Source organism: Lissotriton helveticus, chromosome 5_1 (assembly GCF_964261635.1).
Source record: "Lissotriton helveticus chromosome 5_1, aLisHel1.1, whole genome shotgun sequence".
Taxonomy (NCBI): domain Eukaryota; kingdom Metazoa; phylum Chordata; class Amphibia; order Caudata; family Salamandridae; genus Lissotriton; species Lissotriton helveticus.
This window is the reverse complement of record NC_136065.1, coordinates 366,101,949-366,678,664: the sequence shown is the minus strand read 5'-3', so window position 1 is coordinate 366,678,664 and position 576,716 is coordinate 366,101,949. Positions and strand designations below refer to the sequence as shown.

Here is a 576,716-nt window from a genome sequence, read left to right as displayed (position 1 = left end):
TATGTCTCATAGTCAGGGACCGCTAGTCCCCCTTCCGCTCGGGTCGCATGAGTGTTCCGAGCGCCACCCTACGCCTGCCCGAACCCCACAGAAAGGAACTGATCAACACCCGTAGTCTCCGAAAGTGTCCCGCCGGAATCCAGATGGGGAGGGTCCTAAAGAAGTAGAGTAAGCGCGGCAGGGTCACCATTTTGAGTAGTGCCAATCGGCCTGCCACAGATAAAGGGAGGGTGCTCCAGGACTCGAAGTTCGCTTTAGCACCCCTGATCGCCTTCCCCACATTTCCGTCCAGGATATCCCCCCTTTCGTGATAGATCACCGTGCCTAAATAGGGGAGACGTCTCTCTTCCCAAGACACCCCCTCTGTAGTCCGTGGGCACTCTCTACCGCCACGAGTCGGAAATAGGCACGACTTCGTCCAATTGACTTTCAACCCTGCTACCACACTTAGGGCTCGCAGCAGTGTTTTTGCTCCCCGCAGGGATTCCCCCGTATCTGCCCAAAACATTAATAGGTCATCCGCATAGAGTGCGATATGGTGGACCTGCCCATAGACGTCTAATCCCTGATATGCTTGCCCCAATCGAGCGTGCGCCGCAAGGGGTTCCACCGCCATAGCGAACAACAATGGGGAGAGGGGGCAGCCCTGGCGTGTACCCCTTCCCACTTAACATGCCTCGGAGATTACCCCTCCCGTTCGAACTCTGGCCGTGGCATCTTTGTACAGTAAAGCCTTCCAGCTCACAAAATCTGGCCCCAACCCCATCCGACGCATAACATGAAAGAGGTAGTCCCACTCCAAACTATCGAATGCTTTTTTGATGTCAACAGCAAACACCGCTGCGGTATCCACCTCATAAGTGTTGGCCTCCAGAATATGTAGGAGCCGTCGTATATTAAGCACTGTGTTGCGGGCAGGGATGAACCCAGACTGATCGGCATGTATCAACGTGGAAATGTGGGGAAGCAGCCTAGTCGCCAGAATTTTGCTCAGGATTTTGTAGTCCAGGTTTAGCATAGATAAAGGGCGATACGCCGTTCTATCCCAGGCTTGCTTGTCAGGTTTCAATAACGGGATTATGATTTTCTCCCTGGTGGACTCTGGTAATCTACCCAACTTTTTTGGCTTCGTTGTAAAGCCACGCCAGTCGAGGTGTAAGGAGGTCGATATAAGTGAGGTAGAATTCCACCGGAAAGCCATCCGATCCCGGCGTTTTATTCCGTGCATGGCTACTCGCACTTCCCTCACCTCGATGTTCCTACCCAATTGTTTCGCATCATAATCCCCCAATTCCAGCAAATCCAGACCCCCCGTGAAGTTCTGTAAGTCTTCCTCTGAGGGAAGCACCCTGCTACGATAAAGCTCCGTATAGTAGTCAAAAAACAGCTCATCAAACCCTTGTTGGTCATAGCGGGCCACTCCTACCTGATCTCTCAACTCTAGTAGGATTGAGCCGCGCCGCGCGGGATTAGCTAGCCAGGCCAAAAGGGCTCCCGATTTATCCCGCTCGGAGTGCACCCGTGTGAGATAGGATAGGCTTTGTAATCAAAACATCGTAGGCGTTCTACAGTTGCTGCAACTGCCTCCCTGGCTGTCAATAATTCATCTTGCTTATCTGGCCGTTCGGGGCGCTCTATCTCCAGGGCACGCAATCGCTCATCATCCCATTGGATGTCTTGCAATAGTGTCTTCCTGGACCCAGATACCGCCGAAATACATCTCCCGCGCACCACTGTTTTATAGGCATCCCATTCAGTAGTTACCGAGCCCGTAGTCCCAGCATTAAGTTGAAAATAGTCTTCAATGGCCGTGGCTATAGTGGTTCGGAAGACCTGATCCTCAAGCGCTTCTGGGTGCAATCTCCAGGTAGGGATTCTGGGGCGCGGCCGCGACCAGTGCAACTGGGCCATCAGCGGGTTATGATCAGAAATAGTGCGAGTGAGATATTCACTATTACTAATTTCCCCATGCACATCAGGGGAGCACAGAAACGCGTCTAGGCGGACATGTAATTCGTGGAGGGCGGAGAAAAAGGAGTAATCACTATCCAATGGGTGCTGAACCCTCCAAGTGTCAATTAACCTCCAAGTCTGCTGCCAGGTAGAGCGTGTCACTGCCAGTTTACCTGCTGGTGCATTCGGTAGGGGGGGGGTGAGCGATTAAGGTCAATGTACGTAACACAATTAAAATCACCCCCAAATAATAGAGGCCCTACTAAGACTGATGCCAATTTGTGGGACAGTAAAGAGAAGAAGGCCGGTTGGTCCACATTCAGCGTATATAAAAACCCCAGTGTTAAATCTCTACCATCCAGTTTCCCCTGGAGCACCACATACCTGCCCTCTGGGTCAATCAATTGTGATGTGCACTGAAAGGGAACCTCAGCTCTTACCCAAATTAAGACCCCCTCGCATATGCCGAGTATGTAGTGTAGTAAACTTGACCCCTCCAGTGGCGTTGGAGAGCCTTCCCTTCCTTTGCAAGGAGGTGGGTCTCCTGGAGGAAGGCAATTTGTATACCTCTACGTGTTAAGGAGTGTATCTTGTGTCACCTATGTATAGTATGCATATCCCTGACATTCCAAGTGAGACATGTGTAACCTAATGCGGGTCCCATTGCTGACATTAATCTAGATAAAGTTCCATCCCATCCTCCCATCCTCCCCGCCGACATGCCCAAGTCCCCTGAACCCGTCTCCACAAATAGAATAATTCAAACAACCCCAACTCCCCAGGACAGGCATCCAACGCGACATACCCATCCAAACAAAGAAAATGCACATAGAAAGTCCAATCAGTTCAGGCTGCCTGGAACACCGAATCAAGAATCTCAGAAATCCCCCAGCCCCCTCCCCACTCCCATGTGAACATTTCTCCATCCCAGTCCCCCCCAACAATTCCACAGCGCACTCCGTCGGCCCAGCCCCCACTAGGCTCTAAAACCCAAGGCCCAGCAAGCAACCACAATACCTCACAAAATCAGGTGGATCGTGCATAATGTTCAGTCAGACAAACACCCCATCCGCTGTTTGTGGAGTGACCCCTGGAAGTTCAGTCTCCGAGAGCCCGTGGGCGCTGCTGGAACCAGGGCTCTGTTCTCCACTCCCCGTGTGCTCCGAAGTGTTGCTGGTTGGGCTGAGGGCTCCCTGGCTAATGGCCGCCACCACCAAAACCGCTCTGTCTCGTTCTTGGCGCCAATCCGCGGGAGAGCTTGGTCGTTGCGTCGGCAATGTGGTAGTGGAACGATGCCGAGGCGAGGTCGCAGCTGGTGAACGCTCACCAGTCTCACCACGGGCCTCCAGCCAGTCCTAAGCGGCCTGTGGCGTGATGAAAAAGTGTGTATTCCCATCAGCAGTGACCCGCAATTGAGCCGGGAACAGCATTGCGTAAGGAAGATGCAGGGCCCTCAATTTCCGCTTCACCGCCAAAAAGGAAGCTCTCTGGCGCTGCACGTCCCTAGTGTAATCCGGGAAGATCATTATTTTACTGTTGCCAATTCTCAAATTCTGCAACTCCCTGGCTTTCTTCAGGATGTAGTCACGGTCTCTGTAGTGCAGAAGCCTCACCACCATCGGGCGCGGCTGGGCCCCTGGTTTTGGCGGACGCGTCGGAACCCTATGCCGCTCCAGCGCGAAGAAGGGAGAGAGACCCTCAGGCGCCAACTCCGCTTTTATCCATGTCTCCAAGAACTGAACGGCGTTTGATCCTTCCTCTCGCTCCGGGATTCCCACGATTCGGAGATTATTGCGCCTGGAGCGTCCTTCGCTGTTCTCTGCCCGCATCTCCAGCACGCGGATCTTCTGCACAACCTCATTCGTCTGTGACCGCAAGGTATCAACCGTGTCCGGAATGTCTTTCATGGCCATCTCATGAGTCGCCACTCGCTCCCTAAGTTTCCGGTGGTCATCTTTCAATAGGGAGAGGTCAGATCCGATAGAGTCCATTCATTTCTCCAAGGCCTCTCTCGAGGCCATGATATCCTGCATGATGTCGCCCAAGGAAGGGTCGCGTGGTTGCGTGGAAGCTCTATTCCCCGGCGCCGATTCCTCATCGTCCGTGGCGTGACCGAGGTCATCCGCCACAACGCTTCAAAACCCTTCTTCTTGGACACCCTGCCCATCGTGGGTGGAGTAGTGAATGTCCGGCTTCTCAGCTCCTCTCCACTCACCGCGGCACAGGACCTCTTTGTCTACCCAGTCAAATCAGTATAATCACTCTTTGCAGAGTCCCTTGTGTAACAGTCAGCGCTTGTGGTGCCGCAGTCCCCTTCCAATAGTAAGGCTCCTGTGCCTGGTGACCTGTAGAATCAGTGCTCTGTGCTTCCTTATAGTACCTGGGGCCCCGCGCTGATCGGTGGGGCCAGCCACTCGGGGACCCGACTCCCTCCAACAAGGAAAGGGGGCCTCCTCAGCCCAGCACCTCTAATCGCCTCCCTCCTCCTCCGCTCTAGGGGGGTCGTAGTGGACCCACAATAGTTCAGCGCCCGTAGGGCTCTACGAACCAGATCGTCTCCAAGTGGCAAAGCAGGGCCCCTGGGGAGGCTTGCAGCTAGAAGAGAAGCGCCAGCGTCTATGGCCGTCTCCCTCTCTCCGTGGCAATCTGAGCACCCCTGACTCCGTAAAACTGCAGAATTATCACTCCTCTGTGCAACCACGCTGTCCCCTAAACACTGCTGTGATGTGTCTCGAGGTACCTCGCGGGCGCCGCCATTTTGAAGTCAGGCAACCCCCTGCTCGGCCGCCCGTGGGGACTCACCTGTTACTGCCGTCTGCCTCCTACTTTGCAGTACTGTGTGGGCAAGGGTCCAGTGCCTACCGCTCGTTGAGTTGGTCCCCAGAAGTCGTCCCTGTACAATGGGGAAGCCTCGGTCAGGCGCCCCTCTCTCGAGCTCCGGCCGCCATCTTGGGAAGGAGAGGCTCAGGCTGCACCGAGCGCGGCGGATAGTGTGCCCACACCGCGTGGGGTCTCGAAGCCTCACTTTTCTCCTGCCAGGTAGGGCAGAAGGCTCTTAGGAGCGCATTGCGAGGTTGTGGAACCGGAATCAAAGACAGGATAATTGCGGGAGCAGGGCGGCCGCGGAGGAGCTCCGAAGTCCGCTGCTGCCTACATCGGCGTCCAAGCCACGCCCCCTAGAGCTAACAGTAGCTCATGATCTATTCATTGGAAAAGTCTGTGTTAGACTGAATGGTCTCAACCGTATAGGGAAGCCTCCACTAGGTCAGTAGTTGTTGCTGAACTCCCAGTTCTTAGGATGGAACAAAGTAGTCTTTTGAAAGGTATGATGCAGTGTCAGAATCCATTACTCTTCATGGAGACAATATGTAGCTGCGATATTTCAATGCACTTGGTGACCACTGTAGAAGATAATACTGTTAGTGTCCAACACTAACAGAAAATTCCAGGAAAGAAAGTTCCAGGTGAATTGATGCAAAGAACTCTTTTAACTGCTCCCCATACATACTGTTTTTTATACTGCAAATCTCATAGGTCTAGTTAAGAGGCCATCTTAAGCCTTGTGCTATAAAAAAAAACACCCTGAATTAAATTCTTAATATTATGGCGATTTCCTGTGCTTGTGGTTGGTGTTGTGTGATTTCCTGGAGATTCGAATGGTTTAAACCCTGACTACCATGGTGAGAAGTTTCAGCTCGACTACAGTTGTGATCGATCCTTCATAACTAAAAAGAAAAAGATAGTGCAAGATATCTATCTTCACAACTTCTTGGAAGGTTTTGATGTTTTGCAGGATACCTCGGACCTTTGTCGTGGAGCACTTCTGACTTTCGTCGAGAAAAAATAATACGGAGAAAAACAAGCATTCAAGGAAATGATGTGTATCCACATTGCAATATTTCATATTTATAAACAGTGCAGTTTGAAAACAAACATAAAAACAGAGCGCAGCTTTGGACCAAGAAACTGTACCAACACTGCCAAAAGTAGGTCATTCAGAAATAACATGACTTAAAGACGTAAGCACTTCGTACCTTTACGTTTAGATCATACCGTGAATATTAGAGATGGATGTGTGATTGAACAATCCAATAGACGACTTATTTTTGGTGCACAGAACCAATCAAAGACTCTGCTGTGGATACATTCCTTGTGCAACAAAACCTAGCTGCATGTAAGGTGACTTGATGTTTTAGCGAAAAATATTAATCCGTATTAATGTTGACTACAGTGAGTTACAAAATGTATTTTAATTTTTTCAGTTATTTGGTGATTTTCAATTACAATTAAAGTCAGAGAGCAGGAGTCGCTAATACGTGAGGTATTTACCTTTCTCATTTCATGAAGAGGTCCAGTAGCTCAGCAAGGAATAGGCCCAGTTGCGAGCAAGGAAAATGCCCACTTTGACTGCTGTTGGGTAGTAAAATACAGCAATTACTAGAGTTCAGTCAGCTCCTACGGGCCCCCTTTCTGCATAAAAACTATGCTGATTACAGTCCAGAAACTCTTAAAACTGGTGCAAGGATGCCTGCATTGGCACATGGTAGTCACAAGAATGCCAGCCCAGGGTGAGAGCAGAAGGGTACCATCTGTAAGTAGATATGGCGCAGTTCTGCTCTCCCCATTCATGCAACACTCTGCAGCAACTTTACTTGCTGTACAGCGTTACATTAACTCTTTCTAAATGTGCCCCCTAATCTACATGCTGAGTTCCATGAAATCATTTCCTACACACTTGATCAGAAAAAAAACTCCTGTCCCGGTTTGAAATACAAATATTTCTAAATCATAATTGTTACTAACAGATTCCACTATTTAGCCCACTTCCGTCTCGAAACTATTAGAGCAGCAGTCTTTCCTTTCTGTGTAATCAAAGGGTCTAATCTTGCCGATTTAACTGGATAATAAACCCTAACTGGACCTGCCCCTCCTAGAGTTTCCCGAATCAATGATATACATGAGATTACGTTCCCGCTGGCCTACATCATAAGGATATTATAAGTCATACAGACGAGTTCCTTTATAAGGTCATAAACCTATAGTTGACCTAAAATATCAATTTCACAAACGGCACATGGTATCATATTTTATTTCTTATAATAAATAATGTCCAACTCAAAAGCCACTTAAATCATTGATGAATTGCTCCTTCATGAGACAGAAATAATATGATTGCAAGCATGAGGAATAAAAGAGGAATCTGTAGTGCAAAATCAAAAGAACAAGAAAACTGTAATTTATTTGAAAAACGTATTTGAAACTGCTTAAAGTATATCAGACTTTAAAAGGCTGTAGCTCAGAATAAGTAGCAACATGCAGATATTCTTTCTGTACTTCAATGAATAACAGTGCTCAAAAAATAAGTGTTGCCATTAATCTCCCCTTTGTGGTGATCACTGTTCATTTTAGACAAACGGATCATAAGAACGAAAAGTGTTTAAACTGCAGCTGCAATGATGCTCTGTGACCTGTCTTTCAGCTTGGCTGCTAGCAGCAGGCATTATTACGTCACAGCTTGAATGTAATACATTATTACAATTATGCAGCTATATCATTGTCCTATTACAGGTGAGTAGAGAGGTCATAATTCAACCTTAATAGGGAAATTATGGTCAGCCTGTATACTGGGTCTACAGGCTTCAAAGTATTATAAACTGTTTATACTGGCATACAGACCAGGCTAATGGGCAGCTACACGAAGTATTCTGTAGCATAATGATAAAAAACAACACATAGATAATCGCCCGTCCATGAGCCCCTAATACATTGGACAATTTGGACGAGTTACAATGGTCATACTCATAATAATTAATTGTGCCAGATTTATCAGCTGTAGACTATTTGGGTAACACTCAAATTGCAGTTGCGTATGCAGTGTTGAATAACACCGCAATATAGAAGTATTGTGAACATCTGCAGTGTAGCGTTTAGGGTCATTTAGATCGAAATTCTCTATCAGGAGTGCACCTGCAACATCAGAGATCCAATTCTGAATTATTTATACTGCATCGGCTATCAAGCTAGCAGGAAATTGTTCTTCATTTTAAATTAGTCCACTATATGAGATCAAATTACTCTGAGATTTCCTTGTACAATGTTTCTTTTTTTTTCTTTTTTCTTGCAAATTATTTCATATCCAAAATTACGCCCAGAAAATCGGCAGTTAGAAGCAGATGTTATGACACAAAAGAGAAGAAAACATCACAATCTTCTTAATGGGGGGGAGTGGCCTGCAGCCGAGAAAGATGGCTAGACACTAGACAAGTTGCGCTAGCAGTTAGTGGTAAATCACCCGAAATTCTGACATCATCCGTTCATGTGAGGGCACCCACCGAAGGCGGAAAACATTGGGAACAGGTGAAGTGCGACGGTTGCAAGGCGGCTCCCCGAGAGGCATCACATCGCCGAGACTCGGCAGCACGGGCCGATCAAGTCGTGGGAACAAAATGGTGCCCGCCAGCACAGAGCGCGGTGCTTAAGCGACTCTCCACCCCGGAGGGGCTGTCAGCGTTGCCTGGGGCGCCTGCAACTGAAGCCGGTAGCGGAGGATGGATGTGACGTGAGTGCGACGGGGTGAGGGAAGTCGCAGCTAGCCCCAGCTGCCACCCTACGATACTGAAGTCTGCAGCACCCGTGTGGAGACACAGAGTTAGAGACGGCCTGAGGCCCATTGAAGGTGAGAGGTACGGCGAGGCTGTGCAGCCAGACTGTACCCACCTTGCCGCGTCTTTGAGCCCAGACAGCCGTGTATACACAGTACATCACAGCGCGAAGACTGAGGTGTGGACTGCCAAGGGTCTGGGAGACGGCCGGACTCACTAGGCGAGTGGCACAATTAGCCCCCGCAGTGCCCCTGCAGACCCCCGAGAACGCGGGGTTGAGTCAGGGCGGATCGAAGCGCAGGGCGGACTCAAGAGTTTCCTGTATGCAGGAGACAGCGGAGCCGCTGCTGTAACCGGGGCCCTGAAAGCATGCAAGGCAAAGCACAAATGGAGACGATATCTGTGGGGCCTACTCCCAGCCAAACAAGAACTACCTGGCCGCAATAACATTAAGAGACCTGGAGTGAGAAGGGCTAGGTCTAGCCTTGAGGGAGCCCTGGAAAGGGGATAAGTGAAAGCGCAGCGTTCAGCGGTCAATTGCCCGAGTGGGCCCGAGTGGCAGTGAGGGCTGCCTAGGCGGGTGTCTGGCCCGCGCACGGTTGGCGCCGGAGGCTCCCACAGCACCTTCACCAGAGACCCTTCCCACAAAGAGCGCAACAAGTTGACGTACTTTGCCATTGGCGGCAACAGACTGCAGGGACAAGGCCAGTCAAACCACATCGACAAGTATACGGTGACCATTGGTAGAGAGGATGGCAACCAAGGAGGGAGCCAACACAGTGAAACGGTGGAGGACGGTCCTGACCCCTCACTTAGGGACATCATGTCAGCCATCAGAGAGCTACGTGGAACCCTGGAACCAAAGTTGGACTCGGGGACGGAAAAAGTCAATTGGCTTCGCGCCGACTTCAGAAACATGTCTGACAAAGTGGCGGCGGCAGAGACGGGCAATGGTAGCCTACACTCCAAAACAAAGAGACTTGAGGAACAAGTAGCGGCCCTAACAAAAAAACAAACTAACAACTAAGCCAGGTTGTAAGACCAGGAGGGGTGGGCGAGGCACAACAACATCCACATAGTGGGGGTCCCGGAAGGCGTGGAGGGATCCTCCATGGACTGGTTTGTGGAGGATTTGATTCTTAATCATCTCAAGCCGAAGCGTCTGTCCAACTTCTTTTCGGTGGAGAGGGCTCATCGTGCGTTACAAGGGAGGCCTAAGCCTGGGGCCTCTCCACGCACCATCATTGCACGGATCTTGAACTATAGAGATCGTGATGCCAACCCGCAGGGGTCGCAGGTATCTGGTGACCTGCGGCATGAGAATGCCACGATTCGCTTTTTTCCGGATTTTACTCTTTAAGTTCAGCATCAGCGGAGGTCCTTTGAAGGGGTCAAATGGGCCCTTAGAGAACAAGGTGTCAGGGCTCACGGGGGGTTTCCTCCTCGCAGCCCTGTTGTGGCCCTTACATATGCCCCTTCTTTCCGACACCCTAATCACAGGGCTCATTGTGCGTGGAGTTGGCGAGTTTGCTGGCGGCATTGGTCATCTAAGATGGCCGACAGCGCACCCGCGATTTAGCAGTCTAATTGTCAGCCCCTTATTTCCGAAGTTCAGGTGAAGCGGCTCACCAACGTTCTGTGGCGCACTTCACCGAGACTTTCCCCAGGTTCAGACCTACCTACATTTCGTCGCGCTTCGATAGTCAAGTGGCGTCGTGAGAGGCTTCGGTTATTCGACGTGGGGAAACTCAGACACCCCCAAGACCTCAGGTTAGTGTTGTAGAATAGCGCACGCTCTTGTCAAAGGACGGGTTGTGCGCAAGTCTATTACGGAGATGTTTCAGGTTAGAGTCTGCGCAGTAAATTCAGTCAGCCTTCGTATCCGATGTGTTGAAAGCAGCGCGCAGGTCGAAAAGAGTAGTATTGCTATTTGTAGTCGTTTGTTACGAAGGAGTGCAGGAAAGCTTGTAAAAAGGTATTGAAAACCAGGAAAAGACTAAACTTAGTAAACACGCGAGTTAGCTATTGGTTATGTTGAAGATAGATTTGTTGTTTGCATTTAAAGAGGCAAGAAGAATTTAATAGCTAGTGTGAGCAGTATCACGCTGGGTGTTAACGATATTGTTTAAGCAGAATTGGTTGTAATTAGAGTTGATGAGAATTATCAGACAGCACAGCGACTTGTCCTATAACTTTGGGAAGTTCGTTGAAGTTAATTGAGTTCGCAGCAGGAAACCTACCTGTACTCTAGTTCAATCTCCACCAATACAAGAGGAAGCTGACATTAATGCAAGGTTATAAACATATAGAAAGTAAGTAAGGGAGAAGATAAACCAGCGTTAACAGAACAGAATAATAGCCAAAGATACTTACCTTGTTTGTCTCCTCTTGAGAAGCTGTACACAAGTACAGGTATCCCTGAGAACAAGAAAAGAGAAAACGCATTAATAAAAGATAACCTGCACATTCAAAAGAAGAGAGGCAGAGGAGGAGCTTGGCGGGCATCCGTGATGGCCGCGTGAGCACAGCGCTCTCCGGACCCCCGCCACTCCCGGCATGATATCCTGAACATATCCTGATTCTTCACGAGGATTTATGTAGAGGACGCTGGGCTGATCTTCCTGTGATTTTTGGAATTTGATTTGGACCCGGGGCGCCGAAGATATGGCGATTTGAACTTTCGGGGTCCGCCCTTGGGGTGTGCCCGGGACTGGGTGAGGTTCTCTGGCCGACTCGGAGTTGAACAACAACGGCAGGGGGATTGGACTTGTGGGTCCCCCTCTTAAGTTTCGGTTTCGATTCTGCCTCAGACTGAGACATCTGGCAGGGGAGTCTGGCCTGGGCTGGGTCCGGCACACGGTACGGCTGTCGGGCCTTTGGCTGGCTTATTCTCCTTTCAAGCTGGTCCTCTCCTAGTGGTACCCTCGCAGCGGCCTTCCGGCCCCGACGCCCTACTTTCCTGTGGCCATTTCCATCGGGTCGAGTGAGTCTCCTGGTGGCGCGGTTTCCGACATGGCGGGCAGAGGGGACCGAGAGACACGAAAGACCAAGACGCCCCTGCGTGGGGGCCCGGTCCAGTCTAACGTTATGGACCGCTACACCCATGCGAAGGGGTCCCCCGGAGCCGCCCTGCCTGGCCCAAGTGCGGTTGATCACATCGTGGACGCATCAACGGAACCGTCCCTGCAGGACATCATGGGCGCCATTTCTGGCATAAAGGAAACGATAGGTCAACAATATGAAGCTTTGGCCCACAAAATCGACACCGTGGCCATTGATGTGAACTTGATTCGGGCCGACCTATCTAAAACCAATGAGAAGGTGAAGTCATTGGATCTCAAGTCATCCAGCCTCACGGCAGACGTCTCGGAGATACAGACAAAGATTGGCAACCTCCGTAGGGTGAACGATTTCATGACCCGGCGCTTGGAGGACTTTGAGAACAGGGCACGTCGCTGTAATGTGCGTGTGGTCGGCGTTCCGGAGAATCCAGAACCGCACTCTGTTGATCTCCTGGTTGAGGACCTGATCCAGAACTACCTCTCTCCGTCTGGGCTGAGTAAGTTCTTCGCAGTGGAGCGTGCCCATCGTGTTCCGGGAGGCCAGGGTAAGCCTGGTGCCCCGCCGAGGCCTATTGTTGCGAAACTCTTCCACTATAGGGATCGGGACGCTATCCTGCAGGCATCACGTGTGAAGGGCCCGGTGGCCTTTGAGAATGCCACGGTGAACTTTTATCCGGACTTTTCTCAACTGGTGCAGAAACAGCGTATGGGATTCCGTGGAGTCAAGAAGCGTCTCCGGGACATGGGACTGCGCTACGCTATGCTTTTTCCGACCAGGCTGCGAGTTGAGTACAATGAACGAACCTTTTTCTTTGATCGGCCTGATTCTGTAAATGACTGGCTGGACTCCCTGCCGGACCGACCTCCTGCGGCTGAGTCCGCCGCCCACCCGGGTGGTGCTGAGGGTGGTGTAGAGAGCTGAACTGTTTGTTTCTGCCCGGGTCCTCGTGTCCAGTAACTTCTTCTGGGGTTCTATGCCCAGGTGCCTCTGCTGTCTGAGTGATCTCTTTGTTATTTTTCTTGTTGGGGTGGCGGGTGGGTCAGAGCCTTTCCTCCTCCGGGGTCTTTTTGTAGAATGGGGGTTCTTGGGCGACAGGCACACTGCATGTTGGGGTGGCTTTTTAGCTTCTTGCAGGGGTGCAGGGTGGGGGGTGTTTTCTTGATTGTTGGGGGGTGGGTGGATGGGAAGTTTGATGTTTGTGTGTTATGTTCTCAAGGCGATTCTATCTTGCTAATGATGTTTTTGATGTCATGCTCAGTGGAGGGGGGTTGCGGCGTTACTTTATGGGATGGGGGGTAGCGGGTTGAGGTTTATTTCGTGGAATGTTAATGGTCTGGGGGATCGTATTAAGCGGGGTGTGGTGTTGCGATGTATACGACGTTTGTCTCCAGATATTGTTTTTCTGCAGGAGACTCACTTGGTAGGCAATACATGTCGTGCAATGAATAGGTGGGGCTATCGCCTCGCCGCACATTCGGGGTTTACCACGGGTTCCAGGGGGGTGGGTATCCTTGTTCGGGCTTCCCTCCCCCTAGCTATTGATGATGTGATCCTTGATGATCGGGGGCGATACGCCGTCCTCGTGGGTCGCTATGAGGGTCGAACCCTTTCCTTGTTTGCCGTTTATGTGCCCCCCGGCCTACAGACCTCTACCTTTTCCGATTTGGGCCGTGTGTTGTTGAACCTCCCTGATAGTACTCTCTTCATAGCCGGTGACTTTAATTCTGTGCTCTCCGGTCTACATGATCGTCACCCCCCTAGGGACACCCCTTTGTCCCAACAGTGGCTGGGTGGATTTCTGGATACGTTCGGCTTGGTGGATTGCTGGAGACTTATGCATCCTACTCAGCTTCAATACACTTTCCACTCTGGGGCCCATGGGAGTCTGTCTAGACTGGATTATTTCCTGATGCCTGCGGCGCAGTCGCCAGCGGTTCGTGAGATTAGGCACCTTCCCCGGGGCATCTCTGATCATTCCCCGCTCTGGCTTTGTTTTGAGGTGGGGGTGGAGGCGGCGGGCCGGGTGGCTCCTATCAACCCATGGTACCTCACCTCCCCCGAGACCCGCAATCTCTTGATTAAGTCTTTGGACAATTATTTTTTGGACAACGAGGGTTCCGTCTCCTCTGCTGTATCCATGTGGGAGGCCTTTAAGACAGTGATTCGCGGGCAGGCCCTCGCCCTTATTGCCGAATCCAAGAAGGCGAGGAATCGGGAGGTGGTAGACCTTGAGAGGGAGATTGCTGCTATAGAGGCTGACCTAGAATCGAACGCTACATCTGATAAACTCCACGCCCTGGGTCTGAAGCAATTTGCTTATAAGTCTTTGGTCACAGATGCGGCTAAACTGATGTTTCGGGAGCAACAGGGTCGTTTGTATGATGTGGGGGACAAAGCGGGTAAATTACTGGCATGGTTGGATAAGACGGAGAGGGCGAATCGTGTGGTGCCTGTGATTCAGACTTCGAGTGGCGTGGGAGTGACAGACCCGGTTGAAATAGTTGAATGTTTTGCGGATTATTTTCGTGCGGTTTATGCCCCTGTGTCTGAACGGGATGTTGATGACTCTCGCCTTTTGTTGCGTGATATAGCTCTGCCCAGTGTCTCCGATTTAGACCGAGTCTCTTTGGAGTCCCCTTTTACTACGGACGAGATAGCGACGGCCATTCGCTCACTCCGTTCGGGCAAGGCTTTGGGCCCGAATGGACTGCCAATTGAATTGTACAAGCTACGTCCTGACAAGGTGGCACCCTATCTTCGTGCCATGTTTTTAGAATCCCGCGAACGGGGTATTCTCCCATATGATCAGCGTTTGGCTACGATAGTTGTTATTCCCAAAGAAGGTAAACCTCGGGACCTTTGTTCGTCTTACAGGCCCATTTCCCTGTTGAATGTTGAACCCAAGGTCCTGGCTAAGCTCCTGGCAACCCGCCTCTTGACGGTCATTAGTGGCTTGGTTCATCCGGATCAGTCCGGATTTATCCCACAACGCAACACGGCTCTCAATCTACGCCGTCTCCACGGAGCTGTTGCGAGGGCGGGGCTACTGACGGAGCCGGCCATTTTGGCTTCGCTGGACGCCTCGATGGCCTTTGACACGGTAGAGTGGCCCTATCATTGGGCAGCTCTTGAGAAATTCGGTTTTGGGCCTGAGTTTATTGGTTGGGTGAAGTTGTTATACGCCGAACCCTTGGCACAGGTAGTAGTAAACGGTCGAGTTTCTGTCCCCTTCTGTCTTGGTAGGGGGACCCGTCAGGGGTGCCCCCTGTCTCCGTTGCTTTTCGCGCTTGCTCTGGAACCGTTGGCTGCGTGGCTTCGATGGGAACCTTCACTCAAAGGGATTTGTTGGTCACCGGATTTTGAAGACCGCGTCTCGCTTTACGCGGATGACATTCTTCTGTATCTTACTTCCCCGCGTAAATCTTTAAATGTCCTATTCGACATTCTTATTTCGTTTGGTGCTAACTCGGGTCTGGTTATTAATTGGGCTATGTCCTGTGTATATGTTCTCTCGGGTGTTTTGCCCCCATTACCGGACAGGGTTCCCATCCAGGTTGTCCACTCTGGCTTCAAATATTTGGGGATTTTTATCACGTTGGACTCCTCACTCCGGTTCGAGCGTAACCTCCTTCCCCCGCTTCTTAGACTGCGACTGGATGTGGCCCGTTGGCGTAAGCTACCCCTGTCTCCTCTGGGCAGGGCTGCCCTTTTTAAAATGATGTCTTTGCCGCGATTCCTATACGCGCTTCAAAATTCTTATGACGACATTCCCGCTACCTATTTCCGGGAGATCGAGAGTCTTCAAAGGCAACTGATCTGGGACGGGCGTCCACGTATCGCCCTTGCGAAACTTACTATTCCTTGGTATGACGGGGGCATGGCGCTCCCCGATATCAAGAGATATTATTGGGCTGCCCAGCTGTCTGCCATTAACCACGTAATGTATTCCCCGGGTCGAGATCCGGCCTTTGAGATGGATAGACTCCAGCTGCCGGGAGGGGATTTTAATAGAGCGCTTTATTCCAGATCGGCCGGGCGCCATCTTGTGGGCCCGCCCAGGATCGCAGTCAATGTGTGGCGCGCCGCGAATGTGAGTTTGGGATGGGAGAACCGACTGACAATGGCGACCCCGCTTTATGCTTCTGAACGTTTGGGGTGTCTCTGGTCTACTAGGGGCTTTGACCGCTGGGATATGATTGGGATATGTAAGGTGGGTGACGTCTGTGTGCAGGGTAGAGTGAAGTCTTTCCAGACCCTTAAGGCAGAATATGACTTGAGTGATAGAGAGTTTTTTCGGTATTTGCAGGTTCGGCACGCCCTGGCCTCAGTTCTGACTCCTGATGTGACCCTGCCCGAGTCCTCTCCCCTTGAGGATCGTATACTGGATGGCCACCTGCCCGATAGCACTATCTCCCTTATCTACAAGAAACTTATTAATAATCGCGCTGACTTATTTGTCCGACTTCGGGAGGTTTGGGTCGATGACGGATTGGACTTGGATGACGAGGATTGGCAGTCGGCACTCTCTTCTCCGAAAGAGGTCGCCATCCCCGCCCGTCTCCGTTTGGTTCAACTTAAGATCCTCCACCGGGTGTATGTAACAGGTCCGCGTCTGGTTGTGATGGGTTTTTCCCCGGATGGTTTATGTAAGCGTGGTTGTGGGATGAGTGCCACATTTCTGCATATTCTTTGGGAGTGCCCGGTGGTAGCAGCCTACTGGATTGATGTGCTAGCGGTGATGACTGTTGTGACTGGTATTACCCTGCGGCCTGAGGCCCGACGATGCCTGTTGAACGTGTGGGAACCCACCGACTATTCTGTGGCCCAGACCAGATGGGCGACCTTGGGATACATGGTCGCGAAGCGGGACATTGCGCAACTTTGGGGCGCATCCAGACCTCCCGAAGTTTCGGTGTGGGAGGATAAGATGGACTGGTCCATGTTTCGAGAGAAGACCGTCTATGTGGCTAGGGGCAGACCCAGGGCGTGGACGAAGATTTGGGGTCAGTGGAATGCATATCGTGGAGATATTTGTGCCCCTCCCCTGGTTGACGCTCCAGATGTGAACCCTATCTCCCTAGGCTGACGTTCCCGAAAATTTTTCATATGGTTTTAGGATTTTCCTGCCCACCCCGCTGCCCCCCCCCCCCCCCCCCCGGCCATGCCGAGTCTCATTGCTTTGCTTTTGTCTTCCTGATTAGTTGCTTTCCCCTCCGCCTCCTGGGCTGACTTGATTACTGTGCATTCGCCTTGTTTTAGAGTTTGTTGTTTTTATGATTATTATAAAAATTGTCATGTCCTGTCCTATGCTTCGAGCAATAATTGGTACCTTCCTTGTGCCCGGCCACGGGAATGATCGTTCGCTACTTATGTTGTGCGTTGCTATTAGCGGCCAGCCCGTGTGGTTGTAGGCCCATCTCTGTAACTCTTATTTTATTGCTCAATAAAAGTTTTTAATGAAAAAAAAATAAAAAAAATAAAAGAAGAGAGGCAAGCCCCTTAAAAGTTCCTGGTAAGATAAGCAATGTTATTTAGAAAATGTATGCAATAAAATAAAAAGTATAGCAGAAGTATTTAAATGTAAAGTACTTACAGTCTCTCCAAGAAGAAAGAAGAGGCAGAGAATTAAAGAAGAATACAGGGCAGTCTCTTCTCTATCCCATTCCCCTTTCCCCCCTTGCTACTTACCCGCGAGGGTTATAAATACCTAGCGGGAGGTATTGAGAGGTGAGTTGGGAAAAGGCATAATTCTGCTCCTGTGTGGTTTGGCGATATTGAGTTCTGACACAAGGGGTGAAATATATGATGCTATACCCAGCACGACTCAAGATCCTGGATGGAAGCAAAGCATACTTCTTTGACAAGCCTGAAGAGGCCCGCGACTGGCTAGAGGCATGGAGGACAGTGGGCAAAAACAGAGGCTCGTGCAGATCTGAACAACGCCAACCCGGACGAGAGATGATATGTGCAGACGGACCGGCTCCGGATGACCGGGAACATGAACAGAGTACCCTCAAGTGACTGTGGAGATTGTAGCGATCTGAGGTGATCTCTGTCCTGAGAAATGGGGGAAGGGCATGTACATGGGGGCTTCGGGCTTGAGTGGGGGGGCCTTGAGGGTTCAGCCAGATCACCGAACTTCATGGCAGTAGACAGGTCCGGGTTTGCTTTTCAGAGGCAATCCTATAGTTGGGACTATAGTAATGGCCGGGTGTGTGGGGAGGGCGGCTCAGGGAGTTGGCAAAGGGTGGCCCTAGCACATCTATCTTTATGGGTGTATCCTCCGTTAACCATGTATACGTCTTATTGCTCTGATGGGACACTGTGTATCCAAGGAGGTGGAGACCCCAGGCAACTGATGGGTGAGCAGGCACAGGTTAAGATATGGACGTGGAACGTGAATGGGCTGGGGAACAAAGTTCAGTGCAAACTGGTGCTGCAGTACCTAAAGCGGCATTCCCCGGATGGGGTTCTCCTTCAGGAGACGCACCTGCGTGGCAATAGATGTAAGGCCCTTGACCGTTTTGGATACAGGATGGTGGCTCATTCAGGTTTTACATCCGGTTCTAGGGGAGTGTGAATTTTGATTCGTAACACCCTGCCTATAGTAATCTCGGGTACATGGACAGACAACTCTGGATGCATGGCTGCAGTGGCGGGTAGGTGGGAGGGACGGACACTTGTTCTGGGCTCCTATTACATCCCGCCCGGGTTACATTCCATGACTTTTGAGAGAATGGGCTCCTTCCTGGCAGACAACCCCCGGGGAGTTCTCCTTTTGGGGGGGTGACACAAATGCTGTTATGGATGCTGATTTGGACCGGTCGGGTGATGGACGGAAACACAGGGGGGAAGGAGGCCTACGAGGCTTTGTTGAGGCCTTGGGACTTGGGGACTTGTGGCGCACACATTACCCCTCTACAGACAATAAACGTTTTACTCGGCCAGGCATGGGTCCTTTTCCAGGTTGGACCACCTATTCACGCATATTGGCCAGCTGGGCGACTTTGCAGAACCCCGAATACTGGCTCGGGGAATCTCAGACCACTCTCCGGTGAGCGTTCTCAGGGGCTCGGTGATCGCCTTTCCAAGGATAGACCTATGGTGCCTTAGTGACAAACTCCAGGAGGGTTCCCAACTATATTTCGAGGACAATCGGGGCTCAGTTGAGTCCCATTTAACGTTATGGGAAGCTTACAAGACAATTCTTAGAGGACAGGCCCAAGCGTTGATTGGGGCTCAGAAGAAAGAGGAGACCATACAAATTAGACAGTTAGAAAACAAGATAGTAATTCTTGAGCGTAACGCATGTGGGGCGCCCTCAGCTGATCACCATCATGCGCTGGCCCTAAAACAAAAGGAACTCCGATCGCTGGGAGAGAACAAGGCGCAAGCTTATTCCCTCGCTACGCAACATTGGATATACGATGTGAGTGACAAAAGCCTGAAGCTACTAGCATGGCTTGAACGCCGGGACATGGAGTGCTCCTGGGTGGCCGAGGTACAGGATAGCGAGGGGTCCTCGGCCTCCAGTAGCACAGATATAGCGGTAGCATTCGCATCGTACTTTGAAAGAGTCTTCACCCCGGTATGCACCAGGTTAGAACAAGACTGCGCGGAGTTTCTGCAGGACTTCGCGCTGCCCACACTGTCCCAGGAGCAAAGAGAGCAAATAGAGACTGAATTCACGGGGATGGAGATTGGTGAAGCCCTCAAAGCTCTTCAGTCTGGGAAGGCGCAGGGCCCGAATGGCTCCCAGTAGAAATATACAAGCGGCAGGCGAATATTATCATCGACCCCCTCCTCCGGATGTGTTTAAAGGCGCGAGAAGTGGGGACGCTGCCTCCGGACCAAAGAGAGGCCACAATAGTTGTAATCCACAAAGCAGGGAATCCGGCTGATCAATGCTCCTCTTACCGGCCAATCTCGCTAGCTAATGTGGAAGCCAAGGTCTTGGCCAAGGCACTGGCGACGCGGCTGCTCTCAGTTCTGTCAGATTTAGTACACATGGACCAGTCAGGGTTTATCCCGCGCAGGAGTACTCACCATAACGTACGTCGTTTGTATGGGGTCCTATATATGACAGAAGACATAGGCAATACTCAGACAGCATTGATGGCGCTGGACGCCTCAATGGCCTTCGACATTATTGAATGGCCGTACTTATTTATGGTACTCCAACGACTTGGCCTTGGACCGATATTTTGCAGCGGGGTACGACTGCTGTACGAGCAGCCGATGGCGAGGGTGAGAGTTAATAGGGAGGTGTCTTGGGCCTTTCCCCTGCAAAGGAGAACCAGCCAGGGGTGTCCTCTGTCCCCCCTCCTGTTCACCCTGGCCCTTGAGCCGCTGGTGCACTGGAACCGGAGGGACAGGTCATTCTGGGGCCTGGCACTGTCTGAGGAGTGGGAAGAGCATATCTCCTTATACGCGGATGATATTGTATTGTATATGGCCAGACCTTATCATTCGATAGCGCAGGCACTCCATCTCTTTCAATTGTTCGGTAGTTGCTCAGAGTACATGATCAATTGGGCAAAATCACTGATTTACCCGCTCTCGCCCCCCCCCACCCCCCCCCCCCGCAGTTCCCGGCTAGGTGTCCAGCCTCAGTCGCAGAAAATGGGTTTAAAGATCTGGGGGTCTACATCGCCAGAGATAGAGCAGAGTTCTTAACTAGAAACCTGGAACCCCAACTGATGCGTTTGGGAACAGACATGAGCCATTTGGAGGTCACTACCGCTTTCCCTCATAGGGCGAGCCGCAATGTTTAAAATGCTGCCACTGCCGAGGCTCCTGTATAGTTTACAAAATATGCCGTAGCCGGTTCCTAATGGGGGTTTCAAGCAGATTTCTCAGGCACTACGGACATTGCTCTGGGAGGTTGGCAACCCAAGGATAGCACTGCACAAGCCGAGGGGGGTTTACGATGGGGGGCTGGCGCTCCCAGACGTACAATTATACTACTGGGCTTTACACCTGCAAGTGGTTAATGACTGGATATACGCTGCAGGTTCAGAGCCTGCCTATAGAGTTGACAGATGGATCATGCCAGGGGGAAACTACGAGCCACTCCTTTATGCAAGGAGGCCACGAAGGGACCTGCCATCTCACACAGGGGTGGTGATCGAATGCTGGAGGGAGGAAAATCAATTCCTGGGTTGGAAAGACTCCCTGACAGGCAGAACCCCATTATGGTTCGGGGACCAGTTCCCAGAAGTGACCCGATTGACTGGCTTTAGGGGAAGGAAACTAATAGGCATTGAGTATTTAGGGGATGTATGGAAAGGAGACGCCCCGACCTTTCGACTATCTTAAAAAAGAATACGACCTACATGACACACAACATTACCACTACATACGTCTTACTCATGCTCTACGTTCACATATGCGGTGTGTCACGTCACTCCCAGAATATTCCCCTATGGAAGACAGGCTTCTTGTTGATCCCATAGTGGACAAACCCACTTCCACAGTCTATCGTAAACCTATTAACAACATGCCTGATCCACTAGTGTCCTCGCGGGAAAGATGGGAGGGTGACATAAGGGCCCTGGAGGATGACGACTGGCAGGATGCAGTACAGAGCCCTCGCGAAAATGCAATCCCCGCCAGGTTCCAATTGATACAGCTAAAAAATGTACACCTGGTGCATTACCCCCGAACTCATCTATATGCCTGAGGAAGAAGCCAATCGGCCCTCTGTGTGAGGGGCTGTAGGGGGGAAGGTACATTCTACCATATATCATGGGAATGCCCAGAGATAGTACCATTCTGGAGTAAAGTTATGGACACAATGGCAGTGGTGTTGGGTTCTCCGGTCCCGCTAGAGTCTTGGTGGCTATTGCTGATGAACTGGTCAAGATACAATGAGATCTGGCTAGCAATGGCAGCAGGGGTGGCAAAAAGAAACATAGCCAGTGGTTGGGGGGGGCGCAGACGCCCCCACAGTGGGACCCGTGGTTGCGAGATCTAGATTGGTGCCAGAGAGCCGATGAAACTATCTACAAGTCTAGGGGTTGCATAAAGAAATGGAAAAAGGTCTGGGGGCCTTGGAAGAAATACAGGGCATTGAGGGGCGGATCAGGGCCAGATTTATAAGTATTGACAAAACTACCTGTGTCTATGTCAGCCTTACACTGTATTGTGCAACGTCATTCTACCACATGCTATATGAATATATACGAATATGTTAATAAAAAGATTTCTAAAAAAAAATCTTCCCAATGATGTGTGCATTTTATCATTTTTTACCCACCCAGGGACCCTCCCTCACAGCTGATGAGATCCAAACAATATATATGTAATTCCTTCTTAAGAAACCCCTTTCTCGCAAATAGTTATAAATCTTTAACCATCCACCCGCTATAAATACCAATTTCTCTAAATTTCTATAAAATGCAGTGTGCCAGAGCAGCAGTCTATCAACTTTGCCTGTTTAGTTATTCCCCTCTACCTACTCGGTTAATGGCGCCCAGATTCTCAAGCCTTTCTTTTGCGCTTTAGTCCCTCTTCTCGCATAAACAATTTGTTCAAGGTTATAGACTGCTGAGAACCAGGTAAGCCACAGCTGAAATCCCAGTGGATTAGAGTCCAACCAAGCCAATGCAATGCAAAGCTGTAAAACCGCCCTACCAACAAAAATCAGATCTTGCCCTACTCTCCCCAACCCCTCATTTGTCAAGCCTAACAAAATCAGGCTTGGAGAGAGGGAACATTCCAAACGCTTCATTAAACATTTTTGTGATATATTTTTTTCAATTCATAAGCGTGTCACATGAAGCAAAAATATGGACAAGATCTGCCCGATACACTGCACAGCGAGGACAGTATGTCCCCTTACCCTTCTCTAATTTAGCAATTTTATGTGGGGTATAATAAAGGGAAAATCAGGTCTTATAATATTGTGCTTGAAGTTGAGCAGGGACTAAAATGTTCTGCGCCATTCTGAATGATTGATGGAACACCGTATCTGAAATACCAATTTTATCATTCCATTTCATTGACGATTGCTCCAAATAATCTTTCATCAATGAGTTGAAAAGATTATATATTACCAGTATTGACAAATCCCTTTTCTCTACCAATTTATCAACTATAACATTTTTGGAGAAACCAATTGGCCCACCCCCTTTTATAAATAAAATGTCCCTGATCTCAAGGTGTTTAAAGAAGTCTCTCCGATCTAACCCAAAGATCATTCTAAGATCATCAAAGGAGACAAAGCTCCCTGAGGAAAAGAAGGACCCTAGTATAGCCAAACCGGACTTCACCCATCTCCTCCTACTCAGTTGATCGCAAAGATCTCAGGAAGATTTACATTATTTACGAACGGCGTATAAAAATGAAACCTGCCTATTCTGATAAACCTCCAGGCTGACTTCTATATTTTGGAGACCCCATATTGTGTCTTGAAACCATCTTTCTTATAGTAACTATCGTTTAGATATCGCCGCAAGCAACCCCAAGCATCTTTCCCCATAATGAGTTTGAATGTGGATGGAACCTCTCTGATACGCCTTTCCACCGGTTGCTCTTGAAACAGAACTAAACTATGCAATAGAGAGGTGGCCCAGTAATACAGCCTCAAATTAGGCAAAGCCCATCCCTCTCTAACCCAGGGTAGTGTAAGAAATATAAAGGCTCTTCTCGGTTTTGCAAAAGCCCAAACAAACGTAGAGAACAGGTCTTCCATTCTCTTCAACTAGTGTGCTGAGAATTCTAATGGAATCGCCTGAAAAATATAAATAACTTCGGGTAAAAACAGCATTTTAACCATATTGCATCTACCAATAATGGATAGATGAAAATTGTTCAGTCTAAGCAAGTCCTGTTTAGTCTTAATTAAAAAGGGTTCTACATTAGCCTTCACCACATTTGTCTATATCTGCAGAAATGTTAATTTCCAGATAGGTTGCCTGTCTGACTACTCTATCGTCGTATATAGGTACATTACCATTAACTACCACTTGGGTTTTATAACGATTAAGACCGTACCCAGCGACTTTTCCAAACATCTCTGCTTTCCCTTCTACTTCCTTAAGAGCGATCACAGGATCTTTGGTTGCAAGGGCAATATCGTCAGCGTAGGTCAATACCTTTGTTTCCCACCCATGTGTTTGGATAGGCAATATGGCCTTGTTGTTTTACAGCCTACGTATAAAAGGGTCAATATAGACGGCAAACAAAAGAGGGCACTTTAACATCCCTATTGGGTCCCTCTAGTTATTAAAAAAGGGTCCGAAAGTGCCCAGTTCACCAAAGTCCTGGCCATTGGTTGGTGGTACAGTATTTTGATTGCCTGCAAAAAGCCCTCTTTAATTCCCACCATTGACAGGGCCTCCCATAAAAATTGCCAAGAGATCCTGTCAAAGTCTTTTTCTGCGTCGAGCAGAATTAATGCCATTGGGTCCTTAAGTATTGCTGTGGCGTCTAGAAGTGAAATCACCCTCCTTATATGATCTATTTCCACCCTTCCTGGGATAAATACATGTCGATGGGATGAAACTACCTTATACATAATTGCCACTAAGCGGGAAGCCAGGATTTTAGAATAGATTTTACAGTCGCTGTTAATCAAAGTTATTGGGCGATATGAGTTAGGATCCGCTGCTGGTTTATTTTTTTTAAGAATCACGTCACAATTTTGGCAGAGAACCAGGAACTCTGAGGCCTGTCCCCTTAAATACATGTACAACCAACTGAGTCATACACTCATTAAATTGTTGAGAATGTTTTTATAAAACTCGGCAGGTATACTATCCATGCCAGTAGCTTTACCACTAGGAAGACTATTTATAGCTAATAAAATCTCTATCCATTGTGGGAGATCCTCTAGCTGTTACTGCTCTTCAAGAGCAAATTGTTCTCTAGGGATTAAACCCAAAGAACAAGTTACTTACCTTCGGTAACGCTTTTTCTGGTGGATACAGTATCTTCCTGTGGATTCCTCACCTTATGAATATCTCCTCTGCGCCAGCATTCCGGAAATGTTTTGTAGCTCACTGCGCCGACGAGGTCGTCACAGCATCATGGCTCCGCACGCGGCTCCGCATAATGTCACCGGAGCCATAAGAAAACCACGTCGGCGTGATGACGTCAGTTTCACCCATTTTGTCCGTGGCACAGAGGCAAAACGGGCGGACCGACATAGGAACAAAGTATACATAGTATACAGAATTTACACAAATACACTCAGTGTATAAAGAAAGAAGAAATCTTGCATTTCAACAAGACAATAGTAAATAAACAGAGGTAACAAAGTCTTGGGTACACATAATACATCAAAAACTGAAAACCTCAGCTTTTATGGTACAAAAGGGTGGACAAACGGGGAGGAGGGTGGGACTGTGGGGAATCCACAGGAAGGTACTGTATCCACCAGAAAACGTGTTACCGAAGGTAAGTAACTTGTTCTTCTGATGGATACATCTGCCTGTGGATCCCTCACCTTATGAATAGAATCCCACAGCAGTACCTCTCCCGGAGGAGAGTGTCCACCCTTCTATACCAAAAAGTCCTGCAAAACAACGCGGGCAAAATGGCCATCCCTCCTCACCTCGGAATCTAAGCAAAAATGCTTTGCGAAAGTGTGGAGGGAGGCCCAAGTTGCGGCCTTATAGATGTCCTAAACAGGAAAACCTCTAGACAATGCAGAAGTAGACGATTTAGACCTGGTGGAATGAGCATGAATGACTACAGGAGGCCCCTTACCAGCCAGGGAGTAGCATATCTTGATGCACATGATGATCCATCGTGATAAAGTGCGCTTGTGCTCCGCCTTGCCCTTCATACGACCAGCATATCCAACAAAGAGCTGGTCATTCTGATGAAAGTCCTTTGTTCTGTCCAAATAGAAGCTAATCGCTGTCTTTGGATTCACCACCTTAGGCAGAAAAGCAGCCCTGGTCCTAAGTACCATCCTTTCAGCATATATGGTCAGAAAAGGCGGCTTTGAACTCTAAGCCTGGCCGAGGTAATAGCCACCATGAAGACCGTTTTAAAAGTTAAAAGTCTTAAAGAACAACTATCCATCGGTTAGAATGACGAACCCATTAAAAAAGTTAACACCAAATTCAAGTCCCACTGAGGCATAATAAAAGGAGTGGGAGGAAACATGTTGTCAGCCCCTAAATAAATCTTAAGACTATAGGAGACTTAAATAAAGAAGGCTGATCGGGTAAACACAAAAATGCAGACAAAGCCGACAAATACCCTTTTACAGTGGCCACTGCAAAACCCTGCTGGGCCAAATGAAAAGAAAAACAAAGAACATCAGATAGATGAGCTTTTAAGGGATCCATAGATTTCTCTCAGCACCACTTAACAAACTTAGACCAACTGTACGAATAGATAGACTTGGTGGAGTGTCACCTGGCCGATAATATAACATCCACCATGTCTGGCGGGAGAGAAAAAGAATTCAAGTTACCCTGTTCAATCGCCAGGCATGAAGGGAGAGGAGGTCTGCCCTGAGAGGGAGACGAAGCGGAGGGTGCGACGAAAGGTGAAGAAGACCTGTGTACCAAACCCTTTTTGGCCAATCCAGGGCGATCAATATAACTTGGGCCCGGTCTTGGCGAATCTTCCTCGGAACCCGAGGAATCAAGGGTATGGGAGAAAACGCGTAAAGGAGTGGTGTGCTCCAACTCAACTGAAACGCATCCCCCAGCACTCCCTGCCTCGGAAACTGGAGACTGCAGAATGACAGGCAGTGCGCGTTCTCGAGAGTGGCCAACAGGTCCACCGAACAGTTCCCCACATCTGAAAGATGTGCCGAATTAACTCTGGATGAAGCCTCCACTCGTGGTCGGCAGAGAACTGCCGACTGAGACTGTCCGCACCCACGTTCAGCAACCCGGCCAGATGATTTGCAAAATCCGATGGTCCTGAGCCCAGAACCAGAGCCGCAACGCCTCTCTGCAGAGAGGGTATGACCCTACTCCTCCCTGCTTGTTGCAGTACCACATCGTGGCAGTGTTGTCCGTCAGGACTTGAATCGACTGACCATGAAGGGAAGGGAGACATGCCTTGAGCACCAAACGTATCGCCCGCAGTTCCAAAAGATTGATATGAAACAACCTTTCCTCTGGAGACCAAAGAACCTTGATGTCCAGATCACCCAGATGTGCTCCCCACCCTAGAGGCATCCGTTATCACTGTGGCCACTGACGGAGGAAGATGGAAGGGCTTTCCTTGAGACAGATTGCCCTCCACACTCCACCAAGACAGATCCGCTGCAGCTTCTATGGAGATCCTCACAGACTCCCCAAGATCTCCGTTGTGCTGATACCACTGCCTGCGGAGACACCACTGGAGCACCCTCATGTGCCAGCATGCATGGTTGACCAACAGAATGCAGGAAACAAACAGACCGAGCAGTTGAAGGACCTTCAGAACTGGAACAACCGCTCCATTGTAAAACAGGGGAATCATTTCCTGTATGTCGAGAAACCTTTGAAGTGGAGGGAATGCTCGACACACAGTGGTAACCAGTACTGCCCCTATGAACAGGTTGTGCTGTGAGGGCACCAGGTGAGACTTGGGTACATTTATTGAAAAACCCAATTTGTACAACAGCTGGGTTGTTACTTGCAGATGACGACACCCCACCTCAGGAGACTCTGCCTTCAGAAGCCAGTCGTCCAGGTAAGGGAAAACCGGAATCCCCAACCTTCTGAGATGGGCTGCCACCACTGCCATCCCCTTGGTGAAGACTCAAGGTGCAGTAGTAAGACCAAATGGATAATTCCTGTGCGACTTTAGGATTGGGATGTGGAAATACACATTCTGCAAGTCGATGGACACCATCCAGTCCTCTTGTTGCAGCGCCTGAAGAACCTGCGCTAGGGTGAGCACCTGGAATCTCTCCTGTTTGAGAAACAGATTCAAGATTCTGAGGTCCATGATGGAACGTAACCTGCCATACTACTTGGGGATCAGGAAATACCCGGAGTAGCATCCCTGACCCCTTTCCTGCTCTAGTACCTCCTCTATTGCACCTTTCTGTAATAGGATAAGAACCTCCTTCTGAAGGAGAAGCAAATGATCCTCTGTGCAAAACCCCTGACGAGGAGGGAATTTCCTGAAGGGTAGGGCATACCCATTCTCCACAAGATCTAGAACCCAAAGGTCCGAAGTTATTGATTTCCAAACTTGTAGAAAATGGGTAAGCCGGCCTCCCACAGGACCCACATCATCCAGGATAGCGGATCTAGGGCTGCTTTCCTGCATTACCGGGACGGGAGGTAGAAAAGGAGGAGGAGGGATGCCGTTCAGCCCCACAAAGGCGACCTCTGCCTTTACCTCAGTAGGATTTATACAGAGGGTTTTGCTGCTGTTGTTGTTGTTGCTGAGGCTGACGGGAACGAAAGAAAGATTTCCCAAAACCACGGAATCTTCTGTAACCATACCCTCTTGACTGAGACTGTAAACCCAGGGATTTTGCTGGGGATTTACTGTCCTTAAACCTCTGCAACGCCAAGTCAGCTTTCTCCCCAAAGAGCCTAGAACCATCGAAGGGGAGATCCAAAAGAGCAGCTTGCACATCAGGCAAAAATCCTGAAGATCTTAACCATGCATGCCTCCTAGTAGCAACAGACTTATCCATGCTCCCGAGATACCGCTGGGCATGTGTACGGCGTTGCCACATGGTGGGGATTGGTCCACCCTTGCGGAGTGGGAGGAGCTGGGCCTACAGATGGTGGGTGACCTGTATGCAGATGGCGAGCTGTTACCCTATAGCACGTTGCAGGAGACCTTTGATCTCCCGCACGGCGAGTACCTGATGCACGCGGCACTGATCGCCGCCATACAGAAGCATTGGGGAGTCGGCCTTTCAGAACCGCCAACAAGCAGAGCGTGTCAATACGTAGTGATGGCAGCGGGCACGTATAAGGCGGTTACTTGCCTATATAAACATATGCTAGGAGAGGGGCTTAACCCGTTATGAAAGCTACGGGAGCAATGGACGACGGACTTAGATAAAGAAATACCTGATACGGCCTGGTCGCAGATAATTAACAGAGCGTGGAAGAGTGCCAGGAATGCTAGGTTCCAGCTTATCCAATTTTTCATATTACATAGAGCATACCTTACGCCAGCTAAAATTAATCAGTATTTCTGGATCAACACCTCATTATGCCCCAGATGCACACTGCAGGGCGCGGTCTTGAGCCATATGTTGTGGGACTGTCCGCAGTTGGGCACATATTGGGAGGAGATAACCGATTTACTTTGCAGAGTAACCGGGCGACAGATCACTATGGATAAGGGAGCTTGCCTGCTACACTGGTTTCCACACACTAGCAAAAATAAGATAACTAGCAAGTTTGTAGATCTAGGATTCTTTCTGGCTAAGAGGGAAATCACATCTCACTCGAAGGCGGCGGTTGGCCCAAGCTAAGCTAGATGGAAGGCAGCACTGCTTATGTGGGCGGGCAGCGAGAGTTCGGTACGATTGCAACAGGCTCATAGGTCCCATAGCGATAGGGCGCTGGAGGCGGCATGGGCATGGGAGGCTTTAGTGACAGAGCTCCGGACTTCAGACTTGGATGCTGCCTCGGACTCCGGTGCTTCAACGGAGGATGAACATTAATAAGCGACCTCCTTTGGCCTTGAGGGGACTAGCGAGGGAGAGGACTCCCGATTTCCATGGCAGTCGCGATGGTTACTTCTGTCGTCGATGTGATAGCCTGCACACACCCTGAACACTAGGATAGCCTTTTGGCAACACTCACTCTTCTAGATAACAGCGCCAGCGGTGGGGGTGGGGGGTCAGGGGTAGTGGGACAATGAGGGAAGACCAGCCTGAGGTGCTGAATAAGGACCTAGAGTCCAGAATTTCATATGCGATGGAATGCTGAACAAGGGAGTTTGCCACTGCAGAGGCAGGCCTAGTCCAGGGGCTGGACGTCCTTGCCTGAGACTTTGATAGTTGCCTTTTTAGATTGCTGCGTCACTTTTGATGTTTACTCTATTATTGTATGACGGACTCTTTGTACTGATGATGGTCCTATCTCATGTCTGTTTGTATTTTTGAAACAATAAAAAGATTTTTTTTTTAAATATACCAGACGAATCCATCACCCTTGCCAACGAATCTGCAGTGTCCAGATCCGACTGGATTACTTGGCGAGCAGCCGCCTGAGAGTCCGACAAGACCTCACTTAAATTGGTCCGATCCTCCTCCGATAGGTTAGGGAGAATCTGCTTGGCAGAGTCCATAAGGGCGTGAATTCATCTGCCAAACAAACAAGTTGCGTTGGTGGACTTCAAAGCCATACTGGCTTTCAAAAAAACTTTCTTTGCAGACTGCTCAAGCTTTTTTGAATCTCTGTCAGCCGGTGCTTGAGGAAAGGAACCCACAGACTGCTTTGCGCATGAAGCTTGAACCACCAAACTTTGAGGTGACGGGTGAGACAAAAGAAAATCAGGGTCCCCTGGTGCCAGTCTATATCTTCTAGAAACAGATCTAGAAACTGCAGGAGCAGAAAGAGGATTACTCAAGACTTCTAATATCGGCTCTGTTAGGGCATCATTTCAAGGGTAAAAGAGGTTCCACTACAGCAGAAGGAGAATGAAGTACCTCTGTTAGAAGATCAGGCTTATATTCAGCCAAAGGAAGCTGTAGATCCAACAGTTCAGCTGCCTTCTGGATGACAACATGATAAGGAGCTACATCCTTAGAAGGATAATCCTTCTGCAATGCAAAATCCACTTCTGAAGAGACATCCAAACCACTTGCCTCACACAAGTCTTCCAATAAGTCCTCAGACTCATAAATGTCACCTTCATCCATGTCACCAGCACGATATTGCTCCCGCTTTGAGCTTCTCTCCTAGAGCACATCTTCGGCAGAAGTGTCAGCAGCGCCATCCGTCACATCAACGGCTCCGGCAATGGCGCCGTAGGAGGCTCCGTGACAGCGACCCGCGTCGAACGAACCCTGGAAGAAGGGACGCCAGACGGGGCCGGGGACTGCTCAAACAGCTTCGACACCCTCAGTGTCGGAAACTGCCATGACGGCGCCATCGGCAAATAAGGCATAAAGGGGCCGAAGGATAATGCTGAGGCACACCCAAATTGAATACCAAAGGGCCCATGGGACCCGAAGGTGTCCAGAGGGGCATGTGGCTCTGGTAATAATACCATACAACGCATTCATGAAGTGCGACGGATCCGAACCCGCCGGGAATGAAGGATACTGCGCCGGCTCAACTTCCTTACGAGGAGTCTCCGGAGACGGATCCACTGGAGCCACTGGTGGAGTCACAGGAGCAGCAGGAGACTCTTCTCCCACTAGATTCGAATCTCCATCTGAAGCCGGAGAACCACACGGCGCCGGAGACTGCGCTGGAGAACCTGCAATAGGAGACCGGACAGGCGAGGCCTGTGAAGACTCAGAAGGCGAAGGAGATACAAAGTCCCTGACACAACGTCGAGGAGCTGGGGAAGGCGACTTCGAAGCACGAGACTTGGTCGAACGATGTCGAGACCCATGTCTCTTCTTCTTCTTCTTCTTGTGCCTCCTCTTGGATCCATGACTTCGATCTTTTACGACCTCTTTTCTCCTTTCTCACCTTGGACATGAAGAGCTTAGCATCTCTTTCCTTCAGCGTCTTAGGGTTCATCTTCATGCAGGATGAACAACCTTCGACGTCGTGATCACTCGAAAGGCACCAAAGGCAATCCTCATGCAGGTCAGTGATTGACATGTGACCTCCGCATTCTTTGCAGGGCTTGAAACCCGACCCCCTACGAACAGACATAATCGAAAATAGTAACAAGAAAAGTCTTGAAACAAAGTAGAAGTAGAAAGACAGGAGAGTCCCAGAAAAAACGTTAGCTTGTAAAGCAGAAAAAAAGGAACTGACGTCATCACGCCGAAGTGGTCTTCTTATGGCTCCGGTGACATCAATCGGAGCCGCGTGCGGAGCCATGACGCTGTGACGACCTCGTCAGCACAGAGAGCTACAAACAATTTCCCAAATGCTGGCGCAGAGGGGATATTCATAAGGTGAGGAATCTTCAGGCAGATGTATCCATCAGAATATTCCTTAATCTGTATTATGTAATATTCCTTAATAATGCCTGTCTGATGTTATCGGAGTCAGTAATTAGCCCCCTAGCTGGCTCCTGTATCTCACAGATTAGATTTTGCACGCTTCTTTGCCTGGTTCGCATCGCCAAATGGTGCCCAATCTGCTTGCTGCTTTCATATGATTTCTTTCCAGATGGTAAGTTTATCTGCAGCACTTTTAGCTATGATTTCCAGAAACTGCGACCTTTGCCTGAGCTTCCTCTTAATCCCCACCCTGTTGAAGAACCTTGATCAAGTCTTCCTCTGCTTGAGCCAACCCTGCGTGTAAATTACATATTTACTGTCAGCCTTTTTATTAAGGTTCAAAGAATATCTTAAGAGTTTCCCCTCGTATTCCAGCTTTTAATGTATCCTAGACATTATTTATTCATGCACTCGCTAAATTCTCCTTAAAAAACCAGTATCCAATTCCGCATATAGCTGCAGTACTCTTCATTAATTAAAAAAGCTCGCTCAAAACCCAGGGGGCATATTACCAAGGAATAGCGATATTTATCGCTACATACGCTTAGCGCTTTTTTTTTATCGCTGGCTATCGCTGGATATGTTAGCGGAGAAAACATGCTATTAGCAACATTTTTCTCCATTGTGCTAAAATATCCAGCGATAGCGGCGAAATGCGTGAATATCGCCGAGAATACAGCGATATTCACGCATTAGCGACGAAATGCTCTTAGCCATGTTATCCACCTCCCATTGGATAATATGGCAAATAACTGGTCTGAGCAGGCGTTAGTTTTTGGAGATATTCGCGCTTATCGCGAATATTTCTAACGCTACGCCTGCCTTGTTAATAGGCGATAGCGACGTTATCGACTGCTTTCAGTCGCTAACGGGTTGGGTACGCCCACTTTGCATGTAATTAGCGATAAACATCGCTGACATGCAAAGCGGATCCCAAACCGCCCGCTATCGCCTAAAAGCTGTCGCTAACATCAGTTAGCGACAGCTTGCTAATACGGCGATAGAATTATTGCCGTGAAATGTGGCAGCTGCATGGTGAGCGGAGGCCACATTTGCACGTGAAATCGATACCGACCGTAGGGCGGTCCAAGGAACCCATTAACGGTTAAAGGGTCCGTCCATATGAAATTCTTCTACGGGAGCCAGGTGGGCTCTATCATACAAGGCTACCTGGTGCAATAAAGGGAGAAACAAGACGTGCAGGATTCACGCTGACAAAACCCTGATGAAATCGCCGGTAAAGTAACTTATGGCGATGAAACATGTTGGTTGTTTTTAATTAGAACGGGCATACAGCACAGAATAAAGTTGGAGTTGCTAGTATAGCTCAGCTCTTTTTATGGTGGCGGGACCAGACCTCGCACACAGGAGGTAGGGTGTACCGCTATTGGGTCACTTACACGTACAAACACATAGAGTTTTTTCTTTTGCACAGCCTTTATCCCCCTTTTCTTTCCAGGTTGGCAGTCGCTGATGATGAGAACGTGAGGATCCAGGCGAGTACCAGTCTGCCATATCCTCCCCCGGGTGTTGCTCCCGTGAGATGCTGCCAACCTTCCCTCCCCTTTTTTCACTAGAGAAGGGTAGAGGGAGGTGTAAGACTAACACATGGATTGTATGCACACACATACCTTGTTTTTAAATCATTAGCACTCTTTCTAAAGTGTGACTGTTATTAGCACTAACAGACAGAAGGCTGTAACATACCCTCTGTTTAATTAAACAAATTTATCAAATAATCAGGGGTTCTCAACCCCATATTGTATAGGGACAGGCACATGATAGTTTTTGCTGTAGCTGCTCAAATACGCCAGAGAGTGTGACACCCGAGACATCAGCACAGCAATCAAGGGTGGATGTTACCATTCCGTTTCCTAACCATCTGTGCATGCAGTGTTGGTCTGGGGCGTAGTATGGTAGTGTGAGTATGCTAGTAATATGGTTGTGAGTCATTTGAATGAGGTGTGAGTGCAGGGGATTGTTTTTCTCTTCTCCATTCTAATTTTATAGCAACAGATTTTATATTCTGAATACAGATGCAAAACTGAACCATGATTGTTGCAAGAAATGAAATGTTGTTAATGTCAATTTTCTTTTTTTCTTTCTTTTTAAAAAATCTTTTTATTTGCAAAAATAAACTTGGTGGTCGGTACATACAGGGATTGCAGTTGGTACAGTTTTGCCTTTACAGATTCTTATACAAATATATCACAGCTGGTGTCATAGCATACAAGATGTTTGCAATGCATGAATCAATTAAGGTGTTAATGGTTTGTCAAGGGAAGGGACAAGGGGAGGTTCACACAGATTGCCACGGTACACGTTCCATTTTGACCAAACTGCCACCCACTTCCGGGGGCAGCCCCGGGCCACATAGACTGTCTTTTCTTGTAGCATGCACCAGTCCATGTCCTTCTTCCATGCACTGAGCGTTGGAGGTGTTACCGCTCCCCATAGGCGTGCTATATTACGTTTTGCACTTGCGAGTCCCAGCGTCACCCACAGTCTGCCTTTCACGGAAAAGATCTGTGGGTTCCCAGATGTTCATAAGGCACCTCTTAACTTCGGCCAGCAACTCAACCTCCCAGACAGCACGCATACAGTTGTGCACCCATTTCCAGTAGGCTTGTATTAGAGGGAACTCCCACAGTATGTGAAGGAACGTCCCCACCTCCCCACACTGTCTCCTATAGAGCCTGTCCTCACTCCTGCCCATCAATACCAATCGGGTGCCAGAGATATAGACTTGGTGTAAAATTTTCAATTGGATCAGTCTCAATTTTGCTGACATTGCTACTTCTTTGGGAGAGGAGAGTGCTTCTCTTCCACTCTTCGTCGTGGATATCAAGACTCCCACTTTCTCCTAAGTGCAAGCAGGGGGTCTAGGGTGTGGTGTATAAGTTTTTTATATGTGAGGGAGATAGTCTTTTCTAGAAGGTGGCCATCCAAGAGTCTGTCCTCAAGGGGGGAGGACTCAAGAAGCAGCGCTCCGGGTGGGATGTTTGCCTGGAGGGAGTGCCTGACCTGCATATATCGAATGTACTCTGCTTGTGCTTAGTCGTATGTGTGCTGAAGCGAGGCGAATGTCCCCACCCCATTGGGTCCCCATAGGTCTTTTATATGAGAGATCCCTATCAGGTCCCAGTTGCGAAACCCTTTTGTGCGACCCAATGTACCCAGCTTTTCGGAGACCTAGAGCGGGGTAGCCAATGTAAGTTTGTCAGACCATCCCAGTTTGCGGTTAACAATGTGCCAGAGTTGGACAGAATGCCTTGTAGGCCCGAGAGGGTATACCTGCTGGGTTTAGAATAGAGTTCAGCCTCAAAGTTCCCACCCGGGAGGAGCCAACTGTCCATCCCATATCCGGGATCATCCCCACCACATTGCGTGCCCTGATTTATGGCAGAAAGGTGTGCTGCCCAGTAGTATTTCCGAATGTCCGGAAGTGCTATTCCCCCGTCGTACCATCCCAGTGTACGTTTCTGGAGTGATATCTGAGGCGCTCCGGCCCATAAAAGATCTTTTTGGGTGGCCTCATGGTCTGCAAAATACTTTTGCGGGACTAAGTCTGGGTTGTTTTGGAGGGTATATAAGAAATGCGGCAGCGCCATCATCTTGAAAAGTGCTGCCCGACCCCGTCGGGACAGCGGGAGCCTCTTCCAAATGGCAGTGTCCCTTTTGAACCGTTGCAAAGGTGGTAAGAGGTTCCTCTCATATCGAGTCGCCACATCCCTGGAAATAAAAATTCCAAGATGCATGAACCCCTCCGTGGCCACCTTGATCGGACAGTTGCAAAGAATTGCTGGGGGGGGGGGCATGTAGGACGTAGAGGAGTGACTTCCCCCAGTAAATGCTATAACCTGATTTCCTCCTGAAACTGGTAAAGATGTCTAGGGTAACTCTGAGGGACTTGAAAGGGGACGCGAGGTATAAGAGAATATCGTCCAGGTAGAGCGAAATCCGGACCTCCAACCCATCTGAACCCCCGTAGAGAGAGATCTTGTCGTACCAGGCCGCGAGAGGCTCCAGGGAGAGGGCAAAAAGCAGGGGTAAAATCTCTGAAATGTTATCGTTCACCACCACCTGGGCTAAAAGCTCAATGTAGAGGAGGCGCACCCACCCAATAAAATTAGGACCAAAGCCCAGTTTCTTGAGGACCGCTATCATATAAGGACATTCGAGCGTGTCGAATGCCATTGCGGCATCCAACGAGGCCACAACCGTGTCTTCCTGGATCGTGTGGCAGCGTCCTAGCACTCTATGGAGGCATCGCAAGTTAAGGGCGGTGTTGCGGTGCGGCATAAAGTCCGATTGGTCTGGATGGACCAGTGTGGTGATTTTCGGCTTGATCCTATTAGCGAGCACCTTTGCGAGGATTTTGGGCTCAGCGTTTAATAATGATATTGGCCTGTAAGAGGTGCACAGCTCTCTTGTTTTCCCTTCTTTAGGAATGGCCACCAATGTAGCGATGCGCTGATCTCTCTGTAGATTCCCCAGTACTTTACTGTCCTCGAACATACTTTTAAGGTGGTGACTCAAACAGTCGGGTTTGAGCTTGTATAGCTCAATAGAGAGACCATTGGGCCCTAGGGCTTTCCCAGGCCAAAGTTCGTTGATTGCCCTGGCTAGCTACTCCGCTGTGAACGCACACTCCAGAGTCTCTCGATCGTCTTCAGAGAGGGTTGGTAGCTTAATGTCAGCCAGTAGTGCGGAGGAATCTTCCTCTGGAAGGTCCGACCCCTTGCTGTATACTCTTAGGAAATGTGCTGCAAACTCGCTAATTATCTCTTGAGGTTCAGTAAGAAGGGCACCCGATTCGGTCCTACGCTCAGACATCACCCTGTGCGCCTGTTTCTTTTTGTCTAACCAGGCTATTCATTTGCCCGCTTTGTCCCCCTGGTCGTACAATCGGCCGTCCCTGTCCCTTGCTAGGGTATTAGCAGCGTTGGTGGCCAATGCCTTGTATTTAGTCTCTTTAAGCTACATCTGATGTAGAGTTCCCGGATTCCCGTCACTTTGCACTGCTCCCTCCAGAGCGAGAAGATCGCACTCAATGGCTAACATTTGTGCCTCCCTTTCTTTGCATTGTCCAGCAATTGTCGAGAGGGCTTCACCCCTCAGCACGGTTTTGAATGCTTCCGAGAGGACGACAGGGGATCCCACCGTCACAACGTTTTCTTGGAAGTATTGATCGATCGAGCGGGTGATCTTCTTCTTGGTCTCAGAATTGTGAAGGAACGAGGCGTTTATGGGCGCAACACAACCTACCCTCTGATCCCCAATAGTGAGATGTGCTCATATAGGAAGTGGTCAGATATACCTACCTGGTTGTGTCCTGCTGCAGAGGTGTAAGGATATAGTCTATCCTAGGAAAAGTGTGGTGAGGACCCGAGAAGAATGTATACTGTTGTAGATTTGGGTGGCGCATACGCCATAGATCAACTAAACCGAATGCCTCAAGGAGATTGGAGAGCCACATGTGCCCAGTCGCAATGTCCCGGGGTGGGGGCCTCTCCAGTCCTGCATTGAAGTCCCCACCTAGTAGGAGCTGCCCCTCAGGTAGGGAAAGGAGAAGCCCACCCAGATCGTGATATGACTGAGTTTGGAGACCCGGTGGAATGTAAACCGTCACCAAATTGAGTATGCGTCCCTCCGACCTCCCCGAGAGCGCTGCAAAGCGCCCCAGCGGGTCAGTCTCTGAGTGTTCAATGACATATGGAAAATTATGGCGCAACAGAATACCCACCCAACGGGACCCTGAAGTGAAGCTGGCATGAATCGCCAATGTATATCCCCATCTGTTTAGTGTGTGACAGGTGTTGCTGACAAGATGTGTTTCCTGCAAGAGGACAACATCCGGGAGGTGCCGTTTGACAAATTGAAGGCCTTTACCCTTCTGGAGCTTGTCCCCTAACCCGTTGACGTTCCAGCTAAGGATTTTAAAACTTTTATCCTACCTCGTAGCCATCGGTGGAATCTATCCTAGCAAGCAATCTGGAGCTCCTGCAACATCGTACCAGCACACCATTACATTCCCTGTGCGACCAACCCACCCCCCCCCCCCCCCCACCCCCCAACATTACCAACCATCATTAAATAACAATGATCACGCCCGCGTGCGATGTGATGCAACTAAAGCATGTAGTCAAAGTTCCTGCATGACCCGAAATCCACCCTCAGAACCTCCCCCTCCCACTCGGACATTAAGAATGCTTAAATTGACAAATATTAACATTCGTAACCCGAAGTCGTCCCCCTCCCTGCTACCCTGCCACGTAAGTTTAACACTACCCACATCCCCAACTAGCAGAGTGCCTATCGCCCCAAGAACAAATCAAACAATTGATGGGGGAAAGGGGTGCTAGCACCTGCTCCGGTCGCCTAGGGAGAGCCTCCACCCCTAGGCCAACTCTTTGAGGGGAACAGTAGAGCATATTTCAAAAAGGTCAACCCCACATCTCACCAGACATCCCCCACCCGCCCTGCTTCAGGGAGCGTATACATTACAGTTAGTTGAGGTGGTTCCGCTGGATAAGGAGTTCAGCCAGTTAAGTCGCTTTAAACCATTAGTCTCCCCGGACTGCTGGACCTTGATCTCCAGCAGTGCTGGCTCTGCTTGTCAACGTCTGATCTGCAGTCCGTCGATCCCGGCAATCGAATACTGGTATCTCTCCACTCACCACTCGCAGCCGCTGGTGATCTCTGAGCGGCCACCCAATCCAACCAGTCTTGCACATCCGATGGGGCCGTAAAGAAAAGGGATTTGCCCTCTGCTATGATTTTGAGCTTCGCCGGGAAAAACATCATGTATTTAATTCCTCGTTCTCGGAGCTCTCTCTTGACTCCGTCGAAGGAGCGCCGATCCTGCTGGACCTTAAGGGGGAAGTCAGGGAAGAACCGCACTTTCGCATTTTCATACTGCAGGTCTCCTTAAGCTTGGCTGCCTGCAGGATCGCGTCACGGTCCCTATAGTTGAGAATTTTAGCAATTATAGTCCTGGGTGCTGCTCCCGATTTGGGCTCAGGGATTGGTGCCCGGTGTGCCCTCTCGATTGTGAATAGGGAGGAGAGTCGCTTCGATTTGAGTTGGTTTAGGATAAGGTCCTCCAGGAAGAGGTCCAAGCTTGGCCCCTGCAAGCCCTCCGGAACCCCGACTACCCTGATGTTATTGCGTCGGGCTCTCCCTTCCTGATCCTCGAGTCTGAGTGCCATCTGACGGTGTTGGTGGACCAATAGTTGCACCCGTTCCTCAAGCTTTTTCGTAGAAACTTGGAGGTCCTGTACATTCGTTTCGGTTACTGTGACTCTGTCTGTGGTTTTGTTCATGTCCGCTCTCAGCAGGTTCATTTCAATAGAGACTTTATCGATTTTGGTCTCGAGTGTGGCACCCAGCACTTGGATGGCCGCCATGATGGATGTGAGGGACGGTTCGTTCTCTGCATTGGTCCCACCCTGGGCTCCCTGGTCTGTGGTGTTGTGTTTGGGGACCGCATAGTGATCTCGTTTATTCGTCTGCACTTCTGTGCACCCTTGGGCTTCATTGTGAGAGTGATCGTGTCCAATGGACTCAGTGAGCATGCTATATCGTCGCCGTCACAGAGTCTGAGTTTTTACTAAGTTGCGAGCTCGTGCCACAGTTGGCACAGTCTGCACTTTGGAATTGGATAGGTGCGGAATACACGATCCCCAGGGGGGCCTAACAATGTGTTCTGTTCGTCGTCGGTGTGGGTGGTGTAGGAAATATAGGGGATGCCCCTGAGTCACAGAAAGGAGTGACCCTTCGCTTCAGGCACCACTAGACCTGCCTCCTTGTATGGCTGCGTTATCAATGCACAGGGACCAGACCCGTGGCTCACCGCCCCTCTCGGCTCCTGTGATACGTCAGCGAGGCCTCCTTCAACAGAGTTCAGGGCCAATCAAGCTGGGTGTGCTGCGGAGGGGCCGTCAGAATGCAATTCTCTCAATGCGCAACAGTTTAGGCCGGCCGCAACAGTCTTCACCCCCACGTCCCACCATGTGCCTGCACTGGAGAGATGGCAAAATGAGAGTTCCGTCTGAGGATGCGGCCCTGCACCACAGTCGATCACCGGTCCGGCAGTCCCTCACCTCCAACGCACCGCAGGAGTCGCATGCATCAAGGGGATCCCCGGGCCCCGGCCCCTTCGCCCCAATGTTAGTGTCGCTACTGCTCAGCTCAGTCAATCTGCCTCAGCGTTCACACCTTGCACGCCAGTGTTCCCTGACCGCCGATCCACGGACACAGCTTGCTGCTTTTGGCCCCTGTACATCAGGTCCCACACATTCAGTTTCTTAACAGGCTCCTGCGGGGATAGGGCATGCCACTTCCGCCATCAGTCCAGCGGGTCTCTTATGGTGTCTCCTCAGGTAGTACTGCCACACCTTTGCACTAGCGGGAGCAAGGACCCTCCAGAGAGCCCCCCTATGCCTGAAGGGGCCTATCACTTTAAATCTGAGCGCCCATGAGACAGCGGGACACAAATTTGTCAGTTAACGTGCGAGTGAATTGTAAATTAGTATTACGTGTCAGGATTGCCACCCCTCGTGTCTGAGTGTTTTGAGTTGTACCCCCAATCAGTCTTTATCCCATTGAATTTAAGAGGTGCAAACGGGCACTCTATATATGGGTCTCCTGGATACATACAATATCAGCCTTTAATAAGTGTAATTCTGCCGCAGTATTTCGCCTTTTTTAGGGCCATTAAACCCACATATATTAATAGTGGCAATGTGTATTTTATCCATCCCTTAAAAATGAGGGTATCTCCGTGCTCCCTTGTGCCATAAGCGCTAAGAGAAGAGCAAAGAAAGAAAAAAGGGAAAGAGAGAAGAAAAAGCAGCAAAAAAGACAAAGCTTTTGAATATAACACCTCCCCCACCTCTCCAATGAGCCTGCAACCCCCAGCCCCCAGGCCCCTGGACTCCCCCAGTCCCCTGCCCCCCTTCCCTCACGCACCACCTGCAACAAAGGCAACCTGGGTCAGCCAGAGCCAGGATGATGTCATCCAAAATAATTCCATCCCCACCGCCCCATCAAGTTTTCCCCCCAGCCACCCTAGAAAAAGATTATAACACTCAGTTAATAAATAGCTGTTGATCAAAGTGTATGCAACATAGCAACTAACACCCAAATTATAAACCATATTGCTGCATAAATGTAGCCTTTTATATACTCTCCGACCCCATCCTTGGGTCTACCAGAAATATCCTTTAAATATAATTAAGCCTGAATTACTGAAATAAAGCTGCGTGTTTCCCCCTAAAAACAATCTTCAGTCGAGCTGGATCCTGAAGATGTACTTCTGAACCAAGCTGCTGAAATGGGCAAAAAGCTGCCTAAGCCGCCATCTTCATTCAACGGTGGCAAGGGCAAAATCCGGCCTAGTGAAAAAAGTCACTCAGTCATGTTCTCTTTTTGCTGTTGGGCGGGATAGATCATACAGAGCCTGTCACAGAAACATTTTCCCAAAACATAACAGCTTTGCCCGTGGCCTTTTCAGGGGTGTTAGGTGAGCACTTTGGCAACATTTAAGGAAACCTATGAGCCCTCTGGATTTCCTAATCCCAGTCCCAAGTATTTCGTTCAGGAAAGGCATCTCTCAGTAGAGAAACCAAATATTTTCTGGAATCGTTCCCCTCGACCCCTTCAGGAATTCCCAGAAAACATAGATTGTTATGGGGTTGCTTGTTTTCTTGATCTTCAATTTTCCCCATCATGTCTTTTACAATCCCCTCATGAGCAACACTCTGTGTTTTCAAAGCCATGACTTCTGTTTCAAGACTTTCAGTACGAACTTCAAGGAAGCCATTCTTTCAGCAATATCAGCACAGGTTCTGCCCACTTTCCTGACAGCACCCTGTAGATTTTTGGCAGCAATCCGGTCTCTGCAATTATCATTTTGCACCTCCTCCTGGAAACTCTTAATAGATTGCAGAACCATTGAGAGGGAAGGGTCCCTCTGGTTCCCAGTCTCTGAAATCTCCTCGGTATTTTCCATCGCAGAGCCGGTCGAATCTCCTTCATGTTTGTCCGTTCGACCCGCTAAGACGGTGAGCTGTGAGGCTGAATAGTCCCACTTCAGATCTCCTGCACTGCCACCATCAGAGATTTCCTGTAGGTCTTTGGCTTTCTTCATCCCATTTTTGGTGAAAGATTTCCTCTGCCACTGAAGGTTTCCTAGGTCTTTCGGCCCAGAGCTGCTGTTCCAATTTGCGCCCTCTTCTTCACCAGGCGCAGATATACTTGAATCCGAAATTTCGGACTCATCGGTCAGGGAGTAGAATTTTTCATTTGCATCGGGGGTCTAGCCCGATTTGGGGGAGGCGCTTACTGCTTTATCCCGGGTAGCCTTAGCAGAATGAGTAAAGAAACTATAGCAAGCTTCAATGAATTGCAACAAAATATTCTAGGTGTGCAAGAAGAAACAGCCACTAACTATACTCTACATATAAATCAATTGTACACAATTATTATGGAAGAAATATATGATTTTATTTATTTTCAAATCTCATTTTTTGTTTATCTTAAATTCATTTCAGTTTACTTAATAAACGTGAATATACAGTGACAATAATTATTAGCAAAAAATTATACATAGAAATATGATCTTCAACAATAGAAACAGAATAAAAAAATCATCATATTCACAGGACAATTCCACAGATTCAACAGATGAAGTTGAATGTATGGTCGATGTGCAGTTGTTAGGGGCAATGCGGTAGATGTAAACTATGCGCATTTCGGCAAAACTGCCTTCATCAGTGGCCGTCTATTGCAATAAAACTATGTGAAACATAAAATTACATAGTGGTTACAAATTTATATTCTATACATATACACCTAGAATATTGATGATCAATTTAAACCTAAACAGGGTATATGGTTTACAAAGCTAATTCCTATTTAATCAGGAACATTTAATTGCTACGAATAATGCAGTTCATTGTGAATTTTTAAATTTAAAAGAGACATTTCATATAACTAGTACAACTTTACTAGACCTTGGGATAGCATCTTCAATAGAATAGAATTATAACTGAAACAGGAAAAAAACGGATGTATATATACATATGGTTCTATTATATTAGACAAAAGTATTATTTACAAAGAGTAAAGAAAAAACTATACATTTCATAGACATAAGCCAGAATTATAATGAAGGGAAGTATAACAGATAAGAAACAGTTTCCACATCCGGGGTCATTACCTCACAGACAGCCACTTGCATCCCCTGTCCCCACTCCAGACCATCCATAGGCTGCAAACCTGTGCCAATAGTGCCAAAAAGTTTAGTAATCAAAGGCTGACAGCCTTTTACTTCATGGGGATTCTTCTGTGGTGCTTTCTTTACGGTTTCCGTTTTATCCACGTTTTCCCCCTTACCACCACAACCATCCCTTTTCTTGCCAGTAAATCAATTTTCTGAAAGCTGCTGCTGATACAGAGCTTACTGAGCATTCCTCGATTTTGCGGATTTCCCACAGCATCCTGCCATCTCTGGTTGCAGCAAGCATTGCAGTAAAACTGAAGATCCAAGCACAATCTGCCCGCGCCAAAGCCACAAGTTCCCCTTAGCAACAGGAACCGTTGAATGCAGCAGCTGCTGACTCAGCATGAGCCAGAGCAGCAAGCTCAGCGTAAGCGCAGGAACCCCCCCTGCAGCAGCTTATCCGAAGCGAGCTGACACCGGCAGGAGCTGCAGAGATCAGCAGTTGAGACAATGGGGGCCACCGCACACAGCCCGTTCCAGAGATCCCTTCATGAAGACCGTGGCGGTCTACCTTCCGAAGCGCAACGTTCAGGTAAAGAACCAGTTGCATTCTCCCATATCTGTTTTAACCCATCCCACACTCTTACTGCCACTAGAGGGTGCTAGAGCGCTGTTTTCCTGCAAACGCCAGAACGCCAGAACGCCATCTCGGTCGGTGAAGACGCAGCCACAGTGTGCTCCATGTGTTCCGTGTGTCGTGTGTGCCGCAAATATACAACGAAACCCAGGCTTTAGGCTTCAGGCTCCTAGCTCCGGAGGGTTCCCGGCACCGGCACCGGCTCTGATCCCAACTTTGACTGTCAGAGCAAGTTGTGAAAGTTGTGTAAGCTGCAGGCTAAGGCGTGGCGAGGGAGCCGCTTTTGGTACTCGCTACATCACAGTAGAACCCGGAGAACCCGGAGACGCCGCGCTCAATTGAAGCACCCCTGAGGCACCCGCCCGCCGCCCCCCCCCCTCCCCCCCTCTCGTCATTAGTGACTCTATGCGGAGGCCGGAGGCAGAGGAAGAGGTGCAGCGGCGGAGCCGTTTTGAGCAGAATTAACGGTGAGCACAAAAGGGGACAGTGCACCGAATTTCTTCCAGCGAAGTGGGGACTGCTTTGTGCTTGTGGTCTGCTTGTGGACTACTGTTGTGCTCTGTGGCAGACTTGGACCGTGTTTTCTGCTCTCTGCTTTTTTTTGTACCACTTTGTGCATACAGCCTCCCGCCCACGATTGAGGGAGGGCGAGGGAGAGGCGCGGCAGACCGCTGCAGGCCACGAATGATCACCACGGACCACTGATGACTTCAAGCGGTGAGCGGTGAGCAATGTGGGGTAATAGGCATTGAGCACTAGCAGGCCCCCCCCGGTGGATTATTAACTACAGCTCATATAGAGCTCATATAAGTACACAAAGCACTATAAAGCACTACACAGCAAACAGAGGCGCTTTATTGCTATAAACAGCGGATATCTATCTAAGGGGCGCCAGAGGTCGTGAGAGTGAACGTGACCCATAAGTTTAAAAGTTTAAAAGCACATAAGGAGGTGCGAGGACAACTGTCTCTGGGTAGGGCTCCTGCTCTACTGCTTGTTGTTGTTTTATTGCTAAACTGCTGCAGCGCCAGCCAACCTCCCTGCCCTTGATTCTGTTCCCTTCCTGACAGCAGCTGACCCTTACTGATTGGGCAGACGGGCTTGGGAGGGTGCGTTCATAGGGAGTGGGAGGAAAGGCAAGGAAGGCAAGGAAGTGCAACAACAACAAGGCAAGGGGAAAAGGCCACCCAGAGAGTGGACATCAACAAACGAACAAGGAATTGTGGGTTTGAGGGCTAGAATATTTGTTGTACTCTTGTACTCTTGTACTCTTGTACTTTTGGCGTGAGTGTGGAGACACGCAGGAATCTGTCTTTCCCCTGAGCTTGAGGACCCGTAGTTGGCACTAAGGATCAAATAGTACAAAACGCAAAACCAGAATGCGTTCAGGCAAAGTAAGAACAACAGGGACTACTGTCAGACGTTTAAAAAAACTCCAGCAGCCAAACGTGAAAGCCAATATTTCAAGATCAAATCAAACCTTAATTTCTCCGATAGCCAGAATGTTTGCAAAATCAGGAAAAATACCGGACAAGTTTGAGTTCTTGAAAGACCCAGCTGGTGCTCTCATACTCATGCATAAGGATATGGAAAAAGATAATCTACAAACGCCTATAAATCCGATGACAGCCGAAAAGCACATGAGGCAAATTATTGAAAGCACCCCCATAAAAAGAGATTGTGACCTACAAAGGAATGACTATGAGTTCCAAATTAATGATCATGATATCCTAAATGTAACCATCACTGAGGATTCAAATAATGTCGACCTAGCTGACTCAAACGCTCCAGGAACGCTGGAAAAAGAAAATCTACTAAGTGCCAACAGCATGATGGAGTTAAAACAGACAGTAATACCATTGGAAGTAAATGTAGAAATTAGGAAGAAACCTCAGTCTTATAAGGATGATAGTCACACCGAACACAACAAATTACTCAAACAAAGATTACGGAAATCAAGAAATGTTGAAAATAGGGCAAAATAACTCCACAAGAGAGGAGTTGCTCTCAAAGGCAAATATCATTCATAAAACAGATTCTTCTTCTTTATTAGATCCTATAAATGAAACTCCATTGGAAAACAACCCGATCGGAACAAAAATGCCAACGGTCGGATTAAAATGGGATCTATTCTATCAAACATCAACGCTAACTCTAGAGGCACTAAAACACCAATCAAATAAGATGGACATTCAGATTGATCTCCTCACCATGATGGCATCATCAGTTGCAGGGATAGACAATAAACTCGCGCAGCTTAATAATCTGATAATCAGAGTCCAAAATGATAAACAAAAAATAGACATGGAATGTATCTGCTTGCCCCTATTGGAGAAACTTGCAGTAATACCTGAGGTCCTGCACACTATAATAGAGGACACAAAAAATGTGCTAAAGAAAGAGATTGGGCACGAACTGGGTATAAGGAAAAAAAAGGATGGGGATATAGTTAATATGGAGGAGGTTAAAATTACTGCTAAAAAGAACAAAGAAGAAAAAGCAATAGTAAGGTTGTCAGAGGACAAAGAAGAAACACATGATGTAAGTGACCCTTTATCTGTAATCAACCAAAAGAATGTAATGCATGATGAAGATATAAATACAGCAGAAATAGGAGAATATGACTGTAAGAGGCAAGACTCAAAAGGTTATACTATGACAAAAAGGCAAAGGAAAAAATTACGTAAGTCAAGAAAAAACCAAAAGTCTAACTACCAAAAAAATGAGGATAAAATAGAGACCAATCACCAGGAACAAGAAGAAACAATAAAATCTGATGGTCTAACAAACAATAGAGTACTGAAACAAGAAGAAGAAAATAGTAAAGAAAGAAAAAGTCCTCCGTTGTCCATCAAAGAACCTAAGAAAGTATTCTCAATATTCATACAAGAGCCACCACAGAAACAACTATTACATAATGTGGATAAAAAAAGTCAAAATGAAATAAGATCATATGAGATGGCTAGAATGAACCCCCCTTGTATAAAACAAAACAGAATTGAGAAAATTGAAGCCCAGGTGAATGACTCTAAACAGGATCATACGAATGGAAACTCTCAGTCACTAAAAACAATGAGTAAATCCTCCGACCAACAAGACGGGCTTTATAATGGTAACATAGAGCCATGTTTGATGAGAATCAAGAATGATGTACCTAGAAGGAACTCTGAAACAATAGTAGAGCACAAAATTAAATCTCCTCTTTGGGATCAATTAGTAATCGAAAAACGAGAAGGAGAAAAAACAATCAAATATAAAACAACCCAAACAAAGGATTCATCACGTAAAGAAAATCAAGTGGTAGTGGAGAAAATTCAACTGATATTTAACCCTGAATATGAATCCAGAGGTAGATGCGATACTCTGAATAGAGGGAATATTCTCAGATTATTCAAATCAATCCCAGCATTAAACAATATCAAGAATGATGACATTAACTCCATTGAATTTATTGCTAATAAGAACAGTTCCAAAGAAAGTACACTGGTAACGGTTAATTCAATGACAATAGCAGATCAAATACTAAAAGAAATTTCAACATTTAAGGCTTGGGGAATAGTTATTACAAAGCAGGCCCCGAAAGTGTATCCAATCCCGTTCACCAAAGAGGCAAACTTGGTCCTAACAGAGCAAAATACCAAACAAAAAGGAACTATACTTAGGAATGCTCGGGGTAGATCCATTAGCACATCAGGAGCGGCATCCCCACCTACCTTGAAAGATATTCCATCAGGAATAAATGAAAAATGGATTGTGCAAGCCCTGCATAACAAGGACGAACAATGAAGGATTAAAAAACCAATTTTTGAATTAAAAACAGCTAAGTTGAGAATGTGTTCGTGGAACATAAATGGAGTAGGGTCCAAACTTTCTAACTCGCAAATAAGATGTATACCCACAACATGTCAAATCTTATTTTTACAAGAAACCTGGGAACTCCACCCATTTGCACTGAATGGATATGTAGGTTACTATGAAAATGCAATAAAAAATCATAGACATGGTCGAGCAAGTGGGGGGGCTAGCAACCTTTGTCTCCTGCAGCTTGCAAGTAGAACATGAAAAAATTGCAGCTAATAGTAAAAACATTCTTATAGTAAAAATGAAATACAAAAATACTGAGCAACATAATAGGTCAATAATTTTGATCAATGTATATATCCAACCAACAAAAGTGAGCAGAATGGATATATGTGCCACCATTAATACTATACTGTTGGAACAAATGTTAAATAATCCATTAGTAGACTATGTGCTGACTGGGGATTTTAATCTGAACCTATTAACACCATTTATAAGGGATGATGTAACACAATCCCAGGACCAACAATGGTTAATACCGCAGCAAGAGCAGCCTGGCATTTCGAGCATTAAGAGGAGAAATCATATAGGGACAACATTCGTTAAGGATATGGAAGCGCTGGGTTTGCGAGTCCTTAATGGACGATTTAAAGATGATAGTCCGCCTGCAAATACATATATAGCCCATAATATAAGCTCCAGAATTGATTATACAATGGTCTCATTGAATATATTTCAGAATATAATCTCTTATGGATTGGTTAAAGTTGAAGACAGTGACCATTGCCAGCAGATAATAACCACCAATATTACAAACAATATGAATCAACAATATCATACTATGCCAGGTCTTACTGGAACGATAAATTATAAAAAATTAATTTGGACCAATTTCAATAAGGACTGCATGAATGAAAAAGTTGAAAATATTATAAAGAGTTGCTTCACTGGCAATGGGAATGAGTCAGCCGTTGAACAATGGGTGGAATTTACCAGAAAATTAGTGAAACCCCAATCCCGGACTAACACAAGCAATATGAGGTTGAATAAGGATGCTGATGAAAATGACTCACACATGAATCTCCCCTATACAATTACAAAGTTAAAAAGAGCACGGAACAGGCTAAGAAGACAACAAAATTCCAAAATGACTAGTGAGGAGACCCTGAGTAATTTAAAAACTTTGAACCAGCACCTCAAGAAACTTATATGGAATGAGAAATATCAAGAAAAACAGGAATTATGGTCCAAACTATTACACGCAAGTAAACAGGCTAATGCGAGAGAATTCTGGAAAATCATAAACAGATTAGTACGGCCAAGCAAATTGGTAGTCTCGTCGTCAATAACCGAACAAGAATGGGTAACTTTCCTAGAAAAACATCTAAACAACAATGGTGCAGTAAAAATCGCTGTGAGTATGCAAAACAGCTTTATAGCCAGTGATGAGATGCAAGAACAATTTGTAATGTCTAAAATGCATTTGATAAGATTGATTAAGAAGCAGAAAGATGGAGCGCCAGGACCAAACGGGATTCCATTTGCCCTATATAAAGAAAATCCTGATTTTTGGTCGACGTACCTAGTAAAGGTATTCAATGAAGTGATAGAGACGGGAAAAATCCCTGATTCATGGCGAGGATCTTTAATCTCTCCTATATATAAGAAAGGTAATTGGTCTCTTGCAGAGAACTACAGACTCATTACCTTACAAGATACAGATGCTAAACTGTTTGCTGGTGTGCTTTTAAACAAACTAAATGAATGGGTAACAGAAAACAATATTTTACCAATGAATCAAACTGGATTCATTAAAGGGCTTGGAACGATGACAAACATCATGGCATTATCGCTAACAATTGAAAAATCACTGAGAATAAAATTGCCCTTATATCTATGCTTTGTAGACTTTAAGTCTGCTTTTGACTGTGTGCAAAGAAATCTACTGTGGAAAAAACTTTTTGAAAAAGGCATCCCGGCCGCGCTACTAAAACTTATACAGTTGCTGCACAACAAAACCTGGGTGAGAGTAAGGATGGGAGATGGTCAGACATTATCAAAGGAAATTCCTGCATTGGAAGGGCTGAAACAGGGATGTGTTCTGGCCCCCCTCCTTTTTAATCTATTTTTAGGAGACCAATCGGTCAACCTGAACGATCTTAATGCACATCCCCCTAAGTTGGGGGGAAAATTGATATCCAACTTGATGTATGCGGACGATGCGATCCTATTAAGCCACACTAAAATAGGTCTCCAGCGTTTAATCAACAGTACACTCTTGTATGCAAATGAAAATGGAATGGTTATTAACGAAACCAAAACAAAAATCATGGTGGTATCCAGGAACAAAAATATGAGACAAAAAAATAAATGGTACATGGGAAATAATCAACTTGAACAAATAGAGGTGTACAAATACCTGGGGGTACTGTTTGACCAGAAGGGAAACTATCTCCTACAGAAACAGGACATCCAAAGGAAAGCCAACTCACTAACAGCAGCATTTAAGATAGCACAAAAATCCCTTGGAAGTTTAACTTATGGCCCACTATTGAAAATCATAGGTGCTAAATTGCTCCCAACTATTACATATGGAAGTGAGGCATTGATGGGTAAGGATGCGGCACCAATTAATAAGGCACTCTCTAAAGTATATAGATCTCTCTTCCACCTTCCTAAGAATGCTTCACCAGCACAAATAAGACTAGAATTTGGTTTGACCAATCAAGAGTTAGCGAGAAAAGGTCAGTTTATTAAAATGTGGTATAGGTTTAAGAATGACCATGATAATCAAATTTCACAAATACTCTGGCAAGAAGTAAATAATAATAAAAAATCACTTGCTGGGAGATATCTTCATGATGCACTAGAGGAGTTTTCATTGATGCCTATATGGAACAATACAATAAACAATGGATCGTTTAAAAAAATAGTGAATCGAACAACCAGTTTCTTATCACTATTATATGATAAAAACATGCTGGCAAAAAGGAAGCACGCGTGGACAGTAATAAATGGATATGAAAAAAAGAAAGTGCAAGAATACTTGGAGATACCGTGGTCTGAGAAAAGTAAACAATTTTTCATGAATGCAAGATTTGGAATTTTGCCAGGCCTCAGTCACGCTCTGCCATGGAAAAAATTTAACTCCAGTTTATTGTGTAGACTTTGCAAAGGTGGAGAAGAAAATATTGTCCATCTCCTATGTATCTGTCCTGGCCTTAGCAGGGAAAGATGTGCATTACTTAAACCTCATTTTAATCTTCGGGCCACAAGAACATGCAGGCAGGCATTGAAAATTTGTCTTGATCCAAATGATATAGTTATGAACGTTGCCTTTGTAAAATTTTTAAAAATTATAACTACTGAATTAGAAAAGTAGATGAGGAAAAAAGCTTTTATGAAATCATAAACAGATAAATAGATATTTAAAAAAAAATTTTTACTATATTTTTATTTAAGTCCAATCATCTCAATTTTAAGGATAAAAGAAATGCTTTCTCTTTTTATTGTATTGTATTGTATTACATAAATTGAAAATGTTTTTGTAATGGAAGTATTGTAAGATTTTAATTAATCAAACAATAAAGAATTACTTCTCCCATATCATCGGCTATTTTATATGGCTGGAGGTCCGGTCGAAGGAGCGTCTCGAGCAAGGAACTACTCGGGTGCCATCTTGCCTAGCGGATCAAGTCCTTGTACAATTTTTATGATTCACAAAGGTGAGTCAAACTCAAAGTTTAACAGGTACATTCTTCATTTACTCCAACAAACAAAATGCTGTCAATATTATCAGTTTTATCACACTAAATTGTAGTATTAATGTGAATAAATTTAGCCCACCCTCTTGAATTGTGCAAAATTGGGCATACTCTATCGGCTTTAGATACTGACATATTGTATAATGCATTGGGAATAGTGGAAGCTCTGGATTGGAGCCTATTGTATATTTTGTTTTATTTCAGCAGTGGTCATAGACGATGGCTTATCTTTGATATATTTTTTTTTACCAGTGTACTCCCATTGATAACTGTAATTCTGTATCCCTGTTTCCACTTATCACATAACCCACTCCATTAGTTGATTCTAGAAGTTGATCCTTTCATAAATGCAGATGGATTAGTAAGTATTACAATCAAATTTGGTGTTACTACTCACTCAGGCTGCAACTTGTTGTTTGACCAAATATTTAGTATCTTGATCCTATGATTTTATTGTATATAGGTATGGTATCATTACAGCTATTTTATGAATTATGATTGTTGTTTATCTACATTGTTTAAAGCCCTGAAGAAGTTCATTGTGAACGAAACATGCTGGCTGTTTTTAAAGAAATGCAAGGACTAAGGAATACAGAAGTGTTGTGAAAGAACTTGAGACAACAGTGTATTGGTCAACATGTACGAGTCCCTCTGCCCCCGACCCTCTTGCGTGGAACTTTTGCAACTTCATTTGTTACCGCAGCATGAACCTCATGCTCTATCATAATGCCCTCGGTATTAGGCAATCCCAGGAAACTATTATTTTCTTTTTCACTTAAAGGATTCTATACATATAACTGTGCCAATTATGATTACAATTTCATAGTTCAAGCTACAATCTAATCTAATCTAATGTGTTCTTTTCTTTGATTGTGTGTTAATTATTAGCTTCAAGTATCTGTAACTTTCAGCAACTCCAATGTTACCCTGTCATGTTAAATTGTATCTCAAACCTCCAATCATGACCCATCATATTAAATAGTATCTCTATGCATTTTGAGCAATATAAGGAGAGATTTAATTAGTTTCCACGTTAGATTTGTTCCAAAGATTCACTACAGCCGTTGATTAAAGAAATGTCCTCGGATGTTAGCATCTAAGATTGACTAAGAACAGTCAGTACTTTCAGCCCATGTGCTAACACTGAACATATTTCCTGATTTGCAATCATTAACCCAACCCGTCCACCCACAACCACATACACCTCTCAAATGAAACAACAGATCAATAGTGGTGAGCCGTTTTTTGTGTTTTTTTATTTTTGTTGCACTGGGGCCTAGGGTCTGTTCTCTTGACAAGTCCTTATTGCCTTCAAACTCTGCCTGCAAAGCCCACACGTAGCTGGATTTTCTTCTCCAATGTGTACCTTGTGATCTTGTCACTGACGTCGGATATTTCACATGATTCCATCTATTGAAACAGCGTCAAAAACAGAGGTATGAATCTTCACATAGCAAGAAGCCATGGCTAGGGGTACAATTATGCAACAGTACAGAGAAGGCAGCAAACCCACTTCAATTTGGGAATTTCCAACAAACATAATAAATTGAAATCAGACTGCAGAATCTAACATCTACTTTAAGAATGTATCTTTTCTATTTAACTCCATTCATGTGTTATTTAACAGTGTTAAGTACAATTTTTGCCATTAAATTTTGGCTTAAAGGTGTAGATCCTATGACCACCGTTACCTTGACTGAGTGGAAATAGGCTTCATCTTAAAAAAGGAGTTGTAGCCTAAAATCTGCATGACCACTTCCACGTTTTGTCCAGAGCTACGTACCTTTCCCTAAGAGGAATCACAGGAGGGGTAAAGTAAATAAGAAATAATAATTTACCATAGTTAGATTAGTACTCTTAGCCCTTCAGTCCTGCCAACATTATGTCCGGCCATTGGACTGTATTGCAACAGGTTTAGAATACATTTTATGAAAACATTGATAAACTCAACAGGCCTGGCTTTTTCTGTAGGTGAAAGTGCTTCTTCATTACTTGGGGAATTTGTTAAGTGTCAGTGTTTCCAAGCTTTGCTATCTACAAAACAAGTGCCAACTAGAGGAGATACGGAGACAGTGCATGCATTGTAGATGGTGGATTTTGTTTTATAAAAATGGGTCCCAATTTAATAATTTCACGATGCCGCACTCAGCACGGTCTCTGTGATGTGAGTTGTCAGCATACAAGGGTGAGGGAATGTGTGGTAGAAGGCAAGATGTTAAAGCAGAATCATCAGCCGGTAAAGAGGCAATTACTCCATACATCATGAATGACAGTTAAAATAACCAAGGAAAGCAATGTGAGTTGATCCTCACAGGAACAGCGTCCAAGGAGGGCTAACCTCATGCAGCTATGTGTAATGATAGTATAAGCTTTGTAAAATAGCTAACACTGCCTCAGCTTGAGGCAGTAAGAGACAATCCTTTATAGGAAGATTTGCTTCAGTAGCTCATAAAACTATCCTTCACAGTAATGACTGTAAGAATTGTCTGACAAACAGGGAGGTTGGAAATACACAGAATAAGGGGGTAAACGAGTACAATGAGAAAGAGCTAAAAGTAAAATTAGAAGAAAAAGTAATGGTAATGAGAAAGGAAGTTAGGAAGCAAGAACATAGCAAGGAGTGTGTGTAAAGGTGATTAGGCTAAATGGGTGGCAAGGTAACCAGTGAAGAAGAGAACAAAATTCATACGTAGGGAGATTGGATGTAAATAGTAAGGAAGTCAGAGAAGAATGAAATAGAAATATTAGAATAAAAGGGGAGGTTAGAAGGTAACAGTATGGAGAAGTGAAGTGTTTAGGTGCAAATAAAAAAAGAGATTAGAGGGTGGAAGAGTACAGGGAAATATGCAACAGTGGCTGTGACTGTGCAATGAAGTGGAAGTGAGCAAGGTGATGGAGCCAGGACGAGTACAGAGAAAGGTAAGGTAGCAAGGAAGACCACTTTCACGTAGGTCGACTGAAAGACCTAGCTCAAGGTTCTGGATGTGGGAGGGCCATGAAGAAGCATTGATGGGCTATGAAAATGCGTGAGGCAATGGGCAAAAATGAATAAAAACGTATAGGAGATCTTCTGTTTAATTTTCAGGGATCTTCTGTTTTAGACACTGACAAAACCTGTCCAAATTCGAGAAACTACAGCCTGATTTGCAAAGACATTTATGCGTTAGCAAAGGGTTTGCGATCTCAAAATGTATTTTTGTTATCTACTAAAACCATCTTGAGATTTGGTAACTAAGTATGTTTTATCAGAACTGCAGACAATGCCCCTTACAATAAAACAAATACAACTCAAACTCATCACATGCACTATGGGACAAGGTGGACTTCTACATGCAAAAATCGAAACCACCACGATTGAGAGGCAGTAAGTCAAAACCAACATACAATCACCATCTCTCCCACACACAAACAATTGTAACAATAGAGCTCAGTATAAATCACCCTTTTACAATCCACTTTGTTTATTATCCTAATGTATCTTCTGACTTTCTTATAACCAAGAATGCGTATTGTTTCCCCGTGCTAATTTTTCATTCCTTTGTTTTATTATATCTACCACAGAGGTCTCCAACCCTTTACTCTAATAGGAGCTATTTATGTTCAATGGAAATCAACCCAAGCTACTAATATTAGTGTTGTAATAGTGATCATATGAGACAAGATTTCATTAGTGGCCACCTCAAGAGTATCAGCAGTGATCATCTCAGTTCATCAGGCAGGGATGCTGGCAGTAATGATAACAGGCATTACCAATTTGAAATTCCTGTACCTAGGTAATACATAACAGCTATAGCTGCAATGTACCAAGGTAAAAATAAGTCCCCAACGCCGCATGATTTATCACTCTCGTATCAGCCTTATATAGAATGTAACATAGCATATGTATTTTACAGCACACACTCACCTGAAGTGGTATCTTGGCACTGAAATAACATATGGGGATTGTCACCCAACTCAATGGTTGGAATGGTTAAATTGGAAATGGAACAATTTTCTCTCTCTCTCTCTCTCTCTATATATATATATATATATATATATATATATATATATATATATATATATATATATCAATCAGTTTATGAGTTCTGAAAATAAACACATTTTCTTTTGAATACGTTTTTTTATTTTGGTATTCATATAATTCAACAAAGCAACAGCTTCTAATTTAGTGGGCTGGGCTGCAGGCAGGAAAGCTACTTAAAGGTAGCTGGAGAGGCTCACGGGCTACTCGTTGGAGAAGCCTGACCTACCCTCAGGAGTGTAACTGTCGCAATGCTTCTAGCCTTGGAGTTTCAGATATTTCTTGTGTTTACCAATGATTAACTCTTGTCATGAAGCAAATTATGAAATGACACTCTCAAAGTATAGTTCAATATTGTATTGCTTCTGTAAAATGGCATTGTAGACTCACACCATGCATTGGTTTTCTTGGATTCCTTCTTGTATCTACATCTAAAACTTAAATAAAAAAGTAAAAGAACAACAAAAGAAATCTTTAACCCCTTCAGTGCTGCGCGAATTCCGCTGCGGTGCTGAAGGTTCTAAAGAACCTATGGACTCATGACGGAACGGGTCCGTCATGAGCACAGGCCAACCGACGCTCATGACGGAACCGTTCCATCATGAGCACCGAAGGGGTTAACAAATCACTATTTGGAAGGAGGGAGTTTAGGGTGTCCCTTCTAAATAGCAATTTGTTAAGAAATGTACCTTCAGAAGAGCTCAGAGTAGCTCTGGCAGATATGCAATGCGGCAAACCTCTGGGCCAAAGACTGATATCCTGTGGAGGATATCACCACAGGCTCTCAACGCTCCTATTGGCCCCCCTTGCTGGCCTTGTACCGAGCGACTTAAAGGGCACTTTCCTCAAGAACTGGACCTCGCCACTATTGTGGTTTTCCATAAACCAGGACTCCTTCTGGAGCAACGCTAGTCTTACAGATTATTATCCCTGATCAACATCCCCTTCTAAATCCATGCTACGCCCTAGCCAACAGACTCTGATCGCTGCTTCCACATCTGGTCTAACCAGACCAGTGTGGGCTTATGCCACAACTGAGTGCACAATACTGCATTCACAAAGTCCAGATAGTTTTAGCACTGCTTTTCCAAATTGAAAGACTCAACTGCGTTGATGTTGATAAGACTTCAGGAAAGCCATGGACCTTTCTGGGAGTCGTGCTGACAAGAATGGGTTTCAGACCCCGCTTTCTGTCGGTTATCCAAATTCTGTATGCACCGTCAAAAGTAACAGGACTTTGTTGCACCTCTTTCCGCATGGGCAGGGGCACAAGGCAGGGATGCCCACTATCTCGCTCCTATTTGCCTTGTCTATAGAGTCACTGGCCGTCTGGGCGGTCAAATGCGATGCAGAGGTATAAGGATTTGGTTGGGGACTGGCACTGGAAGATCGAATAGCATTATACATGTATGACGTTCTTCGGTTTCTTTCTACGACCCTCTCTAACATGCTTCTGACTGTTGCAAATGTGGACCATTTATGGTGAAGCCTCTGATCTCACGGTCACCTGGTCCAAATCTCTTCTGAGCGGCAATAGCAATGTGGATTGGCATACGGGTCCAACTGCCTATCTGGAGGCTTAGTTTCCCCTATCTTGGGGGTTACATAGACCTGGATCCACACTTGACTTGGACCCCTCATGCCCAACCTGACGACATTGATAGCCACCTGGGCTAAAATCCCCCTTAACTGCATCGGTGCGGCGCATTTTCCCGCTGTGCACTGAAGATTTGAAAATCCCGCGGTTCATGACGAGCTCATGAGCGTACGAGAGGTGTACCTCATGACGAGCTGAGCTCGTCATCAGCATCGAAGGGGTTAACATAATGGGCAGGATAGTTCTATTTAAATTGATATTGCTCCCCCTATACTTTATGTAACTCAGAATGTTCCTTGCGGATACCTCAGTGCTGGGTCCAGACACTATTTACTAAAATCAGGACCTTCCTATGGGCTAACTGCCCATCCAGGCCGGATTATGGCAAACACATCAGATCCCCATATGACGGTGGGCTGGGTATGATGCAAACATTTAGCTTTCTAACTGGGCCTCCCAACTTCTGGTGGTGAACAAATGGCTGAGCTGGGGCTGGCACGACCCAGCAGTTCGCCTTGAGGTGGCACGGATGGGTTATGATCCAACCCTGGTGTCTATTCTCTTTTCTTAATTCTTTCTTTTTTTACAGAAAAGGAGGTCCTGCATGTTATTTGCAGTCTTCCCAATGATAAGGCTCCCAGTCTGGATAGCGTCAAGACATCCTTTTACAAAGATTTTGCCACTATACTAATCCCACATCTCTTAGATATGTACCAATCATCTGTGGAGACCGGGACATCACCTCTGTCACTTCAAGAGGCGGTAATCATTACTATTCTTAAACCTGGCAAACCAGCGACTTCTTGTGATTCTTATAGACCACTCTCTATAATTAACGTGGATAATGAAATCTTTGTAAAACTCTTTGTCAACTGTTTGGCCTCACTTCTTCCAGCCATGATGCGGTCGGATCAGTCTGGATTTGTGCTGGATCGCTTAACTGTACAGAAAAGGAGGTCCTGCATGGTATTTGTTGTCTTCCCAATGATAAGGCTCCCAGTCTGGATAGCTTCACGACATCCTTTTACAAAGAATTTGCCACTATACTAATCCCACATCTCTTAGCTATGTACCGACCATCTGTGGAGACCGGGACATCACCTCTGTGACTTCAAGAGGTGGTAATCATTACTATTCTTAAACCTGGCAAACCAGCGACTTCTTGTGATTCTTATAGACCGCTCTCCATAATTAACTTGGATGATAAAATCTTTGTAAAACTCTTTGCCAACTGTTTGGCCCCACTTCTTCCAGCCATGATCCGGCCGGATCAGTCTGGATTTGTGCTGGATCGCTTAAATGTACATAATCTCCGCACCTTGTTTACGGTCATGCACAGTGTGGACCCGAGCGTGGCAGCGACTGCTGCTTTACTTGAGCCACTAAGTCGTTTGATTCTTTAGAGTGGCCTTTTCTGTTCCATCTTTTACAGTATCTGGGGTTGAGAACGTGATTTCTGAACCTTATCAAGCTACTATACACCGCCCCCTCAGCTAGACTGTGTATGAATGGCCCATTATCCAATCCATTCTCGATTACACGTGGCACACTGCAGGAATGTCCCCTTTCCCTTCTATTTGCTATAGCCATGGAACCCCTGGCAGCCAGACTGCGTCAGCATCACAGCTACAGAGGGATTAGATTCCGTGAGCAGGGAGTACTGGTCTCCATGTACACGGATGATGTTGCACTCTCAAACAGGAATATCCCGCTATTAGGGAGTTCATTCAATTCGGGGGACTATCAGGTATAGCCATAAACTGGGCCAAGCCAGTTATATTCCCCCTCACTGAGAGCACCGCGCAATCTGAATCTGAGTTTGCAGTGGGCGACAGAACCAGTCATCTGGACGTGTGGCTGAGCCGGGACATGGGTGAACTATGGCAGGCCAACTATGGCAGGGCGATGTCCCAGTTGTACGAGAGAATCCCGGCCTGGAATAGCCTTCCCCTTTCGCTAACTGGTCATCTGGCCATCGCCAAGATGGCTGTGCTACCTACATTTTCTCTCTTTTTAAATCTCCCCTTGCCGCTTACAGAGCAGTTATTTAAACGGCTGAGATCCAGCCTGATCTCCTTCGCTTGGATGGGAAAACAGCCCAGAAAACCATGGGAAACCATTACGTTGCCTTTCAGTTAAGGCGGCTTAAATGCACCCAATATGCAGCTATATGCATTGTGTGCTCAGGCCCAGTTCCTACATTTCTGGCTATACCTAGTCAAATTCCAGCAGCACGTTGCGGTGGAGGTAGATGTGACCTCCCCAGTTCCGCTGACTACAGAGTCATATCAAACTTACAGCCCTTATGTATGGCAGGGGACACAGTGGAATGTGTAAGGTGGGCGTGGGATGGGTTGCGACGACGAGCGTCTCTTGACTGCATATATGCCCTTTCCATACCTATAGTGCGCAACCCTGAGATACCAGCACCGATGGACGACAGAATGCGCACTCTGGATCACAATAAACATCTGGTCACATATGCTGACCTGTACCCAAACGGACAGTTCAAAGCAGCACCTGCACCAACTGACATCTCGAAACCTAACATGATGGACCTGCTTCTTTACTCCCAACTTCGTGCCACGTGCCGTGCACTCCATGCTACCTTTCCTGCTTCCCTCCAACGTTGCACGCGCTTGAACACATGCTCACACATACTTCACATCGCAAACTTGTCACCAGACTTTATGCAGTGATGCAGGACGAAGCGCCTGCATGAACTTCCAAAGGGCGAGAACAGTGGAGGCTAGATACAGACCCCCCATGACTGCTGAACAATGTTCATATTGCTGTGCGCAAACCGCAGCTTTATCGCCCAACTATAGACTGTGCCTTATCCATTTCAAGTTTTTAAATAGATTATATCACACCCCCTAAAACTGAAGCGCTTGGGGCTAAACGAGAAGGCTAGATATGTTAGATGTTCGACATCTCAGGCCTCGTTTTTGTATCTGGCCTGGGAATGCCCCAAGACTGCGGATTACTGGAGAGGGGGTACACTCTACTCTTCAGCAAATCGTTGGCCACCAGCTCCCCTTTACCCCGCTGGTCAGTCTCCTAGGCTATGTTAATGAAATGCCACCAAACTCACGCTAGCTGTCTCCCTACAATGCTCTTGATACTAGCCAAGCACCAACTTGCTAAACATTGGGGGAGTAAAGCGGCCTTGCAGGTTATGTATGGCTACAAGGTGCTTCGTATTGCCAGGAGCAGCTAGCCAGCTATTGGGAGTTGAAGCCCTTACAAGCCCACCCAAAAGATATTTGGGAACCGTTTTTAATATGCTTGCGATCGCAAGCCACAATCCCACCCTAGACACAGGCTGTGCTGTATTGAGTACCCCGAATCAGAACCACAGAAGCTGCCAGATAATGTGGAACCTATGAATAATGTTGCCCTTACCCGAACTTCTGTTGTTAGCTGAGATGCCAATGATGTATGTGTCCTTTTGCCTTGATTGTCACAAATAAGAGTTGTACTTGTCAAACAAAACTGTGTTGCTCATATGTATTATTTTGTACAAAGCCTGCTATAATTCTCTTCATCATGTAATTTGACTGTGCTGTATATGCTCGCTCCCCCTTCCCTCCCTTCCTCTTTGCCTACTCCCTTTTTTGTAGCTGTCATCGTATTGTATGACGTTTGGAATGTCAGTAAATAATGGGTTTTTTTAAAGTTTGCTAATTGCACTAAGGGCGCAAAGGGGGTCCCCGTGCCGTGAGGAGGAGACACAACTGGACGACAATGACTAATACAGAGTCTACTTGAGATCCATGCTGTGATATTGTTGGTCCCAGGGCAAAGCAGAGGGATGGACATGACTGTTTGGCAAAATGAGTGCATGGCACACCATCGTGGGTGTGGATAAACTGAAATACTTGACCCGATGGCCAATGACACAGGCGATATTCGCCGATGCAGCCACCCAGCCTAGGCTTGGCTGGGGTTTTCGTCTGGCTCTTCTTTGCCCTCTGGGATAACTCCCTTGCCAATAGTATTGTTTTTGGGTTATGGGAGATTTGTTGGGTGGGTCAGGGTCTCTCAACCAAATTAGGGGGTTGGAGTGGGTGGGGGTGGGTTTGTTTTGTATGGTTGTCACTTGTTTTCCTTGTTTGATTGTGTATACACTATGTGTCAGGTCCCTGCCTTGATCTCCCCCCAGTCCTATTGTGTGACTGAGGCGCAAATCTCACACTGCATACATCTTGCTCTCTAACAGCACACTAGGCCATCATCACCCTCTCCGCCACATTGTCCCCATAACCACACCCAAAACCGGTGTCAGACATAATGCTACCACTGAATTGAACTATGCCACCGAGAATTTGGCTTGGAATGTTAGAGGGCTAAACGATTCGAGGAAGCCCTTACATACCTACCTAACCAGGCATCAGATCGATATATGCCTCCTACAGGAGCTTCATCTTACTCCCTTCACTGCATCTTGTCTCGCGAGCGCTGGTGCGCAGAAAAACGTGAATCCTATAATTCAAAATATGCTCGTATGACAGCAATATTAATCTGTAAAGGCACACCATGGAAACTTACACAAGTGAAAATTGATGGTCCTTCTGGCTGGCATCCTCCATCAACACCCAATCATATTTGTCTGTATAAATGGACCAAGCATTGATTACCCGCAATTTTTTGTAGATGTATGGCGACACAGTGTCAATTTAGGGCCGGGCACTATAATATGGGGAGCAGGGCTAGATTTCAATGTTATTCTAGATCCGAATCTAGATAGATCAAGTACCTCCCGCAGACCCAATCCTAATGCTGCCACATAATTACACACCCCAATGCACGATCAGGGCCTAACTGATACTAGGCGGACCTTGAATAGAACCTGAAGAGAAGGTCATGCATCACATGAGCCCATTGAGCCTGGTCACGCATTGACTATTGGTTAACTACCCGAGAGGTCCTAACATGGACTGTCGGGACAATGCTGCTTCCCCTTACACTTCCAGATCACGCCCCTGTGCTGCTAGAATTATCAATGCCATTAGCGACTCTGCGTGCCTTCACTTGGTGACTATCAGCTGCAGCTTTAAGGGACCAGGTGTTCCGCACTGAAATTCGAACCGCCATCGTTGATTATTTCACAATAAACAAGGGCTCAGTCAAGTTCCCACTGGTGCTCTGAGAACCGTTTAAAGAAGCTATAAGAGGTGCATGCATTGCAAAACAAGCGGAAAGTATTCCACCATATTAACCATCCATCTTTTATCCATGTTTCAGGCCTCTGTGTCGACAAATAAACTGCATCTGTCACTCCGCAAGGCTGTTATCGTTACCATATTTAAGCCCGGAAAACCATACAGGCCGTTAACAAAATACTGGCCAAACTTATCGCTAACTGCCTTGCCACACTTCTCCCAGACATAGTTCGACCAGATCAGGCTTTGTACTTGACCGATCTGCTGCACACAATCTCCGCACCCTATTTACGATCATCCATGATGTTGACCCGAGTCTAGCAGCGATCGCCACTCTTCTGGACGCCACTGCGTATTATTCTTTAGAATGGCACTTCCTGATTACCCTTCTTCGACACCTGGGACTGAGCCAGCGGTTTGTGAACTTCATTCAGCTATTGTACACTTCCCCACTGTTAGACTACGAGTAAACGGGATGCTATTTGATCCTTTCCTGATCACACTTGGCACCCATCAGGGGTGTCCTCTAGCCCTGCATTTATTTGTCAAAGCTATGGAACCCCTGGCTGCCCGTTTACGTCAGCACCATGCTCATAGGGGGTTCAGATTCCGAGAGAGAGGAATATTAATCTCTATGTATGCGGATGACATCGCGCTATACATCAGAAACCCTCAGGATAATCTTGATCCCACTATCCGAGTGGTTATTTAGTTCGGGGGTTGTCTGCTGTAACTATAAACTGGACTAAATCTGTCATCTTCCCGTCACATCCTGGGCATAGGAGCTGGTGCGACATGGGCGAACTACGGCAGTATAACTACGACAGGGCAATGTCTTGGTTGGAAGAGTGGATCCCGGCCTGGAATCGTCTCTCCCCCTTCCGCTGACTGGACAATTAGCACTTGTCAAGATGGTGGCATTGCCTACATTTGTATATCTTTTTCTGAATCTCCCCCTGTCGCTTACCCAGCAATTTCTCAAACGCTTGAGGTTGAACATGATGTCATTGGCATGGGCTGGTAAACAGCCCAGGATCTCATGGGAAACTCTAACTCTCTGACAGGGTGGCCTCAATGCACCCGACATGGCACTATACGCATGGTGTGTTCAGGCTCAATATTTAAATTTTTGGCTATGTTGAGTTAAATTTGAGCCAATTGTGCGGTGGAGGCTGACCTGACTTCCTTGATCCCGCTTTCCACCACGCTCTACCAAACCTACAAATTCACATGTGCTGTAGCTAACTAACACCATAGATTGTGTCAGGTGGGCGTGGGACGGGTTACGTCGACGTGCTACTCTAAATTACATAAGCGCTCCTTCCATTTCCATAGCGGGTAATCCTATGGTGCCGGCACTGCAGGATTACAGAATGCACGTTGGGGTGCATAATACACACCTATTCACATTTGCTGATTTATATCCACATTGGCATTTCTTACCACCACCCACACCAACTGACTCTCAGTGTCCCACTGTGATGATATGCCTCTATATCATCAATGCCGTTCTACCTGTCGAGCACGTCGTATCACCTTTCCTAAGCCCACTCCAATACTACATGCTTTAGAACACATACTGACAAATACTTCACATCGCAAGCTTGTCACCAGACTCTACGCGGTGATGCAGGATAAAGTGCCTTTGGGGACCCCTAAAGTGCACGCCCAGTGGATGCTGGACACAGACCCGCCTATATCCTCTGAGCAATGGTCATACTGTTGTGCACAAACCGCAGCTCTTTCACCCAATTATAGACTGCATCTCATACACTTAACATTTTTGCACTGACTATACCGTACACCCCTTCATCTGCATGGGGTTAAGAAAAGAGGCGCAGTGTGAAAGATGTTCAGCACCCCAGGCCTCATTTCTACATTTAGTCTGCGAATGTCCTAGAATTGCAGACTACTGGCAGGTGGCGCACTCTACGCTTCAAAAGATCACTGGGCACCAGATTCCTCTAACACCGATAGTCAGCCTTGTTAAAGATCTGCCACAGACATAAAGCCACCTAACTGTAATGCTCCTAATATTGGCCATGGACCAACTGGCTAAACACCGGGGGAAGAGAGCTGCTCCCAAGGTCACATTATGGCTACAAGATGCTATGTTCTGCCAAGAACTATTGGCCACCTACTGGGAGCTGATGCCTACTCCAGCCCGACCAAAAGATAATTGGGAAACCTTTTTAATGTATTTGAGATCGCATGATAACACCCTCGCCTAGAAACATGCTGTTCTGAATTAGGGAAATCCTGCATACATTGAATAAGATGTCATGTAATGTGGGTAGTAAAAGAAAGTTAGTCCTAATCCAGTCTTGAGACATCACTGAGTGCACCAGATATGCACTCAGAGCTCTCACTCTGGCTGTTATACCTGAGACTTCTGAATGTTGATCATGGATGTGCTACCAATGTACAACTTCCTGTATACATCTTGGTGTGGTATTTTTGCTTATGCCATTACGTGCTCTGAATATGCTTTATCCCTCTCCCCCCCCCTTTTCTCCTAATCCACCCTCCCTGCCTTTCCAGAAATTGTTGGAGTAATGTGACTCAGAACTGTTTGTAGAGGAGCGAGCGTTTAGGGTCCCCTCTAGACGGCCCCCAATCTGGGGGTGCAAGCCTCAGACCCATCCAGACACTACCCCCATAACGGCGACAGCAGGGATGAAATGGCAATGTCTTTTTGCACCGTGCCCCTTAAAAACCAAGGGCTAGTGCGCCTGGGTGAGGGGCTGCTGGTGCTATTTGGGACAGAGTCTGATGCTGTGGGGTCCAGGGAAATACTAGTGAATCATGGGGCCCGGGTTCACAAGCTTTGAGATTATGTTGCTGCCATCTTAGATAATTGAGTTTTGTAGAAAGATCAGGTTAAAAACATTCTTTTAAGAGAATGAGGAGCCAGTAACTACAGAAACCACAGGGCTGAGAAACATCTGCTTTTTGTCCCCAGCAAATAAAGTTCCAAAAGATGTCTTAACATTCGAACGGACGATCCTTTCTGCGATTACAGGCATGGAGAAAAAAAGAAACTTTATAAAACATAACAACAAAAAAATCCAGAAGGATGCGATTTCAACTGTTAAGAATGACTCCTCCATAACAATAAAGCCCGCGGATAAGGGCGGCTCTATAGTAATTTGGAGTACATCAGATTACAAAATAGAGGTTCTAAAACAACTACAAGATGTACAATGTTATTGCAAATTAGACAAAGATCCAACACCACAAATACAGGGAGAACTAGCAGTCATTCTGAAAGAAGGATTTGAGCAAGGAATTATTGGACCAAAGGAATTGTATTTTCTCAATAGAAAACAACCCCAGGATTGCATCAACTTATATCTTGCCCAAGATTCATAAGAGTGAAACACACCCTCCAGTAAGACCAATCGTTTCTGGTTGTGAATCAGTACTAGAAGCGGTTTCAAAGTACGTAGATTTTTTTCACAAACCATTTTTACAGAAAGTTCCATCATATCTTCGGGACACAACAGACTTCATTAACAAGATAGAGAACCAAAAGTTTACTTTGAGTGAACAAATATTGGTAACATTGGAAGTGGTGTCCCTATACACCCAAATGCCCCAAGACGACGGATTATCTGCTTTTGAAGACGTCTTGGAAAAAATACCAAATCCAGTGAGGGTTCCAACAGATTTGATCATACAACTAGCTACATTTGCGCTGAAAAGAAACTATTTTAGATTTGGTACAGAGTTCAATATTTAAATCAAAGGGACAGCCATGGGCTGTCCCTTCGCGCCGGATCTAGCCGTGTTGTTCATGGCAAAATATATAGAAAGATTCATCTATAACAATAACCCATTTTTTCAGTACATCAGTAATTGGGTGCGTTATATAGATGACATTTTTTTTTATATGGAATGGGAGTGAAAGGGATCTACCCCAATTTCACGAATGGCTAAATACACGCACAGCAGACATTAAATTCAGTTTGAAGGATGATGAGGTATTTGTCTCAGAAGGAACATTTTAACGACGTTACATAAAAAAACAACAGAGAGAAACAAGGCATTACATTACACAAGCCACCATCCACAGAGTCTCAGGGACGACCTACCGTTTGGTCAGTTTTTAAGAATTAAATGGAATTGTTCACAAAAAACTGACTACATGTCTCATGCCAACAACCTATTGGTCAGATTAAAAGCATGTGGTTACTCAAACGAACTTTTGACTTTTACAGAAAAAAGAAAACCCACCCATGGAAAGACTAGTTTGTGTAACAACATTCTGCCCACACCCAAATCAGATGAAAAAAGTAATCAATCAGAATTGCCATTTGATCCAAAATCTTGACGGGTCCTTTTCAAAACCGCTTTTTGCCTTGTAAAATGAAAGTAGTATTGGTAATCAAGTGATCCGGGCAGCACTGCCAAAGCCCCCAAATAGATTTGATTTGATTTGATTTGATTTGATTACAAGATTTATAGAGCGCTCTAATGCCCGAGGGCGTCTTGGCACTAGAGGACTGTGCTGCAGCTTGGGATGTGGCGATCAGTAAGCTGTCAGACCGAACTAAGCTGAAAAAAGCCAGGTCTTCAAGTTCTTACGAAAAGACAACAGTGAGGGCTGTTTTTTAATTCTACAGGTAACACGTTCCAGGTTTTAGCTGTGTTCAAAAGGAAACTTCTCCCCCCCATCTTAGTTGTTTATATCTGGGGGTTACGAGCAGCTTAGCACTGCTAGACCTTAAAGTCCTAGGGGGTTCGTAGTGTTGTAGATTTCTTTTGAGGAAGTGAGAGCCTGAACCATGCTGTGTTTTAAAAGCCAGACAAGCTGACTTAAATTGAATCCTTTTTCCCACAGGGAGCCAGTGGAGCCCTCTCAATTTATGGGCCACTGGTTTTAACCTTGGGATATTCAGTACCAGCCTGGCTGCTGCGTTTTGAAGCCACTGTAGTTTTAATACTAACTGTTTTTGTAGCCCTACATAGAGTGCTTTGCCATAATCTAATTTTGAAAGAACCAGCAAGGTTACCAAGATTTTGCAGGAGTCGGGGGGCGTGGCTGACCGAGCAGCGAGATGGCCGCTGAATAAGCGAGCTCCGCCGACTGCGATACTAATCCTGCATTAATCCTCCCAGACCACCCGGCACACCGATAATTCTTGCATGGTGGGGCCGCGGGTGCCGAGAGGAATCAGCTAACACCTTTTGAGGCCCGTAGCGTGGAGGGTTCGCGAGCCGCGCGCACCAGCTGCTGCCTCCGGGACGAGGTGAAAGCGAAAGCCAAGGGTGGCGGTACCCCCACTGGGCGCCGGAACCCAACTGAGCCCGAGGTCGAGAAGGCCGTGACGGAGACACTGCGACTTGGCTCGTTCTGGCCTGCGGACACACGGAGGGAGGGTAGGTGCAAACCCACTGATCAGCGCAAATCAAAATTACCCTAAACTGGGCTACGATCTGGTACAATAATTTATAAAATCGGAGCTCGTAACTAATGGCGGCCGCGATTTTGGATCGGGTCGGACTGTGACACTGAGGTCGGAGCCTACTGCCTGTGGGGTACGTTGGCACGCTGCTCCCTTACAAGTTCGCCCCATAATCCGACGGCAGCCCTGAGGCATTGGGGAAATCTGCACAGGCAAGATAGGTGCAACCCTTTCCTCGCTGAGGTTTCGCCGTAGCGCCGCCGTTGCAAGGCGTGATTGACCCTGACTGTTCCATGACAAGATGGCGGGCGCCTATTGAAAGCGGGAAGAGGCTACCGCCAGCCAGGCATCGATGGGCATGCTCGGCGCAGGTCCCTGGGAATAGCGCTCAGCACGATCCTCTGCACGACTCCCCTCGGATCTTCAGGGCAGCTCTGGGGGCCTGCTGAGAGATCTGCAAGGTACCGGCGCCTACACGAGGGATCATCCGGGTCTTTGAGAAGTGTCTGGCCCCTGCCCATGCCACCAATCCTCTTTAGAGCATTGAGATATCGATAGATAAGCAGAGGAGTTTATTTCTATCGCGATTGTATCCATATTTACAAGCACAGATCACACAGCTTAACGCAATACTCCTGTGCCTCGACCTGTGACCCCTACATTCTTCTCATCCTTTGCCTGCACTGACTGTAACTGCAGGATAATACAAATTGGCTGCTCAAGGTGTGAAATTGTGTCTTGTCCAGGCTGGGAAGATGGGCAAGGGGGACACCCAGCAACCGCGCATAAACTTCGAACAGAAGCGCCAAAACAAGCCACAGCCTCCAGACCCCGGAGCAGTGGAGTCGGAGACACATGCCGACGAGCAGGACACTGATGCCAAAACATTGATGTTGGAGGTGCGCTCTAGCTTACGGAGCATAGATACTAAATTGGACTCAATGACCACTCAGCTGGAGTTGGTGAGGGCACAGGTCAGCACGCATGAGACTAGGCTGGACTGCCTTGAAAATCGCCACACCGAATGCTGTGAATTCCAACAGGATACGAAGGTGAGGTTCACCAACATGGAGAAGCAGATTGAAGATTTGCGCGCCAAAGCTGACGATTTGGAAGCGCGCTCCAGGAGGTGTAACGTTCGAGTCACAGGAATTCCAGAGACTACAGCGATCGGGAAGATGGAGGACTTCATAACTGAATTGCTGCATGAACTCTTCGATCCTAACCTATCGCCTGTGTTCACTGTTGAACGTGCGCACAGGGCGCTGGGGAAAAAGCCGCCGGTTGGGGAAACACCAAGGCCCATCCTCGTAAAGCTACTGAACTATCAGGACAGAGATCAAATACTCAGACTTGCGACGGAGAAAGGTAAAATAATACACAAAGGTAATAATTTGTCCTTCTACCCCGACTTCACGCCTTTGGTACAGGCGGCTCGAAAAGAATTTATCCCGGCGAAACGCCTACTATTGCAGGCGGGCCTTCCATATTCTCTCCTTTACCCCGCAAAGCTACGAGTGGTGCATGAAGGGTCTACCAATTACTTCACAGATGCCCGCTCTGCCCTTAAATTTGCGAAGCACATATGCGGCTCTAAATCGAAAAGGAAGTCTGGGCCTGATGGTGGAACTGAGGCGAGATTGAGTGATAATGACTGAATGCCTATTGCTCCTTACTGTTATTGCTACTAGGAACTGAGCTCTGATTAATGATTGTACTGAGTATTTCAATGTGCGTTTTACTCCGCTTTACTGTTTAACCATGATATCAAACCTGTTTTATCCGTTACGACTATCTACTAAATTGTACCTCTGATCTGTGATTCTCTCACTATGCCGCTGTAACTCCAGTTGTAATTAAGTGCCTTAGGTCTTAATAGATAGTACGCAGTCACCCTGTGCAAACAGGGTTGTATGCTCGAGATGCCTGTCCCCTGAGGGGTGTCTCCCACTGTTTATCTGTTTAATTGTTTTTACGCCATGTGCGTCTTAGAGTGGGGTTTATCACAACATGATTGGGGGGTTGGTGTGGGTGGGGGGTGGGATGGGATGTTGGGCTGTTTGGCTGTGGGTCAGTGCCTTGACAATGAATTCAGTGTCACAGTTCTACATGGTCATGATGTGGCTGGTGTGGATTGTATACACAGAGGACTAGATCTGGGCAAATGGAGGTGACTAAGGTGTTAACGTGGAATATCCGTGGTCTGCAGGACAGTAGAAAGGCGAGGCTGCTGCATAGTTATCTACAGAGGCACAGTATTGACATATGCTTTTTACAGGAAACGCACCTGAATACCACGCCATCACCCAGGCTTAAACACTCGAGATGGGGGCCCATATACTCTGCTATATTCTCTAATTATGCCCATGGTGTAACAATACTTATACGGAAAGGCCTTGATTGGAGGGAACACACAGTATCCTGTGACACGGATGGGCGGTATGTAGTAATACATGGGACTCTCATGGGTAAGCCGTTGGTATTGGCGGCTGTCTATGGCCCCAATGTAGATGATCCGGAGTTTTTCAGGAAAGTGTGGGCCCAAATAACACTGATGCATTGCCCGACAGTCATTTGGGGTGGCGACTTCAATGTGGTGCTCAATATCTCCCTGGATCGCAAAGGTGCCCCTTGACCCCTCCACCCGCACGCAAGCACTGCCCTAAATGACATACTAAAGGAAGGTTCACTGATTGATATTTGGAGGGTGCGACATCCCAAGGGTAGGGAAGGTACATGCATGTCCAGTTATCATGGAGCTTGGTCGAGGCTGGACTTCTGGTTGGTTTCTCCAGATGTTGCGGCGTGGACGATTGGTGTGGAGCGTCTGGCCCGTTCGTTGTCCGACCATGCCCCTTGCCTGCTTGAGCTGAAGATCCCCGGTGCCCCCACTCGTGCCTTTACCTGGCGCCTGCCGCCACACGCTTTGCTAGATGAAGCCTTCACCGAGGAAATAAGAACAGATATTGTTAGCTACTTTGAAAATAATGTCGGGTCTGTCTCTACGGAATCAATACTATGGGATGCATTCAAAGTAGTAATTAGAGGTCAATGCATAGCACGTCAGGCAGGCGTTCTTAAGGCTATTAGGGGAACCCTAAGCGCGTTAGAGAGAGACCTCAAAGACCTTGAGACAACCTTTTGTGACAACCCCACACCTGAAATTGCGTCCCAGATCAAGGCTAAACTGTTAGATTATTCTGAGGAGGCGCAGCGCGAGCTTAAGTTCCTGGGCAAGCGGGCGGAGGCGCGTAGATATGGAGAAGGGGATAGGCCTAGCCAAACTCTAGCTAGATTAATTAATACTACCACATCACCCTCCTATGTGCATGCCATAGTTGATCCGGATGGGGACGTGATTATTGGACAGGAAAACATTCTCACGGCTTTTGCCACATTCTATTCCAAACTATATAAATCCACACATGTGCAAACAAGAATTGCTTGAGACCTATTTAGACTCCATAGCCCTCGTGTGGTTTAATGATGCCCATCGTAAATATATGGACCTTCCGGTCACTGTCCAAGATGTTGCCAAGGTCATTAAGGGTCTGCCTTTAAACAAAGCCCCAGGCCCTGATGGGCTCACCACGGCCTTCTATAAAACGTATGTGGATGAACTTGCACCGAAGTTGCATGCTGTTTTTACCAAAACCTTGATTGAGGGGGTCCTGCCGGAGTCCATGAGAGAGGCCCTTATTGTAACGCTCTTAAAGCTGGACAAGGATAGCAAATCTCTGGATTCGTACAGGCCCTTGTCCCTTATAAATGTGGACGTGAAAATATATGCGAAGATCATTGCTGATCGTTTATTGCCGCTACTCCCGATGATAGCCCTCCCCGATCAATCGGGATTCATCCCAGGCCGTGCAACCTCACACAATCTCAGGACTGTTTTCTCGGTGCTGCACTACCTCCATCTGGATGTCCAGGCTGCAGCCGTATTTTTAGACGCCACTAAGGCCTTCGATTCTCTTGAATGGCCATATCTCTTCCGCATTTTGGAGCGTATGGGGTTTAGCACAATGTTCATAGCACTCATTCGTCCACTCTACACGGCACCTAAGGCGAGGGTGAGAGTAAATGGCCTAATATCTGCACCTTTTCCTGTGTCCCGAGGTACGCGACAGGGATGTCCTTTATCCCCGCTCCTGTTTGCCATCGCGATGGAACCACTAGCGGCCAGGATCCTACAACACCACACTGCACGTGGGATAGGCTTTAGCACGCGCAGCCTATTGATCTCCTTATATGCTGACGATGTGACCCTATACGTTTCGAAACCGACTGAGAACTTGGATCCACTGCTCCGCGAATTTGTGAAATTCGCTGGTTTATCTGGTATTTCAATTAACTGGGCCAAATCGGTAATCTTTCCCCTAACTGACAACACTCGAGAGGTACAATCTGAATTCCCTCTACGGTGGGAGGCTGACGAAGTCAAGTATCTAGGGGTGTGGACAAGTCGCAAACTCCAGGATGTTTGGAGTCTGAATTTCGGCAGAGCTGTAGCTTGGCTGGAGGGGAGGGTGGCCATTTGGACAAAAATGCCGTTATCCCTTGCCGCCAGAATTGCCCTTGTAAAAATGGTGGTTTTGCCAAAATTCCTATACCTTTTTGTCAACATCCCGATCCCATTAACGAAGCATTTTTTCACCTGTCTACGTTCTCATCTCCTAGCGTTAGTCTGGGCGGGTGGGCAGGCTAGGCTGTCTTGGTTGCTCCTGACACTACCACTGAGGCAGGGAGGTATGGGTGCGCCTGACATGCACCTGTACGCCTTGTGCGCACAAGCTCAATTTGCACACTTTTGGGCTTACCCCACTCCTATCAACCGCATGTTGCGGTGGAAATGGACGCTGTATCCCCGCTTTCCCTTAGTGTAGCCCTTTATCACAAAACCCCTAGGCCCTCAACAGACATAGACACTGCGCATATGTTGCGCTGGGTTTGACAGGAGTTGCGTAAGCGTGCAGGGCTTTCTATTTTATACGCACCAGCGATCCCTCTCAGACAAAATCCAATGATACCATGCCTGGAGGAGAGCAGGGGGGATATTTCCTTGGCAGGGTCTACATTACACACTTTTGCTGATCTTTATCCTGACGGCGTGTTCCGAGACATACAGTTGGCAGAGACAGAACAAGCCCCATCTTTCACAGACAGGTTCATGTACCATAAGCTAAAGTCCTCTTGCAAGGCCCTCAATGATTGCTTTCCGGAAGAACCTCCGCAGCTCCAAGCTCTCCAGAACATTCTTGCCAAAGCCTCCCCGAAAAACATGATATCCCGTTTATACAATGCAATGCAAGAGCAGTCTCCCCTTGTAACTCCAACCTCTGTGCAGCTGTGGAATACAGAGCGTGACCCGCAATTGACGGACGAATAATGGTCCTTCTGTTGTAGACAACTGTTGGAACTTTCCCCTAATTACAGACTCCGATTAATCCACTTTAAATTTTTACATAGATTCTATCGCACCCCTGTTTCTCTACACCGCATGGGAAGAGAAGACAATAACTGCTGGTAGTGTGGCGCTGAATCTGCCTCCTTTCTCCACGTGGCATGGAGCTGCCCGTCATTACACACTTACTGGACGGCAATTTTTAATGCAATAAACCAGAGGCTTCAAAGAGCGGACACGCCATCCCCATTGCTGGGATTACTGGGGTGGGTGGCGGATACAATCCCCAAACATCGCAAACTTCATGCTCTCTTGTTGCTGTATGCCAGACGCCAGGTAGCAATTCGCTGGGGACGCAGAACTTTCCCCAAATTCACTGACTGTTTGTCGGATGTGACTTATGGTCACACCCAACTTGGGATTTATTGGGAGTCCATGCCGACTGCCTCTCGCCCTCGGGAAATCTGGGAACCATTCCTCCAATGGGTGCAGGAAAGGGACGCGCTGGGATCTCCTGAGCCTGCTAACGCACTATAAACGTGCGTGGCTGCTGGGATCCGAAAGAGTGTTCTACAGCAATACTGTATCACTTTTTGCCAATGCTTTGCTGGTTTGTGAGCCTCTCATGTTGACAACACCGCTTATGGTCGCCTCGGTTTCTTGACCTTATGAATGTAAAAACTGCCATCATTCTCTACCAGGACCTCTGAAATCATGCCATTGTATGTTGTCACCAGCTTGTTCGCCAATTCATCGATGCACTAGCCTAACGTGCCATGTTTTTTTGATACTGTAAATGTGCTTTCATAATTCAATTTCTGGGGTACTGCCGATAGCCTAAGTTGTTATACAGTTTACTAAAAAACCTGCATCCTAATGTTTGACATTGCAATTGTAAAAGTATTGCTATTTGTACTGATTATGGAAAACGTGCATGATGCAATTTGCTCTGTATGATGCCATTATTCAAAGAATAAAAAGATTAAAAAAAAAAAGATTTTGCAGGAGTCAGGAGGAATATATGGCAGCAGTTTCTTAATTCGTTTTAGCGTGAACCATACCGAGGAGGCAAGTTTATTTATTTGCGCCTTGAAGGTAAGGTTGAAGTCAAATATGACCCCCAGGTTTCTTAAGTTGTCCACCGGCGATGGGCATCTGCTGAGACTGTCGGGCCACCAGTTGCTTGACCAGATGTTAGGTTCAGCCCCCAGCAACAGGACCTCTGACTTATCGCCATTCAGCTTTAAGGAATTTGACTGCATCCATTGACTGACCTGGTCCATACAATGCCTAAATCTTTCCGCTGTCTCAGTAATGTTATTTGAGATTGCTAGTACAATTTGGGTGTCGTCAGCGTAGTAGAGTGGGACGAACCCGCACTTTCTAATAATGTTAGCTAATGGGGCAACGTATATATTAAAAAGGGTGGGGCTCAGCAAGGAACCTTGGGGAACCCCCAGGGCAAACTGAAGGACCTTGATACAAATTCCCCCAGCTGTCCCGAGAAGGATCTTTCCTTAAGAAAGGAAGCCAGCAATGTAATTGCCGATGTATGTAGGCCTATTTCCTCAAGTTGAGATAGGAGAATATTATGGTTAACGGTGTCGAAGGCCGCTGACAGATCTAACATTATCAGGGCGGCCTTCCCCCCGTGTCCAATATGCTCCTAAATTCCTCAGCAGCCATCACCAATGCCGTTTCTGTCCCCTGTTCCTCCCGGAACCCGTATTGGGAATCATCTAGGATGTGGGAGTCCCTAACAAACCCGGCAAGTTGTGAGTTCAGCAGTTTTTCTAAGACCTTTGCCGGAAAAGGGATTCTCGAAATTGGCCTAAAATTGGCTGGGATGGAAGGGTCGAGGTTAGGCTTCTTTAAGGAGAGAAGGGACGGAAGCCACCTTCCAGGCTTTTGGGAAACAGTTGGACCTTATTATGTTGGCGAGGAGCAACTGAAGTTGCGTGCTGAGTATCTCCGGGACCATATGCAAGAACTTGGGGGGACACGGGTCCAGAGGGCCCCCTGATTTAGTTGACAAAACCAGATGAATAATTTGTTCGACTGATGGGACTGAAAACTCAAATTTTGGTGGGTTTGAAACTAAGGGCTTTCCTGAACTAGGTAGTACATTACCCCCTCCATGTAGGTCGTGGTGCGGAGGAGTGAAGGTATCGTAGATGAGTCTCACTTTATCCGTGAAAAATAGCCCTAGTTTATTACACAGATCAGTAATACCTTCGATCTGTTTTGCTGGGGGTTCAGCGAGTTTTTTTACAGTGGCAAACAATTCTTTGCTGGAATTCTTAGCCTTGTTGATTTTTTTTACGAAAAACGCAGATTTTTCCCCTGCTCTCAGCTTTTTATAAGTAGCTAAAGCTTTACAGTAAGATTCTTTCTCCCTAGCCTCATAATTAACCCTCCATCTCCTTTCTGCCCGTCTGCATGTCTGTTTTTGGAGTCTTAATTTCTCTGAGAACCACGGTCCCGAGCGGTTTTTCCTTCTCCGTTTTTTGATTTTTATGGGAGCAGCTAAGAGGACTGCTGATTTAATCCAATTATCTACTTGGTTTGTGGCTACATCACAGTTTTGATCTAGGCCAGATATAGAGGCACCTAGCTGCGCATGCAGTTCGACAATATCAATCTTGTCCCAATCCTGGTATTGAAGGTTCCCCCCCGCTGGGCCCTGACTGATTTTGAATGGTCAATGGGTAGAAAAAAATAAACAACTTCATGGTCGGACCAAGGAACCGGCATCACCTCCCCCATTTTGATGTTGGGATTGGAAGAGAAGATCCCATCCAAGGTATGACCAGCGGAGTGGGTTCCTTGTTGGACAAGTTGGGCCATGCCACAACTAGTCATGGTCTCTGTAATGAGTCTCGTATTACTGTACTGTACAAATAGAAACACATTAAGAGACAATCTAAGTTTTCCACCTGTAGTAGGCCAACACAAATGTGGTGCATGTGCATGCTGTCACTTAACCATGGGAGGATCATTATTTTTGTTTAAAGACATCAGGTGGAAACATGATGCATTTTCCAATTGTAAAACAAGGAATGTGGTGTATGGTGTACAATGTCCGTGCCCCAAATTGTAAATTGGAAAAACAAGCCAAGAAGTGAGACAGCGAATAATACAGCATAAATAAAGGATCCGGTAGAAAACGGCTAATGCCCCACCAGTTAATCATTGGATGGAGCATAATCATACTGAGGATGATCTGAAATGGGCTGTGTTATTTAAAGTTGAAAAAGACTCTCGTGGTGGCGATCTCGATAGGAAATTACTGCAGAGAAGCAATGCTCATTGCTAAATTTAATACTGCTGTCAGCGGCCTCAATGAGCTATCTGAGATTTACCATCTGTAAATGAGCCTGTGACATGGTGCACAAATTAAGATATGGGATTCTTCATTTATCAAGATACATCTATTGTTGCCATTTTTCTCTTCTGCTAACATAACTAAAAAGTGAAACCACAAATGGTTTAATTTTATCCTGTTTCCTACGCTTTTTTCAAATGAAATGACATGTGATTTTTCTTCCCTTTTAAAAAAAAAAAAGAATTCTTGTTGACAGTGCATACAAATAGTTACATTCCCTGCTGAACGAGAGTTTAATCTTTGTTGATGAATCACGGACAACGGGTGAACCGCTGTAACACTCTTTTAAAAAAAAAAAGTTTTACGAAATAGCTGAACAACGTTGCCATGGACAGCATAGTAAACAGGTCCATGACGTGATCACGTTCGGATGTTGCACGTGACCACGTTCAAAAACATAGTCGGAAGGAAACCTTGGAACCTTTCTGAAAGACGGGAAGACGGAAGATGCTCGAAAACAGTATTAAAAGGTATGATTCAGAGCTTTGATTCAAGCATTGCCAAAAAGAGTATAACTTACAAGAGTGTTCCTTTATCGAGACGCATCGATTGGTAAAGTAGGACTGCTTGAGCACTAAATGAGTTGTTATGTAACAGGTAGCAGCCGTGCCATGAGGAGATATAGTAGTTGAACCAAACGGGGCTTTAAGACCAAGAACAGACAAGATTACATACGCGGTGGTCATTAGATCACATTGCTTACCAGTTGAGCATTATTCAGAAAATTTGGCACAACGGATAATAAGGCTGCTTTTAGATATTGCAAGCAAAACAACGCTACTATAAATCTTCGGATTTTGCTTTTCTTTTCAAAGGGCGACACCAACATGGGAGATAATCCTTGCGCTCCGCAATTATCCTTCAAATAACAAAAAGGTAATTTCTAAGAAGATCGGATGGATATCTGACATATAATATGCAAAATTGCATTTTCCAACATTGTTCTTTGATTCCTCTTGTATGTATCTTGAATTAACAGTGTCTGCGAATTATTAGCGTTTCGCTCCAAAATCAAGTGAGTTTTCTGAGACCACCTCTAAGAGCATTTTTGTAAAAGAAAAACTTCTTCTTAAAATCTTATTTTACTTCTTTAGATTCACTACCCCCGTGAAAATCACTGCCCTGCCACACTTTACCATCCCTGGAGTTTTAAAAGTAAGTTTGCATGAAAAAACAAGCCTCATTACTTATACAGCTCACATACGCAGGGCAGACTTGGACAGATTTCTGCTTTCTATCATCTTTTCCACAGTTCTTATTAAAAACAAAGTGTTTAACGCCGCAAATAAGATTGCCTCTTCTTCTCTAAATAATATGATCTGAGATCGCCTGACCTCAGACTAAGGTAAATCTTTATCTTCTACAGGAGGTTACGTTTAGCTGTTTTTACTCATGAAAATGGAGTTGTAGAAATTAATACAACTCTCTCTTTTCTTTTTTCTACCTTTTCCATTCACTTCGCTAGCTCTAGTTCTAGGTCCTGATAAGAACCCACAAACGACTTTCTGGGTACGAAACGCGCATAACATACAATGACCTTTCAAGTGAAAAAACAGACTGTCAGGCCAACCTTCTTTTATAATGTTTGAATGAACTGCTCAAAACAAGTTTTCAATAAATCATTAGGTTGCCCTTGACTTACACTGTCTGGTCTTTGCCCAATGACTAGGGTTGTTGAAATATTAATTGTTTAAAAATTCATCTTTGGGCCTTGTTGTTTTCTTCTTTTATCCTTTTTTATAATTTTTTTAAGTTTTTGGAACTTGAGATGGTTACTTGTTAAAAAATGTATTAATCCTTGTCCATTTTTTGTCTTTCATTGTTGATTAAATATAAAAATAAATATGTGTACATCAGATGTGGTGGTGTGGTTGATATAAATATTTGAAGTATTATGTTTTGTGTTGACAATTGAAAAAATTGTCATAAATAATGGATTGACCGTTTTTCTATTGAAATGAAAAAATAAAAGTGATGATAAGAACACAATGAGTTTCAAGTGTGATCTTATAAAGTGAATTTTGATCGAACATCAGTATTGACACTTATTTTGCTTTGTCATTCATCTTGGGCGGTTAGCCACACCCCTTCTTATTTCTTTCTTGAAAATTGTTTTACATACTGGTAATTGTCTTTAGAATACTACTTGAGACGTTGTTTGTTACCTCAAATTTGACAGCAGTCATTTTCTATGTTTTTATTGTAAAATGTGATAACGTCTAAAGTACTTACACAATTACAAATTTCTTGGTGTCTAAAATTTGACAAAAATATATGTTATGTTTCTAAATAGGTCTCAAGTTTCTTCTTGAGTGTGTGTCTCCTTTATTGGCTCGGTGTGTAAAACAAACACCTAACACTACCTTCTGATAAGCCTGAATTACTTGCCCACACTTCTACAAAAGAGAGCATTTGGGATAATTAATTTAAGCACTGTAAACCAATAAGGGTTATCTGGACATTTTACATAGTACACCTCATTTTGGTACACTGCATAAGTAGCCAGCTTCCTAAATTGGTGGAACAGTGATGGGGTAAAAGACTTTGCATGTGCTGATACCACTTGGTCATTAGATGAATCCACGAAAAAACACACAAATGACTTTAAATAAAAAGATTTTTTGAAAATGTTTCCAATTGTACCCCATAATTTTTAATCTGGACTGTTGGGGCCTTATCATAAGTCCCCCAGTCCAAAATGTATTAGAAATGTAAACGTATACCAGTAGTTAGGCCTTAAAAGTCGGTTTTAGAATTTTTGTTGATCTGCTATAAAAAAAAAACTAAAAACTACACTAAACATGTCAGCCTCAGAGGAGAGGGTTGAGGAACTCAACTGGGCTCCTTACCTGCAAATTAGTCCGAAGCGTTAAAGAACCTCTGTAAGGCTTGCACAATTGCAACTTGGCCAAAACCAACCAAAGCAAAACTCCAGGAGTTGCTTGTTGAGTTTGATAGAGCCGAGGCAAGAGAATAATACACAGACAATATTGATGGTCAAAACCGGGGTGTCCAAAAAGACCCAAGGAGGGGGTGACCAGAAGAAAGGGGTTCCAAATACCCCCCACCCCAGGGAAAGATAGTGGGCACAAAGGGAAAAAGTCTGAAGAGTCTTTTAATAATAATAATAATAATAATAATAATAAAGAAATTTGTAAAGCGCATGGTTACACCATCTCGGCGTGTCCCCGCGCTAAGGTGTCCCCGCTTTAAAGGCCCCCAAACACCTGATTGTGAGGGTGGGCCCTAGAGACACTTACCAAACAAAGGGTGGGTACCAGGGTAAGAACTGGGATCCCAAAAAGGATTCGTGTTTCAATTGTAAGGCCAATGGACACCGAACTGTGGACCCTTCCTGACGCAAAAAGGGTTCCACTAGTGCACCTTCAGTTTCTACTGGGTGGTGAGTCTCAGATGGTATCCTTGGGGTGCCCTGACCAGGTCATCGAGCACACTGAAGCTATTTTAGTATCTGAAGGGGGTAGATATAGCTTTTCAAGCTGTCTGGCCCAATAACCTTGAGATGTACAGACAAAAGCCACATATAAATGGAGTAGAAGTAGAAGCACTGAGTGATACAGGAGCAAGTGTCAGCATGGTGACTGAAAAACTGATATCCCCCAGAGCAGTAGATAATTGGACCCACTTATCGAGTAAGCCATGTCGATAACATTGTTAAGGTTCATCTCATGGAAATGGTGACCTTAGAGTGGGGAGAGGTTACTGCCCAAAAGAAGGTGGTTTTGTCTGCTTTAATTCCAGTAGAATGTCTGCTAGTGAATGATCTGGAGTCCTCAGCAGGGGCTGAGATAGAGAGATGAAATTCCATGCAGCCATGCTGGGAATACCAGAATGGGTTTGTGAAATGGTGGCACTGGCACCTTAAGGAGAGATTCATGACCTCAGATATTTTGACATTTTCCCCATGTAGGATTGAGACCTACTACATGACCAGGAATCCTTTTTGCTGTTCCTCATCACACTGGAGACTATGCGCCCACATCACCATATATTCTTCACCGTGAAACACCTTGTCACGGTCCTTGGCCCCCATCACCCATGTCCTGAGGAAGACCCCCCTTGGAGGTTTCACCGCTACCTAGAATTTCATTGGGGTCCAAATGTCGACAACCTGCCAACTTGCCAGTACACGCCTCAGTTTGAATCTGTTCACGATGGCTATTAATACATGGCACTTTAGAAATTGTTAAACATTCGATGTTTTGACTGTGGCTCCATGTGGAAGCCAGCAATTTGTATTTGTATATAGACATGGGTCGCTTGACCAGCACTTTTCCCGTATTCCCTTCAATCCCTGCACGTAATTTGCACTGCCCTTGTTCCACCCCCCCCCCCCCCCCCCAACCCCCCAAACCCCCTTCCCTTCTCACCTTAGGGCACTTTTTGTCGCTTTTGAACAATAATGCAATGTTTATGCAAGATTTAACCTTCCAAGATTTAACCTTCTGATTCATTGCGATTAAATAACAGTGAATCTACATACTTGTTTCTTGTTTAGTTTGTCTATAAATGTCTGTTTGAGTATTGTTTTTTCTAAAGAATATGTACTGGGACCCCCTTCTCTATGTACGACCAGGAAAAGGGAGATGTCAGTGGCTCCCACAGGATCTCAAACCTGGTGCCACTAGGAGAATGGTAGAGCCTCAGCAATACACAGAGTTCTTACTCTTGTTGGCCCATGACATCCCCCTTGCTGGGCATCTTGGCCAGGAAGAAGACTTGGAGTAGGATCGTCACCCACTTCTTCTTGCCAAACATGTCCCAGAAGATGAAGGAGTTTTGCAACTCTTATGCTACCTGTCAAGCCAGTGGCAAGACAGGTAACCACCCAAAGGCCCCCTTAATTCCATTCCCAGTAGTTGGGGTTCACTTTACAAGGGTAGGGATTGACATTGTCCGTCTCCATGACCATCCAACAGCATCAGGAAACAGATTTCTACTTGTGCTAGTGGATCATGCGACAAGGTATCCTGAAGCAATTCCACTTAGGACTATCAAAGCTCTTGCAGTTACCGGGGTTCTCGTCAGTATCTTTACTAGAGTGGGCTTTCATAAGGAGGTGGTGTCAGACAGACGTAGTAACTTCACATCTGGCTACCTAAATACCATGCGGGCCAATTGTGGGGTGATGTATCAGTTTACCACACCCTTTCACCCACCAACAAATGGTCTGGTTGAGAGATTCAACAAGACAATGAAAGGTATGAGCATGGAACTCAGAACGAGATGAGATGTCCTTTTGCCATGCCAGCATTTTACTTGCAAAGAGGTGCTACAGAAAGGAGTGGGCTTTAGTCCCCTTGATATTCTGTTTGGTTTTTCTGTGAGAGGTGCGCCAAGTCTGGTAAGGGAAGGCTTGGAGAAGCCTCTCAAAGAACCCAAAATAGCCATAGAGACTATGTTCTTGGTCTTCATCCCATGACGGCGGATCACACTGAGAAAACCAATAAAAACCTTGAGTTAAGCCAAGAGCTCCAGAAGCAATGGTTTGACCAGAAGGCTGAACTGGTGGAGTTTCAACCAGGGCAGAAGGTATGGGTATTAGAGCCTTTGGCAGGTCAAGAAGAGTAGACCCTACCCTATCCTAGAAAGAAAAGGAGAGGTCACCTATCTGGTGGCTCTCAGCACTTCCAGGAGTCCCAAGAGTGTTACATATGTGAAATACCTTAAACTATACCATGACAGAACTGATGTGACCATGATGGTGGCCACTGATGAAGATAAGAAAGAAGAGAGAAAGCCTTTCCCTGACCTCCTCTCCTACAGTCCTAAAGATGGGTCTGTTGAGAAAGTGGGCTTCTCAGACACCATTACTGCCCAACAGGAGACTGACTGCAGGCAAGTCCTCCAGCAGTATGCTGAGCTCTTTTCTTTGACCCCCTGGTCAGACACTGTGGTGTACCCATGATGTGGGCACTGAGTACAGCCTACCTGTCATAAATAAAATCTACAGGCCATCTGACCTAGTCAAGGAAATCATCAGAGCTGAAGTCAGCAAGATACTGGAATTAGGAGTGATTGCACCCTCTGAGAGTCCATGGGCCAGCCCAGTGGTCTTAGTCCCCAAACACCATTCCAAGGGCTGGTAAACCAAAAGTGAGGGTTCATGTGGACTACAGAGTCCTCAATGCTAACACTAAAACTGATGCACACTGCATTCCAAGAGCAGATGAACTCATTGACAGGTTAAGGGCAGCCAAGTTTTATGGCATGACAAGGAAGCCAACATTATGCAAATCTCCTTTATTGCCACAACAGTAACAATGAAGGGAATATAGAACTTCAAACAATGTTCCATTCAGTATATAGTCCATGAGCATGCAGCTATCTTCCTTCTTTGTTGCTGCTGCTCACAAAGATAAGTACCTCATTTCAATTGCCCTTTATTATGCGTATGGTTGACTGTATGTGCCTGTGTATTGCATGACTGGGTCGCATTGGCCCTACCATGCAATATTATTTCTTATTTTTCAGTGAGAGTTTATCTTTCTCTTTAATATTATTTTTTTCTACCCCCCTTTGGCGTGTACACCTGTTGTTACTATGTAGGATAGCCTTAACGGACCTCTAATTACTGTGGCTTGCCTCCGGTGTTTTAGCCTTGTCCGCGGTGTCACTCCGACACACTCTGCTTGGAAATCTAACCCTTTTCCATCTCCGTCTTTCAAGCGGCCGCATTCCCTTTGCCTGACAGCGCACGTAGCGCCAGTCAGGCATACTGGCTTATGTGCCCGCCACCGCCTCATTGCTCAAGCTCTGCCCCACACTCCTCCCCGCACTTTTTGCCATCGGGTCCACTCCTGCCAACTTCTGGCAAGTCGAGGATTTCTGGACGGGCTCCCCTCACATTCCTGGGACGCCCGCTTTACCCAAAATTGTCCGTCTCTTCTCACCGCGGTGCGCTCTTCACACACGTACTGCGGAAGTTAAATCAAATTGAGGAAAGGCCGTAGGAGGCGACCGCCCACGCCAAGGATGTGCGTGGTTGCCAGAGTAGCAGCAAGCAACATGTTGTCATTTGCTGCTGTTTAGATGTTTGTTTTGCCTTCGGTCAGATGAGAATTGGACGCTCTGTGTTTTAATTAGAAAATTGACAAATTTGGAAATTCAATTTAAATTCCTAGAGGATTATCACTAGTTTAACTTGGCTTTATATCGGAAAAGAGGGGGACTACGCTGATAATACTCTAACAAATACACTCAACTGTTACAGTGTATTATTTTTAAAAACAGAAAAGGAAAAAAGTGGATTATTTGATATAATTAACATACGTTCTTCCCTATGTCTTTCAACCCTGATATTAACTTAGAAGGTAAGATTGAGTCAATGGTCTCTAAGGCCATGGATAAAGTTATAGACTCATTTAATGAGACTATTAATAAAAAAATGTGAAACCCTGTCAAGGGCATGGCCCTCTACTAGTACCGGGCATACTTTTGGCACAAAAGAAGGGGCAGTTAAGACCTCAAAGAAAAGAGCTGCACCAGAACACCCTGTTAAAACTGCTAAAAAGACAAAGAAAACAGGAAAAGCATCACATTCACGCTTCTCAGGCAGTGACCAGAAAGATGCCTTGGGCCTCACAGAAGGGCAACAGACAGGCCCTGAGCTCCCTATTCACATTGACAGCAACGAACCAGATGAAGCAGAGATAGATCTCTCCTGCTTATCAGATTTTGACAGGGACATTGAGGACCTGGGAGACAAAACTTTGGGAAGCACTGAAGAGACAAGCAAGGCATCAGGCTAAAAAATGGGCATTACTGATCTCTTCGGGCGATATGTTTGACCCCCTTTTAATAAAACATCCCGTTTCTCCCGAATGGCTACCTTCCCAACATGTAGCAGACTACTTAAGTTTCGGGCTGAGAAGGGAGATTCCAAGAGTAGTCATATCTAGACTGAGGTCTGAATGCCCTCACCCATCTCTTCCAGACAAGATAGTAATGACCCCCGAACTTGACGCTAAGGTCATTGCTTTCATAGCAAAGGGTGCAAAAGACCCTAGAAAAGGGATAAACAGGAGGCTAAGGTCATGTCAGGACCGTCTCCTGGACACCATTGGACCCCTTACCAAAATGTTCTTCTTGGCCGAAAGTGCCTACATTGTTGGAACACCTATTGACCCTAATGAACTACGTGAGTGGATCCAACAAACCATTTGCCTCCTTGGCAATGCAAACACTCCCATTTCTAATGAACACAGGAAGGGCGTCCTCCTCAAAATTGATCCTTAACTCACAGAATTGGCAAACAAGGAGGGAGGAGACACTTCACAGGGCTCTTCTTTGGAGAGGACTTCATTCGCGATATGGCCAAGTATGTCGGGGCCTTTAGCTCGATTCAAACGTCGCAGCGTGACATTAAGAGAGTCTTCCAAGACAACATTTTTGGAAGGGACGGGAGAATGCGGGGTCAGTTCCCCGGCCGTGGCCAGTCAACCTCATGACCCTTTCTGAGACGAGGATCAAAGTTCAAGCAATCATCCTTCTATGTAAACTAGTCGTTCTTCCCACAAAGGCAGAGAAACAGGGGAAGACGATACCGAGGCAAGAGAAGGAACAGTATTCTCTGCAGGTAAGAATATTAAAAGACCATTAAGGTACCCCTATAAAGGTGGGAGGGAGACTATCTCTTTTCTCTGGGAACTGGACCATGATAAATTAAGACCCGTGGGTTCTGGATACTGTCAAGGATTACAAAGTAGATTTCACGGATACCCCCTTTCAATCAAAGAGACCTAGCGAAATAACCTACTCTCAAGAACAGAGAAAACTAGTATCTCAAGAAGTAAGGGATTTGCTAACAAAAGGGGCTATAATAAAGAGCTCAGAACCCAGTTTCGTCAGCAATATGTTCTTAGTAGAAAAGAAAGACAAGGGACAGAGACCTGTCATGAAGTTAAAAAATCTAAACGATTGGGTAACATACCACCACTTCAAGATGGAGGAATACACTTCCTAAGGGACATCTTGAGAAAGGGAGACTGGTTAACACGTCTGGACTTAAAAGAATGCCTACTTGACCATCCCACTTTGGCCTCACACAGGAAATTCCTCCAATTCACTTGGGAGGGAAAACTTTGGGAATTTTGCACTCTCCTCATCGGTCTAACTTCAGCCCCTCGGTGCTTCACCATGGTATTGCATCCGATGGTAGCACGGATAAGGGAAAAGGGGTAAGGCTAATAATATATCTAGACGATATCCTTATCATGGGTCAGTCGAAGGCGACAGTATCTCGCCATACAAATCTTACTATCTGCCTTCTGGAACATTTAGGCTTTGTCATAAATGCCAAAAAAATCATGCACTACACCAAGGCAGGAAACTCGGTTTCTGGGCTTTATGGTGAACACAGTGTCTGCAGAACTGAAATTATCACGGGAAAATATAAAGAAACTCCGCAAGGAACTCAGGAAGATGCTATCATTGGAAGTCTTTCCCTTGAGGCTCTTAGCCAGGATCCTGGGTCCTCAACCATCCAAGCAATCTTTCTGGGCCCTCTACATTACAGGGCCCTCCAGAGACTCAAAGTGAAAGCTCTGAGGTCAACTCTATCTTACTTACAAATAACATGCTTGGACGAAGGGTCGAGGAAAGAACTATCATGGTAGCTAAAGAATGCAGAAGCTTGGAATGGCAGAGCCATCTTTGGGGAAGACCCAGAGTTGATAATAGAGTCAGATGCGAGTCTAGAAGGCTGGGGTGTCACATGTGGCGACTCATCAACAGGAGGTTGTTGGGCACGCGAGGAGAAGGAACTACATATCAACTGCTTGGAACTTCTAGCAGGTTCTTTTGCGGTTCGAAGCTTCACCCAGAATTCAGTGAAATGCTGTATAATGCTACACATGGAGAATGTCTCTGCAGTGAAATACGTCAACAAGATGAGGGGACCACATTCAAAGGGTCTTACAGAGATAGCAAAGGGTTTCTGGAGCTATTGCTTGAACAAGGGACAGTCAGTCTCACCGGAACACATCCCTGGTTTGAACTACAGGGTAGCGGACTGGTTCTCCAGGAATTTCAAGGACTCCAGCAACTGGAAGTTAGACAGGGGGATATTCACAACAATCCAAGACAAATGGGGTCCCTTCGGGAAAGATCTTTTCGCAGACAGACTGAGCACTCAGATGGCAGACAGACTGAACACTCAGTTGGAAGCCGGACCCTCAAGCAGCAGGGGTGGATACCTTCTTCAGGACTGGCAGGGCTTAAAGCCATATGCCTTCCCGCCGTTTGTCATGCTTCCACGTCTTCTCTTACATGCTCGCCGGTACCTACAGAGCATGGTGGTAATAACCCCTCTTTGAAGGTCTCAGGCATGGTTTGCATTCATCTTGGAGATGACCATGGACTTCCGTTTTCGAATACCACCTTTCAGGCAAGTACTCCTGTGTCCACAGGGCGAATCAGACCTTCTCATAGACCAAGGTCTAATGGTTCTGACGGCCTGGAAGATTTCAGGCGACAGTGGCAAATCCCTGGCCTTTCGCAGGATGCTTTCCAACTCATATCTGAGTCTTGGGCATCTGGAACAAGGAAGGCATATCGACTGGCATGGAACAAATGGGTTCGCTGGTGTCTTCAACAACACTACGATCCAGTTTCAACTGATTTAGTGCACGTAATAAACTTTGTGTCGGAACTCTTTGCTTATGGCCTAAGTTATAGAACTGTTAACCTCTCTCTCAAGTGCATTTCCTATAAGCTTACGTTACTTTTCTTGGTTTCTTTCAGGCGAACCTCAGATGTTAAGGCATTAGACGTTACTAGTAGGGCTTACCAGCCTGAGGGAGTTTGTTTTTACCATAAGAAAAGAACCAAAACTATGTCTTCCTCTATCTTCAATCCTTTCTTTCCACCAGATGAAAGTCTATGTGTTGTCAAATGTCTTAAAGAGTAAGAAAGGAGAACTGTAAGTCTGAGAGGAGTTGAACTCAGCTGTTGATCTCGCACATATCCCCTCATAAAGCAGTTTCATCTCCCACACTCGCAAGATGGGTGAAAGAAGTAACGAGGGAGAGTGGTGTCGATGTTTCTATTTTCGGTGCACTCTCTCTCAGAGGCACATCTGCTTCTAAATCTATTATGTTGGGTGGAGGGCGCCAAGATATTCTTAGAGCCACTGACTGGTCGAATGAGAGTATGATTAAAAAATGTTATTTTAGATCAATCAATAATGTGATTGACAACGTACTTAGTTCACTTTAAACTTGCATATTGTTGGCCTCCATGTCATGCAATGAAATTAAGATTTTTCACAGCCTGGTGGGCAGAAAATCTGGATTTTATTAAGGACACGGAGGCCAAGATTATCCCTCCACTTACTGACCCTCCCTAGGGATTTTACATTTTGACCTGTTGTGTCTTTTTCCTTCCAGAATTAGACGTCTAGGGTTTGTTAAGATAAGGAGTTAATCATTCCACATCAAATTTGAAGCCATGTATTTCTGAGTGTATTTCTTGTTTGCAGCACTTAACAAAGAAGGAAGATGGCTGCATGCTCATTGACTATATACTGTAATGGAACGTTGTTTGAAGTTCTATATTCTCTTCATTGTTACTGCTGTGGCAATAAAGGAGATTTGCATAATCTTGGCCTCCATGTCCTTAATAAAATCCAGATTTTCTGCCCACCAGGCTGTGAAAAATCTACATTTCTCAGCACTTTTCATTTGACATCAGGGTACTGGCAGATTGGGATGACGTCAGGGGCAAAAGAAAAATCAGCATTCGCCACCCAGATGAGCATTACCAGTTTACAATAAATTGATACTTGTGTAGCGCACTACTCACCCGCAAGGGTCTCAAGGCGCTTGTACGAATACCGCTGTGGAACCCATCCTGGCTTTCCCTGTGAGGTGTCCACTCCAAGGTGGAGGCCAGGCATCCTTAGCGTTGTGGGGGCCGTTGTGGAGATTAAGCAAGCTATTGCCCAGAGTTGCAGAGTGGGACTCCATGATTGGAATAGGCACAGAGGCGAGAATTATCAGGTCTGTGGAATTTTGAGCCCAAGAACCGCCGAGGCGGGGAATTGAACCGTGGTCCCGGGCTAGACCTCTGCATCAGGGTCTGCCGCTCTAACCATTGAGACACACTTCTCCACTGATGATGCTCTCTGGTTTAAAGAATGTTGCTGCCACCTTCAAAAAGCTGGTGAACAAAGTCCTGGCTGGGCTGGAGTCTTTTTGTGTAGTGTATCTTGATGATACCGCTGGCTATAGCTCCACTTGACTGGATTTCCTATTCCACCTAGGAAAGGTCTTTGAGGCCCAGCAGCATGTAGGAGCCACTATCAAGGCAAGCAAACGCCAGGTAGGTCAGGGTTCTGTTGTATATTTGGGCCACCATGTAGGCGGAGATCAGGTTCTACCCTTACAGTCCAATATCCAGACTATTCTGGACTAGGAATCTCCAACAACCCAGAATTAATTCAGGGCATTCCTTTGCTTTACTGGGCACTACTGAAGGCTTGTGAAGGGGTATGGCACCAATGTGGCACCTCTCACTGTATTGACCTCAAAGAAGCAACCAAAGAAAGTAAACTGGACAGTAAGTTGTCAAAAGGCTGTTGACACTCAGAAGGAAACAATTAGCTCAGCCCCCATTCCAAAAGCTCCAGACTACACAAAGTAGTTTGTTGTACAGACTGATGCCTCTGAACATGGGATAGAAGCATTCCTATCACAGACCAATGATGATTATCAAGACCAACCTGTTGCTTTTAGGTTACTACCCAGGGAACAGCATTAGAGTGACACTGAGAAGGAAGCTTTTGCTGTGGTTTGGTCCCTGAAGAGGTTTGGGACTCACTTCCTTGTCCAATCTGACCACAGGCCTCTCAGATGGCTGATACAAATGAAGGGGAAAAATTCAAAATTGTTGAGGTATTTTATCTCCCTACAGGGAATGGACTTCGTAGTGGAACACAGACCTGGGCCTGCTCATACCAATGCAGATGGCCTTTCCAGGTTACTCCACTTAGACAATGAAGGCTAGTCTCCTCCTTTTTCGTTTTTCAGGGGGGGTGTAGGAAACGGTCCCTTTTTGTCATGGGCACCCCCACATTTTGCCACTGGTACTGTGTTTTTCACTTATGTGCACTGGGTCCCTGCTAACCAAGCCCCCACTGCCAGTGCTTTTTCCCTAAAATAAAAAAAGAAATTGGCTAATTGTAACACAATTGGCACACACTTTTCCCCCCTGTAAGTCCTTAGTAAGTGGTACTCCTGGTACCTAGGGCATTAGTACCAAAGAGGGTCCCCTAAGGGCTGCAGCATGTATTGTGCCAATCTAAGGGACGCCCATACAAATTGCATGCAGTCTGCCACTTCATACTGCGTGTCATGGTGCAAATCAAGAATACAAAATTACATGGCACGCTCACTGTGTGCCATGCCAATGTCACTGCAGGCAACTTATGTAAGTCACCCCTTCAGCAGGCCTTAAAGCCCTAAAGCAGGGTGCATTATATTACATGTGAGACATGCCCATGTGATGTCTAGTTCAATTACTACATGGTACAAGTGAACATGGAAGCCATCTTAAGTTTATGTACTGGGAACTGGTCATTACGAGTTCCCCAGCGACATGATGGCTTTACTGAAACCTATGGTGTTTGGTATCAAACACTTTGTCTTAGTAAATCTGTACTATTGCCAATATAAGATGTACTATGACATACACCAAGATGCCACCTTAGAGGTGCACCCTGAAAGATCAACCACTAGCTAGTGTGCTGGCTGGCTGACTGGTATCGTTCAACCTGCCCCCACAGACATGTTTCTGAACCCCTGCAAGTGAGAGGCCAGGAACAATACCTTCTCCAGAGGAAGGTGTTCACACCTCCTCCAGCAGTATGGCTAGTGATTTAGAATATGACAGTCAGGGGTTTCAAAGCCTCTGCTCCCTTTGATATGTGACCCAGCTGTCCCCAGACCTGGGAGATGCCATCCCCTGCCCTGAGGACCATTTGGCACCAGCAAAAGGCAGGAAATTAGCTAATCAAGTAGACGTGTTGCACTACCAGATGTGCTCCACAAAAGAAGTATTTCACCATCCTGTTTTGGTGGAATTAGGAACACTGGGACAGGGTTATGCCCACAGTATGTGGTCATACAGCAGGTGTAGTGACTCCAAGGGTAAGTAGCCCATTGGCTAATACTCTTCACTCCCATTAACACCCCTAAATTTAGTACTTAGGTGGCCCCTGACATCTGGAACTCAGATTCACCTAACTAAAGAAGAAGGACAAAGATGAGCCAAAGAACGCAAGAACTGTAGACTAGCTGTGGACTTTGGCGCTAATTCCTTCCTGCCTGCTGCTGTCCTGATAATCGAAAAGACCCAACTCATCCTGTAGCTGTGCCTCCTTCAAAAGCCTCGGAGGGCTGCCAGCATTTCACCAAACAAGCCACCATTTCCCTTAAAGTGGAGGAGCCACTTCCCTGCAACCTGTAAATGTAATGCAGAGGTACTTGTTTGGCGCACGACTACCCTGAGGCATCTCGGCGCTTGTACGAATACCGCTGGGGAACCCTTCCTGGCCTTTCCCTGTGAAGTGTCTACTCATGGGCCCCCCAAGGTGAAGCCAGGCGTCCTAGCGTTGTTTGGGCCGTTGTGGAGATTAAGCAAACTAAGCAACCTACAGATACCAACCGCAATGTCCAGTTCACCGATCTGCTGACCACTGGGTCCACCGACGTAGCAGCAGCCCAGGAGGAGGTCAATATGCACCAGGAATTCAGATATTTCTCCCCTCCAGGCTTAGAGATGTCAGGATCTCCAGAAGCAGCACTGCACCAATACCTAAGGTACCGGACCCCCTTGAAGCAGCCATAGCTTGTTAAATGACCAGCCCAACACCGCCAAGACTGACCTACGGACGTGGGACATCAGCTTCAAAGAGCCCATCGTACAGAGTGGAGCTGCTGTCCTGGTTTATCCTCATTTCTAGATCAACCTAAAAAGTGAGAACCTCCAACACAAGCGACCCGCCAGACAAAACATCTCTGCCCCACAGCCCAAGTCCGTGCCTCCGACACAGCACCCTTGCTCCAGAGGCTCTCAGAAACCGAGCCCCCCTTTGGGTTCTGATGTACTTGTCCCCAAGTTCCCACTTGCAGCCTCTTTCTTATTACAGGTTTCTCCGAAAGACTTCAGTGGTAACGTTCGAGGCTACCCTTGCGACCAGCATCTCCGCACCTGGGGCCAGGCAGGTAAACTAAAACTGCTGGTAGTTCTAAGGACCTTGGCCCCTACTTACTTTAAGTCCCGAAGACCAAACCTGTACCTCGATTGTAAGTGACCCTATGCAGTGAATGTTTCTCCCATAAGATAACATTACAGTGTTCGAGGCTCATGCCTTAAATCTGACAGCGCGGATTTTCTTCTATTTTTACTATAAAGTTTGATAACGTCTAAAGTACTTACCCGATTACAACAAAGTTCTTGGCATCTAAAATTCAGTAAAAATGTATGTTACTTTTCTAAATTGGCCTTGAGTTTCTTCTTGAGTGTTTGTCTCAGTTTTTGAAACACAAATGCTTAACACTCTGATAAGCCTAAACTGCTCACCCACACTACCGCCAAGAGAGCATTTGGGATTAATAATTTAAGCTTGTAAACTAATAAGGGTTGTCTGAACTTTAAACATAGTGTACCTCATTTTGGTACACTGCATAAAAACCCATCTTCCTACAATAGCCTTTATTTATCAAAAGAATCTTAACATCAAAAGAAATCTAAATCTTTACAAAGAACAGTTCAAGCTGAAATTCTGGTTTGTGCTTATGATGGTGAATCTATTTTTATTTTACCAGCCCTCCACACCCAATATCCTCTCCTGTGGTCTCGACCACCTTCAAAGAACATCTATGGAACTTCAGACTAAATAAAGAAAGGTTAATAGTTTTGCATGATTTTAATAACCATTTAAAAAGAACTTATGAAGCAGCCATATGCTTTTTAGAAGAATTTGAAATTTACAACACAATAGTAAATAACAAACCTTTCCCATGAATAGGGCCATTCTTGGATGTGATTTTCACCTTTCCTCATCTTCAAATTTAAGCTGAGCAATTGTATAAGGCTATCCTGGCCCTGCTACTTAGATGTGCATTTTTACCTTCATAATGACAAAATGTTTGGAAACCCACACAAAAAAAATTGTAAACGGAAATTGAAATCTTTCTCAGTTCTTGGAGCAAGTGAACATTTTACACCTAATTTTAATTAAAATCCTAAAAACCTGAAAGATATCAACGGGGGTCTAAACTTTTTAATCAAAACCTAACCATTCTTCTGGACAAACTTCTACCTATTGGATCACATACTAGTTCTGTAAACACCACCCACAAAAGTAATACATGGTTCACATCGTAATTATACAGTTGAAAATTCAAAGTCAGAACAAAAAGAAAATGGTCTGATCTACAGTAACAAAGCCAAACAATTTTACACTAAAGCTGTGGCCTTTTATATTTGTTTGTGTCGTAATTCTTTATTGGGAGATTAAAGGTATATATATTCATAAAAGTATCATACATTATAGTAGACCCATAAAAGTCTAGGTAGTTAACATATTTAGTATAATATGAAGAAGAAAAAACTTACATATAATAAAGGAAAGGGGAGGAAATAGGAGAAATGAAATAAAAGACAAAGTGTAAAGAAGAGAAAAGGAGAATTGTATGATGGGAAATCTAACTATGGCTAGATAGAATCATGGGAAAAAGTTAGACAAAGTAAATAATGTGATGGGTAAATATAATTTAGAAATAGTAAAATATGTTGTGTATATAATATGTGGCCTTTTTTAGACAATCCTTTTAGCAAAACAGAACTATTACTCCACTGGTATTGATTTTGCAAATAATACAGAAAAATAACTCTTTAAGACAGATGGAAAATTAGCAGCAGATGTAACTCAAGAAAACAAATTTTTTATCAACAAAAACACTGCGCAGTAAAAGTTCATGCTTTTTTGTCAGTACTTACTTAGTTATGCCTACTGGGCTCTCCAGTCATCTCTGTCCTGGGGTTTTCTTTCAATCTGACTCCGGATGTAACCCATCTCCTTGCGGTCAGCTTTGAGGACCCGACTGCAGGTGTTTCTTAGCCTTCCTCTTTTCCTTCACCCATGAGAGATACAGGTCAGGGCTTGCCTGGTGGTGTTTAATGCGGACTTGCAGAGGGCATGACCTTTCCAGCTCCAGCGTCTTTTCATGATTTCTTCATCGGCGTGGTGTTAGGAACTCTCTCTGCCATAGGTCATTGTTGCTGATCTGATTTGGAGAATTTTCATCGGACAGGTGTTTATGAAGGTCTGGACTTTGTTGGTGGTGGTCACTTTTGTCCTCCAAGTTTCTACTATATAAAGAAAGGCCGATTATACATTGGTGTTAAAAAGCCTGATCTTTGTTATTTGCCCTTTGCGATAGAGCCCCTGGAGGCATGGGTTCGGAGTGATCTGGTCCTTCTGGGGTTCGACTGGTCCCAGTCGCGTTCGGACCGTATAGCTTAGCATGCGGACGATGTCCTCTTTTTCATGACCGATCCCTGAAATTCGGGTCCTCGTACACTCAAAATCCTTAGGGCTTTCGGGTGTACCTTGGGCCTCCATGCCAACCCCGCCAAATCGATTTTATTTCCAGTGTGCGGACATCAAAGACACAACACCTGGGCATCTCAGCTTTCCTGGGCAACAGAGGGCTTCAAGTCTCTTGGCATATATATTTCCCCTTGTTCGAAAGTCTCCTGGGCTCGCAAGATCTCCCCTTTAATGGCTAGTCTTCATAACGAAACCACTGTGTGGTCCTCTCTCCCTCTCTCCCAGTACGGGCACTCAGCCATGTTTAAAATGCTATCACTGCCCCGTACTTTATATCGTCTCCAGAATTACCCATACCCCATTCCGCGTACATGGTTTGCACAAGTAGTAGCCATACAAAATAAATTCATGTGGAACGGTGTGGCGGTCAGAGTGGCACTCCGCACATGTACACAATCCACATATTGCGGCGGGATCGCCGCAGCGGATGTTTATGCCTATTATCTAGCGTCCCATGTGATGGTAGTGAATGAATGGTGGTACTGCTCCCCCAGGGATCCAGCATTTTCATGTGTAACATGTTGCAATGGATCGGGTCTCGCTCCTACATTTATTATACAGCACGGTTCGCCTAGATCACCAACCACAGGCCGGCAGAGTAGTGATACAGCTCTGGCGGGCCAAGACCCAACAGATGGGCTGGAAGGGGATGCATACTCAAATGACCCCCTTATGGCAGGGCACATATCTCCGCTCCGTATCAGCATTAACGGGGTTCAAAGGGTGGGACCGTGTTGTGATTTTGACTTTTGGCGATGTAATGCGCGGCACCACCATGAAATCTTTTCAGCAATTACAGACTGATTTCGATCTACATAAAACACAATTCTATAGGTTCCTTCAGCTCCGACACGCACTTCGACCCCAGATCCACACATTAGAATCCCTCCCTGAGTTTCAACCATTGGAGGGGCGGCTGCTTGCGGGGATCTAGGGCCTCACAAGATCAAAAGGGTCTATCAGAGCTTAGCAGGTAGACATACCTGAACTCACTGATGATGATTGAGCTGAAGCCATCGCCAGCCCTACGGACGGGGCGGTGTCCATGCGCTATTGGCTTATCCAATTTAAATATCAACACTTTGAGGCTAAGTTGTACTGATGTAGCTGCCACCATTGCTGGTCTTCTCTTGTATCGGCTGATGGGTATTAAAGAGAGGCATTTTAAATTCCAGGTCACTGAGCTGCATCCAAGGTGTCCACTTGATCCCATTTATTCTCTGTGCTGTGGATGTCTTCATGATCCAGTCTATGGCCAGCAAGAAGAGAAGAGGCGAGAGCAAACAACCGTGGCGGACTCCGGTCCTCACTTGGACGGCTTCCATGAGTTGTACTCCATGGACTATTGGTCATTGCCTTGGAAGAGTTCCTGATGATTTTTATGAGTTTATCTGGCACACCGTAATGGTGGAGGAGTTTCCAAAGGGTCGCTCTGTCCATGCTGTCAAATGCCTTCTCATAGAAGATAAAGTTGACATAGGGAGGGGGGGGGGGAGAGTTCCATTCTACTTACTGCTCCTCGATGATGCGCAGAGTTGCAATCTGGTCTGTGTAGGATGTATCTTTGCGGATTTTGATGAGGTATCCCTCCTTCTAGTCTGAGGGCACCTTTTCCTCTTCCCAGATCTTTCCAAACATGGGGTAGAGCATGTCTACTGATGTTTCAATATCTGCCTTAAGTGCCTCTGCAGGGATGTTGTCAGGTCCTGCTGCCTTCCTATTTCTCAGATGTTTCCAAGGCTTGCCATATTTCTTCCTTGGTTGGTCTACTGCAGTCAAATAAAAAGTTATTGTAAGCTGGCTCTGTTTGGTGGAGACTGTGGCACGATCTGGTTCAGTCGTTCTTTAAAGTGCTCCATCCACCTTCGTTGCCGGCCTTCATTACCCTTGATTGTGTTCCCTGGTGTCTTTAAAAGGTCTTTCTGGCTTTTTTGGCAGTAAGATAGATAACATTCAAACTTAGAATAAACATGAAAATTCCTTAAATACTACAACTGAGCTCCCCACCGTATGAAAACAGAATCATCAAAATAAGCAAGACTGTTTCAAGGAGACTTCAACGCAGGAGGTTTTGGAGATTATATCTAATATCATCCCTCCAAACCCTCCAGCTACCCTGTGACTATATGCCCATCACATAATATGAAACTACAAGGCAATCGCCTTTAGTCCATTTGTTCAACCAGTCTTTAAAGCAAGGTATAGTTCTGTTAGTTAACAGCAATGCTCAAAGCCTTTGCAAAAAGGCCTGATTCACAACATACTACAACATCTACAAGCAAGTTTCAGCCCCCTTCCCCCGACCATTCTCAGAAAATCTTCCTTCCACTGTTTAAGTCTAACTTTAGCCAGGTCAAGTTTGGAGTCCAACAGTATTCACTAATTTCATCCCTACTCTTCCTCATGTATACGTTTCTCTTTGCTTACATAAATGCTGATGATACCCAACTTCTATTCAAATTACTAATGTAGCATTCATTTTCATCGCACCCCCCGGCTCCAAACAGGAGCAGCTAACCAATGCTTTTATCAGCGTACGTGGTTGGATAGCCATGAATGTTCAGTTTGTGAAAACAAAACTATTATTTAGAAACAACGCTAATGCAAAATAGAACCTACATTGATGGAACCTACCCCCATCCACTCTCCATCCTGGCAAAATGAGTTCAAAAGCTATGTATTTAAATCGACTTCTACATTTCGCCAGAATAACACACATCTGCAGCTACAGCCCTTATCCAATCAAGGCTGGACTACGGAAATGCCATTTATTTAGCACTTCCCAAGAAACTTTACACAAAGTTTCAGCTGGTGCAAAATGCTGCCTCCTGACTGTACACTGCAGCCAGGTGCAGTGGCCCTATTAGTGCCATCCTGAGGTAACTTTACTGGCTACAGATAAAAAAAAAGAATTAAATTTAAAGCTCAGATTATAGTCAAAAAGACAAAAGAGTAACATTTAAAGCTCAGATTATAAAAAGGATTATTCATAAATCCTTACCCACATTCCTGGATGTGAAGCTTAAGCTACATATACCCTGGTGTACTTAATGTTCTACTGGCAACTTTCTGCAGGAAATTCCCAAGAGGAAAACAGTTGCTTCTGAGAGCACAGCCTTTTTGGTGCCAGTGGCCAACGAATTGAACAAACTCTCTATTGAGTTAGGTTTGAATCCTTCACTTCTTTTATAAAGAAACAAAGGAAACTTTCCTATTTAAGGCTCGCTTAAGACAGTACATTTGTGGGCTTTTGCAAGAAGTCTTGTTACCTTACCGGTGGGCGTAGAGGCAGCCAATTGCTTACTACTGGCAAGCTTCATATCACTTTCATAAAACTGCTTATTTGTCATCTTCCTTCCTCTTTGTGTGTCTGTACGTCCAGTGGAGCATGGCGCATTACTTATATCCTATCATTGCTCATACTTTCAGGAACTACTTTTTTTGTTGATTTAGCATTCCACAAGGGTGTTTTTCAGTTTCTCCCTTGAGTACTTTTCCTGTTTACTGTCATGTGGTTGCCCCAACCCGTCCCACGACCCTCCATTCTCCGTCTGCTTAAACACCTGCCCAAATCTGTGTCTGTCTGCTTGACCCCATGCCCACCCTCAGTTGTCGGTCTTCTTACCCACTTCCATCTGTTTCCTTTCCAACCAACCACCCACCCTTTGTTGTCCAAGTACTCCCCCCATTCACTTCACCTGTCCTTCTCTCCCTCCCCCTGTGTTGCTTTGCAGGAGCAATCAGCTAAGAAATGTTAGGAATATGACACAGCTTATGATAGCCGTGTAATAGTGCTTTTTAGGTCTCGTCCAGGAAGCACTTGCACAATCTCTCTGAGACATGCTGTATTCAGAATGTGGCCTCTAGGTGCTGTACATCTTCTGCCCATGTTTTTAATTGGCTCTTTTGGGAATGCTTCTTTTTCTTTGGAGAATGTCTTTAGTAGTCCCTCCTTAAGCCTTCATTCTCTACTGCTTTAACCTCCCAAGAAGGCTGCCCCTGTTACATGTGACCTTACTCTGTACGTTTTACTTATAGTTTCAAACCTCCCTTTTGTTAATGGGTTTTTTGTCGCAGGCACCACAGCTAGCACTTCCCCGACCCAGACTATTCAGATGCTTCCAAGGGCAACTGTTCCGTGCACTGCCTCCTACTGCATTGGCTTTTGAGCTGACAAACACACTGGGCATTTGCATTTCATTTGAAGCATTACAAGGGTGCCTGTTCTGTGCACTTACCCCTCCTGCTGGTTAGTTTTTTTGCTCCTGCATGGTTTGTTCAACGATTGTATAGTTGTACATATTCAACCTTTGTTTAATTATATTTATTATGACTTGAAGTTTATTTTTTAACATCTGCATGTTTTTTGTACAGTTCATGCCGAGACTCGAACCCAGTTCCCCTGACCTAAAGTCGGCAGCTCTGTTTGTTACGCCACATCGCTATTCATCTCCTGTTTCAATCAGGTGCATTAGGCCACGCCCTGGTACAGCACCTGCTTCACGGACACTCTTGCATTTCTTTATCATAATCAGCGCAACTGCTGCCACGCTTTATCTTTAAGTTCCATCCCACATGTAGATCCTCTCCAGACTCACTGGTCTACCCATGTTCTATGTCTTTACGCTTTAATAAAACCAGTGTGTGCAGCATGACTGTGTGCTCTTTATGCTTTGATAAAACCGTTGTGTGCAGTATGACTATTTTTTGCCCCTCTTTCCTTCACTCATCCCCCGGAAGTACCTGGCTCCTCCGCCTCTGATTATGTACAGTCTAGCTCTCGACCGGCGCGTCACACCACTTATGTTCCGGATTTGGTCATGGGCCCGCATGGGTGAGTCATACCGCTTTTGGCAGTGTCTCCCTCCACGCCCAATGACTGGCCCAATGTGCTCTCTACTTGAGGATCAGTTCCCTTCAACCTATAAACCCTTCCCCACACAATAGCACTGCTCCTGCTCTTCCCCTTTTAACATCCTTACAAGACCGCACTACTATAGACCTTCCTGGGAGTACTCTCGCATTGTCCTAGAGCCCGGGGCATGAATTCTTCATGCCTCTTCAGACTCTAGTCGCTGCGCACATCATCAGCGTCCCATAGGACTTCTCCTGCATAGGAAAGATTATGGTGCTGCAGCCTTTAGGTACCTTGCTCGCTCTCCCAGGGTTCATGAGCCCCTGGTATTATTGAATCATGGAGCTAGAAATCAGAAGGATTAATAGCGCCCAACACAACTGCACATGCACCAGTTGGATTATGTTGCCACTGGCATCAGATACCTTGTTCACTCACCAGGGATTTTCTTCTCCCCTCACTGAGCCCTGAATTTTCTGAGAAATTTCTATGGCGCCTACTCCAGCACTTTGGCTCTCCAGGCCTGAGCTTCGCTTACCCCTCTTAGCCTTCCTACAGCCTCCCATGGGCCATGCCTCGCTCAATGTACTTCTCCCTTTTCTTTCTTTTTTCCAAAAAAGGATATGGTTGGATTTGGGCAGGTTTAGCCCCCGATGTCCTCCTTCCACACCTCAGATTGCATCGATTGCACAGGACTCCAAGGTTTGACAGAGATCACTTTAATTGTCCTAATTGACTTCCTTCCTAACCGGGTAAGCTTGTGTCTCCAAAGGTGACCCGGGGCATTTCCTCAGTGATTATGGCTTTTCATTTTTTCCTTGTTTGAATAGCCTGAATTTTTGCCATGACTTTGCCCCGTCAAATATTGGGCACCCCCTATGTGGGAACTCTTCGGAGATGAAAGGGTTACAGTTCCTGCAGATCTTTTGGTTTGTTTCAATGTCTCAGTGGAGTTAAAGGGCCCAATTGTATCCTTTTTTAATCCTTTTACCTGCTTACTGCTCCAAGGGATCCCAAAAGTCCCCAGCTTTTAGCCACACTTCTAAGAGGAGTAATGTCTGGCAAACACTCATTGATTTATTTATAATAAGTATAAAAGTGTTAAGGTAACCATGTTGTTCACCCCTTACATTTCACATGCTTTACCTAATCTTGCATTTCCCCTATGGGTGTTTGCTTTTTCCAGGATGTTGTTACTTTTTTTCCAGGCAGCTTATTACTCTAGTCTCCCCTCCCTCATAACCTATTTCCCATTTTCTGGTTCTCCAGCGCCGTGAGGTCATACAAATGGCAATAGCGCCATTCAAATATGATCACTCCACTACAAATAAAAAAAATAGTATAAAATATTGTCATTTTCAACGCCAAGAGCTCTAACTTTCACAAATGCGAAACCGATTGAATAGCAAATACTTGTTTAAATTATTTATAGTCATACTGCGCCTCTTATCTGCCTGCCCATCCGCACACCCTCCACTGTCCATATGCTTCCCCATACCCTGTCATTCTGTCCCGCCTATCCTCTGCGTTACCTTGGCAAAGGACAAGACTAAAAAGAAAAGAAAAAGCATTATGATGTGGCTAACACAGGCTGCCTCATAGTACTTTTTAAAATTACTTTTAGCCATACCGCTGTACAGCATGGCTAAAAACATTGACAACGCCATTAGCTCGTGTAGGTCAGACCTACTGGCTTTGCCAGGGCTTGTTAATAAATAAAGTTGTCTTCTTTTGTTATATAACACCTTGGGATTGTGTTATTGCCCTTTATGGCACTCACTACCCCGGATTGTATCTGCCTTGTGTTGATCAGCGCTCTACATACATGTCTTTTCTTGGATTTTTAAACTTATATCAACCACCATCAACTCATGTAATGTTAATAATTATTTGTTTTCTACTGTGCTTATAGTTTAAAACCTGTTTCTCCAATGTTTATGATTTCATTTCTTCAAACGTATCCATACGTATGATCAGAATTTGTTACGAATACAAGAGGAACAATACCTGAGACCGTTAATATGCATTAGAATATGAGCACTGGGGGCCAGATGAACTCTCTTATATATGCACTTCAAATATGGAGTACAATGAATGTATAATTGAGACGTTTGACTGCATCAAATGTGTGATACAAAATAAGAGCACCATCAATATGTAATTAGTCTTGAGAGTGCCATAGAACACTGGCAAACATGTGCTCTACAGATACTAATAAAATAACAATGTGGCATGAATACATGCGGGACTTTGTGGAATGGCCATTAACTTTATCTAATCAGTGGGGCAACGAAGGCTTTAGGCTGACTTGTTTAATAACGGCCGCTTCACATCATGTAATCGGTTGTTCTTTCTTAGCATCAATAAAGATAAATGATTTCTCCATGACACTTTCTGGGCTGCCTTCAGGGTCGGATTGAGAAGGCAATAAGGCGGGCATTGGGCAATGGGCCAGTGATTAAGGGGCACCTGTGGGCCTTTTTTTATGGACTCTGTAAACCGGGCCAAGAGACTTTGTCTTCCCCAGTCCACGCCAGGCCATTGTAATGTGGCAGCAGCATTATTAGCACTCCTGACATTATATAAATTGAGGCTAGGGGTGTGGTGTTGCTCTGGCATTTGGGGCATTCTCACCTTAGCCCCCCTGTCTGTGTGGCCTGCTGGGCCAGAAGCAGTGTCACCCCCACCAAACCATCACATTCAGGTGCCCCCCTGGAGCAGAAGCAGCTGTGTGCATTTGTTTACCCCTCTCCTGCCAGGTCATCGCCTTGAGGCTATTGTAGGTTGGGGAGGGGGTAAGAGAAGAGGCCTCCCTAGGGGCCAGGTGTTGTGAACTTAGCCCCAGTGCCTTTTGGGCATTGTTAGGAGCCTAAATAATTGGATGCCGCATTATGTTCAGAGCTGCCAGGTTCGAGTTGTAGCATCAGCTCAACAGCCTGTGATTCTGAGCAAATCACTGATTCTCCCTACCTTAAATAAAATTAATGTAATCTTGTGTAATGTGATGGTTGTTCATGTAAATTGCTCCAATACCTTTGGGCCGAGTTCACACTATATAAAACTACAAAAAAAATACCCCAAAATAACCAGCCAGATTTTTCAAAGGCTGGACAATAAAAATCAAAGAGGACTCTTTATAAAAAAAAAAAGACTCTATTCCTTTTCAAAATGTTTTTTCAGCATCTGCTTAGTTTTACTATCAGTCACAGACCATTAAGTCGGCTTCAGAACATATTTAAAGGAATATTTTTGCAATTTTGTATAGAGCGAAATCAACCCTGAAGTATCGGGGCACTTTACATGAGCACCAGTTGTATTACAGACAGATGCATTCATTTCTAGATCTTGTCTAGGCAACGCTTGCGATATTTCTTCGAGACATGCTGTATTCAGGTGTGGACTTGAAGCTCCACCCATATTTTTCATTGGCTTGTGTTATTGTCCTTTGTAAATGTTGGCTTCTGATTCGTAAATAGGCTTGTTAGTCCCTCCTTAGCACTGCTTTTTCTACATTTGTAACCTCCCATGAGGACTGGTCCTTTTCCTTGTGTTGTTACACAGTATGTTTTATTAATGTCTGTGAGCACTATTTTCTTTAATGATTTTCTACTACTGCGGGCACGGAATGATTTCCTGCATCGCTGCCGGCTTTGCTTACACCATATTTTAGCAGCGCGGCATGCTTTAACTATAGCTGTTGCGCGCCTTAATTTTCCTCGCAACTTGTTCCCCTTCATCTGCATACATTTGTTTTGCAAGTCCGTGGGTTGTGGTGTTTATTGGGATAGAGGGTGGAAAGTTATTTATGTTTAATTAATTAATAATTAGTTGATCATTAATATTAAATCAATTCATAAATATTCCTGGTAATTGTTTATTTTTATTCTGTGTGTGGGTTTCGGTTTTAGAGGGGTACCGTTTGGGAGTAAATTAATTTTTATCTGTTTAATTTATATTTCTTTAATTGATAATTATGTTAATTATGGAGGTACATTTTTTTAAATTTAGATGTGTGTTGTGAATTGTGTGGTGGTATTGGGTAGGAAATAAAAAAGATTACATTTATGTAATTAATGTTTTTGATTATAAATAATTTCTATTAAAAATAGTTATGTGTTTGTAAATTAGTTTTAAATTTGTTAAAAATAATCCTAGGTATTTGTTAGATCTTTTCAACATTATAATATATTTTGATCTTATGTGCATTTTTTATATATGTTTTCTTTTTTTCATTTTTTTGAGTTGTAGTTGATATATTGTTTGTTTTTAATTTTGAACTGACACCAATGTGGATATTAATTTTTACTCCTCTGTTATCCAACACTTTCCCTACTGTTGCACTCACTGGAGTGGGAATAGTCATTTTTACCCCTCTGCTATCCAACACTTTCCGTACTGTTGTGATAGAGCAAGAATTTGCATGTTACGCAACTTGCTTGAGTCATGAACCTCGAATCTGTCATAACCCGGTAACAAAATTTGTATGTTGTACTAATTTCCCTTTATTTTTGAATGTTGAATGTGCATGTATCTTAGGGATGCTTGCCTATGTGTTTTACTAATATGATTAATTTATGTTTCTAAAATGGCCGCCGTTTAGAATATTGCTTCTGCGCATGCGTTAGTCACACTCACGTGACGTGACGTAGTTGTGATTTGGAGGGAAAGGGTGCGCATGCGTAATAGCCACAAGATGGATGCTTGTGTAATAACATGGTGAAGCTTGTGCAGATGCTCTCGTGTTATTGTGTATTGCACTAAACCATAACTGCATAGTATATTTTTATAGTGATAAATCATAAGTACACAATCATGTTATGTAGTTTATTCATTTATTTCTATGTTTTAATTTGTTTTCGCTTACTTTTCATGTACCGTGATAAACGGGGGGTCCGAATGGGTCAAGAGCCATGTTGAAGGTCCCTTCTGCGCATGACCGCGCAGCCCAGGGAGCAATAGCCTTGAGCGGTGGAACTCAGCCAGCTGGCAGCCACAGACAAGATGCTCCTGAGAAAGCCACCTCTGACCCAGGAGGATGGAGAAATTGTGTTCCTAACTTGCTACATTGTAAATTCTCTATTCTATTCTGTGTTACTTGCCTGTGGGAAACCTAAACTGGCTAGGCGGTACCCTAGAATGTAAATCAGGCCTTAGAAAAGTCTGTTCTGATTGGTGTGTTAACCTAGCCTACTTTGGGACCAATCGAAATTGGGGATTCTGACATTTTGCAACATTGGGGGGTGGTACACTGACCCGAAAACAGTATATCTAGCCTAGGTTTAGCTATAGAATTTGTCCGACCTGTCTGAATAGCTGACCTGTCACTGACCCAACGCACTCAATAGGTGACTGAATACAGAGGTGCTGCGGAGCACTCTGTCCGAATTTGACCATAGACTTTTAAAGGTTTTACTAAACCTTAAGTGCTGGCGGAGCACTTTGCTGGGGAGTTCGCTAACCCAATCGGGGTTCTGACTCATAGCTGCAGAGAGGGTGGAGCACAGGCGTTGCTTCCGAACTGCGGGTGCTGGTCGTGCCTTGGTGGTCCTGTCCTGATCCTAATCTGGGTTTCCTGTCCTGTCCTGGGGTGTCCATTCTGCACCTGCTGTCCCATTGATGACTGCTATTCCTTGGGGTATTTCCTGTCCTTGACTGATCCGTGGCCAGGGTTGGTTTTCACACCATTCTAGGTAAATATATAGATAGGGCTGAAACTCTATACTGCACCTTTCTATTTTTCTGTCTTTGCTTCAATAAAGACATACCTTTGCACATGTTATATTTTCCATGCTTTTCGCATTCTACCATATGAAAACCTATTGCATTTTTCCATAGCATGTTCCTATGTTACCCTACCTTTTAGAGCACATTATTTCCATACTGTTTATGAATTATAAATGTGGTTTATAATTTCCTCCTGAACTCTGATTTGAAGTAACGTTATTAGAGTCATAGCGTGTTATAGTTTGGTTAAGGATTCCAAAGTTTCCCACTTATATTCATGTAATATGTCCAAATAGTATAATTTAGTACGTGCATAAAACCTGCCCAATTGATAGATGTCCATTCTAGAGTTCAAAATATTCTCTACTTAGCATGTTCACTGTTTCACTATTTTAGAAACCTTAATGATTGCCCTTACACTTTTCTTGTATGGTTACGTGCTTTTTGTTATCTTGATTATTGATTGCCTTTTAACTGTAAATCTAATGCTCGCAGATATTGATTACTAGATAAAACCTTTAAAACTTGTCAGTTGTCCGTGGTCATTTTATGAAAATCAAAGTTTATGAAGTTGGGTTTGTATTTTGCCTGCCTTTCTTCACAGCTAGCTCCCTGATCCATTGTGGTCATAGGTACCCGTAACGGTGGATGTTAAGTCGGGTACACTAGAATACAACAGGAAGGAATTAGGGTGCTGATGGTAGATGGTGAGGTCGCCTGATTAATGTATATGGTGAATTGAAATTTATGGGCCCGAAAACTATATAGTAAAATTATTGGTCAGGTGACCCCCGATCTCTATCAGTATTTCTGGTAGCAGAGCTATGGTTAGGGACTAGTTAAAGTTAGGTAGGACTAGTTAAGCTAGATAAGTTAGATGCTGCTAAGTAACAAACCTTGTTGCTGCTAAGAGGGTAGGCAGTTCGGGTGAATTGATCGCTCACTTGAAATGTTTGCTTTGAAAAATTATGAAATGTTTTAAAATTGTTATTCTTGTTATTATACTGTTATATGTATTTATCCATTCATTAGTAAAACGCCTTAAGTGTTGTTGGGAATCCCCGGGGAATTGAATAGCGAGTGGTGAAGAGAATCCACTTGCTTTGAGGTCACTTACTCCAGGAAGGTTAGTGCAGGTTAGGTAGAACTGGAAGCACTAACTAGGGTTTTTCTGAATGCATGTTTGAATAAATGTTAGCAACGAGGTTCATTGGCAAAATTCCTATTGTGGCATAACCTAGTGATGGTCACACCGGAAAAGTAGCAGGTTCATCGGAGCCTGGGTGAAAGCAAAGGGGCTCGCTGGTGAAACTTTAGACTTAGAATATATCCCGGAAAGGTGGATGAGTCTAGGGAAGTAGCAGGTTCTTCAATGCTTGTGTGAAGGGTAGGCAGAAGAGATCTACCCGTAGCGTGTGAAAAGTAAATGGAAGTAGTTTACTTGCAGTGAAACAAATCTTTCCTGTCTAGACACTTGAGTACAGTGGCGAATGTGTATTCGTTGTAAAATAACCAAGCACTAGCACTTTAGAAAGAAATAAAGTTTGTAAAGGAGGGAGTCAGTCGCGAAGCTGCTCTGACGTCACTCCGTGCCGCGCTGGGATTGGTAGACGCAGCGGGTGTATAGCGGAGCTGGAATTGTAAAGGAGGGGTGAGTGCCGAAGCGTGAGAACCTGTCTCGCGAAAGGCCGCGCACCCATTGGTCGAAATTATTTGAACTCGTGCATTTCATTGGTCGCACGAAAATAAGAGACGCACTTGGATTGGGAGTGATTTTGTAAACAGAGTCACTCGCAAAATCGTATGTGGCATTCGTACAGACCGCATACTAGACCTGATCCACGGCATATGGGATTTGAGAACGATCAGTGGAAAGGTGTTAAAAACGACATTATGTACGGAAATAAAAGGAAAGTGTCCCTTGTAAAGAAAGTAAAGATCTACTTCAAAAAGGACAAACCGATTAAAACCAGAGAAGGTGTTGTCATTCCGCCACCAAATACTCCCGTATCTTTCATGCTGTTTGACAAAGGGTACCATACCTGCGTATGGTTGGAAAATTGGGTGGAGTACACCAAGGATGACAGGGTATTGGCTTTTCCGTTAGACGGTACATTTAATGGCAGAATTTTATTTAATTTGAGGACCCAAATGAATGACTTGCATCCCAGACCTAGATTAACGCAGTATGAAGCACTAGAATTGTGGGAGATTGAAGCTTTTGAAAGGGATAAGCCGCGAATGGATAAAGGGTTAACTAAATTTTATCCGAAACTGAAACAAGAGACCCGTGACAAAAAGATGAAACAGTGGAGACAGAATATGATTGTAGAGGGACTGTTTCCAATGATGCCAGCAGGGGGTCCTCCTGCAGGGGAAAAGAAGACTGAAAAGTGTAAACATTGGGTGCCTATTGGAGAGTCGGATGATGAATTGTTAGATGACCTGTTTTTAAGAAGTCCACCTCCATATAATGAAGGACACCGACCTTCTAGTGAGGGGGATAATTCTCGAAGACCTCCGCCCCAGGAAGAGGCCCGATCTGCCAGTGTGGGAGGGAGTTGCTTCATGCCTCCCTATACCGAGAGTTTAGGTCCCATAGATGCAAGGGATATTTATCCCAGAATGCCAGCTAGTGGGGACGCAAGATACTCCCGGGAAAGAGACTTTTGCCCTAGATCTCCCTATGAAGGTGAGGCAAGACCATCCGGTTCAGGCATACCGTTCCTAAACCCTCCATATGAGGAGGAACCCAGATCTCTAGGTACAGGTACTTTGCACCCTAGACCTAGTTATGGTGAAAGACCCAGAGAGACACCTCCCACTGCCCCGAGTTGTGCTCCAACTTTAACTCCACAAGTATTACACGACAATTCCGTCGAAAGGATATTGGAGGACAGAGAACGAGAAGCACTAGCTAAGCAGAGAGCTGAAATAGTTCCGAGGATTTCTCAGTTAAATGCAAGTCCTGAGTCTTTGACCATTCCGGTTACTATTGGACCAGTGGTCCCCTTGTATGGGGACCGTCAGGGAAGTCCGAGAACTCCAGTTATTACCCCAATTGTAGCCCAACCGAGATCAGAGCCCTTAATTGTAGACGACTTAACAAGTGAATGTGAGTCTGAAGTGTCGCAAATGGATCTGCCCTTTAGGGAACCAGGAAAAAGGATGCAGAAAAGACATAATCCTTTTAATGTGAGGGAGATTCAAATGGAATCAACTTCGGGTACTAAGAGTGTCACAGTAGTAACTCCTGAAGAAATTGAGAGATGGAGTCGAGAATTAGAAAAACAAACTCTTCAGTCAAAACCTCTAGATCTCTACAAACTGAGAGTAGAAATAGAAGAACTTATGGCAGGAAATGTAGGATTAGATCGATTAACTACCTACACAGAAGAAGAGCTGTTGTTTATCTGCAAGAGCCTTACTCGAAATGCCAGAGTACTCCATGAAAAACTAACTGACACTGTAGCTAGTATGGGAATAGATATCTCGAAATCAAAACCTTTGCAAAAACCGTACAGAGCAGATTTCTCAGACAAGGATCTGGAAAACCTGAACATGTCAGGGAAGAAGGCACAGGTCAAGGAGTTATTGACAGTATTACAGAAATGGGGAGAGGTGGACAGATGGAAAGCCAGGTGGGCCAAAAAGAAAGATGAGGCTAGATCTAAACAAGTGACTCCTCAGTTCGTTCTAAAAGAAGCTGATAAACCAGAACAGTTATGTCCTATGTGTGAAGTGCCAGGTGGAAAATATGTACATGTTCCATGGTCCAGACAGGATATTGTGTCCTTTACAAATGACTTCCCAAAATTACGAGAGAAGCCTGTGGACTGGTACAGGCAGGTGGAAAGGTTTGTAAAGGTACAGAAATGCCTGTGGAAAGATTTGGATGGGTTCTTTGACATCGTAGTTCCGGTAGACTTATGCACCGAGTGTAAAATAGCCATAGCTTGGCCTAGTGAAGAATACCCGAGGGACTCTGGAACAGGAGAACCCTCTAAAGAAGTGATGAGAAAATATGATCAAGTGATTCAACATTTGAAGCTAAAAGTGCCCGCAAAGGAAACTGATTGGACAAAAATAGATAGAACCACGCAGGAAAGGGACGAGACCGTGCACTCCTTTTATGAAAGACTGTTACAGGTGTTTAAAACATACAGTTGTATAGATAACATCGAGATGAAGGACATGACCCACTTCATTTACAGGTTTGTAAACGGTTTAAGACCCGAAATTTGTCAGTGGATCAAAGATAACAAAATCTGTTGGCAGTCCAAGAAAATAGACGAGGTCCTACGGTATGCAAAATACTGTGAGGACGAGATGGCAGATAAGAAAAAGGCCCTCAAGGAAAAAGTGATGTGGGCACAGGTAAAGCTCGCAGAACAACAGGAAAAGCAATTCAGTAAATTGAGTAAAAGTACCCAAAATCAAGGCCCTGGGGGTGGGAGAAAGCCAAAAGTAAAAATGAGCAGAGAAGAAGCTAAAAAGAAATTCCCCTGCCACCAGTGCGGGGAAATTGGACATTGGCGAGACGAGTGTCCGTATTTACAGCATGATAATACCCAAACCCCTGATTTAATTCCACAGACGCAGAATGAAAAACCAAGAAAGACACAGCAGCAGGTAAAAACAATCCAGGTGCCCAGAGCGCCAAAACCAAATTTTAAGGGAAAATCACCACAGGGTGACGACATAGAAATCTGGGGAGGTAATGAGAACAGAAATGCAGCAACTTCGCAGTATTTGTTAAATGATACTTTTCTCTGTGACGATGAGTACTGACGGGGCCTGAGAGGGGAGGACAAGGAGTGTGTACTTGGCGCCTCCTTGCCGGTAGACCAGTCAGGGCCATACATTGAAGGAAAGGTTGATGGAAATGATGTCACCTTTCTGTTGGACACTGGTGCTACCCGTTCTACTGTGAGAACAGCGGACGTTCCAAACCTACCCCTCTCGGGAGAAGCAATCCAGGTAGTAGGTGTATCTAATCAATTGATTAGTACCCCAGTTACTGAGCCCATGGAGATTTCAATAGGGAATTTTAAAGAAATGCATAGATTTGTCGTTTGTGACACCAGTCCAGTAAACTTACTGGGACGTGATTTGTTGTGCAAAATGAACTGTACTATCTTTTGCACACCAAAAGGCGTTGAAATTCAGACCCCAGACGAAGATGGCATCTATAAATTAATGTTAATCAGACCTGACTCAGAGATTAAACGACTGACTGTACAAGACTTACCCGAAGAACTTCAAAAGACAGTGAAATCAGAAGTATGGGACTTTACTGGAAAGGATGTAGGATTAATGGCAAATGTAGATCCCATAAAAATAGCCATGAAAGAAAATCCAGTTTACCCCAATACCAAGCCATACAGAATGAGTGCCGAAGTGAGAGCAGGAGTTGCCATTGAAATACAGAAATTACTAGAAGCAAACATCATACAAGAAGTGATGAGCAGCCCTTGTAATTCTCCAATAATTGGAATCAAGAAACCTAGTGGGAAGTACAGAGTAGTGCAGGACCTGAGAAAGGTAAACAAGATCGTTGTTCCTTGCTGTCCTATTGCCCCGAACCCCGCAGTGATCCTGTATCAGATTCCTTGGGATGCTGAGTGGTTCACTGTGATTGACCTATGTCATGCATTCTTTTCGATCCCATTACATCCAGATAGCAAATTTCTTTTCTCATTTGATTTCAACAGTCACGTGTACGTTTGGAACAGGGTCCCCCAAGGGTACACAGAAAGCCCCTCTATCTTTAATCAGATCCTGAAAAAATGCCTCGAATCTTTAGTTTTACCTGGAAAGTCTGTTTTGGTACAATATATAGATGACCTTTTGGTGGCGTCTAAAAGTCATAGGGATTGTGTGATTGACACCATTGCCTTGCTGAATCACTTAGGTGTAAAGGGACATAAAGTGGCCCCTGAGAAATTGCAGTTCTGTTCTAAATCAGTGAAATATCTGGGACACCAGATAGAAAAAGGCATCAGAAAAGTCACTTCAGAGAGAGTCAGTATAATTCAAAAGATGCAGTTACCCCGTACTCAGAAAGAGATCAGAATGTTTCTTGGGGTTGTAGGTTACTGCAGGCAATGGATTGTGGGATTCGCAGTCCTAGCAAAGCCTTTGATAAATATGACCAAGAAAGGAGCAAAGGACCCAGTTGAATGGGATGATGAAAGCCTAACAGCATTCACTAAATTACGAGACTGCCTGTGTACAGCTCCTGCTTTAGGAATGCCTGACTATTCTAAGGAGTTTGCCCTGTTCTGTGACACACGAGACAATTGTGCATTGTCAGTCTTAACCCAGGAGCATGGGTTGATTAGACGCCCAGTGGCATATTTTTCTGCCACTTTGGATCCAGTGGCTGCTGGATTACCTGGATGTCTGAAAGCAGTAGCTGCCACTTGCACAAGCTTAGAGCAGAGTGAATCCATTGTAATGGGACATCCTGTAACTGTGTATGTCCCACATGCAGTTGTAATTTTACTGACACGAACAAAGACCCAGTATCTCACCCCTAGTCGGCTGACTAAATACGAGAGGATTCTCGTGGGTGCTGCAAATGTAGTTATTACTCGATGTAATTTACTGAACCCAGCCACCCTACTCCCTGACTCAATGGTTGTAGAAGACCAAGGAGCAAACGAGCATGACTGCATTGACCTGACAGAATTCAGTACCAAACCCCGCCCAGACATTAAAGAAACACCTTTGACTGTACATGATGAACAATGGTTTGTGGATGGCTCATGTATGAGACACGAACTTGTAGGCCTAAGCACTGCTTATGCTGTAGTCTCTTTAACCAGCATTAAAGAAGCATCATGTTTATTTGGAGTAAAGTCTGCACAAGTAGCCGAATTGATAGCATTGATAAGAGCTTGCAAATTGGGGAAGGACAAAAAAATAACAGTGTATACTGACAGTCAGTACTGTTATGGGGTTGTGCATGACTTTGGCCAATTATGGCTACAAAGAGAATTCCTGACTTCATCAGGTACTCCCATCCGAAATGGAGGGGTTGTACAAAATTTACTGGAAGCTATCCAATTACCAAAAGAATTGGCAGTAGTCAAATGTGTTGCCCATAAAAGAGGCCTTGACGCTGTATCTTTGGGAAATGATTTTGCTGACCGAGTGGCAAAACAATGTGCTATGGATCGCATGTCAATAAATATCAGACTGGGAGGGACTGGAAACAGCTGCCAACTTATGATGTTTGAAGAAGTACCTACCTGGGATGAAGTGAGAGAATGGCAGCATGCTGTGCCTTGGGAAGAGAAAGAGAAGTGGAAGGAACTTGGTTGTCGACCAAGGAGTGAGGATGGTGTCATTGTGGGCCCAAAGGGTATGCCTGTGTTACCTAGACACCTGCTCTCCTCTATGGCAAGATTGATACATGGAAGTTCACACACTGGTAGGGATGCCATGGTTCTGGTGTTTCAGCAGACCTGGTTTAATCCGAAGTTCAGGAAGGTAGCAGAATCACTCTGCCAGAGGTGCTTAATATGCCAACAGTTCAACGCTGGTAAAAGAACAGTAGTTGAACTGGGGAAAATTGGAAGGTCAGGGGGTCCCTTTGTAAGAATTCAGATTGACTTCATCACCATGCCTTGTTGTGAGGGAAAAATATATGTCCTTGTCATTGTCTGCCTGTTTTCAAAGTGGGTGGAGGCTTACCCTGCCCCACAGAATGATGCCATAACTGTAGCCAAACTGTTACTGAAAGAATTGATACCTAGGTTCGGGGTTCCAGTCATGATTGAATCAGATAGAGGCGGACATTTTCAGAATGAGATACTGGCTCAGCTCTGTAAAGCATTTGGAATTACACAAAAGCTACACTGTGCACATCGTCCAGAGGCTTCTGGAGTAGTCGAGCAAATAAATGGCACTATAAAATCGAGATTTGCAAAAATGTGTGACTCTACTGGCATGCATTGGATTACTGCCTTGCCTCTTGTTCTGATGGGACTCAGAAGTATTCCAGATCGGAAAACAGGCTTGAGCCCCCATGAAGTCCTAATGGGAAGAGTGATGAGACAAGCATGGGTACCAGGATACAAACTGTTAAGCATTACTGATGATTTGGTACTTGAATGCTGCAAGCAACTGGGTGACCAAGTGCGTTCTATCTCTCGCCAGATTGGGAAAGACGCCGTCGCCAACCCGACAACTCCAGTTCACAAATTGGTTCCTGGTGACTGGGTTAGAATCAAGAAGCATACTCGTTCGAGTTGCCTTGAACCAAGGTGGGGAGAAAAACGCCAGATAATACTGGTGACCACGACAGCAGTGAAGTGTGCAGGCGTTCCCAAGTGGATCCATGCCAGCCATACACAGAAAGTAGTTCCAGACGAGGAACCTGGAGCTGAAGGTTGTCCAGCTGAGGGGTCTGCAGACTCCGGTCCTGAAGTAGCTGATGACGAACAACCGAGCACCAGCCAAGATGATTGGATACCCATAATCGACTTAACTGAAGACCCAATAAGAACAAGAGAGCGAAGCCAAGAAGATAGAGAGTGGAATAGAGAGGAAGAGATAGGCACAGGCGAAGACCCTCAGATCATTGAGATTCACATCAAATCTGAGGACGAAGAGGGAGGTCAGACAGGGACAGAACAAGTGATCGATACTCCTCCACTGACTCCTGAAATTGAAAAGGGACAGACTAGAACTAGTACAAAAGTTCGAGCAGAAGAAAATCAAGAGATCGAAGTGCTTGAACAGGATCAGATAGAATTAGAAGAAAGTGTTCAGGACACAGAAACAGAGACATTCGAAATCCAAAATCAAAACTCACCTGAACAAGGCCAGTTTAGTAACCAGGCAGAAGAAATAGATACAAGACCTGGGATTAGTCAGATAGGAAGGGAAGAGACAGAGACAGGAGTGCCACAAACAAACGAAAATAAAAGAGTATTAGAAGAAAGCCAAATCACAGTGCCAGCTAAAAGACTCAAGAAAAAGAAAAATATTGAACCAGGATTTATTAAGAAACTAAGACTGAGAATAAAAACAGTAGAAGAAAAACTTGCAGAAAGAAGAAAAAGTCCTCGAATTTCAGAACAAACTGGAGGAAGCTCCAAAAGAAGGAGTGACCGAATAAAAAGACTGAACGAAAAATACCAAGATCCTGAATGGACATTTTTAATTTTGGAGGATTTTGAGGATCTTGATTTAACTGACGAAAGTGACGGAGAACCGATTGCTGATCAGTCTACAGAAGAGGAAGACGAATTAACCTGAAGTTGCACAAAGTAAGATAACTGTGCAAAGTTACAGAGAGGGGTTGAGAAATCTTCTTCTGAACGAAAATGTCTGATTCAAACGTGAATGGAAGGCCTAGATGCAGTTGTTGCAAAACATGCTGCAAAGTATGTATATGTAGTATAGCTATAGTGATAATAATTTGGATAGGATTAACAGTTTTCATTCCTTTTATGGTAAGCAAAAATACTAATATCGACCCTACTCAGACTGTGACCACTGACACTGAAGAACTGACAACACGAAGTGTAGAAAGACGTGAAAAAGCACTCAGACAAACAAAACGAGACTTAGAAGCATAAGATGAGGAAGGACTACATTATCATGGAGTTAGAAACAAGACACAGTTAAATGTTTTCGCAAATCTTTTAGTTCACTATGTAGAAACTATGGAAATAGAAGACTGCTATGTCTGCATGAAGCTACCTACTTCTGTAGCTGAAGGCGTGACTTATCATCACCTACCTTTGACCTATGGAATTTCCTGTAGCATTTTAGCAAGCTTATTTTATAAAAGAGGACCATTACAGTATTACTATTCAAATTCAGACGTGATATTTTCTGAACTTCCTATACGTGGAAATCTGAATCCTGTACATACCAAAAGTGACGTTACACGTTATATGGGAGAATACTTTCTGACTATAGGTACCATAGACTTAAATGAAGCACACAGAGACAACTTGACCTGTTCTTTACATGAAGAAAAAATATTTTTGAACATGGCAGAGAAAAGAAGGGAGAGTTTCCAAAGAAAGGCAAATGACAAGTGACAGAAAACTCCTAAGTGGGCTGAAAATATGGAAGGCACCTCAAATGGTGGGAGTGGTCCTGCTCTGTTGCTGGATTTCGAAAGGAAAGGGAAACTTTGTCTTCATCGCGAGAAGACTAGTTATTATAATAACATTTTCATTGGTTCCAGTCAATGTGAACACAATTACAAGGTAATTGAAGGTTGGGGTTTCAAAAATGGGTCAGAACCTGTGTTTCCCGGAATTTATTATATATGTGGAAACAAGGCTTATTTCAAATTGCCGGATCACTGGTATGGAAGCTGCTACTTTGGCATTGTTTTCCCGAAAATATACCATGTGAAAGAAATTGCTGGAAGCAATGAAAACACTAATGGCTTAGTGCGTAGTAGAAGAGAAAGTGTAGGTGAAATAATGGGTAGTATTTTTAGTGCACTGATACCTGGAGTGGGAGTGGTTCTGAATACACACAGAATTTGCAAATTATCCACAATAGTGGATGTGTTGTCTACTGACACAGCTCATGGATTCCTGCTGGTCAATACCGAAATGGTTGCGATCAGATCAATGGTTTTGCAGAACAGACTTGCGCTAGACACCTTATTAGCAAAAGAGGGCGGAGGCTGCCGGATGTTGAAGGCGCAACATTGTTGCACTTACATACCGGATAAAAGTGTACAGATCAAAAGATATGTGAAAAACATTACTAATTTGGAAAAAGAACTCAAACCACTGGAGGTTGACAGTGCCTGGAAGAGACTTGTCGATGGTCTCTCCAATGTAGGTCATTGGTTTGCCAATTTAGGTAGAAGTTTATTGTTTAAGGTACTGATGCCAATTGGAGTGATAGGTCTCCTCATACTCCTCATATTCATCTGTTGCAAATGTCGCAAACACACAAAGAAGTACACGGTGCATAGAAGGGGTGTGAAGTGGAGTGTGGATGAGCTTGAATTGGAAGAGATGAATAATCAGATTTACAAAAAGGTGAAAAATTCTCACCCTGATAAAGATGTGAAAGAGAAATTGAATCGCTTGTTGGAAGAGATTGAGATGCATAAGGTGTGAGAAAAAGTTGGCATCTGGTTCCATTTTGTTTGTGATGATAGTAAATATCATCAAAGAGGGGATTGATAGAGCAAGAATTTGCATGTTACGCAACTTGCTTGAGTCATGAACCTCGAATCTGTCATAACCCGGTAACAAAATTTGTATGTTGTACTAATTTCCCTTTATTTTTGAATGTGCATGTATCTTAGGGATGCTTGCCTATGTGTTTTACTAATATGATTAATTTATGTTTCTAAAATGGCCGCCGTTTAGAATATTGCTTCTGCGCATGCGTTAGTCACACTCACGTGACGTGACGTAGTTGTGATTTGGAGGGAAAGGGTGCGCATGCGTAATAGCCACAAGATGGATGCTTGTGTAATAACATGGTGAAGCTTGTGCAGATGCTCTCGTGTTATTGTGTATTGCACTAAACCATAACTGCATAGTATATTTTTATAGTGATAAATCATAAGTACACAATCATGTTATGTAGTTTATTCATTTATTTCTATGTTTTAATTTGTTTTCGCTTACTTTTCATGTACCTTGATAAACAGGGGGTCCGAATGGGTCAAGAGCCATCTTGAAGGTCCCTTCTGCCCATGACCGCGCAGCCCAGGGAGCAATAGCCTTGAGCGGTGGAACTCAGCCAGCTGGCAGCCACAGACAAGATGCTCCTGAGAAAGCCACCTCTGACCCAGGAGGATGGAGAAATTGTGTTCCTAACTTGCTACATTGTAAATTCTCTATTCTATTCTGTGTTACTTGCCTGTGGGAAACCTAAACTGGCTAGGCGGTACCCTAGAATGTAAATCAGGCCTTAGAAAAGTCTGTTCTGATTGGTGTGTTAACCTAGCCTACTTTGGGACCAATCGAAATTGGGGATTCTGACACTTTGCAACATTGGGGGGTGGTCCACTGACCCGAAAACAGTATATCTAGCCTAGGTTTAGCTATAGAATTTGTCCGACTTGTCTGAATAGCTGACCTGTCACTGACCCAACGCACTCAATAGGTGACTGAATACAGAGGTGCTGCGGAACACTCTGTCCGAATTTGACCATAGACTTTTAAAGGTTTTACTAAACCTTAAGTGCTGGCGGAGCACTTTGCTGGGGAGTTCGCTAACCCAATCGGGGTTCTGACTGATAGCTGCAGAGAGGGTGGAGCGCAGGCGTTGCTTCCGAACTGCGGGTGCTGGTCGTGCCTTGGTGGTCCTGTCCTGATCCTAATCTGGGTTTCCTGTCCTGTCCTGGGGTGTCCATTCTGCACCTGCTGTCCCATTGATGACTGCTATTCCTTGGGGTACTTCCTGTCCTTGACTGATCCGTGGCCAGGGTTGGTTTTCACACCATTCTAGGTAAATATATAGATAGGGCTGAAACTCTATACTGCACCTTTCTATTTTTCTGTCTTTGCTTCAATAAAGACATACCTTTGCACATGTTATATTTTCCATGCTTTTCGCATTCTACCATATGAAAACCTATTGCATTTTTCCATAGCATGTTCCTATGTTACCCTACCTTTTAGAGCACATTATTTCCATACTGTTTATGAATTATAAATGTGGTTTATAATTTCCTCCTGAACTCTGATTTGAAGTAACGTTATTAGAGTCATAGCGTGTTATAGTTTGGTTAAGGATTCCAAAGTTTCCCACTTATATTCATGTAATATGTCCAAATAGTATAATTTAGTACGTGCATAAAACCTGCCCAATTGATAGATGTCCATTCTAGAGTTCAAAATATTCTCTACTTAGCATGTTCACTGTTTCACTATTTTAGAAACCTTAATGATTGCCCTTACACTTTTCTTGTATGGTTACGTGCTTTTTGTTATCTTGATTATTGATCGCCTTTTAACTGTAAATCTAATGCTCGCAGATATTGATTACTAGATAAAACCTTTAAAACTTCTCAGTTGTCCGTGGTCATTTTATGAAAATCAAAGTTTATGAAGTTGGGTTTGTATTTTGCCTGCCTTTCTTCACAGCTAGCTCCCTGATCCATTGTGGTCATAGGTACCCGTAACGGTGGATGGTAAGTCGGGTACACTAGAATACAACAGGAAGGAATTAGGGTGCTGATGGTAGATTGTGAGGTCGCCCGATTAATGTATATGGTGAATTGAAATTTATGGGCCCGAAAACTATATTGTAAAATTATTGGTCAGGTGACCCCCGATCTCTATCAGTTGCACTCACTGGAGTGGGAATAGTAAGTTTACCTCTCCGCTATCCAACACTTTCCCTACTGTTGCACTCACTGGAGTGTGAATAGTAATTTTTACCCCTCCGCTATCCAACATTTTCCCAACTGTTGCACTCACTGGAGCGGGAATAGTTATTTTTACCCCTCCACTATCCAACACTTTACCTACTGTTGCACTTAGTGGAGTGCAAAATTTAAGTTTAAAGACTATTAAATATTTTAATGTATAATATAATGTTTTTTATTAGATTTTATGTTGTAAGTGTGTGTGTATGTATATATATATACATATATATTTGTAAACTTTTATATATTTATAACATGTAAAAAAAATAAGTTTATTTGTTTTAAAGTAAATATATATATTACATTTTTTATATGAATGTTTACATTTTTTAAATTACATTTATTTCTTATACGTGACTGTATAATAAATCCACATTTTTTAAGTTAATTTTATTATTTAATATATTTAACATTATTTTTTACATATATAAAAAAAAAAAAATCGATATTTTGTACATCGATATATTTTACACCAATATTTTTTCCCCCGATATTTTTATACTTCCCATTATAAATATAGGATGTGGCTATTTTTTACATCGATATTTATGACTCGATATTTATGCATGGGGATATTTTGGGCATCGATATTCTATTTGTGAACCGAATACAAAATGGTTCAAGGAGCAAAAATGGGTAGGAAGTAACTGCATTATAATTAAGGGCCAGCAGACAACATGGCATGCAGGATATAGCCTCAAACTGCTGTTAACAAGCATTTGCAATGCAATAGGCCTCACATTTGCGAGAGTTTGAGCTATTGGCATTGTAAATGACAATTCCTTGTATTTATGTGTTTTGAAAACCAGCAAGAAGGTGCGTAAACATGCACTTTGTACTTATAGTCCTTGTTTACGAGAAGCAAGCTGGTAGTAAGCACCAGTGATACTGCCAGCCTTGCTTCTTGTAAGCAACGACAATAAAGACAAACTGTGTGTATACACACTGCCTGCAGGTTTTCAAAACACATAAATAAAATGCATTGTCATTTACAATGCCAGTAGTCTGTTTTTGGGGTCGCACGTTTTTTTAATCAGAGCCATTAGGTGTAGGAAAAAGTTGTTTTTTTAACAGTCATTATGTTTTGATTTTTACATGTTTTTATTTCTAGGCACACTAGGAGTCATAAACTGGGACTACAATACCTGATCGGGCTTACTCTCTTAGACTTTGCACTTTATATAATGCTTTTGCACTATAGGTACTTTAGATCTCGGTCACCTGGTTTGATATTAGGAATGCCATCAATGGGGACTTTTTGTATCTGTCTGAGTTGCTCTTTCGCACCTTGCACTTTATAAAATGTTTTGTACTGTATTATATATTAGGTTTCGGTCTTCTGGTTTGATATCAGGAATATTATAAATAGGGATCCTTTTGGTATTTGACTGAACTGGCTTTCTTGCATCTGGTATTTTATATAATGTCTATGGTGGATATTAGGAATGTTAAAGAAAATAGGGACTATTTGTACTTGAATGAATTTGCTCATTTGCACATTGTATTTTATATAATGTCTCTATTGTATTGTATTTTTAGGTCATGGTTACATGGTTGATATCAGGAATGCTTTAGTTCTCTTTTAAATTGTGAAAATGAAATGTATTGTTGTATGATATAATCACTTTTATGGCATTAAGTCGTCGAATGAACTGATACTGCCAGCCTTGCTTCTTGTAAGCAACGACAATAAAGACAAACTGTGTTTACACACTGCTTGCAGGTTTTCAGAACACATCAATAAAATGCATTGTCATTTACAATGCCAATAGCTCAAACTCTCGCAAATGCAAGACCTAATGCATTGCAAACGCTTGTTTTTTTTTATTCATGGGGAGAATAAGTGATTTGTTCAGAATCACAGAATGCTTGAGCCTCCCCAGACTCGAACCTGGTTCCCCAGCTTGAAAGTCGGCCACTCTGGCCATTAAGCCAATTGTCTCCCCAGAGTGCTTTCATCTTTCATTTACTATTTAAAGTATATACTGGTCACAGTAAAAAAAATACAGACTTTGGGTGATTTTTTTTCCGTGAAGTACCGTCCAGGACATTAAAATACCATCCAGATGACAACCTTAGCCAGATCAAGTGTTGTGGACCCTAAGCTATTTCATTCCTCCTTGCCCGTCCGGCCAAAATGTAGTGCTTCTAGTTGTACCAATGTCACTGGTTACAGAAGCTTTCAAACATTTAATTACCAAATATTTCTTCAAAAAAAATAGTTCAACAAGACTAAGCAGATGATAGTCCATCAAAGGGATGATCTGGGAATGTAGACCACTTTTTGGGAAACGCCCGGGCCAAATTGTGATCCCAATACGACCCTGGCTGCCTTCCCTCTCATAGTCTCCAGAGTATAAACACTTTAGTCGCACACACATCTCCATCATACCTGTAAACTAACCCTACATTTAAGAGTATAACCAACTTTTCAATAATATGCGCCCTCCTAAAATGCAACAAGTCCTCATAAATGAACCATCATTTGAAAACCTGCATCATCCTTTTTCATTTCACTTTAATAGGACCACCCTCTTAAACATATGGCCTTACCCTCTTCGACCGCCATCCAGCTGTCAGGTATGCTTTAGGCCCAGGGTCACAGCTTACAGGGCTGAGTGAGGTGTGAATGGCCTGGTCTCTCGAGGTACCACAGTCCGATCCTGTAACTATATAAAAAGCAGGTAGGCATTTAGAGAAAGCGTCGTATACAGACTGGTGCACACATACTGGTTGCCTGGGCAACATAGACTCTCAAATTAAAATACCTGAGCAATCAGTCTGGAAAATGGTCAGCCTATAGGTGGACCACGGATGCGAATCCTGAGATGGGGGGTCTACAAGTTCCAAAGGACGATCGTTGCGTGTTAAGTAGACGTCAGTGCGAAAAGGCCACAACGGCGACCATTACAAGAAAGAGTAGCGCTTGGAGTTTGCGACGCCGGCCGTAGAGGCTCTTGTCCCGCATGGTTTAGGCACTTACTAGCAGATACGGTCCGAGCAGCTGTTACTTTTACAACAAGGCGTTGGGCAGCGAGGAGGGCAACAGGGCGGGGGACAGCGAGGAGGGGGACAGCGAGGAGGAGGAGGAGGACAACAAAGCTGAGGGCACGGCGGGGGACAGCAAGGTGGAGGGCAGCGAGGTGGGCAGCAGGGGGGAGGAGGGCAGCAAGGGGGAGGAGCGCTTCGAGTAGGGCAGCACGACATGGTGGATTGAAAAACAAGGCCGTGCGAGAGTATTGTCGTTGGGTCGCTTTTAGTGGTGGCGGGGAAGGGAGGAGACGCGTAGGGGCTGCACGAGGGAATAGTGGGAGTTAAGTTAACGAGGGGAAAGGGTCTATGGGGTGCGCAGTGAGTGGTGGCGGCTGGGGTCTGGTGAAAGATGTTCATGACGCTCAGCGTGGTCTGTGTGATGTAACGGAGCGTCGGCCCGTGTGGCGGCAATGACGCACCAGAAGCGGACAACACTGGCCGTGTGTCCCTGCCGGACAGGTTTGTGCGCAGCGATGACTGCTGTTAGGTTTGGCACATTTCTTCAAACAAAATAATACGGGATATTTGTTTCCATTTTGCTATTCTGGAATATCCAAGAGCAGTAATTTGTGTAACATTGTCAAGATTATTTTTTGATATAAAACAGTTATCGATCTAGTTTAGCGAGTTAGATAGACAATTTAGGTACTACCGGCAACGCTCTACCAAAGATACTTACATGAAGGTACAGGTGAGTGATCTGTGGCATGTATTAAAAGCAGGTAAAGAAAAGGTTTCCCAATCGAACATGGATCAATCCTTTATTTAGAAACAGACTGTTGGAATGAGAATGATCCCTGCTTGGCAAACTGATGTACACCTCTCTGCCTTGCGTACTATGACTGCATATGAAACTGATATCCTGATTTTCTTTCAACTCAAGCACACATGAAATCCTGCATACTACTAAATCCCGAAATTGACCACTAGACCCAGGATCTGCCTCTGAGGTCAGGTGGGGGAGCCAAAAGCATACTCCCCCAGCGGGCACAGAAACTGGAACCTTGTTGTCCATTTTTTTTTTTATCAGAGGGAGTTTTAGGTAGAGTTGTTTTTTGTCTGCGTATGGGTGTATTTCGGTGCCTGTGTTTTGCAGTAGTAAACCTAGGAGTTCTAGGTATATGTTGAAGAGCATTTGGGTTAAAGTAGAACTTTGTGGGTGTGAGAGATGGTTCTGCTCATCTAATCCACCGGATTGTTTTCTTTTTGATCCCCTGGTTTTTGACCTTTTACTGTGGGACTCACCCACGGTAAACTCATGGAAAATGGACTGCGCATGTTTACCGCCAGTTTGTGCCTTTTAAGATAAGGACGCTGCGATGCAGCGCAGATAAGAGGCACTTGGCTGGTTACACAAGAACACGTGTGCACACATTGTGTAGTGCGCAGCACGGTAACTCCGCACAGGTAGCCTGGCGCAGAGGGAACTCTGCAGGATTGGGTATTGACACAAATAGACCTCATAATGGTAGTGTGCACTCATAGGGAAAGTCTGTGTGGTTTACTGTCTAGTCTGCAGTGACACTGCATTGTACAGCTTAGCTTCCCCATGGCCTACAGACACCAGTCATACCGATTTGGGGCATAACCTGTATGAGAAAGTTAATTCTGCAAAGACCAAAAACACATCTATACAGCTTATGGATCATTTAGGAATGCCATATTTCTCTGGCTCAGTTCAGGATCAGAGCCCATGCTTTTTGTCACCATGCAGTATCAAGTTAAAAGATGATGTAGCCTTACGGCTAGAGCGGTCGATGTCGAAGCGGAGGAACCGCGTTCGAGTCTCGGCAACTACGCTCAACATCCTGTGATTTTGGGCAAATCACTTGATCTCCCCATGCCTAACAAAAATGAATGTGTCCTCATGTAACGAAACTGGTGTTATGTAAAGCGCTCCGATACCCAATGTCTTCGGGTCTAGATCGCGCTATATAAAACTCTAAAAAAAAAAAAGTCAAAAAGTAACAAACACTGACAGCGGAACCTCCTAACCTAACCCGATTTTTCTACTCTATTAATAAATTGCCCACTAAGAAGGTGGGGGCTGTGTGCACCACTCTGTTATAGTACCCACCGTCACAGTACTAGATCCCAACGGAATTTTAACAATTTGTAAAAGGAAACAAAGGTGCACCACCTAAGATCATTCCATCAACACAAATAAGGCAATTGTCCATATCCAGAGAACAGAAAAGTCTTCAGTGTTTCTCTTTTTTTTCTTTCTTTATTTTTTATTCTGAGAGAAACACAGCATTCAACAAAGCGAACAGCCGACGCGTTTCGTCCATATACAGGACTTCTTCAGGGCACTAGGTTAGGATGGGGTCAAACCCCTCCAGATATTTAAAAAGAGCGGGGGATTCTTTATGACAATCGTTTCCCGTCCAAGGAAATAATATCTTAAAAACGTAGCGCTGTACTTGTCTTGGCATCAATAAGTATCCCCCAACGATGCCACGTCCAATATAAAGGTGTCTTATTCAGCCTAATCTCATCAGTTTTCAAGAATGGGACAGCACCGAGAAATATAATTCAAATCCGTTCTCACTGCATCCCATGGCGCTCTTGAGGAGAACCCTTAGTACAGGGTATGAACCTAAAAGCATAAGAACCGTATCGCACCTTTCACATCAATTCAAGTTGCATCCCGAAGCGCTCTTTAAAGAGTAGCCTTAATATAGGAAGGGGGCCTGATGACCTGAGTAACTTGTTATACCTAAAGTTATAACCTATAAGGCAGGCGACCCCTCTCTTAACAACTTGAAGATTATTAATCCATATGGTGTATCTGTATCAGCCAGGGTGCAGTCATAAAAGTGCAGGCGGTCGCTGTGGGATGAAGCAGCAAGACGGCAGTCCCAGTCTTCACGCTCCATTCCATACCAAGGAGCAGCTTGTCTGCTCTACAGAAACCTTTTACCTAGCAAAGCCAAAATGCTTTCCCAAATATGGCGCCGCCTATCCTGTCAGGCATGCATAACAGGGGAAGCGCGTCAAACACACATCCTGAGAATACCAAAGAAAACTCAAGAAAAAAGAAACACACATCAATCACTCAAACAGAAACAGGGAGGGAGGGAGGGAGGGACGAGCTCAGAAATAGAATAGGAAGACCAGGACTCGCAGTAATGAAGATTACCAGTGAGTAAGCGGGCATTACCTCCTCCTCCGTCTTCCCGTCCCATTCCTTATCAAGAAGCCCATACCTAACCATAGGGTTAATAAAAAATAGGAAGACCAGAAGAATGCATCAAAACCAACAGGTCAATTTAATAAAAAAATAAAATGTACAAATCATGCATCATGTACAGCAGACAAAACGTGAGAGCCAAAAGCAGCAGAGGCTGCCATCCCCAACTGAAGACAATAGTGGAAAACAAAAGTATGAGGAGAGGTGCATGTAGCAGCATTACAAATATTTTGTAAGGAGGCACCCTTAAACATTGCCCAGGACGAGGAAACCTCCCAAATGGACTGCCCTTGACGTACGATGGAAGAGGTTGGTGAGCAGCCTCGTAGGACAAGATCACAGCCCACTTCACCCACCTAGTCAGAGTGCACAAAGAAGGTTTGAGACCTGTCCCAGAGACACAGTAAGTTACAGAAAAAGGGAGTCCACCTTCCAAAAACCACGGGTACTTGTTAGATAGATGTGGAGATCCCACAACACATCCAGGGAATAGAGAATCTCCTCCTCAAGAGAAGATGGATCAAGAAAAACCACAGGAAGGACAATAGCCTTCTGACAGTGGAAGGCAGACAAAACATTAGGCAGAAAGAAAGAGCTAGGCCTTAAAGTCACTTTGTCCGTGTAAAAACGTAAGAAAGAGGGAGAAGGTAGAACAGCCCCAACCTCACCAACCCACCTGCCTAAAGAAATGGCCACCAAAAAAGGGACCTTGGGGGTGTGGCCAAGATGGCGAACTAGGCGGACGTGTCTCTAGGAGGCTCCTCACTCCAGGCTCTCTTCTCCGGCCTAACTGGGCTCAAAGTGTCCCCCAGAACCACTTTTGGGGCCGCATCAAGAGAGGAGGTGGGGAGCTGCCCTGGAAAGACTTTCGGGGGAGCCGCCCGACAGCTTACTCAGCATCGCACATGAGGCCGGGGGTCCTGTAATGGCGGCTGAGCAGTGGCAGTAAGAATCCAGCAGACACCAACGACCTTCGCTTCCTGGGTGGTGGTGACCCCTCACGTACGCCGGAGGCGGCTGCCTGGGTCCCGGGCGGCCCAGTCGAAAATCGAGGCCGGGGCTGCTGGGCCTCACCTGGCACCGGGGGTCGCCATCAAACAGTGGCGCAGACAAGAGCCTCCTTGGGTCCGAAGAGTTCCGGCATGGCAGCACAGAGGACGCGGCACGGAGGGAAGTGTCAACCGACGCGGGGCCTTGCGGAGGACTGTGGCGCCAAGGTCGGGCGACAGGGACAGAGAAATGGCGCCGATGGTGGGGATCCGGCTCTGAGGCCAGTGCGGGACCTTCGCCTCATCAGCAGGCGAGCCGGCTGCCCCTCCCCACCTTACTGGGTCACATCGGTCCATCATTCGCCCGGGGGGGCTTCCTGCAGCCCAGGTGGCATCCCATCGCTGCGGCCTTGTCACCGGTGGCGACGGCGGGAGACTCAAGGCCGGTGATGCGGGCCTAGCACCACGAGGATTCCCATGAGGAGGTGCGGGGTCTTCTGGACAGCGGGCGTTACATGCATCAGCAGGTGAGCGGCGAGGGGGGCCCTTTGCCAGCGGGCCCAACACCAGGCGCATTGCAAAGCCAGTCAGGGGTCTGGCTGTTGGGAGGACTTTGGCGAGAGAGGCAGACTTGTGACCAGGTCCTGTATAGGTGGTTGGGAACACCATCTGGGGGTCCGCTACCACGCAGCCTGAGGTGACCACCGGCCCCCCGCGTGGGGATTGCACCAACACCTAGGGAGAGCACTACGCCTAAGGACTAGTGGGGTAGGGACATTGGCCTTCGTCATAGCTGCCATCCTGACGCTTGAGGGGACCCACAGCGAGTGGCGGCCCACTCCACTGGTGCCTGAAGTGAACACCTCTCGGTGGACGCCGTGGGCCTTGCGCCGTAGCGCCGCTATACACATACTCGCCGCGGCCAGGTGGGGGTGTGCGTAAAATTGGCAGTATTCTTGGGAGATTCTGCCGAGTATTGGGTCACAGCAGCCTCACCAGGAAATGCGGACCGGCGACCGGGACCTGACGGTGCCCCAGAGACACTCACAGCCCAAGACCGGGGACTCGAGAGCGGGCTGCAGGGGGTGGAGAGGCAATCATGGCCTCGACGCGCAAAAATGGAGAACGCACCCTCACGGACATGCTTGTCAAGGGACCCACCAAAGGGGACAAAGGCCCTCCGTCTCCAACCCCATCCAAGCTACAGCCGGACAACGCAGGCGGGGAGGCAGCGATCACTCGTACGTTCCTTAAATCGCTCTTCAACTCACTCAGGGAGGACTTCCATATGCTCAAACAGGAGGTGGTGGGAGAGGTGAGGGAGATGCGGCGTGACGTGGATGGCCTGGGGGAACGTGTGGCCGTTCTTGAGGATAATGATCAAACCCGGAGCACGGAGGTGGAACAACTCCAACAAGAACTGATCTGTCTCAAGGAGCAACAGGTGAACCTCCAAGCCCATGCGGAGGATCTTGAAAACAGATCACGTAGAAACAACATACGGGTTCGCGCCTATCAGGATTGTGGCGGTGATCGGAGCGATCTCCAGACTCAAAACATTTAAATCCCCAGGGCCAGACGACTTCTCTGCGGGTTTCTACAAATCATTCTGCCCGCTCTTAGCGCCAATTTTAACCCGACTTTTTAATTCTTTTCGGGGGCCAGGCACCATCCTACCGGATATGCTAGAAGCGGACATCATTGTGCTGCCCAAACCAGGGAAAGATGCTACTGAATGTTCCACATACAGACCCATCTCCTTACTCCTTCTGGATTTAAAGCTATTCACGGGGGTTCTAGCTTCCAGACTGGCCCCGAGGCTGCCTGGCATCATAGAGCCTAACCAATCTGGCTTTATCCCGAACCGCCAATGCAGCGACAACACCAAACGCCTCATGCATCTAATCAACAAAGCCCACTATAATAAGTCGGACGCCATGCTACTGTCGATCGATGCTGAGAAGGCGTTTGACAGGGTGGACTGGGGGTTCCTAGATAAGGCGTTGGCACACTTTGGCATCGGGGATCGCTTCAGGGCCTGGGTCGCGAGTTGCTATGATAAGCCGAGGGCATCGATTCGGGTGAACGGTACGCAATAACGTCCATTCTACATCCAGAGAAGAACGAGGCAGGTGTGCCCTTTATCCCCTCTCCTCTTCGGGCTCTACATAGAACCTTTTGCCCAGAGAATCCGGTACAACCCTGACATCCTGGTGGTTTCCTTCGGTGGGGAGCTCCACACACTTAATCTGTACGCGGAGGACATTCTAGCGGCACTGGATACACCTGAGCAGTCCGTGCCAGCGTTCCTATGCAAGTTTGAGGCCTATCGGTGTGGTGTTGGGCTTTAAAATTAACACAGGGAAATCCATGCTTCTTACCCTGGGTAGCAATGTTTCCAAGCCGGCGAACATACCCCTGGAATTTGGGGACCTTCGAGCTTACCCAGAGATCCCATATTTGGGAATTACTCTAACCCCATCCACAGAGCAGACGGTCTCATCGAATTATGCGCAACTTACTTCTCAAGTCCAAGGTGATCTGCATCAATGGCAACAATATCTGCCATCTTTATTGGGCTGCATCGCGGCGATAAAAATGTCCATACTGCCTAAAATCTTATATGTCTTCCAAACCATCCCTGTCGGCCCACCCCTAGGAATTCTCCGCAAGCTCCAGGACACCATCCAACACTTCATTTGGGCGTGGAAACGGTCGCGGATGCGCAGGGATATGTCTCATCGTACTCCGGATGAGGGAGGGCTGGGGATCCCTAACCTTCTACAATACTACCAGGCAGCCCAACTCCGATATTTAGTGGAGTGGAGCCGGTCAGAATCGGAAAAGAGGTGGCTCTTTCAGGACCGGGGGATGACCCAGGCTGCTCTTTGGAGGGTGCCTTTCCTGAAACGCGCGGACAGGCCGAAATATCTTAATAGATCTCCTATCACACGCACAATTATGAGAGTCTGGGACGCAGTCGCATGTCGGCGGGGGCTTACTACGTTTCCCTCACCGCTGACACCTTTGCTCGACAACCCGGACTTTGAACCTGCGATGGACAGACTGGCTTTCTCGCAATGGCGTGCATCCAAGTGCAAATCGGCGGGCCACTTATTCGATCTCAAAGGGTTTATGCAACTCTCGGACCTCATGCAGTTCTATGACCTTCACAACCCGAGCAGATACCAATACTTCCAACTTAGACACTGGCTGATGCACCCAGAGGTACACCCGCTGGTAAGTAGGAAGCTTTTGGCTTATGAGAAATGGCTAGTCACTAAAGAATCGGATCGGAAACTGATCTCGGAGTTCTATCGCATGCTCCAGCCGCCGCTCCCTACACTGCATTCAGTGGGTCAGAAACGCTGGGAGGGTGAACTGGGTAGGGCTCTTTCTGATCAGGAGTGGCAGGCCATACTACAGAGGAAATCACACCGCAAGGAACACTGCGAGCAGGGAGGCGGCTGTCAAAGTCGGCATCTTTTGGTATTTAACGCCAATCCGCCTGCATAGAGGTAACCCTGCTCGGAGTCCTACTAGCTGGAGGGGATGCAACGAGGAAGGTACACTGACTCACCTGCTCTGGGGATGCCGGGAGGTGTGGGGTTACTGGACAGAGTTTCTTAATGAAATCGACAAACACTTTGACACCGAAATCCCTAGATTCCCAGCATACACACTCTTGGGCTTACCCAATAAACTTACTTTCCCTCCGAAATCAACCCGGGGAAAACAGATGGGATTAGCATGAGGGGAGGCAGTGCAACACATGTCGTCGCTCTGGGGTACACAGACCCGACCGACTCACGCAGGGTGGCTCCACAGATTGTGGTATATAGCAGGCATGGAGTGCATTCAGGCTTCCCTCACCCAATCTCTGTCCACTTTCGCTACTACTTGGCAGCTGTTGCTCGCAATCCTGTTGACAGAATTTAATGAAGTCACGTGCCCGAAATACCTCCACCTTCTGAGACTCACAGACTCTTCTCACCCGGAGGACACAGTTGGGGCATTGGCGTTCCCACGTCGCAGTGCGCTCAATGTACTCTGGGCCTATCTCTGACACACCGGTTCCGGGAGGTGTGGGAGAGGGAGAGGATGTTGGTGGTTTTTAGTTCCTATCGTAAAACTGAGTTTCTGTTTAGAGAACTTAGCAGGGATGCTTGACCTGTCAGGCACTCCGGGACATTCGCTATGCAGGCGGTCTGCACCATTGCTTCACGAAGTGGCTTGGGAGGCCATGGGAGGCCCTGGTATGGTTGCAGCATTATAAGATGCTTGTACGATGTATTTTCCATTGTCTGAAACTCAATAAAACAAAGTTAACAAAAAAAAAGGACCTTAGCAGAAAGGAACTTAAGGTCAACAGAAAACAGGGGCTCAACGTGGGCTGGTCAATGCCTGTAGCACCAAGAGAATAACCCAGGCTGGAACCGGAGAGCGGGAAACAGGATGCTGAAGCCAAAAACTCAGCAAAAGTCGAGACACCAAAGAAGAACCAGGCCACCTCAGGACCCAGGAAGGCAAGAATGGCAGGCCACTGGGCACAGAGGGTGAAGACAGCGAGACCCATTACAAATACATCCCTCAAAAAGTCTAACACCCGGACAGGATCACAGGATAAAGAAGACAAACCCTGCGCATGCCATCAGGAGTCAAAATTCTTCCAATGTCTCCCATAAGACTTCATGGTTGAAGGTCTGCGAGACAACTGGATGCTTCGAGCCACCTCCAGCGAACAACCCTGACCCAACAAATTCAACCTCTTAAGTGCCAAACCCCCAGCCAGAGGCGAAGGAGAGAGGACGGGCTGAGAAGGGGAGCCAGCAGTGGAGATGGGCTCAGGGGAAACTGCCAATGGAGACACACTGCCAAACCTTGAAGAATGGAAAACCAGAGCCTCCATGACCTCTTCAGAAATACCAGAAGCACCTCTGCCCGATGCAACCGAATCCTCCTGAAGACCTGAGGAATCAACGGAAAGGTAGGGAAAGGGAACGGGAGCCCCTGCGACCATGGGATTGAGAAGGCATCGATAGCCCAGGCAACTGTGAGGGGATCCGGCGGTGATAGCCAGGGGCGGTCACTGAGCAATCTCCTAATGAATGGGAAGTGCAGGGGACCCAGGTGGCACCGCACACCCCTGAACAGAGAAAAAGAAAGTCACAGCTCTCCCCGACGCAATGGGAGAGGCGCTAATTAAAAATTCATGTAGCGCCGAGGAGCGCCCATAATGCCCTGTGGGACATGCCTGTTTTGTTCAACAACCTGCTCGTTATCATTCCGTTGTAGCCCCGGTACAACAAGGTCTCCACCAAAAGGATTGTAGGGTGCAGGGGGAACTGCAGGAGCAACACAGCCACAGGATTTCAGGAGTCCTCACCCTAAGTTAGATGGGACTCCAAAAGAATAACTAGCAGACGTTTCTGAGGTATTCTCAATCACTCCCCAGGTTGGAGCATGTGCTGTTCAGCTGGGTATGCAGTGCTGTCTTGGGGCAAAGTTTATAGCACTAGGGTCTGCGCTTCAATGTGGTTAACATGCATTGTCATGATGCACAACACTTTCTAGGGACAAACGTTTATGATTACAATTGTTGTGATCAGAAATGACATGCCAACATAGAGGCAGTGTTTTAATTGAATTTTTCATGCTAAAAGTTAGTATGAGTACGTTAATCATTCAGACATGCATATACATTTGTCTTTATTGAAATATTAATGCTCACTACCACTCATGATCAAAGTTTACATGCATTATTGCCACTACTAAGTGTGTTCATCCCCAGTTACATTCAAAGATTGCATTTAAGTACAAGTTATTGTTTTGACGTGGTTTGTTGAACCAGACTCAATGGCAATGGCAATATGAATTTCTTGTGTTATGAAACATAAAAATCGCAGAAAAAAAATCATATGTAAGGTATTCTGTTCTGAAAAGTTATCACAGGGCAGGGCTCAAGAACCCCCTCCTTGGAAAAACCTTTTGGAAAAGAAAAACCATTGGACATATTATACTGGAATCTTGTCCATACAAACAAATGGAATGGCTTGTTTATATACGTCAAGTATGGCTGGATTCCTCTTCCTATACTCAGCATTGCAAAGCTCCTGACTGAAGGTTTGACCAGCTCCCCTTCTTCCCTCACTGACATGGACCTGTTTAGAAACTGAGATTTTATGGCTTTAATGGCCACCTTGCTCAGTGCCCTTGGGTTTGTAAACAGGTCGGGACTGCCCAAGATGTCCATTTGTGTTTTAATATATCTGAGCCACGGAATAGCAAGGGCTCTATCTAGGGACATACAGTCCAGGATTATCGATTGATTTAGGTTAGGCGATTGCTGTGCCCAGATTCTTAGCCAGCCAAATAATGGGGCCACAGCAATCTGATCTTGGATGTAGCCAACACCCACATCCTCATGTATATTAAAATTAGCAGCAGATGCTGGGAGCTACAGCAATTTTCGTAAAAAAATAATTTCTGCTACTTGTATTTCACTAGCATCTGCATAGCCCCATACCTCACTCCCGTATAACACCATGGGGACACACTTTGCGTTATATATCTTCATAAGGGCTGGGAGTGGCTTTGAACCTATCCGCTTAGCAAAACCCAAGACAGCCCCCGTGGACCTAGCTAGGCTGTTCTTTTTTAAAGTACGCTGCATCACCCATGAGACTCTTTGCTCACCTGAGGCGGAAAGCCGGGTGATAGTTTGCTTGCTGCCTATTTTTAACTATTTGGTTGATCTTTACCTTCTTTGTTTGCGCCGCATTACGAATACATTTTAATTCCTCAATTCATGTCACATTGTCACTCCTACTTCCCGTAACAGCCAGCACTGACTCCTCCGAGGTGGCTTGTCAGGAAGAAACACTGTCTGGTATTAAAGAACTAGTAATAGCGATGAGCAGGGAACTGTCCGTACTCAATCTGTCCCGAAAATACCACGCAGGGACCTTGCCTAAGAGTTTTATATAGCAATCTTGTAGAGAAACTAGGTTCCTTCTTCACCACAAAGGTACCTAGAAGTAACAAGAATAATATGACCAAGTGTTGTAATTTGTGGTACACTGCCAGATGTAGGGATAAAAGAAAGTCTATAACCCTTGCACTGCATAGCAAAGATCCCGTGGCTATTAGGGACGCTAGAAAGGAATATAGAAATACGGTGTATCTGGCAAAACGGGAGTGGGAGGAGAACCACTGGCAGCAGCTTAAAGTAGCTGCCCAGCTAAAAGATTCTACCCTATTCTGGGATTTAACTAACAAACTGAACAGAAGGGGAGAAGAATCCGTCCCAAACCACATAACGGACCAGCAATGGTTCTCACACTTTTCCAAACTATATTCTGGGGAGATGGAACAAGATCAAAGTCAAGGGCCACTGAGTGAGAGGTCTACAGATACCACTGAGCCATCTGATTCCTTTACCATCAACGAGGTTGAATTGGCCATAAAGAGTGTAACCCCGGGAAAGGCAGCAGGGCCGGACGGACTCCCCGGTGATTTATTTCTACACGACCCCCCATTATGGGCCAACTTCATCACCCTTCTTATGAACCTAATTGTACGGGGACATCCGGTCCCCGAGTCGTGGAAGGGAGCTGAAGTTGTAACCATATTTAAGAAAGGCGCAGGGGAGGACCCTGCAAACTACAGGCCGATTAGTTTAATCGATGCGGTACAAAAGGTAGTGGGCAGGGTTATTGTCTCTAGAATAGGGGCTTGGATTGATGCGGGGAACATTTTGACACACTTCCAGGCGGGCTTCAGGGAAAGGGTGGGTACGATGGACCAGGTTTTCAGACTCTTTGCGGTTTACTGGAAAACTGTGTCCATCGAGAAAGGAAGTCTATGCCTGGCCTTTATTGACCTGAAAACCGCCTTCGACTTGGTCCCCCGGGTAAAACTACGGCAGGTTCTAAATGATATGAGCTTCCCACGTTATCTCCTTGAATTTGTCAAAAAGCTCCATGAGGAGCATTTTGCAAAAATCAGATGGGGGAGCCAGGGATTCTGTGAACAGGGGGGTCCGCCAGGGCTGTGCGATGGCACCGACCTTGTTCTCTCTTTTTATAAATGGGTTGGTAGCCCATTTGAGGGAGAACCCGGCCGATTCCCCGGTCCTGGCGGGAGAGAAAACACCTACCCTCCTTTTCGCAGATGATACCCTGCTGATGGCCAAAACCCCTATGGGGTTACAGAAATTGTTGGATAGTTTCAAACTGTTTTGTGATTCCCGGGGTTTGGTTATTAATACCTCTAAAACCAAGCTGATGGTATTGACAACATCTAGAAAACCAAGGAGGATTAATATTACCCTAGATGGATCTCCATTAGAGGTAGTGGAGGCGTTTGACTATCTAGGTATCAGGGTGAATAACCGAATGAAGTGGGACTCTCATGTGACCAAAATGCTCCTAAATCTTAAAAGAGCATCGGGGGCAATACTGAGAAACCAACAAATAATTAGTAAACCTATAGCCCCGGCTGTTGTGGTATACGAAGGGAAAGCGTTAGCCTCCGCAATGTTTGGCTCAGAAATGTGGGGGTTTGAAAACACCACAGAACTGACTAAAGCAGAAAATAAGTTCATGAGGGATCTGGTGTCCTCCCTCTTTCAACACCCTTAAAACCCCTCTTCCATGATCTAGGAAAACTTTCAATTAAGGATATTGCTCGCCTCCGCCCATTACTGTTCTGGGTGCGCCTAAGGAGGACTCCCGAACTGGCGAACTATGCTCTAGTATTGGACGAATTAATCAAATTGAACAGCTCTAAGAAAATCAAGTGGCTGAATAATCTAAGGACGCTGCTCGTAGACCTGGGTCTGGAAGATGCTTGGTCGGCTCAAAGACCCCCTCCCAAAGGAAGTATGAAACAAATATATTGGGAGTGGGTTCAGGCAGAGGATTTACATAGTATTAAGTGGAGGGCCCTAACTAATACATTTCTAGAGCATAAGCCCATCAGGAAGCTGGAATCTTTCTTGGACTTTATACAAGTACCTAAAGATAGATCTCTCTTTTAAAAAATTAGATATGGAACACTCCCATTAAATGATTTTACAGAGAGATGGAAGAGGCCCGGGTTAGAGCCAGCTACCTGTCTGGGCTGTTCTTGCCCTAGGGACTCCCTACCACATTTTCTGTTTGCCTGTAAAGCATATAGGGATGTTAGAAGAAAATGGTTAAAACCAGTTTGTAAAGAACTCGGAGTAAGACAATGCAAGACGGCCCTACATATTCTTACATCCGATACATCCTCTCTTTCCCTGATCTGTCGGGTTGCAAAGTTCTTGGGTAGGGCATGGTTGATTCGTACCACTATTTTAAAAAACAAATCTGCTAGATGATTGTGGTCAAGTTGATGAAATTGAATTGCTTATATTCTCTGATGCATTTTATATTACCTTGTACTTTTTATTGTAAATAAGCTTTTTTAATGTTTTTATCGGTTGTATTTTACCTTATGTATTTCATTGTTGTAATAGATAGGATATGTACCTACTTTTATGATAAATCTATCGAATAAAGTATTACAATTGACTGTTTACGTTGTAGACACTTTGGAGGAACTACAAGTCCCAGCGCTCTAGCGCTGCTGACGGGACTTCAAAAGAAGGGAGCGCGCGTTGCTCATGAGACTCTTTGCTCACCTGAGGCGGAAAGCCGGGTGATAGTTTGCTTGCTGCCTATTTTTAACTATTTGGTTGATCTTGACCTTCTTTGTTTGCGCCGCATTACAAATACATCTTAATTCCTCAATTCATGTCACATTGTCACTCCTACTTACCGTAACAGCCAGCATTGACTCCTCCGAGTTTCCGCAGCCGACTAGGTGCTGTGGTCGGAGACGCTTGAACTGTTTACGTTGTAGACACTTTGGAGGAACTACAAGTCCCAGCGCTCTAGCGCTGCTGATGGGACTTCAAAAGAAAATGGCTACTTCTCCGCGCAGCGGACGCGAGCAGCGGGTGCGCCATAGTCGCGCCGAAGTCGCGCCGAAGTCAAGCCAAAGTCCAGCCCGTCTGCGCCCATCCGCGCAGAGGACGGGCCGAGGGCTGGAAACTCTGCCCAGGGACTGACCACTGGTAAGATATCCAGGGATAGGTTACTAGCATTAAATATACAACCTACTTACTGTCACCAGGCCCTTAACGTTGAGAAATGGGTAGGGCCGATAAGCTGCATCGAATGTAAACAAATAGCAGAACCGTACCTAAGACCGTCAGGGAATGAGAATGAGATACGCAGAGTCATAACGGGGGGCCTCATAAATGCCCGCTCTATGTGTAAGAATGCACTCCACATATATGACCTCATTTTAGAAAATGCCCTGGACTGTCTACTAATTATGGAAACATGGCTCAGAGACTGGTCCAATTCGGATATAGTTCAGGCTTTGCCTCTGGGCTTTTTAATTCAGAAGCTAGACAGACCTCTCCAACGGGGAGGGGGACTGGCGATTATCTATCGGGACTCTCTGAAATGCACCACTACGGAATTATCAGATATTAAAGGGGCAGAATGTCTTGGATTCAGGCTCCAGGCCCACGACTCTTTCACCTTCGCTGGGGTTCTGATATATCGCCCTTCGGGACAAGCGACTCAGTTTTTAGAAAGTATGGGCGAAGTTTTGACTAGTCTTTCTCTTAAATCTGCCAATTTTACTTTATTGTGAGATTTAAATCTTCACTTGGATAGCATTAGTGATCCAAATGTGAAGTCCTTTAAAGATATTCTTCAAGTTTTGAGGCTGTCGATATTAGCAGTGGAACCCACACATAAAGCGGGGCATATTTTAGACTGTATTAGTTCACTTCTAGACACGATGAAGGTCGAATCCCCTTTGACCCAAACTTGGTCGGACCATAAATTTATTGTTTTCAGCCTTAAAACTGATGGCAAGAAGGCAATGAGGATGGTCATACCTGAAAATAGGACGCCTACTCCATGCTGGGGGAAAATTATAGAGCATCCAGACCTCAACACCTGGGCGAAGGAGAGTAGACCATCATCAGTGGGGAACGCGATCATGGACAATCAGAGCTACGAGGATTGGATGAGGACCATAGGGGAAAGGATTCAATCTCGGGGGACAAAGTTTAAAACAAGACAAGGGAAAATATCTGCTCCTTGGTTCACTTGCACACTAAAAGATACGTTAGGAAAAGTGAGAGTCCTAGAGCGGAAATGGCGCAGACATTATAATTGTAATGATCAGGAGGCCTATAAAACAGCTAGAAGAGCTTACCATGCAGCCATTAAAGGCTCTAAAGTAATACATTACACAAACCTGATTGAAGCCTCTAAAAATAATCAAAAGGAAATCTTCCAAATTGTCAATAACTTCAGGAACCCCAAAATACTCTCATCTCAGGCCTTTTGTAATGAGATAGCAACCTTCTTCGAACAGAAGGTTATGAACTTCACCAAAGATTTTCCCCAGGTTAATCCGGAGGTTTCAGAGGAATTTTACAATCCTCAAAATAAAAAGCCACACTTAGTAATCTGGGAAACCTTCACCCCGATCAGTTTGGAGGAATCTTCCAAAGCTATATCTAAATTAAGTCAGGATCACCATTTTATCGGTGTCCGCCGGCACTGCTAAAAGCCATAACAGATGAGGTCAACCCTTTGATTAATTCAATTCTCAATTCATCACTTCAAACAGGAGAGATCCCAGCCTGCTGGAAAGTCGCTGCCGTAAGACCCTTACAGAAAAAAGCATTACGGGATCTTACAGTTTTATCTAACTTACGGCCTATCTCGCTTCTCCTGGCTGTCTGTAAATTGGCAGAAGCCTGCGTCAAAAAGCAGCTGGTGGCTTATTTGGAGGAGAATCATATTCTTCATCCTAACCAAGCCCATCACGCTACAGAATCTGCACTACTGCATACCACAGAGACCATCAGAGCTGCACTGGATCAGGGCAAGAGGGCTATCCTGATCCTGTTAGATCTTTCTGCAGCGTTTGACATGGTGTCCCATGCTATTCTATTACATCGCCTTACAAGTGCTGGCATAGGGGGCACCGTGTCAAAGTGGTTTACAAACTTTCTGAAGGACAGAAGGCAGATTACAATGTTGGGCCAGTTCTGCTCTGAGGAGAAGGTGGTTCTGTCTGGGGTACCGCAGGGCTCCAGTTTGAGCCCTATTTTATTTAGTCTGTATATGGTCCCTCTGATCGAACTCATCTCCTCCTTCGGCATCAGCACTATAGCGTATGCCGACGATACCAAACTAGTCCTAGCTCTTGATGTAGACCCGGAAATCGCCGAAAAGACCCTAAAAGAGTGTCTAACGGCGACTTTTGCCTGGATGAAAAATAACCATCTTAAATGTAATTCGGCCAAAACAGAAATGTTGCCGTTTGGTCACAACAATCTCTTCTCCCCCCAGAGTTGCTGGCCAAAAGAGGAAGAAGCCCCGCCCAATACCATCGTGGCAGCACGAAATTTGGGTATAAAATTTGACGAGACTCTCTTGTTTAAACAGCAGGCATAGGAAGTGGCAGGATCATGTTTTAACATCATAAAGGGCCTTAGGAAATTTTTCGATCTCCTACCCTTATCTGCCAGGCGTACTGTTGCAGTGGAGCTGATTACATCCAGACTTGATTACTGCAACAGTCTGAATGCAGGGGCTAATAAATCTGCCCTACATAGACTGCAGATGGTCCAGCATGCAACAGCAAGACTGGTGCTTAGATGGCCAAGGAAATCTTCGGCCTCTGCTGCACTAGAGGAGCTTCACTGGCTTCCCATACAGAAGTGCATCCTGTTCAAGGTCCTGACGATTGCTTTTAGGGCTTTTCATAAGCATGGCCCACTATATCTCTACAAATACTTTAATAGATATTACCCCACTCGAGAACTCAGATCCGCTACAGCCAACTTAATGAGTGTCCCAAAATTCAAACTGATGACAAAGGGAGGAAAGTCCTGGGCAGTATTAGGTGCAAAGGCATGGAACACGCTGCCTCCTCAACTGCGTACCATCACACCCGAAAAAAAGTTCAAGAAATTCCTTAAGACATGGATTTATAGTCTGGCAGACTTAGTCTGCAAATCGTTGATATAATCGCCCTGATTGAGAACTTTATTTCTGTCCATCTTCAGCATATGAGTCCAAGCGCCAAGATGCTCCCTGGAGTGGTAGTGCGCTATACAAATGTTCATCACATCACATCACATCACACATCACACCTTCTTTCATCAAATACTATCCCTAAATATGGGAAGGTTGGTACTTTAGTCAGTTCCAGGCCTTTGCAGAAAAATCTTGCCTTTTTCACCCGCTTCCCACCTATCGTCATTGAATGTGACTTCTTGAAATCCATAATAATATAATAAAGAGAGAGCCCAAACCTTTGAGGCGGTTAATCTCAGGAACCACAGCACCAATCACAACAACCAATACAGCATTGGAAAGGGCAGTTGCAGCAGAAGGACATAGGCTATGCAGACGCCCACCATATACATTTAAAAGGTAAAAGAATCGTGCCAGCAAAGTAGTCCCTTGTGGGCGTGTCTGCATTGTGCTGTGGGCGTGTGCTGGAGGTGTGACAAACGCTGGGGGCATGTGGTACGTTCCGCCCTTCATGCCATGTCTCATATCGTGTGCTAATCCCACCCTGCTCCCTTTAAATACCCCTGCATCCCATAATCTTAACCGACCCTTACTCCTTAAAATACCCCAACACCCTTAAACACTAACCCATCTTAACCCTATAAATATACCCTGTACCCAAAAACCCAAACCTATCCCTAAACCCTAAAAATACCCCTGTACCCCAAAACCCAAACCTAGCCATGAACCCTATAAATACCCCTGTACCTCAAAACCCAAACCTACCCCTAAACCCTAAAATACCCCTTTACCCCAAAACCCAAACCTAGCCCTGAACCCTAAAAATACCACTGTACCCCAAAACCCAAACCTTCCCCTGAACCCTAAAATACCCCTGTACCCCAAAACTAGCCCTGAACCCTTAAAATACCCCTGTACCCCAAAACCCAAACCTACCCCATAACCCTAAAAATACCCCTGTACCCCAAAACCCAAACCTAGCCCTGAACCCTAAAAATACCCCTGTACCCCAAAACCCAAACCTACCCCTGAACCTAAAATACCCCTGTACCCCAAAACCCAAACCTAGCCCTGAACCCTAAAAATACCCCTGTACCCCAAAACCCACACCTATCCCCGAACCCTTAAAATACCCCGGTACCCCAAAACCCAAACCTACCCCATAACCCTAAAAATACCCCTATACCCCAAAACCCAAACCTAGCCCGGAACCCTAAAAATACCCCTGTACCCAAAAACCCACACCTATCCCTAAAACTACCCCTGTACCCCATAACCCAAAACTATATCTGAACCCTTAAAATACCCAAATACCCCAAAACATTTACCTCAGTACCCCAAAACATATACCCCTATACCCATACTTACCTTATCCAAACATTAAAAAAAACCATGCTTTTACCATTCATGCATTTACAACGAATTTCGTTGTAAATGCATGCGTGGTAAAAGCATATAAAATGTAATGCATGCGTTATAATGGCATTGCCGAGTCATGGTACTTTCGTAATGAAAGTATGCGGAGTGATGGTATGCGGAAAGAAAGTTGCGGAATAATGGGTGTTTACCCTTCCCGGTAAGTACATTGGTGGCACGGCGGCCCACATCTCCAGCAACATACTCATATTTTTTTCACCACCCATTTGAAAAATGCACAGGTCTCTCTCATTGATGTTAGCACCACTTTACACAAATAAAACCAGTTAAAAAGGTGAGACAAATAATCAAAGTACATGGGGTTCAAGATTGACCAGCAAAATTGAAACAAATGTTTCAATTTTGCTGGTCAATCTTGAACCCCATGTACTTTGATTATTTGTCTCACCTTTTTAACTGGTTTTATTTGTGTAAAGTGGTGCTAATGTCCACTTGGTATTTTAAATACATTGTGTAAATTCAATAAATTGTAAAACATTTTTTGCAAAATTGTTGTTGATTTTATGTATTGAGCTATTTGCTTTGAGTTTTAAATTGTTTTATTGTACATTTTTCAAGGGAATATCTTTTTGTCTACTGGTTGGTTAACCCTACTTCCCTTGATTCTAGTTTAAGGGGTACCTCTCATTAATTTCTACCTCTCTCATTGATGGCCAGCACTGACATACACTTTTAGACACACCTCCCGCCATAAGTTCTAGAATTGCGAACTTTAGAGCTGGGGAGCTACGTTCGAATCTCGGCATCAGCTCAACATCCTGTGATTCCAGGCAAATCGCTTTGTCTCCCCGTGCCTACCACAAATGAATGTGTTCTTCTGTAATGTAAATTGTGCTCATGCCATGTTGTCGAGTTCGCGCTATATAATATTGCAAGGAAAAAAAAAATAGGGAAACTCGAGTTCACACACTACTGAACATGCACTCTTAAGTGCATCAGCAGTGCACTGTGAATTGGAGCGTTTCACAGGCCTGTCACAGATAAGAAATGCTATCTAAACGAAATCCTACAAAACAATATACTACTGGCCGGCAGCAATTCATACCCGGACAACGTCGGGACGGGCTGCTAGTCAGTTATAAGATCAAGAGAGTCCATAAAACTAATAAAACGATCTAAAAGCAATTGCAACCCTCTTGCTGTTCTAGCCACCAAAACTGCATCGTCTGCGTATAACAGTGCTGGGATCTTTTTTGGGCCTACCCATGGGATATCTTTACAAGATGATGTTAGTGCATCTCCCAAGTTATTTATATAGAGCGAAAACAGCAGAGGGGCAAGGATGCATCCTTGCCTTACTCCACATTTAACAGGCCACGCTTCAGTTAAACTCCCATTTTCATTGTAACGGACCGCAGCAGTGTTATTCTCATGTATATCAGCCAGAAAGGATACTAGAGTAGGTTCCAGCCCAATGTCAGAAAGAGAGGCCCAAAACTTTTGCCTATTTACAAGGTCGAAAGCAGTGGACAAATCCATAAAAGCTAAATGGATATCCCCCTGCTTTGCGACCGTGTACTTTCCTATGACCAAATAAGTTCAGGCATTGGCCTACCATACTTTTCCCCTGTCTGAAACCATATTGCAGATCAGAAATGATGGAGTTTTACAACTTTTCCCATTTTCTTTGCGGCAGAGTCCAAGAGTGAGATTGGCCTATAACAGGCCGGATCTTCTCTTGAACCCTTTTTATATATTGGGACTATAACTGCTTTGCCCCAAGTCGCTGGGAATCGGCCTTGGTGGCAGCGTTAAAAACACAAGTTAAAATCTTTGCCCACACACTTGGGTCAGCCCTGTACACGTCTGCCGGTACCCCACCTGGGCCTGGTGCTTTCCCTTTGGCTGTGGATGCAATTGCCTCCATAACTTCCTCCTCTTGGAAGATAATTTTTGGCGCCTGATTAAAATCCCTATGGGTAGTAGCTAATAGGTGATTGCTCACGGAGTACAGGCCACTAAAATGTTCCACCCATCTTTCTGGAGAGATGAGGCAGTCCTGGATGGTATTGTCTGCCTCATCGAAAACTGGACTATTTATTACTTTCCAGAAGTGGGTACTACTTTTTAGGGTACTGGCTTGACTTAGCTCCTCCCAAGCCATCTCCTTGAGGTCAGCTTTCCGTGATTTAATTGCATTTTTATAGCTCCTCCTAGCTTCGGTGATGCTGATATCATCCCTTACAGGGGCCTTCAGGACCACCATTAGGGCGTTGTGTGCAGTGGTGCACATTTGATCAAACCAATTTTTGAATTTCTTAGGCCTTGGTTTGCTCCGCCGAATCAAATTGACCGCTATTTGATTAGTATTGGTGTGATTGGTTAACTGCTCGTGTCTGGCTATTAGGAGGGACACTCCCATCTGGCACTAGTGGTTTTGGGGCAACTTTCCTAACATTCCCAGTGATCAGAGGGTTTACGACAGTAGAGTTGTCCTGGTGCCCAAAGTCCCACCTGACTCTAAATTCCCTATAGCAATAGAGGGAATACCTACTCCCCTCGCATTTGCTTGATGTACGATATTTCCTTCTTTGGACTCTTTGGCCAAGCTACTAATCTTATTCTCCAAAACCTCTTGCTTAGACCAAAAGGGGGCGAGAGAGGATGATATCAGGGACTCCATGCGCACCCAGAAAGCCTGAGAGCCCCCTGGGTCACTGACAATGGAGGTAGCAGCTTCTTCGCGTTCACCCCGGACATCAAAAATACTTGTCTTTTTTACTTTGAGAGCTTCATTTTTCCCTTTGATCTTATTTTGAGACCGCGTTGCTGGGCCACCCCTTGTACGTTTTGCCAAAGGCTCGGCCCGCCCGCCATTTGCTCCAATACTTTCACTGGCTGGCCTTTTTGGCCTGGTGGATCTAGTGTCACAAACTTCCCTTACATTAGAGATTGCGTGTGTATTAGTTTCAGGGGAAATCTCATCAGGGCGACTGCACACAATAGGAGGATTTGGGGGTGTTACGCTCATATCTTGAGCAACCACGGAAACAGTGTTTACCACGTCAGTAATACATTCAACAAATGATTGATTATGCCCAGCCCTTACTTCAATTACTGGACTTAAAGCTATGTCTCCCGTGGCCCCCTGTGAATGATCTAAAGTATCTATATTAATTAAAGGTTGGGCTATAATCTCTGGAGACTTGGCAAGTTGAATGTTGCCCATAGAAGATCTTTTTTGGGCAGCATAGACTCCTAAGGAGAGCCTTTTCTCAGTTAATACGATTTCCTGCTGGAGCATATTCCCTGCTCTAACCAGAAAGGTGTCCATAGTACCAGCAAAACTTCCCCCAACCCCTAATTTTAGCCCTGCACCATTATACTTGGAAGTCATGACCCCCGAGTCACGCTGCACACCTTGTAAAATGTAAAATACCCAAGTGTGCTCAATGAAAATGTTATCATACAATTTAATGAGCTATTAGATATCTGGAAGGCGCTTAAAAGAGCTAGATAGAGTGATTACAACATAAAATCAAATATTAAAAGTGTGGCACTCTATCATCTAACATCAACTTTAGTTAACAATCTTTGACCCCCCAAATCAGGCAGTTACGCGACCCAATATACCCGATATACCTAAATGAGGGGCACAAAACGTAAATCAGACATAGGCATTTTCAAAGCCCTCCAATTACAATGCACACTCAAGTTGTTCAGAATACGTAAGAACAGATGATCATTTCAATTGGGCTCTGAAACGCGCCGTATATAGTATAGGAACAACTACTGCCCATAATATCTGCAATGTCAGAGAAGGGGCCCAGCCCAGCCCAGCCCAGCCTCGTCTGGCCTCGGACGGCCACAGACGGCCCGCTCTTTGCCCGGGCTTAGCCCAGCTAGTCCCGTGCGCGTCCCGCGGAGCGGGAGATGTGACGTGTTTTTAAGCGCCTCTGGGCGCGTTCAGGGCGTGGGCGTGATGGAGGCCCCTGGGTAATGTAGTTTTGGTTCCCCCTCTCGGTGACCGCGCCTGATCTCAAATGGCGGTGGCAGCGGGAGGAAACCGCAGCAGGAACACCAAGAAGAAGAAACACCCGGTAAGGCTAGAGGCGAAAGTCTAGGTAACCGCTATTCAGAGCAACCCGCTCCGCCGAAGATGTAACCTGTTTTTAAGCGCCTCCGGGCGCGTTCTGGGTGTGGGTGTGATGAAGGCCCCTGAGTAATGTAGTTTTGGTTCCCCCTCTCGGCAGGGCGGGACTGGGAACCGAAACCGGCCCTGGCAAAGTACTCGGCCGCCCCCCTCCTCTTCCCCCGGGGGGGGGCGGCCGCGCTCTTTGCTAGGGACGGTTTTCGGCCGATTTTGTTACAGTGCCGTTTTTGCAGCTATGCTGCAAAAAACAACCCTGTAACAAAACCGGCCCCCTGGGGCCCAAAACCGGCCCCCACCCTCGCGGCCGACCAGGGGATTGCCCGGTGCCTGCAACGGCCAGTCCGGGCCTGCCTCTCGGCGGCCGCGCCTGAACTCAAATGGCGGCGGCAGCAGGAGGAAACCGCAGCAGGAACACCAAGAAGAAGAAACACCCGGTTAAGGCTAGCGGGAGAAAGTCTAGGTAACCGCTATTCAGAGTGGCTTCATAAATCTTTAGTAATGCAATGTGGTACAATTTAATGTTTTGCGTTACACTGCCTTGGGAAGGCTTTCCATGGGCATTGTGTGGGTGTTCCCATGCATTGTTAAGCATTCCTAGATTTTCCAAAAGTGGTAGATATGTTCTGGCCACAAGATCTCGGACCCACCCCAAAACCGTGCCCTAGTGTAAAGAGCCTAGGTATGAAAATCGACCAGGAACTCTCAATGACCAACCAAGTGTCTGCTGTGGTTGGCTCCTGTACCATCCTGATCAGGCAGCTACGTAAACTTGTCCCTCTACTTTCAACAAACATGCTTCGAACCATTGTTTCAGCTATAATAGTGTCCAGAATCGACTATGGAAACGCGTTATACCTAGGTCTTCCAAAAAATGCCATCAATCGTCTTCAGGTTATGCTGAACGATGCTGCCCGTTTAATCTTTGGATTACCCAGGCGGACCCAAGCCTCCCCCCTGCTTTATAGGCTACATTGGCTCCCTATGAAGCAGAGAGTCGAATTTAAGAGCATGTGCATTTGCCATAAAGCAATTCATGGACAGGCGCCAGCCTACATAAAAGATAGGCTTAAAGTGTATAAACCCAAGCGCGTCCTGCGATCCTCCGACTCCTTTCTGCTATCCTGCCCACGCTTTAAACTGGCAACTAAAGGGGGCAGATCTTTTTCAGTTCAAGCTCCCACCATTTGGAACAAGCTGCCGGAGGTGCTTCGTAGAGAACCCAATCTTCTCCGCTTTAGGAAATCCCTGAAGACCCTACTTTTCAAAGACGCGTTTACATCCCCGTAAGATAGGTCGGTACTTCCACACTCTTTCACTTTTTTCTGTTACTGTACTTGGTCAGAAGCGCTTTGAGACCTGTCGGTGAGTTGGCGCGATATAAAACCCAGATTCAAATACAAATACAAATATGGGAATGTGCCAAAAAGATAGGCCTTCTCAGGGGAGGCGTAACAAGGAGAAATATCCTTATTTCTATTTCCTGCTTTCTCTTTCCATGTGTGCTGCATTCTGCAGTACACATAGAAAGAGGAATATGCCTGTCAGGATTTTTTCGTGCTTAAAGTTGCCCTTTCCTGCACAAAAACAATCCTGCATGTATCACAGCCAAAATGACGCCATCTTGGAGACAAAGGCAGGAATGAGCCTTATTCTTTAAAATATGGCACATTCCGGCCCTTTTCCTGTCACGCGGCGCAGTGCAGCACAGTGACTTGCTTCGCCACGTCACAATCTTATAAATATGCGCCTGTGAATAATATACCTTTTAGACACCTGTGCTTTTGAATTTAAATGGTTTGACTGCAACATATATTATGAAATGTTATTCTAACAGCTCCAGCGCGGTACAACCATGCGGTGCTGTTGGCATGTGAATACCTGTAGGCTGTGCTCAAGGATTTACTCTGAAGAAGATTTGTTTTACTGGGTTCTGTGGGTTTGGGGGTTCAGAATTGCTTATTTAAAAACAAAACGTATTTATGATGTGTATTCTACTTTTAATGTTTTAGAAGATGTATTTTTGTTTTTGACAACTGAGCTGCATCTTTCTGTGAACGCCTTTTGTGTCAAAAAGGTGCTGGTTACATTCCGAATTGTGTGCTCGCGTTTTCAATCCATCCTTTTCCTCCACTCTTAAAATCAAATATGTATATTTGTTTAAGCGCCTTTGTTACCAACAGTTTTCCTCAGGCAGTTTATGCTTGATATGTGAACAGCAGTGACCCCGGAAGACGCCAATGGTCCGAAATACATCCCTAACTTTGGTAATACACAAGGAATGCTTGTAAAAATGATTGGACATTACAGGCCATATTCCCTGCCCTGTCTCCACCTTAAAAGCAGATTTTGGTAGGGGCTCCATGATATGATAAAAAAATTATTATTTTTTTCAAAATTTGGAGCAGTTTTCTACCACAGGAACCATCACACTTCGACCGTTGCAGTGTTCAATCGGTCTGCATTTCTTGGTGAATGTAACTGATTCTTTCACATGTTTGCTTATTTGTACACTGGGAACACAAACGACCGAGTTCGGTTCCTGAAAAAGAAAAAAAACTCTTTGGGGGTCTCATGTTATATGCATAACTACCTTGAATAATATTGAATGCCGTTTATATTATGTTCAGAAAAACAAATCAAGTATGTGATTCAATGTCTCTAGAAGAAATAGGAGATGGTCCCTCCACAAACGGAAAGCATAACTTTAGGTCTGTAGCATCAGTCATGAAACAAGATAGCCTTTGAAGAAATATTCAAGTCCATACAAACACTAAAGGCAGCACTCCAACATCAATCGGTTGATATCATGAAGAGGATATAACAGAGATGATTATAACATAATTCAGTGTACAAACTGAGCGAAATCGGAACAGGCAAAACAATGGCTATTGGAAAGCAAGCCTCTCCCGGGTAAGCACCTTGATATGTTAGAGATCAAAGATGGCCACCACATTCTAGTTCACATTTGTTCTCATGTGGAATGTGACTGTCACTATAGACAACATCTTGGATTGAGAAAGATATGTCAAACACCCACCATTATGTCTTGAAACTTAGATATATAGAATGTTACTTAAATCTGGAATCAATATTAAGTGAAATTAATATTTAAGATATACATTTTCTGAATGACTAAAATGTAAGGAACCATAATTCCACTTCATGCCTTTGTCCATCTACCTTGATAGGCCCCATGACGAAAAGTCTCATACTCTGACCACAAGTGATACTTTGTTGATGTTCCCGACACTTGTTCTGTGGGGTATAAAGAAATGTAATGAGGAGTGGCCAGACATGTTTACCTTGTTCAGAGGTAAATACCTGGCACATTTTGTAGGTCACGATCAGATCTAAAATTCTTCTTTTCCTGTATGTCACGTCCATATTATACAGTTTCAGAATGGTAGTATTCCAGACACCTCTTTGAATTTGAATGTCCCTAATTGATATTGAAATCGCCCTTATATTACACAGTGGCAATTGCCAAAGTGTATTTATGTTTGAGTCACTCTTTCTGTTGAAAAGCAATTTCTGGATTTGCTGGCTTTTTACACTCTGTGCGGATTTATAAAGAACTTAGCAGTCAGTGAAATCAGTCAGCTATGTTTTGGTTTGTAAACTTTTGTGAAGATCCATCCACAGGGAGAAAAGTTAAAGGAGTAGAGGAATGGGGAGATTTTTTTTTAGCTCCGATAGCAAATTTGGCTATTTTCTCCAGCCCGAACAGTTAAATAGATTGACACTTAATTTAGCATAAAAGAAGAAAGTTACTCAGAAACGTTGTTATGCAAATCTGTCAGTAATGCTTGAGATATTAATATTTTAAAAAGTTGCTGAGCAGATTTTAAAGGGATAACACTTTTGTATATCCCTGCCATTTAAACTGTAAGTCAGTCTGTCAACTACATTTTTAAAGTTTAAGACAATGTGAGTTTTATGCTATAAGCAAAAATATTATGCAGCCTTGACCCCAGGGCACTGGTCATAGGTAACCAGAAACATGGAAAGTCCACAACAAACCTGGAAAGAGAGACATTTTCGATGCACTGCCGACTCGCTAGCACACCAACAGCCCTTTTGAGCCTAACTAGCAAATTTCAGTCACTGTAAAAAATATTTGTTTAAAACAATCATTAAAATGGGTGTATGGCTTAACGAACAAGTTACTTACCTTCGGTAACGATATATCTGTAAGAAACAGTAGTTAGTATTAGATTCCTTACCTTAGAATATCCCCAGGCGTCAGTCTGGATCCGGAAACTTTTGCGTAGCAGTACCCCTGCGCGTCGGTAGGCGTCGTCTGCAGGCGTCCCCCTGCGGCTCCGCATCGTCGGCGTCGTGCGCCGTGATGACGTCGCTGGAGTATATAGACGCCGCCTCCGCGCGCTGACGTCAGTTCTTCTTTTTTCCGCGCCAGTTAGCGCAGATCCGAAGAGCAGTACTCCGGTCTTTTGACCAAAGTTTTTGATAACTCTAACTATTCCAGGTGCCGGTAGGATGCCCGGTTTTAAAAGTTGCGACGGGTGCGACCGCCTGATGTCGGTCACCGACCACCATCGACTCTGCCTCCGGTGTCTGGGCGCAGACCACGACGTGGACTCCTGCGCCGACTGCCGGGCCTTGACGAGTAAGGCTAGGCGGGAGCGGTCCCGCAAGCTACTCGAGCTCCGGGTGTCGGCCCCGCGTCGAGAGCGGTCCCGGTCCGGCCGGAGGTCGAGGGAGCGGTCGAGAGAGCGATCGCGGAGCCGCCATGAGCGCTCCGGAAGTCGTCACCATTCCTCCGGTTCCTCAGGTAAGCGACACAAGAAGTCGGGGTGTCGTCATCGTACCCCCGACTCCCCCCGACGCCCGCGCGATGCGGCCGGGGGTTCGGGTGGCCCCACCCCCGCGGCCCCGCGTGGGTCGCCGACGCCGTCTACCCCTATACCCGTCGGTCCCTGGGGAAGGCGCGTCGCGCGAGGAGATTGAGGAGTTCCTCATGGCTATGAGGGCGCTGTCTCCTCCGGCGGGGCCTACGGCGCCTGCGGGCCCGTCGGTCCCGTCTGGGGGCCCGAGCGGTTCGGGTACTCCTGCCCCGACGCCGCTGACGTCAGTTCTTTGCACACAGCTTTTCCGCGCCAGAACACTGGTGCCATGTGAGAACTAACACTGGTGCCATGTGAAACTAGGGCCCTGAAAGGGATGTCCTTAACCCTAGGTATCAGTTCGCAGAACGGGGAGGATGGGTGGGGCGGTAAGGAATCTAATACTAACTACTGTTTCTTACAGATATATTGTTACCGAAGGTAAGTAACTTGTTCATCTGAAAGAAACAGGTTAGTATTAGATTCCTTACCTTAGAATAGATACCCCAGCAATACCAACCCCGGTGGTGGGTCTGCGAACCAATACAACCTACACCAGAAAGTCCTGGAGGACCGAACGGCCAAAGAAGCCATCCCTCCGGACTTCACTGTCCAGGCAGTAATGCCTCGCAAAGGTGTGCAGCGAGGCCCACGTAGCCGCCTGGCAAACGTCCTGCAAAGGGACTCCCCGGCCCAGGGCAGTAGTAGCCGCCGTGGCCCGAGTGGAATGGGCCCTCAACCCAACAGGAGGCTCCTTCCGAGCCAAAGAGTAGCATGCTTTGATGCACAGGACGACCCACCGAGAGATGGTTCGTTTCTGTATCGCCCTTCCCTTCTTCTCACCCACGTAGCCAACAAACAGTTGGTCATCCACCCGGAACTGGCGTGTGCGATCCATATAGAATGAAAGCGCACGTTTTGGGTCCAGACGATGGAGCCGCTCCTCATCTTTTGAAGGATGCGGAGGCGGGAAGAAGGAGGGTAAGGTGATGGACTGCCCGATGTGAAAAGCAGAGACTACTTTGGGCAGGAAAGAAGGCCTAGTCCTAAGAACCACCTTGTCAGGATGAACGGACAAGAAAGGAGGTTTAACAGAAAGAGCCTGGAGCTCACTCACTCTCCTGGCAGAGGTGATGGCAACCAGGAAGGCCGTCTTTAAAGTGAGAAGACGGAGAGGACAGGAATGAAGCGGCTCAAAGGGAGCACACATCAAGAATGTCAGAACCAGGTTCAAGTCCCACTGAGGCATCACGAACGGAACAGGTGGATACATGTGCGCGATGCCTTTCAAGAATCTCAGTACAATAGGGGACTTGAATAAAGATGGCTGATCAGGCAGCCTTAAGAAGGCGGAAAGGGCAGAAAGGTAGCCCTTGATAGTGCCCAGAGCAGAGCCCTGCCGGGCAAGAGAAAGAAGGAAGAGGAGAACCTCGGAAAGAGGGGCAGAAAGGGGATCCACAGCCTTTGCTGTGCACCATGCCACAAATCTGTTCCACCGGCAGGCGTATACCGACTTTGTGGAGGGACGCCTGGCTGCCAGAATCACATCACAGACTTCAGGAGGCAAGTCAAATGGCCTCAACTGTCGCCGCTCAATCTCCAAGCATGGAGGTGGAGACTGGACAGGTTCGGGTGGAGGACCGTCCCCTGCTGCTGCGACAGAAGGTCCTCCTGAAGGGGCAGGCGGATCGAGGGACCGACTGACATGCTGAGTAGCTCGGGATACCAGTACCTTCGAGCCCAGTCCGGAGCCACAAGGATAACTTGGGCCCGGTCGCGCCTGATCTTCTTCAGCACTCTGGGCAGAAGTGGTATAGGCGGAAAGGCGTACAATAGACCGCAACTCCACTCGCGCCGAAAGGCGTCACCGAGCGAGTGCCGTCTTGGAAACTCCAACGCGCAGAACTGATGACATTGCGCGTTCTTTTCTGTGGCGAATAGATCTAACCAAGGCTCTCCCCATTGCAGAAAGAGGCCTTTCGCCACGTCCGAGTTCAGACGCCATTCGTGATCCACCGAGCACCGACGGCTGAGTTCGTCCGCCCTGGCGTTCAGAGAACCTGCCAGGTGTTGAACCGTCAGAGTCACGCCCTGCCGTTCCAGCCATTGCCAGAGGCGCAGAGCCTCCTGGCAAAGGGTCCACGACCCCACACCGCCCTGTTTGTTGCAGTACCACATGGCGGTGGTGTTGTCCGTGAACACCTGCACTACACTCCCGTTGACAAAGGGGAGGAATGCCTTCAGTGCTAAGCGAATCGCCCGCAGCTCCAACATGTTGATATGGAGCCGGTACTCCGCCGGAGACCAGATGCCTCTGATCTCCGCCTCTCCCAAGTGGCCTCCCCAGCCCTGGAGGGACGCGTCCGTCACAACTACGTGCTCCGGTTGGGGAAGGGAGAGGGATCTGCCTCTGACCCAATCGCGGTCCGTAAGCCACCACTGCAACTGTCTCGCAGTGCCCTCCGAGATCAGGACATGGTCGGACAGGTTGCCCTGATGCTGGGCCCACTGAAACTTCAGGTCCCACTGCAGAGCCCTCATCCGCCACCTGGCGTGATGCACCAGAAGGATGCAGGAGGCCATCAGCCCCAGAAGCCGCAGCGTCAACCTGACCGAAACCCGGGACAACGGCTGGAAGATGGGAATCAGAGCCTGAATATCCCGGACCCGCCGTTCCGGAGGATAAACCCGAAACTGCGCCGAGTCGAGAACCGCTCCGATGAAAAGGAGCTTTTGAGAGGGACACAGGTGAGATTTCGGCACATTGATGGAAAACCCCAGCTCGTGCAGGAGGTCTGCCGTCATCTGAAGGTGGTGGACGACTGTTTGGGGCGAGCCCGCCTTCAACAACCAGTCGTCGAGGTAGGGGAAGACTGAAACCCCTAACCGGCGCAGATGAGCTGCGACCACCGCCATCACTTTCGTGAACACCCGTGGGGCGCTGGTAAGGCCGAATGGGAGCACGATAAGCTGAAAGTGCTCGTGGCCTACCGTGAACCGCAGGTAACGCCGGTGGGCCGGCAGGACGGGGATGTGAAAATACGCATCCTGCAAGTCCAACGCTACCATCCAGTCTTGTGGGTCTAGAGCAGCCAAGACCTGAGCCAAAGTCAACATCTTGATCTTCTCCTTCCGGAGGAAGCCGTTGACGTTCCGTAGGTCCAAGATAGGACGTAGGCCCCCTTTGTCCTTCTTGGGTACCAGAAAGTAGTGGGAGTAGCAACCACACCCTACTTCTGGCCCAGGAACGCGCTCGATGGCCCCCTTGGCCAAGAGGGCCGTAACTTCCTCCTGCAGAAGTGTCAAGTGGTCCCCCGACACACGGTGGTTCTGCGGTGGCATGGCTGGAGGAGTGGTCTCGAAGGGGAGGGAGTAGCCCCTTCGGACGAGCTGCAGCACCCACCTGTCCGACGTGATAGTGCGCCAGCGGGAGTGGTGATGGCGAACCCTGCCACCCACTGGCGTCACATGGGCCTGAAAGCTTGGAATAGGAGGATTTGGAGGCTGCTGCGGGGGGAGGTGTGGACTGACCTCGTGGCTGTCCCCGACCGCCACCACGGCGGAATCCACGGCCGCCACCGCGCTGAGGAGCGTTCTGCGGTGCGTAGCTGGCAGCACGTGTTGGACCGGCCCTTCCGTGGCCACGAAAGGAGCGAAACGAACCCGTTTGCTGGCGCTGGGTCGAGAGACCCAAGGACTTGGCCGTGACCCTGGAGTCCTTGAAGCGCTCAAGCGCGTTGTCCGCTTTGTCGCCGAACAGGCGACTGCCATCGAATGGCATGTCCATCAGGGCATTCTGGACATCCGGCGAGAAGTTGGCGGATCTCAGCCAAGCATGGCGACGAATCGCCACCGTCGTGGACATTGCTCTGCCCAGCGAGTCGGTCGTGTCAAGACCACACCGTATGGAATACCTCGCCGCGTCCCGGCCTTCAACCAAGGCCTGGCCCAGCTTGTCCCGTACCTCCTGCGGACATTGCGGCAGACACTCCGCGACCGTATCCCACAGAGAGTGGGTGTAGCGGCCTAAGAGGCATGCGGTATTGCAAGACCGCAGTCCAGCACTCAGAGACGAGAAGACCTTCTTGCCAAACTGGTCATACCGCTTAGATTCCCGATCGGGCGGGGCCGTCGGGAATGCGGACTGGGAAGTGGATGCCTGGATCACCAGACTCTCAGGGGAAGGATGGGTGGACAGGAAGGCAGGGTCGTCCGAACACTGACGGTGACGCCTGGCAACGTTCCGGTCAACAGGTGAGCCGGAAGCGGGCCTGGACCATGTGCCCAAAAGGACATCCGTCAAGGCGTCATTAAACGGCAGCAGAGGCTCCTGAGGGCATGACTGCGGTTTGAATACCTCGGTGAGGATGTTAGGCTTCACCTTAGCGACGGGGAGCTCAAGGCTCAAGGCCTTGGCAGCCCTCATCAGTACCACCGAATAGGCAGCCCCAGCCTCCGACGCCACAGTGGGAGGCGAGACAAACCCAGGGTTAGGCGATTCGTCCAGACCACTGGCATCACCCAAGTCACCTGCCCAGTCCACGTCGTACTGGCATTCTCGTGACAGAGGATCCTCAGACCCCTCCCAACCCTCTCCATAATCGTCCTCATCGCCATAGCTTGAGTCAACGATATAGACTGGCTCCTCGGAGCCAAGGGGCCCCAACGGCGCCGGACTCGGCGTCGGACGATGCCGGTCCGACTCCGTGTCCAGAGTCGGAGAGGGAATGGGGGTGGCGCCGCGCGGCGCCGGCGCCGGAGCCCCGACGCCGGCCGGAACCGACAGCGGAGCCACGGCGCCGTGCGGAGGCGGTACCACGGGTTGCCCCGATGGAATCGGCGCCGGAGAGGCCGGTTGACCAGCCGGCGACGACCCTGAAGGGCCGAACGGCGCCGGGGCCGGAGCCGCCGGCAGCGTCGGAGCCGGAGCACCCGGCAGCGTCGGGGCAGGAGTACCCGAACCGCTCGGGCCCCCAGACGGGACCGACGGGCCCGCAGGCGCCGTAGGCCCCGCCGGAGGAGACAGCGCCCTCATAGCCATGAGGAACTCCTCAATCTCCTCGCGCGACGCGCCTTCCCCAGGGACCGACGGGTATGGGGTAGACGGCGTCGGCGACCCACGCGGGGGCGGGGCCACCCGAACCCCCGGCCGCATCGCGCGGGCGTCGGGGGGAGTCGGGGGTACGATGACGACGCCCCGACTTCTTGTGTCGCTTACCTGAGGAACCGGAGGAATGGTGACGACTTCCGGAGCGCTCATAGCGGCTCCGCGATCGCTCTCTCGACCGCTCCCTCGACCTCCGGCCGGACCGGGACCGCTCTCGACGCGGGGCCGACACCCGGAGCTCGAGTAGCTTGCGGGACCGCTCCCGCCTAGCCTTACTCGTCAAGGCCCGGCAGTCGACGCAGGAGTCCACGTCGTGGTCCGCACCCAGACACCGGAGGCAGAGTCGATGGTGGTCGGTGACCGACATCAGGCGGTCGCACCCGTCGCAACTTTTAAAACCGGGCATCCTACCGGCACCTGGAATAGTTAGAGTTATCAAAAACTTTGGTCAAAAGACCGGAGTACTGCTCTTCGGATCTGCGCTAACTGGCGCGGAAAAAAGAAGCACTGACGTCAGCGCGCGGAGGCGGCGTCTATATACTCCAGCGACGTCATCACGGCGCACGACGCCGACGACGCGGAGCCGCAGGGGACGCCTGCAGACGACGCCTACCGACGCGCAGGGGTACTGCTACGCAAAAGTTTCCGGATCCAGACTGACGCCTGGGGATATTCTAAGGTAAGGAATCTAATACTAACCTGTTTCTTTCAGATCTGGCAAGCAGGAGGTAGAGTGCATGGCTCTGTGCCCTAACCCCAGTGAGCAGCGGCCACAATGCCCATACTAATGCGCACAGCTGAAGCCATGCACAGTGGGGTAAGAAAAATAAGTGAATCATGGAAAACACAATTTCATTCACTGAGAAAAACACTTGTAAAATAGTGAGTTATGTTTGAGGCTCAGACGCAAAATAACAGAAATTCACCAGTAGAGGTAAGGAGCAGGGACAGCTGGTATGCAGCGTAACATTATGGACTGCAGAGTGTTTGCAGGCAACCAGTTGAGATTGGCTTTTTTTTTTTTTTTTAGAAGGGATCTGATCAGGCAAGACGAAGTTGGTGCTATTGCAGTGCCGGGCGAGGGTTAATCCTCGACGCCAACGCTAGTTTGCATTGATGTTAGAAGCAGTGGGCATGGCCTGTTTCAGAATCTCTGCATTATTCTGCCTTAGGGTGCCACAGAGCACCATGCAAATAAAGGGCTAAGGATAGGTTGGCGTATGATGTCAACGTAGGAGTGGGAGATGCTGAGGCATTGTTTTGGGGAGGAGTCTAGTAGCTCTCTCCAGCCGGGAGCTGCGGACTGGACACGTTAAAGAATGGAGAGCACGTGCATACTAATGCGGCTGACCGACGTGTAACGAATATATATGAACGCTGCTTGTACAAGGGATCTTTGTAGCCCTCAGACCCACTCCCTGCAGCTACCAGGTGGCATGCGATAATTCTTAGCATGGCAGCCTGGCTGGGCCGCCTTTCACCATTGCACAATGTAAACGCGTTTTGCAGTTGCTGAGATGCTTGGTCACTGGAACTTTACTTTCTCTTGCAAAAATAAATGTATTCATGACGGCATCTTGTTTCATTCACATTCAGAACTGACATATTTTATTCTCTGGTATCAGGGTCGGATTGAGATCACAATTCGGCCCGGGCACTGACGAAAAAAGTGGCCCACATTCAAGAGGCGTGGCCCATATTTAAGGGGCGTGGCCCACATTCAAGGGGCGTGGCCTTTCATGAAACACCATTTGCACAGACAAGGAATGAAAGTGGGAGGATACTGTTCTTGCACAGGACACAGAGCCAAGGTGACAATGGCCTACATGCTGAGCAACTAAAAAAAATAGCAAGGCCCCTTTCTGTCACGAAATTATTCCAGCCCTCCAGCACAGGAGCACCTGAAAAGCAGCATAGCCCCTGCTATTACTAACCTACTTAGCCCTCCCAAGACCTTCAGCTCAGGAGCACATGAACAGAGGTAAGGCCCCTGCAATTAGTAAATTAATCAGCCCTCCAGGCCTCGGGAAAATGTCCTGGCAGGGGAGCACAAAACACAGCTTTCTGGGTCATCCAAGGTAGCCAGGGGGAAGGCTGAGGTGAAGCTGGAGCATGGGAAGTGCCTTCCCAGTGTGTTCTGGCAGTTTGAGTGTTTACCATTTACTGTAGTATTACCCTTGTACCTGTGTATGGTACCCTTTTGTAACTTGCACACGTCACTTTTCTCTGGTATCACACTGTATGCTACCTCTCACTTTTGTTTGCTTTAGATACTTGCACAAGTGCCACCATTGCCTACGTAACGTTTGTTCTTGTGCTGGAGTGTCTGCCATTTATTGCAGTATTATACCTCTACTTGTACTTTGTACGCTTTTGTAACCTGCACACATCACTTTTTCCTCCTGTAATGTACCGTTTGCTACCTCATGTATTTTGGTTGCTCACTATTGTCACTTTTGATTCATGTAACTTAATGTTTGCTTTTGTAATTTGCCCACTTGTAATTTTTCTCCTCATGTATTATTGCTGTTCCTAGTGTGAAGCGCTCTGACACCTTCGGGTAAAGTCCGCGCTATATAAAATCGCATAAATAAATAAATAAAATAAAAAAATTCCAAACATCACCTGACCCCACAGCAAGACCCATTCTTCCTCGCCCACTATGCCCTGAATGTGAAGGGCTGTGGGCGAGGTGTTAAGACTAACACCGTTTCTGGGCTGCATGGGCCCCAGGGGGGCCGAGGTGAAAATGGCTCAAAGGCCTGAGAAACACCTGGCCCCCAGGGAGGCCGATTCTTGCATACAATCACCCCTCCCCAGCCCAGCATCAGCTTGATTGCTTGGCAGGGCAGGGGTGAAGGAGAGGCCACACAGCTGACAATCGCTGTCCGGCCGCACAGCGAGGCTGCTTTCATTTTCTCGGTCTGTCTCCGTGCACTCTGTGGCCGTTTTTTTTCTCCCCTTTTCCTAGTCCACTCTCTGTGGGCTGGGACAGGGGAGAAAAAAACGGCCCACAGAGGGCAATGAGGCACCGGCCCTTCGGCCCATGCCCGAATGCCCGCCTTGCCAATCCGCCCCTGTCTGGTATTCTTTTAACATGTGGGAGTACTTCATTCTAGCTAGTACATCAGTGATATAAACTGATGCACTAAAGTGAAATGCTTCCACATGTTAAAAGCATACAAGAGGCAAATTCTGCCAACACATTTCTATCAAAAACTACTGAACACTAAGGTAACGGGTGCTCCGTCGTGTGAGGGTGGACTCGTGTAAACACAACCACACTTCCGAAGAAAACAGAGCGGAGCACTCTGCTGGTTCCCAATACTTAAAATTCAGTTCAAGCAAATGCCTTTCTCGATGCTTTATTGAATAAAGGGTGACAAATCCGAGTCTATACATACTTCCTGAATGGCTCCCATTGGAGGACAACGAATGGCCACAAAAGAGGACTGCTACAATCTTGGTAAAGTACTAAATTCACTTCAAGCATCGTGTTTCAGCATACGTGCCTTTCTCAAATATATATTTTTTAAAAGGGTGACAAATGCAAGTATATAAATACTTTCCGAATACCTCCCATTGGAGGATAATACATTGCAACAAAAGAGAACTGTTGCAATCTTGGTGAAGTATTACATTCTGCTGTGGCCATCTCTGCGAGTCTAATCAAAATAACACTCCCAATGGTGGTGCCCATGTATTTTATATCACTTTATTCACAGTTCAAGTAACTCAAAATAACATTCAAAGTTCAATGGGTTCAAGACGCTGGTACCTCATTTTCATGGCATACGTGTGGCCAGTTATTGCAGTCCTGCCACAAAGTCATGCTTCAACGTCATTTCTTAATGTTGGTTTGGTGTGTATCAGGGGTTTGATGGACAGATAAAAACTGTCCATAGTAGGGCATTTGCTTTGGAAGTGGCATTCACTATTTTGATTTTCTTTGAACAGTTGTATACAGATTGAACTCCGTACACAATGAGGGCTTCCCATATATCTGTGGCTGCTTGTTAATGTGAACTATACTACGTGTAAATCCATAGCAATTTATACAGCAATATGTAGGGAATTGAAGCTTGGATGATGTCATCGGTGATATCTTCAATTATGTCATTTGAGATGTTCTCAGTAATTTCATCAGTGGCGCCGCCCCACTGCTTTTGAGTAGTGCAAAGTAAAGGAAATTTAAAATGATAATAACTTTGAGTTATTATCATTTTATGTTTCCTTTGCGGGCCTGTGGGTGGGCGGACTGCTCTGCTCTCGGAGCAGGGGAGGAGTGGTTTGCCCACTCCTAAGCGCACAATGGCTGTTTGGTTGGCCCTTGCAGACTGCCCACAACAGTCATGTGCACTTTCCCTGTTCTCCATGCAGGCTGCATTACAGCCTGTGTGAAGAACATGTCCAGGCCCCATTCCCTGGTTGAGCATCTAACCAGGGCGCTCAAAACTAATCACAATGCTGCATTGCAGCATTTGGATTGGTCAGGAGAGCCTGGCTGTTTATCCTGGCTTCCTGCTCTCCTCAAGACCCACGAGGAGAGCAGGAGCAGCGACACGGGACCCGTCGACAAGGTCAGTGTATATTTATATATATTTTTTTTTAGGTCTGACCCGAGTGCAAAGACTTTGATGATTTGGACAAATGGTGATGGCTCCGCGACTGGTCCCTCGACCTCCCTCTCGACCGGGACCTTGAACGGCGCGGAGCAGACTGCTGATTCTGAAGAAGCTTTCGGGACCGCTCCCGCAAAGCCTTCAGCAGCATGGACCAGCAGTCGGAGCACGACTTTGGGTCGTGGTCGCGCTCCAAGCAAAAGAGGCACAGGCGGTGCGGATTCGTAACTGACATCAGTCGGTAACAGGATCCGCACGCCTTGAAGCCGGGCATCCCTACGTGCACCAGGAGTCGGAGATTCAAAAGACGTAGACAAAAAGTTGCTCACAAAATTCAGTCAAAAAATGACTGGAGATACTGCTCTCTCCGGATCTGCGCTGGCTAGCATGGAAAAAGAATGAACGGATGTCAGCGCGCTAGGGCGGCGTCTAATTTGCTACTGCGACGTCATCCCAGTGGCACGACGCCAACGATGTACGCGGAGTCAACCGACGCCACCTTCCGACGCGCAGAAGGACTGCTGATGAAAAACCTTCCGGATCCAGTCTGACACCTAGGGGTAATTCTAAGGTAAGGAATCTATAACTAACGTTTTTCTTTCAGATATGCTATTCATCATCGCAGATACATAGGGGTAATCTCCCTCATTGCCCCATGAAAGAAACGAATTAGTCTGATACTACTCATCACTGCCTAGGGTAGAACATACTACAACCACAACTATAGCTCATTGCATATTATTTCCCCCAGGTCCTTGGTTAGCTCTGGTTGCATTTTACAGCCTAGTCATACATTCTGCTCCTACTATAGTATTCCCTTACAGAGTTACCAACAGACTTGTATCAGTGTGGTATCCCCAGGCCCTCCTGATCTATGCCTGAAAACGTCCCTGCCAATGATTGGTTGGCACACCTAAACAGGGTGTCTCCATTCTCCCATGGAATTGAGCCTGATTGCTTAATGGACACAATTGATTTAACAAACCCTAAATGCAACCTGTACCCAGCCACATTGATTAGTTCCTTGCCATGCATGGCACTAGCATCTCGTCCCTGGAGCCTCAAAGGCGTCTTCGTCGACCTCTGGCCTAGAGTAAGCATGTAACCTGGACCCGGATGAAGTGCAACCCACATTCACTTAGTGCTTTGAGCATCTTCAACTAAGCCTGGAACGTCCCCCATTCTTTACAACTTCCCATTCTTCCTATCTACATTTCGAGGGGTTCACAGTAACCCTCTCGTACTGCATCCTGCACACATTATCTAACTATGGACAAGGGACACTTTCTCAGTGGATCACAATCATGGCTGGTGATTGAGGCTGGAGACAGGTCCTTTTAAGAGACATGTGTCACCAGATCCCATACAGCATCTGCAATCATTTAAGCTGGACTGCTGGTGGTGGCAGCCATGTGGAAAGCAGGGCCTTTTCTGCCTCGCCAACATCTTCATTTTAGTACTAATTCTGGTACGTATACTTGGAATCACTTGTAAAGCACAGCATAGGAAGGACAGGTAGGGTCATACAGCCTAGCAGTAAGGCCTGATTCCTTACTCTGGTCTCAGCACATCCCCATTACTTCCAGTCTCTTCAGAAACAGAGTGTATGAGAGTCATAGTCAGGGAGGGAGAATCCCTGCACACTGAACTTCACTCGAAGAAGTAACTGTTAGGAAGCAGGGAGGGCAATATCAAGATATATGCAACTAATTAGTGAAGGAGATTTTATGCCATAGTCTCCCATTGAAGGATGTATTTAGCTAGACAGAGGACTCAAAGACTACATTTATCTTTGTGTGACTCTTACTCCCAGTGTGTAGGCTTTCCCATATACCCATCCTGTGGATAGCCTGCCACCTGTTGGTAGGACTAGTAAATTGTACTGGGAATTGGGAAATGCAAAGCATTACTCATGCACACAGTAGGGGACTATGCCTATTCAACCACAGGAGTATGCACCCTTGCAAGTTCTCTTTGAATAAGTCGCCCATCAGTGGAATCAATTTGGCCAGTTGCTATGGGTTCTTCAGGATGGTGTTGGAGCTAAAATACAACCTACACTGTAGGTGTAATGGAATCACCATGGAGGTAAATGCACTCTACTTAGACATGCTAACTTTCATCCATTCTTTTTTTAATAATTCTTTTTATTGACGATGTTTATGCATTACAATTGTAGTTGCGAACATCACTCAGAGCAATGCGTTTATACTGAATCATGTTTTAACATTCCTATCTCTAGCATCTAACAATGTTGAGACTATCTCTCTACTCTATGTCGTTCCCACTCTATGTCCACGGCAGGGTGATGCGTCACTCTGGGGATCACAAATATTCTCTGTGTGCTCGTTCTATTTTCTCCATATTTGTGACCATTTTTTTGGGACAACCTCGTGACTCATATATAGTCCTTTCCATTACCATGCAGCAGTCCATGTCTCTCTTCCATGCAATTAAAGTTGGTGCTTTGTGTGCTTTCCACAATCTGGCAGTGTTCCCCTTAGCCACTATCATCCCCAGCGCCACCCAGGTTTTCTCTCTACCCTTTAAGTCAGTAGGTTCCCATACATTCAGAAGACATCATTTTATCTTGGGATTTATCTTCTTGCCCAGCACCTCTGCCATACACCGGGTCACCTCTGCCCAATAACGTTTAATGTAGACACATTCCGAGATTATATGAATAAATGTTCCCTCTTGGCTACACAGTCTCCCACACCCGGGGTCCTCTCTGTAGCCCGAGAGTGGTACTTGGTAGATTTGTTCTGTGCATCACCTTGAGTTGTATCAGTCTTAATCTTTATTAGATCGCAATTTCTCTAGGGGATGCTAAGGCCTCTTGCCAGTCACCGTCTTCCAACTCCACAATAACTTTCTCCTAATGTTTACGGAGTTCAAGGGGGGGTCAGGCATATTGTTGATTAACTTCTGGTATTTCATAGAGATCCCTTTGTTGGGAATATATTCAAGAATTCTGTCCCCGAGTGGGGAGGACTCAGGGAGCGACTGTCCATTTGGTATAACCGCCTGTAGTGTGTATTTGATCTGCAGGTATCAGAATGTTTCTGTGTCAGCCATCTCAAACTCTTTTTGTAACTGTGCAAAAGGGATCACCTCACCTTTTTTCCATAGGTAACCCACACTCCGGAGATTCTAATCAAGTCCCAGCAATCAAAGCCCATGGATTTTCTCAGAGAGCCCATCCCATGCTCTTATTAACTGTGTGCCATATCTGAACCGCGTGTTTATTTGGACCTGTTAATTTAGATCTTGCAGGGTTGGAATAGAGTTCTTTTGAATAGCGCCCGTCCGGATGCAGCCACATATCCATTCTATAACTTGGGTTGTCATGGGGTCTATCTCTCTTCCATTCTTGTTAACAGTTACCACAGCAACAGAAGAATTAAAGACTAAAACGACATCAGCCAAGAGGAAGGAAAATGATACTTACCCAGTATGCATCTGTTCTTGGCATATAGAGCTGTAGAGTAATATGCTGTGCATAGATCACCATCTAGTGTTGGGTCCGGATGTTTGCACTTTGTTTTTCCGCGAAGAAGTCTTTCCAGTCACGAGGTTGGTGACTCCTCCTTTCGGTGATAGTGCACATGGTCGTCAACGCCATTGTTAGATTCTTTTCCCACAGAGGGTAATAATGGAGTTAGTGAAAGTAGTAAAATGAGATGTTCATGAATGCATGTATCTAAAATAAGGTATTACTGCCACAGATATAGATACAAGGGTGGGCGTGTATGACTCTACAGCTCTATATGCCAAGAAAAGATGCATACTGGGTAAGTAGCATTTTCCGTTCGCGGCATATGAGCTGTAGATCATATGCTGTGCATAGACTCTATAGCAGGTATCTCCCAAAGCGGTGGCTAACCTGTATCTGTTGCAGTGGTCTGAAATAATGTACGTAAATCTGCCTGGCCCACTCTGGCTTGTTGTTTTGCTGACACATCTACACAATAGTGTTTTGTAAATGTGTGAGGTGTAGACCATGTTGCAGCTTTACATATGTCATCTATGGGTATATTTCCTAAGAATGCCATAGAAGGCCCCAGTTCGCATGTAGAGTGTGCTCTAGGGGAGAACTGTTAACATTTGTTATGCTTTTGCATAGCATAATTGAATGTACTAGACTATCCACCTTGCAATACCTGATTTTTATATGGGATTGCCTTTGTGTGGTGGAGCAAAAGCGACAAAAAGTTGATTTGTGTTACAGAAAGGTTTTGTCCTTTCTATGTAATAAAGCAATACTCTCTTCACATGCAATGTGTGTAGGGCATGTTCTGCCACTGGATCTGGTTGAGGGAAGAACACAGGTAACTCAACAGATGGATTGATATGAAAAGCAGAAATTACTTTAGGTAGGAATGTAGGATTAGTCCTAAGAACCACTTTATTTTGATGCATTTGTAAAAAATGGTTCTTCTATTGTTAATGCCTGAATCTCACCCACTCTTCTGAGTGATGTGATAGCAACGAGGAAAGCGACTTTCCGTATGAGAAATTGCAGTTCACATTTGTGCAATGGCTCAAAGGGTGGATCCATTAGTCTTGTGAGAACAATGTTGAGATTCTAGACTGGTGCAGGTAGGCGTCTCAGGTGAATGACTCAAGTCCCTCCATAAAGGCTTTGATAACAGGCAGATAAATATTGTCTATTCTGAAGGTATGCAGCCAGAAGTCATCGTATGGAGGTGTATGCTAAATTGGAGCGTTTTAGATGTAACAAATAACGTATAATGTTTTGTACAGAAGCATCAAGCGGGTTGATGCGGTTGTTATTACAGTATATCACAAATCGCTTCCACTTTGCTGCATACCAGGCTCTTGTGGTAGGACGCCTAGCCTCTTTGAGAATATTCATGCAGTCTGTTGGTAGATTAAGATAGCCAAACTCAGACTTCAAGAGCCAGATCGCCAGATTGAGTTGAGTGGGGTCTGGATGTCTTATGTCTCCCTGGCTCTGTGTGAGAAGATTGGGTGTAAGATGTAGTTTCTGGTGAGAACTACTGAGAGGTCCAATAGGGTTGTGAACCAAGGTTGCCGTGCCCATGTGGATCAACTAGGATTAGTGTCAAGGACGCTTGTATGAGTTTCTGAACAACTAATGGAATGAGTGGGAGAGGCGGAAAAGCGTAAGCAAATAACCCTGACCAATTCATCCATAGTGCATTGCCTTTGGACAATGGGTGTGGATACCTGGACGTGAAGTTTGGGCATTTTGGTTTTGGTATGTGGCGAACAGGTCAATATGAGGGACTCCCCAATTTTGAAAGTATAGAAGGAGGACCTGAGGGTGGAGTTCCCATTCAAATATTTGCTGTCTCTGTTTGCTGAGGAGATCTGTAATCTGGTTGTTGACTCCTGGGATATGTTCCGCTAGGAGATAAAGTTTGTGGTGAATGGCCCACCTCCAGATGTCTTGGGCTAAGTGGGACAGTTGGAGAATGTGTCCCCCCTGTTTTTGTTTGTAATACATGGTTGTCTGTACGAATTAGGACAGCTTTGCCCTCTAGGTGGGTTTGAAACGCCTTGAGTGCTAGGAATATTGCAAGCAGCTCTAGGTGATTGATGTGGAGCAACTTCTGTTGTTGGCTCCACAAAGCTTGCACTGTGTGCTGTTGTAGATGAGCTCTCTAGCCAGTGAGGGATACGTCCGCTGTGAGTACTATCTGTGGAACCGGGTCTATGAACGGGCATCCTTTTGATAAATTTTGTGTGTTCCACCACTGCAGAGAGCGAGAAGTACGGCCACTTACCAACACTAGATCAGTCAATAGACCTTGTGACTGGTTCCACTGACTGGCTAAGCATTCTTGAAGTGGTTGCATGTGCAATCTGGCATGGGGGAACAATCATGATGCAGGTTGACATCATTCCCAGTAGCTGCATGTAAGCTTGAGCTGGAATTCAAGGGTTGGAATGGAAGCGGAGAGCTAAAGTCTGAATATTTTGAATTCTGGCTGAGCTGGGAAATGCAAGAGTTTTTTTAGTAACTGGTGTGGCTCCAAGGTAGTCCTTTGTATTGGTTGGAGATGTGACTTTGACACATTGATTGTGAACCCTAGTTGATGCAGTAACCAAATTGTGGTAAAAGTGTGCTGCAGACTCTGTTGCTACGTGTCAGCTTTGATAAGCCAGTTGTCTAAGTACGGGAAGACGTGAATGCTTTATCTCCTTAGGAGAGCAGCTACTACCGCCAGACACTTTGTGAAGACTCTGGGGGCGGTGGTGACGCCGAATGGGAGTACCCTGAACTGATAATGTTGACCCGCTACCACAAACCTGAGGAATCTGCAATGAGCAGGGTGAACTAGTGTATGAAATTAGGTGTCTTTTAGATCTAGAGTAGATAGAAAATCACCTTTGTGTAGTAGAGGAAGTTATGTTATATATATATATATGTCATATATAAAGCTTGTTAAGCTCTCGAATGCCGAGGCGTCTTGGCGCTGATGTGTGTACGCAAGGCAGGGTGCTGAGCTGGTTACTACTTGGAATTAAACAGCCAGGACTTCAGGCTTTTCCTGAAAGATAAAAAGATTCGGCTGAAGTCTCAGAGCCACCGGCAGTTTATTCCGCAGTTGCGCCTCACAGATGGACAGAGACCTGCCACCCCATCTAGTCCGTCGAAACCTTGGGATACACATCAGGCCAAGATTGGCCGACCGTAGGTTTCGTGAGGGGGTATAGAGACTGAACATGTCCTGACAGTCCTATGGACCTCCTCCATACCGTGCCTTATGCACAAGGCAGAGCGTCTTAAATTCAATTCGCTGCTGGACAGAGACCCAGTGTAAGTACCTGTTGAAGTGGTCTGACTGAATATACGGTTGAGTTCTGAGATCTAAAATTGGCCTGAGAGAACCATCTTTTTGGGGGATTAGGAAATAAAAAGAGTATCCGCCTGACCCATTATGTTGGGGCGGCACAGGCTCTATAGCCCCTTTTAGAAGTAGAGGTTGAACCTCTTGTTTGAGGAGGTGTAGATGGTCTGGTGATAGTTTAAGGGGCTTTAGTGGAATATTTGGAGGAGTGTTGATAAATTCCAGGCAGTAACCAGCACGGATGATTTGGAGTACCCAATTGTCTATTGTTATTGATTTCCAGACTGGTAGAAAATCTGACAGTCTTCCCACGACATGTGTTAAGTGGTCAGGGAGAGTTGAGGCAAGTCACTGTTTTGTGTTAGCGGGGGAGGTGCGTGTGTTTGAACCCTGGTCCTTGCCCTTACCGCTGTTACTCCTGTAACCTCCCCTGAAATAACCCCTAGATGAAGAGGGTTGGTTATTGCCCTTATATGTGGAGGTAACTTCTGATTAGGTGTTTTTGGAACGCCCTCGGTAAAAAGAGCGTCAAAAGGAAGCACAACCCTGTGTGGACTGAAGGGCTCCCATAGATTTGGCTACCTTAGTGCCTTTCTTCATTTTCTCAAGTACAGAATCTACTACTGGGCCAAATAGATGTTCCTTATCGACTGGGGTATTCAAAATGGAGGTTTAAAACTCCGGTTTAAAACCAGATATACTGAGCCAGGCATGCCTTCTTAGAAGGACACCAGAGTTCCCTCGAAGGTGCGCGCGGGAGCGCCCGAGCGCACAGTGCTGTGTGTGTGGTGCGCACACACATCCCCGAGAGCATTGGTGTCGCTGCTGCAGCGCGGAAAAAAAGGCATTTCAAACTTGCAGAGGAAGAGGAATTTAGCAAGTGCTAAATTTCTTTTGTTTTGTAGAGTGCGACTGTGGGGCTCATTGTTTGCTTTTGTTTAAGTATTTGTGTTAATTGCAGAGCCCGTCAGGAGCTGCGATTAACATGAATGCTTTAAACAAATGCATACAATCTGCCAGCAGCAAAACTCTAGAAAAGGAAAGAAATGCAGCACCAAACACAGCGTGTGCTTTTAGAATCACCTAAAATCACACGCTGTGTTTCTAGACTTGCTGCATTTCTTCTCTTAATAGAGCTGGGCTGCCGGGTGATTGTGTGCCTTTTTTCAAGTTTTCATATTAATTGCAGCTCATGAAGGTCGCTGCCATTAACATGAAAACTTTAACAAAGGCGCACAATCACCCTGCAGCTGCGCTCTAATTAAGAGAAGAAATGCAGAAAGCCAACAAACAAGTCATTCGCAGGTGCCTTTAGCGTGTGCGTTTATCTTGTTTTGTAAGCTGTTGTCACGGCCTAAGCTGCTCGCACATATTTATTCCAGTGTTTTTGTGTTATCCTGTTTAGACATAGTTAGCTCTGTCAGTGCAAAGAGGTATATATTTAGCAGGCCTGCGAGCAGTGCCTACATTTAAGAATGCCTCCTCCGCCGCCCCACATGCTGAGACAGCCGCCTCTCCCTGCAGGCCAGCCTCAGACAGATTGAAGCACAAATTCTGCAGCAGGTCGTGTTTCTAGGAGCTATGAAGGCCATTGACTCTGAAGGAGTTTTGGCTTCTTCTCAAGGAGCCAAAATGAAGAGTAGGACACGCACCACAAAGTAAATGAAAAAGGTGCAAAATATGAAAGTTTGTCGCGTGCAAGCAGGGGCTTCGCTCTCTGTACCACTGAGCGTTGAGATTAAACCAATGATTGTAAATCCAGATAGGAGTTGTCCCCCTGTGCACCGCGTGATAGATACCCAATGGTATAATAAAGTTAGTCCACAACCAATTCTCTTCGTCGAAGTTATTTACTTCATGTGTGATTATTTTTCTTCTTAATTAAATCAGTTTTAATCACTTGTATCAGAAAAAATATTTTCCAAAGTTGTTCAATGAATATATCCAAAATGCTTCAACACATATCCCTATGCATTTCGGCCCTTACTGGCCCTTCATCAGGGGAAGTCTCTGAAAACAAGGTAAAAAAGCGGGTTGATTATGGGGACATCTCAATACATCCTAAATAACAAAGATAAATAAATTAACAAAAGTACATGTGCCGGGTAAATACAATGGTGGTGGGAAAAAGTCTAGCGGTAGTGTACGTGTTGATAACTCAGAAAAGTCTAAGGATATAAATCTCTTGTGCGTTCTATATACCGCGGCGACAGGTTGTATAACACGAATAGAATGCGCTGGAGATTTATATCCTTAGACTTTTCTGAGTTATCAACACGTACACTACCGCTAGACTTTTTCCCCCCACCATTGTATTTACCCGGCACATGTACTTTTGTTAATTTATTTAACTTTGTTATTTAGGATGTATTGAGATGTCCCCATAATAAACCCGCTTTTTTTACCTTGTTTTCAGAGACTTCCCCTGATGAAGGGCCAGTAAGGCCCGAAATGCATAGGGATATGTGTTGAAGCATTTTGGATATAGTCCTTGAACAACTTTGGAAAATATTTTTTCTGATACAAGTGATTAAAACTGATTTAATTAAGAGGAAAAATAATCACACATGAAGTAAATAAACTTCGACAAAGAGAATTGGTTGTGGACTAACTTTGATATACCATTGGGTATCTATCACGCGGTCCGCAGGGGGACAACTCCTATCTGGATTTGCAATCATTGGTTCTTCTCAAGGAGGGCATAGGGCGGTGAGGCAGGAGCAATGAGATTCTGAGCTGCCAGCCGGATGTCACTCCATGAGAGTCATCGTAAGTAAGGGACTTCCTGCGCATCCGCGATACCACCACCAATACCGCCAGCAATCGAGAGGGAACAGAGCAGACTTAGGGTATCAATAATCCATCCTTGTTTCCTTTTGGAGCCTCTGATGTCATCTGCCCCTGTCTCAGCACACATAGGCTGTGCGCCGCCACACCTGTGACATGTTCCCTCCGGTTCTTCCTTATCTTTTCCAGTGTATGCCTGTGTGTGTGTTTGGGGGCAACATTTAGTCTCAAGCTATTTCACATTTTGGCAGATTTCCAGGCTTGTAGAGAATATTTCAAATGACATAGAAGAGCAGAAAATGATGCAAGTAAGACACCACTCGGAGGGCTAAGTTGCAACTTGTCGTGCAAACGAAGCCCTCACTACGCTGCACTTTTATTCTCCACCTTTTCTCTTTCATATATCTTGAAAGAGCAACAGGAAAAAGCATGCATCAAATATCACCCTAAAAATCAAACTGCCCGTCTGGAGGGTGGGGAGGGGGGGAGGGTCGAATTTTCAAAATTAATAGTGATAGTTCTAATTAACGGTTTATAAAGCACACACCACAAACTAAATGGTCTACTACTCAGAGTATAATTAGGGTTCTTACGCAATTAATGATGACATTTGTGTTGTTTTTATAACTCACAACGATGAAAGGCTGACCAGGCCCTGCTTGGGGTTGAACCCGTTAGCCTCAGGTTATACACCCATTTGGCCAGTGGGCGCTCGACCCACTAAGCCTTCTACTTGGCGTCTGTTGCACAGACCACAAATCGAAAGATGCCTTTGCTTTAAAATAAAGTTGTTGTTATTCGCTTATTCTGTGCGTCTCAGATTAAACATGTATAAAAGTTGGACTGGGACCGGCAACTATTAATCAGGTCTAACGCAGCCGCTCACCCTCGAGCTATCTAATCATGTTTAAAAGGAATGGGTTCGTCAGGGGTGATGTCAAACTAAAATGAAGCTTTGTAGAAGACATATATTCCAAATTATGTCCCATACACAATCCATTAGTCAGCTTTTCACGATTCAACTGTGTTTATTGTCCCTTTCAGATAAAAAAAAAATAAAACACATACTTAAACAGCTTGAAAAATGTATCTGCAATTGAATTCGTAAAGACATTTGCCATATCCTGAGTCAATCTGGATAGTCTACTACAGCCATGTAATTTCATATTTCTCAAAAATTAAAAAATGCTGCCAAAGTAGCACACTCGACATCTTCAAGCAGCTGTTGTGCATCTGTACAGTAACTCTAACATGATCAATTTTTATATGGCAACACATTTTCCACAAGAAGTATTTGCAGACATTTTAAAGTGAACTCCAGCATCCACCGAGGCCTCAATATCACGTGTCTTAGTACTAGGTCCCTGGTTATTTCAAGTGATTAACAAGCATTGGCATAGCCAATAGGTCTCGCTTTTGGCACCTTATACGTATTTAGTTTTGCAGCCTTGGTGCAACAACATCAGCTGTTGCATGGCTAAACCTTGTACCTTATACGTTTTTAGCCATGCAACAGTTGATGTTGTTGCACCACGGATATTGTGCTGCATAACTAAATACTTATAAGGTCCAAAAAGCGAGACCTACTGGCAATGCCAATGCTTGTTTATTAAAGACTCAAAGAGCTTTGAGACTGCGGAAGCCCATGCTGGCACATTACATTTGTATAACATCTGTGAGACCAGCCTTGCGCCTCCCTGCCTGGGACAAGCCCAGCTCTCTGCAGCCTTTGGTGAGCGATGTCCGTCAGGTCCATGGACAAGCAGTTCATTATCCCTCTAACTAGGGAAGCACCAGTGGAACCCGCCCAGTGGACCCCGATGTCACAGAGCCCACAGGCATGCTGATCTCACAGATTACAAGAGAAGGCTGAAAACGTGTGTAGCTCAGCGTTGAAGCGCTTTATAGGAAAGTGAGTTAACAGCAATGAACACGTTACTTACCTTCGGTAACGATATATCTGTAAGAAACAGTAGTTAGTATTAGATTCCTTACCTTAGAATATCCCCAGGCGTCAGACTGGATCCGGAAATTTTTGCGTAGCAGTACCCTTGCGCGTCGGTAGGCGTCGTCTGCGGCTCCGCGTCCGTCGTCGGCGTCGTGGGCGCCGTGATGACGTCGGAGTACTTAGACTCCGCCTCCGCGTGCTGACGTCAGTTCTTAGACACAGCTTTTCCGCGCCAGAAACGCAGAGCCATGTTAAAAAACCAACACTGGTGCCATTGAAACTAGGGCCCTGAAAGGGGATGACCTTAACCCTAGATATCGGTTCGCAGAACGGGGAGGATGGGTGGGGCGGTAAGCAATCTAATACTAAGTACTGTTTCTTACAGATATATCGTTACCGAAGGTAAGTAACTTGTTCATCTGAAAGAAACAGGTTAGTATTAGATTCCTTACCTTAGAATAGATACCCCAGCAATACCAACCCCGGTGTTGGGTCTGCGAACCAATAATCACTCCAGAAAATCCTGGAGGACAGAACGGCCAAAGAAGCCATCTCTCCGGACAGGACTGTCCAGGCAGTATTGTCTTGCAAACGTGTGCAGCGATGCCCACGTCGTTGCCTTACAGATGTCCTGTAAGGGGACTCCCCGGCCCAGGGCAGTGCTAGCCGCCGTGGCCCAAGTGGAATGGGCCCTCAGCCCAACAGGAGGCTCCTTCCTCGCCAAGGAGTAATATGCCTTGATACACAAGACGACACACGAGAGATGGTCCTCTTGTGCACCGCCCGTCCCTTCTTAGCGCCCAAGTAACCAACAAAGATTTGGTCATCCACCCGGAACTGGCGTGTGCGATCCAAGTAGAATGAAATCGCACGTTTTGGGTCCAGACGGTGGAGCCTCTCTTCCTCTTTAGAGGGATGCGGTAGCGGAAAGAAGGTGGGCAAGGCGATACGCTGCCCGATATGGAAGGCCGTGACAACCTTGGGCAGGAAAGATGGCTTAGTCCACAACACAACCTTGTCCGGATGGACAGAAAGGAAAGGGGGTGTACATGAAAGAGCCTGGAGCTCACTCACTCTCCTGGCAGAGGTGATGGCAACCAGGAAATCAGTCTTCAGGGTAAGAAGGCGAAGAGGACAGTTGTGAAGTGGCTCAAAGGGAGCGCACATCAGAAATGTAAGAACAAGGTTCAAGTCCCACTGAGGCATCACAAACGGAACAGGAGGGAACATGTGTATGATGCCCTTCAGAAAGCGAGTTACAATAGGGGACTTGAACAAAGAAGGTTGATCAGGCAGCCTTAGAAAGGCTGAAAGGGCAGAAAGGTAGCCCTTGATAGTGCCCAGAGCAGAGCCCTGCTGGACAAGAGAAAGAAGGAAGAGAAGAACCTCAGAAAGAGGGGCAGAAAGAGGATCCACAGCCTTTTCTGTGCACCATGCCACAAATTTGTTCCACCTGCATGCGTATACCGACTTTGTGGAGGGATGCCTGGCTGCCAGAATGATTTCACAGACTTCAGGAGGCAAGACAAATGGCCTCAACTGTCGCCGCTCAATCTCCAAGCATGGAGGTGGAGACTGGGCAGGTTCGGGTGGAGGACCGTCCCCTGCTGCTGCGACAGAAGGTCCTCCTGAAGAGGCAGACGAACCGGGGGATCGAATGACATACTGAGTAGCTCTGGATACCAGTACCCTCGTGCCCAGTCCGGAGCCACAAGGATGACTTGGGCCCGGTCGCGTTTGATCTTCTTCAGCACTCTGGGCAGAAGTGGTATAGGCGGAAAGGCGTACAACAGACCGCAACTCCACTCGCCACGAAAAGCGTCTCCGAGCGAGTGCCGCCTTGGAAATTCCAACGCGCAGAACTGATGACATTGCGCGTTCTCTTCGGTGGCGAATAGATCTAACCAAGGCTCTCCCCACTGCTGAAAGAGGCCTTGCGCCACATCCGAGTTCAGACGCCATTCGTGATCCATCATGCACCGACGGCTGAGTTAGTCTGCCCTGGCGTTCTGAGAACCTGCCAGGTTTTGAACCACCAGAGTCACGCCCTGATGTTCCAGCCACTGCCAGAGGCGCAGAGCCTCCTGGTAAAGGGTCCCAGACCCCACCCCGCCCTGTTTGTTGCAGTACCACATGGCGGTGGTGTTGTCCGTGAACACCTGCACTACACTCCCCCTAACAGAGGGGAGGAATTCCTTCAGTGCTAGACGAATCGCCCGCAGCTCCAAAAGGTTGATATGGAGCCAGGACTCCGCCTCAGACCAGAGGCCTCTGATCTCCGCCTCTCCCATGTGGTCTCCCCAGCCCTGGAGGGGCGCGTCCGTCTCAACTACGTGCTCCGGTTGGGGAAGGGAGAGGGATCTGCCGCTGACCCAATCGCGGTCCGTGAGCCACCACTGCAGCTGTCTCGCAGTGCCCTCCGAGATCAGGACATGGTCGGAGAGGTTGCCCTGATGCTGGGCCCACTGGTACTTCAGGTCCCACTACAGAGCCCGCATCCGCCACCGGGCGTGATGCACCAGAAGGATGCAGGAGGCCATCAGCCCCAGAAGCCGCAGCGTCAACCTGACCGAGACCCGGGACAAAGGCTGAAAGAGTGGAATCAGAGCCTGAATGTCCCGAACCCGCTGCTCGGGAGGATAAACCCGAAATTGCGCCGAGTCGAGAACTGCTCGGATGAAGAGGAGCTTCTGAGAGGGGCACAGGTGTTACTTCTGCACATTGATGGAAAACCCCAGCTGATGCAGGAGGTCTGCCATCGTCTGGAGGTGGCTGACGAGTGTTTGGGGTGAGCCCGCCTTCAACAACCAGTCGTCGAGGTAGGGAGAAGACTGAAACCACTAACCTGCGCAGATGAGCTGCGACCACCACCATCACCTGGGGAACACCCGTGGGGCGCTGGTAAGGCCGAAGGGGAGCACGGTAAACTGCAAGTGCTCGAGGCCTACCGTGAACCGCAGGTAACGCCGATGGGCCGGCAGGACGGGGATGTGAAAATAAGCGTCCTGCAAGTCCAACGCTACCATCCAGTCTCCTGGGTCCAGGGCAGCTAAGACCTGAGCCTTTGTCAGCATTTTGAACTTCTCCTTCCGGAGGAAGCCGTTGACGTTCCGCTGTAGTAGAGATCAACTTGAGATTGTACTGCTTATGGCATTAAAATCTACATGCCTTTGTATTTTCGCGACTTTGTACCTAAAGCTATTTATTTGGTTACTACTAGTATGTGGGAAGGCAATGACCATAACAAGGGCCATGTCACACATTAATAATGGATGCAGCAAATGAGCTATAGGAATGAAATGACTGATGGACTCATTCTGATTGCCTCCTGTGTGGGCAACATACTAAGAGGTAGAGCATTTGATTGATTGAAGTCAAAACTATAGATCTCTCTGCACCAACTCTATCCTGCATTTTATGTTCATTTACTTTGGTTATTGGCACACAAAGTGTCAGTAACTTATATGGAACAACTGCTCATCAAACTATAATTTACAACCCCAAAAAAGTATTAATCACTGGCAAAACAATACATTTACCAAAGGACTAAAACACCAAATCACATAATTCAACTTAACACCACAATTACACAACACAGCACATACATCAAATCCCCACCACAAAATTCGACATCATGCAACAAAATTCCGCAGCACACCACATAATTAAACTCCTCTACATGCCGCTCCACAACACTAAAAGAAATCCATATATATATATATATACACACTCCGTAACACACAAATCCACTCCACATAATTTCAGTACACTTAATACCACATAAATTATTAACCTTTGACACGTAATCCTTACCCAATTCTTCGGTATGGTCTCGATCGCGTTTCCCTTTCAACGCGCATCTCCACAAACTTCGGGCCTAGCTGCGCCACCAGGCCTTCGTGGCTCATGGAAAGGACTCCCTTCAAGAAATGTCCTTAATGTGGACCCAAGTTTCCACACGCTGATCTGCATGAGGTGTGTAACCTCTGCCTTTCACCTGAACACGAGGCCAAAGTCTGTCCTGCTTGTGCCTCTTTCCGCTCCAAGAAAACCATCAGAGATAGTCGAGCTCGAAAAAGCATGGCTCGATCAGACATTATTTCCAGACGACACCTTCCAGGAAGGCATTGATGTACCGGAGCAGGAGCAGATGGAAGAAGGCACCTTCAGTGGCCCGACACTGAGAACTCCGACGTCAAAGACATCACCCAGGGGCACCGGGTCGCAAGTACTGACGTCGACCTTTCCTCCCCCCACCTACCCATCCAAAGGCTTTGGTTACACTTTCACCATCGGGCCCAGGTGCACACCATGACAAAACTTCCCACGCCCCGCCTACGGGCTCAGCAAAGAAGTCTATAATTAAGCCTTCAGGCCACTCTGGACTGAGTCAGCCTTCCGTTGGTGCCAAAACTCCATCTTTGGCACCGACCAAAGAGAAACCGAAAGAGAAACGAAAAGACAAACCATTGTCTTCTTCCGTGCTGAAGCCCGGTTCCGCACCGGTGCATTCAGCACCGAAACCAAAAGACACAAACTCCAGATCTGAAAAAATCCTCGGAACCAAAGAAACCACTGGCTCCAAAATACATCGGAACCCAAAAAACAACCAGTTCCGAAAACACCCGGCACCTCCGATCCGAAAAAAATCATTGGAGCCAACCAAACAACCGGTTCCAAAGACTCCAACCAAACCTTCGGAACCCACAAAAACTCCTCAGGCCAAAACAAAGGAGCATAAAATTACTCCAAAGACTGTGCATTCGGAACCAAAAAACATGGGCACCGAAACACCACGCTTCTGAGGAAAAGCTTTTTGAACCTGATCCTTCGCAAAAGACTCTGGAAATAGACCCGTCAGCTTAGGATTAGTCCTTCCAACAAAAGAAAAATCGACAAACCTACACCACCATCTCCACTTCCCTTTAAAAAAAAAAAAGAGACATAGCCACCTCTCCTTTAAGGATCCCTGATCCACCTCCTCCACAATACATTTCTCCTGTTCCATCTCCTAAACCTATGCAATATCTTCTACCTCCAGATACTGATAATACCAGTAGTGAAGGAGATAATGAAGAGGATAATGAACCTCCGCAAGAGCCTATTCATTACATCCCAAATGATCCATGGGAAAATTATGGCACACCAGACGTCCTTTATTTACCACAGGAGGATGTCTGTCCATCTAGATCATCATTATAGATAATGGGGTAACCCAAAAGTCAACCGGACCTGGGTGCAGTACGGGAATGAAAAAATGGTCCGAGACCAATGCCTTTAAAGAATTCAATTCAATTTTACACAATGTGTGTTGTGTATAATGTAACAACACTGGTATCCAATACCCTCACACATTTCTTCATGTATGCATTAAATACCTCTTTCTACATGCACGTTTCAAGAGAACACACAGACTAAAAGAAAGATTTACTGCCCAATTATATTAAAAAATATATCAACATTTATTTTGAATAAGTATTAGATTCCTTTCAATAGACATAGGTTGCGCACAGAAAGAAAGAAGAATTTGCAATGCAATAGGTCTCGCATTATGAAAGTTTGAGCTATTGGTCTTGTAAATGACAATTTTTTTATTTATGTGTTGGTTTTGAAAATAGCTAAATTAATAGCTTTGTCATTTACAATACCAATAGTTATAACTTTCGCAAATGTGCATGGCATACGTCACTCCACTGGAGATGGAACACCGCCCCCAGCAGAGGAGCCAAGATTCTGTATGATCAGCCTGACTCACTTACCTCACAAGCTGACTCGCGAGTTATAGAGTCTGAGAATGAGTGTTAATGAGAGTGAGGGGCAGAGGGGCTGGCAAGGAGAGTGAGGGGCAGAGGGGCTGGCAAGGAGAGTGAGGGGCAGTGGGGCTGCCACGGAGAGTGAGGGGCAGAGGGGCTGGCACGGAGAGCGGAGAGTAAGGGGCAGAGGGGCTGGCACGGAGAGCGGAGAGTGAGGGGCAGAGGGGCTGGCAAGGAGAGTGAGGGGCAGAGGGGCTGGCACGGAGAGTGAGGGGCAGAGGGGCTGGCACGGAGAGTGAGGGGCTGGCACGGAGAGTGAGGGGCAGAGGGGCTGGCACGGAGAGTGAGGGGCAGAGGGGCTGGCACGGAGAGTGAGGGGCAGAGGGGCTGGCACCGAGAGTGAGGGGTAGAGGGGATGGCACGGAGTGAGGGGTAGAGGGGATGGCACGGAGTGAGGGGTAGAGGGGCTGGCACGGAGAGTGAGGGGCAGAGGGGCTGGCACGGAGAGTGAGGGGTAGAGGGGCTGGCACGGAGGGTGAGGGGCAGAGGGACTGGCACGGAGAGCGGAGAGTGAGGTGCAGAGGGGCTGGCACGGATAGCGGAGAGTGAGGGGCAGAGGGGCTGCCACGGAGAGCGGAGAGTGAGGGGCAGAGGGGCTGGCACAGAGAGTGAGGGGCAGAGGGGTTGGCACGGAGAGTGAGGGGCAGAGGGGCTGGCACGGAGAGTGAGGCGGAATCCAAGGTAGAGCATGCCCATATATCTAAGTGGCAGGAGAGAGTGCGGACAGAGTGAAAGGTAGGGCAGGGAATAACATCAGGATAGGTGGCAGGAGAGTGCGGCAGAGTGAAGGCCAGGGTATGGAATAACATCAGGATAGGTGGCAAGAGGTGGCAGGAGAGTGCGGCAGAGTGAAGGCCAGGGTATGGAATAACATCAGGATAGGTGGCAGGAGGTGGCAGGAGAGTGCGGCAGAGTGAAGGCCAGGGTATGGAACAACATCAGGATAGGTGGCAGGACAGAGTGCGGCAGAGTGAAGGCCAGGGTAGGGAATAACATCAGGATAGGTGGCAGGAGGTGGCAGGAGAGTGCGGCAGAGTGAAGGCCAGGGTATGGAATAACATCAGGACAGGTGGCAGGAGAGTGCGGCAGAGTGAAGGCCAGGGTAGGGAATAACATCAGGACAGGTGGCAGGGCAGAGAACGGCAGAGTGAAGGCCAGGGTAGGGAATAACATCAGGATAGGTGGCAGGACAGAGTGCGGCAGAGTGAAGGCCAGGGTAGGGAATAACATCAGGACAGGTGGCAGGACAGAGTGCGGCAGAGTGAAGGCCCGGGTAGGGAATAACATCAGGACAGGTGGCAGGAGGTGGCAGGAGAGTGCGGCAGAGTGAAGGCGAGGTGAAGCCACAATGTAGGTGGTGGAGGAAGTGAAAGAGGCTTCGGCTTGTACCAAGTATTTTAATCGCTTCTTGTTGAGTAAAATGTCCTGAATGTTTTCTTTGCTCTGTATGTAAATAGAGGAGTAGATTCGCAAGAATAAAATATTTGATGTAAAGTGAGGTCATATTGTCTAGCATATGTAATATGTGGCTGAAGCGAGAACACAACATATACTGTGTCTGTGTCTAAACATAGAAGAATAGAAAGTGAAAAAGAAAGCAGTTCAAATTAGACAACCTAGTAAGTATTTTACTGTAGAAAGTATACTGAGCAAAGGGTTATTATGTGAGGAAATAAGACCTGGGTTCATCGCAGTACTGCTTAGCACTCACCGTAGTCGAGGCGCAGTCGAGCGACGCGTCTGGGCCGCAGCGGCTCCAGTGGGATGAAGGGTGGAGATGCTTCTCTTCCTGAGCTCAAGCAGAGGAGCAGGAGGTAGCCCTCTTATCTCTTAGGAGTAATAAAACATGGACGCAATGTAAGGGGAATGCAAGGACATGGCTCGGTGTCATTAGAGAGCCTGTGAAAGTCGTAAATTGCAGATTAAAGGAGCCTGGAAGAGCGAAATGTCTGGTGTGATTAACGGTGCTAGGAAGGTAGGAGAGATGTTCTCGAGTTCAGGGGGAACGACCGACCGAGGAGAATGCGGCGATCCTGATAGAAGCAAAGAGGCCTCTTCTATATGCTTGGAAGACGCCACTTACTTATGGAGCACATGTCAAGAAGCAGAGGGATACTGAAGAGGGAAAAACTACCTCTAGGAGCCGCTTCTGTGCCTAAGCGAAATCAGGTGGTTATTAGCGGTTTAACCGCATGCGCGCTAGCGGGTTTTCCCGCTGCGCGCTGAATTTTTAAAAATCGCGGGTTACGTGACAAAGCCAGCTCGTCATGCGCGTAGCACAGGTAACGCCCATGACGAGCTGGCTTTGTCATCCGCACTGAAGGGGTTAAGAACAAGGGGCTCCTTTACCAACTTCTAATCAAGGACAAGCGGTCTTTTCAGGATAGATCTTCGATATACCCGTTTCCTACAACAGTTGGGGCTCTGGAAGTTCACATATGTTTATACAACAAACAATGTCATTTAGATACTAGTGTGGGAAAAACAGACCTTCCATGCACAAAAAACACATGTGGTTTGGGGTAGTCCTTGCAACACTTTGGGGCCATATTTCCAATACAGTGGCCAGCGAGTATGGCCTTTTAATGAACATTAAACAAACTTTAGAGAGCTTAATATCATGTTTATAAAGCCCCGGGGGCTCACGGTCATTGAATTACCGTGTTTGTGTGAGCGAGGCAGGGCTTCTCTCTGCCTGGACAACCCACAAGGCACCCTGTAATGCAATTACAGGTCATCTCTACAGTAGCCCATAAAAGCACAACAGAAATGCGCCGCTAATGACATTTCTGCTTTTATTGCAGAAACTGGAGCACTGGCGTTTCGTTTTCACGGTGCTTTAGTCTTTAAAAGCCTGCAGTATTTGCCTGCAGTGGGGGTTACACCACAGAAGCAATGGCTGTGCAGTGCCCTTTGTGTTCCTGCATTCACCACATTTACGATGCAGTTATTGTGCGGCTGAGAGATGGCAATTATACAGTTTGGTCAGGTAGTGAACACTGGTTTCTAAAAGGGCCAAAAATGAAACCTACATGCAGGCTCAGCCAATATTGTGAAAAAAACACCTTGATTTCCACAGCTTCGTCCCAGGCTGCCACTAATGTAGAAGACGCACACCTCGAAGAGGCGGTCCTTAAGTAGGACATGATGGTTACATTAAGATCAAAACAAACGTGCAATAATTGAAGAGGCACTAACAGAAAATATATAATCAGATCCAAAAAAATGGCAAGGACTCTGTCCCAAACGAGCATTAACATTGGCTGAAATGTGCAATGAAATGAGCGGTTTTGTTGCCAGTCTTTCCAGGTAGTACTGCAGCTGGAACTAATTATACAATAATATACCCAATGAAATGCTTTCTTTAAATAAATAAATGAAAAGGCATTGCTTTCAAATGCCACGGTTATAATAGCATGCCTCTGGCTAGCGGAGGTAAAGTGATGGGTAAATTGGACTGGGATGGAAAATATGCCCTAACACCAAATTAAAAGTGGCACCCATTAGCACATCAGATAGCTAAACAAGAAATGGCAGCCTGGTTGGGGAGTGCATGCGGGGGGCGGGGAGGGAAGCCTGTGGGAGGCTGATGCCTTTGATGTGTGCCTTCAAGGCAGGAGGTGTCTGCATGGGCTGGAGGGGGGTGGGGGGGGGGGGTGGGGGGGAGAGTGGAAATGCGAGTCACGAAAAGTGAAGTGAATAATTAGGGGAGAAGAACTGGCAGAGGCCGGCCGAGCACACGCTGGGAAAGCCTGTGGGAGGGAGGCTGATGCCTTTCATGTGGGGAAATGTGCGTGCTTGTGGTGCTTGTGGTCACGTGATTCTCGTGAACTGTTGGAAATCCTCTTTTTGAGAGCCTTTGAGAGCCTTAGGTTTAAGTCTTGGTTTAGCGGTGGTTTAGCGGCATTAGACTCGCATAATCATTCCTTCGGAATGGAATAGGCGAGACCTAAAAAGGGTAGTGGGGTAGTGGTGGCGGTAGTGAAAGTGCAAATCATAGGAATAAGAAAGGAACAGATAGATACTTTGAAAATCACTGGTAAACAAAGGCCAGACAACGTTGACCTGTCCTAGGGTAGACTATCATTTACATGTACTTTGTAAATTACAGTATGCACTCCATGCATTTTCAAGGTATAAGAGATGAAATATTGGTACAGGTCTAGTTGGGAAGAGCGTTGACGTTTCGACTCGGCTGATGCACGGAGGGAGTTCTAGCCTCAGCTGCGAGTCTTTATCAGGACTGTACTTGGCAACCTATGAGTAGAATGCTTAGTTAGATAGGGCGCTGTGTGTATGTATGTGAATAAGTAGAGAAATCAAGATGGTGTCTCTACTGACGTGAATGTAAATGGATTCATACTTTCAACAGTACTGAAGGGATTAAATGAGTACGAGGAAATAGCTCGTCAGGCAGCCAGTCTACGCGTTTCCTGAATAATTAACAAGGGCAAGGCACGGCCAGATGACCCCAACCCAGAGGTTAGCAGAAGGGCCAGGACCCCTAGTAACAAGAGGGAGGGGGAGCTCGACCCCGGAGCAACCAGAGAAGAGGGGCACAGAAGTACCCATAGATCCAACCTCCAAAGTGCTAAAGAGGAGGAATGAATAACGACACGACAAATGATCCTGTCAAAAGAATGAAAGAATGCACTCACTAAAGACCTAGCCACCCACCAGGAGGCAAGTGCAGAAGCTAAAGGCCCTCGCAGAACTGGGAGGAAGGGCAGGCCGTGAAGGAATCTGTGGCTAGAATCGGCTCTACCAGATACATCGTAAAGGAAGGTAAGTAACTCGTACATCTGATAGAGACTACTAGCCACAGATTCTTTAACGTAGAATAGATACCCTAGCCATACCCAAGGGGAAGGAGGGTCTACGAAAGAACCCCACCCGCCTGGACATAACAGAAGGTCCCACAGGGGACCAGTCCAACGGACAAGGCGAGGAGCCCCGTCCCCCTCAGGAAAGGGGAACCCCCAAAAGCAGAACACCACCGACCACACTGGGGGTGTGGGAAGCAGAAAAGAAGAAAGACGAAGCCCGTTCATACTCAGAGGAAACAAGGGCAAGGGGGGCCGAAGCACCCCACGCCCCTACAGGGCAACAGAATCTTCATCCAAGGCGAAGGCCAGGAAGAGGAGAAGATCAACCCAGAGGCTCCAAGGAGACAAGGGAAAGAGAAGGAAGCCCACCACAGCCGGAAGTCAATAGACTAGACAGAACGGCGCCAACAGCAAGAAGCTGTCGGAAGCAGGAAGAGTAGCCCGAGGAACCCAGAAAGACTGGGCTGGCTGCGCCTGAAAGAGGGAGGAACATAAAAACCACCCCAGCCCCCAGGACAGTGAACATTAGGGCGAAGAAGGGGCCGGACACTCCTCAGAGATGGGTCCGCACACAAAACCCAAAATTAAGCAGAACCAGAGCCACGACGCCAGGCAGCAAATCAAACCTGGCGAACAGCGCAGCAACCCCGGAGAAGGACATCCCAGGGCGCCACCAAGGCATTCCAATCAAGCAACAAGGGAATTGCACCTGCAACATACATAAAACCCATGGAGAGCAGAGGCACGGAGGTGACCACAACTCCCTAGCACAGCGCAAGCTATATAACAGCTACCACTATCCCACATAGGGTACGTTAAGTCCCAAGACAGGGATCCCCATTGAAAGAAACTTCCGCAGCAAGAGGCCAACCAAAAGAGCCACAGGGAAAAAAACAACCCCCGCAGAAGGCTTGTCAAGCAATCCAAGAGAACAGAAGGCCTAATCTCAGGGCCAATCTGCGCAATAACTCAAGCCAAAAACACGCAGTCAAGAAGGGCCGTCCAGCAGCCAACAAAGCCACAGTATCCGCAAAGACAACTCGAGTGGCCATAAAACACACCAAACAACAAGGGCGACTATCCCAAAAGGAGGTCCAAGAACCGGATCAACCCACCAGTCGAGGAGGAGGAGGAGGAGTCCCACTGTCCCAAAACCAAGCATGGCGGCGAAGGGCAACCGAAGAGGCCATGGCACGACCCAGGACCTCTGATATGTCCAGAGCGGAGCGAAGAATAAACGCCGCTAGCTCCCGGCCATCCAACGGATGGTGCCGCAAGTCAACCTGACCAGTCTGTTGTGAAGCAGAGGACCCCAAGGACTCAGCCGAGTCCCACAAACAAGAGGTGGCCTTAGCCAACGCACAAGGTGTTAAGGGTCCGCAGAGCAGCACTGGTCGAGGCGAACATGTTGCGTCCCCAAGAGACCAGCCAGCGGGCCTCCCGGAACAGTGGAGCCAACAGTGGCGGCAGAGAGGGAAAGGCAGTCCGCAAAAGTGGACTGGAGGCAGAGGGGTGGAGGTAAAGACACGCCAGGTCACGCGACGCTGAAAGGTGCCGGTGCAGGAGGTGTTGGGGCACCGGGTCCCCTGTGTGCGGGACTCGCCCCAAGTCCCTGATGGAGAGCCTCCAGAAGAAGATCTGCAGGGAAATGAGCAGCAGGATCGCCCATGCGCAAAATACCCACCGCCGTGGATACAGCGCGAGCGAAGGCTGCACCCGCCTCCGTAGGACCCCGCGGTGGGGAAAGCAGCTCCTCTGTAGGCGACGGCTGCAAACTAAGACGGCCGTCCCCGAAGCCAAGCGGGGCGGGCAAAGGCCGGACCTGAAAAGTAGAAGGAGGGACCGAGGAGTGGGGAACCTGTCACCCCTCCGGCGAAAACCGCGGCCTCGGGAATGGCGAGGAGCTGCCTTTTGATGACCCCAGGGAGAAAGCCACCATGCGGTGGCCCGTCTCCAGTGAGCTAGACACCAGCAGGCACCCACCCTCCGGAGAAGAGGGAGCGTCCGTAGAAGAGTCCACGACTCGACATCCATCCGGCGCCATAGAGTCCCGCAGCCTGAGGCAGGACGTCATCACCATCCGGCGCTGGACAGGCCTCCCCACGTCACACAGCGCCGGGGACCAGAGCCGATCCAGAGCCGAAGTAGCCAGGCACTGACTCGACCTCCAACGAGGGACGAGAGGGGTCTGGGGAGTGACTAGGAGCCCTCCACCAGTCTCAACCCAGAATAGGACATAGGGGTCCGCCGACCTATGTGGCACCGCCAAGGTCGATTCAACCTCCGACTCTACCTCAGACGAGGCAACCACCTGCCCAGAGGGAAGAGAGGGGCCTGGAGGGGGACGAGGGGCCCCATTCCAGCCTCGATCCATAGAGGGACGAGGGGGGTCCGCCGAACCCTGTGGCACCGCCCTGGCCAGCAACTGCCAGAGCAGCGTCACCTCAGCCGTAGACAAGGCCGCCGCCTGTCCAGAGGGCCGAGAGGGGCCTGGGATGCGACCCGTGCCCCGGCGATCTCCCGCAACACCACAGGGACTCCCCCAGGAGTTTGTGGCGAAGCAGAGGCGCTGTGGTCCGAAAGAGGGACCCCCGAAGGGCCGCACCCCAACGGCACCACATCCTCCAAGCCTGGAGCCGAACCAGTCGGCGCCGGAGCCGCCGGCGCTGCGGAGGGCCCCGCACAGTGCAAGGGATTCGCCGACGTCCCAGGAGGGGAAGAAGCCAGCGAGGCCTGTAAAGCCGCTGCATATGTCTCCATCTGGGCTCTTGACGCCCCCTCACCGGGAAACGGTGGATAGGAGGACGAAACGCGGGGCCGCATCACCCGTGGAGAGCCCACGCCCCCAACAGGCCCAAATGCTCTTTACTTCTGTAGTTTTTAACCCATGGCAATACGTTTACAGCAAAATTGCTGCTCCCAAGATACAATGTGATGTCTGTTATAAGGTCAGAGGTGGATTCAAGTGAGACATTTGCTGCAGAGACTTGAAAGTTGTGAATGTCCACACAGCAGTAGTACCACCATGTAGTCAGACAAAGAGTGCTGACTAGCAGTAGTGAGCATGCTTAAAGCATCAAGTTTCAGGAGCCTTAGAATGTAGGGCTACAAATTAATCTATTGTAAATCAAAATTGTAAAGTTTCAGAAGGTACTATACCGTTGGCAAGGTTGACCACCTCTATATAGGCACAATATTCAGTAAGGATTAGGTGAATTAACCCAAACCTAGTTCAGGAATTCATCTACTAAAACCTTCGAATATAGCACTCTTAGTTTGTAAATCCATTAATACTCCAGCAAACCAAACAGAGTCCTGACAGATTGAGTGAGATGATATGATTCAAGAGAGGGTAATGCGATGTGAGTAAGAGTGCAATACACAGACTTTATATGCTTAAAAGAGTAACATAAGTCCACTGGACACACTGCCAGTGGGAAGACACAATATATCCTGCATTACTTCTCCTTTAAATCTTTATAAAAAAGAACTACTAAAAACTAAATGTTGTAGAGACACTGGAAAAACTGTTATTTCCTGTTTTGGGGTAAGACAGCTGAATAAACACAGATAAGCACTAATTTCAGAAGGTATGGAAAACATCACTGAAATTCACAAAAACTAAACAATGAAAACCGTACAGCCTAAGCATAATGCAGCCGTATATAGTGTGTAATTATCCCAAAGGGTGTCCTGTTGCTTAAGGAAAGCAGAACACAGAGCTTGGGCAAGTTTTAGAAATGCCAGATTTTGAGTTTGAGGAATTCATTTCTATTTTATTTTTTAGGCGACTGACTCATGCATCCATGTGCAGGTTAAAAAGTGTAAGTGAGTCCTGGAACATCAGCAAGAACAATGCAAGCAGTGAATCATATTGGGAACCACTACACCATTTCCTCCCAGGCCACCAATAAGGGTCTACCCACCGTGACTGAAAGCTCTCAACTTATTTTTACTCACTACATTAACTGTCTACTTGACCATGCTGTACACACTGGCTTTATGCACTTCCCTTTTGCTGGCACTATGAAACACCCTCAAGGCGTGGTTGAACCATGGTTACAGTGGAATACTTGGTTCCTATGCATCTGGGAGATTGCATCTTTCTGCGGGAGAGGAAAGTTGGGAAAGCTTGGGGGAATTTGTTTACTTTTTCTCTAGCTTTCCTTTATTGATTTCATATGGTGGGATCCTTACATGCTTTAAGTTATGATGTGTGACTTAAACGAAATGGAATCAACTCTGTTGTGTCCCCAAGCTTTTATTGGGGTTTTGTATTGTTTACTACCTGGCTTGGAGTAGCACAGTTCTGGTGCAAACCAAGCTTGAATTTTAGAGATCAAGAGCTGCACCAAGGAGGCACCTCTTGGGGATCAGGACCTCTATGAAGACAGGACCAGGAGCCGTTGGGGAGCATTTTATGTCCCTGAGGTTCCGATCAGGAGGTCTGCAGACTAGCCCATATGAGTCACTCCGGTGTCACGGGTTCAAGATGAAGTTGCAGGTCCAGTTCTTTTTCCCCAGGCAAGAGGGCAGCAGCAGGGTAGCAGCTCCTTCAGAATAGCAGTCCAGCAGTGTGAAAATCGTTTCAGCTGCACAGCAGTCCTCCCTAGCAGATTATCCACAGGTTCAGAAGTGTACTCAAGAGTGGATATCTGAGGTCCTTCCTTTTATACCCTGGTTCTGGAAGGTGGGAGAAGCTTCTAGACAGTGTTTTTGAAGTGCATGGAATTCTCTACCTCCACCGCCATGGCTCCAAGCTGGCTGTAGTAACAATGTGGGGTCGTTAGGCCCTTTGTGTGAGGGCAGAACACAGGTTATTCAGTTGCAATTTAAGCTTGTCCCAGCTCCTACCACCAATCCTGCCAGTGATTGCCCATTTAGTTACATCCAAGCTCCCCTTGCGTGAGACTGTCTAGCAGAAATGCACAAAGCCCAACTGCCAGCTACACCCATTTCCTACTTGTTAAATACACTGCACCCTGCTCTCTGGGCTGTCCAGAGCCTACCATAGGGGTATCATATGTATTAAAAAGGAAGGTTTGAGCCTGGCATAAGGTTTATTTTGCCAGGTCAAAATCGCAGTGTAAACCAAAACCCAGGCTGTGTGGGAGGCCTGGGATATCTTAAAGGGCTACTTATGTGGGTGGGACAATCATTGATGCAGGCCTACTGGTAGCATTTAAATTTACAGGACCTGGGTATCTGGTATACCACTGTACAAGCTATTTCAAAGTGATGGGAACAAATACAGACTTGTGCTCAACTTGCATCAGTCTGCTCAACAGGCCTTTCAGCTTTCCTATTAAACGCGCTGCTGTGCAAATCCTACATGTTCACCAAGTCTCCATGGAAGGTGTTTACCGATTGCAGTAAGCCTCTTTGACCATGGTCAACTCAGTGGTGTCTGGAGAGTGTCCTTACCCTCCTCTCTGCCCTTTCTTGTGTTTGGATATTCATGGTGAAAAGAGCCCTCCTGCTTCTGCCTCTTGTTTTCCATTTCGATGTAAGGTTATCAGTCCGTGCTACAAAATGGAGTCAGTTGTCATTGCCTGAGGGCACATTTGAGAGGTGCATTAGATGGTGCATGTTCTTCCCATCTGCAGAGCCCCAATTTAAGCATTCGAATGACTAAAGTAGTCTTGGTAGGACATTTATTTCTATGAACGATGTTCTAACTCCGCACAAAACATTTGATGGATCCGATGATCCCCCTGTCCCAATTACAAAAATGTCCCTTTCCTTATTTCAATCATTCAATTAATTAGCTGTGGGTGGTTGGCGCTGCAAATGATCTACAGTAAGGAAGTAACCTATATGCCTGAAGTCTACTTTAAGAACAAAATTTGAATGGCGTGTTAATCTTTGCCCTTCCGATTTAATTTCACCACATTTGACTTCAAATTATTTGAAAACCTGACATTTCCTAAAAGAGGTCAAGCGCTGGAAGCAACTTGGGGCTGGGAGCCTCCTGCAGCATCATGGCTATAATTACGTTATCAGAAAACATGCACTTTGTTACTCGGATAAAAATATATACCTTGTTCATCCGATTCCCTTTTCATTTTAGCAGATGAGACACCCTAGGTGAAATTCCTTTGTATCACAGAAACCCTTGGCTGACGGTTCAGCACCCTCATTACACTGTGAGGTTAATTTCCTGCCCGCACCGAAACACTGTTTGGCATCGACACAAAAGAGCCGACAGACTCCTTTAACCGCTTCTACGCTGATGACTAACTGAGCTCGTCATGAGTTACGCCTCTCGTACGCTCATGACGAGCTCAGCTCGTCATGTAATGCGCGTTTTTCAAAAACGCCGCGTACAGCGGGAAAAGCCGCCGCGCGCATGCGGTTAAAAGCTCAGAGGCAACATAGGAACAAATTAACCCAACAAACCTTTAGAAGTTTCTGAAGCACAGCCAGACAATAACAACGGCAGGCATTAGGCATACCTTGTTTTCTTAAAGACAGGCTAACTGTACGCCCACTCCTTAAAGCCAAGCTCACCCAGATTCCTCCAGGCCTCTTTCTCTCCAAAGCATACAAAGTTTTTAGGTTGAGCCTGGCCAGCGCATGCGCTGCTCTGAGGCACGCTTATTGGAGTATAATATTGAAGCCCCGCCCAGATTTTTCACTGGATTGTGCCATTGCCCTATGTAAATACTGGCTACTGATTCGTTAATAGACTTGTTAGCCCCTCCTTAGTACTGCCTTGTCTTCATTTGTAACCTCCCATGAGGACTGGCCCTTTTACTTCGGTTGTTACAGGGTACGTCTTTTTTAGTCTGTAAGGACTATTTTCTTTATAATTAGTTTCTCCTACTGAAGGCACAACATGCTTTCCTGCAACATTCAGCGCGCCATGCGCGCTTTAACTTTCCAAGCAGCCCAGGACAATCGAGGCCGCTTCTTTGAATAGATCTAACATTTACAAGAGTTTGAGCTATTAGAAATAAGGGAGTACCTTGAACAAAATGATAAGATCACCTGATTGTACACATGTATTTGCTGTATTCTCTCAGTGAATGTCAGCACTACTAAACCACTGTAGGGATGCCACTCTAAGAGACATTGGTGCCCTTTATTCACCACTCCAGACTAAGTTTTAAGGAGTGAATTTAAACTTAAGCCAAAGTTCTGATTCAAAAGCTATTGAAGGCACAACAACAAACCAAGGCTGTTTTGTGTAACTATATAATCAGTTACACACACTGAAAACCTATTACCCAGTACAATCTCTATTCCCTACTTCCTACACCACCCAATAGAGTTCGCAATGTGGTATTGGGAAGGTAGGGCAAACACACCAGCAAACACACCAAAGCTAAAAACTTTGTTCACACAGGCAGTTTAAATCAGAATTAAGCTTTTAATTTATTCCCACTTGTTCTTGATCTGAATCTTCAAGATCACAGATAGCAAAAAACATATTTCAAGAGTTATTTACAGCAATATTTTCAACCAAACCACATGAACATGGTGCGGAGTATAGAAGTCTATTTCAATGGAAGGTGTTTGTAAAGATAATAATTTCACATGTGGTCGAATTAAGAGGTTCACGTCCACCAAGAAGTGGAGAGTGCATAGGCATAGAATATGTAAAGATGATAATCTTGCTTGTCATTGGGATGAGGTCTCAACCAATCTCTTTCCAGGAGTATTAGCCTAAATAGAGAAGAGACACACCTGGCATGCAACATCTTTTGGCAGTTCTTCATATCTTTCATACTCTTACCCAATTCCGTGATATCTGATGAGGCATGCCCCAGCAAAAAATAAACACATTACCTTAAAGACTTTCTTCAAATGCACTCTTTAGTACACCCCCGCCCATTTAAACACCCTTCCATTGCCATGTCCCTGTAGAAACAATTTGTGGGCCGATAGTTTGCAGAAGTGGATGTAAAAAATAAAAGCTGAAAGTTAAAGATCTTCCAAATAAATAATAAGAACAGCCCCTCCATAATATAGTAATTGTCATCCATGTTTTGGAATATGGCTGCCATTTAGGTCCTTAGTGGTTGCTTACAATATCCAAGAGCAGCAAAAAGCCCAGCTTTGAATCGTCGTAGCCTGGCTCCCCTTGGGGCCTACGGATATACAGTACATGGTCACTGCAGAGCATCAGCCATTTTACATGGTTTTTTATGACATTATAATGTAGAGACCTGATGAAATCACATCCTCGTCCACACAGTGTAAGACTTGTAGTTTTCAGGTTGGACAAAGCAGGAAGGGGACAATCTTGAACACAGAAACTCCCATGCCTTCAAGCATGCTTGTGAAACTCAGTCCCTTAAGTACATTCTTCATGGCACTGAAATGGTTTCTCCAGGCTGTTAACAGGAAGAGATGCTTGGCAGAGGTGGGGGAGTCGATGACAAAAGCTGCTTTTTCTGTTCTGGTCTCCTCCTATTAGCGAGGAATGCTGCATCACATTTTAGAAATATTTCCTATGGTAGCATTCCTCTGCCCTCTCCTGCACCTTTGCACATTTCTACCGCCAAGCTCGATTCAGCAACTTGACCTGGGCCAATCGTTTTGTGATCATTGTAGCGAAGATAAGTCCAAAGAGGACGCTACTGATGAGGATGTAGTCGTAGTCATCCTTCAAGACATCAAACTGCTTGGATGGGTAAACCCGGGTCTGGTAAATGTCCAAGCCATATGCCACCACCTGAGCAGGAAAAAAAGAAACCTCACTAACACGCTAAAACAGGTCACATCACCAAACTAAAACAATTATATAAAAGGGCAGCATTTAGGGGTACCTGAAAATAATAAAGTAGCAATTACTCGCTGCAGGAAGCTGGCTCTGTATATACTATACCAAAAGGATGCATAGTGTACACAGAGTCCAGGGAGTCCCTAAAGGTTTGGCAGAGGTATAAGTAGATAGAACCTTACTCAATTTAATGGTAGCTCAGCTGTGCAGTTAGGCTTATCAGACGGTAGTGTTAAGCATTTATTGTACATACTCAGACAAAAAATGTCACACACTCAAAGACGGAATTCAGACCAATTGTTGGAATAAAAAATAGTTACTTTGTTGTTTTATTACTAGAACCAAGAATCACTTGGTGCAAGTAAGTTTTACAGTTTGTAAAGCTAGCAATACTTTTTAAGAATGTGTTAGGGTTTTGTAAATGCAATAAATACAGTTCAAAGAAAACTTTCTGTAAATCAATAAAGGCAAATGCTACTTACCAGTATGCATCTGTTCTTGGCATGTAGGGCTGCTGACATTCATATTTTAGCATAGATCGCCGCCTAGTGTTGGGTCCGGATGTTTGCACCTTGTTGTCTTGGAAGAGTCTTCGAAGTATCACGAGATAGGTGACTCCTCCCCTGGACTACAGAGCGCATGGGCATCTTCTCCATCTTCAGATTGTTTTTCGCCATTGTGGCAAAGATGGAGTATAGGAAAGTAAGAGATGACCATGTAAATGTATGTAATGAAGGTAACCATGCAGCTGTGACAGGCACCAGGGAGGAGGGTGGGTATATGAATGTCAGCAGCCCTACATGCCAAGAACAGATGCATACTGGTAAGTAGCATTTGCCGTTGGAGGCATGTGGGCTGCTGAATTTATATTTTAGCATATACTGTATAGCAGTTTCTTCTCTAGCGGTGGTCACCTATATCAGCTGCAGTGGTTTGAAATAGAGTTTTAAGGACAGCCTGGCCTACAGCAGCTTGTTGTTTGGCTTGCACGTCACCCAGTAGTGCTTTGTGAAAGTGTGTATGGTAGACAATGTAGCTGCCTTACATATGTCTTCTAAGGGAATATTTCCTAGGAAAGCCATGGATGCCCACATTTTACGCGTTGAGCATGCTTGAAGGGAAACTGTTAAAGTGCGCTTTGCTTTTTGATCGCATATTTGAATGCGTTTAACTATCCATCTGGCTATTCTTGCTTTGGAAATGGGATTACCCTTATGTTGTGGTGAAAAGGCGACAAATAGTTGCTTTGTCTTCCTGAATGATTTGGTTCGGTCAACGTAATATAAGAGATCTCTTTTAACGTCCAGCGTGTGTAGGGCTTTCAGCCACCGAATGCGGGTTTTGAAAGAAAACTGGCAATTCTATGGAATGATTGATGTGGAAAGTGGATATAACTTTTGGCATAAATGTAGGATTTGTACGAAGCACTACTTTAATGTGGTGAATTTGCATGAAAGGTTCCTGAATGGTTAGTGCCTGTAGTTCACTCACTCGCCTGAGGGAGGTAATCGCAATTAAAAATGCCACCTTCCATGTTAGGAACTGTAGTTCACATGATTGAAGTGGTTCGAAGGGAGGTCCCATGAGTCTGGTAAGTACTATGTTTAAGTTCCAGACTGGAGAAGGTGGATGCTTTGGAGGGATAAATCTTTTAGGTCCTTCCATAAAAGCTTTGATAGGTGGGATTCTGAATAGGGACACGTGTTGTCTGTTCTGAAGATATGCTGCTATAGCAGCGAGGTGTAGCCTTATGGATGAGTATGCTAGGTTACATCTCTGAAGATGTAGCAAGTAACAGATTACATTTTGGATGGAGGCATCCAGTGGATTTATTTGATTATTATTATAATAAATAACAAATCTTTTCCATTTAGATGCGTAACATGCTCTGGTAGTGGGACGCCTTGCTTCTTTGATAATGTTCATACAATCTGGAGGCAAGTTAAGATATCCGAACTTAAAGACTTCAGGAGCCAGATCGCTAGGTTCATCTGATTGGGATCTGGGTGCCTGATTTCTCCATGGTTCTGCGTTAGCAGTTGTGGCGAGAGGTACAGTCTTTGGTGAGGAACCATTGAGAGTTCTAGGAGCGTTGTGTACCATGGCTGTCTTGCTCATGTGGGAGCAACCAGGATCATTGTGAGTGACTGTTGCCTGAGCTTGTGTGCCACTAATGGAATCATTGGGGTTGGTGGAAAAGCGTACGCAAATCTGCCTGACCAGTTCATCCATATCGCATTGCCTTGTGACAACGGGTGTGGGAACCTGGCGGCGAAGGATGGGCATTTTGAGTTTTCGTTTGTGGCAAACATATCTATGTCTGGATGTCCCTACTTTTGGAAGAATGGTTGGAGAACTTGAGGATAAATCTCCCATTTGTGTATTTGCTGACTGTGTCAGCTTAGTAGGCCTGCTATCTGGTTGTCTATTCCTGGGAGGTGTTCTGCCAGGAGTTAAATGTTCTGAGGAATCGCCCACCTCCATATGCTCTGTGCTAGGTGAAATAGTTGCAGAGAGGGTGTGCCCCCCTGTTTTTGGATGTAGTACATGGCTGTCATGTTGTCCGTCCGGATTAAGACAGTCATGTTGCGCAAGTATTTCTGAAAAGCTCTTCATTGCTAGGAATACTGCTAGTAACTCCAAGTGGTTTATATGTAATCTTTTATTTGACTGTCCAGAGACCTTGGACTGTATATTGAAGGAGATGGGCTCCCCAACCTGTCAGTGATGCGTCCGCTGTTAGTACTACCTGTGGAACCGGCTCTTGGAACCGTCGCCTCCTGGAAAGGTTTTATGGGCTCCACCACGGCAGAGAGCCGTAAGTGCGACTGTCTACAAACACTAGGTCTTTTAGTTGTCCTTGAGCTTGGTTCCACTGGCGTGCTAGGCATTCTTGTAAGGGACGCATTTAAAGCAGAGTATGAGGGACGATGAATATGCAGGAGGCCATCATACCCATGAGCTGCATGAACACTCGCGCTGGCAGGTAGTGTTGTGGCTGAAATTTGTGAATGAGAGATTGTATGCTGGCTATCCTGGCAGGGTTTGGATATGCCTTTGCTACTGAGGTGTCTATCGTTGCTCCCAGATATTGCTGTATGTGGGAGGGTTGCAGATGTGATTTTGGGTAATTTATTGAAAATCCTCGATTGTGCAGTAGCTGGATTGTCTGAGAGGTATGGCTGGCACACTGTACGTACGAGTTGGCTTTTATGAGCTAATCGCCGAGGTAGGGGAACACATGGATGTGTTGCCTTCTGAGGTGTGCTGCCACTACTGCTAGGCATTTTGTAAACACCCTTGGTGCTGTGGTTACCCCGAAGGGGAGGACTTTGAATTGATAGTGCTGACCTTCTATTGTGAACCTGAGGTATTTCCTGTGAGCTGGATGTATGGGTATGTCAAAATATGCATCCTTGAGGTCTAATGTTGCGAGGAAGTCGCTTTGCTTGAGTAGTGGGAGTACCTGTTGTAGAGTGATCATATGGAAATGATCCGAGTGAATATATTGGTTCAAAGGATAAATCTCCCATTTGTGTATTTGCTAACTGTGTCAGCTTAGTAGGTCTGCTATCTGGTTGTCTATTCCTGGGAGGTGTTCTGCTAGGAGTTAAATGTTCTGAGGAATCGCCCACCTCCATATGCTCTGTGCTAGGTGAGATAGAGAGAGAGAAGAGGTGTGGCCCCGCGGCCAGGGCGACTGACGCTGGAATCTGGGGATCACGGTTCGATCCCCTGCTCTGGCGGCAGGTTAGCCCAGCACCATGTGACTCTGGGCAATAGCTTGCTTAATCCTCCCGACGGCCCCCAGCGCCTAGAGACCCTTACGGGTGATTGTGCGCTTTACAAATGTGGATTATTATTATTATTAAAGGTCTGAGGTCCAATATTGGTCTGAGTGAGCCGTCTTTTTTGGGAATGAGGAAGCATAGAGAGTATAACCCTGTCCCTTGATGTTGTAATGGGACTGGCTCTATAGCACCTTTTTCTAGCATGGATTTCACCTCCTGTTGTAACAGTGTGATGTGCTCTTTGGACATTGGACGGTGCTTGGGTGGTATGTTGGGTGGAGTAGAAGTGAGTTCTTTAATAAATGCTGCCTGAAACGAACAATGCACTAGTCGTGTTTCTGTTTGAGGCCCGGTCGGGCACTACAGCAACATAAGAAGCTTGGGAAATGGCATTAGCTTATCTACGTGTGGATTGGAGTAAACAATTGATAAAGAAAGTTTGAAATTTAAAGAAATGGGAAAACACGGATTACCTTAAGAGAACCATAATGAACTCGCAAAATATGTAGCGCATTGCAATTGTGCGGCTGGAAGTGGGGCTACATGTCGCCCCACATTTTGAATGTGTATTCAATACTTGCAGTGTCAATTGGGCAAGGCACTCTCTCCAGCAACGCACGCAGTTTAAAAGAGTACACGAAAATACATTTGAACACAACCGGTGTGCATCCGATCCTTTCACTGATTAGTATTTGCTGACTGTGTCAGCTTAGTAGGTCTGCTATCTGGTTGTCTATTCCTGGGAGGTGTTCTGCTAGGAGTTAAATGTTCTGAGGAATCGCCCACCTCCATATGCTCTGTGCTAGGTGAGATAGAGAGAGAGAAGAGGTGTGGCCCCGCGGCCAGGGCGACTGACGCTGGAATCTGGGGATCACGGTTCGATCCCCTGCTCTGGCGGCAGGTTAGCCCAGCACCATGTGACTCTGGGCAATAGCTTGCTTAATCTTCCCGACGGCCCCCAGCGTCTAGAGACCCTTACGGGTGATTGTGCGCTTTACAAATGTGGATTATTATTATTATTAAAGGTCTGAGGTCCAATATTGGTCTGAGTGAGCCGTCTTTTTTGGGAATGAGGAAGCATAGAGAGTATAACCCTGTCCCTTGATGTTGTAATGGGACTGGCTCTATAGCACCTTTTTCTAGCATGGATTTCACCTCCTGTTGTAACAGTGTGATGTGCTCTTTGGACATTGGACGGTGCTTGGGTGGTATGTTGGGTGGAGTAGAAGTGAGTTCCAGGCAGTAACCATACTGGATAATTTGTCTCACCCACCTGTCTGTAGTAATGGCATTCCAGACTGGTAGGAATTGTGTTAATCTTCCTCCGACTGGTGTTAAGTGGTCTGGAGGGAGTGTGAGAAAGTCACTGTTTGGTGGCGGTGGAGGTTCGGGTGTTATTACCACGTCCTCTGCCTTTGTTACCTCTATAACCTCCTCTATTGGAGCCTCTATTAAAGGTGCCTTGTGTAGTGCTTTTGAATGATGAAGAGGTTTGGGATGTGTTGCCTATGCCTGCGCCTCGAAAGGATGATCGACGAAAGGAGCTCCTGGACTGTTGAAATTGAAGTGCACCCATGGACTTAGCAGTGTCAGTATCTTTTTTCATCTTTTCTAAGATGGTATCCACTGCAGGGCCAAATAAGAAATCTTGGTTGATAGGTTGATTGAGTATGATAGATTGCACTTCATTTTAAAAACGTAAAATGCGAAGCCAGGCATGCCGGCATAGCAGTACACTAGTGTTGACAGACCTAGCGGCTGTATCAGCTACATCAAGGGCGCATTTTATGGATGCGTTAGTATGAATTTCCCTTCCTGTATTAGGTCGTTTGCTTTTGCCTTATAGGGTTCTGGTAGGTGTTGTAATAATCCTTCCAGTTCATCATAATGTGGTCTGTCATAGCGTGCTGGGAGAGCTTGTGTATTGGCAATCATCCAGGTATTTGCTGCCTGAGAGGCCACTCTTTTCCCTGATGTTTCTAAGATTTTTGACTCCTTGTCAGGAGGGGGAGCATCACCCGTTGTTTGTGAGTTTGCTCGCTTTCTGGCGTTAGACACAACTAGGGAGTCTAGTGGTAGCTGAGACCTGATATAAGAGGGGTCTGTAGGGGCCGGTTTATATATTTTTTTCAATCCTTGGATTGAGGACACTCGCCCTGGCTAGGTCTTTAAAGATGTCTGGTGCGTACTTTAGTACCCCTTTTAGCATAGGGAATATACGTACACTCTTTTCTGATGTTGGGAAGGTGTTAAATAGGAAATTCTCCTCTATAGGGTCAGTGTGCATGTGTACACCATGATACTGAGCTGCTCTGTCCACTAGTTGGTTAAAAGCGACTGTGTCGTCAGTAGGTGACGGCTTTGTGGGGTATGTAGTGAGATCGGGTATGGGTTGTGTATAATCTGTGTCATCAGGATCATTATGGTCACTCCATGTGTCATCTGGGTTACCCGGATCGTCAGGTGGTATAAAATCATGCTGAGGATCTTCCCCCATGTCTTCTTCCTGATCATCATTTACAAGTGAAGGAGAATATGGAACATAAGGCATGTTGGGAGTGAAAGGAGGAGGTGTGTAAGGTCTTGAAGGGGATGTGCCAAAGTCCTTTTTCTTAGGAGGAACTGGAGAAGGAGCTTCAGTGTCCAGTCTTCTTTTGTGTTTATTGTAGACTATATGTCCTGTCTCAGGGTCTGTATAAAGTCTTTGTTGTGGATCTGGGTGAAAGAGTTCTTCCTCCTCTGTCCGTGGCTGTGGTGCCGAAGATTTTGCCTTTTTCGGCTGGACGGATTTTTTCGGGTCGAGTGTCTCTTTAGTCGGGACGTCCTTATGATGGGAAGCCTGCTTTGGGTCGACGCCTTGTTTCAGCTCGACGACTTGTTTCGGCGACCTGTTTCGGCTCGGCGACCTTCTTAGGCTCGATGGGCCTTTTCGGCTCCACAGCTTTCTTTGGCTCGAAGGCCTTTTTTGGCTCGATGGCCTTCTTCGGCTCAACGGCAGTGTTCGGATCGACAACCTTACTGGGGTCGACGACCTTTTTGGGTTGAGTGGCTTTAATAAATCCCGGGATACCGGAAGGCTTGGGTGTGGTCTTTGGAGCCGAGCCGGAAGGCGGGGCTTCTGAAGCGGTGTTTCGGTCACGGCTAAGGCTTTTGGGCGATGCTTTTACCGGAACCTTATGTGGAGGTGGAGGCGGGGTATGGGCTTTGGTACTCACGGTTTGTCCCGGTGTGATCTGGTCATCGGAGTCCGACTGGTCCTCTACGGTGACTATTTCGAGTTCTTCAGAGGCCTCTGGGAGTTCGTGTTCGAATAGGTTTTCCGGTTCTGGTGCCTGCCGCTGCATTTCTAATCTAGCAGCTCTTCGGTTCCGTATAGTCTTTTTGGACCGGAACAGAGCACAAGCTGGACAGTGTTCTACGTTGTGCTCCGGAGATAGGCACCTGTTGCATACTCTATGCTTGTCGCTGTGTGGAAATTTGGCTCCACACTCATTTTTTAAACGGGGTCCTTTCCATCAGCAGAAGGTCCACGTGGCGTCGACGACCGGAGAGAAAGGGAAGTTTCGTTGAGTCGAGGGATACCGAGCGGAAACAATACCGTCGAATGTAGAAGATTTTAACGTTAGAGAGTTGGAAAACTTCGGTTACGAAGTTGGAGCTGTCGAAGTGCATCCGAACCCAATGGCGGAAAAAAACAATCTGAAGATGGAGAAGATGCCCATGCACACTGTAGTCCAGGGGAGGAGTCACCTATCGCGTGATACTTCAAAGACTCTTCCAAGACAACAAGGTGCAAACATTCGGACCCAACACTGCAGAGCCCCCATGGATTTTGCTGTCTCAGTGTCTTTCTTAATTTTCTCAAGGGTTGGGTCTACATCAGGGCCAAAGAGAAAATCAGGGTTAACCGGCTGGTTGAGTAAAGTAGTTTGTATCTCCGGCTTAAAACCAGAGATGCGTAGCCAGGCATGCCTTCTAAGCATCACACTTGTGTTTATGGCCTTAGCTGCCGTGTCTGCTGCATCTAGCGCACACTTGATGGACGCATTTGAAATTAATTTCCCCTCCTGTATCAGCATTTCTGCTCCCTCCTTATAAGCCTCAGGCAGGTGTTGCAGTAGCTGCTCTAACGTGTCGTAGTGGGCCCTATCGTATCTGGCTAATAGGGCCTGTGTATTGGAGATCCTCCAAATATTTGCTGCTTGAGCCGCTACTCGCTTGCCAGATGCTTCAAAGATTTTGGATTCTTTGTCCGGAGGGGGAGCATCACCATTGGTTTGAGAGTTTGCCCTCTTACGAGCATTAGCCACGACGAGGGAGTCAAACGGGAGCTGGCCTTTGATGTACGTAGGATCCACAGGTGCAGGCCGGTACTTCTTTTCAATCCTTGGGTTTACAACCCGTGCCCTTGTGGTCTCCTTGAAGATGTCAGTAGCGTGTTTAAGGACACCCTTTAGCATAGGCAATGTTTTTACTGATCTTTCTGATAAAGTATCAAACAAAAAGTCCTCCTCTACTGGGTCAGCATGCATGTCTACATCATGGTTTTTGGCTGCCCTTTCAATTAAAGCGTTAAACGCAGCAGTATCTTCAGTAGGCGAGGTTTTGATGGTATAGGACTGAACTTCAGGCGTGGTGTGTGGCTCACCAGGGTCAACAGGGTCAGTCCAGGTTTGCTGTTCATCCTGATCTGTGTCAGCAGGATAATTGAACTCCTCTTCATTGTATCCCTCCCCTATATCCTCATAGGTGTGTGTGGGCGAATAGGAATAGTCTTGTTCATAGGACTCCACAGGCTCGGAAAGAACAGGTGAGGTTGCCAACTCTCTTTTCCTTTTCAGAGGGATTTTGTATGACTCCAAAGGAGTTTCTGGAACTATTTTCCGTTTGTAAATGGTGAGTCTACCAGTATCCGAGTCGATGAACAGTTTTGACTGATTGTCATAGGAGGGTGTTTGGAACATCACATCCTCCTCAGTGGACTGAGTCCTTGAAACTACAGACACTTTCTTGGTAGTGTCGGTGCCCTTTTGTGGCTCGAAGGTTTTTGGTTGAGCGGTCGGGGGCAGTCCATATTTAATAGGTTGTGTAAGCAGTGGAGATGAACCGACCTTTTTTGAGGGTGTTGCAGTCTTCGATCCGACCAACGTTTATAGGATCACCGGGCTGCCTGCGGCCCTGCGTCGATTCGAGCTGTCGGTGCGCAACAGGTACGCCTTTTTGCTTCGACGCGACGTGCTCTTTCGGGTCGGGTGCACTTTCCAACTCGAAGGCCTTGCTGGATATCGGCGCCGAGGCTGGAAGTTTCGGATCAACAGTCTTCCTAGCCTTGAGTCCTTTGCCAGTGTCGCCATCCTTGGGCGTGGACGTCGACAGCGTCGGTGCGACGTCCCTGACGGCAGAGACAGGCTTCGGCGTCCCGTGTTTCGGGTCGACGCCCCCTTGTGACCCCGAAGGGTTGATGACACTTTTAGATTGGGGTGGAGCCGACGAATCCTAGGCTGTCGATCCGAGGACTGACTTCAGCAGTTTCGGTTTCGATACAGTTGCTGCCGGTTTCGATTTTGCCGCTGAAAGTGGCTGATTGATCGATGGCTCTGTAGAAGTATTCTTAGCCGGGCCTGGACGCGGGGCTATAGAATGCGGGTAAAGATCTTGGTTAAGGCCTTCCGGCGTGCCTCGACCTGAGCCTTAGAGAGTATAGTGTCAGTATCGGGCCCCGCGATTGCGGATGGGCCTTGCTCATCGCTTGAGTCGTCATCGACGGCTCCGATGGCTTCTGCGTCGTCTCCTACTTCGACGATGTCTTCCTCATGGACGTAGTCTTGTTCTTCGTCCACACTATAATGTGAGTCGTGCTCCGATGCAGGGTCCGACTGCTGGTCAGGATCCTCTTGATCGGCGCCCTCGATGTCGTCTGCCTCGAAAATATTTTCTGGTTCTGGCGCGGTTTGCTGGGCCGACTGCCTCGCGGCGCGTCGAAGCCGAAGTGTCTTCTTCGACCGGAACTTGGAACAGGCCATGCAGCTGGCCTCGTCGTGGTCCGGGGATAGCCACTTATTGCACACCGGGTGCACATCGATGTGAGGGTATTTGGAGTTGCCGACGGGGCATCTCTTGAACGGGCTCCGTTCCATCGTCGACGCTCGTCGGGACCTAGCTGTTGAAAAGGCAATACGGCCTTCGACGTCCTGTCCGAAGAACTGGATGAAGTACTGGGCACCAAACGAGAGACAATACATACGCCCCGAAGGCCTTTTGGCCTTGCGAAAAGTGTTTTAAGTATATTCCGAACTTGAGTCAAGAAGGTACATCCGAACCCAATGGCGAAAAAAAACAATCTGAAGATGGAGAGGATGCCCATGCGCACTGTAGTCCGAGGGAGGAGCCACCTATCTCGTGATACTTCGAAGACTCTTCCAGGACAACAATGTGCAATCATCCGGACCCAACACTAGGCGGCGATCTATGCACAGATATAAATTCAGCAGCCCACATGCCTCGAACACAATGATACCAGTGGTTCGTCATTGTACATCTAAATCAAATCTTTTTGTAGTGAAAGAACAAGCTAGTTAGCTTGGCTAATGCTCTTTCTGGATACTCTGACTGAAGATTCCTTACCTTTAGAATATCCCCAGACTCCAGATTGCACCTGGAACATAATTTCAGCATAGCCATGCATGCTGGTAAGGGCCATCAGGCGGCTCACTGTGTCGACCATGCTCTGGCCCAGAATTAATGTCTGGAACAATATATAGGTGCCACCCAAGCACACGGATGTCAGCTACTTTCTGGACAAGCCTGCACCCTCAGAGGTGGAACACAAAGAAGTGGTCATACAAGTGTGTAGCTATCTAAAAACGGGCCTTTTAAGATGATAGTTCATTCTACAGAAGAAGAGTGTGATAAGGAATCTATGGTTAGAGTATCCCCCAGAAACCAGGTTACTGAAGTAACTTGTTCTTCTGATGGACACTTCCACCCCACAAACTGTGCACCTTTGAAATAGATATCAAAGCAGTACCTCTCCCATGGTGGGTCTGTGGAATGGCTCGGATGAACAAATCCAACAGGTCCAGACGGTCTAAATGTCCTTCCTGTCAGACCTTGCTGTCAAGGCAGAAGTGCTTTGGGAATGTGTGCACTGATGCCCACATAGCCTGACAAATACCAAAGACAGGCACTCCGCATGCCAGCATAGTACAAGTAGCCTTTGCTCTGGAGGACTGAGATCTCAATCACTCAGGAGGCTGCTTCATGGCCAGCGCGTAGCAAATCTTGATGCAGAAGACTAACCACCTGATTAGCATTTTCTTATTAACTTTCTTGCCTTTCTTTGCCCCACAAAGAGTGGATTGTCAACACAATGGCCTTTGGTGTGATAGGTGTAAAAGGTCTCTGCTCTTTTAGTATCCAAACAATAGAGTCTCTCCTCCTCTTTTGAGGGGTGAGGTTCTACAAAGGACGCTAGAAGTGTTACGAACTGGCCAACATGAAAAGAAGAGACAAACCTAAGTAGTGAGGCCACTCTAGTCTGTACGATCAATTTATCCTGAAAGAAGGTAGCGTGGAGAGGCTGTAGTGAATGAGCTTGGCGCTCACTCAAACAACGCGCTGAAGTGACCGCAATGAGGAAAATGGTCTTCAGGGTCAGGAGATGCAGGCGACAGCTGTGTAACAGTTCCAACGGGGTACACAAAGAAAGTAAGGACCACATTAAGGTCGCACTGAGGCATCAAAAAGGCTGCAAAAGAAGCATGGGAACTCCACCTTTGAAGAAACACATCATAAAAGGAGATTTAAACAAAGGCGGATAGTCAGGTAGGGCAAAAAGGCTGAAGGGTAACCTTTAACAGTGCTCGCTGAAAGTCCTTGCGGGGCCCATGACAAAACAAACAGTGACACATCCATGACAAGCCACAAACTTTTCCAAATGGCTGCCATGAAGAGATTTTGAAGAAAGCTGCCTGATGGCCAAGGTGACATCCACTACTGCTGGAAGCAGATCAAATGCAATCAACAGCAGCGCTGCTCAATCTCCACGCATGGAGATGTAGATTGTGCAGACCCGGATGAAACAACCTTTCTTGCTACTGCGACAGAAGATCCCCTGGAAGAGGCAGCATGATTAGAGTACAGATGCTTATACCCAGATGTTCTGAGTACCACACGCTCCTTGCCCAATCCGGAGCCACTAGCAAGTCTTGAGCTCATTATTCGTGACCTTCAGAACTCAGATAGATGTTATTGGCAGAAAAGCATACAGGAGTCCCTTGCTCCATCCTAAAATGAATACATCTCTGAGATAAAGCCTTACTCGAAACTCCAAAGTGTAAAAAGTGTTGACACAGTGTTCTCAGGGTAGCGAACAGATTTATCGACCATGGTTGAAAGGAGAGTTCGTCCACACTGGTGTTTAAAGCTCCCACCATGTGGTGTACTATCAGGGAGATGCCCTGACAATCCAGCCAGTCTTAAAGTACAGGGCCTCAAGGCACAGATCCCAGGACCCCGCCCGTCCCGCTTGTTGCAATATCGCATGGCAGTGGTGTCTGTGAAGACCTGAGCCAGCCTCCCCTTAATGGACGGTAGGAAGTGCCAAGCAAATGGCCCGCAACTCCAGCAAGTTGATATGGAAATGGGTCCCCACTCGAGGCCAGAGTCCTCAGATATCCACATCTCCCAGATGACATCAACCCCTCCAGTAGTGACACACCCATCACCACTGTCCACTCTGGGTGGGGTAGGGAAAAAGGTATTTTGCTGATCAAAGTTTAGTTGTGCAGCCACGACTGCAGATCTTTTACTTTCACCTCAGAAAACTGGATTGAATTGGACAGGTTACTCAGGTGCTGGGCCCACTGAGAATCCAGATTCCATTGCAAAGCCTCCATGTGCCATATGGCATAGTTGACTAGCAGGATGAAGGAGGTCAGTCGGCCAAAAAGCCCAAGAGTCATACTAACTGATTCCCAGGATGGAGACTGAAACATTGAGACTGTTGCTCTAATGTCTTGGAGGGAAGTTGTGGCAGCACAATGTATCCAGAATGGCTCCAATGACGGTGAGTCTCTGTGAAGGAGTTTAATCTTGAATCCCAGCGATGTATGGGGGTTCGCCTCATCTTGAAGTGCTTTATAACAGACTGTGGCAAGTCTGCCGTAAACAGATGGGCAGGAATCACCACCATCACCTTAGTGAACAATCAATGGGCACTGGTGAGGCTGAACGGGAGTACAGCAAACTGAAAATGCTTGTGGCCCACCTTGAACTGCAAGTAGCACCTGGGAATTGAGGATGGCGATATTGAAATAGACGTCATGTAAGCGAAACACCCCTTTTCCAGTCCCCAGGACACAGGGTAGATAGGACCTGAGCCAGTGTGAGCATCCTGACTTTGATCTTCCTCGGGAAGAAATTGATAGATCTAAGGACTAAAACAGAATTGTGGCCATCACCCTTCTTCAGCACAAAGAAATAAATATCAGCAGTAGCACTCTGTTCTGATTTCCGAGGCAGCATCCGCCTCTATGGTCCTTTGCCCGAGTGGTGCTCTGAAAACTGCTCTGATGAGGGTGGAAGATGTGGCAGGAAGGACTGAAATGGCAGGGAATAGCCTCATTGGACTATCTGCATGACCAACCCATCAGATGGAATTGTTGCCCCAGTGAAGAAAATGTCCAAACCTGCCTACAATGGGGAGGTGGTGTGCCGGTAAGTGTAAACTAAAAAGGCTTGGAGACTGTTACTGGAGGGGCGAGTTACTGGGATATTGTTTATTGGATCCCTTTGCCCAGACTCGGAAAAGACTAGAGTGCCTGTTGTTGGGGAGGTGGGCCCGAAGCTATCTGGCAGCAAAACCTCTGTGATAGCTTGAAAGTGGCAAATTTACAGTGGATGCAGCCTTGTGGTTGTGGAAAGAGACTGAGCACACAGTAGCTCTACATTATTTAAAGCACTCAATGGAGGGGTCTCACAGGCCTCGCCTCTTTGGTGAGAAGATAAAGGGCATATCCATGAGCAAAATGCCTGAAAAGCCTGCAGGCATGGCGAACTAGCATCCCACTAGTAAAAACTGCTCTGCACAAGTAGACTGCTGCAGCCAGGCTGGACTGGATGACATAATTGGCTGCATCCTAGCTATCCTGATTTACCTGTGCCCAAACAATGTGGAATGTTTTTGGGACTTCTAGTACGATTTCAGTTACTGACTCTTAAGGCATCCGAGTATCTGCCTAACAAGCAACTGGTTTTGAAGGAACGAAGGCTGAGGCTAGAGGAAGAAAACATATTTTTCCTAAATGCCTCAATTCTCTTAGACTTTGTCGGAGGTGGGGCAATCAGAAAAGAAGTGGGGTTAACTCTGCTGATAGAGGCCTGTACTATGAAGCTGCCAGGATTAGGGTGCTGTATTAGAAAGGCAGGGTCAATAGGAGGGTTCTGTGTCGGCATGCTACTTGTATGTTTAGTGGTGGGCAACAGCAGAGTTTGTCCCAAATTCGGATGAGTATTGTCTGGGCTTTAACAAATGTAAATGTACAGGAATTTATATAGCGCAAATCACCGAGCGGTTTCTAAGCGCTTGCTTAGGGAACCCGTCCTGGTATTCCCCTGTGAGATAACCCCGGCAGGGTATCCGCAAGGTGAAAGCCAGGCATCCCGCCGCGAGGGGCCGTTGTGGAGATTAAGCAAGCTATTGCCCAGAGTCGCAGAGTGTGAACCCGTGAATCTAGAAGGCACCAGAGCGAGAATTGTCGAGTCCATGGACATTTTAGGACTCAAGACCCGGCCAAGCCGGGAATTGAACCCTGGTCCCGGGCTGACCTCTGCTTCCAGGTCTGCCTCCTCTAACCAGTGAGCCACACTTCTCTGAGGATGTTGGTGTGTACCACCACAGAAGGTAACGGTAGATCCAGAACTTCTGTCGCCCTTTAATGACCATGGTGAACGAAGCAGAATCCTCCATGGAGTGGAAGGGGGTGAGACCAGCCCCATTGCCTCCTGAAGAACAAGTTACTTACCTTCAGTAACGATAGATCTGTAAAAAACATTAGTTAGTTATAGATTCCTTACCTTAGAATTACCCCCAGGCGTCAGACCTGATCCGGAGAATTTATTTTTCTGCAGTACCTCTGTGCGTCGGAAGGTGGTGTCGGTCGGCTCAGAGTTAGTCGTAGGCGTCGTGTCGTCCGGGTGACGTCGCAGTAGCTAATTAGATGCCGCCCTCGCGCACAGATGTCAGTTTTATATACAATTTTCAACGCCAGAAACCAGAGCCATGCAAGACACTGACCACTGGTGCACAACTCTAGGGTCCTGAAAGGATAATCTTAACCCTAGGAATCAGTTCACAGACCGGGGAAGATGGGTGGGGTGGTAAGGAATCTATAACTAACTAATGTTTCTTACAGATATATTATTACCAAAGGTAAGTAACTTGTTCATCTGAAAGAAACACATTAGTTATGGATTCCTTACCTTAGAATAGATACCCCAGCAAACCAACCCCGGAGGTGGGTCTGCGAACCAAGATCAGGCCAGAAAGCCCTGGAGAACAGAACGGCCAAAGAAGCCATCTCTACGAACTGGACGGTCAAGACAGTAGTGCTTTGTAAAAGTGTGCAAAAAGCCCACGTAGCTGCCTGACAGATGTCATGCAGAGGAACGCCTCGTCCCAGAGCAGTGGTTGCCGCCGTCACCCTGGTGGAATGGGCGCGCAGGCCCACTGGAGGCTCCTTCTTTGCCAAAGAATAGCAGGCTTTGAAACACAAAACGATCCATCGGGAGATAGTTCGTTTGTGTACAGCCCGACCTTTCTTGGCGCCCACGTACCCAACAAAGAGCTGGTCATCCACCCGGAACTGTTTGGTGCGGTCCAAATAAAAGGAAAGCGCACGTTTTGGGTCCAGACGGTGGAGCCTCTCTTCCTCCTTCGAAGGATGAGGAGGCGGAAAGAAGGTGGGCAAGGTGATGGTCTGCCAGATGTGGAAGGCAGGGACTACCTTGGGTAGGAAGGATCGACGAGTCCTGAGGACAACTTTGTCCGGATGCACGGAGAGAAAAGGAGGCTTAGAAAAAAGCGGCTGGCGCTCACTCGCCCGTCTGGCAGATGTGATGGCCACCAGGAAAGCAGTTTTAAGAGTTAAGCGCCTCCGAGGACAGTTGTGAAGTGGCTCAAAGGGAGCGCACATTAACTAATTTAAAACTAGGTTCAAGTCACACTGAGGCATAACGAAAGGAATAGGAGGAAAGGGATGAGTTATGCCTTTCAAGAAACAATTTATCACTGGGACTTGAAAAGGGAAGGCTGATCTGAGAGCCGAAGGAAGGCAGAGATGGCCAAGAGATAGCCCTTGATAGTGCCCAGAGCAGAGCCCTACTGGCCAAAGAATGAAGGAACAAAAGAAACTCAGAAAGAGTGGCAGAGAGGGGATCCACAGCCTTTGCTGTGCACCATGCCACAAATTTGTTCCACTGGCAGGCATATACCATCTTTGTAGAGGGACGCCTCGCTGCAGGTCGAATGACGTCAACTGTCGCCGCTCAATCTCCATTCAAGGAGGTGGAGGCTGGACAGCTTTGGGTGGAGAACCGTCCCCCATTGCTGCGACAGAAGATCCTCCCGAAGAGGCAGACGGGTCGGAGGATCGATGGCCATGTTGAGCAACTCGGGATACCAAACTCTCGGTGGCCAATCCGGAGCCACAAGAATGACTTAGGCCCGGTCGTGCCTGATCTTCCCAGAGTGCTGAAGAAGAAGTGGTTTAGGCGGAAAGGCGTACAACAGACCACAACTCCACTCACGACAAAAAGCATTGCCTACCTTGTGGGAGAGGTGTGGCGCCGCGAACAGGGCGACTGACGCTGGAATCTGGGGATCACGGTTCGATCCCCAGCGCCGGCGGCAGGTTAGCCCAGCACCATGTGACTCTGGGCAATAGCTTGCTTAATCTTCCCGACGGCCCCCAGCGCCTAGGGACCCTAACGGGTGATTGTGCGCTTTACAAATGTGGATATTTATTTATTTATTTAGCGAGTGCCGCCCTGGAAATTCCAACGTGACGAATTGCTGACATTGCGCGTTCGCTTCAGTGGCAAATAGATCCAACCAAGGCTCTCCCCACTGTTGAAAGAGACCTTGCACCACCTCCTAGTGAAGACTCCATTTGTGATCCATCATGCACCTGCGGCAGAGTTAGTCGGCCCTGGCATTCAGTGAACTTACCAGGTGTTGAACCACCAGGGATACGCCCTGATGTTCCAGCCATATCCAGAGGCGGAGAGCCTCCTGACATAGGATCCACAACCACACCCCACCCGGTTTGTTGCAGTACCACATGGCGGTGGTGTTGTCTGAACACCTGCACTACTCTTCCCCGGACAGATGGAAGGAATGCTTTGAGTGCGAGATGAATCGCCCGAAGCTCCAGAAGGTTGATGTGGAGCTCGGACTCCGCCAGAGACAAGAGGCCTCTGATCTCCACCTCTCCCATGTGGCCACCCCATCCCAGAAGGGACGCGTCCGTCACCACTGTGTGGTCTGGTTGGGGAAGGGAGAAGGATCTGCCATTGACCCAATCCTGGTTCCTGAGCCACCACTGCAATTGCTGTGCAGTGCCCTCCGAGATCTGAATGCAATCAGACAGATTCCCCTGATGCTGCACCCACTGGAACTTCAGTTCCCACTGAAGGGCCCGCAAAAGCCACCTGGCATGATCGACCAGCAGGATGCATGAGGCCATGCGGCCCAGCAGCCCCAGGGTTATTCTGACAAACCCGGGATAGAGGCTGAAAGATGGGAACAATAGCCTGAATATCCCGGACTCGCTGTTCGGGAGGATAGACCCGAAACTGCGTCGTGTCCAGAACCGTTCAGATGAAGAGGAGCTTCTGAGAGGGAATCAGGTGTGATTTCGGCACATTGATGGAGAACCCCCAGCGAATGCCGGAGGTTGGCCGTAGTCTGAAGATGGGAGACGACTGCCTGGAGCAAGCCCACCTTCAACAACCAATCTTCGAGATAGGGGAAGACTGAAACCCCTGATCTGCGCAGATGAGCTGCGACCACCGCCATTACTTTTGTGAACACCTGAGCGGTGCTGGTAAGGCCAAAGGGGAGCACAGTGAACTGAAAATACTCGTGGCCTACCGTGAACCTCGGGTAACGTCAGTCCAGCGCTACCAACCAGCCTTGAAGGTCAAGGGCAGACAAAACCTGAGCAAGGGTCAACGTCTTGAACTTCTCCCTCTGGAGGAAGCGGTTGACGTTCCTGAGATCCAAGATAGGGCGCAGGCCCTTGCCCTTCTTGGGAACCAGAAAGTAGTGGGAATAACAACCATGACCTACTTCTGGGACATTAACGCGCTTGATGGCTCCTTTGGCGAAGAGATAAACTTCCTGCTGGAGAAGGGCCAGGTATTCCTCCGACATGCGGTGGTATTGCGGCAGCATGGCTGGAGGGGTAGCCTCGAAGGGGAGGGAGTAACAAAACCCACCTGTCTGACGTGATGGTGGGCCAGTGGGAGAAGTGTTGGCAAATCCTGCCGCCACTGGCGTTTGATGGGCCTCAAATGTCAGACTACGAAGGTTTGGAGGCTGCTGCAGTTGGTTGACTGGCCAGCCCACTGGCCCCCGGAACCAGCCGCGCGAAGGTTGGGTAACTTACTGCGGTCTGTGGCCCTGGGCGGGACGTAGCGAGGTACCCCTTAGGTAGCCACAAAAGGGGCGAAAAGCGGACTGCGTGGGGCGGTTCGAGAGGCCCAAGGAGTTGGCCGTGGCTCGTGAGTCCTTGATACGCTACCGATGTAGAAATTGTTCTACCCGGAGAGTCTGCAGTATCCAGTCCACAACGGATGGCAAACTTGGGCGCATCCCTCCTGGTGGCAACCGCCTGGGAGAGCACTGTCCGGGCCTCCTCCGAACACTGAGGCAGCACCTGCGCAACCGAGTCCCACACAGAGTGTGAATAACGGTCCAATAGATATGCAAGGTTTACTGACCGAAGTGCCAAGCTGGCGGAAGAGAAAATCTTCTTTCCAAGATGATCCAGCTTCTTGGATTCCCTTTCCGGCGGGGCAGTAGGGAAAGAGCTTTTGGAGGTAGAGGCTTGGACCACCAAGCTCACATGAGTGGGGTGTTGGAAAGAAAAGTGGGGTTGCCCGGGGCCAGGCGGTGGCATCGGGCAATCATCCAATCCACGGGAGCCCCTTTGTTGGGCCTGGACCAAGTGCCCAAAAGGAAGTTAGTTAGGGCCTCATTGAACAAAAGCAGAGGCTCCGAAGAGCTTGCCACCTGTTGAAGCACCTCTGTCAGGAGGTTAGCCCTGACTGCCACAGTAGGGAGTTCGAGGTTGAGAGCCTCGGCTGCCCTACACAGCACCACTGCATACGAAGCTCCCTCCTCCGTAGCCACAGTAGGAGAAGACAACATGCCAAGGTCAGGGAGGTGTCCAGATCACTGGCATCCCCCAGTTCCTCTCTCCAGTCCTATTCAGATTCTACCTGATCAGCTAAAGGACTCCTGACCCCTCCCAGTCCTCCTCCTCATCCTCTGGGTGCCAATATGGCAGAAAGGGGACCCCAGGAGCGAACAGGGGTACAAAAACCCCTCTCTGCGCGGGATCTGGCTCCACGTCGTGATGGAGGCCGGGGTAGACGGCGGCAAGCGTCTAATGCGGTAATGGTGCTGGAGGAAGCGGTGCCAGTGGCGGCGTAAGGAGGTCAACCGGCGCCGATCCGGATCCAGGCCTGGATCCAAGGGGAGCCTGTGGCGCTGCGGCTGTCTGTGGAGAAGGCCTAGGTCCCACACCAGTTCCGCAGGGCCCGAAGGCACGCCGGCAGGTCCAGGCCACCCAAAGATGGCATGCATCGCCTAGTAAAACATACAAAGCTGGGCGGGAGTCGCTCCGGATCCTGGAAGGGAGGAAAAAGCAGAGTCGACTCTTTGGGCTCCGCACACGGAGCCACAGAAGGGGCACCACCAGCATACCTCGTAGGATCGGCCGACTGACGAGGAGAAGTCGAAGAGATACGATGCTTCTTAGACCTCTTCTTATGCTTCGACTTATCCGACCCAGAGCGCAAAGACTTCAATGACTTGGACAAATGGTGGTGGCTCCGCGACCGGTCTAATACTGAGTCAGGTATTTTGGGATGGCCATGTGATGATGTCAGATTGTAAAAGGTGTTTCTCTTGCAAGAAAATTATGTCTGGGTCGTGTGTAAGTAGGTAGCACCAGATCTGGAGTCGCTTGTTAGGGGCATTAAGTCCCCTCACATTGAGGGAGAAATTTTGATGTACGGTACATCAGCCATTGTTCAAAGCAAGAGGGTCAGCTGCTATGGCGGAGCAAGTGTGAAAGAATGGCCACCTGTGTATGAAAAGGCCCAGGCGTCTCTGCAGGTGTGGGTGGTGGTACTAGAGAGTGCCCTCAGTCTCAGGAGAGGGAAGGAAGAGTGGGGAAAAGCGAGATCAAAATACTGTGCCAGAGTTTGTAGTGAGTAACAATCCTCCCCTACTGTTGAGCAGATATAGGAAGGAGTCCAGAACCCCCCCCCCCCCACCTTCAGCCAGAGATCCCCAAGGATAGGATACGTGGAGGGAGGGTAGGAAGGAGGCCACATAGACAATAAAAGGCCAACTGGTCCAGAAAACTCACTTCAAGTCCAGGAATTGGCCATTATTCCGAGCAAGGGCCATTTTGGAGAAGTAACTCTCCGAGGGGCGAAACGAGCAGGGGGGCGTGGAAGAAAGTTCTGTGAATCTTCTAGTCTCTGGCCTACGCAGCCAGCAGTTGTCACTGTGAGTGGTCATCCCTCTATGGAGCCAGAGTCCATGCAAGTAAGCTCTGTAGCAGTCCACTGCAGGGTTTAAAGTGGCAAGCCGCAAAGGGACCAGAGGAGGAAGGTATCACCACATGAGGCCAACAGTTCCAGGATATATGTCCCATTAGGCTGACCCAGTCATGTACGTAGGGTCTGGGATGACATTGTGTCAGTAGTTGGAGCATGGTAAAACCAGGAGGCAGGTTGGATCCTAGCCAAGGAGGGGGCAACCTAGCATCCACTCAGAAGCTGCAGGACATCAGGCTGGGGACTGTGCACCGTCCATGGAACGGAGGTTTTGGATGATATCTTGTTTGGCTTGGGAAGAGGACTGTACCTTAGAGTGGACTCTGTTTAGCAGGGGAGAACATGGGCCATTCAGGGGGTTTAGCTTCTCGAGAAGAGATATGAGGAGGAGATTGGCTAGTTTCTCAGGAGGTCATTGGAAGATGCAGAAGTTGTTTTGCGTCCCGGGAACACCAGACGTTTGTCCTCCTAAGTAAAGATCAGAGCGAAGGGGTGGCCCCACTGATATTTGATGTGAAGGTCGCAAAGCTTGTCTAACAGGTTTGAAGTCTCTACGACGCCATAATGTCACTGGATCAAAGTCTTGAAATACTTGGATAGTGTGCACTCTGCAGACCAATTTTTCCTTACGTCGTGCAGCCTGCATGATAGCTTCTTTTTCAGTAAAGAGGTGTACTTGTGAAGTATGTCAGGGATGAAGTCTGAACGACCCCGGGCCATGGCGATGAGGTGGGCTCTCTCTAAGGTCGGAAGAGGGGTGTCCTCGTCACCTCTGGAGTAGGTCTGCCGTGAACACCATGATGTCGGAGCCTTCAGCCTCTTTAGGTATCCCTCTAATATAAAGGTTGTTTTTCCTGCTCCTATTTTCCAAGTCTTCCTCTTTCAGCTGGAGGTCAATGTGCTTTTGCTCCTTGAAAGTAGCCATTCTATGCCACAGGTTCCCTGGTCCTCCGAGCGTGCGTTCATTGCACGTTGTAGTTCATCAAAGGTGGACTTATGCATAGCATGTGTATCTACAGCACACATGCCTCAAACCTATGTTACACAAGTTACCGTTTCATTTGCAGCTTGAATGTCCACTAGATAAATGCAGCAAACCCTATACAGTTTTGTAGTATACGACCAAGTGAAGAGATTGACCATGTGTATAAAGTAGACCTGTGGGAAAAAAAGCATAGAAATGATGAATACCTATATGCTACCATATGTAGAGGTAAGGATGGTGGCCTTATAAAACTAATACATACTATTTATGTGTGTATAATTCAGTATGGAGGATTGTACATGTATAAATAATATTTTATACTCCCAGTATGGAGGCTTTACTACTTTGGCATTAAATTCAACTCCTGTGTTCCTCTGTTTTATCAGGATAACAACCTAGTTCACTAGTCTCAATTAGCCTGCCACTATCATACTGCGGTACAGTAATTGGTGTGATAGTGATCCTACTCAAATAATTTGGAAAACAACAATTACCCAACTCATACCTGGGCATGTTCTTTTTAATATATCAGTATGGTAATCAAAATAGGACTCGCAAAGTTCTCTTCAACCTTTTCAACTATCTATTTCAAACAGGACTTCCACTCAGCCTTAGACAAAGGAGAGACAAACAGATCCATAATGGCGGCGTCCATGTTGAAAAATGGGAACAGGAAATCGGTCTGTTCTGGTGTGACAGTAAAGTCTCCAATGTTAAGACACACCCAGTTCACCAGTTGGAGACTTTACTGTCACACCAGAACAGACAGATTTCCTATTTGTAGTTAAACAGGTTTATGTTTAGGGGTATAGAGGTAATCTGGTCTTTAAATACTGCCCCCTAGACCCTCTCACACATTTTCGTTTATAGAAAAATGGGAACATGCAGTCCTTGGAAGCAGCTAGATACCAATATCAACTTCATCAGACTGAGGACTTTGCAAACCTCCAGATTAGACACTGGCTCCTCCAGCCCAATACGAGGAAAGGGCATTCTAACCATTGACACAATTTAAGATATGGATTCAAGAAGAGTAAACCAAAAACAATACAATCGCCAACATATATAGACAATTTATAGACATTCTGCACACGATTAATATACCTGCACAGAGAAGATGGGGAAAACAACTATGAAGACCAATATCAAACATGGAAAGGGAAAATATGCACAACAGAAAGTGTATATCAGCCAAATGTTGCCAAATAAAATAAACTCAACTCTAACAACTTCATTACTGGTGCAGAACACCACAGACAATAGCAGAATGGTACCAGAGAAAAGACAGGTTATGCTAAAAGATGTGGTGTGCCCCAGACACATTGGCTACAGTGGAAGAGGAGGTGACAGTGACCGAGAAAGACAAATTCAAAACAGATTGTTTTTCTTAAACATTAGTAAGCCTGATGCCTCAAGTCCCAGTGGCCAGCACACAGAACTACACTACAGCACAGTTACTGAATTAAAAGTTGCCACCTCCCTTAATGATGAGGAGTCTAGGAAGGTGAACCTCTATGTTGGATCATCAACACCCAGTTGTACTTTTAGCTCCTTTATCACACCCCAGTGCACACAAAATTGTAACAAGCCTTAACAATGCTTGAAGTCTCCCCAGTCAGCGCCAAACTAGAGTGTAGAACTTCCTGGGGCCAATGGTGGCCTTTTGGAATACTCTATGAGAAGGCCAAAAAGTTAATTACAAAGTAGTAAACTGTGGTCAGAAATTCAACGTGCATGAGCATATTCTACTTTGCTTGTTGCATTTCTTTTTAACCAGGCTGTCTTACCGTATGCCTCTGAATCTGCTAAAGCTTTATGACTTCTAGGCTTGAGGCCTGGGGATATGAAGTCTTAACAAAACAGATGATGTTGAAAAGGGAGTAGATATCAACTCTAATAAAGAACACAAAATTGCTTTGGCTAAACCACATTTACACAATGATATTGAAAAGAGTTTTGTCTATTAAGACCTCGAATAGGTTTAAGGAGCATCTAAAATATAAATGCTCATCTGCTACCCTAGTCATTGGTTAAGTAGCTTCTATGGAAGGGCCTTGTGGCAGATGAGGGAGCGGGCCTATTTCAGACAACAGAAGGTTCTGCTTTGTATTAGGATAATAATAATAATAATAATAATAATCCATACTTGTAAAGCATGCACATATAACCCCTTAAGGTTTCAAGGCGCTGGGAGCCGTCTGGGAGATTAAGTGAGCTATTGGCCAGTCACATGATGCTGAGCTGAGCTGCCACCGTGGATCGAACTGCAAGCCCCACGCTCTGGAGTCAGACACTCTGGCTACTGCCCCACACCTCTCCTTTGTTAATAAACAAATGTGATAACAGAGTGCTCCATGCCAGCAAGGGAGGGAATGGAACCGAGATATTGTATGGGTGCAGATGGTAGACATGGAAAGGGTCTGACAACAGATATGGGTACCATGGGGAGGGGAAGGGGGCAGGAGAATCACATTAAAGGTGAAAGGAGGAGTCAGGAGGGGGAATAGGTATATCAAAAATCAATATGTGGGTAGGTTCAACGGGCTCAATAGGCCAAACAAGAGCATACCTTCATTTTGGAGTCGATGAAAATGTCTCACACGATTTATCTCAGTTACACCAGACCCTTTTCTCAACCATGATTTTATCCACACCCCCCACCCCCAATCAAAAAATCTGTTTTGAGTCCAGGCGGAAATTACAGCTCAGGTTTCACCACCAAGAGTGCCATTCAGATCTCACTGAATCTAGCTTTTTCTCTCTAAAAAAATCCACTGAAAGATTTCAGATTATAAGAAGCCGATGAACGGAGTTCCCACTCAGCTCAAGCTTAGTACTCACTAGACAGGTGGATTCAAGACCAGAGGGAGCTGTGTAAATCCCCAGCATGCGGGACACAGTTTGGTTGTAGTTGATGAAGCGCTCAGCATGGATCTGCAGGTCTGGAGAGTAAGGTATCAGATTCTCCTCCCTAAGGAAGAAAATAAACAGAAGTTAGAAGGAAACTATGAAAAGTAATGATGTCCTACACGGAGATGCTTAATTCAGGTGCAACACTTTTAGCACACAGTACAATAATCACAACTCTCCATTCATTGGTAGAAAGAAACGAAATCCAGTTCACTATACATCAAAAAGGATGCAATCCAGAAGGACCTCTTGAAACGCAGCAGGGCAGAATTTGTGACCAGTAAAATGTAGCTCATTACTTTAATTGCTACTTACAGCTCAATGCCAGCAGGACTGTTGCTCAGTAATGGCGAATTTGCAGGATTATGCCACTGAAATGCTCCAGTTGTAGGATCAACACTCAAAGAGTTGTCTGAAGGTAGGTAGCCCTATTATAGGCCACATGATTGAATTTTTGAATTGACAACAATTGACCAACAATGGTCTAACAGAGCCATACCTAAAGAAGGGTTCACCATCAGCATTAAGGTTAAAAAAACAGGCCACTAAAAAAAAAAAAAAAAAAAAAAATAGAAGGTTTTACTTTCTTTTTATTTGAAACCAACAAAAAAATTGAATAACAGGTTATTTACCTTTGGTAATGATAAATCTATAGGAGACATATATTAGTTATAGATTCCTTACCTTAGCATTACCCCCAGGCGTCAGATTGGATTCAGAGAATTGTTCTTCAGCAGTACCCCTGCTCGTCGGTAGGTGGCGTCTGTCAACTTTGTGTTAGTCATTGGTGCCGTGATAGCCAGAATTACGTAACGGTATCTATTTAAAAGCAATCCTGCGCGCCGACGTCAGTTCTTTACACGACATTCCACGCCAGAAGCGCAGAGCCACGCCAGAAGCGCAGAGCCATGCAAGACACTGACCACCACTGGTGCACAAAACTAGGGCCATGAAAGGGCCCTGAAAGGGAGTCCTTTGCTCTAGAAGTCAGTTCACAGAACAGGGAGGATGGGTGGGGCGGTAAGGAATGTATAACTATTATATGTCTCTTACAGATATATAGTGACCAAAGGTAAGTAACTTGTTCATCTGAAAGAGACTTTTAGTTATAGATTCCTTACCTTTGAATAGACCCCAGCAATACCATACCCAGAGGTGGGTATGCAAACCAAGTTCACACCAGAAAGTCCTGGAGAACTGATCAGTCAAAGAAGCCGTCTCTCCAGACGTGGCTATCCAGGCAGTAATGTTTAGTGAATGTGTGCAAAGATGCCCACGTGGCTGCCTGGCAGATGTCACTGAGGGAGACTCCACATCCCAAAGCAGTAGTGGCTGCTGTCTGCCTGGTGAAATGGGCACGCAACCCTTCTGGAGGCTCCTTTTTCACCACGGAATAACAGATTTTGATGCAAAGAACAACCCATCGAGAGATTGTTAGTTTTTGCACGGCCAACCTTTCTTGGCGCCCACATAACCAACAAAGAGCTGATCATTCACCCGGAATTGTTTTGTGCGATCCAAATAAAATGATAGCGTAAGTTTTAGATCCAGATGGTGGAGCCTCTCCTCTTTAGAATGACGCGGGCGGGAAGAAGGTGGGCAAAGTGATGGTCTGTCCTATGTGGAAAGAAGTAACCACTTTGGGAAGAAAAGAACGTCTAGTTCGAAGGACAACCTTGTCAGTAAGAATAGCAAGGTAAGGAGGTTTAGAAGAAATAGCCTGAAGCTCACTCACCCTGCGAACAGAGGTGATTACCTTAAAGACCGCTTTTCTGGTTGCAAAGAGTCTGAGAGGACAATTATGCAGTAGCTCGAAAGGAGCACACAAGGTAATTTAAGACCAGATTCAAGTCCCACTGGGGCACTACAAAAGGAATAATAGGAAAGAGGAGAGCAATGCCCTTAAGAAATCTATTTAAAATAGGGGACTTGAAAACAGAAGGCTGATCAGGAAGGCAAAAAAAGGCCGAAATGACCAAAAGGTAGCCATTAAGGGTGCGCAGAGCAGAGCCCTGCTGGGCCAAAGAAAAAATGAAGAGAACCTTTGAAAGAGGGGCAGAAAGGGGATCCACAGCCTTTGCTGTGCACCATGCCACAAATTTGTTCCATCTACAGGCGTATACCGTTTTAGTAGAGGCTGCCAAGATCACATTACAGACTTCAGGAGGAAGGTCAAAAGCTGTTAACTGTCCCTGCTCAATCTCCATGCAAGGAGGTGGAGACTGGACAGGTTCGGGTGCATGACCGTCCCCTGCTGCTGCTACAGAAGTTCCTCCCGAAGAGGTAGTCCGAATGGAGGATCGATGGCCATGTTCAAGAGCTCGGGATCCTATACTCTTCGTACCCAGTCCAGAGCCACAAGGATGACTTGGGCCCGGTTACGCTTGATCTTCTTCAGCACTCTGGGTGGAAGTGGTATATGCGGAAAGGAGTATAGAAGACCGCAATTCCACTCATGACGAAAAGCTTGGGCATTCCAACGCGCAGAACTGCTGACATTGCAGGTTCTCTTCTACGGTGAACAGATCTAACCAAGCCTCTCCCCACTGCTGAAAGAGACCTTGCACCACCTCAGAGTGAAGACGTCATTTGTGATCCATCACACACTGGCGGCTGTGTTCGTCCGCCCCCACCGTTCAGGGAACCTGCCAGGTATTGAACCACAAGGGACATGCCCTGATGTTCCAGCCACGTCCAGGGGCGGAGAGCCTCTTTACATTGGGTCCCTGACCCCACCAGCCCAGTTTGTTGCAGTTCCACATGGCGGTGGTGTTGTCTGTGAACACCTGCACTACCCTTCCCTTGACAGAAGGAAGGAATGCTTTTAGTGAAAGATGGATCGCCCGGAGCTCCAGAAGGTGGATGTGGAGCCCGGACTCCGCCGGAGACCAGAGGCCTCTGATCTCTGCCTCTCCCATGTGGCCGGCCAATCCCAGAAGGGATGCTTCAGTCACCACCGTGGAATCTGGTTGGGGAAGGGAGAGGGATCTGTTGTTGACCCAATCCTGGTTTGTTAGCCACCACTGCAATTGGTGTGCAGTGCCCTCCGAGATCTGAACGACATCGGAAAGATTCCTCTGATACTACGCCCACTGGAACTTCAGGTCCCACTGCAGAGCCAGCATATGCCACCTAGCATGATCAACCAACAGGTTGCAGGAGGCAATTAGGCCCAGCAGACTCAGGGTCATTCTGACTGAAACCCGGGATAGAGGCTGAAAGATCGGAATCATAGCCTGAATATCCCGGACGCGCTGCTGGGGAGGATAAGCCAGAAACTGCACTGTATCCAGAACTGCTCCGATGAAGAGGAGCTTCTAAGAGGAAATCAGGTGTCACTTTGGCAAGTTGATAGTGAACCACAGTGAATGCAGGAGGTTGGCCGTAGTCTGGAGGTGGGAGACGTCAGCCTGGGGCAAGCCTGCCAACAACCAATCGTCGAGATAGGGGGAAGACTTGAACCCCTGATATGCACAGATGAGCTGCGACCACCGCCATCGCTTTCGTGAACACCCGAGGGGCGTGGGTAAAGCCAAAGGGGAGCACGGTAAACTGAAAATGTTCGTGGCCTACCGTGAACTGTACGTAAAGCCAGTGGGCTGGCAGGATGGGGATGTGAAAATAAGCATCCTGCAAGTCCAACACTACCATCCAGTCTCCAGGGTCGAGGGAAGACAGGACCTGAGCTAATGTCAACATTTTGAACTTCTCCTGCCAGAGGAAGCGGTTGACGTCCCTGAGATCCAAGATAAGACGCAGGCCTTTGTCCTTCTTGGGCATCAGGAAGTAGTGGGAGTAACAACCACGACCTACTTCTGGGACAGGGACTCGCTCGATAGCTCACTTGGACAAGAGAGCTATAACTTCCTGACTGAGAAGGGGCAAGTGATCTCCCGACATGGGATGGAGTATAGGTGGAATGGAAGGAGGAGGAGTCTCGAAGGAGAGGGAGTAGCCCCTTCGGACTATCTGCAAAACCCACCTGTCCCACGTAATGTTGTGCCAGTGAGGGGGGGGGGGATGGCGGATCCTGCACCCACTGGCAGCTGTTGACCCTAAAATATCGGACTAGGAAGGCTTAGTGGCTGCTGCAGAGGGAGCACTGGAGGACTGGCCCGCCCGCTGGCACCCACACGCACAGCGTTGGGTCCCACGTCCCTGGCCGTTCAGAGGCTGGGTAGCTTGCGCCGGCCTGTGGCCCTGGGTGGAACGTGGCGGGGAACCCCTTCTGTAGCCACAAAAGGGGCGAAAGGCAAACTGCACAAGACGAGAGGTGGCAGCGAGGCCTAAGGATCTGGCCGTAGCTCTAGTATACTTGAAGCGCTCGAGCGCATGGTCCGCCTTGTCGCCATACAGACGACGGCCATCAAAGGGCATGTCAAGAACGGCCAATTGGAAATCCTCAGAAAAGCCAATGGATCTCAGTCAGGCATAGCGTCTTAGGGCTACTGACGTAAAAATTGTTCTACCTAGCGAGTCGGCGGTGTCCAGCCCACAGCGGATGGCGAGCTTTGCTGCATCTCTCCCCTCTGCAACTGCATGGGAGTGTGAGACCCGGGCCTCCTCCGGACACTGTGGCAGCACCTGCGCACCCATATCCCACACAGAGTGGGTGTAACAGCTCAAGACACATGTGGTGTTCACCGACCGCAGTCCTAAGATGGCATAAGAAAACATTTTCTGCCCAAGATGGTCAAGCTTCTTGGATTTCCATATTTGGGTGGGGGGGGGGGGGGGGGGGGCAGAAGGGAATGCATCTATAGAGGAAAATGGTATCGCCCGGGTCCAGGCGGAGGCGTTGGGCAATAATCCTATCCACAGGAGACCCTGTGCTAGGCCTAAACCAAGTGCCTAGAAGAATGTCTGTGAGGGCCTAATTGAACTGCTGCAGGGGCTTCGAAGAGGCCACTGCTGGCTGAAGCACCTCAGTCAGGAGGTTTGTCCTGACTGCCACCTTAGGAAGCTCAAGGCCCAAGGTGTCAGCCGCCCTATGCAACACCACAGCATAGGAGGCTCACTTTTGCGTGGCCATGGTATGGGGTGAAAGCATTTGAAGGTCTAGGGAGGTATCCAGACTACTGGCTTCCCCCAACTCCTCTCTCCAGTCCGGCTCCTCCAGCTGGTCTGCAAGACCCCTCCCAGTCGTCCATACCTTCCTCTGGCTGCCAGTCAGGGCAATAGGGAACGCCAGGAGATAACAGTGGCACAACAGTACCAGTCGGCGCCGATACCAGCGTTGGTCGGCACCGATACCTGTGTTGATCGGCGCCGTTCCGGCTCGGTGCCCAAGACGAGGCCAGTGTAGACGCCGGCCGGGTACACGACCGGCCTCAGAGGTGGCAGAGGCGTCGTCAAAGGAATCGGTGCTGGAGGGAGTGTTGTGCGGTCGACCTGCACCATTCCGGATCCAAGCCTGGATCCCTGGGGGCCTATGGCGCAGAGGCCGGAGCTGCTGGCGTCGAAGGCCTAGAGCCCCCAGCAGGCATGCCAGTGGTGTCGGGCTCCCCAAAGATGGAGTGGGGGGCCTTGTAAAAGGCACAAAGCTGGGCCGGGGGTGCTGAAGGACAACGACCTTCCACATACCGCGTCGGCCGATGGACGGGGAGAAGACGAAGAGCGATGGTACTTCTTCGCCTTCTTGTGCTTAGACTTACCCGAAGATGAAGACTTCAATGAGGAGTGATGGTGGTGACTCCAAGAATGGTCCCGCGACCTCCCTCTTGACTGGGTCCTCGAGCGGTGCGGAGCAGACTGCCGGGCCTCCAGAAGCTTTTGGGACAGCTCCCGCAAAGACTTTGGGTTCATGGCCAGACAGTCGGAGCATGACTTCGGGTCGTGGTCGCACTCCAGGCATCAAAAGCACACGCCAAGACAAGGCTTGAAGCCGGTCCGCCGATGAGGCATCCCTGCGTGCACCAGTAGTCAAATGACTTGAAAAAGATGGCGACAAAAAGTCAAAAAACACTAGCCAAAAAATGACTAAGGGTACTGCTCTCTCCAGGTCTGCGCTGGCTGGCGCGAAAAAAAAATAACTGATGTCCGCGCACAGGGGCAGCATTTAAGTAAATACCGCAACGTCATTCTGGCGATCATGACGCCAACGGCGAAGTCCTGGTTGACCAATACCACCTACTGACTCGCAGGGGTACTGCTGAAGAAGAATTCTCTGGATCCAGTTTGACGCCTGGGGGTAATTTTAAGGTAAGGAACCTATAATTAATAGTCTCTTTCAGATATAGAAGAGCAAAAGCATGAAATCTCGCTAACACGCACCCCCTTCTTCAGCGCCACAAGAGGCCAAGTGCCTAGCTATGCCACTAGAGCAATGGTAATTCCTTCTCAACTTTTGCAAAGTGATCCCTTTTGGGGAAGTCACCCCAGTTTTCAATTTTTTGGGATTAACCTGCTGGTAACCCTTGAACTCTATCACTAAGACACTGCTATCCAGTGCCCAAAATATGTGCTCTGACCCCTAAAACATGTAACAATTAGCTTGGAACCGGATTGCTAGATTTAACTTTCCCATAAGGTCGTAGAAAAGGGTTCAGAAATAAACCCATTGCATGAAAAGTTAAATGTCACTTGTGTAATGCAGTACCTACTATGCCATACACTAACAGTGGCAGTGAAACCAAGGCTTCATGCCTACCCTGTGTAGCCAGACAGCAGCTTCTTGAATCCTGCTGTGCAGGCTGTTAAAAACCACCCTTGCAACAGAGAGGAAAACCTGATATTAACCATTATATAAATCCTACCCAAGCACATCTTGCTGCTCACAAGGTAGGGTGCATAATATCTTTATATATTTTTTATAACTTTTTTTATATATAGCAGTTATTCAATTCACAGCTATTCAGTACGACTGAAAAGCAAAAATGATAAGACATTCGCAGGAGGCATTAACATTTCTCCTTTTTCCATAGTTGTTGGCTTCAGTCAGGACACGTACCACAAGTACAGTACAGCATATTCCCTCGGATAAGTCTCATGTCGAGTAACCCAGGACCCTCCCTCCCATGTCTCCACTGACCCTTCTCAAGACCCCCTATAGTGTGTCCAGCTACCCCAAATGTTGTCAAACGTATGGGGACATCTCCTAACCTGGTATATCTCACATTCTGATAGTTGACAGCAGTCAAGATCATTTTACCAGTCTTGAAGCATCGGGGTATACCTGCTCCCCACTGTCTGGCTATATTTTGCTTTGCAACCCCGGCAGCCAATGTGAGCCACTAGGTGGTGAAGGGTGCATACTATTTAAGAGAGGGACATGCTTAACATCAGAAATGGTATGTCCCTTAGTGACTATGCCCCAAACAGTGCTGGTCATGTTGGAATTAGTAAAAAGGAAATGTGAAAGTGTAGATTATACACTTTTGACCTGCACCAGCTACCAATACTATTCAAATGCATTTTTATATTTAATAAAAACGAAATCTAATGGAAATATCAGATTGGTTTTAAATATATAGAAAACATAGATTTTATAAAGTTACTTTTACCCAGCCTGAAGCTGGCGACAGCTAATTTGCCAGCCGGTACATGGCCTGAATTAGATGTGAAAGAGGTGTGAAAACTGCTCTGAGACAAGGAACAATGGGCTGAGAATGGGGAGGTGCTTTATTCCAGTGGCAGGAAGACCAGTTGGGACGAGTCCAAGAAATTTGTTAACTTCAAGGGGGGCTGCCCTGTCACAAGAAAAAGTTTGCTGAAACTTGGAAAATCCTAGCCATTGTCCTCATAATCAGACTAGCTCCAAACTCAGTGGAGAAAAGCTACCACTTTTCAGTGACCAAAGAGGAGGGGACTGCTCATTACCCCGGCTGAACCTCTGGGTAGGCACACATCCTCTGCACACAGTAAGAAGTGTTTCTCCATCTTGAATTTTGAGAGTGAGGGGCAGTGTGAGATTGTCTGGATTAGAGTAAATAGGAAGTACTGAAAAGGTGGTTAGGGCTGCCTCTGGGAACTTTTACCTTCTTGGTTATGGAGTGCCCAGTAGTCACCCATAGACACAAGCTGGTGTCAGACATACATTTGGCACCCTAAAGCACCTCCTCAGAACACTTTCTGACATGTTAATTGTCAGAAGAGGATTGGTCCTGCTGTCTGTGACCTGAAGGGAGGGACCTGCTCCCTCTTGTACACTGGAGAAAGACGTGGGCTTAAAGGGTCAGCTGGTTGACCTCTTGTGTGCTAGAGGGACACAACAAACGTCAAGAGGCCTTTTGATGGACGTATCAAGTTGACCAGTAGCAACAGGATCAGGACTGGACTCGGTTATTGACCTGACATGCAGAGAGACTCTAAAGACTTTCCCCTGAGGACTTGGGGGATTTAAAAGTGTACTCCTGCATTTGGACTTAAGGAAAAAAAAATCACTAAGAAATCTCCCTGGCTCCTGAGGGACCAACCTTCTTCAAGTGTTAGTCCTTCGGTTTCGAGGCTCCAGATAAAATTCCAGTGACGGCCCGCCAAGGTTTTGTTTCTTTCAAAAAGTGACAAAGTCCCTTTTTTGGATTGGGACTTAGAAACTTCCAGGTTTTTACCAGGACCAATCCACTTGCTGTATCCGACAATTGCTCCATTGCGGTCAGATCAAATCCTGGCTAGGTCCCGGTCTACCGTTTCTATGGACTATTACTGGAGCTTTGTGCTTTTTGGGGCTGTTAACACTTGATATCTCCAGTTCAACATATGTGTTTTTGTCGTTTTTGTCTTAAGTTATTTATAAAACGTTTCTCTTCATTATAAAATAGGTTGTGGAATTTTATTGTGTTTATGTGATTTTTTTTTTTTTACTGTGCATGCGCTACGTAAATACTTTATGCATTGCCTTTCATTCAAGCGCAAATGCTTTTTTCACTTTACTGGGTATTGAGTTCAGATTTATTTTATTTCACTTGTGCGACATCTAGCAGGTGGTGGCTTTATCTTTTAAGGAGGACACTTGTCCACACCAAATAATAATCTACTTTCCTACAATAGAATTTTTTAATCAGGTCTTAAGAAAAGTATAAACTGTTTTAAGTTGACTTCATTTAATGTATATATTGAAAACCATATGCTCTGTTTGTTTATACATATTTTGGCGGATTGGCAAAAAGTTGAGAGCTCAATAATAGCCCTCCGGCAGATCTCTGGCAAAAAATGGCTCACATGCATTACAGTGTCTCAATTTTGCACTAGCAGAACAGTGGCTCAGGAATGTATCGCTAACAGTAGGACAATGTAATATCTTTTTTACAAGGCCAGGGTGCAGGAGTGGTTCATCCAGCCACAGGACTGCAATACAGTAAATGCCCAACAGGAGGATAAGGGAAAACATACTAGCCCAATATAGAATAATGCCAACAGTAATGGACTACAAGCTGGATAAATAAACCATAAGAGACTCCATACAACATACTAAGGGCCCATCCATGGGATTAGAGAAGAGTAAAGTCCCATTCACATAATAAAGACGATAACAGCCCATCATCCGGGTCAGGGCACAGTAATGATTCATTGGCCAAATTAGAACACATTAATGGATTGTCCATGTAGTCACAGCATGGTAACAGCCCTCTGATAATCAAGGAAGAGTAATGGCCAATCGACAGGATAAGAGAACAGTAATGAAGACCCACTAAAAGATATCCAATCAAGGAAATTTGGCTATATATTTCAAATAAGAATATGGCTTTCCTATAGAAATGTAAACGTGAAATGTATTGTCTTTGAAATAGTGCTTTGGGACCCAGCTTATGGACATGAATATTCAGAGCTTCTGATGGTCAAATAAAATGCTCTCAAGGAGAATCCATTATTTATTTAAACACCAGTTCTGCCTTTCTGCATCGCTTTGATAGTAGAAAGTACCAAACCATGAACAATGATACAAATAATTCACAAACAACCGACCTAGCCTTACAGCACAGGAGGCTCAAAGAACTCCATAAAACAGAAACTAGTCTGTCTTTCTTCCCATTCACATGAAGACAATCACATTCACCATTACCTTGTGTATTCAGTAGGAATTTCAGGGCGTCTAGGATCAAGCAGAGCTTTGGGCAGAGAAAGGATTGCTCCTGAAGGAAGTCCAACTGTATAGAAAAAAGAAAAGCTTCAGAGGAGGAGGCTAAAGCACAAATGCTGAAGGTTAATTGTGGTATATTTCTGAGTGTGGAACAAAATAATGCCAAAGGTGCAAATCACCATGACAAACTTTAAAAGGGCATTTTCTGAATGTGAACACATTCTAATTATACAAACTAAGAAATGGCAAATTGTAAACATAATGCCTCAAAAAGGGTCAATTATAAGAGCTGGTCAACACATAACGCATGCACATTGCAGATGGGTGTATGGAGATGGTAAATCCCAATATTCTAAATAACTATTCACAGTGGCATAAATCGTTTTTCCCAAAAATTATGGAAATAGCACAATTTTCCCCTGTAACATGCACAGGAGGAAGGAGACTAATTAGCTAAAGTAACATATGAACATAAGTTACTTACCTGTAAACTGTGGTTCTCCAGTATTGGTGTCTTTCATAGATTCACATGCTTGAATATTCCCCGTCGTCGAAGTGGGAGTCCCACGGTACATAAAATAGCAGTAATATATGTATACATAAGTAATATTATTATAATTATTCAATACATATACACAATATATATATATACACAATATATATATATATATATATATATATATACACACAATATATATATATATATATATATATATATATATATATATATATATATATATATATATATATATATATATATAATCAATAAACTCAAAGTACCATAGAACTGAATAGGCCCATAGAAAGCCTAAGGGAGAAACTCAACTTAGTAACATATCCATGTCATTATGTCTTGGTCCATATTCCAGCCAAACAGGCTGCAGTTCCCTCTAGAACCTTCTCCTCAGAAGCTCAAGACCTCAGATTTTCGTAGCACAGAGTAACCAAAAAGTGCCTGAGGAGAAGAGAGCCTCTGAGGGGAGGATCGCATGTGAATCTATGAAAGACACCAATACTGGAGAACCACAGTTTACAGGTAAGTAACTTATGTTCTTCTCCAGTATTAGGGGTGTCTTCCATAGATTCACATGCTTGAATAAGAGTAGAAAGCAGTAAACACCAAATAAGTCATAAAGGTAACAGTAAAGTGAAACATATAATAAATATATATTTATATATATATAAAATAGGAAAAAACCTTTATGACTGGAGACGGGTAGCAACAGAGGCTCACCTTTAATGGAAAAGATTCCGCAGTACCGCTTGTCTGACTGCTGCATCAGCGGCGTCTGTCGACTGCAGGCAGTAGTGCTTCGTAAAAGTATGGCTGCTCGACCACGTAGCAGTCCTGCAAATGTGCCGTAGAGGTACCCCCACAAAGAGGGCAGTAGAGGCTGACACAGCTCTAGTGGAATGAGCATGTACTGAAGCTGGAAGAGGCTTGCCAGCCCATTGATGACAAAAAGTAATGGTGGAGGAAATCCACCTAGTAATAGTTTGTTTGGTAACAGGTTGTCCTTTCCAGATTGGGCCGTAGGCCACGAACAATTGATCAGATTTCCTGATGGATGCAGTGCGCTGAATGTAAAATTTAAGGCAACGTTTCACATCCAGGGAATGTAATGAACGTTCCGCAGGAGTTTGCGGATTAGGAAAGAAAGTTCTTAAAATGATTGGTTCGTTGAGATGGAAATCACTGGGAACTTTCGGAATAAATGTTGGATTAGTACGTAATGAAACAGTGTCTTTTGAAAACTGAAGAAAAGGAGGCTGAATCGTGAATGCCTGAATGTCACTGACACGCCTAGATGATGTCAAGGCGAGTAATAGGGCAACTTTCCACGTGAGGAATTTTAAGCTTGCTGAGTGGATGGGTTCAAAAGGAGGTAGGAGGAGCTGAGACAAAACCAGATTTAAGCGCCAAGCAGGCGGAGGACGCTGAATGGGAAACATACGGAAGAGACCTCTGAAAAACTGTTGGATGATTCTAGATGAATACAGTGAAGTCGAACCATCATGGCGGAAGCGGGAGAGAGCCGCTAAAAATACTTTAAGAGTGGAGTGGGAAAGTCCTGACTTTGCAAGGGATAGGAAGAAAGGCAGGATCTGTTCAGGTTTGGCGGTCATCGGATCCAAGGCTTTGGTGCGACACCAGACACAGAAACGCTTCCACTTCAACTGATAGGTTTTAATGGTGGAAGGGGCACGGGCGTGCGCCAACACCTCCCTACAGTCAGCGTCGATGACTAGACGCGCAAATTCATGGTGTTGAGGTTCCAGGCATGGAGCTGGAGGTATGCTGGATCCGGATGGCAAATCTGCCCCTGCTGCATTGTGAGGAGGTGAGGCAGTGGATGAAGCGGAATTGGCTCGTTCTGGGAGAACAAGAGCAGATCCGAGAACCATGGGCGCCGCGGCCATTTGGGTGCAATCAGGATGATGTGGCAGGGTTGAAGCCTCATTCTGTGTAGTAAGCGTGGAATCAGAGGAAGCGGAAGAAAAGCGTAGCTGAATGCGTTCAACCAGCTGATCGAAAATGCATTTCCGCTCGACTCTCTGTGGGGATGAAGACTTGCAAAGCGTTGGCATTTCCTGTTGGTGATAGTCGCAAAAAGATCCATTTGCGGCTGGCCCCACTGGCGGAAGATGAACTCGAGAGTTGGTTGATTGAGCTCCCACTCGTGATTGTCCGAGAACGATCTGCTGAGTGAATCTGCCAGAACATTGGAAACACCCGGCACATGGATGGCTGTGAGATGAATTTGATGACAAATCGCCCAATTCCAGATCTCCTGTGCTTGTTGGGAAAGCAAAAGGGACCTGGTGCCCCCCTGTTTGTGGTGTTGTCTGTCCTCACCAGCAGGGATTGACCTTGAACAATCCTTTGAAAAGACTCTAGGGCAAGGAAGATCGCCAGAAGCTCTAGGCGGTTTATGTGCCAAGTGCGCTGGACCTCAGTCCATTTTCCCTGTACTGATACGTCTTCGATATGTGCACCCCAACCCTCCAGGGATGCATCGGTCGTAAGCGTTAGAGTTGGAGTAGTGTCTTGAAAAGACCGACCTTTTGAAATGTTTGTAGGGTGAGCCCACCACTCCAGAGCCCGTAGGATGCGGGGCGTGAGAAGGATCCTGTCGTTGAAAGATCCGGAGATCTGTTTCCACTGCTTGTCCAACTCTTTTTGGATGGCCCTCATATGTAGTCTGCAGTGAGGAATCAACTGTATTGCAGAAGAGGCCATGCCGAGGAATGATTTCAACATCCGGACTGAAACGTACAGTTTTGACTGGAGTGATCGTACCAACTTGAGCATACGGTCTTGTCGTTCCTGGGAGACAAAGACCATTCCTAGATGAGAATCTAGCAAGCCTCCTAGAAAATCTTGCCGCTGAGATGGGCGAAAGTGTGACTTCTGGCAATTGATGGAAAGACCCAAGTCTTGAAACAGGGAGAGGCAAGACTGTGTATGCTGGATTGCCAGTTGAAGATTCTGAGCTTTTATGAGACAGTCGTCCAGGTATGGATAGAATTGTATGCCTGGAAGGCGTAGAAAGGCAGCTACCGGGGCCATGATCTTGGTAAAGACCCTTGGTGCTGAACGGAGGCCGAATGGAAGGACCTTGAATTGGAAGTGCAGGTGTCCGACTGTGAAGCGCAGATACTTCCTGTGTCTGGGGTGAATTGGCACATGGAAATATGCGTCCTGGAGGTCTATTGTTGAGAAGAATTCCCCCGGATTGAGGTAATTCAGGATTTGGAGCAGAGTTAACATTTGGAAAGTTTTGGAAAGGATGAATTTGTTTAGGGCCCGCAAATCCAAAATTGGACGCCATTCTCCCGACTTTTTCTTGACTAAGAAAAAGCGGGAATAGAACCCCTTGCCGCGTTGACCTAGCGGCACTATCTCGATGGCTCCTTTCTGGATCATTAATTTCACCTGGGCCAAAAGTTCTTTGAGGTGGGGAGAGGGTGGCCCTGAAGGTGGACGAGTGGGAGGGAATTTTGTGAACTCCAGGGTATGGCCTTTGGAGACAACGTCCAGGACCCATTGGTCGGAGGTGATGTCGGACCATTTGCAAAAGAATTTTGAGATGCGACCTCCAAGATGCACAGTCGGCAGACGAAAGCAACTGAAACTGTCAATGTTTTTTGTTGTTTGCACCACCTCTATAATTTGATATGGTCTGGAGGAAGACTGACGATTTTGGTTTTGGTATGAACCTCTCTGCCGGTTTTCGCTGTAGGTATTGTATGAGCGATACTGGCCTGATCCACGAAAAGTAGAGGAGCCCCCACCTCTACCTCGTGCTCCCCGAAAGGGCCGCTTTTTATATTGGAGAGTAGCTAAGGACCTTGCAGTGTCAGTGTCCTTTTTGATCGCTTCAAGAGCATCGTCCACATGCTTGCCAAACAAAGATTCTCCATCGTACGGCAAATCAAGGACCTTTGCTTGGACTTCTGGGCGAAAAGTCATAGATTTTAACCAGCCTTGACGCCTCAGGACTGCAGCTCCAGCCAGTTGGCGAAAACCCGTGGATGAAATATCGAGGGCGCATTCGATAGTTTCCGACGAGATGACCTCTCCCTCCTGGATAATGGCCTGTGCTTCTGCACGGATGGTCTCAGACATCTGAGGAAGCAATGCGGCAATCTCGGACCACATCTGGCGGTCGTAACGGCCCAGAATAGCTAAAGTATTAGCCGCTCTGACAGTAGTGGCTGCCATTGTTGTAAACTTTTTCCCTATAGAGTCCAGCTTGCGGCCTTCCTGATCAGGAGGAGATGTGAGTGGTGTTGCCGGATTACGAGATCTTTTTTGTGCCGCCTGAGTAATAACTGAGTCTGCTTTTGGTTGGGATACCAAGCAGGCTGGATCGGACGCTGGAGCCTTGTATTTCTTGTCCAATCTGGGTAAGACTGCAGGTACTGAATTAGGACGTTCCATACGTTTAAGGCCCTCAGCCCAAATAAAGTCAATAATTGGAATTGTGTGTGATTGTCTTTGTGAAATGTCCTTAAAATCATACAGGAAGCATGCACTCTCATGTTGCTGTTTCTCTACAGTGAGATGAAAGCGTTTCGCAGCTCGGACCATTAAATTATGGAAGTTTGCAATGTCCACTGGAGGAGATGCAAGAGGTGAAGTAGGCGGAGTGGAAGGTGTTTGTGCTCTGTAATTGTCCCACTCATTCATATCAACGTCATCGTCGTCATCAGTGTCTTGAGGAGCAGGATCCTCATTGTCAGTGTCAGGACGAGTTCCTCCCGGAGACGCGGGTGGAACCGTAGCAGGTGTTTGTGGAGCTGGTAGTTGAGGCTGGGGAGGAGGAGGTAATGCCAGGGAGGCAGGTGTAGATGGAGGGAACCTGCGGTTATAGTCATCAAGCATGTGTTGCAAATTTTTGACTAAAGAGAAAGGAATTTGTGTAACTGGTTCTGAAGTTACAGTCTCTGCTTCAGGAAATAAATCATTCCCACCTTCGACGTATTCCTCTTCGTCACCCTCATCACTGTACTCCTGGTACTTAATGTTCAAATCAGATGGACTCGATGCCTGTGCAAACAGTTGTTCTGCCTCAGATTCGTGGTCGGAGTCCTCTCCACCGGATTGAAATAATTTATCTGGAAGACGGGTACCACTCCTTATAGTACTTAGCTGATTTAGAGGAACCGTCTTCAAGGAAGAAGCAGTAACCACTGTATAAATGGTAGCTGAGGTCGGAGGAGGACGAGACGTCGACGAGCCCGTTGAAGCAGCAGTAGTAGTACGACCAACCTGAGGAGTTGAAATTGCAGATTTTACCATCGTCGACGAAGAGGTCTTATCCGTCGACGGAGCCGTTGACGGAGCCGTCGACGATATCGGAGCTTTGACCGTCGACGACGAAGTAACCGTCGACGAGATAGCCGTCGATGGAGTCGTTGACGCTGATGTTACAGCCGCCGACGAGGCACCGTCGACGGAGGCGCCGTCGACGAGGTTCTTTTAGATGACTTGGTCTTCGACGTCGATATTCGTGTCGACGACGGGACCGTCGATGGTGTTCGCGTCGACGAGGGAAGAGTCGACGATGATTTCTTCTTCGACGGAGCTGACTTGACACTCGTCGACGAGATCCTAATAATGGACGTCACGGGTCTCGCTTCCTGGGCTGCCGTCGACGAGGTGATCGTTGTCGACGTGGCAGAGGATGACATAGAACAGGTCGTCGTCGAGGTAGAGGTGACAGACTTCGTCGTCGTTGAAGACGTCGACGGGCGCGTCGACGAGCCCGTCGAGGAGCCTATGCCAGATTTTTTTCGTGGAAGGCATGGCTTTGGGCACAGACGTCAGAGAACTAGGTCCCGTAGACGTGCCCTGAAGTAAATCCTGTGGGGAAACAATCCTGGAGGATTATTTATTTATATTTATTTATTTATTCAAGGTTTTATATAGCGCGAACAAGATCTTTACAGATATCAGAGCGCTTCACAGAAATAAGGGGGGGGGAAGTGGGTAACAGGAGGGTGACTAAACATATTATTGGGTACAGAATAATAAACAATAGCATAATCGGATAGCAGTCATGTGCTGATAGGATACCAGTAAGCACTCAGATAGACAATAATATAAGGCGGTGCAGAGTCTTTGATCCCGCTACAATAGAGATCAGGAGATACCAATAAACACTCAAAATAGACCATAATATAAGACGGTGCAGAGTCTTTGATCCAGCTGCGAAAGAGATCAGGAGAGCTCAGGCTATAAGGATATCTATATCACTTACTTAGAGTTACAGAGAATAAGGGGTGGGGGCAGCAAGGGGGAGATTCAACAAACTACTATGCACAGTATAGTAATAGGTAGTAGGTGAGTAGCATAATAGGATCACAATCATGTATGAATATGAAGTCATTGGACCATCAAGTAACCAATGTTACAAAAGCGGTGCAAAGTCTCTGAACAACAACAATACAGTTCAGGTGAACTTGGCCATAAGGATGGCTTTCACTTATTTCTTGAAGAATGCAGTGGAGGAGATAAGGCTCGTTTCAGGAGGGAGTGCATTCCAAATCCTGGGTGCCATTCCTGAGAAGGAGCGTTTGTAAGTTTTTTCCTTACAGAATCTGCGAGGTTTCAGGAGCAGACTTTTTGTACTTCTATTGGATCTCGAGCCTCCTGATATGGACAACTTTTGAGTGAGGTAGTTGGGTGCCTTGTGGTGTATGGCCGTGTGTGTCATCACGGCAATTTTCAGCTGTATTCTGGCTCCAAAGGGAAGCCATTTCAGGGATTTCAAGTCAGGAGTTATATGAGAGTGTTTTCTTGAGCCAGTAATGAGTCTCGCGGCAGCATTCAAGGAGGCTCTTAGGGGTGCAGTTGTTGATAGAGGGAGTCCACTGAGGGCCACGATTCCATAGTCTATGCGGGGGATGACTAGGGCTTGTACAGTAGTCAGGAAATCTTTGACTGGGAGGAAGGGTTTAAGTTTCCTCAAAGTGTTGATTTGGAAGTTAGCTCCTTTTGTTGCTTTGCTAATGTGCTGTTGCATATTGAGCTTTGCGTCAAGTGTGATACCTAAGGATTTCGCAGAGTCCACGATGGTGGGTCGGACATGGAGAGCTGTTAGGTGATTGAGCCAGATTTGGGTGGTGGTAATTTTCGCAGGGGGTGATATCAGGAGGAACTCAGTTTTCAGAGCATTTAGTTTGAGGTGATTGTCGGCCAACCATGATTGGGTGTTTCTAAGTGTGTAGTTCAGAAGTTTGATATCTTCCGGGGATTGTACCTTTAGGTAAAGTTAAGTGTCATCGGCATACATATGGAAGTGTACATTGGATGCTTGGAGCAAGGTGGCGAGTGGTTCCATGACGAGGTTGAACAGCGTGGGTGAGGGAAGATCCTTGTGGGACGCCTAAATCTACTGGCACAGGTGAGGACAGCACATTGTTGATCTTGAACTTCTGAGACCGGTTGTGTAGGAAGGAAGTGAACCACTTGAGCACAGTACCGGATAAACCCATTCTAGTAATTAGGAGCTCCAATAGGTTCTCATGTTTGACTGTGTCAAATGCTGAGGAGAGGTCCAGGAGGATGAAGAGGCAGGAATCATTGCGATCAAGGATTTGGAGGGCGTCATCAATTATGTGTGTCATGGCCGTTTCCGTGCTGTGTTTAGCTCGGGAGCCTGCTTGATGTGGGTTGAGGAGGTCGAACTGGTCAATGTGTTTTGTTAGTTAGAGTTGTACACATTTTTCCAGCAGTTTGGCCAGAGTGGGGATATTGGTGATAGGGCGGTAATTGTTTAAGTCCGCCGGGTCAGCTGTGGGTTTCTTTTTTTTTTGGTTAAAAACTTTTATTGAGCAACAAAATCACGTTTACAGAAATGGGCCTACAACCGCACGGGCTGGCCGCTAAGATCGGAGCATAATGTGATAGAAAACAATGGTCGCCACTCCGGCGGTCAGGCACAAACCGGATACAAAATGTCGCCCACAGTATGGAACAAGATAAGGCAATTTTCTTATTTTAAATCACACCAAAAACAACAAACATCAAAAACAAGGCGAAGGAGTAATAAACAGAGTCAGCCCTGGAGGGGGGGGGAAACCCACTAATCAGGAATACGAAGTCAAAATCAGTAGGATAAGGCAAGGCGGGGGGGCAGCGGGGAGGTCAATCAAGCCAAAGGACATTATACGAAATTTCAGGAACGCCAGCCTAGGGAGATAAGGGAACATCAGGGGCCTCCACCAGGGGAGGAGCACAAATATCTCCGCGATAGGCGTTCCACTGACACCAGATCTTCGTCCATGCCCTAGGTCTGCCCCTGGCTGTGTAGACAGTCTTTTCGCGGAACATAGACCAGTCCATGTTTTCTTCCCACACAGAGACAGTGGGGGGCCTGTGCGAGCCCCAAAGTTGCGCTATGTCCCGCTTCGCAACCATATACCCCAGGGTCGCCCATCTGGTTTGGGCCACCGAATAGTCGGTAGGTTCCCACACTTTCAACAAGCATCTCCGGGCCTCCGGCACCAGGGCAATTCCAGTCACATCAGCCATCACCGCAAGCACCTCAGTCCAATAGGCAGCCACCCTCGGACACTCCCAAATAATGTGAAGAAACGTAGCACTCATGTTATGTTATGTTACGTAATTTTTATATAGCGTACGGCTACTCGAAAGGAGTGTCCCGACGCTTTTCCACCAGCGGCTCATAAGAAGTAACACAACACAGCTAAAAACAGAAAACAAAGGAAAAGTAAGAAGAAACAGTAGGCAAAAGAACAGACTAAGAATTAAAAAGCCAAGTCTTCAGGCCCCTCCTAAACTGGAGCAGATTGGCAGTACTGCGCAGTGGAAGTGGAAGCAGATTCCACAGCTGGGGAGCTCTGCAGCTAAAAGATCGCCCTCCGGCGCGGGCCTTCCTCACCCGTGGGACCACAGCTTTAAAGAGGGATTCCGAACAGAGGGAACGGACTGGACGATAGAAATTCAGTCTCCGCTGCAGATATCCCGCCCCTGATCCATGCAAAGCTTTATGCATCAGGGTCAGGGATTTAAACAGGATCCGCTTCCTAATGGGGAGCCAATGAAGCGTCTGAAGCAACCCCGAAGCACGGGCTCGTCTACCTAGACCGAAAATCGCCCGGGCAGCAGAGTTCTGCACCACCTGAAGGCGCTGAACCAGGTAATCGGGGAGGCCAAGAAAGAGGGCGTTTGCATAATCCAGCCTCGAGCCAAGAGCCTGAACAGTAATCCTCCTGTGCTCCTCCGACAGCAGAGGCAAAAATTTGCGGAGCATCTTCAGGATTCCGTAGCAGGTGCCGGCCAGGCCAAGAATATGAGTACGCAGCGACAGCTGGTTGTCTAGCTTGACGCCCAAATTTTTGGCAACCAGGGAGGACTGAGCAGGAGGATTCATGTCGGACGGCCACCAATGCTGCCATTCCGGATCGGCGACGCAACCAAAAAATAAAATCTCAGACTTGCCCGAGTTGGCCCTCAGACTGTTCCGTTGGAACCAGTCGAAGACCAGCGCAAGGCAGTCCCGGATTCTCTCTCCATCAAACTCTTGGTCTTTCCCGCATGTGAAGAGGAGTTGCGTGTCGTCGGCATAGGAGACGATCTGGGCCCCATAAGCCTCCACCAAGGCCGCCAAAGGGGACATAAAGATGTTAAATAACGTGGGGCTCAACACAGAACCCTGTGGAACCCCAACTCCCAATGGTGGCATCTCGGCGGAGCTCTGGGAAACCCAGACCGTCTGGCGGCGGTCTTCCAGGAAAGAAGTAAACCACCTGAACACCGTCCCCCTGACGCCGATGTCATGAAGCCTCGCTAAGAGCGCCTTGTGGGGGACGGTGTCGAAGGCCGCCGACAGATCTAACATGACCAGCATGGCCCTACCGCCGACATCCAGGGTCTCCCTAATAATCTCAGTAACCTCCAACAGAGCCGTTTCCGTACTAAAGTTAGGACGGAAACCCGATTGAGATGAATGGAGCAGATTATTAGCTTCCAGAAAGCTCGACAGGACACCGTGGGCGTGTTTTTCCGTTATCTTCGCCAGTGCTGGTAAAAGCGAGATTGGCCTGTAGTTCGCCAAAGCCTCAGTGTCAAGACCCGTTTTTTTTTAGGAGGGGGATCACCATCGCTCTTTTCCAAGAGCTGGGAACCCTTCCCTCCCTCAAGGAGGTATTGAGGATAGAATTGACCAAAGGATTCACCACTGCCGCCATCCCGGCCAAAAATTTGGCAGGGCAGGGGTCAAGTGGCGAGCCAGATTTAAGATTGGCCAGTAACGTCTGGGAGATATCACAGGAAACAGTAGGGAAATCGGACAGCACCGCCGCAGATATCTGCGGAAGACTACAGTCCGCCCTAACACCACTGCCTCCATCCTGTCCCTCCACAAAGGTGGCCTGAATAGCCTTGATCTTATTTGTGAAGAAACCAGCAAGATCACGTGCCCAGGCATCCGCCGAAGCTGGCGGGGGCGGATGGGAGCTGGGGGTTGTAAACTCCTTCACAATATTAAAGATCTCCTTACAGGAGTTCGCCGATGCCTCTATCCTCCTGGCCAAATAGTCCCTCTTGGCACCAAGGATGTCCCGATGGTAGGCCTTGACCGCCGCCTTATAGGCAAGTTTGGCCTCCCCATCGTACATAAGGCGCCAGGCCCTCTCGGCCACCTTGCACTGACTGCGAGCCACACGGAGCGCCTCCGTAAACCACGGGGCAGATTGCCGAGCCACCGTGGACCGGGAGGCAGCCTTAGGGGCTAGATCGTCAAGCCTATCAGTAAGCCAACGCTGCAGAGTCTCCGTGTCGCTGTCCAAATCACCCGAAAGATGACAAGGGTGATCCAGCAGCGCCTGCTCAAGCATGTCAGGTGTCACTCTATACAGCGCTCGCGAGGCCGGTCTAAGCAAAGTAGGCGCCCTGTAATCCGGGCGCACACATTCCATCACCGAAAAGCTAATCAGCCGGTGGTCAGTCCAGAGCATCTGCCGGGTAGCAACCTCCGTAGGTGGAACAGATGAGAACACCTGATCCAGGGTATGCCCCTTCTCATGTGTTGGCCCCGACACGCATGGCACAAGACCAAGCGGAGATGTAACATCCAGCAGTTTGGCCGCATCAGAGTCATCTGCCACATGCAAGTGGAAGTTAAAATCTCATCCCACACCCACGCTTGCATAGGCCATCCGGGGAAAAACCCATCGCAACCAAACGAGGACCAGTAACATACACCCGGTGGAGGATCTTGAGCTGAACCAGACGGAGACGGGCAGGAATGGCGACCTCTTTCGGAGAAGATAGCACCGACTGCCAATCCTCGTCATCCAATTCCAGCCCGTCTCCGACCCATGCCTCTCTAAGTCGAACGAGCAAGTCAGCGCGATTGTGAATCAGCTTCTTATAAATCAAGGAGATAGTGCTATCAGGGAGATGACCATCCAGGATACGATCTTCGAGGGGGGAGAACTCGGGGATTGCGGTACCGGAAGTCAGAACAGAAGTGAGGGCATGACGGACCTGTAAATATCTAAAAAATTCCCTATCACTCAGGTCATAATCATTCCGAAGGGCCTCGAAGGACTTCACCGCTCCATTCGCACACACGTCACCCACTCTACAGATTCCAATCATGTCCCAGCGGTCAAACCCCTTCGTTGTCCAAAGACATCCCAGACGCTCAGATGCATAAAGCGGAGTCGCCAGCGTCACTCGTTCATCCCACCCCAAGCTCACATTCGCAGCGCGCCACACACTAACCGCAATCCTAGTCGGTCCCGTAAGGTGGCGCCCAGCCGACTTAGAGTAAAGCGCTCTATTAAAGTCACCACCCGGCAGTTGGAGTCTGTCCATTTTAAAGGCCGGATCCGGACCCGGGGAATACATCGAGTGGTTAATGGCAGACAGTTGGGTAGCCCAATAATATCTCCTGATATCAGGAAGTGCTATGCCCCCGTCATACCAAGGGATGGTGAGCTTCGCAAGGGCAATACGTGGACGCCCGTCCCAAATCAGTTGCCTTTGTAGACTCTCGACCTCTCGGAAATAAGTAGCGGGGATATCATCATAGGAATTCTGGAGTGCGTAAAGGAATCGCGGTAAGGACATCATCTTGAAAAGGGCGGCCCTGCCCAGCGGCGACAAGGGTAATTTACGCCAGCGAGCCACGTCCAGCCTCAGTCTATGAAGCGGGGGAAGAAGATTACGTTCAAACCGGAGCGACAAATCCAGTGTAATAAAAACCCCCAGATATTTGAAACCAGACTGAACAACCTGGATGGGAAATCTATTCGGCAACGGGGGCAGATCACCCGAAATAACAGACTCAGGATTTAGCCCAGTTTATAATCAAACCAGAATTCTTGCCAAACGAGGTGAGAACGTCAAATAAGACGTGTAAAGATTTACGCGGGGAAGTAAGGTAAAGAAGAATGTCGTCCGCGTAAAGCGAAACACGGTCCTCAAAATCTGGGGACCAATGTATACCCTTGAGAGAAGGCTCCCAGCGAAGCCACGCAGCTAGCGGCTCTAATGCGAGAGCAAAAAGCAGTGGAGACAAGGGGCACCCCTGTCTGGTCCCCCTACCAAGGGAAAAGGGAACTGAAACTCGACCGTTGACCACGACCTGTGCCAGGGGGTCGGTATACAGCAGCTTCACCCATCCGATAAACCCCGGGCCAAAACCAAACTTCTCAAGAGCCGCCCAAAGGTAGGGCCACTCTATCGTGTCGAAGGCCATCGAGGCGTCCAACGAGCCAAAATGGCCGGCTCCGTCAGAAGCCCCGCCCTCGCGATGGCTCCATGAAGGCGACGCAGATTAAGAGCTGTGTTACGGTGCGGGATAAATCCGGATTGGTCCGGATGAATCAAGTCACTAATGACCGTTAGGAGGCGAGTAGCCAAGATCTTGGCAAGAACCTTAGGCTCAACATTTAACAGGGAGATGGGTCTATATGACGAACAAAGATCCCGGGGCTTACCATCTTTAGGAATTACCACAATCGTAGCCAGGCGCTGGTCATAAGGGAGAGCACCCCGCTCACGGGACTCCGAAAACATTGTCCGAAGATAGGGCGCAATCTTATCAGGACGCAGTTTGTATAACTCGATTGGCAAACCGTTCGGGCCCAAAGCCTTGCCCGAACGGAGAGAGCGAATTGCAGTCGCTATTTCGTCCGTAGAGAACGGGGCCTCCATAGAGACCCGCTCCAAATCAGAGAGGCAGGGCAAAGCTATGTCGCACAGCAAGAGGCGAGAGTCGTCTTCATCCCTTTCCGACACTGGGGAGTAAACCGCACGAAAATAGTCCGCAAAACATTCCACTATTTCAACCGGGTCCGTCACTCTCACACCATTCAAAGTCTGAATCACAGGCACTACTCGATTCGCCCTCTCCTTCTTGTCCAACCAGGCAAGCAATTTACCCGCTTTGTCCCCAACATCATACAGACGACCCTGTTGCTCTCTAAACATCATTTTGGCCGCATCTGTGACCAGAGACTTATAGGCAAATTGCTTCAGACCCAGGGCATGGAGTTTGTCACGAGTGACACTCGATTCCAGGTCAGCCTCCATCTCAAGTATTTCCATCTCAAGCTCCACCACCTCCCGATTCCTCGCCTTTTTGGTTTCAGCAATAAGAGACAGGGCCTGCCCACGAATTACTGTCTTAAAAGCCTCCCATAGGGACACCGCAGAAGAGACAGACCCCTCGTTTTCCAGAAAATAGTTGTCCAGGGACTTAATCAATTGACCACGGGTCTCAGGGGAGGTCAGGTACCAAGGGTTGATAGGAGCCACCCGGCCCGCCGCCTCCACCCCCACATCAAAACAGAGCCAGAGCGGAGAATGGTCCGAGATGCCCCGGGGGAGGTGTCTAATCTCCCGGACAGCCGATGACTGTTCGGCTGGCATGAGGAAGTAATCTAGTCTAGACAAACTCCCATAGGCCCCAGAGTGGAAAGTATACTGAAGTTGAGTGGGGTGCATAAGTCTCCAGCAGTCCACCAAACCAAAAGTATCCAAAAAGCCACCCAGCCATAATTGGGCCGAAGGAGTATCCCTAGGGGGGTAACGATCACTCAGACCAGAGAGAACAGAATTAAAGTCACCAGCCATGAAAAGAGCACCATCAGGGAGTCCCAACAGAACTCGGCCCAAATCAGAGAAGGTAGAGGTCTGCAGGCCGGGGGGCACATAGACTGTGAACAGGGAAAGGGTCCTGCCCTCATATCGTCCCACGAGGACGGCATAACGTCCCCGATCATCGAGGATTACATCATCTATCGCAAGGGGAAGGGAAGCCCGGACAAGGATGCCCACCCCCCTGGAACCCGTTGTAAACCCTGAGTGCGCAACAAGACGATAGCCTCACCTATTCATCGCGCGACAAGTATTGCCCACTAGGTGTGTCTCCTGCAGAAAGACAATATCGGGAGACAAACGTCGCAGGCATCGCAACACCACCCCCCGCTTTATACGATCCCCTAGACCATTGACATTCCATGAAACAAACCTCAACCCGCTACCCCCCATCCCACAAAGTAATGCAGGAACCATCCCCCAATGAGCATGACACTGAAAGTACAATTATCAAGATAGAATCGCCTTGAAAAAACAAAACACAAACCACAAACGCCCCACCAACCCACCCCCCAACACCCAAGAAAACACCCCCCACCCTGCACCCCTGCAGTAGACAAAAAAGCCACCCCAACATGCAGTGTGCCTGTCGCCCGAAAACCCCCGTTCTACAAAAAGACCCCGGAGGAGGAATAGGCCCTGTCCCACCCGCCACCCCGACAGAGATAAAGGGAGAAGAGAATACACAGAAAATAGAAGCGCTCAAGTACAGAACCCAGGAATAAATTACATGATACGGAGACAGGGGCCCAGATAACAAATTCAGCTCTCCACGCCACCCTCGGCACCACCCGGGTGCTCGGTGGGCTCAGTCAAATTAGGCCGGTCCGGCAGAGAGTCCAGCCAGTCATTTACCGAATCAGGTCGATCAAAGAAAAGGGTCCGTTCATTGTACTCAACTCGTAGCCTGGTAGGAAAAAGCATGGCGTATCTCAGACCCAAGTCCCGAAGACGCTTCTTGACTCCACGGAAGCCCATTCGCTGTCTCTGCACAAGCTGTGAGAAGTCCGGGTAAAAGTTCACCGTGGCATTTTCGAAGGCCACCGGGCCCTTAACTCTCGAGGCCTGCAGGATAGCGTCTCGGTCCCTATAATGAAAAAGTTTTGCGACAATGGGCCTCGGCGGGGCGCCCGGCTTGCCCTGGCCACCCGGAACACGATGGGCACGTTCCACCGCAAAGAATTTGCTCAATCCAGATGGAGAAAGGTAGTTTTGTATCAAGTCCTCAACCAGGAGATCAACAGAATGTGGATCAGGATTTTCCGGAACACCAAACACACGCACGTTACAACGCTGTGCCCTGTTTTCAAAATCCTCCAAGCGCTGAGTCATGAAATCGTTCACCTTTCTGAGGTTGCCGATCTCCGTCTGCATCTCCGAGACGTCGGCCGTGAGGCTAGATGACTTGAGGTCCAATGACTTCACCTTCTCATTGGTTTCAGATAAGTCGGCCCGAATCAGGTTCACATCAATAGCCACAGTATCAATTTTGTGGGCCAGAGCTTCATAGTGTTGGCCGATGGTTTCTCTCATGCCAGAGATGGCGCCCATGATGTCCTGCAGGGACGGCTCCGCCGAAGCCTCCAAAGGGTGCCCCACTGCACTCGGGCCAGGCAAGGCGGCACCGGGGGACACCTTCGACTGTGTGTACCGATCCATGACATTAGACTGGACCGGGCCCCCGCGAAGGGGCGTCTTGGTCTTTCGCCTCTCTTGGTCCCCTCTGCCAGTCATAGTGTAGACCGCGTCCCCGAGGGACCCACGCGACCTGGTGAAAATGGCCGCAGGAAGACAGGGCGCCGGAGCCAAAAGTCAGCAGCGAGGGCAAGTCGAGGTGTGAACCGGCCCGGAAGGATACGAAGCAGGCAAAAGGTGCAACTGCGACCTCGCGCCGCTGGACTCAGCACCGGCCAGACACCTCCGTTGGAAGACGTAGTCTGAGTCAGAATCGAAACCGAAAGTTAAGAGGGGGACCCATGAGTCGAGTCCCCCTGCCGCTGTTGTTCAACTCAGACACGGCAACAGAGCCTCACCAAGATCCGGGCGCGCCACCAAGGCGGGCCTCGAAAGTTTGAGTCGACGTAGCTTCGGTGCCCCTGGTCCAATTCGAAATCCAAAAACAATATTAAGATCAGCCCAGGTTCCTCTTCATTAGCCCTTGTAAGAAATCAGGATATGTTCAGGATATCATGCTGGGAGTGGCGGGGGTCCGGAGAGCGCTGTGCTCACGCGGCCATCACGGATGCCCGCCAAGCTCCTCCCAGCTGTGGGTTTCTTGAGTATGGGCGTGACTTGCCCCACCTTGAGGGAGTCTGGGATGAGACCTTGTTGAAGGGAGCTGTTAATGATTTTAGTCCAGAGTGGGAGGAGTACGGGGGTGAAGTCCTTTACCGCATTAGCAGGTAGGGGGTCTGTGAGGTGATTAGAGGGCTTCAAGGTGCCGAGTAGTTTGTGTATTGCTTCTTCAGAGTAGGTGTCGAAGGACGTCCAAGATGCGTTATTTTTAGGTTGGGTGTTGGACATTTTGATGTGGCTAGGGTATCGGCTTACATCATTGAGGAGGTCACATATGTTGTCGGTCTTTAGCTTAAAGAAAGCAGAAAAGTCTTCACAGTGTGGGATGTCGTTTGTTGTGTCGTTTGATAGTAAGGGTTGCGTCTTGGTTTGAGTTTTGACTAGTTCGAACAGTTTTCTTGGTCTGTTTTTTGCTTGGTCCAGCTGAAGAAGTCAGATTTCGCACGCTTGATTTTCCTAAAGTAGGCATTTCTCTTGTTCTTAAGCGTTTTGCGATGCCGTGATGAGGGGTCAGATTTCCATGTGCGCTCTGCCATTCGCATAGCACGCCTGTCTTCATTAAGTCTGCCGTCATACCAAGGGTTCGAGATCTTGGTGGAGACTCTCTTTAGTTGCAGTGGGGCGGCTTCATTGATTATTGAATTCATAGAGTCGAGGTAGTGGTCAGTCAGTAATTGAACATCAGAGGCGCCAGGAGGGGGAAGGAGCCGACTGGAGAGGTGGGGAGGCAGGGAGTTGGGGTTAAGATTCTTCATGTCCCTTTTCCAGATCTTAGATTTGGTGGGTTGAGCCGTGGTAGGTTTGACTTTTTCATTGATGAAGAAGGTGATAATGTGGTGGTCTGACCAATCACAAGGTTGGATTGCCCCCAGTTGGGTAGAGTCCTCGTTGGCGATAATGAGATCAAGTATGGAGCCTTTGTCGTGTGTTGGGCTGTTGCATATTTGGGTGAGGTTAAGCGCGTTAAGGAAAGTTTTGAGACTATTCACCACTGCGTCTTTCTGATCGTTCCAGTGGAGATTGAAGTCACCCAGGTAGATTTGCGTGATCTGCCGACCAGCGTTGGATGAGATCGTGTCCATGAGTTGTTGGGTGAAGATGAGGTTGTCCCCGGGCGGGTGATAGATGAGATGTAGAGCACATACTGGTTTGCCCTCGCTGGAGATATCAAGACAGAAGAGTTCACAGGACGTGAGGGAGGGGGAAGTGACTTTAGTAACGGAGAGGTTGCTCCTGAAAATGCATGCGATTCCCCCGCCCGTCTTGCCGGTCCTGTCGAGTCTAATGATGTGATAATTGGGGGGGAACTAGTATGTCCATAATAGGTGTAGAGGCTTCAGTTAGCCACGTTTCAGTCTGAATGGTTAGGTCAAGATCCATTGATGTGACGAGATCTGCAATGTTGGAGGAGTGACTCTGGGCCGATCTGCAGTTGAGTAGGATGCATTTGAGTCTGGGGGTGAGAAGGGTGGTCGAGTGTTCTAGAGCGAGGGGGATTTTTCTGAGATTGTTGGGGACGGAGCTTCTGCTACTTAGAGTTGGGTGCCTAATGGGATTTGTGAGAATTGTGGGTATGGGGAGTTGTGTGGACGATGTGTGTTTTACCGGGCCTGGGCCAAAAGAGCGGAGGAGGGTGTCTAAGTCGTGGTCCAACAGGGAGTTAAGAGCGCGACGGGGGCGGTGGATGTTGTTGCGGACGGGGATAGTGGGCCAACGCGGAGAGTATGAGCCCGCCCATCCCACCCATGGAGAGTGATGAATGCGAGGGCCTGTGGGGAAGGTGTGGCGTTTGTTGGATACGGAAGTGTTGGTTGTAGGTCGGGGTTGTCTGGGGTGTGTGTGGAGAAGTTCTTTGATGGTGTGGAGCTCGTCTTTGACTTGTTGGAGGTTGTTAAAATCAGGTCCAGCGGTGGGTTGGGGCTAGCGTTGGGGATGAGGGCCGTGGGCGGGTTGTTGGATAGGGAGCTGGAGAGCGAGCTGGGGACCGGGGGGGGGGGGGGTGGGATATGTTAGTGGAGGGTTCTGCGGTAATAGTGAGTGGGGTGGCATTCGATGGAGGAGAGAATATGTGGGCGAGCGGTGTGGGTGAGGTCGGGGTAGGGTGGGACGTAAGGGCGGGGACGTCGATGGGAGGCGACGCCGGTGAGTTGAGGGATGAGTGAAGACTGAAGACAATAGGGGTGGCAGGAAGGTAGTGGGGGCTGAGTATGGGGGGGAGAGAGGGGGGATGTTAAGGTGCGGGGGGTGGTGAGCTCTGTGGGTCTAGTTGGGCGGGTGGGGAAGTGGGGAGTGAGAGTGGGGGGGGGGAAAGGGTGGGAGAAAGATCTGCCACGGGGGGGGGAGGGGGGGTGGGAGATATGCTCCGGTCGGTTGTGGGTTCAGCGAGACTCGTAGGAGGTGTGAGGTGGGTGGAAGGGAGGGTGGGGGTATGTGGGATGTGTGAAGGGGGACGATCTTCGACAGTGAGTGAGGGGTGTGGGGGGATTACGTTGGGTGTGTGACGAACTATAGCATTGGGGGGATGAGAGAGGTGTGTGTCAATCCGCTGTTGAGATGGGCAGGGTGGGTTATATTGGGGAATGGAGTTGGGGGGTGTGGTGCAGCTTGGTGTGTGCGGAGTGGGGGACCGTCGCTTGGCGATGTGATCTAGGAAGGTAGGGAACAGGTGGTCGAGTCGGTCGAGATTCCTATCAGTGGCTTGGAATAGAATGATCCCATTGTTGTAGATGGTGATGGTGGCTCTGCCAGGGAAAACTTGGGATGGCGTGATAGAAAGCGTCAGGCCGTGAGCAGATTTACTGGTGGTGGATATAGCGAGAATGGAGAGGAGCGCTTTCCTTCATTGTGCTCTACGCAGAGTGTGGAAGATGATATCGGTGCTCGTGGCTCCATTGATCAGTGAGAAGTAGGTGTCCACACACGGTGTTTCAGGGTGTGCCTTCAGGAAGTTGTGTTTGTAGCGTTTGGTGTTTTTTTTGGAGAGCCCGGGTGGGTAGTTGATTTTGTATGTGTGCTCGCCCGTGCGTTCCATGGTGGAAGAGGCGTAGGCAGAAGGGGGGGGAGGTGTACGTGGGTGAGTTTGTGAGGTTGAAGGGCTGTAAGCCTAAGTAGTCCTAGGTATGGGCAGTGGGTGAGGATGACTAGTCTAAGATGGCCGCCCCAGTGGAGTTCCACTAGTCTACTTTTCTTAAGAAAAGGAGATGGAAGCTCAATTTCAGACCCACGCTTCTGAGAGGACTTGGAAACACTTGAAGAAAAACTTTCCACATCCGACACCACAGACTCTGAAGTCTTCAACTTCTGTAGCCACAGAAGGAGACGGGCCTCTCTAGCTCTCAGAGTCTTGGGAGGAAAAGTGCGACAGTACTTACAGTTCTTAACCTCGTGGTCTGGGTAGAGACAGTAAATGCATTTACTGTGTGGATCCTCATGGAAAAGACGCAGTTTGCCACAAGAAGGGCAGGCTTTGAACAAAGATTTCTTATTTGAAGACATTTTGAAGAAATAATAGCTAGTAGAAGAAGAAAACTGAGCAGAGCTCAGGGAGACTCCCTTCACACGACGTGCGGTAGAAAATCTGAGGTCTTGAGCTTCTGAGGAGAAGGTTCTAGAGGGAACTGCAGCCTGATTGGCTGGAATATGGACCAAGACATAATGACATGGATATGTTAACTAAGTTGAGTTTCTCCCTTAGGCTTTCTATGGGCCTATTCAGTTCTATGGTACTTTTGAGTTTATTGTATTTTACATATATATATATTTTATGTGTATATGTATTGTATAATTATAATTTTACTTATGTATATATATATTACTGCTATTTTATGTACCGTGGGACTCCCACTTCGACGACGGGGAATATTCAAGCATGTGAATCTATGAAAGACACCAATACTGGAGAAGCCATACTGCACAAATAAATGGTTGATAGTGGTAGCAGAGATAAATTCTTAATCTTTCAGGGTAAGTATGAATTATCCCATACTTCAGAGAGCAGGTATGGTTAGTATAGCAATATGGTGGTCAAACAAAACCCAAAGCGATCCAAATGTAGAAAGCCTTATGGCGACTACATCTTTTGTTTTTAAAAGACCAGGAAAATAACTGGATGATCATGGATTAGATGTCACACTCGTGATTTGTTTGACACCTGGAGTGCTTTCTTTATTGTGTTAGATCATCAGATATCTCTGGGAATGGGGTAATGCCAATTAAAAATGAACCATCATATTACTTGACAGAGAACTAATGCATGCCTTTGTAATATGGACACCCTGCTTGAACAGTTGGGGAGTAAGCTAATATTTCTCAAACAAAAGGAGGAAGTGCATTTCTTCTTCCAAATAAGAAGGAAGGTAGTGGAAGATCAGAACTGCCTTCTATTCATTTAACAGAGAAATCATAGAAGAGCAAAATCCAAAAGTGAACAGAGAGCGAGATCTCTATTAAAAAAAATAATTGTCAAATTGATCAAGAGACAAAAAATAATTCCGAAATGCAAATAGAGAAGATACAGAAAATACTTGACTCAAATACTTGACTCAAAAAGCTATACAATCATTACATTGTCAGAACCACAGTTATAAATAATTAACAATGTACTGTGAAAAAACCATTAGAAATGCGATAGAGACTAATTATAAATCAAGCTACATTATAGTTATCACTGCTTTAGGCAGAATAAATCAAGTTACATGAAATAGAATCCCAATTAAACCTACTCCATAATCGGTCGAATATTTTAAGAGCGTAATGAGCGTAATCCCCGGGTCCTAGCTAAGCAAGTTCCCTCTCATAAATTCCCTTTAAGGGTTGTCCACTTGCTTTGTCAAGAGTTATTGAGACAGCGCTGGGACACTCCTTGGAGTAGCCACGCGCTCAACAAAAACCGAATACCATAACATAACATCACTCTGCTACTCTTGGGGGTGTTGTCGAGACCCATGCCCTGGCTATGCACAGCCTGACTGAAACAATTATAACAGAGAGAAAGACTTTTTAGGCCTACATCCACGACACCCCTAAACCCCAGCATGATCACCTTATTTGTTAATTGCAGCTGTAATCCAAGACAACAAATCGTAATATAATTGCTCACGTCATCCCAAAATTTCCCCAATTATGGGCAAGTAACAAACATATGTAACAAATTGGCAGCCTTCATCCGCATTTAGGGCATTTATTCTTCTCCCCTCTGTCAGTCTCCACATTACCTGACTGTAAGTAAGTGGGTTTCTGTTGCGGTAACCTCCCCACACTTTTTCCCTGAAACCTGATGCACTTTTCCTTAGTGTGCCCTGTGTCCCTGCCAATCAGGTACCGAGGGCCTGTGTTCCTTCCCTAAAAACTGTACTAAAGCCTAAACCCAATTGGCATCTCTGGCCACATGTCAGCCCCTGGTAAATGGTACCCTAGGTACCCAGGGCATTGTGACCAGAGAAGACCCCGAATGGCTGCAGCACTTTTTGTGCCACCCTTAAGGGCCCGTACCCGGACACACACCGACTGCCTTTGCAGGCTGAGTGTACTAGTGCAGAACTAAACAAAGAGTCGACATGGCACACACATCCCTGTGTGCCTTGCCCACAAACCCACTACCCTGGCATACATCAGCCAACCCTCTAGCTGGGTGCCCTATGCCAGTGGTGTGGACACAGGTGCATGAGCCTGTGCCCTTACAGTACCCAGGGCCATTCCTGGGCACTATAAGTGCAGTGATGCCATCAAGATTATATGATGCGGGGAGGTTGTCATTACAAACTCCACAGCGCCATAATGGCTACACTGAATACTGACAAGTTTGATATCAAACTTCGCAGCACATTAAACCCACCCTGATGCCAGTGTGGAATTTAATGTAAAATGCACTACAGAGGGCATCTTATAGATACCCCCTGAAACCTAACCAACAATCCACGTCTTGTCTGAGAGGCTGCCTAGGCTGCCACACAGCAGACATGATGCTGGACCCCTGGGTGGAGAGCCCCCGCTCTCCTGGGCCTGTAACAATGCACATCCTGGGCGAGGTGCTAGGTCTCCTCCCCCAGGATAGGCAGGGGGAAGCTTCAAAGGCATGCCGCCTTTGTGAGTTTCTCCAGGTCACTTGCTGTACTCAGCAACTGGCCCCCCCCACCAGTTCTGACCCCCACTCTGGCGGGAAGACTAGCGGGAAACCCTGCGTGAGGCAAGGGGGTGTGCCAGCCTGTGCCAACTTCAACCCTCAGGTGGGAGAGGCGAGGTGAAGCACAATTCCGGGCCCCCTTCCATCTTGAAAATGGGAAGCCCTGCCCAATCACAGCTAGGCTCCAGCTCCCCTCCCACCAAAGAGGAGCAGGATAGGGGATGTACTCACACCAGGACAGGGACCCATTTGTGCCTGCCCTCACCCTACCTGTAGCGCCCCATAATCTAGTATTTAGGGGCACCCTGAACCTTCCTTTCTCAGATCCCTATTCGAAAACAAGCAAGAAGATCAACAGAAGAAATGCCGCGCAGCAGCTATCAAGAGGAGGACACCAACTGACTTGGCCCCAGCCCTACCGGCCTGTTGAACCTTGAACCTGCTCCTGTGGAACTTCGGCGCCTTTAGTGGTCAGCAACCTCAAAAACCCTGGAGGACTTGAACCCCTCGAGACTCTGTCAAGACTGGGACTCCCACGAGCAGTGGTTCTGCTCAAACAGCAATACCCCGGGTGCCAGCCAGGAACCGCGAATCCCGCACACTCTTCACCCGCCGAGCCCGGCCTGTGCCCGAGTGGACAAAGACCCTGAGGACGTCCCCCCGGCGATTCTGACCTGGAATCCAGTGCCGAAGGACCCTCCTAAATGACCCAGACGATGCCTGCAGCCTCATAACCAGGGACCCCTCCAACCGCGACCAGCAGGGGGTAAGATTTTCTGACGTCAAAAGACACCCCTGCACCTGGCGCCCCACGGCCCCCTGTGCCCAACTCCTGGGTGCCTACCTATCCTCCAAGATACCAACTTACCCCTCGAAGTGTTGGTGTCTCCTGAAGATCCTCCTGTCCCCGAGCCTGCAGCCTTTGTTCACTTTCCAAGATCTCTATTGAATAACACTGAACGCCCGACGGCTCTAAAGCACACTGCACCCAGCCGCCAGAGTGCCCCTGGCAGTGCAACCTTTGTCCTAATCTACTTCCCCATTTGCCCTGAGCAAGTGACCAGGAGCCCAGCTCCCACAACCGAGTGGTGGCCTGCTCGCCAGCAGCCACCAACCGAAGGCCTCCTGCCTCTTATTGGATAATATTGGGCCTAACTACCTCTGCACCCAGCTGCCCCTGTGCCGCTGAGGGTGTACCAACTGTATCAACCTGACCCTGGGAGACCCCTGAGTCTATGCCCAGAACCTTAACTCTGCCAGTCGAGTGCTTACCTAAAAGCCGATAACTCACTTTTCTTCCATAGGCTAACATTGACTGGTTTCACTTGGAAATTCTTCAGAGTGTGGAGTTTTGGAACTTTAAAATATTCATCTAAAATCAGCCGAAGAACAAATTCAGATTTACTCACCTGTTATCAGGAGAGATCTCAGTGATGCATCTTGTAGCTCAGTACTGACCCAGAAAAGTAATTTTAACCGTACTTACCAGTAACTTGAATTTTCTTCCATAGGATATCATTGCCTGCTTTTTGCTGAAAAAGGTTCTAAGTGTCGATTTTTGAAACTTACAAATATTCTTTAAAAATAGTGCCAACGATAAAAACGTAATTACTTGCTTGTTTTAGGTAGATGTCCCAGTGCTGAACCTAGGAGCCCAGCACTGGATTACAAAAGTAATGCAAACATACTACCTGCAAATTAAATTTCCTTCCATAGGATAACATTGGTAATTTCACTTGAAAAAGTTTGTCAACTTTTAAAATACAATAATATTCCCTAAAAATCACGACTAACAAGCGCTTTTACTTAACTGTTTACAGCTCATGTCCCAGGACTGAATCTAGGATCCAGTCCTGTGGTTAGAAAAGTAATCTGCAAAGTAACTAACTGCATTTAACAAAAAATTCCCATTGCGCTCAATGTTGCATTGTGTTTGATATTGTGTTGCCTATTGCAACAAAGCACAAGTTACTACTTGTGTAACGATATATCTGTAAGAGACATTTTTAGTATTAGATTCCTTACCTTAGAATATCCCCAGGCGTCAGACTGGATCCGGAAATTTTTGCGTAGCAGTACCCTTGCACGTCGGTAGGCGTCGTCTGCGCCGTGATGACGTCGTCGGAGTACTTAGACGCCGCCTCCGCGTGCTGACGTCAGTTCTTAGACATAGCTTTTCCGCGCCAGAAACGCAGAGCCATGTTAAAAACCACACTGGTGCCATTGAAACTAGGGCCCTGAAAGGGGATAACCCTAACCCTAGATATCGGTTCGCAGAACGGGGAGGATGGGTGGGTCGGTAAGGAATCGAATACTAACTAATGTCTCTTACAGATATATCGTTACACAAGTAGTAACTTGTGCATCTGAAAGACACACGTTAGTATTAGATTCCTTACCTTAGAATAGATACCCCAGCAATACCAACCCTGGTGGTGGGTCTGCGAACCAATAATCACACCAGAAAGTCCTGGAGGAGGGAACGGCCAAAGAAGCCATCCCTCCGGACTTGGCTGTCCAGGCAGTAGTGTTGTGCAAACGTGTGCAGCGAGGCCTACGTAGCTGCCTGGCAAATGTCCTGCAAGGGCACTCCCCTGCCCAGGGCAGTGGTAGTCGCCGTGGCTCGGGTAGAATGAGCCCGCAATCCAACAGGTGGCTCCTTTCGAGCCAAGGAGTAGCATGCCTGGATACACAAGATGATCCACCGGGAGATGGTCCTCTTGTGCACCGCTTTCCCCTTCTTAGCGCCCACGTAACCAACAAAGAGTTGGTCATCCACCCGGAACTGGCGTGTGCGATCTAAGTAAAATGAGAGCACACGTTTTGGGTCCAGACGGTGGAGCCGCTCTTCCTCTTTAGAGGGATGCGGTGGCAGAAAGAAGGTTGGCAAGGTGATAAATTGCCCGATGTGGAAGGCCGTGACAACCTTGGGCAGGAAAGAAGGCTTAGTACTTAGCACCACTTTGTCCGGATGGACAGAAAGGAAAGGTGGAGTACAAGAAAGGGCCTGGAGCTCACTCACTCTCCTGGCAGAGGTGATGGCAACCAGGAAAGCAGTCTTCAAAGTCAGAAGGCGAAGAGGACAGTTGTGAAGTGGCTCAAAGGGAGCGCACATCAGAAACGTAAGAACCAGGTTCAAGTCCCACTGAGGCATCACAAACGGAACAGGAGGGAATGTGTGAGTGATGCCCTTTAGAAATCTATTTACAATAGGGGACTTGAACAAAGAAGGTTGATCAGGCAGCCTGAGAAAGGCCGAAAGGGCAGAAAGGTAGCCCTTGATAGTGCCCAAAGCAGAGCCCTGCTGGGCAAGAGAAATAAGGAAGAGAAGAACCTCAGAAAGAGGGGCAGCAAGAGCAAGAGCCTTTGCTGTGCACCATGCCACAAATCTGTTCCTCCACAAAGTCGGTATACGCCTGCAGGTGGGACGCCTGGATGCCAGAATGACGTTACAGACTTCAGGAGGCAAGTCAAATGGCCTCAACTGTCGCCGCTCAATCTCCAAGCATGGAGGTGGAGACTGGACAGGTTCGGGTGGAGGACCGTCCCCTGCTGCTGCGACAGAAGGTCCTCCTGAAGAGGCAGATGAACCGGGGGATCGACTGACATACTTAGTAGCTCTGGATACCAGTACCTTCGTGCCCAGTCCGGAGCCACAAGGATGACTTGGGCCCGGTTGCGCTTGATCTTCTTCAGCACTCTGGGCAGAAGTGGTATAGGCGGAAAGGCGTACAGTAGACCGCAACTCCACTCGCGACGAAAAGCGTCTCCGAGCGAGTGCTGCCTTGGAAATGCCAACACGCAGAACTGATAACATTGCGCGTTCTCTTCGGTGGCGAATAGATCCAACCAAGGCTCTCCCCATTGCTGAAAGAGGCCTTGCGCCACGTCAGAGTTCAGACGCCATTCGTGATCCATCATGCGCCGACGGCTGAGCTTGTCCGCCCTGGCGTTCAGAGAACCTGCCAGGTATTGAGCCACCAGGGTCACGCCCTGGCGTTCCAGCCATTGCCAGAGGCGCAGGGCCTCCTGGCAAAGGGTCCACGACCCCACCCCGCCCTGTTTGTTGCAGTACCACATGGCGGTGGTGTTGTCCGTTAACACTTGCACTACACTCCCCCGGACAGATGGGAGGAATGCTTCCAGTGCTAGACGAATCGCCCGTAACTCCAACAGGTTGTGTGGAGCCGGGCCTCCGCCGGAGACCAGAGGCCTCTGATCTCCGCCTCTCCCATGTGGCCTCCCCAGCCCTGGAGGGACGCATCCGTCACAACTACGTGCTCCGGTTGGGGAAGGGATCTGCCGCTGACCCAATCGCAGTCCGTGAGCCACCACTGCAGCTGTCTCGCAGTGCCCTCCGAGATCAGGACGTGGTCGGATAGGTTGCCCTGATGCTGGGCCCACTGAAACGTCAGGTCCCACTGCAGAGCCCGCATCCGCCACCTGGCGTGATGCACCAGCACGATGCAGGAGGCCATCAACCCCAGAAGCCGCAGCGTCAACCTGACCGAGACCCGGGATAACGGCCGAAAGATGGGAATCAGAGCCTGAATATCCCGGACCCGCTGTTCGGGTGGATAAACCCGAAACCGCGCCGAGTAGAGAACCGCTCCGATGAAAAGGAGCGTCTGAGAGGGGCACAGGTGTGACTTTGGCACATTTATGGAGAACCCCAGCCACTGCAGGAGATCTGCCGTAGTCTGGAGGTGGCGGACGACTGTCTGGGGCGAGCCCGCCTTCAACAACCAGTCGTCGAGGTAGGGGAGGACTGAAACCCCTAACCTGCGCAGATGAGCTGCGACCACCGCCATCACCTTTGTGAACACCCGTGGGGCGCTGGTAAGGCCGAAGGGGAGCACGGTATACTGAAAGTGCTCGTGGCCAACCGTGAACGGCAGGTAGCGCCGGTGGGCCGGCAGTACGGGGATGTGGAAATAAGCGTCCTGCAAGTCCAACGCTACCATCCAGTCTCCTGGGCAGCTAGGACCTGAGCCAGTGTCAGCATCTTGAACTTCTCCTTCCGGAGGAAGCCGTTGACGTTCCTTAGGTCCAAGATAGGGCGTAGGCCCCCTTTGCCCTTCTTGGGTACCAGAAAGTAGTGGGAGTAGCAACCCCACCCTACTTCTGGCCCAGGAACGCGCTCGATGGCCCCCTTGGCCAAGAGGGCCGTAACTTCCTCCTGCAGAAGTCGCAAATGATCCCCCGATAAACGGTCGTTCTGCGGTGGCATGGCTGGAGGAGTCGCCTCGAAGGGGAGGGAGTAGCCCCTTCGGACGATCTGCAGCACCCACCTGTCCGAAGTAACGGTGCGCCAGTGGAGGTGGTAATGGCGAACCCTGCCCCCCACTGGCGTCACATGGGCCTGAAAGCATGGACTAGAAGGGTTTTGAGGCGGATGCTGCGGGGGAAGGTGTGGACTGACCTCCCGTTGTCCCCGACCGCCGGGACGGCGGTTCCCACGGCTGCCACTGCGTTGGGTATTACCTTGCGGAGCGTGGCTGGCAGCACGTGTGGGTACACCCCTTCCGTGGCCACGAAAGGAGTGAAAGGCAGCCGATTGCTGGCGCGGGGCCGAGAGGCCCAAGGACTTGGCCGTAGCCCTGGAGTCCTTAACGCGCTCAAGCGCATGGTCTGCCTTGTCGCCAAAGAGGCGACGGCCATCAAACGGCATGTCCATTAGTGTGTTTTGTACATCGGCCGAAAAGTTGGCGGACCTTAACCAGGCGTGGCGTCTGACCGCCACCGTTGTTGCCATCGCTCTACCTAGTGAGTCGGTGGTATCCAGCCCACACCGGATAGAATATTTGGCTGCATCCCGGACCTCCACAAGGGCTTGGCCGAGTTTGGCCCGTACCTCCAACGGACACTCTGGCAGCACTTACGCAACCGTATCCCACAGAGAGTGGGTGTAGCGGCCCAAGAGGCATGCGGTGTTGGAAGACCGCAGTCCCAGACTAAGGGACGAGAAGATCTTTTTGCCGTACTGCTCGTACCTCTTGGATTCCCTGTCCGGCGGCGCCGACGGGAATGCGGTTTGGGAATTGGAGGCCTGGATGACCAGGCTCTCGGGGGTAGGGTGGGTGGACAGGAAACATGGGTCGCCTGGGGCTGGGCGGTGGCGTCTGGCCACGTTCCTATCTACGGGCGAACCCGTAGTGGGCTTGGACCAAGTGCCCAGAATAACGTCGGTCAAGGCCTCATTAAACGGCAGCAGAGGCTCGGCCGAGCTTGACTGCGGTTTAAGGACCTCAGTGAGGAGATTAGACCTCACGGCCGCGACGGGGAGCTCAAGGCCCAAGGCCTTGGCAGCCCTCATCAACACCACACTGTAGGTTGCCCCCTCCTCCGAAGCCACGGTAGGAGGGGAGACAAAACCAGTGTCTGGAGAGGTGTCCAGGCCACTGGCCTCCCCAAGGTCTCCTGCCCAGTCCGCATGAGACTGACACTCTCAGGTCAGAGGGTCCTCAGACCCCTCCCAATCCCCTTCATCACCCATCTCCTGATACTCAGGGTTTTCAATTAATGGGGCCTGTTCATAGAAGTGAAACTCCCCAAACGACGTCTGGAGCGGCGCCCATCGGGGCCGTCCCGATGTCGGAACAGGAACAAAGGGGGCATCGGGGACGGCGCCGCCAGAGGACGGGGCCGGAGGCGACACCTGATGGTCCGACGCCGGGGAGGTCGTAAGGTCCACCGGCGACGACCCAGATCCCGAAGAAGGCCTAGTGGGGTCCCGCGGCCGCTGGACCCTGCGGCGCCGGGCCCGAAGGCACCGGCGGCGGCGGGATTGCGGAGCCTTGTGGCGTCGGGCCCGAAGCCCCCGACCCGCTAGAGGCCCCAGATGGGTCCGCTGGGCCCGAAGGCGCCGCGGAGCCCGTCTGAGGAGAGAGTGTCCTCATGGCCATGAGGAATCGGTCGATCTCCTCCGGCGCCGCGTTTAGCCCAGGGACCGGAGGGTGTGGGGCTGGACGCGGCGACTCCGAACTGTGTCGTGTGGGTGGTGTCACCCGAACCCCCGGCCGCGTCGGGGGGAGTCGGGGGGAGTCCGAAGAGCGATGACGCCGCTTGGACTTCTTGTGCTTCTTACCTGACGACGACTTCGACCCGGAGGAGTGCGGCCTACTCTCGGAACTGTGATGGCTCCGAGCCCGCGACCTGTCCCTCGACCTCCCGTGGGACCGGGACCTCTCGCGGCGCGGGACCGACTGCCGGAGTTCGAGTCGCCTGCGGGACCGCTCCCGCCTGGCTTTCGAAGAGAGGGCCCAGCAGTCGGAGCAGGCCTTGTCGTCGTGGTCGACACCTAGACAAGTTAGACACAGGTGGTGAGGATCCATGACCAACATCGTGCGGTCGCAATCCTCGCAGTGTTTAAAGCCAGGCATCCCTACGGCACCGATCGGAGTCGTAAGACTTCGGGTAATGATCAAAAAATTATCCAAAAAGTTAGTCAAAAATTGACTAGGGTTACTGCTTTTTCCAGATCTGCGCTTGCTGGCGCGGAAAAAAGAAGAACTGACGTCAGCACGCGGAGGCGGCGTCTAAGTACTCCGACGACGACATCACGGCGCCCACGACGGACGCGGAGCCGCAGACTACGCCTACCGACGCGCAAGGGTACTGCTATGCAAAAATTTCCGGATCCAGTCTGACGCCTGGGGATATTCTAAGGTAAAGAATCTAATACTGACTTGTCTCTTTCAGATCTGTACCTATTGTATTCAAAGAGTCTATTGACTATTTTAAAAGTATCTAACTAAAGTAATTCATTCTGAGAAAGTATATGTTGATACCTTGTTGGTTCTAAAATAAAACAACCATCTCTTTTGATACAAAACAACTGGCCTAGAGATCAGTTTGTGAGTGTGTGAGACCATTTGCTGACTTGAGTGTGTACAACAAATGCTTTACACTGTCCTCTGATACTGCCTTACTGATCGACCAAGCTACCACTTTAGAGAGTAAGGTTATATCTAACTTTAGCCTCTGCCATACCTCTGTGGACTGTGCACACTGTACCTTACTTTGGTCCAGTATATACAGAGCCACTTTGTTACACCAACTACTTAGTTATTCTATCAGGCACAGAGTAGAGCATATAGACAGTTCTGATTTGCTGTAGTTTTAAGTTTACAGAGTTGATTGACCTCTCCATAGATCTAATGCAGCAAATATTTCCTAAGGAGTGATATTTTCTGAAAGAAGGTTGCTTCATTTAAACACAAGCTTTGAACTATAGTTAACGCTTTGCTGACAACAATTCTGGTAAATAGTGCATATTACCGACTTTTTGGGTGCCTGATAAAGATCTTTCAGTAGATCCGAGATCTCTAATATTTGTATTACCCGGCGTACCAAGAAAAAATCCCTAATTTGCAGGCATTTAAAAAGAGCCAGTGAGGAAGAGCAAAGGAGCTTTGCAAACTTTCAAATGTACAAAACCCATTTGTGTTATTTAGATGTCCCAAGCACTCAACCCTATAACTAGCCCAGATTTTATCAGTTGGGTCGTGAAACACTTCCGGGAGCATCTGGTTTTCCCACAAGGGAAGATACTCATGGAAGAAAGGTAAGGAGCATTCAGCAGAGACTTCACCCCAAATATAGACTATTTCCCCCTTATAGTTTTAAATCTTACTCTTTTGAAATAATTGGGATCATTAATTAGATGTAAAAACAATTAGCTATCTAAGCAGAGCGCAAACCTATAACAAAAGTCATAATTATCTCCAGCCAACAATTTGCAAAGGCGTCTAGCAAATGCAGCCCAATAGTATAGCTGCAAATCCGGAAGCTGAAGCCCACCCCGATTACAAAGAAACTTAATATGCCGTATTACGCGCCGTGCTGTCCTATACCCCCAAATGAAACTGCTGAGAGCCCCTTCAAGTTTCTTAAAAAAGAAATTTGGAAACCATAAGGGTATTGTACGAAACAAATATATATGGTAATATATTCATTTTAATGATGTTGCAAGTTCCTATGACACTGATGGGCAGCTTATGCCAACTTTTAAAGCTTTGGACCATGCGCTGTAGGAGCGTCTCATAATTTAATGTTCGTTCTACCTGGGAAGATATCTGCACTCCCAAATATAAGGTGGACGAACAAACACCAGGGACTGGTCTGGTAGACTGAAAATTAAGAACTTAAGTCTTACTGGCATTTAGTTTATACCCTGAGACGATGCCAAATGTATTGGCTTCCTCTCTAATATGATCAAGTGCAGATGCTGGGTCAGAAGACTACACAGCCATGTCATCAGTGTACGCAGTAACTTTCACCTCACACACTCCTGCCCTAACTGGCTGAATATTAGTATTGCAGTACAGAGAGTGTGAAAACAGCACAAAATATAAAGCAAATAAATTAGGGGACAGCGGGCACCCCTGCCGAATCCCCCACTGTATCCAGAAGGGGGTAGATACCATCGCACCATATGCCAGCTGAGCCCAAGGAGTTTTATATAAGGCCTGTGCCGATTTACAGTAGCGGCCATTCAATCCATAGGCCGAGAGAGTGGACCAGAGCCATTTCCAAATGACGCGATCAAATGCCTTTTCGGCGTCCAACAATATCATACCCAAATTAATACCTAGTGTCTTTGCCATGTCAAAAGCCACAATTGCCGTGTTAATAAGGGTGGCAGAATCTCTACCAGAGAGAGATCTCAAATGTGATGTTCACATTAATTCCATAGGAAGGTGAACTAATACGGCGCAGACAGATTGAGGTTTAGGATCAACATATAATGGAGTTATGTCACAATTCACTTTCGCTCGTTATCTGGTTCAAATTAAAATCTCCGATTGCTTGGTGCAAGGATAAGACTAGAGTGTACGGAGTCCTAACTCAGTCAAAGTTTATTCAATAGAGATAGACATCTGAGAGAAGCAGCATACTTCAACAAATCTTGTAAGGTTTGCCAGGCAAGAGGATTATTATGTGGTGTGGTGGGGAGGCCTCAACATATTATATAGTCACAATCTTCAGGTCCAGCTAGGTTTCTTTAAGAAAAAAACTCTACTCCGTCCTGGGTAGCTGTGGCAACAAGCAGTCCGGTTTATTTAAAGGCACAAGCATAAAGCATTTAGAAGTTCCAAAATAACAGGTAAGAAACAACACAAAAAACCAACAACAATTTATAAAATGTAGAGTGTATTTTTAACTTTCAATAAACACTAAAACCCCAAAAATATATATAGAGAAGCCACAGAGATGATTTTTCAAAGGTAAGTTAAATACTTTAATCTTTCCGATGCAACAAATTGTTGCAAGCAGATAGTAGCCAATGAGCGTAAACGCTTGTTTGAATCCTCTTGGAATTCCCACAAAGGGTTGAGGCTAGTCACAGGGACCTCGCGGGTCCAGGGGACAGTTTACCTGTCGTAGTCCGCAGTCTTAAGGTTTTCACTGTACTTTTCTCCTTTAACACCATCCAGCTGAGAAGTGGTCCTGATGTTGAGGATGGAGGATGCTGAGATAATGAAGATGAAGATATACTGGAGCGATGTAGTGAGATTTCTATAGCCCACCCTGGGACTAACAAAAGAGACCTCTCCGGCCTCTTGGCTCAATACCAAGGTTGCAGCAGGAGGAATCCAGTGCACGTCCAGTTGCCACTAGTCAACTAGTGTCCCACTTTCAGCAAGGTCAGCGGTTGCTTACAGGTTAGAAAATTCTTTGGAAAGCCCCGACTCGGTCAGCAAGCAGGCACTTGGTCGTACAGCGGCGGGGCAGTGTCCCTGGCAGCTGCGCGCTCGACTGGTGCAGGTTTCTTTAGCTTTTGGTAGCCTTATGCTCAACAGGAGGCTAGCCACCTAGCCATTGGAGTCTCTTCTTCTGTCCTAGCACAGGTGGAGCACTCTTCCAGAAATGGGCACAGCAGGCACAGCCCTCTTTGTGGGTCGCTTGGGTGCAGCAAGTGCAGTCCAGTCTTTGGTGCAGCCTCTTTGCAGGGTCCAAGGAGCAGCAAGGAAGTCCTCCTTCTGTCTAGTAATGATCCGAGGACTGTGGGTCTAGGGTGCCACTTTTATGTCTTCTTCTCTTTTGCGGGAGGAGAGGACTCTTTAGCCAAGGAGGCAATAGTTCCCGCAAGGATACCCTTCCAACTTTACATCACTTTCTAGGGGTTTGGACACCAAACAATCCCAGAATACCCCTCTCCACTGAATCCAAGATGGGGCAAGCCTTCCTTCCCTCCCAGTAAGGAGCCCTGGGGTGTGCCCAGCATAATAAGTCACTCCTCCAGGGAGACTAATTTTGCCCCTCTGGAGGTGATGGCAGCTTATTAAAAGGTGTAACTGCAACAAATGATAGACGGAATGCTGAATGAGTCAAACATTCTCCCCCAGTCAAGAGAGGAGTTAAATCGAAATCTATTGTTCTTTTGCTCACTACGCCACCCCAGTTTGAACCCAGCCATATGCAAATCAGTCTTGACCCTGTGCCTCATAGCGACAGTCCAGACCAAACTGCTAAGCCAGGTCATCCCTGGACCGGAATCAAGCATCCTGGGACCGTTTTCAGAGTATGTAACCCTACATCAGACAGGCTAGCTTGAATCCAGCGGCACAGTGAGCAAGGGACCCGCGTCTGGACATACCCATCACACTTAAGGCGAAAAGTGTAACTGCGACAAATGATGGACGGAATGCTGAATGATTCAAACATTCTCCCCCAGTCAAGAGACCTGAATGAAATCCATCGTTCTTTAGCCCACTACGCCACTCCAGTTTGGATCCAGCCATATGCAAATCAGTCTTAACCCTGTGCCTCATGGGAACAGTCCAGACCAAACTGTTAAGCAAGGTCCTCGCTGGATCTGAAACAAGCATCCTGGGACCGGTTTCATGGTATGTCACCCTTCATCAGCCAGGCTAGCTTGAATCCAGTGGCACAGTGAGTGGGAAGGGTATGCCCAGACGTGGGTCCCGTGCTCTCCATGCTACTGGAGTCAAGCTATCCTGGCTGATGAGGGCTGAAAGCCCAAAACCGGTCCTAGAATGCTTGTTTTCAGTCCAGGGAGGACCTGGCCTGGCAGTTCGGGCTGGACTGTTCTCATTGGGCGCAGGGTCAAGACTGATTTGCAAATGGCTGGGTCCAAACTGGAATGGCATGGTGAACAACAAATGATGGATTTAGGCCCAGATCTCTGTACTGGGGTGAGTGTATGACATTGTTCTGCATGCTGTCCATCAATTGTTCTTTTTGCATTTGTCACCCTGAGTGGAACGGGTATGCCCAGACGTGGGTCCTGTGCTCTCCATGCCACTGGAGTCCAGCTATCCTGGCTGATGAGGACGAAAGCCTGAAACTGGCCCTAGGATGCATGTTTCTAGTCCAGGGAGGACCTAGCCTGGCAGTTTGGGCTGGACTTTCCCATTGGGCACAGGGTCGAGACTGATTGGCATATGCCTGGGTCCAAACTGGAATGGCATGGTGAGCAAACAAACAATGGATTTAGGCCCAGATCTCTGTACTGGGGTGAGTATATGACATTATTCTGCATCCTGTCCATCAATTTGCCTCTTTAAAATTGGCTGTGTGTGGCTACTGCCCAGAAACCCTTATCCTAGAGGTCATACCACCTCTCTTCAGCAATTCACTTTGTTCCCTGTTCCTAGGAGTGCTTCATACTTCCAAGCATGGGTGATTGGGGGTGAGGGGACAGGAGGTGGTTGTGTACCATGTTGTCTAGAGTGACAAATGCTTCAAATAGCGAAGAAAGGCTAACAAAGGATTGAGCAATACAGTGGTAACATTCTATAGTCACCTTTCTATTAAAAGTTCCCTGCAATCCAATCTCAGCAATGAGTTGGGCTTAATGTAACATTACTTTGATCGCTTGGAGCAATAGCTTTGGTCGTCCAAAATAGGAGTTAGCCCTTAGCTTGGTGGCTAATGAAACTTCATACTGTCCAATGGGACCACTGACTTTGCGACAGCGAAATACAGCAATTTTGTGTTTTCGCAGTCAGGGCATGTTAAGCCCTTCTTTCTAGGTTCTGCCTGTACAGTGCTTGCACTGTGCTTGTGAAATCTCTTATATTTCACATATCTTAAAAGGGGGCTCTTATTAGTTTCCATAGCCGAATTACTGTGTTCATTCGCTTTTGTTTTGAACCTTTTTTTGTGTTAACTTACCCTGGCTGCATGCATTTACAATACTTTTACTAAAGCTAGATAATATCTCTTCTCAAGAATAAAGCAGACAGCTTCTAACAGTATGCTTGAATGCTTGCATTTTATTACTTAGTTGGTTAAGCTTTAGCCTTAGAATGTTTGTGGCATTTCCTATTCAGGCCTCAGTACCTTTCTTAGTACCTTGTAGGCATTATCTGATCAATTTTGCCAACTTGATCTATTTGGTAATTTTGATCAAAGTCTAAATTTTGTAATAAAGATTGCACATTAAAAATACGATTAATATACAAGAGCTACGCTATATTTTACTCCTAAACAGGCAGCCATAAGTGCAGTTTGATTGGCTTCATCATCCAGAGATAAAGAGTTAAAACAGTATAATGGGCCTTACAAAACTTAAAATGTAAAATAAGCTACTGGGTTCTTCGCACCTACAGTTCGTTTAACATGGAGGATCAGCCTGAGAGTTCTTAGTGCTGTCCAAACAACAAGCAGTTTCCCATTGCTACCGTCATGCACAAGTCAATGTTAGCCAGGAAGACTTTCATGTTGGTAGGATTCAGTTCCAAGAAATAGGTCGACATGGCCACCTGATAACAGGTATTGATAACCATTAGTAAAGTAAGAGGGTGCTGAAGCTTCTAAACATGGCTCAGTCAAAAACTGAGAATACAGGTCTTCCTACTAAAAAATTAAATACTGCAATTTAAGTCTACTAACTGGCTGCTAATGTCAAATGTGAGACATGCAGTGATGGAGGGCCAAGGGATCATCACTAAAGATTAAGAAATTTACAGCCTTCACTTTCACTCTCATTCAGAAAGAGCAGATATTTAAGTCCCTAAGTTAGTCTGCAAAACTGAAGATCCCAACTCATCAACTTCACCACCTCCAAAATAAAGTCACAGGAATACCACATGCTAAAGCCGGAGGTATTATTTTAACAGTAATAAGAACAGAAATACTCAGCTGATTCCCCTCCCCCACCGACCCCGAATGGACAATAGCAGATCTTTAACTTTGCACATGAGCCTCAGAAATAGCAGGCATAGTAACTCCAAAACGCAGTTTCCTTAAACAAACTATGAAGGAGTAACATCTGGAAAAGAAATCAGGGACTTGATATGAGCATGTAAATGGTTCAACTGCAACCGTCCCATAAAGCCACTCGCTTAACACCTTCACTGCGGCGGCTATTCCGCCGCAGTGCTACGGGTTTTGAGCGGCCGCGCGGCGGGCGCATGCTGGTGACGGAACCGCTCCGTCACCAGCGTCGGTTGAGCTGTGCTCGTGACGGAGCGGTTCCGTCACGGCCCGCCCCGCTCAATAGAACCCTCAGCGCAGGCGCGGAATTCGCGCCGCGCATGAGCATTCTATCGAGCTGGGCGGGCCATGACGGAACCGCTCCGTCATCAGCACAGCGCGACCGCGGCTTATGACGGAGCGGTTCCGTCATCAGCACCGAAGGGGTTAAGCATGGCATAGTGGAAATGAATATGCTACTTACCAGTATGCATCTGTTCTTGGCATGTAGGGCTGCTAACATTCATATCTATTGCATAGATCGCCGCCTAGTGTTGGGTCCGGATGATCGCACATTGTTGTCCTGGAAGAGTCTTCGAAGTATCACGAGATAGGTGGCTCATCCCCTGGACTACAGTGCGCATGGGCATCGACTCCATCCCCAGATTGTTTTTAGCCATTGTGTCAGAGATGGAGTGAAATAGTGTAAATGATGTCCATGCTAATGATTGAATGCAAGAAGCAATCTGCAGCTGCTACAGGCGCCGGGGAGGAGGGTGGGCGATATGAATGTTAGCAGCCCTACATGCCAAGAACAGATGCATACTGGTAAGTAGCATATTCAGTTCGAGGCATGTGGGCTGCTAAATTCATATCTATTGCATAGAATATATAGCAGTCCCTCCATTAACGGCGGCCGCCCGTGCCAACTGCAGAAGTCTGAAATAGAGTCTTGAGAACAGCTTGTCCTACAGCTGCCTGCTGTTTGGAATGTACGTCTACGCAGTAATGTTTGGTAAACGTGTGTGGTGTGGCCCACGTGGCTGCTCTGCAAATGTCTTCCAAAGGAATGTTTCCCAGGAATGCCATGGAGGCTCCTAACTTGCATGTGGAGTGTGCTCTGGGTGGGATTGTTAAAGTGCGTTTAGCTTTCTGATAGCAAATCTGAATACATTTAACGATCCACCTGGCTATTCCCGCTTTGGAAATGGGGTTGCCCTTGTGCTGAGCTGAAAAGGCAACAAATAGTTGTTGTGTCTTTCTAAATGGTTGTGTTCTGTCAATATAGTACATCAACGCCCTCTTAACGTCCAAGGTATGGAGCATTCTTTCCGCTACCGTCTCTGGATTTGGAAAGAATGCGGGCAGTTCAATTGTCTGATTGACGTGAAATTGTGACACCACCTTTGGAAGGAACTTGGGGTTAGTGCGGAGCACCACCCTGTTGGAATGAACCTGAATAAATGGCTCTTGTATTGTGAGCGCCTGTAGCTCACTAACACGTCTGAGAGACGTGATGGCAATGAGGAAAGCCACTTTCCATGTCAAGAATTGAATCTCACATGAATGTAGAGGCTCAAAGGGTGGACCCATCAACCTAGTGAGGACCACATTGAGATTCCATACCGGAGCGGGCGGGGTTCTGGGAGGAAGGACCTGCTTGAGCCCTTCTAGAAAGGCTTTAATGGCAGGCACCCTGAAAACAGAGAGGCGCTGCCTGTTCTGAAGATAAGCTGCTATGGCTGACAAGTGTATCCGAATGAAAGCGTACGCTAGATTGCATTTGTAAAGATGTAACAAGTAGCAAATGATGTTTGGAATGGATGCATCTAGCGGATTTATGTTATGCTCTGTACAGTAGATGATAAAACGCTTCCATTTCGCTGCATAGCAAGCTCTGGTAGTGGGCTTTCTTGCCTCTCTGATGATGTCCATGCATTCAGGAGGCAGATTATGGTAGCCAAACTCTAGGACTTCAGGAGCCAGATCGCCAGATTGAGCTGTTGCGGGTCTGGATGCTGGATGTCGCCATGGTTCTGCGTCAAGAGCCTGGGTGAGAGGTGCAGCCTTTGATGCGGTACCACGGAAAGTTCTAGAAACGTGGTGTACCATGGTTGGCGTGCCCACGTTGGAGCAACCAGGATGAGCGTCATCGAGTGTTGCTTTAGCTTTCTTGCCACCAGCGGAATGAGAGGTGCTGGGGGAAAAGCGTACGCAAATCTGCCTGACCAGTTCATCCATATCGCATTGCCTTGCAACTGTGGGTGAGGGAACCTGGCGGCAAAGCTTTGGCATTTTGCGTTTTCCCTTGTGGCAAACAGGTCTATCTCTGGATGACCCCACTGCTGGAAGTACGGGCGGAGTACCGATGGATGTACCTCCCACTCGTGCATTTGATGGCTGTACCTGCTGAGCAGATCCGCCATCTGGTTGTCCTTGCCCGGAAGGTGTTCCGCCATGAGGAAGATGTTCCTCTGAATGGCCCACTTCCACATGCTCTGAGCCAGATGAGACAGCTGTGGAGAGTGCGTAACCCCCTGCTTCTGGATGTAGTACATGGCCATCATGTTGTTCGTCCGGATCAACACGACCTTGTTGCACAAATGTACTTTGAAGGACTTTAACGCCATAAAGATCGCCATCAACTCCAGACAGTTGATGTGCATCTTCCTTTGCTGTGTCGTCCATAGTCCCTGCACCGTGTAGTGGAGCACATGAGCTCCCCACCCCTGGAGAGATGCGTCCGTCGTGAGGATGATCTGTGGTACAGGCTCTTGGAACGGTCGGCCCTTGCAAAGGTTGTGTGGATTCCACCAATGCAGAGAGTTGTATGCCCGACCGGTCACCAACACTAGGTCTTTCAACTGTCCATGAGCCTGCGTCCACTGATGTGCTAGACATTCCTGGAGCGGACGCATATGCAGTCTCGCGTGCGGGACTATGAAGATGCAGGAGGCCATCATGCCTATCAACTGCATAAACACTCTCGCTGGGAGTGAGTGTTGGGGTCTGAACCTCTGGATTAGCGACTGGATGTTGTCGATCCTCGCTGGGTTTGGCTGTGCTTTGGCAGCCAGAGTATTTATGGTCGCGCCCAGATACTGACGCACATGGGCTGGCTGGAGGTGCGACTTCGGATAGTTTAACGAGAACCCCAGACTGTGAAGGAGGTGAATAGTGTGGGACATGTCCGCGGCGCACTGTTGAGCCGACTTGGCTTGAACGAGCCAGTCGTCCAGGTAAGGGTAGACACGTATGTTCTGTCTCCTGAGGTGCGCCGCCACGGTCGCCAGACACTTCCTGAACACTCTGGGTGCAGTGGCCACTCCGAAGGGTAGGACCGTGAACTGGTAATGCCTGTTCTGTATGGTAAACCTGAGGTACTTTCTGTGGGATGGGTGGAGTGGAATGTGAAAATAAGCATCCTTGAGGTCCAAGGTTGCGAGGAAGTCTCCCTGGTTTAATAGTGGAAGAACCTGTTGTAGCGTCAACATGTGAAAATGTTCTGAGAGTATGTATAGGTTGAGGGGGCGCAGGTCCAGAATGGGTCTGAGTGAGCCGTCCTTTTTTGGTATTAAGAAGTACAGGGAATAAACCCCTGTGCCTTCTTCCTCCACTGGCACGAGCTCTATTGCTCCTTTTTGCAGCATTACGAGAACCTCCTGCTGCAATAAGTGCAAGTGCTCTGCTGACATAGGACGTTGTCTTGGGGGTATGTTGGGTGGAGTGGACGTTAACTCCAAACAATACCCGAACTGGATAAGCTCTCTTACCCACCTGTCTGTGGTGATGTTTCTCCAGACTGGCAGGAACTGTTGGAGTCTCCCCCCCGACAGGTGTTGGATGGTCGGTGGGCAGTGACAGGGAGTCACTGTTTGGTGGCAGCAGAGGAACGGGAACTATTGTTGCCTCTGCCCTTGGCGCTGTTTCCTCTGTAACCACCTCTATTTTGTTTGGGGTAAGAGGCCTGGGCGCCTCCTCTATTGAAACTTGTCTGCTGTGCCAAGTGTCCTCTGGGAACACCTCTTGTACTTGAGCGACGAAAAGTGTTGCCCCTGTATTGCTGAGACTGAAGAGCACCCATGGACTTAGCCGTCTCAGTGTCTTTTTTAATCTTTTCAAGGGTGGTGTCAACCTCCGGGCCAAACAGTCTGTCTGGATTGACGGGTTGGTTGAGGATAGTTGTTTGGATCTCGGGCTTGAAGCCTGAGATGCGGAGCCATGCCTGACGCCTTAACATAACACTAGTGTTCACCGCCCTTGCTGCTGTATCTGCAACATCAAGCGCACATTTAATCGCAGCATTAGAAATGAGCTTGCCCTCCTGGATTAACATTTCAGCTCCTTCTTTGAACTGGTCTGGAAGGTGCTGCAAAAGCTGTTCCAAGGTGTCATAATGCGCCCTATCATATCTAGCCAACAGGGCTTGTGTATTGGATATGCGCCATATGTTTGCTGCCTGCGCTGCCACCCTTTTGCCCCCTGCCTCCAGCACTTTTGACTCTTTGTCCGGGGGAGGAGCTTCACCCGTTGTCTGTGAATTCTCCCTCTTGCGGGCATTGGAGACGACCAAAGAGTCTAGAGGCAACTGGCCCCGTATATAAGCAGGGTCCCCAGGTGCCGGTCTGTATTTCTTTTCTATACGTGGGTTGACCACCCTTGCCCTGGTGGGTTCTTTGAAAATGTCAGTGGCATGTTTGAGAACCCCTTTAAGCATTGGCAGTGTTTTAACAGTCTTTTCCGATGCAGAGAATGTATCAAACAAAAAGTCAACTTCCACAGGGTCGGCATGCATCTCCACCTTGTGATTTGCAGCTGCCCGTTCAATTAAGGCATTAAATGCCGCAGAGTCTTCAGTAGGAGAAGTCTTTATCCCATAAAGCTGTGGGTCACTAACCACCTGTTGGTCACCCTGGTCACCAGTGTCTACCCATGAGTCCTGCTGCTCATCAGGGTCATTATTTGCAGGGAAGTTATACTCTTCATTCTGGTCATTTCCATCCCCATCTGAGTAAGTGGGTGAAGGTGTTGGACTCCTCCCAAGCTGTTGAGGAATGGGTTCCACAAGGTCTGGAGTATGTGGTGCAGGCCTTTTCTTTTTTAGAGGGATTACATAGGATTCCACTGGCTGGGATGTAATTTTCCTCTTGTAGAGCATTAATTTGCCCGTGTCGGCGTCGATAAAATGCTCCGATTCATCGTCCTGCGAAAGTGGTCGAGCAGAGCTTCCACTACGCTGAGTCTGCCGCAGCCCCTCCGAGTCATCGGGCACCGTACGCGGTGTGAAAGCCTTCGGCGCCACCTTCGGCGGCAGAGTATAGAGGATCGGCGTCGAAGTCTTCTTCGGTGGAACAGTCGCCTTCGGTACCGAGGGCGTTTTCGGCTCCTACGCCTTGTCCCGTAGCCTCTTCAGGGAGCCCGCGACCTGCTTAGTAAAAGAAGCGGACGGCTTCGTCGATCTGACCATGGGCCTCGATCCACCACCAGGTGATGATCCGAGCTTTGACGACTTCTGTTTGGGCGCGGACGCACCCTCGACAGCAAGGCTCCGGTCTGTGTTGGCCTTAGGCGTCGACGCCGCCGGCTTCGGATCGGCAGATTTTTCCCTTTGCGTCGTGGTTCCAGACGTCGGCTCGGTGGCCTTCGCCGACGCCACTTCGACTGTCCGTGTGCCTGGGGCCGCGGTAGTCTTGGGTGAAGGTGTCTCGACAGTCTTTTTCGACTTCGACTCCACCATCTTACTCGACACATGGTCGACGACCTTCTTCGAGGCGGCCTCCTTGGCCCCCTTGGGTGCCTTATCGTGTTCGACAGCCTTTTTCGGCTTCGAAGCCTCCGAAGACGACGGTTTCGAAGGTGTCTCCGCCGTCTTCGGTTTCGATGGTGTGTCGGCCATCTTAGATGATGTCGAAGCCGATGGTTTCGGTTTCGTTTTCTGTAACAGAGGCTCCGCTGAAATGTCTGTAGCCGGGCCAGAAGGCGGGGCCGAGCACTTAGGGTGAGGGTCGTGGGTAAGGCCGAGTGGCGATCCCGTGACCTGAGCCTTAGTTATTGTACGGACGGGGCATAGCTCTTCCTCCGAGCTATCTTCCGCGGCCCCATAAACTTCGTCGTCCCCTACCTCCTCGACGTATTCCTCTAGGTCCAGGCCCTCAACGGCTTCTCCGTAGTCGGCCTCGACCTCCGCCGATGGAGGCGAGATCTGAAGCAGAAGCTCTTGCTCGTCTGCCTCGGGGTCGTTGAAGATGTCCACAGGTGCCGGTGCCGATCGCTGGGCCTCGAGGCGCGCCACGCGCCGAATCTTGAGCGTCTTCTTCGACCTGAACTTCGAACAGGCCATACAGTTGGCCTCGTTGTGGTCCGGCGACAGGCACTTGTTGCATACAGGATGCACGTCGATGTGTGGGTACTTCGAACCGCACACGGGATACTTTTTGAACGGACTTCGTTCCATTGTAGTTTCGTCGGGGTCTTGCTGCGTCGAAGGGCCTCGATGACCGAAGAGTCACGCGACTCCCCAGACAACCGACTCGAAGAGTCGGAGTATACACGAGAACCGAACGCCAACAATACCGACGAGGTTAGAAAGCCTTTTGGCCTTCAGAGAACTGTTTTTACCGATTCAGACAGGAGACGTCGAAATCACATCCGAACCCAATGGCGGAAAAAAACAATCTGGGGATGGAGTCGATGCCCATGCGTAACTGTAGTCCAGGGGAGGAGCCACCTATCTCGTGATACACTCGAAGAATCTTCCAGGACAACAATGTGCGATCATCCGGACCCAACACTAGGCGGCGATCTATGCAATAGATATGAATTTAGCAGCCCACATGCCTCGAACACATGTAATCACAAACGATAGGAAACTACTTGAGTCAAGAAAGGGTTAATGTGATTTAGTCCAAGAGTAGAGAGGTGGCTAGAAGAGCAGGACAGAGAAGACCTAATGTACTAAATGCCAGACTTCACAGTTAAGTAACAAGTTAAACAGGAGCAATGCAAATGTAATGCTAATGTAGGCACTTCTATATCCTGTACTTTAAGACTACATTTGAAATTTTAGACTGCACACAAACATATAACATATAAGAGATGTGTACCCAAACATTTGTGTACTCACGGAGAACATGCCGGCTCGTTATGCCTCGCTCCGTGATCGTGGCCTCCATGGCACTGATGGCAGATGGGAAGATATACGACTGCTGCAGAACATGAGGCATGTGCGGGTGGTCCAGGGAACTGAAGGCTGTTGTATTGTACTGCTCCATCCCCTCAAAGAGCTCCAGCACCGTCAGCTCGTTTCGGCGGGACTTTGTGTTCCAGAACTGGTACTAGGGAAAACAGGAGAGGGAGTTTGTGAACCAAGAAGATCGGGAAACACTGTGCTGCATATTTGACGCTGTACATTCACCTACGATTCAGAAAAGGGGGTGGTGATGAACAGAGTGTCTGAATTAAGCAGACCACTCTTACCCAGTCCAAAGATCAGGGCTTGATCCATCACCGTTATTTATCTCACTGCCCCATCCCAGCTCAGAACCTGGCTATATGCAAATTAGTCTGTCCCTGGCCCAGTGCATCATGGGAACAGGGCAGACCAAACTACCAAGCCAATTCTTCACCAGAAAGGAGACAAGCTACCGGGGACGGCTGGAATGCCAGAAACCGGTCCCCGGAAGCTTGTTTCCTTCCCAGTGTAAGAATTGGCTTTTGTAGTCTGGTCTGCCCTGTTCCCATGATGCACTGGGCCAGGGACAGACTAATTTGCATACAGCCAGGTTCTGAAACTGGGATGGTGCAATGAGCTAAAAAACGGTGTTGGATCTAGCCCTGATCTCTTGACTGGGTGAGAGTACTCTGCTTAATTCAGAGACTCTGTCCATCACCACCCCTTGTTGTAAATAATTTTGTCCACCCTAAGCGTGGAAGGGTATACTCAAATGTGAGTCCCTTGCTCATTGCACCATCAGGATTCAAGCAAGCCGGGCCGAAGACGGCTGGAATGCCAGAAACCGGTCCCCGGAAGCTTGTTTCCTTCCCAGTGTAAGAATTGGCTTTTGTAGTCTGGTCTGCCCTGTTCCCATGATGCACTGGGCCAGGGACAGACTAATTTGCATACAGCCAGGTTCTGAAACTGGGATGGTGCAATGAGCTAAAAAACGGTGTTGGATCTAGCCCTGATCTCTTGACTGGGTGAGAGTACTCTGCTTAATTCAGAGACTCTGTCCATCACCACCCCTTGTTGTAAATAATTTTGTCCACCCTAAGCGTGGAAGGGTATACTCAGATGTGAGTCCCTTGCTCATTGCACCATCAGGATTCAAGCAAGCCGGGCCGAAGACGGCTGGAATGCCAGAAACCGGTCCCCGGAAGCTTGTTTCCTTCCCAGTGTAAGAATTGGCTTTTGTAGTCTGGTCTGCCCTGTTCCCATGATGCACTGGGCCAGGGACAGACTAATTTGCATACAGCCAGGTTCTGAAACTGGGATGGTGCAATGAGCTAAAAAACGGTGTTGGATCTAGCCCTGATCTCTTGACTGGGTGAGAGTACTCTGCTTAACTCAGAGACTCTGTCCATCACCACCCCTTGTTGTACATTCACCTACAGCACTTAGTACATCCAAGGATCAGAGGCAATAGGACAAGTGTAATATGTGCTCATTAACAGCTAACGGGACATGCAAGAGGAGTTTGGGTGCACAAAGAGTAAGAGAATAGTAATGGCCAACAAAGAAAAGTACTTTTCCTGAAAATGTAGTTTTGGATAAGTATTTGATATTTCAGTAGGTTTTTCCTCTTCGAGGTAAGATATACCAATCAGGATCTGGAACATTTTTCACCAGAGTTCCTACCCGGAACCATGTGATGCCCAAGCAGCTCTGATTGCAAGTTGGAAACGTCAATTCAGGAATTAATGTAGTGAAGCAAGGGCAAAATAGACAAAGCAAACCCAAACAACTAAAAGGAAAATAATACTTGCCCTGGAAGCATCTGTCCGTGCCATGTACTCCTGTAGATTCACATGCTGTGCATACTCAGGACATCTAGTGTTTGGTTCAGACGTGTGCAACTTGGTTTTGTTCGAAGATGTTTTTTTGAGTCACAAGGTATACTGACTCCACCTATTGCTGGTAATACGCACAGGCATTGGCTCCGTTAGATTGTTTTCTGTGTACAAAGGGTAAGGATGTAGATGGAGCATACTGATATGGAAGAGAGAACCATGCAAAGTAAAGGTAAAGGAATATGCTACTTACCAGTATGCATCTGTTCTGGGCATGTAGGGCTGCTGAAATTCATATCTGTGCATAGATCGCCGCCTAGTGTTGGGTCCGGATGATTGTACCTTGTTGTCCTGGAAGAGTCTTCGAAGTATCACAAGATAGGTGACTCCTCCCCTGGACTATAGTGCGCATGGGCATCTTCTCCATCTTCAGATTGTTTTTCGCCATTGTGGCAGAGATGGAGATAGTAATGAATATGCTACTTACCAGTATGCATCTGTTCTTGGCATGTAGGGCTGCTAACATTCATATCTATTGCATAGATCGCCGTCTAGTGTTGGGTCCGGATGATTGCACATTGTTGTCCTGGAAGAGTCTACGAAGTATCACGAGATAGGTGGCTCCTCCCCTGGACTACAGTGCGCATGGGCATCGACTCCATCCCCAGATTGTTTTTAGCCGTTGTGTCAGAGATGGAGTGAAATAGTGTAAATGATGTCCATGCTAATGATTGAATGCAAGAAATAATCTGCAGCCGCTACGGGCGCCGGGGAGGAGGGTGGGCGATATGAATGTTAGCAGCCCTACATGCCAAGAACAGATGCATACTGGTAAGTAGCATATTCAGTTCGAGGCATGTGGGCTGCTAAATTCATATCTATTGCATAGAATACATAGCAGTCCCTCCATTAACGGCGGCCGCCCGTGCCAGCTGCAGAAGTCTGAAAAAGAGTTTTGAGAACAGCCTGTCCTACAGCTGCCTGCTGCTTGGAATGCACATCTACACAGTAATGTTTGGTAAACGTGTGTGGTGTAGACCACGTGGCTGCTCTGCAAATGTCTTCCAAAGGAATGTTCCCCAGGAAAGCCATGGAGGCTCCCAACTTGCGTGTGGAGTGTGCCCTAGGGGGGACCGTTAAAGTGCGTTTAGCTTTCTGATAGCAAATCTGAATACATTTAACGATCCACCTGGCTATTCCTGCTTTGGAAATTGGGTTCCCTTTGTGCGGTGCTGAGAAGGCAACACAAAGTTGCTGTGTCTTTCTAAAGTGTTGTGTTCTGTCAATGTAGTGCATTAACGCCCTTTTGACGTCTAGCGTATGGAGCATTCTTTCCGCTACTGTTTCCGGGTTTGGAAAGAATGCGGGCAGTTCAATTGTTTGATTGACATGAAACTGTGACACCACCTTCGGAAGGAACTTTGGGTTAGTGCGGAGCACTACCCTGTTTGAGTGAATTTGTATAAATGGCTCTTGTATTGTGAGCGCCTGTAGCTCACTAACACGTCTGAGAGATGTAATGGCAATGAGAAAAGCCACTTTCCATGTTAAGAACTGAATCTCACATGAATGTAGAGGCTCAAAAGGTGGGCCCATCAGTCTAGTGAGGACCACATTGAGATTCCACACAGGAGCTGGTGGGGTTCTGGGAGGAATGACCCGTTTCAGTCCTTCCAGGAAGGCTTTAATGGCAGGCACCCTGAAAACAGAGAGATGCTGCCTGTTTTGGAGATAAGCCGCTATGGCGGATAAGTGTATCCGAATGGAAGCGTACGCCAGATTGCATTTGTAAAGATGTAACAAATGGCAGATGATGTTAGGAATGGATGCATCTAGCGGGTTGATATTATGTTCTGTACAGTAAATGACAAACCGCTTCCATTTTGCCGCATAGCAAGCTCGGGTAGTGGGCTTTCTTGCCTCCTGGATGATGTCCATGCATTCAGGAGGCAGATTAAGGTAGCCAAACTCTAAGACCTCAGGAGCCAGATCGCCAGATTGAGCTGTTGCGGATCTGGATGCTGAATGTCGCCATGGTTCTGCGTCAAGAGCCTGGGTGTGAGATGCAGTTTTTAACGCGGCACCACGGAGAGTTCTAGAAACGTAGTGTACCATGGTTGGCGTGCCCACGTTGGAGCAACCAGGATGAGCGTCATCGAGTGTTGCTTGCGCTTTCTTGCCACCAGCGGAATGAGAGGTGCTGGGGGAAAAGCGTACGCAAATTTGCCTGACCAGTTCATCCATATCGCATTGCCCTGCGATTGTGGGTGAGGGAACCTGGCGGCAAAGCTTTGGCATTTTGCGTTTTCCCTTGTGGCAAACAGGTCTATCTCTGGATGACCCCACTGCTGGAAGTACGGGCGTACTACTGATGGATGTATCTCCCACTCGTGCATTTGATGGCTGTACCTGCTGAGCAGATCCGCCATCTGATTGTCCTTGCCCGGGAGGTGCTCCGCCATGAGGAAGATGTTCCTCTGAATGGCCCACTTCCACATGCTCTGAGCCAGATGAGACAGCTGTGGCGAGTGCGTACCTCCCTGCTTCTGGATGTAGTACATGGCTGTCATGTTGTCCGTCCGAATCAACACGACTTTGTTGCACAGATGTACCTTGAAGGACTTGAGTGCCATGAAGATTGCCATCAACTCTAGATAGTTGATGTGCATCTTCTTTTGCTGTGTCGTCCATATTCCCTGCACCGTGTAGTGGAGCACATGAGCTCCCCATCCCTGGAGAGAAGCGTCAGTCGTCAGGATGATCTGTGGCACAGGCTCTTGGAACAGTCGGCCCTTGCAAAGGTTGTGTGGATTCCACCAATGCAGAGAGTTGTATGCCCGACCGGTCACCAACACTAGGTCTTTCAACTGTCCTTGAGCCTGTGTCCACTGATGCGCCAAGCATTCTTGGAGCGGACGCATATGCAACCTCGCGTGCGGGACTATGAAGATGCAGGAGGCCGTCATGCCTATCAACTGCATGAACACTCTCGCTGGAAGTGAGTGTTGTGGTCTGAACCTCTGGATTAGCGACTGGATGTTGTCGATCCTCACTGGGTTCGGCTGAGCTGTAGCAGCTAGAGTATTTATTGTCGCGCCCAGATACTGCCGCACATGGGCTGGCTGAAGGTGCGACTTTGGATAGTTTAGCGAAAACCCCAGACTGTGAAAGAGGTGAATGGTGTGGGACATGTCTGCGGCGCACTGCTGTGCCGACTTGGCTTGAACGAGCCAGTCGTCTAGGTAAGGGTAGACATGTACTTCTGTCTCCTGAGGTGCGCCGCCACAGTCGCCAGACACTTCGTGAACACTCTGGGGGCAGTGGTCACTCCGAATGGTAGGACCTTGAACTGGTAATGCCTGTTTTGTATGGTGAACCTGAGGTACTTTCTGTGGGATGGGTGGAGTGGAATGTGAAAATAAGCATCCTTGAGGTCCAAGGTTGCGAGGAAGTCTCCCTGGTTTAACAATGGAAGAACCTGCTGTAGTGTTAACATGTGAAAGTGTTCTGAGAGGATGTACAGGTTGAGGGGGCGTAGGTCCAGAATGGATCTGCGTGAGCCGTCCTTTTTTGGGATTAAGTACAGGGAATAAACCCCTGTGCCTTCTTCCTCCACCGGCACGAGCTCTATTGCGCCTTTTTGCAGCATCACCAGAACCTCCTGCTGCAATAAGTGCAAGTGCTCTGCTGACATAGGACGTTGTCTTGGGGGTATGTTGGGTGGAGTGGACGTTAACTCCAAACAATATCCGAACTGGATAAGTTTCCTTACCCACCTGTCTGTGGTGATGGACTCCCAGACTGGCAGGAACTGTTGGAGTCTCCCCCGACAGGTGTTGGATGGTCGGGGGGCAGTGACAGAGAGTCACTGTTTGTTGGCAGCAGAGGAACGGGAACTGTTGTTGCCTCTCCCTCTGCCCTTGGCGCTGTTTCCTCTGTAACCTCCTCTACCCTGTTTGGGGTACGAGGACTGTGCGCCTCCTCTATTGAATTGCGTCTGCTGTGCCAAGTGTCCTCTGTTAACACCTCGTGTACTTGAGCGACGAAAAGTGTTCCCTCTGAATTGCTGAGACTGAAGTGCACCCATGGATTTAGCTGTCTCAGTATCTTTTTTGATCTTCTCAAGGGTGGTGTCAACCTCTGGGCCAAACAGTCTGTCAAACGGGCTGGTTGAGGATAGTCGTCTGTATCTCTGGCTTGAACCCTGAGATGCGGAGCCATGCTTGACGCCTCAACATCACACTAGTGTTTATCGCTCTTGCTGCCGTATCTGCAACATCAAGCGCACATTTAATTGCAGCGTTGGAAATGAGCTTGCCCTCCTGTATCAGCATCTCAGCTCCTTCTTTAAACTTGTCTGGAAGGTGTTGTAATAGATGCTCTAAGGTGTCATAGTGTGCCCTATCATATCTGGCCAACAGGGCTTGTGTGTTAGATATGCGCCAGATGTTGGCTGCTTGTGCTGCCACCCTTTTCCCCGAAGCCTCCAGCACTTTTGACTCTTTGTCTGGGGGAGGAGCTTCACCCATAGTCTGTGAATTCGCCCTCTTGCGGGCATTGGAGACCACCAAAGAGTCCAGAGGCAACTGGCCCCGTATATAAGTTGGGTCTCCAGGTGCTGGCCTGTATTTCTTTTCTATTCTGGGGTTTACCACCCTTGCTCTCGTGGGTTCCTTGAAAATGTCTGTGGCATGCTTGAGAACCCCTTTGAGCATTGGAAGTGTCTTCACAGTTTTTTCTGCTGCAGAGAACGTGTCAAACAAAAAGTCAACTTCCACAGGGTCGGCATGCATTTCCACCTTATGGTTTGTAGCCGCCCTTTCAATCAAGGCATTAAATGCCGCAGAGTCTTCTGTTGGAGAAGTTTTCACACCATAAACCTGTGGGTCATGTACAATTTGTTGGTCCCCCTGATCACCAGAGTCTATCCAGGAGTCTTGTTGCTCATCAGGGTCAGTGTTGTCAGGAAAGTTATACTCTTCATCCTGTTCACCCCCATCTCCATCTGAGCCAGTGGGTGAAGGTGTTGGACTCCTCCTAGGTCGTGGAGGAATGGGTTCAACGAGTTCTGGTGTTTCTGGTGCTGGCCTCTTCTTCTTAAGAGGTATGACAAACGACTCCAAAGGCTGGGAAGTAATTTTCCGCTTGTAGAGCGTTAATTTTCCCGTGTCTGCGTCGATAAAATGTTCCGACTGCTCTTCTGAGTCCCTTGGCACCGATCGAGGTGCAAAGGCCTTCGGCACCACCTTTGGCGGTAGAGTATAGAGTATCGGCATCGAAGTCTTCTTCGGTGGGGCTATCGACTGTGGTACCGAGGGCGTTTTCGGCTCCGACGTCAACCCCTTTTCCCGTATCCGCTTGAGGGAGTCCGAGACCTGCTTCGTAAAAGAAGCGGATGGCTTTGTCGATCCGACCGATGACCTCGGTCCACCTCCAGGGGAAGATCAGAGCGTCGACGATTTGTCTTTGGTCGCCGGAGACGCAGACGCACCCTCGACAACTGCACTCCGGTCCCCTGCCACGGCCTTAGGCGTCGACGCCGCTGGCTTAGGATCGGCAGCTTTTACCGTTTGCGTCGGGGCTCCAGACTTCGGCTCGGTGCCCTTTGCGGACTTCGCCTCGACTGGGCGTTTGCCTGTTGGCGCGGTAGTCTTGACTGAATGCGTGTCGACAGTCTTCTTTGACTTCGACTCAACCACCTTGCTCGACACCCGCTCGACGACCATCTTTGAGCTTGGCTCCTTGACCTCCTTCGGTACCTTAGCCTGTTCGACAGCCTTTTTCGGCTTCGAGGCCTCCGAAGACGACGGCGTCGATTGCGTAGCAGACGTCTTCGGGTTCGATGGCGTGTCAGCCATCTTTGTTGTTTTCGATTCCGATGTTTTTAGTTTCGGTTTCGATTTAGTTAATGGAGGCTCCGTCGGTGTGTCCGTAGCCGGGCCAGAAGGCGGGGCCGAGGATTGAGGTATAGGGTCGTGGGTAAGGCCGTGTGGCGATCCCGTGACATGAGCCTGAGTAATTGTACGTACGGGGCATAGCTCTTCCTCCGAGCTATCTTCCATGGCCCCATAAGCTTCCTCGACGTCCCCTACCTCCTCGACGTATTCGTCTAGGTCCTGGCCCTCGACGGGTTCTCCGTAGTCGGCCTCGACCGCCGATGTAGGTGAGATCTGCAGGTGAAGCTCTTGCTCGACTGCCTCGGGGTCGTCGAAGATGTCTACAGGTGCCGGAGCCGGTCGCTGGGCCTCGAGGCGCGCCACGCGCCGAAGCTTGAGCGTCTTCTTCGATCTGAACTTCGAACAGGCCATACAGTTGGCCTCGTTGTGGTCCGGCGACAGGCACTTGTTGCATACAGGATACACGTCGATGTGTGGGTACTTTGAACCGCACACGGGGCAGAACTTGAACGGACTACGTTCCATCGTAGTATCGTCGGGGTCGTGCTGCGTCGACAGGGCCTCGATGACCGAAGAGTCACCCGACTCCCCAGATATCCGACTCGAAGAGTTGGAATACACATGAGACCGAACGCGAACAATACCGACGAAGTAAGGAAGGCCTTTTGGCCTTAAAGAAGTTGTTTTATCGATTCCGACCAGGAGACGTCGAAATCACATCCGAACCCAATGGCGGAAAAAAACAATCTGGGGATGGAGTCGATGCCCATGCGCACTGTAGTCCAGGGGAGGAGCCACCTATCTCGTGATACTTCGAAGACTCTTCCAGGACAACAATGTTCAATCATCCGGACCCAACACTAGGCGGCGATCTATGCAATAGATATGAATTTAGCAGCCCACATGCCTCGAACAGTAAGAGATGGCCATGCAAAAGATAATGCTGCAGCTGCAACAGGCACCGGGGAGGAGGGTGGGGGATATGAATGTCAGCAGCCCTACATGCCAAGAACAGATGCATACTGGTAAGTAGCATATTCCGTTCGAGGCATGTGGGCTGCTGAATTCATATCTGTGCATAGACTGTATAGCAGTATCTCCTCTAGCGGTGGTTACCTGTGCCAGCTGCAGCAGTTTGAAAGAGTTTTGAGGACAGCCTGCCCTACAGCAGCTTGCTGCTTTGCTTGCACGTCTACACAGTAGTGTTTTGTGAAAGTGTGTATGGTAGTCCATGTGGCTGCTCTACATAGGTCTTCAAGAAGAAGATTTCCTAGGAAAGCCATGGATGGCCCCATTTTTCGCGAAGAGTGTGCTCTTGGGGGTACAGTTAAAGTGCGTTTAGCCTTTTGATAACATACTTGAATGCATTTAACTATCCATCTGGCTATTCCTGACTTTGATATGGGATTCCCTTTATGTTGTGGTGAAAAAGCAACAAATAATTGCTTTGTTTTTCTAAATGATTTCGTTCTGTCCACATAATAAAGCAGAGCTCTCTTTACATTCAGTGGGTGTAGGGCTCTTTCCGCTACTGACTGGATTTTGGAAGAACACTGGCAGTTCTATTGATTGATTAATATGGAAAGTGGATACGACCTTTGGCATAAACTTATGGTTTGTTCTAAGAACTAGCCTGTTAGCATGTATTTGCATGAAGGGTTCTTGAATTGTTAGTGCTTGTAGCTCACTAACTCGCCTGAGTGAGGTAATGGCAATCAAGAATGCCACCTTCCGTGTTAGAAATAGCAATTCGCATGAGTGTAGAGGTTCGAAAGGAGGTCCCATAAGTCTGGTAAGTACTATATTTAGGTTCCAGACTGGGGAAGGTGGGTGCCTTGGAGGAATCACCCTTTTAAGACCCTCCATAAAAGACTTGATTGCTGGTACTTTAAACAGTGAAAGGTGTTGCCTGTTTTGAAGGTATGCTGCTATAGCAGCAAGGTGTAGTCTTATTGAAGAGTATGCTAGGTTGCATCTTTGAAGATGCAGTAGGTAACATATAATGTTCTGAATGGAAGCATCTAATGGGTTGATTTGGTTATTGTTGCAATAAATAACAAATCTTTTCCATTTAGCTGCATAGCATGCTCTAGTAGTTGGTCGTCTTGCCTCCTTAATGATGTTCATGCAGTCTGGAGGCAAGTTAAGGTACCCAAATTCTAAGATTTCAGGAGCCAGATCGATAGGTTCATCTGATTGGGATCTGGGTGTCTGATTTCTCCATGGTTCTGAGTTAGAAGATGGGGTGCGAGGCGCAGCCTTTGTCGAGGAACTACTGAAAGCTCCAGGAACGTTGTGTACCACGGCTGTCTCGCCCATGTGGGAGCAACTAGGATCAGTGAGAGTGACTGTTGCCGCAGTTTGCGTGCCACCAGCGGAATCAGTGGTGCTGGGGGAAAAGCGTACGCAAATCTGCCTGACCAGTTCATCCATATCGCATTGCCCTGTGACAACGCATGTGGGAGCCTGGCAGCAAAGTACCGGCATTTTGAGTTTTTGTTTGTGGCAAACAGGTGTATCTCTGGGTGCCCCCACTGTTCGAAGAATGGCTGGAGAACTTGGGGGTGAATCTCCCATTCGTGTAGTTGTTGGCTGTGTCTGCTGAGCAGATCCGCTATTTGATTGTCTTTCCCTGGGAGGTGTTCTGCCAGGAGAAAGATGTCTTTTGGAATTGCCCACTTCCATATGCTCTGTGCCAAGTGGGACAGCTGTGGGAAGTGCGTTCCTCCCTCTTTCTGGATATAGTACATGGCTGTCATGTTGTCCATCCGGATCAACACATGTTTGGAATGCTTTTAGAGCTAGGAATATTGCTAGCAACTCTAGTTGGTTGATATGCAGTTTCTTTTGTTTGATTGTCCAGAGCCCTTGTACTGTGTATTGAAGTAGGTGGGCTCCCTAAGCGGTCAGTGATGCGTCCGTTGTTCGTACTAGTTGTGGAACTTGCTCTTGGAACAGTCGCCCCTTGGAAAGGTTTTGTGGGTTCCACCACTGCAGAGAGTTGTAAGCGCGACTGTCTACCAACACTAGGTCTTTTAGTTGTCCTTGAGCTTAGTTCCACTGCCGTGCTAGGCATTCTTGCAATGGACGCATTTGAAGTCGGGCATGGGGGACAATGAATATGCAGGACGCCATCATGCCTATGAGCTGCATGAAGACTCGAGCTGGCAAAGAGTGTTGTGGCAGAAATTTGCGAATGAGCATCTGCATGCTGGCTATCCTCGCTGAGTTTGGATATGCCTTTGCCACTGAGGTATCTATAGTAGCTCCCAGATATTGTTGTGTGTGGGATGGTTGTAGATGCGATTTTGGGTAGTTTATCGAAAAACCTAGGCTGTGTAGCAGCTGAAGTGTTTGAGACGTGTCTCTTGCACACTATGCGTACGATTTTGCTTGTATTAGCCAATTGTCTAGGTATGGGAACACGTGGATGTGTTGCCTCCTGAGATGTGCAACTACTGTCGCTAAGCATTTTGTAAACACTCTTGGAGCCGTGGTTACCCCGAAGGGGAGAACCTTGAATTGGTAGGGTGGCCTTCTATTGTGAACCCGAGATATTTTCTGTGAGCTGGATGGATGGGTATGTGAAACTACGCATCCTTGAGGTCCAATGTTGCTAGGAAGTCTCCTTGCTGGAGCAGCGGGAGCTCTTGCTGTAGTGTGATCATATGGAAGTGCTCCAACAGTATGTATTGATTTAGGGGTCTGAGGTCCAATATTGGTCTGAGTGAACCGTCCTTCTTGGGAATAAGGAAGTATAGTGAGTATACTCCCGTCCCTTGGTGTTGGAAAGGGACTGGCTCTATGGCCCCCTTTTCCAGCATGCATTTCACCTCTTGTTGTAGCAGGGTGATGTGTTCTTTGGACATAGGGCGGTATCTGGGTGGTATGTTTGGTGGAGTAGAAGTGAGTTCTAGACAATAACCATACTGGATAATTTGTCTCACCCACCTGTCTGTGGTAATTGAGTTCCATACAGGTAGGATTTGTTGAATCCTGCCTCCGACCGGTGTTAGATGGTCTGGAGGTAGTGTGATGAAGTCACTGTTTTGTGGCAGTGGAGGCTCTGGTGTTATTGCCTCCACGTCCTCTTCCCTTATTATTGTTGCCCCTAAAACCTCCTCTGTTGGAGTTCTTGTTAAAGGTACCTTGGGTGTTGCTTTTGTATGTAGAGGTTTGTGAAGTATTGCCTCGTGTAGCTGCTCTGTATGAGGAGCGTCGAAAGAAACCTCTGTGTTGTTGAAACTGCAATGCACCCATTGATTTTGCGGTTTCTGTATCCTTTTTCATTTTGTCTAAAATGGTGTCGACTGCAGGGCCGAAAAGGAAGTCTTGATTGACTGGTTGGTTAAGAATGGTGGATTGCACCTCATTCTTAAAGCCAGAAATGCGTAGCCATGCGTGTCTTCGTAATAAGACGCTAGTGTTAATGGACTTGGCTGCAGTGTCAGCTGCGTCAAGCGCACATTTAATGGAGGCGTTTGTAATAAATTTCCCCTCCTGTATGAGGTCGTTAGCTTGTGCTTTGAAAGGCTCAGACAGGTGTTGCATCAAACTTTCAAGCTGGTCATAGTGTGCTCTGTCGTAACGAGCTAGTAGAGCTTGTGTATTTGCAATTCTCCATGAATTGGAGGCCTGTGATGCTACTCTTTTACCCGAGGCCTCTAGTATTTTGGACTCCTTATCAGGAGGTGAAGCTTCTCCTGTTGTCTGTGAGTTGGCCCGTTTGCGTGCATTAGCCACCACTAGTGAATCTAATCGCAACTGATCCCTGATATAAGTAGGGTCTGTAGGGGCCGCTCTATATTTCTTTTCAATCCTGGGATTGATTACACGTGCCCTGGTTGTATCTTTAAATATATCTGGCGCCTGTTTTAGCACCCCTTTCAACATAGAAGTGTTCTGACATTTTTCTCGGAAGTAGGGAATGTGTTAAATAAAAAGTCTTCTTGTATAGGTTCATTGTGCATGTCTACGTTGTGGTACTGCGCTGCCTTATCTATTAGCTGGTTGAAGATAATGGTGTCGTCAGTAGGTGACGGCTTTGTTGGGTATGAAGAGGTGTCAGGGATGGGATGCGTGTCACATGGATCAGTCAGCTCTACCCATGGTTCATTTTGAGGGTTAGGATCCTCTGGATAGTTAAAATCATATTGAGGATCTTCCCCTGTGTCGCCCTCATTGTCCCCAGATTGCGTAGGAGAGTAAGGAGCAAAAGGCGTAGTAGGCATAGTGGGATAGAAAGGAATGAAGGGTCTAGAGGTAGAAGTCCCAAAGTCCTTTTTATTTAGAGGAATGGGTAAATGAGAGTCCGTGTCCAATGGCCTCTTTTTCCTGTGTAGGATTGTGACTTTACCAGTCTCAGGATTGATATATATTTTTGCTCCTCTGATGGCTCTGGATGGAAGAGTTCTTCTTCCACTGTCCGTGGCTGTGTCTTTGACTTTTTTAGCTCAGTCTTTTTTGGCTCGAACGTTGCCTTTGGGTCAACAGCCATTTTTGGTTCGATGACTTTCGGTGCCTTGTTGCTCTTCCTCGGCCCGGTTTGTTTGTCCGGGTCGACGACTGATTGCGGATCGACCGGATCTTTAGGTTGGATGCGCTTTCTGTGCTCGACAGGTGTTTTAGGTTGACTGTCTTTGTCGAGTCAGCGATTTTTCTAGGATCGACCGGGTTTTTAGGAGCACTTGTCTTTGGGTCGGTGCCTTTGTTTGGCTCGATAACCTTCTTCGGCTGGGCCACAGGCTTCGGTACGACGCCCTCTGTGTCGGCGACCTTCTTCAGTTCGACGACTTTTGGCGCAGCGGCCTTCTTTGGGTCGACTGCCTTCTTTGGGTCGGCGCCCTTCGGTTCGGCGGCCTTCTTTGGCTCGACGGCCTTCATTGGTTCTGCTCTTTTTGGCTCGACGGCCTTCTTCGGTTCAACGCCCTTAGGCTGTACGGCCTTCTTCGGTTCGACGCCCTTCGGGTCGACGACCTTTTTGGGTTCCAGAACCTTCTTTGGGATAACGTTACTTGGACTTGTGGGGTCTGAAGGCTTAATCTTTGTTTTCGGAGCAGAGCCGGACGGCGGGGCTGCTGAATGATGTTTTGGATCTTGGCTAAGGCCTTTAGGCGATGCCTCGATCGGAGCCTTCTGTAACGGGGTAATTGGTGTCGGGGGCAATGTACTCGCGGTTTGCCCCGATGGGATTTCGTCATCTGAGTCCGAGTGGTCCTCGACGGTGACGATCTCTAGATCCGAATCTTCCCCTTCTGGAAGTTCCTGTTCATCCTCCAAGATGTTGTCTGGTTCCGGTGCCTGTCGCTGCATATCTTGCCTAGCGGCCCGTCGAATCCGGATGGTTTTCTTCGAACGGAATTGGGCACAGGCTGGGCAGGTTTCTTCCTTGTGGTCTGGTGATAGGCACTTGTTGCATACTGTGTGTCTGTCAGTATGCGGGAACTTGGAGTGGCATTGTGGGCACCTTTTGAACGGGCTCCTTTCCATCGACAGCAGGCCCACGTGGCATCGAAAAGGCCCAACGGGCCGCGTCGACGACAGAGTCGAGATGGAAAGCTTGATCAAGTCAAGAAGTACCGAGCGAGAACAATACCGTCGAAGTCGAAAGCCTTTAGGCCTCTAGAAAAGTTTAGTTTCGATTCCGAAGTTGGAGTATAGGAATAACATCCGAACCCAATGGCGGAAAAAAAAAACTGAAGATGGAGAAGATGCCCATGCGCACTCTAGTCCAGGGGAGGAGTCACCTATCTCGTGATACTTCGAAGACTCTTATAGGACAACAAGGTGCAATCATCCGGACCCAACACTAGGCGGCGATCTATGCACAGAAATGAATTCAGCAGCCCACATGCCTCGAACAGATAACACCATCTGCAGCAACTCCAGGCGACCAGGGATGATCTTGTGCACATGTGAATCTACAGCACTACATGCCACAAACAGTTGCTTTCAGGGTAACATTTTCAGTTCCTACCATGTGTAGCTGTAGATACACATGCTGTACATAGACTGCAATGCAATCACCCAAATGCAGTGGCTTAGCCTGAGGATGTTGTAGAAGATTGAAAAACTGTACACAGGTCAGCTTGGTCAATATTTGCTTGCTGTAGTGCCAAGACATCTAGATAGCTTTGTTTGGAAAATCTGTCAGGGGTAGGCCATAGCTGCATTGCAGATGTCAGCTTAAGGAATGTTACCCAAAAAGCCACTGAGGCATCTCTCTTACAAATTGAGTGGAGTCTGGGGAGGGACAGGCAGGGGTCTTTTGGCTCTGGCATAACAGGTCTGTATTTAACGAGCCATCGTGTAACACCTGCTTAACAAAGAGCCTGCCCCTTGTGTTGTTTAGAGAAAGACACAAAGATCTGTTGTGTCTAATGGAAGGGTTTTGTTCTGTCAATGTACTACATCCAAGTATCCAAAGAATGCAAAGCACGTTCTGGTACAGTTTCTGGATATGGAAAGAACACTGGGAGTTCTATTCATTGGTTAAAATGAAAGCTAGAGACTACCTTAGGCAGGAATTTAGAGATTGGTTCTTAGGATTACACTATCGTGATGCACCTGGAATAAGTTTTCTTCCAAAGTAAGAGTGTGCATTTCACTGACATGCCTGAGGGATGCTATAAGGAAAGCCACTTTCCAGGAAAGGAACGAAAATGGGCAAGACTGAAGGGGCTCAAAAGGGGCCCATTAGTCTAGTGAGTACGATGATAAAGTTCTACACAGCAGTGGGAGGCGTCCATTGTGGAATGACCCATTTGAGGTCTTCCATGAAAGCCTTAATGACTGGGATTCTGAAAAGTGAGGTGTGTTGCCTATTTTGTAGGTAAGCATCCACCGCAGCTAACTGCACTCTGATAGATGTATAGACCAGGCCCGGCTTCTGTAGAAGTACCTCATGACTGAACAAAATTAAGTTGAACATGTCCAAGCCCCACATTGGATGGCAGGAGTATGCACAGCATGTGAATCTACAGCTACACATGCCAAAATAAAGTTACGAACATAACCTCAATCGGAGTGGCACTACTTGTCGAGCCACCAGTAGTGCTCGATATATTTACGCTATACGTTGATGGCCTCCGGCTTGGTAGAGTATGCCACGTTTGTGTGGGCTCTGGGGCCTCAGGAAATGATGGCCACAGCTGCCTAGCAGTAACTTATTTTGGCACACTGTAAAAATAGCCCTTCTCCAAGTCCAAACAACTCCGAGGCGTTCTGTATGGTTATAAAACAGCCCATTGGGTAGAGGTCAGACATTAGGATCTGTCCCAGAAAGGTTTCTCAAGGGCCCCAAAGGGCTTAAACCCCAAGGTTTGCTGACCAACATGGTTTCTCACTAAATTCAGTGCTTTTAACAAAAATTAAACCTGTGAGAAAAAGGCTAAGGAAATTCCGAATCCCAGCATGTTTGCCAAGCAGAAAATGGAACCAAAGGCAGTGGATCATTTATATAATTGCTATCTGGCTTTCAGCAGTGAAACTACTACATCGTGTTTCAAGCCACCAGCGCTTGACCTTGTGCTGGGTAGGGGGACTGTTGAAAAGTTTTCTGGATCCACTATGAAGCCTTTGGATATTTACTCTAGGTTGTATGAAGGGGTATCTGTTAGAAATCGTATGCTGCATTTGTTTTCCACACTGTAAGAAAATATTTGACAGAAAGATAGGTTTTAAGAAAGTGGAAGACAAGGACTACTATGTGCAGATGCTCGTCACTGCAAATGCCATCATTTTAAGACTAAAGAAAATTCAATTGAAGGAATATCTATGATGAAATACAAGCCACAGCAAGTGAAAGCAAACTTAGGGCAAGGAAAAATACAGACATTCCTAGTGAAAAGATACAGATGTCTTCAGCTGGACCAAGCATGTTAAGCAATTTCATTGTTTGGGTCAAGGAGAGTCACATACTAGACGTATCAAGTGACGACAGATGGCAGACAGACCCAGTAAGCCAATAATTACAAAGATATACATACAAGACACGAAAGTAAGAAAATGGGTATGTTTATTTTAGGTGGGAAGGTGGAAGTTTGATAGACCAGGAGGAGAAGCTTGTTTGACACAGTCATGACTCACATGGTAGATACTAGACTGAATCAGTGAGGGACATGGGGAAAACAGGTGGCACACAGCATGCAGAGAACATCTTAGAGCACACTCAAAGAAAAGCGATACCAGGTAAGGTCTACTGTCATGCTCACTTACCAGCACCCAGTTCTCAGCGTGTATGATGTGCACTGGACCCTTGGCCTTCCGCTGAACAGAGGAGTGAATAATGTGCCCAGTAACACTGTCAATAAGATATATCCCAATGAAAGCGCGTTCATGGTGTAGGTCTGTGCTTTCAGTCACCACTGCCAGTAGGTTGGGGTTCAGGTACTGAGAGGAGAGATGAAGCAATGAAAACAATGGATTGATAGAGGTGTTCAATATGTTCATCTAGGATAAATGGAAACTAAAACACATCCATACAACTACACAAGAGGTTTTTTTTGTAAAGATACACCAATTTCAATAACCCAACACTACTTTATCTGTTGACAATTTGACTTTACTGGTTCAAATGAGTCCCCATCTGAAACAAGATTAAGATTAGCTATTTGCAATCTACTAAACTACATTTGGTAGAAGTGGACTTATCATCTTAATATTAGTTCAAATAGAGAACAATGTTTCACCAATTTGCAGTCACTGCAGGAGACATTTGCTTTCCCCTGAAGGTGAGACCTCAAATGCATCAGTCTTCCCAACATGAGACAAGCATGTTATTCAAGATTGATCTGTTCTATAGCGGACACCACTCAAGACCAGGAAATGTCTGTTTTATTGCTTTTTACTTCCCTGGAATAAGTTTGAAGTTCAATAAATTAATTATACCTATGAGATCAAAGTAAACAATGCATATTTTGGACACCTTTCACCAGTGCTGGTGGAATGTAACCCTCCCTCCCCTCTGTTAATGTACACCAAACACCATTGCTAAGATTCTTTCTAAGATTACATCCTACGTCTCAAGCCACGGATTCATACTTTGCTCAGTTTGATAGATGCAGGTGAGGTTAAAGTGCAAACACAAGACGTGCATCCAACAGACAGTCCTCGATGGAAGCACGTAAAATTGTAAATTGATAAATTGATACTTGTATAGCGCACTACTCACCCGCAAGGGTCTCAAGGCGCTTGTACGAATACCGCTGTGGAACCCATCCTGGCTTTCCCTGTGAGGTGTCCACTCCTGGGCACCCCCAAGGTGGAGGCCAGGCATCCTTAGCGTTGTGGGGGCCGTTGTGGAGATTAAGCAAGCTATTGCCCAGAGTTGCAGAGTGGGACTCCATGATTGGAATAGGCACCGAGGCGAGAATTATCAGGTCCGTGGAATTTTTTGAGCTCAAGACCCGCCAAGGCAGGGAATTGAACCCTGGTCCCGGGCTAGACCTCTGCATCAGGGTCTGCCGCTCTAACCATTGAGCCACACTTCTCCACGTGACAAGCTGGTACATACACTTTGTTGAAGGCAGATGGTGTTCGATTTGATATCCAAACAGTGTAAATAAGATCATGTCTACATGACATAACCAATGAAACTTTCACTCACGTTAGAAGAAACCATTTGCCAAGTAAATAGAGTACAACAGTTGGACTTAACATCTACAGCACACCATACAGATTTGGCAAAAGGCTTCTGCTGGGAGTGCCAAGGGTCGTGTATGATGCTTCAAGCAATGCATGCTCTTGCATTATTGAGAAGTCTGTTGAATTTGGAAATGAAGAGCCTCTCAATAGATTAGTCTATAGAAAACATTACTGGAAAGACTCAAGCAGAAGGCCTATTCCGATTTATTTCGACAGACGCCCCATGCTTCATTTTGATGCAGACCTATAAATGTTGAGTATTTAAAAGTACAACGAAATCATATGGATGAAAGTAGCTATGAGGCCTAGAAGCCAGGAGCCACTATTTGTATGTTCCTTAAGATGTGGTGAAATAATACACAGTTTGAGCGACTCAGAACACACGCAAGGTCTAAGTTTGAATTGACAACTGACACTTTAAAATTCAGATTTTGCGAGGAATGAGATAGCATTTCTTCTTAAAGGTAGATACACTAATTGCTGTGCAGAGTTTGCACGAAGACACAAGCTCTCTAGAACATGGTGAACTAGCTGATCACCTTAGTGTGATGGGTGAACTCTGGGTAACAAGTGTTTGGTAGCCATAACACAACAACTTAAAACACCCTCTTGGAGTTCAGGCTCAGACAAAAATTAAAACCTTTCTTATTTGTAGTTCTGACTCTCAATGTCAAACCACAGGTTCACAGACAGTCCTATATTAATACGAAAATTACCATCCTGGAGTTTAAACAATTTCCAAAACCAGCGTCAGAGTAATCACAGGAAAGGATTTCACAGGAAGATATTAGTTCAGAATACAAAGATCTAGAACCAGTGTCAGCTCCCAGTTTTTTTTGGAACAAACTATTTGGAAAAAGATTGCAGAACTTTCATTTTTTAGACTCCATTATATCGCCCCTAAAATAATACGCTTTTGAACCTCTTATGTAAGTGCAGGCACAAGTCTTTGAAATTGGAGTGTGGCTGAGGGAAAGACCATTGTTTGTTAACTTCAGGATCCATTACTCATGAGGTGTGCCCATCTCTATTAAAAACAGTACTTGAGTAAGCACTGGAGATGAACGCTCCAAGGTGACTAACAGAGCAACACGTAGCCTTAGAAGGAAGATTTTTATTCTGGCATTGTCAAAGTAGTTGAACCACACACAGAATTGTTAAGTTTTAACTAAAAGCTCCACTTATAGTTTGAAGCCAACAAAGGATTTACAATCCGAAGGCAGCTCAATTGTCTATCTGGCTGAAATACCAAATAGCAAATGATTAGTAAACTCAGAAAGAAAGAGTTCCACATATGTCTATTGTCAGATGCATAATGAATATCACTAAAGGGGAGGGGAAAAAACGCAGGAATATCCCCTCCTAACTAACACAAGGTGTTCTGGGTAATAAAATAGTGCCAGTCTGTACAGAGTATGACCTCAAGTCTGTACCTAATGTGAAAAGAATATAAGGCCACCCTGCAGATAGATAACTTTAATCTAAAAGGATGGAGAGCCCACACCATCCGGTTACACTTGATTATAGGACCTCCACACAAATTCATGACATCTTCCAACTTATGTGGACTCAACTTATCTTTGCCAATTTGTCTGTTAATCGAGTAAGGAAACAAAAAGGTGAAAAACGAACTAACTGACAAGTTTTTTATTCAGGTTAGTGGATGCTATGGTTAAAAAAAGACTGCAGGGGGCTAATTTGACAATGCTAGGAGGTGGACAAGTTTCAGCCTGGAGAAAAAAAACACCTACTTCAGAGTCCACTGGCTTTCAGGACCTTATCCCTTTCTGTGAAACTATTGACTACCTACTATAAAGTGGCGTCAGTCTGAACAACTACTGATTTCAAAACTGCCTACACCATATGGATTCTATTTCCCACTCTCCAATATTACACCCCCCCCCCCCCCCAAAGCAAACTGAGAATAAGCTACCTAAAGCTTACAGCCTTCATAGAAAGAAACTAAGAACAAGTTACTTACCTCCAGTGAAACTCTTTCTAGTGGCTACCCTATCAAACTGCAGATTCCTCCCCACGCACCAGATTGGTTCTGGAAACAAGTCTCCAGCAATGATCCTGCGTGCCGCGCAGTTGTGCGGTGCAGCTTTGTAGCATCCCAGAAGTGATGGAGTGGAGATGCATGTAGGAGACCCCCCTGCATGCAGGATTAGTTTTCTAAATTATCCCCTTTTTGTGGCCTCAAAAAAAGGGTGCTAACGAATGCAGAAGAACACTACTTCAGACTTTTTTTTAGATGTTAAAAAGAGACACAATACATAACAGGGTGGAGTGAGCGCAGTGAGGAATCTGCGGTTTGGATAGAGTATTCACCAAAAAGAGCCTTACATAAGGGAAGTAACTTATTTTCTGATGGGTACTTCTAACTGCAGAGTCCTCCTCTTAGACTGGATACAAATGCAGTACCCCCCGAAGTCAAAGGTCTGTAGAATTGAAAAAGTCCTGTGTATAAAAATGCCCTTCTGCTGGACCTGGCTGTCAAGCCAGTAGTGCTTTGTGAACATATACAATGGAACCCATATCACGGCCTGTGGATGTGAAGGATAGGCACTCCAGCAGCCGAAGCAGTGGCAGCCTTGGTAGAATGGGCTCTCAGACCTTCCTGCGGATGCTTTTTGGCCTGTGCACATTGGATCTTGATGCCGAGGACTATCCATCTCTACAGAGTCCTCTTCTGCAGTCTTTCCTTTCTTCGTTCAGGATAACTGCCCACAAAAAGCTCATTATCGTGTTCTTTGGTACAACCAATGTGAAAACTTAAATCCCTTTATGGGGGATCAGCCAATGGAGCCTCTCCTCCTCTTTCAGTGAGTGAGGGGGAACAAAGAACGCTGGCAGATTGATGGATAGCCCAACATAGACTAGAGTCACAACTTTTAATGAGAATGCCGCCCATATTCTCTACACCAAACGTGGCTGGGGAAAAAGGTGGTATATGTTAGTTGCATTCAAAGTACTCGGTGCTCCCTCACGCAATGAGGGGAAAATCGCTAGAAAGATAGACAAAGACAGGAGAAGCAACAGGCAACTATTCATCAGCTTCAAGGTAGTACACATTAGAAATGGCAAGACCAAGTTAAGGGCCAATTGTATGATTTGGGAGGAAACATTTGTGTCAAAACTTTACTAAATCTCATCACAAGTGATTTAAACAAGGATAGTTGGTTCAATAAGCATAGAAATGCCAAAACATAACATAACATTTAATAGTGGCCACTGAAAGACCTGGCTGGGCTATATATCAAACAAACAAAAGAACATTTGCGGACTTACAAATCCCACGCCAGAACACAGATTTGTCCCAGTACTTGGCATAAATGGATTTTGAGTAAGCATGCCTGGTGGCAAGGATGACATCCACTACCTTATGCGACAGTTTAAAGGCAGTCAATTGCTGCTGCTAAATCTACATACATGTAGGTGTAGATTGCACAGATTCAGTTTTAGGACTCAGCCTTGTTACTGTGAGCGAAGATCCTCCGAAAGTGATAGTCTGAACGGAGGACAGATGCTCATGCTCAGAAGTTCTGGGTACCACATTCATAACCTAATCTTGAGAAACTAGGAGGACTTGGGCCCGATCATTCTTAATCCTCTTCAGATCTCAGGGCAGGTGGGGCAGGGGTTGGGCTGCAGGGGTTGGAAGGCGTAATGGATTCCTGTGCTCCTTTCCAGCTGGGATGCACCTCCTAACAAGTGCTCTAGTAGAAACTCCAACATGCAAAACTTCCCACATTGCGAGTTCCATGGTGGCAAAAAGATCTAGCTAGGGTATTCCACACTGTTGGAAGATGCCCTGACCCATAAGTGATCCACCAGACACTGCCTGCTTCAATTACCCTCGCTGACATTAGGGATGCTGCCAGGTGGTTCACAATCGTGAAATGCCCCTACGCTCAAACCAATTCCAGAGGAGCAGAGCAACCTGGTGCGGGAGCAAAGACCAGCTGCATGCAGCTTGTTGCAATAACGCATGGCGGTCGAGGTATCCATTAGAACTTGCATCAGCCTCCCTTTGGTGGATAGCAGTAAGGGCTTCCAATTGAGTAGAAAATCAGAGTTGACTGATGTTGGTTTGTGATGCTTGGCTATCTGCCAATTCACCGGTGGGCAGAACAGGGCCTCAGCTAAGTGCCCATCATGTTATCAGTGCAGGCCTTGTTAAAGAGGAGAAATAACTCAGAAGCAGATGGATCAGGCTGCAGAATATCCATAAGGAATTTTTCAGTTTCAAGTGAAGGCAGCTGTTAATATAGGACTTCAGCTGCCTGCCTGCCACTACACAGGAGGAACATTCTTTCATTGATGGCCCATGTGGGGGAGTCAAACAATGCCTCTTGGGAGGTATTAAGCCCATTGGCCTCTTCTAAACCCATGTAAACCTTACCATCTAAGTTGTGAGGGAGAGATAACCATCCCTATCCTCATCATCATCATTCCCATCCGGAGGTGTCGCTTGTTCTAATCAGTGGAATAATTATAATGAAGTCCCTGCTGGCATGTATTTTCTGGTAGAGGCAGGGGTCACAATGAGAATGAATAACGACCAGTTGCGGTTTCGTAATTTTGTAACTTGACAACTGTGGAGATGGAGCCAAAGTTTATTTGGTGTACTTCCGGCATCATTGCTACCGGAGTGGACATTGAAGGACCCGGCTTAGGTTTTGGAGCCGAAATGTAAATCTATACCCGAGTCAATACAGGCCTGAAACAGAGGCCCGGGGATCAGACAGCTAAGGTAGGATTCACTGGCGAGGATCCTAATGGATCCCATTGGCAGGAACCCAACTTGACCTTCTGTTCCTTGTGCATGAAAGCATACCAGAGGAAGCTGGAATAGCATCAACAACTGCAGCATGACCTCCTTGGTGTTGCAGAGGACCTAAAAAACTCGGGGCACATCAGGATCAGTTAGTGATTCACTGCTGCGACCAAAGACGAAGAGGGAGAGGGAGACTAACTCACTATGACACTGTAGCACCTACTCTTTATACAGAGTGGCTGGATAGGGGTTGAGGGCTCTTCCGTTTTTTGTTGCGTTTGGGCTTTGACTTCGATTTGGACTTACTCGAGCACTTTCCACGTGTGGGAATGGCTTTGAGAGCAGGATCGAGTCCGGGATCAAGACTTGGAGCAGAAGTGTTACTTACGCAAAGGCTTCAATGTCTTAGTTTGAGCAATGTACTGCTTAGATTCTGGTTCCCGGATCCCAGTGCATAAGGGTGCATTTAACACACTACTTAAAGAGTGGCAACCCAAACTTGTACACACCTTGCGTGGTTCCCTGACTGACATCTGTTTTTCTACAGTCAAAGCATGGATTGAAAGGGGACATCATTCCCTAACACTCCTGAATTGTTATGCAAGTTGTACGAAGGCCAATTAAATTTGGAACGGTGCGCTGGATCCACACCGAAAGGCACAGAAAGAAAGGAACTGACGCCAGCATATGGTAGTGGCACTTTTACGCAGCTCTGATCCATCACTTCCTGGAGGTACGGCACCATCATTGAGTCGCACAGTTCCACCTAGCGGCATGCTGAAGAAAGGTTTTTAGATCCAGTCTGGCACCTGGGGAGGGTTCTATGGTGAGGAATCTACAGTTTGAAGTATCCATCAGAAAGAAACTGTTACCTACTGACAATTTACTGCCTTCGCTTAAGGAAAAAATCTTCATATGCAAATAAGATTTTGTCTAGGTTGGAACACAAAATCTGCACCAACAGCAACATGTGACCACATTATTACCACAGTGAATTCAAGTGGAGTTGCTGCTGGAGTGGCTTCCGTCCTTTCTGCTGCCTTTCATACTGTCCAGCATCCTACATACCTTTGGAGACCCGATTCTACAGGAAGAGAAGGCACTGTACTGCAGTGGATTGCCTCCTTGCTCTCTAAAAGGGGAAAGGATGTAGCCTTACGGCTAGAGGGGTCGACCTCGAAGCTGGGGAACCGGGTTAGAGTCTCTGCAACGACACTCAACATTCTGTGATTCTGGGCAAACCGCTTAATCTTCCAGTGTCCTTTTGTAACGAAATTGGTGTTCATGTAAAGCGCTCGGATACCCGATGTCTTGGGTCTAGTTTGAGCTATATAAAACTCTAAGAACAAAAAAAGATCCCATATATCACTGCGCCCTTTCTGCTCTGCTTCTTTCCCTCAACCTCCCACTCTTCTTCCAAGGCCATCTGCAGGAGATCATCTACTCCTCAAAGCTCAACTGCTGCAATTATTAACACTCCTGAAACTTGCGAAGCTATCAGATTTAGATTCTTAGTATGCCATCACCCAATGTCTGTTAGCTGTTTGCCATTCGATGCTAATGCAACACCTCAACCAAAACACAGCTAACACCTTTCGGAGACAACAATTTCATGATCTCAGGCGCCCTTTTGAGCACCACTCTCTGACGCAGATATAGGTGCTATATATTTCACTCTGATCATACACCTTTAATTATTCAACCTCAACTAAATAACACACAGGAGAACTGGTAGCTGGAGGTTTACAATTTCCTATTACAAGACCCCATCATTAGACAAGACTGAAAACATCAAGGAATACTTGCAAAATAATTATATGTTAGAAATGCCTGGGGCGACACCTTTGGGGCACTGCAATCAGTTAAGGGGGGATACTGTATAATAGCAGTGTCTGCTAAGAAGGCAAAGCTGAGAAGGTCAGTAGAACCAAGTTAGAGGCCCAACTTAAAGGTTTTTTATTACAATATGTTGAAAAGTCCTGGCACGGGGGTTCACAAATCCAAGTCCTCGATTATGATAAAGCAGAACATGCCACGCACTGTATCAAACAATTTTACATAGCAGGTAGCAAAGCAGGGAAACTCCTAGTTGCCCAAGTAAATGGGAGAACTGCATCCACTAGAATAATGAAAAAAAGAAAATAAGAGCAGAGGGCAGCCTGGTAGAAGAGAATGGAGAGGTAAGCAGCACACCTATGGAATAGCAGAAAGACCTGCCCAATATAATCATCATTACACAACATATACTGCACATTTGAGCATCCCACAGCACAAGAGCTCCCCACAAGCATCAACAATGGTCTGTGCACTTTAGTGAGCAGGGGGGGGGGGGCTATGGGGGAGACACACTGCGCCAGCTATGTGTTTGTATTAGTCAGTTCCCTGGTGTTCGCACCACTGTAAATAATTGTGGAGTGGTTGCCAAATGTCATGTGTGCAAGAGGATAGGGGTTTCAAGGAAGCATATGCTGCACTAATAATATTGCAAAAGGTTAACCTTAGAAGCCATCCATCCACTGTCCGGGTGCGGCAACTGCCCGAATGTAGACCTATCTCGTGTTTGGCCAGCAGAAGATCCATTGTGGAACATCATGTACATAGCCCAATAATGCAAGAAGTGGGTCGGGCTGCACCATAAACCCCACCATTAGGGAGAGCTGGGCAAAGACAGCAATCTATAACTCACCTATGCGAGTACACGTCCTGGTCAGGTGGGCAAAGGCAGCATCAACAGCACGGCACCTAGGACTGTGAGGACCTGGAGGGATCTAATTAAGCCAAAAAAAGAGGTGTGGTGCATCTGCGTCATAAGAATTTAAAGTGAATCAATTTATGTCTGTGGTTGAGAGAAATCCGTTTGGTTTGTAGACAGCAAAAATACTAGATTTTATCTGGCAGAGGCTGGTATAACTTGTGCTCCCTTAGGTCTCGGAGATGGCCATCTCTAACAGGGAGAAGGGTCAAGCTGACACTATAGAGTGCAGAAACTAAGTGTCCATCATCTGCCTGTGTTATCAAAATGGTGAGAGGAGTGAACTCAGCAGGGGCCTGGGATAAGTGGAGAGCCGAGTGCGCAGAATGCTATGTAAGCGCCACCAAACAAAATGGTCCATAGGGGTAGCCTCAGTAAAGTGTGTGCTATCATCATGCAAGAGGACATGTTTGTCCCGGAACAAATCTCCAAGTGTGCACAGTGCATGTCGTGTTCATGTGCTTTTGACAATGGCTTCCAATGTAGGGGGCAGTCATTGATTATACGCAAGAGGCAGGGCGGTAGAGTACAAGAGTTTCTCCCCTAGGAGTCGGAGGAGGTTTTTTCCATGTCCAGAAGGTGGTGGAGAGAGTCTGGTTGTCCACAGGGGCCAAAGGAAGCCAGGTTAGGAGAAGAGCATGCAGCGGGATCTCTACCGGCTTGTTGCGCTCCTATCTGTCGTAGGGGATTTGTGCACCTCTGGGGTAAGAGTGGTACAGATAGTGACACTGGGCCGCTAGGTAGTAGAGCTGAAAATGGGGAACTTCGAACCCACTACGCTCGTAGGAAAGCACTAGCTTTTCCGACCCCACTCACGACCAGCCCAGATCAACCTCAACAAGCTCTTCAGTATTACAAAAAAATCACGTTAGAAAGAGGGATAAGGATATTAAAAAAAGTTTAAAACAGCGAGAGAGGACCACCATTTTGAAAATGGTGATGCGGCCCGCCATGGACACTGGCAGACTAATCCAACCCTCAATCTGCGTTGTTAGACGTTCAATTGCCAGACCGTAGTTAAAACACAGGACCTGTTCCTTGCTGCAGTGTACATGGATGCCAAGATATTGAATGTGTCCTCGCACCACCGAAGGGGGTATTGCACGACGTGGGAGTTGTAGCCGTATTACGCAGGAATAGATCAGACTTTCCACAGTTTATTTGGAGCCCAGAGAACAGGGCAAATCTTTAGATCTCGAAGAAGGTGTGATTATTACTTTTTTCCAGTATGTTGGAACTATTCCACTCTCCAGAGATTGCTTACAAATCAGTCTGAGCACCGGGAAGAGCTCTGTTCCTAAGGCTTTCCATATTTTGTGTGATAGCGGATACAACGGGGAGCCTGAGGAGACACTACGGGCTATTTTGGTAAAGTCTTCCTCTGATGGTATGTCAAAATGATTAAGGCTGCCAGATGTCTCTCCCATTTCCTGCTCTTGTTTATGGGTGGATAGATACCCCTGGACATTCCATTTTGATGGCATAATTCCCACTTGTAGCACCTTAATGATTTTGCTGATTTTATCCTCAAAAAGGTGGCCAAACCATCACAGATATTGTGTGGGGGAATCTCCTTTTTGTGCAGACCGGGTTAGTGATATCATTCACTATTTTAAAGATACTCTTAGCACTATTAGGAGATTTTAGAATGAAGTCAGCGAAGTACTCCGCTTTTGCCATAGTAATTTCTTTTTTGTAACTAGTTATTGTTTCTCTCTAAGCATTTTTATCCTCATCTCTGTAGGCTCTACTCCATTTCCGCTCCGCCTGTTTACATTTCTTTTCCAAAAGTCTCAAATTATCATTATACCAGGGAGCAGAAGGTCTGCCCTTTTTTTAATGTCTTTTAAGGGTGCTAACTGGTCAAGCCTCGTACTTATTTGATTACAAGAGTTCATGTAATTATCGTCCACTTGTTTGCCTGCATCAAAGGCCCTGTTCACAAAAAGCTCTGGCGATGGCATTGCCTTTCCTATGATTCCTCTCCAATCCCTGCCTTTGAGATTCTTTTTTTCCTTAGGGTCAACTATTTTCAATCTCGGGCTAACAATCCCGAATTGGACTAAATAGTGTTCGGACCAGCCGTTGGAAAGACTGTCCCCATCTCGATCAGGTCTTTATTTGCAATAATTAGGTCCAATATGTGCCCACCCCTATGCGTGGGCTCTAAAACCCACTGTGTCAGATTCACGTCTTCACATGACTGGAGAAGACTTTTATATCTAGAGTCTAAACTCCCATTAGGCCACAAATTAAAATCTCCTAGAATGAGTAATCATGAATGAGTTAACGCCATATTGCTGAGGACGTCTGCCAGCGCACCCTGTTGAGAGCTGGCTACTCCAGGTGGTCTATCACAGACAATGCCAGTCAGTACATGTACTTTGGGGTCTTGTAATGCAAATCCCAGAAGTTCAGAGCCGCTCTCCTCGTCAATGTCTACTGAGATAAAATCCCATTTTTCTTTAAAAATAATTCCAACCCCTCCTTACCCAATCTGCCAGGGTTTGTGTAGTGCCTTGTAGCCCGGTGGGCAACTTTACCCCAGCTCCAGGGCTGACCCAGGGTGTGTCCATGTCTCAGTCATAAAAAGGACATCCATATTATGGGTATCTAATAATAGTTGGACCTCCACGCAATGTTTATGTAGGGATCTAACATTAAGTAGGCCACATGCGAGCTTATCCTCTTTCCCTAGTGTTACTTGTGACCTGGGAGAAGTAACCCCATCCATCCCCACTCCTGACTCACAAATATCTCGCAGCTCCCCACTTGTATAATGGTAGCCCCTTTGTCCTCCGTTTAAAATGCCAAGATGGGCAGCATGGATGATGCTGTGCGCGGTCAGGGCACAGACGGGCTTGTATTTGGCACGCCTTTTGTGCGCCTTTGGTGCGGTCGCGCCAGCGGGTGTTTTAATGCCCTGGATAGAAAAAAAGACTAGAGCGCTGACCCAAAACACAGCGGGCTCAATCTAACAGGCAAACACCACAGGGTCAAGAGCACTGTTAAGGATATGTAACAATACTTTTCAAATGATGCAGTATCAAAAGACGTATTAAAAATAGTTCTAAAACAACAAAGTGCAATACGTGGATTTCGCAGCAACCACCTTCAGCCCCCCACACTCGCGGTCGGCAGATACTGAATATGCTACTTACCAGTATGAATCTGTTCTTGGCATGTAGGGCTGCTAACATTCATATCTATTGCATAGATCGCCGCCTAGTGTTGGGTCCGGATGATTGCACATTGTTGTCCTGGAAGAGTCTTCGAAGTATCACGAGATAGGTGGCTCCTCCCCTGGACTACAGTGCGCATGGGCATCGACTCCATCCCCAGATTGTTTTTAGCCATTGTGGTAGTGATGGAGTGAAATAGTGTAAATGATGTCCATGCTAATGATTGAATGCAAGAAAATATCTGCAGCTGCTACGGGCACCGGGGAGGAGGGCGGGCGATATGAATGTTAGCAGCCCTACATGCCAAGAACAGATGCATACTGGTAAGTAGCATATTCAGTTCGAGGCATGTGGGCTGCTAAATTCATATCTATTGCATAGAATACATAGCAGTCCCTCAATTAACGGCGGCCGCCCGTGCCAGCTGCAGAAGTCTGAAAAAGAGTTTTGAGAACAGCCTGTCCAACAGCTGCCTGCTGTTTGGAGTGCACATCTACACAGTAATGCTTGGTAAACGTGTGTGGTGTAGACCATGTGGCTGCTCTACAAATGTCTTCCAAAGGAATGTTCCCTAGGAAAGCCATGGAGGCTCCCAACTTGCGTGTGGAGTGTGCTCTTGGGGGGATCGTTAAAGTACGTTTAGCTTTTTGATAACAGATCTGAATACATTTAACGATCCACCTGGCTATTCCTGCTTTGGAAATAGGGTTGCCTTTGTGCTGTGGTGAGAAGGCAACAAAAAGTTGCTGTGTCTTTCTAAATTGTTGTGTTCTGTCAATGTAGTACATCAATGCCCTTTTTACGTCCAAGGTATGGAGCATTCTTTCTGCTACAGTCTGTGGGTTCTGAAAGAATACGGGCAGTTCAATAGTTTAATTGACATGAAACTGTGACACCACCTTTGGAAGGAACTTGGGGTTAGTGCGGAGCAACACCCTGTTTGAATGAATTTGTATAAATGGCTCTTGAATTGTGAGCGCCTGCAGCTCACTAACACGCCTGAGAGATGTAATAGCAATGAGAAAAGCCACTTTCCATGTTAAGAACTGAATCTCACAGGAGTCTAGTGAGAACCACATTGAGGTTCCACACAGGAGCTGGTGGTGTTCTGGGAGGAATGACTCGCTTCAGTCCCTCCAGGAAGGCTTTAATGGCAGGCACCCTGAAAACAGAGAGATGCTGCCTGTTCTGGAGATAAGCCGCTATGGCGGATAAATGTTTCCGAATGGAAGCGTAAGCTAGATTGCATTTGTAAAGATGTAACAAATAGCAGATGATGTTAGGAATGGATGCATCTAGCAGGTTAATGTGATGTTCTGTACAGTAGATGACAAACCGCTTCCACTTTGCAGCATAGCAAGCTCTTGTAGTGGGCTTCCTGGCCTCCCTGATAATGTCCATGCATTCAGGAGGCAGGTTGAGGTAGCCAAACTCTAGGACCTCAGGAGCCAGATCGCCAGATTGAGCTGTTGCGGATCTGGATGCTGAATGTCGCCATGGCTCTGCGTCAAGAGCCTGGGTGTGAGATGCAGCCTTTGATGCGGTACCACGGAAAGTTCTAGAAACGTGGTGTACCATGGTTGGCGTGCCCACGTTGGAGCAACCAGGATGAGCGTCATCGAGTGTTGCTTTAGCTTTCTTGCCACCAGCGGTATGAGAGGTGCTGGGGGAAAAGCGTACGCAAATCTGCCTGACCAATTCATCCATATCGCATTGCCCTGCGACTGTGGGTGAGGGAACCTGGCGGCAAAGTTTTGGCATTTTGCGTTTTCCCTTGTGGCAAACAGGTCGATCTCTGGATGACCCCACTGCCGGAAGTACGGGCGGAGTACTGATGGATGTATCTCCCACTCGTGCATTTGATGGCTGTACCTGCTGAGCAGATCCGCCATCTGGTTGTCTTTGCCCGGGAGGTGTTCCGTCATGAGGAAGATGTTCCTCTAAATGGCCCACTTCCACATGCTCTGAGCCAGATGAGACAGCTGTGGAGAGTGCGTACCTCCCTGTTTCTGGATGTAGTACATGGCTGTCATGTTGTCCGTCCGGATCAACACGACTTTGTTGCACAGATGTACTTTGAAGGATTTGAGCGCCATGAAGATCGCCAGCAACTCTAGGTAGTTGATGTGCATCCTCTGTTGCTGCGTCGACCACAGTCCCTGCACCGTGTAGTGGAGCACATGAGCTCCCCATCCCTGGAGAGAGGCGTCCGTCGTCATGATGACTTGCGGCACAGGCTCTTGGAACGGTCGGCCCTTGCAAAGGTTGTGTGGAGTCCACCAATGCAGAGAGTTGTATGCCCGACCGGTCACCAACACTAGGTCTGTCAGTTGTCCTTGAGCCTGTTTCCACTGATTCGCCAAGCATTCTTGGAGCGGACGCATATGCAACCGTGCGTGCGGGACTATGGAGATGCAGGAGGCCATCATGCCTATCAACTGCATGAACACTCTCGCTGGTAGTGAGTGTTGTGGTCTGAACCGTTGGATGAGCGACTGAATGTGGTCGATCCTCATCGAGTTTGGCTGCGCCATAGCAGTCAGGGTATTGATCGTCGTGCCCAGATATTGCCGCACATGGGCCGGCTGAAGGTGCGACTTGGGGTAGTTCAGCGAGAACCCCAGACTGTGAAGGAGGTGAATGGTGTGGGACATGTCTGCGGCGCACTGCCGTTCCGACCTTGCTTGAACGAGCCAGTGGTCTAGGTAAGGGTAGACATGTATGTTCTGTCTCCTGAGGTGCGCCGCTACTGTCGCCAGACACTTGGTGAACACTCTGGGGGCAGTGGTCACTCCGAAGGGTAGGACTTTGAACTGATAATGCCTATTTTGTATGGTGAACCTGAGGTACTTTCTGTGGGAGGGGTGGAGTGGTATGTGAAAATAAGCATCCTTGAGGTCCAAGGTTGCTAGGAAGTCCCCTTGGTTCAACAGTGGGAGAATTTGCTGCAGTGTTAGCATATGAAAATGTTCTGAGAGGATATACAGGTTGAGGGGGCGTAGATCCAGAATGGGTCTGAGGGATCCGTCCTTTTTTGGGATGAGGAAGTATAGGGAATAAACCCCTGTTCCTTCCTCCTCCACTGGTACGAGCTCTATTGCGCCTTTTTGCAGCATCACAAGAACCTCTTGCTGCAATAAGTGCAAGTGCTCTGCTGACATAGGACGTTGTCGTGGGGGTATGTTGGGTGGAGTGGACGTCAACTCCAAACAATAACCGTACTGGATAAGTTGCCTCACCCACCTGTCCGTGGTGATGGACGTCCAGACTGGCAGGAACTGCTGGAGTCTCCCCCCGACAGGTGTTGGATGGTCGGGGGGCAGTGACAGAGAGTCACTGTTTGTTGGCAGCAGAGGAACGGGAGCTGTTGTTGCCTCTGCCCTTGGCACTGTTTCCTCTGTAACCCCCTCTACCCTGCTTGGGGTACGAGGATTGTGCGCCACCTCTAGTGAATTGCGTCTGCTGTGGCAAGTGTCCTCTGTTAACACCACGTGCACCTGAGCGACGAAAAGTGCTCCCTCTGAATTGCTGAGACTGAAGCGCCCCCATAGATTTAGCTGTCTCATTGTCTTTTTTGATCTTCTCGAGGGTGGTGTCGACGTCTGGGCCAAACAGTCTGTCGGGATTAACGGGCTGGTTGAGTATAGTTGTTTGTATGTCAGGCTTGAACCCTGAGATGCGAAGCCATGCTTGACGCCTCAATATCACGCTAGTGTTAATCGCTCTAGCCGCTGTATCTGCAACGTCAAGCGCACACTTGATTGCAGCGTTTGAAATAAGCTTGCCCTCCTGTATTAGCATCTCAGCTGCCTCCTTAAACTCATCTGGAAGGTGTTGTAGGAGCTGCTCTAGGGTGTCGTAATGCGCCCTATCATATCGTGCCAACAGGGCCTGTGTGTTCGATATGCGCCAGATATTGGCTGCCTGTGCAGCCACCCTTTTCCCCGATGCCTCCAGCACTTTCGACTCTTTGTCTGGGGGAGGAGCTTCACCCGTTGTCTGCGAGTTCGCCCTCTTGCGGGCATTGGCGACCACCAAAGAGTCCAGAGGCAGCTGGCCCCGTATATATGCTGGGTCCCCAGGTGCCGGTCTGTATTTTTTTTCTATTTGTGGGTTGACCACCCTTGCCCTTGTGGGTTCCTTGAAGATGTCAGTGGCATGCTTTAGGACCCCTTTTAGCATTGGAAGTGTTTTTACTGTCTTTTCTGCGGCAGAGAAAGTGTCAAACAGAAAGTCTTCTTCCACAGGGTCGGCATGCATTTCCACCTTATGATTAGCAGCCGCCCGTTCAATTAAGGCATTAAATGCCACTGAGTCTTCAGTTGGGGATGTCCGTACACCATAAACCTGTGGGTCCTGTACCACTTGTTGGTCCCCCTGGTCACCAGTGTCCACCCATGAGACCTGCTGCTCATCAGGGTCATTGTTATCTGGGAAGTTGTACTGTTCATCCTGGTCACCTTCATCTCCCCCTGAAGCATTGGGTGAAGGTGTTGGGTTCCTCCTTGGTTGTGGATGAAGAGGTTCAACAAGGGCAGGAAAGTCCTGTGCTGGCTTTTTCTTCTTCAAAGGTATCACATACGATTCCAATGGCTGGGAAGTAATTTTTCGCTTATAGAGCGTCAATTTTACCGTGTCTGCGTCGATATACTGCTCAGACTGCTCTTCTGACGCTTGTTGTCGACCCAAACGTCCACTTAGTATCGAGTGTTCCGAAGCATCAGTGTCCTTTGGCACCGACCGGGGTGTAAAAGCCTTTGGTGCCACCTTCGGCGGCAGAGTGTAGAGGATCGGCGTTGAAGTCTTCCTCGGTGCCTCCACTAATTTTGTAACCGACGGCTTGTGAGTCGTCGATGGCAAACTCTTCTCCCGAATTCTCTTGAGGGAGTCGGAGACTTGTTTAGTGAACGAAGCGGAGGGTTTAGTCGGCCCGACCGATGACCTCTGTCCGTCACCATGGGAGGATCCCAGCGTCGACGAGGTGTCCGTGCGTGTCGGAGACTCAGACGCATCCTCGGCCCCAATGGTCCGGGCCTCCAGCCCAGCCTTAGGCTTTGGACCGGCAGTTTTGTGTCTTTGCGTAGGGCCTCCGGAGCTCGGGGCCCTTTGTAGACTGCGCTTCAACCGGGCGTTTGCCTGTTGGCGCCGTAGTCGTGTCCGATGGTGGGTCGACAGTCTTTCTGGGCTTCGATTGAGCCACCGTGCTCGACACGTGCTCGACGACCTTCTTCGAGCTTGGCTCCTTGGCCACCGTATGTAGCGGAGCAGGCTGGACAGCCTTCTTCGGCTTCGGAGCCACTGAAGTCGACGGCGTCGATGACGTAGCAGGCGTCTTCAGTTTCGATGGTGCGTCGGCCATCTTTGTTGTTGTCGATTCCGAAGGTTTCGGTTTCGATATGCTCAATGGCGGCTCCGCTGGTGTGTCCGTAGCCGGGCCAGAAGGCGGGGCCGTGGATTGCGGTGTAGGGTCGTGGGTACAGCCGAGTGGCGATCCCGTGACCCGAGCCATGTTACTTTCGGGGCATAGCTCTTCCTCCGAGCTATCTTCCGCGGCCCCATAAACTTCTTCGACGTCCCCTACCTCCTCGACGTTTTCCTCTAGGTCCTGGCCCTCGACGGGTTCTCCGGATTCGGCCTCGACCTCCGTCGATGGTGGTGAAATCTGCAGATGATGGCTTGGGCCTTCTGCCTCGGGGTCGTCGAAGATGTCGACTGGTGCCGGAGCCGCTCGCCGGGCCTCAAGGCGCGCCGGAGCTTGAGCGTCTTCTTCGACCTGAACTTCGAACAGGCCATACAGTTGGCCTCGTTGTGGTCCGGCGAGAGGCATTTGTTACAAACTGGATGCACGTCGATGTGTGGGTACTTCGAACCACACACAGGGCAGAATCCTGAACGGGCTCCGTTCCATCGTAGTATCGTCGGGGTCTTGCTGCGACGACAGGGCCTCGATGTCCGAAGAGTTACTCGACTCCGCAGAAGACCGACTCGTAGAGTCGGAAGAAACACGAGACCGAACGCGAACAATACCGACGAGGTAACGAAGGCCTTTTGGCCTTAAAGAAGTAGTTTTTTTCGATTCCGAACAGGAGACGTCGAAATCACATCCGAACCCAATGGCGGAAAAAAACAATCTGGGGATGGAGTCGATGCCCATGCGCACTGTAGTCCAGGGGAGGAGCCACCTATCTCGTGATACTTCGAAGACTCTTCCAGGACAACAATGTGCAATCATCCGGACCCAACACTAGGCGGCGATCTATGCAATAGATATGAATTTAGCAGCCCACATGCCTCGAACCATGTGTTACAACAGCATGAACTGTGCCTCCCAAAGGCACCTCTCACCAAACGGATGGAAGGCTGCCATTGCAGGCTGCGTGTCTCGATGCAGACAAAAGGGAAAATGAGACATGTCACAAATCCCTGTGTGCCATATCCCTTTGCACTGCATGTAATGTTTGTAAGTCACTCCTACAGCAGGCCTGACATTCCTAAGGCAGGGTGCTAAATATTACATGGGAGGGCATACCTGCATGAGCAGATATGCCCTTGTGCTGGCAGTCCTATTACTGCCAGTACAAGTGACCAGGGTGGCCATTCAAAACCATGTGCCGGACACTGGTGAAAACTTGTTCCCAAGCTACACGAGGGCTTTACTGAAAATAGGGAAATTTGGTATCAAACATCTCATATGAAAAAACCCACACTGAGTCCAGTGATAGATTTCCCTACACATGCAACCAGAGGGCACCTAAGAGGAAACCTACCAGCCTCTGGTGTGCTCCCTGAACAATTTCTGCCAGTTTTTGCCACCTGAGACACAGTTCGGATATCCAAGAGCGAGAGTTTCTGTTCTCAGGAGACCCAGAACAAAAGCCTGTCCGGTAAGAGGGTAACAGCCCTCCCAAAAGATGATCTGCGGATTAGCCTCCCAGGCCGGCCCTCTTCAAAAAGCTGCTGCCTTTGGAATGCAAGTCTGGCTCCCTTCACAGGAGAGAAAGCCGCCACCCACCTTTGTCCAGGACCTCTTGGCAGCTGGGCAGGCGGGAAAATTAACTAGTCAAGTAGGCGTGCCACCTCCAGGTAAGCACCACCCCTAACATGGGCTACACTGAGGTGGCCATCCTTTCAGAAGTAGCAATCTTTGTGATTGCATACGTAGGCAATCTGGGAAAGGAGTATGCCCACTCCCACAGGAAGTGGTCATATAGGGGGAATATACAAGACTACTGCCCTACACTCCCCTAACACCCTTAAATTCAGAATTTAGGAGAGTCCCTGGCATCAGAGAAGCAGATCCTTATCATCTAAGAAGCGAGGACACCGAAGAGCCACAAACGCAGAGAGGAGAGAAGAAGTAGCTGACCTGGTACCAGCCCTGCCAGTCTGTCTGCATCCCTCGTCGAACACTGCGCCAAAGTCGACTTGTCATGCAGCTGTTGACTCCAGAAACTTTGGGGCTGCCTGCCTTCGATAAAGAACCAAGACCTACCGTGGGACAGTGGAACTGTTCTTTGCGTCTCACAGAAACTCCAAAAGAAAGGGCTATGAGGCCCCTGGAACCGCCAAACACAGACACCTGAAGCCACCACTGCACCAGTTGCTCCAAGTCAGTGTCGAACTGGGCCAACAGTGTCATCAAGGTTCTCCAGCCTACAGAGCCCAAGTCCATCGTAGTTTCACCCCTTGTGGACCCCTTCCGACGTTGCCTGCAGCCTCTGCACACTTTACCGTGATTGTTCCGATAAGGAATAACCAGACGTCTAAGGACACCTCTGCACCCATCGCTCCTGGGGCATGGAGAAGAGGACCAATGGTGTCCCTACATCCCCAAGCATCGTGAGGACTCAGCACCCCCGCCCACCAGTGTTTCAGCCCGACTGGCCTCCTAGCCAGAACCTGCAGCCACTTTTCGCACAGACCGATCTCCATATAATAACACTGGGCTCCCAACACTGTTTTGTAACCTGCACCCGACCGCTGGTGGTGTACTGTTGAAGCTGCTTCGGGTCTAGCCCACACCACTCACCTCAACCCCAGGAGATTGGTCCGATAAGTTGCTGCCTTATACCTGTTTGCAGAACTTGTTCTTCCTTCCATAGGATAACATTGCAGAACTTAAAAATTGCACAGCGTCCACTTGTTGAATGAAAAAGAATTCATATTTTAAAACATAGTAAACTGAACTATTTTTAGTATATAAGGATACTTGCTATTTTTATAAATTGGGGTGGCTCTCCTTGAGTTGTGTGTGTCATTTATTGTTCATTGTGTGTATTTGAAGAGGTCTTGTACTTCTCTCGGTCAAGCCTAAGGCTTCTCGACCACACTACACCTAATAGAGCACCTCGGGATTGCTAGAGCAAGCCTCGTACACCTATAAAGGAACCCATGGACTCTTTATATGGCATATCAGATTATTGATCTATCTCTCGCTTTATATATGGTCTTTTAAACCAGGTTCTGGGGACACATGGCCACTCCTTAGTGTATAGCTTATGGAGGTCCCACTGTAGGCAGAGCCCTACAGTGGTTTAGGAAGTGCTTTGACAGTATGGAGTCCAAACAAGAAGATACAACAGGTGGAGTGGGAGCATTGGCAGATTCTCAAGAGGATCCCTTTACTCACAGCACCAAGTTTATCTTGTAATACAGGTATGGCATTTACTGTAGCCCATTAAATTTTTAAAGTCAAAGATACGGTTGCTCCGGAACCCACTTTGCTCGCCTCATCAGGGGCCTCTTGTTTGCAGCCGAGTCTGGAGGCATCAACTATAGACAGGATGTAGTTAAGAAGGACAATCAGGCACTGACTGTATAACAGACAGATACGAGGGGATCAACTATGTGACAAATGACCCACCATGCTGTCAAACAACCAGCACTGCATCAGTCACTCAAGGCTGCATATTATTATCTTCATAGCCTAACTTCAGGGAACAACAGTACTCATTTACCTTTTTTCATTTTAGAAATCAGCTTGCAATAGTCCAACAACATCAGAACTCAAGATGCGGCTGAGAGCATTCATGAAGTACACAGTGTGGCCAGCTTCATGAGAAAGCAAACATGTATGAGAATGACAGTGGAATAGTGTAGCATTCTGTGCCTGTATTTGTCAGCACAGATCAATAGAGAGGCATGAAAGCATGGCTAGTATTTGAGTGAACAACGGGGTTGGCTCAGGTCTGTAGCGATGAGTCTTCTACAGCATTGGGGTCACAATATTGTTAGCATTATTGTAGAGGACAACCAAAGGTTCTTAGGCAGACTCTCTGGCCTCTGCCGGCATCTTGTACACTACAGCCCATTTAGTCAAAAGAACCACCCTCCATTCCCCTCTGCAACATGAGCACACTCATGTAAGCAACCAATGCAGTAACTGCCAGATTGTAAACACTGATAGAGCACATTATTCTCTTGAGAACACAATGTTATCACAAATTGATATAATTTAATGGCTTAAAACAATCAGTATTAATCGAACATACAGGCAATGAATCGGGCCCCTATAAAACCACATGCAGCAGTAATAACCCTATAGGTGCATCCCAAATATCATTCAATTCAAGAAACTATCTAAAACTGCACCAATGAATACAACCCCAAATTCAAACAGATGTTTATAATCAATTTCCACTTTCCACCAAGTAAAATGATACTTACCCCCTTCTACATCCACACAACTAGAGACAGCAACAAACCCTCCACCCTTATAATCGATTACACACAGCAATAAACGTTCCTCACTGTTTAACAATACATGAAAAGTAAATTCCAGAAACGTCCGTCGACCGAGTCTACCACTCACAGTGCACAAAGAAACAAAAACAACAATAATTTGCACACAACTTAGTACTAACTTCAGTTCTCTGTGTTACATGCCTTACATAGTACACTGCCTTCCAAAATCAAACGCACCTTATAGAGGACGCTCCGATCACCCATTACACGTCCCTGGGAATGTACATGCTCATTGGACCGCTTTGCTTTCACAGTTGTGATACGCTGAATATCTGTGGGGATTACAATCTCCCAACTCTCCTCTGTCGTCAAATCCTGAAATCAAAGGATTGAGATGGATATTTCCTGGAAAGCACGGACGCACACACAAAAGGTTGCAGAAAGATTCACAAGGCTATTTCCTGGGAAGTAGCGATACATAATCAAACAGTTGTTCACATTTCACTGCCAATATTATCCCATAATTCACAAATTCCATCAGTACAACTCACTATGTACGCCTTTAAGTATAATGAACCTTGACTACTGAATATAAGCACTGGCGCGAACCTTGAGAGCACAACTAAAATGACATAGTATGCTATTTGAGATCAGAGAAAAGTTTCTATGACCTTATACATGGGAAATTCTGGTTTCATTACAGGTGGGAAGCAGGATGATAAAAGCAAAACCGATTAACTTACTGAGGCCAAAGTAGCTAGGGTCAGATGTACAAAGATTATTTGAGTTTGTAAATGGCCCAATTCTCAGAATCTGTCGGTTTGCGACTGGAAAAAAGCATATATAAATGTACAAAAGGCTAAATGCTATGTGGTAACTTGATACCAGTTTCCAAATTGCATTAGCTATTCGGTCTTTGGAAGAGGCATGGTTAGACTGTGCTTTCCAATTGCGGATTCCCAGTAGTGAGTATTAATGTTTTGAGACCGAATTCCAGTTGCAAAACATTAATACTTTACCACCAGTTGAAAAGTAGTAGTAACCCGTTCGCAAGCAGGAAGGTGTCCCCAACGGGCTTTTTCTCCTTGAATGTTAAAAAATGAAAGGCACATTTTTCTTTTTAAACGTATCCAGTTTTCCTTTAAGGAAAGGGGTCACATTTAAAAAACAATTATTGCTTTATTTAAAAAGCAATTACAGAAATAGTGGTCTGCTGAAGTCAGCAGGCCACCATCCCTGTCATGGTTGTTATTCCTAATGGGTCGGAAATTGCAACCTGCCTAATTAATATTAATTTGTTAAGTCGATTTGTGATCCACTAGGAATCACTAAATAATAGATTAAACTTTTATACATATAGATCAGTGCTTAGAAATAGCAGTTTGGAAGAAAAAAAAATTGCTGTTTGGTACTCGCTCTCCTAGAGGTATGTACATCTGGCCCCAATACACCAGGAAAGATTTATGTTGCTCAGTTGCTAGATAACTTGGAAATGCCTAAGGTCCTTCTGGCTTTATATGGAGAAAACTGTATTTACCCACATTTTTTAAAAACAGTTTCAGAGACAGGGAGTCAGGGAATAACTGCCATATTCCAAAGGACTGGATCAATGGTACCTCATTTCTCCTTTTTGTTCAACTGCAATTAAGTCAATCCCCTGCAATATAATATTGTCCATTAAGTGGGGAGAGTGGACATCCTTAAAGTTCTTACTGGGGAAATTCAGATCTACAAATAGGTAATTTTACATGATTTCTAAATTATGATGGAATGTGAGTGTCTGAATTTTACTAAAATATGCATTTCCATACAGTTCACAAAAAGGTTCACTGAAAGAGTACTTTGTTAAAAGATAATATAGAAAAAACTATTTCTGCTTAAAAGATCAATTACAATTTTCACACTCAGAAAGAACCAGCATTTATGTTTCTAAGGCAAAGAGTAGAGATAAATGGATTAGTGCAGGAAAAGCAAGTTGGTGATGACTATGTTTGGGTGATGCAACAGATGGCAGAAGGCCTCTTTTTCAATGTAGCACCTGCTAAGGTACGGCCAATAATAGGCATGAATGACCCTTGTTGACAACTAAACGAACTACAAACTTGCCTCTGAAAATACCTGCTTGTGTCCATATATAGGAAAGTGCCCCTTTTTGACATGGCCCCCCTCCCCATTTTTGCCTGGTATTTGATGAAACTTTGACTGAAGTACACTGGGTTCCTGCTAGCCAGTGTCAGTGTCCTTTCCCAAAAACAAGCTAACTGTGCAATTGTTCCACAATTGGCACGGCCTTAAGCACCCCATTAAGTACCAAACAAATGATATCCTTGTTCCTAACTCATGCCGACTGCCATTGCGAGCTGTGTGTCATGGTTCGGGCAAAAGTAAACACACAACATGGCACGCATTCCTGTGTGCCATGCCCGCAGACACTGCCGTATAGGCAGTCACCCTTACAGCCCTAAGGCAGAATGCACTATGCTACATATGTGGATATATCTGCATGTGTAGATATGCCCCTGTGCTCTCTTGTTCTATTGCTAGAGCCTACAAGTGAACAGGGGGGGCCATCTTAAGTACTGAGCACTGGTCATTACGAGTTCCCCAGCTACATGAAGGCTTCACTGAAACATATGGGGTTTGGTATCAAACAACTCGTATTAATAAACCGACACCGATTCCAGTGATGGATTTATTAATAAATGCCCCCAGAGGGTACCTTAGAGGTAACCTGAAAACCTACCAACTTCTAGTGTACTGACTGACTGGTGTAGACCAGTCTGCCACCACATACATATTTATGACCCCCCAGGGGTGAGAGCCCACACTCTCAGGAGGCCAGAAACAAGGCCTTCTCTGAAGAACAGTTGTTCACATCTCCTCCAGTAGGATGGCTAAGAAATCAGCATATCAAGGAAGGAGTCCTCAAAGGCCTCGGTTACCTGCGACATGGGACCCTGGATTCCTCTAAACAGGGGAAATGCCACCCCCTACCCAGGGCCCCTTTGGCACCTGGACAGGCAAGAAAATTAGCTACTCAGGAGGCAGGTTCACTATCAAGCCAGTTGCACCCCTAAGGTGGTGCAGAGGAGCTGCTTCCCTACATGTTTGCAGGCACCAAAGACCAACACTAGAGCCTCTGCCATTGCGACTCTGCCGTGGCAAACAGCACTGCATTTGAGCCCCACCCAGCAAGGTTTGACATTGAGGAACAGAGACCCTCAAGAGCTGAACACCCCCTTGGGTTTAGTCGGACTGGCCCTCAGTCCCCGCCTGCAGCCTCAGTCTGCAGAAAAGCAGGAACCGCGAGAGCTTCCTTATCACCGTCACTCGACGCCTGGAAGCACCACTGCACCCGAGCCCTACAGCCTGATGAGAAGTGAACCAACATTGCCCATGCAGTCCTGAGGCTCTCCAGAGTGAACCCAGCCTTTGGGTTTGGCCGAACTGGTCCCCAGTCCACATCTGGAGCCTGTCTTCACCAGTCACCTTCAAACTGCGAGTGTCCCCTGCAGCGTGACCCTGCCGGAGAAATTGCCACGACAGCTGAGCACACAAGCCCGAGTTCCAGTGGACCAGCGTTATCCTTACATGCCCTACCATTTCAAGGACTAATCCCCCTCACCCACTCTGTGCATTTGCTCAGACTGCCCCCCCAGTCCTTGATTGCAGCCTCTTTGTAACTGACCATTCCCCATGGACTGTAACGGGGCTTCTGCCCCAGACGTCCTAGAGCCGCCCGAGGGGACCTGTTGGTTCTGCCTTGGAACTTACCCATACATATCTTAAGTCCAGAAGCACAGTCCCATCAGTCGCTGCCAAGTACCCGTATGCAGTATATATTTCTTTCCCATAGGAAAACATTACAGTTATAAAAGATACAAGTGACAGTGTTCTTCTGTATACTGAAAAACTGATACCTCACCCACTGCAGGAGTATGTCTGTATACTCCCAAAACAGTGATGTCTCAAAACAAACTGCTTACCCTTTTATCAAGTTCATGGTGTTAAAATATATATCAAATAAGTGTTATTTTTCTAAATTGGTGTATCTCCTTTATGAGTGTGTGCATCTTGTATTGACTCTGTGTGAAACAGATGTATAACACTCCTCCCTGATGAGACTAAGGCTGCTCGACCACACAACCACAAAAAGAACCCCTTGGGACTGTTGAAGCAAGCCCTGTCCACTCATAAGTGGTACCTGGACTCTCTACATAATAAACCTCTTTTTGCTATATTATATAAAGAGACAGCTTCCTACACCATTGAAGTAAAGAGACCTCTATGAACCAAAGTTTAATGATCGCTTCAGGGCAGTATGCATACTCAAAAAAATAAGCAAGACATTTATAGTGAAGCCAGAGCACCCCCACCTGTGCTCTCCAAATCACCCCCCACAGGAACCCTTGCCCATCAGTACCCTGGTTGAGAAAGCAACCATGATTAGTATGTTCTCCAACCCCTTTGATACCCTCCCAACAGTACCTAGGTGTCTACTACCAAGAGTTTCCCATCTTTACCACAAGACTGCCTCCCTCAGCAGTTTTTGAGCATCCTCCAACAGTGCACGTGATCATCCTTCATCAGTATCTCAGAGAATACCCATGAGTGCAGTGAAATGTTCGTCACCTGTGGCTAAAAGTGCCCTCTGTCACCATCAGTACCCCAGAGCTCCCCTCATTGGCACTCTAGTGCACTGATCAAATTTGCCTAAAAGAGTCCACCCTAAGAACATCAAAGAATCTACCTGTAGAATATCAGTGTCTACCACTGGCAACTGCGAGCAGCAAAGCATGTACCAATGGTGTTTCGGACGGTTTACCGCTGTTGCGCCCAGGAATTCAATCCCATCCGTGTTTCAGAGCTCTGCTTCATCATTAACAGATGGCACAGTTCCGTACCTGCTTCAGCCTTATGCCTGTCAATTTTCCTTGATCCGGGTCCACCAGGTACAAAAAGGTGATTGGAGCGATCTCCTGTAATTGGTGCAATACATTCTTGGTGGATGGGAATGCTGTCACCTGTGTAGGGGGTAGAATAGCGACCAATAACATTAATGTTGGCTACTTAAAGACATTGTTCACCCTAAATTTGAATACCATCAAAACATACCACCCCATCAATGCCTCAGCCAAGGACGGGGTACGTATGGGGATCTAGAGCAATGGAAGTATAAGTCCAGAAATCACTTTTAAGAACTTCTGTGCATCTTAAAAGTCCCACATTAGAGCTCCAGAACATTCAATTACAAAAGCGGACTAAATGGCGTGTTCAGCATAAGCAGCTAACGTTGGCTTTCTATGCACATTTCTTTAAACCAAACCTGTGGATTCATTCAGTCCACAACCAGGAAGCTAAGCACCTAAAACATTTAAACAGCGAGCAGTTACTTTGTATTACTTGGAAGTAACCATAAAGTCGCCCAGCATTATTTGGACAAATAGGAAACTTGGAGCTACTCATAGTACCGCCAGTACACCCTGGAGATGTTAAAAGCTCTTCCATAGCTTCCAGCTGAGTATATTATCTAGAATAGACTTTACTACCCAGGACTCTCTGTACTGTACATTTTCTGGAGCTGATAAGATCACCTCTTGTACTCAATGTATATAGTACAGGACATGGAACGGACTACATCACTCAGCAATCTCTAGAGAGCATCAGCTGATATCTCCCTCAACATAAAAAGCAGTGCATTACACTAAACAGTTATGTCACCCAGCACTCTTAGCATGTTATATTTGCTGGATCTCCACCAGTGCTCCAAATACGGTAGATTAACTAAAGCTGATAACGCAAGCCGCAGTTCACTGCAAACTGTAATATTTGGAGATTAGGTTATCACTCACAACACTGTATAGAAAGTAAATTGCCTGGATCATATTTGCGCCAGAACTTTCTGCTCACTACAATACTTGGAGCTGATCACAAGTTCAATAACACTTCCTTCTCAGCACTTCAGCTGGAGATAAAACGCCCCCCTCACTACGTCCCATATCTACAGCACTCCCCAGCAGGACACAATTTGGATCTATTGCTATCGCGCCCTCCACCCTTACCTCCCGCATTACACATCTCAATGTTGAAAAAAATATATATACATATATATATATATATATACATATATATATATATATATATATATATATATATATATATACACATACATACATATACATATATACACACATATGCACTCACACACACACACACACACACATACTTTGTACTGGCTTCAAGGTGAACTAGTACTCGAGTTTTTAACTAAAGTCAGTTTAATCAGTTGCTAACATATCAACAAACCTATACCTTGGGTTAACTTGATGCACATGGAGTCAACTCTCTGGCGTAGTATATAAAGTGCAGGATGAATCTTGAGTTATTTGAACAGCAAAATGCGTCGGAAGGAAAAATGTACTTAAAACGTTTACATTTAAAAAAGGATTTTTTTAAATTTCATTGAAGACGTTAATAGAGTTGGATGTGTTCAGTAAAAATGAAATGCTCCACCAATATACAAGCTTCACAGAATCCAGAAAGAAAACAATTAAAATGCAATATCTGTGGTATCCCATCTATTTTGCTAAATTCCCTTCTCTAAATAAACGTTTTAAAAAAAAAATCCAACAAAATTCTTTATTACCTTATCTCCGTCCTCGTCCCATTCTTTACTTAAATGAACACATTTGTGCCAATTACCAAAATGGGTTTCTATGTTTTTTAGGGCAAGAGAAGTTCCTCCTATAAATCCTCTCCTTCCCAATAACCCTTCCAGTTTGGTTTTTGGGACCTTTCTTATCCTTTAATGTTTTTAGAAGGCCTTCCAGGTTTCCTCGTCAGTTATCAGAGGGTGCTGGGACCCTTCACAATTCGTTCCACTTTTCAAGAAAACTGCATTGAGTTCCTGATGGTGCAGGGATTTGGAACAAGTGCCCGAGTGTGTGTTTATTTTGCTCGCTCTTCCTTTGCACGCGGTGCAAAGGGCCGCGTTTATTTTTATGAAGCCTCAAGTAAGGATAGCTTGTCTTGGTGCAGTGGTGACGACTGCTTTAAAAAGAACTTAGAGACAGCAATTGCTTTCTTGCAGAAGTGCTACGGTCCGGTTATTAAGGACAGGTATTTTTCACCTGATATTTTGGTGGCTTCCGTGTACGCAGGTTTCGATCCTCTTCGATGTCGGAGGTCTCGTTCTGAGCAATTACAGGGGAAGGGAGAGTAAGGAGCATTTATTAAATAAAATATAAAAAATGAGAAAAAAAGAGCAGGAGTGTCTGCGGCATTTGCCGGTTAGCCTTTATTACTCTAGTTTCTAGGACTTACTTTATTACTTTAGAAAACTAAGATGTTAAGGCCTTTTCTACATGAAGATAAAAAAAATAAAAGAGGGCGATAAAAGAGGGATGTAAAGAAGTCCTGTGAGCAGCTTTTCTTCTTAGTTCACGGGCATCTATTTGGATTGCCTACATTTAAGGACCCGGGGTATATATTTCCCCCGTTTTCATTCAATCTGTGCGTATGGTTTAGTGCAGCAAAATGAGGAAATATGTTCAGAAAAAACATCATACGTCTTCCTCTTTCTCCAAGGAGAGATATCTTCAAAGAAAAAGGAATCAAGGAGCGCAATCCGGGTACCTCCAGTTTCTGAGAAGGCCCTGCAGGAGATGGTCAGATCATTACCCGAAGCCTATAAACAGCAGTGCAACAGAGGCTCTCCTGCGGATTCTTCGGACGATCATATTTTGATGCCTACTCTCCTTCCTCATGCTTTTCTTGGGCACCTCATGACTATGATAAGGATTGATCCAGGTTTCAGGATGACCCTACCACTCCAAAGGGGAACTTTATTTTGAAAGAGGACCTCAAGCCAGTAAATTCTGATCTCTCATCCAATCTACAGCTTCCACTGCAAGAGGAACCGGAAGGTAGGAGTGCGGAGTGGTTCTGGCAGTTCCAGATGCCTTCCATCTCCAAGGTACCTTATTTATTCCTGCCATTGTGCTGAACCCAGAATGGTAATTTCCAGATAGAGTATCAGAGCCAAGATGTATGGGCAGACTGTATAGACAAAGAGGAAGACCAAGCATTTGCAGACACTGAATACTGATCTCCTTTAGACAAATCTTGTGGGTAAACCTGCTTTCCTGACAGAGGATTTTGTGGTGGCAGCCCCTAGTGACAAGAAGGTGGCGAGTGCCCTAAAGATAACTTATGCTGGTCTTATCCTGGCTATCAAATCTCAGATCTATGCTCTTATGCCACCCAGTCGCGGGCTAAAGACATTTTGTCATCCAACATTCAGGAGGGGTAGGGTTAGTCTCATTTACTGTGTTGCATGGAAATTCGGCCTACGTTTCTATCAGATGTTATTTTTGATCATTTAAGAGCTTCTGTCATGGCTTCAAATAGGTGCAGTTGCTGCAATGAATCATCTACATCTAAGATGTTTGTTGCAGTCCAAAAGAATGGTCTTTTGCAAATGCCTTTTTCAGGCAATAGACATTTTCGTAAATAGTTGGAAGAAGGTCTAATAAAATCCTTTAAGAACTAAAAGCACATACAACCTTTTCGTCACACGCGAAGGATGTAAAAGGAAATGATATAACAAAAAGAAATGTACATCATACCAGATCTCTTTTCCAACCTATGGGGTTCCAGTCAATCCCTTCCTCCCATCAGTCTTCTGGGGGAGACAGTAACCCCAAGAAGAACTCCTCACTATTCCGGGACTCTGTTAGGTCCATTTGGGGGTAGTGTGCACTTGTTTCAGGTAGAATGAAAAGCATATATTTCAGTCTAGTGGGTCCTACAGATCATTTCCCAGTTCCATGATATGGACATTCCCTCGAGGTTTTAGGACCCGCACTTCAATAAGATCCCATGACCGAGCTACAAAATGAAGAGAGCTCCTCAGGAGAGTGTTCTATTTAATAAAAAAAGGAGGCCATTCTTCCTGTTCCTGAAGAAAGTCATCAGGGAATTAAGAATGATTATCGACCTAAAATCCTTCAATATGCTCATTCTCATGGTTCGTTTCAAGATGAATACTCTTCTGTAGGTCATTCATCTCACTTTGGAAGGAGACTTCTTAACCAAGATGCCCATCTCCAAACACTGTAGTGTGTTATCTAGGAAACCTGAATCGATATTCCCATTTCATGCCCTTGTCCGGCTATAATCAATAATATCCATACAACGGCATAATAATCATATCCATAATTCACAGAGAATTCTTGAGTCAGATTCTTGGCAAAACAAACTTAACTTAAACTGCTACTTACTTACTCCCTCCCACGTATTAGGCTTAGGTCAGGTACACCGGGGTAGGCGTATTTAGAAACACCAGTTGAGTACGATTAGTCAATGTATATATGTATGTATCTATTTTATCTATTTTAAAGTATCATATGGCTAAGAAACCATATCAATGCTTTTACAGTATTATTTTATAATGCTGCTTTTACTGTACGCACTTTACTTTACTATAAGTATTGCAATTGTAGCAATTCATTTCTCTTGTATGAGGAAGAAGACTGCTCAATAAATAACACCTTTTATTGAAAACGCCCGTCTTTCTTTTCTCTGCATTCTGGTGAAACTAAGTACGCACCTTTGACTGAGTGAAATAGCTGTCTTTGTTTTCACACGACTCTAGAGATATACTCTTAATCAGGGAGAGCAAAGTTGTCATGTTTTATGGTTGTCAGAAACGAAATCCCTTCTTGTCTATCCAGGGAGGTAAAACTCCTCCTCGCTTATTCGAGAAAGTTTCTAGTGACCTCTGAGCTAGCTGGCAAACACTTAAGTCTAATATAGTCAGTAGAAACCTAGTTGACCATAGTCCTACGTCTACACTGCTGAATATATTATTCCAATGCGCAGAGCCTATTGGGACTATAGGAACTACACTACATGGCGCCCAACGTTTGGTAAGGCGATAAATCTAACGCAAGACGTTAGAGTAACTCAGTCGTGCTTTTTCACACAGACCCTTTCTCCCGTAAATACTCCAAAGACGTCTGGAGTGGGTCAAAGGTTAAAATCCGCCGGAACTTATTAGGAAGAGATTTCTATGTATAGTTTTTGGTTTATTCAACGTTGAAGGATACAGTGTTCCAAAATATTGTGCACCTAATCTTTGTTTCCTTGAAAACCTGATCTGCAACAAAAACCTTTCTGTTAGTAAAAATTTCAGAAACTGAAGAAGAGAGGGAGACAGCTAGAATAGCAGCTCGTCTCCTAGAGGATGACAATAGTCTCCTACAGTCCGACCCGGATGCAATACTCATTTCGGTCAACATAAGAAAAATCATAACTCTTAAACTAATAGAGAATGGACTAACATCGAGAGGTGGTATAGTCGTATTCGTAATTGAGGCACATGAATATCGGCAGACAGAGGTATTCTATTCATGGATAAACTTTCCAGCAGCAAACGCTGTCACACATGAATTCCACTATTACAAAATAGAGGAACCACCGGAAGAGTACACTCCTTTCGAGGAGGTGGAAATCCCATTAAAATACCAAGAGCACCTGCTCTGGTTTAAAGGCGCCCTAAAACATAATAATCACATCACCAGGCTCGGTCCACTAGGTAGACCAGGAGCAACGTGGCCGGTTCTAGCCAGCTACACACCACATCCGACATCGAAAAAATGTCAGTACCAGAACTTTCAGCACAGCTAAAACAACTGATTAAAATACATAGACAATTAGTCCAATATGTAATGCGGACTTCAACAGTCCAACCAGCTATTAACATTCCACAGCTGACCCCTCATCAGGGGAACACAAACAAAATTACACCACAGAACATACAATCATGTCTGGGTAAAGTACCCGCAAAACGGGAACAAATTCCATTCTGATTAGCACAAAAAATCACTCAAATAGAGGCAGTATTTCCGGATACTACCCCTACTGAGAAACACAGAATTCTGACTATCATGCCTTCCAAAGGGGATCGAAAAAGAAGGTAGCCAGCATTAAAATAATCAAACATGCCGAGGATACCGAGGACACAGCTGAAAAACGGAGAGTGGGCCCAGACAGCGCTAGACAGCGCAGCAGAAGTGACCATAGCTCGCAAGATCCTGATGAATCATCTGGAGACAGTGGACACGAATGAATACATTCAAGTGGAAACTGCAGACAGCAGAGTAAGCAAACCTCATAAAATATACGAGATAACATTACGTATAGAGGGAGATAAGACTAGAAAAGTAAGGGGTCTATTTTGGGATAACCTTTCCAAAGGCTATGACATCCTTTTAGCTAAAAAAGACTGGCCACCAGAGTTTGTCAGGGAGTGCCCTCATGGCGAAGAAATGATTATGCCTGCCTTCTCAAATCACATTCCAATTCATAAAAAATATACACTTGCAAGAAAGTGGGTAGTAGCCCAAGCTCCTGCCTTATATAAAAATCATGTAGGATGGGATGAGGACTCTCCTCCTCACAAAATCCAATTAAAATGTCAACCAACTGCACAAAGGCAGTACCCAATTAAGCAAGAAGCTAAAAAACAGGTCAGGGAGATCTTCGATGAACTTGAATACCAGGGGGTGATTGAAACATGCACCTCACAAATGAACAATCCTTTGTTTCCTGTCTCCAAGCCAGACGATTCATATCGTCTAGTTTTGGACTACAGACACCTTAACTCATGTTGCAAGACATTTGCAGTACAAAACTCACACAGTGCAGCACTAATGAATAACATCGTGCGCAAAAAATACAAAACAACATTAGACATCTCTAATGGATTCTTTTGTCAAAACATTGCACCTGAAAGCAGGTATTTGACCGCTTTCTCAATAATGGGCTCGCAGGAAAATGTCTGTCGACTCCCACAGGGGTTCAAGAACAGTCCAGGATTATTCTCAGCAAGAGTAACAGAGTTACTACAACTGTTTGATGATGAGGCATTATCTTATGTCTATGACATCTATCTAACAGATGATGACTTGGATACTCACTTGAAAAGAGTGAACACCATAATGCTTGGGTTCGCAGCAGAGGGTTACAAATTCAACTTTAAAAAGTCCCGAATTGCCCATCTAACTGTCCTGTTTTTAGCATATGAATTATCAAGTGAAGGCAAATGCCTAGCAGACAACTTCTTAGAAAAGTGTGCTGTACTCCAAGCACCAAAAACGCTGAAAAACTTACAATCAATTCTAGGTTTCCTGAATTTCGGAAGAACATACATTCTAAATTATGCAGAGAGGGTTAAACCTCTCTATGAATTAATAAAACCAGATTTTAAACCGATCAATTGGACTCAAAAACACACAGAAATTTTGAGATCATTGCAAACAGACATGTTAGCAAAAACAAAATTGCAAACTCGCGACAATACACGCAACCTTGTAATCCGAGTCATCCCAGGAAGATGCGGATTCACGTACCTGACCTCTAATGAGGGAGAAAAGGTACCAATAGCATACAAATCACACTTGTACTCACAAGCTGAAAAAACATTAAGTCTTGCGAAAAATGTTGTAAATGCGGTTCAAACAGCTGTAGCAAAAGAAAGTGCCCAAGCTGAAGGCAGACGGATTACTGTCTTAACAGCAGAATCAGCCTTCGAGTCATTAACAAGCCCATGTAATTTAACTACCGTGGCATTAGATCCAAAATGGATACAATGGGAAAATTCTCTTGCTACAGAAAAAGTGAAATACTATTTTGACCTGGAAATGAGAAAATTGAAATATCTAACATATGAGAAAGAATATCCTCTGCCTAGCGCCATTCTGCCCATACAACTTCACGCCTGCGTAATATACACAAACAGTTATGCAGAACCCTCAGTTTGGGGAAAACAAGCCTACAACGCTACATGCGAGGTTGTCAAATGCCGGTGGCGCGGACGTAAATTGATGCCACTGGTAACAATGTCACAATCTGTAAAAGACAATTCAGGTCAACAAACTGAATTAATAGCCTTAAAAATGGCGCTCGACATTGCGGATCGCAAATTCCCGAGACTAATAGTGTGCGATTCGCATTCCTGCGTCAAATCATACAACGAAGACTTGCAGAAATGGGTTGAAAATGGGTACAAAGATGACACAGGTGCCACAATTAAGCAAAAATCGCTTTGGGAACAAATAGTTCTTTTACAGAAAGAACTACAAAAGACTCACGTGATACATACACCGAGTCATCAGCGTGATGGCGTTGACGCTGCAGGGAATTCATTGGCTGTAACAGACACAGCGGAAGCAACTAAGCCGGCTTCCGCAGCCACAAAAAAGCGTTCAGAAAAATACATAGACGGGGAAACCATGCTGGCGATAAAAAAGTCTTCAAAAGGCGACTGTGCAGCATTACCCGTGAACTATCCACTCAATTATACATACATAATCGATGCAAACTCAGTCCCTTTTGCTCGAATCCCTGGAGTGGGTGATAGAGTAATTCCAAACACGAACAGGAGAAACTTATTAATAGCAGACGCACACATGGGTGAAGGTCTAGGGCATCGAGGGATCTTGAAATCTCGGAGAGAATTACAATCAGACTACTGGTGGCCGGGAAGGAGCCTGCAAAACTACAAATTTGCATTTAACTGTCAGAACTGCCCGGAGTGTTGCCAGGACCCTTCTTTTAGATATCATAAGAATATCAATACGAAATACCCAGAAAAAAATGCGTCCCATTAATATTATTTAAGACTAGATTCACTTAAAATGTAGACACCAGCGCTCGGCTGACGCCAATACTGTTATAAAAGATTTGCGAGTCTATATTGGCACATACGCAATTGGCATGCTACATTCTGACCAGGGTCCTGCTTATAGGCTCTCGAGCTTATGGGGAGGCAATGACCAGCATGGGCATTGCATTGCGGTACTCTTGTCACTTCCTTCCTGAGGGAAACGGGAATGTGGAAAGAAAAAAACGAGACATAAAGCAATCTATAACGGCAAGGGTATTAGGTACGGGTACTGGGTGGGTCTAACATTTAACAAGTGTCCAACGTAGTCTTAACAATCTGCCAAGAAATTCTCTAAAAGGTTTCAGTCCGTATGAACTATTGTTCGGGACCTCGATAGTCAAACTTCAGTGGTAGAAGAAAAATGCTTTGACATCAAAGATCGTTTGGCTATTTTACAGGACTTAAATGAAACAAGAAAAGACCTGAGCAACATAAAGCTAAAACAACAGCCAACAGCCACTGAAGAGAAACCACCTGTCCCAGTAAGGCCTGTCTGGATTCCAAAGATTGGGGATCTGGTCAGAGAGAAGATCGCGGTGAAGAAGGAATTTGGGCCTTCTTACAGAAAAGCAGTACCTGTCTTAGCTGTCAACGGAACAAGATCAGTTGTATTACCGCCCCTTGCTGGTAAAAAGGAGAACCGAGTTGTATCCATCGACCTGGTAAAACCACAATCATGTGGCCAATAATAAGTAGTAGGCCCAGTGGACTCCCAAGATGTAGCAGAAGACCAAACCTTGCTACAATCCAAGAGGTTCAAACTGAGAGACTAATCACATTTGATAAACCTGCAGTGATTAATAAAGGACTATGCAATAATGCCATGGAACTTGTGCCTCTTGAAGCCCAAATTGCAACAGCTCGTCAAGAAACACCTGTCTACAACGATGTAGCCTCAGACTATGCTAATGAAACAAAGAAAATTCCAAAAGCAAATAAAAATCCGGAAGCAATTCCAACAATTGACAGAACTGCATCAGGCTACTTCATCAATTTCGATGACTTTTCTGAGGATCCAAGCGAACCTGAGGAACAGCCAACAGAAACAAAGACTTTTAAAGACAAAGCAAAAGAACTCTTTCATCAACTCAAAGAAACCTATCTGATTTCTCCATGGATTGAATTTTGGTTTGTGCTAGGTGTACTTTTCCTCCTGCTTTGGTTCATCATGGTACTGCGCTTCGGACATTTCATTGAGGGAAAATACAGTACAATGGACACAGAAAGTCAGAACATCAACTTGGTCCTAAAGCCACACAAGTCATCCCACATTGAGAAAAGAGAACTATCATCAGTAAATTTCACAGCCAATCCAATACCCGGTGGGGTAGCTTGGGACAAAACAGAATACGATATTTATGGCCCGGTCGAGCTATTGAAGTATCCACATCAATTCAAGGTTTCATTAAGTGACTTTGTAAAACCGAGCACATTCTCAGATGATTGGGACTTTGAAAGTATTAATGATATGATGTCAGCTTTAGTTATGTCAGCAAAATTTACAGAACATGATTATTTACAGGGTTCATCAAATTATGAACAGATGTACTGCTACAATCACTATGCTAACCATTATTTGCATAAATCTGCTCAACCTAGAAATGTTTTTAATTATAATCAATGGGAACATTGTGCAACTCCACCAAAAGGCAGTTCAAAAACATTTTTTGATAAATTCCCATACTTCTCAGGGTTTAACACAAGTGATGTAGAAACATTTTATTTCAAACTGTTAAAACAGAAAGGAATGAAAACCATGCTGACAAACACTAAATTGATCTATTCAGAAACATTTTTTGAAAAAATGACATTTGGTTTTGATTTTTGGAAAAATAATATTGAAACAAAAACCATCTGGGGTACCAAAGATTGGCAGGTCTAAGGTATAGAATCATTATTTAGAGCCTGCATGATCCCAGAACAAATTATATTCTTGAATGATACCATTCAACAAACAACCTGTCTTGGCCTAGCCAAAATTAAAGACTTAAACAAACCGTCTATTCCAAAACCAACACCTGACAGTAACAGCACTACAGATGTTGAGATAGACGTATCCCATATTTTTAACCAAAACAGAACACATCCTGATTGGAAGAAATGTTTGATCTGGCCCACAGACACAAATAACTGTCAAGATAGATTCCTGAACAAAATACAGGGGTTCAAATTGACCAGGCCAGACCCTAGATACTCCCAGAAACAACATCCAGGGATAGTAACAACATACAGTGTAGGAAAACTCTGCCTCAAATGGCTACAGACATCCACACTGGCAGAAATTAAGCAACACTTGACTTTACTTAAAGAAGGTGCTGACTTGCGCGATTTCATAATGGGACCACGCAAACAGCGTCCAAAACGTTTCATAGCGGCCAGTATATATGCGGCATACAACGAAGCTTGGAAAGAAACACAAATTGAAACAGCAGAAAAAATACGAGAAATTGACCGTATTAATTTGGAAAAATCACTTTCTGTTGTGGACAATGGGTTAATGACTGTCTTCCAGAATATATTCACTGGACAGTATTGTATCATCTGCAATTGATATAATAGAACAGGACTTACTAATGTTACAACACGGTCAGTCCCAACTACGTTCTATAGTACAGCTTGGCTGGACGTTACAAAATCTGCGTTCATGCTAAGTGCCTTGGCGTTTAATCAACACAACGTCACTATTCTCTATCTTTAACCTTACTGATACACAAATCAGCTTGGCACAAAAAGGAGCGGAATATACAATTCTGAGCATTGAAAAACTTGAGAGATTACCATAGACAATGTCAGAACGACCTGTCATTGAATGGATCATACACGGAATCATAACTATTCCGATAACTACTTTCCAATTTAAATACTGCCAAGAGTATATACGAGCAGGCCAGTATGAAAGGTTGGGTAAAGAATACATTAAGTCATCATGGAAATTACCTTACACACACAGATGTTACAGTGAAAAAGGACAGAATGTATTTCTTAGTGGTGATAATTGTAAAAGGTCACTAAGTGGTATACTTCTGTGTCAAGGTATTAACCTACATGGGGCCTGTGAGGGGACTTCAAATAACCTTTCATGCCACCAGCATGGCACACCTGCAACTCGAATAGAGTCATTTTTTAGACGGCTTTCTAACGGGAGCTACATTCTAATAGTGGACCGCAGATGTTGTGGCTTGGTGCCAGGAAAAGCTTATCTAGTACGCGTTTCTTCCATGGTCACTTGCTGTATGCAAGTATTGTTTCCGAACAACACCCCAGACAGGGAGGAAAACATTTGGCCCATTTTGAATATCTCTTCTATTCGAATTGATACTTTAAGCAGAATAAAGTCTGTCCTTTTGCAGACAACTGTGCCCTTGACGTCATCAAAAGAAACGTATGATCTGCAAGTCGCAAGGACAACGGCAGAGAAACATAGCCTTTTATCAGCAAATTGCCCCCTACATTTCGCAGAAATGTTAAGCCAAATCCTAAATATGTCCGATATTGGAGGCATCCCGCATGCATTTAAGACAATTTATTCGAGACTGTTAACACCCTTCGAAGCAGTCCTGGGCATCTTTCCTAATTTTGTCCATTCGGTCTTTGGCGGCCTACCACTCCTGTTGGGACTCGTAGCAGGCATTTTATTTTTGATTATCCTGCTTCGTTATGGCAAGCCATGTCACAGACAAGACTCCAGCAACAATGGAAGAAACGATCCTAGCTATACGCTATCGGGACCGCATAACTAAAGTCCTTGGATTAGCCCGGCTAAGAGATCTAAATATGACCTGGTTTCTTTCATTCAGACCCATCTGGCAGAATTGTATCTTACCTGTGTTAAGATGTATGCTGTGCAGAGAAGAATGCGTGTTAGACGTCTGTCTCACACTACAATCAGAAGTACCATTGGATACAGATACTTTGTTAAGTCCTGTAACGGCTCATGCATCGTGTTGTCCCCAGCAGTTACCCATCCTGATGACGGCATTCGTGGAGACTTCACCACTGCGATTAAAGGGTAGTGAAGTGCAAGATGAGAGCAGCATCAACCAGGTACGACCTTCTGTGAGCAATGCTGATCAATACATCGATGATAGCAATCATTCTCACGACTGCACAGTTGCGGCATTTTCCAACTTGGTCGAACTTTCACCTGAAGCGGTAAACTGCTTTTTTGAAAGTCTGTCTGAAATGAGGTTTTCACCCGAGCAAAAAGAATAACTTTTAAGCAAACCAGTACACAGCGTTCCCTGAACTCTGAATTCGGCCATCGGCTTTGATAACAAAAGCTACTGAACATATTTGGAACAATATTTTTTTTCTCTCTCCCCTGAAAGCGAAATTTTTTTTTTTCCCCCGATTCCAAAATATTTACCTTTTTTTGGCACATGTACTCTGCTTGAAGTAGAACTATTCTTAGAGAACAGAGCTTCTATTTTAGGAACTCTAGAGACAATATATTACCTCAGCCTCTAGCATATTTACAAATAACTGTATTTATATGTGATGGGATGGTCTCGACCCTATTTTCTGTATTAAGAGCCATTTCATGTGTAAATTTCGCAAATCATTCATGCTGATATATATATGCATCCTTTTTTAATGAATGATTACACTGCTTGAAACGCGTACAGTACCTATAATCATTTTCATGTATTTCGCATACACCATTTCAAATGCAAAAATGTATTTTGGGGTGGGTTGATATACACGTGCACCTTTTATGTTTACTATTGCTTAGTTTTAGTAATGATGGACATTAATTCGTGGAGTGGGTGTAGTGTGTTATCTAGGAAACCTGAATCGATATTCCCATTTCATGCCCTTGTCCGGCTATAATCAATAATATCCATACAACGGCATAATAATCATATCCATAATTCAGTCGTAGCACATGCTGTCACATTAAGCAAGACTACTTCTCCGGCCCCCTAGTAAGCACACCGAGTTCTCTAAACAAAACCAAGCCTCCAGCAACCTGGGAAATCCCCCTTGCCTTTGTTTTGATTTCGTCCTAGAACTCCTGTAAAGCACTGTAAGAACGGCCAGTTCTTAGTGTCATCTTTATTGACGTCTTATGTCCAACCTTACGTCAAACCCGGCACCTTTCAGGTATAAATATACCAACGTTGCCTTAAGCAAACACACGGTGGTGAATCTGGAGCAGAGCAGCTATCTACTTCCGAGAGCCCAGCTGATGCGAGAGCCCAAGGACGCTGCCCCTCCCTTTTGACGCGCTGAGAAAGACACTGTCTTTTCTCTTGCCGAGAAATCCAGCTCCGGCGTTTCCAGCCTACCTTTGCGGGTTGCTGGGATATTGAGTCCTTAGAGAGATACCAGACCTCCTGCTTACTATTACCCAGGTACGGAACTGACTAAACCCTTACAGAGAATTCTTGAGTAAGATTCTTGGCAAAACAAACTTAACTTAAACTGCTACTTACTTACTCCCTCCCACGTATTAGGCTTAGGTCAGGTACAGCGGGGTAGGCATATTCAGAAGCACCAGTTGAGTACGATTAGTCAATGTATATATGTATGTATCTATTTTATCTATTTTAAAGTATCATATGGCTAAGAAACCATATCAATGCTTTTACAGTATTATTTTATAATCCTGCTTTTACTGTACGCACTTTACTATAAGTATTGCAATTGTAGCAATTCATTTCTCTTGTATGAGAAAGAAGACAGCTCAATAAATAACACCTTTTATTGAAAACGCCCGTCTTTCTTTTCTCTGCATTCTGGTGAAACTAAGTACGCACCTTTGACTGAGTGAAATAGCTGTCTTTTGTTTTCACATGACTCTAGAGATATACTCTAAATCAGGGAGAGCAAAGTTGTCATGTTTTATGGTTGTCAGAAACTAAATCCCTTCTTGTCTATCCAGGGAGGTAAAACTCCTCCTCGCTTATTCGAGAAAGTTTCTAGTGACCTCTGAGCTAGCTGGCAAACACTTAAGTCTAATATAGTCAGTAGAGACCTAGTTGACCTCAGTCCTACGTCTACACTGCTGAATATATTATTCCAATGCGCAGAGCCTATTGGGACTATAGGAACTACACTACAACACCAACTGCCCTCTTTCATCAGAGGTTTCGAAGGTTTGCAACTAGAAATCAACACAGGCAGTTCAGAATTTTTCTCTTTGGACTAAAAACATTCCCGGTGGTCATCAACAAAGTTTTAGCTCCTCCATTGGGTCTACCCTTACCAGGGTGACCATCTTAAAGATTCTCCTTTCCAGGAGCATTTTGGTTGTTCAGACTCTCCAAACATTTGGGTCCCTAATCAACTGGTCAAAGTCACAAATGATTCCATCCTAGAACCTCGAATACATAGAAGTAGTTTTTGATATAAGCTTGGCGATGGTGTTTCTGCCACAATCCAGGAAAATAAAGCGGAGAGCACCTCAAGGTATTTCTAGCAAATTCAGAAGCCCCAGCAGGAGAGTGGCTTTGAGTACAAGGCAATATGGTAATTTTAGTAGGAAAGCTCTATTTTGTTTTGGCTTAGCCCCTTCGCTGCGGGGGTAATTCCCCCGCTGTGCTGGGGGGCGCGCACAGCTCGTCATAAGGCACGGCGCTCTTGTGCTCATGACGAGCTGAGCTCGTCACAGGTGCACCGGCTCTCGTGGAACGCTCAGCACAGCAGGGGAATTCTCCCCGCACCTGAGCATTCCACGGCTCATGACGAGCTGAGCTCATCAGAAGTACTGGAGCACCGTGCCTCATGACAAGCTCAGCTCGTCATGAGCATGGTAAAGGTTAGAGGACCAGCTGTCTACCTTAGTCTATCTACTTTTTTATACTCTTTGCAGGCTGCAACACATTTCATTGTACCATGGGCTTGTCTTCCACAGCTGGTGCAGCGAACTCTGAGTGACTGGCTGTCCCTCCAGAGAGATAGGATGATCTTGATCCGGTGTCCGTAATGGGGGTCTACTCTAGCTTCCCAGAGAGAGCAGGATTTGTGAGGAAACTGGGAGGAGGGCATGTCCGCCAACTGGAAGGAGCTAATGAGAATCTGGTAGGCAATACAGTTCTCAAGCCATTTCAGGAGGAAGGCTTTACTGATTCACACAGAAAATATGATAACAATAGCTCACTTAAATCCTCAGTTTGGCACGGGATCCCGACCTCCCCCAATCAGTTAACTCATCAGATATGTTCTTGGGCATGCACAATCTTTGCTAAAAACAGGGGGATTGCAACCTGTCAGACAAAAAAAAAATGGTGCAGTTTTCCCCTGCTCACAGAACTTCATTCTCAGCCCCTTCATTTTTCATATGATCCGATGGCTGGCGTGTTCCTCTATTAGACCTTTTTTTCTAACTCATGAGAATTTCCAGTGCTTGTAGTTCTTGCAGTTCCCGGATCAAGCTGTGATCGTTGTGGCTGCGTGGACTATGGCCGAAAGCCCTTCTTTAAGCCTTCCCTCCTATTTCCTGGATTCTGAGGGTTTTGGTAATACTTCGGTGGTAGTCAGTAGAAATGGTCATAATGTTGCCCTTCTGGACAAGACTCTAGTTTAACCTTCTTTGGCAGCGGACTGTGGGTCAAGAATTGATTCTTCCCTTGTCCCAGTCGTCTCTGAATCACCATCATCTTTCTCTGACTGCCCTGGCACAGTGTGGAGACAGAGGTACCGTTTCTTGAATAAAGGTCTTTCCACCTCAGTTTACGATTCCTTGAGGCATCCAGGAATGCTCCACAAAGAAAGTGAATTCTCACCATTAGGAATCTTTTGACAATTGGTGTAGCTCTAGAAATCGGTCTCCACCTCAGAACTCCTCAGAAGACATTCTTCAGTTCCTGTACGATAGTTTTGACAGAAATGTATTTCAGTCTACCCTCAGGCTACAGTGGTCTTTTACATGAGCATTTAGATCCTCTTGGATGACCTTTCTTCATTTGAGCCGCTATGTTCAAGGTATTTTAGGGGATGTTAGCTTTTAAGACCAAAGATAAAAAATAAAACCTTACCCCTCTTGGGACTGACCACTTGTCTTAGCATTTCTACAAAATTCTTCTTTTGAACCGTTAGAGAGGGTTTGACAAATATCTTACTCAGTGTGTTTTTGTAGCCATAACTAAAGCTAAAAGGTTTGGGTGGCCTTGCATGTCATCCACCCCACTCAAAGTTTTCTGAAGATTGCATTGTTCCGTCTTTGGGTCCTACATTTTTTCCTAAAATAAACATAGCCTTTCGCCGAATTCTTTCTTCCTTAGAGGCAGTTTTGTCCTTTGATTCAGAACCCTTAATCCACCTTTTGGATGTTGTGAGGACTAGAACGATTTACCTGCAAGAACAGCTGACTAAGAAATCTGGGAGCACGTTTATAAATGTCTGCGCCCTGCTAAGAGAGCTGAGAAACCATGTAATTCGACTATAGGGAAATGGAATCTGTTACTTCTTTGGCTTATCAAGCCTCTGGCAAGGACTCCCCCAGGTACAGTTAAATATGATTTCATTTGAAGGATGCGATACCAAAGGGGAATATGGACGAAGCATTTGAGCAAATCAAACACTCACCCCCAGTCAACTGATCTGAGTTTAATCCATCCTTATTCTTTAGCTTACTCCACCACCCAAGTTCGGACATGGCCATATGCAAATCAGTCTGACCCTGTGCCTCATGGGAACATTCCAGCCCGAACTGCCAAGCCACGTCTTCCCTGGACCGAAAACAAGCATCCTGGGACCTGTTTCGGGTTCATAACCCTCATCAGCCAGGCTATCTTGAATCCAGTGGCAAAGTGAGCAAGGGACCCATGTCTGGGCATACCCTGCCAACTTAGGGCGAACAAAGCAATACCAAAGGGGATGATGGACAGAGCATTTGAGCAAATCAAACACTCACCCCCAGTCAACTGATCTGAGTTTAATCCATCATTCTTTAGCCCACTCCACCACCCCAGTTCAGAAATGGCCATATGCAAATCAGTCTGACCCTGTGGTTCAGGGTAACATCCAGCCCGAACTGCCAAGCCATGTCTTCTCTGGACCGGAAACAAGCATCCTGGGACCGGTTTCGGGTTCATAACCCTCATCAGCCAGGCTATATTGAATTCAGTGGCAAAGTGAGCAAGGGATCCACGTCTGGGCATACCGAGCGAGACCTGTGCTCTCCATGCCACTGGAACCAAGCTATCCTGGCTGAAGAGGGGTGAAACCCCGAAACCGGTCCTAGGATGCTTGTTTCCAGTCCAGGGAGGACCTGGCTTGGCAGTTCGGGCTGGACTGTTCCCATGAGGCACAGGGTCAAGACTGATTTGCATATGGCTGGGTTCACACTGGAAATGGCATGGTGAGCAAAGAAAACGATGGATTTAGGCCCAGATCTCTGTACAGGGGTGAATGTATGACATTGTTCTGCATTCTGTCCATCAACTGTTTTTTCATTTGAAGGATGACATCTTCCTAGACAGAATAGGGAGTGTCATCTATTATAGCTGTCAGCAGGGCTGCCACCTTGGCTTTCCCTTCCAAATTCTTTTAACATCATATGCTAAATATAGCTCTGGGTTCTAAGTTGTCTTTTGGGTCAGAAATTAATGTTAAGAATTGTCTGCTCACAAATGCAATGTTTTCCTCGTAAAAGTGTTTAAATTTGGCACTTTTTTTGATTGTCTACCACACGTATGCCGAAGTAATACAAATTAGCACTTTAGATGTGATTTAATATTTTTTTCTGACTTGTCTTGCTGTTTTTTCTATCTATTCCTGATCAACTCTTACAGCTTGGGTATTCCCCATTTAAGTAAGGAATGGGATGAGGAAGGAGATGAGGAGGTATTGTCTGCATTACTTACTGATAATCTTTGGAACTCCAATTCTTCCTTCTTCATCCCAATATGTAAGACCTTGCCCCTTCCCCAATAATTTCATCAGCCTTTTTATAGAAGGGCTTAGTAGCATCCGGAAGTGACCATCAATGGGAGAGGATCTTTAGGAGAAACTGCCCTTGGTCCATAGGGTAAATGACTCACATTTATTCACTTAAGTACTGGCATCAGGAAGGAAGAATCGGAATAATGAAATTACCAGAAAGTAATCCAGGCATTACAATTATGATATTTTAAAGACTTTAATCAATTCTATGGTTTTAAAAGAAGTGTTTTGATATTTTTTTTTAACACTGGGATGGAGATGGTATTGAGATTAGCTCCCTTAAATGTTTTACTATAAAAAGCATTATAAATTCACCCTATATTCTTTATCACTATTCAAAAGCAATTCAAGACATTTCTGTAACTGCATTTCCTTCACCTATGTACAAGTGAAATAAAAAAAAAATAGATTGTAAACTTTGACAATTTTTACCTTTCGAAATCAGGGGTGCACCTAAAATGACAAGTACATCAAAAGAGCTCTTTTTAGGCAGTTTTGTTTCGAAACAAATCAATGCAAATTTGAGTTTGGTGAATTTAGCTTCATGAGTCAGAAGTAGATGGGGAAACTTGATGAGGGTACCACTCCATGTTTCCTATGTACATGGAAAAACACAGTAGCATGCTTAGCACTTTGGAGTGGTTTCTGCACAGCTGATAACTTTTTACACAGATCAGCTGAGGGTGACTATATAGGAGACATCCTTTTTAGGTATCGGCTAGAAGTGCGCGAAGCGCGTTCTTGCCAGAGAACTATAGCTGTCGGCTCAGCCGACAACGAGTGGAGACAAGAGCTGGCCACGCGCACCATTGAGAAGCATGGCAGAGGCGGATTGCGACGCGCGCTTTGGGATTGGGTCGCGCATGTGTGTGTGTGTTTCTGCAGTAGAGAGCTTACGACGCGCGGCTGGTCTTTCCTTGCCCCCTCTCTCACCTCGCTCCTCCACCCCACTCTCTCTGCTGAACCCCTCTCCCCTCCCTTCCAAACATTCATGAGACTCCCAAAGCTTGTTTTTATTGCAGCTAAGGCCGAAGCTTCCTCTCTAAGGCAGGAAGTGAACCGAGTGCTTTTGACAGGATAAAATTAAGATTTTCATTAAATCCGGTGAAGGCTCTCTTACTCGTGTATAGTAAACTAAAAACACACGCAAACATCGTTGACCTCGTTCCTCTCGCCGCGCATTACGTGCTTTATCTCAGAGTCCAGGAATCCGACGGGAACGTGATATGGAAACTTATCTGGGCACAGAAAGCAGCCTGCAGGAATGGCTATTGAAGGGGGAAAGCACGAGCGGGGGAGAGCAGCGAGGAAACCTGTCTTACACTCCTCAACACTCGCCAGGTACGAGGAGGCACGGCCGGGGGGAACAACATCACCCATTATTAAAGAATACAGACCTTCAAAACTAAGTAGTGGGGGCGGAGAGAAAGGATACATAGCTGCGGTCTCCAAATGCACTGTAATTTGCCACGTACATTAACGTCATCTGCCTTTTAGCACTTCTTGTTCATTAACTGCGTTGTGCGCATTTTAAACAAAGACAAAGCAACAGGATGTTGCTGGGCTGCGGCCGAGACGCTGAAAAATGGCACCTAAAGGAAGTGACGCAGCAGCTCCATGGCTCTGGTGAAAGGCCATGGTGCTGGTGTATATAGTATTTCCATTTTTAGAACAAACTGTAGCTCTGTCCATCATTTCGACCTCTGCGGCACGACCGAAAGGTATAGCTGCTACAGTTTCAGATTGCAATGTGTGACACTTTCATAATTGCAGTGTAATTATGAGTGACATTTCAACAACTAAGAGTGACACAGGTCACTCATAGTCGGGCAAGTAGGACAAAAAGAGTGGCTGCTACCCGCCCAACCCCAGCCACAGCAGCACCAGTGATCACACCAGCTAACTTTGGGACTATTAACAAGGACACAGTTGTTGAGGTCTCATTTAATAATAATAAAAACAATACTGTTTCGGACCACAAGGTCTCGAGTAAAAACCCTGCTACTAACAAGGAAGATATTGTCTAGTAATTCAGCCCAAATGCAGAGCCACCTGGATCAATTTTCAGTTTCAACATTGGCACCCCCACTTGAAGCATGGTAAAGTCAAAGGCATAATAAAAAGCCTTCGCTTAGTAACAGAGAAGAGCCATCTTCGACAAGCAAACTTACAGACTTTTCTTAAAAAATATAATTCCAATGTGATTAATTTCACAACTGAAAATCTGGGCTCAGATAAGCCATGGATGACTCAGGCCTCTCTAAATCACCTGGCCCTTTCCACTCAACATTCATCGTTTGAAAACATCGCAGACAGATCATTTATTAATGTTGCCTGCCTTAGTCATTCTGGACCCAGTTCCCACTGTAGGCCACAGGTGCTGGTTAACCAGACTCCCTAAAGGAGAGCTCAACCAGCCCCCCAGCCAAAGTGATTTGACGGCCGGAAAAGAGGCTACAGCTGAAAAGGGAATGCATGGGAAAATGTGCTTTCAAAATGTAGACGTTACAGCACATGCAGAGTTGCTCAGCACAGCCCTATAATCAAGTAATTCTTGACAACATATTATATCCATTAGTTAAAAGGACTTTGAATGCCAGAGGCTAGCAGGGGAAAGAGGAGCATTAGTAGAGGCTGTACCATGTGCTCTCGGTTTTTAGTCCCAGTCCACCGGCTGCGGATGCTATTTACTAAAAACATTAAGAAATGCACTTCTCGGGCAAGATGGCGCCTGCACGACGGGCGTGCGTGTGAGGAGCTCCGTTTGGGGTGATCCGATTGAGTGCTTTGTCGGGGACCTGCCGGTCCGGGGAGGAGCTGCGGCTACAGCTGGAAGGCCGGAAGGAGGCGAGCGGGCGATCTAGGCGAGGCGAGGCGGGGCTGCTGAACGGCTGCAATAACGGCGTTTGAGACAGTCTTTCGAGCCAAGTTGATAAGGAAAATCTGAGAAACGTCGAATATATACAGGAATGCAGAGACGCTGAGACGTTACTAGCGAACCCAAGACTGGTCATTTGAAAGGGAGCTTTACCACGATAAGATACGTTACGGTGAGGTGAGGTGGAAACGAAAAGGGCTGGTGGCCTTTTTCCCTTCTTGATTTTTTTTTTTTTTTTAAAAACACTGCTACAAAGTGTTACAAAGTGGTGGATAATACTGACCTTGATACTATTTGAAGGCAAGATATTAGGAACTGGGAAACTTTGCTATACTTTTGTTCACTTACATTTTGGCTATTTTTGGCTATCAGCCCTAGACTGAAAGACTGGAAGCTAATTTTTTCATATAAGCACCGTTCTGTGTTTAGCAAACCAGTCTATTATGGGTCCAAAAACAGCCCGCGGTGGAAAAACAAGACCTAGTGGTGAGAACCAGATCGGGACACAAGCCGCCCTCGAGGCAAAGTCAAAACAAAATGGGAGCAATAATGATTTGGATATCACTCAAATAGGCACCCCGAAAATACCGCAAATGTTTAACACTAAAGCAAAAAATCCAGTGGTTAAAACGCTGACAATCGGAGGTGCGGGTGATAAAATCATTGAGGATTTGGAGGTCTTGGAGGCTAATACAGATACTGATACTGATCAAGATAAGACCTTGGTGGAAGCACTTGAACAGCTAGTAGTTTCTCCAGTAACCTCTCCTGTGCCTTCTGTACCACAAACTACTCTGGTTCATGATTCTATTACCGATGCTGTCGCTGATGTTGATATTGACGATGAGGTACACATTGACAATAGTGCTGACCCTATACAAACTACTACTTTTTTTCTGGATCCCTCTAGGACAGAAGGGACAGAAGGTGATCCTATTAGTAGTAAGGATAGGGAATTTTATTCACTATCAGAACACTCTGAGGGCTCTGATTTGGAGGGTGACTTAGAGGATGAAGTGGAGACTTCCTCTTTGGAAAATACCAGTAAAGAAGCTACTATTATTGCTGCGGCAAATCTACAAGTGGACAGTAATTAGGGTGAGGAAGCCTCTAACGGAGACATGACTACAGTAGATCAAGAGGCTATATCGGACCCATGTGGTCAAGAGGATCAAACAGGTTCTGCTGAACAAATTAGTTATACCCCTGGGATCTCAAGCCAGGCCCCACTAGATAGTATTTTGAAAGCCATATCAGATCAACGTATGGAGGCTAAAGCCGAACATTTGAAAACGCATAATGCCTGTAAAAAACTTCAAAATACTGTGCGACGGCTGGCGAAATCATGTAATGATTTCACGGATAGAATGGCGGAAGCAGAAGGACGTATTTCTTCATTGGAAGATCAAGTCACACATAATAAAACTGACATCGATGGAATTAAGGCCCAGAAAGATGATGTTAATATAAAATTGGCTGATTTGGAGAATAGGTTACGTCGTAACAATTTGCGAATTTTGGGCGTACCCGAAGGGGGTGAGGGACAGGATGTGCGACAATTTGTGGTCGAACTTTTTGAAGAAGCTTTTCCAGAGGCTAAAGACTGGCAGTGGTCTCATGAGATTCAAAGGGCACATCGCTTTCCATTTCGCAAGCAAACACCACGGGGTACTCAAAGTCAGCAATATCCTCGTGCCATTTTGAAATCTCTAAATAACTTTTTGGCAAGACAAAAAGTATATGATCTTGCAAGACCGGATAAAAAACGCTCTGGGAAGGGTATCGAATTCTTCGTACGCCCTGATTACTGCCATGCCACCGTAGAAAATCGTTGGCGACTGCGTCAGTTGATTGCTCCATTTCAAAAGAAGGGCGCTCAAGTTTTTCTTCTCAACCATCTACGTTAAAGACTATATATAAAGGGCAGAATCGTTTTTTTACAGCTGAGGTCCCAGCGAAGGAGGATTTGAACGCATTAGCATGAGGAAAATGTTATGAATTTTGAATATCTATTTTTCTATATGGTTTTTACCTCATGCTTTATCTTTTCAGGTTAACGGATACGCCCAAACTTGAGAGGTGCTCTCACACACATCAACGGGGCGATAGGCCCCTTTGCCTTAGTTTTTGGGGAGGGTCACAGGGGGTGGGGGTGTTGGGGGAGGTGGAGGGTTTGGGGGGGCACGGGGGGTGTGCTGGGGAAAAAAAGGGAAAAATTCAGTCAAAGCCATAGAATGTCAAGCCTAATTGCTCTTGTTTTTTCTTTTTTGGTGCAATTGTGTAACGAGTCAACTTAGCAGTGATGGCTAGTTATAATTTGCGTATGTGTTCATTTAATGTATGCGGCCTTAATATTCATAAGCGAAAACGTGTAATGCAGGAGATCCGCCTGATTCAACCTGATATAATATGTCTCCAGGAGACGCATATTCCATGGGCAAATAGAAAAGCTCTGAATGATCTTGGGTATATAGTATTGGGGGCCTCACAACAATCCACTATGAATCGGGGAGTGGCTATATTGGGGACACAGTGCATAGTAGCAACAGGGAAAGCCAAAGCTGACAGTTTAGGACGTTGGGCAATTGCTGAATGGGTTATAGGCAATGTTGTTGCGACGATATGTACGGTATATGGATCTAATACTGATGACACTGCTGTGATAGAGTTTTTGAATGTAGAGCTGGCTCTCTGGGCTACTCCACTATTTCTACTTGGTGATTTTAATATTCATGGGGAGGTGAATACCTGGGATCTGAGGTATAGTGGATATTTAGGTAGGAAGCCTAAGGTATTTAAAGAACTACGGCAGTTATTACGTCAACATGGGCTGATTGATGGTTGGCCCTTGGCAAATCCGAGGGATCCAGGTTTGACTTTTTTTTCTTCACCTCATAAGAAATTTGTGCGTCTAGATTATATTTTTGTACCTAAGCATATGGTAGAAGGATCTCGAATGTCTGTAATGCCACGTATTACATCTGACCATGCTCCGATTGTTATAGACTTGCCCCTGCTTAAAATCCAGCGTATACAAAGGTCTTTCACATTTAATAAGAAACTTCTCTCAGACGAAACCTATCGGCAGCAAGTTTTAGATTGGGCACAACCGTTTTTCGAACTTAATAGGGGCTCTACCTCCTATGCAATGGTATGGGATTGCTTTAAGGCAGGCTTACGTGGTGAAACATGTATCTATGGCTGGAGTCTTCAACAGAAAGGGAAAAACACAATGGCGCAACTTTTACAGGATTTAACGAATGCAGAACGGGATTTAACACACAATATAAGCTTACAACAAGATAGTAGTGTCACACAAGATAAAGTTGCAAAATGTAAGGCTAAGATTAATGGGGTGTGGAGCCAAGATATAGCACGCCAATATAAAATACATCGTGCTGAGAGATATGAATATGGGGAGAACGTGAGAAGATGTGTAGCTCAAAGAATGCGGGGGCATCAGACAGCACAGCGCATAACCTCTATAGAAAACAGCCAAGGTATACTAGTAGAGTCATCAGATGGGATTCTCCAGGTTTTTCATGACTATTATACTGATCTCTATACCCAAGATAATTTTTCTTTTGATTTAATTGGTCAGTATGTAGATAAACTGGATTTAACTCAATTAGACCCTGTGCATAAAGAAGAGCTAGAGTCACCAATCACAATGCAAGAACTCGAGATCGCCCATAAAGAACTGGCTCTGGGGAAAGCTAGCGGTCCCAATAAACTCCCTTTAGAGATATATCATGTTCTATTCCCTATTATTAAAGAGGATATGTTGGCGACGTTTTTAAATGCTCAAAATGGAAACCAACCTCCTTCGTGGGATGATGCAAGTATAATATTATTAAAAAAAAAAAAATAAGCCTTCGCATCTTCCTGGGTCTTATCGACCTATCTCACTTATTAATGTAGATGCAAAACTATATTCTAAAATACTTGCGAATCGGCTGATTCAAGTTGTACCAGAACTTGTCTCTGAACAGCAGCACGGCTTTCTTCCAGGCCGTGGCACGATCAATCACATACATCGCGTTATTGCAACTCTAGACTATGCTACCGCAAAAGACATGAACGTTGGTCTGGTGTTTTTAGACGCTGAAAAAGCGTTTGATCGCGTTGCATGGGCATTTTTATGGGCAATCTTGGGAAAAATGGGGTTTGGACCACGATTTCTACATGCTTTACAAATTATGTATAGACATCCCAGGGCCAAGATATGCTTGTCAGGCCAAGAGTCAGCAGCTGTTAACATCACTCGGGGCACACGGCAGGGATGCCCATGCTCACCACTATTATTTGCCATGTACATAGAACCACTTTTAAAGATGATGCTGTCATCCTAACATATACAATCTATGGTTTTACCCGGGGGTAGTATACGCGTATTAGCCTACGCTGACGACATCGCTGTCATAACATCTGATCCAGAATCTGCATTATGCGAAATTGAACTGACTCGCGAATATGGTAATGTGTCAGGGTATAAGCTTAATATTCAGAAAACACAGGTTATTTGCTCAGTAGGTCTTTGCCCTAACGATAATCGAGTCACCCCGGAGGCCAAATACCTGGGCATTAAAATTAGAATATCGCTACAAGAGTTGATTACGGTGAACTGGTCACATATATTGCAATCTGTGAAAAACCAACTTGAGAAACTTGAATGCTTACACCTGTCGCTGGTTGGGAGACGCAAAGTTTTAAAAATGTCCATTTTGCCAAAAGTTTTATAATTTTTTCGGTCTGTACCACTGGAGAGAACTGTTTTACAACTGAGGAAATTACAATCTATAGTTGATAGATTCTTATGGGGCGGGAAATCTGCACGAAGGGCTTCCAAATTTATGACACTACCAATTCTACGTGGGGGATGGGGTGTTCCAAATTTTGCACTATATTATTTGGCGTGTCTTATACAGAATATTAAATATTTTGCGATTGGAGGAACTCCGCCTATATTTGAGAGCCCGGATATTTTCTCTTTTACTTGGCCCACAATCTTGACAAATGTTGATTTGCTTTTTAGAACTTAGCTACTATAAAAGAACCAGATCTAAATTAGTATTGTCTGCCTTTAAAGGATGGCGATCAATTTGGAAGCTTATTTCCCTTGGACGTATTAATTTCTATCCTCCATGTAATTCTACAGAATTGTTTCCGCCAATATTTTGGGATCGTACTATGTCTACATGGGGGAAAAAAGGCATGATATCTTTAGGCACTATGGTTAAGGATGGTACAATCGCTTCATTTCAGGAGTTAAAAGATATATACAGTCTCTCTCAACATGATTTTTTTAAGTATTTACAAATACGCAACTTTATTCTTAGGCACCCAAATGTTCTACCGCTTTGTCCAAACGATTTTATTGAAATACTTAGGAAATCATCACGTATAGGGACTCTATATAACCATTTGTTGAATATACAACAGGACGATATGGGATTGCAGGAGTCTAAATGGTGTATTAGATTGGGCATAGTGGCAGTACCCTTTCAAGAGTCAATTTATACTGCTGCTAAAATTATTTTGTCTGCCAATTTATACTCACAGCATTATAAAACTTTATTTAATCTTTATCATACACCGTTTAAAATGTTGAAATGGGGTAATGCTTATAATGGGAAATGTTATAGGTGTCAATCTGACCAGGCTGATATTGTGCACATATTTTCGGATTGTCCAGTGTTAAAACCTTTTTTTATATCTATAGAAAAATTTCTGGCTCATATTACAAATGTGACGTGGCAATTTCAAGAGAGATGATTATTTTTGGTTTATCTAATGACACCAACCCGTTTCTAGGGTATCAACAAAACAGATATGTTTTATTTATGGCTATGGCGGTAGTTCGCTTATGTATATCTTCAATGTGGTTGCAGCCAGATGCACCTGTATATGAAATGTGGCGAGCTAAGTTCTATAATGTTTTTTATTTAGAATTTAATCTGTATCGGATTAAATCACTTCGTAAAATGCGAAAGGGGTGTAAAATTTGGCATGCAATGATAGACCATTTGGGTCCTTAAGAATGACATTTCTCTTGGTTATATATGGCGATATTGTTGTTTATATTGTATTTTTGATATTGCTCTTATTTTTTTTGCTTCCTTCTTGTTTTTGATTATCTTAGATTGTGTACATGCACCATAGGTTTATCTGTGTATACGACCTTTGGCTATGTTACAATTACAATTGTTTTGTTTTTATTTTGTGGCTTTGAACTGAACCAATAAAAAAATTATTTAAAAAAAAAAAGAAATGCACTTCTCTGGTAAGGCTTGAAAAATGTCTGCTACGTACATTTAGCAAAGGGCATGTTTGCTTATAAAGTTTGTAGTGCAGGCTTTTGTAACAGTAAAGGAAATGTCAAGGCTGCCTTGGCTATCTTTACCAGAAACTCAAATTCAAGGGGCCTGGTAGGGCTGTGAGAGGGTGGTTTGGTTAGTAGGTTCTGCCCTTCACTGAATGCTGGCGGTAACAGTAACAAGAGTGTCCTTTGGTAGACCAATGTAGAACAAACTCTTGCATACACCACTCACAAAGTTACATTGTTAGCTACATATTTCAATATAGAAACGCCAACTTGTAATGTGCTTGTCCCTTGACACACAACCACACACACACACACAACAACCACACACATACAACCACACGCAACCACACACACACACACAACCACACACACAACCACACACATTTTATCATAAAAACACATACTTACAATATATGCTTATAACTGCAAAACTAGCAGTCTATCCTCCACTCCATCGCTATCATCTTGCAAATCATCTTTATACACCAATACAGACTTTGCTAAAAATGTAGTGCAACACATTGTCATATACAATGCCAATAACTCGAACTTTAATGCTGCGAGACCTATTGCATTGCAAATGCTTGTTGGAGTTGTAGGTGACATGAAGCTGATCAGACGGTCCTTATTATTCGGAACAGTACATTGGCTGGAGCTGATAAAATGCCTCCAGCCCTCACTGCACTGTATGCGTTATTGCACTGAGCAGATATCCCCAAAGCTTTCTGCAAAGTATGCTATCTGATGCTCACCACTATCCCCCGAAGGCTACATTAAGAGCACTGAATACCCCATTACCCTCTAAACCACCTCATGGGAATTTTCATATACATTACCTGAAGTTTGTCATCCACTAGTAAGAGTACTTTGGCATAATCATTATCCATAATGGGCAGCAGCAGAGACTGGAGGATGGGACGTTGCAGGACTGGGGGTGCGACATGGCTCCATTTGCCAAAGATTGGGTTAAAAACGTAGAGGGAGCTCCTTCCAGTTTCCTAAAGGAGGAACGACAAGAGGAATGTTGCCATCAGGTGATTAAGAGACTAAATAAGGATGATGAAAAGGGAAGAGAGATGAAAAGCTAGTTGGGGAAACAAAAGGAAAGACATTAAAATGACAAGCCTGGGAGAAGAGCCGAGACAGAAGGTATAGAGAGAAGCTGGAACTTCAACTATAGCAGAGAAAGAAGGCTAACACAACCGCTGACAAGCTAAGTTGGCATTTAACAAATAGTGTAAAGTCTCATGCATCTGATTAGCGTGTACTATCGTCTGAGTGATCTCTGCGTCCCGGAAGTAAAGGGAACTTTACTTCAGGGACACCAAGATCACTTGGACAATAGTACACACTAATCAGATACAGGAGACTTATCATGGCTCTCTATACGTGGACTAATCGGCAATGATCCACATTACAGATGAGGTAGCCTATATTTCAGGATATATTTTTGTGGCCAGCAAGGGAACGGGAGCCCACCTACCCAAAATAGAAGGAAGAGTAATTTGGACACATTTGCAATATTCGGAATACTTAGAACAAAGGATCTACTACATCTTTATGACTCCCTAACAATGCGTTTTGATTCACAATTTCTCCCATAACCTATGACCACTCGAACGTGAATCTAGCCTTGAAGAAGTCACTCCGTGACGAAACATGTGGCGGCTGTTTTTCCTGGTTTTAATACACGCTATGGTCTACAACCATCTGACTTGTGTCCTCAATTTTAGAATGAATAATCATGTGAATATGAAATATTGAAACTCTTCTTTTTTTACTATTGTGGGGGGTGCTTTGGTACTACGATTTTAATTTGCTAAAATATTTCAGATATCTCATCTGCCTCCCTCTATGTATAATTGCCTATTTGGATGGCTGTGGTTTACTGAATTCCCTACAGCGAGACAACCAGCCCCTTCATCTTGAACACCCATTCTGTAGACCTGTGCCACCAGCAAATGTATGGACAGAGACCCAATCAGAGTAGGCCCTTCAAAATGAATGCAGCACCCATTCTATCATTGAAACTGTAGTAGTCACATTCTTTTAAAGGTACCCCTCACACAAGTTAAAGACTCCAAGTATGTGGAGAACAATTCTTAAGCAATTCCTGGAAATGGAACACTCCTCCCCTAACTTTGGGGGTCCTTATCCAAGACTTACAATAACTAGAGTTCCGGAGATAACATGGAGGACGGCAACCTTAGAGGATATTTTAGGTTTAAATTATGCCCCTAATGGAGAGGAATAACTGTGGAGATCAGAAGTGAAAAGCCAGTAAAATGTACTAAGCACCTGAGATAAGCACAGAAAACAAGCAGCTTTGATATAGTGAGAAATGGTTCTAACTTTCCAGAAGATCGATCAGAACTTACATGCACGGATATCACTTGACAGTGTTTTCACATTAGCTTTTTAGCCATGTTTAAGGAGGTGTAGAGGTAGTGTAACAATGAACAGGAGAAACTGCAGTACTAAGTGTGTAAGGTAAGCTCTCCTTATTTACATTCAAGATTTTTGTACCTGGCAATGAGGGACCACCACCCTCTTCCCCCAAAATCCGTGCTTGCAATCCAACTAGAGTCACCCACCTTGCCAACCTACCCATACTGGTTCAAGTCTAAGTAGAATGGATGAAAGGCTAGGCTTTGTAAGGAAACTGTGGGGCAAAGGTTGACAGTACTGAAATTACTCAAGTGTTTGACAAGTTATTTCTTTTCTTTTATTACAAATACCATCTTAAGAAACAATACTGCATTGGCTCTTTCATGAAAAAATACAAAGCCATTTAGTTACAAAACTGTAGAATCATGTTAATGGATACTTTACCAGCAAAACTACTTCTGTCTTTGAGTAAGAGAGCATACCGTTAACAACTCTCAATTATTTCTTCAAACCCATGCAATGATTCTCAGGATCCTGCCAAAGAGTTCACAGTTTTAACCTAGAAAAAGATGCAATTCAACATGGCATGGAAAACTAATCATCAGCTTTGGAAGGGATGTCTGCCACACTGCGTTAGTACCATCTGTAATGTGTAGCTAAATTATTACCCATTCTAATATGCCAATGTAAGCGGATGGATTCCGGACTAGGGTGGGATTATATTGTATAAAAATTAATGTTTCTTTCATTTGTTTTCTTCCCTTGACATGCCCTGTTTACTATGGAATGTTTCCTTTGTTTTATTCTAGCTCATGCTTTGCTTAAGCTCTGAAGTCGAAACTGATTCCTGCCAATCTGTGCTTGAACTCAGGCTGGTCTGTGAGCTCTTAACAAATTTTGGAATACAGAAGACTCATTACTTTCTCTTCATGTCGTCCTGCGTCATTATTCACACATACCACAATTTGGTGGGGAGCACCTTGTAATTGCTGTAAGGAGCTCATCAGAGATTTTTGCACTAATCTTATAGTCCCATCAGAACCGCCACTACCTCGTATTAGTTCTGCTAGCCTCCAGACAGATCTTGATACCTAAAAAAGAGTGTGTCTGCTCTGCTTGAACAATTTTAGTTCAGGTCGGCGATGTGAGTTAGTCCCATTTTAAGTAATGATGAATGTCAGGATTAACAGCATGCGTGTCAGAAGAGTATCAACAGCAAGACTTCCTTGCAACATGCGTTCCAGTGACGTCTTGAGCAAGAAAGTGATGGAATGTTGTGATACAGAGGACTATTCTTGTTACAACCAAGAGCGCATCTGTGGGCAAAGTGTCCCAGCAGGAGGAGACGATAGTGTTCCAGGTAAAGTGTGGTTGTCACATTTTGTGTTTCGCTTCAAAGCAGAGTTTTGTTTGAAAGGCTAAGTACGTGTGTGTTATTCACGACTTATTTTAGAGCAGTGGCATCACCAATTTACTATCATACATTTAATTTAATTCACCGAAATGAAAAGAAACTAATAGGAGACATTCACAACTGTTTTACTAAGGCAAACTGTTTTTAAATACCTTTGGAAATTTGATTTGTACATTGGTTATCATGTGTAAGACAATTAAAAAATAACTTTTTCCAGCATATTGTACATCCAAAGTACAGTAAAGAGTCCAGGGAAAATAGTTAAAAACTGGAAACATTGGTCAATATTGTTTGTTTGAAGACTACCTAATAAGTATGGGCACTAAAAACGTTGACCCTTTTTGATGCAACTGTTTGGAAAATGCAGTCAGTGTAGGAAGCTGGCTCTGTATATACTATACCAAAGTAAAGCATAATGTGCACAGAGTCAGGGGATCCTCAGAAGAATAGCAAGGGCTAAAGTAGATAATACCTTACTCTTTTATGGTAGTGCTGTTGAGCAGTCAGGCTTAACACTAGGGTAGTGTTATGCATTTCTTGTACACACTCAGGCAAGAAACGATGTCACACGCTCAACAGAATGAATAGAGTCCAATTGTTTTTATAAAAAGTTGTAATTTTATTTCTTGAACCAAGATTTACTTAGTAACAGGTAAGTTATACTTTCATACAATGTTACTGTTCAAAATACAGTGAGCACTGGTTTTGAAGGAACAGTCAGATTACTTTTACTTGAGAAAATGGTTTGTATACTGTTCAAAAACACCTGGAATTACTTTCAGATTACTTTTACATTACTTGGTACATTACTTGGTAGTTAGATTTCTAGTTTGGCATGCAAAAAACTCACAACAGTCTAAGCAACACAGGACATCAGTAAATAGGCTAACTCTTATAAAGGCACTAAGTTACTTTTGTTTGCAGTACAAGACAGCTCAACACTTAAAAAGATTTTTTTAGAGAAAACCCGTCACACAGTCCTATGGAGAAAAACGAAGTGTTACACTTACAGGTAAGTAAACGTTTTTGGGTAGGGAGTTTGGGGGGGTAGAACCAATGTTCCCCAAGGTTTAGGTTGGCACTCAAGGGGCACTACCAACAGTGCTAGGGCAGCCAGGTGCCGAGTGCAGGGTACCAATGTTAGCCAACGGGGCACCTTATTTGGGGGTGCTCATGGGCAGGCCACTTGGTCTTGGGTGTCAAGCTCCTGTGATTAAGGTGAGAGAAAAGGGGGTCCCAGATTACCACAAAGTCCACACCATCATCGGCGCAGGGGCGGCCGGGTGCAGGGTGCTCGGGGGGTGTTGGGAGCCCAGTGCTTTCCTGTGGAGGATGTCGGTCGTGGTAAAGGACTGCAAAGGGAGCCAGAAGACAGGACAACGGGAACCAAAGACTGGAGGATGAAATTGAAGAGTTGATGGACACCAGGACACAGTTGGTCGGTCACCTCAGGACTCAGGGACTGCGGGTGCAGGGATGGCTTTTCGTGTCAGGTTCTTCTCACCTGTTTCGGGTGGGGGGCCCTTCAGGATGAGGTTGTCCAACGCTGGAACACAGGTCATGATCGCTGGGGTGTTGGGCCACTCTAACTCAGGCCATGGGCATCAGGTGCAGAGTGGTGAGGACTCGCAGATCAGGGTGGATCTGCAGTCCTGGCTTGGGTTGGTGTTGGACAAATCTGGTGTCCACAGGGAATAAGAGTTACCTCGGAAAGGCAGGGCAGGTCCCCGGGGTTATTCGAGGCTGCAAGACACGCCGGTTCCAGCTTGCAGGGGTTTCAGAGCAGGAGACAGGCCAATAGAGCTGGGGCCAAAACAGTTGTCGTCCTCTTCTGCAGCACAGCTCTTTGGTCCTTCTTCTTGACATGTCTAATCTAGTTTCTGGGTCAGGTCTGCCCCCTAAATACTGTATTTAGGGGGGCATTTTAGGGGTCTGGAGGTAGTAGCAAATGGGCGACTGTCCTTAGGGTGACTACACCCATGGGGTGCTCACCCCACTTGGGGGTGTGGGCACCATCCCTATCACAGATTGGAGAGTGCCTGCCATCAGCAAGATGGTGAGCACTGGAGAGTGGGCTTCATCTCACCTCCCCCACCTGAGGGTTGGGGCTGGCAGAGGTGAGCACACCTTCTGGCCTGGTCTACTTTTTTCCACCCGTCTTCCTAACGAAAAGAGGGGTGAGACAGGAAGGGGGGCCTACTCCTGAAAGCAGGAGAGCCTGAGGGTTGCTTTGTAAAGGCAGCAAGGCCTTTGATGCTCTCCTGCCACAGACCACTCTTCATGACCTGGGTGAGGTGTGAACATCTCCGCCCAGGAAAGGCTTTTCTTTTGGGCCCAGGGTCGAAGGCTCCCCCCAGGGGTCCGAAGCATGTCTTGTGGTGGCAGGCTGGTGGTCACCAGTCAGAACCCCACCAGAGGCTTGTTTCATTTAGGGGCCCCCTCTAGAGGTCATCCTAGTGTGCAGGGAATAATAAATCCGACACTGGGATCTGTGCAGGTTTATTATTCTGAGATGTTTGATACCAAACATCCCAGGATTCATTATGGTGTTAGGAAACTCCTAATGACCAGTTTCCAGACCATATAATCAGGATGGCTATACTGAGCACTTCTAATATCCAAGAAAGCCTTAGATATTATAGGGTCCTGTCTGCTCTTGCAGATAGGGCCTCACATGCGAGAGAGTGCATCATGTCTTAAGGGTGACTTACCTGGGCCTCATGCAGTGCTGGTCAGGCATGGCACATGTGTGCCATGTCGACTCTTCACTTTTAACTGCACCCAGACACGCAGGCTGCAATGGCAGTGGTGCATGTTTGTTGTGAGAGGTCCCGGAGGATGCAGCCTTCAGAGGCCTTTCCCTGGCTACCCTGCCCCTGGTACCATAGGTGCTGCTTCCAAGAAACTTATGGGTAAGGCCGGAGTTGTGCTAATTGTGCAAACAATGGTACAGTTTAAGGAAAGAACAAAGGCCCTGGGAATGGCAGGGACCCAGGTCACAATCAATCAAAAATGCATCAGGTATCGGACAAAGACGTTGGGGGCATCCATGTAGACAAGGCACTTTCCTACAGTTAGTGTGTTTGACAATTTGTCGAAGTTGGAGCCTCCACCTGTCTGCACATTTACAACCTGGGATGTATAGATAGAGGAAGTCACCAGGATGAACAAATAGTATTCGGAGGATGCAAGTGTTTCAGTTGATACATTTTCCTAAGAGAAAAAAAGAGCTGTGATGAGACTGTACCAAATTGTGAATAAGGAGACCAGCTTAACATCAAAGAGATCAATTTCTGTTTCTGACCCCAATAAAATGCAAGAAGACAGAGATAACATTTGATAGATAACACTTCAAGCATACAGGTTGCAGAGAAATTGCTAGCCAAACATTAACTCTTTGCAGGAAGATTGTAGGAAAGAAGGATCTGCTTCTATGGTTATTCCCACTTTTCGCATGGTGCTAAGCTGTATTGGATTATTCTGACTGGGATCCTGCTAATCTGGACCTCAGTCTATCTGCTTTCTCACTAAATTGTTATGTTCAGCACTTCAGTACTTAGGTATGTCCCAGATTGTATACTGAGGTACCCTTATAAGCTCCTAGTATATGGTAACCATGTACTCAGGGCACAGGTACCCCAGAGGTCTCCCATGGGCTGAAGCACGTATTATGCCACCCAGAAGAGACCATTCAAAATGGAACTACAGGCCTGCCATTGCAGCCTGTGTACGTTGGTGCTTGCACCACTTACTAAACTTACAGGTTTCCTATATCCAGGGTCACTGCACCTAAAAACTATAAGCCACCCCTCTAGCAGGCCTTTGCAATCCTGAAGGCAGGGTGCTTGGTTCTAAGTGAGAGGATGCCCCTGCATGAGCAGGACACCCCTGCAGCCCACAGAGTCCATTCTCCCGGGGTGTCAGTGAAGCAGTCATATACTATATAGAGGGGCACCACGTAATTACGCAATGAGCAGCTCGAAAACAGCTGCAACGAATCCTATCATGTTTGGTATCAAACATGTTGGAATCATACCCACAGTGTGGGAGGTATGATTTCAAGCACTGGAAGAGCCCTCCGTTAGGCTTTCAGTGTTCCAGGTACCAGCCTTCTTAACGTGGACAGCACAAAATGGTTGCTGCCGACTAGAGACACGATTCTGCCCTCTTGCTGCTGAGCCAAGCTCAAGCAAGGGAAGGCTGAACAACAGGCATCCTCTCAGACAGGATTAGTGTATTGGGGTAGGGTGGGTGCGCTTTCCAGCACCACTCAGTCTGCATGAGGGGCAGTGCCCTCATGCATAGTCCAGTTCAAACCAATCCTGGGAGCCGTTGGCTACTACTCTGGTGCGAAACTGAAAAAAAGACATGGAAATAACCCCCCCATGTCCAGACCCTCCCCATGGAGGGTCCCCTGAATCTTCCCAACCCTTTCCCTAGGATACTTAAGGACCTACCTGGATGTAGGACCCTAAATTCGTTGTGGGATAAGATTCAGATCAGACACCACTTATTCTACCATCTGGGCACTCTGGACTTCGCTGGACTTCGTTTGGGCCTGACTTCGTCTCCCTTCCAATATGTTGCATCGTCTGTGCCTGTTCATCATACAGGAACCTCCCAATGTATGTGAAGCAACAACACTTTAAGGAATCTCCCTTGGTGTGAGGGAATCACTCACCTGCATTTGTAGTCACCGCAATTAAGTTGACCGGTCTGCTGTTCCTGAGCTCCTCTGGACTCCGTAGGGTCTGCAAAACAGGGGATGGTTTTCCACAGCTCCTGAGACCTGGCTTGGCATGCCCTCTCACCAAGTTTGAGGCCAGTACCACTCATGGGGGTTGCAATAACCAAACCCATGTGCACTGCTTCAACTTGTAGTTGCAAAGGCTTGTTGGCTCCATTTCAAAAAGATCTTCGGGCTCCAAGCAACCCCAACCCAGAGCACCTACAGTGACCAGAATCTTCAGCCACACTGTATTGTGTGCATCGTGGCCTGCATCATTTGGTGAGCTGCTTGAGGTCCTCTTGCAACTCCAGTGCCTCAGGCCTGTGGGTCCACTTGAGGGTCACACTTGTTTCTTTTGGTTCCCCTGATTGTTTTGGGGCTGCTCTGACTCCCCTGCTTGTGGTGAGTCTCCTGGACCTTGCTAGTCCCGACGTGGCTCCTTCACTTGCTGCGTTGGTTGCATTTTCCAAGGCTTGCTGGTGCTCCTGCCAGACACCGACCGCTCAGCACTAGACATTCTTTGTGGGACAGCTCGTGCACAGCTACTGCTCCTCCTCAGCATCACCTGGTCCTCACAGCTGCAGAGTCAAGGTCATCGTCACCCATCCTGCAACACCCGACATTGGAGGGCGTTCGTCTTCCAAGTCTACTGGTCACTCCTGAGTGACATAGACTTTGTCCCCTCTGCTTGCAGGTACCCCTCATGTAGAATCCACCTTCAAATTCCACTGGACACTTTCTCCTTCAACAGCGGCACTTTCCTGAAATCCTCCACTGGGTTCGACGGCGGTTTCTGACACCACTTCAAACGTATGCACACTGCTTCCCTGGTGTAGGTAACGTGGGTACTAGGGTATCCACAGGTGGGGTGGCTCTCCAACCTTCTGTCTTCCATGGGGTCTCTTCAGGGTTCACTGGGAAGGGTCCTCAATCTTAGGAAATCCAACCACGACTTACATGTAGAATTGTAAGGAGCACGCGGTCATGTTCGCACACACTCTCCGTGGGATCATGTAAATGTAAATGTAAATGTAGGTGTACTTATATAGCGCAAACCTGTCACCCAAAGGGCATCCTGGCGCTTGCTTAGGGAACCCGTCCTGGTATTCCCCTGTGAGAAACCCTGGCAGGGTGTCCACAAGGTGAAAGCCAGGCATCCCGCCGCGAGGGGCCGTAGTGGAGATTAAGCAAGCTATTGCCCAGAGTTGCAGAGTGTGACCCCGTGATTCGAGTAGGCACAGGAGCGAGAATTGTCGAGTCCGTGGAATTTTGAGCCCGAGACCCGCCGAGGCGGGGAATCGAACCCTGGTCCACGGTCGATCTCAGCTTCCGGGTCTGCCGCCTCTAACCACTGAGCCACGCTTCTACTCACCTTGGGTGGTTACTTGGGTCCCCAGCACTTGTACGTCCTCTCGACATTGTCTTGACCCGAGTCGTGGTTCTTATATCACTTTCTTAGTATATGGTTTGGTCTATTTATCTCCCCCCCCCGAAGTCCACTGTGTATTACGTGCTATTTACTGTGTTTCTTTGCTAAAGTATTGTGTGCATATCTCCGGGTGGGAGATACTTCTATACGTTAGAGAGTATTATATAATAAATACATATTTTTATAAATACCGTGTGTGGTTCTTTTTGACTTAATCCATACTATAAGATGGCATTCTGGTGAAACAGCTGCTTTACACTCCTTCTGGACTAAGCCTGAAGACTGCTCTCCACAGTGTCTAAGACCTCTTAAATCACCATAATGGTTGTCTGGACTGGTTCAGGGTGCCCACTTACATTAGTGGACATCATATACCAGGCCAGCTTCTCACAAATATCTTTCCAGTATTGCTTAGAAAAATCAATCAATCAATCAATCATACTACTTGTATAGCGCACTACTCACCCGGAGGGTCTCAGGGCGCTTGGGGGAGTGGGTCCGCTACTGCTCCAACAGCCAGGTCTTGAGTTGTCTCCTGAAGGTGAGGTGGTCCTGGGTCAGCCGAAGGTGGATGGGTAGGGAGTTCCATGTCTTGGCCGCCAGGTAGGAGAAGGACCGGCCTCCGGCGGTGGCTCTTCGGATGCGAGGTACGGCGGCGAGGGCAAGGCTAGTAGATCGTAGCTGGTGGGTGGGTGTGTAGAAGGTCAGGCGGTCGTTGAGGTACTTGGGGCCCAGGTCGTGGAGAGACTTGTGTGCGGGTGAGGAGCCTGAACGTGATCCTCTTGTTGACGGGGAGCCAGTGCAGGTCCCTCAGGTGGCTGGAGATGTGGCTGCGTCGGGGGATGTCCAGGATGAGTCGGGCTTAGGCGTTCTGGATTCGTTGGAGTCTTTTCTGTAGCTTGGCTGTGGGCCCGGCGTAGAGGGTGTTTCCGTAGTCCAGACGGCTGGTGACGAGGGCCTGGGTGACCGTCTTTCTGGTTTCGGTCGGGATCCATCGGAAGATCTTGCGAAGCATGCGAAGGGTGTGAAAGCATGATGAGGAGACGGCGTTGACTTGTCTGGTCATCGAGAGGGAGGAGTCCAGGATAAAGCCCAGGTTGCGTGCGTAGTCTGTTGGCTTGGGAGCGGTGCCCAGGGCTGGGGGCCACCAGGAGTCATCCCATGCGGAGGGTGATGGTCCCAGGATGAGGACTTCCGTCTTGTCTGAGTTCAGTTTCAGGCGGCTGTTCTTCATCCATTCGGCGACGTCTTTCATCCCTTCGTGTAGGTTGGTTCTGGCAGTGTTGGGGTCTCTGGTGAGGGAGAGGAATGTAGGGTAGCCCATGTGCTGAGTTCGGTTGGAAGCCTCCATTACTTGTGAGGACTCGATACGATAAGGAAGTCCTTTTTACATTACTTCTATTTGAGAATACCCAGGATGTGCAGCCATGCGCGGACTCCTTAACTGACTATCCTTACCGAGTGCCAGGAATCGTGCAAAACGATGTTTCCGTTGTTTAACGGCAATTTTTTGCTGTTTGGGTGCAGGAAGTAGTGACTCCTCCGAAATGAAGAAATCTGCTCTTAGTAAAAGATTCTCGCAACGGAATCGGATCGAATACTTGACGATTGCCCCTCCCGGAGCGGTCTCCCCTGAGCCCATGACTTCGAGCCTCGAGACGGCTGAGAATATCCTTGACCACTAGACCTGGGACACAGATTGGTCACGGGTGTGGTTCTTATGTGTTGTGCTTTCCCCACTCCCTCTGCGTGAGAGCCCTGATGAAGGTGTTGCCATAGAACTTGGCCTTGCACCGAAACGCGCGTTGGCGTTACGTTCTGGGGTCCTGCCACATCGATCTGGACTCTCTGGCAATTTGCTGAGAAGACTCCGCAGGATCCTATTCATGTGTCACTCTGGGGATTACGCTGAGGATTGTGCACATAGTGTCCTATGTTGAAGTGGTTGCTTGTGAGTGTGTGGATGAGAAGATGAATGTGTATGATGAGAGGTTGATGTGGGGTTTTTATATGAAATGTATTTATTGATCTATGTACTGTTGAAATGAACTAATTAATCTATGAATCACAGTATCAAATATGTTGACTTTATGTATACTTTGAAAATAGAAAAAAAAATAAAGATTTTTGTACTCTTTCTATTTGGAGTTGTATATACCCTGTGGCCCACACGTCGCATGCAGGTGAGCTTAATGTTGCTTGTCTAAATTTACGGACCCTTTATGGGCCATTGTTCTATATGGATAGGGTTGACTATTTCTTGTGTAGTAGTGTTATATTCCCCTGTAGTCTGCCCTATATTCTGTTCAGGGGGGGCCCTGTTGTATTGATCTAGCCCATGTAGCTGCCCATGTAGCTGCCCAAGAGGTAAACGTCACAAAGGATGATATCCTTTCGAGTTAATGCCTTCAGCACCTCTAAACTAAACGAGCAGTAGTAGATTGTGTTGCTTTGATCATTGGGGTAAGGCCACCATTTGCGATGAAAAGGATGCCCTTTCTATTGAAGGACCAAGAAACATCCTAGTTGTGAGATGTTTCCTCAGCTGAAGAAATAGGAGACCTCATGTGAAAAACTGGGAGAGTATTTTCCTTGTTAAGACTGAATTCTACAAAACGATAAGAAACAAAGATTATGCCTCTCGCAGCACCTGTTGACTCATTAAATAAATGAAGTAGGGAATTGCTCATTTATGAAGATCATGCATAGTCTAAAAGAGCAGACTGCAAACGCACCTAGAAAATGGATGTTCACTCTAAAAGATAATGCATGAATGAGACAATATTTTTGTTACTTTAAATGTTCCCTGTACTGCAATTAGTTTGTAAAACATGAATGTATCAATCAATGTCTTCTGCTTAATCATAAATGCTGGAACCCAATAAAGCCCAGGACATTGTCAGAGAGGAGAATCATATTCTCCTGTATCCAAAATTGGGTTATTAGGATCACCTCCAAACTGCTGGAGGTTTTCACATTCTAGATAGCTCTGTGAATCAAATGAGGTGGTGGGATGGCAAAAACAAATTGCCTCACCAACGCAGAAAAATTAAGTACTGTGCCCAGACGCTAGATAAACAAGGGTACTGGTACTTGTACTTTGTGTTAGAGAGGATGTTCTACAAAAAAATCTCCACATGTACTCAAAAATGGTCTGGCCTCATGAAGAGCATTGTAAAAACCTGTTCTGGGCTGCTACTTGGATATAGACGTTCTATTGACTGATGTTCAGGGTACAGCAAGGACTTCTTGATGTTTTTAGAAACAATTGGAAAACTAAAAGATATGTAGAGCTTTGCACACTTTCCTTCATCTTTTGAAAACCAAGTTCTTCACAGCCAGTTATTGGGGTAAGAGTACAGGAGAATAGAGACCCACATCATCCTTGGAGCAGAATTGAGTGACAAGACATTGGTATTGAAAGTACTGACCCCTAACATCAAAGTAATAGTTGAGGGCACTTTGTTAATGCGAAGGGTATACAGATGCTAGCAATAAACCTCCTGAAACGCCCCGCCCTCCTCTTTCCGGAATCTGATCCTGTGTAACTATGTGAAAAAGCTCCACTGACTTTAATATTAATGATACAGAATCAGCCCAAAGTCCCAGTTTTCTGGGGAAAATTAAGCCTCTAAAATTAAAAATGAGGCACTTCTCAACATGGAATCACCTCCATAATTTATTTTAACTGAAGTTTCAGATTATCTGGAAGATAATCTATAAAATTATAGAAAGGGGGGAGATATGAGCAAGGATACTCGAGAGGTTTACAAGTGTACATTCAAAACTATCTTCAATACCCCTTAGTCTTCAGTGATGGAGACACTGGGCCTTAAATGAGAAGTCAACCTGCCGCTTTGTTACACGTGCATTAAATAATGAAGTGGACAGAAGCTTCCACAACAGAATGATAGTTTTTTTCAGTTGTGCCTATGAGACTGGCACACTGGGCTGCTGATTTGTACCCGGTGAAAAACTCTGTTTCTTGGAAGATGAATTTTAGGACAATTTTAAAAAAAACTTTCAACGGTCTCGCATGCCTATCAAGGCTGATGAAGACCCTTTTCTGGGCTCAAGGAAAAGTAAATTCTGGATATCGCCATCAGGACATAAACAAAGCTCAATTCTGAACACATTAATTACATTTATTTCTGTGCCCGTGATTATGATATTAAGTAATACACGTAATTAGGATGGGTGCATCTTATGTGGCCCCACAATGTGATTTGGCCATACTTGCAACTTATTTAGCTACTGTGTTAATAGAAATTGATGAGTTGTCTGGTTGTATTTAGATTCTATGACTTGCAGCAATTTCATTATGTATGAAGGCACAATGCTCTCTCCAAGAATTGATTGTAAAGTCTTTGTCAACAGCCGCAGAAGTAGAACTTATTCATCAGATCTGCGTTAGTGCATCCACATCTAATGTAGTTTGACATATGCCAAATATGTGGGTTTTTCAATCGAGAGACGATATAAAATTATCATATTGTAAGCTTGCAGCCTGGATTTCAAAGTTAAACACTATTTTGTACTTCTTCATAGAATGTTATGTATGTCCCATTATTACATATCTAAGTGGATAGAACCATATGCCAGCTATACTCTTGTGATCCCTGTATTAATTTATTTTGCTTTATTTTTTTTTAAATATGACTTTGACCAATAGCATATTAAATTTGCCATTTCTAGATATCTAAAGACAAGCTTCCCTAAGGAGCAGGGTCAAGACTGATTTGTATATGGCTGGGTCCAAACTGAGGTGGCATGGTGTGCAAAACAAAAAAGTACTGGGATGCGGTCCTGAGCAATTGCCAGTGGCTGAGATTAACTCAAGCATTCTGTCCATCACCCTGCTGCTGCAGATGTCGTCTCTGGAGGTATAGCACATAGAGAAGACCTCCATGGAGATTATTCCAGTCAGACGGAGGCCTACTACATTGAGAGAGATATCAAGAACAGCCACTCCACGTGTCAATCCAATGATAGCAGCATTGGCCCTGGTGGAATGAGCCCCAAGTGCTTCTGGAGGATCCTCCTCGGCTAATGCATAGCAGATCTTAATGCAGAGAATTATTCACCTTGACAAAGTTCTTTCTGCACCAACTTTCCTTTCTTTTGCCCCAAAGAACCCAACAGAAAGCAAATTATCCACAGATGATCCTAGGTGTAACTGATGTAAAAAGTCAAGGCTCTCTAGTGGATCTAGCCAATGGAGTCTATCTCACTTATTCCATAAGGGGTGAGGTGGAGTAAAGAATTTCAGGAGGGTGATGGATTGCCCAAAATGAAAAAGGAATCACAAATGTTGGCAAAAAGGCTGGCCTGGTCCTCAAAATCAGTTTATCTGGAGAATGAGGTGGAGTAAGGTGGCTGCATTGAGAGAGGTTGGAGCTCATCCAAGCAATGAGCTATTGTAATTGCGATGAGGAAGACCGCATTTAGAATTAGGAGACCTAGCGAAAAGATGTGCATTAACTTGAAGGGAGTACATAGGACGAATATCAGACCAAACAGATACCACTATGGTATCACAAATGGTTTGGAGTTAAATTGTGGGTAAAACCTTTTATAAACCTCATCACAAAAGGTGATTTAAACAAAGATGGCTCACCCAGAAAGCACAAAAAAAACGAAATGGCTAAAGAATAATATTTAATTGAGCTAAAAGCAAGTTCTTGGGCCAAAGACAAAACAAATAAAAATACATCCAACAATTTGGCCTGCAATGGGCTCAATGCTGCTGGCTCCATACCAAGCTACAAATCTGCCCCAGTACCCAGCGTAAATGGACTTTGTAAACTAACCGTGCACAGAGAGGACAACAGACAGTTTCGGTAGGTAGATAGATCAGTCTATGCGTGGAGGTGTAGATTGTGCAGGCCCGGTGCAGAATACCACCGTGCTGATCCGGCAGAGGATTCTCTTGAACTGGGGGGACAAATGCTCATGGCCAGAAATTCCGCACCAAACACTCTTCTGGACAAATCCAAGCCAAATCCAAAGCCCGAGAATGACTTTGGCCAGGTAATTCCTAATCTTCTTCAAAACTCTGGGCAGGAGAAGCAAAGGTGGAAAGGCAGAATGAGTCTGCCAGACAGAGCCTTTTGGCAACGTCAGCACGCAAAATGGTTGACATTGCACGTTCTCGACTGTGGCAAACTTAACTAGCCAGGGTTATACCCATTGTTGGAAGATGTCCTGTGCAGTCTCCGAGTGCACTCCTCAATCTTGATTCACCAGATGCTGCTGATTCAGGGCGTTCACCTTGGCTGTTTAAGATCCTGCACGGTGGTTCACAATCCGGGAGATGTCCTAACATGCCAGCGGCCTGCAGAGACAAAGCCTCTTGACCCAGAACTCCACTCCACCCTTCTTACAGTAGTGTTGTTCTAGAAAACCTGTACCAGTTTCCCCTTGAAGGACGGCAGAAAGGCCTTCAATGCCAGTCGAATAGACTGCAACTTCAACAGACTAATGTGGAGCCAACTGTCTACCAGCGGCAAGAGTCAGCTGATCTCCACCTCTCCCAGGTGAAATTCCCAAGCTAGTAATGATGCCTCTGTCACCACCATCCACTCTGAGTGAAGTAGGGAGAGGGATCTACTGCTGATCCTATTGCAGTCTAGCAGCCACAACTTCAGATTTGTTGCAGTCTTGTCCGGGCCACTGAGACTTTAGATTCCACTGCATAGCACACATATGTCACCTGGTATAGTCAATGAGCAGGATAAAGGAGGTCAATAGGCCAAGATGCCTCCGAACGACACTCACTGAGAACCAGGCCAGACAGAAGCAGAAACATCAGGACCAAAGCCTAAATTTCCTGCTTCATTGTGACAGAGGAAAGGCTCTGAACTGCAGCATATTGAACACAGCTCTTTCAAAGGAAGGCTCAGCGAAGGAGTCAGGTGTGGCTTTGCTATGTTGATTGTGTCCCCCAGGGATACCAAGATGTTCGACATCATCTGGAGGTGGTCTAAAACTGCCTGTAGGGGGCTAACCTTCAACATCCAGCGATTGAGGAGGAAAAAAATCGGTTATTGCCAAACTCTGAAGATGTGTGACACTTACCACTATAACTTTCACGAACACCGGAGGGGCACTGATAAAGCTGAAGGGGGGGCATAGCAAACTGAAAATGCTCCTACCCTACATTGAACTGCAGGTAACGTCGGTGGGACTGCAGGACGGGTACATGAAAGTACAGGTTCGGCAGGTCCAGGGCTACCATTCAGTCGCCTGGATCCAGGGCACACAGAACCTAGGCCAGTGTGAGCTTTTTGGATTTGCCCTTCTGCAGGAAGGTGTTCTGAGGGCTAAGATTAAAAAAAAAAAAAGGAAGATGAAGGCCTCTGTCCTTTGTGGAATGAGGAAATTACAGGAGTTAACCAATCCTAATTTCCACACCCGGTACCCTCCCTACGATACCTTTGCATCTCTTGCAACAAAATGGACAGTTACCCACCTGAAAGGCGCGCTAATGTGGACGGAAGAGGTGATGGGTTGGAAAGAAATGGAAGAGCACAGCGCCGCTGAATGGTCTGAAGGACCTATCCGTCAGATGCAACAGTTTGTCACCCTTGAAGGAAATGTCAGATCCTGACTCGCACAGTTTGGTTGTGTGCCACTAATGGCAATCTAAAGTTTGGATGCTTACACCTCAGGGCAGGGGGCCTGGGAAGATTAGTGCCCCTGTGGAACTGCACGTTGCCTGTCTGAACCCCAGCCCCGAAATAACTGAGGTTTGACACACAGGCAATGCCATTCTCCACAAGTAAACAAATAGCCCCAAAAGTGAAAAAAAATGTTGAGGAAACTATGTGACAGGGGTTGAAAGATCCAAAGAATGCATTGTGGTCTGGCTCTCCTTGAAACAGCCCACGACAGAATCAGCTTTCTAACCAAACAAGTAAGAGCTGTTGAAAGGCTTATCTAGAAGGGATGCCTGGCAGGCACAGGGAAGCCCAAAGACCTCATCCATGCATGGAGCAGCACACTAGTGCCAACTGCTTATCTCAAGCAATCGGTGGTATCCAGACAGGAACGAATGACATATTTAGCTGCAGCCTAACCATACTGAACCAACAGAACTACCAAGCCCCCTGGCCTCTTGTCTAGTAGGTCCATGCATAGGTTGTCATCATTTTTTATTTCTATGAATCGGTTTATTGAAGTTTTTCTAATTATACAATGGCTTAGCAAAAGACGGGTAACAAGGTATACAGAGTAAAACGATGGCATATAATCTTAAAAATACAGTGCGCTAATCATGTAATGCCAATAATACGGTTGAATCACAATGGTGAGTGTACACCAGTAAGCCCGTCCAATATAAGAACCACTAGAACTTAGCTTCAAAATAGGACATATGACCAAAATATACTCTCGAAAGTAATGGGACATCTGTATGGCAACCCCTGCAATAAAGGGCAGGAAAGGCGGAGCGCCTGTGGAAACATAGCAGACTTTGGGAACAGATTCATATATTTCGATAAACATTAAGGAACAAAACCCTAACAAAATATCGTAACGGACCCAACTACTTAACTACCCACCACCATTTCCCTGGTCATCTCCAACAGATGCTGTGGGAAATATTAACTTCTAATGACCTCAAGAAGAGTGTGTGGGGCGTCATAATGAACACGATACGCAAAATCGCCTAGAACCACTGTCTGCGCATCTGGTGCCCCCACCACTGTGTCAGGGATACTACCCATCGCAAGTAATTAGACTGCAAATCAGATAAAATAGTGGGTCAATAAGTAGCAATGTGGTACTTTTTCAGCCCAAGTGTGTCTTCTCTATGCAGGGCTACACTGTCTGCTTGCGCCCAGTTGAGCATTGAACGTTCCCAAGCTGTGACCAGTGGGGGCTCCAGGTATTTCCATCTGCAGTTAATAAGATGCATAGCCACTATGAAATCCAAATCTTATTCTATGCTTCTTTATCCAACGATACAAGCCCCAATAGACATATTTCCCACATATGCAAGTCCGGTCGTTACGTGAAGGCAGATAAGCTGGAGGGGATGCTGGTCCAGTATGTGTGTAAGTGGGGGCAGTACCAAAGCATGTGCAGAAAGTCAGCATCTACATAGGAACAACGTGGGCAAGCTGCATCCTCTCTGTGTTAAACCCATTGATGTTGGCAAGTGAGAGATCAGCCCTGTGTATTATGTGAAGCTAAATAAGCTTGAAGCTGGCGCTGCGTGGCATGTGTCGTGGGCCTTTCAGCAAGGCAGCCATTCCTTCTCAGTGCAAGGGCGTGTTACGTCTGCTTCCCAGCAGCGACACAAAGGGAAGAGCTGTGGAGTAGAGTGGGAGAGGAGTGAATCAGCTAACCAGCATATGTGGGGCCTGCCCCCACCCATCACTTGCAGCAAATGGATCGTAAGATGCATGGGCAGTTCAGCGGTCACATCACCCCAGTGATGCTCCAGTGTGGCAAGTAATGAGTTGTGAAGCAAAAATTGACACTGAGGTAGGTCATCCTCCTCCATTACCATCTCATACGTTGCCAATGCACCATCCCTGTACAGGTCCCCCAGTGTGTGTAAACCTGCTGCATCCCATGTTGTCAGCTCAGCTGTCGATGTGGGCTCCCCAAGCCTAGATGTGCCCAGCAGTGCCAACCCTGGTGCATAGCGTATCACATAGTTAGTGATGAGTAGGCATCTACCAAAGCAACTATACACAACCCCCAGTAATAGTGAGTCAGGTAACCGCACTCGAGTGCAAGCGTGATACAGAGGCATAGTGGCAGACAGGCTCCAATTAAGGGAGGATGTGGCTGTGTCCAACAGGTGCATGCCTGCCAGTCAAATTTCGCTATCCACTGAACTTGGGCAGCGGGTTAGTGCTGCTCGAAATGCTATGTGTAGGTGGTCCTCATATAGTGCTTAGGGAGGAGGGGGGGGGATGGGGGGAATCATCCCCATATCCATATCCATTTACCATGCCTAAGTGCTGGTTGGCTTTGATCTGAATTAAAACCAAAAAGCTGGCCGAGCACTTGACGGCAGCTCTGCAGTTGCAGCAGTGTTCGGTCTGAATATGACGCGATAGGGACCTGGTGTATTGGGGTGAATTTGGGATATTAATTTGTTCAAGGTCGAGATTAATTCAGCTCAGTCAGACAACAGTAAGTGTCCACCTACAGTGCTGGTGGCTTCAGAGCAGTGGACATCTAAGGGGCCAGTGCAGATTGTGGCACTGTGGTGGAAGTTGACACCGAAGTTGGTGCAGAACCAGCGATGGGTACAAGATCCACAGATCGTGGCGAGAACGGATTTGCCAATAATAAACCCGACATGAGATTCCCTCTCTATCTCGAAGGCCAAAATGCATGAGAAAGGTAAACCAGAAGAGAGGCAAAGATGCACATCATGGCCTCCATAACTGCCTTGATCTGCTTCAGCGTCGCCAGTGGGTTCATTGAGAGCACCTACAGAAACGGTTCCTCAACGGAAGATAGTGAGTGAGACCAAGTGGCACCTTTAAGCCTTTGAGACATTTTTTGTGGATAGAGTGTGGTAGGATGGGGACGAGTCTTGCTTGGCTTTTTTGTATCTCGTTTTGGCTTAGACTTTTACTCACCAGAAGACTGACTGCGAAGAGGACCTATTGCAGGAGCATCTCTGAGAGCATGAATGAGTCTGTGCACTCAACTTCAAACGAATATGGAACTTGCATGCTTTCTTCTGATATCTGGTGACATGCAGCTCTGCTTCACTGTCTTGGATCGCCTTGGGTTCAATGAGGGTGTATTTCTCACATGAATTAGTCGCGTCTCGAGCCCAAACACCAATGACCCACTTAATGCAGGCCTTTCACGAACATATATTTAGTTTCGTCACTGCAAGGTTTAAATTTGAAGGGACATTGTTCCCTTGCACACTGGTTCATACTTTTTAAAAATGAAAATACTGACCAATCCGACAAGAAAGAGGAGCAGAGCACCAGATTTGTGTTAGAAGGGGCAGAAAGAGAGAAATTGACCTCAGCACACTGGTGGGGTGCCTATATGCGGCTCCCCTCCGTCATCTCAGCAGAGAGGCACTCTAAAGCCACAAGGGACCACCAGCAGGCAGACAGAAGCACTGCTCTTAAAGCTTTCTGGATCCAGCCAGGCGGCTGGGTAAATTCTAAAGGTGAGGAATCTCGTATTAGAGGTAAGCATCAGAACAGCGCAAGTCTAAATCTTGGCCAAACTGACACTAAGAAGACAAAGAGGACTTTAAATGAGATTGGTTCTCGGTTTTGGGGCCATGAAGGCTTTGAATGGTTGGTCTCCTTGCCTGCATCACAGGGAAAACAAGTGCTGTAGTACAGCTACCAGGCGCTCTGCAGAGATGTTCAGTGCAGATGTGGAACTGCATGCTCTCACGGGATTGCCAGGCAACAGGATCGTCTTCAGGAGTTAAACTTTACACTAAACAGTAGTGACGGTCTGCCACCAACATCAGGGTGCTATTGGGTGAGCAGAAGATGGCGGTGGGGTGGATGCTCTGTGCAAGAGCCGCCGGATCTTGGTGGCAGATCTGCATAGTGAACGTGTCATATGAAGAAATCTTTTCTGGAAGGCAATAAGATGCTGTGGAATAAAGATTGACTTGTTTGCTACTTCTTTTCATGGCTCTGCTCCCATTTTCTTTCTCTCCGGGAGGTACAGACTGCCCATCTACACTGACACCACCAGGAAGTATCTTGAAAGCAGCGTCTGAGGGGACAGAGTTTTTTTTATCATATGTCTTTATTGGTTTACAGACAATTTGTACAGGTAATAATTGATATCATTCTTAAGCAGCTGAAATATCTGTATTGATGAATAAACCATTCAACATTTTCTCACAAATCAACATTCAAGGATACAGCAGTGTACACTGTAGGCTCCATTCCCCAACCAAGACATAGGAGTATGGTAATATAAATAATGATGTTATACAACAAGATATACCCCGGCACTCCTAAGGTATAAATTCTAAGTATGTGACATTGTTAGGTCATAACGAATGAGATTGAAGTCTGCTTTAACACAGGAAAGCACAAGAGATTTCCTTTTCCAAATATTGATACCCTCATTTCATGCAAAATTCAAAAATTTGTTAAAAGCGTTCTTTAACAATATTAGTCAGGACTGAAAACACAAAAGGTTCAGACAAATCATTATAAAAAGAGTCTCTGAAATGTGATAACGTGATCCAGTCCTTGTAACAGAACACAGGAACAGCCAACACATGTTTCGTCACATCCGTGACTTCCTCAAGGCTCTGAAAAGATTGTTATACTAAGAAATGATGGTAACTTACCAATAATTTCACATAGCAGAATTGTGACTTTAGATTCAAAGTAGATTTTGAGGGTTTCAAATTATGTTGGAGAAATCTTGCATAACCTGAACCTAATCACGGCCAATATAGTCACTAGGTCCTTCAAGATGGGATTCACATATTGTACAAAAATAGATTTTCGAAACTAACGGGTGGGAATCAAATTTCAGATCCGTAGATGACTCCAGACGTAGTGTTATAAGCCCGTGTCATAAACGTTAGTGACGAGCAGATCAACGAGGAGCCGTATCGTAGTAAAACACGACTATCCAGAACAGCTATAATAAGCCCCTGCCTATGGTTGCCTGACATATGGACGTTCTGGGGTCCATGATTACAGACGATCGGTTTCCATAGAGAGGGACCCATTAGAGCTGTAGATGACGATATGGCAGGGACCATTAGAATCAGGGAGTGTCAAGGGAAGGGAATATAAAGTACAAAGAATGGTAAGACTGAAGTATCTTTAATTCATTGCTATTGTTTTCATTTTCCTATTGCTCACTTTTTTGTATTAACTGAATGATGCCACATACTTGTACTAATGACTAAGAACACAACCAAATCTACTTTCTTTCTAGAAACGTCTGAAAATCCAACTTCTATACATGAACTCATACGTTTTGACTGTAACCCTCTCCTCAACTCATCCCACAGTTGTTTTCTTTTCAACTGAAACCTCTTTTGCCCAACAGTTTGTCAGAAACTTGGAAATGTACATCTTTATTTTTCCTATATACTGCTTTTGTAGCAACACCATCTAATATATTATGAATAAATAAATGTTGTGCTGCAAAAGACTAGAAGACTTGGGAGAGAAAAATACTTATTCAATTCTTTATAAGAAGGTGAGCTCTGACTTTGCAATTATATCATCTTGCAAACAAAGTGCCGAGGGTGTGAGTAACACGTTTGCTTGACTGTTCACCAGTATGGGAGCTTTGAGTGAACAAATACTTTCTTAGGCAGTAATCAAAAAGCTGGGTAAAAGCAAATCACCTGACATTTTATTGGTAGGAAAACTGTAATAGGAGTGTTCACTCATCATTCAGTGGTGGGAGCTGGTAGTGTCAAATATTATCGTTCACTAACAGATAGGGCACTGGTGGGACAATCAACCTTCACAGAAGGGTGTAGCTTGTTGGGAACAATACTTTGTCTATATTTTGCAGGTGGCGGGCCTGAGGGGCAGGGGATGATACATTTGGATAGTTACCATCTTACTTCACACTAAAGGGATCATAGATAACAACTCACCTTATCCTTTATCAGCAGCGTACACTGTGGAGGATGGGGGAAATGGGCTGTAGTTCTCTGAACCACTAGTTTGAAAGAAGATCCTGGACGGACATTAGGCAGGTACTGCTTCCACACAATGGTTCCTAAGCTGCTCTCTATGCCAAAAAGCTAAACAGAAGATAAAAAATAGTTTCAATGTGCGGCAAAACCAAAACGATGCGAAAGTCAATGTTTACCTCATCATGGGTAAACACCCACATTGTCCATCCCTAATAAAATAAGTGATGAAGGGAATGCTTGACTTATTCTCAGCCAATGGAAATTGCTCGGGCCACATTCCACTCCATTGGTTTTTGCTCATCATGTCACCTTAAACAGAGAAACACCTTCTGCAGATCACTACTAACCCTGTTTCTCATGTGAACAGTCCAACCTGAACTGCCAGGCAAGGCCCTCTCCAGGAAAGAACACAAGGAACCCCAGGCCGGTTTCGGCATACTCTTGCCTTGTTCATGAGGTAAAGCTTGAGTTCAGAGTTTGCTATAGTTGATGTCCTAGGTGCAATGGGTAGATCCAGACACGGTACCTGTGCTTGTTGTGCCACAGAACTCACGCTGCACTCTACTGACAATCCCCAAACTGACAGAAATCGGTTTGGTGTTGCCTGTGTTTCTTTCTGGAGGGAGCCTTGCCTGACAGCTTGGGGTAGGCTGCCTTCATCAGGAGCTGTCTCAGTATTGATTTGCATAGGGAGGGCCTCTGTCTAGAGTTCCACTTTAATTCACTGATTTTCCCTGCTGCATCGTTCTATAACCCATTTATACCCTCTTTCTCTTCCTTATACAAAGAGGAGAAGTTATTTTTCCCCATTCTGAGTTCACTTCTCATCAGCGGCCTCCCGGCTGTCCGTTTCAATCATCTGTCCCAATTCTAATTCACAAATTCCATATTTCTTCCTGTAGTGGTTTACTTCAATCTTGTACTTGGAGCCTTTTTCTGGATGAGCAGCACTACTAAACAGAGTCATCAAGCTTCCTACAATTTTTGTAGAACTAGGCAACTACCATCCTACCACTCCTGGATTTATAAGAGGTATTAAATACTGTATTTTACTATCTTAATGAACCCACTATTATTAGTTGCAATTTGTATCTGCCGACTAAAAAATTTTCACGTTCTCACTACTTTACTAGGATACCAAGTTATGTAAATGCAGATCTACATCACTACTTTCGCTCATTGAGTAAACAACCCTCCATACTTACAAATATTGTTAAATACCGGTGTGATCCATATTCTTAAACCACAGCTAAATAAACATTTTACTGTAATCTTATACTAACAAAACCTTTCTGTATTTCAAATTAACATTGAATGTGAATAATTTGAAAGTTCCAGTTGAACGTTTTTGAAACTACAGAGGTAAAACCTTATTTAAATAAAATGTGTCGAGGTCGTGACTGCTAACAGACCAAACATTTACAAAAACGTTCCTCTGTATTCTCATTCATACCACATACTCTAGTAAAACAGTTTTCACCTTCACCATTCCCAAACACCACTCCTCAAGTAAATCGTCCAGAAAACAAATGTCAATTTAGCAGGACGGCCTATTTCTTCAGAACAAAGTAAACGTATGAGGACCTCAAGATCACTCATCAATTCTAGGGGAAAAAACTAGTTGTCTAATAGTTGCCATTTGTGGAATTTCATCCCAGTATAAACAGGAAATACATTATATTAAATCACGCTTTGGGATCATTTTAAAGAGCTCACTAATAACATCAGTTTTGCCCAAGTTTTAGATCTGACATCTGCCAAAGTCTCCCAGCACATTGCAATTTGTGCCTAGCATGCTGAAGCGGACACAAGGTAACATGTTCATGATGTATTAAACAGTGCTAATGATACGTTAATCAGTGGAATAGAGTACTGCAATACCTCTGATCTAAATCTCTCATTTAAATATACTAAATTTCAACAAAGATGTCAATACTCTGCAGAAAAATGTGTGATAAGCATTGCTAAACTAAAAATACCTCTGCCTCCAGGCCCACATCACATTTAAGATGCTGAATAAAAACAAAAATGCATTAAACAGTTACTGCCACAACCACTTTGCACAGAATCTATTCCAGCTCCTTCATAATTCTCAATCCCTCCCCCCCACCCCCAGTCCCACGCCCTCCTTATAGCACATCTTTACCAGGTAACTGAATGCTTATAACATACTTAATGTCATTTACTTCAAAGCCCCAGTGTTTCCCCTCATAGTACTCAAGTGTCCTACACAGAGGACTATGTGCTCCTTCACAGCCACAATGGTCTTCACACAGCTGCCAGTTTCTAGGTAACAGGCCTAGTATCCTTCATAGCCACAAGATCTTATCCACAGCTGCAGGTTCCCAAGTGCAACCCCACAATGCAGCTCATTGTCCTTCTCATAAGCCTCCTTGAGGTGTGCATCTATTTGCGCTAAAATACCGGTCAGATTCCCCACACCTTCTTCCTAACTGTGCCCACCTTTCCCGAAGCTGTGACCATAACCATCATCTTCTGCAGGTTAAACTCATCCCGTGCCAATGTGTCGATGTTTATCTCATTCTTTATTTGGCTCCGAGGCTTGCGGGCATCATAGAACATCTTCCAAAGATGAGCCGTCCAAGACTGCAGGAGAATCAGCTGTGAGGACAGGCGTTTCAGGAACATCCCCAGTAGGCCATCTGCGTGAAACAGGACATAAATTATCACAGCTGCGAGTCATTAATTGAAGTAGCACACAAGTGAGTTCAGGGAGCGGAACGAAAATAGAAAGACCCAATAATGAAGAAGTGTAAGATGGATACCATAAGTCCACAGGATCTGAAAATGTGGAAGTGAGATTACAGGGAAATGCAGGGATATGTGGCGAGTCAAGGACTAACAGTGAAGAGTCACGGTATCCAAAGCCAAGTGGGTGATTTTCAGGAATTCTTTTTTCCATTCAACAAAACTAATCATGCAGACCCTTGTCCCACTACAGGTATGGGTTTTTCAAGGTCCAACATGACAAATCAAAATAGGATTCAAATCATGATATGAGCCCAGGTGACAGCTTCGGGGTAGAAGAAACCCACAATGGCTGTGTAAGTCCAAGACTGGCATGAGGTCTACAGAGAACTGATGGAGGTGTCGGGGTCTAAGAGTCTTGAGAGAAATAGACCAAAGCATTGTAGTTATGGACCATAGGAGGGGCAGCAGAGACCTACTAAAAGATTAGAGAACCCCGCAGAGGCAAGAACACTCGGGAATTGGTAAAAAGGGTTACAAACCACATTATAGGCTGGGAAAATTGCCAGGAGATAGAGGACATACTAGCAGGAGTTTTATACTCCTAGAGGCCATAAAAGAGGCTAGAGATACAGACTACCAAAAATGTTTGCAGAGCTATTGGAATCAGCATAAGACCTCATTAGCAAAAACTGTGAAAATTACCTTGTATAGCTAATCCATGGCAGCAAAAATATAAGCAAAGAAATTTCAGTCAGGGAAAGAATACAACATGTTCACAAAGGAGCAAATAAAATAAATATGTTCAAGCTGTATGGCACAGACTGTACAAAAGGAATCCCCAGGTCACAGTCCCTGTACAAAACCAATGCGGAAAGACGAAACTCGTTTCTCTTCAGATTGCTCCACGTGTCCCTTATTGTAGGCACCTTTAAAAACACCAAGGAGCGTAGGGAAGCTCACACTTGCATCTCTCCAGTGGGCCATTAAATGATCAATGATCTCCATCACACATCTTCCAGGTGTGCTCTGCCCTCAAGGAGCCTGCTCCCCGACCTGTCAGGGCAGTGAGAATGCTTACAGTAACGGGGAGGGGGCAGATCATGTCAGATACATCTCCCTCACGTCAGCCCCAAATCCACTCAACCACGAATACTTCCCCCAAGGTCAAAATAGCAGCTTTGAGGGTTCAACCCTTCTTGTTGCTTCTGACTTCACCACAGCACTATGCTGCACACTCAGTTCTATGATCATCCTTGCAGCTTACTGCTGCCATCTGGTAATCTCTTCTATATGAAGGCATGAAAATAACTCCAGAATATTTACCACTCAGGACATGAAAATGTATTTAAAATGCCATTTACACAGTTAGGGGCTTCCAACTTCCACTTCTCTGACTGGAGTGTAAAAGCCCTTGCTCGGTGCACTGCATGCCCATGAAAAAGCCATCTACATACAACATAGCTCCTTGAAAAGAGCTGCCATGGTAAAGCCCCAGTGGCCAGGCCCCTTCTTTTCAAGTTTATTGACTAGTCTACGTTTGCCAGCAGTTTCTCTTGCTCGATGTGCTTTTAGGCTCCAAGCTGAGGAGGCTGTTTTGTTTCAAACACTCTAATAAGCGGGCATCTCCAAATATAACCCTGTTGGCTGGAGAGAGGTGCACTTTTCTAATGTACTCTTTTAGAAGCAACATAACATTGCAACTATAATTTAGAAAATCAATTTACATTGGTTTACAACTTGTAATATAATTATAAAATAATTCATGAGCAGCATATCTTAAAATACAGTATTTGCAATTTTCTTACACTTGGCCTTCATTGTATAATGCAATTCATCTTGTACTGAGATCTAAATCCTGCTGACCAAAGGGGGAAATACACTTCCTCCTAACCATCCTTAAGGGTTCGAAAACAAAAAGGAAATTGCTGGCATACAGGCAGGCAAGAGGAATTACATGATTCAGCAAGTTGATTGTCAATAAATATATGGAGCTGCATGGCAGCTTAGTATAATACTGTTAAGGATTTCAGACTAATAAATTCGGGATGTTCTGCTGAAGAATGTTTCGGGTATTTTACCGTCTAACCTTTTTAATCACGGAGGTGTTGATTATGATAATATGTGTGTAATTTTTAGAAGATCTGCACATAAAATGTAACACATTCTAAAAGAACAACATTCAGGCTAGAAAAAACTGAAAAGAAAATATTCACACATGATTTCTAGTACTTTCCAAACATTTAATTTTTTTATCTTACTATTATTAACGTTTAGGGAATTTGCCACACAATATAACGACTTAGGAAATACTGGAAACAAAATGTGGAATTACTTAACATGGCAGTGTCATCAGAGAACAATTAAGGGAATACATGCCTTGTACCTATTTTAGCGGGGACATTATTTATCTTGCCCAGCTCTAGGAGAAGGTCAGATAGTAAAACGATTTACCATTAGCACAGTTCTAACAATAAACCTTACTTAACACCTTTCTGCAATTTTTTGAGCGAGTTATATTCACTTTGCCCCGTTGACTGAACCGATCACTGCCCAGTACAGCAATAAAGAGGTTGATGACTCCCGGGAACTCAGTGTGCAAGACTAAGAGCATGCTAAAGGGAAAAGCCAATCTATTGTAACCAACTAGAAAAATAAATCCACTGTAAAAGGACATTTTTTTTTTTGTTGCAAAACGCAGATTGAGAAACTGGAAAATTTTATTTTCTTCTGGAGGAGGTTTGCTCTATATATACTATACCAAAGTAAGGTATAGTGTGCACAGAGTCCAGTGGAACCTCAAAGGTAGGAAGAGGTAAAAGTAGATAGCACCTTACTCTGCACTTGTGGAATTGTGGGTGAGCAGTAAGGCTTTATCAGAGTGTAGTGTTAAGCATTTGTTAAACACACTTAGGCAGCAAATGATGTCACAAACTCAAAGGCTGATCTCAGTCCAATTTGTTTGTATCAAAAATATTATTTAGTTATTTTATTTCTAGCCAAGCCTGGTACAGGTAAGTGAAATAATACTTAGCAAAATCTTATCCAAGGTTTTACAGTTGAATGCAGGTTTAAATGCAGTTGGTTGAATTACAGGTAAGTCAATATTTCGAAATACGTTCTTTGTTACTTTACAGATTACTTTGTATGTTACTTTTTAGATTACTTTCTCTACATAGTGTGATTTGCCTAGATATTACACAGACATTTCCTAGAGAAAAGGTAAGTAAATCGTTTTTTGTACATTTGCAGGTTTTTCAGCATTTCATACTCCACACAGAGAAGAAATTTCAAGGAAAACAGTCAATGCAATCCTATGGGAGGAAATTAAGTTATAAGTTTGCAGGCAAGTACAAGTTTATGGGAGTTGGTATTCTGGGGTTAGAACCAGGGTTCCCCCAGGGTTGAGAATGCACTCTTAAAGCACCCTCAGCGGCACTAGAGCTGGCGGTTGAAGAGTGCTGAGGCCCCATGTTATTCAATGGGTGATTTGGGGCCTCCGGTTGGTGGCTGCTCACGAGCAGGTCACAAGGTTGTGTGAACAAAGTTCCTGGTGTTAGGCTCAGGGCAAAGGGGGATCAGAGTTAGCACCCAAAGTACACTCGCAGCGGCGTAGGGGTGGCTGGGTGCAGGGTGTTTTGGCGTTGGGTGTCCTGTTGATTTCAATGGGGATTCTCCAGTTGCAACAGAGACTGCAGGCTCTGGACGAAGATCTTCTGGAGGTGACCAATGGTGGAAAGGTAAGTTGGGATGCCTGGGGATGCTGGGACACCGTGGATTGGGCCACCCAAGGCTGTGTGACATCGGGTGCAGGGGTGTCTTTAGGCTTTGGGTTTTCTTATCCGCTCCGGTCGCGTTCAGGGGGATCCTCCAGAAAAACTGCAGGCGTTATTTGGAGATTCGAGGCAGGTCAGAGATCACCAGATCTCAGGTCAGGATCGCCGGTGAGACCTCCTCGTGATGTTGGGCCACCCGAACTCAGGCCGTGGGCATCGGGTGCAGACTTGAGGTTTTGGCCAGAACCAGAGTCTGTGGGTGAGCAAATACAGTGCTTACAGGAGACAAAGTCTTGGGTTTGGAAGGCAGGGCAGATCCTCCGGGTTCTTGAGGCTGTTGGTTGCTGGCTGCAGGACACACCGGGATTTTGCTGGAGCAGGTTCGAGGAGCGGACAAGCCGGCAGGGCTGGTGCCAAGTCAGTCTTACTTTCAGCACAGCTTCGACCTAGATAGAGAGGTAACGGAGCAAAGATGGCAATCGCCTAGTTTCACTGCCTACTCACGCCATCCTGTGCCCCATCAATGATCAGCAGACCCATGATTGGCTTCAGCTGGAGGCGGCGGGCGCATAGAATTGATTTACCGTTGTGGAGCCCGGCTGCTGCTCGGCATCTGGACCGCAGTTTCAAGGACCGGTGCTCGTCGGACTGGTAGGCGGCCGAGCGGGAGCGGAGGAACCGCTGCAAGGACAAACATGACGGGGTGTGGAGGGAAGATTGCAAAGCCGCGGATGTCGGATCTACTACAGCGGGTGGTGCAAGCTCCAGAGCGGCTCCCGAGGCAATTAAGGATCCAAAACAGGGAGAATACATTAGCAGAGCCAAACGGGAGCCTGGAGGGTTGACAAACCAATCAGCAAAGGTTCTTCCAGGTAACTGGTTACAGGAGGGTGGTTCCCTGCAATCACCATAGCTCTTGGTTTGCCACCCCTTGGTAATATCTAAAGGACGAAGGGGGCAGGATGATACTATAGACCAGTGTTTCCCAAACTGTGGTCCGCGGACCCCGAGGGGTCCGTGACACATTCCCAGGGGGTCCGTAGGCAACAGTTTTAAAAGCACAGATACGTTTCTTGTATAATTAGCAGCCTTCCAGGAACAATAAAAGTGTCAAGAGAATGCCAGTGATTAATGTACCTGCTGGAGCTGAGGAGAGTTTTGTTCAGTGGCAGCTTTCATTGAACTAATGTAGCACAGAGGGTTAATGTGCCTGCTGCACAGAACGTGTATCATGCATCTTAAAAAGCAGTATTTTATGTGCATAGGTTCGTGGTTACTGCTTTTGTCACAGAAATTCTTTTGTTACTGTGCACTTCATAAGTGACAATCATAATCTAGCATAGGGACCTATAAACTGTCATCAAAGAGCTGCTTGCAAACTGCATGGTACCAGTTATAAACTTATATTTTTTCCCAGTTATTCATTATCCTGATGCTGCTAAAAAGATTTATTTGGCTGGAAATGCATTTTTAATGTTAAAGTCAGTGCTAGCCACTGTGTTATGTTCTGAATCCCGAGTTTGTGCTTTTCCAGACTAAGCACTCTTTAAACATTTTATATACACATTGATATACATGTACGATTCAATGTCTCTATATGTGTGTGATGTAAAGTGCTCTGACATACTACAATGGTATGAGAGATGCTATAAAACAAATGAAATACATGTGACAGAGGGGCTATTACTTCAATATAAAATACTAAGTGCCAGATGTACGATCTGTTTTATATGCGCGAACGGGTTTGCGAACCCGTTTATGCATGCAAAAACCTATTGAGCCATGTACATAGCCTATTTTGCGAGTCGCAATTTGTTTGCGACTCTCTAAATAGGTTTTGCAACTTGCTGTTTGGAAGGGGCATTCCCTTCCAAATAGGGAGTCTCAAAACCATGTAAAAATGTTTTGCGGTCGCAAAACAGTCGCAATTACCACCTACTTCAAGTAGATGGTAATGCATTTGCAAATGGGAAGGGGTCTCCAGGGGACACCTCCCCCTTTGCAAATGCATGCAAAATTATTTTTTAAGGGCAGGCAGTGGTCCCAGGGACCTCTGCCTGCCCTTAGAAAATGAAATGAAAACGTTTCATTTTCTTTTTTATTTTAAATGCATGGTAAGCAGGCTGCGTTTTTTTTTAAACTGCTTTATTTAAAAGCAGTCTGAGACATGGTGGCCTGCAGAGCCCAGCAGGCCACCATCCCTGGGAGGGCTGGCATTCCCAATGGGCTCGCAAATTGCGAGAGGCTCATTAATATTAATGAACCTCGCAATTTGCGACCCCATTGGGAATCCCAAACAGTGTTAAACACTCTGTTGTACATTTCATTTAGCGACTCGCAATTTGCCACTCGCAATGTGTCGCCCATTGCGAGGCGCTAAATGAAATGGTCGTACATCTGGCCCCAAAATCCTAAGTACCTTGAGTATTTTTTTTGTGTGCACATATGTGTATTTTTTTTTTATTACTGTTTTAATTTTGAAATTTAACTCATACAAATTGCTCGGGGGTCCCCGGCTTCCAGTGATGACTCAATGGGGGTCCTCAGGATTCAAAAGTTTGGGAACCACTGCTATAGACCATGGAAATGACTCCCTAACAATAACTTCTGGAATTGATCAGAGCGTAATTCTTAGCCATACAAGGCGAAGATCATGGGGAGGAAGAGGAGGTTGCCTCCAGGGCCGTTAAACCCAAAGAGATGATATTGCCAGGACCTGGGAAGTTGAGCTATGAACAGGTGGTAATTCTATAGACGCCCCCCCCCTCCTCCCCCCCCCCCACGAGTGACCTGTGTGTGTGGGGGGGGGGGGTGTTTCTCATTGACAGATGGATCCTACTCTTCTAAACAAGACAACTCATCTTGCAATAGCGAAGTTACTTTGGATTCCGATAGTAGCGCCTCTTTGGGCGATCTGCAAAAGACACGAAGAAAGAAGACCACAAGGAAGAAATATAAGTGGGGAAAAAGGGAATAGTAACCAATAGCTAAATTGGGACTACTCCAACGCCCAATATCATTCCAAGATACTGGACTAAGCGATAAGGACAATGGCGATACAGGAATAATAGGAGAGACAAGAACTGTCGTTCACCACTATTTTCTTATCCCTTAAACAAGTGCAGGAAGAAAACCAAAGTGAAAGCCGACAGGTAAGTGTCACCTCTAAGAAATTACAGACAGGGATGCGAAAATTTAAAATGTCTGGAGAATTTGCGGATCGACTAACCATAGTAGAAGATCGTACAGTGTCCCTGGATGCAGAAGTGGTAACTTTGAAAGCACAGAATTTATCACAGGGTGCGGCTTCGGCAGATGTTATACTCAAATTGGAGGACCAGGAAAACCGCCAGCGGCGGAATAACCCAAGTCTACTGGGGATTCCAGAAGGGGTGGAGGACGGTAATCCTAGAGAATATGTAGTTAACCTGTTGAAAGGAGCTTTTGTGGACCAAGATAAATGGGACTGGAACGTAGGGGTCCAACGAGATCATAGTTTCCCACTAATGGCGAGAAAACATTCACAGAGTGTAATCAAAAGACCCAGGGCAATGCTTGTTTACTTTGGCAATTTCCTATTAAGGCAGCACATCCATGACAAGGCATGCCCGAATGCTAAAAAATCTTTTGATGGGGTATCATTCTAAGCCAAACCGGACTTTGCACATGCTACAGTGGAGCAAAGAAGGCGCCTCCGGCAGTTAATCTACCCCCTTCCAAAAAGCAGGGACAGAATCCGGCCAGGTTAAAGGTTATACTCTGAGCTTCACTTCGGAGACACAAGCTAAGGAATATCTGACAGAACTGGGTTAGGGGAACAGCAAAGCTTAATGATTATCAAGGATTAATCCTTCAATGTATTACTTGAACTAGGCATTGGCAAAGGGCTAATGGGGAAAAGGAAGTTTTTCTTTCTACTGTATGGAGAGAGGGGTTGCGGGCGTAGTGGGCTGTTCAGGCAGTGCCAGATTGCTCATTTTTATTTGGGGGGGTGGGGGAAGGAGGATGAAGAGACCACATATTTTAACCCCATCCATGCTCATGACGAGCTCAGCTCGTCATGCAGCACAGTGCTGCACACCCGTTTTCATTGCTGTCCAGCACAGCAGTGAGAAGGACACAAGCAGCCAAGAGGTTAATTGCATTTGGAGTTTGTTTTGGGAAACAGGGTACTTTGGCGGGTTAAGGAGTAAGCGTGTTACATGTGGTATATGGCTCTAAGCAGGAACATCATAACATGGTGGTACAGATGACAGGTGTTGGGAAACTTCGAATAGCCACTGTTAATATATGTGGGCTGAACAATGAAGGAAAAAAATTACAGAAGGTGCATCTAGGGCTGCAAATACTGCAAGCAGACGTTGTCTGCGTGCAAGAAACTAACAAAGAAGAGTCAAGGGTGGGCCTGTTAAAAAACTCTGGCTAATGACTAGTGGGGGGGGGGGGACCACCCAAGGTTCAAGTACACACAGCATTGCTATTTTAGCCCGACACAATAAAATGCAGTTTCCCCAAATGAAATCAGATCCTATGGGGAGATAAGTGATCACTAACAATAGTTTAGCGGGGACTGACACTATTACGCTTTGTTCCGTGTATGGGTCTTTAGTGAACGATCCCGGGGACATTAATTAGTTGACAAACGAGTTAGCACACTGGCCACTATCATTCATTCTTTGTGGAAATGTTAACGTTAATTTACCGATTAACTGGGAGTCCAACCCAAAGTATGTAGGTAGTAAACCTAGAGTATTTCAAGCGCCATCAGATTTATGTAGTACGCATGGTTTGATAGATGTTTGGGCAACAGTGAGGCAGTTAGAGGATGATTTAATTTTTTTCTCCACCCCCCCTCCCCCCATTTTAAACACGCAAGACTGGATTACTTTTTTGTATCATCTTCGATTCAGCAAAAGTGTCAAATAGACAGACATCCCGTATTTGTATCCGACCACAACCCGCTTGTGTTGGAACTGGTGGGGATGGGAGTGAGGCAGAAAACCTCAACTTGGACCTCCGAAAGAGTTACTCCTCGACTAAAACTGTAGGAAGCACATGGAGTGGATACCGGGGTTTTTGAAGGTAAACGTAGAAACAGCTTCCCCAGTCAGATTGGGATTCCCTTAAAACTGGCATCCGGGGGGGGGGGGGCATTCAATTTTTCTTAAATAAAAGGAATGATGAAAACGGAAGATTCAAGTTCTCCACCTAAGACTTGCACAAGCAGAAAAAACCCTGAAAAAAACTTGTAGTGGCTGTACAGCTAGGGGACGGGGTAGAAGAGGTTCAAATTGAGTTAGCAATAGCCAAGGCTGCATTTAGCGAAACCCTCATGAAGAAATTCGCGGACAGAGCCATTATCCATTAGGAAAAGGTATACGAGAATACCGAGAAAATAGATCATCAACGGGTGGAACGAACCCGGCAGGAATATGTACGTAGGGAGATCACTAATATCAGGGAGCCTAATGTGGGTATAGTTACAGACTCTAAAGGGATTCAAGAGGCTTTCCAGAAATTCTATAAAAATCTGTACACTGACGAATTTGAAGGGACAGGCCCCCAGGTTCAGATGCTCCGTCCATCACCACCCCCTTTTGTACCACTTTGTTCGCCATAAGATGGCAGGGTATGCTGAGACGCGAGTCCCTTGCTCACTTTGCCACTGGATTCAAGCAAGTCGGGCTGAAGACGGCTGAAATGCCAGAAACCGGTCTTCGGAAGCTTGTTTCCGGTCCGGGGAAGGCATGTCTTGGCAGTTCGGGCTGGACTGTTCTCATGAGGCACAGGGTCAGACTGATTTGCATATGGCCATGTCTGAACTGGGGTGGCAGAGTGGGCTAAAGAACGGTGATGGATTAAACCCAGATCTCTTGACTGGGTGTGAGTGTTTGATTGGTTCAGATGCTCCGTCCATCACACCCCCTTTTGTACCACTTTGTTCGCCATAAGATGGCAGTGTATGCTGAGACGCAAGTCCCTTGCTCACTTTGCCACTGGATTCAAGCAAGTCGGGCTGAAGACGGCTGAAATGCCAGAAACCGGTCCTCGGAAGCTTGTTTCCGGTCCGGGGAAGGCATGTCTTGGCAGTTCGGGCTGGACTGTTCAAGATCAAGCGTATAATTAATCAGCATTGGCAACTCATATCGGATGATATCGACCAGTCTGAAACTCCCCTACACGCTTTCAAGAAAGCTAGAAGCATCAAGAACTTTGTAGTACGGTCACTCCTTCCAATACCTGACGAGCCCACTATCACTTCATTGTGGGATTTACCTCCAGTGGTCGGTCACTCCAGATGTGGCCATTGTAAGGCCTGCGACACTGCCATCCAGACAAAGGAATTCCAACATCGTCAACACAGAATTGTGCTCAAGACACACAGCAATTGCAACTCTTCTAATGTTATTTACGCAATAACTTGCCCGTGTGATAAAATCTATATTGGGCAAACACAGCAAAAGGTGAAAGCTAGAATCCAACAGCACATGAGTAGGATTAGATGCGAAGTACAGGGGGCTCCCCTAGTAGACCATTTTAAAGGGGCGGGACATTCCCCGGATAGCCTCAAATGGGTGGTAATAGAGAAAGCTGCTCTGGGCCCACGAGGTGGCAACATCACGGGTATCTTAAATAAACGTGAATTGAAGTGGATGTACTTCTTTGACTCTATTGAAACTGGCCTGAATGAGCATGATAGCTCGTTCTCACAATTGGCAACGTTACCTTGATTGGTTCTCCCCCTACATCTAACACATAATATGCATTTAGGGTCAACTGGCCTATACTTTTGGTACGCCATCTATGAGTATGCCAAATATCACTAACATCATGAATATATATCACCATGAACTGAACTGGCCTTTACCCTCATGTGAGAGGTACACCACAGTAATTGTTACAACGTAATCTTGAGACAGTTTCTTTTTTTTTTCTCTATCTGGAATGGCTTTTACCCCATTGCTGGAGGTACGCCACTTATACAGTTGGAGATCAATTGTTCTTTTTTACATTTCACATGACAGTAATTCTGGTCACTGATTATGTATGGCAAACTCCTACCAGGGCGTATACACTTGTACCTGTACGTATACACCTGTACAGTTACTTTGGAATGTATATCAAAACTATCATTCATTTGGTATACTATTCTTTGTGCTGAAATATTTATTTATGCAGTGTAATCCAAAGATGCTAACATTGAATTCGCCAAATAGTTTATCATTTACGAATGACAGATTATAATATCCAATTCCTCTCAGGTTTGATTTTGAACGCAACCTGAGTCTTTTGTCTACCTCTACACGCCTACCACTAACCACGTGGTACGGTTCCCATAGTGATAGGACTAACAGGAACAGCGGCTCGCCATCGCGAGTTGGAGTGGCGTCCTACGTCTGATTTAGTCGGCAATCTCAAGTAAGTCACCGATTTTGGTCTACCTTTTCACATTAACAGGGGTGGGGAATTCCTATCTCCCGACGCCCGAGACATCTAGATTTCTTAGGAGGGCAAGAGGTTTTAATTTGTATTTTGTCCAAAGGACAAGTAGACAGATTTATGGTAACACGATACACAGCTGTTCAACCCTGTAGGTCACAGCCAGTAAATAAGTTGCTCTGAGCAGTTTATTGGCAGTGAAAGGGTCAATGCAAAAGCGGGGGCCTGCATTTTAATTTCCTCAGAGCAGAACAACAAAATGATAAAGCAAAGCTCAAGGTTGGAGCAAGCTCGATAAGCTCGTTTGGCTTCCAGGCCCTCCCCTGTTCCTTTTATTTTCTTCAAGCATGAGACACACATCGAGCTTCTGCAGCTCCAGTACACTCGCAGCAATGGCATGTAAGAGGCTGCTTTTTCTGCCTCTTGGCCCCTTGCTCCGACTTGAACTGTATGACCCCTCCCCGCCTTGTATTCTCTGCTCCACTCCTGGGCCTCATAGGGCTCCAATATCCCTGCTCATCTTCAACTCACTTTAATTTCCCTTCTCATGCACCCCCTCCTTCAAAGGCTTACATTAAAGCTCATTAGTTTCCCCATGGGCTTTCATGCAGGCCTAAGGCCACCCCTAATTCTGTCCTTGCACTAGGCCTCTCATCTCACTTTGTGCCTGCACCAGGGGCATTGTGAACACACCGCTGTAGCAACTACAGCAGCTGTAGAGTTTTTGATGGGCCTCTTCAGTTTGCAGGTCCGCAGACAAAGGCCCATAATGGACTTGAAAGGGTGGGTGGAAGAGTGCGCAAAAGGATGGATGAATAGATGCATGGATGAGTGGAGTGAAAGGGTGGATGTTTAGATGCATAAATGAATAAATGAGTGAAAGGGTGGATGGATAGGTGCATGGATGAATGAGTGGATGGATAGATGCATGTATGAATAAGTGAAAGGGTGGATGTATAGAATGCATGGATGAATACGTGCAAGAGTGGATGATAGATGCATACATTAATGAGTGAATGGGTGAATGGATAGATGTATGTATGAATAAGTGAATGGGTGGATGTATAAATGCATGGATGAATGCGTGCAAGAGTGGATGAATGATGCATAAATTATTGAGTGAAAGGCTGGATGTATAGTTGGATGAATAAGTGGGGTGAAAGGGTGGATGTTTAGATGCATACATGAATAAATGAGTGAAATGGTGGATGGATAGGTGCATGGATGAGTGAGTGGATGGATAGATGCATGTATGAATAAGTGAAAGGGTGGATGTATAGAATGCATGGATGAATACGTGCAAGAGTGGATGATAGATGCATACATTGAGTGAAAGAGTGAATGGATAGATGCATGGATGAATGAGTGAAAGGCTGGATTGATGGATGAATGAGTGGAGTGAAAGGGTAGATGCATGGATGAATGAGTGGATGGTTGTAAGGATGGATGTGTGAAAGAATGGTAGGATAAGTGCAAGGGTGAATGAAGGGATGGGTGAGTGGATGGATAGGTTGAAAGTGGATTGAAGAGTGAAAGGATGGATGGCTTATTGAAAGGGTGGATTAATGGGTGAGAGAGTAGATGAATAGATGGCTGAGTGGGTGGGGATGGATGGATGGGTGGCTGGGTAGAAGGGTTGATGTATGGATGGGTGGACAGTTGAGTGTAAAGGTGGATGGAGGGATTAGTGAAAGGGTGGATGGATATATGATCGAAATGGAAGATGGACGGGTGAAAGGGTGGATGGACGAGCAAAAGCATAAATAGAGGAAGTAAAAGGGTAGGTGGATAGATGAGTGAAAAGGAGGATGGATGGGGTGGATGGATGGATGAGTGAAAGGATGAATGGAGGGATGAGGGAAAGGGTGGATGAATAGGAGTGAAAAGGAGGATGTGTGGGGTGAAAGGATGGATGAGCAAAAGGATGGATGAGTAAAAGGAAGGCGGGATGGATCAGTTAGATCGATAAGTTTGGAGATGGCAGGATAGGTTTGAACTGGGGCTTCCTGAACGCCCCGCTTTAGTAGCTACAGTAGAGGTAGAGCTCTTGATGGGCCTCTTCTGTCTGCAGCTCGGCAGACAAAGATTCGTAATTAATGTGAAAAGATGAATGGATGTGTGGGTGAAAGGATGAGTAAGTGGCAGTGTGGCTAGCTAGATGGATGGATGGATGATTGAGTGACCGGGATGGTTGAGTGACGGGGTTGGTGGAAGGACAAAGGATGTTATAATGAAGGAAAGTGTGAATGAGTGGATGCGTTACAGGGTGTAAGGATTAGAGAGCGGATGGATGAGTGTAAAGGATAAATGGATGGATGAGTGGAAGGAAGGATTGTTGGATGGGTCGAAGGGTGGGTGGAAGGACGAGTGAAAGGGAGGGTGGATAGATGGAGTGAAAGGGAGGGTTTATGGATGAGCGAAAGGATGGTTGAAATGGATAGATTTGGAGATGGATGGGTAGGTTTGGATATGGATGAGCAGATGGACTGACGAATGAACAGATGGACGAACAGCTTGGTGAAAGGATAATAGATAAACAAATGAATGGGTGCCAATGTAAAGGTTAAATGCTAGATATCAGTGGGTGAAAGGATGAATGGATAGATGCTTAGATGGAAGAGACAAGAGAGCTATTCTGGCGAGGATTCCAATGACTTTTTTCGCTTGGTTGGTGTCATAAGAACTTTGGAACAACGTGGGGGGTATTTTAATTTTCTGGTTATTCACTTGGCCTACACTATGCTTCTTTCTCTACCTTGGGATTATCAGGTAGGCGTGGTGCTGTATGCCAGCGCGTTCATACTAGACTGCTAGTATTTGGTCTCATAAAGGCCACATTGCCATAGAAATTCCAGCCACTGAACAAAGCTACTTTGTAAAAGAGCAGAATGCTGTGACACACAATGAAGCCAGCTCACAGATAGGAAGAGATAGCATTTTAATAAAAACGAAAGGTCTTTGGTTAAATCAGATTTAATTAGGGGCTCAAATGTGAAAGTCACAAAAGTGCACCCATGATATATGTCCTTGTATTAATGAAGATTTACATTTTTCATGTATTCACATGAATTTCCTTAAGTATGCCAGGAAACCATAGTCCTAGAAAATATTTGTGAATTGCATCTTAGCATGAGCAAATATGAATATGCCCCAGCGGAAATCTGTTGAGTGTTTGCAAGTTCACTTTTTCTCCAACCACATTTTTCCCAGCCCTGGAAGAAACTTTAATTCTGCCATTGTCAGGGGTAAATTGCCGATCTTTCTCAGTATGGGAAAAGATTAGAGAAGAGCTGGCGAAAAACTCCAAAATTCAAATCCTTCTATAGTATTAGCATGACATAAGCAGAGAGGCTATTATCAGAGCTCTTCTATAAAGAGATTGCCGCCATTATTTGACGGCGCACTACATGGCACCAAAGGGACAAGTGGATTTTGTTACAGGACATGTAGATTTATGAAGCTACTTGTCCGATGGACAAGTACATATTTTATTAAATTCCACACCCCTGCATTAAGGTTACCATCTAGTCACTGGGATTTTCGGCCACTTAATGTACACTTGTTTACTCTACTTAACAGATACCCCGGACTTCAGAATTATCACCGGCCCCAGTTGCGTCTTCCCACGTTCTCGGGTAAGCCGCCGGCTTTTTCGTTTTTAAAACATGCGATGTTTTCACCATGTCTGTAATGATTAAGAGTGACTGGCTCCCCTTTTGACCCACAGGAACCAACAATTGCCTTATAAACTGCTCACTGCAACCCGTGGCAACACTTATATTTACCACGTGGTAAGTTAGTTTATTTTAAAACTATCCGTGTTGCCCTTGCTTTGCTTGTTAATCCTATCCGTGGTGCCCTGTGACTAACCTGGGGCCTCATCCTACGTGTTCCATTTCAGACACGAACTTTCCAACGGGATCCAATATGATGGTGGCTCTCGACCACGTTCTGTAAAACCGCGATACAAGGTATTCAACCACCCAATACTTTCTCGCTATTGAGAACGCCATAGTCACCTTCCCTCCGGGCCATTCCTTCGGCCCCTAACGCTCTTTCCCATAATTGTGATTTTTATTCTTTCAGATGGGCTTTGCCCCACCCTGAATCCTTCTATTTATTTTTAATTTAAGTTCAAAAATGACACTCGACGGTCCCTGATATTCAACCAATCACTATAATGATTTATCTAATCTACCACTTGCTCAATTTTGTGTGCGTACAATGGTGCAGTTAACATGAGGCATGTCCCATTATTTTGAAATTTAATTCTACATTTTATACACCGAATTAGGTTGCCTGCCCCACTTCTTTGTCCTGATGAAGACCCCACAGCAAGGGCACAACTAATCCCTGCAATATTTAGAGGGTCAAAACGTCGACAACCACCTAATTGACCATCAACTTCACGCCACCATTTGTTTCATTCATTGTTCTATGTGAAGTATGATCCCCTGATCCAATGTCATGAACCATTGGTCCACTGTACTGTATATGATTCATTAATACAGTTTCTTTGATTCATTGATTTTACTGTCACGTATTCCTTCCATCACCTTATCCTCACCTGATCACCTACCACCACCTCTCCCCCCATTGTTCCCTGGGGCACTGTACAACCAATTGTAAATATTGATTTGTTCTTCTGTATATTCAGTATACCGAGTCCCATTGTGAATAAAACAATGTGGATTCATTTATTGTTTGGATTATTTATATTACATCACACTTACGCTGGGACCCCCTTCCTCCTAGTACTGATTTGCATATGGCCATGTCTGAAGTAGGGTGGCAGAGTGGGCTAAAGAACGGTGATGGATTAAACCCAGATCTCTTGACTGGGTGTGAGTGTTTGATTGGTTCAGATGCCCCGTCCATCACCACCCCCTTTTGTAACACTTTGTTCGCCATAAGTTGGCAGGGTATGCTCAGACGTGAGTCTCTTGCTCACTTTGCCACTGGATTCAAGCAAGCCGGGCTGAAGACGGCTGAAACGCCAGAAACCGGTCCTCGGAAGCTTGTTTCTGGTCCAGGGAAGGCATGGCTTGGCAGTTCTGGCTGGACTGTTCCCATGAGGCAAAGGGTCAGACTGATTTGCATATGGCCATGTCTGAACTGGGGTGGCAGAGTGGGCTAAAGAACGGTGATGGATTAAACCCAGATCTCTTGACTGGGTGTTAGTGTTTGATTGGTTCAGATGCTCCGTCCATCACCACCCCCCTTTTGTACCACATGTTCTTGATGGGGTCATCGACGCTTACGCTGGTCCAGGCTAGCAAGGGGACGTGGTCGATGGTGTGCGGAGGGTCTGTTGTGTTGCTGTCTGTTGGGGCTGTATGGGTGTTGAAGCGGTCATGGATGTCTGCTATCTTGCAGTGGAAGAAGGTGGCGAGGGAGTTGAACAGGGCTTGCGACAGCGGGATGTAGTTGGTGTTGGAGCTGGGGTTGGAGAGTTCCTTCACGATGTTGAAGAGCTCCTTGCTGTCGTGTGCGTTGTTGTCGAGGCGGTCTTTGTAGGAGGTCTTTTTGGCGGCCCTGATGAGGTGGTGGTGGTTGCTGACGGCGTCCTTATGTGCTGCGTGGCCATCCGGAGTTTGTTCACTGTGCCATTTCTTCTCTAGTTTCCGGCAGGCTTGCTTGGAATCTAGGAGTTCTGGGGTGAACCAGCTGGCCCTCTAGCTGGTGTCTCTGTGGGGGGAGGGGGGGGGGAGGGGGGGGTTTCAGCAGGGCGAGGGTGTTGGCGCAGTGCTCGATCCAGCGTCTGAGGTTGTGGGCAGCGACGTCTGTGTTGGAGGGTTCGGTGGGTGGGCGGAGAGCGAGGTTTGCATGTAGTTGGTCTTCAGTGATTTTGCTCCAGCAGCAGCGGGGGAGCTGTTGGGTGCAGTGGTGTGTGGTGGGTTTCTGGAAGGTGAAGTGGATGCAGCGGTGGTTGGTCCAGAGGAGTTCGGTGGTGTGGCTGACGGAGACGTGCAGGCTTGAGGAGAAGACAGGGTCGAGCATGTGGCTGGCGGAGTGGGTGGGTGTTGTGATGAGTTGTCTCAGTCCGAGGTTGTTGAGGTTATCGATCAAGGTTGTGGAATTGTTGTCGTTGTTCTCAAGGTGAAAGTTCAGGTCTCCGAGGAGGATGTAGTCGGTGGAGGTCAGGGCGTGCGTGCTGATGAAGTCGGCGATGGAGTCGCTGAACTGGGGCGGGGTCCGGGGTGGGTCGTTAGACGAGGGTGCCTCTGAGGGTGGAGTTGGGGTCTGAGTGGATCTGGAAATGCATGTGTTCGGCGGTGCTAAGCGTGTCGTCGGTGCTAGTCGAGACCCTGATGCTGTTCTTGTGGACGATGGCGATTCCTCCTCCGACTCCGTTGTTGCGGTCTCTGCGGGTGATCTTGTAGCCATCTGGAATGGCTATGGCGATGTCGGATGCGGAGGAGTTGTTCAACCAGGTCTCTGTCAGGAAGACGATGTCTGGGGAGGTTGTGTTGAGCAGGTCTCAGAGCTCGACGGTGTGTTTGCATGTGGAGCTCGTGTTCAGTAGTATGCATCGGAGGTGGTTGAGGTCTTTCTTGGCAGGTGGTTCCTCGGCTCTGTGGCTGGTGTAGCTGCAGTTCCGGCAGGTGAAGGGACCATGTGTGCATTTCGAGGCGGCCTTGAAGCAGTTGTGGGTACGTCCGGGGTTGAGAGCGTGCAGAGTGCTGGCATCGTAGTGGCGGCGGTCGTCGTTGTGGCGGGTGCGGGGGCCAGGGCTTCTGGTGCCGGGCACGGTCCAGGCGTGGGCGGGCGCAGAAGGGCTTGCCGCGCGACAGCGGCGCGACCGCGCAGCGGCCGGCTTGTGTGGGGAGGCGGGAGTGAGGAGCAGCTGGGAGGCGATAGGCGGGGGCAGCGAATGAGCAGTCAGGGGGACGGAGCCACAGGGGACACGGGGGCGGTGAGGGGCGACGAAGGAACAGAAGGCAAAAGGGCAGAACAATTGAGGGGTAAACGAGTGGCACAGAGGGCAGAAAGGTCACAAAAGGTGTAGGAGAGTAGGGTCTGCTATCCTATGGTCACCCCAATTTTTGCTTTTTGCTTCACTGGTTTTCGACCTAATGTGGCTGTGTGCCTGCTAATCAGACCCACAGCCTGCTGTTCTCTCTCTAAATTCACATACATGTACTATAGGTACATGACCAATTTGGTACTGGACACCTTGTCAGCCCATGTACCATGCACTATAGGTGCTCAGGGCATATGTGCATCCAAGGCCTACCAGGGGCTGCAGCATATCTTTTGCCACCCCTGGCTGGTACTTAAATCGACACAACTGGCTGATCACTTAGCTGGGGCAAGGTGGTGTAATCACCCCTTGCTTAGATATAGTATACCTATATCTGAACCTATATCTGGACACATATATACCTATCATTCACTCCTATGGCAGGCCTTAACAATCCTGGAGGCAGAGTGCTTGGTTTTATGTGAGATGGTGCTCTAGCATGAGCTGAGCCTGTCTGCAGCGGTCGGAACCATTTCCTTACTGCTCTTCCAGGATATTGCCATACCATATACTCTTAAGTGCATTATAATCCTCGTGGTTATTGCTAACTTTGGTTTACCTTTATCAAAACATGTCATGTTTGGTGTCATACACTGTAGAATACTACCCCCTCGCCAGTTCTGGCGACGGGGGTAGTATTCCACCCTTCTAGAGGGAGAAGACATGTTACTTTACTTTAAACGCGGTTAATCCTAACCAGAGCCTCAGCATCACAAAATGGATGCTGCTGCCCCGACACAAGTCTGACCTCCTGCTTATGACCGAAACTTGGCAGGGGAGGCCTGGACAAAGGGTTTCCTGTCACAGGGAGGTGCTACACCACCCCAGACAGGAGATAGTGGATTGGAGCAGGGAGGGTTGAAAGAAACTAGACACTGCCTGGGATGCAAAATACAGTCAAACCGGTTCTGGAGCACTCCAGCCCCAGTCCTGGCGCGAAACTGGATAAAGGGAAAGGGATGTAACCACCCCCTTCCTGGGTCCCACCCATAGGAGGGACCTAGCAGGCAATCCAGCCCCCAGATTTGGAATAAAGGTGGGAGCAGTGCCAATGCACATCAGATTATCCTGACAGAAACTTATGAAACGAAACTCTGGACCCTTCGACATCCTACTCGACGTAGAAGACTGAAGAATCTCTCATGTGGTCAAGGAGTGACCACCCTGTGTAAACAGGTACCATCCAGCGCCTCACCGTTTGCTTTGTTGCAGTTCCCGCCGGAGCTCGAGCGACAGATCGACAAGACCCAGCTTTCCTGCCTTTCAACAGCCCGATCCACAGTCCCAGCGAATCTGAGACCCGTGGAGGCGACCTGAAGCGTGGGGCCGGCCATCTTGGAAAAACCACGAAGTGCTGACCGTGCAGCTCCTGAGGCTCCCTCGACGCTGTGCATTGGAGTTTGAGAAGCTCCAGCCCCGAGCAGCTTTTGCACCGAAGCTCACCCCTCCACATTCGAGTGCTGCGTGGGGCCCTTTTGCATTTTCCTGCTCGACGCGTTGGTCCGGTCGCTTGCCCGTTGGCTAGTGGCCCCAGTGCCGACAAACCTTTGAATTTGCTCTGCTAGTCCGGTTGCTCCAGACTGGCCCTCGCTCCCCTGAAAAGGAGCTCCCGCTCTGACCTTGCTGGTCCGAGTGAGAAGCGATCTTCGAATCCTGCGTGGGTTGCCCTTGCCAAGGCTTGTTAACTCCGATCCGGAAGCCGACACCGCCAACAGCGAGAGCCTTCGTGGGACATCTCGTGATCCACTCCTGGACATCCTCGGTGCCCCAGAGTCCACGTGGCAGCGGAGACAAGCTTCACGACAACCACCTGATTGCGCCCGACATCGCCTGGTTCCTTCCTGGTTCCTTCCTGGTCACTGGCTAGTGACCCAGACTCTGTCCCCTCTGCTTTCAGGTCCTCTACATCTTCGATCCACCCTTGGATCACACCGGACACTTCTCTTCTGGCCGCCTGCAGCATCTTCATCTCCAGGCTCCATAGATCTACACGACGAAACCCGACACGCTTTTGCACCTGTGCACCCGCTTCCTGTGGGTGAGGTAACTCTTGAACGCCGGTGCTCCTGTAGTGGTGTACACTTCTAGTGTCTAAGTCTAAAGTTTTGTCCTTCTAGTCCAGTCGGAAGACTCCTAAAACTTAACTCGATAACTTTTACGCACCATTGACTTTGCATTGGTGCATGCTTGTGCTTTTAGCGCTGCACCCGAATCCCGCGGGCTACTCCCGTCCTAACTGCTGTTAGTCCAGTGTAGTCCCAGCGATTCCCAAGACCCTAGGCCTTACCACTGATCGATTAGTGATACTTATACCACTTTTTTGATATATGGTTTGAGTGGCCACCGGCCTCATCCATAAACGTGCAACTTTCATATGTTATATTGTGCTTTTGTTTAAACGCTTGTGCTTCTATACTCCTAAAGAGTACAGGGGATTATTCTGAGAATAAATACATATATTTTTATAATATATAACTTGTGTGGTGTCCTTTCATTTGATATTACAGGATTGCATATGGTAAAACAGCTGGCTTCACATGCCCTCTTGAGTTAAGCCTTTAGGCTGCTTAGTCCATGCTACCCCTAGGATAGCTTGTCTTTTTAAGGTTGACTTACAACCACCACCATAAGGGATTGTTTGGACTGATACAAGGTGCCCACAGAATTGTGGACATCATACATCAGGCCAACTTCTCACAAAAGGGCAAAAAGGTTACAAGAATACAGGGGTAAACGAGTGGCACAGAAGGCAAAAAGGTCACAAGAAGGGCAAAAAGGTCACAGAAAACGGGGGGAAACGAGTGGCACAGAGGGCAAAAGGTCACAAGAAAGGGCAGAAAGATCACCAAAAACGGGGGGAAACGAGTGGCACAGAAGGCAGAAAGGTCACAGAAATGCAGAGCCAGCTAAGCAACAGAAGGTAAAAACGGGCAGAGAGATACGGTGCAGCGAGGGGAGCAGAAGGAAAAACCAGGAAGAGAGACACGGGGCAGCGAGGGGAGCAGAAGGGAAAACAGGGCAGAGAGACAGGGGGTCAGCGAGGGAGAGAACGGGCACAGGTGGTGCTGTGCGGAAGGGGAGCGACCTTCCTGGAAGGGCCAAGGGTCGCTCTCCTCACCGCGCAGCGGGCGGCCTATATGGAGAGGTGGGAGGGAGGAGCAGCTGGGAGGCGGGAGGTAGGGGCAGCGAATGGGCAGTCAGGGGGCGGGGCTGCAGGGGACGCAGCGGCGAGGGGCTACAAAGGAAACAGAAGGCAAAAGGGCACAACAATTGAGGGGGAAACGAGTGGCACAGAGGCAGAAAGGTCACAAGAAAGGGCAGAAAAGGTCACAAAAAACATGGGGAAACGAGTGGCACAGAGGGCACAAAGGTCCCAAGAAAGGGCAGAAAAGGTCACACAAAAGAGGGGGGGAACGAGTGGCACAGATGTACAAAAGTCACAAGAAAGGGCAGAAAGGGTCACAAAAACGGGGGGAAACGAGTGGCACAGAGGCAGAAAGGTCCCAAGAAAGGGAAGAAAAGGTCACAAAAAACGGGTGGAAACGAGTGGCACGGAGGCTTAAAGGTCCCAAGAAAGGGCAGAAAAGGTCACAAAAAATGAGGGGAAACGAGAAACCATTTTTAATGGGGGTAATCCACCAAAGTCTTGGGCAGAAGCAAAAATGACTGTTTCCCCAAAAAGAACAAACCAGTTCAAGAGCTAGGCTCTTAACGCTTAATTACCTTGGTTAATTGCAACGCTAAGGCTTACTCAAAGGTGTTGGCCTCTTGACTGTCCTGAGTGATTGATAAAATGGTGGTAAATTATCAGCATGGATTTATCCCCGGGGAGACAGACTATTGACCACATCAGAAGAAGAATATCCTTAGTTGATGCAGGACAAGTGTCAGGAGATTCTATGGCGGTAATCCTGCTTGATGCAGAAAAAGCATTTGAAAGGGTCTCCTGCCACTTTCTGTGGATTATAATGCGGAGGAAGGGGATAGATCCAAATTTCATCAGGGCAGTCAGAGCCGTATATATAAATCCAGTAGCTAGAGTTTGCATTAATGGGGAATTATCTAGACCCTGAGTATTACAAGGGGAACGCGGCAAGGCTCTCCATGCTCCCCATTGCTCTTTGCACTGTATATAGATCCCTTTCTACAAAAACTGTAAGCTAACCCAAGCATACCTACCGTAATAGCGCAAGGCTATAGTGCCACAGTTTTGGCATATGCCAATGATGTGGCAGTGGCAACCCCCAACCCTGAGCTTGCTATAAAAGCTATAGAAGAAGCAACTGTTTTTGGGAAATTTTCAGGGTACTTCTTGAATAGAGGAAAAACGCAGATAGTGATCAATGAGCACATTAAAATGATGGATAGCAGAGTAGTTGAGAGTGCTAGCTATTTGGGAGTTAAAATTAGTGCCAACTTGGATGCTATTGTAGATGAAAATCTAACGCCTGCAGCGGAAAAAAACAAACATACATTGAGGAAGTTGGATAATTTACACTTAACGTTGGTGGGTAGATGCAATTTAACCTCTTCGATGCTCATGACGGAACGGTTCCGTCATGAGCGTCGGTTGGACGGTGCTCATGACGGAACCGTTCCGTCATGAGTCCGTTGGCCCAATAGAACCTTCAGCACAGCGCGAAAATTTGCACCGCGCTGAAGGGGTTAATAAAAATGGTGCACTTTCCCAAATTAATATACCAAAGAGAGCCATTCCCCCTTTTTTTCTAATCATTGGTTTAAAAAATGTGAAAATATATTCTCACATTTTATTTGGGCTTATTTGAAACCTAGAAGGTCAGTTAAACTGCTGACAGTCCCTAAAGAGCGCTGCGGGCTGTCATTACCCAATTTAAGGCTATATTATTGGGGCATGGTTTTAGTGCATTATACGATTCTTCGGAGGGAATTCTCCATAGACGATCCATCGATGAACCCCTCTCCATTTGAACTGATACTTGGGGTTGAGGCCTGGGATGCTTATGGCAACAGCTAGAACTGGGAAGCTATACAAGGGTCAGATTTAAGACTCGTGACTGCCTATAAAATATGGGAATCTATTAGTCGCCTTTATAGGATTAGGCAGGCTCAATTTTTATACCCCACTTCAGGGGAATGAAAATCTACCAGTGATATTCTCCGATTCATGCAGGACTAAATGGCGGAGGTCTGTGATTAATAAAATAAGTTGTTTTTATTCAGTCTCAAGTTTCGCTTCGTAAGATAAACTTAAGACCAAGTTTGATCTTACACAGAGAGTTTTTAAAATTCCTCCATACAAGGGTTTTTTACAGAAGGGGGGGGGGGGTGCAGGGAAAATAGTTAAAAATGAATTGTTGGAGAAATTAATAAATGGAGCCCTCCCCCTCCGTATTGGGACTATATATTGCTTTTTAAATGGTTTAATGAAGGATGATATGGAGAAGTGTTCTGGAAGGTGGCGAGTTAAACTTGATATTACAGATAGTCTGTTTCACCAAGCTTTTTTAACTGCACAGACTGCACTGATGTCAGCTAAACAGCAGGTCCAGTGCTACAAAATGTGTTTCTCTTGATACTATACATCATACCAAATTTCAAAGTGGGGAGAAGGGAAAGGAACGCGGTGCCCATGCTGCGCCCCTCACAAGGCAGATATTGTCCACGTTTGCAACATGTGTGTCTCTTTCAACGGTCATTAACCAAATGGGGGAATTGTTTTAGAGGTAAGTTATGCCTAAAAGTAGTTATGACACCAGCGCTAATCCTATTGGGTACACAAGAGGGTGGTAGTACCAATGAGGGAAGAAACCTATTAGGTATTTTAATGGCTATATTTAGGCTATGTGTTTCCTCGGCCTGGCTGGATCCAGATCCCCCCCACTTTAAAGCAGTGGCTGGCCCGACTGTTGTCTATTTACAATCTTGACAAATCTATTTATGCCGGGAAAGGCTCCAGGGCAAGGAAAAATGGCCTAAAAATATGGGAGCACCTGTCCAGTTGGGTAGAGCAAAAGATGAACTACACATGCACTTTATAGGATTGGCCGAATAGAAAAAGTGTGTTTACCAGCTAATTTAATTATTTTTCTAGGAAAAGCCTATGTATTTATTCCACTTTTAAGTTCTGTATTTCATTTGGTTACTAATAGATCCCAGTTTCCCCTATTTCTGTTTGTAATTTCACAGTGTGGGGCTGGGTGCTTACAATTGTGAAAAAAATCAATTTTTTGCCCGGAGGTTCTAGGGTACAGGGAATAAAGCCTAAAACATATGGGAGTACTAGTCCAGTTGGACAGATCAAAAGAAGGGATGAATTACACATGCACTTTATAGGATTGATTACATAGAATAATTGTTTATACTAATTAACTGAATTATTATTTTAGGAAAAACCTATGTATTTATTCCTCTTTTGAGCTGTGTATTTAACTTAGTTATACACATTGATTGGCTATGGATCCAGATTCCTTCTGCTTTTGTATGTAATTTCACTGAGTGGGGATGGAAAGGGTGTGGGTGTAGGAGGGGGAAAACTTGTACCTAAAAATCCTTTCAATCATTTTTTTTTTTTTTTTTTTTTTAAGTTTCAGCACAGCTTATTCAGTCCTTCTCTTCTTCTGGTCGGTTCCTGTCTGAGGTGGCAAGAATCAGGGTTGCACCTAAAGACAAGATTAAGGGGCATTACAGGTAAGTAAAGGTTGGGACCAATGGGTCCCTTCCTTGGGGTTGGTACACCCCCTATTATGCCACCCTCCAGTCGGAGGAGGGCATATGCCTCTCTGGTTGGCCTGGTCCCCCCATCTGCAAGATGGCGGGGACAGAGTTGTGCATCACCTCGCCTCGCCTCCCCCACCCGAGGGGTGGGGTTGGCAAAGGTGGGCACACCTCCCTTCCTCACTTGGTTTTCCCACCGATTCTCCAGCCTAAAGTGGGGGTCAGAACCGTTGGGAGCCAGTTTCTGGAAGCCGCAAAGGGCTGGGGTAACTCACAAAGGCAGCAAGAATTTGAAGCTTCCCCTTTGTGGACCCTGCCCATCCTGAAGGAGGATGCTTGGCACTTCGTCCCAGGATGTGCATTGTTTCAGACCCCCGAGAGCAGCAGGCTCTGGACCCAGGAGTCCAGAAACATGTCTGGTGGTGGCAGCTCGCGAGCAGCCACTCAGCCAGGACACTAGAGAGTTAGGACGTTTTTCAGGGGGCATCTCTAAGATACCATCTGGGTGCATTTTTCATTAAATCCCACACTGGCATCAGTGTGGGTTTAATGTGCTGAGAAGTTTGATACCAAACTTCCCAGCTTTCAGTAAAGCCATTATGGTGCTGGGGAATTCCTAATGACAAACTCCTAGCACCATATACTCTCAATGGCATTACTGCACTTAAAATGCCTAAGAATTGGCTTAGACACTGTAGGGGTACAGGGCTCGTGCAACTGGTATAGTGCACCCAGGTAGAGGGGTGACTGATCTTTGCCAGGGCAATGGTTTGTACGCATGGCACACAGGGATCTGTGCCATGTCGACTCTTTGTTCTGCACCAAAACACACAGCCTGCAAAGGCAGTGCGTGTGTGCATTAAGGTACAGGGCCTCTAAGGTGGCACAATACGTGCTGAAGCCCTTTGAGGCCTTCCCTGGCCACAGTGCCCTTGGTATTTGTGGTATCGTTTACAAGGGACTGACATGTGGCTAAATAGTACCAACGGAACCATCTAGGCCGTTCGCTTCAGACAAGATTTCTTGAAAATGTATTTGTTTAATATTTAGCTCTTGCAGGATTCAAACAAGACATTATGAAAGAGAACCTGGAAACAGATTAAAGTTGGAGTGTTTGATAGTGTCGGGGGAGGGGGTGAAGGTCTATACAAATTAATGTAATTAGAAACTTTAAAGAAATTTATGCTGGACACTGCATACATGATTTGTTTTAAGCGGTCTCTGAAAATATCACTCCCTTTTTCATAGCTCAGTCAGCAACCATATTGTTACATCTAATTATAATCATCCTATTTTATTTATTTATTATTTATTTTTATTGATTTTCAAAAATACCAAGTTTAAGAAACATAGGCATGTCAATACATTATATACAATGAATAGCTGCTTCTTTCTGAACAGGAGAAAAATTACATATAGAGCAGTTCAGATCAACTAAGCGACCGTTATTTGATCTATTCAGAAGTGACCTCAGTCCGGGCACGCTCCGGGGCCATATCGACCGTATGGTCAAATAGATAAGCTGTGAAGGGAGCCCAGAAGTCTTTAGGCCTCGATCTGGCGGGTAGTTCTTCTTCGTAGGTCATTAAGGGGTCTCTGCAATATACTAGATCTGTAATCCATTTCTTGATCGTTGGATCTCAGTGCAGTGATACTCTACGCTTTGCCATGGGCAGAGCTATTGCCAGCAGTAGCCTCTTCGCTGTTGGGATCTCCCGAAGGGGACCCAGGAGACACACTTGTAGAGAGCACTCTATTTCACACTATGTACTGTTGACTGGAGCATGAATTGCTACCCTTCTAAACAATTTCAGGAAGTAGGTTGTGTTTAACATTTCACCTCCTGCACCAAAAAACAAACAAAAAAAGACACACTGCTATCCACGATGACCCCTAGACATGCCATACCTGCTTTCTTGCCAAACTCTCCCTCCAGCTCTGCTTGAGCACCAGTCAGGGGAAGATCCACCATCTCCATAGTTATTACCTCAGCCAAAGACTCCTCCCGACTCCACAAGGGTTTTCCTGAAAATAAAGATAGAATTTTACACGCAGGATTGAAGGGGACAGTTAATGCTAACAACCGAGAGCACCAGGAGGTACACTGGAATACATGAAGCGGAATGGATGTATCTGGCCTTGTTAGGGGATGAATAGAACATTGTGGGAGGTTGGACATAGGTGCATTGTCCAAAATGTAAACCGGATTGAAATGCATGGTCAGGATGCCACATAGCATGGAGGTAGCTTGCTAGGTAGAGTACTTGACAGGAAAGTGATAGATTGACAGCAGACAGCTGAGATGAAGCTACACAGTGGAAAGGTGACACGAGATAGAGGTACAGGGTCATGGAATTAATATTCATGAGAATGACACTAAATGGCAGGGAGCTACACATCACAGAGCAAAAACATTTTATAGGAAATAAATGGATTTCAGCAGAATTTGGTGCTTTCTAAGAGTACCTTTACATTTACTTCAATTTATAGTCTGGAGATCACGTGGGTGAGAGATAGAAAAGACACCATGTGGGTATGGCTAGCCAAATATTACACACAAAAAGACAAAGAAGAACCCTGCTTTCTACTGTACCTGGCTGCTGGAGAAAAAGCAGCAAGTGATCCTCTGTCTGCACCAGGCTTCGATATCCCACAGAATCATCCTTCTTCAAGTATGCCTGGATATAAAGCTGAAAACAGAAAGCAGGACATTAGAAGGTAATTTTCTGCCTGACAATAACACGGACAATGTGAAGGAGGGAAGAAGCCATTACTAGTGGAGATCTTTCTGGGCACTTTTTGTCACAGTGGAAAATTGGAAAGGACTACAGTTTGTAAAAAGAAATCCCGTGCAGCTACTGTTCTGTAATAGAAAAAACAGTACACTGTTCCAGAAGAAGGCGCCGCGCCTCTAACCCCAGTAGTGGCAGGCCAGCCCCGAAGAGCCGCTCCAACACAAAGGAGTGCTTTTTGCACAGGGCGTTGACAGGGCAGCGAGGGGTGGGCCCAATCGACTGCCTCGAACGAGGGGAGGCAAGGGAGTGCCCAGATGGAATCGGGTACGCCCAAATATAAAAGGAACAGGCAACACAGCAAAGAGAGGAAAACAAAGAGGAAACCATACAGCGACTGTACCTTGAGCAGCGGGAGAATCGTTCACCAGATGTTCACAAGCTCAGGGGAACGCCCTATAATACCCTGAAGGGCACTTTATTTGGCATATTGTTCACCTCGTGGTGGCCACATGATAGCCGGCCCACCACCAACCATACCAAAAGACTGTGGGGGAGCTGCAGGTGTGGCACAGCCACCCTCAACATATTTAATGATAGTGCTCACCTTGAGTTAATAGGGTCCCACAAAGAAGGACCAACCCAGAATCTTCTTTACAGTTTCAAACACTCCCCAGGGTGGAGCATGTGCTCTGAAGCTGGAATTGATGCGCCCAAAAGGGCCAAGTTTATGGTCAAAGTGACTGTGGCCTAAAGGTGTCTAAAAGAATTACTGTGCTGTTCAACACCCTCTAGGGGTGAAATCTGTGGTAAAATACTGTGTTATCACAATGGGATGCTCTCTAGGGGCTGTTTTTATTATTGTATTTCCAATGGTTGAAAGTATTTAGAAAACAAAGGCTCATGGTAAAGTTAGTTTTGTAAATGTTTCATTGAAATAATTAATACGTGCATTCACACATGGTTTTCATTATAGCGTTTACTCCTAAAATTGTGGCTGTTGACATGTGATATATTGATTTTGACCCCTTTAGGGGCTCAGAGTTGATCATGCAATGTCAGAGGAATTTCCACCAGCATTATGTATATTTGTAAATTACTGCATAGTACTGATTAGCGTGTATGTAATAAATGTACTTTTCCAAAATAAAAAGCACAGACAGGACAATTATTTATGGAGTGCTATTATTGTGTGCCAGCAAATGTGATTACTAGCCCACACCACCTTCCTTAAGTAGGCCTTGGAGTGCTCTGCTCCGCTACCTTGAGAGAGATGGGCGCTACAATGGGGTGTTTGGTTCCCAGTGGAGTGCCGAGGCGGACCCATTACTTGTTCAGACCACACAACTAATGGCCCGTTTCCTTACGGAAGCCAGAAGGGGTTAGGTTATGAGACCATTGTTCAAAGTGTTTTAAGAAGTAAAAAATAGAACCGTCTGTGAGCTTCGAATTTCACCAAGGTGAGGGAAAGAGAAAGGGAAGAGAGAAAAAAAGTTTCTACTTTTTACCAGCTTTGGTTTCTTTGGTACGCGTACCTACCCACCAAATCCCTATTTATTCCTAAAGTATATTCATCCTTTCACCTCAAAAACAAACTTCACCTGCAAAATGGTTTTCCACAATTCTCTTCTGCACATAGGGCTCTAAACTTATGGATGTCACATACTGTATAAAGTTTGATGCTGAAATAAGTCAGATCAGCGCTTTAGCTCTTTACATTTCAAGAAAGCTACATTTCTCCTCCCCCCAAAAAAGGCATTGCTTGCTGGATTACATTTAGATCCAATTTCAGCCACATCAAAGCGGTTTTACCTTGACCCACATTATGGGCTCAATCGGTGCTCTTTTAGTGGTAGTGTGGTTGAGCAACCCTAGGCTTATCGAGGAGGAGTGTTAAACATTTGTTGCATAAACACAGTCAGTAAATGATACACACACTCAATAAGGAGATCCACACCAATATAGAAAAAAATGCACCTTTTTAGATCATTTTTGACACCAAGAACTTCAGTATGGAGTAAGACATTTTTTAATGACAGTTTTGAAGAAAACAGGAAAACATGCTTGTACTGTCTAATGCGGTAATGTTATCCTATGGGGAAAACACATACTGCATACGGGTACTTAGCAGCGACTTTCAGTACCAATCTTTGGGAGTTGGGGTAAATATGAGGCAAGGTCCAAGGCACATCAAAAAGGTCATCCCAGTAGGCTCTGAGGCATCCGGGTTCAGAGGTGCCTTTTGGCTTTGGGTGCCCTGATGGTTTCAATGGGAGGCGGTCCTGGGAAAAGAGGATGCAAGCTGGCACTGGAGGGCCAGTCGGTCCACTTCTCCTTGGGCTGTAGGGCTTGGTGCAGTGGTGTCTTTAGGCGTCGGGTCAGTACTGTAGGAGATAATTGCGGTTGTGGGGTCCTGCATAGAGAAGCTGCAGGCTGTGACTGGAAGTTCAGTCTGGGTAAACCCAAGGTGGGGTTCGACTGTTGGGTCTCAGGACGTCGCTGGCCGACTTAGACTCGGGCTGGGTGAACAGGTGCAGTGTTGCTTGCTGGTGTCAGATTTTCACAGTAGAGTCCTCACGATTCTTCTTGGGTGCCTGCAGGGAACTAATTTCGCTACTCCACAGGAGAGACTGGTTGCTCCTTGAAGTGCTGGCAGTATTCCCAGGCTTGTGGAAGCAGAGCAGTTGCAGGATGAGTGGTCTCTGGCGAAATTGTAGGGGACAGCAGGCAGGATGTCAGGGCTAGCACCAAGCCAGTTGCTGCTTCTCAGTTCTTGCTCTTCGCGGCCTTTCACTGTCCTCCTTCTTCGGTCATATCCAATGGACTACTTACCCTTGGGGGTGACTACACCCTCTAGATGACTAGTTCCTGTGGGAAGTGGGAATAAACCTGTCCCAGAGTTACCAATTCTACCGTCAACAAGATGGTGGCATTTTCCTAAGGGGGGGGCACACCAGGCAGGGGTTGGCATTTCCCCTGTCTGGGGAAGCCTTGGGTCACATATGAAAGGTGACAGAGGCATTGGAAGCCTCCTGCTTTGATTACTTAGCATTCCTGCTTGGAGGAGGCGACAACACATCTGGCTAGAGCAGGCATTGTTTCTGCCCTCAGACAGCATAGGTTCTCGCCTGCAGGGGGGTCAGAAACCTATTTTGGTGGCAGGCTGGTCAACACCAGTCAGTCAGCAGAATTGAGGCAGGTATCAGTGTGGGTTTATTAATTCAAGGAGTTTGATACCTAACACTATAGATTTCAGTGAAGTCATCACATAGCTGGCAAACTCATTTTCACCAGTGTACAGCATATGCACTTAAAATGGCTACCCTGTGCACTTGTGATATCTAATGGACTTAGATATCACAGGGCCATATTTGCTCATGCAGATATGCCCACACATGTAGTATAGGGCACACTGCCTAGGGCTGTAAGGCCTGCTGTAGGGTGGCTTACCTAAACTGCAAGCAGTGTCTGTATACATGACACAAAGGGATGCGTGCCATGTCGTGTTTTCACTTTTATCTGCACCAAGACACGCATCCTGCAATGGCAGTCTGCATGAGTTTGTGGAGGGGTCCCTTAGGGTGGCACAATACATTCTACAGCCCTTAGGGACCCTCTAGTGCCCATGCCGTGGGTACACAAGGTACCTTTTACTAGGGAGTTAGAGGGGTGCTAAAGGTATGGCCAATAAGGGGAATAATTGTGCAGTTTAAGGCGAGAGATCTGGCACTGGGGACCTGGTTAGCAGGAACCCAGTGCAAAATAAGTGGGAGGTCACCATGTCAACAAGCATTGGAAATGCAATAGGTCTCGCATTAGAAAAGTTGGAGTTATTGGTCTTGTAAATGACATATTTTATTTATTTGTTGGTTTTTAAAATTGCTAAATTGATGGCTTTGTCATTTACAATGCCAATAGTTATAACTTTCGCGAATGTGACACCTATAGCATTTGGAATGCAACATGTTTTGTATTTACGTGACTTAGATGGCAGCTCTGGTCGTTAGGCCACATCTCTAGAGAGCAGGAGAGTGCAGCAGGGGAGAGAAGCACAGCAATGCAATAGGTCTCGCATTAGGAAAGTTTGAGCTATTGGTATTGTAAAGGACACATTTTTTATTTATGTGCTTGTTTTGAAAATAGCGAAATTAATAGCTTTGTTATTTACAATGCCAATAGTTTTATCTTTCGCAAATGTGACACCTATTGTAACACAATATGTGTTGTGAGGGTGAGTGAGGGTGAGGGTGAGGGGTTGAGGGTGAGTGAGGGTGAGGGGTTGAGGGTGAGGGGTTGAGGGTGAGTGAGGGTGAGGGGTTGAGGGTGAGTGAGGGTGAGGGGGTGAGGGGTTGAGGGTGAGTGAGGGTGAGGGTGAGGGTGAGGGTGAGTGAGGGTGAGGGTGAGGGTGAGTGAGGGTGAGGGTGAGAGGGTGAGTGAGGGTGAGGGTGAGAGGGTGAGTGAGGGTGAGGGTGAGAGGGTGAGGGTGAGTGAGGGTGAGGGGTTGAGGGTGAGTGAGGGTGAGGGTGAGGGTGGGTGAGGGGTTGAGGGTGAGTGAGGGTGAGTGAGGGTGAGGGGTTGAGGGTGAGTGAGGGTGAGGGGTTGAGGGTGAGTGAGGGTGAGGGGTTGAGGGTGAGTGAGGGTGAGTGAGGGTGAGTGAGAGTGAGGGTGAGTGAGGGGTTGAGGGTGAGGGGTTGAGGGTGAGTGAGGGTGAGGGCGAGGGGTTGAGGGTGAGTGAGGGTGAGGGTGAGGGTGAGGGTGAGGGTGAGTGAGGGTGAGTGAGGGTGAGTGAGGGTGAGTGAGGGTGAGTGAGGGTGAGTGAGGGTGAGTGAGGGTGAGTGAGGGTGAGTGAGGGTGAGTGAGGGTGAGTGAGGGTGAGTGAGGGTGAGTGAGGGTGAGTGAGGGTGAGTGAGGGTGAGTGAGGGTGAGGGTGAGAGTGAGGGTGAGTGAGGGTGAGTGAGGGTGAGGGTGAGGGGTTGAGGGTGAGTGAGGGTGAGGGATGGTGAGGGTGAGTGAGGGTGAGGGTGAGTGAGGGTGAGGGTGAGTGAGGGTGAGGGATGGTGAGGGATGGTGAGGGATGGTGAGGGATGGTGAGGGTGAGTGAGGGTGAGTGAGGGTGAGGGTGAGTGAGGGTGAGGATGAGGGTGGGTGAGGGTGAGGGGTTGAGGGTGAGTGTGAGTGAGGGTGAGGGTGAGTGAGGGTGAGGGGTTGAGGGTGAGTGGTTGAGGGTGAGTGAGGGTGAGGGGTTGAGGGTGAGTGAGGGTGAGGGTGAGTGAGGGTGAGGGTGAGGGGTTGAGGGTGAGTGAGGGTGAGAGAGTGAGGGTGAGTGAGGGGTTGAGGGTGAGGGGTTGAGGGTGAGTGAGGGTGAGGGGTTGAGGGTGAGTGAGGGTGAGGGGTTGAGGGTGAGTGAGGGTGAGGGTGGGTGAGGATGAGTGAGGGTGAGTGAGGGTGGGTGAGGGTGAGTGAGGGTGAGTGAGGGTGAGTGAGGGTGAGTGAGGGTGAGTGAGGGTGAGGGAGAGAGAGGGTGAGAGAGGGTGAGTGAGGGTGAGAGAGGGTGAGTGAGGGTGAGTGAGGGTGAGTGAGGGTGAGTGAGGGTGAGTGAGGGTGAGTGAGGGTGAGTGGGTGAGGGTGAGTGAGGGTGAGTGAGGGTGAGTGAGGGTGAGTGAGGGTGAGTGAGGGTGAGTGAGGGTGAGTGAGGGTGAGTGAGGGTGAGTGAGGGTGAGTGAGGGTGAGTGAGGGTGAGTGAGGGTGAGTGAGGGTGAGTGAGGGTGAGGGTGAGTGAGGGTGGGTGAGTGAGGGTGAGGGTGAGTGAGGGTGAGGGTGAGTGAGGGTGGGTGAGGGTGGGTGAGGGGTTGAGGGTGAGTGAGGGTGAGGGGTTGAGGGTGAGTGAGGGTGAGGGGTTGAGGGTGAGTGAGGGTGAGTGAGGGTGAGGGTGAATGAGGGTGAGGGGTTGAGGGTGAGTGAGGGTGAGGGTGAGTGAGGGTGAGTGAGGGTGAGGGGTTGGGGGAGGGTGAGGGTGAGGGGTTGAGGGAGGGTGAGGGTGGGTGAGGGGTTGAGGGTGAGTGAGGGTGAGGGTGAGTGAAGGTGAGGGTGAGCGAGGGTGAGTGAGGGTGAGGGGTTGAGGGTGAGTGAGGGTGAGGATGAGTGAGGGTGAGGGGTTGAGGGTGAGGGGTTGAGGGTGGGTGAGGGTGAGTGAGGGTGAGGGTGAGTGAGGGTGAGGGTGAGTGAGGGTGAGGGTGAGTGAGGGTGAGTGAGGGTGAGTGAGGGTGAGGGTGAGTGAGGGTGAGTGAGGGTGAGGGTGAGTGAGGGTGAGTGAGGGTGGGGTGAGTGAGGGTGAGTGAGGGTGAGTGAGGGTGAGTGAGGGTGAGTGAGGGTGAGTGAGGGTGAGTGAGGGTGAGTGAGGGTGAGTGAGGGTGAGTGAGGGTGAGTGAGGGTGAGTGAGGGTGAGTGAGGGTGAGTGAGGGTGAGTGAGGGTGAGTGAGGGTGAGTGAGGGTGAGTGAGGGTGAGTGAGGGTGAGTGAGGGTGAGTGAGGGTGAGGGTGAGTGAGGGTGGGTGAGTGAGGGTGAGGGTGAGTGAGGGTGAGGGTGAGTGAGGGTGGGTGAGGGTGGGTGAGGGGTTGAGGGTGAGTGAGGGTGAGGGGTTGAGGGTGAGTGAGGGTGAGGGGTTGAGGGTGAGTGAGGGTGAGTGAGGGTGAGGGTGAATGAGGGTGAGGGGTTGAGGGTGAGTGAGGGTGAGGGTGAGTGAGGGTGAGTGAGGGTGAGGGGTTGGGGGAGGGTGAGGGTGAGGGGTTGAGGGAGGGTGAGGGTGGGTGAGGGGTTGAGGGTGAGTGAGGGTGAGGGTGAGGGTGAGTGAAGGTGAGGGTGAGCGAGGGTGAGTGAGGGTGAGGGGTTGAGGGTGAGTGAGGGTGAGGATGAGTGAGGGTGAGGGGTTGAGGGTGAGGGGTTGAGGGTGGGTGAGGGTGAGTGAGGGTGAGGGTGAGGGTGAGTGAGGGTGAGGGTGAGTGAGGGTGAGGGTGAGTGAGGGTGAGGGTGAGTGAGGGTGAGTGAGGGTGAGTGAGGGTGAGGGTGAGTGAGGGTGAGTGAGGGTGAGGGTGAGTGAGGGTGGGGTGAGTGAGGGTGAGTGAGGGAGGGTGAGGGAGGGTGAGGGAGGGTGAGGGAGGGTGAGGGAGGGTGAGGGAGGGTGAGGGAGGGTGAGGGAGGGTGAGGGTGAGGGGTTGAGGGTGAGTGAGGGTGAGGGTGAGGGGTTGAGGGTGAGTGAGGGTGAGGGGTTGAGGGTGAGTGAGGGTGAGGGTGAGTGAGGGTGAGTGAGGGTGAAGGTGAGTGAGGGTGAATGAGGGTGAGGGGTTGAGGGTGAGTGAGGGTGAGGGGTTGAGGGAGGGTGAGGGTGAGGGGTTGAGGGAGGGTGAGGGTGAGTGAGGGTGAGGGGTTGAGGGTGAGTGAGGGTGAGGGTGAGGGTGAGTGAAGGTGAGGGTGAGCGAGGGTGAGGGGTTGAGGGTGAGTGAGGGTGAGGGTGGGTGAGGATGAGTGAGGGTGAGGGGTTGAGGGTGGGTGAGGGTGAGTGAGGGTGAGGGTGAGGGTGAGTGAGGGTGAGTGAGGGTGAGGGTGAGGGGTTGAGGGTGAGGGTGAGGGTGAGGGTGAGGGTGAGTGAGGGTGAGTGAGGGTGAGGGGTTGGGGGAGGGTGAGGGTGAGGGGTTGAGGGAGGGTGAGGGTGGGTGAGGGGTTGAGGGTGAGTGAGGGTGAGGGTGAGGGTGAGTGAAGGTGAGGGTGAGCGAGGGTGAGTGAGGGTGAGGGGTTGAGGGTGAGTGAGGGTGAGGATGAGTGAGGGTGAGGGGTTGAGGGTGAGGGGTTGAGGGTGAGGGGTTGAGGGTGAGGGGTTGAGGGTGAGGGTGAGTGAGGGTGAGAGTGAGTGAGGGTGAGGGTGAGGGGTTGAGGGTGAGTGAGGGTGAGGGTGAGGGTGAGTGAGGGTGAGTGAGGGTGAGTGAGGGTGAGTGAGGGTGAGTGAGGGTGAGTGAGGGTGGGTGAGGGTGAGTGAGGGTGAGTGAGGGTGAGTGAGGGTGAGTGAGGGTGAGTGAGGGTGAGTGAGGGTGAGGGGTTGAGGGTGAGTGAGGGTGAGGGTGAGTGAGGGTGAGGGGTTGAGGGTGAGTGAGGGTGAGGGGTTGAGGGAGGGTGAGGGTGAGTGAGGGTGAGGGGGAGTGAGGGTGAGGGGGTGAGGGTGAGTGAGGGTGAGGGGTTGAGGGTGAGGGGTTGAGGGTGAGGGTGGGTGAGGGTGAGTGAGGGTGAGGGTGAGGGGTTGAGGGTGAGTGAGGGTGAGGGGTTGAGGGTGAGTGAGGGTGGGTGAGGGTGAGGGTGGGTGAGGGTGAGGGGTGAGGGTGAGTGAGGGTGGGTGAGGGTGGGTGAGGGTGAGGGGTTGAGGGTGAGGGTGAGTGAGGGTGAGGGGTTGAGGGTGGGTGAGGGTGAGTGAGGGTGAGTGAGGGTGAGGGTGAGTGAGGGTGAGGGGTTGAGGGTGAGTGAGGGTGAGTGAGGGGTTGAGGGTGAGTGAGGGTGAGGCTGAGGGGGAGTGAGGGTGAGGGGTTGAGGGTGAGTGAGGGTGAGGGGTTGAGGGTGGGTGAGGGTGGGTGAGGGTGAGTGAGGGTGAGGGGTTGAGGGTGAGTGAGGGTGAGTGAGGGTGAGGGGTTGGGGGTTGAGGGTGAGGGTGAGGGTGAGTGAGGGTGAGTGAGGGTGAGTGTGAGGGTGAGGGTGAGTGAGGGTGAGGGTGAGTGAGGGTGAGGGTGAGTGAGGGTGAGTGAGGGTGAGTGAGGGTGAGTGAGGGTGAGTGAGGGTGAGTGAGGGTGGGTGAGGGTGAGTGAGGGTGAGTGAGGGTGAGTGAGGGTGAGGGGTTGAGGGTGAGTGAGGGTGAGGGTGAGTGAGGGTGAATGAGGGTGAGTGAGGGTGAGGGGTTGAGGGTGAGTGAGGGTGAGGGTGGGTGAGTGAGGGTGAGTGAGGGTGAGGGGTTGAGGGTGAGTGAGGGTGAGGGTGAGTGAGGGTGAGGGGTTGAGGGTGAGTGAGGGTGAGGGTGAGGGTGAGTGAAGGTGAGGGTGAGCGAGGGTGAGGGTGAGTGAGGGTGAGGGGAGATGTATATGGGCATATAACGAGAAAGCGAAAGTGAAAGAACAGGTGATGTGGAGGACTCAGAGGTATTCAGAACGGAGCCGAACGCAGAGGAGATGGCTTCGAGCTCCAGTACAGGTAGAGAGAGGAATGACAAGGACACGAGGGCAGCTTTGGAAGGACTTCTGCTGATTACCTTCAAGTACCGTCTTCCACTGCCAAGTAAACTGCTCTCAGGACAGAAAGGGCAGAGGGGGAGCATGAAACAGAAGACAGGTATAGTGACTAAGCAAAGGGCAGGGCGACAAACAAGAATAATGATCATACGGATAGGGGTTCAAAGGCGGCAAGGATGAGGCGTTCAAAGGCGGCAAGGATGAGGCTCATGAAATTACGCGTTGGCAATTTGGATAACTACATTAAATGATTACGTTAAACAGAGTAGGCTATAGCCAGAGAGAGGAGGCATGCAGGGAAAGAAGTTAAGGCAAGAGGGAATCCAGGCCAGACTCTCCTGCTCTGGATTCATAATAGAGTGTGAAGAGGGTTATTAGATGACGTGCAATATTAGGATGTAAAACTGTTAACAAAAAAAACCTTTAGAAATAAACATTTTTACGCAATAAAGTGCTATAGTAGTTTGATGCACTAAAATCACACTAACGCTGCTATGATTGGTTCCTGGCAGTGCTCTTTGCAACCAGACTGGAGATGCATATGAAGCGGTACTGATTCTCACAAGAATGAAAACTGGTCTAATGAACAGACTATATGTTTACAGACTCATCTATGAAACAGCAACTTTGTTACCCACAAAAACATAACTAAAACAGACAATAGGTCCAGGTCATTGTTGAGATTGCACACAACTTAAGACACCGAAGGGGAGACACACGGCGGGCAGGGGAGGGGGCGGAGCGGGGAGAGCGGCATGAGGGTGTGAAGCAGCCGGGGCCTTTGAAGTGAAGCTAAGCTTCACTTCAAAGGTGTGGGAGGAGTGTGGCTTTGGGAACAGATGGCGATTTGGTGATGTGCACGCGCCATTTAGGTCAATGCGCTTGCGCATTGACCTAAAAGCGCACGGGCACAGCACCAAATCGCCGCAGTTAGTTAAACTTTGTTTAAAGCCCTATAGTCTCGCTTCTCTCAATGCGCATGCGCATTGATAGGTCACGAGACCTAAAAAGGGGCACTTTCATAGAGACTAAGCACAGCCTAGCTTAAGGGACGTTTTACACAAAGCCCAGGCACATGGTTCCAAAGGTTGCCCCAGGCAAACCTCAGTACGTCGTCCAAAGGGCATCTCAGGTTAGGCCCGATAGAAGGCCCTAAGAGTGCTTCAAGCAAAGGCAGATGTCCAGTCCAAAGGAGAAGTCTGGCAAAAACACTGATAGAAAAGGCACTAAGACTAAGGTTGGAAGGCACCCAGCAGTTCCCTGTAAGGTATCAAGGAAGCCTCAAATCAACCATCTTGAAACAAACCGGAATGAAACACTCACTTACTATACAGGAGAGAAAATGTCCCCCAACATACAGATCAGGGATTTGTCTATAGAAAAACCCCTTAGCAGAAAAGAAGAAATCCAATGCAACACCTCTAGGTGGCCGCATGGGATGGGACTAGGCATCTGGCAGTCCCTGAATATGATTGAAAGGACGACATGAATGAGACTTGCATGGTCTTAGTCTTCTCCTCATACTGCGTAAAACTTGTCACACTACTTCCAGCTAGTCCAGCCACCCGTGAGAATGGAGTAAAGTGATTATGAAATACAAGTAAAACGTGTTCATAAAATAAACAAAACAACGTGTTGCAGTTTATTACCAACGAGTCCCACTGCTACATCACCATTATCTTTTGTCTGTTCGATCCTATCTAAGAGCAGGGGAGTGCAATCTTTTATCATGGAACTTGTAAAAATAACCAAACACTGAGTCAAAACAAAAAGTAATATACAGTGTCTGTCACAACTCCATCTGCACATTCTTTTTCCAAGCACTGATCACCCAACCACTCACCTTTTCAGGTCTGGCACATCCTTGCTCCAAATTGAAGGAGACCCTTGTATCCAACAGACGTCGTCCGGTTTCTGCCAAGTACAGGTTGATGTAATAGGTCTGGTTGGAACAGTGCAAGGATTCCTAGAGAAAATAGGAGTAAAATGAATAATTAAATCACGTCCACTGGAATCAGCATGATCAATTAAGGGAGGTAGGAAATAAACCGGGACTCCTCGTCAGTCACCCAGGGTTGTACAGAATCATGCACAACCAATGTTGTATGGGTGGAGGGGGATTGTCAGATCTTTAACAACCATGTGGTCACTGAAAATACGTATGTGTGCAGCGTCACAAAGATTCCATTCTTAAAAGGAGCCAACTGGGAACTGAAAGTCAGACAAGAAAATGTGCAATTGCCCCAGTGATAGAGAGTTCCAAGCTCTACTGTCTCTGAAACATACATAGACTGATTGAAGGCTTCAAAAGTATTTCAGTCAAAATAAAGTTTTTTTAAATTAATATATCTATTAATACAAATATTGGAATGGAGTTAATTACACAAGCAACTAGCCAACATGTTTCGTGATATGCATAAATTTGTCGCTTCATCAGGATTAGCACATAGTAGAGATTGTTTAAAAACCATATTCACCAATTGATGCAAGATCAGAATTCAGACTTGTTAATTTTTTTTTTCATTCGACAGATTGTAACATTGACAGTCTACATTTTTATATCCAATTATAATGGTAGCATTAGGGAACCAATTTCATTTGATGGTCTTCGGAGTTGGATCGATAGATTCAGGTCAGTAAGATAACCCCAAATAGCTTGTCAAATGAAGTGATTACTGAGTAGTCGGAGGAGGACATCTTAAGTTATGGGGGCTAGAGAGCTCTTTATTGTTATCATATCATGTTTAAACTGTGGCATCAATGTGATGAAAGCAAAATGTTGACCATTTATTTTGCTTGATGACCCTCAACAGCAACTTTTCATTCTTTAGCAACAGTGGCTTCAAACTACATACAAAGAGATGCTTGGTGTGTCATTTGCCAATTTTGCTTGGAAGACAAGAAGTCAACTGGTAAAGTTCACCATAGAAATATTAAGTTTGTTGATTTTTAAGATTTGTTCAAAATGTTTTTAGATTTACAAAATGAATGCATTGTTTCATTGACATGAATGTTTTTCAATCTATTGAATAAATATGAGATTTTATTTTGTGAAATACATTGATGATGAATTTAAACATTTTGTAAAACAATGAATATTGTATATGTGCATGTTCCAAATTAATGGATATTTATTTTATCCGAATAAACTGCTGACTTGAGGTGGTGTCAGTCTGCTAAAGTGAGTCTCCAATGTGAATATTTTCCATAATTACCTGGATTTTGTCATCATTCACCAGTGCTACAGAGAATCTCCTGGACATGGGAACTCTTACCTGGGTACGTGTGTGACCTTCATCATCTTGCAATCGTTCATTAAAAGAGTCAATTTTCTGCCCCTGTAGAACAGAAGTCAAGTTAAACTATGCTGGCCTAACAAAGGAGCAACGTGGGAGGGGTGTCTATAAGAGCAGAATGGAAGCATCAAATCAGATCGATATAGAGAAGAGTGAAAACGCAATTCTCATCTTCCTACTAGAACTACCACAATCTGACCAAAGCATTAAACTCACCTACCGAGCTCCTGCTGGATAGGATTGGAAAACCCCGAGATAGCTTGCCTTACCCTAGGTTCCCTAATGTTGACACCTTTTAGCTACCTTTCTCCATTTCAGCATAATCTGCTCTGGAATCTAAAGAAGCACCTCTAGGTGTTACTTCTTGGCATAGTAGAGTTCCAGCCCTAAACTACCAGCATGTCTGAGCTCAAATATCCAATGCTTACCTCATCACTCTTCAACTGGAGAACAGCAGCTACTGTCTTGTCTGCTGTTGTAGCGAAGCTCACTAAAGATACCTGAAATGTGAGGGTAATATATGCAGTAATTAGTTATGGTATGACAGATGCAGAGTTAAATAGATTATTATGTGACTCATTAACAATCTTTTTAGCAATGTAAAAGAAGGGCTTTAAAAATCTAACCAATTACTCTATCCACTGACGAAACTTGTGAAGAACAGGCCTACTCCAAATGCTGCACAACCCATATGTCTTCTAGCCCGTTGACAAATACGGTGTTCCAGTGAGACAGAGCAGAGAGGAGAAAACACTCTTGGATAATATCCTGTCATTTGATCTATTGACAAAACACCAAAATAAAAAAAAGTGGTTATTCTTTAGGGAAAGTGGTTGCAAACATTTTAGAGGTGTTTTGGAGCCAAGCACCATGGAAACTAAAATGCAGCAAATATTTTAGGGATATTTTTAGTGCCAGATAAGCCAATTCCACATGTCTAAGGTGCAGTAGATGCACATGCAGCCTAAATACTGACAGAAAGGCATGAAGTTCTTCTTTCCGGTTACACTAATTTGGGGTGTATGTTGTTGCCATAGTCGTTTTGGGTGTCAATTTGACCAATATTCTGACTATTCAAGCATATCTGAATGCTTGGGAGAAGGATAGGTTTGTGAAGTCTTTCCAAATAAAGAGAGGGGCTCTAGATGCAATATTTTGACAGCGATATGTCAAAAAGAATTTATGGTGTTAGGCCACTGCTCTCAACCTAGCAAGGACGAAATTGCACAACGACCAAATGCCTGGGTTGATTAGGATGAAAGAACAAGTTATACTACCGTCTGTAATGCTCTTTCTGGTACAGACTATATAATCGCAGATTTTTCCCATTTTGAATATTCCCTAGGCATCAGACTGGCGCTGGAAACTTTTCTGCAGTACCTCTACGCACCAGTAGTTGGCGCCATGTGGCTCTCCACTGACATGGTTCCGCTTCAGAAAATGATGTAGGCAGCCTAGTTAGGCGCCACTCCCGTGCACTGATGTCTGTTTCCAACGCTATCCACGCCTCCACACACAGATCCCCAAAAGCAATTTGGGTGTGGCCAATTCCTAGACTTGGTAACTTATTAATGTATAGAGTCCAATTCACAGAACGGGGAGAACAGGAGGGTTGGTGAGAAATCTGCTGTTAGATAGTCTTTCTACCAAAGGTATCTAACTTGTTCTTCTGATAGAGATTTCCAACTGCAGATTCCTCACCTTTTGAATAGATACTACATTAATACCAATTTAGAGGTGGGTCTGTGAATGGACTCAAGCCACCAAGCCCTTAGGACCAAGTGGGCAATATGCCCTTCTCTGCGAACCTGGTTGTCCAGAAAGTAGTCTTTTGTTAACGTCTTGAGTGACACCCGTGCAGTTGCCTGGCAGTTGTCTAGGAGAGGAAATCTGGTGCCAACGAATAGGCAGCAGCATTGGCCTTTGTAAAATGAGCTCACAGTCCTTCCAGAAGCTGGTTTTTGGCCAATGTGTAGCAGGTCAAAATACAGAGCACAATCTATTGGAAAAATGTTCCTTTTCCGCACTACCTTGCCTTGTTGCACTCCAGGGAACCTCCACAAAGAGTGGATGACCCACTCTGTGTTATTTGTGGGGTCGTTGTAAAAGCTCATTGCTCTTCTGGGGTCCAAGCAGTGGAGTTTCTCCTACTACTTAGAAAGCGGCGGCACAGCAAAGAATGGCAGTAAGGTGATATGTTGACAAACGTGAAACAGTGTCACAATTATAGGCACGAAGAATGCACAAGTACTGAGAACTAGTTTGACTGTGAAGAAGATGGTGTATGGGGGATGTTGACAGAGAGCATGATTCTCGCTCACTCGCCACACCAATGTTACGGCAACAAGGAACACTCTTGAGGGTGAGAAGCTGCAAAGGACAGCTGTGAAGCGGCTCAAATTGAGTGAGCATCTAATATGCGAGACTCAGCTAAGGTTCCACTGTGGCATGACAAAGGGAGAGGGGAGAAACAGATGTTGCACACCTTTAAAAAAACTCATCACATAAGGCGATTTAAATAATAGGTTTTGTCCAGCAACTGTAAAAAGACCAAAAGAGCGAAAAGGTACCCTTTTACTGTGCCCATAACAAAATGTTTGATACTTTAGCTTGGAGGGAGTTAATTTGCTATGTACTTCACCAAGCCACACATTTGCCCCAATGACTGGCAAGGAATATGCTACTTACCAGTATGCATCTGTTCTTGGCATGTAGGGCTGCTGACATTCATATCTGTGCATAGATCGCCGCCTAGTGTTGGGTCCGGATGATTGCACATTGTTGTCCTAGAAGAGTCTTCGAAGTATCACGAGATAGGTGGCTCCTCCCCTGGACTACAGTGCACATGGGCATCCTCTCCATCCTTAGATTGTTTTTTGCCATTGTGGCAGAGGTGGAGTGTTGTACAGTAAGAGATGTCCATGCAAGAAAGTGAGAGTTAGAATGAATGCTACAGCTGCGACAGGCACCGGGGAGGAGGGTGGGCGATATGAATGTCAGCAGCCCTACATGCCAAGAACAGATGCATACTGGTAAGTAGCATATTCCGTTCGAGGCATGTGGGCTGCTGAATTCATATCTGCATAGAATGTATAGCAGTTTCTCCCTTAGCGGTGGCTACCTGTAAAGTAAAGTCCACATTTGTAAAGCGCACAATCACCCGTAAGGGTCTCTAGGCGCTGGGGGCCGTCGGGAAGATTAAGCGAGCTATTGCCCAGAGTCACATGGTGCTGGGCTACCCTGCCGCCGGAGCCGGGGATCGAACCGTGGTCCCCAGATTCCAGCGTCAGTCGCCCTGGCCGCGGCGCCACACCTCTCCCCTTACCTGTGCCAGCTGCAGCAGTCTGAAACAGAGTTTTTAGAACAGCCTGTTCTACAGCAGCTTGCTGTTTGGAATGTACATCTACACAATAGTGTTTTGTGAAAGTATGTATGGTAGACCATGTGGCTGCTTTACATATTTCCTCTAGAGGAATGTTTCCTAGGAAAGCCATGGATGCCCCAATTTTGCGTGTTGAATGCGCTCTTGGGGGAACTGTTAAAGTGCGTTTTGCCTTAAGATAACATATTTGAATGCACTTAACAATCCATGTGGCTAACCCAGATTTAGAAATGGGGTTGCCTTTGTGTTGTGGTGAAAAAGCAACAAACAACTTTTGTTTTCCTGAAATCTTTTGTCCTGTCTATGTAATATAGGAGAGCCCTTTTAACATCTAGTGTGTGCAGGGCCCTTTCAGGTACTGACTGTGGATTTGGGAAGAACACTGGCAGTTCTATTGTTTGATTGATGTGGAAGTGGGACACCACTTTTGGCATGAATTTAGGGTTTGTCCTAAGCACGACCCTATTAGTGTGGATTTGGAAGAATGGCTCTTGAATAGTTAGGGCTTGCAGCTCGCTAACTCTTCTAAGCGAAGTAATCGCTACGAGAAACGCCACCTTCCATGTTAAAAATTGTATTTCACACGAGTGTAGAGGTTCAAAAGGTGGTCCCATTAGTCTGGTTAAAACGATGTTTAGGTTCCAGACCGGTGAAGGTGGGTGTCTTGGGGGGATCACTCGTTTGAGCCCCTCCATGAATGCTTTAATTGCAGGCACTCTGAATAGGGAAAGGTGTTGCCTGTTCTGAAGGTAAGCTGCTATGGCAGCTAAGTGTATCCTTAGGCTAGATTGCAGCTATGTAGGTGCAAAAGATAGCATATGATATTTTGAGTTGATGCGTGTAGTGGGTTTATGTTATTGTTGTTATAGTAAATGACAAAACGTTTCCACTTTGCCGCATAGCATGCTCTTGTGGTAGGTCTTCTTGCCTCTCTGATAATGTGCATGCAGTCAGGAGGTAAGTTTAGGTAGCCAAACTCTATGACTTCAAGAGCCAGATTGCAAGGTTCAGCTACTGTGGATGTGGGTGCTGAATGTCTCCATGACTCTGCGTTAAGAGACTGGGTGTTAGTTTTAGTCTTTGATGAGGCACCACGGAGAGTTCTAGGAACATGGTGTACCACGGTTGCCTCGCCCATGTTGGAGCAACTAGGATTAGCGTCATGGAGTGCTGGCGCAGTTTGCGTGCCACTAGCGGTATCAACGGTGCTGGTGGAAAAGCGTAGGCAAATTTGCCTGACCAGTTCATCCATATCGCGTTGCCCTGAGACTGTGGGAGTGGGAACCTTGCGGCGAAGTACCGGCATTTTGCGTTTTGTTTTGTGGCGAACAGGTCTATCTCTGGTTGTCCCCACTGTTGGAAGTATGGTTGAAGCACTGTGGGATGAATCTCCCACTCGTGTATCTGTTGGCTGTGTCTGCTCAGCAGATCCGCTATCTGATTGTCCTTGCCTGGGAGGTGTTCGGCCATGAGAAAAATGTTTCTTTGAATGGCCCACTTCCACATGCTTTGAGCTAGATGTGACAGCTGTGGAGAGTGTGTTCCTCCCTGCTTCTGTATGTAGTACATTGCAGTCATGTTGTCCGTCCGGATCAACACGGTCTTGTTGCACAGATGTACTTTGAAAGCTTTCATTGCCATAAAAATTGCCATCAGCTCCAGTAGGTTGATGTGCATTTTTTTCTGCTGCGTGGTCCATAAGCCCTGTACTGTGTGGTGGAGGACATGGGCTCCCCACCCTATCAGGGATGCGTCCGTTGTCAAGACTATTTGTGGTACAGGCTCTTGGAACAGTCGTCCTTTGCAAAGGTTTTGTGGGTTCCACCAATGCAGAGAGTTGTATGCACGACTGGTCACCAACACTAGGTTGTCTAATTGTCCGTGAGCCTGGTTCCACTGACGTGCTAGGCACTCCTGCAGCGGACACATGTGTAGTTTTGCGTGAGGGACTATGAAAATGCATGAGGCCATCATACCTATTAGTTGCATAAACACTCTGGCTGGGAGCGAGTGTTGGGGCTTGAACCTTTGGATTAGCGTCTGAATGCTGTTTATTCTGACAGAATTCGGCTGTGCTTTCCCTGCTAGAGTGTCTATCGTCGCTCCCAGGTATTGTTGTACGTGGGCAGGCTGAAGATGGGACTTTGGGTAGTTCAGCGAGAAACCTAAACTGTGCAGGAGGTGAATAGTGCGTGACATGTGGCTGGCACATTGCTGGGCTGACTGTGCGTGTATTAGCCAGTCGTCCAGATATGGATAGACATGAATATGCTGTCTTCTGAGATGTGCAGCTACTGTTGCTAGGCACTTGGTAAATACTCTGGGGGCTGTTGTCACCCCGAAAGGAAGGACTTTGAATTGATAGTGCTGATTTTGTATTGTAAACCTGAGATATTTCCTGTGTGCTGGGTGTACCGGTATATGGAAATATGCGTCTTTGAGGTCTAGTGTTGCGAGGAGGTCTCCTTGACGCAACAGTAGTAATACCTGCTGTAGAGTGAGCATGTGCAAATGTTCTGATAAAATGTATTGGTTTAAGGGCCTGAGGTCCAAGATTGGCCTGAGAGACCCGTCCTTTTTGGGGATTAGGAAGTACAGTGAGTACACCCCTGTACCCTGGTGTTCTAAGGGTACTAGTTCTATGGCCCCCTTTTGTAGCATGCTGATGACTTCTTGCTGCAATAAGTGAAGGTATTCTGCGGACATAGGACGGTGTTTTGGGGGTATGTTGGGTGGTGTGGAGATTAATTCTAGGCAATAGCCATGCTGGATAATTTGCCTCACCCACATGTCTGTAGTTCTGTTTTCCCAGACTTGCAGGAACTGCTATAATCTTCCCCCGACCGGTGTTATATGGTCTGGGGGCAGTGACAAGAAGTCACTGCTTGGTATTGGTAGAGGATCTGGTGGTGTTATTCCCTCGTCCTCTACCTTTGCTGGTATTGCCACGGTATCCACCTCTACTGTTTTTGTTGTAGGTGTTTTGCGTGTTCCCTTTGTTGTATGAGTTTTGCTGCGCTGACCCTCCTCTTGCAGCTCCTCGGTTGCTGGAGCGACGAAAGGAGCCGCCTCTGTATTGTTGTGACTGCAAGGCTCGCATAGACTTGGCTGTCTCTGTATCCTTCTTCATTTTATCTAATAGTGTGTCCACGTTAGGGCCAAACAAATAATCAGGGTTTACTGGTTGAGTAAGTAAAGTGGTCTGAACCTCATTTTTGAACCCAGAGATGCGGAGCAACGCATGTCTTCTGAGCAGGACACTGGTATTGATAGCCCTGGCTGCTGTGTCAGCTGCGTCTAACGCACACTTGATGGAGGCATTAGATATTAACTTTCCCTCCTGTATTAGGAACTCTGCCTGTTCCTTATAAAGGTCAGGTAGATGCTGGAGAAGGTGCTCAAGTGTGTCGTAGTGTTCTCTGTCATACCTGGCTAACAGGGCTTGTGTGTTTGAGATTCTCCATATGTTAGCTGCTTGAGCAGCTACCCTTTTGCCTGAAGCCTCCAAAATTTTAGACTGTTTGTCTGGAGGTGGAGCTTCGCCCGTAGTTTGAGAATTAGCACGTTTGCGTGCATTGGATACTACCAAAGAGTCCAAAGGCAGCTGTCCCTTAATGTATGTAGGGTCCACTGGTGCTGGCCTATATTTCTTTTCTATCCTTGGGTTAATGACTCTTGCCCTGGTCGTTTCCTTAACCCCCTCCACGCTCATGACGAGCTGGGCTCGTCATGAGGTAGCCTCCTGCTACGCTGATGACGAGCCCAGCTCGTCATGGAACATGTGTTTTTGCATTTTCCAGCACACAACGGGAAAATGCACCGCATCGATGCGGTTAAATATGTCCCCTGCGTGTTTAAGTACCCCCTTTAGCATTGGCAATGTTATCACTGATCTTTCAGAAGTGTTGAAAGTGTCAAAGAGGAAGTCTTCCTCAATGGGGTCTGCATGCATTTCCACGTGGTGGTTGTATGCTGCTCTTTCGATTAATGCATTGAAAGCAGCTGTGTCCTCTGTAGGCAAAGTTTTTACAGGGTATGCAGTATTATCTTGCACGGGCTGCGAGTCGACAGGATCAGACCTTGGGTCTTGGGTGTCCTGGTCATTGTCCACTGGATAATTATACAGTTCATTATCCTCATATTCTACATCCTCATCTGTGCGTGTGGGAGAATATGTATAAGTTTCTTGCACATGTGTGCTGATGGGCTCAAAGAGAGTTGGAGATGTAGAAGAGTCTCTTTTTAGGTCTCGCGCCTGCGATTACAGGGGCGAATGCCCCTGCTGTCGCAAAGCGAGTCTATTGTAATCATTTCAGTCCTTTCAGCTTTCAAGGACTACCCAGAGACAAGAGACTGTCACGCACACGCAGCCTGCCGGAATCGGATCAGGTCACGCGCGTGAACACGCGCTTCGATTCCGGCAGGCTCTTCAGTCACCATGGATCACGCACACAGAGACACACACACGAGCGCACACACACAGACACACACACCACACACACCACACCTCCCCCGCCGCTGCCGCCCCCGCCCACACACGAGCGCACACACACACACAGACAATTCCCCCCGCCCACACACACACATACAGAGAGACCCCCCCCCCCCCAACTAACCCCACTCACCGCATCGCCCGACTCTGCAGCCTCCGCGGGGCTCTCCCTCGGACATGGGAGAGCCGCGTCACCACTCCTCTGGCCAGGCACTTAGTGTGCGCGGGCTTCTGAAGACGAAGTCCCGCCCCACACCAGCTTTCAGTTTCGCTCATCTTCAAGCGTCTCTGTAGTTCAAAACCTCTGTAGTTCAAAACTGGGCCCCGTCAAAACCGGGCCCCCCGGGGGGCGAGGTACATTTACCTCTCCCGCCCACTGGGCTCCCTATTTTCCCGCTGCCCTGATGCCGTTTGGACGTCGCCAGGCAGCTGCTGCACATCATGTTAGGTGAGTGCGTACCATTGACCTCCCCCCAGCCCAATCTCCCCATTCGGGGTTGTGTGAGGGTAGGGCGGCTCAGCCATGGTTGTGGGCTGCCTTGGGGGATGAGGGTTTGGTCAGCTCCCAGGTGTCACAGTCGTCTTGGCCGGAGTGCCCCCGGCCCCGTGTGTGGTCTGTGGGAGCTGGGGCTGCTGACGGGGAGAGCCAATTGTGCTCCGTGCTACCCCGATCACGAGGTTGGTCTCCTACTAGCTGCCCTGCCCCCCATCTGGTTCCCACCATATGGGACCCTGTGCCATAGAGGCGAGGTCCGCGCCGGCCCTCGCGAGGTCCCATCCACGACTGGGGTTTCCGGGTACCGTGGGATGGGCAGGGAGGGAGTGGGTGTTCAGCGATTAGCCCAGACGAGGTCGCGGCATTGTGACCGGGGCCTGCCCTATCAGCAAGGCCTTGTTAACCCAGTACAGCATTATCTCCCTGTCATCACCGCACCCCTTTGTCTATGGGCAGAGCGGGGAGGTTGGCTCGGGTAGCGGTGTTTGTCGCCGTAAGGAATGCTTGAGCTGGACGCCGACGCGAGACATGCGGCCCTGGATGTAGATGCCACCACCTCCCCACTGCACATGGGGCGCCTTTGAGGCACTGAGTACGCGACGTAACCCTGGCCCTGGCATGCCTGCGCCGGCAGTGGACACTAACACCAAAAGGGGAGCTGACCCCCCCCCACTCGCCCGTCCACCTGCAGGAGACAAATCACCGCACAGATGGCCTGCGCTGCCGCCCCGCGCACCGCCGACTCACGCCCTGTCCCTGCACTGCAGATGATGCCTATATGTTCTTGAATGAGACGGAGGACTCACGCCCCTTCCCCGGCACACTCCTTCTTTCCTCCCTACCCCCCCCCTCCCCTCAACCGTCCCTATATGTTGCATAGCGCCACGCTGGACCCCACTTTACAATAGATGCTCCACAACAGAACCCGCAGTGATCTCCCCCCCATTCCTCTCCCCTGCCTTTCACACTCTCCCAACCCCCAATTTTCCCAGCCAGTATATGGGCGTAGGGAACAGTTTGTTTGCTGGTCAAGTTCCCTGACCGGACCCACTTTCTTTGTTTTACATGGAGATACTAGAGATAACACGATACTAACAGGAGACAACCCCTCAGGGACCTCATACCACCTGCGAATTGCGGAGACGCGATGCCACTCACACACTGCAAGAGGTACACATGAACACCTAGCCACATACGTATTGCACATGGATAAGATACACTGTTCATTAGACGCTGTCATGTTCCTAGCGCTCTCCCAGTGATGTAACTGGGAGGACACGCAGGCGCCCTACTGCTAAGCTGTTTGAGCCTTACCTAACATGGCTGCGGACTAACCCTGCTGCCTGCACCTGCTCACTCCTATGCCTCAGTGAGCTATACTGATACACACATTGCCAATATGAGAGCAGCAACACTGACTCAGCACTAGAGACGCATTTACAGCCGATTCCCCTCCCCATTTCTGACTACCTACAGCTGACTAACACACGACCTATGGGATTTTGGGAAGTTACATTCATGAACCCAATACTGAGTGACCATTGCAGCACGAATATTGATGATAAAATGTAAAACCATGAGATCTACCATTAATGTCATTGGTTAGCAGATGGTTGTACGAGCTATCGCAGGGAATTCGCCGCCGGACCCCCGGGTTGCCGGCTGAATGGCTGTGTCATCCTGCTCAGATCCTAGCACACTGCTATAAGCTCATGCAATCTTTGTGGAGATGTGGATTGTGAAATGTATGATAACCGAATACTGTATAATAAGGATCTTTTGAAAACTTTAAAAAAAAAAAAAAAGGAATGCTTGAGCTGGAGGGGGGTCCGGAGGTTGTCCTGACAAGGTTGCGGCCTTATCATCAGGGTCTGCCTTCACCGGAACGGCCTGTTTACTTTTTGCACGATCTCCCCCTTTGGGCTGCGGGGAGGCAGACTCAGTTAGAGGGTTTGCTGGCCATATGGGGGGCACCGCAGCCAATTATGGGTATTACCTGGGCAGCGTCCCGGTTACGTTGTGCGGTGGGATTCAGGGCGGGCAGGTCGGAGGCAAGGGTGATGGGCCTTTTACAGATGGAGCCAGGCATCCCTCATTGAAGGAGGGGTGGGGGTACAGGCCTGGGCATCCCAGCACTGTTGTGGCCTGCTGGCATTGGGAAGAGGGGTGGGGCTGCGAAGCGGTTCCCCCACCCCTCCCGTTAGGCTGTAAGCATGGCGCATGATCCTGGCCAGGGGTACTGCGGTGCAGGCCCGCGGCAGCTAGGCCCTGTGATTTAGGAGAGGGGAGGGGCTACCCCCTGCTGCCGTGATGGCTGTAGGCACTGCGCATGATTCAGGTCAGGGGTACTGCGGAGCAGGTCGAAGCCAAACGGGCCCGTGATTTGTTATGGGGCAATCCTCCACAGGCAAGACCAACCTGCAGGCACAGACCCCTGGGCACAGATCTGTGCGGGCAGCGGTGAGGCTCATTGAGGCACCCGGAGCTCCTTCGGGCTCGGTCACGCTATATCATTTCACATCCTCCAGGCAGAACAGTGCCCTTTCCAGCTGATTTTTACACGAGGCACCTGGAGTACGTTTGAGAGGAAAAGCGAGCGATTGTGCAGGCAGCGCAGGCAAGAGGTGAGACTGGTTCCTACACATGTTGCTAGGTACCCATCCATCAAGTTTTCAACCATTCGCCCTTTGATTAATGTGGTTTTGATACGACCTCACAGGCGCTCATGTCTCCCAGATGGGAGAAACATGTGCAATTAGCTTCCAGGTCTTTGCCTCGCCATATTTCATCCTCATGCTCCTAGGAGAATAGGCGCCCCTGCCCTCCCGATCAATTTTGTTTGTCCCATTTACAGTACGGGGGTATGGTCGTTTGCACTGTGCAGGTCTCCCTTTTCATTAATAATGAAAAATAATTATTTTTGATAATGAATAAAGCCTGGGCCGGATGTGGCCATCAGGGCGGAGGGAGCTAGAATCACTTTTTAGGTCTCGCGCCTGCGATTACAGGGGCGAAAGCCCCTGCTGTCGCAAAGCGAGTCTATTGTACATTACAGCTGCAGAAACAACTCTCGCAGCGTGTGTGCCACACATTCAGCGCAGCCCAAGTTTAGACCAGGCAGGCAGGGGTTTCCCTTTATAACCGGCCCCTTCACGCGGCGATGACATTGTTCGCCCACAATTTTCTGTCACGTCCAGGACTAAGCTTCCAAGGCCTCCAGTCTGTCCTGCAACACTTACTTGTTTTTTTAGAGGAAACACTGAAGGATTAAAGCAAGAGTAATTACTGGGCTTTCAGCTATGAAGGTGCATCATAACTGAAAGAATTGGCTCAGCAACCACGCTGAGGAAGGAGCAACCTTAGCAGCAAAGAGCTCTCCAACACCCCTGGCAGCTCACTGCAGCCATAGCAACAGAGCAGGGCTGTCCCAGACAGGGCCCGCTGTACAAAAGCATCGATAGTTCGAATTTCGCATACAAATGGACTACTTTATGTACTGCAAAATTGCAGAGGGAGGGAGTCAAAGTTCCTGAGGTGTGTGTGCAATTAATCAGCTCCTGTGTATTACTCTTTACCTTCTGTCTTTGTACACCTCACAAGAGAGCTGCCAGTAAGTCGCATGCAATGCTATCCCTGCTACACCCTCACGCTCACATACCCCCAACACTCACACCCCCTCACCCTCCCTCACACCCCCTTACCCTCACACCCCCTTACCCTCACACCCCCTTACCCTCACACCCCCTTACCCTCACACCCCGTCACCCTCAAACACCCTCACCCTCAAACACCCTCACCCTCAAACACCCTCACTCCCTCTCGAACTCACACACCCTCACACACCCTTAAACCCTCGCCCTTACACCCTCACACGCCCACCCCCTTCCTCACCCTCACACACCCCATCACCCTCACACACCCTCACACCCCCTCGCTCCCCACACCTTCCCACACACCCCCTCTCACCTTCACACACCCCCTCTCACCTTCACACACCCCCTCTCACCTTCACACACCCCCTCTCACCTTCACACACCCCCTCTCACCTTCACACACCCTCACACACCCCCTCTCCCCCTCTCACACCCCCTCTCACCCTCACACACCCCCTCTCACCCTCACACACCCCCTCTCACCCTCACACACCCCCTCTCACCCTCACACACCCCCTCTCACCCTCACTCACTCACCCTCACTCACTCACCCTCACTCACTCACCCTCACTCAATCACCCTCACTCAATCACCCTCACTCAATCACCCTCACTCAATCACCCTCACTCAATCACCCTCACTCAATCACCCTCACTCAATCACCCTCACTCACCAGCATAGCATCACAAAACACAGCATAACATAACAAAACACAGCATAGCATAACAAAACACAGCATAGCATAACAAAACACAGCATAACAAAAAAAACACAGGATAGCAAAAGATAGCATATCCTAATTATTCCCAACTCTCCTTATTATTAAGCAACATCTGACAGTTTGCAAATCATCTTTATACACTAAATCAGAGTTTTCGAAAAAATGTATGCAACGCATTGTCATACACAATGCCAATAACTCCAACTTTAATGCTGCGAGACCTATTGCATTGTAAATGCTTGTCCTTTTTAGTGGAATTCGGTAGGTTTCAGCAAAAGTGTCTGGTCTGATTTTCCTTTTTAATACGGTAAGTTTGCCAGTATCTGGGTCCACATACAGCTTGGTCTGCTCTTCTGTGGAGGGCTCTTGCTCTTCATGTGCTTGAGCTCTTTTCCCCGTTATCGCCTTTCTTGTTTGTGTCGGTTCGATTTCCGTCGTTGGTTCGACCGAATTTGATCGGTCCGAGGGTCTTTTGTGCTTCAACAGTCTTTTTAGGCTATATGACCTTTTTCGGTGCCGTGGTTGTGATCGACCCGACTGTTTTTGTTTGTTCGATAACCACTTTTTTTGCCTTGTGTCTTCGGAGCTTGGTGCTTCGGAGCGATGTTTTGCCTCGGCGCAATCGCCCCTTTGGCCTCGATTCTTGCCTTCGGCTCGAGTGTTCTTGTTTGCACCGTCTTTGGCTTGTCGACTTGTTGTTTCGGCTCGACAACCCTCTTCTGCTGGAGTCCTTTGTTTGTGTTGCCTGGCGTCGACATCGATCTCGTCGGTTCGACAGCTTTTAGTTTAGGCATGTCTCTGGGCGTACTGGCTCTTGGCTCGACAGCCCAGATATGCGACCCAGCCATGTCGACGTGTTTGGTCGGCGCCGATGGATCCGCACCTTTCGGTCCGAAGAGTGGGAACTCTATCAGTTTCGGTTTCTGTTTTGCTTCTGTAACTTTCGGTTTCGATATTACCAGGTAATGGTAATGTTGCACCAATGGCTCTTGCCTTATGTTCTTAGCCGGGCTGAATTGCGGGGCTATAGAATCGATGTTTAGATCTTGGCTAAGGCCTTCCGGCGATGCCTCGACCTGAGCCTTTGGAAGCATATCAGTGAATGTACTGGGCTCCGTACTCCCGGTTGGCCCCGTGTCCTCGCCGGAGTCGTCCTCGACGGCTCCGATGCCTGGATCGTCGTCCCCTACCTCGACGATGTCGTCTTCTTCGTCGACGTAGTAGTTGGAGTCATGTTCCGACCCCTGCTCCGACTGCTGGTCTGAGTCCTCAGCTTCGACGACCTCTTTGTCGTCTTCAAAGATGTTCTCCGGGTCAGGCGCTGGCTTCTGCATAGTCTGCCTCGCTGCTCTTCGAACCCGAAGTGTTTTCTTTGAACGGAACTGCGCACAAGCTAAGCAGTCGGCTTCATTGTGGTCAGGAGATAAACACTTGTTACACACAGGGTGTTTATGTGTGGGAATTTCGAGTTACAATTGGGGCATCTTTTGAATGGACTTCGTTCCATCGACGATTGGCCCTTGGTGTCGAGAAGGCCACGCAGCCCGATTCGACGATCTGAGTATAAAACAACCGAAATAAAGTAGTCGTTACCGATCGAATAATAATACCGATGACCCCGAAGGCCTTTTGGCCTTTTAGAAAAAGTTTTTTAGCGATTCCAAACTCCGAGTTGGAAATCACATCCGAACCCAATGGCGGAAAAAAACAATCGAAGGATGGAGAGGATGCCCATGCGCATTGTAGTCCAGGGGAGTACCCACCTATCTCGTGGTACTTCGAAGACTCTTCCAGGACAACAATGTGCAATCATCCGGACCCAACACTAGGCGGCTATCTATGCACAGATATGAATTCAGCAGCCCACATGCCTCGAACATACTGTTTTTGTCAAGGGATGCCTGGCTGCCAACAGAACACAAACCACTTCTGGAGGAAAGTTGAAGATGTCCAGCTGCTGGCGCTTTATATCCAAGCATGAACTTGGGAGATTGCAAACCCTGCCACACGTATGCTACAGCAGATCCTCCCAGAGGGGCACCCTTATCGGAGGACTGATGCTCAGGAGTTGTGTATACCTTACTCTTCATGCCCAATCCAGTGCCACTAGGATGACTTCGGCCCAACCGGCCCGGATCTTCTTGGGAACTGGTTACAGAAGAAGTAGCTGCCGGAAAACATGCAGAGTTTCAAGTTTTACCCAAGGTCTCCTAGCGGGAGGCGCCTTGGAAACTCAGACACATAGAACTGCTGACATTGCGTTTTTTTGGTGGTGGCAAACAGTTCACTCCAAGGTTTTCCTCATTCGCAGAAGAGACTGTGCGCAATCCCAATCGGCCACTCGTGATCCGCTAGGCACCGACAGCTGAGCATGCCCGCCCAGGCATTCAAAGATCCTGCCAGGTGGGTCACCACTAGGAACATTCCTTGATGGTCCAGCCATTTCCAGAGGTACAGGAGCCTCCTGCCACAGGGTCTGTGACTCTACCGGGTTTGTTGTAATTCCACATGGCGGTGGTGTTGTAATTCCACATGGTGGTGGTACACCTGTACCAGCCTCCCCTTAACGGATAGAAGAAGGCTTTCAATGCAAGTGGATGGCGCTTAGCTCCAGAAAGTTGATATGGAGCCGGGACTCTTATGAAGACCACAGGCCTCAGTTCAACTCACCCAGGTGGCTGCCCCAACCCAGAACTGATGCATAGGTAGATATTCAATTCTCGGTGAGGTAGAGAGGCCCCAAAACTTCTGGCCACCTTGTTGAGGCATGAGTGGTTGTCAGTATGAAGTACCTCTGTCGAAACCGCAAAAGGAACACTATGGTTGATGCGGCTAGAGAGGTGTAGCAGATCAGCCCAGGGAGCATGCTCTGGCCCTGCTCTCACTGAACTGCGCCAGAGCAATATCTGCCTTGTCACGAAAGAGACAAGTCCAGGCCTCGAAAAATCGACTCGCAATTGCAAACAAAATTTTATCAGGTCGGCTAGTTTTAGCACCTAGGGGAGAGGTGTGCGCCACGGCCAGGGCGACTGACAATGGATGCTAGGGAACACGGTTCGATTCCCGGCTCCGGCAGCAGGGGTCTGCCCAGCACCATGAGACTCTGGGCAATAGCTCACTTAATCTTCCCAACGGCCCCCAGCGCCTTGAGACCCCTTCGGGGGTGATTTGTGCGCAATTCAAGTACTGGATTTACATTTTCACTAGACACATCTGGCGAGCAAACTTAGGATGGAAAGGAACAGGTGTTCTCTTCATTCAAAATGTGCATGAGCAATAAAGATGCCATTAAATCTTGTTTTTATTTGGACACATTTGCGGACTGTTCATGGAAAGAGGTCAAGTGTCTGTTTCTCTTAACTAATTGTTGCTTGGAAAAGCAGGTTTATTTGTCTCTCTTACTAGAGTTAGAGGTTTGTATCAAGTGAGCTGTTTGAAGAGGTCAGTTATTTTTCTCTAACATTTTAATGAATAGCCCATAAATTAATATTACAGATATTTCAAAATATATCAGGATTTATAAAAGCAATTATTTTGTAATTAAGAAGTGTGATGAAAACAAAGAGTTAAATAGGAGCAAAACAAACCAGAACACTTTACTTAGTGATGTGAAAATGACATCTGCAGAAACTGTATTTCCAAACATTGTTTTGACACTATATAGTTAATCAGTAAGGCCGCATGTCATTGGGAAAGTTTGTGGCCATTTCAATGTAAAATCTGCTGATTACAAATAACAGTGTGCTACCACATCATGCTCTAGTTATGTATTTGCTTGAAGTGACAGTTTTTAAACATGATTTGTGAAACATTCCTGCCTCCGCTGATGAAAATGCTGCTAATAAACTAAGAGGCATGTGTATCCTATATGTGGCTAGATTTCTATTATTTATGAAAAAAAAGTTTAGTCTATTAAATAAAAAAAAAGTTTTTTGTAAAGCAAACATGTGGAATTAGCACATTTGAAGGTGCTCTCATATTTGATAATGAAGAAAATTGCAGCAAAATAAATAAAATAATTTGCCCACGATCACATTATTTGAAACCAGCTTATGGGTCAAGAGTATTACAAATAGGTTGAGTAGATTTAAGTCACTAGACCTGCAGGTCCAGTAACATTTTTAGTTTTTTTCGAGCTCTGAAGTCCCATCAAAGGGTATGTTCATAAGGGACAAATGGACATCTCATGGAAAAAACTCTCTACCGCAACCAGGGTTAGTGACGAATGGTGACACTAGTAGCTATGGCTCACCATTTGGAATCTGTGGTATCCAGGCCACAACGAATTATGAACTTAGCAGAATGATGGCCGTCCTGTAAGGCTTGGGTGTGGACAGGTCAAAGGTCTTCCAGGACACCTGTGAGGACTTGAGCAATGGAATAGTACAGTGATGCATGGATCCAGCAAACAAATGAAGGGTTCCACACAGAGTTTTATGGCTTACCACAGCAATGGTGGTGGAAGATTCCCATGGTGTTTTTCAATCCCTAAAAACTACTGGTCCACCAGGAGATATCAGCAATGGAAAGAAAAGGTGTAATTTCCAGGTGCCAGTTCCTATCCAGAGGTTTCATGAGCAATCTGTTCCTGGTAGACCGGTGATCTATTTCAAGGACTTCAACAAGTGACTGGTGTTCTGTCACTTTAAGATCGAGGGTATTTACCTCTTAAAAGACAACCTGCACAAGGGAGACTGTGCGTCTGGACTTCCTATCCAGCAGCTTCTCCACAAAGCAGGTATGTGTAGTTCACATGGAGGAGAGTGAAATACAAATTCACAACCCTTCCCTTTGTCCTCTCCTCCACACCGTGGTACTTAAAGGTCATCCTCAAGCTTGTAGTAGAGTTCCTCAGAGCAAGAGGAATACAAATGACAGTTTATCATCATGAATAGATCATCAATATAGACTGTCAACCACTCCTCTATAGCAACACCTTCGGGTTGCAGGGACATTGAGGATTTCATTGTAAACAAATGCAAATCTGAACTGAAGCCCAGTCACACTACGTTTCTGGGATTTGTCAAAATCAGGCCCGGCAATTTTGAAACTTATGACCCTGAATATCAGACAAGAACTCAGGAGGACATTAACTAAGCCCACAATTTCATTGGGTCATCGGACAGGGCCATCTCTGCAGAGCCTCCACACAACAGGGCCCTCCAATGTCTATAGGTGATGCCCCATAGAAAATGTCTAACTTATTCTGAGCAAGTTCCTCTAGAAGAGGAGGTCCGGCAAGAGATTTGCTAGTATCTCGATCATAAGGACTTGTAATGGACTGGCAATTTTGGGGCTCAACCCCAGACCTGGTTATTAAATTGGATGCCAGCAAGATGGGTTAGAGTGCCAGATGTGGAGATTCCTCTATAGGTGAACAGTGGCTCAACTCAACTGAATCTTTTTATTATAGGAAGCTAGTTCTTTATATAGTATACCAAAAAGAGCCACAACTTGCAAAGAGTCGAGGTATTTCTTTATGAGTGGAAAGGGGCTTGCTCTCGCAATCCCAAGGTGCTCTTCTAGAGGATAGTGTGGTTGAGCAGCCTTAGGTTTAAAAGAAAGGAGTGTTGGACATCTGCAAATACACACAGTCAATAAATGATGGCCATGAGTTAATAAGGAGTTTCACACCAGTTTACAAAAAATTACATTTATATATGTTTAGGCACCAGAATCAATACGATCAGGCAAGTACATTTTGCAGGAGAAATACTTTTACGTTTAAAAAGTCAACATATTTTTCAGAAGCGGCATTGCTATCCCATGGGTGGAAAAACACGTACGGCATTCAGGTACAGTACAACGACTTATGAGATCAATCTCCTGGACTTAAGTGGAGTACTGGGCAAGGTCCAAGGCAGGATCAGTAGGCCACCTCCAGCAGCACTGAGGCAGCTGGGAGCAGTAGTGCAATAAAGCATCGGGTGCCCAATGTTAGTCAACGGGGATCGGTCTTCGTGAAAAGAGACTGCAGGTTTTTATTGGGAGGCCCATCGGGTTGAGCCAACAGGGGGGCTCAGACCTAATGATGTTCAGGGATTCAGGGACATGTTGAGTCCTCTTCTACACAGTCCAGGGGTGATGGGTGCAGAGGTGTCCCTAGATGTCAGGTGTTTGTTTGCAGGCCCCCTCTTCACTGCAACGGCTCCTGGTGACAAAGGGTGCAGGCATTGTTGAGAAATCTACAGAGGGAAACCCAAGGTAGGCTTTGGGCTAGGGGATCAGGTTGACATGGTTTGCTCACTTCAGCTTGGGCTGGGCAGCTCAGTGCAGTTGAGCTCTCTGGCATCAAGTTTTCACGGTCTGGAGCCTCCCAGCTCAGTCTTTGGTAACTGCAGGATCCAGGGGAGCAGTTCCACTGGAGTTCTTGGTTCGTGGATGAAGTGCTGGCAGGTCTCCCAGGCTTTGAAGAAATAGTAGCTGCAGGACAAGTCATCTTTTGGTGCAATTGTCTAAGTCAGCAGGCAGGCTGGCAGTGTTGGTGCTAAGTCAGTTGCTGGGTCTTCTGATTTTGATCTTTGCGACTCTTCACATACATCTTTTTTCAGGTCAGCAGGATATGATTTTCTGATGTCAGGGGCTCCCTTAAATACTGAAGGTAGGGGTGCTAGGGGAGTGTTAGGCAGTAGCCAATGAGGTACCGAACCATAGGGTCACTGCCCCTTATATGACCACTTTCTGTGGGAAATCGGCATAACCGTGTCCCAGTATTCCTAGGTTTGCAATCACCAAGATGGTTAACTCTGAAAAGTCGCCTTCACTTCAGGTAACCCATCTTAGAAGTGGTTTAGCCTGAGGGTGGACACGCCCATCTGACCAGCTAATGTTCCTGCCTGTTCAGGTGCCACAGGGCTTTGGACAAACTGGTTGGCTTTCTCTCCTGTGAGTGAAGCCAGATTTGCATACCAAAGGCAGTGGGCTCTTTTAAGCTCTCCTGCCTTTGAATGCTAATCTGCAGGTGATCCTGTGGGAGGGGGTGTAAACATCCTCTGCCCAAGCAAACTTTGTTTCTGGCCTCCTGAGAGCAAAGGCCCTCACCCTTGGGGTCAGAAACAGTCTATGGTGGCAGGCTGATTAAAATCAGTCAGCCAGGACACCAGTAGCTGGTAGGTTTTCAGGGTCACCTATAAGGTGCCCTCTGTGTGCACGTATTAATAAATCCAATACTGGCATCAGGGTGGGTTTAAGAATACGAGGTGCTTGATACCAAACCGCCCCATTTTCAGTGAAGTCATCATGTAGCTGTGGAACTCGTTTTCACTAAAGCCCAGCACATGTACTCAACATGGCTTCCCTATTCACTTGCACTGGCAGCAATAGAGCTGACCAGTACAGGGGTAGATCTGCTTATGCAGCGATGTCCTCACATGTATTGTAGTGCACCCTGCATTAAGGCTGTAAGGCCTGCTACAAGGGTGATTTACGTATACTGTATGGAGTGTCTGTGGGTAGGGCACACAGGGAGGTGTGCCATGTTGTGTTTTCATTTTTGTCTCCACCAAGACACGCAGCCTGCTGTGGCAGTATGTATGTGTTTGGTGAGGGGGTCCTTTAGAGTGGCTCAATTTGGGCTGCAGCCCTTAAGGAACCTCTTTAGCCTCCTTGCCCTATGTACGAGAGGTACCACTTACTAAGGACTAACAGTGAGTGCTAAAAGTATTGACAATTGGGGTTAGTTGCAGTGTTTGGGGAAGAGATCGGACACTGTGGACCTGGCTAGCAGAAAACCAGTGCAAATTGAGGGTGCCCATGTCAAAAAGGGTCACTTTCCTACACTTATCAACTGCCTCAAACTTCTAGCAGGCTCTTTTGCAGTACAGTGCTGAACCAAAGAGCATCAAGTGTTGTGTCCTCTTGAAGATGGAGAACATTTTAGCAGTCCTTTATTTAAACCACTTTAGAGATTCAAAATAGGAGATGCTCACCAAGATGGCCAAAGACTTTGGGCATTACTGACTGGAAAAAAGTTAGTGGCAACAGTGGAGTAAATGTAAGGGTTTAGACAATGTTGCGGAAGAAAGACATCACAGATAACTGCAGGCTGGTGGAGGCGGGAACTCTCCACTTCATGGCCTGGAGGATTACCAGGATCACTGGAGGACTAGCACTTTCTAGTCAGGCTGCAAGCGTGCAAGGGCACACATCATGGTCAAGAGGTTCAAGCCTGCATGCCACACTGGTCCCACTGCACAGGGTCCACCACTAACCATGTTCTGATTTTTTAATCAGTATTGGCGGAGAAGGAAGGCTCACAAGTCAGTAAATACCAGTCACTCTGAAATTTCGGATGGCCATATTTTCATTGATGATGTACAATTTGTGGAACAATTGTTGGTGTGCAATAGCCTTACTATGGAACATAAATAGAGTGCTAAACTTGCTCCTATCTTGGAATAATATGGGCTTGCTTTCTAGGAAAGAAATGTCTAGCAAATTGATCCTGCTTCTATGCTGCATTTCTTGCCGGAGGATTTCTGATATCAAGACCCTGGATATGTCAGGGCACATGTGTACGTCACATGGGGTTACATTTACAATTACTAGGAGAACAAAACCAATACTAGGGTATTTTCCTACTAACAGTTAGAGACGGCCCAAATGTGTGTGTGGTGGAATGCGCAATATAATATGAGAGCATGACTGAGGAACTGCATCCTGTAGGCCCATTCAGTTTTTGATTTCAATTAGAAATCCTTTTTCATATGTCTCGTCTCCAACAACTGCCCAGTGTTTAAGATGTGTGATGCAGGAGGCTGATCTGTAAACATGTCACCCAAACAAAAGGTAAAGCAAGTCCATGAGGCGTTCGGGACGGCCAAATTAAGTTCTAGCTCAACAGAACACTTCAAAATCTCTTACTATTCTGCAACATTAGGTGGGAAAATGGGCATTTTATGCATTTAGATGCTCCACTGTTGTATCGCTGCCCCTATTGGAACTCTAGACACTCAAGGAGGGGGCTTACACTTTTAACTGGAATCCTAACTTTAGTGAACTGGAATCGTTGGGAGAATCACTAAAGTCATTTCATAAATATAGTAGCGATTTGTGACCCAAGGGAGTTTGAACCCAACCAGCAATCTTGAAATCTTGCATATTATAGGCGCCTTCACTTCACCTTCGTATACTGTTATGTGCTCAAATCAAGAGCTGAAGTTTTCTTTCTGGGTTTTAGCAGATACACCAAAACCTAGCCTCAATCCTTTAATATAAATTAGAGACAAATTCACACTGTCCCCTAAGCTGGGACAACAGAATGCTACAGCAGATGGGTCATTATTGTCAAGATTTATCAACTTAAATCACAACAATTGTCAACTATTCTGTAGATATGACTACTCACAATGGGGCGCAATGCAAACAACTTGAGAGGGTGGTTTATTAAACAGCTGACATTTTCTGACAATTTTGTAAATTAAAAATCCCACACAAAAGGTCAAACCACTACTTCTCATACTCCTCTAATTAAGTGTCACAGAGTAGTGAAAACTAATATATTTCGAACAGGACCAACCCCAAAGCTCAATTTACAGTTACCCTAGAACAGCCTGTAAGTTGTTCAAGCTACACTGGGACCCTATTGAATTCAACTGTGTAAGTATTGCTATTTCTTTACTAAAATCGGGACAACTCAAAGCTGTTTTTTGACATGCAAAAATATAATTTCCCAATCTGGAAGTAACCGCAAAGGGTGTGATTATAATTTGGGCAGATTTTTACAAGGCCCAGTATTCCTACACTTGGATTTTTGTGGGTGCAGGAACACGGCACCAGATTTTACAAGATCTAATGAGGTTCAAGCTGCTAGTGCAGCCCAGTTCATACTTGCAGCCGCTCTCTTCTATAGCAGGAAATGCTCTCCTCTCCTAAATCGGAGCCTCTGGTACCCGCTGATGCCCTCCACAACCTCACACCAGCCACCAGCAGACTGCGGTGGCGTGACCCGACCAGTGGGGGGTCCGGCCTGTAACGCCTCTCCTTGTGGCGCTGTGGGGCTCATCTAGGCCCTTGTGGAGACGCTGCACTTCAGACACCGGCCAGAGGTCTAGTTCCGGGCCCTGACGTCGTGGTAGCCCACTCCTGGGCGGGCGGGGGAACACTTGCCGCTACTGGACACTAGCCATTAACACGCAACTGGGCTGGACTGCTGCTGAGAGCGGACCGCTGCGCCCCCTCCTGGATCGGCGCCCTGGGGCCCGGAGCCCCGCTGGTTCGAACTAGACACCGCGGAGACGCTGAGAGAGACGCGGCGGCACGAGCCCGGACCCCGGCGCCGCCACACCCAGCGGACTTTTGTGGGTATCCCCCCCCTGCGATGCACCCCCACCTCTGTGATGTCGGGCAACAGAGGGGGCAAGAAGGGAGACCGCACCTTGCCCGAAATGTTGGGCAGAGGTGCTCCGAAACAGGACCGGACTCAACCAGCCTCGAGCCCCCCCACTGGCTCTCGGGGAGCGGAAGGGGGAGAGCCTCCGGTCACCAGGTCTTTCCTGGAGTCGCTGTTCGGCACCCTCAGAGAGGACTTCCAGGCGTTGAAGCAGGAGGTGGCCGGGGAAGTCCGGGAGGTGCGGAGAGAGGTCGACGCGCTTGGAGAAAGAGTATCCACCGTGGAAGACGCTAATCAATCCCGGGACGAAGAGATTGCGCACTTACAGCAGGAAGTCTTGCGGCTCAGAGACCAACAGATTGACCTCCAGTCCCACGCCGAAGATCTCGAGAACAGGTCCAGGCGCAACAACATCAGGGTCCGGGGCGTCCCATCTAAAGAAGAGGGGGAAGACACAGCAGCCTATCTGAGGGACCTGTTCCGTGACATTTTGGGCGAACCCGCAGACTTCCCGGTGAGAATTGACAGGGCACACAGAGTGGGTCTGCCGCGCCGGGCCTCGGCGCCGCCCCTGGATATTCTGGCCTACCTACCGGATTTTCCCCTGAAAGAACGGATCTTGCGCGAGGCACGACGAAAGCAGCCAGTGAGCTTCTGGGGTCATCAAATAGCCCTATTTCAGGACTTATCAACGATCACACTGCAGAAACGCAAGTCCTTCAAGATCGCCACGGACTTTTTGCGGGAACACGACACGCAATACTCATGGGGCCATCCCTTCAGGCTCATCTTCCGTTGGAACGGGACACTGCATCAGCATCGGTCCCTCCAGGACACTTGCGGAGTGCTGGGTATCACCGCGGCAGACGACGACGTTCCAACGCCTCGCCGCCGCCGCAACTCCAGGGAGGGATGGCAGACTGGCAGACGGTCCGACGGCGACGACCCACGCTCCCGCCTCCACGACCGGTCCCACGATCAGAGCTGAGATGGACAGCGCCATACGGGAGGTGTCCAGAGATACGTCGTCTGGTGATATAGCCTTGACGGCCTGAACGGACTCCGGGGGGAGATCATATTGGCTTCATCATTGCAGGTGCGGGGGTTCTGGGGGGGAGGGAGGGCTCTGGGAGGGCATAGGTGGTGGCTGGACGTCCACTCGAATACTTTTCCACCGACTTGTCCGTTAGGGACCAGACTGGGACAATGGAGTTTTTTGAACAGTTGGGGTTGGGGTTGGGGGGGAAGAGGGGGGCTGAGGGTAGGCCAGTGGACGAAGGGAGGGGAGTTGGGCAGTTCAGGGGATGTTTGGAGGGTGGGGATGGGGGGGATACGGGGTTTATGCAGTGCTGTATTGTCTTGCTGCTATGCGCGCTTTGTCCTCGCGCCACTTTCTCAGGGCTGGTTGAGGAATGTTCGGGGGGGATCTGGGGCTTGTGCTGTGCTATCGTTTTTTGCTGCTGCTTTTGCCCTGTCCTTCATCCACAGGTACGGAGTTCAGAGTGTCATGCTAGAGGGTTATTGCATTTGTTCCGACCCGCATTGCTAATTTGCACTGATTTCACTATTGATTCAGGTTCATTAAGCGATATTTCACTGTCCGTTCATGGCCCTTAAGATTGTTACCCTTAATGTGAAGGGGTTGAATAACCCGATCAAGCGTAGAGCAATGTTGTCCCTTTTAGAAAACACCCAGGCAGACATCTGCCTCTTGCAAGAAACTCACCTCTTGGCCCGAGATGGTCTCCGGATGCGGTCCCCCAAATTCCCGATACAGCTCTTTTCCTCAGGGACTACTAAAACAGCAGGGGTTGCGATCTTGGTGTCTAGACAGTTTAGAGGGGAGGTCCTATGCAAGGTGGCAGAACAGAAGGGGAGGCTCCTGGCTTACAGGGTTAGGCTAGGGGGATTGCTGTTCACAGTGGGCTCGGTATATAGCACTAATGATCGCCAAGATCTGTTTCTACAATCGGCCCTGGAAGATATCACGACGACTCCGGACAGGCACAATCATTCGGGGGGACCTGAATATGGTCTTTAACTCATCCTTAGATAGATCTGCGCAGCGACGCCCACACACCGGGGAATTTTCACAGATGAGTACCTCCCGCTTACGGGATCTTGATATGCACGATTTATGGAGACGCTTACACCCCACCACACAGGCCTATTCTTACTACTCCCACGCGCACAAGACATACGCTAGACTAGATTATCTCCTGGTTACGGGACCGGTCGCCGAAATGGCGACGGCTTCCGATATGGGGGTCCTTACATTGTCTGACCACGCCCTGGTGTCGGGCTCCTCCCGACTACCGCCGATGTCTCCCTCGCGAGGGGTCTGGCGTCTTCGGGATACCCTCTTACATAAACAGACGGTCGTGAAACAGATACGCGACGCGATTACTGAGTATCGGAAACACAACGAGAATGGGGATACCACCCGGGCAATGCAGTGGGCCGCCATGAAGACGGTGCTCCGGGGTGAGTTTATCGCCATTTCCTCTGCGGAGAATAGGGAACGACAACAAAAGAGGGACGAACTTACGACTACGGTGCGGGAACTGGAACAGATGCATCAGAGGACGGGGGCCCCCCCAGAGTCTGGCGGCAACTCAAAGCAGCCCGGAAGCTTCTTTCCGCGCTAGATATGGACAGGGCGGAATACGCAGCGCTGCGCCTGAAGCACGCGTATTACACTGGCGGTGACAGATGCGGCCGGCTACTCGCGAACAAACTTCGGGTGAAGCACCAGCACCAACGGGTTAAGGAGCTGTCCCTTCCGGGCGGAACTTTGGCCACGGAGGACCACCAGATTGCGGACGGGTTCCGTCGCTATTACGCCAACCTATACGCGGGCGCACCCTCCTCGGCTGAGGATGATTATCTCGCGTCGGTCGACCTCCCCGTCCTTACCCCGGAACAGGCGGAACATATGGAACGAGTCATTAGGCCTGAGGAGGTGATTGCGGCTATCTCCCGACTCAAACATGGGAAAGCCCCGGGTCCCGACGGTTACACCCCACTTTTTTACAAAACGTTTTGTCAGGAGCTGGCGCCACTGTTGACACGGCTCTTTAACTCCTTTGCTGATCCGGGGGGGATCCGGAAATTCCGGGGGGCTATCCCCCCGGATTTGCTGCGGGCAACCGTATCGGTGATCCCCAAACCGGGGAAGGACCGGACTGTATGCGACTCCTACCGGCCGATCTCGCTACTGAATGTGGACCTCAAGCTCTACACGGGGATCCTGGCGGCACGTTTGGAGCCACATTTGCCAGGGCTAGTGGACCCGGATCAGTCCGGGTTTGTTCCAGGCCGACAAACGGTAGACAACACTAAGAGGGTGGTCCACGTCCTAGAGAAGGCCTCCCGTATCCCCGGGGAACGCATGCTGCTTTCGGTTCACGCGGAGAAAGCGTTCGATCGGGTGCATTGGCCTTACCTTGAGAAAGTGCTCTGCAAACTGGGTATGGGTGAGAAATTCCGCACCCTCATATTTAACTGTTACAGATCCCCTGCAGTGACGGTACGGGTGAACGGGTGCAGCTCCGGCCAATTCGTGATAGAGAGAGGAACCAGACAGGGGTGCCCACTGTCCCCGCTACTCTTCGCTCTATACATGGAGCCGTTTGCCCAGAGGATTCGCCGAAACCCGGAGGTGAATGGCGTCCGGATGGGGGGCCACATTCACGCCAACAGTTTGTATGCGGATGATGTGATCTTAATGCTTGACAATCCGAAGGAGGCGCTCCCCGCTTGCATTGCCGAGATGGACGCCTTCGCCACGGTAGCGGGCTTCAAAATGAATATGAGAAAGTCGGCGGCCCTGGACATCTCGCTCAACACTGCTACGAGACTTGAGTTGCAAGGGCGATTCCCTATGCATTGGTCTAAAGATCTGGTCCCATACCTGGACATACTCCTGGCACCCTCTTTGCCTGCCATGGTGACTGCTAATTACGCAGCCCTGGGCAAGAAAATTAAGGAGGAGCTATCCCGCTGGAGCAAAGGCACGCTGTTGTTGCTGGGACAGATCGCCGCGGTAAAGATGACTCTCTTGTCGCAGGTACTGTATTTGTTCCGGGCCCTGCCGCTCCAGCCACCGAAGGGATGGATACGACAGGCTCAGACCGATGTCGCACCATTTGTCTGGCAGGGCCGTAAACCCAGACTCAGGAGAGCCTTGTCCACGCTGGCACCGGAGTCTGGTGGACTTGGCATTCCGGATCTGCACAAGTACTTTCAGGCGGCGCAGTTGCGGTATCTGGTGGAGTGGAGCAAATGGGAATCTGACAGACACTCGCTGTTTCAGGACCAGGCAGTGGCGGGCAGGACCCTGCAGGAGATACCCTTCATGCGCAGATGTCACCGCCCCCCCAATCTCTATGCGTCCTTTGTCACACAGGTTCCGCTCCGTGTGTGGGACGCCGTGAATGCTACGCATGAGCTCACCACCTTCCCGTCACCACTTACACCACTGATTGAGAACCCCGACTTTCAACCCGGGATGGAACCTGGCGCTTTCGCGCTCTGGCGGGCAGCCAGATGCTGCGCTTTGTTTCACATATACGGTCCGGAGGGTGCTGTGTCGTTTGAGGACCTCCGCCGGGACTACCACCTACCCGAAACTGAGCGTATGCGGTATCTACAGGTACGCCATTGGGCGCTTCAGTCGCAAGTTCGGGATCTAGCTGACCGGAAACTCACCCCATACGAGATGTGGCTGGCGACGCGTTCCTCACACGCCAAGCTCATCTCAGACCTATACCGACTCTTACAACCCCACACTTACCACATCCATAACCCCAGTAGGGTTCGCTGGGAGCGAGAGCTGGGGAGGGAACTGAGTCCCAAGGAATGGGACGATATCTCCTACCGGGCGCGTCATTCAGCGTACCACACTGGGCTCACTGAAACCTTTACTAAGATATCCACATACTGGTACTACACGCCACAGAGGTTGCATGAAATGAACCATAACATCCCGAACACCTGTTGGCGCGAATGCGGACAGACTGGCACGCTTACACACATATTATGGGATTGTCCATTACTAAGTCCTTACTGGACGGAGATTTTAGACGAGATAGACCAATGCTTTAACATTGAATTACCCCGCTTCCCCGCCTATGTCCTGCTAGGATTACCTAATGGCTTGATGTACTGTAGGAAGGTAGATCCCTGACTATGGTTGCCCCCAACTTTTTGCCTGGTGTTTTGCTGGTTTTCTGACTTAGTTGACCTGGGGCCCTGCTATTCAGGACCCCAGGCCCACTGCTCTCTCTGTAAAATGGATTCCATGTACCTTAGGTACATATCCAATTGGATACTGAGTCACCTTATCAGTCCCTGTACAGTGTACCTTAGGTACCCAGGGCATAGGTGTACCCAGGGCCTACCAGGGGCTGCAGCATGTATTATGCCACCCCTGGCTGGCCATCCAAATCTGACACAACTGGCTGCTTGACAGCTGGGGCAAGGTGGTGTAATCACCCTTTGCTTTAGATATAGTATACCTATATCTAAACCTACATGGGCACACAGATCTCCTATCAGTCACTCCTATGGCAGGCCTTGACAATCCTGAAGGCAGAGTGCTTGGAATCGTGTGAGATAGTGCTCTGGCATGAGCTGAGCCTGTCTGCGGCTTTCGGGATCCATCCCTTAGCCGTTTCCATGATATCGCATACCAAGCGTGGCTCAGTGGTTAGAGGCGGCAGACCCGGAAGCTGAGATCGACCGTGGACCAGGGTTCGATTCCCCGCCTCGGCGGGTCTCGGGCTCAAAATTCCACAGACTCGACAATTCTCGTTCTGGTGCCTACTCAACTCACGGGGTCGCACTCTGCGACTCTGGGCAATAGCTTGCTTAATCTCCACTACGGCCCCTCGCGGCGGGATGCCTGGCTTTCACCTTGTGGACACCCTGCCGGGGTTTCTCACAGGGGAATACCAGGACGGGTTCCCTAAGCAAGCGCCGGGACGCTTACGGGCAGCTGTGCGCTTTACAAGTCCAGCACATTTACATTTACATTTACCATATACTCTTAAGTGCATTATAATCCTTGCGGTTATATGCCAACTCTGGTATCGCTTTATCAAAACATGTCGAGTAAGGTGTCATACGAATTGGAATACTAACCCCTCGCCAATTCTGGCGACGGGGTTAGCATTCCACCCTTCTAGAGGGACACGACATGTATGTAACCTGTAACCCCGGTTAAAGTCAGACAGAGCCTTAGCTCCACAAAATGGATGCTGCCACCGAGACACAAGTCTGCCCTCCTGCTGCTGGGAGTCCTCCCAGCCCAGGAGGCAAGGACAAAGGGTTTCCTGTCAGGGGCGGTGCCAGCACCGTCCCAGACAGGATTTTGTGTATCCTAGGTAGGCAGGGCTTTAGAGGAAGGTGACTGCAAGTGGCACCCCGGTGCTCACTGTGCATAGGCCGGCTGAAACCAGTTCCAGGGGCACTCCAGCCCCTGGCCTGGGGAAAGCCCGCCAAAGGAGAGGGGTGTAACCACCCCCCTCCTAGTCCCACCCATAGGGCAGGACTTAGTCGCGTGCCAGCCCCTTTTTGCAGGATAAAGGTAGGACCTGGCCCCCTTCCAAAGCAGATCATCTTTGGAATCAAGACACGACTTTCTACGAAAGGACATCAAGATTTCTTCTTCAAGATTCTCCCTTGTGACTAAGGAGTAGTCACCCTGCATCCGCAGGCACCATCTTAAGAACACTGCGGTCTGCTGCAAGTCCTTCCTCCGGAATCTGACTGCCCAGCTCGACGAGAACCGGCTTCCCTGGCACCTCTGACCTCTACCCACCTCTACAGCTAAGCTGAGAACCGTGGGTACGACGAGACCTCGAGGGACCGGCCATCTTCAAGACTGCACGACTTCTTTCCAGCACGACCGCTGAGGGATCCTCTGGTGAGTGCTTTGGGGTCCGAGAAGCCCCGACCCTGAGCAGCCCCAGCACCGAAGTTCAGCCTCCCAGCATCTCCACGATCTGCGTGGGGCCCTTCTGCTTTTTGCTGCTCACCGCGTTGTTTGGCTACTAGCCCGCTGGCTTGTGGCCTTCTTAACGACGCCCGACGACATCACTGTTGCTGGTCTGGTTGCTCCAGACTGGCCCTTGCTCCCTTCCAAGAGAGGAGCACCCCGGACCCTCCTGGTCCACTCCAGACGCCATTTTAGGTCCACCACGTGGGCTTGAATTTGCCAAGACTTGTTGCCCCAATCCTGGGTCCAGCGACGTCGAGAGCATCATCCATCGTGGGACAGCTCGTACCTCCATCATGGTCGCCGACAACGCCTCCTGGTCCGTGAGACTACAGAGCCCAGCGTCGCCCACTCACCTAGTCGAGGTGACTACCATCCGGTGCCCTCCTGGTGCCACCTGACTACTGGCTAGTAGTCACGAACTTGGTCCCCTCTGCTTTCAGGTGTCATCTATCTTCGATCCAGGCTTGGATCACCCGAACAATCTTCACTGGTCGCCTGCCAGCAACTCCTTTCCTTCAGGCTCCTGGTTCGTCAACGGAGAATCCCGACGTCTTTTCAGACCTATGCAGCTGCAGCCCCTGGGCTAGGTAACTTCGGCATTTCGGTGCCTCAGCATAGCCTCACTATCCAAGGGTCCAGATCCACTTTCGTTTTTGACCTACCTAGTCGGGTTCGCCCGAGAACACTAACTTTGTGAATACTAGCTTCCATAGGCTTTTTCCCCGCCTTGCGCGTGAGAGTTACCACTCTGCACGTGGCGCCCCTAGGCCTCCTGCTCCTAACCTGAGTGTTCAGTATTGTAGGCCTAGCGTTTCTAAAGCCTCTGAGAATCGTTACTTACCTGCTAGTAATTCGCATTCCACTTTTGTAATATATGGTTTTTCGTGCCCCTCGGGCATTTGTGTAAATTGTGCGACTGAAAGTATTTTCTTAAGAGTTTTGTATTGTGCTTAGCTCCCTGACTCATAAAGAGTTCAGGGTAGACTTGTTAGAAATAAATATACATTTATTTTCATAACAACTTGTGTGGTGTCCTTTCACTGGGTGTTCAAGGGGTAATGTGATGGTAAAACAGCTGGCTTAACACGCCCTCTAGAGTCTTAGCCTTAGACTGCTCGTATCCATGCTACTAGGATAGCTGGTCTATAAGGTTGACTTACAACCAATCATCAATAAGGGTTGTTTGGACTGATACAAAGTGCTCACTAGAATAGTGAACATTATATATCAGGCCAACTTCTCACATGTACCCTCTACGATCCAGGAGGGGCAGACAGATAGCGATCGCTTTGGGCTCGGCGATCCAGAATATACTCATACTGGCATACCACCACCCTTCCTACCACCATAGGCTGGCTGCACAGGTTATGGCACGTTCTGGGAATGGAGAAGCTGTCCCTCACGGTGGCAGGCGAGGTGGATAGATTTGAGGACCTGTGGCAACCTTTCCATACTTTACTACAGTCGGAATTCAAAGAAATTACTTGTCCCCGATATCTTAGACTATTGAGACTGACATCCCCGATTGCCTAGTTGACTTGGAGGGAGGACATGATGGGAGGTGTGGATCCTTCGCGAAGGTGATGGACGTGTAGGACATTCGCTCAGCACAAGGGGGGGGAGGGGGGGGGGGTGGTTCTGGGGGGAGGGCGTGGCGGGGGGGAGTTGAGGGGGGGTTGTTAGTTTTGGGATTTGTCATCATGGCGCTCACACCTAGACTGAGGCTCTACAACTGCTTAGATGGTAATGTATGGAATTCTGAAGGCGCATCTGGAGCAGGGACTTTGCATTCCGTTATTACGATGACTGTATTCATAGTGTGTATTGTTTTTCCTTGTTTCTTAAACTGCAATAAAATGCTTTAAACCTAAAATGCTGCAAGAAACCCGACCACCTTTCTCTTTCATAAGAACCCCCACCCCCCTCCACCCCCTTGGAACAATCTAAAAGGACCAATGGTAGGCACAGTAATCAATAAGGATTTCATTAGAGATACAATCAAGATACCAAACTGTGCTCAAGGCATACTGCTTCTAGCCAACATTTGCTGGACAATACCTGTGGAAAGTCCCTGTGGATGCTGAAGAGTCCATCTTGAAAATGTAGCAGGGCAAAGTGGTTAGAAGATCGACGCAGGATAAACTGTGACCTGGAAGCCATGGCAGCATTGGGCTGGGTGGTGGTAATGAGCGGGCGGACCTCCTCCATGATGTCAAGGTCCAAGGTCTGAGGACGAGAAGATAGACTAAAGCTAAACAATAGAAAACTCTGACCCTCTTCATCTTCATCTCATGCAACAAGTAGTGTTAGAAAGAATAAAAGTACACACAATTATATTGATCCTCCCAAGCAAATCTGTGGTAAAAACACATTCAGGTGATCTGCTGCATGCTCCAAGTTGCAGTGCACCTTTTTCAGAGTGCCTGTCCATCAGATGAGGAGGTTAATGTATGTCCAGTGACTAATTGGCTAGTGTTTATATTGTATGAAGTCTGAAGTGGTGGGAGCAACATACTATTCTCCGATGAGTGGATCTTTAAGCAAAAAGAATGGATGATGTTCCAATCCAATAGACTGAGTATATACTTAATTCCATTAAGCCAAGTACCATATTTAAATGTCATATAGAAACTAGGTAAAACATGCTTTCCTTCCCACAGGCAAAACAAACCATATCAGGTCTGTAGGAAATCCACATTTTCTGCGTGACCACCCTGGATTTTTCACCTTTTGCAGGACCCTATACTTTTGATGGCTTTTGAACTCTACAATTTGTTCCTGCTAAGCCCTCTCTTCTGGTTCTTTCAGATTTATCAGCTTCTTTGCCACAGATGTTTACTTTGCTTTGCTTCCTTCTCTCGACATCAAATCTTCAAGTAGCAGTTATAGAATTAATCAATTCTTTTGTGTGCTTTCAGTCTCCTTAAATTGTTATCGATTTCCTCTTTTATCTTCTTATGGAATGTCTCAGGTGTCTGTGTTGTGTCAACTGCTCCTCTAACTCTATGAGTAACCTAATCTCCGGCCCAGACAGATTTCTGGTGTTTCCTGGAACCGCATGCTGCTTGTTCGTCTCATTCAAAGCTGCACTAACCTAGCAAAGGAAAGTAGCTAAATTATTAAAGCAACAACTGCTCTAATTCTCAAGATGGGTACTCAAAAGGGATATTCCTCTTCTTACAGACTGATCACACTTTAAGACATAGTCACTGACATATGTACACCTGATTTATACTATTGAAGTTTACAGCAAACCCACATGGGCCGCCACCCGCTCCCCCCACCCATCTCCCCCATCAAAATAACAAGTTACCTTTAGAGCTGGTCAATGTACGTTTACTGCTGTGTTGGAAATGAAACAATTATTGACAGAACATTGAGGTCAGAGGGAGAGCCCAAGTATTCTCTTCGTTGATGAAACAGTTTTTGATTCGCAAAACAGAGATTTACTCTGGTAAAATGTATGCAACGCAGGGCAAGACAATGGGCGGCTTACCTAAATTCATATAACAGCTAAATAGACTACGTAGTAAAGCACCTGCCATACTAGCCTAAGAAGGGTGTACTTAGGACAGATTTAATGGTTTTACGGCCCTCCTTAACTTTCGTTTGTGACTCAAAGGTCATTGCAAGATAGGAGAAACTGAAATACTAGAAGAATAAATTACTAGTATACAACTGTGGATTGGAGGGGACAAATAAGTTTAAAACGGTGACAGAAAAGAAGAGATTTTTAAAATGGCAAGACAAAAATAAGTTAGAAGCAAATTCAATAAGAGAACGAAGGGAGGAAAGAAGAATGAAAATAAGGAAAAGGGAAGTAAGGTAAGAGGAAGCGGAAAGGGGTGTAGGTACAAAAGATAAATGGAAAAAAGGACGGAAAGGGAGACAAGGATGGAAGAGAAGACGAGAAAGATACTAGAAAGAAGGGTAGCAAGATGAAACATGCATTGGCATAGCCAATAGGTCTCGCCTTCGGGACCTTGACCTTATAAGTGTTTAGCCATGCAACAGTTGATGTTGCTGCACCAAGGATATTGTGCTGCATAAGTAAACACTTATAAGGTCCCAAAAGCGAGACTTATTTGCTATGCCAATGCTTGTTTTTTTGGTGGGGGGATGAGTGTTATATAGAGTATTATATAGTGCGAACTCAACCCGCAGATATCAGGTATCCGAGCGCTTTATATGAGCATTAGTTGCGTTACAGATGGACACATTCATTTTGTTAGGCACAGGAGATAAGTGATTTGCCCAGAATCACAGGATGTTGAGCTGTTGTTGACAAGACTCTAACCTGGTTCCCCAGCTTCGGGGTGGACTCCTCTAGCCATTAGGCCACTTCCTCTCATTGCAGAGAATAAAAAAATAAACTGCGACATGAACCAGCTTAGTGATTATTCAAGAAAGTTTAAAGTATGTTTTCCCTGTCCTTGAGGGTCGTGATGAGACATTCTACTAATCTCCACATGCGTTACCACCTAGCTCCCAGAGTTCAGATTCTGGGCTCTGTTTCCACTCCTCGGCTTACAATGGGTAAACTAATGTTAAGGAGCAGTTGTTTGAATTGCTTCAATAGTTAGTGACAGCTATATAGCAGTTATAGGAACATGGTGTTCCAAAAGAAACATCCTTGCCCCATGTTCCTAGACTTGGAATCGACCGGAAATACCGGTTAGAAGGTCATCTATTAAACTTGTTTATTTCTACTAAAAATACATTTTGTTTCGGTTATTGTAGCCACAATGCTACATATTTTAAACTTTTCTTTTGAGTATCCAGGGGCATAGTATTCAATTGAATATTTTTGTAGATTTTGTGTTGTAAACCATGTACTTTGTGATTCTATTTCGAGCACCAAGGGATAGGAAGTTACATTTCTTAAGAATGGAGGCTGTTTCTAGCCCATAGTGTTTCTGTATATTAGATTTATAATTTCTGCATCAGCTACGTATCTACACTTTACTGCAAGTGGCTTAGATTAATGGTGGTCTCTGTCTGTACTCCTGAAACCACAGATTTGTATGTCAGTGATCAGTTGTAGAATTGTTAATTTCCTGGGGTCGATAAAAGGAAAATAATTTTTGGTGAGATTAGTAGCACCTTTTAGTATGAAACATAAATTGAAAGCCTATTTAAAACATCCTCAAGAATCGGAAAAAATTACCCTAACTGTTCACATTACACTACCGAAAACTGGCCACTAGATGTCAGCATCGCAGTTTTACACGGGAAAGAAATTACCTACGGAGTCCTTTAGTTAATCCAGTAAAAGCCGCGAAAGTGAAAGTAGTCGCGGCTGGAAGGGTGCCCGCGAGATAGCGCCTGTGCTTGTAACCACTCGCTGGTGGCCGGAGAAAGCCTTTTGGTAGCACTTCAAAAAGCCAGCTACTAAATGTCTCCCCCAGACCAACGCATGCGCTGGGTCTAGCTAGACCTAAAATGAAAGGAACAAAAATGAAAAGGAACAAAGGAAGGAAAGCAAGGAGGAAAGCAGAAAAATATAATGAAACAATGGTATTAAGAATGAGAGCGATGGAAGCGAAATAGAAGGAACGAAAGAAAGAATTAATGTCGTGAAGGAATACAAAAAGAAAGAAAGGTACATAGAGGGGCAAAGGACAGACTGGAAGATAAGAAAGGAAAGAACAATAAAAGAAGGAAAGAAGGAAAAATGGAAAGCATCACAAACATTCAATCGAAATATAAAGTAGGACAGAAATCTAAAAAGGATGCATGAAATGAAAAAAGGATGGGAGGGAAGATCGAAAAAGAATGAGAGGAGACTAAAAAAGGAGGAAAGAAAGCAATAGAAAATTGGAAAGAAAAATGGAGAAAAAAGAAGGAATGAAAACAAATAACATGTCAGTACTGGTAAATAAGTAAATACTGGTAAATTACTCTAAAATCACGCTCTAAAATGCTAACTTTTAAAGCAATTTCCTTAGGGCGAATAACTCATGCGGGCTCCTTAATAGTGTCGGGATCGCTCACTCAAATATCCTAATATTTAGTTTGATGTGGCTCAAAAAGTGGGTGGCATTCTATTTTCCTGGATACTCCCTTGGCTGCAATTCCCAGCTACTGATATATGTCAGGCTACTATCTGCCACTTTCTCCCAAGTAGTCTGTTTGTCCATAGAAGTTAATACAAGAAAGAAAACACCCAGACAGCTGGTATGTGGTGTCTTAACCAACTGTGGCTTGGCAAGACGAAGGTTAAAGATCCCATCAGGGAATAAATCATATGCTACTTTGCTCTCAACATGGTCTCACTGACTTCCCTCACTACGAGGCTAAAAGGCGCTCAAGTCTGTGGTGCAGGGCAAGGATATGTGTATCCTCTAATCTTAAACGTCAAAATACTGACAATCGAAATCCAAAGAGAGGATTTAATGAAATTTCAACAAAAAGAGACCTCCAACAAAGTTCTACATGATCTAAAACTCAAGAAACAGAATGAAAAACGGCTTTATAGTGTGGCTAGACTGTCGCAACAGGCATCACGGAGCGTGGTATACGAGCATGGCACTAAAGCAGGGAAGATGCTGAATTGGCCTTGTTTCAAAGACGAGAGCGAAAGGCACATTGAAGGAATTCAAATTTCATAATGAGACGTTTGTCAATTACCCAGATGACACAGCATGGGCATTCGCTCAGTTTTACTAACAACTCTGCAGGTACTAAATCACTGAACTGCCTAATCCATGAACACAATTCATGGACACTTTACGAAAGTAAACCTCACCGACTTAGATCATGTTGCGCTAGATTGTGAGATCAGACTTGAAAATATATCAGAGGCAATTAGCAAGCTGAAATAACATACAACCCCTGGTCCCAACAGATTCCCAGACGAATTCTTCAATGCATATATGCATCTCTGCTCAGATAGCCACTACACCAGTTCTTCCTCTCCTTCAAAGAGAAGGGTTTGTTCCCTTGGGACCCATGCAAAGCCATCATTACTATATAACTTAAACCCGGTTTCTCGACTTTTGAATGCACCTCAAAGACAAATTTCTCTCGTTAAAAACAAACTCAAATCCTAGCTACCAGCCTCCTGACAGTAGTTCACAAGCTGGTCAAATGTAATCAGACTAGTTTTATGCCACCCTGATCTACAAGGCGCAATATTTGGAGAGTTGACAGTGCCACTGCATTGGTCCATAGGCGTGGACCTTAGCAAAGTGCCTGGTGGATATTGAAAAGACATCTGATAAACTACATTGGCACTACCTCTTTCCCCTGCGACACAACATGACTTTTTGGCGCATTTTTCAGAGTATTTCACAGTACTTTGAACCAATATCACCATTAGAGTGTAAAGCAATTGTACCCTCTTGATTCCCATCCAAATAAATAGGGGCACATGTCGATGAGGACCCCTACATTTTTTTGTTCTGGCCATGGAGCCTCTACCGGCAAAGCTACTGTGTGGTGCAAAAGAGCTTTTCCGCTGGACTGTAGTGATTGAAGAAAAGATCTCATTATATGCAGATAACCTTCTACTCTTCCTTTTATGTCCGGGTACTACAGTCCCCAAAGTAGAACAGGTTCTAAATAAATTCTTAATTTACTCCAGACTCCGAGTAAACTGGGACAAATCATGTGTCTGCCCTCTAAATGAGCCTGAAGATACAAAACAATGGGCCTCACACTCGCCAGTTAAGAGAGTTTGACATGCACATAACTCCTGCAGCCTCCGTTGCCCTTACAAAAATAATATAACACTCTTGCTCTACAATTTACGTTGAGATCAAGATCATTGGCATATACGTCACCTTAGGCAAGACTGCACTACTTAAAATGGTTATACTCCACAAGATGTTATGTACGCTACAAAACTACTCTCTCTCTCTCTCTCACACACACACACCCTTTTTTAGGTCTCGCTAGACGAAAGCAAAAGCAAAGCTTTTGCTGTCTATGCGAGACAACTTATGTTGTTACTTTTGGGGGAATGTGGACAGCAGACTGTCACGAGCTTCTCCTGCCGGAGATTTGACCTCGTGAACGCGCACGCTTTCGCGTTGGTGAACAGGCAGGCACACACATGCGCGCAGGCACACGCACACACACACACACACGCACACACACACACACACGCAGGCAGGCACACAGACACACACATACAGGCAAACTCCCCCCCCCCCCCCCTTTACCAGGCTCGCACCACTGTGGCCAGCGTGTCCAGGTCCTCCAGCCGGTACTGCGGCGGCTCCTCTGGAAGCGGCGGAGGCGGCTCCTGCAGAGAGGTAGATGGGCACCAGGCTGCCTCCTCTCCTTGTTTTATGTTCGTGCCTGTGTAGCTACTGCACGGACCCAGTGCACTACTCTCCTCACATATTGGGCGCGTGGTCGTGAAAGGAACAAGCCAGGCGGGCCACGCGCACGCGCCCTCCCCCCAAGGAACTCTAACCGCCGCCCTCGCCCGCTCGTCACAGCGCCTCGCGCATACACGCCGCCTCGCGGTGGCAGCCGACGTCATGAGCGTCCTGCTGCCCAACATGGCGGACTTCGACACCATCTACGAGCTGGACGAAGAGGAGACAGCTGCGACGGGAGAGAGGGGTAATCGAGTGGTTAGCGACGAGCACCTGCTAAGATACGCACCGGAACCCGTTATCGTCAGGGGCGCTGGACATATCACGGTGTAAGAAGGAGAACGTGGAGTGAGGGGTGGGGGAGCAATGGACAGAGAGGAAAGACTGCAATAGCAGCTGCCTCGTTTAAGCCATTAGGTACACTTGTCGGCCATCTTGAAGTGGGTTATTTGATGGTGTCGTCCGACGAAATGCCTATATAAATCTTTGCACATTTATTATTATGACATTATATAAAATACAATTCTACGGTAAGCACATATTGAAAACGGCTACGTGACTAGTGTTAACACAGAATACTCGAACTGTTATGGGCCAGTAGGTACTACAAGTATTTGGCACTTGTCGAATGCACATAATTTTATCAGTCAATTTTTCCCGCTACTGTAGGTTAGAGACTCTCTTTGGTCTGTTTAGAGCAAGTGTACGGTACAACACACCTGCCTGGTTTGTCGGAGAACTCCCGCGTGTCTGTAGTTCTTTTAGTCCCCCTTTTGTGTCAATGATGCCTAAGCTCCATTCTGTGTGTGCATTGCTGCTATGGGGCTGGTCTGGTCTTATGAATTGGTTTTTAATGAGAGCAGGCAGTTGTTAGTGTTTACAACTGCTAATTGCTGCTAAGCACCAGTCCTGTAGGACGCGTGATAATTTGTTTGTATAAAGCGTGGTATATTGTAGCCACTCGTCCATATGTTAAACTTATCACTATAATATCACGTAATTATCCCAGCGTTTCATCTTTGATCTTCTCTTTGTAAATACACGCATGTGAGGTTAAAAATGTTTTGTTTTTTTAACTCTCTATTCGTTTTTACAACGCAGAAGCACATTCCATGAATGGTTTTCTCAAGGCGAATGAAACATGCTCCGATTTGCGCTTTCTGAATGCCTATACCTATTGCATTTAACAGGTTCGTGAAATTTGCAGCATGGTTCCTTCAAAAGTATGTATTGTTTGAAATCTTTTCACTTTTGCCATTATGTAGACTATACTGAATAGTGTCAACGAGGAGTGCTGTAAAGCACGGTAATCGGGGATCTAAGAACCCTCCAATTAAAGAACTTTGTATATTTCACCAGCCACTATCTAAATTTGTCTCCATTTTATACGTGGTTTACGTTCCTAACCACTCTTACTAACCCATTGAATCAATTTGAGTGTTGGAGCTATTCAGGACACCATCGCACTGTTACTCTTCCCAGTCTTATTAAAAATGATATGTTGATCAAATTGACCTCTATCAGTTTGATTTGCACCTACAAGCTCCTTGCCTCCGAAATGAGCACACCACAAAACGGTTGCTTGCCTTCTCGTCCCCATAGCCATTATTCTCTTTGAAACATTTTGAACTGCAAGGTTGGTGGAGGCGTGACACGCATGAATATGAAAGATCTAACAGGAGGGGATGTGGCCTTACAGCTAGAGCAGTCGACATCGAAGCTGGTGAACCAGGTACGAGTCTCGGCCGGGACGCTCAAGATCCTATGATACTGGGCAAATCACTTAGTCTCCCCTTGCCTAAAAAATGAATGTTTTAGTCTGTAACGCAACTGGTGCTCATATGAAGCGCTCCGATACCTTCGGGTCAAATTCGCGGTATACAAAAGCCGGGGGGGGGGGGGAATGAGGGGACAAGAGAGTAAATCTAAAAGATTTTGGCTATAGTTCATCCTTTGACTTTGAACAATAATGGACTAAATACAGGGCTAAAAGATGCCTGGTGGCACGCTGTGCTTCATATCTTACACCGGGCTACATTTCCTTTCTCAGGATTACTGCTGTACAAGCATTGGGGTTAGCTTCTGTTCTACCAGCAGTTGTATCTCATTCTGTCTGTATAAGGGTCACTGCACATGATACTTCTTCAAACCAAAAGCAGCTTTGCTAAAAAATGTTCAAACCAGGCCGTCCCCTTCTTCCTCTCTCATCAATCCCTCACCTTCTTTCTAGTCTCTTGTTTTGCTGTGTGGGACAACTGCGCCTTTATAGGGATTTTAGCTATTAGCATTCTGCTACTTGTATTTTCGCTTTCACCGTTCACACACACACAAATAAATAAATACACACACACACACACGCACACATACATACATACAAACAAACCCAAACACAAACACGCACGCACACATACATACACACGCATGCACACAAAGTCACTGAAAAAAAAAAAAAGGACCACTTAACACTAGGTATCCATTACATTAAACAATGTTCCATGTGTAGCGCTTAACATAAAAGCCCTTTATAACTGACACCTATTACATTTTTTAGGAGCAGAAAAGAATGTTCTTTATCCTCTAAAAGGCAACGAATGAATAGCCCCTGACAACTATCCAACACTGCCTGAACATTCTAGCCATCCTAGCTGCAGAATCGGCTCTTCCCTATATACCCGACCATATTGTATAATGCTATTAAAACAGAGACTTTTAAGGTCGTTCCTGAGCAGCGCATGTGCTGCTCTTCAAAGCACGATGTATTCAGGTATGGACTTGTTAAGATAAGCTTGCAGTCTAAAGGTTGGTAGGTTGGGGAAGTAGTGTCTGGGGCGTCCTTTAAACAAGCATTTGCAATGCAATAGGTCTCATTTTTGCGTGAGTTTAAAATTTTCCATGCTCATGACGAGCTGAGCTCGTCATGAGGCACGGTGCTCCGGTGCTCATGACGAGCTCAGCTCGTCATGGGCCATGGAACGCTCAGGTGCGGGGAGAATTCCCCTGCTGTGCTGAGCGTTCCACAGGAACCAATGCACCTGTGACGAGCTGAACTCGTCATGAGCACAGGAGCACTGTAGCTCATGACAAGCTCAGCTCGTCATGAGCATGGGAGCACTATGGGCGCACCCCTCTCCCCCAGCACAGCGGGGGAATTACCCCCGCAGCGAAGGGGCTAAGCTATTAGCATTGTAAATGTTTAAAAACAAAAACATAAATAAAAGGCATTTCCATTTACAATGCCAATAGCTCTAACTTTAATAATGCGAGACCTATTGCATTGCAAATGCTTGTTTCATTAGGCTTACATTTACTCTGTACTACTTTTAAGGCAAACAAAACCCTTTTGTATCCAAGCTAAAATGCTACAAATCTACTTACGATGGGGGCCTAGCAATAGCCTTTGATCTCTCCTACTATAGAGCAGTACAACTACGAGGGATCGATTAAGAACTTTTTGATGTAAAGAAAATGAGAATACAGAACAGAGCTGTCGGCAATGGGGGAAACATATCCCCACTACATTATATATTCAGCAAAACCCATCCATAGGACATGCCGGAGTGACAAGAACTGAGATGAAAACTTGGTCTGGCACTTTGGAACAGATAACACTGGCTAGGCCAACTAACCAAAGAAAACCCACTATGGGAGGGCACACTGCCCTCCTAGGCGGCTAAACTACAATACTTCGAGGGATGGCGAAGACTAAGAACCGTCACTCTAGTGGAGGAATAAATGTTCACATGCCTAAATCTTTTGCGGCATTCCAGGAAAAATGTGGCCAAGTAAATACGCAATTTTATACATTTCCACAATTAAGACATAAAATGCTTCCAAAAATACAGCAAATAGATTAGATACCCGACTTTTACCCAATAGATAAAGAATACGATGGAAGATTTTGGAGAAAAGAGTAAGATTTCCTGTCTCCATAAATCTGTAATAATTATAACACCAGATACATCTGACAAGATTATAGATGCTTGGGAGACAGACATGGGCCCATGGAAGATACAGAATAGCAGGATACACTAGCAGAGCCCAGAGAGACAGCAATAGCTGCCACATTCTACCTAATTCAATTTAAATACCTGCACCGACCATGTTATACTCTGGCGTATAAAAAGATTCCTCACTTACATTTTTCAAAATATTGGTTGACCGGCTAAAATGAAAATATTTTATACAAAATTGGCAACTTTGTAAAAGAGACATTGAGCAAGAAAACATTTGCAATGTAATAATTGTATTTATTTTGAGGCAGTAGGTAACAAATTGCACTTTATACAGTAATGGTGTATGATCGCAAGAGCTATTGAGGGAAAGGGTAATAAGGGGGGAGAGTGGTATGAGAATAATAGTGGACTTGAGACTGTATGAGTTATTAATCCATGCTTGCAGAACAAGAGGGTAGGGGTGTGAAAAGTGAAGGGAAAGGTGTTCAGCAGGGGTCTTTATGTGGCAAATATTCTTTTGTTAGATACTTCATTGTTAGATGTCGAGCATCACTCAAGTAGCAGTCTTTTATAGGGGCGAGTCTTGTTGGCTCTCTGTTGAAGTCAAAGTATTGGCCATTGACTGTTTTCCCTGGTGTGGGTGTGGTATTTTAGTTCTAATCAAAGAGTGTGGTATACTGCATTTCACTATGGGTTTATGCTTGATGGGCCGGCAGGTTTTGCATACATTCCAAATTAATATTTTAAAAAATATTTATTTGTAATACACAATATCTCTTATCAGCTGGAGTCTCTAGATGAGAAGAAAATAGATTCGGATATCAAATGCTCATGAATGACTACTGGAAAAATAGCCACATCTTTACTTGCTTCCTGCATTTCTGGAATTTGGCCCTGCTCTTAAGATACAATCGAGTGAAGGTCACAGTTTAGCCCTTTTTCATTCATGGTTCTAAAGTCTAGTCTCCCCATTTCTTAAGCTTGTATATGGTAACAGCAAATGTAAACCTATTTGCTGGTCTCAGCATCATGTGGGAGTGCTTTTTTAGTTTCTATGAGAGGGAAAGTGGATTACGATTAGTTTACTTTGTGAAGTATGCATGCAGCTTTGAACTGAATTTGCATTGGGGTGGGGGCAATGAAGTGATTGTCTATATCCTGACACACAACAAAACATCTTCAGATTTCTAAATGAAATCTACATTCTAAATGATAGTATTTTGAATGCACTTAAGACACCAAAAGCTCTTTTTTTGGCGGACTCAGATAAATGGCATTGTCAACGTTTATCTTATATTGAACAAAAGCATTGTCTGTTGCAGTTATGTAGGAAAAGGCTAGGTGTTGGAAAGTGAATTATTATGTTGTGTCCTAATGAAAACTCACCATGTAATAACATCGGAACCTTTATCAGATTCAGTTAGGTTTGTATGAAAAATCTTACTCTTGGGTAACTATGGCACACAGGAACCAGGCTTAGACAACGAATAAATGTACACAAGTAGGAGTATCAAAACAGTTAATACACAATAAACATCCAACACCAACGTATAAAAATAGATTTTAAGCTTTAAATGGACAACAGAATGACAAAAATGTATCAAGGGAACTTAAGATGCTTTTTCACTGAAAATATAAAATCACTGCATTTCAAAAATGCTATAAATTGTTTCAATTACTGCGATCGCGATTTAGGGTTAATCACAAACAATAGAGGCCGGAAATGCTCTTCGCAGGTACTCCAAATCTGATAGAGGCCCTGCAATGAATGGCCCAACAGAACCAGTGGGTCAGTTACCCATCGTCTTGAACAGCCTCGAGTCCTTTTTCCTATCCCTCTTCAGGCTGCGATAGAAGACAATGGACATGTTCCTGATGGAAGGAAAACTTGACGTTGCGAATGATGCTGTGAGGTGATGAGTTCTCTGGGGATTAATCCTTGGGTCCACGAATGTTGGTGGCCACCTCCAGACTCAAAACTTGGTATTCCACGAAGCGCCAGCAGGTGTCCAGTGCAGGACCAGTTGGCACTGGTCACCTAGTTTTACAGCACCAGTGTTTTCTTTGTGGTTTCTTGAGCGTCAGGGCAGAGGGGTTGGGGGTGGGGGGATAGTACACTCTGGCTACTAGCCACGGGTCAAGACTACATCTTTCAGGATGTGCCACTGTCAAGAAGTCACTCGCAAACAGTCTCCTTTAGGCTTTTGTGGTCCTGCACTTTAACAGGGGACTAGCCCAACTAGGTCTTGGAAACAAACAGGGCCCTTGACAACTTCGAGTTGGTTCAGCCCTTGGGGTCACTCTCCACGTCCACAACAGGTCTTTACTTCTTTGAGAGTGCTAGGGTGCAGACCGTCTTGGTGTAGCCTCACTTTGTGCAATTCAGTGACTCAGCAGGTGCAGTTCTTCAGTCTTCTTTGGGTCCAGCAGTAATCGGAGGTCTGGATGCCGCATATGCCACTTGTATGCCATCTACAAGCTTCGGGGTGTCGACGTCTAACTAGTCAATGTGCTACAAGCTCATACAGGCATACCACCCCACCTGGTGATCAACTCCTGCAAAGTGTGGAACCTAGCTATCCCAGAACGAACTATTCTGCTCACTCTCAAGATGGCACGACACTTCTCTTAGTGTGTGGAGCTCCCTCCCAACCCATAGGTGTAGCTACTTGGAAGCTACATTCCCCTTGGGAAACCGGTTTTAACACAAGTTTTCTTTTCCTCCCGGTAGGAAGCTGCTCTCTGTATAGTGCACCAAAACAAGGTACACTGTGCAGAGAGTCCAGGCGCCTGCGGCGACCTGCTGGTGCTGGCTTGGAACTTGCCCCATACTCACCTTGAATTCAGGAGAACAGTCTTGTAAGCCTTTGCTAAGTAACCCTACACAGTCTATGTTTATTCTCCATAGGAAAAATGACAGCTTGAAGTCCACAGTACAAGTGTATTTTATTGGGAATTAAAAACTGATAACTTGAAAAGTATTTACCAGATTACAATGATCTTGGTGCCTAAATTCATTTGAAAAAACTGCTATTTTTATGAATTGATGTCGGATTTCCTTATTGAGAGCGTGTCTCGTTGTTACTGACTGTCTGATAAGCCTAAACTGCTTGCCCACACCACCACAAAAGAGCATTTAGGATTATCATTTAACCCATGTTTTCACTCATGGTTTGCACCACGTCACACAGCCTCCAACGGCAGTCTGTGTGGAATTTTTGTGTTGGTCCCTTAAGGGGGCATAAGATGTACAGCAGCCCTTAGGGACCCTCTTTAGGACTCATACCACAGGTACCAGGAGTACCATTTACAAGGGACTTGCAGGGGTGCTAAAGTCCTTTAGCAATACAAAAAAAGGATGCTGGAATGTTGAACATTGTCAAAGTCACCCCAAGTCACAGATCTGGGTTGAATCCAACATATTTTTTTGCTCCCCATGCCACCCCAGTTTGGACCCAGCCATAAGCAAATCAGAATTGACCCTGCTCCCCATGCGAACAGTCCAGCCCTAACTGCCACGCCTGGACCTCCCTGGACCAGAAAACAAGCATCCTGGTACTGGTTTCGGTGTATCACCCCTCATCAGCCTGGCTAGCTTGAATCCAGTGGCAAAGCGAATACTGGACCCACGTCTGGGCATACCCTTGCCAGAGAGACTTAAGCAACACAAAGATGATGGACAGAATGCTGAACATTATCAAACGCTCACCCCCAGTCACAGATCTGGGTTGAATCTATGTTTTTTTTTCTCACCGTATCACCCCTGTTTAGACCCAGCCATATGCAAATTACTCTTGACCCTGCGCCCCATGAGAACAGTCCAGCCTGAACTGCCAGGCCAGGTCCTCTCTGTACTGGAAAATATGCATCCTGTGACCAGTTTCGGGGTATCACCCTTCATCAGCCAGGCTAGCTTGAAACCAGCGGCAAAGCGAGCACAAGACCAACGTCTGTGCACGCCCTTCCCACGTAGGATTTCAGATCACTGACTGGGGGTGAGTGTGCCAAAAGTTTCAGCACTCCGCCCATCATCTTGTTGGGTTGCTATGTTCGTACAGGGTATGCCCAGACATAGGTCCCTTGCTCGCTGTGCCACTGGATTCAAGGTAGCCTAGCTTATATGGGGTGATATCCCGAAACGAGTCCCAGGATGCTAGTTGGGAATCTTAGCCCTAACCCATTCATCAGCTTTCCTACCCAGCTCTGTGGGACTAGAAAGTGATGTATCTACTAGATGCTGATGTAAATTTTCAGATGTACAGTTTGATTATTTTGTGTGTCCCCCTGAACTCAATCCTGTACTCTTTAGTGGCGAGTCCAAAGCCCTCAATCGGGGTATCCTTCCTGAGGTCATAGGACTCAGCATCTACCTCATTAAGTGTCAGGTGTCTATCCCTGCACTTTCCTGAGACTAGCTCCAAGAGTAGAGAGCCCCAGTGTTTATGTGCAACCTTCTCATCCTACAAGTCTTTTCAAAGGCTGTGAACCACTTGATTATATCATCACCCTCAACACATTTGGTGACGTTCCCTTTGGGGATTTTAGGGTGGAAAGTTACCTCTCTCTCCCTATTTGTATTGTTGCAGCTACCACTCTTGGGTGCTAGACCCATGCCATCCCTTTCTTTCTCTATGGCCAGAGGGCTACTCTCTCCAGATCCTAGTCTGGATCCTCTCGTTCTTTTTGTGGCCTGGAATAGCCTGGCCTACCTCCAGTTACATTTTTAGGTAAGAGGTTTCTCCTTTTATCCTCTTTCTCTGTGCTATTGGAAAGGAGGGATAGTCCCCCCCCACCCCAACAAGTACTGTTACTAGTTTCATCACCACTGGCAGGGTCTTCTTCAATAGCGTCAGTGTTTCCTTCTCTTGCCAGGGCCTTATCAAACTCAGCAAGAAACTCCTGGAGTAGTGATTTGGAATTCTGCCAACCATGCAGAGGTCCTTAAGCTCCTTCAAGCTAAGTTTTCAGGTAAGTGGCCAGATTGAGTTCCTCCACTTTATCCTCTGTGCTGAACCCAAAGGGGGCTCAGGTCTTCGGCATGCAGTAACACCATCGGTCCACTCAAATGCAGGCTGGGGGGCTTGGGTGCATTGGGGCTTTGTCAGTCGGGGTTGAGCTACAAAAGACTCTTGTGATTCTTGGTCACTGCAGAAGGGGGCTGCAATCGGCGACTGGGGGACCAGTCAGAAAAAACCCAAGGGTGGGCTCAGCTTTTGAGGGTCTTAGGACCTCGTTGGCACCATGGTCTCCCCCAAACTTTGGCTGTGGGACTTGAGTGAAGGAGTGCTTGGGAGGCATCAGGTTGTGATGGTCAAAGACTCGCCTTGTGTCTTGGAGACCTGTGAAGAGGGTAAACAGGGGAACAGGCTCTCTCTCATTGCTGGCCTTGTGGATCCTGATCTGCCTCTACGGTAGGTCTGACTTTGAACTGTTGGAGACTTGATTGGACCACCAACAAGCCTTGGTTACTGCAACTGCTTGGGTATCCAGGGTATTGGTGCTGGGCGGCTCCTGGTGTCTCCAAACTTGGCAAGGAGACTGATCTGACTTCCTGGAGCACAAAGACCTTCTCCTGTCTTGCTGCTCCTTCGCTGGTCCCGATGGCCGGCAACATGGTGCCCGCGCAGATGCTTTTCAGTGCCTGTAGATGCAGGGAGTCGCCCCTCTGCTTTAAAGGAGATCTTCCTAGGTTGTTGAGGTGCTGGGCAGTCCTCCAAGGATTTTGGGTACAATGTCCAGCTCTTTGCGAAGTCAGTCCCAGTGATGGTTGAAGTGCAAACAGCCTGGCAGGGTTTTGTGCCAATCTTTGTTGCAAGTCAGTTTTCACTCTCTTCTATGCTTCTTCTTTCTCCCTAGTTTCCAGCAGTCGAATCAGATTTCCTGTGTCAGGGGGCAACCAAAATACTCAATTTAGGGGCGTTAAGAGGAGCGAAGGTTAGTAGCCAATGGGCTACTTACCTCTGGGGTCCCTACACCTAAATGACCAATTCTTGTGGGACTGGGCATCACCCTGTCACAGAGTTCCTAATTCAACAACACTCAAGATGGTGGAATCCTTTCTTTCGTGTTCACTTCGGTTGCCCACCCTAGAGGTGTGTTTAGCCTGGCAGTGCAACACGCCTCCTATCCATCACGGTTTGCCCTGGTGACAAACGGGCCCCCATGGCAGGGGGTGGGATCCCCAGGTCTGGGAGAAACCAGGCTTGTATATCAAATGTGGAAGAGACTTAGCAGCCTCTAACCTTGATATGCTGATTTACCAGCCTTCCTGCTGGAAGAGTTGTAAACACCTCCTGCCAGAGCAGGCATTGTTCCTGACCTCTGCGGGTGGAGCTTTTGCCTCCAGGGCAGTCAGAAACTCATCTGTAGTTACAAGCTGAACAAGACGGGTCAGCTAGCACAATAGAGGACTATTAGGGTTCAGGGGGTACCTCTAAGGGTATCCCCTGGGTGCATGTATAAATAAATAAATCACTGGAATCAGTGTGGGTTAAGACAAGGTGTTTGATAAGAAACTCCATATGTATCAGTGAAGCTATTATGTAGTAGGGTAATTTATTTTAACCACTGCCCAGTGCATACCCCAAGAAGGCTCCACTGTTCACTTGCAATATCTAGTAAAACAACAAGACATCACAGGGGCATATTTGCTTATGCATTTATGACCTCACATAAAATATAATGCACCCTGCCTTTGGGCTCAAAGGTCTTCTGTATGTTAAGCCTACGGCACTGATTGGGGTATTGGTATGCGTGAGGGAGACCCCGGTAGGGGTGCGTAGGTTGTTAGCCGTGCTATTGCTATTTGCAAAAGCAAAAAAACGATGGATTTAGGCCCAGATCCTTGTACTGGGGTGAATGTATGACATTGTTCTACATTCTGTCCATCAACTGTGTTTTTTGCAATTGCTATTGGCAAAGCGTAGGATGGCAAGGGACCCCCCCCCCCCCCCCCCCCGGGTTAAAACACTGGATAGTCGACGCCACATTTTGTCATGAGCAACTGGCGGCATTTTGAGAACGAATGCCTATGACAGAGACCAAAGTATATTTGGGGCCCTTTTGTAAACTGGTCACAATTAGTAGATACAGACATTTCTGTGCCTGCAGAGAGGTCACCAGATCAGTAAACTGACCTTAAGTTTCTGCACATGATATGGCCCATACGATTCTACTATGTATATGCTTGATTTATTAGTCCACTGTATTAATTGATTGCATATCTATAAAGAAACATCCGAGATGTTAACACGAACTGTTAATTATGCACGGACATTACATGTGTAAAATATGCCTAAATTTGTGCAAACTGTACTTACAACTTAGTTTATACTGCCAATAAAATAAATGTAAAAAAAATAAAAAAGTCTGCTGTAGGGGTGACTTACTTATATCAAATGCAGAGATGTTGGCATGGCACACAGGAGTAGGCCATACCACGTTTCCTCTCATAGTTTGCACCATGTCATGCAGCCTGCCATGGCAGTCTATGTGGAATTGGTGTGTTGGGCCCTTATGGTAGCCCAAGATATGCTGCAGCCCTTAGGGACCCTTTTTAGGACCAATGCCTTGGGTACCATGGGTACCATTTACTAGGGACTTACAGGAGCGCTAAAGCCCTGTGCCAAATGTGCTGCAATTTGATCATCTTCTTTTAAAAGAAAGAGCACTGTCACGAAGGTCTGGTTAGCAGGCCTCAGTGCACTGTCCGGGTTAAAAACAAGCATTTAAAAGCTAAAAAGATGGTCAAATATGGGGAGTACTGCAACAAAACCCCAATTTCCTACACTCCCCGAGATGTCAGCCAGTCCCCTTCAACAATAGCAGGGTCACTGGTGCATGCAAGCGGAGAGGGCCGTGTATGAAAGCAGGGGTTGCCCAGGTAAATGGGCCCCTGGAACGAAAGTAGAGGTTTTATCTGCACCCCATTTAATGATGCGTTTGATGCTGTTGACAATGTAACACCATGAGCTGGCCGTCGCAAGGATTGATGATATAATTGCATTTTCCTTTGACCCCTATCATAGGTGAGGATGATCCAACAGGCCTCACAACTCAGTCTGCGTGTAAATTCTGTGTCTAAGTGGCAATTACATGTGTATGCATTCTAGATTTCATCAGAAAGGTTTGTGCTTTAAGAGTTTGTAGGACTTGCTCCGGGAGGCTTTCCCGAATGTATTCAGGTCATTTGGATCCTTAAACAATTTATTTCGCCTATGGAGACCCTACATTTACTTTAGTAGATAATTCCATGTGTAATAGTGTTTTTTTATAAAGGAATTACTTTTTCCACATATCTGTTACCTTTACAGAGTCATAAAGAGATGCAGATCTGTTGTCCAGCCCAAGTGATTTTGTTTTCTTCTTAGCAGCCTCTTAATAGGAAAATTGTTCGAGTGTATTCAAGGAGATACTTAATTATGGCTCTTAGTTTGCGGTTGTCATTTTGACTATTTGGTGTAGGGGGTGATCTCCCATGTTGAAGTGTCTTTGGGAGGGGAGGACTTTTTTCGAAAAATACAATCCTATCATTATATTGATTGCCATCTTGTAGGCGAGGTCTTCGGGGCTGTCGGTAGCTGGTGAAGTTGATATTATAAAAGTTGTTGTGCAGAAAGCGCTCTAATCTCTGAATTCTTGTTTCGCTTTCAGGAATTTTATTTTCAATGTTTTGTAGTTTTCCTTCAATTATGTGCAGTTTTGTGGAAGTGTATTCCATGAATGCATGTATTGGTGCGACTTCAGCCTGGATCTCAGAGCATGCAAGTTCTTCAGTTGAGTTCATGGGTGATTATGGGTAATTTTTCGGTCTTTTCTTCGTGACGTTTTCTGTCAGGTAATTTTTAGTAGTGTTCCTCTGTTGTAATTCTGCAGGCAAAGTAAGCCTGGATCATCAATCTGTTCTATTTTCCTTTTGTGGACTTCCTATTGTCATTTGTAGAGTGTTGCTAGGACCCTATATAGTTTTACTTTTGTTGAAACTTATTGTGGAACAGATATATTGCCATTGATGTCAAGTAGCCCTTGTGCATGCAATATCAGTTTAACCTTTCCATCACATTTCTTTTTGAGACTTTCTTGGGGTCAGGTACTGCTCTGGCTGGGTTGTTTTTCTGTATGTTTATCAGTTATTTCATAATAAATAGTTTTATTTTCCAGTGACACCATTTTTTTAATTGATTTTCACCAATTTCAGCAGTGATTACTCAGTGTATTGATGACAATTATTCACTGGTTTTAGCAGTAGTCATAGCAGTGGATTGATATTTCATTACTTATTCCACAATAAGTCATAGAGATCCTCACTAGAACATTCGATTACATTTTGGAAATAATATACTGAAAAAGGCATGGTTCACTTAAAATGTAGCGGACATCCTTAAAGATGGCATCTATATTGTGGTGAAATGGGTTCTTGTACGCACATCAATGTTGCATGATGTATAGTATATATATATATATATATATATATATATATATCCAATTTAAAGAGTTGCATTGATATTATTGTCGTAATTGGCCTTTTCAGCTCCCATGTTGATCAGGATATACTGTGCTTTCATTATGAACTCTTGTTGTTCACCTCAGCTGATTTTACACTTGCACCATGGTGAGCACTGACTCCTATGCTGCAGGGGCCAGTTTCACATGGACGACCACTGCTCCGCTGTTCGTGTTCAGCTCCCTGGTTTCTCTAAACTAAGCACTTGGCTCCCCGTCACTGCTGGTATTGTGGTCCTCCACCACGCTTTCTCTTTGCGCCCTCACTGCAGAAGCTGGAACACTAACGCCACTCTTCCATATTTGCATCCCCTCCAGACAGAGGCCTCTACACGTCCTGTCATGAAGCTGAGTATCTGTGCTATGTGCTTCTCAGTTTGTGTCTGGTTTACTCATGGACACTCGGCAATTCCATCTATCTGCCGTGGGTGTTGCTCAATCTACGTGGTCTCATGTGATCACCAGCAGTCCTCAGTGAAAGAGAGTCTATTTCAATTTGTTTATTTGTTTGCACATGCTTCTTTTGTTTCCTTGAAGAATGGCTCAGAGAGAGTTGATAAGCCTTTCCCTAGATTCCGCGAGATCTTCAGAATCACTTTGATCAGCTGGTAACAGCCTCATGGGGAGAAGTTAGCTATTGTGTCTAGATTAGATTACACGTTAAATTATCGCTGTTATTTTAATGAATTTGCCCGGCTGGGCTGAAGCCTCAGGTCCTTGCAGCCAGCTCGATGATCAGATAGACCAATAACCCTCACAGAAAAATATTTTAATTCATTCATTGAAATGTTAAGTGGGATTCCAAGTCAAAAATCAAGTGTTTGCAATTTTTCTAGACTACTTGCAGTTTATTAGAATCTAAAGCTGCAGATTGTTTAACGTCTCTTGGTGATCAAGCACAATTCATTTTCTAAGCATAATTTAAAAAAAAAAAAAGGATTAAAGAAAATACTTGTACTTGCCAAATGATAGTTTTTTAAAATATATTTCATGCCTTTTGCCGACACTGAACAGTCTAATCTCTCCTTTTTTTTTTTAATCTGATGTTGTAAATGAATAGCATTCTATTCGCACTATTTTTATTCCCCCACCCGTGCCACAAGGAAAGAAATAATTGTTTCCTCTGCTTCTAGGTTGACTGACAGCATTTCTGTTTAGAATTCTTCTTCCTACGATTTCCTCAACCCATATGTACGGACTCTAAATAGAAAATTCAAACAATGTTAAATTAATTTAAAAAATAAAGAAGTTTGTGCAGAGTGTAGGTTTCCATGAGAAAAATATATAGAAAAAAAAAATGGGAGGTATTTTCTCAAAAATCCAAGTTTGCAATGCTCATCCAGTTTAAATTTCACGCTACCGTACATCAAAACCTTGGCTTACAATTTAATCAGATGTTGAACCTTTACATGAGCAAATCCAAGCTCCGTACTAAGTAGCAGGTTTTTAAAAAAAACAATTTAAGGATCTGTTTTGATTTTCATTTTCTTACCTCAAAAAACAATGCAGGCTTCTCCTACTCTTGCCAATTTTCACTCTAGTCTGCCTTTTTTAGAGCCTACATCTAAAAAGGACAACCTTTCATATCCGTTTCTCCTCATTTAACAGGAATTAGGGGACTTCCTTTCTTCAGCATATTTCAATTTAACATCTGCTATGACATCAAATTTTAACTGATAGAGATCCGTTTTTTCCTATTCATTAATTTGCTTTTAACAACTAACTCGTTCTTTCAGTTTCACTTCATTAAACTTCATCTGTACACAAGCCACCACATATGCCTTCTGTATACAAATATTGCTCGTCACTCACGACATGAGTTATGACATGCTTTAACAAATCCTAAACGCCTCTTTAAGAGTAATAAAGATCATAAGTCAACATTAAAAACATGATCTTTATTACACTAGGGTACGTCTATGGCAGATGGGCGTTATTCAATCCCCCATGTGCCCGAGGTGTGATAGGGAGGAGGGGTCATTTTTACACACGGTTTGGAGCTGCTCGGCGTTACAGCCGTTTTGGCGCTGAATTTGTTCATGTCTCCAAGAGGTGCTGTCATGGGACCGCCCGCTCGACCCTCGCCTTTTCTTGTTACACTCCACAGAAGACATGGGGGGGGAATAATTATAAGCAGCACCTCTTGTTTTTAGCACTCGCGATGGCCAAGCGGGATATAGCACAAATGTGGAAGGCTACATCGCCCCCGACCTTGGGTAAATGGGAAACTGAACTAGATAATTGTATGGGGGCTAAGATTGCTGTTTTTGAGGCCCGGAGATGCCCTGCTAAACACTGCGAAATCTGGACTCGATGGGCGGACTATGATGGTATCAACCATCCCCCCATGCCCGAGTCGGACCCCTGAAACTGTTTGGCTATGTTTTTATGTAATGGTTTATCCCCACTGAGAGTTTAAAAAAATATGTATATGTATATATGTAATGTGGCACACTAAGACGACTGTACTGCTTGTACGAACATGGAGACCGGAACATGTCTACGTTTTTTGTTCATGTCGCCTACGTGTTTGGTGGGTGTTGTTATATACTAGAAATATGGTTATTGATACAAACTAACAGTATATCTCTTTGGCCATGGTGGGGCTGCGACCGACACATAATGCAAAATAACCTAATAAAATTTCTAATTAAAAAAAAAACCATGACCTTTTCTTGTTCTTCCCTAATTCTTACATTATTTTTTGTAGGGTGTAACGTAAATAAGCTGTGCATCACTTTGGATACAAAACTAAACAATATCAATAAATTAAATGTGCGTGTCCATTTGACTCTGCAACGTTCCCAATGTTAGTTTTGGCAGATAAAACTGCTTCTGCGCCTTTATTATGCTAGAGCTATGCATGTCTGTCAGCAACCCGACAGTATCAATAAGATCCACAATATCTGCCCCCAAATCACTAAGACCCTAATAAAAATATGTTGCGCTAAGAAACTTTTTTACATTTATTTTATTTATTGGTTTTAAACAGGTCATACATGGTAGACAGCTAGACAATACATTGCATAATCTGTACTAACAGTTTCAAAGAAACCCAACATCCCATCCCACCCCCAACCCTCTCCCAGCCATTATCCGTAAAAATAGCCACGCCTGCTTTTAAACATAACTGCACATGTTCTGTACGCCAAAGTACTGGACAATAAAAGAGGCAGGTCCCAAATGAAATAGTCGCAATGTCCACCAGCCAGGTGGAGACCGGTTACAGAATGCTGTCCCATACAGGGGCAATCCAAGGATAATAGAGAAAAAGAACCCATATCATAGCATGTGACATTCAAAGTACATCAGGGTTGGACCGCAAGTAGGACGTAACAGGTGCCCAAAAATCCTTAGGTCGGGAGGACTCAGGCAGCTCCTCCTCGTACACCTTCAATTGATCCCTACAGTAAACTAGGTCCCGGAGCCACTTTTTGATAGTGAGCACTGGCGCTAAGAAACTTTGACTTCTACAGTAGCCTCCTCTTGGTCGACACTAGCTATTCCTTTGGGCTTCTAGGAAAAGTCCTGAACTTTACCATTCACATACATCACTATCCACCTACATCTATCTACATCACTAGGATAATTGGCTAAAGAAACGTGTTTCTCTATAAAGTTCTCCTACTAGTGTTCATTATTTCAAATTAAAAGACAAAAACGAGTAAACCCAGTACATTCATTAACACTACTCACCTGTAGTGGGATCTGTGTCATCTCCTGGTCTGACTCCAACGACAGGCTGTAGAGGGCTTTGGTCTTCTTGTCTGCACAAATTAGCAGCCCTTCACTGATGACTCCACAAGTACCAGTAAGAACAGACATCCATGGAGCAGCCACCCTCACCTGCACAGGAGATGACCATATTATTGCGGTTGCAGAGTGGCACTTTAATCCTTGCCTCCTCCAAGAAGAATTTATGTCTAGGTGTGCTCAAGAGGATGGCAAACCAAGGTTTGAAACAGGCCACCCGGCACCAATTAAAGTTCTGCATTCGTGTGCTATTAGGTCTTTATACACTGCTATGACCTCAACCCACAGACACAACTGGTACACTGTTGACCAATCCCCTGTGAGCTTGTCCGAGTATGACTGACAAAAAGCATATCACACTCCTCTCCCTCTCCCCCCCCCCCCCCAACTACCTTGACGTGCTCCCTCAACAGCCAACCCATTGTAACGGAGTTCCTTATGCATGTGCATTCCCCACACACACACACACACACGTTCATCCAACATAGTCCAGGCAGCCACTTACGGTTGGACCCTAACTCCCAACAATAACCTTAGAAAGAAAAAAAAAGCCTCAAATTTTAGATAAACAGTCGATTACTTAGTATGTGTTTGAATACGAATGTCCTCTACATGGCAAACAGGTGTGTACTATTGCCCAGAGTGCCTGACTGCATGTGAAACTGGTATCCTGACTTTTTGTTGGGCCCTGGCATCCTGCTATTGTAGTGTGTGTGCAGAGGCATTGACCGGTCTAGTACTACAAGGTCCAGAACCTGTCATGCGTTCTGGAGGAGTGCACCAAGCATGAACTCATGGTGGACATAGGATTACTGACCATGCCCTTGGTGAATCACAAAGCAGTGGTGGCAGCATACCAGTTATTTTTAATCTAGTCTGACCAGACCTTTTTTCATCCACATCAGAGAGAGCGCAGCGTCTACTAACCTGCTTGTGTTGAATTCTGCTATTATGGGAAGTTGCTGTGTGACTAGGACTGGTGTCTGCCTGACAGTCAATCAGACAGACGGACAATGAGATGATATCACCTCAAGTATGCAGTTTCTGCTGGAGGAGCAGATGCTCTGCCTCGTGCCTAAAAGTCAGCCTTTGTGCTTAGAGGAAGGAAGGAGTGTGACTATCTCTGCAGGAAGAGAGACTGTTCAGGAAGAGAAGCCCAGCAAGTTCCTGCGGTGAGAAGCACCCAGAGAAAGTGGACTACACAAGAGAGCAAAGAAAGGAGCGAACTGTGCCTTGAGGGGATATTGTGGTCTCTGAGCAGTTTCTGCTGTGAAATGCACCAATGCTTTGTGGAAACAAGTATCACTGTGTCATCCAGAAATCTAGCATGAGCCCAAGAGACCAGTGCAGCCCCTGCCAACATCTGGAAGAGGATCCATGTCATCGCTAAAGCAGAATTTCTGACTCGCCCAGAAGCTGCAACTTCCAAAGACAAGCCATTACAACTCGGCCTAGAGACTGCAACTTGAGCACAGGTTTGCACCCAGTGAGGGACGCCCCAACTGCAAGATTTGTGTTGCGGTAGCAGCCCGTCATGCCAACACCGTCCAGTGGGACTTGTTCTAAAACGAGGTTGCAGCTGCAGCCCCAACAAAAGTAATGGCATCAATGTGCACACTGGTAAGCAAACTGCACCCACTACGGCACAAAACTGCAATGCCATCCAGCAGGTAAAAGTGAGGCTTAGCTTGCAACCGGATTGAGAGACTAGCACAAGCAGAAGAATGAGCCTCAAGGACTTCATACTTTTTCTTAGCAGAGTGAACGCAATGGGTGAAAGACATTAGATGTAGACGCTGCTCAGTAGGGTAACAAAGTACTCTGTGGCTCATGAACGCCTATGCCCACAGGACTAACTATAGCTACTAGAAATCACTTGGACTCGGGACACTGTGTCAGCAGTGGAGAGAAGTTCCTAACTGAATAATCTAACTACATTCACAACCATGAAATCACAATTCTTATTGAATTGTAGTATTCAGTTTTACTGCGAGACAAAAGTACTTTGCGTTAACTAAAAGATAAGCACGGAGCTTTTGTTCCCCACACTCCCTCTCTGAGAAGCTTCCCTTAGAGTCAAGTTCGGAAAGGGTTGTACTAGGCCCGGTTTGCAGAGCCACAGTAGGACAGAACACATGACACCGGTGGAAAATAACCTCCAGCACTACAGTTTGAGGACAGTAGCCTATCTGCACTGTGGCTCCCCATCACCCTGAGGGGTGTGTTACAGAATAAATGTTCAACTTTCATAAAAACATATATTGGTTTGGTGTCATCATTAATTTAGAACCTGTACCTCTTTCTAACCCAAAAGGCCCCAAGTAGGTATGCATACAGTCTAGATATGTACCTCGATTTCCTATGCTTTTCGCCAGCCATATCGAGTAGGTGAGTCATAAGGAAGAGTAAAGGAAACAAGTAACAGATTTCCCAGTCTATGTGACTCTTCAACCTCTGTTCTGTCCTTGGACGTTACCTGTCTGGTGATCTCGCCATCTTCAATGCTGAAGGTAACAACGCTGAGGTGGCTTCCAGGGGAGACCCCAATGACATGGATGTCGCCCTTACCATAAGAGTAAACCATCTGGTAATTGACACTGTCGCTGTAGGAGAAGAAAACACTTCAGATTGATACTCATGGAACACAAAAATAAGCAATTTTGAAGTCTGAGGTTTAAACACTTTACAGAAGATGCTTAAAAAGATACAGAACATTGAGATCCACCCTTCAGACAACCAAAGTGCAGCCAGGTTAAACACTGGGGTTCACTTCTAAAAAGAAAACCAGCAGCTTTACATGTGCATCACATTCTCAAACTGTAGGTCACAAGCGGTGGGCTTAGCTCTTTGGATACACTGCTAACATAGTGATTCACACTTTTCCAGAACTATTAATATAACCGGAACTGATGAGTCCTGTCAAAGAAAGCCAATAAGCTATTGTCATAAAACAGGCTGTGTTCTGCATCACTAAAATGCATGATCTGAGTTGCAAGCGCCTCAATTACTAGAGCAACAAGCATTTACAATGCAATGGTTTCGCCTTTTGAAAAGTTTGATCTAGTGGCATTGTAAATGACACAATTTGTATTTATGTGTTGATTTTGAAAACATATAAATAAATGGCATTGTTATTTACATTGCCATTAGCTTAATCTCTTGCAAATGTGAGACCTATTGTACCCTACAAATGAGCTCAGCAGACAGCAATTACAGCCACACACACACACCCATAGCCACATACACACACCCATAGCCACATACACACACCCATAGCCACATACACACACCCAGAGCCACACACACACACACACACACCCACACACCCAGAGCCACACACACACACACACACACACACCCAGAGCCACACACACACACACACACACCCAGAGCCACACACACACACACACACACCCAGAGCCACACACACACACCCAGAGCCACACACACACACACACACACACACCCAGAGCCACACACACACACACACACCCAGAGCCACACACACACACACACACACCCAGAGCCACACACACACACACACACACCCAGAGCCACACACACACACCCACCCAGAGCCACACACACACCCACCCAGAGCCACACATACACCCACCCAGAGCCACACACACACCCAGAGCCACACACACACCCAGAGCCACACACACACACCCAGAGCCACACACACACCCAGAGCCACACACACACCCAGAGCCACACACACACACACACACCCAGAGCCACACACACATACACACACACCCAGAGCCACACACACACACTCAGAGCCACACACACACACCCAGAGCCACACAGAAACACACACACACCCAGAGCCACACAGAAACACACACACACTCAGAGCCACACACACACACCCAGAGCCACACACACACACCCAGAGCCACACACACACACACACACACACCCAGAGCCACACACACACACCCAGAGCCACACACACACACACACACACACCCAGAGCCACACACACACACCCAGAGCCACACACACACACACACACACACCCAGAGCCACACACACACACCCAGAGCCACACACACACACCCAGAGCCACACACACACACACCCAGAGCCACACACACACAGATCCACACACACACAGATCCACACACACACACACACACACCCAGAGCCACACACACACACCCAGAGCCACACACACACACCCAGAGCCACACACACACACCCAGAGCCACACACACACACACAGAGCCACACACACAGACACACCCAGAGACACACACACAGACACACCCAGAGACACACACACACTCAGAGCCACACACACCCAGAGCCACACAGACACACACACACACACACCCAGAGCCACACACACACACACCCAGAGCCACACACACACACAGAGCCACAGACACACACTCAAAGCCACACACACACACACCCAGAGCCACACACACACACACACCCAGAGCCACACACACACACACCCAGAGCCACACACACACACACACACCCAGATCCACACACACACACACACACACCCAGAGCCACACACACACACCCAGAGCCACACACACACACACCCAGAGCCACACACACACACACACACACACACACACACACACACACCCAGAGCCACACACACAAAAACGTCCCTAGTTATAGTTTAACCGGCTTGCATATGGCTTTGTACTAATGGAATATGTTAATGAAACAACTCACGGTATGACGTTTCATTGGGTTCTCTGCTCGTGATTCATAATTCTGTCCTCAGTAAGTGCTCGTTTGGTTTATCTGGCCTCGAAACAAGGCCATCCATCAATGCAGAAACGGGATTGTATTACCCATGACATATCATTTTATGGGCCTCTGAGGTGATTTTAGGTTGTGCGCCGTGGCACATTCTTACTGGAAGGAGCAACAAACCCCTCCATAAATAAGAATTTTCGGGTATCCACTTTTAATACCTAAACAAACGACGGTGCACTTTTTTCAATGTGCAAAATGTAATGTTTAGTGCACTTCGGAGCAGATGTCCTCTAATGTCTCAATACAAATTATGACATAAGGTTAAACGCATTAAACAATTTGCATATGTACACTTTCAAGAGTGTATCTGTAGAGGGCAATGACCATCCAAGCTCTCCCCCCCAAAAAACAGAAATGTCTTCTATTTTACAAATATTATATGAACCCTTGAAATTTAGAAGAGGGTGATTAACGATAAAATTGTAAATATACCGCAAGGTCGTAATGTGCAAATCTATCAACGTATCAATCAGAGACTGCTGCCACTGACTACTTTCAAGGCTGTAATCCGAGAATCACTGAATAAAGTGAAAGTCAGACTGCAAAGTTTACAAAAAAATGATATTGTTTACTTTTCGGGCGAATTAACCGAAGGCTGGTAGAGATCGCCGTGTAGCTAGCTGCACACTTGCAAGACAGCGAGAAAATAATGGCAGCGTGTGTATGAAAGAAAGCTGCTGTGCCTCCACCCCTCCCGCGGGCAGTGCAGCAGTTACAGCTGGAGAGTTCAGAGTACACCCCGGCGCTGCACCTGTACCATAAACAGATCCCTTTAAACATGCCTAAGCTTTAAGGTGAAATGCGCCCGACGCAACCTTCCAACTGCAGTACCAGACCCTCACCCTGCCTACTGCCAACCCAGCAAGTATACCGATGTGCAAAAGTGTGACTTTATCAGTCGACACTTATCGGAAGACGACGACGTCTAGAACGGATGGCAGGTCAATTTAAAAGATTCAATTTCACAAATGTAATATGGAAAAAAAAAAATTTAAGTCAATGAGCGACTGTCTGTTTGGGAGACATTTAAAGCGGACATTTGCAGCAGAAAATAATGAGTTAGACTGGTGGGTATATTGAGAGGGATAGCAACTAAATGTGAAAAGACTAATTACAATCTCCGATTCTAAACAAAAAAGACATCCTATTCGTAAAGAGAACGCTAACAATCAGCTCACCACTGCCGCCCTCCTGTATTAATCTCCTATGTAGTGCGGACGTATCCGACCAGCAACATTCCACACCAAACCGGAAAGGAAACATTCCTGATCAGCAAAGTGATAGGAACCTCCCTCTCCTATGTGTCACTGCCTCGCCCAACACCAACTAATTCAACCTGACCTACGCTAAACAGGAAGATGGTGTAAAGGGAGCATGGCGATGTCATTCGGATGCACTACCAGGCGAAGTGTCAGAGGAAACTCCATAGTATGTAGGACAATACCCTCCCAACCCCATGGTAGCATGGTCTAGTGCGCTGGAAGGTAAACAAACAGCGGAGGAAGCGGGATCGCTCATGGGTGGAGGTGCCTGCAGGCTGCACTCAGAGCACAGAGCGTCTGTTGTTACGCTGTGTTCAACAGGTAGCGGTAGGCGCGGGAGATACAACAAAAAAACGGGAAAATCCAACTGTCACCCACATCCAGCCTGCTGCTCACACAGTATTCAACAGGTAGCAATCAGCATTTAGGCGAAACCTAAAAAGGAGCAGCATAAGAAGTGTGCTGACAAGAGGCGCCATTTGGAAATGGGTAATGCTTACCCAGAGATGGATGGCTCACCCGACTTAGTCCCATCTATGGCACATATATGGTACAGGATTGAAATGACTGTGGCTGTAGCATTTAACACAAGAGCAAACCCCTCCCGTCCCCCAAAAAATGCACCCATCTGATCATGATGGGAAGAATACTGAAGAGACCGACATTAAGGCAGGTACATTCAATGGAATGATTTAACTGAGATACTGCAGCACACAAGGAAACCATGGCCTTTCCTGATTTTCCAGTTGTGTAGTTAAGTAAAGATTTTTTTCTGTCAGAACTACATTAAAAGAATCTGAAATCCTACCACTACACGAGTGCATCCAAGCTAGTCATTGAGATGGAGTATTACAAATGAGACAATCATTCTTTCACAAGCTGAGTCTAAGAGATTTCCTATTCTGGATTTCTCAGGTGATCTTACAGCAGTCGACACAGTGCACTGTCTTATGGCAGAGTTAGCCATTCAAGATGCTAGAATATCAGAAGTAGCGGCTCTTCTGGCCCAGTCGATAAACGGGTAGATCTGGCAGTAAAACTGACCTACGCAGCATGCAAGTTTCTATTAGAGCTACAGCGTAATTGACACCAACACTAGTTGTGATGAGCAGCAGGTGTATTCTCCCTCTACCCGAGATATCCTTCGATCCCCCAAGCACATCAGCTGCAACAGCTGGTTCTGTGATAGCTTCCATACATCAAATTGTACATGACGTCATGGAAGGCTGATGCAGCCGGTTAGTGAAGATTAGTTTTCAAGCCCAAATCTTTTTGGAAGTGAGCTGGGAAATGTGGGTAAAATATGGTTAAGGAGTGCCTTTAGTTTTGTAAGCTTTACTTACAAGAACCACCAGTTGAGCCACTGGATACGGTATAGTTGAAATTTCGAATTTACAAAGCATTATTTTGTGGAAGCTATTTCTATAGCTAGAAGGATTAGAGAATTGGGTGTACCATTTGGTGCAAAGCCTTTTATAAACATTTTGATCAACAGTTGTGTCACCACCAATCCTCATTCTGTTCCGAAGGGTGCCTCAAAATGTCAATGTAGCAGGGATGTAATGTGACCTGTGTTTCTTCCCTTACCGTCTTAAGCAGAAGAGGTACCCATACACATTTTTTATATTATAAGGGCTCTACTAATTTATACATCTACGACAGTCATTTAGGATATGTAATTCTCGGTTTGTTACATTTGGATTAGAAAAGACGGAGATTAAAGTTTTATTCTCAGTAGACAGATAAAACCGAACTGTCATTTCAGCTTATGAAATATAAGGGCAAACATTGCTGGGATAAGTAGAAGACAGATCAACAGGGAACTGTGGTATCCTAAACATCAATGAATGGTTTATCTATGTTGGAAATCTGCAAAGCAGAAACATGATCTGCCCTCCATACATTCAGCAACATTATAGACAAAAACGGGAAATTGGGGGATAGGGGGGTTGTTTTTTTTGTATTCAGGACTACCGTTTGGGTTCCGTGCTGAACTAGTAAGGCTTGCTTACATTGTAATTTTATTGTTTTTACATATTAGAAAAATTAACCAGCAAAAAAGTTAGAAATGAGTCAGTGGCATTTATGAAGCTGATCTAAGTGCTTTGGTATTGGTTCCTGATGTAAACAAACACTGGCAAGGAAAAGAGCCGATGAGGTAATGGCAAGGTTATTTACCGTTAATCTTCATTAGAGTCCAGGTCATCCTTGTCAAAGTTGAGGTTTCTCATCTCTCCCTTCCCAACTGGGTACCGGCTTCAAAGATGCGGTCTAGCTTTGTATTACAGTTAGTAGGGAGGGCTGACTAACTTTTATGTTACTTGCATGACAGTTAGAGGAAGTCGGCCATATTGCAGGGATGGAAAACAAGACTTTTTTCGGTTGTATGCTTTTTCTGTCCAAAGGAGCATTCGATCAGGAAATAGGACGAGGAAGATTTGGACTCCGCAGAATGAAGGCTACTTGTAATTAACTGGGTCATTAGGAGGGCTCTCTTCCAGCATTGTGTGATGTAAAAACAAACAAGAAGCACGGGCACACGGACGGGGGAGGGGGCGGGAACGGGCACACGGACAGCGGGAGGGGGCGGGAACGGGCACACGGACAGCGGGAGGGGGGCAGGTTAACGGGCACACGGACAGCAGAAGGGGGGCGGGAACGGGATAAGAAAAAAACCTAAAAAATGCCGCTTACCTGCAAGAAAAGTGAAATGGCGCAGCCCACCCCTGCTCGGAGTAGGGAGCGGGTCGGGTCTGCGTCCTCACAGGGAGAGCGAGCAGGCTGGTGTGACGAAGGATGCCGGCCTGGAAAAAAAAAATTACATCCGCCCACCGCCGCATGACGTGGCGGAAAGCCTAAAAATCGCAGGAACGCCCACGAATCTGCTCGCAGAATGACGAGCAGATCTCTCTTCCAATGGCTAGCCTCCATTTATGGAGCTAGCCAATGGAAAGAGAGGGCGGGACAAAGCCACACAGTGTAAGTCATTAGATTTCACCTGCGTGATACGCTGCTTGCGCAGCTTTCGACAGGCGAAACCTAAAAAGGACAGAGGACAAGAGGTAATCTTCCCTCTAAATTTTTTTAACAACTCGAAACAAATATCCCACCTGTTCTGTCCCATTTGATACGAAACAGGACTTGCGATCTCTCTAGTTTTGTAATTTCACCTTTAACGCCCAATTCTAAGCAGTATTGACATCCCAGTTACCTACTCTGAATGTCTTGACTGACTAAGATTGTTGAAAAACACCTTCCCTTGTTTCACATCTGTAACAAAACAGAAGGCACAGCTCTGACTGGATCTTATTTATTACACGGGCATACATTATACCTGGGTCTCAATAAAAGAGCCCACTTACATCTTGCAAAACGCAGCAACCATACTCCTAGATGGGACCACTACCTTTCCAGGGCATGCCCTCTACTCAAGAACCAACACTGGCTAAGACTTAGAAACACAACTTTCACAGATCCTCCGCTTTGTCCCCCACTCCAATTATAGCAAGGCTTCAGACTTCCTAAATCAAAAGTTTAATAAGATACCTTTCCTTCTGAGCAAGTCACTATTAATCAGATGCTGATCGAAATTCATGCATATTTTTCAAAGATCAGGAAAAAAGCGTCTATGATTCCTGTGCCGCTATATAGGAACAGATTACCTCTTTCTTGGTGGACTACAAACATCTTCCTGCTTTGAAAAAAATCGAAGACCATTCCTCGTCAAGCTTTATCAAAGAGCATCATATCTGCTGAATTCTTCTGCTTTTTGCATTTTGATTTGCAACTCAAGTAGGAAGATGAGCAGTGTTCTTCGATAAGCAAAAGCACTCTCCGACATGTTCTTTTCATTTGAGATGTTAAAACCCGTGCCTAAACGCCTGCCTACAACTTAATTCTCTTCCAGACATAACAAGAGTGTGTAGAAAATTGTCCCTTCCAACTTTGGGTTTGTTCCAAAATCAACAAACCACTTAATACAGAAAAAGGATGGAAATTAATGATTAAGGCTCAAAGACCCATCAAAAGATCTATGTGAACATTGATCAGGTCTATCATGGTTACATTATTCATTGAATAAATATAACCATGTGATGGGGCTAAAAACATTTTTTTTTAAACACCTCAGTCTTTTCTCGTTTGCAATGTAAACCACCACAACTCATGATCATCATAGTTTTCCAATACAATAATTGTGCTATGAGGCTAACAGTGTAGTCCCGTAAAATAATAACGGTTTTATCAACTTTAAAACTTTGATTATTGGTCGAGATTGTAATCTAAACAAAAACAGATACACATTTAATAAGAGAAAGTTAATCATGCTCTGTGTCACTAAGTTTAAACATACTAGCCCTAAGCCATGGATATGCTAAAAATACACTTAACCACGTATATGTGGTTGAATTGCAAATGACTGCCGCCCCGTTCTTTAAATGTCCCTCTACTTCTTGCAATAGCAGAATCACAAAAACATGAAGAGTGTTCCAGCGGGCAAAATTAGGTTTTGTTCTTAGAGGAATAACCAAACATCACCACAACTCATTAGTTGGGTAAAGCTTTGTCAGCAAGGAACCAATCTCTAAAGAGCAGAGTTACAGCTCTGCCCCTCTTCCATAATGCTCGATTTGTCAGGTGTGAAGAAAGGCAAGCAGGACACAGGGAGGGAAGGTGAGGAGAGATAAACCAAAGTGTGTCTGTTGAAAGAACTTTATGCAGTCTGTCAAAATGGAGGTAGGATACACTCATTACTGTAACTACTTAATGGATAATGCAATTGAAGGGCAGGTGTATCCATTGTAGTAACATCACGTCTTAGTTGTTGCCTCCATCTACCCCCGATGATCTCAACACACTTTATAACAACTCAACATTTTTTTTAATGTGCAAGTCCAAATTCCAAGATCACCTGCCTAAATAGCGATATATACCAGCAGCACAGTATAACTGTTATAACGATTTAACAAAATACACAAGAGAAAAACTCTACAACACCTTTCCACATAACATTTTCCCACATCTTCAGAACTTGCTAGGGCACCGACCATGCAAGATCGCATGCAGAAAGCCACAACCTGTACTTACCTTTCAGGTAGGTGCTCCAGCCACTTCTGATGACCATTGGAAAGGTAATGAAGGGAAACTGCAGTCTTCTTTAGAACCACAACGAACCTAACTGAATCTTGACTCGCAACCAAACTTGCCATCTGGAAACTGAAAGCAGAGCAGGAGCAAAGGTCACATTAGAGACTACTTTAAAGTAGGGTTGCACCCTTTTCATACTCCAAAGCTACTGGAGAGAGAAGACTATAAAAGAACCAACTGCTTGTCAGTTGTTAGCATTAGAGTTTCCAGGTGGTCAAATAAATGCCTGTCTGGTCTACCTTTCTTGATCTTACAATAGACTCTCCTAGTGCTATGAATCCCATAGCCAAAATAATGTTCAATTGCCTCTTCTTCAAATGGAATTTCGAAGTTAGGACACCTCAAAAAGGCTTCCCTGTCACCTCTTACATGATTCCTTTTGATAAATTGACCCTAAATTGTCACTTCTTGGTTACAAATGTTAATTTACTTACCCCTGCCAATACAATTCTGCTTTCTCATACCAGGAACAGCTGCGACAGTGTATTGGACCGTGTGGAGTTGCAATATAATCTCAAAAGAGTACAGACTGCGCTAACCTCACACTTAATCGTAGTCAATCATTCCAGAAAGAGATTACTCAAGTCAAGTCTTTATTTCGATTTTAGAAAAAAAATCATAAAAGACAGCAAGTTTAAAATACCATTCACATGATCATTTTTCAAAGAGTTTACTCTCCGAGCAGTGAGAAAAATGTGAATGAGCGAGAGGGAGAATAGCTGTGCCAGGGCAGTGAAAATAAATGTGACCTAAAAACACGCTATTTAGAGCAACTGCACTAAAACACATTCACACATTATTACTATAGGTCCAAAAACATTTTACTATCTCACAGATTGCATGCAACAGTTATTTTACCCAGGAAATAACTGTAATTGTCTCTGTAATATGATTTTGCCATACTAAAACAAATTAACCCCTAGCATCCAGGTTTTGGTCCGACATCATTTGTTAAAACAAGTATCCATGAACAAATACCAACGCAAAGTGAGTGTGTATATATATATATATATATATATATATCTATATATATATATACATATATATACATACATACACATATACACACATTTTTTTTCTCGCTCTCCATCCATCTATGATGAATAGAACTTTAATGAAGCACTACTGCTGACTAAAGAAGCAACATCCATTTCTCTTCCTTACACGCCACAAGTTTATGCAAGAAAGATTCCCCATAGCGATCCACGGCCCAGTGAAGGTGTGGGAAAATTCAGTGTGCAGCAGGTAGAACGTACCAGTAAGGTCTGCTGTATCAAGATTCTATGGTCCATTTCCTTTCTGTACACTGATCAGGCCCAGCAGTCTGAGACAATTCTTCCATATGCTGCATAGGCCCTAGTCTGGCTTTTTGGGGGCATTTGGACATCATTTCTGCACAAACAGAATTTACAGCGCTAGTCAGGAGTGTGACTCGATCGACCGGTAACATCTACGACAAATGTTCCGATTGGCTCTACACATTCCTTTTTAATTTCCAGCTCCCACAGCTGGTTTAAAATTAACCCAGGAGATTAAACAAATATAACATTAAAAAAACACATAGGGTGTAAGGTGAAGGGTAAAAACTCACGCGATATTGGCACATGTCTATGTCTGGTTTTTTTTTTCCCAGTACTAATTCATTAAGAATCCAGTACAAAGGGAAACTGATAGGTGCACATCCCTATTTTTCCAAAAAATGGTACAGTCAATATTTAATGTATGCCTGCCTTCAGTGTACGGATGTGTGATTTCTTCTAGGCACACCTGAACACAAACAAAGGACTTATTTAGCCGAGATGAAGATCTCATGAAAATTGTCCCCTTGGAGATCGAAACACGTTGCCATTACATAAGAATGCTTAAGGAAATTGGCTTATGTATTTCCATCCATTATGTTTTTATTCATGGATTTGGGCGATCAGTGGCAGGGTATAGCCAGAGAGGGTTAGCAGCCTGGTGCACCGACACTGCGCACTGCACAGGTAAAGCAAGGTACACAGAAGAGCAGTACATGCAAACAGAAGCACTCTGTGGGGGGCATCTCAGAACGAGGGTACACACAGATATTTACCTGCCCACCTCCAGGGGCACCTCCCAGTTGACTCCACCAATATTAGTCTCCCAAGAACGCAGAATCCGGCCCCCACCTGAGACAGTGATGGCATCTGAATGGGAGTGAAAAGCAGATGATTGAGAAATTGATAGCAGAAAAGGCGCTAAAGCAGGGAAGGGCAGAATTAAGTCATTAGACATCCACTCTCTCCCCTAACCACTATACAATCACGATTTTGGAAACTACTTTAACATTCCCATACTATCCTGCTCCTATATGCTCCCCGGGCAAGCATCTCCACCAGCTACCTCCCTGACAGTCCTGCCACTAACTAATCACGGACCTTGGCACCCACTACAGCTCAGGGCCTGCTATAAGCTTCTCAACCCCAACAACTCCATTTACTGTCACAAGCAACAAATACACATGTCAAAAACCATGAAACACGTCATATTCATTGCATGCCTGAAGTACTCGCTACCTTCACCCTTAACCCATACACTCCCCATGCTCTCTCCCATGCAGAAATTCCAAAACATTAACACAGTGCTCTGACACCTGCCCCAGCCCTTTGGCCTGCCACTAGCACAACCACATACACCTGCGGCATAATCACTGCCCACCCACGGCATGCCACACAAATAATGAACACTGGCATGCCAAACACACCAAAGCTATTAAAACCCACATGATAAATACACACAATCCATGACACAAGGGACCTTTTCTCTTGCATCTGCACGCTTAGCACTTACAACATTCAGATTCACCTCTCATACCACACTCAACTTACATCCTTGACACCACATCACATACTCTCCTGCATCAATGAGACCTTCACTCTTGCAAACCACCATGCTCTCTGCTCACCTCAACGGCAATTGAAGAATACTCACCCTGTCCATGGCTTAGCATGGCATCAATGGCTCCCTCTGCAGTTGCTTTGTCCACATGACGCCACACTAGCAGAAAACAAGGTTAAAAAAAAAAAATTAGAACACAGCTGTCTCAGTCACATTTCTAACAATCCAATGGCACAAAGATGCCATAGTTACCTCAAATTGCCAATCCATGGCAAAACATGAGCCAGTCTCGGCTATCTCAAAGCCAACCCATAGCTTAGGCTGCAAGTCTCCCGCAGCCAGCTACTGGTGCTATCAGGCTAGGGTTCCCATTAGTAAGCCATTTTCTTATGTATTGGTCAGCTCCACATGGGCAGGGCCACTGGAATTATGTGATTGTGGGGCTGCAGAGTTTTTTGCATAGTTATGGATTTGCTGCATTTGCCACATAATCCACCATCTGCTGCATAATAATGCAACAGTATTTATTTAGAGCCAACTGAAGCGCTTTTCGGCGATAGTGAATTAGTGGTGGATTAATACAGAGAAATAGTTGCTAATTGGAGCGGTGGACATGTGAATCTATTAGTTGGATAGATAAGGGAACAGTCAAGAAAGGAATTTTTCTGATATTTTGGAGGACATAGAAGTAAAATGAGGTTTGGGATGAGTCAGAGTGGAGGTGAAAGATATATTGAAAGAGGAAAGGATAAGAGTAGTGAATTGGAGAGAGTTGATTGTTTCTTCTACCGTAGCAGTAAAGTAATAAATACATTTTATAAATATATATATATGTATATATAATATATATACATACATATACATATATATACACATACACACTCCAACATGAAAAGGTACACATGTATATGGAAAATAATGCAAAGATATAAAATTGTATTATATAAAGTTCCATATGTACATGCATGGATACAAGTTTAGAAACTCAGAGTTTCTAGTGTTGCTGTACATAACATATTTTATACATTTTTTGGGTCATTTTCTTTTATATATTTTTTTTTATTTTTCTCCAATATTTCAATAGTGAGGCACTGTAGGAAGCTGGATCTGTATATACTATACCAAAGTAAGGTATAGTGCACACAGAGTCCAGTTGATGCCCAAAGGCTAACAGAGGTAAAATTAGATAATACCTTACTCTCTAATTGTGGTAGTGTTGGCGAGCAGTAAGGCTTTATCAGCGGGTAGTGTTAAGCAATTATTGTACACACTCAGGCAAGTAATGGTTTCAAACACTCAAAAAAACTGAACTCTGACCAATTGTTTGTATTAAAAATATCCCTTAGTTGTATTTTATTTTTAGAACCAAACAGGACTTGTTACAGGTAAATAGAATTGTGCTTTTCCGGACAGATTGACCAACAAGCAAGCTGGAAGAGAATTACTTTTGTTACAGGTTTGTGCAAAGATTCAATTACAAGTTGAAATTACGTTTGGATTACTTTTTAGATTACTTTTTCTACTCTGTGTGATATGCCTAGATATCACACTGGGACATTTCCTAGATAAAAGGCAAGTAAATCAATTTTATCAAAACAGGAGGGCGCTAGGTGGCGCACGAGCGGAATGGTCGCGATTCCGTGAGGCTCCCACAGGCTGGCCACTTATCCTACAATTATCCTGTGTCACTGCTTCTGATGACGGATTTATCAGCGTGAAATCGAGTCGGATGACATCTGGGGTACAAGCGTTGTTACTCCTGCCACCCGATCACAGATTGCAGAGTGCTGAAACCTGCTGAGCGGTGAGACCCGAGCGGTGAGACCCCTGAGGTGTCCTGTAGCCGTACCTGGGAGGGCGGAGCGACACAAGTGCCGCCGCGGCCACGTGGTGCGCAGGCCGGGCGGCTGCGAGAGAAATATCGCCATCGCGGTGAGCATCGCGGCCAGCGGTGGGCTGCTCGGGACGCCTGCTGGGTGTAGAAACCTCATTCCTGCAGCGGAGATCCTCATTGGGAGCCATCCCGATACAGGAAAGGCAGACCGGATGAGCGTTGCCTGCTACAGCGACCTGCACATAACAAAATGGCGAGTCACGGAGAGCCGGTAACTAAGGGGAGCTCGGACTGCAAACTGGCTTGGGGGCATAACGCAAGAGATTGTTGCGGGATACAGGCACAGCGGACTTAGATCCTTTAAATGCGGTGGGGTCGTGTATATAGTGGTGAACTGGGGGCTCCGCCTCGCTGCGTAAAGCCAGAGTGTCTCGCATATTTCTAAGTGGTGCATGCGAGTTCGCCAGCCTTGAACTACAGATTGCAGGGGTGTGCGTGGAACTTTTCTGCTGAGCGTTAATCGTGCCACGAGGAAGGGTGCTTGTCAACGTCTGATCTGCTGGTGGGGGATGCGACTGGGCTCAGAAGATTGGTAGTCTGCATACTAGGAACACAAACTTTATTGGAACGAGGCTCTCTACCTATACCCCTTCCGTGCTTGGTAGAACTTGGCCTGCATATGTCACAATCAGGTGGGACACGGGCGTGACTAGCGGCGCCAGAACCGATTAGGTACATCGAGGTGGTGATGGCCATGTGAGCGGTGTATTGTGGCACTGGGCTTTGAGATTCATCGCTATACAAGACACCTGTCTAGCCTGTTGGGAAGCCAAGAGGTCATAGTTAAAACTGCTGATTCTGTCTCCTAACGATAGGAAAGCGATTTTGTAAGACATCTTCTTAAGACCGGGCATTGCATGATGGGGAGGATGGATGCGCGCCAACCACGTCTCATGTTTGAAACTAAAAAGAGTGCACGGCAACAAGCTGCAGAGGCGGAGACTGGTGCAGTGGAGGCGCCCCAGAGAAGGGTGCTACTTTGAGCAATGACATGCACACAATCCTGTCGGAGGTACGTCAGGGGTTCGCGACAATGGCAGACAAAATGGACACTCTAAATACGCGCATGGACGCCATTGCCCGCAAGTTAGAAGGACATGATACACGCCTCAAAGAAGCGGAGCAAAGAATATCAGACATGGAGGATGTCCCGACGCAACTGAAAACTTCGGTGTCCCAGATGGACAAGTTGATGAAAATTATAAATGCTAAAAATGAGGCCATTGAAGCCCGAAACAGGCGTAACAACGTTCGAATCCTGGGGGTGCCATAGAGCACAAACACGGGCAGGCTTGAGAAATATATGTTGAGAAGACGCTTGCCGCGGTGGTTGGTACAGACGCACTCTCCCCTCAGTTTGTTGTGGAGAGGGCCCATCGGTCCCTTGGCCCCAGACCCCCTCCTGGAAGTACACCCAGACCCATCATAGCACGCCTTCTCAATTACAGAGATAGGGACACTGCATTGCGAGTTGCCAGAGAGAAAAGGCAGCTGAACTAGGACGGGGTCTCCTTCAAAATCTTTCCTGATTTCACGACGCATGTACAGGAGGAGAGGCGCAAGTTCAGTGCAGTGAAGCAGAAGTTGCGACAGGCGCAGGTGGATTATGCCCTGTTGTATCCGGCGCATCTCCGGGTAACATACCAGGGCACTCAGACGATCTACATGAAACCGCAACAAGTGGAGGATTTCCTAACGAAAATTAAGCAGAGAAAGCCCACGACTTCAGAACGAGATGACACTCTGGGGACACATCTCTCGGATGTGGAATGAACCTATTGAAGAATGCTGTGGCTGCTGTCCCGAGTACAGCGGGATCCCACTGAGAATGTTGCACTGATTGGCATTTTCGACTCACAATTGCCCTGTGCTATTATCCTCTGCATGGGAGTTGTGTAGATGAGCGGGACACTGATGATAATAAGAGCCGGACACCCTCGCTGCCTAAAGGGGGACAGACCAGTTATCGTAGCTCTCCTTTACAGGGGTGAGGTACCCGTGAGCCACCTGGTGGGATTCCCTCAATGGGAGTACCCATGTTGAATTGTGTTTTTTGGCTGTTGGGGGAGGGGGGTGGGATTGATTGATACTGGCATAATTGGGATGCTTCAGTGGGTGGGGGGAGGTTGGGGATGGGGAGTTTACAACGTTGGTGACAGTACAATGTATTCTGCAGATATGGCATGGGACGTACAATCATGAATCGTGATGCTTAGTTTCCTGCTGATGGATTACCAGTGTAATAGCATAGGGCATTATGGCAAGGGAGGGTGGTGACTCAGAATTAAGGGCGATGTCCTGGAATGTCAGAGGGTTGAATGATGCAAGGAAATGTAGGAAGGTCCTGGCTTATTTGGACAGGCAGCAGATACAGGTAGCATTGCTGCAGGAGACGCATATACATCCACAGTCTCGCACTACTTTTGCCAATAGATGGGCGAACATACGGGCGTTTTCTTCTTATTCCTCCTATGCGCGAGGCACTGTCATTTTAATTAACCTCTTTAGTGCGGGCGGAATTCCGCCCGTACGCTGGGATTTACTCATTCCCATGTTTCATGACGAGCTGGGCTCGTCATGAGCGTGCGAGGAGGCTACCTCATGACGAGCCCAGCTAGTCATGAGCGTCGAAGGGGTTAAACATCGTGTCCCCTTTGCCCTTGCAGGTACAATATCGGATCCACAGGGGAGATATATTATTGTATGGGGGAGAATGGGCAGGGATTCTGTAACGATTGCGAATTGCTATACCCCCAATGTGGCTACACCTGAATTCTTCACGTCCCTGTGGGGTAAAATAATAAACATAGGCTCTACGCACATTATAAGGGGGGGGGGGGATTTTAATGTTGCTTTAGTTCCCGCTCAAGATAGGGCCGATGCCACAGTGCACTATAATAACAATTCACAGGAGGTGCTGGCTGGCATAGTGGAAGAGGGAGGCCTGGTGGATAGCTGGCGCGGACTACACCCGGTGCAGCGGGAAGGGACTCATTTTACATCACACACGGGGACATGGGCACGGTTAGATTATTGCCTACTTTCCTAGGAATTAAGCATAGGTCTACGTAAAGCTACACATCTTGCTAGGACATATTCCGATCATTGTCCTGTCAGTATTACGATTAGCGTACCTGGTTACGATAGGCCCAGGCCGACATGGCGAATGCAGCCGAATGCACTGCTTGACTTAGTCTTTCGGACTGAACTGGAGGAGGAAATAAAGGACTTATTTACACGAAATAAGGGCTCCGTGGAGAAGGTGGAGATAATATGGGAGGTTTTTAAAGTCACTATACGGCGGTATTGTATCTCCAATAGTTTTGGGGTCTTGAGGGACATACAGCGGACACTGAGGACTTTAGACCAGGATCTGAAGAGACTAGAGGGCCAAATGGTGGAGGGAGAAACCGGTCAGGTATAGAAGGATTTTAGGACCAAATTGTCTGCCTACGAGGAGGGGGCTGCTAGGGAAGTCAAGTTTAGGGGCCGATACTGGGTGGCGCAGAGGTATGGGGAAGGAGAGCGTCCTTGGAGAGCATTGTCAGATTACCTGCATCCTAGAAACCTTCACGTCACATTACGCTACTTTATATACCACGCAGAGCCACTGTGAGGTGGAGCTTGATGAGTTTATGGGGGATGTGGCACTAGGCTGGCTCAGCGATGTTCATAGACAATTCCTTAGCGCCCCACTGGAGACTGATGAGATCAGGGAGGCCATCATGTCCTTAAAGAACGGGAAGGCACCTGGTCTGGATGACCTGCCTGCTGAGTTTTATAACTGTTACATCGATGTTATGGCACCAGTTCTACGTGAAATATTTGAAGAGTCCTTGGAAATGGGGATACTCCCTCCCTCAAAGCGCGAAGTGGTCATCACGTCCTTGCCAAAACCAGGTAAACCTCCCAGGGTGTGGGACTCTTTTAGGCCATTGTCGCTTATTAATTGTGACACCAAAATATTAGCAAAGGTCTTAGCCACGCGACTGACACTTTTCATGGATAAGATCATTCTCCCAGACCAATCATGGTTTGTCCCAGGTAGGGCTACTACTCACAATTTACGTACTCTGTTCTCTTTGATACAGACTGTGGCGCCTGAGTTTCCGGTTGCTGCCGTTTTCCTGGATGCCTCTAAAGCATTTGTCTCTGTAGAATGGAGTTACTTGTTTAGGGTTCTGCAGAGAATGGGTTTCCCTCCAATATTTATATCCTGGGTTCAGCTGCTGTATCATCGGCCGTTTGCTAGAGTGCTGATAAATGGTCATTTGTCCACTGCTCTATCCATCTCGCAGGGCACCCGACAGGGGTGCCCGCTGTCCCCGTTACTTTTTGTACTAGCGATTGAGCCGTTGGCGTCTAGATTGCGTCAGATTCATCATGATAGGGTGTTTCAGTGTTTTCAGCAACAAATTTTGATTTCGCTATACCCTGACTTTACTTTATATATTTCGGAGCCTCAGCAAAATCTTAACCCCACTATTGAGAGAATTCCTGGTGTTTGGACAGCTCTCGGGTGTTAACATTAATTGGGGGAAATCGCAATTTTTCCCCACTTACCCCTGCGGTCTCCAAATTCTCACTGGACTTTCCTATTGAATGGTGTGAGTCTGACCTTAGGTATCTAGGCATACAAGTGTCAAGGGACAAGGAGGAAACACTTCGATTAAATTACGGCACAGCAATAACTAAGCTGACGGCTAACGTCACTCGTTGGATATCTTTGCCCCTGTCGCTGGCAGGAAGAGCCTCTCTTGTAAAGATGGTGGTACTCCCCCAATTTCTGTATTTATTTCTTAATATTCCTAATTACCCTGGAGCATTTTTCTTCAAAACACTGCGCACCGAGTGAATACGTCTAGTGTGGGGCGGTAAACAACCTCGACTTAAATGGTCGATCCTTACGCAGCCCTATGATAGGGGTGGATTCGATATTCCCAACTTTGAGGCTTTCTATATCAGTGCGCAGGCTCATTACGTTTATCACTGGTTGTCGCCTACACCATACATGCCACAGATAGCCACTGAGGATTGGTTGGCACATTCTCTCCCTCTTAGCGGCCTCATACACGGCCCTCTTAGTGCTATAGAGACACCGTTCACAACAGTAACTTGCACGGTGGATGCATGGAGACGTATGGCACGTCTCTTGGAATCGCAGTTGTTGTATTCTCCGCGGCTCCCTCTCACATACCACCCAAATATGGTCATTCTAAAAGAAGCGGGCTTTCAAGCCATGTGCAAATGGCTACGTGTTGTCACATGGGGGGATTTGTCTCATGAGGGGATGTTACGCACGGTGGAACACCTGTTCCAGGATGTGCGTCCCACGCCACTGGAGATTTTTCTCTATGTGAGATTGAGGCATGGAATGAGGGCGACTCTTCCTGACTTCCCCTGTGAACCGAAATTTTTGCTCCCTTGCATTTTATACTAAGTTCTTCCGATGGGAAACACCTGGTGTCGGGTATGTATCGTACCATACGGGCACAGCGGCATGGGGTGGAAAGCTCGGCTCACACTCATTGGAGTGAAGATCTGGAGCGAGAGATTACTGATGACCAATGGAAGTATTGCTGTAGTGTCACAGAATGTGTATCGGCTAGCTGTAGGTTCAAGGTCATACATTACAAGTTTTTACAACGTATTTATTACACTCCTGCCAAAAAATACAAGTTTCACCTTTCAGATAATGATAGATGTGACAAGAGGGCTGGAGCGGGCTTCCTGCATTTGGCGTGGGACTGTCCGGCGATATGAGAGTACTGCTAGGCACTACGCTGGAGAGAGATCCTTTGCTCATGTTGATGGGATATACCGCACAAACACCCAAACACAGTAGAAAGTTCTTAGATATTGCTTTATTAATGGCCAAACGCAGAGTGGCTTGCGGATGGGGTAGGGGGAGGGCTCCAAAATGTAAGGAATGGCTGCGGAATATTATTTATTGTCAGGAGCAAGCATCTGTTTATGCAGAGACATTACCGATGGCCTCTACACCAAGAGATGTGTGGGGACCGATACAAACATATCTATTGCGAGGGGAAGAGGGAGAGTCTGACTCGTCCCTAATGCAGGAGGACTAATGGACTGATGCTTGGGGTGGATCATTCTCGCACCCTTGTGGCTTCCTACTGTCGGGATATTGCCTATGTAAACTATATGTTAGAATATATGTCTACCTTGCTGTTAAGATACACTGTACTGATCGGGAGCATCTCCGTCATGTTAAATGGTATGTTTTTAATATCCCTATGCTGCTGTGATACTGCTATTGGTACTGATATACTGTAAATGGAGGTCGGTTGATAATGTGGGCGAGAAATGTAGGGATGAAATGCCGCACACAATACATCTACAGGGACGGTATTGATACAACGTCACTGCCTATTGTCACTTCTGATATACATGTCACGCTGTACAATTATGTATTTCTGTTGTTGTCTGAGAAACTATATAAATAAAATAAATTTAAAAACATTTTTTTTTATCAAAACACCATGTTTTATGCTTCCATACAAACACTCTCAACACTTAGAAATTTTTCAGAGGAAGAGAGTCAATGGAATCCTATGGAGAAAAATGGGGTTATCGTTTTGCAGGCAAGTAAACGGTCTTGAGGGTTGAGTTTCTGGGGTTAGAACAAGGGTTCCCCCAGGTCAAGGAGGCACTCAATGTGCCCCCTCAGCGGCACTAGTGCAGCCGAGTGCAGCGTGCTGAGGCCCAATGTTAGCCTCTGGGGTTAGGGGGCAGTCAGTTAGTAGCTGCTCTCGCGCAGGCCACGAGGTTGAGAGAGCAAAGCTCCTAGGGTTGAGCTCAGGGCAAAGGGGGATCCAAGTTAGCACACAAGATCAACCCACAGCAACACAGGGGCGGCAGGGTGCTGGATCGACGTCGGGTGACCTGTTGGTTTCAATGGGGAAGCTCCGGTCAGAACAAAATACTGCAGGTTCAGGCACGAAGATCGTCTGGAGGCCACCACCAGTTGGAGAGGTCCATTTGGGTTGTACAGGGATTCTGCAACACTGTCGGTTAGGCCACCCACTGGGGCGTCAGTGCAGGGGTGTCTTTTGGCATAGGGTTTTCCTTACTGACTCCGGTCGCGGTGGGGGGGACCTTCCAGATAGAGGCTGCAAGCGTCGTCTGGAGGCTTGAGGTAGGTCAGGGTGACCAGATCCAGGTCAGGATTGCAGGGGAGACCTCCTCGTGGTGTGGTGCCACTCGAACTCGGGCTGTGGACGTCTGGTGCAGAGTGGTGAAGGCTCGCAGATTCGGACGGAGCCAGAGTCTGGTTCTTGAGCAAGTCCTGTGCTCATGCGAAACAAGCAGGGAAGGCAGGGCAGGTCCTCTGAGTTCTGAGGAGCTGCAGGACATGCCGGGATTCTGCTGGAGCAGGTCGAGGTCGGGACAGGCAGGTAGGGCTGGGGCCAAAGCAGTTACTGTCCCCCTCTTCTTCCTTCAGCACGGCTCATTAGACCTTTTTGATTGTCTGAGGAGGCAAGGTTTGGGGTTGCCCCTAAATACTAAATTTAGGGGTGTTTCAGGTAGGTGCAGATCAGGACCAATGGGTCCCTTCCTTGGGCTAGGTACACCCCCTATTATGCCATCCTCCAATTGGAGGGGGCATAGGCCTCACTCTGGTTGGCTGGGTTCAAGATGGCAGGGACAGAGTTGTGCTTCGCCTCGCCCACCTTAGGGGTGGAGTTGGCAAAGGTGGGCACACCTCTCCTCTTGGTTTTCCCAACGGTTCTCCCTCCAAAGTGGGGGTCAGAACCTGTGGGGGCCAGTTTGCTGGGAGCAGCAAATTGCTTGGTCAGCTCACAAAGGTGACATGTGTGAGGAAACTCATAAATTGGTGGACTTTCCGAATTTCAATAGCACTATGTAAACACCTAGATACTTACCTTTATTAAAAACATTTATTCTTACAAAAATATTTTTCCTTTTTAAATAATACATTGTCATTATGTATATGGACAAAACAATTTTTCTTTTTGCCTAATCCATTCTAGGCTAGGCTCTCAGACGCTGTGTGTCTGCGGCATTGAGGGTGACTTGACGGTCCTTTCTCGTTTCCGAGCGGGCGTACTACGCTCGTACAAAGGGGACATGTAGCATGATTCGGCTGTGGTGGAGAGTTACGGTTGACCGCACGCCATTATACAGTAAAACCACATGGGATGGACAGACCTGCCATGACTGGCCGTAGATACACCACCTTTGAGAGCCTAGGTCAATTGAGACGCTCCATTTTACGCTGCGGTACAAAAGGGGGTGGTGATGGACGGAGCATCTGAACCAATCAAACACTCACACCCAGTCAAAAGATCTGGGTTTGATCCATCACCGTTCTTTAGCCCACTCTGCCACCCCAGTTCAGACATGGCTATATGCAAATCAGTCTGACCCTGTGCCTCATGGGAACAGTCCAGCCCGAACTGCCAAGCCAAGCTTTTGTATCGCTTTGTTCGCCCTAAGTGTGGCAGGGTATGCTCGGACGTGAGTCCCTTGCTCACTTGGCCACTGGATTCAAGATAGCCTGGCTGATGAGGATTATGAATCCGAAACCGGTCCCAGGATGCTTGTTTCAGGTCCAGGGAAGACATGGCTTGGCAGTTCGGGCTGGACTGTTCCCATGAGGCACAGGGTCAGACTGATTTGCATATGGCCATGTCTGAACTGGGGTGGCTGAGTGGGCTAAAGAATGGTGATGGATTAAACCCAGATCAGTTGACTGGGGGTGAGTGTTTGATTTGCTCAAACGCTTCGTCCATCATCCCCTTTTGTATCGCCATTTTATGCTGCGGCATTTTGAAAGACGATTGAGATACATGACATGGACTAAATATATGGGTAAGAGCCCATAAAGAATAGTCTAAAGATAAAGGAAGGTCTCTAAAATCCCATTCTTGTTAGGTTGCAGATAATCGCCAAGAAAAACGGCCACCAATTCATCTTCCATAAAGGTAATATGGATAGTGTATTCCTTTAAGGTAACTGCATGTAGAGACTGTGTAGCATGTGGTACATATAACCTGGGAGCACTTGTCACCTCTAGTCTATACTCTTTGGATAGAAGGATTCATGTCAGTTTAATCCTGTGTATAGCATGTGCATGGTATTTACACTCAGTTGTTCTCCATCCACACATCTCCCTCGACCTCTGATGACCACAATATGGGTGATATCTGATTCTATTTTCTAATGTTCCAGTTTATAGAGGACTCTAAACTATAATCTTTTTCTGTTACCCACCTTGTAGTTTTAACATACAAATGTTTTGGTTAAGTATTGGTTTAAATGGACTTACACATTGTAACCCGGATGTTTTTCAATACATTTTTAGGTCTCAAAATATTCATGGTTTCCTGATGAAGGCTCAAAGCCGAAAAGCGTGTAGAATACATTTTTTCTCCAGCCATAGCAATTAGGAATGTTTCTCCCTAGTAATACAGTGTTCCAACCCAACTTTGTGACATTATATCTTCCATAATCAATTGGAGATTATCAATGAGGACTCAAAATTCCTAAATACATAATAAAAATTTAGAGACCATGTACATAGTATGTATTGAAGAACTATTGATGAATGATTAATGTACCGTCTTAACCAAAAGTTTGTACGTCATTTTTTCAATTCATTTTGATAACATCTATGACATGGTAGGCGCTGAATGAATGTGGGAGTATGCCTGAACATAAATACTAGGGACTATTGTAGAAATAGACCGATTATATGTTTTAGAATGGATTAGGCAAAAAGAAAAAAGTTTTGAACATATACAGAATGACGATGTATTAATTAAAAAGGAAAAGTATTTTTGTATGAATAAACGTTTTTGATAAAGATAAGTATCTGGGTGTTTACATATTGCTATTAACATTTTGAAGGTCCACATATTTAGGAGATTCCTAAGTGTTTTCTCACACATGTTATTTATGCCTTGACTTGGGAAGTATTATCATTCTCAGGGGTACCCTTATTTCTTGCAATTGTCAGCTCACAAAGGTGGCAAGTGTTTGAAGCTTCCCCTTTGTGGGCCCTGCCTATACTGGGGGAGGAGGCTTGGCACATCGACCCAGGATGTTCTTTCTTTCAGGACCCCGAAAAGCGGGACGCTCTCGACCCTGGGTCCAGAAACCGGTCTGGTGGTGGCAGCTGGTGAGCAGCCACTCAGCCAGGACACTACAGTTAGGTCGTTTTTCAAAGGGCATCTTTAAGAGTATTTGGCATTAAATACCATGATGGCATCAGTGTGGGTTTAACACCTTGAATGCTACAGCAATTTTCGCTGGGTGCTGGTCTCTCTTAAATCCCATTGTTCATGACGAGCTCAGCTCGTCATAAGCACACGAGCAGTGTACTGCATGACGAGCTGAGCTCGTCATGAGCATGGAAGGGGTTAATGTGCTGAGAAGTTTGAGTTCAAACTTCTCAGATTTCAGTAAAGCCCTTACAGGGCTGTGGAGTTCGTGATGACAAACTCCCAGACCATATTGCCTTTATGGCTCTACTAGACTTACACTGTCTAAGAATGGTCGTAGAGACTGTAGGGGTACAGTAGTATAGTGCCCCCAGCTAGAGGTAGTGGTGAATAGGCATGGCACGATGTGTGCGATTTCGACTCTTCACTTTTTTCTGCACAAAAACACGCAGCCTGTAATGGCAGTGTGTGGGTGTTAAGGTACAGGGCCCTTATAAGGTGGCAGAATATGTGCTGCAGTCCTTAGAGGCCTTCCCTGGTCACAGTGCCCTTGGTACCTATGATACCTTTTACAAGCGACTTGCATGTGGCAAGAGAGTTGCCAATTTTTGTTTGGAAAAGTACAGTTTAAGGGAATTAACATAGGCCCTGGGTACCCAATTAGCAGGAACCCAGTGCACACAGTCAAAGAGCATCCACATCTGACAAAAAGTAGGGGGGGGGGGCAACCATGCAAAAAGGGGCACTTTCCAAACCGACACTTATAAATACACTTGTTATGGTCAAATGTACACATTGTGATAGATAAAATAAATAAAAGAGACCCATAAGCATACAATCTAATAACTCCTATGTAAACTATGCAGTGGCATATATACATTTTAAGCATAAAATTATATATATATATATATATATATTAATTAACAGTCATATATACATTTGAAAAGCAGACCTAAAAAAACTGTAGATTTTTAAACTATAAGCAGTATATAAATTTGTTCAAATATATGCACATATCTATATGCATACAAATGATCAAACTATGCATGTTTACATGTTGTATTTTGATATGGTGATCATGTAGGAAACAGCCTACTCTTCTAGTCTTCTGAAGATTAGATAGTTCTCCGTGAATCTTATGTTTGTAGGTAATTACTTCCATAGATTGGCTGCTTGAACAGAATAAGATGTAGTAACCATGGTTTTGTTTCTTAGAAGCTGGGGCTTTGTGGTGGGGTGCCAATCTGGAGCGGAGGTTCCTTTGTTGTATATATTTGGTGGTTTTATTCCTGATAAAAAGTGGTCCTATTCCAAGGATTGCATGCATCTTCATGTAAATTGCTTGAAACTTATGGTGAGCTTGTTTATCATCAGTTCTTTGATGAACAACTGGGTGGTCTGTTGTGTGCTACTGAATATGGACAATGTGTCAGCAATAAGGTTTATCAACCACCTGCGTGACAGAAATGGCCATGGAATCGATCGATTTGATTGTAGGACACAACATTTAGATTCAGGCAGAAATGGGTGAAATATGCTCTCCTTGTTCTTTGGTCTGGGCCTTTCCTAATCTACTCAACAATAACAATAGAGACCAGAAATCTTACACCTGCACATGCCTATTCATTTTGTTAACACTTGACTGCCAAGTCTACAATGGAATGTTAAAGATGCAGTGGTGTAGTCTAAATAACTGCTCATCAGATAATAGGTGACCATTTGAACCTTTGTAATTTTATTATTGTTCACTGAAGCTGGAAGATTCATTAATAAACCAAATGTCTTTTGAAATGCATATAATACCATTAATGCTATGATAAAAATTAATTGATTACGCTGCCGCTTGCAATATGTAATGAAACATATCTGATGTGCTGTATAATGATAGTGTTTTAAGGGCAAAAATGTAAAACAAATATGGCTTTGCAAAGGCTACTCACAAAGATCACCAGTCCTTGCATTTAATGCAGCAATCACATTATTTTCGGTGGCTACGATTAGCTTCTTAGCACCAAGGGACGACTCTAGAGATGCAAACTTCAGTTTTCCAACATACTGCTGCCTCCTGAGGGTGTGAGAAGAAATGGTTAGATGGGCATACAATATAGCAGTTTCCCAAGAACATGGAAAGGGTCAGAAAAGCTATCATCCAACAGCGAAAATAAGGATAAGATGGTAACAACATATTGCTGCCTCCTACAGACATACATAGAAAGAAGAATAGAGGCATTACAAATGTCTACCACAATGGGCAAAACAGTTTTTCCAAGAATGGTACACACCGGATCAAAGCAGGAGAGCTTACTGATATTTCTCCAGTTGGGAATAGAAAGGGTGAGATAAGTAGGTTTCTGCTCATGCCTCCAAGCAAGGGAAAAGAAACTGTGTGAAGGTACACATTTTCACTATTTAACAATGATGGACTAATGTTAATAGGTTGCATCTCACCAGTGCCTACTCTGGACTGGCTTAGAAAGAGTGACAAAGCCATGGAACACTGCTTCTTCTCGAGGACAGAGGTTGAAAAGGGTACAACCAGGGTAAGATTGGGAAGGCAGGCAGTCAGGCATTGGCCGGTGCTTTAGGGGCACCTTTGAGCTGGTTTTTTTGGACCTCTGTAAACAGGGACGAGAGGCTTATTGTCTTCCCCAGTCCCCGCCAGACCTCTGTAATGCGGCGTCAGCATCACGGGTTCTTGCCTGACTGATGTAATATTAGACTGGGGGTCTGGTGTTGCTCTGGCCTTTAGGGCATTCTCACCTCGGCTCCCTGCCTCGTAGGGCCTGCCTGGCCAGAAGCAGTGTCATCCCCTGCTGGGTCATGGTCTTCAGGTTATGGGGAGGGTGTGAATATGCAGGAGCCTCCATGGGGGCCGGGGTGATTTTGTGGCTGTACTGCCATTCTCACCTCAGGATATGGTGGGCTGGGAGGGAGTAGGAGAAGTGGCCAGGTGTTGTCACCACAGCCCCAGTGTTTTTTAGACCTTGTTGGGAGTGCAGGCTTGAATAATTGGATATGGCATTAAGGTCAGTCCTGTAGTGCTGCACAAAACGTGTGCCTACAGAAGTACAGAAAGCACTGCGAGGACCAATGTTAGTGCTGTAAACAAGCATTTGCAACAAGACATAAAATAAAGGAACAGTGCAATACATGAAGCTGTCACAGACGCCTAAAGTAAGTGCACTCGTGGCAAAACCACATGGGCCCCTGATTGGGGGTAGCTGAGTAAAGCTGAATTAAGTAGAGTATTATATCAAGAACTGAATGTAACCTGAAAACCGTGACCAAAAAGACAAGCTTCGTAGATCTAATAATTAGAGGCTCCTATGCTGTCAGACAGGAAAGATGTTATGCAGCTATAGAAAGGGGTTCCTGAACCAGAGTGCCCCTAGAACCTTTAAAATACTTAATTTAATAAACATTTCTCCTAAAAAGTAATCTAATGAGACTAACCAGATGGTGATCGATGAAAGGAACGATCCAGAAATGTGGGCCACTTTTTTTAAGTGAGTGCCCGGGCCGAATTGAGATCCCAATCCGACCCTGGGTACAACATACTACTGCATCCCAAGAAAGTCGCAGAAAGGATAAGAAAGGCACAACATACTACTGTTTGGGAGCTGGGTACAAAAGGAATAAAGTTGATACAGAATATGGGTCCGTCATCAGGCTATCACAAAAACGGAGAAATGGACATAACAGGAAATATTACCTTTAACACCTAAGTCCCTTTCTAGTTGCAAACTGACTGTGTCACAGGAAGCCCAGAAGAAAACAAATCATTAAAAAGAGCACTGTCACTATGAAAGAATTTGTTCAGCTCTAAGCATACTTGTTCTTCTATGCACATGCGCCACAAACACACACGCCACCTACTGCTGCATCTATTTTGAAGTACGCCAATTCCTAGCTGTCCAAGCAATAAAGTTGGAGGCTACACTGACAAGTGTGTATGCCAGAGCCCCTAGGACAAGTATGAGATGGGCCGATTGTATCAACCAGTCTCCTCCTTACTTCTTATATAAATTCATTCACAGAGAAACTAACTTCAACTCAGTAGGAAAGTACATTCTTCAAAAGAATAAGACATCACTGCATTGTCTCTAGCCAGATCTGTGCATACTATAATCTCCCACCTGTGTATCATGCCTAGAAAGTGGTCAAATATGCAGTTACTTTACACAAACTATAGAGGCCAACTCAATTGGATCAATATGAGAACCCTACTGTCGACCTAAAGAGAAAAGAATCATTTTGCTTTAAATAACTCTTACCCACCAGGGGTACCCTTTGGTGGCATGCTTCATCATAAAGTTCCTTCCTGTTCTGTTGCAGAACAGGGCGTGCTACAATCTATAAGATGCTCTGTAGCACTTTGTTAGAAAAGGAATAGGTAGAGAGTGAGGGTACGGTTACTCTTCAAAAACACCCGTCTGCTAGCCTGAACATTTTAATCTGGGCACCAGCCAATATGATCAAAAACAGGAAAAGTTAGGAAGTCCTGTGGCTCTAGTTACCCTTACATCCTCTTAGGGTCAACAGGTTTCTGGCACTTATGTTCCCACATGCATGTGGCTTTCGTCAGGACCGATTATACTACCACAATCAACAACTATTCCATACTGGGATTTAACTGGTGAATTTACCATACATATATCAATCACACCTAAACAACCTACTTGGTGTCTATAAATGGGTATATGTTAAGGCACATTACAGTGCTCCATAGGTACACTGAGATTCCCGCCTGGCCTGCCCGCATAAAAGATCTTTGTCCGTGCCTGCATCTATTAAGTGCCTTAATATATACCCATTTACAGACACCAAGTAGGTGGTTTAGGTGTGATTCACAAATGTATGGTAAATTCACCAGTTACATCAGCATTATGGAACAGGTGTGGATTGTGGTAGATAATCGGTCCTGATGAAAGTCACAAGAATTTGAGAACATAAGTAGCAGAAACATGTTGATCCTAAGAGAAAGTAGAGGTAAATAGAGTCCTGGAACTTCCTAACTTTTCTCGTTATTAACCATACCGGCTAGTGCCCAGATTAAAACTTTAAGCCTAACAAGCAGGTATTATTCTTTTTTTTACGAGTAACCCTTCCTCCACTCACTACCATATTCTTTTTCCAACAAAGTGCTCCTGTACATCTCACAGGTTGTAGCATACCATGTTCCGCAACGGAATGGGAAGAACTCTATGATGAAGCATGCCGTCAAGGCCTCTGGTAGGTGAGAGTTCTTTAAAGCAAAAGGATTCTTTTCTCTTTAGGTCGACGGGAGGGTTCTTGTATTGTATTTCCATTTATATAGCACTTACAACCCTTGACAAGGCGTCAAAGTGCTTTTTCAGAAAGTAGCATGCTACTCCGGAACACAAAGGATTAGTGGTGAATCATTATAGTGAAATATGAAAGTAATATGAGTGGCGGATATGTTAGTTATTTGGATTCAGAAGGATAATGGAGGGATAAAAGAGGGAAAAAGGTTTGCATTTATATAGCACTTGCTACTCCTGATGGCGTGGTAAAGTGCTTGATCCAAGCAAGTTGGGCTCAATAGTTTGTGTAAAGTTATGTGTCAGAGCTACGGCACCACTTGATTGTTCTTAATTTGTTCATCTGAAGATGCAGTTATACAGTTCAGTTTCACTCAAGGTAAAAATCATTCTGCTTTAATCCCTTGCGTGCTGCAGTCGGCCGCTGGCCGACGCAGCACGTTCCGCCCATTTTGCAAAAGTGCCCGCCTGCCGCGAAATCGCGGCCGCGGTAAAGGGGTTAATAAGGCATTACAACATATAGAAGATAGTGCCATCCTACATAAACAACTGCCTCAACTAAGTTTCACGGACCACAAATTGCGTAGATTGTTTTTGCACACATACATACACTTCCCTTAAAAACATGTATAGAACGCGGGGAAGACTTAAGCTATAAGGAACGACCCTGCCTATCAGGAAGAGAAGAAATGCAAAAATTACATCTGTCTATTAAGACTGCTAGCTTCGAGTAACTATATAGGATGTTTTTGAGGTAAAAAACTCGAAATTCGGTCTATGCTCTCAAGCTGGTCACCAACTATAACTAATACTTATTGGATATATAACTTTGAAGAGTTTTATGGGGGAACCATTTCAAAACCTTTGTGTTTTACTTTACTATCAGTAGTAAGATTCCTAAATAATTTATAATTGCTGTGTCTTCCATTATTTTCACTTGTGTAATTTGCGTCAATGGTTTGTAGTGCTCCTAGGGAGGAAAATATCAAAGCTAATGATTTCTTACAAATGTAACCACCAGACCCAGTTCCTAAATGTGATTCGCACACATCCATATTGTAGCACAGCAGGTGCTGAGTAACAGGACAGATGGTTTCATGCTTGGAATGGTGAGAGCAAAGACTTCAACTACTGGAATCCCCACTAAGATCATGTTTCTTCCTCTGTTACCCTATTCTCTCCGGGGTGCACTTCGAGAGCCCTCTTAGCCTCAGAGTTCCAATGCGGGTCTCAGTGCATTTCAACAGGAAAATGCTTAATGGGCTAAAACAAATGAGGGAAACGCTGAAGGCCATTCAGAAACTTACGTGGCCCAGCTTTCAAAAGCCATGTGGAGCATGTTTTCTGCAGTAGCTTCAGCTGGCTGATAAGCAGATATCCACAAAGCCAGGTCCAGAGTCCATATGCCTCGGCTCATGGCAGTAAGTGTTACAGCCATGAGCGACCCACCTTCACAGAAAGAAATCTATGCTAAATGGGATGGTAGTAATAAAACTGTGAAAGGTAGGCTCCTTTCCTGAGCCTGGACTCTAAAATCCACCAGAATACAGTACTTGGCTGAAAACTATAATAATCTAGATTGCAAGTTTAGGTAGGGGTAGATTTCAGGTCCAAGCCAGGTGGTATTTAGAACCTGATCTCCGATGTGGAGTCTAGGGAACCACATAAATGCAGAAAAAAACATTTGGTCCAAAACACTAAGGACCCTCAAGCTGTAGTTATGGTAGGGCTTGAAAAGTATCCCACTGTTTGTTCGAGGGTATAATCTGCCCAAGAGATTTGAATGCTCACATAAATTAATGTCACAGATGGAATTAAATGAAACGTTTTCCAAATCGACAAAAAAATTCCCTAGATTGAAAAGCATATCGAAAACAATTGTAATCTTTAAATAGCTGAGTAAATAACTGTGCCATGACCAGCTATTTGTTTATGTAAAGCAGAAGTAGCAGACCCCCTAAAGAAAATAAAAGGCCCTACTATTGGAAGAAAATCTTGGTGGAAAAGTTCAAGCAGAAGGGTAAACATCTGTACAGATAATGCTAATCTCCAATTATAAATCTCATCAACTACCGGTGTCCTCCTTTAATAACGGTAAGTAAGTGAACATCTTGAAGGAAGAGTGAATGTGTGAAAAGTCCGTAGCAGGAGCATCTGTTTCAGGTCATAAAGGTCCTCTTAAGAACAATAAAGTACCCGGAATAAAACTTCATGTTCTCTTCATTCTCAGGGTAAAAAATGATTGGTACTATTTTACCTCCAATGTTGGATGACATGGTTCAGGAAAAAGCTCCCTGGATAATAGTCATCAACTCCTCGAGTCAAAGTATTAACTCTGTTGATCGTAAAAGTAAATTGATCTCTCTCATCTGCGGATACATGCTCACAGATACCCATTGGAACTCTTTACATCTACACAAATAAGGTTATCAAACTTTTTGGAGGGACCTGAGCAGCTATCAAGGTGATAGCAGACGCTTTGGTTTTTAAGAAAACCTCTAAATCTTGTTAGAGGCTTGCAGTTTGACTGTTTTATAGCGTAAAGATATTAAGCCTTAAAACGAAATTTGCGTTTGTGAAGATAAATAATACAGCACTCAAAGATTTTACATACCTCATGCACTTCATTCCTTAATGGCAAAAACAAAGTATTGCCATGGCAGGACGGATGCATAATTGTCTTTGGTATCAATGTATTTTCAGCACTTCATGATGAAGTCTGTGGCGCAGAGGGAGATAACATTGACAATTAGGAAGAAACTGGTTTAGAAGGAGTGAGCAAGTACAAAGCCTCTTCAGCCTTACACATTACAGTGGGAAATATAGATGTAAGCACAGGTTCTAACTCATGGGTACTCACAAACTTTCTCTCAGGGGCCAAATTTACAGTGTGGTTTGTGGCCGAGGGCCGCACCTGTGGAGGCGGGGTCAGTGGGGGAGGGGGAAGGGGCTAGAAAGAAAAAAACTGTGACCATGAAGTTGAACACAGGCCCCTGCAACTGACGCGTTCATCCACTGAGCCAACAGACCAGCATACACACACATCTCTCCCCTTCCCTCTCTGTCTCCCTCCTTCTATATCTCTCTCTCGCTCCCTCCTTCCCTCTCTCTCTGTCTCCCTCTGTCTCTCTCCCTCTGTCTTTCTGTCTTACCTCTCTTTCTCTCTCTTTCCTTCCTTCTCTCTGCCTCCCTCCGTCTGTCTCCCTCTATCTGTGTCCCACTTTCCATCTCCCTCTATCTCCCTCCCTCCGTCTGCCCTCTGTCTGTCTCCCTCCCTCTATCTGTCACCCTCCGTCTGTCTGTCTGTCTGTCTCCCTCCCTTTGTCTGTCTCCCTCTATCTGTCTCCTTTCTCCCTCTGTCTGTCTCCCTCTGTCTGTCTCTCTCTCTGTCTGTCTCTATCGCTGTATGTCTCTACCTCTATCTGTCTCTGCCTCTATCTGTCTGTCTGTCCCTGTCTTTGACCCTATCTAGCTCTGTCTGTCCCTGTCTCTAGCTGTCTCTGCCTCAATCTGTCTCTATATGTCTTTATCTGTCTCTATCTCTATCTGTCTCACCTCACCCGGCTCTCACTCCCTGCGGCCCTCCCACCTCACCCAGCTCTCACTCCCTGCTGCCCTTGTCACCTCACCCGTCTCTCACTCCTTGCTGCCCTCTGTCACCTCACCCGGCTCTCACTCACTGCTGCCCTCCCACCTCACCCGGCTCTCACTACCTGCTCTGCCCTCCCACCTCCCTCACCCGGGCTCTCACTCCCTGCTCTGCCCTCCCACCTCCCTCACCCGGGATCTCACTCCCTGCTCTGCCCTCCCACCTCCCTCACCCGGGCTCCCACTCCCTGCTCTGCCCTCCTACCTCCCTCACCCAGCTCTCACTCCCTGCTCTGCCCTCCCACCTCCCTCACCTGGGATCTCACTCCCTACTCTGCCCTCCCACCCGGGCTCTCACTCCCTGCTCTGCCCTCCCACCTCCCTCACCCGGGCTCTCACTCCCTGCTCTGCCCTCCCACCTCCCTCACCCGGGCTCTCACTCCCTGCTCGGCCCTCCCACCTCCCTCACCCGGGATCTCACTCCCTGCTCTGCCCTCCCACCTCCCTCACCCGGGCTCCCACTCCCTGCTCTGCCCTCCTACCTCCCTCACCCAGCTCTCACTCCCTGCTCTGCCCTCCCACCTCCCTCACCTGGGATCTCACTCCCTACTCTGCCCTCCCACCCGGGCTCTCACTCCCTGCTCTGCCCTCCCACCTCCCTCACCCGGGCTCTCACTCCCTGCTCTGCCCTCCCACCTCCCTCACCCGGGCTCTCACTCCCTGCTCTGCCCTCCCACCTCCCTCACCCAGGATCTCACTCCCTGCTCTGCCCTCCCACCTCCCTCACCCGGGCTCCCACTCCCTGCTCTGCCCTCCTACCTCCCTCACCCAGCTCTCACTCCCTGCTCTGCCCTCCCACCTCCCTCACCTGGGATCTCACTCCCTACTCTGCCCTCCCACCCGGGCTCTCACTCCCTGCTCTGCCCTCCCACCTCCCTCACCCGGGCTCTCACTCCCTGCTCTGCCCTCCCACCTCCCTCACCCGGGCTCTCACTCCCTGCTCTGCCCTACCACCTCACCCAGCTCTCAGTTCCTGCTGTCCTCCCCCCCTTCCCCTTTTCCCCCTCTCCCCTGTGTGTCAGCCTTGGGACTTATGAGGTGAAATCTTTTCATCGATATTGTTCATGTGTAAAAATGACAAAATAATGAGTAACACTAGCACCAAATGTGCTCCGTTATACCGCATGATTTGCCTTTTCTTGCCACGTAAGATCGTAAACCAAGAAGTATAATTTGTTTCTTCCCTGCCGCATAATTCCAGTGTCCCTACACATACAGCACCAGTTTCCATTACAGACATAATAACTAAAATAACAAGGGCAGCAGTAGTGCTTAATTTGAGCATGTAGTTTCTTTTTGGGTGGGCGGGGGAGGAGCGGGAGTGTTTTTTGGGACAGGCACCTATTTTTCCTCTTCAGACAGTTCCAAAATCAAATGAGGGAAAACACACAAAGGGGAAAGGAGGAGGAAAAGAAAGGCTGAAAAAATGTCGAAGTGAAAAAGCAGGAATCTCCAAGAGTGTGACAAAGGGTAAAGAGCGTCTGATAGTGGACTACAGAGGCTGAAGGCGGATTTAAATTTACGCAGCGGAGCACTGACAATTAATACAGCCTGGGCTGACACAGCCTCCCGGGCACCCCAGTACTTCACACGTCTTTAATCGACCATTTGTTTGTTGATGAGGCTTTGTTCACCTCTTAGCGCCCCTGCAGCTCCACTCTTGACTGTGGCTGGAATCGCCCAGGCCCCCACAGAGCAGTGTCTCTGACGCACTGCTGCTACAGAGGTGTTTACTGAAGTTAAAAAAAACACACACACAGGTGCGTTGTCTCAAGCTCCGCGGGCCGCCACTGAAGGCTTGCCGGGCCGCTACTGGCCCGCGGGACGTACTTTGAGTACCCCTGTTCTAACTCAACCTCAGAATCAAGAACGTCAGCATTAGTATCAAATTTTTTAATCTTTGCTTAAAAGAAATCTACCTGAAGGGAGCAACTATGTTCTAAAATGAGTAAATAATTCTATAAAGAACAGTAAATGACTTGCTGCAGGCTTCATTGTTTGAGTGTTGAGAATTAATTGCTTAAGTCGCTTTGAATAAGAGTGATTTATCACACCTCTTATCCAAAGAGAGATTTAGGTCTTCTTGGTAGGGACTAGAGATGGTCTGGGTATTAAAATCAGCAAATCCAAATCAAACGAAAATACATTTTTGGTTAAAATCCTTTCCTGAAGAAACTGGTACTTCGTGTATCAGTCTAAGCATTTTAGGTGCGGTTCAACAAGTCAAAAGTCGGCAGTCTTATTCTGAGGATCTCTGGTATTGAAGCACTAGTAGGAGATGCTCCCTTGTAACACAGAGTGCTACTGGGATTTTTGATAGAGACGGACTCAAACGCCAAATAGAGTAATTTGGTCAATGAACAGTGAACCTCTTGGGAGGATTTGGCAACAGGACTCGATCAACTCCTGGGGGCTATGGACCAGGCTACGTTGAGCTCTACTGTACACCTGAGACTGTGTTACATTATTCTGTCCACTACTGCAAGACCTCAAGCATTGTGCCTTGCTGCCTTTCATCAAAGTTAATTGTAAGTGCTTATGGTCACCTTTTCTGAACAAACCCTAAAAAATACCTCGAATAAAAGAGAACTTTCTTATAAGTACAGTTGGGATATAGACATGGCAATTTTGACCAGTCTTGATAACTTCTATCATATGACAAAGTCAGGACATCCTTAAGCATGGACGTCTTACTCAGAACAGGAGGTACTTCTTCAACAAGCTCTACAATAAACATTACAAGGACTGAGACCTAGGTCCCAGTCATGTCAAGCAAACCTTGAGAGGTCAGCAACTATGAACTTGCTTGTCTGGTGGAATGCATTTCAAGATTTTTGCAAATGGCAGTGAGAGGCTGAAAATACACTCGTGTCTCCTCGACCAGGGCTCTAGAAAGCCAAGAGGCACAACATAACACTGTCTCAGCACAGGCAGAGTAAGGGTGAAACAACATATCCCATCTTCCTTGGGATGGGCAGAAAACAAAAAGTGAGGTCAATAAAATACTGGTGCCTCCTAAAGAAGAATTATACAACATACTGCTGCTTCCTCGCGAAGGGCACAAAAAGGGCTATAGGCCTAAGATTACGTTGTCTCTTCAGCGCAGACACAGAAAATAAGTAAATGACATCCCTACTCACGATGGGAACGAATAAGGTAAGAGACAACATGCAGCTGCCTCCTCAGGACGTGCACAGAAATCATCAGAAGGGCATAGTATCCTACCACCACATAAGGAGTGCAACAGGGAAGGTGCGAGGTACGCTGACGTCTCCCGTCTAGGGATGGGGAATAACAAAACGGATGCGATGAGCACAGCACAATGATAATTCCTAGGAACAAGCACACAATTGAGAGAAGGGCACAACATGCTGCTGCCCAGGGGCGTAGGAGACATTAAAATTCTGGGGGGACAGGGACAACCTGTGGATTTTCCATTGACCCTCTACAAATCACCGCCCGTTAAACAAATACAGTCGCATAGTTTTAAAGTGAAATATTGAGAAAAACAGGCATGTAGTCACAGTTTGCATGTATGCTTTATTGTTATTTACATTCACATAGTAATCAGACCAAATGTTAAAAAAGCATGTATATGAATCTTGCATCTTCATGCACCAAGCAAAAAAGGTCACTGACTTTGGGCGAGGGCGTCATGTTTGTAAGTGCATTATGGTTTGAAAAGTACCTGCTGCTGTATTCCTGGTCTCCAGCAATTTTCAGGCAACAATAAAAATGTGAAGATAACTTCGGTGATTAATGATCTTTATTGAGAGGGATCAGAGGTCCGACTACTGGAAGTTTTGACTCATGGTAAGGTAACCACAATGTATGCCTGCTGCAAAGAACGTGTACCACGCAGATCACAAAATGCATATAATGTAAATAGGTCAGTGAGTTACTGCTTTCGTCTGAGAGATTCTTTTGCTATTTACAGTTTATAAGTTAAAATCCTAACATTGAACAGTGAGCTATTAACCGTCATCAAAGAGATGCATGAAAACTGCAAGGTATAGATTAGAACGTTATGATGTTTACCCAGTCTTTCATTGACTGGCCCTGGCCTCTGACTAACCAGGCCCAGGGCTATGTTGAAAGAGACACTTGCAAATACAGTAAAAACACCTACATACACTAGGGTGCACTACGGGTTGGGTACCTCCATGATTGACATGACCTCTCCTGTACGGCCCTAGAACATAATAGGGCATGGGGATTGAAACTACCTTTAAGTGCCGAGTATATATTAGAGCATAGTGGTTTAGAGGCCAGCAGCCCTTCCTGCACTTGCATGTGTGCACTGCTGTAGCCTGAGGTCAGTTTAAAAGCTGGCCCGTGTTGGAGGACTGCTTTTAAAATGCAAATTGTGCCCAATCTTGTTTGGGGCACTTACAAATTGATAAACTACAATGTTGGGGCATATTAGGTATCCTCAGTGGTTCCCCTGGGTGTCCCAGAGGTTAGAGGTCAGGTATCTACAAGGAGGACCCTTATAAAATGAGTGTTATATACCCTGGGTTTAGTGAAATTGCACATTTCACTGCCTACATTGTAGTACAGCGCTTCCCAAAATCGGCTTTTGTGCTAGGAGCACTGTGAAGTGAGGATCTGTAATATTTTGATATAATCAGACCCCCTAAAGTCTTTCCTATGTATTCTAGGGGTGGGGGGTCCTGTAGGTATAAGGAGGATCCTTATATAGGCCCTGGTATTGAAGAAATTGGCCGGTTAATTTTTCCATTGCAGATCCCCAGCCCATAGGTTAAAATTGCAAGAGGTTATTAATTAATAACAGGAGAAATGAAAGCCATACAACTAGGATTAAAGGACTCAGAAGCATGTTAATGATAACGTGGTATTGTTGAATTTATTCTAAAATGTACAGACAAGAAGTTATAAGACTTTGTCTGCAAACCACAATTCAGCCCTCTAGTGCCCTGCCTTGATTTGTCAGAGGTAAGTGGATTGGACTGGCTGTTTGAAGAGGTGATAAATGACCCTAGGAGTTAGGAGGCCTGTCTGGGAGTAGAGGTTGCTGGGCATAGGAATGCCAGGGGAGGGGTAGGAATTCCCAGATGTAAGGGGAGTGGACCTAGGTAGATGAAGCCATCCTGTTGGCTGGCTTAGTTAGTTCTGCTCCCTCTGCTGGAAAATCAGCCATGATGAATTTTGGAGAAATTGCGCTCTCTTTGGGAAAATAATGCCACACTTTAGAGGATGTGGTCATACCCTGGAGCATTTCCCTGTACCTCATTGGACAGGAGTGTCCTCTTTCTTGACCCAGAGAACTTGGAATAAGTATCTGAAAGGGACAATGCCTCTCAGATTATGCTGCTTCAAACTTGGGAGAAGAAGGGTCCCTGCTGAGGAGTTTGATTTGAACCAACCAGGCCCTGGACTGAAGATGGTGCCTGTTGCACAATCTGGAATTACAGTCCTATGGACTTCCTTGCTTCAAAAGGACTAAAGAGTGGCTACCTGCAAGCTGAAGGTTAACAGAGCACACCTGGACCACCAAGATTCCCCAGCCTGGAGAACTACCAGTGAATTTGAAAGGGTTTTGTCCAAGTGGATTGTGGTAACTGAAGTCCATTTCAAGGACAATCTTGGAGATTCCAGACCCTTGGAGTAATTTATGGACACTTTGGAAAACTTCAGGAAGAAGTTCCAGAGGTTTGGAGAAGTTTGGAGCAACTTTGGTAAAAAGCTCCATAAGTGGACCGACTCCCTCTGGCCAGCCAAGCAGACAACCAACAACCATGAGTTGGCCTGCAGCCCAGGTTCCTCCGGCTGAAAAGCTCCAGGGGTCCGACTTCCAGAGTTTGATCGGGCGTAGGCGGAAACCCAAGCTGGCAAACCCTCACCGAATCCAGCCTAGTGAAAAGCATTGAGGGACCATGCAAGAAAAATCTCTGCAAACATTTCTAATTCCAAACTTAGAAAAGGTGACCGGGGACAACCATGAGTGCCAAGCCACCCACCATCAACTGTGTGCCAGCCTGCATCCCTAGCTCGTACTGCTGGAAAGCTCCGGAGGTTGGACTTCCATAAGTATTGACCGGGAGTTTGTTGCAAGGCAAGCCGGCGAACCCTCACCGAATCAGGGCTGGCTGAGAGCTTCGACGGACCCCGTGAAGAAAAGCTCCAGAAAAGTTTCTAAGTCAGAAGGTAAAAGCTTTGACCGAGACCTACCGCAAGAAGTGGCTCCGCAGGGCTTCATCATGGTCGGCCTGAAACTTTGAGTTTGAGCAGGTCCAGCGTGACCAGATGTACCAAAAGGGGATATACGTTTCTATGTGCTATATTGTGCTAAATTTTTTAAGTCATATTCCCGGTTCCCTACATTGGATTTTTTTCATTTTAAAGAAAAAAATATTTTATATTTTTATAAATTGGTGTTGGATTTTTATTGTGTGTTGTGTCTTAATTATTTACTGAATTGGTGTTTTTAAATGCTTTACATTCCTGCTCACAGCCAAGCTACCAAGGGATGAGCATGAGAATAATTTTCGAAGACTGGTACAGAGCTATATATTGAGGTAGTGTCCTTATTGCCGGGGACAGATATACATTTGCCTCTACTATTAACCCACTTTCCAACATCCAGACCAAGCACTCTTAAACAATACTGTCTACAAGTATGGATGACTTGTGACTCCTACACCCTGTAGTTTTATTTAACATTTCCTATACACAGAATTACACACCTATGATTGACTGCCTCTGTGTAGTGTGAATGATGTAAAGTGTTGACACCCTGCACTGGTATGAGTGGCGCTATATAACTAATCAAATGCATCTGAGAGAGTGGTTATGGAGACTTGGGCAGCACTATTAAAGGGTGGTAGTGAGGGAATCCGTGGCGGAGCTGGGTTGTTGAATACCAAGGCTGTCTATCTGATTTCATCGCCTGCCTCCTTTATCCACCAACATACTCTCCCTCCACATTATCTCACTCTTCCAGGTTCCTCATCTTTGCTTTCTCCTTTTTCTCTGTTTTCCATATTTCCCTTTCTCCTTCTGCCAACAACTCTTGATACCTTTCTCTTGTTCGGTTTTACAGTCTGATGGTTAAATAATGTACCGGTCTCTAACAAAGAATACAGTTACACCTCACCTGCAGACACCAACTTAAATTAAGCATCATTAGCTTGCAGCCCACAAAGGAAATGCCAGAGTGGCTATTCCGGCCGTTTCCGCATTGTATATCCTTCCTGAAGAGCAGATACACCCTTTTCTCTCCTTTCTGCAAGACTCAAGGATCCCAGCCTTCTCCCTTCCCTATGGAAGGGAGAAGTGTGCATGGCGATTGGTCTCTCCGACTGCCAGGGAACCACCCGCCATTGTAATATGGCGGGCAGTAATGCTGTCATCAATGGCGGTGGGACTGTCAACGACGTGGCAGTCCCACCACCATTATAATCACCCCCTAAGTTTAATGTGCATGCAAATCCAACATTACCAACCCCTGGTAAGTTGCACTACTAGTGCTGAAAAAGTCCAATGGAGGTACCAATGGACGAGGTGGACTGGCCTCAAGGGTCTTGTGACCTCAGTGACAGAGTCACTGTCGCTCTAGTTGTGTGCTTCTTCGTATGCCTGCTCGCAAGACTGGAGGTGAACTGCATGGATTGTGGTGGACAGGCCTTCAAGGTTAACCCACACTAGCCAATGTTAGGGTCCACCTGCTGGTGCTAAGACACCAGGGCTTCTAAGGTCTATTTGGGCCTTCCAAGGTGTAGCATCGAAATGAGCTCTGTCAGGAGTGTGGTCTGGTGGACTGGTCATGAAGGCTGAAAATGGTGCTCCAGTTCCAAATTTGGCAGCGCTGGCCAGAGTGCCACATCCTCTCCCCCACTAAACACCATACTGCCCCACTGGGAGAAACTGGCACTGCCTTCAGCTACAACCCAATTGTGCTGAGACTCAATTCAAATTATGCATTTGACAAGAGTAAAATGCTGCCTGAAAAAAGTAACACCACACTGTACAAAGCAAACACTGAATGCAAGGATGAGCAAAGCATGTGAAATGTAAGCAGGAACAACATGTTTACCTTAACGGTTTTAAACTTAATATTCAGAAATCAGTAAGTGATTTTGCCTGAAAAGTTCAGAACGTGACTACAGGACCAGGAAGGGACCCGTTTCAATGTCCATTGCTTATATCCTTACAAAATGTAAGCAGTTTGGTTTAAAAAAAAGACCAAATCCCTCAACACAGAGCTGCAGTATACATTTTATAGGCTAAAATAATTAAAACAGTTGAAAACGCTCATATTAAACGTTTTCCAGTCCACCCCTCAACCAGGTATTGCATTCTCTTTATGAATGGTGCACTGTCTTTTGAAATCAGCACTTAGGGCCTCATTAGGATGACGGGAGGACTTTGCCCGCCCGTCATCCCATCGTAAATCGAGACCGCCCGCCATAAGGGCGGGGGTCCCGGGGGTGCCATTACGATGTGCCCGCCACAGTGGCAGGCACATCCTGTATTGCCTTATTTACAACAAGGGGTGGTGATGGACAGAGTCTCTGAATTAAGCAGAGTACTCTCACCCAGTCAAGAGATCAGGGCTAGATCCAACACCGTTTTTTAGCTCATTGCACCATCCCAGTTTCAGAACCTGGCTGTATTGCCAGCATTGTGGCGGGCGGTGCTCTCTGCAGCGCCCGCCACAATGCTGAAAATGCACTTTCACATTGTCATTCACAAAGCGGCAGGCACCGCGCGGTGCCTGCTGCTTTGTCAATGACAATGAAGGGCGGTACCACAGGTACCCCCCATGTGCACCCCCCACCTGTACTTCACTCTGGGGCCCACAGGGGGCATGCCTGCCGCCGCGGAAAGGCACTGAAAACCACACATCATAATATGTCTGGCGGTGTCTTTTAGACACCGCCACCATATTATTCCTTTTCCGCCCCGGACGCAAGGCGACCGGGGCGGAAAAGCGGCCCCCCCCCCCGCCATCCTAATATGGCAGGGGGGGGGGGGAAATCTGGTTATGGTATCGGGCGGATTGCCTCCGCCAGGCTATCATAATGGACCCCTTAGGGTTAAACGAGACAGAAAGAGATGGAGGAATAAAGAGAGAGAGAGGGGGGGGGGGAGGGAAGCTGGCGGAGCAGGAGAAGCGGACACTGTCCTTGCCTTCTCTGGGCATGACGAAAAGAGACAAGAGTTTATTTCTTTCTCTGCCCTTCCCAGACTGGCCAAGCCTTACTGCAGAATAACAAAGGGCAGAGGGCGGGTGGCCTCTGACTGCAGGTGAGGTCACAGGTCAAGTACAGGGCCATTAGGTAGCGCTTTCGCGCGCTAATGGCCCAGCTAACAACAGAAGGGAGAGGGGAAATTCTTTTGTCCCCCCCACACCCTTGTCTCCCGTGTCCCCCCCACTCCAAAATCTGGGGGGGATATTCCCCCCACACTCTTGTCCCCCGTGTCCCCCCCACTCCAAAATCTGGGGGGGGGGATATGTCCCCCGCGTCCCCCACACTTCCTACGCCCATGCTGCTGCCGCAGGACCAGATTCTCCATGCTTGAGAACAGCAGAATGCAGTGCAGGCCGCAGAGAACACAGAAAGGATAAGAAGGGCACAACATACTACTTCCTTCCGAGTGTACTGTCAGAGTGAGGAGTCCAACACGTTTATGTAGACATAAGTAGAAAGCAAAGGTGAGAATAGCACAATACACTACCCCCTCGCTTTTGAGGGTGTATATACTGTCACAAAGTGTAAGATGGGCAAAATATCCAAAATAGACCAGATATTCCATGTACTGGAGTATACGTGCGCACACGAAAGTACCAACCATAATAACAAACAATCCAATCACCCCAGCGGAAGAAATTAATTGGGACAATGCACGAACATCGAAACCAGCTCAAAAACAGCAGACAGTTCTACCTCTCAGAGTTAAGAACAGTACTCCACTCTTCATAAACCAGTATTCTAAAACCACATAACACGTTACGCTACTATCCACGGAACAACTACTCTGGTTTAAAGAAGTCAGACTCCGTTTCCTCCGACCCATTATCCACCCTAAACAAACATAAGGTATATGGCTAAATATCTAAAAGGGGCCTACTAAACGACACCCACATGAATGATTATCCAGCTCACAAAACAGACTTCGAACTGTGACGTTACTTTCGAGCCCAGGATACGAACGTCCCCGAACTTAGACAGCGCTGAAAGGCCATACTAGTCTACTGGCAATACAGTGGTATACACATACCTGAAACATAACATATACATTTCCGCCACAACAAGGATACGCGGGAGGTAATTTACTGTAAGTGGATAGATGATGCTACAGGAAGGCGGATTTTCGTTGGGGGGTGGGGGGAGGGGTTTCTCGCTAAAGGAGAAGAAATCCTGCGGTATGGAAGCAATCGATCCTTTAATCTTATTGCTAGGGTGTTGGCGGATGTTTTTGAGATGAAAAGTACTTTGAATTAATTAGCGGGTAAATGGACTGCTACGATTTGGTGAGCAGGGGTTGTGATGTATTTTGGGACTGGGCACTGCTGGAGCAAGTCATTGTGGTCCGGGAAGAGGGGTAGGGCATAATCTAAAGGGAGGTGTGGCAAAAACAAGGCGATTGAGAGAGGATCAGTGAGCTGTCTAAAAGCAGAAAATAGAAACTTCACATTTCTGACAGCATCGAGAAGGTCAGCGGTTCAGGGGGCAATGGGGAAAGCAGTTCAAGGAGCAATTAAGAACGGTAACTCATGTAGCAGAAAGGACAGTTTGGAATGACAATTTTACGGTGCTATGCAGCTTTCCTTTCCCAGCCCTTCACGCACCAGTCAAACTTCCCCACTTGATCTTCATAGACAGCAGCGACCAAAGCCGGTAGCAAGAGCAGAAGCAGCGCCATGACAGGAACACAGATGAGCGAAGAAGGGAGGGACAAGAGCATAGAGAGGAAGGTGTGGCTAGAAAGCCAACCATAGAGCGACGGAGAGAAGAGGAGGCTGGCCACTCACGAACGACCACTCAGATGACGCCAGAGAGCAGCCCTGCTAAAGAACTAGAATGCAAGCAAGCCGTCAATGGAAGCGGAAGCTGAGGCATCCACAGGGGCCATACTGAATATGTTGAATTGGCAATATCCCCTTCTGACTAAAGGAAATTATTTCTTAATGCTTATTAGATATTGTTTGAAACCCGAGGAAAGGTTGTTTTAGTATGATGTGGGATTTTGTAGCTTCAGTGGTTCACAAAGAAAGATCGAAATAATACATCGAAAGATTAAACATACGTGTTTCTATAGATGAATTTCCCTAACTCGTTATTGCTGGAAAACATTAACCACCATACTTTATTTTCCTTGTCTTGAGTATGAATTACAGCATTTTTAAAACATAGTTAACTGTGCTCCATGTTTTTTTACATTTTGTTATTGCATTTGTATGTTTAGTGTTAGTCAAGATCCTTCTAGGTCTGGGGTTAGCCAACACCTTTTGATTTTACTAAAAGTATTTATGTTAAACTTACCGGAGCTTTCAGTCAGCTTTTTTCCTCCGTTGGACTGTCAGTGTTTTATAACCTTTTTGTTCTCCCCACCAGTGAATATAGCATGGTGATGGGGCACAGGGTCGGCTCACTTCAGCCATGGCTACCTCTCTGTTATTGATGGCATTTTGTTCTTGACAATGTGCACTTTCACATAAAACGTAGTCCCGTTGTACAGTTTTCCATAAACTATTCACAAATGTTGCAAAGCCTAAAGTCAGCCTCCAACGTCAGACCTATTGCCCTTGCCAAGGCATACATGACAACAGTTCAGGAGGGAGACTCAAGACTTTTTAAGCCCAAAAATGAAAATACCTTTATTTTAGTTGCCTCCCGCTTACAATTGCCTCTGCTTCAATAGAGTTCAATAGGAAAAATACATTTCCCAGATTTTTTCTAAAATCTCCCACTTTATTGTTCTAAAATGCTGGCATGCATGCCAATGCAGACCAGCTAATTCACTTGTGCCACAGTTTGGCACCCACTATCGTCTCCCTTCATACAATCACCAAGTGAGGAGCCGATATCACACAGTGGCAAGCAAGGCGAGCTGGAAACCACTGCAAAGAGTGAATTTACAGTTCGTCTTTTGAGGCTGCAAGCAGCCGATATCCATTAAGTGGTGTAAAAACACCCTAGGACTGTGGCAGCAGCATCAACAGCCTCTTGTGTTTGGCTTTTTTTGGGAGAAGGGTTGAGGTGAGGGTGGCAGAGGATGGAGAAAGAATGGTAGTTCTTTGCAAAAAGCCCTGCCCCTTCAAGCCACGCCTCCTTCTCACACAACAAATTCTCTTTTCAAGTTGGTACGTTTGCCAATGCTTATTCAATATGTAGCAACTTGAGATGGCAGCTGAAAGAGTCTCCCACTTGTGTGCTTTCAATAGCCTATTACTAAGGAAAAACTGGTCCTGCGTTGCTTGTGTTCCGGTTCAGGGAGGGCCTGTCTTGACAGTTCAGGCTGGACTTTTCCCTTGAGGACCAGGGTTAAGATTGATTTGCATATGGCTTGGACCAAACTGATGTGGCTTGGTGAGCAAATGAACGATGGGTTGGAGCTCTACCCCAAGCGATTATCAGTGGTCACACATGCAAGCAGCCTCCTATCACCTTTTGTGTGTTTCATGTACTGCCCTAAGTGGCATGGGTATGTCCAGACGTGGGTTCTGTGCTCACCTTGTCACTGAAACCAAGCTGTACCTGGCTGATGAGCCCCTTATTAGGTCAGAACTGATTCCGATTCAGGGAGGATCTGGTTTGGTAGTTTGGGTTAGACTGCTCCATTGAGGAGCAGGGTCAAAACTGATTCGCATATGGCTGGTTCCAAACTGAGGTGGCATGGTGAGCAAAAGAACATGGATTGAGTGCTGTACTGAGTGAGTTCCAGTGGTCAAACTTAATGCAAGTAGCTTCCCATCATCTTTTGTGTGGTTTATGCTCCTCTCTATCACCACTCTTCAGGATGTCCATTGATTTCCACACCTGTACCATCTTTTCTTTATTTTTTACCCATACAAACGCCTTCAAAACGACTCCATTGTTTGTGGTAGTCCTCCTCCGAGGTCCAGGTCATCAATTGCTTCCCAGACATTGATTATTGTTTTTATTTTTCACCCACTGTTTACATTCCCAAAACTGCTGTTCATCCAGCACCCCTCCCCCTCCCCGGGGTCCAGGATTGACTTTTGACCCACATCATCACTGCTCCCCCTACACCCCCTAACGCATTCCCATTGTTTTTTAAACACATTTTTTGTAGCGAAGACCCAGCAGTTGCAATCTGCTACTAGGCTGTATCTCTTTCAAAAATGTAACAGCTATGCAATAAACACAAAGAATCAATTGGCAAGCAGGGAAATTGAGAAGCAATTGGAGGGAGAGCGAGAACGAGGGGGACAGAGCGAGGAGGGGGACAGAGCGAGGAGGGGGACAGAGCTAGGAGGGGGACAGAGCGAGGAGGGGGACAGAGCGAGGAGGGAGACAGAGCAAAGAGGGAGACAGAGCGAGGAGGGGGACAGAGCGAGGAGGGGGACAGAGGGAGAGAGAGAGAGAGAGAGAGGGAGACAGTCAGAGTGAGTGAGAGAGAGGGAGTGAGACAGTCTGAGTGAGACAGAGGGAGAAATAGGGAGAGATGGAGGGAGGGAGAGAGAGGTTGAGAGAGAGGTTGAGAGAGAGGGAGAGGGAGAGAGAGAGAGAGAGAGAGATAGATAGATAGATAGATAGATAGATAGATAGATAGATAGATAGATAGATAGATAGATATGTGTGTGTATATGCCGGGTCTAGTGGCTCAGTGGACGAAGGCGTCTGCTGCAGGGACCTGTGTTCAACCTCATGGTCACAGTTTTTTTTTGTTACTCTAGCCCCGCCCCCTACTTCACTGACCCCGCCCCAACCGGTGCAGCCCTTGGACACACACTACACTGTAAATTTGGCCCCGAAAGAAAGTTTGTGAGTACCCATGATCTGCCTTTTTAACAGAAACCATAAATAATTGTATGGCTTGGTCGATGGTACTAATGCCCTTGCGGATCCCCGCCTGTGCATCTATGAGGACAGTATTCTTGTCCACCCAGCCCTACAGCCTGTTGAAAAGGACATGCCCAAAGATTTTCTCGGTACTGTCCAAGAGTGATATTGGGCTCTAGTTACTTGATAGCAGCTTATTTCATTTTTGGCGGAATGGGACTATGATGGTGAGTCGCCAGGAGTGTGGGACATTGTTTGTTCCCAAGCCATATCTTAGTCAGAGCTGCGGACCAAGCCTAGTAGTCAATGCAAAGCATATTCACTGGTACACTGTCTGGGCTGGATGTTGTGCTGCCCTTCTGGCCCAGGATTGCTCTATCTACTTCTGGGTGCAAAATAATTAACTGCCCGTTGGCGGGGGATGTTACATTTTGCCAGGACTGAAGTACGGTCGCCACTGGAATATATGGTCTTATAATAATCTATAGAATCCAATTGGAATGTGGGCTATCGTACTCCAGGTGTGTGTAACGTAATCGGGATTACTCTTGGTGGTGGGTGCCGTGTTGGTAAACCCTTTTGGGCGTAAGGGTAAATAACAACTTAACAACAAGCATTATCTCCCGTGGGAGTAACGTCCCCAACTCGGCACACCTCAATTGAAATTTCAATAAAGTTTCATGAAAGTCTTGTATATAATTTTTTCAATAGTTTGATTTTATTCTGTTTAACTTTCATACCATTACATTCATAGTACATCCATGATAACTTATTTCACTCCACATTATTCTGCCCTAAGCCCAATGCATTTCGGGCAAAAGCCCTTCTTCAGGGTACTTTTGTTCTGAAAGTATTAAAATGATGCAATTTACAACGAGGCACATTATTATAATAATCTACCCAGGCCTGGGCTGGAATATGGTGATCCTGGGATCTTGGATCTACTCTGAATATTATGGTGATTATCCTCCAAAAGAATTTGCTGTTCTTTTACTTTGCTGCATTGATCAAGTCTTGCTACCCTTCTGGCTGGTAATTCATTGTCTTACCCCTAAGTAGGGCATTGTATTCTCTACTTATGGCCATAAAGGTTTTCTCTTCTGGGGAGGCATGCCAGTCATTATACACCCATTTCAGCTTCAGCTTGGCTGCTCTGCACACTTTATTGTACAGGCCTTTATCAGGTTTCTTGCTTTTACTCCTTGATGTTCATGGTGCAGACCAGTGACACTTAAGTTCCATTGAGAGTTTATTCTAGTTTGTTAATGTTGCATCATGCTAGCCGCTATCCATGGTGCTCCAGGCACAGCTTAAGTAAAGTCTTGTTCAAGTAGTTCTCTCCGCTCCACTTCACCGCTCTTCTGCTGTTGCATGGGACAATACTGGTGGCAAAGCGTTTGACCTTTCTCTGCTCAGTCAGGACTGCAGACTTGAAGCATAACGGATCGTGATAGCTCTCAGGTCTTTGAATTACTTCCATGTCCAACGCCAGATCCCAGCATTCGTTAGAAGGATCGTATAGTCGATCAGGCGTGTTCTTCTACTCTTTTGAAATGTTGGCACAGCACGGCTGTCTGATATATTTCAACTATTTAGAAAGGTTAACTGAGATTCAGTAAGGAAATCACTGAATAATTTACCTTTCTTGTGCCTGTTAAAAGGAGGAGAACTTCCCAATTCGGGTGACAAGATACCCCAACTGTACTCCTCATTATGTTTGGCAATCTTCCATAGGTCTTTTGGTGGATAAATATTAAAGTCACCACAAACTAGAAGTTAGTGCTTGAAGTTGCTGGGAGCCTTGTTGCTGATGCTGCAGACAATTGTTTTTAGGGCTGGAAGTTGGTCCTCGAGCTTGCTTCATTTGCTTGGAGTTAAGTACACATTTAGAACTTCAACTGTAATGCGAGCTTTCCTCTCCACTTAGGCCAGTCTGATATGGACCATGTACAGTGGAGATACAGTTGAGTAGATTTTTGTTGCTACACAGTCCAGGTTCATTGAGATCGTGGTAGTTAAGCCCCCTGTTGCTCTCCCCCTGCTTAGCTTACCACCCTCAATAGCAAACTCCATAAAATCCAAGGGTGCCTGTAAGGCACTAATAATATTTTCCGCACACATCTCCTGAAAGCAACATATCTCATTTGCACAAATTCTATCCTATCGATGTCCTCAAGTTTTGATTGCAATCCAGCTACATTCCATGACAGGATAGTAATCCCATGTGCCCCACCTTGGACATTATCACTGTCCATGGGCTTGCAGATGTGACCAGGAGACAGGGCTTTAGTTCTGTTAGAAACGTGCGGTCGAAACTATGCCAGCCCTTTGCCAAGTTTTCTCAGAGCTGTTAAGAACTGTTGGAAACCATTGCCAGGTGGCTTCGTCTATTCGGAGAGCAGGTCTTTTGTCCTGTCTGATGGCGACTGTCCAGTCGGCAGTAGTTCTCCACTTGGTCATTGTCATGTTTCTTGCATTGTTTAGCATGCCTGGCAGGAGTTTAAGTTGCCTTTGGTCTTTTGAGTGGCCCTTGTGGCTCTTGTGGTTCTTTCTGCCCACTTGATGCAATGCACAATTCCTTTTGATGATCGTGTAATCTGCTAGCTAACTTTGCCCTTCTTTGCGGGAGCATGTGCAGGCTCATCACGTGGAGGCAATCTATATTATCACTGATCAACTTTGTGGTGACTGTTGTATAAAACTCTACCTCGCTCGACTTACCCTTCCCTATTGCCTTAAACACTGCAGGGTTCTGGATGCCCGGGTTTACTAGTTTTATATCCCACAATGATATCATGGAAAGGGCAGGAATTGCCCAGAACACCTCCAGCAAACGTGCATGATTTAGTGGGGCGGGTACCCAGGGTCTTTAAAGAGGTTGATGAAGGTAAATTATATTGCTACATAGGCGGTCTCTCTAATGATGGGAGTAGGTGATCCATGGAGTGTTAATTCAGAAACTCTTACTTGCTGTATAGGAGATGGAGAGAGCGCTCATGCATGGGGGTTAGTAACACAAGGCCTGAGGGAAGGGTGTTTCGGGGTTCCTTTATGGTAGGACCCGTGGTTCCTCGATTCATTGCACTTAAGGAGGTTGTTGCTTGCTCAGCAGTACTGGTTGGGCTCACACCCGTCGGAGGACAGATGGTTTAGCAACCTCTCTTACCTTCTAATGCATGCCTTCGGGTTATTTGGTATTCTTTACTTTCTTTTTCGTCCTACGAGCCACTTTCAGTTGCAAAATATGTTCTACTTCTTGGTCCACCACTGTGGGAGGCTTGTGAGTATGTAGTTCATTTCCTAAATATTGGGTATAGCCGTTTTTTCTCGTGGCCTTTTGTAGACTCTGCAAAAAGGTCATTTAAATGATAACTTTCCTACTCGTCCATTACCCTGGCTTTTGCTTGTAATTTCTTCCTCCTTTCCTCGAACTTCCTCCTTTCCTCTAGCTGGCCTAGAACAACCGGCCAAACTGACAGGCTCACTTAAAATTGCACATCTACCACTCCTCCTCCCCCTCCCATGGCCCGCCCCTCCCCTCCTGCACAGCTAGCTTAGAGCCAGCACCTGAAAAATAAAATAAAAGTAAAATATTGTTTTATTTGTCAGCTGTTGGCTGAGCCAGTAGGGTGACACTCCTCCGCCATTGCGGAGAAGCCACCACTGGATGGACAGCTTAAACTAAATAATGCCGGCAAATAGAAAGCCAGAAAATTTGAGTTATAAACCACAAAGCCAATGGTAAGCAACAAGTGGAATGCATGGTAAGCAACGGGTGAAATGGAATTCATAACTACTCCTACAAGGAATAGGTCAGTGCCTTGGACATCACTAACGGGGCGTGAAAAGTCTGCAATATCGTCTTTTACTATAATAGCTACGCTAGCCACTACCTTGCGGTCTTTCCTATTTTAAAGACGTGGATGGAACCCTTCGGAATAGTCAGGAGTATATCGGCTGCTGATGTGTCTGTAAGCCATGTCGCTCTTAAGAGAAGGACATCAACCAAATAGTCATTGAATAAATCAAATAATTCCTCATTATGCCTGCCTATGAAGATATGTATTGGTATGGTACAAACCAACAGAGCACTGTACCTTTCTTGGGGAATGAGAGACAATCTATAAGATTGTGTACATTAAATAGGGTTACACAATTACAACTCGCGCACTGTATTGCCAATTAGGCACAGGGGGATAAAGTGATTAGCCAAGAATCACCTAATGCTGCGTCAAGCGGCCGAGTCCAAGTTTCGAACCTTGATTTCCAGGTTCTCAAGTCAGCAGCTTTAGCCGATAGGCCACATTTCTTTCTAGCTCACAGAGCGTTTATTTAAATATGCAAAGTGTAGTTCAGAGGTTACCCTCTATTGGGTCTGTAAAATTGATGAATATGTCCAACTGTAAAAGGCACACCACGCTCCCGCCTGTAACACAATAGCTAGTGGGTGCATAGCTCTGAGCTGGGCCGAAGAATATGTGAGGAAACCAGCATAATGGATGGCCCCAGGTCTACTGTAGGTTGATGCAAAACATCAATTGAATCTACACCTCTATCCGGGATTATTGATGGTGAATACTGCTGCAGACATATAAACACTCCCAATTTAGGCAGAGGCACCACATTTTTAAAGATAAAAAAATCAATTATTTCAGGTTTCTCCCATTTAACAAATCCTCCACTTCAATGCAAGTGAATGGGAACAAAAGTTTTACCAATTTTTTTTCTAAAGTACCTACTTACCTGTTCGTAAATACTAGCATTTACAGTGCTGCTTCATAAACTAGTGATACTGCATATGTACCGTATATATCTATAGTGCTAATCTTGTTTGCTTTTCGCAAGTACAAGGTAGCAGTTAATAGGCATAATCTTTTGATCTCTGTCTTTCTTCCCAGCAATGATTGCTGGGAAGAGAGTGAAACCTTACTACTTCTTGTCTGAGAAGGTACCTAGCATCTTAGCCTTCTGGGAGACTGGTGGCTGTTTGTGAGAGAGCATCTCATAGCGTGGTCATGACCTCTACTGCTCCTGTTAGAAAGTCTCCAGCGTCAGGGGTGCGCCAGCTTTCCAGATTGTGGTGTTCTCTGGCAAGCATTATTCTTTTCAATGGCGACAGTGCTTGAAGACTCTAAATATTCCCGTGTGAGAAGCATTTGATCGCAGATGCTCTAAAGTGGTGGGTTGTTCAATTGATCTCTTCAAGGGTCTAGACATGAATCTTCATCCCCCGTACTTCTGACCATGGGTGCCAGATGGAAGGGGTTTGGAATAAGTAAGTCTAAGGGAACTCTTGGCTGCTGGCCTGTACAGGGAGCCAGACTGGTCCTTGAATTGGGGGATGTTTCCCAGCAAACCTGGACAGAACTTCATCTTCAATTTTTGTCTGTGACAAACACTGTGGGTGAGAAGAATGTTTTGGGTAGGCGTCGTGAGAGGGGTGCTTCCACGTTGGAGGGGATCTCAAACTCCAGTAGTTAATTCATCTGGAGGTTGCTAGTGGGCTGCACTGACACTCAGGTTCAGGGAATAGGACGCATTTAGCATAATATTTAAAAAAAGAAAAGACACTGGAACTGAAAACATATGAGAGTTTGCAGAAGCAGCATGTTGTAGGTTGACATCTAGTGATGCCAATGATTTGGAATGTACATGAGATAGAAAGGTAATGGAAGTGAATGAGTTGGAGTAGAACTGTTGACCAGTGTGGAGTTGCCTAGTCTTGCTGAGATCTTTACTGCTTCTACTGCAGTTGGTTGTGGACACCCATATTAAATCTTTCTACAGGCTGATATCAGAGGACTGCTTCTTATTGACACGTGATGCAGCGGGTCTGACATAAACCCTTTCTCTATGTCACTAATATATGAAAAACCTCTCTCCATTTATTAATCGGTGGGGCCCATAACACCGCAAACACTCATTCACACAATTCCTGAATCAGTGATAAGTAGACGAGCTGCAAGACATGCGGGTACCTATTTATCCTTTACATTAATCATATACATTATATACAATTTGCCCTAACAGTTATCAGTTCCAAATCATCAAGGTACTCCGCTATTTGGTCGATGTACCAACTAGTAGGAATCAGTTGATAGCAATTAAGTCTAGCTCAATCACCAATTAAAACCTTTAACATTTATTTTCGTCATGACTTTACTTTAATAAACACAAACTCAAATTTTTCAAACGACTTTATCTTAACTCATTTAAAAAGAAAAATTAAATTGCATACGTTTTATTAGTTCAATACAGTTTAAGCACTATTTAATTACTTTTGAACAGAGAAAGTAAGGAACAATTGGAAAATATTCATTACCCCTTAGCCATAGGGTGATGATGGAAAATGGTTCACCAGAACATGAACCACAGATCACAGGATAGGTTCCCAAACTTTCTGTCTGTCCCTCTAACCTCCTCGGACGTATCCCTCCCGAGATACAGTTCCAGCAACGGTCTCGTTCCTTATTCCCATCAGATTTTTAAGTTAAAAAAATGTCAAAGTCTCTTGCATCATAGGAGAATCATCTCAACTTGCAGCATGTCGTGCTAAGCAAAAGTGTGGAAAATAGCAGCTTTTTACATCCTAAGCACAGGCTCTCTTATACACTTTCACTAACTTTCTACACCCACATTTGAAACATTTTAGGGGCTACATTCACTCCTGATTGGTCCTTTGGAGGGGTGGAGAGGGTCATCTTATTGACCTCCTAGCTCAAACCAGTTTGTAAAGTCCTGACTCATCCCAGAGGTTCTTATGATTTCATAAATTGTTCACATCAGTGTTTAGTCAACATTTGTAATATTTTCTCCGCATCCATGTTTCCTTGCTCATTCGTTCCCAGGATTTTTTTTTTTAAATTGTTTATTTTTGGCCCAACTCCTGTAACAGGCCAAGCTGTCCTTGACATCTCTCACTCCAGACATAGGCCATGCACTCGGGACTGATCAATCGCTCTGCCCATGCGTGGGGGCCCACCTTTGATTTTTCCTTGCGCAATCGCATTTAATATAAGCCACTTTCAGACAGGGCCGACCAGGCCCTCATGGGAACTTGCATGAAAGTAAACATAAGAAAAATTAGATATAGAACTTAAACCCTTCTGTTTACCACCCACCATTCTAAATTCCCATTTTAGGTGTTACCTAGGAAATGCAACAATTTAACACGATTTTACTTACCATCCATATTCTATGCCACAATATAAATCTATTACTAACACATAGATACATGCAATTTTACTCTTAATCACAATCTATGTTTCTTCATGTAACATTTTATTAATAAATTCAATTTCTTGCAAAATATCAGTTAGTTTCCCACATATATACTGTCTAAGTGCATTTTGTTGATTAGTTTGCATGCGTCACACAGTTAGTATCATTAAAGTTATGAGGCCGTTAAATTCGAAGGAGTACAAAACATATTTTGAATTTCCCCTCCCCCATCACGTGACACCATATTTCAACATTTGGTATGGAAGCTTAACACGGTGCTGCAGCTAACTGTTCCCAAACAAGACGGTTACCATTACCATCTTACTGTCTCTACTCACTTCAACCAGTGCTCTTCAAAAATGCAAAGAAAATGCTCAAATAAATGGGGCAGGATGTCAGAGGTGACTGAACTGTACTAAAAGCTGAAACATGTCGACCTCTATTAGTGAACAGTTTTAAATCTATACTGTTCCACGCACTGCATTTTAATCCTGCCAGTGAGAGCAACCTAATATAAAGAATTTACGCATCTTCCTAGGCAGTTTTAGATCACTATTAATCCCCCTTATTTTTCGCTGCACCCTCACCACACTACACTATCACATATGGGATTGTAGCACCCTAGTTACACTAGGGAATATCTTTTGAAAACATCCCTGATCTCCTCCCTCACAGTGAGGGAGTTGTAGCCCTCAGCAGGACTAGGAATTCCTGCTGGGAGGAGGAACCCATATGATGAAGCATTTCACCTGCGGGTGAGTGAGGGTTCTAGTCCTTAAGGGATAACTCCCCCCTTATTGGTTATAGCTCACTAATATGTCGTCTGTTTGAGTGATCTTGCACTTTCACCATACATAATTCACATTCTAAATACATAGACTCAAGGTTGTATGGTGTTATAGATTATATATAGGGGAAGTTCTCCTCGATGGTCTCTAAACTGAATACCCTAGGACCCTACCCCACCATTTTGTTGTTAGAAAGCTTCAATCTACCCCATTTCATAGCGATTCTGCGCTTAGCTAACAGCAACAACATAGCGAGTAAGCTATGGATCTCCACTGGGGCATCCTTCACATACCCCAGAAGCCCCACTACAGCCCTGGGGTCTATGTGTGTCATGAGTATTCCACTGGTTGTCTGGAACACCCCACTCCAGAATCGAGCTATCTGTGGGCAGTTCTAGGACAAGTGTAAGAATGTTGCTTGGTCTTTGTGGCATCTCCTGCATTCCGCTGTAGGTTTAGCGCCCATGCGAAACAGCTATGTAGGTGTTTGGTAGTATTGGTTTAAAAATTTTAAGTGAATTAATCTGAGTTTATAATTTGGGGAAAGTTGCTTGAGCTGCGCACAGCAGAAGCGCCAGTGCTCTTCTGAGACCGGCGGATGTAGTTTGGTGTTCCACTGTTCTCTGTGTTGTGGCGTGTGTGCCGGGCAATGTGTCTGCATGGATGTATAGTTCCTCGTGATGAGCTTGCATGCAGAGGGAGTAGTGAGTATGTGTTCTAGAGCTTGCAAAACCAGGGGGGTGGATTGGGAAATGTGGCATGTAGCTGTCGGTAGGTGGCACGTATCCGGTGTTACTGCAGAATGCCAGAGAAGTTGGGGGGTGGTGTGTCAGTGGGAGCAAGCGGACGCATAGCTGGTGATGCCTAACTGCTGTGCTCTGTCATTTGTGCCTTTGTCATCCAACGGAGGGATTTATGGGTTCCTAGCTAAGGGTATTGAGGGGGCATACAATATTTCCATGTGGGCTCTTTCACGCCAACCATTCCAGGCCCATCTTAGTGTGTCAGTGGTGTCGACAGTATAACGAGGATGTTTGTATGGCCGGTATAGTGCCATGGTTAAAGGTGTAGGTGCAGCCACGTGGGGCTGGAAAAGGATTGGATGTATCCAATAATAAAGGAATTGCGCTTGTGCGCAGTAGGCCTATAGTGGGAAATCCGGCGTGCCCAGTCCGCCCTAATCCTGTGGGAGTGAGTATTTCCCAGGCAATTCTGGCTTGGCCACCAGCCCACAGTAAAGAAATCATCAACGAGCGCATAGTACTGAAGAATGCCTGGGTGAGTAGGAGTGGGACATTTACAAAAATATATAAGAACTTGGGAAGGACCACCATTTTAGCAATTGCTATTCATCCCGCAAGAGACCGCGGCACTGAGGACCATAGTATAGTCTTGCCCTCGAGCCAAGTTATGGCACGTCCCTGGTTCATGTTCCAGAGTTCTTGTGTATTCTACTCAGCCAGATACCCAAGTATTTGACAGAGCCATCTGTCCAATGGAGCGGATAGTCAAGTTCAAAGGGAGTGGCGCTGTTTGTCAACGGGAAGGGTGTAGATTTCTTCCAGTTGATCCGGATACCTGACAGGCCGCCAAAGTGTGTAATTTCCCGCAGTGCCGGGAGCAAGTTTACCTGGGGGTCATTAATGCACTGAGTGATATCGTCCGCTTATTGTGATATTATTCCTCGGGCGGAGAACCCCAGTCCCTTGGCTGCGTGATGCTGCCGAGTTCCACGAGTGATGGCGAATGTTTCAGATATTTTACCATTTACACTCAGACGCGCAGATCGGTCACAGTATACAATAGTTTAATTTGTTGTATGAACAGTGGGCTGAATCCAAGTCTAATCAGTACCACAAAAAGGAATGGCCACTCCAAAGTGTCAAATGCCTTAGTGGCGTCAAGTAGTGCCGCCACCGCGGGGTATTGAGGGTCTAGGTAGTGTAGGATAGTGAAGAATGTGTGCAGGTTATGTGTAGTCGACCTCCCCTAATGAAGCCTGATTGCTCAGGTCTAGCTGTGAGCCGCATTAGTGACAGGACTCTGTTGGCCAGGAGCTTCGCATATATTTTACTATCCACATTTATTAGGGGAAGCGGTCAATACGAGTCGCAAAATGTTGGATCCTTGTCTGGTATAAGTAATAGCAGTATGTTCGCTTCCTGAAGTGTGGGGGGTAGTCTGCCACTTTCAAGGGATTCTTGATACACAGCCATAAGGTGGGGTGCAAGGATCAATGCATAGCATTAAACAAATTAGGCTGGAAGCCCGTTCAGCCCAGGGGCCTTGTCAGGTGGTAGACTATTAATAACCTGAATTATGTCTTCCTCAGTGTAGGGTTCATCCAGATACGGTCTGTGCGCTCTGCCCAACCACAACAGCTCGATTGACTCGAAGTATGACTGAATGTGTTCGGGCAGGCTAGTGTGTTGTGATGTTTTGTGAGGTGGTCCATTATCTCCTGTGGGCCTCTGATAGCCTGTTGCATCTCGTCTTTAAGTTCTGTGATATAGTCAATTTTGTGGCGGTGTTTGAGTAGCCATGCTAGTGTTTTTCCAGGCCTGTCGCCCTCGCCATATCTCCTAGACTATCTGTGTTTGCACAAATAATGAATCTGCGCCTTCCCCGCATACTCATCGAATTTACTTCTGTTTTGGGCCAAGAGCTCAGGGTTGCCAGATTGGAAGTATTCTGTTTTGAGTGTAATGATTTGGGTTTTTTAGGTTTTTCATCTTTTGCCTAAGTGTTTTGAGTAAACCAGCTTGCCTCGCTATGCATCTACCACAGATAACCACCTTCAATGCCTCCCAGCGAGATGACCGGGATAATACTGAGCCCTCATTATGTGAGAAGTACGCAAGGATATTGCTTCTTATTTCCTCTTTAAGCACAGCGTCCATTAGTGCACTGGGCGGGAGTTTCCGTTGGAATGCTCAGGCAGGTGTTACTGTGATTATCATACGAAGTAGGCAGGGTGCATGATCTGAAAGGGTTCTTGGGAGGTATTTAATGTCTGTAGTCCATGAAGCTGTGTCCCTGGACAGGAGCCAAAAGTCAATGTGTGACCAGGCTGAGTGTTGTGTTGTGACACAGGTGCCCTCCGTCGTCTTTGGATGCCATTGCGGCCATATGTCTACCAATCCACCCTCATGTATTATTGTGTTCAGTGCAGTGGTTGCTTTGGGATGTAGTCTACGAGATGCACCCCTTCAGTCGAGGGAGTTGTCTAAGATGGCATTAAAGTCCCCCCCCCCCCCACAATATGGTTGCACAAACTGTTTGTACTACCTTACCCCAAAGCTCATTGAAAAATTCAGGCGAGTCTGAGTTGGGGTCGTACACCATAAAGGCGGCATTGCCTTCTCCACCTTGATTCCATTGCTTTGGAATGATTTACCTGACGGTCTACGTAAGGAATCTGCCATTCTTCCCTTTAGGAAAAAACGTAAGACTATCTTGTTCCTGGAGACACTGACCACGAAATAACTCATTCACTTCAGTCCCGCACATTGTCTGTTGTAATTCTGTCCTCTAGAAGCGCGAAGAGACCGGATGGTGAGCCAGCGCTATACAAAAACTAACTAACATAACATAACCAGCACCACCCCCACCACGCCAAGCATGCCCTCTGTCACTGTGTATCTGCCCTCTGGGTCCGACAGCGTTTGAATATGAGTGCAGTGTATGCACCAATGGATGCGAATCGCAGTGCCGCTGGAGTAACTTGAGTGTGTGGCTAAGTGCAAATAACCCCAGTACCTTTGCTGGAGCCTGGCGCACGCCATGCTCAAACGATGCGTTTCCTGAAGAAAGCTTATATCTACTTTGTGAGTGGCCAGAAATGCTTGTACTAGCCTGACCTTCGGATTATCATTGAAACCACGTATGTTCCATGTCGTGCTGTAGATGTGTGTTTATCCAGAGTGTGAAGGCAAGTCTGTGCCTCAATCTCCCCCATCCCTTTATCCCCGAAGCCTTCAGGGGCTTGCTTTGTCGTGTATCTCATTTGCGATGATGTCGCCGATGGTGTGATGGAAATGGTCTGACCGTGTCTATTGCTGCCTTTTTCTCTACAAAACTACAGACTCCCTTCCCCATGGTCCTACCCCCCACTCCAACCCCCCAAATAGGTTGAGTCTGATAAACCCACCCACAAATTATCGTAACATAGCAATCATAAGTAAACATAAACATCAAGACAGAGCAGTAAACCATGTGAGAGTTCTCCCTTGGGGGCATGGAGGCACCGGCATACAGCCCAGTTGGGAAACCAGGTGGCTGAGTGCTGCGATAAACCGATGCAATACATAAGTAAACAATGCGAAGTGTAAAAGTGTCCCACTCCAGCAGAGAGAGGACAAGATCATTGCAGTAGTATAGAAATGGACCCAGTGTACCCGGTTACACAGCTATTGCAAGGTTAATAGTCAGTCATTGTCATTTAAGCCTTGGTCCATAGGTTGCTTTTTGCTGGACCCCGATGGTAGCTTCTTAGTGCCCCCAATCTGTTTGGCATATTTCAAGGCTGATTTTGCATCCCTGAAGAAGTGCGTGTTATTGTCATGTGTAATCTTTAACTTGGCGGGGTATAGTAGAGCGTATGTTATGCCCGCCTGTTGTAGCACCCGTTGGCCTGAAGAAACTCACGGCCCGCCGCCTGGACCCCAGGAGTAAAGTCTGAGTAGATGGATATATTGTTCCCCTTGAAGGATCCCTGTAGTTCAGAATTTTTGCCAGGATCGGCCTAGGGGTGCCGCTCACTGGGGTTCTAGGTCCCTGCGAGCGAAGAGCATGCTCGACTATGAACATTTGAGACAACTCTGAGCCAAAAATTTCTTTTAACATTTCTTCCACATACAGCACCATCTTGCCTGTAGCTGTAGTCTCAGATATTCCTATAATACGTACGTTGTTCCTCCAGGAACACACCTCCAAATCATCATTCTTTTCCGTGATAACAGTAAGCACTTTTTCCATAATGAGCAAGTGTTCTTTCATTTCACCATGGAATTCGTGTACCTCCTCATGCAGGTTTTCGAATTGATCTAACCGCAGTTCGTGTGTATCCACCGTTTTTTTTACCTGGTCTAGTTGAGCAGTGAGGACGTCTAGCTTGGAATCAATGTTTTTAGGCTAGATTTCATTTCTAGTAGTAAGCTGCATAGGTCATCATTTCGGTGCACAGTCAAAATATCGAGTCAACAATGTCAATATACAGTAATATCGACTCCTAATGTCGCAGGTAAGAAATTTCGATGTTTTTTATATCGATGTTAAAAATATCGTTTTTGATTCGTGTGTAAATTATCGAGGTAAGTAATGTCGATGTTAAAAATATTGAAATTTAAAAATATCGTAGTTTCTGTTATATGTTATATTTTTGTAATTTTGATGTATGTTTTTTTTTTAATTAAGTTTAAATTTTATAATTGTTTTAGGAGCGTGTTGTTAGTTTAATAGGGGATTAGGGTGGGGAGTGTTTTAAAAATGTTTATTTAATTATTCAAAAAATTCATTTGAAATAGGAAATACATTTTTTATTTTTTTTAATTATTTGAAAATTTTAGGAGCGGGACGTTGGGTTCATAGGGGACTAGGGGGGGAGTGTTTTAAAAATGTATTTTTAATTATGCAAAAAATTTATTTGAAATAGGAAATTGAAATTTTACATTTCTAAATTATTTGAACATTTTAGGAGCGGGATTTTGGGTTAATAGGGGATTAGGGTGGGGAGTGTTTTAAAAATGTATATTTAACTATGCAAAAAAATAATTTGAAATAGGAAATTAAAAATTCTAATTTCTTAATTTTTTGAAAATGTTAGGCGTGGGATGTTCGGTTAATAGGGGATTAGGGTGGGGAGTGTTTTAAAAATGTATATTTAATAATGTAAACAATTAATTTGAAATAGGAAATTGAAATTTTTAATTTCTAAATTATTTAAAAATTGTAGGATTGGGATGTTGGGTTAAGGTTGAGGATTGTTTTAAAAAAATATCTATTTATTTATTATTAATTTAGGAAATTATTGTAGTGATTTTTTAGTTTATATGGCATAATATTTAATAGTTTGTTTAAATATGTTTGTACATAAAAATTAAAAGTAATACAATTATTTAAAAATTTTGTTTTTTAGTATTTATGTAGTTTGAAATAAATGTTTATTTATATTTTTAGGGGAAATATTAGTTATTGTTAATTATGAGTTTGAGTGGTTAATTATTTATGTTTAGTGTCCAGCATCAATCTTAATTTAATGTAGATTGGCGTGGGAATAGTAAATTAATTAGGTTCAGTGTCCAGCACCTACCCCAATTTAATGTAGATTGGAGTGGGAATAGTACATTAATTAGGTTCAGTGTCCAGCACCTACCCCAATTTAATGTAGATTGGAGTGGGAATAGTAAATTAATTAGGTTCAGTGTCCAGGACCTACCCCAATTTAGTGTAGATTGGAGTTGGAATAGTAAATTAATTAGGTTCAGTGTCCAGCAACTACCCCAATTTAATGTAGATTGGAGTTAGAATAGTACAATAATTAGGTTCAGTGTCCAGCACCTACCCCAATTTAATGTAGATTGGCGTTAGAATAGTACATTAATTAGGTTCAGTGTCCAGCACCTACCCCAATTTAATGTAGATTGGAGTTGGAATAGTAAATTAATTAGGTTCAGTGTTCAGCACCTACCCCAATTTAATGTAGATTGGAGTTGGAATAGTATATTAATTAGGTTCAGTGTCCAGCACCTACCCCAATTTAATGTAGATTGGAGTGGGAATTGTATATTAATTAGGTTGAGTGTCCAGCACCTACCCAAATTTAATGTAGATTGGAGTTAGAATAGTAAATTAATTAGGTTCAGTGTCCAGCACCTACCCCACTTTAATGTAGATTGGATTTGGAATAGTAAATTAATTAGGTTCAGTGTCTGGCACTTACCACCAATTTAATGTAGATTGGAGTTGGAATAGTAAATTAATTAGGTTCAGTGTCCAGCACCTACCCCAATTTAATGTAGATTGGAATCAGAATAGTACATTAATTAGGTTCAATGTCCAGCACCTAACCCAATTTAATGTAGATTGGAGTTGGAATAGTAAATTAATTAGGTTCAGTGTCCAGCACCTACCCCAATTTAATGTAGATTGGAGTTGGAATAGTAAATTAATTAGTTTCAGTATCCAGCACCTACTCCAATTTAATGTAGATGGGAGTGGGAATAGTATATTAATTAGGTTCAGTGTCCAGCACCTACCCCAATTTAATGTAGATTGGAGTTGGAATAGTAAATTAATTAGGTTCAGCATCCAGCACCTACCCCAATTTAATGTAGATTGGAGTGGGAATAGTAAATTAATTAGGTTCAGTGTACAGCACCTACCCAATTTAATGTAGATTGGAGTGGGAATAGTAAATTAATTAGTTTTAGTGTTTAGCACTTCCTATGAATTAAATGTAGATTGGAGTAGAAGTAATTTTTTAGTTAGGATTTGTATTTAGTATTTTTTTATAGTTAAGTATATACAAATATTTATGTTTAATTTAAAACATATTGTAAGTTATATTTAATGCATTAATTGTAAATATAGTTTTATAATATGTATTCAGATAATTATGATTGAATTCTTTTTATATTTAAAAATAAAAGATGATTTTTTTTATAATTCTGTATTATATATATATCTTAATTATAAAAAGAGAATATTTTTAAAACTTTGGAAGTAATAGTAATTTTAAGGTACTCAAAGGAAATTACACAGTTTATTTGCAAATTTTTTATTACATATTTCATTAAGTACATAAGTAAAATAAAATATGTATTATAGAAAACAGTATCAATGTCATAACAATATATAAGTATTTGTATTTCTTTATTTCATACAAATTAATTTTCATTTGTATAGATGTTGAGACAAGTACATTATAGCTATATAGAAAGAATATAGGTAATGCAAATATATTTCACATTTGTATATATTTTATACATATAGTTGGATGAATTTTATTTTTTCATTTTTACTGTTTCTTCATTAGTACATATTTTGTTATATTTTTAAGATATTACTTTCATGTTGAAATCATGGCATACATTTTGATATAAATGCAAAGAAAATTAATTATATTATATACTGTTAATATTTTACAATACAGTTTCTCAATTATAACATTTTAGAATTATAATATGAAGAACATTTTGGTATATTATTAATATTAATATGGAATTGTTAATATTAATAATGTTTACATTTGTGTATATTTATTTGGTTCAAATAAATAAAATGTGTACATTGCTTTTGTAAAAATATTTGTACATACATGTTTTTTATAATTATAATATTAAATATTATTATGTAATAATATTTAATATTATAATTGTACAATATATGAAGTAAAAAATATATTTTTCAATACATGATATACAAATAAAAAATAAATTGAAAAATGTTTCTATAATTTTAAAATTATTATTTAGGGGTCCATTCTGATTCGGGAAAATAAACGTCCGGCGATTCGTATTCGTAGCCGTTTCCGTACGATTTGTAAAAACCCGTCCGAATTGCGTAGTACGATCCGTTTACAAAGATTCCGTCGAATGTTTACAAACCGTACAAAAAACAAGCTAAGAACCGTACGACACGGACTCAGCTGGTGCACCGTACGATTTGTAAACATGCCGTATGACCCGCCAAGTACAATCTGGACCCGGGACCTCGAAGGCTATTCGTACGGGAAAACGCCGTGGCGTACGAACTGCAATTTGTACGCTAAACATTGCAGATGAGCGAGCCGCACAATTATAATAAAAAGAGAACCTACCCTCAACCAACCGCCCGCGTAGCCCCAAAATACGTCGCATCTGAGAGAGCCGCACAATAAAGTACGAAAAAGAACCCCCCCTCGACGAACCCCACGCGTACCCCCTAAATACGTCGTGTGTGAGAGAGCCACACAAGAAAGTACGAAAACGAACACCCCAACCAACCGCACACGTACCCCCAAAATACCTTCGCGTATGAGAGAGACACACAATAATGTACGAAATGAAACACCCCTCAATGAAGCATACGCGTACCCTGTAAAAACGTCGCGTATGGGAGAGCTACACAATAAAGTACGCAATGAATCCCCCCACAAAAAAACTCATGCGTACCCCATAAACAGCACAAGGAGTGTGCAAACGAGTCGCACAACACCACAAAACATCTCCTGTGTACAAACCATAGCTAAACAATGTACTGGCCACAACCAAACTGACAAACAGAGGGTCAAACTCAGACCCACTCCTTATAACACACCCACCAAAAATTCAAACTAAGCCACACCCACAAATGAACCAATAAAAAGGGCCCACACACACAAACCAGCATCCTTTGCAACATACCCATTTACCTAGAGACTGACAACACACCAACAACTGCACACATCCACCTTCACACATACCCCCAATCACAATCAGACCCACACCCCCTCTTCACATTCAGACCCACAACCCCCCATCCATACACACCCTCACCCCCCCAAACACATTCACCCCACAACATGTCAGGACCAAAGAATCCAAAGTTCACAAACCAGGAGATGGAGATCCTTGCAGATGAGGTCATCAGAGTCGAGCCACAGCTGTTTGGCGCATTAGTCAGACAGACCAGCATAGCTGACAAAACCAAGCTGTGGGAGAGGATCGTCAATAAGGTAAATGCTGTTGCACCCTTCAGGCGCACCAGGAGGGATTGCCAGGCCAGGTGGTACGATCTGCGGAGGATGGTGAAGCGGAAGATGGACGAGGACTGCGCCCAGAGCCAGTACACTGGGGGTGGTGGTCCCCGCAGACCAGTACAGTACCATCCCTGGGAGGAGAAGGTCATGGCCCTCCTACCACCGGTGGGAGTACATGGAATTGAAGGAGTCGTGGAGCCTGGTGAGTATACAAACAACTCATGTAACATGGGGGGACTCCCATCATAGGCCAGACATATGAGGGGTGGATGGATATGACTCCCAGCAGTGCACAGACATAGGAGGGGTGGGTGCACAAGACTCCCAGCAGTGCCCAGACATAGGAGGGGTGGGTAGATAGGAATCCCAGCAGTTCCCAGACATAGGAGGGGTGGGTGGATAGGACTCCCAGCAGTGCCCAGACATAGGAGGGATAGGTGGATAGGACTCCCAGCAGTGCCCAGACATAGGAGGGGTGGGTGGATAGGACTCCCAACAGTGCCCAGACATAGAAGGGGTGGGTGGATAGGGCTCCCAGCAGTGCCCAGACATAGGAGGGGTGGGTGGATAGGACTCCCAGCAGTGCCCAGACATAGGAGGGGTGGGTGCACAGGACTCCCAGCGGTGCCCAGACATAGGAGGGGTGGGTGGATAGGACTCCCAACAGTGCCCGGACATAGGAGCGGTGGGTGGATAGGACTCCCAGCAGTGCCCAGACATAGGAGGGGTGTGTGGATAGGAATTCCAGTAGTGCCCAGACATAGGAGGGGTGGGTGCACAGGACTCCCAGCAGTGCCCAACAGTATGGGGGTGGGTGGATAGGACTCCCAGCAGTGCCCAGACATAGGAGGGGTGGGTGCACAGGACTCCCAGAAGTGCCCAGATATAGGAGGGGTGGGTGGATAGGACTCCCAGCAGTGCCCAGACATAGGAGGGGTGGGTGGATAGGAATTCCAGCAGTGCCCAGACATAGGAGGGGTGGGTGCACAGGACTCCTAGCAGTGCCCAACAGTATGGAGGTGGGTGGATAGGACTCCCAGCAGTGCCCAGACATAGGAGGGGTGGGTGGACAGGACTCCCAGCAGTGCCCAACAGTATGGGGGTGGGTGGATAGGACTCCCAGCAGTGCCCAACAGTATGGGTGTGGGTGCGAGGCCTGAGGTCCAGAAGGCTGCAAGGGGGATGGTAGGAGGGTGCAAGGGGGATGGTTAATACGGTAAAACTTTGGCCACCCCTATCACCAATACTGTGTATGCACACGCCCAATTGCACTCATCCCATATGGTCCAGGTACACACACATGGACCATGCTCATTGTACAGGGAGTGAGAAAGTACTGACAACATAGCTGACACTGGGCCCTGGTGTATGCAGCACAAGGCCCTCCTGTGACCAGCATAAACACTAACATCAGGACAACAAGGTCAGATATCTTGCACAGTAACTCACAACCACGGTCATGGCAGCATGCTCCATGGGGGGACAGCCACACCAAGAGTGAGGCATAGTTGCAACTCACACTTCAAATACCAGCACAGCCTGTCACACACACCCCTTACCTAAACATAGCAAGCTGGGCCAGACAATGTAGTGCCTCACTGTCACAAACGTCATGTAACACAACAAATCCCTATCAGATGAAGTATTCAAGCAAGAAATGCAAAGGGCTGATTCACAAGTCCCTTGCACTCATATCACGATGCCATAGCTACACCTTACTGACGCTGCGGACCCACAAATATTAGTGCAATGGTGCTGGGTATTGACAAGGTGATGCACCTGGGAGATGTGCCACATTCTAAAACACTGCACCTGAAGTAGGTGTACTGATCGTGGTGTGGTTGTGGTGTGGTGGGCAGTGGCTGCCCATCACTGCGCAGCAACATCTCCCAAAAGTGGCTGATTGAAATCTGAAACATTTTACTCGTATGCGCATGCTGCCTCAAAACCCTGTGCATGCCTGAAGCAGACATAAGGATTGGCACAGCATTGTGCAGATAGGCCCAAACAGAGCATTGTTGGATCTGCGTTGTACCAGCAACACAACTCCAGCAATGTGCCACTTCTATGGCACAGATACGTGATGCAGTTGTTCGGTTTTTCCACCATGGTGATCCGCAGTGTTAATGTGCTGCATCCATGCTGCCATAGCTGTGGTGCACAATGACAGCCAAATCCCTGCTGATATGTCTGGCTGTGCCATTCATTGTAAATAGACCCTCACATTGAAATGAGTCATGAACACAGATCAATGTGACATCACAAGTGAACAGTGAGCAAAATCATAAGCAGGTGTAACAGTGATAACGACAATGTACATGAAAAATACATATTCCATTAAATGCCATTAACATTGTCTGTCTCTCACACCCACAGGGCAATGTGCTCAATCTAACCCCAACCAGGGGGGGAGATGGATCACAGTCTCAGGCTCCACAGGACCCTGATCTCACCAACAGCGACGCCTCTCACCACCCCGACCAAATTGGCACCTCTGGATCCCAAACCCGTGCAGCATCTGTGCGCCAACCACCACACCCATTCCTGCCACATCCCAGCAGACAGCTCAGAGCCCTGCCCACAATCCACAACTGAGCCAGTCTGAAAATAAGTGAAAGGTTCGTGGGCACCCAGGAGGTGGCAGACAACACCACCACTGTCAACTCTCAGGGGTCCCGGCGACCTGATGTGCCCACAACAGCAGGCCAGGCTCATGTGGGCAGAGGTGGTGGGAGTGGCACAAGGCGGAGGCGAGAACCTGACCAGTAAGCTGCAGGGCCCGGTATGTCTGAACTCAGAAACATCATGGAGGACTACCGGCGGGACACCAGGGAGTTCAGCCAGGGAGTGGGGGCCCTCATCGATTTAAAAAACCAGCAGGCCGAGCAACACGCCAGTCAACAACAACAACAAGGACGGATGGAGGGAAGACTGGCTGAGCTCTTGGCGGTGCATAGGGACATAAGCCACTCACTCCGTCGGATTGCTGACAATATGCAGCACCCTCCCTGTGTCACCTGGCCAGAAACATCGAGGCAAAGACTGCAAGCAGGCACAGGGAGGGAGAGGAAGGTGGAATCATCTGACGGAGAGTCCCAGGAATCGTCAAGGCCTGCACATGAGGGCCCCCTAGGGAAGGTGGGTCGTCCACGTAAAAGACGTTGAGAGGCAGAGGGCCATGCGCATATCCCAGGTCACCTGGTCTGGCATCTTGCCATTGTGTGCAACCGCATCACCTTATAGACTGTCTGACTCTCCCAAATGGACTTGCTGGTCGCAGTGTCACCAATGATGCCAAACACTGGTCTTGACTCTGTTGACTAAAACTGCAAGGCATCACATCTCCCTCTGTGAACTTTGGATTCCCCGCATGTTTGTACAGCACCTAACACCTACTCACAATTCACTCACAAGATGGAGAATAAAAAATAACAAACACAATACGTATTGATGTTGAGTTATTTTTTGACGTGAGTCAACAACATATGTGTAGGCATATCTCAAAGTATGCCAGAGTGCTGAGCAAACTCAAGCTATCCATACAGTGGGATATGAGTCTGGTTGTGGACACACATAGGTCACAATGTATGATCAACTACATCCATGGAGGGAAATACTCACACGTGATGTTTACTATCTGCTGAGGGGGGGGGCTGGCTTGCCATACTGTTCTGACAGACAGTTACTGAAGAGTCTCATGAAGGTGTACAGGTCATGGGTAATGTGTCGGTCTCCAGTGAGGGACTACCAGGTCTCTCTGTTGATGTGGGAGAACTATCACCCGCATGCATTTGGACTGTGGAAGTGATGAATGTTGCACAGGGCAAGGCTGGCTGGATGGACTACAGGCAACGGGGTGTTGGATGGGAGACGTCCATATATTGTGTTTTTTGGCCAGTGGTTGTGGAGTGCCTACTGAGTGTGGCTGAGGAGTATGAAGGTGATCCTGCAGTTGACAGCGGGACTCTCAATCAATCAATCAATCAGGATACTTGTAAAGTACGCTACATACCTGTGAGCGTTTCAAGGGGCTGGAGGAGGGGAGGGGACTGCTACTGATCGAAGAGTCAGGTCTTGAGGAGTTCTCTGAAGGCCAACATGTCCTGGGTCTGACGTAAGTAAGTTTGTTTAGAGTGTTCCAGGTATTGGCGGCGAGGTGGGAGAAGGATCTTCCGCCAGCGGTGGTGTTCCGGATGCATGGAACTGTTGCGAGGGTGAGGTTAGCAGAGTGGAGGCTGCGGGTGGGGGTGTAGAAGCTGAGTCGGCCGATGAGGTATGCTGGTCCGGCGTTGTGTAGGGCTTTGTGTGTGTGGATGAGGAGTCTGGAGGTGATCCTCTTGTTGGCGGGGAGCCAATGCAGGCCTCTCAGGTAGGGTGTGATGTGACTGCGACGGGGGGCGTCGATGATCAGTTGTGCTGAGGCATTCTGGATGCGTTGCAGCCGTCTCAGGAGCTTGTTTGTTGTTCACGCATAGAGGGCGTTCCCGCAGTCCAGTGTGCTGGTGACGAGGGCCTGGGTGATGCTTATTCTTGTGTCGGAGGGGATCCATTTGAAGATCCTGCAGAGTAATCGGAGGGTGTTGAAGCATGATGCGGAGACAGCGTAGACTTGCTTGGTCATGGAGAGGGTGGAGTTGAGGATGACCCCCAGGTTGTTTGTGTGGTCGGTGGGTGCTGGGGCTGTTCCTAGCGATGTTGGCCCCAGGAGTCGTCCCAGGATGATGGGGTGGTGCTGAGGATGAGGACCTCCATCTTCTCTTAATTCAACTTCAGCCTGCTGACCTTCATCCATTCTGCAACGGCCTTCATTCACCTGTGGAGGTTGGCTTTGGAGGTGTGGGGGCATTGGTGAGGGATATGATCAGTTGGGTGTCGTTGGCGTAGGAGATGATGTTGAGGCTGTGTTGTCGAGCGACGTGGGTGAGTGGTGCCATGTAGATATTGAACAGCGTCGGGCTGAGGGATGATCCCTGTGGGACGCCGCAGATGATCTCGGTGGTCTTGGAGCAGAAGGGTGGGAGGCGGACGCTCTGGGTTCTGCCGGAGAGGAAGTACGTGGTCTAGGCCAGGGCCTTCTCTTGGATCCTAGCGTCGTGGTGGCGTGCTGTTAAGGTGCAGTGGCAGACCATGTCGAAGGCTGCTGATAGGTCCAGAAGGATGAGTGCGGCTGTTGCTCCTTTATCCCTCAGGATCCAGATGTCGTTGGTGGTGGCGATGAGGGCGATCTCGGTGCTGTGGTTGCTGCAAAAGCCGGACTGGGATGGGTCCAGGATGTTGTTGCCTTCGAGGTAGCGGGTCAGCTGTCTGTTGACAATTTTCTCTGTGACTTTCGCCGGGAAAGGGAGCAAGGAGATGTGCCGGAAGTTCTTGAGGTCATTGGGGTCCGCCTTGGGTTTCTTCAGTAGGGTGTTGATCTCAGTGTGCTTCCAGCTCTCCAGAAAGGTTGCAGTCTTGAAGGAGAAGTTGATTGTTTTTCGGAGATGGGGTGCGATGGCTGCGCTTGCTTTGTTGAAAACGTGGTGAGGGCATGGGTCAGATGGGGATCCAGAGTGGATGGAGTTCATGGTCTTGATGGTGTTTACTTTGCTGATGTTGGACCAGGCGGTCAGGTGTGGTTGGGGGTCGCAGGGGTAGTGCGGGTGGATGTCACAGGGGTGGTGGTCTCGGCGGAGGATGAGGAGGTGTCGGTGTTGAAGCTGTTGTGGGTGTCGGTGATCTTGCGCTGAAAGAAGGTGGCCAGTGAATCGCACAGGTCTTGTGATGGTGGAATGTCGTTGGTGTTGGAGCTGGGGTTGAAGAGGTCTTTCACGATATAGAAGAGCCCTTTGGTGTTGGGTGCGTTGTTGTGTAGGCGGTCCTTGAAGGCGGTCCTCTTGTTAGTCCTGATGAGTTGGTGGTGTTTGTGGGTGGTGTGCTTGTGGGCTGTGCAGCTGTCTGGTGTTCGGTTGCGGAGCCAGTTCTCATACACTTTCCGACAGGTGAGTTTTGAGGCCCGGAGGTCTTCGGTGAACCCAGTGGCTTTCTTGTTGGTGTGATTGGTTGCGAAGGTCTTGAGTGGGGGAGAGGTGTCGGCGCAGTTGTTGATCCACTGTTTGAGTTTGACGGCGGCGGCGTTGGGGTCGGTGGTTGGTCCCAGGGCGAGGGTGGTGGTCAGTTGGTCCTTGGTGAGCTTGACCCAGCTGAGGCGTGGCAACTGTTGGAAGCGGTGTTGTTTGGTTATCTTCCTTAATATGAAGTGGACGCATCTGTGATCAGTCCAGTAAGGTTCGGTGGTGTGGTTGAATGAGATGTGGTGACTTGCGGAGAACATGGGGTCCAGTGTGTGTCCAGCGGCGTGGGTGGGTGTCGTCACGAGCTATTTGAGTGCGAGTTTTGTGAGGTTGTCAATCAGGGCAGTGGAGTTGGCGTCGTTGTTGTTTGAAGTTCTGGTCACCGAGGAGGATGTAGTCTGTGGAGGTGAGGGCGTGGGTGCTGATGAGGTGGGTGATGGTGTCGCTGAACTGTGCTCAGGGTCTGGGTGGTCTGTAGACGACAGTTACTCAGAGGGTGGTGTTGGGGTCGGTGTGGACTGGAAGTGCATATGCTCGGCGGTGGTGAGGGTGTCGTCGGTGTTGGTCGTGACTCCAAGGGAGTCCATGTGGATGATGGCGATTCCCCCTCCCACTCTGTTGGTGCGGTCCCTGTGGGAGATTATGTACCCCTCTTGGATGGCAATGGTGATGTCTGGTGCGGAGGTGATGTTCAGCCAGGTCTCCGTCAGGAAGGCGACGTCGGGGGTGGTTGAGTCTAGGAGGTCCCAGAGTTTGATGGCGTGTTTGCAAGTGGAGCGGGTGTTGAGGAGGATGCATCGGAGGTGGTGGATTCTCTGGTCGATGTTTTTGTGGGCCGGATACTGTATAAGCTGCAGTTCCGATAGGTGAAGGGCCCTTGGGTGTGCTTTGGGGTAGCCTGGTAGCAGGAGGGATCGCGTCCAGGGTTGAGTGCGTGGAGGGGGCTGGATTCGTAGTGGAGTCTGGTGTTGTGGCCGCTTTGGGGTCCAGGGGTTCTGGCGCTGTGCACGGTCCGGGCGCAGATGGGCTTGCCTTTGGTGCACCTTTGGCATGCCAGCGGCGTGCCCGCTGAGCACGTCTGCTGTGCGGCCGAACAGCAGCTGACATATTAAAGCGGGGAGGGAGGGAGGAGCAGCTGGGAGGTGGTAGCGTGGCGGCGAGGGTGCGTGGCGGCAGGTGCAGCGCGGGAAGGGGTGGGCAGAAGCAAACGGGCTGGTGGGTAAAAAAAATGCACAAGCAAGCCTTAGTGCCTACAGTGGAAAAACAGAGCACAGCGTACACGGAGGCTAAAGAAAATACAAGTTACTAATCACGAGGGAAAGTGCAGTAGGCAACCGCAAATGCACAGTGGAAGGGTGTGCACAGCAGGCGCAAACTCAAGCTTCACGCAGTAGTGGGCAGGGAACTGGTGGAGCTGTTTGGTGGCAGGGGGCGACCTGGCCTGCAAGCAGGGTCAAGGGTCACTCTTGACCCTAGTAGGTATCTCAGGTGGACGGTCATGTGGCTGTGGCAGGGGATGTTGATGATGAGGTGTGCGCATGCGCCCTGGGTGTGCACATGTCCTCCTGGAGTATGGCTCTTCTTCCTGTGTAGAGGTTGTTGCCGTAGTTGAGCAGGCTGCTGTTGTGGAGCTGGGTGGCTGTCTGTCTTGACTAGGAGTAGATCTATCTGAAGGTCATTTCCAACATGTGGATGGACTTGCAGCATGAGGTAGCGAGGGTGTGGATTTATGTACCAATGCAGGATGGTGGTGTGTTTGTCTTCCAGCCAGGAGTTGCTCTACCCCTGACCCATTTATCCTGTGTAGGTGTGGGCATGCGTGCTGCAGTAGTAGTCCAATGTCCAACGCATCCAGAACGCCTCCGCCCGACTCATCCTGGACATCCCCCGACGCAACCACATCTCCGGCCACCTGAGGGACCTGCAGTGGCTCCCCGTCAACAAGAGGATCATGTTCAGGCTCCTCACCCACGCACACAAGTCTTTCCACGACCTGGGCCCCAAGTACCTCAACGACCGCCTGACCTTCTACACGCCCACCCGCCAGATACGGTCTACTAGCCTCTCCCTTGCCGCCGTACCACGCATCCGAAGAGCCACCGCCGGAGGCAGATCCTTCTCCTACGTGGTGGCCAAGACATGGAACTCCCTCCCCATTCACCTTTGGCTGACCCAGGAACACCTCGCCTTCAGGAGACAACTCAAGACCTGGCTGTTCGAGCAGTAGCGGACCTCTTCCCCCCAAGCGCCTTGAGACCCTTCCGGGTGAGTAGTGCGCTATACAAGTGTCTTGATTGATTGATTGATTGATTGAGGAGCAATGAGTACAGTTGTGTACCAGCTCAGTGGTCTCAGATATTGACACAATTTATGTGTAAGCCTCTCAGCTTGATTAGCATATGTAAATCCACTTCCCCTACTGACCCCCTGCCCACAAACCAATACTACAGCCTCGCAAAGATTAACTTTCACCACTTAACCGTCATGTGCAACCCTTACCTCAGATTGGTCTCTAACCCGGATGTGTGGAGACACACGTTCCTCCTGCACATCTTAAGTAAAGGCAACACAGATCCTGTATACGCTTTCAAATAATACACCAAAGTCTATCTATCAGTCCTGGTGAACATTTCTGTGAATTTGTCCTGGCAGAAACTGATGCACTTTGTTGTAGATAATAGCCTCCTTGATGACTCACAATCCAGCTACCATCCCACACACAGTACACAGTTGGCCCTCATACAAATGGCTGACTCTATACGCTGGGAGGTAGACGCAGGTTCCAAGGCGGCATTGGTGCTGTTAGACATGTCTATAGCATTTGACACCATAGACCATCCCATTCTTCAGAACCGCATGAAGACCATAGGTGTGTGGTCCTCAGTGCTGAACTGGATATTGTCCTAACTATCTGACTGCACACATCAGCTCCGCACCTACACATTCTACTCTACAGTCAAACCACAGAAGTGGGGTATGCCGCAGGGCTCTGCTCAGAGCTCGCAGACTTTTGTAATATTTACTTTATCCCACTGGCCGAATCGATTGCCATGTCTGAAGTCTAAATGATATCATATGCTGAGGATCTTGTGCCTATAATCACCTGCAATCCAGTCAGAGCTACAATTTTTGACCCTCTGCAAAATTGGTCCTTGGTGTCGTATGTCACTCTGGGGGTGTACCTCACAAAGTATTGACAATCATACTCCTGGAATGTTGGTGTTGTCCTAGCGGGTGGTCTAGTATCCATCTGTGATGGCAATGTAGAAGTAGTGTGCGGGGCTTACGTACAACCAGGTCACAGTAATGAAGGTTATGTGTTGTGCTGTTGTGTTGATGAGGTATCAGAGTCCAATGTTGGGCTGGTGGAATTTGCGTGTGTGCAGTACGACGCACATGACCGGCTTGTACAGACATGCACTGTTATGTGTGGCAGTGCGGTGTTGGCAGTATGAGTTGCACACACATCCTGCAAAGCTGTCATGTGTGCGCTTAGGGTTTGCCTCATACCAGGTAGACAATTGTCTGGGGTTCAGTGTGTGGAGGGTGGCAGAACCATGTCTGTTGTGTAACCTGTGTAATTGACTGACCACAGGACCTTGCACTGTGCAAGTTGCATGCGCTGACGGTCCTGCCTTTGCCATGGAGGTGGTGCAACTGTGGCATAGATAAGCTGCGGCCAGCCTTAACAATGAACGTATGGATGGAGGAGCATATTGGAGGCGTGTGTGTCGCAGAATCTGGGTACTGGGTGTTGCGGTGTCACTGGGGATGCAGCATCAGGAATGTGTGAACACATGATGGCAGAAGGTGTGAGACACCATGGAAAAGTAGCACACAAAGACAAGGATATTTGCAAAGCACCATGTAACATGTGTATGGAAAGGAAGGAGTGTCTGGTTTCTCATGGGTCACTGCTAGAAAATGGGTGAACAATCACCAAATATGACGGGCACAGGATCATGCACCAAAAGGCCAAGCGGGGCACAGGACAAACAGCGTCAGCATGTGTTGCATGACCGTGTGGGTATTAAGCTAAAAAAAGTACATACACAACCATGTATGCCAATCACATAATGGACCATGACCTACCACAAACACCATGCATGTTGACACAGGACACATAACCACATATGCACAAACATTGTAAAGTATGCCATAGATGACGCATGCAGACTGACAAGACATCTGCGGTAACAGTAATGGGGCACAATGTACACTTGGAAATACTTTTACAACCGAAATGGTTCAAGTTCGTTCTGAGGCCATGCTGCTGTAGCCAATGTACATGGCCAGTGGCATTGCTCTGAAGGAAATAACTGTCATGCAATGAGGGTACCTGTAATGCTGGTGAAACTATCTCCACACGACTGCCCGGGACTGTTGGTACCTTTGACCCTCAGATTTGTGCGATGCTGAAAGGGGTCCATCTCCAGATAGACCCTTGGTCTGAGTATGATTAACAGACTCAATAGGATGATCAGGCGAGGGAAGGAGAGGATGGGAACAGCAGGGAGGGATATCTGAAACAAAGGTAAACAAGCATAACAATTCAACACTTCTTGGCACTGAATCACATTATACCGCATGACATATACTGTAACAGTGATTCACTTTCACCAAAGTTTTTTCTTCATTTATCCATATTTTATTTTCATAATTTATCCAAGTTTCATTGTCACGCAAGGCCAAGAAATTCACATGAACTTGTGCGTTTAATTACTCCATGATTGCCCATCCAGGCTTACACATGCGCAATGCTCTGAATCTCAAGTCCTCCACTTTATACTAGAAATACATCACACCCAATGCATTTCGGAAAAACCTTCGTCAGGGGTATCTGCAATGTTAAAATATACATGTATGAGTCACTGTTTCTTTAAACAACCAAACAAACTTCCCATTTCATAAATGCAATTAATTAATGCGCTTAATCTAACTTTGTGCCTTTTTGTGAGCCCATAGTGTCCCAACTCATCATAACCATCATAACATAACAAAGCATCATTCCTAAAATCACCCACTAGTGTTGATTCTTCAAAAAAATCCTCAGCGTTTATCAAAACCTTAATCCATCCCCCATGCTCCTTTATCCTCACTTGTCACACAACTTGATTCTGTCCCGATGTAACCCACCATCTTAGTTTATCTCGTAATACTCTTAAGCTATCCGGCTCTCTTAGTTCGCTACCCTCCATACCTGATGTGTAACTGCCGCGTAACTTCCTCCATATTAAACCTCCTTCTCCCTTCTACCTGTCCTCTACTTGATTTAAACATGCGTAACCCGCCCTCCTGTGCCTGATTGGTGTGTTGAATCACGTGCCCGCTGTGTTCCTCCCTTTGCTCCTTAACGAAAACATCCCTTGGTTACTGCCATATAAACGGAAATAAAACTAACATCGTGCCTTTAAAACATTCTATATCCTAAACAATTCTCCCACATAAGTATACGTGCTCATAGTCCATTCGTAATCTAATGTCCCATTTCTTGCATGAAAAAGTGGCTCATGCATAATCCCACAATCCTCAGTATCGATAGTTTAGTGAAATGATCCTTGGCGTGACCTTCGTGTTCTCCTTTTGAGTTGTACCGGTTTTGCGGGGTGCTGACAGGGTGGAACGGCGGTAAATTATCAGCAGACAGAATACTGTAGCACTCCCTTTTTTTTGTTTTACTAATCAGTTCCTTATGGTTTTAATCCAGTTTAGCGTGCGTCACCCGTTGCGTGCTCCGTTCCTTAATTAAACGCACAAGTTCATGTGAATTTCTTGGCCTTGCGTGACAATGAAACTTGGATAAATTATGAAAATAAAATATGGATAAATGAAGAAAAAACTTTGGTGAAAGTGAATCATTGCGACACTATGTATATACGGCAGTGCAACTCGAAACGAACTGCAAAGGTGCGGGACGTTAATCTTTAGGATTATGTATAAAGCGTGGCCAAGGAACGGAGCACGCAACGGGTGGCGCACGCTAAACTGGATTAAAACCATAAGGAACTGATTAGTAAAACAAAAAAAAGGGAGTGCTACAGTATTCTGTCTGCTGATAGTATACTGTAACAGTAACACCTGTGTACTTTAACCACAGCCACTGTAGCCTATTTGTGAGAACAGGTTTTGAAATGATACTACATCTGAGGTTTAAACAGGGACACATAAAAGGTAGCAGAGTTTGTCACCTAAATGAAGGGGGTCTAACGCTAACCAGGCTGCTTCAATGCAATTAGAACCATGCGCTCATCAAGTTACTTACAGTGTATGATTGAGGCTCCAAAAATACAGTGGATTCAATGTGTAGCAGTGCTACTCATACATGGCCAAAAAACTGTAGTCAGCCCATGGAATCAGTTAGGGTCATGAATGTAACATATACATCACCCACAAGAGCCGTACATAGCTCATGCAACGAGTAAGGGAATTATTGAAACACAAGGAAGCCTAGCAAGAGCCAGTCTTGGCTCTTCCAACTGTGCCTTACAATGCCAAACATGACAAGCAGGTGTGACCAAACTCTACAGAGAGTAATGATGCACAAAGCCAATAAACCACCCCTACCGTGACTAGGATATGCAGCACGGCACAAGAGATTGCTGGGATTAACGTCAACCGACTGGTGTAACGGAAGCGTTAACATTTTCCACAGCACTACGTTGGTACGTCATCAGTGCAACATTCCTGGGATAATGGAAATCGAAAGTTAACATGAAGTTACCAAGAAGGCTTGCAAATCAGTGTTCTTCACCGGCACTGATGTAGCGACGTGACAGTGACATTACATACTGGCACAAGGGGCAATGCATCCATACGAACAGACTCACTGGACAGTTGTCAGACCATGTGGGACATACACTGGCCCACGCCTTCACAACATGTCATTAGGTAAACCAAACTGTACTGGCCCACAACATAAATGTGATGAGCCAGACACATCCTGCTGTACACAGTGACGGTGCAATTCCACACAGAGCCTGTGGTTGTGATGTCACACACAATGTAAACCGGTGACATCGAAATGTGTCTGGGCCAAAGTTTACACTCATTGATGCATTCACCAGAGTCAACACTCAACAACAGATGACTGACAAGAAGGGTGACTGTTCAGTCATGGGAGTGTTGCAACATGCAGCTTGATCCATGTTTATGACACATGTATGTATGCTTCTACAACATGCACAGAAACAGTTCCCACACATTCCCAAAGCATACCAACCCAAAAAAGCCTGTTTAGATATCTTACCCAAACGGACATTTCCACATGTCTGTGCATGGAACGCTGATTCGACACATGTTGCAATCATCTGGATGAATAGCAGGAATACTAAGATGACACAAACAGACAGCAGGCTGAGCAACCTGGGAATGACAGGCACACAAGGGTAACCATTAATAATATTTCCATACAGACATGGTCATGTAAAACAAATCACAATGTAGTACACATGTACATTCTGAATTCACTCATTGCACATATGCGTGTGTCATGACATCATCACTTGTGCGATACATCACAACAAACATCAAAGTGACTTCGCATACAGTCAGCTGGACACACAGTATGCAACACATGCCACTCAATGCCACAAGCCCGCACATGAATGCTCAGTGACTCACCATTAAGAGAAGAAGTTGCGTATGAGCCGACTCCGGATATCGTCCTCCTCCTCCTCATCACTTTCATCGTGGCCAAGGCCGGCATCCTCACCGGGTGGATGTTCCAGCTCGTAAGGATCCAGGATGAGTGGCACGGCCTTCTCAACTGCCATGTTGTGCAGCATGCAGCACATGATGAAGATGTTACACACCTTGACCGGGGCATATGGGAGGTATCTGCCGGTCTTATCAAGGCACCGGAATCGGCTCTTCAGGAGTCCAAACTTGCGCTCAATCACTCGCCTGGTCTGCCCTTGTGCATTGTTGTACCGCTGGTCTGCAGCTGTTCTTGGGTTGCGGAGCGGTGTCATGAGCCACGGCATGTTGGGATATCCCGCGTCTCCTACAAATATACACCGTGTTATAATTTGGGTAATGCCATTCCATCAGAGCAAACAAGAAATGAAACATACAGGACAAACAGAGTATACCCACCAACAAGACATGCCCGATCGTTGCGCAGCTGCAGCATCAACTGTGGTACCCTGCTACGCGTCATGATGAATGCATCATGGCACGATCCTGGAAAACGTGCACAAACATGGGAAATCAGCATGTTAGCAAGACACACCACCAGGGCATTTATTGAGTGGTAATATTTCCTATTGCGGTAGGCCTGCTCCTGAGCCTGTGGTGGCACCAAAGCCACATGTGTACCATCAATGGACCCAATTACATATGGCATCCCTCCCAGGGCATAGAATTTACCCTTTACATCTGTTAACTCTTCAGGTTTAGGAAATTTGATGAATTCATCAATGTGCTCTAACATGGCAGCAAACACATCACGTAGGACCCGGCTGAACATTGTTTGGGACATACCCCCCACATCTGCAATGGTAAATTGAAACGTACCTGTGGCAAAAAAATGTAGGGCTGCCATCACCTTTAGCTTTGGATTCGGCGCAGTTGGATACCTGTGTCGCGGTTGGAGATGTGGTTCCAGCCTGTCCGTCAAGTTCTGAATCAAAACGCAAGTAAATCTGTAACTTCGGATGCAATCACGTTCCCTCATGGTCTCCAAGTCTGGAAAAGGCCTTGGTAGAGGGGGTGCCCTGCAGGACATATTTGGGAAGAATGGAGATCAACTGTCAGACAACAACTATTCCAATGTACATGGCACATGCAACACCGCTACTACACATCAAGTTACTATGGGGTCTGGCGTATGCAATACATCCTGGACACATATGCCAGCTTCCTGGCACTCCAAACAAAACCCAGACACATCTGTTGTTTTTGTACAAAACATTACATGCACACAAAAGAGCTGCTGGGCTGCTCTGAGTGAGCAGAGCAAGATATCACCGGAGTGACACACATCACCAGACCTGCATTAGAAGGTTGTCATCCCATACAGACAGCTGACTGCAAGGCACAGACCCAGGTTACATGGAATATCTATTGGACATATCATAGAACTTGCTAATAAGGTGTGTATGTGACAACGCAACACCGCAGCAATTGTCACGATGCAGTCATGTATCCATGGGGATCAATGATGTATGATGCCGTCAGACACAAAAGCCATTGGCAAAGCACATGTGGCATGGTGTGCGTACATGCAAAACCATTTCAGTCACAACACAGACCCATAATAGATGCACCGACAGCAGATGCATTTAACGGAACACAAACAGCAAATTCAATCTTTACCATGACACACACATTACATTGTTACATACGGGACCTGATGAGCATCAAATAGTCAAGTGTGAAAGTGCCACGGTCCCTGGCATCATGAGACAGGTGCCCGTAGTGATGACTGTGCCATCCCAGTGTTGATGTGCATGACAACATGTGCATCATGATACCAATGGGACTAGTGGAAAGGTGATGTGTAACACATAATGCCCCATCACACATCACATGTGTCAACAAGTCATCACTCATCGATTGTGCAACGTGATCTGATATCCTGTGCTATATCAGTGCCTGGCACACCTAGGGCATGCTCATGTAAGTATGCAATGACAAGAACTTGATAGACATCCTTTTGTTAACCGTACAGCTACATCCCTGCCATGTGTGCGGGACTTTTCACTATTGTAAAGGTGCCATAGGCGAGCGAACCGTACCCCGAGCTTGCGTGCGTGTGTGCGGGACGTTTCACTAATGTAATGGTGCCATACGTGAGCGAACCGTACCCCGACATTGCGTGTGTGTGTGCGGGTCGTTTCACCATTAAAAATGTGGCATACACGACGTAAAACGCAACGTACTTGTGTGTGGAGGCCAAAAAATACATAGGGGACACCTAGGGGACAAGTAGTGGGCCCAGAATGCAGGCTGGTTGTCAAGGATACTGAGATTTCAGCGTGTGCTACAGGTGTCTTTCAAAAGTCAGTTGGGCAAAAATATACCATGTTGCAATCTTGTTGTGGAGCTGAAGCTCAAATTTTAAACCATGCAAATGTGTGTCAGGGCCTTAGGTTGAAAGTGATTGGATGAAACGTAGGATGCAAAGTAATATGGCCTATCACACTGTACTCCTGATACTGTAAGCCCCTCAGCAGCACAGATTTAAGGGTGCATGTGGCTGTGAGAGGGCACTTGCCTGCACAACATTGGAGTGGACTACACTGCTGCTGTCTCTACATTCCCTGGACTCTGATTTTGCTGGCCATGGAGAGGGCACCTGCATTCAGTGAGGAGGAGAACCAGGCCCTGCTGGATGCCCTCCTACCAAACTACAGCAAGCTGTATGGGAGACCAGGGGAGCAGGTGAGTCATGACTGCACTAGCTTTGACTGTGCACCTTTGTGTGAGTGTCACTACAGCCATTATGTAATTGTTGAACAGACATGCAATCTGGTTTGGCAGTGAGTGCCGGGTGTGTACATTGTGGTGTCTCCCATACTCACTGATGTTTATGTTTTTGGGGACCTGTGGTGATGCTGTACAAATGGTGTGTTTGAACTCATGGACATTGAAGAGTGTGAATGTTCCTTGTCATCTGGCTGAGTGTGTATGCGATGTTTTGGACCACAGCTGCATGGCACATGCAGCAGTTGTAGCCTTCTGATGTGACAAGTATGCAGTGTTGTGTGCATGTCTTGCACAGTTAGCCCAACACCTGTGGCACCTCTTTGTCAAGTGTGACATGTGCAAAGTGAGGGTTGTATACACTGTTGATACTGACAGGTGAGTGATCTTTGCCAGGGTGTGTATGTGTGGTCTGCTGAGGGTTCGTAGGTGTAGTGGGATATGTGACAGCATGTCACGTGCTGTCCAACACCCTGCATTTGCATGTGTTGGACAGTGTGTGCCATGATCAGTGAGTATGTTGCACCCCTTATGGCATCTGTTGCATTTTAAAGGCATGTAGTGCATTTGTGTTTGCCCACAGGCCAAATTCACATGGACAATGATGCAAGTCCTGTCTGCATCCTATGCCCTGTTCACATCATCAATGTAGTGCAAGTGTGTGTAGATGTATGTCATTACAACGCATGCTTTTACAACACATGCCATTACAACAAAACTTTTAAAGCGCAGGATCCATTACAACGCATGCCATTACAACGCATGCCATTACAACGTAGCTGCTATTACAACGCATGCAATTACAAAGTGTTGTGTGTCATATGCTACTTGAGGTGCTCTGATGCCTGGAGGCACTCCCACAGTTGTGGGGTCTGGTCAGACAGGCTATTTGTGCATTGTAGTATGAACTCACCATATTCAGCTGTTGCTCTTTTCCATCCCTTCCCCTTCTCCACATTTGTACCCTGGTTTGTGTGTTTCAAATTTTGCACATGTACTTCTAGGGTGGTAGGTAATTGGACTGCACATTGATTTGCGCATCATGTGGGAGGGAGGTCTGTGACATGTGTTGGTACCTGCCTGTGCCACGACCTGTGCACTGTGTTTGGCATTCATATTTGTTTGCACTGATCATGAGTCTCAACATGGGAGTGTAATTTTAAATATGCACACCCTAGCAGCATGCATGACACATGTTGCGTACTCATACATGATGTACATCATTTGCAAGATATGCATAGTGACAAGCGGAAAGTACACAAAACTTTTTTAAATGCTGTCTCTGCATGGGCACAAGAAGGAAACAATTTTATATTTAGTAGGAGAACCCAGCCTGCCCAAGTCAAATTAGAGTTCATATACTCGCTTTTACCAGCCTCAAGAAATAGCCCCTATGATTTTGGTATCTCCTACTAAAGACTGATTATTTGAAAGTTGAAGAAATCTACGCCTTTGAAGAAATTGTATATATAATATGGTTTTCCTTGCGCCCTGACGAAGGAACTGTGCATATTTGTCCTTTCCGAAACGCGTGTCGGCGCTTCTTTGCTTGTATTATTTTGTTCCTTTACCTTGTACCTTTGTTTTGTATTTTGTTATATTTGTACTGTTTTCTGTGTTATTGTGTATGCCGTTGTGGTTGCTTGAGAGGATGCCTGGCTGTGTGAGAATGGTTGGGGGCTAGGTGATGTGTTTATTTGACTGAATTGCATTGTACACATATATGTTTTTTATGAAACCGTTTTCATTGATGGATTTCAAATAATAAAAGCATATGTTTTTCCAATATTTTGTTTTTGTGGGACAATGATGATATATAAAAATTAATGGATACATTACCTATAGATTTATAATGTTCTAGGAGAGGTTTTTCTGTGTTTTTTGATAATATGGATAGGCAGCCACACAAGGTGACCTTGGTTTACTTTTACTATAGTTGCAGCACAGTTTTAGATACCCGGATTCAGAGATTTTAAATCTTGAGCTGTTTCAATCACAGTAACGGATTGATGGAGGTGTTGTGCAGGAGAAGTGTGATGGGCCTGCCTGTTTGTCCTTGTCAGTTGTGAGCTGTGGATGTAATTTGTAAGGTAGAGTTATCACCATGCACTTACCCTGTGGTGCTGGACAGTGCTGTCATTGGGGGCTATACAGGCTATGTTGTTTGCTTACTGAGATGATTGTGCCTCAAAGATATTTGCTACATGTATGTAGTTGTGGTGCTTAGCTGGTTTGTCCTATTGCGCACACTACAGTGCTCACATTTCCCATTTGGTTAAGGGTGTGTATACAATGCAGCAATTATTTTAATGTTCACTATTGGAGACACATTAGCTTAAGCATTGTCCTGATTCGGGGCATGTGCTCAACTTCACAATATAGCCAGTGTGTGTTATGTGCTAGCAACTGTATGATGTGGTGATAAATGCCCCTGTGAGGAGTGACACATTTGTACTGATCTCACATAGATGATGTACCTTGGCACTCCCAAAACTTGTTGAGAGTTGCTAATGTTTGGAATGTGTGCATATGACTGATTGTGTAGGTTACACTTCTGTGTCTGCATTATAGTTGTGTCACAAGGTAGTGTACACCACACAACATGTGCAATGTTTTTGAATAAGCTTGCAGGTTTTGAATGAGGCCAGTGTTAGTGGTTAATGGTGTGCCTTGATCTACATAGACATGTCCCCACAGTGGTCTTGAGTGCTTCAGACTCCTTTGCTGTCAATTGTACAGACTAATGTGTGTCAATCCATCAAGACCTCAGTTGGACCATGTATATGGTAAATGGTCCACGCCATTTGTTTCTAACTGTGCTCCATCTTGAAGTGTGCAAGCTGTATCAAAAATGTGTCTATGTTGTTTGTGTGCATTTCCTTGTGAGCGATCTTTCATGCAGGCACATACGTGTTATGTTCACAAGATGGATAATTTGAACATGCAATACATGTTGAATATGTGAAGTATGCAGAGTCACAAGATGCCAAGATTTTAAGACATTACTTTTAACCAAACAGTACTTCCTGGGCTCTGTGTGTGTTGTAACCTTGGGGAGTGAGGTGTGTTAGTTTGCGGGCCAACACAACAGTTCCTTTATTTCTGAACTTGAGGTGGCATAACGTCATTGTATAGGTGAGCTCTCATGTACACAAACTGACCCTCCTCAGTGTGACTCTCACTCAAGTTGTGGCCTGGTCTGTTATTTGGATCCTTGTCCAAGTAGCATTGTGTCTATATCAACTGTGCACTACTAGTCCCAAATATGTGCTGAGTAATGTGGCTGCTACTCATGATGCATGCCATGATTTGCTATGTGCCCAAATGATTTTCTGGTCATGTGTCAGATGTGTACAGGTGGCTGATGTATTTTTGTTTCTTCTCCTTGCCAACAGCATCATCAACCGAAACCGGAGGAGACATGTGCACGGACCAGGAGGAGGGACCCAGCCACAGTGCCACCTGCGCAGAGGAGTTGGAGGGAGGCAGTGGCACGGAGGGTGAGGGGAGTCAGGTGGCTGGACCTTTGGAAGCAGACAGCTCTTACCATGCAGACGGCTCGGCTTCTGACTCCCAGGAGGAGGGGGAATACGCGGCAACAGCATCTTCCATCCCTGTGTCTGTCCCCGCCTCCTCCAGACCCATCTCCACCCTCCCAGTTGCTAGTGTCCCTTCTGTCCGTGCTGCCCCCCATGTCTCCTTCGTCCCCGGCACCACAGCCCCTGCCCCTGTCTGTCCTGCTGCCCTCAGTGCTGAGTCTGTGGACCTACTCCGGCAGATTCTTGTTGGTCAGACATCAATGCTGACTGTCCTCCATGGCCAAACTCAGATCCTGACACAGTTGTTGTCATTCATGGAGGGCATGTCAGCTAACATGTCTGACCAACGTCGAAGTCTATCATCCATAGACTCCACACTGACGGCAGCAGTTGCCCTCCTGCAGCGGTCCGTCCCCCCAACTCCTTCAGACCCATCCACATCCCCCTCTCCCATACCTGTCCACAAAACACGGAGAAACACAAGAGCACGCACACCAACAGAGACACCCAGCACACCACCACGGAAGTCTAGGCGCAGTTCTCCAGGCACCCAATCTCAGGGGGATGTAGGCACACCCACAGGGACTGGGGACAGACGGCAGTCACGCAGCCACAGACACACTACACCATACTAACAGCCCTCTACCTCCACTCCCATTGTGTCCCCGGGTGCAGGTGGTGGGCTGTCAGAACTGGCAGCAGTGTGCAGCGCAGAATATGTTTCCACCTTTTGTGCTGCACCAGGCACTGAGGAGGATTCCTCCCCCCCTGCACCCACAACACCTACCCTTCCCTCTCCTGTCCCTGCGGTGCCGGTCACTGACCCAGATGATGCCCCCCATGGGCCCACAGACCTTTAACTCCATCATGTGCAGGCAAGTTTGGAGGTGACAACCTCCACAACGTTACCACTGGAAAGAACCTTATTTTGGACTGGCCATTGGCCTTCTTTGAGCCTGGACTCATTTATTAACTCATTTTCCTTTTGGAGCTGAATAAAGCATTTTATTTCTCATTTTGAACTATTGCATTTCAGGTACTTGCTTTAGGTGCTGTCTGCCTAGGAGTTGTTGTCATGTTAATGTTTTGGTATTGTGAAAGATTTCTATTTTCTGATGGTAGTGAGGTAGACCATGGTATCTATGTGCCATCCCAATGTTACAACAAATTATCTTGATTTGTGAGTGTGCAGTGTGCATACAGACATTGTCCGAAAGAGTGTCCCTTTCTCAGTGACACATGAGATCTTCACTACAGACAGTTGCACAATTGTTGTGGTTACTTTTGTGCAGAGTTCCTTTTTTTTGGACATTCCCTTCAGCAATGGCCATGCCTGCTCACAGATGAGTTGTGCTCATTGGTCTGTGCCATCTATGCTACTAATTGTACTTGTGTTTGTAGTATGTAGAAATGCCATCATGGACACCATCTGCCTTTTTCACACTATGCAGATATATATGATCACAGCCTTACCCTTATGTTTGGATTTGTAATGCTGGGGATTTGTGCACACAACTCACAATGTATTGCTTTGTATCTAAGGTGTTTCAACCCAGTTCCTTCCATGAAAGAGTACATGTTTCACCACCTGGACATTCATATCAGGCCCGGATATACATGACAGTGTGTTTATCCTTTTTGCTCTATTTGTTTGGCGGGCTGTTACATGATTATACACTATTGAGTCATGATGGTAGGGTGTGTAGGTTGCCTGCAACCTCCATGGGTGGATCAGCATGTGTGATCTGACATCACACCCACATGTGGTGTGTCACGCAGTGTGTGAAAGGTATAAAACCTCCATGGAGTGAGACACTGCTGTAAGTGATGTGTTGCTATGGCACTATCAGGACTGTCACAGGTTGGGCTATAAACATACACACAAGTAGTTGTTGTATGATGATGATAATGCACCCCCCTTTCACTGAGCACTGCTGGGAGTCCTATCTACCCACCCCTCCTATGTCTGGGCACTGCTGGGAGTCCTATGCACCCACCCCTCCTATGTCTGGGCACTTCTGGGAGTCCTATCCACCCACCCCTCCTATGTCTGGGCACTGCTAGGAGTCCTATCCACCCACCCTCATACTGTTGGGCACTGCTGGGAGTCCTGTGCACCCACCCATCCTATGTCTGGGCACTGCTGGGAGTCCTATCCACCAACCCCTCCTATGTCTGGGCACTGCTGGGAGTCCTATCCATCCACCCCTCCTATGTCTGGACACTTCTGGGAGTCCTGTGCACCCACCCCCATACTGTTGGGCACTGCTGGGAGTCCTGTGCACCCACCCCTCCTATGTCTGGGCACTGCTGGGAGTCCTATCCACCCACCCCTCCTATGTCTGGGCACTGCTGGGAGTCCTATCCACCCACCCCTCCTATGTCTGGGCACTGCTGAGAGTCCTATCCACCCACCCCTCCTATGTCTGGGCAATGCTGGGAGTACTATCCACCCACCCCTCCTATGTCTGAGCATTGCTGGACGTCCTATCCACCCACCCCTCCTATGTCTGGGCACTTCTGGGAGTCCTGTGCAACCACCCCTCCTATGTCTGGGCACTGCTGGGAGTCCTATCCACCCACCCCTCCTATGTCTGGGCACTGCTGGGAGTCCTATCCACCCACCCCTCATATGTCTGGCCACTGCTGGGAGTCCTATCCACCCACCCCCATACTGTTGGGCACTGCTGGGAATCCTGTGCACCCACCCCTCCTATGTCTGGGCACTGCTGGGAGTCCTATCCACCCACCCCTCCTATGTCTGGGCACTGCCGGGAGTCCTATCCACCCACCCCTCATATGTCTGGCCCCTGCTGGGAGTCCTATCCACCCACCCCCATACTGTTGGGCACTGCTTGGAGTCTTGTGCACCCACCCCCCTATGTCTGGTCACTGCTGGGAGTCCTATCCACCCACCCCTCCTATGTCTGGGCACTGCTGGGAGTCCTATCCACCCACCCCTCATATATCTGGCCACTGCTGGGAGTCCTATCCACCCATCCCCATACTGTTAGGCACTGCTGGGAGTCCTGTGCACCCACCCCTCCTATGTCTGGGCACTGCTGGGAGTCCTATCCACCCACCCCTCCTATGTCTGGGCACTGCTGGGGGTCCTATCCACCCACCCCTCATATGTCTGGCCACTGCAGGGAGTCCTATCCACCCACCCCCATACTGTTGGGCACTGCTGGGAGTCCTGTGCACCCACCCCTCCTATGTCTGGGCACTGCTGGGAGTCCTATCCACCCACCCCTCCTATGTCTGGGCACTGCTGGGAGTCCTATCCACCCACCCCTCCTATGTCTGGGCACTGCTGGGAGTCCTGTGCACCCACCCCTCCTATGTCTGGGCACTGCTGGGAGTCCTATCCACCCACCCCTCCTATGTCTGGGAACTTCTGGGAGTCCTGTGAACCCACCCCCATACTGTTGGGCACTGCTGTGAGTCCTGTGCACCCACCCCTCCTATGTCTGGGAACTGCTGGGAGTCCTATCCACTCATCCCTCCTATGTCTGGTCACCGCTGGGAGTCCTGTGCACCCACCCCTCCTATGTCTGGGCACTGCTGGGAGTCCTATCCACCCACCCCTCCTAGATCGACATTTGCACTTTACTTCCCTGAGGCGGAAAGCCGGGGAAGCGTGGCAGCATTTTCTATCTGTGATTTTAAATTGCTTTTAACCTTTACTTGTTTGTTGTTTACCTGCTCTTTGCACACGGCCACCTCTCTGCACATATTTCAGACCGCGCAGCCGATTAGGCGCTGTCACGGCCTGATCCGGGGGTGAGCCGCCATCTTAGAGGGAGGTGCAGGGGTCGCGGTCTAGTCTTTCCGACCCTCCCGCCCTCTTATGTATTTAAACGGCGCTGGTCCTGACGAGCATTGATCGACATTTGCACTTTACTTCCCTGAGGCGGAAAGCCGGGGAAGCGTGGCAGCATTTTCTATCTGTGATTTTAAATTGCTTTTAACCTTTACTTGTTTGTTGTTTACCTGCTCTTTGCACACAGCCACCTCTCTGCACATACTTCAGACCGTGCAGCCGATTAGGCACTGTCGCGGCCTGATCCGTGGGTGAGCCGCCATCTTAGAGGGAGGTGCAGGGGTCACGGTCTAGTCTTTCCGACCCTCCCACCCTCTTCCTGTATAAATGTGCATCATTTCCCGACCGCGCAACGTGCGCGCCGAAGGCGCGCCAAAGGCGTGCCCGTCTGCGCCCGTCCGCGCCCATACGGGTCCAGGGGCCATACCCCCTGGACAGAATTTGCGGCCTAGACTTTGCTATGACGCCGATCAGATCCTTGCTCTTAGGCCTACGAGGGATCATACGACGGCTATGTTTAACATGCTGGACCAGTTCCCACAATGCTGCCCTCATTGTTCTTTTTATTTGGATATTCCACAATTGTGTCGTAGCTCAGCACCTCGAGAAGTGGCTCACTTCCCTCCTAATTACATCTTCCTTAGCCTGAACTGTCGTTCTTTGCCAAAACCCAAACGTGAGATTTTCGACCTCCTTATGGCTGAATCCCCTGATGCACTTTTTATTACGGAAACTTGGCTTCACGACAGTTCTGGACCTGATATTGCAGAAGCTCTTCATATTGAATATGCGATTGTGAGGTATGATCGACCCAGGAAAATAGGGGGCGGTGTGGCAATAATATTTAAAAATATTTATCAATGCCAATTTGACCCAGTTCCGTTAGGTGGTTGCGAGGCAGCATATTTTAAGCTGGGCTGGCTCTCCATCCTAAAACCACCCTCTTGGGACTATTAGTGTATCGCCCCCCAGGTCTTGCTAACTCCTGGCAGTCACAACTTTCTGAACTCATAGCATCTGTTCTCTCATCGTCCAGCAACTTTTTTGTTGTCGGTGACCACTGTGCCCTCGGCCTGGTTGCCCCCTCGCTCCCCGCCTGCTGCCTGCCTCGTACCTGCCTGCCTGCTACCTGCTGACGCCAATCCAGTCCGGAGCCCCAGCCGCAGCAGGGCCGCCCGCCTGGTTTTTCGCGCCGGTTTTGCCGCGACCCCGCCCCCACGCCTGCCGATAGGACCACGCGCTCCACACCTCCCTGCTGACCCGCCCTCCCGGCTCCCTTCTTAAGGGGACCCTGACCCCGGATCAGTAGCGACCACTGTGCCCTCGGCCTGGTTGCCCCCTCGCTCCCCGCCTGCTGCCTGCCTCGTACCTGCCTGCCTGCTACCTGCTGACGCCGATCCAGTCCGGAGCCCCAGCCGCAGCAGGGCCGCCCGCCTGGTTTTTCGCGCCGGTTTTGCCGCGACCCCGCCCCCACGCCTGCCGATAGGACCACGCGCTCCACGCCTCCCTGCTGACCCGCCCTCCCGGCTCCCTTCTTATGACGCCCCCTCAGCGACCGCGCAGCGGACGCGCGCAGCGGGAGCACCGAATGAGCGCCGAAGGTGCGCCAAAGGTAAGCCCGTCTGCGCCCGTCCGCCCCTGGACCGCGCCCAGTGCCAGGACCCTTGGCCCCCGCAGATCTCAGCCCACCCGTCGGACGTACGATGCCGCCACCCTCAACGCACTCAACGACGGACGAGTCCCAGGATGGTACCGAGCCACCCCGAGACGCACCCACGGACCCTTCATCTGCCAGTCCTGCAAGTTCACCTGCCTCGCACCTGCACCCGCCAAGCCGCCCAACAGCAGCAACCACCTCAAGTGCATCCTGCTCAACACCCGCTCCGTCCACAGACACGCCATCGAACTCTGGAACCTCCTCGACACCACAGCTCCTGACGTCGCCTTCCTCACGGAAACTTGGATGAACGCCTCTTCAGCGCCCGACATCGCCATCGCCATCCCAGAGGGCTACAAGATCACCCGGAGGGACCGCACCGCCAACCAGACAGGAGGAGGCATCGCCATCATCCACAGGGACACCATCCGCATCACGACCAGCACAGACGACATCCTGACCACCGCCGAACACCTACACTTCCAGATCCACACCGACCCGAAGACCACCCTCAGAGGCACCCTGATCTACCGACCCCCGGGACCACGCACACGATTCAGCGAGGACATCGCCGACTTCGTCAGCCCACATGCCCTCCCCTCCGCTGACTACATCCTCCTGGGGGACATCAACTTCCACCTGGAGAACAACAACGACCGCAACACCACCACCCTGCTCGACAACCTCGCCAACCTCGGACTCAAGCAGCTGGTGACCACCCCCACCCACCTCGCCGGACACACACTCGACGCCGTCTTCTCATCCAGCAAAGACATCACCTTCAGCCACGCCACTGGACTCCACTGGACGGACCACAGCTGCGTCCACTTCACCTTCAGAAGAACGACGATCCACCACCACCAGCAACAGGTTGCCCGCAGAAGCTGGAGCAAGATCACAGCCGACCAGCTCGCCGCTTCCCTGAGCCAGCACCCTCCCGCCAGCTCAGCGAACCCCAGCCAGGCCGCCGACAACCTCACGGAGTGGATCAGCAACTGCGCGGACGAACTCGCCCCCCTGAGGACCCCGCCCAGCAGACCCGGCAGCAGAAAAGCCCCATGGTTCATCGACGAACTCAAGAGCTCCAAGAAGAACTGCCGAGCTATCGAGAAAACCTGGCGCAGAGACCCAACACCGGACAACATGACTGCCCTCAAGCTCGCCACCCGAAAACACCACCAACTGATCCGCGCCACCAAGAAAACTGCATTCAAGGACCGGCTGGACAACAACGCACACAATAGCAAGGAACTCTTCAACATCGTGAAAGAGCTCTCCAACCCCAACGCCGGAAACAACGACATCACCCCATCGCAAGAATTCTGCAACTCCCTCGCCTCCTACTTCCACAACAAGATCGCGGACATATACAACAGCTTCAACACCCAACCGACGAACGCCACGTCCAACACGACCGAACCAACGCCCCCCACCACCACCCTCCGCGCCTGGACCCCGATCAGCACCGAAGACACCGTCCGCATGATGAACTCCATCCACTCCGGATCACCGACCGACCCCTGCCCTCACCACGTCTTCAACAAAGCCGACGCTGTCATCGCACCCCACCTACGGGACATCATCAACACCTCCTTCACCACCGCCACCTTCCCGGAGAGCTGGAAGCACGCCGAACTCAGCGCTCTACTCAAGAAACCAACAGCGGACCCCACCGAACTCAAGAATTACCGCCCCATCTCGCTGCTCCCGTTTCCGGCCAAAGTCATCGAGAAGACCGTCAACAAGCAACTGGCCGCATTCCTCGAGACGAACGGATCCCTCGACCCCTCACAGTCTGGCTTCCGAGCCAATCACAGCACCGAGACCGCTCTCATCGCTGCCACCGATGACATCCAAACCCTGATGGACAACGGAGAAACAGCGGCCCTCATCCTCCTAGACCTCTCCGCGGCCTTCGACACCGTCTGCCACCGCACCCTAGTGCAGCGCCTCTACAACGTCGGAATCCAGGAGAAGGCACTGGAATGGATCATCTCCTTCCTCGACGGAAGGACCCAGAGAGTCCGCCTACCACCGCACAAATCAAAGGCCACCGAAGTCATCTGCGGCGTACCCCAAGGATCCTCGCTGAGCCCAACCCTCTTCAACGTCTACATGAGCCCCCTCGCGGCCATCGCACGCCAACACAACCTGAACATCATCTCCTACGCCGACGACACCCAGCTGATCCTCTCCCTGACCAACGACCCCGCTGCCGCCAGAGCCAACCTTCACGAAGGAATGAAAGAGGTAGCCGAGTGGATGTCGACCAGCCGCCTGAAGCTGAACTCGGACAAGACGGAAGTCCTCATCCTGGGATCCTCGCCCTCCGCCTGGGACGACTCCTGGTGGCCCCCCGCCCTGGGAACCGCACCCAAACCGACAGACCACGCACGCAACCTGGGCTTCATCCTGGACTCCTCCCTCTCCGTGACCAGGCAAGTCAACGCCGTCTCCTCGTCGTGCTTCAACATCCTGCGCATGCTACGGAAGATCTTCCGGTGGATCCCCACCGAGACCAGGAAGACTGTCACCCAGGCACTCGTCACCAGCCGACTGGACTACGGCAACGCCCTCTACGCCGGAACCACCGCCAAGCTCCAGAAGAGACTCCAACGGATCCAGAACGCCTCAGCCAGACTCATCCTCGACGTCCCACGACACAGCCACATCTCCGGACACCTAAGAGACCTGCACTGGCTCCCGGTCAACAAGAGAATCACCTTCCGTCTCCTCACCCACCCACACAAAGCCCTCCACGATCAAGGCCCGAGCTACCTCAACACCCGCATCAACTTCTACGATCCCAAACGACACCTCCGATCAGCCAGTCACGCCCTCGCCGCCGTCCCCCGCCGCCGTCCCCCGCATCCGAAGAACGACAACAGGAGGAAGGTCCTTCTCCTACCTGGCCGCCAAGACCTGGAACTCCCTCCCGACCGACCTGCGCCTGACCCAAGACCACCTCGCCTTCAGGAAGAAGCTCAAGACCTGGCTGTTCGGGCAGTAGCAGCACCCCCCTCCCCCTAGCGCCTTGAGACCCTCCGGGTAAGTAGAGCGCTCTATAAATGTCTATGATTGATTGATTGATTGACCTTAATGTACATTTAGATGATCTTAAGGACAGGTTGGCCTGCAATCTCATTGCGGACCTTGCCTCCATTAATCTTATCCTACAAAATATGGGTCCTACCCATAGGGGTGGTCACCTTTTGGATCCGATCTTTTCTAATAGTGTCCATGTAAAGTGTTCTCTGGCGGTGCCGGTTATCTGGTCCGATCATTTACTAATACAGTTCACTGTCACAAACAATGAGGTTATACCTAAACATAAACCTGCCATGAACATACGTAAAAGGGACTGGAAAAAATTCGATACTGTTGCTTTTAATAAAGTTTTAACTGATCTTGAGCCTATTAATATACCTGTCTCCGATGATATGGAAGTGGTGGCTAGTTCTGTGAATGCTTGGCTCCTTGAAGCCATCAATACTTGTCTTCCTACTATCCATAAGAAAGGGATTATTCACAAAACTTCCGCCCCATGGTACAACGAGACACTTCACACCCACAAATCTAAATGTAAGAAATTAGAACGTGTCTGGAGGAAAGATTATACTCTTGCAGCCGGCATTACTTATAAAACAGAGTTGAAATGCTACCATAAGGCGTGTGCCCTAACAAGGGCCAATCATGTCAATAGAACAATCAATGAAGCAATGAATAAATCCAAAACCCTGTTTAACGTGGTGAGGGAGCTTGCTGGTTCACAGACCACGGCGGCACTTCCTCCTCTATTTAGCACTAAATGCGACGAGCTCGCCCAGTATTTCATCTCCAAAATCGTAAATATACATCAGGACATTTCTGCCCAAGGCTATAAAAATAATCCAACGATTCCTCCCCAGGTTAGGGAGAATTATGCCAATTCTTTGGTGTCACCCTCGGCTCAATTTTTGTCCTGGGCGGATCTTTGCCCCGTAACTCTCCTGGAGACTTTGAGCAAAGTTAAGTCAGGCTCGCCGCTGGACCCTCTGCCCGCCCCGATACTGTGCTCCTTGAATTCCCTACACCTTTCTACAATTTGTAAAATGTTAAACCATTCACTGGACACTGCCATTGTCCCCAGTTGTTGGAAGCACGCAATGGTTACCCCGCTATTGAAGAAGCCCTCTGCGGATCCCAAGGTGGCCTCCAATTACCGTCCCATTTCTTTGTTACCAACATTTTCGAAAATCTTGGAAAGGCATATCCATGTACATTTTTCAAAATTTGTGACAGAAAACAGCCTTCTACATCCGTCCCAGTCCGGCTTTCGCCCGGGTTTCTCCACAGAGACGACCCTTCTGGGCGTTACAGACAATCTTCGCCTGCTCTTGGATCGAGGAGAAACGGTTACGCTGATTTTACTGGATCTCAGCGCAGCCTTTGATACTGTATTGCACAGTATCCTTCTCAAATCCCTGGCTTCCATCGGCATTGGTGACAAAGCCTTGGACTGGCTTGAGTCCTTTTTGTCTGATCGCACTTTTCAAATCTTTTCTAAGTCATCTTCTTCTAAAAGCTATCCCTCCCCGCCCGGTGTGCCCCAGGGATCAATCCTTAGTCCCCTCCTTTTTAATTTGTATGTCACACCCTTGGCTTATGTTGCACAACGTTCCGGATTAAATCTTTTCACCTACACAGATGATTCACAAATTGTTTTTTCACTATCCCAAATAGATTCCACTGCTCCTTCCCCTCTGCAAGCAGGCCTTAGCGAAATATCCGGCTGGATGAATCGCAACCTGCTTAAATTAAATGACGGAAAGACTGAGGTCTTGGTCCTCGGAAATAAACCTGACCTTTGGAACCTAGGACATTGGCCTACTGCCATGGGTCCCCTACCAACTCTGTCTGAACAAGTGCGAAATCTGGGAGTAATTATTGATAGGGGAATATCTATGAAAGATCAGGCTAATAAAGTCGCAGCCACCTGTTTTTCCATCCTACGGTGGCTGCGTAAAATCTTTTGGATACTTCCCGACAACACTCAGAGATCCGTTGTGAATGCCTTGGTAACCTCTAGGTCAGACTACGGCAACGTGCTCTACCTGGGGTCTGCCAAGGCCGTCACACGCCGCCTTCAACTGGTACAAAACGCTGTGGCTCGGCTTCTTTGTGGTTGTCAGAAACGTGACCACATTACAGAACGCCTGAGGGAGCTGCATTGGCTCCGTGTTGAAAATCGGATAAAGTTTAAAGCTTTGAGCTTTATGCACAAGATTAAAATTGGAGTAGCTCCCCTTTACCTTCAGGCCCTTGTCAGTCCTTACATCCCTGTTCGCTCACTTCGCTCCTCATCTCATCATCTTTTCAATGTACCTAAGTTTAGACTCACCAGAATGGGTGGAGGTTCCTTTGCGAACTTAGGACCCAGACTGTGGAACACACTTCCTTTGGACATTCGGATGGAAAACTGCCACATGCGATTTCGCAGAGCGCTGAAAACTTGGCTTTTCGACCTATAACATTCTTGCCTGGTGTCCTGTTGTATCTGTCTTTCAGCGCCGGGAAACCCTTATGGGTAGCTGTCGCGCTTAATAAATCCAATAAATAAATAAATAAAAAAATTATGTCTGGGCACTGCTGGGAGTCCTATCCACCCATCCCTCCTATGTCTGGGCACTGCGGGGAGTCCTATCCACGCACCCCTCATATGTCTGGCCACTGCTGGGAGTCCTATCCACCCACCCCCATACTGTTGGGCACTGCTGGGAGTCCTGTGCACCCACCCCTCCTATGTCTGGGCACTGCTGGGAGTCCTATCTACCCACCCCTCCTATGTCTGGGTACTGCTGGGAGTCATATCCACACACCCCTCAAATGCCACGCACCGTACCCCAACAGTAATGGCGTGTGTGCGGCTCATATCACTATTGCAATGGTGATATACGCGAGCGTGTGATGCACCGTACCCCAACATTAATGGCGTATGTGAGGCTCATTTCACTATTGCAATGGTGATATATGCGAGCGTGTGACGCACCGTACCCCAACATTAATGGCGTATGTGCGGCTCGTAGCACTATTGCAATGGTGATGTACGCGTGTGGCGCACCGTACAGTTACACTTCCGTTGTTGCGGTACGTTGTACTCACCGTCTGTGCCGTCGCTGGTTTCTATGCACCAGGTCGTAGGCGTACAGGACTGGAATGACACGGTCGATGGGGTTCATGGCGTGTCTGTCGCGTACCTGGTGTTGTCTAATTTTCTGGTGTTGTCTAATTTTTGCGGCCAGGGGTTCAATTGCTAGGGCAAAACAAAATGGGGGGGAAGGGGCAGCCCTGCCCTGTGCCTCTCGAAATGTGGAAACTAGCAGATCGGGCGCCATTGAGAAGCACAGTAGCGATCGGTTTTGTATACAACAGTTCCACCCAAACGGGTCGCACAGGACTCTACTTTTATGGTAGTTTTCAGCTCCCGTAGCAATAGGGTCGTACGGAGTGTCGCCGGAACGGATCGTATTTGCTGGGCCGGAAAATGCTTGCTGTTTACGTATGGACGGCGCGTACAGCGTGACCCGGATATGTATCATACGTATTTTTTGTTCGTATGGTGTTTGGTACGATTTGTATGGAGATATGCTTACGGTAAGGATCGTACTTCATTGTACGTACAGGGACGTTGTCGCTGTACATATCATACGGGAAAAAAGCTCCGTACAGCGAATCGTGTGGCTTTTTCCAGGATCGGAATCGACCCCTTAGTGTGATATCGTTCGCGTGTAGCGAAACGAGGAGTTGCCTGGAAGGATATCCCAATGCCCGTTCCTTCTGGTGTTGTCTAATTTTTGCGGCCAGGGGTTCAATTGCTAGGGCAAACACAATGGGGGGGAGGGGGCAGCCCTGCCCTGTGCCTCTCGAAATGGGGAAACTAGCAGATCGGGCGCTATTGAGAAGCACAGTAGCGATCGGTTTTGTATACAACAGTTCCACTCAAACCCAGAAAAGCAAGGGGCATTCCCATATATCGTAGGGTGCCGAGGAGACAGTCCCACTCCATTGAATCAAATGCCTTGGTGACCTCAAGGAAAACCGCAATGGCGGAACTGTTGCGATCTATATTCTGTAGCACTTCCAGGAGCTTTCGGAGGTTGTGAGATGTAGCACGATTAGGGATGAACCCCGATTCATCCGGCTGGACCAGCCACTCCATCAGGAGAGTAAGCCGGTTAGAGAGTACATTCGCCAGTATTTTAGTGTCACAGTTTAAAAGTGAAAGGGGACGATAGCACTCGCAATGGGTTGGGGGTTTATCTGGTTTAAGTAGTGAGACTATCTGGGCCTCCTTCATGGTTTTCGAAAGACACCCTTCCTCCATGGCTTCATAAAAGACCTCTTTTAGTATGGGGGCCAGTTGATTCAAATATGTCTTATAAAATTCTATAGGAAGGCCGTCTGGCCCAGGTGAACGCCCTGAATGCATTTGCATTATGGCTGTAGTGATTTCATCTAATTCCAGTTCGGCGCTTTAAAAATCTCGCAGAGTATCACCGAGCCATGCTAAGGCTGTGTCCTCATAATATTGAGGGAAGTCAAGTGATTGTCCTCGTTGAGAGGTGTATAAGGCCTCATAAAACTGTACAAATGTACGCAATTGGTCTGGAAGGTTCCTGTAGGTTTCCCTGTCCGAGTCCCGTATTTTGGCTATATAGTTAGAGAATTTGGATGGGCAAACTAAATTAGCTAAAACCTTCCCTGGGCAATCTCCCTACCCTTACACCCGTGCTACATGATATTTACTGCTGAATTTTCATTCTCTGCCGTATTCGCATACTCTGTCTGTTGGACCCGGGTTCACCGGTTCACCTAGGATAGCCTGGTACCAAGCGGGAAGGCCTAACTCCAAGGCAGTTGTATTGTATTTGCGGCACACTTAACACAGCAACTCAGCGCACCACCACTTAAAAATGACACCACACCATTTTTTTAGAAAAAGTAGAAAGGCTTTATCTTTCCTTTAAGTTAATTTCACAGATGTGTCAGCAATAACAAGTCATCATTTTGTATGCTTTACCATTAAGATTCCTGTTTCTGTAAACATATAAATATCATAAACTCATGTATCACTAATGACCCTTATTCAGCCATAGGACTAGTCAGCAGTTTAGGGCGCAAAAGCCCAATTCAGTCAAGAACTCATTTAAATATAAAATGCTTAGCGAAAGGTCTAGTGGCTGATCAAAGGAAATCACATTAACACGTTCTCAAGCGATAGAATACATTAATTACAAGCCAAGTAATGCCTAAAATGGAAGAAGCAATTAATTTCGTTAGTCACATAAGCATCCTCTGAGTAAAGTCTGAGCACGCACTATATTCAAAGATAATTAAAAATCATGCGTTGTCCCAGGCGGTGAGCACCTTAATCTTTGTGAAAAATATGCCTTCACTTGGTAATTCTGAAATGACTTAGTTCCCGGACAGTCATAGAAGGAGCAGCAGCTAACACTCCATTTGCAGGTCTTTTAGGCAGTAAGGTTCTTCTTATTCCCGTTTCCCAGGCCCACCACTCATTCTTCTTTTATGGACCGGGACTTTGATTGTTCACTTAGCCCAGCTGAGACCTCCGCGAGGCACGCCTGCCTCCTGCTCAAGCCCCTGCTTATTTCTGTTAACCGTTCCAGCTGATGGAGCAGATTTCATCTGCAGTCAGGCATTGTTTTATTTTTTGTGCTTCAGACAGACTGCATTTAAATTGCCACGCACATTTTGGTGCAAGTTAAAAAACATGGCACATGAAAAACATGAAAGTGAGGCCTATTCAATCTGAAATGCTTTTGCTGAATTAACGTGTATTTTTTTTTTGCAATGTAGAGAAAAGTGGCCTTTTTAGCCTTGAAGATTAATAGAATGTGTTTCTCTCTTCCCAGCTCATCCCTTGCAATCTAAATGCACTCTTTCTGTCTTAAGAGACTTTGACTTGTTGCATATTTTGATAAACATTTTCAGTTAATAACACCTCTTTTTATAATGTGTGTGAATTAATAATGCACCAAACACTACACAGGGGGCTAAATACTTTTTTGCATGAAAAGCTATCTAAAACACTAAAGCATGTTGCTGTGTGCGCTTTATTAACTGTATGTGCTTTTAAATTTTACACTAAAGCATAAAAATGCTATGTTGCACATTGCACATTTATTTTGCATGTTGTCATAAATAATAGAAAAGCTGCTTGAAACTAATAGCTTGGCTAGGTAAACATTTATAAGGGGTATTAGTATGGTGTTGGGAAACATAATGGGCTGATTTACATGAAATTAATATTCTCTTTGTGTCTGTTTTATTTTTGGGCCTACCATTAAATGGCTGCCTGTGAATCCAGCAAGGCTATGACTTGTAAAGAGAAGGGTGCATGCGCAGACTGAGCCAGCTTTCCTCATGACAAGAAGGAGTCAAGTACATTTTGAACTGTACATTCTTGTGATTATGCTAATGTACCAGTTAGTTAAAATATCCGTCCTACTGCGCTGTGAAAGGAAGGAAGAGAATTAGAATGAAACATTTTTCCTAGTAAATGTTGCAAACATTTATAAATGTATTTATTCATGTATGCTTCTTTTGTTAAAACTGGTATAGTCAGGATTTTAGAATGAGTCTGGAAAGTGAGACTTCATGCCATCATGGCTGACCAATCACGTACAAGTCTTCCTGAAGATGCAACATTTTTGTGTAGTCTGCCAAGAATTCGAGTATAAATAATTGCCTCTCTGGAGGCGGGCTTGGCTTCTAGGCTCATTAGGGGGAATGTGAGCTCTTGAGAGAAGGAACAGATTAGACCAGACATTCTATGGGTTAGGTACGAGAAACGTCCCGGGAGATTGCTGAAGGGCGAAGTTTGCGTCCGAAGAGAGTCAGGAGGAGGTTTCTTGCTTCCACGTCATATTTTGGCACTGCAGGCCACATTCCTTTGAGGTCTGGTGAAGGGCGGGCTGTCTCACTTCTTGCTTGCTCTTTAGACACAGACAGGAGCAGAGAATGCAGTGGATCAGGATAGAATTAGATGCTAAAATTTAAGTTTATGCTTTGACTAATTAATTAGGTCTAAAAAGATTTATTTGATTTATGCATTTAAGCCTCTTAATGGGAGATTTTTGCAAACTATTTAATTATTGATTAGCTTTGCAAGACTGATATTTTGCGCCACATTTTCTTTCCTACATTTAATGCTTATATGCAGACTGTAATGTGTTCTGTTTTAATGCTATTTTTCCTGTTTTCCAAATTCTGAAACCTGATTGATATTTGACTAATGAATAAAGGGTCAGAGAAAAATTAACTTTTGACTAGAAAATAAAACTCTTTAAAAGACTCAACAAATCTCTTTATTGGCTTGAATAATAAATTGCATTTCGGACTGTTCAGGTTTATTTAAAGTCTCCTGAAGGTAATACATGGTATGAAGGGCCCAACACCTTTTTCAGCGGTAAATTAGAGGTAGCATGAGGGTTTGCATTGAGAAATTACCAGAAGAAATTACCGCTCCATCACAGCAACTGCCGGTAATTGAAGGGGTTTAGGCCAGTGACTGCCTTGATCGATGTAGGCAGTCCCGCTGAGTTCCGATCCTCCCGGGAGACAGGCTGGGCTCCTAGTACGACTTCCTTAGCTGTCGCCGCGTTCCTCCCCCCTCACGCACACACAAAGGGGAACTCCTTCCTCAGCCGCTTTCAACTCCGCCTCACTCCACGGCGCTCTTCTAATTAAGGTGGGTCTTCCTCCAGGCTTCTGCTGCCTAGCAACCAGCTCCCCGAGGCGGCGCACTTCCTTCCAAGGCCGGCCTACGGGTTCTCCTCAGCGGAGAACCGGACGTCCAGCCAGGCCTGCGATGCGCTCCCGCCTTCCGTCACCCCAACTCGGGACTGGCAAGAAGGCGCTGCCGGCTCCAACGTTCGAGTTCAGCACCCTTCCCACCACAGGGTTTCGGGAAGCCAGCGACAGTAATTTAGTAAGTACTCCGCTACCGCAGGCAGGATTTGGAGGGACACAACAGGGCAGCAGGGAGACAATTTAAGTCGGGCGCAGGATGGTGACTAATGTAGGGGTCCGTATTATCAGAGTTCCGCCCCACTCACCCTCACCAGACTGGACAAGCTCTCTCAGTCCCCGACCCCGTCCTCCACTGCGGGTTTTGGCGGTCTCGTTATCTCCCTTGACAGAGTCCTGGCGGGGTCAGATCAATGACAAGCAAGGATTGGTTCTGTCGGGGAATCAACAATTTCTTAGATATAAAGTCTATTCTCAAATAACTTTTCTCACTTCAGTTAGAAGAAATAGAATTAGAAAATCACACACCACACATTTTTTCAAACGAGAAAAGGATTCTTATTCATCAATCTCGTTACGGCAATTAATTTCAACACTTAAAAAAAAAAAAAAAAACGGTTGTCCATGCAATAGATTTCAAAACACAAAAGTACACAAGTGAATTAAACGTGAACAAGTGATTAGGGTGTATCATACAGTGAAACAAATTTTACAACACAAAATTATTAAAAGAAGTCACGGTCCAAGAATGTTGTCAATGTCCACAAACAGTACAATTATTTATATTTTTCTGCTGTGTTTTTAACGAGGACCAGTTGGAGAGGTTTGTGGACATTGACAACATTCTTGGACCGTGACTTCTTTTAATAATTTTGTGTTGTAAAATTTGTTTCACTGTATGATACACCCTAATCACTTGTTCACGTTTAATTCACTTGTGTACTTTTGTGTTTTGAAATCTATTGCATGGACAACCGTTTTTTTTTTTTTTTTTTTTTAAGTGTTGAAATTAATTGCCGTAACGAGATTGATGAATAAGAATCCTTTTCTCGTTTGAAAAAATGTGTGGTGTGTGATTTTCTAATTCTATTTCTTCTAACTGAAGTGAGAAAAGTTATTTGAGAATAGACTTTATATCTAAGAAATTGTTGATTCCCCGACAGAACCAATCCTTGCTTGTCATTGTTTACCCAGGTTCTGAGGGTCACTGGGTTGCCCCATTATAATTAATGGGGTCAGATCAATGGCTTGGGGGGTAGGATCACAAAGGGAAGTAGCAGCCTCTGAAGGCAGTCAATCCCTACACAGTGTGTCAACCTCCTCACTCCACAGCCTGGACTCCAGCTGACCTCTCCCTTCACCTATGATCTCCTCACTACTCAAAATGGCCGCACAACATTCCATCTTATATAGCCTGGGCCCAGAGTGTCTAGAGTGGACCAAAAGTTTCTGGAACCCCTCATGACTACCCTATGGCCCCAGGCTGTGAGGTAATCTGGACAGGCTACCATTTTGTGAGGATCTCCTACTCTTCCTCCATTTTAGAGGAGCACCTGCGCTTCATTGTTAATTAGTAACAATGGAGCGCCCAGAGACCTACGGTCAACACCAAAAATGTAGTGGACTAAAAAAAATGGAAGGCAAAAAGGGGAAAGAAAAAAATAAAATAAGGAGGGACCACCCAAAGGACTGTCAGGTCTAACACTGTCAACTTATCGCGGCTTGGCACAGGCCTCTCCCCGACCCCTACTGCGGAAGAAAGAATCCGCTCCAAGATTTTAATGTCTTTTTCTAGCCGGTTAAGCTCCCTCCGTATGTCTTTAAGGATCCGCCCCCCCTTTGAGATACAATAGGCCCTGATCGTGACTTTAAAAACCTCCCAGACTGTTGTAAAGCTAGGGACCGATTCCGCATTGCGTGTAAAAAAATCTTGTATTTCTTGTTTGAGTTCAGTCCTAAAAACCATATCCAGAAGATGCATAGGGTTAAGGTGCCACCGCACGTAAGGGGTTTGGTCCGTTGGGAGCTTCGATGCCAAGTGAACGGGCAAGTGGTCCGAATATGTACGTGCTAGGTGAGTGACCGCGTCTACCCAGTGTGCCATTCCCACTGATACAAACACATAATCTATTCTAGACCACGAAGAGTGTATGGCAGAGTAGTGTGTTCCCTTTTTTTGTGTGGAAAGTGTGTATCGCCACGTGTCAAGTAGGCAGTAGGAAGACACAAGGTCCTCCTGCAGTTTTTGAGTGGTCATATAATGTAATGCGGTAGGGCAAATTAGGTGGTATAGTGTTGCCGTCCTTGGTGGTAGCGCCGACGCGTGTTTCGGTGTAGGGTGTAGGGAATTTGAGCGAGTGAATATCTTCAATGAGATGGCCCCCTTCCATGAGAACGTCAAGAATTGGAAACAATTCATAGATGATATTTTCTTTATATGGAAGGGGGACCAAACCACCCTGGACGAATTCATTTTATGGCTCCATGTAGCTGACCCTAATCTTCGATTCACCTGTCACTGCAACCAGCACAGGATTGAATTCCTAGACATATGGGTAGAACATCAAGACCAATCTATAAGAGGAGGAGGAGCCAAGATGGCGATCGGAACAGTCGCATAAACGCCTCGCTCCGAGATCCCTTCCTCCCCGCCGCCTATCCTGTCTTTAATCCTGATCGGGGTGTTCCGAATTTGGTTACCTGGGAAGAGCCTTCACTTACCGTCTTTTTCCGGGGCTCTGGCGTGCAGTGGTTTCTGCGTTCTGCCCTTGTAACCTTGCTGGCCTTCCCGGCCCTGACGCCGGGGCCTCGAGTGCTGTGTCTGCCCGGAGGTGTTCGGAGTGCCGGCGGCCCGGAACCGCTGAAGAGACCCGATGGTGGGAGCCTGAGAGCCGCGAGCCGGAAGCGCCGGAGCGGACCCACCCCCGATGGTGGGCCACCCCGCATGCCTGATTGCCTGCCGGCCCGAAGAAGAGAAGCCGCGTTGTCCGGCACCCCTCGGGTGAGAAGCCCACTCCTGTTGATTGTCCCGCCTGGGATCCGGTGCAGGGCTCCCCCGAGTGTTGTGGGGAGCACGCCCGTTCTTCTGGTGACTCTCCTTTCTCCGCCGAGCGCCATCCGCCGCGGATCGGCTGTGTGTTTTGGGGCCTCCGGCACTCCTGGTGGGCTTGGCGGCGGATGCGACAATGGCGGCGGGCGATATGCACAAGATGGCGGATGGCCCCTCGGAGTGTCTTCCTCCTGGAGACAGGGACGTTGCTGCATTTGCTCTCCCCAGACCTCGTTTGATTCGGGCGGCCCCTACACGGAGTACTGTCTTGTTCGCCCTGGGTGCTCTGCGGATCGACCTGTCCTTGCACTGCCGGGACTTGGAGTTGCGGATCGCCGCCATGGTTGTTCAGCCATTTTGTGACGCGGTGTCGTCTCCCCGAGTTGGTATTGTTGAGACTTCTCCAGCTGCTGTGCTGGGATATCCGGCTGGGTGTTCGATTCCATGGGATCAAGTGGACCCGGTGCCGATGCAGCAGTATTTCCTACATCCTGATTTCTTTGCTTTGTGCTGGACAGCCCGGACTTTGTGCTTGGCCACGTGGATCTTTGGGTTACTTTTGCATTCTGACTGCTGCCAAGTTTTCCTGGCTGCTTTTTGTTCGCCGAGACGGTGTTCCGTGAAGATCCCACTTGCTTTCCCTGACTGGTATGGACCCACTGTATCATGCTGTTTCCTGGCCGTGGCGGGGTCTGGCAGCTCTGCTTTTCATAGAAGTGGACAGGGGTGATCGTGCCTGGGTGCCTGCGGGACTTTTGTTTTGTTAATTGGCATCACCGTGCCTCATCATTTGGACAGTTCCTGTCTTCATCCTTTATGTAGGCTTTTCTCAGTATCCTTTTTTGACCTCGACTAGTGATCCGTTATTGCGGGTGGGGTGGTGTTCTGTATTTCGATCGCTGGCTCCCCTCCTATCTTCTCTCCTCTCCTTCTCTTCCCTCTTTTTCCTCCCCTTTTATCCCTTTCTCTTTTTTCCCTTCGTTATTATTCCCTTTCTCTTTCTTCTATATTTCGGGTGACTCTGGGCGACAGGCACGCTGTTTAGTGGGATAGGCCACAGCCATTACAGTGATGTAGGGTGGGGGGGTGTTTGTTATTTTAGTTTGTTTTCTTCTATGGTCCCTTTTTTGCTTTCTTTCTAGGGGGTGGGCTATGTCCCTTTGTTCTTTCTCCTTCGTTTCGTAAGTGTCTGCACTTTCTCCTTTTTCGGGGCGGGAGGGCGGTCTATGCGGTGACCCATTTACTTGTTTGCTACGATTTGTCCTTTATTTTTGAACCTTTGATGGGCATTGGATGTATCTGGGCTTTGCTCTACTGTGGTTATTTGATTGCGTAGGGGGCTGCATCCCTCTCGTCCCCCCCTCTTTTTCTGAGTATGTTGCATGACACATGGGTAGATATGGCTTCTGCCTCCTCTATACATCATAAAATGAAACCTTTCTTATCCTGGCGCTTACTGTGTAACGATTTCATTACTCGTCTATCCTGTATTCATCCTACCGTACACATTGATGTTGTTCCCTTTTGACTCTCCTGATTTTGCGGCCGGCCCTTGTGGTTGTAGGCCTGCGCTTGTACTTATACCTGTTTCTCAATAAAGGTTTTAAAAAAAAAAAAAAAAAAAAGACCAATCTATAAAAGTATCCCTATATACAAAACCCACCGCCCGCAACACCCTTCTCCAATATCAAAGTTTTCACCCCCGCTGTCAGAAGGACAGTATCCCCTATAGTCAATTCCTCCGCATTCGGAGAAATTGCTCTGACTTACGGGACTACCTGATCAATCCGACATCCTAAAAGAGAAACTTCTGTACCGTGGATATCCCCCGAAATTGGTTAAGGACTCCTTCAAAAGAGCTAGATACACCAACCGGGAGATCATATTCCAACCCAAATCATCGGAAAGCACCGATCAGCTGGTATGCATTACCCGTCACTCTAACCTTAACCACAAGGTACGCCAGGCCATAAATTCCAGTTGGCATTTACTGAACCTGGAAAAGAACAGGACCCCATTAAACAGACCGATCTTTGCCTTCAAAAGGAACAGAAACCTTAAAAACTATCTTATTAGAGGCAAAATAGAAGAGACCCCCATGGGCATACAAAGTGCCATTACCAGTTTGAAACCTATCTTCGGAAATCACAGGTGCGGCACATGTCAGGCGTGTCCCCACGCTATTATTGGCGACACCCTAACCACAACTGAATGTACTATCTTAGTTGCCCTTAATGAAACTATGACCAACTGCCGAACCAGCAACATAGTGTATGCGGTAATCTGCCCCTGTGATCTCCCATATGTAGGCGAAACCGGACGTGAATGCCGCATAAGGATAGGAGAACACAAATCCAATATTAGAAATCTAAAGACCGCAGCACCCATCGTGTCTCGTTCGATTGAAAAAGTGCATTCTGAAAAAGATCTTCGCTGGTTCATACTAAAAAAGATAAAGGCCAAACCTGGAATAGACCCTGTCAATCTTCGCAAAAAAAGAGAGGTCTTTTGGATCTTCCTTATGAACTCTGTCGCCAAGGGCCTAAATGAGGAATGCCCATGGCACAACACCTTTCTATAATTTTTGTGCCACATACTATCAATGCCTGATGAGTCATCTATACTGTAATCTAGACCTGGCGTTAGGTCTAGTTATGTAGAGAAATTGGGTTCTATCCCCCTCTGAATATAAACTGAACCCTTATTCCCTAATGTGTTCCTTAATGTGACCCTCTCCCTGCAGGGATCTCCAGGCCTGGAACCCCGTAGACCCTAGCTATTTGATCTTACACCATGGAAAAAAATCCCCGTATTAACCACACAGAGCCCATTAAGATGGAAAGAGGATATCAATTAAACCAGATAGTTTTTCTGTGTCATATCTACATATGCCTTATCCATATGAAGAATGCCCTCATGTGGTTAAAACATGCAAGCTTCATATAATCCGACCTCATTCGAATATGGCCCTCCCTCCCTCTTATATTCATGAGCTATCCACCCTTTGAGGGTTCCCATTCCAAGATGGCGGTATATAATGAAAGCGCCAGTCCGTTTTCAGATATGACGTACTCGGGGGCACAGCTCTGTCTAGTTTTACCGAGGTATGTTTTTCACTTCCGGAACGTCTACTAAGGTCAAAATGTATCTAATTCACACATAAAAATCTCCTTGACTCACGAAAGACAATCTTGCCTAAAGAACCCCCCTCTTGTGGTCTATATATATCATCTTCCGACTATATGATTTTATTCTTAGATGGCGATCTATATTCAGGACGTCGAAAGGGCTACCAGCACTATGAGGGTAACCACTCTAAGATGGCGACTCCCACTGATAGCGCTAGTCCGTCCTCTGTTGTTATGCATTCAAGGTTCAGCTGCATCCAATTCCATCGTGACGTGTATAAAATCGCGCCCTCTGTTGAGACCCTTATTCGCCTCAGGCTCCACGTCGCCACGGGACGGAATGGATATGAACTGAAGCCCCCGCTGTCTGGAAGCGCCTTCATTTATCTTCTAATCAGGTAAACCACGCATCCGCTCGCCTCCCCTGCTCTCCTCTGAGTATCCAGTGTAACTTTGCCTTATTAACTGACCTCACTCCTTTTTCTTTAGGAATCCACCCTTTCCTTAATCAGTCTTCCGAGCGAGAAGGGGTATTGATTAAAGGCCCCACCTTCGAGTTTCCGGTTGCTATCCAGACGCGGCCATCGTACCCCCGCATTTATCAGGTCAGTGCATTAAGCCCTGCCATACCGATTAACTCTACTTAGATGGTGAATTCGTCTCTCATTTTCTACATTAGGGAGTTATCTGGCCCCCCGACAATCTTGTTTCTCTCGAGTCCACTGCATGAAATACAGCACGTCTTAGATCCCTAATGAATTTAACCTCCCCCTGCAGGGACGTGTCTCTGTGGCATCTCCTGGAAGGAAGAGATAGCCATGAACCATCTTTCCCTGCTTTCGTTTGACGACTAGACGTGGCCTGCACATATCAAGTGCCACAAGGTGAGCATACTTACTTAACCCTTTTTAGTCCCTGAGACTATACTGCAAGGCTTTCTATCTCCATCAGGGGGCCGGGGGGCTCCAATTTTAAGGAGTATAGATTGCCCTTTACAACTGGATATCCGCTCAGGAACTAAGATCCGACCACCCATATAGACCTATAGAGATCCTTGAACCATGAGACAACTTCTGAGCAGTGGTCTTTCTTATCCTGCAGTTCATGATTGCGACTCTTGATCCATTGTTACAGCAAACCTGAACCCCTGGGGAAGGAATTGTATCTCTGCGTATCTCCTACTGTCACTAGAAGGTAGGGGATTGTCCGTACAATATATACTACTAGATGTACCAACCTTTTTCAATGTAGATGCACTGAACGGGAAGCCTTGTTACCTTGCGACATCTGTAAAATAGATATTTAGGCCCCGATGTAGGTAAAATAGATTTACCGATTTTTAATTACCGAATTTTACCGATTCGGTAATTAAAAATCGGTAAATCTAAGGGGTGGATATGTAGGAACATCCAGATGTTCCTTTTACCGAATCGGTAAATATCTGTATTTACCGATTCGGTAAATACCGACCGGTAAAGCCCCATTCATTCCTATGGGCTTTGAAGCCCATAGGAATGAATGGGGCATTACCGGTCGGTATTTACCGAATCGGTAAATACAGATTTTGACAAGGGTGCAGGGGGTGTCACTTTGACACCCTCTAGCACCCCCAAAAAAGATTCGGGGCCATGTGGCAGGCATACCTGCCCTAAGGGCAGGTCTGCCTGTCATATGGCACAGGTGTGCATGCACACATGTGCATGCACACCGGAATCGGTATTTTACCATCAAATATATTTGATGGTAAAATACAGATTCGGTAAGGGTTGTGGGACTCAGAAGAGTCCCACCTACATAACAAAATTACCGAATAGGTACAAATACCGATTCGGTATTTCACAGAATCGGTAAATTTACCGATCGGTAAAGTTACCGATTCTGTGAAATATGTGGCTCTACATACCATTTACTGAATACCGGTCGGTAACGGCCGAAAATACCGATTTCCGGACGTTACCGACCGACCTACATCCGGCCCTTAGTCCCTGAAATTCTTTCATATCTTGGATTCTAACAGGAAAGGAAAATAGAACTTCCCCTCTACTGAATAAGATCTTTTTTATCTACCCCATGTGAAAAATACAATAACACTTTGAAGCCCCGTGGATTACCGGTAACACCTTCTGTCCCCCATAGGTGTCTCCACCCTTCCTTGATAGATATATATGAGGGATCTGAAAAATGACAAACAAAAAGACATGAAATTTCTGAAATCCCCCCTTTACATCTAAATATGACCCCTTCCTGATTATCTGGACGCCCCGTAACCTGGTTGTGTGGGTAACAGTACCCTTGATGCTGCTACCCCTGAGACCAACTGAACTGGAGAAACTACCTGAGGTACTATTTTAAGAATCGAAATGAATGTACAAATAGATGTTTTAGAATGCATGACTGACTGAATTTGGATAGTTATATTGTCTGTCTTCACCTAGGCCTTTATCCCTTGTTTGGCCCTTAGTCCCCGATCATGGGGGCTATATGCTAGGAGCCATTACTGGTATTAGAGCCATTATATTTCATGTCCTCAAATGTATTATCTAAACTAATAAACTGTATGTAGTACAATCATGTTGATAAATATGTAGATAAAAATTTATGAAATCTTTTGGACAACTTAATACAAGAAATATGTTTAAATTTCAGCTTGTGTGTTCCCCTCCCCGGCCACATCCGTCTGCCGTGACGAAGGTGCCCGACACCGAAACGCGCGTCGGCGCTACCACCAAGGACGGCAACACTATACCATCTAATTTGCCCTCCCACTGTTGCACCCTGGCCCATGCAACCATAAGTCCATCTATTTGCTGCAGGCCCTGTGAAATTCACCTGGTTGAACGGTTAGAATGTGTATGAGTCTGAATGAAACTGATTGAGCGGTAATTTCTTCTGGTAGTTTCTCAATGCCAAACCCTCATGCTACCTCTAATTTACCGCTCAAAAGGTGTTGGGCCCTTCACACCATGTATTACCTTCAGGAGACTTTAAATAAACCTGAACAGTAAAAAATGCAATTTATTATTGTAAGCCAATAAAGAGAGTTGTTGAGTATTTTAAAGGGTTTTATTTTCTAGTCAAAAGTTAATATTTCTCTGACCCTTTATTCATTAGTAAAATATGAATCAGGTTACAGAATTTGGAGAACAGGAAAAATATCAATAATACAGAACACATTACAGTCTGCATATAAGCATTACATGTAGTTATGAAAATGTGGCGCAAAATTCTTAAAGAGTTTCTAAGAAAAATAGTCTTGCAAGGCTAATCAATAATTAAATAGTTGGCAAAAATCTCCTATAAAGAGAAATAAATGCATAAGACAAATAAATCTTTTCAGACCTAATTAATTAGTCAAAGCATAAACTTAAAGTTTAGCATCTAATTCTATCCTGATCCACTGCACTCTCTGTCTGTCTGTGTCTAAAGAGGAAAGCAGCCCCTCCTTCACAGGCCTCAAAGGAATGTGGCCTGAAGTGCCAATATATGACGTGGAAGCAAGAAACCTCCCCCTGACTCTCCTCGGACGCCCAAGGCTGCACCCGTGACGATCTCGTTCCTAACCCATAGAATGAAGCAAAGCCTAAGCCAAAATGAGCAAGAAGCCAGCTGAGCTGAGAACGCCAGCCCCCATCCAGAGAGGACATTATTTTATACCCTAATTATTGGCAGACTACACAAAGATGTAGCATCTTTCAGGAAAACCTGTACGTGATTGGTCAGTCATGATGGCATGAGTTCTCAATACCCTGACTCATTCTAAAATCCTGACTTTACCAGTTTTAACAAGAAAAGCATACATGAATAACTACATTTATAAACATTTGCAACATTTACTAAGAAAATTGTTTCATTCGAATTCTCTTGCTTCCTTCCTTCCACAGCGTAGTCAGATGGACACTTTTAACTAACACTGGTACATTGGCAGAATCACAAGAATGTACAAAGTTCAAAGTGTCCTTGACTCCTTTAGGAAAGCTGGTACAGTCTGCGCATGCTCTCTTCTCTTTAATGCAAGCCATTGCCTTGCTGGATTCACAGGCAGCCATTTAATTGTAGACCCCAAAAATAAAACAAACACAAAGATAATATTAATTTCATGTAAATCAGCCCATTATGTTTCCCACCCTCATACTAATACCCCTTATAAATGTTTACCTAGCCAAGCTATTAGTGAAAAGCAGCTTTTCTATTATTGACAACATGCAAAATAAATGTGCAACATAGCATTTTCATGCATTTAGTGTAAAATTTAAAAGCACACACGATTAATATAGTGCACACAGTTAATACAACACACACAGCAACATGCTTTAGTGTTTTAGATAGCTTTTCATGCAAAAAAGCATTTAGCCCCCTGTGTAGTGTTTGTGCATTATTAATTCACACACATTATAAAAAGAGGTGTTATTAACTGAAAATATTTATCAAAATATGCAACAAGTCAAAGTCTATTAAGACAGGAATATTAAATTTAGATTGGCAAGGGATGAGCTGGGAAGAGAGAAACACATTCTATTAATCTTCAAAGCTAAAAAGGCCACTTTTCTCTACATTGCAAAAAAACACATGTTAATTCAGCAAAAGCATCTCAGACTGAATGTTTTTCATGTGCCATGTTTTTAACTTGCACCAAAATGTGAGTGGCAAATTTAAATGCAGTCTGTCTGTAGCACAAAAAATAAAACAATGCCTGACTGCAGATGAAATCTGCTCCATCAATCCACCCTTCTGATGATTCAAATCATAATAAAATGATTTATAATTCATCACACAATTTTCATTTCACAAGTGACAATATCTTTTTTTTTTTAAATTGCAAAAGCTGAGCATATAACAATGTTACTTCTATTTCTAAGGCAAACACAAGTTTGGTCTGTAATCAGATCATATATAGCTAAGCTCAAATGTTTTAGTGCAGAAATCTGTAAGTAGCTTCTTGGAACAGTTAGTCTTCTTTAAAATAAGTAACTAAAATAATAAAATGAGAATTCAAGAGGACAGTTTCAGCATTTCTTTACTCTTTGTCATCAGCTTGCCATCAGAATGGCTCATACAGTGTGGCATTCTGTACTTTTTCTATGCATTTAGACTACTTAGGTGCTGAGAAACTCTGACAGAGCACCATCAATCCTTTTGCACTTTTTCAACCAAGGCCTTTCACTCTTATTTTCACTTTGATCAGATTCAGATGTTTCACCACAGCATCTCTCAGATCAAAGCCGTTGCACCATCCATTATGCAGATCTTGTGTAGCAGCTGCAATCTGGTGAGAAACTGCACACTGTACATCAACCAGACCTACACAGCAATGGCTAGTGTTTTCCTCAGGGTTTCCCACAAGTGCATTTGCATATGTCATTTCAAGCCACTTTGGTGATGCTGAAAAACAGTCTTTTGCAAAAGGTAACTCGGTGCTGCCATTGTGTTGCTTTATTATGCTTGACACTTCAGGCAGATAGCTACAATCCATTCCTTGTCCAATATGTTGTTCTGCACTCATTATCTTTGAGACCACATTATGATCTGATTTCAGAGAAACTGGCAATCTATACCTGGGCATCAGTTTTTGCAATAACACATTTGCCACTTTGCAGTTGTCATTTTTCTCAAAAACAGTTCTGATGCAACCCTGTTGTTCTGCTTCTGAAACATTTTCTTGAGCCTCTTTTAATTCAACTG

The 576,716-nt window shown here is 46.6% G+C and overlaps 2 protein-coding genes and 1 long non-coding RNA gene across 3 annotated transcripts; all 3 read right to left on the bottom strand.

Annotated features, from left to right (window-relative positions):
- Positions 1–52,355: 52,355 nt before the first annotated feature.
- On the bottom strand, positions 52,356–120,941 carry LOC144753165 (uncharacterized). Its single transcript, XR_013594227.1, has 3 exons — positions 120,456–120,941; positions 120,241–120,356; positions 52,356–52,522 (listed from the first exon to the last, which is right to left on the bottom strand). It is a non-coding gene; the product is annotated as an uncharacterized LOC144753165 (long non-coding RNA).
- A 66,735-nt stretch (positions 120,942–187,676) lies between these two features.
- EMC1 (ER membrane protein complex subunit 1) lies at positions 187,677–507,801 on the bottom strand. The gene is made up of 23 exons (XM_078642497.1): positions 507,650–507,801; positions 489,844–489,968; positions 475,895–475,960; positions 475,017–475,110; positions 472,883–473,011; positions 464,218–464,344; positions 461,685–461,834; positions 438,266–438,433; positions 406,559–406,630; positions 406,110–406,172; positions 404,678–404,800; positions 393,436–393,532; positions 392,751–392,867; positions 365,661–365,860; positions 363,156–363,305; positions 340,438–340,599; positions 311,686–311,805; positions 307,019–307,156; positions 284,956–285,129; positions 267,960–268,170; positions 223,593–223,677; positions 213,524–213,653; positions 187,677–189,004 (listed from the first exon to the last, which is right to left on the bottom strand). Exons 1-23 carry the CDS (start codon positions 507,763–507,765, stop codon positions 188,825–188,827), a joined length of 2,997 nt encoding a protein of 998 aa, XP_078498623.1. The 5' UTR covers positions 507,766–507,801; the 3' UTR covers positions 187,677–188,824.
- Positions 196,590–198,629, bottom strand: LOC144756448 (uncharacterized). The gene has a single exon (XM_078646281.1). It carries the CDS (start codon positions 197,805–197,807, stop codon positions 196,590–196,592), a length of 1,218 nt encoding a protein of 405 aa, XP_078502407.1. The 5' UTR covers positions 197,808–198,629.
- Positions 507,802–576,716: the final 68,915 nt, after the last annotated feature.

Excerpts from the sequence above, each read along its gene's own strand:
- EMC1 (XM_078642497.1), bottom strand. The coding sequence starts at position 507,765 with ATGCTCTTGTCCCTCCCTTCTTCGCTCATCTGTGTTCCTGTCATGGCG. Across the intron at positions 473,012-475,016 it reads GTGCCCCTGGAGGTGGGCAG|TTTCCAGATGGCAAGTTTGG; the intron begins GTAAATATCTGT and ends CTCTGCTTTCAG. Across the intron at positions 392,868-393,435 it reads GCTTTTTCTCCAGCAGCCAG|GAAAACCCTTGTGGAGTCGG; the intron begins GTACAGTAGAAA and ends CTTTATTTTCAG.
- LOC144756448 (XM_078646281.1), bottom strand. The coding sequence starts at position 197,807 with ATGTTCCAAACACCCTCCTATGACAATCAGTCAAAACTGTTCATCGAC.